This window comes from Balaenoptera physalus (assembly GCF_965194825.1).
Source record: "Balaenoptera physalus genome assembly, chromosome: 4".
Taxonomy (NCBI): Eukaryota; Metazoa; Chordata; class Mammalia; order Artiodactyla; family Balaenopteridae; genus Balaenoptera; species Balaenoptera physalus.
Genome location: NC_138891.1, coordinates 91492436 through 91958865, shown reverse-complemented (window position 1 = coordinate 91958865; position 466430 = coordinate 91492436). Strand labels below are relative to the sequence as shown.

At 38.6% G+C, this 466430-nt stretch overlaps 2 protein-coding genes and 3 long non-coding RNA genes across 20 annotated transcripts; 4 read left to right on the top strand and 1 right to left on the bottom strand.

Moving 5' to 3' along the window:
- Positions 1-31956: 31956 nt before the first annotated feature.
- LOC309660146 lies at positions 31957-121607 on the top strand. The gene is made up of 3 exons (XR_014263205.1): positions 31957-32028; positions 116073-117620; positions 117756-121607. It is a non-coding gene; the product is annotated as an uncharacterized lncRNA (long non-coding RNA).
- LOC309660154 lies at positions 42711-44612 on the top strand. Its single transcript, XR_014263214.1, has 2 exons — positions 42711-44056; positions 44373-44612. It is a non-coding gene; the product is annotated as an uncharacterized lncRNA (long non-coding RNA).
- Positions 46675-54649, top strand: LOC309660084 (uncharacterized protein). 5 transcript variants are annotated; one of them, XR_014263123.1, is made up of 3 exons: positions 46675-52015; positions 52859-52959; positions 53153-54649. XR_014263123.1 is itself a non-coding variant. In XM_082460625.1 (2 exons), coding segments are annotated over exons 1-2 (603 nt in total). In that variant the 5' UTR covers positions 46675-51413; the 3' UTR covers positions 53154-54649. The 5 variants fall into 5 exon arrangements, 3 of the variants coding, with proteins under 3 accessions (XP_082316751.1, XP_082316749.1, XP_082316750.1); XR_014263124.1 differs by lacking the exon at positions 52859-52959 and having other exon boundaries at positions 46675-52116; XM_082460625.1 differs by lacking the exon at positions 52859-52959.
- On the bottom strand, positions 65790-137868 carry LOC309660145. Its single transcript, XR_014263204.1, has 3 exons — positions 137542-137868; positions 122147-122252; positions 65790-73288 (listed from the first exon to the last, which is right to left on the bottom strand). It is a non-coding gene; the product is annotated as an uncharacterized lncRNA (long non-coding RNA).
- BBX (BBX high mobility group box domain containing) lies at positions 137204-419366 on the top strand. Of its 12 annotated transcripts, XM_082460370.1 has the most exons (19): positions 137204-137475; positions 140717-140788; positions 254654-254727; positions 277183-277300; positions 317931-318101; positions 323390-323632; positions 333737-333932; positions 337985-338052; positions 352615-352695; positions 356366-356440; positions 365448-365528; positions 380397-381405; positions 382434-382572; positions 385756-385904; positions 394636-394725; positions 396087-396146; positions 403697-403894; positions 405911-406097; positions 410298-419366. In XM_082460370.1, exons 5-19 carry the CDS (start codon positions 317940-317942, stop codon positions 410383-410385), a joined length of 2826 nt encoding a protein of 941 aa, XP_082316496.1. In that variant the 5' UTR covers positions 137204-137475; positions 140717-140788; positions 254654-254727; positions 277183-277300; positions 317931-317939; the 3' UTR covers positions 410386-419366. The 12 variants fall into 12 exon arrangements, with proteins under 12 accessions (XP_082316496.1, XP_082316498.1, XP_082316501.1 ...); XM_082460372.1 differs by lacking the exons at positions 254654-254727; positions 277183-277300 and adding an exon at positions 222581-222658; XM_082460375.1 differs by lacking the exons at positions 254654-254727; positions 277183-277300 and adding an exon at positions 137876-138007.
- Positions 419367-466430: the final 47064 nt, after the last annotated feature.

The window sequence follows — 466430 nt, the reverse complement described above, 5'->3', positions numbered from 1 at the left end:
AGTGTCCATATCAAGCTCTGTGGGGCTCCAAAGGTAGGTGCAGTGAGGATAGTGGTGGCTTCCTGACCTCCGAACAGTAGCTATAGCACTGGGTTCTTGAACTCAACAAGTCAGTAGTGCCCTCCTAATTCCACATACCTGCTCTGAGAGAGGCAGCAGCACTCCTGGCAGGCCAGGTAGCAATATTATTCTGGAATTTTTTCTGAAAGATTCAACCATAGTCTCTAGCACTCTGATGAATATGTATGAGCCTGGTTCTTTTAATTCTAGTTTATCCTGCTTAAAATATGTAGAGTGAGTTCTGCTTTTTGCAAATTGAGCCCAGCAACTCTATACAACAAACTGCAATAACTCAGTAAACCCCTCACACTGTGTGATCACACACCCCCAGTAAGAAAACAGATCAGATTCTTCAGTTAAGCACCAGATGAAGAATTTGGCTTCTGTTTAGGGGCCATGCTGCATGAAAAATATGTTTGTTTTTGTTTGTGTGTTGTTGAATTGATACGAGTAAAAATATAAGATTTGTGCTGTAAGTGCAGTGCCAGAGATAAGCACAGTGTGCGATAAGGAGGCGGTACATAGTCAGGGAAAATTTTTTAGAGAAGGGACGCAGGAGCTGAGTCTTAAAGTATGAGCAGTAATGTGCCAGGAAAATTACGTTCGAGGTTGGAAGCAGAGGATGTGCCACAGGTATAAAGAGTTGAGAAAGCATGGTATATTTACAGAGCTAGAAATTGTTCTGGGCAGCTGGATTGTATAATGGGAGGTAGGAAGTGTTCAGAGATCAGCTGGACGGCAGAAACAAGATCATGAAAGAGAGGAAGCAATATAACTTCCCCATTTTCTTGAGTCTAAGAGGTCACCGATTATGACACACTGTCTGTAAGAGGTTTCAAGTTAAAAATGTAAACGTTACACTAAATGTACTCATTTATTTTAAAACTAACTAAAAATACCATTCACTTATCGATCTAAACTCTCTCTTTTCAATACCTAAACCAGAATTCGACCTAAACCTTCTTGACAATATTTGCCTAGGAGAGTCTAGAGGATCTGGAGTTCCTTCTAAATCACTTTCAGTTATTTGGAGGTTGGTTAAAGTTAGCTTTTCACTGGTGCCTGTGATCTTGACATTTTTTAATATTGTCAGTAAATTTCAAGCCATATCACATCATATTAGGACTTTCTCCTCTGCATTTCCTATTTGGTTGAACTCAGCATTTTGTGTTTTCTATTATTACCTTATTACATATTACTGTAGGTCAAATAGCTTCTCTTAAAAGTTAGCCAAAAACTTTTCACAGACCGGTATTCCAATACTGACTAATAGTCCTATGTGAAAAAGAAATTAGCCACACAAACTTCTCCCTGTTTTGGAAAGCCTGTGATCTGTTGCAAGAGATCTGGCAAGTTCGACACCTTTTAATTCCATCTCCTGGAGTACATGACAGGCGATCTTCTATGTACAGAATTTATTTTCATTTCAGTGCTGCATCATAAAGATATCCTTTTGCAGACATTCTAAGCAAAGAATTAGGGATCCCAATTTAGGTTAAATTCAACCACTTGTTATCAGTGCAAAAAAGCTCAACTGGGAGAGATAATAAAATGAAGAAATACCACAATGCATCGCTTGGTTCACAGATGCTCAAGAAATGACTACTGACAAAACACTATAACTCTCTCCTCTGCCTGGCAACTCGTAAGACATTTTGACTGTAAGAGTCTTCCTGTCTTCAGAAATGGCAAAAGGTAAGGAAAAAAAAACCATACCTCAGGCAAATTGGGGCCTGGAACAAAGTCCAGTGTGGGCCCCTGCACATTACAGAAAAACTTCTTTCTCCTTCAGACCAGGAGATATGGGGTGTGGTCAAGGCCAAGCAAAAAAGATAATTTTGGATGAGAAGTGAGAGTGGAACAAGAGGACAAGTAAATAGAAAGAAGACCTTTGCTTTGGGGTAAGAGATGATTTTATTAAAAAACAAAACAAGCAAACAACAACAAAAAAAAGAGGGCAGATGACACTATCATACCTGAGGGACACTCACATATGCAAATAACACTTGGTTCCTTTAGTCTCTGAAACATGTCTGATCTTCCTTTTGAACCAACGTCCTTCTAAGTAGTGGCAGAAGTTTAAAATTATTGATTTATAATATTTTAATTTTTGTTTTACACTATCTCCATTCACTTTAAACATTCAATCTACCAGAATTACATTTCCCTATCCAACTGGTTTTTTAAAATCTCCTTTGGATAACTCATTCTTATGTCTTTCAGATGTCTGCCCTTCCCCCTTCTCATCCCTAAAGTGGTATCTAGAATACAGAATATGGGGAGGTGTGTGGCTCAGGTAATCTCCAGATAGCAGGGGCAGAAAGGTCTTCTGACCCTTGCTTCTGTCTCCACAGCAGGATCCTTTATCCACCACTTGACCGAGTACCCTCCTGACATTTAAGGATGACATTGGGACATTGATGTAACCTATGTGCTGGTCTGTATGGTAGGAAGGGTTCAGTACCCCTCCTTGGCTTATTCATTTCCATCTCTGCTCTCTCTAGTGCTACAGACCACACACACACACACACACACACACACACACACACACACACACACACACACAGGTCTAGCTCTTTCTGTAGCCCTTTTCTCAAGCCACTTCACCCCCTCTTCCATGTGACACCCCTCCGACACACTGGCCTGGTCTCCAGCCAGAGGAATTCTGGGTTCCTCTTCAAGGGGATGGGGAAATATCTGGATCCCAGTCACAATTTAGGAATTGAGAGTGACTTAGGAACGTTAAATTCTGGAATTTCATCAGCCCACCCAACTTTGTTGAGCTTTTAAGTGCATTTTGATGCAGTTACTCCCAGCTTGCTGTGGGACAGTCTGTGAGGCATCTCTTTCCTGAGTTCCACATGTTAGGAAAAGCAAAAGCCCTTAGGTAGTTGGTGTCTCCTCAACTTCTCTAACATACCACACCTCTATGTCTAAGCCAAAGCCTGGAGAGAGATGATGGGAACTCACTGTCTGCAGGTCTCACTCTCTATCTACTCCTTTGTCCCCCTCCCTCCCTCCTTTTCACAATCTCTTAGACCCAGTAAGAGCTTTTCATCTCCTCTAAATCATATTTTTGTAGTAGTTAGGAGAGCATTAGCTACTATAACAAATATGTCTTGTAATATTTATGACTTAACGTAAAGAAAAGTTTGTATCTCACTTATATTGTCACAGTTCAGTGCATGTGCTCCTGGTCAGATGCCTTTCTATGTGGTCAAACAGGGACAAATTTTCTTCCATCATGTAGTTCTGATTTCCTCTTGGCCCTTAAGGAATCCTACTTATAAGATTGCTAGGAAACACATAAGGTTGTGGCAATAACACAGATCACTTCCATTCACATTCCATTGACCAGGACTCAGTAACACAGCTATGTCTAAATGCCAGGGAGGCTGAGAACGCTAATCTAGATTGTGTCTTGGAGAAAAAGGGAGCAAATTTGCTCTGAGGGAGCAAATTTCATGGTATAAGTCATTGGCAAAGGGAAATCTTTTTCACACTATGGAAGAAACACTAAATTCTGAGTTCTCTAGGCTCAGTTTTTTATATCCTGAGGTATTTTTATAATCCTTTTCTACAAGGCCTGATCTTCTAATATATTGTCTTGCTTAAAGTCTTATTTTGAATTTTAGAAGCCGATAGTAGCCCTTTTTCTTTGCACTTTTGATGTAATGCATGTAATCCCACTCAATAAGCATCCCTTGAAGCAAATCAATATTCCAAGTACACCAAAAGATTAAAGCATATTAATGCTTTGAAAATAGTCTCTTTTACATAAAATTATTGTAGCACTTACTGCTGCTTCTAATATTTCCAAAGATGCCCAAGGAAGCTGAAGAATTGAACTTACGAGTAAAGGAGGCCAGCAATCTGCTCTCATTTACTACACTGAGGTCCAAACAGAGATTGAAATCCTGAGCTCCTAGGCCAGCTCATTGCTAAACAAATCTATCCTCCTTGTCTCAGCAAGACCACCCTAACCTCTGACCTCAGAGTGGTCCTTGTAGGCCTTGTTAGATTTCAGATTTTATCCCAAAGGCTCCATGGAGAGGTAGCATAAATAGATTTGCATTTTTGAGAATCTAGGGGAAGAGAAGCAGGGAGTCCTCTACACAGTTTATGGCAGTGATCCATATAAGAAAATGAGGGTCAGAATTCTATAAATTCAGAAGGATCTGAATTAGAAGGTCATTTGGATGTGAGGATGGGGGAGAAGACCACGAGGATGATTGCCAGATTTCTTACCTGTAAGAGAGGAGAATGGTGGTGATACTCTTTAAGATATAGGAGAAGAAAGTTGGGAGTGGGGAACTGTAATGAGTTCAATTGTAGATATTCTGAGTTTGAAATGTCTGTGGTACATCAAATAGGAGATGCTCATTGGGCACCTTGATATGTAAATCTGAAGCTTGGAAAGGAGTCTAAGCTGGTGGAACAGATTTGAGAATCTTTGCAATGTTAATGGTAGTTAATGTCTTGATAGTGGATGAGCTCAGCCTGTAAAAGTTGTGTAGGGACTTCCCTGGTGGTCCAGTGGTTAAGACTCTGCGCTTTCACTGCAGGGGGCACAGGTTCGATCCCTAGTCAGGGAACTAAGATCCTGCAGGTCATGCGGCACAGCCAATAAATAAATAAATACATGAACAAAAGAGCCATTCTTTTTTATTTTAAAGCATTAAAAAAAGTTGTGTAAAATGAAAAGAGAAAAGGAATGAAAGGGGACCTAAAATCACCAACACTTTAAAAATGTGCAGAGAAAAGGGAGGAGACAAAGATTGACAAGAAACATCCAAAGAAGTAAGGGGATAGAGGGGGAAAAGGATAATCAAATGTCATAGAATTATCAAGTAAGATACCTACCTCAATTAAAAAAGTGAATAAGAGTAGGGGCTTTACATTGTCCCTGCTTATGGGATGTTGGGGACCTTGAGCTAGGGCCAGTCAGGATTTCCATTCCCCAGCCTGACTTAAGTCTTCACAGACCCACTCTTCTTCTGTGGATGAAAACTGGGGGAAAGAGAGAATTATTTACACTGCATAGTTGGACAGAGGTTGGCTTTGAACAAAGGCTTGCAAGAGGATGGGCAATAACACTCCTGCTGGACATCACCAGGCAAAATCCAGGCCTGGACCAAGAAAATCCCCATTAGTTTCCAATGGGAAAGGCAACTAGGAGAGTCCCTGGATGACAAGGACACAGACTCCACGCTCAGTGAGCCCTTGGACACTTGGAAATACCTCTCACTGGGGTCCTGCTCCAAGACAGCCCTCACTCCTGACTGCAAGAGCCCTTTCGGGTCCAGACATCTTCTTTTCATCCCCACAACTTCTCTGCTCATTTCCTCAGTCTCTCTCCATATTCAATACAGGTTTGGGGTGGGGGATGTTTTTCCTTTGGGGAGTCATGGGAAGGAAGTCTTGCTTTCACTTGTGGTGCTTCCCCAAGGTACCACAGGGTTTTTTAGACCAAAAAACAGAAAGACACATTGGGTTTCTCTTTCCCACCTTGTGACATTCTTCCAATGAGGCAATGAGTTCAAAGAAACTAGCTGCTTGAATTGGGGGTGGGAGGGGGTGTCAAAGGAGAAGGAAGAGAAGGAAAATATTCTATCAGTGAGAAAAACATCATTTACTAGTATATAAAATATTAGACACACACACACACATACAAAAAGCATGGTCTGAATGTTTGTGTCCCCCCAAAATTCATATGTTGAAATCCTAACACTCAATATAGTGGTTTTAGAAGGTGGGGCTTTTGGAAGGAGCTTAGGTCATGCAGTGGAACTTCTTTTATAAATGGGATGAGTGCTTTTATAAAAGAGATCCCACAGAGCTCCCTAGCCCCTTCTACCATGAGAGGATACAAGGAAAATCTGCCACCTGGAAGAGGGTCTTCACCCAGCCATGCTGGCACCCTGATCTAGAATGTCCAGCCTCCAGAACTCTGAGCAGTAAATTTCTGCTGTTTATAAGCCACCCATTCTGTGCTACTTTGTTATAGCCCAAACGGACTAAGACAGCTGGACAGTGTCAAAAAGATGACTTTTAGACATAGTGGACAAGAACACTATTTGTCTAAAAAGATAAGACTACAACGGCCAGTAGACAGAGGTGTAAAACAGGCCCTTCTCTTCCTTCTGAAGGAGCAATCAAGAAAAATAGACAGGGATGATAAGTATTACATTCTTACTGAGGTCAATTTTTCCAGGGCCTAAATCCCCCTTCTACTCCAAGAATAAATTTGTGAATAGATAAAGAAGATGCGGTACATATACGCAATGGAATACTACTCAGCCAGAGCAAAGAATGAAATAATGCCATTTGCAGCAACATGGATGGACCTAGAGATTATCACACCAAGTGAAGTAAGCCAGACAGAGAAAGATAAATACCATATGATATCAGTCATATGTGGAATCTAATTTTTTTAAATGATACAAATGAAGTTATTTACAAAACAGAAACAGATTCACAGATTTTGAAAACAAACTTATGGTTACCAAAGGGGAAACATATGTGGGGGGGTGGGATAAATTAGGAGTTTGGGATTAACATACACACACTACTATACATAAAATAGATAACCAACAAGGACCTACTGTATAGCACAGGGAACTCTACTCCATAACACTTTGCTGTTCACCTGAAACTAACACAACATTGTAAATCAACTATACTCAAATAAAATAAAAAATAAAGAATAAATTTGTTACTTTGGGCTGGACAATTGACTCTGAGCTTCATGATACCATTAAGAATGCAAAAGATTTATAAGATAATTGAGTTAGTTCATAGATGTAAATGTTTTATCAGCCAGTATTGACCAGTTTCATATTATTTAATAGTTCCAACAAATATGGCTGTAGGTTAGGCCATTGCACCTTTTCCCCAACCTCAGGTTCCGATAGAACCATTAGCCAAGCCACAGGCCCAAAATTTTAAAAAGTGAAAGTTGCGTCTAACCCTGATGTCTCTCGCTCTGACATCATCCCTCACCATATCCCAAAGTGTTAGACTTCTTATGAGGACAGACTGGAGGGTGATCCAATTCCTCCTCCTTACATATCACTAACTACACATCTTTAAAATCTTGCCTTTTTACTTTAATTATAGGTTTTTGGCTAATGTTCACTTTTTCCATTGCATTCCTTGGTATTTCAAGAAAAAATATCACAGTAAAAATACTCAAAAATGCAGAAATGGCGGGAGCAAATATAATCTTTCTAATATAATTCTCTTAATTAGAAGTAACTGTGGTGTAATGGTTAAGAACATTTACTCTGGAGCCAAGCTGTCTGGACTAAAATCACAAGGTCACTAGCCATGTGACTTTGGGCATATCCTGTCTTTGCCCCAATTTCGTTTGAAAAATTCAGAAATAATCCCTGCCTCATACTACTGTTAAAATACTAAAGCTCTTAGGACATTGCCTGCCACATATTAAGTACTCAATAAATGTTATCTATTGACTACTGTTTTACACACTTCATTTGCAAGCTCAATTTCAGCTCCTTACCTTAACTTTATCTTATATTTTCTTTAATGCCCATGATTATGCCAAAGATAATAATTAGTCACTGATAATGATACTACAAATGGTAGAATGAAGTCACAAGACGTCACAAGAGAGAACTCAGGCTTTTGGTCCATAGTGGCTTAGACATCTTGGGAAAATATTATTGGAGAATCTGACCCCTACCCTAACAAGTTACCAGAGAAAAAAACTCAGTGTTTGTGAAGAAAAACACCAGCTCTCAATAACCAGTTTGACTCACATTACAATCAGTTCAAACAGTACAATATAGTTTGCCCAAAAAACATTCATTTCAAGTGACTGAAGTAAGACATAATTTGTCATAATATAGGATGTATTATGCTAATGTATTTTCATACCAAGATAGGACATTTAACCAATTAATTCATTGCAATAACAAAAAAAGGAATTAGTATTAGTCTGGTATCATCAAAAAATCTTTAAAAAGTTTTTTGACAGTGTCAGCTGGGAGTAAAAATGGACTAAACAATTGAGTCCTAGGTTAGCAATTATGTTCAGGGTGCTACTGTAATGGAATTTCTTTTTATAAATTAAAAAGAATATAGAATTTTTAACACAGAGGAATAACCACTCTGACACTTAAGCCCAAAAGGCTAAAGAGAAATATCCTTAATATTAACCTGACATGGTGACCTCATTATACCTTGGTCAGTGTAATCCTTAGCCATTAGCTGATATATAGATTTTTGTACATGAGGGTATTATTCTCTCTGAAAAAGAAATGCCTTTAGAAGCATTTCAAATAATGTATTATAAAAGCTTTCTGGTGAAGCTCTGGGGCAGTGGTGAGAATGTGGAGGTAGGGAGAATGCTATTTTTAGACTCTAAAGTTGACTTTTTGTTACTGAGTATAAGCTAACCTGATTTGAACTTGGAATTTCCAGAAGGATTTCATGTTGAAACAGGACTAACTTCTCTCTTGAGGAATTCTGTATTAAATAAAAAGATCAAGGTAGTTGTTGGGTGAGGTCAAGGAACTATGATAAGCAGCACTAGAGCTGTATGTGTATGTGTATGTGTGTATATACATATGTGTATGTGTATGACTGTGTATACGTGTATTGTATATGTGTATATTTTTATAACGTGTATGTGTGTGTGTGTGTGTATGTACACGGTGTGGGAAACCCTCCAGCTCCACCCTTCAGAAATCAGGCAGACATTTTGTCAGTTGTGAGGGAGATTGGTTACAGCCTGCTCACAACTCAGGTCTCTCTAGCAACTGCCCTCAGGCGAAGAGATGACTCAGTCAAGTTCACCCCCCACGCCCTGGGGGCAGTGCACACACAATGATTCATCAATGTGGGTGTACCAAGGCTAGGCCTCTTTGTCTCGATTCAGAGCAACTATAAAGAACTATCCCAGCTCCAGAGATTCCTGTGGTATTATATTAGCTGAAGCCTTTGTTCTATCTGCACTGCTTCCCTCACTCCCTCATGGGGGTTGTTCTGGAGCACATGCCCCAATAAACTTCCTGGACAAAAATCTCCATCTCAGAGTATGTTTCCCAGAGAACCCAAACTAAGACACTAAGCATTTATTATTTAGTATCACTTTTAGCAAAGGGTTAGTTTACTGATTTATAAATATTGAAGGAAGATGAAAGTAGGATGAATTCCTGAATTTAGCCAGACTATCTGTTGATACAGAACCAGTAAAGAACTAAGATGGTGGTTTATTATTTTGCTAGTCTGGGTACCCTTGTGTGTCTTCTCTTGTGCAGACTCTCAGAAAATTGTCTAAATCATTTTTAAAAATGGGGGCAGGAGGACTTTCAATCCAGCTCTGCCAGTACTCCCCCAACCACCTCTACTTCTACCACCACTGCCTTTCAAAGACAGTAGTGTTGGTGTTGGGTGGTCCTTTGACATTAGAAGAGTTTAAATCAAGACCAAGCAAATAACATTGCAAGGAAGGACAGTGGAGATAGCAAATTAGTGTATCTTTCCAGTATAGTAATAGCCAATACGTGGTATTTTAGATAAGTAGTGGGTAACAGAGAAGTTAGCAAGATATAATCAGGGCATGTCAAACACTGAGAATCGGTTGAGAGAAGCTGCAACTTAGAGATCAAAGTAGGTAGGCAGTTGCATCAAAGAGATTTAGAAGCAACACAGTCACGGAACTGAGGTTCAGAGCTAAGTTCCAGTGGTACATGTGGGAAGGGCCTGGGCCTATATTTAGTGGGAGAATACACATCTAAAAAGGAGCCACCAGACTTCTCTGGCAGTCCAATGGTTAATACTCTGCGCTTCCAATGCAGGGGGTGCAGGTTCGATCCCTGGTCAGGGAACTAAAGTCCCACATGCCACACAGCCAAGAAAATAAAAAATTAAAAGGAGCCACCATGTGACTCTCTCCCATATTCCTCAGTAGTTTGGTTTCCCACTAGTTCCTCAACATGTTTCCATCATAGTAATAATCATCTTTTTCAAAAATTATTTGGCAGTTTTTAATTTTTGGAGAATATTCTTATGGGTTGAAACCTGCTTCCATTACTGCAGATCCAGCTTCTCAGAGGCTAGAACTTGGGCAGAGGCTGGCAGTCAGGACTCCAACAAGACAGAGCCTGGCTGCCAAAACTCAGGCACAAATATAAATAGTAAGATTGAATAGATCCTTGGTCAAGTTCTTTTGTCTAAGAACAGGATTGATTGGTTGATTTCACAGCCTTGGGTGGGGCTAAACCTACAGGTAGGGATCAGGAAATCCCAGCTATAGACAGAGGAAGCATGTGACGAGAGTGAGCCAGGAAAATTATTGCAATAGGACAGAGGCAAGACCTGGGATAGTCAAGCAGTTGTCAAATACTAAGGGGAAAGTGGCTATTTGGAGAACATCACTATTGCAGAAAAAACTTGAAAAACCTTTTGGGAAGAAAGAAACTGTACAGGAGGAAATAATGTATACATTCCACTTACTGTTTGTGAAAAATAACTTTGCCCACAGCATACAAAGTAGGCGCATCTCTCGTCGCACCTCTGAAGTCTTTCCCTAAAGGGCTAAGGTATGTTATAAACACTTATTCTCCAGCCTAAGCAGAATTAAACTCATTAGTTTTTTCCCCCAGTGATCTGACAAAACCAAAGTTCTACTGAACCTAATAAACATTGGTCTAAAAATATCTAAAAGATTAACTCAGAAGATAATGATGATGGTGTCTCATATGTGTTTTATGGTTGATAAAACTTGATCACACATAATCTCACTTGAAGAATGTTATATTCTAGTATATACTATAATCATTATTTTATAGATGGGAAAGTTATGAGAGACATCTTGCCAGGAGGTATCAGAGCCAGGACAGAAACTGAGGTATCTGGACTCCTAGCTCAGTTCTCATCACATCATTCCACAGGACCTCTCTAAACCTATAACACTTAGAATCAGATATGCTATGAATACTCAATAAATGTTAATTAAAGGAATATTCTGTGATTAGCATTGTTTACCTGTGACATGACATTTTCTGCCACCCAGTGGTTTTCTAGACCTAATAAGGATGTGAAGATACCTTTTTGGGGCTTAGCTTCCAATTGTAAAATAAAGACTTTGAATAGATACTTTAAAAGATTCCTTCCAAATATAAAATCTAACAGATTTCTTCTCCAGTAAATGATGCACAAGTCTTCACTATCTGGTAACTTGTAGAGGGGTGTGGGTGTGTGTGTGTGTGTGTGTGTGTGTGTGTATATACATGTGCGTATCTGTGTTGGCACAAAAGTTTTCCATATTGATTACACCCAAAGGGTTGCAACTGATGTTCATTAAGGGATATTCGATGGCTCAAAATTTGCCTGTATTTCTTATATTCGTAGGGTTCTCTCCTTCCTTTGAATCTTCTCATGTATATTTAGGGGTATACCTACTTAACTGATAGCTTTCTAGTCCTAGTTAATTGAAGTTTAACTTACATGACTCTATTAGTAATCAATCATTCACTAATACTGATATAAACTGTGAGACAGAGCTTAAGGAAGCTTATTAAAGTATGCCTAGATTAGCATTTATAAGTCAGTTGTGTCATAAATGTAATTACTCTTCATAATTATAATTTATATACTTATAAATATATATAAATATTTAAAATATAAAACACTTGGTTCATGTGGCTTTACCATTTACAGCTTTCTTTCACATACACCCACAGAGCTTTCTGTGCAATAGTTATGTGACCTTTGAGTCATCCCCACTTATTTCTTTGCCTAGGCAATTGAGTGACTCTTGACTCTCCTGAATTCTTTCCTCTGGTATGTTACAAATACAGCCCACGAACTTTAGAAATATGCCTACTACCCAAAAGATCCAGCTTGATGTTTTACAAAAGCTATAAATGGAGACTAATAAGTGACCTCAGCAATGCGAAGTATCTAAAATTCCAAAATAATTCAGCTCTACACACAGACTGGAACATTTGTCTTCATGAAGAAGCAGATGTACACTGGGAATCTGATTGGATCTCCTTATCCGTGATAAAGTACCCTGTGCAGCAGTCATGAACCCTTAGTTTTAGAAGAGATTTCAGAATATCGCTGAAAACATGCATTAGGACATCATTCTATGTTGTTTTAGTTTAATTGTTGCTCTCTGTTTCTTTTGATGAACTGTTTGCTCATTTTAACAACTTACTGCACACAATCAAGGATGAAAATGTTTAACCAAAGGAGCCGGTCCTGTGAGACTGAGTTCCTGTTTACCCAGGAATTAGGACTGACTTTTTCAGTCTACTAATTATTGCGTATGTGAGGTTGTACTACTCAAACTGATTTTTATGTCATTGTATTTGCATATGCTTTATTAGTCTTGATGTACATACATCTGTTTTCACCATCATTTTTTTCTTTTTTTTCTGTTTTTTACTTGCTCTTCTCCAGCTATCACCTAGCATTATTTTATCTTATTACTTTCACAGATTCTTAGATATAGTATTTTTATTTCTAAACTCAGATATTTACAAAGAAAAATTTTACAAAGAATAATAAATTAATCCATGATAGAAATTTTTCTTTTATAAATTATACTTCTTTAATTATTTACTTTACCTGAGAGTTTGCTCACAAATTACTAAAGTGCTAACTAGATTTTTACTTTAATTTACGCTAATTGTTGTTTCATAAGCTAATTTTTATTTTGCTTCTGTATAGCTGTCTTTGTTCCTTCTGTTGACTTTTTCTTAGTTTCTTTAATTAATAAAGAATGTCTAAAATTTAGAATAGAATAAACTAAGTAAAAGCAAGATCAGAACCATATATACTCTGCTGTGAAAAGTTAATCACATAGCCTTCTGTAGAATAATTATAAAGTAATAGTCTGTCAATACAAAGGATAAAAATAGTCAATTTATAAGTCCAAGTGATAATTTTCCTAGGACTCATAAGGTCTTAAAATATAAAAATAAATCTTTTATTATCTTTCAGAAAACTAAAATTAGTATATAATTTAATCACTCATTTATATAAGCATTTGAACAAATCTAAAAGCTCAAGAAATAATGAGACAGAAAGAGATGGCTTTTATAATGTCACAAATAGAATTATTTTACTGCTTTACTTAGTCACTACTGAAATGAATTTCTCTATTAAATAATAAACTGGGCCAAGACACCATTTTGGCACATATATGAATGAGTTACCATCTTAAATTAATTCTCCTACAAAGAATATCTCAGAAATTTGTGGGAAATCCTCGAAGAATCAAAATATTTTATAAATAAAAAACAATTGACTAAAGATTTAATCCCTCAAGCAATATAGATGTTATAGAAATTGGCTGTAGGAGGGGTTTTCTCTGACTAAAACATTTTGAGAATTTTTAATTGAAGAAATCATGGTATTAGAAGTTATTGCATTTATTTTAAAATAGATAATAGATACAACTGAGATATTTACCTAGAATAAAATATCCTTTCCATATAGTTTTGGGAAATGAACTGAGATGCTGAATCTAAAAGGCAAATAAATACTCCCAACTGTTCTGGAAATATGGTTCTGAAAATGTTGCACCATAATTTCTACTTCCTGTCTATGTCACAGTCCAGCAAACAGAACCAGAAGACATGATTGAAGCCAAGCTGAGCCTTTGATTAAGATCCCAGGGAAATCTGAACATATAAGGTTGTTGAAGAAAAGGAGTCAGTATGACATTCCAACTCCCCGCTTGCTCCCTCTGGATTGTCACCTCATTTAATCTGGTTAGTTGGTAATGTAACCCCCTCATCCCACACCCTCTGGAAGATGATCCTCTTTTAGACCTCCAAGGCTTAATCCCTGATAATCACCATTCATGGACCTAAATTTTACTTCCTAAAGTTACTTTTGACAGAACCATGGATTTATAAACTGCTGTAGCCTAGGGCAGAGAATGAGGATATAATTTATCACCAAACCAGGTTATTTATGAGGGAGTAAAAGGGCTCAATATAGTTACTGTATTAGTTTCCTATTGCTGCTGTAACAAATTATTACAAACTTGGTGACTTAAAACAACATAAATTAATTTTCTTACAGTTCCAGAGGTCAGAATTTTAAAATTGGTCTCATTGGGTAAAATTCAAGATGTTGGCTTTTGGTAGATGCTCTGAGGGCAGGATCTGTTTCCTTGCCTTTTTCAGTTTCTAGAAGCTGCCTGCATTCCTTGGCGCAGGACCCCTTCCAGCATCACTCCAACCTCATGCTTCATTATCACATCTCCTACTACCAACTCTGATCCTCCTGCCTCCCTTCCAAAAGTACTCTTGTGATTACATTGGGCCCATCCAGCTAATCCAAGATAATATCTCCATCTCAAAATCCCTAATGTAATCATATCTTTAAAGTCCCTTTTACCATGTAAGGTAAGAAACTCATGGGTCCTGAAAATTAGGACATAGACATCTATGGGAAATATTATTCAGTTTACCACAGTTACCATAGGTGAGAAGGTATAAAATGGGACTATCCCAACAAAACTGGGACATTGGGTCACCCTTTCCTAATAGAAAAGACAGGATTGAACATCTAGTGCCATCTTATCTCTGTGTTCTTGTGATTGCCATTGCCAAGTCCTGGAATGCTCTCCTTTTCTCACCCACAATGCCATCTCTGCTGTTTGAAATAATTCCTCTTGTTCAAGGAAAACCACCTCCACCATGAAAACTACACAGCTCAGAGTAATCTCCCCCTTCCCTGCTCCCTTTTTAGCATGGATCTGTTATCTCCTATTGCACTTGCCACTATCTGCCCCATTTAATATAAATATATTTGTAAATGTGTCTTTTCTCCCCTACTCAGAGTAAGTTCTTGATGGTAGGGACCATACTAGGCCAAAAGATAGCTGTAAACATTCAGCACATGAAACAAAAACAAGTCCTCAGCCACTTCCAGGCCTAGGTCTGTTAGTGCAGCCTCTCCAAGCCTAATTCCCATTAGCTTACCTAGGCAACCAACCAAGTGTACGAGTCACCTGACACTCAAGAGCTTTCTACCCACAAAGGAGATGAACATTTCACCAGAAACTTCCTTCAGACTGGTTAAAGCCAGAATTTTGATGGAACTACCTCTACTAGTCAATGGGATTTTTATCAAGAGGAAGCTACCACCCATACCTGCTTATCCTGGTTATTCGCTGCAGAAACAAAAAAAAACCCACTTTGATAGTGTTTAATTATAAATTAAATGCCTTCAGATCTTCACTGACAATCAAAACTCATTAGCGCTGGGTTTTGTTTTTTCAGTTTTTTTAAAATTTTATTTTATTTTATTTTTTGAGGGTTTGTTTTTTATTTTTTAACTGGTAGAAGATGATAACATTGAAATCTTTTTTATCAAGGGAAAAGACACAAGCTGCTAGAATTCCATTTAGTCATTATTTCTCTGGACACTATGTGCAATAGTAGAGGTATAAGTGGAAGCCACAAGAAGTTATGTTTATTTGGTGGACCCCAATCAAGGAAATTTAAATACTAAACCAAAAATAGCCTTTGGTATATTTGCTTCACCAGGTGCCCCTACAGCACAGACTCCCAATATTTTTAGCCAGATTTTAGTGTATCAGACACTGAGAGAGTAATAAACACTGCAGAATGACTTATTAGGAAAGGATGTTGCAAGTCATTCAGTCACTTTTTTCCTCTCCACTATTAGTCATTCCTAGGTTCATTCACAACCCAGGGAAAGGAAAGTCAAAAATAGCCACCACGCCAAGCTTATTGTGAAGCAGCTGTCTTTGGTGCACGAAGGCAAGCAGACAGTTGGAAGTCCAAGTGCATAGAGTAAACAGAGGCTATATCGAAACAGCAATCATGCTAATCACCAATTTGTTAGCAAATGTGCTGCACTTTGTATTTTCAAAGCATTGTATCATCATTAATTAATTAACGAGTGATAATTACTATTGCTGTGGCATACAAAATTGTGTACAAGATTTGGAACGAAATTGTTTTATACGGCGTGCACTGAAAAAGTGAGAATTCTTTTCCTTTCTGTTCTTGTGGTTTTTTAGTTGTTCATTTGTTTTCCACCAAACAGGCTGTGTCATGTTCTCTCTCACTATTTTGTTTTAGTTTATGCTGTTCCTGCTACCAGGAGCATTCCTCCCCAGATAACCCCGTGCATTTATTAGATAGATATCAGCTTAAACATCACTTTCTCCTGCAGTCCTCCTTCATAGAACCTTTCACCCTCTATTAAATTTCTTACTTAATTGTCCAAAACCCTTGCTAGACGGCTGGCTCTGTGAGGGCAGAGGCCTCGTGTGTCCTGCTCACCTAGCACAGTGACCCATACATGGCAATCACCCAATAAGTGTTTCTTAAATGAATAAAAGAATTCTGCATGAGGGAGAACCAAATAAGAGGCTCTTATTGCTAACATGAGCTCCTACTCTATAAGGATTAATCTGCTCAGCATTCTAGATGCTTTACTTCACTGAATGCTCACCACGTTCCTCTGAGGTAGGTTCTAGGTAGGAAATTGAAGTGACAGAGAATAAGTCATTTGCCGTTGCTCACACTGCTGGTAAGTGGTGAAACAGGTTGAATCACAGGTTTCCTGATTCCAAACCTATATATTTCCAAAAGTGGTAGAGAAGAAAATAGTGGCTCCTGAAATCCAGGAACTGGTCTGACACTCCCAGCCAGGTCTCGGTGTTATCACAATCTGGAGACTGACCTCAAAGGCTGGACCGTGATTTCCTCCTGCTGCACAAAAACAATCTCGCAGAACATCAACATCAGACTAGGCCACTCTGAGACCACGACAAAGTGAGACAAAACACGCCACTTTATAACTTTGTCTAAGCACAGACCAAAATATGGTCACTGTGAAAAACTCACCAAATACCGAACATCTCCCTCTCCTAAGAGGAGTTTCTGCTGCTTCTTTACCAAGTACAGTTTTATCCTTGCCCCTCTATAGATGAGATGTATTGAGATACCCAGTCATAGAATTGCCCTCACTTCCTAACAGCACCCACCTAGAGTGAGTCTCTGTTTCCTTAGACCTTCCTCAAAATCACCCAAATCCCATAATAAGTCTTTTTAAACATCCTTTTACTGAAATGCACCAATGTTCTCATGGTGTGTGTTCTCCCTTGCTGCAACAAGGAATAAACCCAACTTGTTCAACCACAGGTATGTTCCCGGTGGTCTTTGGCTAGAGGGCATTGATAGTGATTACACAAGACTATCTTTGGGGCTGGAGAAAGAAAATATTAGAACGTTCAATTATAATATGAAAATAACCCAACAAATATTGAACGTAGTATGGAAACATGGCTTTCTTCTTTCATCCCTCCCTTTGTGAGATGGCCACATGACAAATAAGGTACACAAGGGGGTAACAATAAGTAACTAGAGGACTACAAAAAGGCAAATACTGTGTGATTCCACTTACATAAGATATCCAAAGTAGTCAAGATCATGGCAACAGAAAATAGAATGGTGGTTGCCAGAGGCTGGGGGAAGGGGGGAAACGTGGAGTCATTCGATGGGTATGAAGCCTCGGTTTTGCAAGATGGAAAAGTTCTAGAGACTTGTTATACAACAGTGTAAATCTAGTCAACATCACTGAACTGTATACTTAAAAATGATTAGGACAGTAAATTTTATATTATGTGCTTTAAATTTGTTAAGTGTTTCATTAAATTTTTTAATTTAAACAATTAAATTTTAAACTGTCATTTAAAACAACACAACAACTAGAGGGAAGGGTGAGAGTTTTATCAAACAAAGGATTTGACATAGCAATCATAGTCTTTCTTCTCCTGGATACTGGAACATACTGCTCTTGACCTGCGCCCAGTTAAGTGAATTTATGGGTTATATTAGCTTAAATAGAATATATACAGTACTTTCTAATATACTCTATATATTATATATATACCATATACTGTATTCTATACTGTACAGTATAGAGAGTATCCAAGGAAATCTTTGTCCTACACATACCAATCGTTGTTAATCTTGACTGCATGTGAGATTGACCTAGGCTGCTTTTGAAAAATACCACCATCTGAGTCCCACTCCATAGCAATTAAATCAGAATCTCCAGGGGTGAAGCCTGAGAACTGTTTCTTGGTTTTTGTCTTTTGTTGTTTTTTGATGTTCCAAGTGATTCTAATAGATAGCCAACAGTTGAGAGCCACTAAAAATAGAGGTTCACTAGTTATCTCATGACAAAACACTTAAGAGTTCTTAAAGTTAAGGACATGTTACACACTGTCCTTTTACAACTGAAAAGTATTCCTAATTTATTGACCTTTTCTATAATGAAAAATTGTTATGAATAGTGTGCTATCTAGCAGATTTTTAAAAAATACATAAACTTTATCTTTCCTTTGAGGAAAAAGTAACACTTTGATAATGGGTGAAATAATAACTGCTTTTCAAAAGAAAATTGTGCTATGGAGAAAGGATTTTGAAAAGGTGTCTTTGGAGATGTTTCCACCATTTTATTGCTGAAAAAGTGATGTCATCGTAACTGTACAAACAAAAACTTGAAAACAAAGTTTTCTATCTTATTTAAAAAGAGTTTTGGTGGGACTTCCCTGGCAGTCCAGTGGGTAAGGCTCCACGTTCCCAATGCAGGGGACCCAGGTTCGATCCCTGGTCAGGGAAGTAGATCCTGCATGCATGCTGCAACTAAAAAAATAAAGATTCCACATGCCGCAACTAAAGATCCCATGTGCCGCAACTAAAGATCCCATGTGCCGCAACTAAGACCCGGTGCAGCCAAAATAAATAAATAAATAAATAAATATTATTTTAAAAAAGAGTTTTGGTGAATTTGGGTCCCAATATTAAAAATATTCTTGCTAATTTGTAAGAAGCATTGGTTGTCATGAAGATGATAATTTACTATATAAATTTCAACTGAAACTTTGCATAACTAGTGGATAGAGTTGAAAAATTATTGTCATGATTAAAATTTGTTTAGCCAATGACACATTTCTTTCATTTTAATCTACATATCTTTGTGAGATTTCTTTTCCAGGAAGACAGGATTAAAATTAAATATAGAACAAGAATTTTGAATTGCTACATAAGAAAGTACTCATAAATTTTTTTCAGAAGTAATAAAGCATATTTAATAATAGTGCTCTTATTAAACATACTGATATACTATCAAAAGTAAAATAAAACAAAACAAATTATATTTAAATATTATTTAATGTATGTTGAGTCTATTTTTGAATGTTCTTTATAATACACAATACACTTATTTAAGTAATTTATAAATATATGAATGAACGTATATTGAAACCGCACTCAAAAATGTTGGCATTGGGGGGACTTCCCTGGCGGTCCAGTAGCTAAGACTTCATCTTCCAACACAGAGGGTGCCGGTTTGATCCCTGGTTGGGGAGCTAAGATTCCACATGCCACATGGCAAAAAAACCAAAACATGAAAAAACAGAAGCAATATTGTAACAAATTCAATGAAGACTTTAAAAACTAGTTCACATCAAGAAAAAAAAATCTTAAAAAAAATGTTGGTATTGGGGAGTATATGGTCAAAAACAGTTCAGAAAACACAGCACTGTGCTACACTTTCTACTCCCCAAAAGTTTAGAGTCCCCAAACCATTACACTTGCACAACATTAGCTATTTATTCCTGGAAAATCTGGTTAAGTATTATTTATACTGATTAAGGCTCTAAGTGTATTGGAAGCAGAAGGGGGTATTTGTTTTGTTATATGATAAAATTCAAAGCTGGTGCTTGAGAAAAATCTCAATCTCTATTGGGTATCAATTGGTCTAAAACAGCATTGCTAGTAAGACAACAAAAAGACAACAGCAAAGGATTTAAAATTTAAAAGTCTAGGAGAATACTCAACGTGCTTAATAACACTTGAAGTGCATTTTGTTATTGTTGTTGTTGTTTTTAAAGTTTTAATTTTATTTATTTTTGGCTGAGTTGGGTCTTTGTTGCTGCATGCGGGCCCTCCCTAGTTGTGGCGAGCAGGGGCTACTCTTCATTGTGGTGCATAGGCTTCTCCTTGTGGTGGCTTCTCCTGTTGTGGAGCACAGGCTCTAAGCGCGTGGGCTTCAGTAGTTGCAGCATGCGGGCTCAGTAGTTGTGGCGCACCAGCTTAGCTGCTCCGAGGCATGTGGGATCTTCCTGGACCAGGGCTCAAACCCGTGTCCCCTGCATTGGCAGATTCTTAACCACTGCGTCACCAGGGAAGTCCCTTCATCTGACTCTTACATTCAGCTTCCATTTAAGAATTCTTTTGGAAAACACATTCTGCTAACTTTAAAAATATAAGTATGAACACAACTAGATAAATCCATATTATGATATTGTCTAATCCTGATATCAGTGGATGAGAAATTGGACGTAAAAGGAGTCAAATGAAGGCAAAGGACCTATTTCTTGATGAGGTGTCCACACAAGGGACACACTGAGAAGGAAAATCAAGGAGCAACAAAGAGTGGGCCCCACAGAAGAATTCCAATTTCTTTCCTGTTCTAAGAGATGGAAAGAGGCTCAGACATTCAGGAATGTCAAGCACAGACCATAAAGACAGCAGATTAGAGGAGGAAGGTGAAGCAACTACATGGGTTTTCACCTGACTACAAGAGCAAATGCCATGTACACTGTTAAAGTTGTCTGTTTTCCAAAGTGAAGAATTAACTTTTACTTTGAATATTTTCCATCTTAGCTTCTTGTCTTTTCTAGTTTATTAATTTTTTAACTATAAAAGTATTATATTTTCATAACCAAAGAGATGGGGGTAACTTTTTAAACTAAATAATTATTATGGGACTATTAGCATGTTTATGTTGCTGATGTTTTTTAAATTCAGTGTAATCTTAGTGAGCACACTATATATTCTGCTTTATTTATTTATTTTTAAAAATACCTTGGGCTTCCCTGGTGGCGCAGTGGTTGAGAGTCTGCCTGCCGGTGCAGGGGACACGGGTTCGAGCCCTGGTCTGGGAGGATCCCACATGCCACGGAGCAACTGGGCCTGTGAGCCACAATTACTGAGCCTGCGCGTCTGGAGCCTGTGCTCCACAGCGAGAGAGGCCATGATGGTGAGAGGCCTGCGCACCGCGATGAAGAGTGGCCCCCGCTCGCCGCAACTAGAGAAAGCCCTCGCACAGAAACGAAGACCCAATGCAGCCATAGATAAATTAATTGATTGATTGGAAAAAAAAAAAAAAAGAAATACGTAGGTTTCTTTTTAAAAAATATATATATATCTTTATTGGAGTATAGTTGCTTTACAACGTTGTGTTAGTTTCTGCTGTACAACAAAGTGAATCAGCTATATGTATCAATATATCCCCATATCCCCTCCCTCTTGAGCTTCCCTCCCACCCTCCCTATCCCATCCCTCTAGGTCGGCACAAAGCATCGAGCTGATCTCCCTGTGCTGTGCAGCTGCTTCCCACTAGCCATCCATCTTCCATTTGGTAGTGTATATATGTCAATGCTACTTTCTCACTTCATCCCAGCTTCCCTTCCCCCCACCACCCTGTGTCCTCAAGTCCTTTCTCTACGTCTGCATCTTTATTCTTGCCTTGCCACTAGGTTCATCAGTACCATTTTTTTAGATTCCATATATGTGCGCTAGCATACGGTATTTGTTTTTCTCTTTCTGACTTACTTCACTCTGTATGACAGACTCTAGGTCCATCCACCTCATTACAAATAACTCAATTTTGTTCCTTTTATGGATGAGTAATATGCCATTGTATACATGTGCCACATCTTCTTTATCCATTCATCTGTCAATGGACATTTAGGTTGCTTCCATGTCCTGGCTATTGTAAATAGGGCTGCAATGGTACATGTATCTTTTTGAATTATGGTATTCTCAGGGTATATGCCCAGTAATGGGATTGCTGGGTCATATGGTAGTTCTATTTTTAGTTTTTTAAGGAACCTCCATACTCTTCTCCATAGTGGCTGTATCAATTTACATTCCCACCAACAGTGCAAGAGGGTTCCCTTTTCTCCACACCCTCTCCAGCATTTGTTGTTTGTAGATTTTCTGATGATGCCCATTCTAACTGGTGTGAGGTGATACCTCATTGTGGTTTATATTCTGCTTTATTCTCTTGCCATTTTATGTAGAATAATGCAAGTTATTTAACTTAATTTTGGTGACAGAATCAAAATTAGCATAAACACAGTTAAAAGTTAAAAGCCTAGTGAGAAATCTTCCTATTTTTATCAAAACATTAAAAACTCTTACTGCCAGTTATAATCACATAGAGAAATGGAAAAAAAAAAGTTTAACTAGTATTTACTTAATGCACAATAATTTGAAACACTATAATAATTTGAAAAGTAAAGTGCCTATTTCTTTGTAAAAAAATTTATCAAGGTTAATTTGAACAGTGCTTGTCTTCTCACCAAATTAACTTATGATAAGAAGCAAACACTGTTTTTACACTTTGGTGAACTACAGTGCTCCTAAGTTTGGATCAGCTTCCAACATTTTATCCTTCCCACTTTTAACATCATGAAATATTTCCAAAAGTTCCTTTAATGTGAAATTTTTTGCCAGCGTCACTTCCTCTGGGACATCTTCATTATTTTCCTCACAACCAAGTGCCTTATAGATGTCCACAAGTTCACTTTCATTATTTTCCTCTGGCTGTACACCTAGACTCTCTTGAACAGCAGTAGTGTCAACATTCCCATAGTCAGCTCTTTCTGCAATGACTCTATTCACATTTGATTCAAAGTTCCCTTTCCCGTGTTACCACTTTTGCTGTTTTGCTTCACATTCATTTTTTGTTGGCCAATTTCCTCTTTCAATTATCCTTTTGTAAAATGTCATTTGGATTTATCATTGGGAGACAAAGAGGCAACACGACACATACTTTGCTGTTTGTGCATAAACTGAATAACGGATGTCCAGTGACAAATCACCAACTATCTCTGAAAGCAGTGATGTGACTGGTCACTAATCACGATGTGCCTCTATTAGGAAGTGATTTAGGAAGTGATTTATAGACTGAAGAGTGAGAAGCAACGTTTGTACTTTATGTAATTAGTTACTATTACCATACCTTTTTTTTTTTGGCTGCGTCTTGTCTTAGTTGTGAAATGTGGGATCTTAGTTGTGGCATGCGGCTCTTTGTTGTGGCGCGTGGGTTTCTCTCTAGTTGTGATGCATGGGCTCCAGGGCGCGTGGGTTCTGTAGTTGTGGCGTGCAGGCTCCAGAGCACATGGGCTCTGTAGTTTGCAGCATGTGGGCTCTCTTGTTGAGGCGTGTGGGCTTAGTAGTTGTGGCACGTGGGCTTAGTTGCCCCGCAGCATGTGGGATCTTAGTTCCCTGACCAGGGATTGAACCTGCGTCCCCTGCATTGGAAGACAGATTCTTTACCACTGGACCACCAGGGAAGTCCCTACCATAGCATATTAACTGAAATTTGAATCATGTTTTGGGGGGGCTGGTGTTATTTAACTAAATCATGCTAACTGAAATTCCTTTGAAGGACTTAGTCTTTTTTAATCTGTATTTTTCTTGAAAATCTAGTAACATATGCCACATTCAAGAAAAACACAAATGTGAAAGGCAAAATCCCTCACTTCAACAAGTTTACAGTTTAATGGACAGCAATAAGATAACTACATACTTTCTGTAATCTGATGAACATGATGTTCAAAATGATGTAAAAGTAGATGAGTGAAATTACCCTTGGTCAAGGGACTGAAAAAGAGATAACAAAGATAATGGCATGGATGACAACATTTTCAAGGTTATGCCAATGGCTGCTTGGGATTCCACCAAAAGGATAAAAAAAAATTTTCTGGTTTTTCCTACTCCCCTAATGTTAGTTGTCTTGCTATGATAAATGATGTTACGATGAATAACTCTGTAATAATTGGAATCACTTTGAAGTGGAATAACTAGACAAAATGGCATGAACAGCTTTAAGGCTTTTGGTACACACTGCTGGCCTGAAACACTGAAAGTGTGTGTCTTTGATGCCATTAGCTTGTGATCTCTGTTTTGATCTCTTAACCAAAGATTAAGATCTTAACCAAAGATCTCTTTTTTTAAAAAATATTTATTTATTTAATTTATTTATTTTTGGCTGCATTGGGTCTTTGTTGCTGCGTGCGGGCTTTCTCCAGTTGTGGCGAGAGGGGGCTACTCTTCATTGCGCTGCTCAGACTTCTCATTGCGGTGGCTTCTCTTGTTGCAGAGCACGGGCTCTAGGCATGCGGGCTTCAGTAGTTGTGGTGCATGGGCTCAGCAGTTGTGGTTTGTGGGCTCTAGAGTGCAGGTTCAGTAGTTGTGGCGCACGGGCTTAGTTGCTCTGCGGCATGTGGGATCTTCCCAGACCAGGACGCGAACCCATGTCCCCTGCATTGGCAGGCAGACTCTTAACCACTGTGCCACCAGGGAAGCCCCCAAAGATCTCTTAACTTAATTTCCCTCACCTATGAATTTTTATATCATTTTTGAACCCTATGTTCATCAGGTTATATTATTCTATGCAGAAAAATATGAAAAATACATACAAAGTACTAGGGACCCATTTTTCTGGAGAGCCAAAGTTGGGAAAATAGCATGGATTGCTTATTGAATGCCTAGGATAACAGTTGTCACAGAGAACAAAATCTCCAAAAAACTTATTTTATGAGCTTTCTAGGATAATAATCAATGTGGAAAAATTAACCACACTGATGAAATATTTAATAGCTCAGGAACAATCTGTATTTTGAGAGGTTAAAAAAAATTATTTGTGACACTTCAAAGAAAGAATGTAGTCAGCTTGTGCTTATCATGCCCCTTCTATGTGAGATCCACTGCTTATAGTGAGAATGTCAGGGAGGACTCAGGACACACGTGGGGCAAGGGTGCATTTTCTTTACGTTTGAGGTTGTGTCTATGTTACCATCTCATAATGCCCAAATAGTGAGTGATTAAAAAAAGGAAATTTTGGGCTTCCCTGATGGCACAGTGGTTAAGAATCCGCCTGCCAATGCAGGGGACATGGGTTCGAGCCCTGGTCTGGGAAGATCCCACATGCCACAGAGCAACTAAACCCGTGCGCCACAACTACTCCTGCAAGCCACAGCTACTGAGCCCGCATGCTACAGCTACTGAAGCCCGCATCCACAGCTACTGAAGCCCGTGTGCCTAGAGCCCGTGCTCTGCAACAAGAGAAGCCACCGCAATGAGAAGCCCGCACACCGCAATGAAGAGTAGCCCCTGCTTGCTTCAACTAGAGAAAGCCTGCGCACAGCAACAAAGACCCAATGCAGCCAAAAATAAACAAATAAATAAATAAATTTATTTTTTAAAAAAAGGAAATTTTGCATACCTCAGGTTTTACCTACCAACATGAATACAGAATGACCCTGTGCTTCTTTTGCTCTTATTCTGCTACCTCTCAGGAGAATATAAAGATTATACCACAGTAATGTTTTTCTCCAAAAGCTTTCCAAAGCATTAAGTACAAAAATTAAGTGAATATATGGATATATTGCTTCAATTGTCCTCATAGGGGACTCATATTTGTGATTATAAAGTAAAGAACTGGATACTTCCAGTCCATCAGGAAAGGAGTTCAGAAGTGGTCACTCCATCCTAATGAGTTAAAAGCTGAACAAACTGAAAAATCAACAACTCTTCCTAGGTCAGATTGAGAAGAGAGGTCACAGGGCAAAATGCTGCCCCCTAAATTGGAAAGACAGATAGGCAATACAGAGAATCACAACTTGCAGAAAAGAAAGCCCACAGCAGAAACCTCCATGGGAATTCGTGTCAGGGTATAAAAACCGAAACTGCAGTTGATGAATTGCTGCTGGACAAGTCTGGGAGTTTAAAACTCCAGAAAGATCCAGTCTTGGCAGAGGTGGGTGGGGCAGGAGGGGGGCAACCTGCTGTGAGTCTCACCTCCAGGAGTTTTACCAGGTCCTCAGAGTGAAGATCGGAGAAATATCCCCTCATGCTTCTGGCAGGGGGAGGGGAAAATAACCATTTTGAAATATGGTGGAGATTTCTGTTCTTCTTAACAAGGCCTGCTCTCAGGAGAAACTATTTTACCAGAGCCTAACGTGCTGGGGTTTTACCAGGGCCTAACCTACCTGGGGAAGGTAAATACTGAATGTCAGCTTCCTCTAGCCTTCCACATGGGGAAAGGGAAATACACAATTCCAGCCCCCTCTAGCTATCCTGTCCCGTATAAGAGAGGGAAAATTAAGGAGCAATGGTGAGGACTTCCCTGGCAGTCCAGTGGTTAAGACTCTGCACTTCCACTGCAGGGGGCCCAGATTCAACCCCTGGTCAGGGAACTGAGATCCCGCATGCCACCTGGCGAGGCCAAAAAAAAGAGTTTAAAAAGAAGCACTGGTGAAATTCACTATCAAGGAGCACAGGCTCATCAAAAGACTGAGCCCTAATCATAGGACTACAGAAGGCTTCCCCTCCCTGATACCTTATCACCGTACCACTAAAGGCCTATTTACTGCAGTTCCTTTCAGTCAGTACATCGTATCCAGATTTCAGCAAACAACTACAAGGCAAAAATTACAGTTTGAAGAGATTGAGTAAATATTAGAACCAGAGTCAGATATGGCAGGTGCGCTGGAATTATCACACTGAGAATTTAAAGCTATGATTAATATGCTAAGAGCTCTAATGGAAAAAGTAGACACCATGCAAGAAAAGATGGATAATGTAAGCAGAGATGGAAATTTTAAGAACCAAAAAGAAATACTAGAGATCAAAAACAGTGTCATAGGAATAATGAAGGTCTTTGATGAGCTCCTAAGTAGGCTGGATATGGTTGAGAAAAGAATCTCTGAGCTTGGGGACACACAATAGAAACTTCCAAAATTTAAAAGCAAAGAGAAAGAAGACAATAAAAAAAATAGAACTGATTATCCAAGGACTGTGGGACAACTATAAAAGGTCTAACATACATGTAATGGGAATACCAGAAGGAGAAGAAAGAAACAAAAGAACTGAAGCAATATTTGAAGCAATAATGACTGACAATTTCCTCCAAAATAATGTCAGACACAAGATCACAAATCCAGGAAGCTCAGAAAACATCAAACAAGATAAATGCCCCGCAAAACCACACCTAGGCATATCTTTTTCAAACAACAGAAGATCAAGAATAAAGAAAAACCTTGAAAGAATACAGAGAAAAACAACACCTTACCTATAGAAAAGCAAAGAATTACATCCTACTTCTCCTCAGAAACCATGCAATCAAGAAGTGAGTACAGTGAAGTATTTAAAGTGCTGAGAGAAAAAAAATCACCAATCTAGAATTCTGTAGCCTATAAAATTATTCTTCAATAGTAAGGAGAAATAAAGACTTTCTCGGACAAACAAAAATTGAGGGAATTTGTTGCCATACACCTGCTTGCAAGAAACGTTAAAAGAAGTTTTTCATAGAGAAGGAAAATATTTAGAGGTTATAAACTTGGATCTACACAAAGAAAGGAGAATGAATCAGAGAATCGGAGAATGAATCAGAGAGTCAGAGAATGAATAAAGGCAAAAAATAATTTATCTTTCTTATTCTAAATCTAACAGATAATAATTGGTTCAAAATGATAACAGCAACAATGTATGTGATTGTGTATGCCTATGTATATGTGTATATATGTATATACATGAATAAACATATACATATATATGCTTATGTGTAAGTGAAATGAACGAAAGCAGTGACACAAGGAACAGGAGGGGGGAATTACACATTCCTCCAAACCCACAGAACATACAACACCAAGAGTGAGCCCTAGTGTAAATAATGAACTTGCAGTGATAATAATGTGTTAATGTAGATTCATTCACTGTAACAAATGTAACAAATGTACCCCTCTGGTGCAGTTGATAGTGGGGGAGGCTGTAGGTGTATCTGGGCAGAGGATATATGGGAACCCTGTACTTTCTATTCAATTTGCTATGAACCTAAACTGCTCTTTAAAAAAAAAAAAAAAAGCAAATAATTGAATAAGGTAGTTTCTGATTTTAAAAGTGTTCATCGTTCTAGTAGATATTGATTGTATAGAGTAGAAAAGAAGAGAGAAAAAATAAAGAGGTCAGTAAATATCTATGAGTCAAGAAAAGAGAGTATTAATTCAATAGAGATTGGGATGTTTGAGAATATATGCCTAAGGTGTCTATAAATGTAGAAATGAGATCTTCAAAAACTAGCAAAAACTTTGTGGGACTATACTCATAAATGGGATGTCAACATAAATTGTTACAATTTATATGGTTAGGACAGAAAGAAGAGAAAAGTTAAAATTGGTTTAATTATACATACACACATTTACAATTCTACTGAAATATATTTTGACACCAAATTGATGAAAAATATAAAGGAGAAATATTTTATCTTCAAAAGATTTTTTAAAAATATCATAAACTGGATATTGCTTCAAGATGGCAGAGTAGAAGGACATGGGCTCACTCCCTCTTGCAAGAGCACCAGAATCACAACTAACTGCTGAACAATCATCGACAGGAAGGCACTGGAACTCACCAAAAAAGATAACCTACATCCAAAGACAAAGGAGAAGCTGCAATGAGATGGTAGGAGGGGTGCAATCACAATAAAATCAAATCTCATAACCACTGGGTGGGTGACTCACAGACTGGCGAACACTTATACCACAGAAGTCCACCCACCGGAGTGAAGGTTCTGAGCCTCACGTCAGGCTTCCCAAACTGGGGGTCTGGCAATGGGAGGAGGAATTCCCAGAGAATCAGACTTTGAAGGCTAGTGGGATTTGACTGCAGGACTTTGACAGGACTTGGGTAAATAGAGACTCCACTCTTGGAGGGCACACACAAAGTACTGTGTGCATCAGGACCCAGGGGAAAGGAGCAGTGACCCCATAGGAGACGGAACCAGACTTATCTGCTAGTGTTGGAGGGTCTCCTGCAGAGGTTGAGGAGGGGGCTGTGGCTCACCTCGGGGACAGGGACACAGGCAGCAGCAGTTCTGGGAAATACTCCTTGGTGTGAGCCCTCCTGGAGTCCGCCATTCACCCCAGCAAGGAGCCTGTGGGCTCTGGTGCTGGGTCGCCTCAGGCCAAACAACCAACAGAGAGGGAACTCAGCCCCACCTATCAGCAGACAAGCATATTAAAGTTTTAGTGAGCTCTGCCCACCAGAGCAACACCCAGCTCTACCCACCACTAGTCCCTCCCATCAGGAAGCTTGCACGAGCCTCTTAGACAGCCTCACACACCTGAGGGCAGACAGCAGAAGTAAGAAGAACTATAGTCCTGCAGCCTGTGGAACGAAAAGCACATTCACAGAAAGATAGACAAAATGAAAAGGCAGAGGACTATGTACCAGATGAAGGAACAAGATAAAACCCCAGAAAATTAAATGAAGTGGAGATAGGCAACCTTCCAGAAAAAGAATTCAGAATAATGATAGTGAAGATGATCCAGGACCGGAGAAAAAAAATGGAGGCAAAGATCGAGAAGATGCAAGAAATGTTTAACAAGGACCTAGAAGAATTAAAGAGCAAACACCTAGAAGAATTAAAGAACAAACAAACAGAGATGAACAATACAATAACTGAAATGAAAAATACACTAGAAGGAATCGATAGCAGAATAACTGAGGCAGAAGAACGGATAAGTGACCTGAAAGACAGAATGGTGGAATTCACTGCCATGGAACAGAATAAAGAAAAAAGAATGAAAAGAAATGAGGACAGCCTTAGAAACCTCTGGGACAACATTGAACGCACAAGCATTTGCATTATAGGGGTTCCAGAAGAAGAGAGAGTGAAAGTACCTGAGAAAATATTTGAAGTGATTATAGTCTAAAATTCCCTAACATGGGAAAGGAAATAGCCACCCAAGTCCAGGAAGCACAGAGAGTCTCAAGCAAGATAAACCCAAGGAGAAACACATCGAGACACATATTAAGCAAACTGACAAAAATTAAAGACAAAGAAAAATCATTAAAAACAACAAGGGAAAAATGACAAATAACATACAAGGAAACTCCCATAAGGTTAACAGCTGATTTCTCAGCAGAAACCGTACAAGCCAGAAGAGAGTGGCATGATATATTTAAAGTGATGAAAGGGAAGAACCTACAACCAAGATTACTCTACTCGGCAAGGATCTCATTCAGATTTGATGGAGAAATCAAAAGCTTTACAGACAAGCAAAAGCTAAGAGAATTCAGCACCACCAAACCAGCTCTACAACAAATGCTAAAGGAACTTCTCTAAGTGGGAAACACAAGAGAAGAAAAGGAACTACAAAAACAAACCCAAAATAATTAATAAAATGGTAATAGGAACATACATATTGATAATTACCTTAAATGTGAACGGATTAAATGCTCCAACCAAAAGACACAGGCTCGCTGAATGGATACAAAAACAAGACCCATATATATGCTGTCTACAAAAGACCCACTTCAGACCTAGGGACACATACAGACTGAAAGTGAGGGGATGGAAAAATATATTCCATGCAAATGGAAATCAAAAGAAAGCTGGGGTAGCAATGCTCATATCAGATAAAACAGACTTTAAAATAATGTTACAAGAGACAAGGAAGGACACTACATAATGATCAAGGAATCAATCAAAGAAGAAGATATAACAATCATAAACATATATTCAGGGTCTTCCCTGGTGGCGCAGTGGTTAGGAGTCCACCTGCCAAAGCGGGGGAAGGGGTTCGAGCCCTGGTCAGGGAAGATCCCACATGCCGCCGAGCAACTAAGCCTATGAGCCACAACTACTGAGCTTGCGCTCTAGAGCCCGTGAGCCACAACTACTGAAGCCACGTGCCTAGAGCCCGTGCTCTGCAATGAGAGAAGTCACCGCAATGAGAAGCCCACACATCACAACGAAGAGTAGCTTCTGCTTGCCGCAACTAGAGAAAGTCCACACACAGCAACAAAGACTCAATGCAGCCAAAAGTAAGTACATAAAATAAATATATTTTTAAAATAAATAAATACATAAATATATATATTATATATATATATATATATATATACATACATGCACCCAACATAGAAGGAACTCAATACATAAAGCAAATGCTAACAGCTATAAAAGAAGAAATTGACAGTAACACAATAATAGTGGGGGACTTTAACACCTCACTTACACCAATGGACAGATCATCCAGACAGAAAATTAATAAGGGAACACAAGCTTTAAATGACACGATAGACCAGATAGATTTAATTGATATTTATAAGGCATTCCATCCAAAACCAGCACTTTCTTCTCAAGTGCACAAAAACATTCTCCAGAATAGATCACATCTTGGGTCACAAACTAAGCCTCAGTAAATTTAAGAAAATTGAAATCATATCAAGCATCTTTTCTGACCACAATACTATGAGATTAGAAACCAATTATAGGGAAAAAAATGTAAAAAACACAAACACATGAAGGCTAAACAATACATTATTAAATAGCCATGAGAGCACTGAAGAAATCAAAGAGGAACTCAAAAAATACCTAGGGACAAATGACAATGAAACACGATGATCCAAAACCTATGGGATGCAGCAAAAGCAGTTCTAAGAGGGAAGTTTATAGCAATACAATCCTACCTCAAGAAACAAGAAAAATCTCAAATAAACAATGTAACCTTACACTTAAAGGAACTAGAGAAAGGAGAACAAATAAAACCGAAAGTTAGCAGAAGGAAAGAAATCATAAAGATCAGAGCAGAAGTAAATAGAAACAAAGAAAACAAAGAAAGCAAAGATCAATAAAACTAAAAGCTGGTTCTGGGATTCCCTGGTGGCGCAGTGGTTGAGAATCTGCCTGCCAATGCAGGGGACACAGGTTCGAGCCCTGGTCTGGGAACATCCCACATGCTGTGGAGCAACTAGGCCCATGAGCCACAACTACTGAGCCTGCACGTCTGGAGCCTGTGCTCCGCAACAAGAGAGGCCGCGATAGTGAGAGGCCCATGCACCGCAATGAAGAGTGGCCCCCGCTTGCCGCAACTACAGAAAGCCCTCGCACAGAAACGAAGACCCAACACAGCTAAAAATAAATAAATAAATAAATAAATAAATAAATTTATTTATTTATTAAAAAAAAACTAACTAAAAGCTGGTTCTTTGAGAAGATAAACAAAATTGATAAACTTTTAGCCAGACTCATCAAGAAAAAGAGGGAGAGGACTCACATCAATAAAATTAGAAATGAAAAAGGAGAAGTTAAAACGGACACTGCAGAAATACAAAGCATCATAATAGACTACTACAAGCAACTCTGTGCCAATAAAATGGACAACCTGGAAGAAATGGACAAATTCTTAGAAAGGTATAGACTTGCAAGACTGAACCAGGAGGAAATAGAAAATATGAACATACCAATCACAAGTAATGAAATTAAAACTGTGATTAAAAATCTTCCAACAAACAAAAGTCCAGGACCAGATGGCTTCACAGGTGAATTCTATCAAACATTTAGAGAAGAGCTAACACCCATCCTACTCAAACTATTCCAAAAAACTGCAGAGGAAGGAACATTCCCAAACTCATTCTACGAGGCCACCATCACCCTGATACCAAAACCAGACAAAGACACTACAGAAAAAAGATAATTACAGACCAATATCACTGACGAATATAGATGCAAAAATCCTCAACAAAATACTAGCAAACAGAATCCAACAACGCATTAAAAGGATCATACACCATGATCAAGTGGGACTTATCCCAGTGATGCAAGGATTATTCAATATATGCAAATCAAGCAATGTGATACACCATATTAACAAATTGAAGAAGAAAAACCATACGATCATCTCAATAGATGCAGAAAAAGCTTTTGACAAAATTCAACACCCATTCATGATAAAAATTCTCCAGAAAGTGGGCATAGAGGGAACCTACCTCAACATAATAAAGGCAATATATGACAAATCCACAGCAAACATCATTCTCAATGGTGAAAAACTGAAAGCATTTCCTCTAAGATCAGGAACAAGGCAAGGATGTCCACTCTCACCACTATTACTCAACATAGTTTTGGAAGTCCTAGCCACGGCAATCAGAGAAGAAAAAGAAAAAAAAGGAACCCAAATTGGAAAAGAAGAAGTAAAACTGTCACTGTTTGCAGATGACATGATACTATACATAGATAATCCTAAAGATGCCACCAGAAAACTACTAGAGCTAATCAATGAATTTGGTGAAGTCACAGGATACAAAATTAATGCACAGAAATCTCTTGCATTCCTATGTACTAACAACGAAAGATCAGAAAGAGAAATTAAGGAAACTATCCCATTCACCATTGCAACAAGAAGAATAAAATACCTAGGAATAAACCTACCTAGGGAGACAAAAGACCTGTACTCAGAAAACTATATGACACTGATGAAAAAAATCAAAGATGACACAAACAGATGGAGAGATATACCATGTTCTTGGATTGGAAGAATCAATATTGTGGAAATGACTATACTACCCAAAGCCATCTACAGATTCAATGCAATCCCTATCAAATTACCAGTGGCATATTTTACAGAACTAGGACAAAAAAATCTTAAAATTTGTATGGAGACACAAAAGATTCCAAATAGCCAAAGCAATCTTGAGGGAAAAAAACAGGCCTGGAGGAACCAGACTCCCTGACCTTAGACTATAGTACAAAGCTATGGTAATCAAGACAATATGGTACTGGCACAAAAACAGAAATATAGATGAATGGAACAGGATAGAAAGCCCAGAGATAAACCCACGCACTTCTGGTCAACTAATCTATGACAGAGGAGGCAAGGATATACAATGGAGAAAAGACAGTCTCTTCAATAAGTGGTGCTGGGAAAACTGGACAGTTACATGTAAAAGAATGAAACTAGAACACTCCCTAACATCATACACAAAAATAAACTCAAAATGGATTAAACACCTAAATGTAAGACCAGACACTATGAAACTCTTGGAGGAAAACATAGGAAGAACACTCTTTGACATAAATCACAGCAAGATCTTTTTTGACCCACCTTCTAGAGTAATGGAAATAAAAACAAAAATAAACAAAATGGGACCATATTAAACTTAAAGGCTTTTGCACAGCAAAGGAAACTATAAACAAGATGAAAAGACAACCCTCAGAACGGGAGAAAATATTTGCAAACGAATCAACGGACAAAGGATTAATCTCCAAAATATATAAACAGCTCATGCAGCTCAATATTAAGAAAACAAACAATCCAATCCAAAAATGGGCAGAAGACCTAAATAGACATTTCTCCAAAGAAGACATACAGATGGCCAAGAGGCGCATGAAAAGCTGCTCAACATCACTAATTATTAGAGAAATGCAAATCAAAACTGCACTGAGGTATCACCTCACACCAGTTAGAATGGGCATCATCAGAAAATCTACAAACAACAAATGCTGGAGAGGGTGTGGAGAAAAGGGAACCCTCTTGCACTGTTGGTGGGAATGTAAATTGATACAGCCACTATGGAGAAGAGTATGGAGGTTCCTTAAAAAACTAAAAATAGAACTACCATATGACCCAGCAATCCCATTACTGGGCATATACCCTGAGAAAACCAAAATTCAGAAAGACACATACACCCCAATGTTCATTGCAGCACTATTTACAATACCCAGGTCAAGGAAGCAACCTAAATGCCCATCGATACACGAATGGATAAAGAAGATGTGGTAATATATACAATGGAATATTACCCAGCCATAAAAAGGAACGAAATTGGGTCATTTATAGAGATGTGGATGGACCTAGAGACTGTCACACGGAGTGAAGTAAGTCAGAAAGAGAAAAACAAATATTGTATATTAATGCATATATGTGGAATCTAGAAAAATGGTACAGATGAACCGGTTTGCAAGACAGAAATAGAGACACAGATGTAGAGAACAAACGTATGGACACCAAAGGGGGAAAGCAGGGGTGGGGGGGTGGGGGGCTGGTGGTGTGATGAATTGGGAGATTGGAATTGACATGTATACACTAATATGTATAAAATAGCTAATAAGAACCTGCTGTATATAAAAAAAAAAGAATTCAGATGAAACTAGTATGTGCATGCAAAAGTATGTTAAGGAACAAAAGCAATTCCATAAATATTTTGTGGAAAGGCAGTATCCATGGAGTAAGTCTAAAGTTTTCAAAGTGCTTCTTAGAAAGAGTCAAATAATAATAAAGATTTTTAAATGTTGAAAAAAGATAAATAAAATAAAATAAAATATCATAAACTGAATAAAATATCATTCTGATGCTAGTCTAGAATCAGTTTCCATTCCTGATAACAACTTTCAGAGGACTACAATTCCCAGCATCCTTTGGGGCTTTGTCATTTCAAATTCCTTTGTAAGAACTATAATTCAGATATTTTAAGTATCAGACAATACTACAAATCAGCCATTCCATTTTAAGTTTAATGTGGCCTTCAGTTTTAGATCCAAGGTTTAAGGGCAAATTAAAGTAGTAAGTTCATGCATAATATTAAAAATAAAAAAAAAAATAAGTGAGAGCAAAATAATTCCTTTGCTTCTGAAAATGTTCAGAAAGCATCTTCTTCAAGCAAGGCACAGAGATTCTGTTTGTGAGGTGGCGTCAATGAAATTGCATAATTACTATTGCCCAAAGCTTTAAGTCCAGAAGGTGCAGAGAAGACATGACTTGAATCCAGTTGCTACTGGAGTGGAAGGGCAACATTACTACCAGCGGTAGCCTATTTTGACTAAAGTTGGCAAAAAATATCTTCCCCTTTTGCTAACCTATTTGATATTGTCAGTGTGTGGTACACTGACCACACATAGGAGCAATCTGGCAGTCAACAGAGCTAGGAAATGATTATTTCTGCACTATAATGCCAACGTCAAACATTTGAGAAATAATATTTTAAGCAATAAGATCAAAGTGATGATTCAATTTATTTTGTGGAAAAATTTTCAGATGTATCCTTGTCTCAAGAATTTCATTCTGTGATGGTGACCCCAGCTTTGGTTTTGACTTCATCTGAATATTGAGTTCAAAACTTGGCCCTTTGGTATTGAGCCAATGTGTTATTTGTTACATTTCTATTGTGAATAGATACGAAAGAATAATCAGAATACAAGGACTATCTAGCATCTACCACCTGATTTAAGAAAAAGAACAATACACTATTATTGTTCAGTGCCTTTCTTCATCCCGTCCTTCTTCCCCAGAGGTATCCACTCTTCTGATTTTTGCATTTATCAGTTCCTTACTTTTCTATAGTTCTATGATATATGTTTACATCTTTGAACAATATATTTTTAGTTTTGCACATTTTTATTTTGTATAAGTAGAATCATATTTTTCTTTTTCTGTAACCAAATTTTTTAACATTATGTTTGATATTAATCCATGCTGTAACATTCATTTTCATGGCACTATAGTATTTCAGTGGATAAACATTCCACACTTTCTCTCTTCATTCTACTCTTTATGGACTTGTGTTTTTTTGATTTTAAAATATTTTACTCTCAAACACAGTATTTCTATGAACATTCTTATGTCATGTGTCCAAATGTACAAATGCAAGAAATTTTCTAATGTGTGTGTGGCACACAGGTAATGATGGCATTACTTGTGGCACACAGGTAATGATGGAGTATGAGGTTGGAAGTCAAGTTTCATTTTCCTCATATGCATATCAAACTGTGTCAACCATTCTTTCCCCACTCCTATTAGTGCCACATCTATAATATACCAAATGTCATTTATGAATGAAAAAAAAAAGTTTAATGTGGTCTTGACCAATCAAAATAAATGATGAATTAAATCCCAAACATCAATCAATACTGTTAATGTTTATCAGTTATTTAAAATATCATCATAAAATAGCATAATAAAATTAAATAGTACTACCAGTTTGACACACTTTTTAGATCAGTTTTGCTCATCTGTATTTACTTTTGTTGCTTATGTGTATTCACCTCTCCATGTTAGTTAATTAATACATATAACATATACATATACATGTTCTCAGAATTTGCTGCTCAAAACGTATAAAATTCATTTTCTTTTGACTGTTAGTATATTTATTACAAAATTTGTTAATGCTCTTAATACTTCTGGCAATGTGTTAATTACTGACAAAAATAAAGTTGTGTTTATATAGTCATTATATCTACCAAACACTTGGAAAATCTTGTCCTTTAAGAAAAATAACAGTATGAATTAAACAGCCACTTACCCATTAAAGATGGTAGCTGACAATTGTAAAACCATCATTCTGCTTCTTGTCTCTCTACATTTTCTACTTGGCACTAAATTCTAAATTTAATAACATATTTCTATTCTCTCTCTCTCTCTCTCTTTCTCTCTTTCTCTCTCTCAAATGCCAACAAATATTTTCCCCCAATATCTGGGCAACTAAAATTCTACCCTACCCTCCAGAGTCCTCATCCTAAGGAGTCACTGGCTAGCAGACAAGCAGCATGTGTCCCTACGGGCATATGACTCAAACCAAGAAACAGAAAAATCTTGCTGAAGGGACTTTCTAGTCACAAAATGACACCTTCATAGATCTCTGAGAGCTCCTGGTAGTTATTCGGTTTGTCGTCAGTTTTTAGTCACTGAAATACTGCCACCTTCAGGAAGAAATGCGGGAATCTGCAATTGCATTCTCATCGGGTTCCCTTTAAATCCAAACTTTACACTTCCCTTTCTTTAAACACAGCTGTAAATTATCCTGTTATTTTTCCCATATATCTAAATATTAGTAATCTATTTCTGTATACCTTTTTAACTTATTAGTTTTTTTCCAAACAACTAAACATTACAGTAAAAAGCTGCCCATAAATAATAAATGGAAGAGAATTAACAATTATCCATCAAATAAAAATTACTTTAATAAAACCAAGGCTTTGCAGATATTAAATTATGAAGCATGAAGAACAGGCTCTAAAATATTTTCTGTGCTCAAATAATAAAATATATATAAAAACATCTAGGTACATGGTTTTAAAAAATAATTCCAGAACAATTTGTACATATTACAAAAAATATTTCCTTAAATGTATATATTGAGGCTTCTAAACTAGAAGGTTTTTTTTTCCCCTTTACATTTTAGTTCCTCCTTCATTTATGGGTTAACATAAAAATTATAAGCAGTTCTGTACCAACTTTTCTCTCTCTCTCTCCCTCTATTTCTCTCTCTCTGCTCTTTTTTCTTTTATAAATTCAGCTCTCTTTTTCATAATCTATTCTTGATCTAATTTTTATTACTATTATTATTAAAATTACTTTTCTTTGTGCTTATACTTTTCCCTATCGTTTTTCCCATCTTCCTCCTCTCTTCATTGGTTTACTTTTGCCTCACTTAGAAAGTCCATTGTAAGTTGCCAATTACTTTTATGTACTATTAGCAATACCTACAGTGCCCTCTTTCAGTTTTCTCTTTATTCAAAATCCATTCCCTATTATCAGACAATGCCATCAAGTACTTTTCCAAAACAAAGTTTTTTTTTAAGTATAATTACCGTGAAATGTCACAAAATATGAATTACATAGACCAACTGGAAAGGACACATACACAAAACCTCCTGTTATTTTTATCTTCTAAAGTAATTTGACAATTACAAAGATGTCATTTCCCCAGATTAATTTAAAATTGTATAAATTAAAATCTCAGTGAAAAGAAGGATAGATGAATGGAGCAGAAACAGATAGTAGGACAGATGAGAATTTAGCATATGTTATTATTTTATGTGGGGAAAATTGCTTATTTAATAAATGATGATAGAACAATTGGTTAACTATTTGAAAAAACAATAAAATTATATCTCTTACCTCATAATACACAAAAATAAAGCCCAAATAGAGTGAACTATTTTTTTAAATAAAGGTGTATTTAAAAAAATAAGTGAATATTTATTGAATTGTAATGTAGATAAAGAAGACACAATAAAGAAAAAAGATTGATGTGTGGGTTAACAAAAATGTAAAGTATCTCTGTTAAAAGCATCATAAATATAATTAAAAGGCAAATAGCAAACTTGGAAAAATAATTTTCAACATTAATGGCAGGTAAAGGTTTAATATCTTTATATCTAAAGATACCTTACAAATAAGATAAATATCTATATAGCAAAAAATGAGCAAAGGTCATGAATAGACAAGTCAAAAGAAATATTCATGTTCAACATACAATATGAAATGTTTAATCTCATTAGGAATCAAAAACAGATTGAAAGAGCAAGTTTTTGCCTCTAAAATCAATGAATATTTTAAAAATTGTAATACCTGGTTTCATAAAGGGTGTTGCAAAAAGGGTACTATCATATGTAACCTTTTTTGAATAACAGTTTGCCAATATATATCCAAAGTCTTAATGTGCTTATTCTTTGACCCAGCAATTCCTTAGGCCATGGTCCTGTATGTCCAAAAAGAATAATCAAGATACAAAAGAAATTTATATATAAGAATAATCATGGTGGGGACTGGTAAAATAAATAATTAATACTATACAGTTACTTATTCAGTTTCAAAAATAATTACATTGGAAAATGCTCAAGTATTTATAAAAAGATTAAAGAGAGTTATTAAGCTATATTACAGAATAATCAGAATGTATACTTATATACAGAGAGAGAAGAGACTGACAACATATTGTTAATTGATTTTTTTTTTGAGTGGTAATACTATGGTTAATTTCTTTTCTTTTTTAAAATACCTGATTGTAGGACTTCCCTGGTGGCGCAGTGGCTAAGAATCCGCCTGCCAATGCAGGGGACACAGGTTCGAGCCCTGGTCTGGGAAGATCCTACATGCCGCAGAGCAACTAAGCCCGTGCACCACAACTACTGAGCCTACGCTCTAGAGCCCGCGAGCCACAACTACTGAAGCCCGCGCACTTAGAGCCCGTGCTCTGCAACAAGAGAAGCCACCACAATGAAAAGCCCGCCTGCCGCAACGAAGAGCAGCCCCCCGCTCACCACAACTAGAGAAAGCCCATGCACAGCAATGAAGACCCAACGCAGCCAAAAATAAAAATAAATAAAATAAATAAGTTTTTAAAAAATAATAAATAAATAAAATACCTGATTGTATTTTCAAATTTTCTATAACAATATGACATTTTAAAAAGAGTTGTTTTTAAACCATTAAAAACCCTTATTTCAATTCCATGTTTAAATCACGTATACTAATGGGAAAGCAGAAACATCATATGCAACATACATCTCAAAAAAAATGATTCCTTAATTGAAGATGATTCAAAGGAATGGAAAGATATCCCATGCCCTTGGATTGGAAGAATTAATATTGTTAAAATGGCCATACCACCCAAAGCAATCTACAGACTTAATGTGATCTCTATCAAATTACCCATGACATTTTTCACAGAACTAGAAAAATTAATCCTAAAATTTATATGGGACCATAAAAGACCCAGAATTGCCAAAGCAATCCTGAGGAAAAAGAACAAAGCTGGAGGCATAACCCTCCCAGGCTTCAGACAATACTACAAAGCTACAGTCATCAAAACAGCATGGTACTGGCACAAAAACAGACATATGGATCAATGGAACAGAATAGAGAGCCCAGAAATAAACCCACACACCTATGGTCAATTAATCTTCAACAAAGGAGGCAAGAATATACAATAGGGAAAAGACAGTCTGTTCAGCAAGTGATACTGGGAAAGTTGGACAGCCACATGTAAATCAATGAAGTTAGGACACTTCCTCACACCATACACAAAAATAAATTCAAAATGGCTTAAAGCCTTAAATATAAGACATGACACCATAAAACTCCTAGAAGATAACACAGGCAAACTTTCTCTGATATAAATCATACCAATGTTTTCTTAGGTTAGTCTCCCAAGGCAAAAGAAATAAAAGCAAAAATAAACAAATGGGACCTAATCAAACTTTTAAGCTTTTGCACAGCAAAGGAAACCATCAACAAAATGAAAGGACAACCTATGGACTGGGAGAAAATATTCGCAAATGATGGGACCGACAAGGGCTTAGTTTCCAAAATATACAAACAGCTCATACAACTCAATAACAAAAAAGCAAACAACTCAATAGAAAAATGGGCAGAAGACCTAAATGGACATTTCTCCAAAGAAGACATACAGATGGCCAACAGGCACATGAAAAGATGCTCATCAGCGCTAATTATTAGTGAAATGCAAATGCAAAACATTTGCAGCATATCTCAACTTAGTTGATAAATTTTCATTGGAAATACTTGACTGGTGTTTAGATTTCATAAATTTACTGTTGAAAGAGTTGGTTAACATTCATAAATTTTTCCAAACATAATTAAATTTTCCTATAACTGAATTGAGAATCTGTTTTCAAATTTGAATTTAAGTGAATTAGAATTAAATAAAATTAACAATCAAGTTCCTCAGTTGCACTACCCACATTTCATGTGTGGCTAGAGGCTGCTTTTTTGGACCTCTCTCCTGGAAGGGATTAATAGTGAGCGTTGACAGTGGATATGCTACTTTATGGGGAACTTTGTGTGAATATGCCTACTACTCAGCAAGTTCAAATCTAAATCTTAATCATGTTAAAAGAAATGTAAACTGTGGATCCTTACCTACTTTCTTGGCCTCTTTTTAATACCACTGAATCACACACTTGATGAGTTATTCTCAGCAAATTTAACTACAGAAAGAGAAGTAATATGAAAATGAGGTATTGGTTCCAGCAATAAATCCCCTGCACAATTTCACTTCCCTTTGTTGGATTAGGGATGATTCTGCCACTGTACAATTTCTAATAGTAAAGACGGAGGGTGTGAAGAGTTTGAAATACAGGAATTGTGCTATTTACAGTAGATGGATTTGTGATTGCCCAGGCAACAGAACTTCCTTACATATTTAAGAAGTCTTGCAATGACCCAAAGGAATAGAACTAATGAACTGTCCAAAGCTCAGCTGTGCTTTTCAGCTTGTTCATACAAATTGCACAAGCCCTTTACTGTTGGAAGCAATCCTTGCAATATTTTGAATGCATCACAAACTGGACTTGAATTCTTACACACTGGTTATGATAAGTCATGTCCTAAGTACTAGCAATGGAATAGCTAAAATACAACACATACATGAACATGGCTGCCAATTGATGCTAACTGTTCGGAAAAATGATAACATATCATGACAAATGCTTCTTTCCTTTCTCTGAATAAATGTATTCCCCCAAACCATCATCCTCACTGAGTAACATAAGTAAAAAGCAAAATCAACTAGAATGTGGTATGTGATAACATAAGAGTGTACATGAACCACTAATTCCAATGTGTCAATCAAACATCAACAAACTTTAATTGTACTGAGTGCCAGGCACTTCAACAGACATCAAGATACAACTACATAGGGCTTCCCTGGTGGCACAGTGGTTGAGAGTCTGCCTGCCAATGCAGGGGACACGGGTTCGAGCCCTGGTCTGGGAAGATCCCACATGCCGCGGAACAACTGGGCCCATGAGCCACAACTACTGAGCCTGCGCGTCTGGAGCCTGTGCTCCCCAACAAGAGAGGCCGCGATAGTGAGAGGCCCGCGCACCGCGATGAAGAGTGGCCCCCGCTTGCCACAACTAGAGAAAGCCCTCGCACAGAAACGAAGACCCAACACAGCCATAAATAAATAAATTAATTAATTAAATTAAGGAAAAAAAAAAAAAAGATACAACTACATAAATGATACAGTTCCTAATCAGGGAGATTAGGTTTACAGACAACAGAAGATCACTAATAAAATAAGGCAGCATACAGTAAAACTGCAAGTGAGTGATCCAAATAAAAACTGATCTAGGACTAGAGAAGTGGTTCTCAAAGTGGGGTCCACAGAACCCTGGAGGTCCCCAAGACTCTTTCAGGGGTTCTGTGAGGTTACAGCTAGTTTCATGATAATATGAAGACGTTATTTACCTTTTTCACAGGGTAAAAGCAAGGCAGTGGCATCAAGCTGTAGTGATAGTCACTATATTCTTCACCACCACACACGTGTATTAAAATAAAATAAAAAAAGGGAAGAGGAGAAGAAGGAGGAGAAGAAAGTCATTTTCACTTACAAATGTCTCTGAGAAAGCAGTGAAATTATTAATTTTATTAAATCCTGACCCTTCAGGGCATGTCTTTTTAATCTGTGGCACAAAATGGGTGGGATACATAAAGTGCTTCTGCTACAGATAGAAGTCCAATGGTTGTCTTGAGGAAAAGCACTGGTGCAATTGAGTTTCAAGCTGAACTAGCCACTTTTCTCACGGAGTAGCATTTTTATTTGAAAGAACAACTGACAAAGTATGGTTTTTCAGACTTGAGTATTTGACAGATATTTTCTCAGAAATAAACAAAGTGAGTGTTCTTCAAGGAAAACAACCAACAGTATTTCTTGCCAATGTTAAAATTTGAACTTTCAAACAAAAATTAGAATTTTGGAAAACTTGTATCCTAATATGTAAAATGCTTCCTGATGCAAACAGTGATAAAATTAAGGAAGATGATATTTTTGATATTGTATGATGAAATGAGTCAACATTTGGAAGATCTGCATAACTCAGTGAACCAAAGTCTCCAAATGATCAGTGTATAATATTACAAATCATGCATGAGTAAAAAGTCCATCCAGGGGCTTCCCTGGTGGCGCAGTGGTTGAGAATCTGCCTGCCAATGCAGGGGACACGGGTTCGAGCCCTGGTCTGGGAGGATCCCACATGCCGCGGAGCGACTAGGCCCGTAAGCCACAATTACTGAGCCTGCGCGTCTGGAGCCTGTGCTCCGCAACAAGAGAGGCCGCGACAGTGAGAGGCCCGCACACCGCGATGAAGAGTGGCCCCCACTTGCTGCAACCAGAGAAAGCCCTCGCACAGAAACGAAGACCCAACACAGCCATAAATAAATAAATTAATTAATTTAAAAAAAAAGGTACAAACGACTGTGTATAAAATATATGTCACAAGGATATAGTATACAGCACAGGGAATATAGCCAATATTTAAAAAAAAAAAAAAAGTCCATCCAATAGACCAGTAGGTTTTTTTTTTTTTTAATTAATTAATTTATTTATTTATTTATTTTTAGCTGTTGGGTCTTCGTTTCTGTGCGAGGGCTTTCTCTAGTTGTGGCAAGCGGGGACCACTCCTCATCGCGGTGCGCGGGCCTCTACACCATCGCGGCCTCTCTTGCTGCGGAGCACAGGCGCCAGACGCGCAGGCTCAGTAATTGCGGCTCACGGGCCTAGCCGCTCCGCGGCATGTGGGATCTTCCCAGACCAGGGCTCGAACCCGTGTCCCCTGCATTGGCAGGCAGACTCTCAACCACTGCGCCACCAGGGAAGCCCGACCAGTAGGTTTTAATGGCACAGAGTATGAAAAGTTTATTGATATGGATTTTTATTCCACATTGCAACTAACTTTTTAAAAATTACCACTTGAAGAATTTTAGAGTGGTATTAAAGACTATCAATAATTATCTGAAAAGCTATTTAAATACATTTCCCTTTTCCAACTACATATCTCTTGGAAGCCAGATTTTCTTCATATACTTCAAACTATACACTGTATCACAATAGATGGACTGCAGAAGCAAATGTGAGAATCCAGCTGCTTGGATTCAGCTAACTATGAAATCCAGGTAGATATTAAAGAGCTTTATAAAATGTGAAACAAGGACTTCCCTGGTGGCGCAGTGGTTAAGAATCTGCCTGCCAGAACACTCTATGACATACATCACAGCAAGATTCTTTTTGACCCAGCTCCCAGAGAAATGGAAATAAGAACACAAATAAACAAATGGGACCTAATGAAACTTAAAAGCTTTTGCACAGCAAAGGAAACCATAAACAAGACCAAAAGACAACCATCAGAATGGGAGAAAATATTTGCAAATGAAGCAACTGACAAAGGATTAATCTCCAAGATTTACAAGCAGCTCATGCAGCTCAATAACAAAAAAACGAACAACCCAATCCAAAAATGGGCCGAAGACCTAAATAGACATTTCTCCAAAGAAGATATACAGATGGCCTACAGACACATGAAAGAATGCTCAACATCATTAATCATTAGAGAAATGCAAATCAAAACTACAATGAGATATCATCTCACACCGGTCAGAATGGCCATCATCAAAAAATCTAGAAACAATAAATGCTGGAGAGGGTGTGGAGGAAAGGGAACACTCTTGCACTGTTGGTGGGAATGTAAATTGATACAGCCACTATGGAGAACAGTATGGAGGTTCCTTAAAAAACTACAAATAGAACTACCATACGACCCAGCAATCCCACTACTGGGCATATACCCTGAGAAAACCATAGGTCAAAAAGAGTCATGTACCAAAATGTTCATTGCAGCTCTATTTACAATAGCCAGGACATGGAAGCAATCTAAATGTCCATCGACAGATGAATGGATAAAGAAGATGTGGCACATATATACAATGGAATATTACTCAGCCATAAAAAGAAATGAAATGGAGGTATTTGTAATGAGGTGGATGGAGTTAGAGTCTGTCATACAGAGTGAAGTAAGTCAGAAAGAGAAAAACAAATACAGTATGCTAACACATATATACGGAATCTAAGGGGAAAAAAAAAAAAAAAAAAGGCCATGAAGAACCTAGTGGCAAGACGGGAATAAAGACACAGACCTACTAGAGAATGGACTTGAGGATATGGGGAGGGGGTGGGGTGAGATGTGACAGGGTAAGAGAGTGTCATGGACATATATACACTACCAAATGTAAAATAGATAACTAGTGGGAAGCAGCCGCATAGCACAGGGAGATCAGCTCGGTGCTTTGTGACCACCTAGAGGGATGGGATGGGGAGGGTGGGAGGGAGGGAGATGCAAGAGGGAAGAGAAATGGGAACATACTGTATATGTATAACTGATTCACTTTGTTATAAAGCAGAAGCTAACACACCATTGTAAGGCAATTATACTTCAATAAAGATGTTAAAAAAAAAACAAAAAAACAATAATGTACACTTAAAATTTTGTTGAGAGGGTAGATCTAATATTAAGTGTTCTTACCACAGTAAAATAAAATTTTAGAAAAGAATCCAAAAATTTGAAGGAAAAAAAAGAAACTATGTCAGATGTATGTATACCTTCAATAGATATTTATGTAGCTCCTTCTTTGAGCTCAAAAATTTTTGTAGTACCATATTTTATTTTGATTCATGGCTACATTCTCTTAGCGTATGTTTAAAATAACTTTTACAATAATAATACAATAATCAGAATAACATTCTATAATTTTCTTTATACTATATATCAGATTTTGACATTAAATTTATGCTAATTTCTTACATTGATTGAGAAATAATTTCATTTATTTTCTAGGACAGTTTACATAATATTAGACTTACCAGTTCTTTAGAATGTAGATATCTTTTCATCTGACCTTAATGACATTTCAACTATACATCTTTAATTACCTTTCTAATTGGTTCTGAGATAATTTTTCTATCAAAATTTCCACTTCTTCTGGATCATTTTTAGTAAATTGTATCTTTGTTTTGGGTCATCCATGACCTCTAGCTTTAAAAGTATCTTCAGTTCATTCTGTATTATTTTTTTACCCTGAGAATCATTATTTACCCTTGGAACAATTAATAAATGATAATCATGAAAATATTCAAAAAAAAAAAAAAAAAAAAAAAGAATCTGCCTGCCAATGCAAGGCACATGGGTTCGAGCCCTAGTCCAGGAAGATCCTATGTGCCGCGGAGCAACTAAGCCTGTGCATCACAACTACTGAGCCTGCTCTCTAGAGCCCGCAAGCCACAACTACTGAGCCTTTGTGCCACAACTACTGAAGCCCGTCCGCAACAAGAGAAGCCACCGCAGTGAGAAGCCCGTGCACCCCAATGAAGAGTAGCCCCCGCTCGCCACAACTAGTGAAAGCCTGCGCGGCAACGAAGACCCAGCACAGCCAAAAATAAATAAATAAATTTATTTTTAAAAAAATGTAAAACAACATTTTTCTCAATTTGTTTTTTGTTTTGGGAAATTTTGCTATTTTTCATTAAAATATGTCATTTATGTTAACATGTAATGGGCTGATTATTATTATAACTTAGGTAACAAATAAATATTTTAAATGTTTTTCCAATTTTAATTTCTAATACAATGAGTCTCAACAGATGCAACACACATAAACAAAAGTTGTTTTTTTTTTTAAGCAAAAGTTTTGAGGGGTCCTGAGACTAAAATATTTGAGAATTGTTGGACTAGAGAAAAAGGAGCAATCAGGAGGAGCTAGGGAAACTGCTCTGCCTGACCAGTTATCACATCATATCCAAGCATACTCCTTCCTGGAAATCTTTCAAGGCCCCAAATGAATGGTATTAATTACTTAAATATAACCAATTTACACTAGTGTTCTTTACATACCAATGCATGGTACTTGTGGAAATGCAATATAAAATCCCAAATGCAGCAAAACTCCTTCATAATCAGAGACCTACCATTAAGTGGCAGAACTAATAACTAACACAGAATAACTAACTGTGTTATATGAGATTTTACCATGTACCAGTGGTTCCTTTTCATGTCCAAAGTCTCCTTTTTAATATTTATTATCATTTACTACCCTCCATGAACCTAATGTAATTAAAGATATTATCTAGCAAACAAACTACATTTGAGTAACAGTTAATTCATTTTCCTCTTTTAGATTGAAAAATAAATAGAAAATTTATTTGGATACAGCCATGGAAACTTACATGGATACAACTCTGTATCCATGTAATAATGTCAGGTAAAGCAAAAACAATGGAATTTTAGTTATTCTATCTAGAGTAATCATGAAATTTCTGTTTAGATTTCTGAAATTTTAAAATAGGTGTGGATTCCTCCCTATACATTATTACCTCCATAAATGATTTGGAGGCTGAGATTTTCTGCAGCATGTTGGGTGTTTTTGTTTTTAATTTAGTTCTGGATTTTTGGTCACTCAAATTGTGATAGTAATGAGTTTGCCCATTTTTGCTCAATCACCAGATATCTGAGAGTCCAAGAATTTGTGCCTTATAGGGATATACTGCAGTCTTAGGGTTTGCGGCAAGATAGTGTTAAAAAGCCTGGGCTCTAGAATCAGAAAGTAGCCTTCTAGTTAATAGCTTTGTGAATTTAGGCGAATAGCTTAGGCTCTTTGAACCTCAATTTCCTTATATGCGAAATGGAACTAATGACATCTGCCTTGTAAAGCTGCTGTATGGCACACAAAATGACAGCATCATTATAAAGTAAATAAGCCAAGTTGTGTTACACATCAATACACTGTTTTAAAAGTTGATATTATCAATATTTTGTAGTATTGATAATTTGTGACCAGAAAAATTTTTTTAAAGAAACCTTTCGTGGTTGGCCCTTGGTGCAATTTTTGCCACGTGTAAAACATGGAATAAAACATGTTTCCATGCTTCCTGTGCAATTGTTTAATACGTACATTTGAAGGTAAATAGTGCTGGTCCTTGGCAAATTTAAAATTGTTCAGGTTTCTCTTCAGACACAAAGAACGATCTGCATTCTCAGATTCCAAGGTGAGCCAGATCTCCTGGTTCAACAGCTATAGGACTGAGTATCCACAGGAACAGCAGGGCCTCTGGTTTGTCTTAGGATTTTGAACCCAATTTGGAAATTCCCTACCCAGACTTATTAGCTTTCTTTTCCTCACCTGGACAGGTCAGTCCTTTCCCTCTCTTCTTAATTCTTCCTCATTCTTCTCAAATACAAATTTAACATTTTCCTACAAATTTTATAGTACCTTAATTAATATTCATCATTATTTTGGGAAGATTCTATATTCTTACAACATGTTATAGACTTCCCACGTTAATGAAATTTCTGACAATTAAGTGTGCTGTTGAAATTCTTCCCTTCTTTAGTAGTTACAGCTGCACTTCTAGAATCTGTTACAGTATTGGAAAAACATTTAAAGTAGATAACACCAATATGCTTTGTCCATAATTAAAATTAACATCTTAGCCCCGTGTTGTGATAATGTCTACAAATAAAAACTGTAATTCTTCCCTACCTTCCAAAGGTATTTTAGGTATTAATCAGAGTTTTTAATTGTGCATGAGATTTATAGAGTAAGGACACAACCTTGCTACTATTACGTACTTTTTCATTTAGAAAACCTAGAAGCTATCGCTTGTCAAAAGCTATTTAGAGATGACTGTAATAGCCAGTCTTCCAATTTTTCAAACTTTTTTTGGATTTTTCTTTTCTTCGAAAACAAATTACTGCTCCACATATGTACTTTTTACCTTGCGGGGTGGGGGGAGGTTCTCATTTCTGAGGGAATATGGCTTTGAGGAAGACACATAATGCCTCTTTGACAATTGTGAAAACTCAAGGACTGGGGTTACCCGGCGAGGTAGGTTTTCAGGAAAATCCGGCCGGTAGCGAATCCCTCTGGGTCTGGACCAATCCGCGCCGGCACAGCGCCGCGCTCTCGGAACAGGGCTCAGCCGCAGACGCCTCGCCGCGCTCGCAGACACACACCCTGGCCGAGCCCGCCGAGTCCACCCCGTTTCCCTTCCTAGATGCCTCGGAACCTTTACCACACTAATCTGACGACTTTATGGCTGAACAGTAGTTCCCAACTTCTGAGAGAAACCCTTTTAAAATTCAAAGCAATTGAGCAGACCCTACCGCCACCAGAATCCAGACTGCGGTAGCCGTACTTTCCAATTGTCTTGTTTAGTGAGAGAACTGAGAAAAAAAGAAAAGAAATCAAGAGCTTCAATCGATTTTGTAACACTTTCAAACGTCTATATATCGTATTAATCGTAACGTTCGCATACATCTGAATGTATTTATTTATGCTGTACGCTGAGTTTACAGGCACTGCTTGGGGCTTCAAAGGGCTTCGCTCACTTCTTGCACAGGGAAGCCCCGAGGGCCCCCAGGAGGCGCCCAGAGTCCGAGACCCCAGACCCCGGAGCTGCTGCGATAGACGTAGAGGCGGTAGGTCCTACCTTCCAATCCACACGTTCCATTAAGCTCGATTCCCAGAGACAACAGGACGCTCTTCCTGCAAGTCGCCGGGGCATCGCAGGGCATCTGCCGCCCCCTATCGGTGGTGAGGGGCAAAGTAGCCCGAGCCCCGTTAGAATCAACTAGAAGAGCCTCTTGAATAAAAGAATATTCCATGACTACGCAGTAGCGAGAGGACTCTCAGGGAGCCTGCCTTTCGCAGACACTCCCCTCCGACTGCGGCGTTTTAATGCAGGTGTTAGCAAGTGAGGGAGACGATGTTGGGCTGTGAAGAGGAATGTGTCGCTGCTTCGGTGAAGGCTGGGGGGGAGAGGGAGAGGGGGCGCGTCCAAGATACACCCCAGGTTCAGTTTATGTTTTCCACCCTGCACCAATCCACCTCATCCTTATGAAAAGCATTTGCCCTCAGTCGGGATGGGATCGTTCATTAGAGCACTGTGTGGTGTCTTCCCAAGCACCTGACCCCTCGTGTAACACCTTGAGCAGAGTCCAGTGACCTCTGCTGTAGAGGTGACAAAGGCCACGGAAGCCGCCTCAATTGTCAAGGAATGGCCTCCCCACAGCGTGCTACTTCTCTGGTTGGGGATGCTTCTTATTTGGTAGGAATATGTATATGCTTCAGAAAAATAAAATAAATATCGAGAAGAAAGCTCCCGGATACCCCGGGCTAATTTTCTCCTAGGACTGAAAGTGTAAAATTTGCCTCCTCTTGGACACCGAGACTGCTAGCAGGCTGGGGACGTGTGTGTTATTGTTACATACCCAGATATTTCTAATTTTATTTTATTTTCTCCCACCCCATTACCACCTCCCTACACACACACACACACACACACACACACACACACACACACACACACACTTTGTAGTATCCTAACTTGTTCACCCGTGTCCATATTTGTCTTGGCCCTTTTGGGAAGAAGGCGTGAGACAGATGAACGAAGGTGAGTGGGGGCAGGGAGGGAAGAGAAGAGGGAGGAGAATCGTCTTCCACGCCAGACTTAATGTTTAAGCGGGAAGACGCTCCCGGCGGAGGGTCTAGAGGACGACAACGGAAAAGTCCCACTACACGCTCACAGCGCTAGTACTGGCGCCCCCAATCTGCCAGTGGCAGCAGGAGATCTGGAATCCAGTTGGTCCCCTACGAGGTCCCCGCTCGTCCGCGCTGGGGGTCGGGCCCTCCAGTGTCGCTGCGAGTCTGGGAGAGGAGGGAAGCTCCGCTAGCTCCGTTCTCCCTCCCGTCTCGCTCTGGCGGCAGCCGCCGGTCATAGCCCCGCCGAGTCCCCGCTCCCGAGCGGCCGCAGGTGCCGAGTGGCCCATCCCCGGCGTGAGCGAAACGCGGGGCTAGCCGAGCCCTCCCAGCGTCCAGTTCCGAGATGGTCTCCGGCGTGTGGCGGAGGACCCCGGGCCCGGACGCTCTCCCTTCCCGCGGCCTGTGGGCGCGGCGCACAGGGGCGCGGACGGGCGGCGGCAGCTCCCAGGCGCAGGCGGAAGGCGCGGCACGTCCACGGTCACGGCCGCTGCCGGGTCTCGGGCGGAAGCGCTGGGTTCGGAGGGGAGGGGCTGCCGCGCCCTGCAAGGCCCAGGGCTCTCGACCCCCGGCGGCGCCCGTCGGTGCAGGAGTAGATCTTAGGCGGCCGTTGCGCCCGCCAGGGAAGGATGGCCCCTGGTCAGTTTCAGCCCCGTACCCGCGCGTGATGGGGGTGAGGCCGGAGCCTACGCGTGTCCGTCCGGCCGTGCGTCTTTCACTTGCACACACCGAGCCCCCACCAGCCGCGCAGGCCACAGCTCCAAGGTTGGCCGCTACCCGCGTCTGCCACCTCCAGGACTCAAAAGCCGCCAACCCCAGCCTCCCGGCAAGCCTTGACTTCCCGGATGGGGCCATGCTTTTCTTCCAGGACAATCAGGACTCCTCCCCTCCCAGCGATCTTTCTAGGAGGCCACCTCCAGAGATTCCGAGGCGATTTCCTCTCTGTTGGTACTAAACTGGTAACTCCTCTCACTAAAAACACCAGGGAGAATCACAAGCTGAGTATTCAGCGAGGGGCCACCACCATCGAAAAAAACACATAGTTCAATGTACGTGGAATGTTTTGATCAGTAGGTTAATGGGGGATAGAAGTTCGCTCTCTGTTTTTGATAGCCCTGATTTTCAAGCTTTTTTAAAGTTACATTGCCCAGTTTTCTGCTCGGTCAACAACGGGAAATGGAATCTTGCCTTTTTTTTATGATTCAAAATCAACTGTAATAACAGTGACTTTGACAATTCACCGCATCTTGTGAGGTAAAATGGAGATGCACACCTAGGTGAGAGTCATTGTGTTATGTAGCGGCAGGCTGCATCCAGCCAACAAGGTCCGTGAGACTCATTCCCTGCCTTTCTCAGCTCACCCACTTGTTGGGACTTTTATCATTTAATTATTTTTTAAATTATCATGAGGCTCTCATGAGTCTGAGAGTTAAGACTAGGACAAAGATTGAGCACAACACAACACTCAAACTATCTTTACCTTTCTTGGGGAAATAATTCCTGGGGCTAATAAAGAATTTCATATCTGAGGTCAAAAAATGTTGCTTTAAAAAAAAAAAACAAGAAACCTAACCCTTCAGTTATACTTCCCTTATTTATTCATCAGATGTTTATGGAGCACCTACCCAGCACCAAACACACACACACACACACACACACACACACACACACATACCCCATACATACATACTGTGGGCTATACAAACGATAACATAACATCTGTTGAATGCTTAGTTAGAGACAGGCAACGTAGTTGATGTTTTAAAGTATTATACCTTTTTACCCTTCCAGGGACAATATGGAGTAGATACCATTATTATTATTCCTGCTTTACAGATGAGAAAAATGAGATATTACAGGCTTGAAATAACTTGCTCAAAGTCACCTAGTCGGTAAGTGGCATAGCAGGGGGTTAAGCCCAGTCCCATACAGAGTCCACAGGCTCAACCACTACACTATATCCTCCAGTCAGATCCAGGAATCTGTATATTTTGGAACCATCTCAGGCGAATCTGATGCAAAGTACTTGAGAACTTGAACTTGAGAAGCATTGATATAATCGCACTCCCTCTTTTTCCTCATCAGAAAACAGACTCAAAGAAGTGATTTATCTGAAGACACACAGTTAATTAATTGCAGAATGAGATCCAGAGAAGCACCTCCTGGTTCCTTGCCCAATGTCCTTTCTACCCTCCAAACCACATCAGTTCAGTCCAAGAGGAGTCAAAGAATGTAAATAATTCAACAATTACAATAAACCTACAGTCAAGTCTTGATTATCCCTAGCTTCCTCTTCTAATTGCTTCCCTTCTGGATATTTTACTGTTGTAGTTCCTCTCCCAGAGGGAGTGAGAAACCGGGTGAAACTCAATTATTTCCTTTCTGCTGATGTTAACTGGTAAGAACTCTTAATATGAAAAAGAAAAGCCGGAGAGGTTTGATAGCAGAAAAGGCTAGAACAAGTTCCTAAAATAAGACTTGCAGATGATCCCTGGATTTTAGTTTTCCATGCTACTAATAACTCCCATTGCTGTAGTGAAGGTGTGAAGTGGGGAAAGAAGCAATATGGATGACCCAACTAATACAGCCATTCCTCCACTCTTCCTCTTCCTGTGATCCCATGCCTACCCAATGTTGATAACTGAGAAGTAGGAAAAAGGAAAGGAAATAATAAAGGGAGCGTGATGAAGTATTCTGGAAAATTTTTTACTCTTGTTTTGGAGAATGGAAGAGCTATAGTACGAACTAGGCCACTGTTCCTCCATCTTCAGTCCCAAGCACTGAGCATAGACAGTCATACATTGTCATTAAAACAAATAGATTTAGCCAGCTTATAACATCCTGACTTCTATTTATTTTGCTTTTAATCTCTTTCTTTTTAACCTACTCTCGGGTCATAGGGATGTTGAGAGGCTGTGCAAGAACAACGGGGACTGCTGCCTTTTCTCAACAACCCTGACCAAATTATTTCCTTACTTAAAATCATTTGCTGATTCCCCATGAACTCTAGGGGATAAAATTTCACCCATTAACATGGCAAACAATATGTTACTTGACTAGCCCCTGACTACTTCTCACCACCCTCACCTCTGCCTCTCATTGAAACTTTGAGCAATACTAAACTAGCTGTAGTTCTATAAAAACACAACGCTGTCTCCTGCCTTTGTGTTCTTGCATTATGCCCGTCCTCTCCCTGGAATTCCTTCCCCACGTTGTCCTCTTGGTAAATGCCTACTATATTGCCCCAAACTCCGCCCAGACAGTGCTACACATGTGAATTCTTCCCTGACTCTGCTACATCTCCCCAAAGCAATAATCTCTTGCTCATGGGGGAAACCACTTCTGTTCTTTTTATATTCTCTGTGATGGCTCTCAGTCTGTGAAAATGATTTTTTTTCCCATGTCCTCTTCTATTAGACTGGAGCTTCTTGAAAATCTGTCTATATAACCTATTTTAGTGTATCAGAAAAATTAGGAAACATAGGATTAATTTATTTTTAAGTAGGATATTATTTACATTTTTAATATGCTCAGTATGTTTAAAACAATAGGTCCATTTGTTATCTACAGGATGTCAAAAAATAGGTCCATTTGTTATCTACAGGATGTCAAAAAAAAGTCTGGAAATAGAGGAAAACATAGTGTATGTATTATACTTTTTTCAGATTACCCCATCACTTTAAATTTAGAGGTACTTAACCTAAAAAGATTTCTGGAGGTTGAAGAAAAAATACTCAGCATATTATTTGAAACTGTAAGTAAAATACTGTTTAAGTATGTCCTGTTTCCTGAATTTCAGACCCCTGGTAGTCCCAGCACCTAAGACTATGTCAAGTGCCTGATATGTAATATGTTAACTGCTGTATTGTTCTAAACTGAACAGAGCAACCAGCTGAAATATCCACTGGTCCAGGGGCTTCCAGTTTTAATTCATCACAGCTCCAGCTTCTGTCTCTCCTTTTGGTGAGCTCTTACCAGCTTTAGTCACTTTGTCAGTCACTCCTCCATTTGTTCTCTCTTTCAGCTAGAATCAGTGCTTTGGGCTAAATTGTAATTATTTACATGCTTTGGACATTTGTTATGGAAAGGAGTCCCCAAACTCTTCCCCACTGATGACAGTACAAGTTATTGAGGGATAGAGACAGTTGATGGAGCAGGAGAGCAGATAAAGCCTCCAAATCAGCTAATGGACCATTCATTCATTTATTCAACAAATATTTTTCCAGCATGTGCTGTCTGCTAGGCTATGGGCCAGGCAATGGCCTGCCAGACCTGCAGAGGAGCCCTGTTCTACCCAACCTTTTTTTTTTTTTTTTTTTTGGCTGCGCTGGGTCTTCGTTGCTGCACGCGGGCTTTCTCTAGTTGCAGCGAGCAGGGGCTACTCTTTGTTGCGGTGCGCGGGCTTCTCATTGCAGTGACTTCTCTTGTTGCGGAGCACCGGCTCTAGGGGCGCTGGCTTCAGTAGTTGCAGGGTGCGGGCTCAGTAGTTGTGGCGCACGGGCTTAGTTCCTCTGCAGCATGTGGGATCTTCCCGGACCAGGGCTCGAACCTGTGTCCCCTCCATTGGCAGGCGGATTCCTAACCACTGCACCACCAGGGAAGTCCCATCACCAGTCTTACTTGTTGCAGGATTTCCTATGGCCGGAAGCTTACGAGTGTGCAAGAACTTTCTATACCTTCCAAGACCATGAGGGCGTGCCCAAACCAGGCACTTAAAGTAAGGGCTTTGCAGTGGATATTTCAGCTGGTTGCTCTGTTCAGTTTAGAACAATACAGCAGTTAACATATTACATATCAGGCACTTGACAGGTTAACGCTTTAGTGACTAAGGAATTTTGTGTATATTGATGCAAAATTTAAGAAATAATTGATAGATATTTAATAGCACCTCTGGCGCACAAATAAACATGTACCTAGAGTCCACAACCCTGAAAAACGGTCTCGCATTAACAAACTGATCTCATACGATAAGAGATCTGAACCTCTAGAAAGTTCACATAGCATTTAATAATACCATGACTATCTCATGTGTTTGTCTATTTAGGTATATTAGTAATGTTCACATTTTCACCTCAGGGAACTAATGAAGAAGAAAACCTGTGACATAGTAGGTACAGTTGAATGTATTTTTTAATATCACTAAAATATACCTTGTACATCAATAAGAAGGAGAATCTAGAACTTTAGATTCTTTAGTCCTGAGGAAAATAATGTGAAATGTAGCAAGATATGAAGAATTAATGAAGTCTCTATATCCGAGGAGTGATTATATACTCTAACAAAAATCATTTTGGGAACTCTTGGCTCAAGAAACATCTCTTAGATTACAGATTTGAGAAATAGGGGTGAGTGTCGGTACCCCGAACAAGGGGCATTTTTAGAAATGTAATTTTTTTTTTTTTTCCTCAATAACACTCAGGTCATGTCTCAATTTGCAAAGCAACCAAAATCATCCAGTCAGTTATCTGAGTAATTTAGGCCCACAGATAAACTATCTTTGTTTCAATTACTTCATCAGTATCACCATTGTAATCATATTAGTTTAAAGTAGGAGAGGCAACACAATGTATTGGACATATATGGAGCCGAATGATTTGTATTCAAATCCTGATTCCCCCATTTATCAGCTCTGTGACCCTGGCCTTGCTTAGCTTCTTTCCTCTTTTTGTTAACCCTTTTGTGAAACAGGTATATCTCACTTGCCCTGTCTACCATTAGGGAGGTATTGTGAGAATCAAATAAGGTACTGGATATGAAAACTGCACTTTGAACTGCAGAACAATTCAAATATATGTTTCTGATGTAGGTCTTACAATTTTTAATTAAGAGAAATATTCCTTGAAATGAATTAAGGAAATATCCAGATGGATTCTTGAAATTACTCATAGCATAGAATTCTCTGAATTAGGTACCAAGAAACTACCTTCTCAAATATTTGTCCATTTTTTTGGTTTCATTTTGTATTTGATCAGTTAAACAAGTCCTGATACTACTGAATCTACCAACCAATTTCTACTCTAAACCAACGAAGAAAGCATCAATGGAGTGACAAAAAGTATCACTGATCCCTCTTGTCATTTTACATAATTTATTTTACTATGAGTTCATTGGGTTCATTATTAGCATCTATGCCAATAGCCTTAAACAAAATATTTATAAATTCTGTAGCCATTGATCAAGATATTTGTGAGTTTATATTCAAGGCAACTGAGAAAACTGAAGGACAAAAAAGTTGTTTTCTATTGTAGATCCTCACGTTTGATTATGAAACCATTTTTTTTCCTAAGCAAAATGATGCTATGAATTCATAATTCTAAACTAGTGCTGTTCAAACTGGAAGTGAGAGGCAAATGCACTAATAAAAATAGCTGTATAAGAAGCAACAAGGGGCATCATAATTCAAAACAACACCCATTTCTTCCAGTCAGGTTTTCTTAAATAAGACATGTCTGCTTCACTTCCCACCTCTATCTTCCCTAGCAGTTGGTGATTAGTGATCAAAATGTATATCATTTTCATAATAATTGCATTAACATGCCCCCACTTTCATCTTATCTCCCAACTACTAGAAAAAACAAAAAAGAAGAAAAATTATTGCAAAATGAAGATACATAAAAAGCCTGACTCAAAACATTTTTTATTTTGGAGAAGGAAAGGGAAAATTTGAGCACCACTGCCTTTCATAGATTACATAAAAATTGTATGTAGAATTAAGTTCCTTACATCTGTTAAATCCTATAAGGTTATAACCATCCTGAGTGACTTACTGAATTGAGCTCCTTTCTAACAGGTAGAGAAGTCAGGTTTGAGATGCTTCTGGATGTTTCTGCAGTGGGGAAGGCAGTGACTGGCAACTCCCATCTCTATGCAAATGAGAACTGATGTTCTCTGGAGGTTTCCCTGGAAAGGCCGAGTAGTGAGTAATGTTCAGATTCAGGGTTACACAGGTGTCCAGGGGGTTATGCTATGAAAATGCCTACTAGAATTATTAAAGACTCTTCACTTTTATGATTGTATTTCCCTGATTAACTTGGTAAATGAAACTGTTCTTAAGCAGACAGAATAAAAGATAGGTCCATGTCTACATAAGAGTATCACAGATGACAAAAGAAGGGGTTTCATGATACACTGTGCCAATTAGTGGATTTTATGAGGACAATTAGTCTAAGTATCACGAGAAAAGAAAAGGATGAGTTGGAAAACCCTCACAGCATCTCCATGGCTCCAATTCATTCTTAACTTTCTTCTGTTTTCCAGCCTTCCTTGAAGAACAGAGGGCCTGATTTCTTGCTTTTCCCTAGTTCAGTTTTCAGCATTATTTGAGAGAGCTGGGTTTGCCAGCAAGAGTTCCCTAGCCACTGTGTGATACTGAATCAGCAGTGTGACCAGAGACTGGTATAGACGGACTTGACTGCGTGAGTGGCTTGGGACACTGAGTCCCTTGCCTCAGTGCTTTGGACTTCTCTCTGACTCTAGGTGTGTAAGTCTGCACGATGTATCTTTTAGTATATAAACTTCCAAAGAATATACAAAAATTTATATTTTACTACCTCTATATAAAAGTTGTAGAACAGGGCTGTGAAAAACGAGCTACTCTGTTTTTGGAGACTTTCCCTATAGCATATTAATTAATAGTGAGTAAAATTTAATAGTGATAAAACTTTTTGAGGAATTAAAAAATTAGTAAGTAATATTCAACATTATTTTCTTTTTTCTGACATTATTTTCTCATTATGAATTCATGTAACAATTAATTCCCGAGTACCCACTATGTACCAGGCACTCTTCTAGGCCCTGAAGTTGCATCAAGTGTTAATGACAGAATTCTGTCTCCGCAGAATTCACATGTTGAAGCCCTAATCCTAATGTGATACTTTTGGAGATGGGGCCTTTGGAAAATAATTAGGGTTAGATAAGCTCATGAGGGGGACCCTCTGATGGGATTAGTGTCCTTATAAGAGGAGACACCAGAGAGCTTGTTCCCCTGCTCCCCCCTCCCCCGCCTTGGGCACCTGCACAAAGAAGTCATGTGAGCACACAGAAAGATGTGGCCTCCTGCAAGTCAAGGGAAGAGGCCTCAGAATGAAAATTATTTGCCAACACCTTGATCTCAGACTTCCAGCCTCCAGAACAGTGAGAAATAAACTTGTGTTGCTTAAGCCACTCAGGCTATAGTATTTTGTTATGGCAGCCCAAGTAGACTAAGACAGCAAGGAACGAAACTGACAAATAACATAGAAGTAAAATCTACAATGGGTCATGTGGTTATAAGTGCTATGGACAAAAATAAAGTAGGTAAGGGCAATGGGTAAGGAGTTATAATTTGTTAAAAGAAGACTTCACTGAGAGAGTGACCTTTAATTAATGACCTGAAGGAGGTAAAAAGCCAACTGTGTGCAGCATGGGGAAAGAACAGGCCAGGCAGGAGGAGACAGCAAGTGCCAAGGCTCTGATGCAAGAATGTGCCCGGTGGGGAAGAGCAGGCAGGCGAGTGTGCCTGGTGTGGATGGAGGATGGGGAGAGGAGTAGGAGATGGGGTCAGAGGTAATAAGTGGGTGGTGTGGAGCAGACACATAGGACCTTGAGGCCATTATAAGGGTTTGGGCTTTATATAAGTGAGATGGGAGGATTCTGACATGAGCTGTCCTATGTTTTATAAGGAGCACTCTGTCTGCTGAGTTAACAATAACTAGAAATGGCATTGGTGGAAACAGAGAGACAGGAGCTACTGCAGCGGTCAAGGTGAGAGATAATGGTGGAAAGTATCAGCTGTGGAGGTAGTGAAAAGTGGGATATGTATTTGAAGGTGGAGCTAACAGCATTTGCCGATAGCTTGCCTGTGGGGTGTGAAAGAGAGGAGTTAAGCAAACAAACCAGGACTTGGGGCCAGAGCAACTGAAAGGATAAAGTTGCCATTACCTGAATTGGGGAAGACTGTATGAGCAGGTTTGGAGGAAAAAATCGGGATATTTTAAGTTCATAATACCCCTTATGTATTCAAGTTGAGATATTGACTAGATGACTGGATATACAAGTCTTGGGGTTCAGGGGAAATGTTTCAGTCTGAGCTGGAGGTATAAATTTAGGAGTTCATTTAAATTCCTGTAAATGAGTGCAAGGATGATATTCAGAATATTTAACAACTAGATGGCAATCATGCTGACCAATCAGAAGGTGCTGGAGCACAGTTCTAAAGGGAGAGGTGTTAACATTTTAGAAACTAGATCATGGGTAGGAGTGAGGCTCCCAGAGTGAGGCCAGAGTGGTGGGGTAGGAAAGTTTGAGAGCAGCTCTTTACTAATGTGAATGGAAATATTTCAACATTTTATCAAGCATTATAGCATACCAGTGTGCAGCAGTTGGAAAATAGCCACGAAGGAGTGTAGAGAAGGAAGAGAAGGAAAAGAACAAGAGAAGAAGAACAAGAAGAGGTCCAAGGACGCCCTGGGTGGTCCAATATTTAGAGGTTGGAGAGAAGAGGACGACAGAAAAGGAGACTGAGGAGGAAGAACCAGGCAGTTGTGGTGTCCTCGAAGAAAAGTGACTCTGTGGTCCAGTTTGTCTGAGATGGTCCCAGTTGGCATCTCTATCAATGTAATCAATAGTATGCCCAACTTTCACTCTCAAAAATGTCTTTATTCTGACAGAAAACTATGTGGTCTCCCTACAAAGAAGCCAAGTGGAGAAAATAGTTTAAGTGGAAGGAATGATCAACTATTTAAAATGCTGCTGCCAAGTGAAGTAAGAGGATGGCTGAGAACTGGCTACTGGATTTAGTCTCATGAAGGCCACAGGGACCTTGTCAGGAAAGCAGTTTCAGTGGTACAGTGGGCGTGAAAACCAGAAGTCAAAGGAGAATGGGAGGAGAGCGACAGATGACAGTAAATTCAGGCAAATCTCTTAAGAAGTTTTGCTGTTAAAAAAAGAGTCAGAGAGTTGATGGAGAGGGAGTGGTTGGAAGGGAAGGTGAGTCAAGACAGGGTTTAGATAATGCTATGGACTGAATATTTGTGTCCCTCCAGATTCATATGTGAAAGCCTAATCCCCAGGGTGATGGGAGTAGGAGGTGGGGTCTTTCTGAGTGATTAGGTCATGAGGGTGGAGCCCTCATGAACGGGATTAGTGCCCTTATAAAGAGACCCCAGAGATCAAGAGCTGCATTGTATGAGAATGAATATATTAACACTATACATTAAAACATTTTTTACCTAAAAGTTCATACTTTTCTTCTGATTTTAAAGGGAATTAAACATTTTCATGGGTGCCTAAAAGCAAGGTGGGCCCTACACACTGTGCCTACTGTACCTGTAGATCCATGGCCCTGGATGTTGTTAAGTAGGTGAGAAAGGGATGGGGTTAATGCACAATAGAGGGCTGGCCTGAGATGAAAGCCCTGGTTTTTCATCCACAGGAACAGGAAAGAAGGCAGACAACAGGGGCTAGGTACAGTGCTGGGAGTTTGTGCAGGGTAGGTATTTGGCATTTTTTTCCCTGATTGTTTCTTTTTCTCAATGAAATAGTAAGCATGGTCATGTTAAGAGTGAGGATGGTGGAGGAGGTATGAAGGTTTGAAGAGAGAGGAAACAAGGAGTGTGGGAGTGTGAATGGATCAGGGAGAATGTAGTAGGATTCCAGGGCAGCACTAAAAGCTCCCTTGAGGTTAGGTAAGGAATGGAAAATGAGACCAGGCAGCATGAGTTGTGTGGTTTTTCTCCATCCACATTCAGCTACCAAGCTATAGGGGCAGGGTAGGCGAGCTGGATTCAAGCACGGATGGAGTTTACCAAGTAAGTATAACAAAGTGAGAGGTAACAGGGCAGTAAAGGTGTATGCAAACAAGTGATTATAATAATGGACCACGAAATTTAAGCTGGGTAAGGATGGTAGTGGGGATATGAAGGGACTGAGGACACTGAATGATAGAAGGCTTGATTATAGATGCTGGTGGGTCAAAGATAGATAGAGACTCTAGGGGAAGTGAATTGGAAAAGTAGCCAATGATGGTGTGAGAATGGGATGCTTGAATAGAGATTATGGAGGGATGTGCAGTTATTATTAATAAGGAGGCCTACATGTAACACATGAATATCTGTTACACAAAATTCGAATAATACCCCACAACCCCATACACTCTCCAAAAGTAACCAGTGTTATGGATCTGATATGTAGCAAATGTACAGCACATATACATATATACATGCAACACACACATTGCTTCAGTGGCTTATTTGTTGTGTTTTTGTTTGTTTTTTTTTTTTACATGAATGGAATCATGCTATATTATCCCATTCCTTATTTTTTCATTTAACCATATAGTCTGGAATCTTCATGATTGCTTACATAGATCTTTCTCATTTTTTTCAATGGCTTCATTTTTTTTCTTTTCAGTTAAGTGAACTTCCAGAAGAACTATCTATTGGACCAGACTAGATATATTTCATGTTTATAATGGTTGATAATATATGAAACTAATAAAACCCAGGCTTCTGGGTTCCTCACTCTCACAGACCCTTTCTAGGACCTGGGCAGGGGTTAGCAACATGTTCACATGGTCATAGGTTTTTTTGTTTGTTTGTTTTAATTTTTTTTTTTTTGGCTGCGTTGGGTCTTCGTTGCTGTGCGTGGGCTTCCTCTAGTTGCGGGACTATTCTTCATTGTGCGGGCTTCTCATTGCGGTGGCTTCTCTTCCAGAGCATGGGCTCTAGGCACGTGAGCTTCAGTAGTTGTGGCACACAGACTCAGTAGTTGTGGCTCTCAGGCTCTAGAGCGCAGGCTTACTGTTGTGGTGCATGGGCTTAGTTGCTCCGCGGCATGTGGGATCTTCCCGGACCAGGGCTGGAACCCGTGTCCCCTGCATTGGCAGGCAGATTCTTAACCACTGCACCACCAGGGAAGCCCCGGCCATAGGTTTTTATAAAATTTACAAGAGTAAGATATTTCAAATATTATTGGTTAAGACTTCAGTCTCTGTCCATATTTCCTCCATGGCACTTTCCCTGTTTTGGATGGTATTGAAGAGGCTATGAGCATTCAAATAAATATTCACTTCCAAATGAATTTACTTCTGAATAAACATGCATTTTCCTACTTAATTCTGAATTCTTTCCCTTAAGGGGGGCCTTTAAGATTGAAGAAGCTGTAGGCTCTACAAAGCCTGGATCTGCTCCTACAGGTTTAGCAATTCTCCCTTAACAGCCTATTTCCTCAGTGATGTCTAGATTCCTGGTGACTTCCTGCTGCCCCAAACATGTGTTGCTGAACTGCAAAGAAAAAGTTCTCTCTCCCTCCCTCTCCTTCTCCTTTTCCCTCTCCCTCTTCCATCTCCCTCTCAGAAAGTCAATACTGAGGTGGCCAGAGGTCTTTCGCTTTCCTGGATCAAGTTATTGACCCTCAAACTGATTTTAGGAAATTATGAAAATATGCAAATAATTCAGATTGTCTCAAATGCTCTAATTTGGGGTATTTCTTTCTGTTGTTGCCTTAATCTCTGCATCAAAGCAGATAATCATTAACTGTGAATTTTAGATATACAAGATAATTTAGAGATCATCTAATCCTATCCTCTCATTTTATAGCTTTGAGAGCTGAGGCACAGAATAGAAGGGCTATGACTGTTTATAATTCTACAATTATAAAAGACTAATCATTTCTTAAGTCAGGCCCTGGTCCTGTGTTAAGTGTGAGGTGAGAAGATCAAGTGAGTCAGGTCCCAGCTCAGAGACAGAAAACTGCTAACCACATACCCTTGTAAAATTCAAGCACAGTCTCCCTTGCTAACAGACACTAATGACTATAATAAATTAAGGAGGGTTTAGTTAGGCAATAAACAATTACTGTTGACAACAGGGTGTAAACTTGATGTCTTAATTAATGTATTGACCAATAGCTCTTTCTAGGTTAAGAGCCCTGGTCCTAATTAAACCATAACGCCTATGCCTGTTCTTTTTATGTACTAGAACTAAACCATATTCAAAATTCAGATAATAGTTGCACAGAGCAAAGTATTAGAAAAATACAGGGACTCAAAATAAACCCAAGTTTGGTCACACTTTCCTCTAAGAGGGATGATACTTTGACTTACCTCCCAGTGTTATGAAGATTAAGGAGATTATGCCTATAAGTGTTCTAAGCTCTTTGGATTTAAAAACTGCAGTTGGCTGGCAGCAACATTTTCTTTATGTCTAGTCTGTGTGGTTCATTTGGTAATGGGATACGACTTTAAAGTAGAGAGACTAATCTTGGACAAGCATATCCCATCAAGACTCATGCATCCAACCCTGCTCTGTCTTGCCATGTGGTCACCATAGGAAACTCGGTACTTATTTTGTTGAGGCTGCCATTGCTTAAAACATTTTCTGAAATGCTCTTTAGGAACTGCTTTGGAGCCAGCTTAGGAGACATAGGAGAAAAGCAGCCTCCTTATGGTTTAGGGAAATTGTGGGAATACAGAAAGATCTTTAAAAACAACAGCAACAATTCATTTAGCAGACAACTAGCACCTTGCAGAGACAAAGTTCTATATGTCTAGCAAAGAAGCAATTGCATAAGAAGATAAATGTCAGGTTAAAATTCCCATGGAGTTGTTATAAGCCTCATTAAAAGCATTTTTAAGTACATCTATGCATGTGACATTCTCCTGGAAGATAGGAAGAGGAGCTTTTTAATATGAAAAGTAAGACATCTAGCATTTGGTGATTTGACAGGCCATATGCTGGCCAGTGATTTTAGTAAGAGTGAACATCTGAGTAGTACATTATAATTATTTAAGCATTTTTATGTACACTGGTTTGTTTTAGCTTCACAACAAACCTAAGATACTCAAAGATTAATAGTATTATCATCTTCATTTTACTTACATAAAAATTCAAGCTCAAAAAGTTCAGAAATAAGCCCAAGTTATCTCAATAACCAAGTTACTGGTTAATAAGACACAATTAACCAATGAGGTGGAACTCAGACCCACCTCTTGTAACTTCTCACCCTGAATTCTTTCAACATTATAACTAATGTTTTCTAGAGTGTGTTATGAAGAATTCTGAACCCCCAAAATAGTCCTTATAGTGATTTAAAAATATGCCCACACATTCTTTGACATTGTTCCCTTCAAAAATTGAAGCTAAAAAAAGGGTGGAACTTAATTCACCTTCTCTTGAATGTGGGGTGAATTTAGTGACTCATTGGTAGATGTGATGGTGTGTGACTTCTGAGAGTAGGTCATAAAAGACATTATAGCTTTATCCTTGCTGTCTTTTAAATTGTTCACTCTGGGGGAAGCCAGCTGCAGGGCATGAGGGTGTTCATGCAGCCCTATGAAGAGGTCTACATGGTGAGGAACTCAAGCCTCCTGCCAACAGCCATGTGGAAGAGTCACCTTAAAGCAGACCATTCAGGCCCAGTCAAGCCTTACCATGACTGCAGCCCCAGCCAACATCTTTACTACAACCTGAGCAGAGACTCTGACCCAGAACCACACAGCAAAGCTACTTCCTGATTCCTGATTCTCAGAAACTGTTTATGATAATAAATCCTTGTTGCTTTAAGTCTATAAATTTGGGGTAATCTGTTACTCAGCAATGGATTACTAATACAGTCTTCAAACAAAGTGTTCTATGATCAATTAAGTTTGGGAAACTCTCTTAAAGATTCATAATGTCTATCAGTATATAAAGGTTCTAGAAACATCCAGCAAAGAAACCTGTTTTTACTTTTTTTTTTTTTATAATGCAGTTCCAAGTCCCCCTTAACAAAATGTCTTTTCACACCCCACAGAACTGGTTTGGGATACTTTGAACTGCAATAGCATAGGTTGCTAGCCATTTCAGCTAGTTTTAATTTCCAAATGAGCATTTAGAGCAAATATCAAAAACTGCTACAAATCTAGTATATGTTTGGGTCTATTGGACATTCTACAAAGCAATGGCTTGGATTCGTTAAAAATGTCAAGGCATAAAAGACAAAATAGTTTGGTGAACTATTCTAGATTAAAGGATACTAAAAGGACATGTCAACTAAATGTAATCTTTGATTCTTCATTAGATTTTGGATCAGAAAAAAAGAAAATAGTCATAAAAGACATTACTGAGACAATCTGAAGAATTTAAATTATGGATTGTATATTAGATAATAGTATTGAACTAATGTTAAATTGTCCAATTATAGGAATTATACTAAGAAATATATCCTTTTTCTTAGTTGATACATGCTGAAATTTGTAGGGCTAAAGTGTCAAAATATCTGTAACTCTCAAATGATTCAGGAAAAAAAAAGTGGTGTGGCAGTTCTCTGAAAAGAAACTGTCTACTTCATGAAGTGTTAAGTAAAGTTCTTATCACTTAAAAAGAGAGAGAGAATAAAGAAAAGTGGTGTTTGTAGTTTGTGTGTGTGTGTGTGTGTGTGTGTGTGTGTGTGTGTGTGTAGGGGCAGAGTGAGGAGGGGTATAGGGAAATGTGAGGAAAAAAATATCAAGATCTCTATCTGGAAGTACAACTAAATATGAAGCTGTGGGTTAGGATATGAAGGCCCTCATCTTGATGGCCAAGTTTCGGGGTCTCTGCTCAGAGGCAGCCCTAAAAAACTGATGAAGGAAGTGAAACACTCTTGAATCCTCCTCAACTTTCCAGTTACAGCATAAATGTTTGTTCCTGACCTTACTATCTGAAAAGCTTCTTCTTGGTTATTTTCTATCACAAAGCACTTAGTAAATCTCATAGTACTTCTTAGTTTTTAAATTTAAAATGTACTTATTCTATATGTCTCTATTGCTCATCTTGTCCTCCTAGACTGTATGTTCCCTGACGACATCAATAATGTCCTTCCATTTACCACTGTCCTTCCAGGGTCTTACCCAAAGCCTGGCCCATAATATGTACTCACAATATTTTTTAGAGTAACTTAACGTCCTTTTCTTTCTTTTCTACTGCATGGTAATCTCAGGTGACCTCTTACATTCAATAGGTACCAAGTGCCCTTTTACTTGGAAACAATGGAAACACACACACACACACACACACACACACACACACACAGTGTCAGTGCCCCATATCATATAATTACTTGTCTCCACAACCAGATTTGCTCTAGAGGTTAGATGAGTGTCTAGACTTAATAGATAGTGTGCTGGTTGAATGGTGTCCCCCAGAAATTCATATCCACCCAGACCTCAAAATGCAACCTTATTTGAACATAGGGTATTTGCAGATATAATTAGTTAAGTTAAAATGAGGTCTACTGGGGTTTCCCGGGTGGCGCAGTGGTTAAGAATCTGCCTGCCAATGCAGGGGACATGGGTTCGAGTCCTGGTCTGGGAAGATCCCACATGCCACGGAGCAACTAAGCCCATGCACCACAACTACTGAGCCTGCGCTCTAGAGCCCACAAGCCACAACTACTGAGCTGGCGTGCCACAACTACTGAGCCCACGTGCCACAACTACTGAAGCCCGCATGCCTAGAGCCCGTGTTCCACAACAAGAGAAGCCACCACAATGAGAAGCCTGCACACCGCAATGAAGAGTAGCCCCCGCTCGCCACAACTAGAGAAAGCCCATGCGCAGCAACAAAGACCCAATGCAGCCAAAATTTTTAAAAAAAATTTTTAAATGAGGTCATACTGGATTAGGGTGTGCCCTAATCCAATGACCAGTGTCCTTGTAAGAAGAGAAAACAGAGGCACACAGACACATAGACACAGAGGGAAGAATGCCATTTTAAGATGAGGGTAGAGATTGGATTGCTACATCTGCAAGACAAGGAACACCAAGGATTCCTGACAACCACCAGTGGCTAAGACAGAGGCAAGGAAGGATTCTCCCCTAGAGTTTTCAGTGGCTGCATAGCCCTGCTGACACCTTGATTTCAGACTTCCAACCTCCAGAACTGTGAGACAGTAAATTTCTGTTATTCTAAGCCACCTGGTTTGTAGTATATAATTTGTTATGGCAGCCTAGGAAACGAAAACAGATGGTTTGTATAGATGGTTGTAAAACTGAACTAATGTGCTCAGATATTCCCTTCCCAGGTAAGCCTCCACTCTAGGCCTGTAAACCAACCACAATAACTGGCCCTGTGAGTCAACTGCACAGAGACTGACCATAGTGGGAAGAGTTTTGATAACAAATCTCCAGCCCACCAACTTGTTAAATAGGGGTTGACAATTTATTTGTCATCCCTCTCAGGGTATTTGCATTTTGCTAGGATACCTAGTCATTCACTATTACATATTGAACAAATGGATCCATTTACTCAAGAGGGTTTATGGAGTGCACACGATGTCAGGCACTGCTACGGGTCAGCCAGAGAACTATTTTAGGACACAGGAGCAGCTTTCCCTGAATGTTCCATATCACATCTTAGAGATCTCCACCTACTCATTCAATGAGCTCAAGAACTTACTTGATATCCCACCTGGAGAAAACAACAACATGTATATCTTCTACTGAAGAAGAATCTATCTGGAAAAGTTATTCTCTCTGAGCACAGCTTGGGGAGATATAAACAAAGAGTGAAGAGGAGGAAAAGTCAGCAGTCATATAACCAGTCAAGCAAGGTCGGACTAATCAACACTGGAGAATCTCACAACACGTTCTCTCCTGGCTTTGCTCCCAGCTCCCTGGCTTCTTGTTTTCCACCTGATTCAAATGCCCATCTTCCTCTGCCTATTCTCCAAGTGTTTATGTACTTGACCATTTTGTCCTGGGCCCTCATCTCTTCTCATTCTGCATACCCTCCCTGGATTTTTGCCTCCAGTTCCACTGGTCTCAATTACCATACAATATATGCTGATGTCTCCCCAGTCTTGAACTCTAAACCAGAACTTCCTCCCAAGCCACACACCATTCAGTTCAACAGCTTACTAGATAGCTTCCCTGGGATATTCTGCAAATATCTCAGATTAAACATTAAAACCCAACCAACTGGGGCTTCCTTGGTGGCGCAGTGGTTGGGAATCCACCTGCCAATTCAGGGGATGTGGGTTTGAGCCCTGGTCCAGGAGGATTCCACATGCTGTGGAGCAGCTGGGCCCGTGCACCACAACTACTGAGCCTAAGTGCCACAGCTACTGAAGCCAGTGCGCCTAGAGCCCGTGCTCCGCAGCAGGAGAGGCCACCGCAATTAGAGGCCCGCGCACTGCAACAGAGAGTGGCCCCTGCTCGCCACAACTAGAGAAAGCCCGCGTGCAGCGATGAAGACCAATGCAGCCAAAAATAATTAAATTTAAAAAAAAAACAAAAACACCCAACCAATTGCTTTCACCACCAAATCTGCTCTTCTATCACTATCCACCATGTTGCTTAAGTAGAGAAACCTCAGTGTGATGAGCTCAATAATGCTTAGTATTATACTTCCTTTATTTGTCCTAAGTTTAGTTCTTTCGACCTTAAAGGGCAACCCAAATTCTAGTTCTCTATGATTCTGTGAATATATTTTTATTTACCCTTTCATTGATCCATCATTTCTCCATTCAGACAATAATCTTATTTTCCAAAGCCCACCTCCATTTTTTTTTTGGAGGGCTTTAATGAGCACCTTGGTCTTCTCCAACTCTTCTGTAAAAGACTAACAAGAACCTAAATTTCTAACAATAGAGTCTGGGTACCTAAATTATGACACATCTATATGATGTATTAAAACTTATGTTCTAGATGAATATTTAATAATCTAAGAAGGGTTTGTGATTTATTATTATAAAAAGCAGGTTTTAAAACCATGCAGCACACGGTGATAATTTTTGTTCCCCAAAAAAGTATGACTACAATAGCCAGGTAAATATTGCAGACTGAACAACATTTACCTTTACTCCTTCCTGAAACCACACTAAAATGACAGTTCCATGTAGGAAATAAAGAGAATAATAAGAGACTAACTGCAGGTGGCAACCCAAGAGATGAGGTCAGGGAAGACCTCTCCAAGATAGCAACATGAGATCTGTTATCAAAAGGATGAGAATGAGCTGTATGTGTGAAGAACTGGAGAGAAGCATGTCAGGACTAGGAAACAAGTACAAAGGCCCGGAGTTGGGAAAGGGCTTTTTGCTTTTGAAAAATAAAAAGTAGGGGAAGCCTTTGATGGATTTTCAGTTAGGGAGTGACATGATCTGATTTCTGTTTTTATATCTTGCTGTGGCAAGGATATCTATTGGAGTATGGCAAGAATGGCAACAGGTGAATGTAAGGAAGTCATTCATGTTGTCTAAGATGATATAGTTTGAACTAAGGGGTGACTATTGAGATGGAGAAATTTGTGCTATATTTGAATGGTATATTTTGATGATATATTAGAATATTTGATGCTGTCTTTAGATATATTTTGGTGGTGGGGAGTTCCCTGGCAGTTCAGTGGTTAGGACTCAGTGCTTTCACTGCCGTGGACCCAGGTTCAACCCCTACTCGGGGAACTAAGATCCCACAAGCCATGTGGTGTGCCCAAAAAAAAAAAAAAAGCTATATTTTGGTGATATATCCTATTTGGTCAACAGGAATTGGATTTGGATGTTGAAGTAAGAAAATCAAGCATGTCTTTAGCTTAAACCAGCTGGTAAAAGCTGTACCATTTACTGGGATGATATTTGTATATTCAGGGTATCTATCATGATTGAGCATAAATAGGGTGCCCCTTGGTGGGGACCAAGATGTACTTAAAAATTACATCACTCACTCTTATGTTTATATGTATAGACTACAAATTACCTGCAAAAAATCTCAGAGAAGACTTATTTGAAAGGAAATTCTTAGTTATTTAAATAACTAAGTATCCATGGTTTCAAAAGGAGGGTGTAATAATATCTTTTTTTATATATATATAATTTTATTTATTTATTTATTTTTGGCTGCGTTGGGTCTCTGCTGCTGTGCGCGGGTTTTTCTCTAGTTGTGGCGAGTGGGGGCTACTCTTTGTTGCGGTGTGTGGGCTTCTCTTTGTGGTGGCTTCTCTTGTTGCAGAGCACGGGCTCTAGACACGCGGGCTTCAGTAGTTGTGGCACACAGGCTCAGTAGTTGTGGCTCTCGGACTCTAGAGCACAGGCTCAGTAGTTGTGGCACATGGGCTTAGTTGCTTCGCGGCATGTGGGATCTTCCCAGACCAGGGATCGAACCCATGTACCCTGCATTGGCAGGCGGATTCTTAACCACTGTGCCACCAGGGAAGTCCCTGTAATAATATCTTTTAAAAAGTGTTTTTTTTAACACAATCTACCTCATAAGGTAGATTGGAGGCGATGGATCATTTTACAAAAGGAGCCCAGGCCTTCTGTGGCAAAGGGCCCAAATCACTGACCTCTTCTCCTTGAGACTCAAAGTAAAATAGACTTGGAAGGGTAGACAGGGTGGTCCTGCCCAAGGCTTAGGAGCTGGAACTGTTAAGGACGCCCCTGAAATAACCTTGAGGGAAGGGCAAGTCTAGGGTGGTATCCCCAGTCTACACTTGTGGAGTGGTCTCCATGGTGTGTGACTAAGGCTACCCATGATGACATAGTGACACATGGAAGGTTTCGCTATGATGAATAATGGCAGGATATCTGAGTACGCACTAAGAGAGCTATAAGTTCAAAGCCCAAGTTCATAGGTCCACTGTGAGGCTAGCAGGAACCCAAGCCAGCAAGGGCATCACACAGAGTAGATAGGCATCTGTTGGATTTTGGGCACAGACCTCACAGTGACAGTAGGAACCAGCCAGAAGCAGTGACAATCCTGAGCTGATCAGTCATTCCAGAGCTCTTTATACCCAGCCCTGGGAGCAGGAATGGCCTTGCCCACCAAACCACCTTCTGCACTGACTAGCTTTATCCCTGGATTTCTTGGGAAATTGGCCAGAAGAAAGGAGAAGGATGTTGGTCAGGTAGGTGGAGAAGGCTTCAAAAGGCTTAAATTCACTCTCAATGACAACAGGCTGTCTAGATATACTCATGTCAAACTGGTTCCAACCTTACATAGACCATAGACCAGACTCTTTTCACTTGGGTAAGAGTCAGCATTTCTAGAAGAATCATTGGAAATCATCATAATACCAGTGCTCATGTTCCACCAAAATAGAGGTCTTTGGTTTCTAGGACCTTAGTTGTATCTTAGTGACAAGCTTACTTTTAAAATGTTAATAACCATTTATTATTATTAGCAAAATCTCTTTCTTAAAAGTTTCCAAATGTTTAACATATTTCATGAGAAAAACACGCCTTTTTTTTTTTCCAGGAGAGAGGGAAAAATTTACTTTGCCATAATACATGGCATGAGTCATGAAAAGGGCTTGAATAATTTGTAGACACACGTTGCTATTGAGTCATCATGAATGATACAAGACCACTTGAATACTGATGAAGTTAAACTCTTTACAACCTGTAAGAAATAAAAACACTATTACTTTATTTTTTTTTTTTTCACAAAGCTCAATTTCAGTTTTACCCTAGAAGATACACTGGGGCTAGACAGCAACAATTCCCATTCACAGATGAGGCCACGTGTTCCCTAAGAAGCCAAGCAAGATCTTCAGCAAAGTGAAAGAATCAAAGGTATAACATCGGGTTTAATACAAGTGTTAACTCTCCTTGTCCAAGAGATTCCTTTCCTTTACAACAATAGGTAAAATAATGTATTAAAAAGCAAACTGGTCCATTTGTGACTAGAATATTCAAGGATCTTGTGATTCTAAAGGTTTTAAGCAATGTGACTGACGAGGCTTGATGGGTAACATTGGAATACTGGTGATTTATTATATAATTTAAGGACCCATCTGTGCAGCTGGGCAAAGACATAGCTGATGAAAATATCAGCTGTCCAGCTGTTTTCTCGGCTCCAGAGAGGTCATGCAGATTGCTTCTCTGGCTGCCATCACCACTCCAACAACCCCGTCTCTGTCAGAAGGACTCTTCTTTTCCATACTCTCCTGAAAAAGCAAGGGCTGCAACAGTGGTCCTTAATCCTGAAGAAGATCCCAAGCTATTTTCTAGGCTAGTTGTAACTTAATGAGGCTTGACAATGATTAAAGAAGTCATTCTCTCAAGCTTTGTGTCATTTTGCCTCTCCTCCCAGCTAACTAGCCTGGGATATGGAGGGGCTATGATCTGGCCTAGTCTCCTGGGTTGAATTTCTGGCTCTTTACATTTACCTTTCGACCCCTAAAAGAAGATTAATTATGTAAAAACAGGCTATACAGCATTATCTCCCACCTTTCAGTGCTGCTTGGCAACTTTATCCATTCTCCATGGCTCTGGGACCATTGACAAGTTTGGTAACTGTAAGGAGTAGAGCAGCAAACTTAGAGATGGGCCCTAAGCAGACCTCCAATGTGTCCTGCTTTGTTTTAACATGATTTACTTGAACCATATGGGTTTCAGCAATCCTACTTACTCTCTTTTCCACTGAGATTGTTACTCACTAAGTGACAGGAATATTGTAGTAGGTACTCAGTATATAGGTATGAATAAGAGAGAAAGGTGAAGAAGATGGTGAGTTGTTGTTGACTAGTAGGTAGGACCAGAAGAAAGGATCAAATCTATTTACTATGTTATAGACCCAGCGTGTATGCAAACTTCTCATTTGATGCAAGAAAGAACCCTCATGCTCAGAAGAACTGTTTCAAATAAACCATCATTGTAAATAGAAAAAAAAAGGGCTTCCCTGGTGGCGCAGTGGTTGAGAATCCGCCTGCCAATGCAGGGGACACGGGTTCGAGCCCTGGTCTGGGAAGATCCCACATGCCGTGGAGCAACTGGGCCCGTGAGCCACAACTACTGAGCCTGCGCGTCTGAAGCCTGTGCTCCGCAACAAGAGAGGCCTGTCCTGAGGCATGTAAAAGGCATTTACTGCCTTTAACAATGAGGAGCTATGATCAGGCAGGCATTGATTTCAAAGCTGTTGACCCTTTTACATGCCTTTAAGAGCCATAAGTAGCAATTTTGACCCAAGTGCAAAGAGTACCACAGTACCCTTAAATCAGTAGCGTGCGGAAGAAAAGAGATAAGGGGGAGGGACCCTGAAGGCACTAATAGGTCCCGCAGTCTTGATCTTTGGCTTCCTACTCCATCATCTTAGCTGGTGCCGAGGGAGCTGGCCCAGGGCCCAAAGCTAATTTGCCGCCTTGACTAGAGATTCAGGGGAGGCCTGGTAGGGAGTAGCTTAAAAATCTGTACAACCTTTAAAAAGCATTATTTAAAAATATAGGAGCCCTTTCAATGTCAGGGACTTGGGGAAAGGCCTTGTTATCCCACTCTAGTTTTGGGTTCTGATTTTTTTTGTAGTAACAACAGATAACATGAGATCTACCTTCTTACCTAATTTGTTAAGTGTACAATAAAGTATTGCTAACTATAATCACAGTGTTGTACTGCAGATCTCTAGAACTGATGCATCATATATGACTGAAATTTTATACTCATTGAACAGCAACTCCACATTTCCCCCTCCCTTCAGCCCCTGGCAACCATCATTCTACTCTCTGTTTCTATAAGTTTGACTAAAGATACCTCATCTAAGTGGAATCACAAAGTATTTGTCCTTCTCTAACTGGCTTATTTCACTTAGCACAATGTCTGGGCTTTATCCATGTTGTCATACACAGTTGGTGGATCCTACAGGGGAGATTTTAGTAAAGAAAAGCGACAGAAGACAGTTAGCTTTTATCTGGAGCTGTTTACACCCAGTTTCTCTGAGCTGCTGTTAACTACTTATTTGGTGGGGAATGATACCATTTTAGGGGCTTCTTTCTAAATTTCTTCCTGGCCCATCACAATATATTGAGTAATATTTGAATGGTGTTTCACAACTTGCAAAGGATTTTAATGTTCAGAAATAAAGCAGAGATAAAGCAGCTAACATCCCATTTCATAGATGAGACAAAGGCTCAGAAAAGTAGTGATTTACCCAAGGTCAACCTACAAATCCCAGCCTCTTTCAACAATACCTTAAAGCCTTCTATGTTCTTTAATTTTAACTTCAGTTATGCCTATTGCTTGAAAAGTAAACTCTCATGTGGGCAATTATGAATCAGGACTTTATAATATCAATAAAATTAAAATTAAGTTCACAATTGCTTGTATTTTCTTACCTTCAGAGTCTTATGCATAGAATTGTCATTCAATACAAAATTATTAGCATGATCATAAAACATAGATGTAGCTGTAACTAGGTATCTCTCTGCTTGTTTGTTTTCAGTATGCTAAGATTTATATACGTCCTGACATATAATGTGTGCCATTAATGTAGCAAGATAGCTGTTGTGGGCTGAATTATGTCCCACCAAATTTCACATGTTGAAGTCCTAACTCTCCAGCACTTCGGAATGTGACTATTTGGACATAGGGTCTTTAAAGAGGTAATTAAGATAAATAAAGTCATTAGGGTGAGTCATAATCCAACATGACTGGTGTTCTTATAAGAGGAGGAAATGTGGACACTGACGCCTTCAGAAGGAAGACCATGTGAAGACAGAGAGAAGACAGCCATCCACCAGCCAAAGAGAGAGGCCTCAGAAGAAAGCAAACCTAAGGACACCTTGATCTCAGACTTCCAGCCTCCAGAACTGTGAGAAAATAAATTCCTGTTGATAAACCACCTAGTCTATGGTATTTTGTTATGGCAGCCCTAACAAACTAATACAATAGCTAAGACTTACTTGCTTGCACAGGTTAGTAACATAACTGACTATTGATACAATATATAGGTATTGAAATGTGATTGCCCTGAATTTTTAAAAAATTCAAGTACGTATGTTAATCATGTATACATGTTATTATGTTTGAACAGAAACATTACTCATCAGGCAATCATAATTGCATGCAAGTTAAAGTGACACCACAGTGATAATGTTATAGACTGGATGGGCATTCAGATTTTCACGAGATCAATTCTAGCCAAGATGTAAGAGAAATTTTCACTAAAGTGGTATGATTTATGCTGAGTATTAAGAATGGATAAGGTTTTTAAAAAAATTATTTCAGAGAATGTGTTTTTTTTAAATAAATTTATCTATTTTATTTATTTATTTTTGGCTGTGTTGTGTCTTTGTTGCTGCACGGGGCTTTCTTCAGTTGTGGCGAATGGTTGCTACTGTTCATTGCGGTGCGTGGGCTTCTTATTGCGGTGGCTTCTCTTGTTGCAGAGCACTGGGCTCTAGGCGTGAGGGCTTCAGTAGTTGTGGCATGTGGGCTCAGTAGTTGTGGCTTGCGGCTTGCAGGCTCTAGAGCACAGGCTCAGAAGTTGTGGCTCACCGGCTTATTTGCTCCGCGGCATGTGGAATCTTCCCAGACCAGGGCTCAAACCCGTGTGCCCTGCATTGGCAAGCGGATTCTTAACCACTGCACCACCAGGGAAGTCCCCAGATAAGGTTTTGATGTAAGTAGCTAAGGGATGGGGTTACAAAGAAGCTGTGAATGTGAAAAATCATAAAGAACACCAGATAGGCCAATTTGGCTAGAGCAGAAGTGAGGAAACTAAGTCAACTTGGTTTCTGGAAAGAGAGAACTGAAAAAGAGTGAGGGATAGTCTCATGGTGAGGGAGGGTGTGAGGAGGAGCTGAGCATATCCACAGCAGGACTCAGAAACCGTCCTATTACCCTGTCTACAGAGCAACCTGTTGTTGACCTAATGCTCCATCCTGTGGCTGCCTTATGCATTTATTGAATCCTTTTCCAGAAATACCCAGGGAAACAGATGTTTCTATCTATGCCAATGACTCCCAAAATCACGTGGGGGGCTTTATTCATTGTCCCCATCCTATGTACATATAGCCAAACAGAACCTCTAGGGTGGAACCTCAACCTTGGCTGCATATTATAATCACCCAGAGAGCTTTAAAAAAAATTCTGATGCCAAGGCTGTAGTCCAGACCATTAAATCAGACATACTGATGGTGGGAGCCAGTCATCAGTAATTTTTTAAGCTCCCTGGGTGATTCCAATGTGTACTTAAGTTGGAGACCCACTGCTGTAGGCAGTAGGGCCTGAGTATCTGTGCTTTCAGTAGGTGAGCCAAGTGATTCTTCCCAACCAACCCATGAAAAACATTTGATCCTCAGCACTAAGGCATCTATTTTCTATTCGTCAGTCAGTTCTCTAATCTCCTAAGAAAAAACAAACACATCACCTCTTTCTTTTCCTCTCTTTTTTTTACCAAGAATCTCATCCCCATTTAGCTAACTTTACTTCCCAATTTGCAAAATAAAAAGGAGTTATTACACATAGAACATACAACACAGGGATGGGATTCCACATTTGACTTGACATTAAGGCCCTTTAGTAGCTATATTGTGAGGCAGTGAGTTTAAGAAATAGAGTTTTGAAAAATAAGATAGATATGGACCAGATTGAAGAGGGACCATTTTTTCAGCTACTAAGCCAATGGCCTTGAAGAAAATAATTCATCAGGAGATTGACAAGATCAATACAAGATTTTAAGGAAATTATAAAGAAGAGAGCAATGAAACAGAAAAATATGAAAAATGGCGTAAAGGAGGAACAATTGAACTTGACTGATAGACTAGGTATGTGAGAAGTTGGGAACTGAAGATGTAATTCTGAGGTTGTAAGCCTGTAACAGAAAGAAATTACAGCAATGGGGAAATGAAGAGAAGAGGCTAAATTTTCATGGGGGAAAAGTAGAGAAGGGAAGAGGATTGAATTGGGTTTTAGACTTCTCCGAGATAATGTGATGTTTAGAAAGTAAGGCCAGTCTACAGACAGATTTGGAATCTTCTGCCAAGAAATCTCAGTTGCAGCCAAAAGAGAATATTGGGAAAGATGAGATGAGAACCAAAGACAGAAACCTGGAAAACACCGTTGTGGAGATAATAAAACCGTAAGGGTAGCATCTATTAGATAGGCAGGAGGAGAACCTGAATAGGGCCATGAAAGAAGAAGAAAGGGGAATTAAGAAGTCATCACTGGTATTAAATGGCCAAAGAGGAGGTCTGAGATAACAGATATGATACCTGCTCATTTCACGGTGGTGCCTAAAAGCCATCATTGGCTTTCCATTGCCTACAGAATAATATTAGCCTGACCAAAAAAAGCCCTTTATAAATTGGCTCTAATATATGACCCATCCCAAACTGACCTACATACTATTCTCCATGAAAATATGCTCTTTTAAGCTTCTTTATGTTTACACATGCTACTTTCTTTGCCTAACAAAATTCTACTCAAAATTCCAGCTCATTATGTCAGTTCTTCTGTGAATCCTTGTATATCCCTATTTCCTAGGCAAATACTGCACAGTCAATGCTTCTTCAATGCACAACTCGTTTGCACACCTCAATGACAGTATTTACCACATGCATTGCAAATTTTTTTTTTTTTACCCATCTGTTTCAGTTATCTATTGCTATGTAATCATCTACTCTAAAACATAGTGGTTTAAACAAAAACTAATTTATTATCTCTATAAATTCTATGGATTGCTTAGGGTCAGCTGTGTGATTCTTTCGCTCCATGTGATATCAGCTGGGGTTACAGTCAACTGCAGGGCTCAACTAAGCTGAAACTTCCAAGATGGTTCACTTATCTATCTGGTGCCTTGGATGAGATAGCTGGAAGACTGGGCTCAAGCGGGGATGCTGGGAAAACTGGGTTTCTTTCTCTCCATGAGTTCTTTCCACATGGTCTTTCCACCAAGGTAGCCCAACTTCTTACACAGCAGTTCAGAGCTCCCAAAGAAGAGCATTCCAAAAGGAAGAATCAAAAGCTGCAGGTCGGGCTTCCCTGGTGACGCAGTGGTTGAGAATCTGCCTGCCAATGCAGGGGACACGGGTTCGAGCCCTGGTCTGGGAAGATCCCACATGCCACGGAGCAACTGGGCCCGTGAGCCACAACTACTGAGCCTGCGCGTCTGGAGCCTGTGCTCCGCAACGACAGGCCGCGATAGTGAGAGGCCCGCGCACCGCGATGAAGAGTGGCCCCCGCTCGCCGCAACTAGAGAAAGCCCTCGCACAGAAACGAAGACCCAACACAGCCATAAATAAAAATAAATAAATAAATAAAATTTAAAAAAAACCCAAAAGCTGCAGGTCCTCTTAAATGCTACTCCCACACTGTGTCACTCCCCCTGCTATTAACACAAGTCATGGGGCTCAGGGCTTGAGACTACTCAAAGGCATGAATACCAGAAGGCACGGTTCCCTGGGGACTATCTTTGGGGCTATCTTCCTCATTAGTCTGCCATTTACCTGAGGGGCAAAGATTATCTTTTTCATCTTTGTGATCCCAGTACCTAGCATGGAACTTAACACTTAGTGGACATTCATTAAGTGATGGTTGAATGAGAGAGTAGAAGTGGAACTGAAGGAATAAGAAACAGGCCAGGTTAAGAAAAGTGAGAGCCAGTGGAAAATTGGGGGTGGGAGTGAAGTGCCTCAGAGTTAACTCCTGATGTGATGTCAAAAGGAGGCCACACACGCTGCCATCAATTTTGTATCTGAGTTAAAAGTGTTAACCTCTTAAGTGTAAACCTTTAAAATATAACATAATTTGTGCAATCCTGTTTAGTATTTCTGTATTTTTTTTAATATGGAAGTGGCCTGAGCCTTTCTTGACATTTGAGAGTTCCCAAGAATAACCATTGTTAAGTGTAGGTGTTAGGAAGTAGCTTTTAAATTGTTTTGCTAAGAGATGCCCTAAGAGTTCAGCCTCCCTCTCTTAGGGCATCTCCCTAGATGCCCTAAGGCTCCCTCAGGGACCACTTTAGAAGGGATGGGAGAGAAGGGCTGAGCTGAGCCTATGGGCCTGCGGGCCCATAACCCCATTCCTGCTCCAACCAGAGAAGCTTTGATTGGTTTCATTTACTGGCACAAGTAAGGCTTTATTTGGAAAAATAAATAAAGGCAGAGTTTTTTTTTTCTTTTCCCCACTAAATAAATTGTGAAACTTACATACTAAGAAAAAAAGAGAAAATGAATAACAAGATTAACCATGAAGACTTAGCTGAAGCCAGACAACCTGAATTGGCAGCAGGCCAGATAAGCATGGTCCTATTGGCAGAGCAAGTATAAGAGGAGATTAAGGGGAGCAGGGAGTCTGGAGAGACTGTATGGAGGAGGGAGAGTGACATGCTTTGAGTGTGGAGTCCAGATTTTTCTATCTTTGTCACTAACTGGCCCTATAGCTTGGGTAGGACACAACCTCTTCGGGCCTCAGTTCCCTTATTTGCAAAATAAGGTCACTGGTCTAAATGACTTTGGAAGTCTGGAGTTCCTGCTCTAGAACTCTGTGATTCCAGGGAGTTAATGAAGCACCATGGGTGACTGACAATGATTTCCAGACTACACATTCTATTCATAATGACCAGAGAAAGCTCATTATTTGCAGGGTATGGAGACCAGAAGGGGGAGGTGAAAGGTTTAGGAGTTTGATAGTGGAGGATAGAGTACTTAGCTCGAATAATACCTGTTAAATTAAATAAAGAGGCTATTAGACTGAGGTAGCTGTAATGCAGTGGCGCCCACATAAGCAAACCAAACTCTAGGCCTGCAAGTGCCTCAGGGTCACAAAATTAAAACCTAAGGACAACCAATCATAGCCAACTAGGCTTTAAACTATAGCCAATCAACAATTTCCTTACTTTGTTTGTGCCTTTTCTCTATAAAAGTCTCTCCCTGAGCTCTTGTTAGAGGAGCGCTCCTAAACACTTCTGGTTTAGTGCTGCTGATTGGAATCAATTTTTGCTCAAATTCTTAAAATATTTAACATGTCTCAGTTTCTCTTTTAACAAAAGCTAATATTGTCAGTGCATTAAGTACTGATATTATACTAAGGACTTTACCCATAATACAGCATTTCATTCTCACATCTCTATGAGGTAGGTACAATTGTTACCCCCATTTTAAAGATGAAGAAATTGAAGTTTAAGAGATTGTCCTTTGCCTAAAGTCACACAACTGCTAAGGGATATATCAGGGATTCAAATGAAGGCATTTAAGTGCATATCTTTATTTTACCCTATTCATATAAAGTCTGTCTGTATTACATTATAAAGCCCTAAAGAACTGGAATTTTTACCAGATTAGCTCACTTTGTATAACCACAGCACAGGCCTTCAGGCAGACGGGCACCTAGTGAGTGTCCTTTTATAATGTTGATGCTAGTGGTACTGACAATGTTAGGGCTGTTTAAAGAGCATTTATCTTTGAAATGCAAGTTAACAAACCAAACCTAGTATTTCAATATCAGTTCTACCACACTGTTCTTATATAACTCTATTGGAAGCACTACAGTTAAAAAGAAACTATGAAAGGATCGTAGCATTTTCAGAGAAGCTCAAAAACTTCGAATTCTGCTCTGTCAATTAAGTTGATATGTAGGTGGCAGAAATGTCCAAAATATTTCACATTTTCTCTTGATGGCAACTTATAAAAGAGGTAAGTATCAAAAGTATAATAATAATACTATCTTTATAAAACATTTCACAGACTACAGAGTGCCTTCCTTCATAGATATTATATCATTTAATTCTCACTACCCCATTTTAGAGATCTCAATACTGAGGTGTATAAAAGTTAAACTTTTTGCCCAGGGTGATATAACCAGCAAGTGGAACCAAATTTTAATCTTCAGACTCCAAGTCAGTGCACTTTCCATTATACTACAATCTACTTTATTAAAATACACATTTTATATCATATAAAATATAATAGGTATTACCTGTTAAATAGAGTAGGGTTGGCTAGTTCTGCCCCCTAGAGGAAGAAATTATATCCTTTCCAAAGATCTGTTTGCTAGAGGCAATGACTTGCAATTACGATATTAATATTGTGATAGATATTGATTAAAATATGTAGGTATCACTTTAAAAGAGGCAAATAAAAATAAACCCAAATGTAAGATTTTTTTAAACTTAGGACTGTGAGTACAGTTAGATGCATTTCCTAGTGTACATAGGATTGGATCATCTATTGATATTTTAATGTCTTGGGGATCATAAACTTACTCATTATAAATCAGCCCAAGAGAATCAATAGTTATATTTAAGCTGCTGCTAGTTACGATATTTAAAGAGCTTAATTTTCTCGGCGCTTGGGATTAGCAGATATAAACTAGTATATATAAAATAGATAAACAACAAGGTCCTCCTGTATAGCACAGGGAACAATATTCAATATCCTGTAATAAAACATAATGGAAAAGAATATGAAAAAGAATATGTATGTATATGTATAACTGAATCACTTTGCTCTACACCAGAAACTAACACAACATTGTAAATCAACTATACTTCAGTTAAAAAAATAAAATAAAATAAAATAGGAGCTTAATTTTCTTGATCTCAGGGAGAAAGCCCACACACAGCATGTCCTTTAAACCCATACAAATCTAGGATTTCCTCTAGTTCTGCTAACTGCCTGTGTGACCTTGAGGAAATGCATTAACCTGTAAGTTTCTTCAATTATAAATGGGGTAATTATCCCTATATCGTCGAATTGGCTTGAAAATTAAATATGAAAATGTAAACAAAGCATACTGCAAAGGATCTGGTACTCAAAAAATATTAGTTCTCTTCCTCAAGAGACTTGCAATCGTTGGTGTATTGGGCTTCACATGTCAAAAAACCCCGAAAGCCTCTTTATCTCCACTTATATCTGACGTTAAAGGGAGCACTGTTTAGTCATCTCTCCTATACCTTGTACACCATTAGGAACTTGGTAGGTGCCCAATAAATGTTAGGAGAATTAAACTGAAATCAAATGACCACTCTTCCTGGGTCTCAAGAGTTTAATTAGAAGCCCACCATAGCCTGAATCTCAAGGGCCAGTATCTGGCCGATATATAAAAGGACGTTGTCCTTAAAGCACCCCTCCCCCATCTCCAGGCCCTGCTTTTTGTCATGGTTCATTCCAGCTGAACTAAAATTTCCCCAAACATGACTGGAGCGATGGGCCGAATCTAACAAGATTAAGTTTAATAGGGATAAATGTAAAGACTTATACTTCAGTCCAAAAAGAATCCTGTACAAGTACTAGATGGAGAATATGGGGATTAGCAGCAACATGTGTGAAAAAGACTTAGGGGTTTTACTTGATATTAAGCTCAATTAGTCAACAGTTTGCTTTTGCTAACAAGAAAGTCGGTGTGAACTGAGCCTGCATTAACTCCTGCCCAAGCCTGGTGATTACCCTACTGCTCTAGTTCTTTAGCTTTAGCAGAATCACTGGGAAGTCTTGTTAAAACACCCACCCCCAAAGTTTCTGATTCAGTCAGTCTAGGATGGGGCTTGAGAATTTACACTTCTAACAAGTTTCCAGGTTGGTGCTAAAGTTGCTCTCCCTACATCGTACTTTGGGAACCACTGCCTTCCTCTATTCTACCTGGTCAGGTAACACTGAGATTACTAGTAACTAGGATTGTGAAGAGACTGAAAACATAAGAGGGATGAGGAAAGAATGGGAATGAATAGTTGTTTGGTAATGTAGTAATTTTAATAAAATTACTAATAATAGCTAACATCTGTTGAGGGTTTATGGCAGGCTAGAAGTTCCACCAAACATGTCATATAGAATTGATAATAGTAATAATAACAATAGAAATAATAATAACCACCACCCAAATAGCACTTAATGTATGTCAAGTTTTGTTCTATGTGCTTTACATATATAACCCTTATGACAATCCTACATATTACTATGCTTGTTTTTCAGACGAGGTAACTACAACCCTGAAAAGAAACCCATGCAGGTCACGTTCACCCAGCTCACTAGAGACATGGCTGGGATTTGGATCTAGATGTGCTGACAACAAAACTCCTGTAGTACTATGAGGCCTCCGCAGAGGCATGACTGAAGCAAAGTCTAGCCTAAAGAAGAGATTAAAGAAAGGAAGATAAAACATTTAATGGTAAATGAATAAATAGAATATGGTATATCTGTACAATAGAATACTTCTCAGCAATAAAAATGAACTGCACTATTGAAAACAACAGGCAACAACATGAATAACTTCAAGATAATTATGGTGACTAAAACAAGTCAAAGAAATAATAAAAAGAAAAGATTAGAAAATGCTAACTAATCTATAGTAACAGCAGATCAGTGGTTGCCTAGGGATGCTGGGAAGGGGACCTTGAGAAGACTTGGGAGGGAAGGATTACAAATGGACACAAGGGAACTTTTGGAGGTGACTGACATATTCACTATCTTGATAGTGGTGGTGCTTTCAAGGGTATCTAAATATGTTAAAATTTATCAAACTGTACATTTTAAATATGCTCAGTTTCTTGTATGTTGATTATACTGCAATAAAGCTCTTAAACACCCATTTGTGGGAATTCCCTGGCAGTCCAGTGGTTAGGACTCTGTGCTCCCACTGCAGGGGACACTGGTACAATCCCTTGTCAGGGAACTAAGATCCCACATGCCTCGTGGCAAGGCCACAAAGAAAAAAAAAAAAAACAACTAAACAAAAAAAAACCACATTTGTGTTTAAATATATTAAGTAAAATCCACAAATCCTGTGAAGTAGCCAGTATCATTAGCCTACTAGTAACTGATTGAAAATTGTGTTTAGTATAGATTCAGATCTATAGAACAGGTAATTTTGATAAACCAGCCCTTTCAGCATGTCTAATCTATACTCAATATGTCTTACCAATTTCCAAGTAGAAATATCAATTAAACAATAACTTAGGTTCTCTGAAAATCTAACTCAACAGAAAATTCTAGTTCATTAAAAAACAATGAGGTAGGGACTTCCCTGGTGGTCCAACGGTTAAGACTCAATGCTCCCAGTGCAGGGGGCCTGGGTTTGATCCCTGGTCAGGGAACTAGATCCCGCATGCCGCAACTAAAGATCCCTCACGCGGCAACAAAGATCCTGCGTGCTGCAACTAAGACCCGGTGCAGACAAATAAATAAACAAACAAATACATATATAAATATTTTAAAAGTAATAATAAAAAACAATGAGGTATATGTGGAATCTAAAAAAATGATACAAATGAACTTATTTATAAAACAGAAATAGACCCACAGACACAGAAAAAAAACTTATGGTTACCAAAAAGGAAAGGTGGGGGGATAAATTAGGAGCTTGGGATTAAAATATATGCCCTACCATTTATAAAAAAATAACCAACAAGGACCTACTGTATAGCACAGGGAACTATATTTACTATCTTGTAATAACCTAAAATGGAAAAGAATCTGAAAAAGAATATATATACATATATATAAAACTGAATCACTTTGCTGTACACCTGAAACTAACACAACATTGTAAATCAACTGTATTTCAATAAAAATTTAAAAATAAGCAAAAACAATGGGGCCTTAAGAGGTCATGAATTCTGAAAACTAAAATAATATTTAAATAGAATTACAATAGTTATACTATTAGTTGAAGTAATACCATTTTCTTTTTAAATTCCCCATTTTAAAAATATTTAAAAATTCTCATTTTCCTTTTAAAATAAATAAGAGGATAGATAGAATTATTCCCATTTAATAGATAATAAAATTTAAGTTGACCCCAAAATGCCATTTTCATAACTTCTTCCTTAAGTGCTTTTGATAACAAGGATCACAATATGTTTGGAAGTTTGCTTTGCTCAGAGTCAAAAATTGGTTTAAAATTCAATTGAATGTTCTGGTTTGTCATAGGAGTTCACCAATAAGCATAATAGCCAATGCTTCTTAAAGACATTAATTAGAACAATTACAATAAAGTTAATTCACACAGCACATGTGTTTTTACGACTTGGAAGAAATATGATGTCAGTGAACAAAGAATTCTAATCAAATTTGGAGACACTCCTGTAGAACTATTATTGGAATTTTTCAGGATTACTAATACATGTTGTTCTCAAATTATTTGTGGCTTAGTAGATACATGAAACCCACTGGTTTAGGAATGCAAAACTGAATATACTAGAGTTGCGTCACGCACACACTACATCTTTATTCTAATTTCAAAAGAAAACATAAGTTCTACTCTATTACTCTGTTCCCAGGGAGAACAAAGGAATACAAGTCAAGGATAAACTCAAGGATACAAGTGGCCTCCAAGATAAGGAGAGGAGTGGACTTTGGGGCAGGAGGAGTGAAGAATATCAAGTTCCCCAACTCACTGCCTAGAGAATGAGATGGGAAAGGGACGGAAGGCCTAGAGGAGACTGCTCAGACCTGCCTGGTGGGTGGTCCTGAAATAAAGGGGTGCAAGGACTCAGTTACAGCAAGGGAGATCTGGGAGGGATTTTTTGGAAAGGCCTTAGTGAAATAATAACAGGGGTGCATTTGCCATTTCTCCCTTATTCCCAAACACTGTGGAGGTAGATGGTTGCCTAAAATCTCAGGATTCCAAGATTGAGGTCTTGGCTTTTAACAGCTGACAATCCAATGAGAAGGAATGAGAGAATATCCTTCCAGGATTAATTATTAAAGTTCTATTAAGAGCCAGCCCCACCCAACAAATCTCTGATGTTTCCCACTGTGGTGTGCATAGGTATTCTAGTATATTAAGAAATTACAGAACCATGTTTACATAGCCCTTATCTAGGCTCAATCATGCTTTAGATTTCTAATCTCAGGCATCTTTTACTCATCTTTTATGGAATGTATATAGATGTGGGAAAATATCCAAGATATATTTTGAACTAAAGAATCTCAGTAAATGGAGGGGGACCAGGAACAGATTCATGGGCATGGCACCTGTGCAGTCACACAGGCCCTCCTCCCCCAACTTGGTTTAAAGTTCTGCAGTCGCTGTCTTGAAAATTTTTAATAAATTTTGAACAAAGTGTTCTGCATTTTCAGTTTGCATCAGGCTTCAGATTTTGTAGGCCATCTTGAGTGTAACAATGTAACATGTGGATTACAGTTCCCTCCCTGGTGGCACATCTCTTCCGCCTGGGCACCCTACCCCTGCTTGCGATATTTTTCAAAAGTGATGGTCATTCAAAGCAACTGGTACACCCTGACAAACTATGTGTTCTATTGTTCCTTAACAAGAATTTTTAAATCTTTCAGAGTGCAAATTTATTTAATCCAAAATTTATTTTACATTAAAAAAAGAATGCCAGAACGGTAATCTTATGAGTACAGTTTCATGCAGAATGTTTTTCCTTTATATACATCTGCATTGTATCTGCATTCCTTTTCACAGAGTAACTGCTTCTGAACCACAACTACATCCAAAAGCCTTCGACCCACATCCATAAGAACGATCTATTCAAAAGTGTTTGACTTTTATCTCCATATGTAAAATCATGCAGATTTGTAGATCGTCCAAGGAAGTGAAGTGCGTACTGACTGATGCCTAATGTGCCCCTTCTTCGCTACAAATGCCACTGGCAGAGCAATGTCTAACACTATTTCCTAAGGGATGATGCCCAAGTGAAATTATGACCTACTCAGACTTGCTGATGATTAAAATAAAGCTGAAATGCCAAACACAGAGTCACTTTATAAGAAAGATACAACTGGGTCCAGGCCATACAACACTGAATATCCCCCTATAATTTTGTGTTATTTTATTTTCTTTAACTAAGCTAACTTTTAAAGGGCTATGTCTATGGCAGCCTAGGGAACACACACAGTTGTGTCTGTTATGATGAATTAGATTTTCTGGCTGCAGGAAAAGTTACAAGATCTGTATACTGCCTTTTTGGAGTGAAGAGAGAGAGCTAAATGTGAATAAATGCTGCATTAGAGGTGAGGGCAAAAAGAGAAACAGATGGGTGAAGCCCACAGAATTAGCATATTCAGACTATTCATTTATATCACACATTCTATCTGCAAGATTCTGATTTCAATAATTGTTCAAGTAATTTCATGTACAGTAAACCCCATTAATTTGGACGCTTTCAACTTAAAATTTGTTTAAGTAATATGATAGAACTCTGCTGGTTTCCCTTTTTATATAGCAGGCATAAAAATAACTAGTATAAATGAAACTGCACAACTCAGATGGGACTTGAACCCACGAGCTGGGACTCGAACCCAGCCAGAACCCAGGTGGGGACTTGAACCCACTGTCTTTTAATTGAGATCACAAACCTGGTCTCAGGACTTAATGAAGCTCAGGTTCTTGATGTCGCATCGCAGAAAGAATTCAGTGAGAGACAAAGTGATAGATAAGAAGTGGATTTATTTAGAGAGAAACACATTCCATAGACAGAATGTCTCAAAAGGCAAGAGCAGCCCCAGAGCATGGGATTGTCTAGGACAGTGAGAGCAGCCATGGGAGAAACACACTCCACAGACAGAGTGTGGACCATCTCAGAAGGTGAGAGGCCTAGAAATATGGGGTGGTTAGTTTTTACAGGCTGAGTAATTTCCTAGGCTAATGAGTGGGAGGATAATTCCAACTATTTCGGGGTAAGGGTGGATATTTCCAGGAATTTGGCCACGGTCCACTTTTTGGTCTTCTATGGCTGGCCTCAGAACCGTCATGGTGCCCGTGGGTGTGTCATTTAGCATATACTAATGTATTACAATGATTGTATACTGAGGCTCAAGGTCTACTGGAAGTCGAATCTTCCGCCATCTTGGACCTAGTTGGTTCTAACCCAGTTTATGTCATATCCTCAAGGGCTATGTCATTCTTTTACAGGTTGTGCCCTGCCCCCTTCCCTCCTGTTTCATAAAGATGATTATTAAAAAGTAAACTATGTTAAACAATAAACCATTTTAAAGCACCATTAGGTGCTTTATAGCCTTATTTTAAAATATTTTTGGAGTTGAGTACATACTGAAGACGTCAAGAGGGTACAGCTGGTACTGTAAAGAAGCATAAATCAAAGGCCTGTCTCAGCATAAATCTGGCCTGAGCTTAGAGGCCAGAGGGTGAAACAAGACAGATAAAAGGAAATATAATTCTCAATACCAGGTAAATTGAACAGTATGGAATGAGGGCTACAAATAATTTGTTCTGTATGTTAGGGCAAATCTCCTAAAGCATGAAGTGGTCATTGCTCTGGTATAAAGTTACTGTTAAGTACTTGAAATTTTAATTTTTTCTTTCTTTTAAGTTCTGTAATGCAGATTTAATGCTTTCACTCAACCTTTAGTTGTTTAGTGTCTACTTCATGTAAGAGATGGTGCCAGGTGTTAAAAGGAACACAGGAAGGAAATGCTGTTCCTGACCTCAAGGATTGGGAAAATTTCCGAATGAATATTTCCCAAGGTAAGTGAAGTTATAATAGGAGCAGCCTAAGCAGCCTGCTAGGACATCATAGACACAGAGTATTACATTGGGTTCCACCAAAAGCCAGCCCTGAGACTAGAATGTGCATGCAAATGGTTTATCTGGGAGGTCACAGAAAGTACCAGCAGGGCAGCAGGGAAGTCAGGCAAGGAAGCAAGGTAGCCAGTAATAAAAGGTGCATTACTGAGCAGATTCCTGCTGTGAGCAACTGGGATTCAATCCTGATGGGGAACTCTGGTAAACAATACAGAAGATGCTTCAGTTATCCTAACTGAGGGGCAAAGATACCTGGGTTTTTATCCTCCAGCTTGCTTCAATTCATTGGTTGAGAACTACTCTTGGGAAATGAAAACTCCTGGCTCTTGCAGCCTGCCCTGGTTTCAGGTGCAAAAAGAGGTCCTCAGGCAGCTGCTCACAGCTGGAAGCCCATTTGTTTGGAGTGTATGGGAGTGATGTTCCTGGGGGGAAAGGGCAGGGTACTCATAGTAGCTGCTCCACAAGGGGAAAATATGATTCCAGATATGGTTATGGAAGAAGGCTGTTGGAAGTAATGGTATTTTAGTAAAGCTGCACAAGAGGAAAGTGGTGATGGAGGAAAAGCCTCACCAGAGGCACGTAGTAGTCACTGAAGACAAGCAGCCCTGGGTAAACAGAGTTTAGGACTCACAAGGAAGTAGGAATGGAGGGAAATATGGCTAAAAGGAAAATAGTAATCAGAATGAGAAGTCCTCTTTATTTTATTTATTTTTTCGGCCACGCCATGCACCTTGTGGGATCTTTTTTTGTTCTTTTTTAATTTAATTTTATTTTATTTATTTTATTTATTTTATTTTTGGCTGTGTTGGGTCTTCATTGTTGCACGTGGGCTTTTCTCTGGTTGTGGCAAGCAGGGGCTACTCTTCGTTGTGGGGTGCAGGCTTCTCATTGTGGTGGCTTCTCTTGTTGGGAGCACAGGCTCTAGGCACGTGGGCTTCAGTAGTTGTGGCGCACGGGCTTAGTTGCTCTGCGGCATGTGGGATCTTCCCAGACCAGGGCTCAAACCCGTGTCTCCTGCATTGGCAGGTGGATTCTTAACCACTGCACCACCAGGGAAGCCCCTGCTTGTGGGATCTTAGTTTCCCGACCAGGGGTCAAACCCTGGCCCAGGCAGTGAAAGCGCTGAGTCCTAACCACTGGACCACCAGGGAATTCCCGAGAAGGCCTCTTTAAATGTCCCATCTAGCAACTTTAAACTCTTTCCTATAGGTCTTGAGGACACTGAATATGTTTGATTACTGGAGTGACATGATTAAATTTTTTATTTTAGCAAGACTACTCTGAAAACTTTGTCATAATGTTCAGGATGGTGTGGAGGAGGTGGACAGGAGGCCATCACTATAGCCAGGGTGAGGCATAAGCAGTGATGGTAGCAGGAGATTGACAGTAAGAACAGAGAAGGAGTATAGGCAGAAGGCACTTTGAGAGAAGCTCCCAGGGCTGGGTACCAGAGAGGAAGATGGCGGAGCAGATGAACCTCCCACAGAATGAAGCCTGGTAACTCATGGGACTGATGTTTTTAACTGAGGTAACAAATCATAGCAGGAAGAGGAGGTTTTGTGGTTGGAATTTGTGTCTGTTAAATTCAAGGTAGGCTGTTAATCTAGAGAGGTCCAGCAAGCAGTTAGAAGGATGTGTGTCCAGAGCCTCAAGAGAGAGTTGGAGGCTTCCCTGGTGGCACAGTGGTTAAGAATCTGCCTGCGAATGTAGGGGACACGGGTTCGAGCCCTGGTCCAGGAAGATCCCACATGCCATGGCGCAACTAAGCCTGTGCGCCACAATACTGAGCCCGCGTGCCACAGCTACTGAGCCCACAAGCCTAGAGCCCGTGCTCCGCAACAAGAGAAGCCACCGCAATGAGAAGCCCGCACATCGCAATGAAGAGTAGCCCCTGCTTGCCGCAACTAGAGAAAGCCCGCACACAACAACAAAGACCCAACTCAGCCAAAAATAAATAAATTTATTTAAAAAAAAAAAAAAAGAGAGAGTTGGAGCCAGAGGTATACATTTAAGATTCGTCCAAAAGAAGTTACCAAGGAAGAGGATAAAGTGAGACAATTCCTCGTTGGTCTCCATCCAAATACTCAGAATTAGTGATATTTTCCTGTATATATAATTTGGAACAATCATTTCAGTCTACTCACTAATTAGAATATAGAATTTCCTTTTCTAATTTGTCTTTTAACTATGAGAGTAAAAGGCTTATGAGCTATAAAATATAAAACATTTCCTTCTCTTACTGAATATGATTTATTCCTATGAATTAGAATACAGGAATTATAAGTGTAAATCGAGGATAAACTACAAATGCATTATTCAGATCTTTGGGTAATGGCTAAAAGTACCTGAACCACCATATCCTGACAGCAGTGATTGACTGATTCCAGAAATATTCCAACTGTGTTCCAGGAGGGGAGCTACTAATTTTAAAGTATAAAATAAAGCAGTCACTCAATTCACATTTGCTAAGCTCCTCTAGTATTCTAAACTGGCCACTTGATTTCCTTTTCCAAAGCCTGTGTACCTGGTAATCTGCACCTCCAAAGGCTCTGAAAAATATTTCTTGAGCAACTTTAGGCCACCTCTCTGCTCTTTTCCTTACTAAAGCTCATCAGACAATTAGTGATGAAGACATGGGTTGAAGTTTGTGAAGGTCCAATAAATAACATATTGTTTTCCTCATTTGAGTTTTGAACCAAAAGACATCAGGTCAATGAAGAACAACATATCACCTTTATTATTATCACAATCATCATCATCACAACCACCACCATCATAATCATTATCACTGTGAAGACTAGGTTAGGAGTTCCTATATGAGGAACAGCAATGGACATCCTAATGCTGAGCCCCTGAATTAGACAGATTTATCCACCAAGTCATAGGCAAAAGTGGAGAACCACAGGCCTCCCTATGTGGGAACCTACCTTGTAAAACAAACTTCAGGCATGGAAAAGCCAACAAAAAATGATGCTCCCAGCATCAAAAGTGAAAGAGAAGAAAAGGGGAGAGTCATGCATGCCCAGTTCCTTATCCCATATCACCAACAAGTGAAGTCATTTATTTTTCAGTCAGTTATTTACTTGGATGGCCCATATCCTGAAAACATGAAGCCATCTGAAAAAGATTCTTCTCTTCTTTGTTCCTTATCTTCCTTCTTCACCACTCATAAACTCATAGTCTAAGGACTTAATAAGAGTTGGAAAACAGAATCTAGAGTTAGAAAAATCCTCTGAGCTCACTTAGCCTGACCTGTCAGTGCAGGGAAGTGAAGTGACTTGCCCAGAGTCACACAGTTCATTAGTGGAAAATCTTAGGCTAGTATCCCTTAAGTTTAAAGAAGATATCTGAAAAAACACACTGTTATTTTATTGCACAATTTTGTATACCACTCAAAGGTGCCTTTGAGCAGAAACATCAGCCAGATGGTGATAACTTTTTCAAAGAATCTCTAACCCAGAGAGGGAACTTAATGAAGCAGCAGACTTTTACATGGCCCTTATTTATCTTGATCTGAGCAATATTTTCTGAGGCTATAGGCTGTGTTCCTTCTTCTACTCTGGAAAGACTCGGTCTTTTCTACCTAGGAAATGACAAAAGACTTATTCTGTCCAATTGTTTCTGTGGAACCACTTCTCAATTAGCAAAGAGCACAGCAGATAGTAAGCACTCGATAAATGGGAAATGATGAAAGAATGAATAAATGAACAAATGAATAAAGTTTCCCTCTCATTCAAAAAGAGTACAAGATGAAAAAAAAAAATTGATGCTGTTCCAGTTAAGGCAATAAAAAACTCAATTTTTATTGAGAAATGCATCAATTTACCAGAGTTTTATGTGAAACATTAACAATTATTAACAAATATTAACAATTATCATTCAAATTGACTTAAGTGGAGAGAATGGAAAGGAAAACCAAGAGTAAAGAAACAGCAGGAGAAATATCCAACTGAGAAAAAGAGTAGTTAGGAGAGCCTCAATATTTATGAGGCACAGCCCTGACAACCCCAGAGATTCCCCAGATTGACAAGAAAAGAGTAAGTACTAAGCCAACTTTATTCCTGAGCAAAATGCTTCCCTTCTGAATACCAGCCCTAGAGCATTTGAGGTTTATGTGTATGCCAGGAACTTTACATATGCTATTCTATTTCAGCCTTTACTACCACTCTGTGAGGTAGACATTATAAACTCTGTCATAAACCACACATATCGGAACTTCACAAATGTTAAATTGAAATATTAAGCTTATGCTGTATAAATCTATCTTTAACCTTACATCTTTCTCTCTCCTTTGGCTAAAAATTTTCCTCTTGCTCATTCACATGTCAATCCATTAATTTAAAAAGTATTTATTAAGCAATAGGTGCGATAATACATTTGTACATATGGGAAATTAACAACTTAGTAATGAAATTAAGAATGCAATTCTATTCAAAATAGCATCACAAGGAAAAAATACTTAGGAATAAATTCAACAAAAGAAATGTAAGACTTTTACACCAAAAATTTTAAAACTTTGCTAAAGAAAATCGAAATAAATGGAGAGATAGTCCATGTTCATGGAAAGAAAGACTCAATACTGCTAAGATGATTATTCTCCCCAAATTGATCTATAGATTCAATGCAATTCTTATGAAAGTTCCAGCAGGCTTTTTTTTTTTTTTTTTTTTTTTTGCAGAAACTGACAAGCAGATCCAGAAATTTATATGGAAAATACAAAACATCTAGAATAACCAAAACAATTTTGAAAAAGAATAATCTGTAGGATTTTCACTTCCCAATTAAAAAACTTACCATAGGCTACAGTTATCAAGACAGTGTGGTACTGGCATAAAGATAGACATAGATCAGGGAACAGAATTGAGAGTCCAGAAATAAACCCTTATATTTACAGTCAATTGAGTTTTGGCAAAAGCACCAAGGCAATTCATTGGGGAAAGGATTCTGTTCAACAAGTGGTGCTGGGACAACTGAATATCTACATGCAAAAAATTAACTTAGATCCTCACAACACACCATATACAAAAAGTAACTCAAAATGGGTCATAGATTTAAATGTGAGAGTGAAAACAATAACGCTTTTAGAGGAAAGTACAGGAGAAAATCTTCAAGATTTGGGGTTAGGCAAAGATTTTTTGGATATGACACCAAAAGCATAGTGCATACAAGAAAAAATAATAATAAATTAGACCTCATCAAAATTCAAAACTTTCGTACTTCAAAGTACATCATTAAGAAAATGAAAAGACAAGCAACAGACTAGGAGAAAATATTTGCAAACTGCATATCAGATTAAGGACTTGAGATATATAGAGAGCTCTTACATCTCAATAAGAAGACAAAAAACTCAATCAATAAATAAGCAAAGATGTGAACAGACAGTTCACCAAAGAAGATATAGGGTTGGCCAAAAAGTTCCTTCGGTTTTTAAGTAAAAATAAAAGACACATTTTTCATTTTCACCAAGAACTTTATTGAACAACATATTCACCCTTTTGTTCCACTACCTTCTGCCATTTTTCAGGCAACTTCATAATTCCATCTACCCAAAACTTTTTATCTTTTTGAGCAAAGAACTGTTCCAGGTGCCTTTTACAGTCTTCCAGGGAATTGAAATGTTTTCCATTAAGAGAATTCTGTAAAGACAAAAATAAATGGAAATCCAAAGGTGCAATGTCTGATGAATACTGTGGATGAATCAGAACTTCCCAGCCAAGCTGTAACAGTTTTTGCCTGGTCATCAAAGAAACATGCGGTCTTGCGTTATCCTGATGGAAGATTATGCATTTTCTGTTGACTAATTCCAGACGCTTTTCATTGAATGCTGCTTTCAGTTGGTCTAATCGGGCACAGTACTTGTTGTAATTAATCGTTTGGTTTTCCGGAAGGAGCTCATAATAGAGGACTCCCTTCCAGTCCCACCATATACACAACATCACCTTCTTTGGATGAAGGCCAGCCTTTGGTGTGGTTGGTGGTGGTTCATTTTGCTTGCCCCACTATCTCTTCTGTTCCACATTATTGTGCAGTATCCACTTTTCATCACCTGTTACAATTTGTTTTAAAAACGGAACGTTTTCATTACGTTTAAGTAGGGAATCGCACGCGGAAATACAGTCAAGAAGGTTTTTTTCTGCTTAACTTACGTGGAACCCAAACCTCAAAGCGATTAACATAACCAAGCTGGTGCAAATGATTTTCAATGCTTGATTTGGATATTCTGAGTATGTCAGCTCTCTCCCGCGTGGTATAACGTTGATTGTTCTCAATTAATGTCTCGATTTGATCGCTATCAACTTCACCTGGTCTACCTGACTGTGGAGCATCGTCCAGCGAGAAATCTCCAGCACGAAGCTTCCCAGACCACTTTTGACACGTTTGATCAGTCACAGCATTTTCTCCATACACTGCACAAATCTTTTTCAGTTTCAGCTGCGTTTTTACTTTTCTTGAATTATATGCCAAAAATGTTGCTTTTTCTTCCATCTTCAGTATTAAAATGGCAACACAAAAATTCACCAATTTTGATAAGTTTTTTTTTTTTAATGCATGCTGATATGACAGCTGTCACCATACAATCTAACAAAATTGTTTTGAATGAAGTTAAACACAACTAAATGCTATTAGAGCCATCTTACAGAAAAAACCAAACGAACTTTTCGGCCAACCCAATATACGAACAGCTAATAGGTACATGAAAAGATGCTCAACATCTTTATTCACCAGGGAAATGCAAATTAAAACCACAATGAGTACCATTTTACACCCACTGGAAAGCCTAGAAGACAGACAATGAAAAATGTTGGCCAGAAGTGGAGAAATGGGAACCCTCATCCAGTGCTGATAAGAATGTAAATGGTACAGCCGCTTTAGAAAACAATTTGTTAGTTTCTTAAAAAGTTAAACATAAAATTCCCACACAACCCAACAACTCTACTCCTAAGTATCTACTCAAGAGAAATGAACACATGTCCACATAAAGACTTGCGCCAGAATGTTCATATCAACACACTGGAAACAACCCAAATGTCCATCAACTGGTGAATGGATACACAAAACGTGGTCTATCCATACAATGGAATGCTATCCAGCAATAAAAAGGAAACATGATAGATGAACTTCAAAAACATTATGTGAAGTGAAATAAGCCAGACACAGAGACCACATATTTTGAAATTCCATTGTTATAAAATTTCCAAAAAAGGGCAAATTTATAGAGAACGAAGGTAGAATAGGGGTTGCCTGTTGCTAGAGGTACTAGCTAGGATTAACTGTAAATGAGTATGAGGGATCTTATTAGCAGGGTAGAAATGTTCTAAAATTGATTTATGGTGATGGTTGCACCACTTGGTGAAGTTACTAAAAATCGTTGAACTGTATATTTGAAATAGGTACATTTTATACGTAAAATATACCTCAATGAAGTTGTTAAGTAAAAAAAAAATTAAAAATAAATTAGTAAAAGCCAATGTATCATTTGATTCTTGATGGAATATACATCATTTACTCAAACTCAAATCTTAAAAGTCATTTTTGAAACATTCCTCTTCTTCGTGGTTATACAGATCAGGTATCAAGGCCTTGCTTGTTCTTCTTGTGAACTTTGCTGCATGAAACATTTCTTTATTTTTCTTTCTGAAGCCATTTTACTAATCCAGATCTTTCTTACTTCCTTACTTAATGTTGTTATATTTGTAAGTGTTTTCCCTAACTCTATTTACTCCCTGTAGGTTAAACTGCACTAATTACTAGATTAATTCTGCAGTAACATTGGTTTTATCAGGTTGCGCTTTCTATCCCGGACCTGTAATTATTCTCATTGCAGGCAGTATACTGTGCAAACAATGGCTTTCCTGTTTGGACCCACCCTATATTTCCAATTTTATTTTCCACTCTTATTACAATTCCTTTACTCTATCAGATCGGTTTCCTCATTGTCCCCTGTATTAGTTTCTTAGGGCTGCCATGACAAATTGCTACAAACTAAGTGGCTGAAAACAACAGAAATTTGTTCTCTCGCAATTCTGGAGGCCAGAAGTCTCAAATCGAGGTTTCAGCAGGGCTGTGTTTCCTACTAAGAGTTTACTGGAGAATCCTTCATTGCTTCTTCCAGCTTTCGGTGTTGTCAGCAATCCCTCATGTTCCTTGCCTTATATACACATCTGTTTCCAACTTCTGCCTCTGTCTTTACATGGCCTTCTCAGAGTGCTCTTCTCTTCTAAGGACACTTATCACTAGGCCCACCCTAATCCAGGATGATCTCATCTCGAGATCCTAAACTCAGTTACATCTGCAAAGATCCTTTATGCAAATAAGGTCACGTTCAAAGATTCCAGGTGAATATATCTTTTGGGACACCACCATTAAATCCATTTACATCCCCCGAACACCCTATGTCCTTTTTATACCTTTGGCCATGTTATTTCCACATTCGAAATTTCTCTTCCATTGCTTTTTCCAGATCCTGCTCAGATTCTAAGTCTAGCTCACAAAGCTTCTCCTAATCAGAACAGCCTGTATTAGCTTCTCCTTTTCCTGAACTCCTATAGCACTCATTGGTCCTTTCATTTCTGCATTGTTTATGTTCATGTGAGTAGCTCCTGTTTGCCAACCAGATTTTAATCTCCTGTAAGGAGATCTCAAACTCTAAAGCAGTGGGTCTCAGCTTTGGCTGCATATTGGAATTACCTGGGGATTTTTAAAGACACTCTTATTTGTGTCCCACCCCAAGAGGTTCTAATTTAACTGGTCTGGGGGTGTGTCCTAGGCATAGGTATTTTTTAAAAGCTTCCTTACTTTATTCTAATGTGCAGCCAAGATTGAGAAACCACAATTTTATAGCTCGTGTTCTCAACAGGGAGGGCTAAAATTGGTGCTTGGGGTGGGATTGGGGTAGAAAAATCTTAGCTATTACAATGGCCTGTCATCCTTCAAAAGGCCCAAGTATACAAGCAGATATATAGTACACGTATCTATAGTACTAAAATTTCATGGGGAGGGAGCAATGAGGGAAAAAATGTCTAAAATGGTTACTTAGAGGGGCAATAATGAAAAATATGCTGAGAAACTCTGCTCTAAAGTATATCAAAATCACCTGCGGAACTTGGTAAACTACATGTGGCCGAGCCCCCAGAGATTCTGATTCAGAAGTTTGGGCCGTGGCCCAAAATTCTGTACATTGTATAAACTAACATTTGCACGGTTACTATATATGAAGTATTCTCCTGAGTGCTCCCATTCATTATCTTCACTTGACAGATGAAGAAACAGAGGCACACAGAACAATTTGCCCAAAGTCACTCAGCTAGTAAAAGACGGAAAAGATTTGAACCCAGGCATTCGTACTCACATACTTAACCCCTAATTATATAGCCTCAAGTACCAGAGTTTGTGCTGGAGGGTAAGAAACATGCCTCCATAGTTCTATTCCTTCCACAAGGAGCAGAATGCTTCATACAGTACGGGCCAAAAAGTACTTGTTGAATTAATGACCATGGACAAAGAAAGAACCAAAGAACAGCCCGCCAGACAACAGTAGGACTACGGGCACCTTGTATCAAGATGGTCAGTCAGGACCACAAGGGGTTAGATTCCATTGTCTGACTGGGTTAGTTATGAAGCGGGTTAAATGGTCAAGGATAAGACTTCGTGCTTAGTCTGAGAGACGTAGGAGTACTTCGGAAATCTCCAGTGTATTACAACTATTAACACAAGGTTAAGCCAACAAAAATCTCAAAATGTTCGTTTTCATTGTTCCAAAGCTGTTTGATGGTTTGGGGTTCCTTGAGATCAGGGGTTCTTAAGTTCCATGGGCTCCTTTGGCAATCATATGTGAAGTCACATAGCATGTATTTAGAAAATTACTCTGAGAAAGCTTGAAGCCTATAGATCACTTCTCAGAATAATGTTTCTAGTGTGTAAAACGAAGGTATGAAATGACAAAGGCAGGCAACTATATTGAATTACATTTATCAAAATATTTTTTTAATGTGTGATAGGGTAATATCTGTGTTTCCTTATTAACATCTTTAAAAAGATCTAGTGACAAGTCTAAAAACAACTGTAATTTGATGTTTTGATGAGTGTAAGTAATATTTCAAGCTATCCGTAACAACTAAAATGTGATACAGGAATATCTGTGATTTCTAACAGCGACAAGGAGTCACAGGTACTGCTAACACTAATGTGGTTTGTTGCCAAATTCATAGTAGAAAGAAATGCTCATTTTCAGTTAAAGGTTAGTGAAAATAAAGATGTGAATGTTTTCCCATCCATGGACCCCTTGGAGGGACCTGTGGATCTGGGGTTAAAACCCCTTCTATTTAACTCCAATAGTCTGGCCCTATCTGCTTCATCCTGCCCAACTTGGCCTGTCTTGATTTAGAGACACTCCACAGACAAGTTCCATCACTGTCAAAATTTTTCGCCAGGAAAGTTTCTCTAGAAGGACAGGATACAGCCTCTTAACACAGCAGCAGCTTTGGACACAGCGACCCTTATAATGACAAGAATTGAGAAGTGCTGTGGGGAAGGATTAGTTAGAAAAGCATTTCTGGGGAGTTCCCTGGCGGTCCAGCGTGGTTAAGAAGACTCTGTGCTTTCACTCCCAAGGGCCGGGGATTCAATCCCTGGTCGGGGAACTAAGATCCCACAAGCCACGCCGCCGCCACCGCATGGCCAAAAAAAAAGGAAAAAAGAAAAGCATTTCTGAAGCCTTTATCTTCACTTTGCTTAACAATCAACTGGGGAATCTAGAAAAAATGCAGACTCTTGGACACTCCCACAAGCCCCCCAACCCCAAACACACCTCTCTCTCTACATAAACACACACCTCAGAGTTTCTAATTCAGTGAGTCTGGGGTGAGGCCCAGGAATCTGCATTTTAAAGGATCCTACCAGGTAATTAAGCGGCTGCTGACCAGATGCATTAGCCTAGAGTCTAACTTAGCAGAGACCTCTTTTGAGAGCAATTTGTGTTTCCAAATGGAAGAGAAAGAAGCAAGCATCAAAGCCTTTCAGAGCATTTCCCAACAGCGGCCTGGCCAGCCCCTCAGGTGACTGGTTTCGGGCAGACAGCAGTCTAACTCTAAAGGTTCACCATCAGGGCAGATCGGTTTACAGTTCCCATCAGAAATGACATCTGTGACTAAATTTTCCTCTTTTGCGAAATGGAAATATTCTCCCTCTTTTTCTCTCTCATCTCCCCGGTTTTCCCCTCAGGATTCTGCAGAGACTAAAAGGAATACATGATTCACTGAGAGGCTTGAACTCTTAACAAAGGTGCCAAATAAATACACTGATGTTTTAAGAACCCCATAATTTCGGAGCACAAAGGGTAAGGATTTCTTAGATTCTGGAGGCTTGTTGTTCCACAGTGCCTGGGATAACTCCTTTATCTTATCTGCAATAACTTTATCTGTAATCTGGAAGATAACTTCAGTCTGTGTTAAGAGAACAATGATATAAGCCTCTCTCTGTCATTCGACCCTTGACCTTTATCTGCAAGAAACACGGGAGGGAGGCTTGTGGGCTTCCTGATCCTTTTATATCTTTAGTCTCACCAGTCAGGACTTTATTAGAAACTTAACTAAAGCCACCTAGACTCTGTCTAGCACAAAAGTGGTAAGATTCTTTATTCTGGACAGAATGAATCTAAATTGATAGGTTGGAATTGTAGTTTTTTATTTTAACAAAGAAGCTAAAAACATATTTTACTAACATGTTAAGCACATCTTTTATATATAATATGATGCTAAATTGTATTTATTAGCAATTAGAGTGTGATTTATTTTTTTCTCTTCTTGTTATAGGGCTATTTACAGCTCCTGGCAGTTAAGTTAACTTATCAGTGTTTTAAATTTTTAAAAGCTTCCTATTCAATAGGTGATTGGTCAGTGAAATGTATAGAGTTTATGAACTTCTCTCCAGTGTTCCATCCACCTCCCATAAATAATGATACCACTTATTACTACTTCCCCCCCCTTAAATCCCTCCCTCCAGTGGTGAAGAAGGCGTGGCAGTCTTGAGTCTATCATTGTATAATTTCGTAAAAGAAAAAAAAAAAAAAGATTGTCAGTGATCCTGCTAAGGAAATGCAGCTTTGAGTCAGCACTGAGGGAGGTGTGTGTGTCCCGGGTTTGGGAAGCCCTTTCATTCTGGTACAAGAGTTGGGGGTATAACTTTTATACTTGAATCTACCTACCAAGTTTACATTTCTCGGTTCCTTTTTGTAAGGTGCTATTTCTGTATTTAAATAACTTCTTTCCCAGTGTAAAGCTGCTTTCTGCTTTATCTTATTGCACTGCTAGTTTTGTGTAGGTATTAATTTCATTGCTGCTTACTGCTTTTTTTGTATTACTTAGCTCTGCTCTTTCTTCTAATGGCTATATTAATGTCTGACACAGACAATATTTGTTGAATAAATCCTGAGCCAGGCACTGTATTTACTACTTTATTATAGTTAATCTCATTTCATCTGATTAACTAAATATTCTTCATTAAATTCTATGAGGCCAATTAGAATTATGATCACAACCTCATTTTATAAACTAAAAAACATGAGTCTGAAAAACACTGAATGAATTTATAAGACTTTAGAGAATCACTGGAAAAACTAACACTAAATCTTGAAATTGGTTAGGCCCAGGGGTTTATAATTGTTTAGTCCAGGGGTCAGCAAATTATGGCCAGAGGTCAAATCTGGCCCACTGCCTGTTTTATTAAAGCACAACTCACTGATTTATGACTCTGAAAGATGATCTGACATAAGGAATATTACAAACTCCAAATCCTTATTTCCTAAACCTCAATAAAGAATAAACATGCTGAAAATATTTCCCAATCTTGTTATGTTGACAGTATTTTGATAGATAAATTGTGTGTATATTTGTCAGATTAATCAGATTTTAAAACATTGAAGCATATGGACATTTACTAATCTATTTTTTAACTCTATGTCCTGATGTTCAAGGACCATTTGATTATAAGAAACAGGCACAATGGAGAAAGTTTAAGTGAAGACCGAATCCAAGGAAACTGCAGAATCCAAGGACAGGAGAAATCACTGAGTTTCATAGCTGGAATGGACTAAGAACTCGGAAGCTCTCAGAGCCCATGGCCGCTTATTTCTCCAGCTCTCCCTCTTTCCAAAACCACATGATCTCTCTCTCAGTGCTCCCTGCCTGTTTATCAAACACACATAGCCTACAATGAATGCCCCTAAGTGGTGGCATCAGTGGCTATATGACCTTATACATCTAGCTCCTGTGGCCATTAACAGTCTCTGGGTCAATTTCCTTGTCCAAGCATCGAATGCACAATTGCTGGGGGAATATGTGATATAAAGGTCTGTCCCTTCCCATGTTATGGAGGGTCAAATCTCCAAGAAGCCTGTATGGAGGAGAATAAATGACTGTCATCACTAACATGCCCTATGAAAATGATTCTCAGTGTGATGGCGGTGGTGTCTATTCCTCAGATTGCGTTATAACACTGTTATGAACCACTATTTCTCATAGGAGTATATCATGGCCTTTAATTTTGCTTGTCTGGATAAAAGGTAAACCATGCTCTAGTGTGATTTATAATAATGTACTATGTTAAGGAGAAAAGGCTTTGTTATTTGCAGAAATATTATATCTGAAACTAATGCAAACACACGATAAATGCAGTTCTTTAAAATATTTAACTAGGTATATGTTCTTAAACAACTGATAATTAAATGGAGTCATTGAGATGATGATTTCATTTCTTCGATGTGCTGTAAATGTCACTTTTCTTTTGGCTTCTTAATCTAACCTACATATTTACTTCCCTACTGTGTATTTCTTATAATATTTATGCTTAGCAAAATGGGAATACCAATAAGCACTACAATTTTATAGGCCTATCAAACAGCAGAATGTCTAGTCTATTGGTAGACTTTAATGATATTACCATGTCTCTGTCCCAGAACTCCTTGTAGCAATTTTCCAACACATTCGTAGGATTACATTTATAATGTTGTATTAATCCATTTGCAAACTCACATCTGAGGTCATAACGTTGACCTGCAAAATTAACAGTATACTCGTGTTGTTCATTCAGCAGCTAAGTATAACCTCCAATTATTTTATAATTGTTTTGAGGAGTGTAGTTTCTTTTGTACATGAAAATGATAATACTTTCCCAGATGAACTTACACTTGGATTTTTCTCCCTTGTGAAAAAAAGACTCACATTTGTAAATTAGTTAATCCAGACTGGTAGTGTTTTCCCAGACCAAAGTACTGTGTCTTCCTCTGTAAAATTCTAGTTTGGTCTATGAGTGAGACTGTGATTTTGGACTATGGAATTATATGTGTCTGTGCATCATGTAACATTTGCTGAGTGCCTACAATACTCAAAGCATTGCTAGAAATTTGTAGAACAAAAATGAATACAATAATCACTGTCCTCAAAGAGCTTCTATTTGTTAGGGAAAAGCCACTAAACCATCTAAACCTGATTAATTGTGACACATGCTATAATAGACTAGAGGGATGGACAAATGCCATGGGAGAACAGAAGAGGACTCTGTAAATTATTCTGGGAGTGAGACAAGAAAAAATGCATATGACATGACCTTTGACTTTGGCCTTGAAGGAAGAAAGAAAAATTCAGGTAAAAGAGAACAACATGAGTATGGTGACCTGAGGCAAAATAATTAAATTAGTAAAAGGAATGTATCTAGGATGGATGCAACATATTGGAGAAAGAGGTAAGAAGTAGGCTGAATAAATAAGATGTGACCGTGGTATAAAAAGGCTTGCATGCCACTGTATGGCATTCAAATGGATCATAAAGAAAATGGAAAACCACTGAAGTTTTTAATTTAGGAATTTACAAAAGCATATTTGTGTTTTAGAAAAATAATACATGTGGCAATGTGGAGGACTGATCACATTGCAGTGAATTCCATGAATATTCATCTAGTATCAATCTAGTTTTCCTCATTCTATAATAAAGATATTTATCCATTTACTAATTTAACAACTACCATGGGCCAAGAATCCTATATTGAGTTATCATGACCAAGTATATATTACCACCATTGATTAACTAATGTTTAATTCCTTTCAACTTCAAGAAACCCCAATATTCTTAGATTTCCTTGGTACTAAAACTACGAGTGACTTTCAATAGTAGTTAAGCCTCATTACATCAAGTTTGCTTCTTGGTATTTATAATTATGCAATATGGAGGTGTATATCATTATTAAATTATTTTGAAAGTCTCAAAAAGAGAAAAAACACAAATTACCAATATCAAAAATGAAAGAGGAGGACTTTGCTGGTGGCACAGAGGTTAAGAATCCGCGTACCAATGCAGGGGACATGGTACAGGTCCAGGAAGATCCCACATGCCGCAGAGCAACTAAGCCCGTGCGCCACAACTTCTGAGCCCGCGTGCCACGACTACTGAAGCCTATGAGCCTAGAGCCCATGCTCTGCAACAAGAGAAGCCACTGCAATGAGAAGCCCATGTACCGCAATGAAGAGTAGCCCCCGCTCGCTGCAACGAAGACCCAACACAGCCAAAAATAAATAAATAAATAAATAAATAGATTTTTTTAAAAAAAAGTGAAAGAGGAAATATCACTACAGATCAATTAAGATATAAGGAAAAATTATCAACAACATTATGCTAACAATTCCAACAACTTACATAAAATGAACAAATTCCTTGAGAGGTACAAATGACCAAAACTAATAAAAGAAGAAACAAAGTCTGAATCATACTATGTCCATACAACTATTGTAGAATTCCATAATTTAAAAGTATCCTCACAGGGACTTCCCTGGCAGTCCAGTGGTTAAGTAAGACTCTATGCTTCTATTGCAGGGGGCACGGGTTTGATCCCTGGTGGGAAAACTAAGATTCCCACATGCCATGCACAGCACAGCCAAAAAAAAAAAACAAAAGTATTCTCACAAAGAAAACTCCAGGTCCAGATGGCTTCACTGATGAAATCTACTGAATATTTAAAAAAAATAATGGCAGGGGCTTCCCTGGTGGCGCAGTGGTTAAGAATCCGCCTGCAAATGCGGGGGACACGGGTTCGAGCCCTGGTCCCGGAGGATCCCACATGCCACGGAGCAACTGAGCCCATGCGCCGCAACTACTGAGCCTGCGCTCTAGAGCCTGCAAGCCACAACTACTGAAGCCCACGTGCCTAAAGCCCGTGCTCCGCAACAAGAGAAGCCACCACAATGAGAAGCACGTGCACCGCAATGAAGAGTAGCCCCCGCTCGCCGCAACTAGAGAAAACCTGCACGCAGCAACGGAGACCCAATGCAGCCAAAAATAAATAAATAAAATAAATTTATAAAATAAAATAAAATAAAAAAAAATAATAATGGCAAATTTACACAAACTCTTTAAGAAAATAAAGGAAGAGGAGGGGATACTTACCAACTCATTTTACGAGAATAGCATTTACTATGATACCAAAACCAGGCAGAAGCATTACAAGAAAACTACAAATCAATTTCCCTACAGATTTAAAACTTCTCAGCAAAATGTTAGCAAGTTGAATCCAGCCATGAACAAAAAGGATATTACATCATGACAAAGTGGGACTTACCCAGAAACGTGAGTCTGGTTTAATATTAAAATTATTTTAAAAGTTTAAAACCTGAGATTTAGAACTAACATAAAGCTTCAATAAGCATACATGGGGTAAATAATTGATAGAAGAATGCTAATCCTCAAAACTGTTGTCTTATTTTTTAGCTTAATGGACTGGGACAGTCAGATGCATAGAGAGCACTGTGCAACTCAAGCCTAAGAGAGTCTGCGCATGACATCCCCCCGACACTGCCCGCCCTGTAACAATGATTGCTTTTTATGTGTGGGTCCTGTCACAGTAAAGTTGAGCAAAGAGAATTTTTCTCTTAATCTGGAGTCTGACTCATACATACGTTATCTCTAGAACTGTTGCAACTGTTTTGTTATAAGAGTGAAGCTGACATACTAAAAAGGCCAGTGAGAGAATCATAAAAAGAAAATATAGAGATGAAGCCCATATCAAACCTTCACAAAGCCCTTTATACATCTGAACTTTTTCATAGAAGTCAATTAATTCTGATCTTGGATAGATTATTTTTTATTAACTAAGTAGTAAATAACCATGGAACAAAAATCTGAAAATACAGATAAGCCCACTCTATTTCCATTGCTTTTGCATTTACCATAGAAATTTGTCCATAACATTTAACTTAAAAAACATTAAATTAATCAATATTTTTGTCATCCTCCTGAACAACATAAGGTCTCTAGAACACTTTAACTCTGATTATCCCTTATAATTTATAGCTGTATACTTTAGGTATATCTTTTTTTAAGCTCCTCAAAATTATTTTTTTACAATGTTTACTTAGATTTATCTATATTTTACGTTTTGTTTTATCACCTATTCTTGAATCACAGACCACTGATTTGGGGTCACTTTCTTCTATATGAAGCACATATTTTAGAGTTTCCTTAGGTTAGGGATTGTTAATTGCAAATTCTCAGTTTTTGTTTGTCTGAAATGTCTTCATTTTGCCCTGGTTTTGAAATATGTTTTTGACAGTCATACATTTCCAGGGTGAGAGTTATATTCTTTTAGCACATTAAGATTATGCTACTTTCTTTTGCCTTCCATGGTAGCTCTCAGTCGAATTATCTTTTCATGGTAATCTACTTTTTTCTTTTAAGTTTCCTTGTCACTGGTGTTCTACATTTATCTACAACTTGGCTGGGGGTATTTTTTTCTCTTACTTTATGCTGTTTGAGAATTGATGTGCGTTTTGAATATTTGGATATAGGTTTTTCATTTGTTCTGGAAAGTTCTCTATCACTAACTCTTCTAATGTTCTGCCTGCCCCATTCTATCTCTCATCTCTTTCTAGAATTCCAATTTGATGTATGTGAAATCTTCTCACTCTATCATTTGTGTCTCAATGCCTCTTCATATTTTCTGCCTCTTTATATATCTCTGTACTACATTCTGTCTAATTTTCAGTACTATCTTCCAGTTCACTAATTCTGACTTCAGCAGTGTCTAATCTGCTTCTAAAGCAATGTATTGAATTTTTTCAAGTACTACATTTTTCATCTCCAGAGGTTATATGCGATTCATTTTCAAATTAGCTCGATCATCTTTTAGTCTACTATTTCTTTAAACATATTAAACATACCAATTGTGTTAATAATTCAAATAGTTAAGCTTTTGTGGGTTATTGATTCTGCTGGTTCTTTCTCATTTTGGCTATGCTTCCTCGGTTATTTTGTGATTTTTGATGGTGACCTAGTCATTCTTGGAATTTATCTGTAGGACTTTTTTGATGCCTGGATTGAAGGCACTATCCTTCTGAGAGGATTTGTGTTTACTTTTTCCAAACCCTAGGACACTACTAATTTGGCATCACTTTAAACTTATATTTACCTTGAAGTTTTTCACACCATGTGGGTAGTATAAATCCAGGCTGTAATCCCTAGGGGTTGACTTGTGTTTATGAATTATGAGGAAAGAATTGTCCTCCTTCAGTGCCAAAGTTTAAATACTACAATTTTCCTTGAAGTTCCCTTACAAAATGGGGAGTAGGGTGGGTTTATTTCACCATCACACTGATTAAGTGTACAGATTCACCATCAGTTTTTCGTTTATTTTCACATTGAGTATTCTGCATCCTAGTGAAATGTAAGAGTCTCAAAATTAGACTCCCCAATTTGAGAGGAACTTGGAAATAATCTTTGTCCCTTGTACTCCTCAAGACCTGAAAAGTAAAGTTCAAATTCAAAAGATTTGGCAATTGCCCCCAAAGTGAAAGACATTTTCAGTGTGTTCAAGTTCATGCCTTCTCTTAGTTTTGACATCTATGTATTCCATACTTTCTTGCCATCTCACCAATGTATTTAAACACAAATATCTTATTTTTAAAATCCAGGATATTAGGGGATTTTTTGGTTTGTTTTATAGTGAGAGCATCAGTCTGGGTATCTAGTCTATCATGCTGTCAGATATGGAAGTCCTCTTTACATGTCTTCTCTCATGTTATTCCATTAGCTGGAAAACTCTCTACACCATGCCAGTTACAAATTTATCACCTCAGTTCCAAACTCACTCTTCACTGCCTGCTGTGCAAAAATGCAACTGTGCCTTTAAAATAGTTTTTATTTGCCAGCTGACATAATGCTAAACTTTGTCAATAGAGGGTGGTGGAGAGACATTGCAGGATGAAGGGATTTTCCTTCCAGTTCCCAGTCTGCTCCTTTGGCAGGCATGTGAAGCTTCTCCAGTACCAGGTTCCAGCAGCGCTCACAATTTCCCGAGTGTCTGGCTCCTATAGTGCCCATGGCTTCCCAGGCACCCACCTCCTGCAGCATTGGTGACTTCAGCTTTGCCAATACCAGGGTCCTGCAGCTCAGGCAACCTCTTCAGTGCAGGGCAGTCAGCAGCAGGGAGCAGCCAGCAGCTTTCCCCAGCACCCTCTTGGGCTGTTTCCTAGCAGAGTGCCTTCAGTGAAATACCTCCTTGGGAACAACTTCCCCCTACACCCCAGAGACTTCTGTCGCAGCAACTTCTCTGCCATTTCTGGCTCTCAGACCTGGAGTAGAAAGGAGGAGCTCCTCCTTGGGTATATTGCTAGGGTTGAGTAGTGGTTGGTCCTTTAGAGTTCTCTTTACTTCTATCTAGCCAACCCTGCCTTAATCATATCCCCTGCTTCTTTTTTAAAATTAATTAATTAATTAATTAATTAATTAAATTTGGGTGCACTGGTTCTTTGTTGCGGCACACGGGCTCTTCGTTGCGGCAGGCTTCTCTAGTTGCAGCGCGCAGGCCTAGAGCATGTGGGCTCAGTAGTTGCAGCACAAGGGCTTAGTTGCGGTATGTGGGATCTCTGCCAGCACTTATCCCACTAATTGAAAATATCATTTTTTTAATATAATGTCACCTACTATGAGAACACACAGTCTTGGGAGCAATTTTTAATCTTTCATTCTTAATGCCTAAATGCGTAATCCAATTCACAGTAATTACTATATGCTCAAAAAAAAAATTGCTGTTGAATTAACTGAATACTTGCAAATCATTTAGTCTCTCTAATCTTCAATTTCTTCCTCTCCTAACTGGTATCATTAACAACTGTTCCTAAGATGCACTAAATGAATATTTGTTTCTAGTTCCTTAACACAACTAAAGGCAGATCATGCTACTAAATGTGTTATTTCATGTGGGAAAAAAACAAAGAATTACTCTTTTAGTAAGATTTTATTTTTCAAATAGTATGATTAATTATAGAAAGAATACAAAAATTAAAAAGAAAATAAAAATTACTCAAAATATTACTAACCAGAGATAAAACTGTTAACATTTTCATGCAGTCATTTCTAGTACTTTTTCCATGAATATTTTAAAAACCAAAATTAAGAAAAAACTATATGTATAGCTTTTTTACCCTGCTTTTTCCATTCAATGTGAGAATATTGCTATGTCATTAAACACTCTTTTAAAAACATGTTTTTTTTGGCTATTATTCCATCATATGAATTAACCATCAAACATTTATCAAGTTATTTGGACACACGATGTTTTAATTTTTTTGCAATTAAAATAGTATTAAGATAAACATTCTTAAAATACCTACACACATCTCTCATTGTTTCCTTAAAAGAAATTAGTGGTTGGATATACTGGATCAAAGCATACAAATATTTCTATGGTTTTTTGAAACTATTGCCAAATTTGCTTCTAAAAACTATGCATTAATTTGCACTCCAGCATGAGAATAGCATTTCAGCGCATATTCAGCAAACAAAATGGCTTGAAAAAAATTGCCAATTTAGTTGTCAAAAATACTATTTACTTTCACTTGTATTTCTTTTATTTTTAGTAATGTGCATGTTTTCAAGTTTATTCCTTTTTTTTTTTTTTTATAAATTTATTTATTTATTTATTTGGCTGTGTTGGGTTTTCGTTTCTGTGCGAGGGCTTTCTCCAGCTGTGGCGAGTGGGGGCCACTCTTCATCGCGGTGCGCGGGCCTCTCACTATCGCGGCCTTCTCCCGTTGCGGAGCACAGGCTCCAGACGCGCAGGCTCAGTAGCTGTGGCTCACGGGCTTAGTTGCTCCGCGGCATGTGGTATCTTCCCAGACCAGGGCTCGAGCCTGTGTGCCCTGCACCGGCAGGCAGACTCCCAACCACTGCGCCACCAGGGAAGCCCAAGTTTATTCCTTTTGATGTTAAGTATCTATTTATATGCACCCTGTTTTTAAAAATTGTGATCAGCATATTTTTACTTTTAATTTTTAAAAGTTTTTTATATATTATGGCTATTAACCAATTTTTCATATATTTTGAAAATTTTTTCATATCATTTTCATTTTAGTTATGATAGGTCTGTGAAATTAAAAAATTTTATAGTCATTATCTTGATTATGTATTGAATATGTACTCAGTCTCTTTCCTAGTGTTTCCTGCATTGATTCATGCTAAAAGCATTCTTCCCCATCCTGACATCAGAGAGTCACCTCTATTCTACCCTTTCCTATCCAGTACTAGCTATTTTATTATTTCAGTTTTTAGTATCACATGAGGTAGAGTATGACACTTTTTTCTAAAAATATAATAATATACTCATTACTTGATAATCTGAAAGTTAACCCTAATATATTTGCAAAATCTGTAGACAATACCAGGCATTTGGGGTGAGGGTGGCTGGGATTCGGAGGACCTGAGCTGCTATGTGCTTTAAAAAAACCTAATAATAAATATGGATTTGCTTTATTTGTTTTAGGATTGCCTGATAAAGTGTACAGTGTCCATAATGGCCTAAATTTTATCATTTATAGGTCTTTTATTACTTATTATTTTCATTAAAGAGATCATTGTTCTCAACATGTGAGTGAATCCTATCTGCTAACATGAATATTCCTAGCTTATAGATGGTAGGCATGTTAATAGTCAGTTGTCTTTTGAATTTGAAATACATTTGACCCTTGAACAAAGCAAGGTTTAGGGGCACAGACACGCCTCACAGTCAAAAATATGCATATAACTTATAGCTGGCCCTCTATATCTGCAGTTCCTCTGTATCTGTGGTTCCTCTGTATCTGTGGTTCTGCATCTGCAGATTAAACCAACAGGGGATTATGCAGTACTGTAGTATTTACTATTGAAAAAACCGGCACATAAGTGGACTCACGCAGTTCAAGCCCATATTGTTCAAGGGCCAGCTGTACTGTCTTTGCTCAAGGTGTGTGTGTGTGTGTGTGTGTGTGTGTGTGTGTTTTATGTTTGTGAAATATCTGGCAGCAATTCCAGTGGAGCTGACGGAAATAAAGGATGGCTTTACGGGGTGTTCTCCCTACCCCATTCTTCTGGCTTCCAATACGTTCTACTTTTCTTGCTTGCCACAAGTTGGGTTGGGCTGTATGAGGACTAAGGATGTTTCTGGGGTGTTCTATAGGTATGATATATATTTTTGTGGCATGTATTAAAATTCCCCAGGAGATTTTGGAAACACCCGCTACATTGGAGTTTGCTATTCGTTTCCCACCAGCAACCCAAAATATCCTCAAGGCTTCTTAGAAACATAGAATGGATCAAAGGTTTTATTGAAAACAACAAACTGCCATGCTGGGTAATTTACTCAGAAAAAGAGAACTTAAACTTAAAAAATATTCAATAGCTCAGGGAATCTCTAAGAGGCCTGGAGAACTAGGATTAGAGGCTATCCTGACAGGTAAAGTGCTCCAAAACATGTTGAAGAACTGGCTTCATGGTGGGGCCGCCACTGCAACTGCCACTATCCCATTACCAGGATGGATTCTGAGTAGTCTCTTCTTCTTCACATCCTGACTTTGACTCAGAGTCTAGAGCGCGTGAATCTGACTGGTGGAATTTATGACGTAGCTGCAAGGGAGGTTTGGAAAGTGATTTGCTAGTATTTTCGGTGCCTAAGATGAGAGTGGCCCATCTTCTGAGGAAGCAATACAGATGCTTGGTAGACATCAAGAATGTCAAATGTCCATTCCCTAGACTGATGCAGATGAACACCCAGCGTTTTTACAAGAATTGACATTGGATGACCAGAAGTTCTCGGAGGGATTGATACTATCTCCATATACCATCTTGAACTTCTTATTTAACAAATATTTACTAATAGAAACCTACCATGTACAAGGCATGATACAATGTGTAAGAAATTCTTGCTGTCCTCAGGAGACTACAATCTAGTTGTGGAAGCAAGACTTATATCAACAAGATCTTTAAAGGTTGATGTAATTAAAACACAAGAGCAATGCAAAGTAGTGCATAACTGTTGTTCAAAGCAGAACCTGAAGGGAGGACTTGGGTCAGGCAGTCTATTTTGGAGGTGATCCCAGGAAGCAGAAGTGAGGGGGTAGAAAAAGAGTGAGGGGGTAGGAAAAGTCAATATAATAGTACAATTTAGAGGTCATTGTTGTAGACAATGGGGGCTCATTTCTGCCAGGATCTCTAAGAAGCATACAGAATAGAAATTTCCACAGCAGGTGAAAGTATTTATCCACTGGTTCCCACATCCTAATTTTTAAAATTAGTTAATTAATTAATTAATTAGGTTGCACTGGGTCTTAGTTGTGGCTCACCAGCTCCTTAGTTGTGGCACATGGGCTCCCCAGTTGTGGCATTTGAACTCTTAGTTGCAGCATGCATGTGGGATCTAGTTCCCTGACCAGGGATCAAAGCTCCGAGCCCCCTGCATTGGGAGCACAGAGTCTTAAACCACGGTTCCACCAGGGAAGTCTCCCCACATCCTATTGATGAAAGCTTTTTCCCAAGAACGATAACTCTCCCACACTTCCAGGATGGGCTTGTCCACAGCACCAGGTCCCTTGTATTGGAGAAAGCTTCGTGAGCAAGGGAACTTAAAGCGGATGAGTTGGGATGAGGTGAGTCTGAGCTTGCAAGGGCCCTTCTACCACAGCTGTAGCTGAAGTCAGAGGTGAGTCAGAGGGAGGTGATAAGGGCACTAGAGATGCCTGTCAACCTACAGAAATACTTGATAGAGGTGAGGCATTCAAATGAGCACAAGGTCACTGCAGGCCTGAGTGTTTAGGGAGGCTTCCTTAAGGAGGTTGGACTCCAGCTGAGCCTGGAGAGAACTGATGGAATTTCTCATGCCAGAAATTTTGCAACACATCAAGATTGGAGTTTTCCAAAGTCTGGCTGTGCTAAAGGCAGCAGTTATATATTCCAGTGCACTGCACCTCCATGATTCAGCCTATGTACTATTCCGTGCAAAAACATTACACTGAGGTGACGGCATTTAGGCGTCTTTCAAATACATGCCTGGGCTTTGACACCAAAAAATATTCCCTCAATTCAAGTGATTTTAGAGTACGAGAAATTTCAATAAGGTTAACAGTGGTTATTTAAAAAGTCCTCGTGAACAAAAAACACAACCCATGATAATTTAACTTAATGATAATTCTGATAAAATAAGCTATTGCCACTGAGTAAAATAGGTGACACGTTTCCCTCTGAATTTTCATAACCTTGCTTATGAATCCGTAAAATAAAAACAAAGAAATTTCTTACACTTAGCCATTATGTCAAAGTATGTATATCAAAAACAGTGTTTATAATCTTAATGTAAAATAATGTAAGTCTTTTGAGAAATATTTTTTCATTCACCTCATCTTCGCTATTTCTGTCAATATAGTCCACTCATATTAGAATAAATAAAACTCCATTTCTCTTAAAATGTATATGATATAGACTTTATCTAAACCCGTCTTGCATACTCCCCAATGTGTTTTCAGACTTAACAAATAATGGATTTACAAATGCCACTGGTGTATTTGGTTATCTCCTTCCTTCTCTTACACTTACTCACTGGCACTGAAGTGGGATTCCTTACTCCTCACTCCTCTTTTGCCCCCTGTGAACAACCTCTTTATGAACAACTGCTAACCTGACCTAAGTTGATGATACTACAGAAAGGCATAGAAATATGTATAAGAATCCCATGCCCCCAAATCCCATTTCTTCCCCTTTTCCCTCAGGTCAGTGATAGCCCCGTGTAATTGCTCTGTGTTCTTCCCACCTCCACCCCAACCCCCTTCCTCTTCCAACATCTCAGATGATGGTACTTCACCACCAGAGACATCTGCTTACACTTAGAAGTCCTTTAAAAATGTTCTTCTTTCCTTGGCTTCCCCAACTTTTGACAGTTTCCTCAGGAAAATGCCTGTCTCTTTGCTCAATGAAATGAGATAATATTCTTGAATGCAATTTGTAAATTATAAAGCAATAAACAAAGGCAGTTTATTGTTATCATTTATAATCTCCCCAGATAACCCAAGTCAGGCCTGATGAGTAGTGCCCATGATATGTGTTTCAGAAAAAAAAAAAGATAATTCCAAAGTTTCATAAATAAAGTTTCCTTTCTCATTCCAAAAGTATACATACTAATTGAGGAATGTAATAATCTATAAAAATGGAAAATAAAATATGTGCCCTAAATCTGACCACCCAAAATTAGCCCATTTTTTGGCTCCTGTCTTTTTATCTATGCATATTTTCCTATAGGTATGGTCATATCTATAATTTTGTAGCCTGCCCTTTCAGTTAACATCATAGTATAAAAAGTTTTAATGTTATTATATACCCCATTACATCCTATAGAAGTAATATTTTATTGAAATTTTACACAATAAAAATGCCAGCACAATTAACCTCTTAAATATTTTAAGGTATTCAGAAGTTCCCTATAAAAGCACCCATAAATTTTTCCAGCTATCCCCTCTAATTAAACATGCCTTCATTCAAACTCACTATTAAAAATAAAGACATGCACATTAAATAGGTTAACTGTATGGTATATAATTATATCTCAATAAAGCGGTTACTAAAAAAATTACAATAAAAGCAAATACAAATCCATTTCCCCCTAAATGTGATTATATTTTATCTACTTGATAGTGTGACAGGATCACTTATTTAAATATTAATTTGTGTTTTGGCCTGTGCGTTTTTCTTTGCCCTCAATCCCAGATGTTAGTTCCAAGATTTTGAATTTCCTTTCTTCGGAGGTATTTGCATGACCAAGTAGAAGCTACATGAACCATATCCTCCTTCCAACTTGGATAAAATTCTAAACTCACTGAAGAGCTTATGCAAGGTTTCTTAGAGATGGACAGGAGAGAGGGAGGGTCCTTTTAAAGTAACAAGAGGGAAAAAGGAGGGCTGCTCTCAACCCTGGGAGAAGTCAAGGGTGGAGGGGGAACAGGACTCTGGGGCAAGTGGCCCTTGGATCGGGGTACCTGGCAGGGCTGGGTCCCAGGCCCAGACATAACTTGTCTCACCCAAACTTGCCTCGCCTCGGCAGCGTCATCGAATTATCCATCCGAACCCCTGAGACAAAAGGTCCTTATGGGCTGGCACAGGTTCCAGTGGAAACCAGGGTTGATTGTAGGGTCAACAGAATAGCTTCCCAGGAACTTTGTGCTATCAAGAGAACCCGGAAATTTTGCACGAACCCTCGCAGGCATGGGGAGACCCAGCAAGCACATACTACAGCTATCACGAGCCTGGAGGCCAATGATGCAGGCGCAGGTTTAAACTGGTTTATCGGACAAAAAGGAATGCAATCTTTTTTATTAAGAATATTCATGTTGGGCTTCGCTGGTGGCGCAGTGGTTGAGAATCTGCCTGCTAATGCAGGGGACACGGGTTCGAGCCCTGGTCTGGGAAGATCCCACATGCCACGGAGCAACTAGGCCCGTGAGCCACAACTACTGAGCCTGCGCGTCTGGAGCCTGTGCTCCGCAACAAGAGAGGCCGCGATGGTGAGAGGCCCGCGCACCGCGATGAAGAGCGGTCCCCACTTGCCGCAACTGGAGAAAGCCCTCGCACAGAAACGAAGACCCAACACAGCCATAAATAAATAAATAAATAAATAAAGTGAAACCTTTAAAAAAAACCCATGAGGCACCATTTAAAAAAAAAAAAAGAATATTCATGTTCACTACACTAGTACTGCAACCATATAGATTGCAATTATTTTCTAAGTATCACCTCATATACAATATTACTAATCAATTTTTTAAGGAAGTCTGTTATCTCCCACAATGTTGTAGTATTGCTCTATTTTAAACCTGGAAGGGACCTTGTAGATCTAGCCTATCCCCGTCATTTTACAGATTAAAAACTTGAACCTGCAGAAGGTTAGGTGAATCCCTTAGAGTCACAGGTTTGAATCTGAGCTAGAATCAAGTATCCTTACTCTTAGGCAGTGCTCCTGTACTTTCTCAGAGTAGGATTTGCAGTCATTACATTAAAGTGCTCGTAGATTGATGAGTTATCAAGTCCGGCCAGGCAGCCTTGTAGTTGTCTACTCTATCCACAGAGATGTTGAGCTGGATAATCATCACAGGTTTACTTGTGATAAAGCTAGGCTTTAGTGCAACTCACTTGAGAACAGTGGGTTTTCAAGTTTGTACAGATCACCAAAAAAGTCATTGCAACCCAAGTCACACACTTACCATGGCCCTTCTCCCAAGAACAGCCGTGAGCAACTGTCATCATTATTGGATATTGTATAAGAAAAGCACATTCTTCCCTCATTTGTTTCTTTTAGTGTTCCTACAGTGATTTTTGAAAGACACACTTTGACCTACATTTCTACTACTTCTATAACATAACGATGATGTAATTCGGAAGTGAAGGACCAGCAGAAATAACAACAAAAGATGCAAAATCAGAAATATTGTGAAATAAAAGAAATGATATATCGTGCAAGGGTTAGTGGTACATAAGGATATGTAATAATGTGAAAGATTATAATGAAGTAGATGCTTTTGCTAGTTGTACATGGGTTAGAAAAATCAGTATGGAGTGATGTAAGTGTGCATGGTTTATCTTGACACGTGCAGAACTGTGCTGCTTTTCATTGTCATCCTTTGCATGCTGGTTAAACATTTGTTACACATTTTATCACCGTTGAAGCACTTTTCGTACTCACTAACTTAGAAGCAATTTAAGCAATTTTAAATTCCCACCCTGGGAAAATAAAACTGCCATTAGAGGAAAACACATTTACGTTGATTTATTCCTATCAATACATTTTAATTCAAAATATATTTTTCTGATTACACCTTTGTTCAATAATTGCAACTACACAGTATGGTTTTGTTGAAGGAATCAAATGTGATGTTTATCTTGTAACCTCAGTAGATTTTGTATCTGTTTGTGAGAGTGTTTTTTCTCATTATAAAAATGTAAATATGTTAACAGTTCCCTCTGACAAACAGATTATTTTGTGATATTACCAGGTCACAAATGTTGAAGTTAAAGTTCAGAAATAGGGATGTCAGGGACAAATTAGGGGTATGGTATTAACAGATTTAAAAATACTGAGGGATGTTGCTTTTGTTGTGGTCATCCATGTACAATGCTTGGTGTCAGTCTATTTATCTCTTGTAAAAATAAAATACAGTGTGTGTGTGTGTGGAAAAAAAATAAAATAAAAAAATAAAAAAATAAAAATACTGAGGGAGATGCAAGAGGAAGGGGATACAGGGATATATGCATACTTATAGCTGATTTACTTTGTTATACAGCAGAAACTAACACAGCATTGTAAAGCAATTATACTCCAACAAAGATGTTAAAAAAAATACTATATGTAAGATAGGTAAGCAACAAGGATTTACTGTATAGCACAAGGAACTACACCCATTATCTTATAATAGCTTATATGGAATATAATCTGCAAAAATACTGAATCACTATGCTGTATACCTGAAACTAACACAATATTGTAAATCAACTATACTTCAATTAAAATAATAAAATAAATGACTTTTTACCTTAAAAAAAGGAATAGAGGCCAGTGGCCAACCAGCAACCCTGGCAAGACCTCATAGGGTCGAAGACCTCTGAGGAGTTTTCTCAGCTCAGTATCAGGTCCTGAGTGTTGTGGGACCAGAAACTTGATATTGTCAGTGTACCCAGACTTGACCAATTCAAGTAATCCATATTTCATAAATTCTCAAGGAACTGATCTATAGACCCAGATGCAGATTTACTCCTTTATAATGGTAGGAAGCACTTGGGATATGAAGTCAGCAGAACTGCGTTCTGATCCAGGCTCACCACTACTACCTGTGAGGGCAAGTTACTGAATTTCTCTGAGAATCAGTGCATGCATCTGTAAAATGCAACTGTCATGAGGAGTAGAAGAAATGTATAAACTACCTAACACAATGCCCAGTACTCAGTGAATGGTGGTTATTATGAGGAACATGATAGTGGTGATGACAAAAAGGAGGAAGAGGAGGAAGAGGGAGAGGGAGAGGAGGAGAGGAGGCTGCAGGAACCACAAGGATTAGAAGACTTGTGCTTGTTGATCAAAGACAGTCAAGAGAGAATTAGAAGGCACTTGCTTAGTAGAGAATCAGAGCAAAGTGTATTGAGTTGAACATTATAAAAGCTTGGGCCTTCAAGCCATGAGGATCTGGTAGACTCACCTCGACTCTAGGGATACGCCTGTCTGGCAGGCAGGATAAGTTGTTTCTATTCCAGAACCTAGAACAATGTCTAGCAAATTGTACTTAATAAATAGTTAATGGATAAACAGGTGGAGTACCCCAACCCGGGAGATAGTGATAATTTCTTTATCTTTGGTTCACCTATTTCTGAACTCAGTAGAGGTATTACTCCCTCCCATTTCTTCCCAATCCCCACACTATATGACCACAGAATTTCTTCAGTAATATAATCAAGTGATTCACAGATTTCTCTGTTATATCATTACATTTAGACATTGATTAAACTCAAATCACTTTGTCATTCACTGCAATCATATTTCAAAATTCTGTGAGTTTTTCTTTATAACCTAATGAGTGCTTATGGTAGAGACTGGCTAAATGCTCCTGAAACTCATGTCTTCTTTTTCCTGGGCACACAGCTAGATTACATTCTCATGACCACGACTGGGCTCTAACCATTGGAACATGTGACAAGTAATGTACATTTCTTCCTTGCCTGGACCATAGAATCTTCCTGTTTGCAATTCAGCTCTCTATCTTCCTTTGTCCACATGCTGTAGAGAACCCAGTAGCCCTAGGAGATGGCAGAATCAATGAAAGGAAAAGCCTGGGTCTCTAAATAATCACATGGGCCAGAATCTGCCTCTCTTTCATTGGATTGCAATCTAAATGAGAAACATATCTTTACTGTCTCAAGTCACTGAGATTTGGGGGTTATTTTTATAGCAGTTAGCTTGTCCTGACTAATTTAGAACAGTAGTCATGTCACTTAACTGATTTTTATTTTAAATATATATATATTTCTTGAGAATATTAAAAAAGATATATATTGGTCTTATGGAAAAACCCGACCTAACTTTTTGGCCAACCCAATACATATCTTGAGAACTTGGAATGATTCATTTTTTTCCTGTATTTCATATTTACATGGTTACCCAAGCATGGCCTCTTCCTTCCTCTTAGTCCTTCCTTTCATGTCCTCTTAGTCACCCATTTCACACCAAATCAATCAATCAGCAATCAATTCTGCCACTAAATATCCATTTCTCTTCATCCCCACTATCTATACCTTGCTTATTAGATCCCTGATTTTCCCACCTGGATCACTGAAATAGCCTCCTATATTTTCTACTTGCCCTCAGTCGCTCATTCCTTTGATTTATCAGCTAGCCTTTGCCAGAGTGGTCTTTCTGACATGAAAATCTGATTTTGTCATTTCTTTGCTCAAAATTCAGTAACTCTGCATCACCTCCCGACTAATATCAAAAGAAATTAGCCATCTTTTAGAGCCTCTTTGCTTATGTCTTCCTTATCACACACCTCAAACTATTAAAGCTCAATGGTTCCCAAGTGTGAGTCTAAAATACCTGGTTTCCTAGGCATTACTGAAAAGAGTTCTGGAATTCAGAAGAGGTCCAGGCATTATTTGCTGACTAAACAAATGATATAGCTTAAATACATATGCGTTACTACTGAGTTAACATATATAATGCATGCAACTTATGTGAGTTACTTTTATCACCATCATTTTCCAAATGTATTTATTTGCTATTGTGATTAATAAAATAAAATTCCTTTTGAATGAAACTATTTGCCATATATTTCTAAGTTGTAGGATATTAAATAAAACTACTGTCACATGCATCGGGGGCTCAATGTTTTGATGTTAAAAAGGGATCCACTCTTGACTATTTGGGAACTACTGCTGTAGCCAAGCCAAACTAATTGCATTTCCTTGAATGGACAGTGACATTGATTCTGTACATGTGGTGGATTCTGTGGTTTGGCTTGATCACCCTCCATCCCATCGTACTTCTATGGTGCCTTCCTGTGCTGCAGAGACTAGAAAGCTAATGGCCTTCTTTCTCAAATTCTTTTGCAGCGAAAGTTCTGAATGCACAAAATAGATGCACTCCTGTGAGATTTAGAAATTTAAAAAACAGAGCTGAGGCCATCTTCCTGCTCTCCTGGCTGTTTTTCTACCGGCGAGCAATTTTGCAGAGATCCTTTTCTCTAGCAGACTCCAGTGGCACCAGCATCAGGGATGCCTTCCTGATTCCTCATTAGAGGATGGTAACATGTTCTTGGTCTGAATAATTCCAGTGATGGCCTCAGTGGGACAGTACTATAGTCTTTCGGGAATCATTCCTGGTAGGCCAGCCTACAGCCCATTCTTCTGGCCCTTCCATGATTTTATCCTAATCACCCATGGATTTTCACCTTCTTAAAATGACTGTATTGGTTTCTGTTTCCTGCACTGAACTCTGACTAACACAAGCCTTGGAAAATATTGCTCTGTCTAACATGGAATGCATGTCCCTTCTCAACCCCTCATCCTCTTGTTCTCAGTTCAAGTGTCTTCTTTTCTAGGAAGCATTCACCAACCCCTGCAGCTGAGTCAAATACCTTCTTTTCTGTCCCAGTCATAACCCTAGGATGGCACGTCTCACTATTGTATAATAATGGTCTGTATTTGTTCATTACTTGTCTATAAAAATTGACCAACAGGACTTCCCTGGTGGTGCAGTGGTTAAGAATCCGCCTGCCAATGAAGGGGACACGGGTTCGATCCCTGGTCCAAGAAGATCTCACATGCCGCGGAGCAACTAAGCCCGTGCACCACAACTGCTGAGCCTGTGCTCTAGAGCCCGTGAACCACAACTACTGAGCCCGTGTGCCACAACTACTGAAGCCCACTCACCTAGAGCCTGTGCTCCGCAACAAGAGAAGCCACCACAATGAGAAGCCCATGCACCGCAACGAGGAGTAGCCCCCACTTGCCTCAACTAGAGAAAGCCTGCATGCAGCAATGAAGACCCAATGCAGCCAAAAATAAATAAATAAATATTAAAAAAAAAAATTGACCAGTAAAGCTACTTTTTGTTAGTCACTTATTCCCAGGTAGGTGTACTGTAAGGGCTCATGAAGTGAATGAATGAAGAAATACGAATTTCCATGAATAACAATTAACAACCTATAAAGAAGGAAATGCAGTAGCACGGGAGAAGACGTGTAGTTTTTCTTGCAAAATGGTACCATGTGCAAGTATATATAAAATCAGGCAGGCCTGAAATGCCATAAGTCTATATATGTTCTCCTTAGACCCCTAACAAAGACAGCCATATGGGCTAGACCAGGGATTGGCCATTTTTCTCTGTAAAGGGTCAGACAATAAATATTTTAGGCTTTGTGGGCTATATGATCTTTGTCACAACTACTCAACTCAACAGCCATGTTGCTGGTTCGAAAACTGACCCCAGACACTGAGGGCACAGAGAGACTGAAGAAAGAAGTAAGCCACTCCAGACTGGTAGGTGGCAGGTTTAATAAGCAACGGAACTTACACACGTCTCCACACCCGCCCGCCAGAATCTTAAAAGTTTATACAGAGGCCTTACCTGGGTTCAGTCACGTGTTCAGTGGCGATGGTCTCAACAACATCTTGCTCTCTCAAGGCTGCGTCCCTGGAACAGCTCCCACTGGGGGAACGGTCGGCAGAGGTACCTTCCAAGACAGGGGAGCATGTGAGGTGTCTCTGAGTGCGCAGTTACGCCCTCTTGATGACCTCATCCAACACACACACACACACACACATACACACACACACACACACACACACACACACACGTATATATAAAACAGATAATATATAAATAATGGGAATGGTTGTGGTCCAGTAAATCTTTATTTATGAACACTGAAATGTGAATTTCATATAATTTTCATGTCACAAAATATTATTCTTTTGATTTTTTTCAACCATTAAAAAAATATACAAACCATACAAAAATAGGTCGGGAGGTGGCCGGTAATAAGGGGAAGCATATTTGGCCTGTGGGGAGTAGTTTGCCAGTCCCTGGTCTAGGAGATTAAGGAAAGGTCTGGCTTTACAGTTTGGAGTGACTTTGGTTTTTTTAGTGGACCTTTGTATGCATTTCAGTTTATTCCCATGTAAAATGAAGATTATATCACTTACGTAATAACATATAACTCATATAATTAACTCTGATATTAAAATAATAATTGCTAAAATGTTTTGAGACCTTGAGGATAGGACTTTGTCACTCATAGGTCTTTTTAAGTTCCTAAGTACTGGATTAATTTAAGTGTTTGATAGATAACATCGAATAGTAAGCCCTTGATGTTCTATGTATTTGGCAAAACTGCTGGTGAGCAGTATGTGGTAAGAATAGTCTCCCCTTCATTTATCGCATGAAAGGTAAAGAGGCACAAATAATATGTGGAAGATTACCACCCCGCTTTCGTTCCCATCCAGAAATGGACAAATCACCTTAACTGCAGTTTTCAATAAAGCAGATGTCAAGAGTTTTTAAGCCCACACATTATACCTGCTTTAGTTTCTAGGAGAAAATTTTTCTTGGAGTTTTTCAAAGACTCGTGTAACTAGAGAGGTGGAAGGGACACCCCCCTCGACCCACAACTCACAGGTGAGACTGTCCTGGACGTAGACTGTTAAATGGTAGTTGGTGGCAGGACTGGGGCAGACACTGGTCTCTGATTCCCACTGCAGTGCTCTTTCTACTTTACCAGGCTTTGGAAAAAAATTATCTGCTTTGTTTTAATAAAAGTTGTCTAAGGTTAAGTCCAATCATGGGTTTATAACTAAATCAGGTGTTTCCCTGAGTTGCAAAGGATTTCTTTTATATCAAACACAGAGATATAGTATAAGAAGCCCTAATTTCTTATTTCTTATTGATGTCACTAACCATTCCCCAAGGTCCTGAGATGTGAAACCAAGGAGGGGGAAGGATGAAGATTCAATGGCCTTAGTAGAGACTAGAGGTGAGTGAGGTCAGAAAGAGATAAGCAGAAAAACAGTTCTTGCCACCTAATGGACAACATCACTAAGCTGTCTTCTGCTGCTTTCCTGTTGCATTTGAGAAACTAAGGAAGAACATCCTACTTCTTTTAGGCATTCCAGCCTCTCATTTTTGCCTAAAATTGCCCAAGTATAGTGAGCTCTGCACAACTTCACACACACACAAAAAAAACCCAAAACAACAACAAAAACCACACAGTTCCCACACCCTCTGTGTTTAAACAACTCAGGGAGACCTATCTTGATCATCTTATTTAAGACTGGAACACCTCTACCTCTACACCCAGTCTCCATTCCCCTGATCTCTCTTTTTCCATAACACTCATCCCACTTAGTATACAATGTAATTAACTCATTTATTATGTTTATTGGCTATTATATTTCTCCCCGCACCTAGAATGTAAGCTCCCTGATGGCAAGGATTTCTGTTTAGTTCTCTGATTGTTTACCTCGAATAGTACCTTGCACATAGTAGGCGCTCAGGAAACATTTGTTGAATTAAAAAACGAAAATGAGAAAATGAAGAATAGGGAATTAAGGCATGTCCTGACATATTACACGGTTATATTTGAAAAAGACTTGGACAAGATGCAAAGAAAAGATGGGGACAATAGAATCATATGAAGACAAAGGAAAAGAACACTTATTGAGCACTACGACATGCCAGGGACAACACAAAGAGCTTTATGTCCATTACCTTATTATCATAGCTATTATTCTGTTCCTTCAGTTGATGAGACTGAGGCTAGATAACTTGTTCAGGTTCATACGACTGGTGAGGGGTGGAGCCAGGGCTCAATACCCACACCTGACTGCAAAGCCCACGTGTGTCCCCATTGCTTTGTAGCAGACTATGTAATGCCACCCCTGTGAACCAGCGTGCTGGTGGAGCCAGCTCAGCATACAGGCCTGATTTTATTAAACTGGCTACATGGACAGGTTTCTTTTGTGGGACACTAGCAGATTCATGCTGAACAGGTTTTGCTTTCCAAATTTACCACATAACAAATCTAAAAACATTCTTAATCAAAAGTAAATTGGGATTGTTCATTCATGAATCAATCCCCCAAACCACGGAACTCAAATATCGGAACTTGTCATGTTGCCTGGGCAGTAGGAAATGGCTTAGTGAGTTAAGTACTCACAGGTTCAACATATTGGGGCAGCCAGCATCAGACCCACTTCCATGGCTTACCTGCTTCTTTGCCTGCAATCACTTAGGCTATATAAAGGTAGAGATTTCTTCCCTGACTTCATAGGCATCTTTCCTTTTCTACTCTTCACCCCACAACTCGAGTTGATACTTTCACACATATATATTTTTTTCTGTTTACAAATTGGGACACGGAAATATAAGTTTCACTGCCTTCATGGCTAACGAATTTCTAGAAGCAGAAGCAGACAGTAATCACAGGTGTCTGGCTGATGTGATCAACATGGATCTGGAGCAGTGATCAAGATGGAAGGGTCAGGGATATACAGGTTGGGGATGTCATGGGGATATATGCCAGAGATATCTGAGACTTTAAGGACAGAGGAAAGTGGGGAGAGAAAGGCCAGCTTTAACCAGTTCAACCATGGAGAGGTTTGCATAAACCGGGGGGGGGGGTCTTTCTGGATCCTAATCACACATTTATTCACATTTGCTCCATCCCCAGCCCTTCTCTCCAGTAACAGGGGTAAGGTAACAGTTTAGCTGTAACCACAACAAGCAGGGAAAGACAATTGTTTCTGAAGACTAGAAGAGAAAATAAATAATCAAGTGATTTTGAATGGTTGTTAAGGCATAAAGAACAAATAGTTTTATGTCCTGTGAGGGTTTTAGGGTGTGCCCCATACATGTTTCATACAAGCTATCATTTAAATAATAGGCACAACCTGATGGAGCTTGGGGAGTAGAGCTGATTTGTGACGCATCATTATTTATGTGGTCTAGTCATTCTTAGGTGTTGACAAAAATAAGGTGTTGATAAAAATAAGCTGGGTTGGGATATTTATTTAAAATTCAGAGACTTCTTCACACGTCAGGGCCAGGAATCTGAATTTGTAACAAGTCACCTGGGTTGATTCTGATGAACCACATTTTGAAAGATGCTATCATAAGACTGCAGAGTACTACGGATGCAATGGTGATTTGGAGCTAAAAATGAGTTCATGTTTGACTACAGGACTACAGACATATTAAGAAAACTAAATGAGGGAATTCCCTGGTGGTCCAGTGGTTAGGACTTGGCGCTTTCACGGCCAGGGCCCCGGTTCGATTCCTGGTCGGGGAACTAAGATCCCTCAAGCTGCGAGGAAAGCTAAACAAGTCAAATCAGAAGAGCATAAATACTCTTAAATTCTCCAATGTTACCAAATAACTGTGAATATCACTATATTTTATAAAGAAAGCAGAAGGAAATATTTAGTTCATTCCATCCATTGTAATCTCTGTGCCACCATATTAAATTTTAGCAATCTTCCAAGAATGGCCTTCCCAAATCTCTCAAGCATTTTAACTATCAACCTCAGAAGATAAAATTTCTATTTATCTTCCAGGGCTCCATATCACTGGACACAAAACATTACTCTACATGACAAGCCACACTTAAAATAAGCTACTATTTATTGAGTGTCAGACTGTTTTTATATGCAGTATCTTGTTTAATTCTCACAATAAGCCTGACAGGTAGGGACCATTATAATCTTCATCTTAGAGTTTATGAAACTGAGGACTAAGGCTTAGCAGGTTTAAGATGTTTGTCCAATGGATGGAAACCAAATTTTGGTGGTGAGCATGCTCTAGTGTATACAGAAGTATAAATATAATGTTGTACACATGAAATTTATGTAACGTTATGAACCAATGTCACCTTAAAAAAGAAAAAAGAAAAAAAAAGCTTATCCAAAGTCACATGACTAGTAAACAGCAGAGCCAATGTTTGAATTCAGATCTTTCTGACTCCAGAAGCACCAGCTCCTAAAGCTCTAAGCAATTCTGTCTCCACTAGAGTCTTCATTCACACACACCCTATGAACATGCACAGATAAAGCAAATGTCAATATAAATTGCATAGCTTACCAAAGATACACAACCCCAGCAGAGTAACAGGTCTATTTCATAAAAAATGACATAAGATCAAAATGTAATTATGCCTCTCCAAAATATAAATAAAAACTAAAATCTACATCACTATCCAGTGCTTGCCATTCTTGCTAGACATGCTTTAACTATGGAAATGGTGATTCTTGTTGCTAGCACGTAAACTTTTTTTGTTCAGTGTAGCTGCCACCTGAAACCTCCAATGCGTCATATTTTCTGACATATCTTCTTATAACCACCAATACTTAAACTTTTTTGTTGCTGTTGAATACTCCTAATACATTTAGCCTCCTACTGAAATTTCTGAAGCGAACAAAATAATCTCTCCCAGCCACTCACTAGTACACACAAACCCTAGAATCTTAAAAGAAGAATACTGACCACAAAAATCATAAAAAGGACATGTCCCAAAATAGCATTTCCTTTTATGTAGAATACAAAGCCAATCTAAGAATCTAAAGATCCCATAATCCAGCCTTTTTCCTTAGCGAAGGAAAACCTCTTCACCCTTGAAAACAGCTAAAGCTTTAGCACCCTCAGATCCTGCATTTGCTCCTCTACTTGTAGATTCCTTCAGCACTGTAAACTGGCTTGCTCTGCCTCCATCCGTTGATTCCAAGGAGCATTTTGTATTATGTTGTGTATTGTATCCATCTCTGCTGCTAGACCATGGGCTCCATTAGCACGGGACCACATCTACTTGGTATCTCTTACAACAACCACAGTACCTGACGCAGAGAAGGCACTTCATAAATGCTGTTGGATGAATTAATGGATGCGTGACCCATGAAACTTAGTGGCTCCTAGAGCTTGGTTCTTTCTTCCGACCTCACCAGGAGAATAGCTTGAACTTTAGTGGATGCCTCTTTCTACTTTACTTCACTTAGGATTGAAAAGCCACTGGTTTTGCAGACAGTCACCAAGAATGCGGACCAGCTCCTCTCTACTCATCACTTTGCAATACCTGTCAGATCACTGGCCCTTCCTCTTTTGGAGTGCTAGAGACAACTCCAGTAGGTGAAGGCAGATACAGCCTCCAAACTGGGAAGGGAAGACTGGATACAGTGGTGGGGGATGAAAAAGGGAGAGCTTTCTGCTGCCTGCTTTTCTCTTGTGAACAGAGCAAGTAAGACTGGAGAGAAGCAATGGGACTCTACTGAGCAGTTAAGGTACAGTGGGAAGATACCAATCATCTAAGGCAGGGTGGCCAAAGGAGGCCTCGTCTGGCTGCAGCCATTGACTTTGTTATGTCTGGAGCAGTTGGGGACTTAGAGGGCAGAGAGACCCTTATCCCCCTGTCTGATGCTGGGGACCCAGATGTTGCTGAAAAGCCTTTCTTCTTCTAATTCAGAATTGTCTGCTTAGGGAAAGGTTTCTTTCATATTTATTTCTTCCCCCTCTTTAGCTCCTACTCAGGTCACATCTAAATGTAAACTCAGAGCCAAGGGTGGGTGAATTCTGAAGTCATCCCAGCATAACTTCTCTTAGAATATACCTTTCTTCCTTCCCTTCCTATTTCTTTCCTTCTTTCCTTTCTTCCCTTCCTCTCTCCTTCTATATTGTGACAAGCAAAGTTACTCATTTCATTTTTCCTTCTCTCAAATAGCACTGGCCAAAGGTCAGCACTTTAACAGACTTGTAACAGTCGATCTGATATTTGGAAAGAGGACTTTAGCAATCCAACAGACTAGAAATCTTGGTTTTTGAATGAAGAAGATGGTATTATAAGAAAAAGTGTCAAATGATGGAAAAAGAAAACATCCCTTTGCAAATAGCTAAATCCTCCTAAGACCTGGAGTCGATTCTTTCACTGTAAAGAGACTTCAGTCTGATTTCAGGTAACATTTAATGCTTCCTATTTAAGCACTGTCACATCGTTCTTTTAAAGCTGTCCTTTCTGGGCAGCCATCCTCAATAGATTTGTTTTTGTCAATAACTCCATATGGTGAGGGTGAGCCTAGAAATGAATTCATATAAAAACCATTATTTAACACAGCCTTTCCCCCTTAGTTTTAGCTCCATTACCTCAGAACATCACTGTTTTAGTTAACTTCTCAATTGTATGCCTCTCCTGTCTGTCCCATCCCACTTCAGGTAAAAGGAACCTTTCTCATGAGTTGTACTTCCCTCATTGCAAGTGCAGCTTCAGAAAATGTCCCTGACCTATTGCGTATCTCCGAGCCCTAATAATCTCACTTTGTCTGGGGTTTAAATTATAGCTTTCTGTTGGTTGTTCCTTGCCGTAACTTTACCTGTGTGGTGATTCTAATAAATCCCCCTTTTATTTAGCTAGTTTGAGGAGATTGCTGTAGAATGTAATAAGAAGTAAAAATAAGTTTAAAAAAATTTAAGAGACCACCTAGGCACTCTAAATGTGTTCAGATTTCCGAGCTCTATTGAATAATACCCGAGAGTCTTGAGAAAATATGCAGTTAAGTTTGCACCAATGGAAATCCTTTTTGGAATGAGTCAAGGGATATAACAAATAAATAAACAAACATACAAGGAAATAATTTATTTCTAAATATATGTGAGTATAAAAATCAGGCCATAAACACTCTAGTTAAATTTCTTGGGATTAGGGGAAGAAAGGTGGATTCTGCAAATTATACAGTCGTAAATGAGATACCGAGCCTAGATAATATTCTAGAAAGTGCTATGTAGTGGAATGCCCATTATATCCTCCCATCCCTGTCCTCACTTTAGAGGACAATTTCTGCTTACAAACAAACACCAAGAGAGCAGCCCTCCATTATAGGGGAGTCCTTGCCCCTCATCTGGTGGCATTGACAGCAAAGGAGGCCATGTGTTTTTGTTTCCACACCTGATTGTCCTTACTGCACTTGAGTTCTGTGAAAGACCCCAATATTTGTACAATTAAGTTCCCTTTTCTCTTAAGCTTATCTGAGTGGCTTTATGGTCCTTGGAACAAAATGAAATCTAAGATAAGCAAGTGAAGGAAAGATCTGCGTGTACTCAAAAAAAGGACCAAGTAATCGCTAGAAGCCAGCATGGAGTTCCTAAGACTAGCCTAAATCTATTTTTCTTTTGTAACAAGGTTAATAAACTGATAGCTCAGTTGCACTGTGGTTGTTGGATGTGTTACAGATCTCTTGTTTTTACCTGCCTAGTATCTATTTGCCTTCTCTTAGTAGTACTCCAGTTTTACTTTGGAAAGCTAATAGCCTTTGTACGCAATCTTTTTTTCTATTGTTTTCTTAAAGTATTTTCAAAATATATTTGATACATACAAAAGAGTAATGTAGCATCTATGTAAGTTATAAAATGAGCACCTGTGAATCCACCAAGAAGCAGAATGTTACCAACACATTGCATCCATCTAAATAATTCTGTACTAACTCAGCTCCCTGCCACCTCCAACAATGCCCCCTCCTCCCCACAGCATGTAACCATGCAACCTTGGTGCGAGGGTCAAGCAAAGTGTCCTCTTCTACTTTGGCCAAAGAGTAAGCATAAAACTTGGATAAGGGCAAGTGGACTCTTCCATTCCACACTTTTTAGTGGCACAAAGAAAGGAAGGAAAAGAGTTTGAGCAAATTCGTCATAATGAAGATATTCTCACCAAAAGTGATCTCAATCCCTGGAGTTGACAATGCCCCTGGGCTTTCTGAGATCTGGTTCTGCAGCTTTTCTTTTATTTCTAAGAGCCATCTCATATCATTCCATAATTTCCTCTTTTTGTTTTAATTAACCAGAATTAGTATAACCCACCTATCAAAGAACTCCCCTCTGGTAACATTAGTGAATGAAAATTTCATAAAGCCTTTTGACAAAACCACATCAGATGTCTTCATGAGTGGGCTGCAAAAAATATGGGTAGGATGAGAGTGAAATTACAAAATAATGGTCACCCCTGGGGAGAACTGGAGAGGAACTGGACCAGCGAATGGGGCTTCAATTGTATATTCAGTGTTTTATTTCTTATAAAGAAATCTGAGGCAATATAATAATATGTTAAGTTATAATAAAGCCCCCACATGATTGCTATTTTATATTATTCTTTATAAATTTCTTTAGGTTTAAATTTTTTTTTTTTTTTTTTTTCTTTTTGGGCCTCAAGGGATCTCAGTTCCCCAGCAAGGGATTGAACCCCGGGCCATGGCAGTGAAAGCGCCAAATCCTAACCACTAGACCACCAGGGAATTTCCAGCTTTAAATTTTTAAAATTTAGGTGAAATTAGGTGGCTCTCTCATAGGTTCAACAACTGTGGTCATGGGAGTGCTGATTAATGATCAATGTCTACCTGTTGGGGGTAGGTGCTCTAGGTTCTGCCTTAGACAATGCTTTTAAAAATGACTTGGAAAAATGTAAAGAAGGCATCAAATTTGTGAATGAACCAAGGATAGTGAGATCAATAGCAAATATGTTGAATGAAATAATCAGCATACAAAAAGATGCTGGCAAAATGGAATTCTGGGCTGAATTTCATCAGCTAATGAAAAAAGAAAACTCTACCATTTATTGAATACTTATTACATGAAAGCACTGTTTTAAGTATTTTATATACATTATTTTTATCAAATCCTTTCAATAACCTTATGAGTTACATATTACCCTCCCCTTTACACATGAAGAACTGAAGCAAAGACAGGTTATAAAATTTGTCCACACAAATTGGTAACTGCTGCATCCAAGCTCTGAACTCATGTTGTTTTAACTCCAAAGCCTTGAATCTTAACCACTATACAACCACAGGGTTATAAAAGCTTATGCCTCAGTTTCCCCAAAATAAATCGTATAATAGAATGGAGGAGACATGGCTTAACAGCCCACATTTCAAACAAAAGGGTTTTTTTGGAGAATAAGCACAATAATGGTCAGCAGAGTGATGTGACTGCCAAAAAAGCGAGTTCCATCTTAGGTTGCAGTAATAGAAATTTTGTATCAGAGAGAAGGGAGCCATGGTCATGCTGTACTGCAAACTGCCTCCGCCCCCGCCTGCTCTAGATATCCCACGTGAAGGACAATAGGCAGGGTTTGAGAGAAGACCAAGAATCAGGAATAGGAAGAATGATTTAAGGAACCGGGACTGTTCACCTGGAAAAGGTACAGCTCAAAGCAGGAGGCGGTCATGGGAGCTGTCTTCACATAATTCAAGTCGCACATGGAAAAGGGATTAGATTGTTCTATGTGGTAACCAGGGAATAGAAAAAGGAACACTGGATAACACTTAGGAGGAGAGAAGGTATGTTAAAGATTTGGAAGAACTCTGTAGTGGTCAAAACCATCAGAAGATGAAATAGATTGTCTTGGGAAGAAAGGAGTTCCCAAGAGCTGGATGTGTCACAGCATACCTTCCCTGTTCGGGATGTTGTTGAAGCTTCTAATGAGACAGTGGCTAGAAGGGCTGTCTAATGCTAATGCTAGTGCTTACTGACTTTATTATCAAAACCATTAGTGTAAAATCATCATCCACTTAGAGAACTATTTTTATGGTATGATCCTTAAGTGACGCCTTGGCAACTCCCCCTTCCCCTGCCTGCTACCTAAGGCAGAAAGCTTGCAGAACTAGGTGTCTAGAACCTTACTACTACCCCAGCGCTGCTACTGGCTGTATAATATTGAGAGAATCATTTAACCTTTCCCTGCTTCAATTTTTTAAAATAAATTTATTTATTTTATTTATTTATTATTTTTGGCTGCGTTGGGTCTTTGTTGCTGCGTGTGGGCTTTCTCTAGTTGAGGCGAGCTGGGGCTACTCTTCCGTGTGGTGCACGGGCTTGTCATTGTGGTGGCTTCTCTTGTTGAGGGGCATGGGCTCTAGGCGCGTGGGCTTCAGTAGTTGCAGCACGCGGGCTCAGTAGTTGTGGCTCGAGGGCTCTAAAGCACAGGCTCAGTAGTTGTGGTGAACGGGCTTAGTTGCTCCATGGCATGTGGGATCTTCCCGGACCAGGGATCGAACCCTTGTCCCCTGCATTGGCAGGTGAATTCTTAACCACTGTGCCACCAGGGAAATCCCCCTGCTTCAATTTTTTCATCTTTAAAAAGAAGTTCCCTCTATCTGTCTCACCTACCTCACGTGGATTTTAGTGAGTATGACAAGCTATCTCAAATGTAAAGGTGCTTTAGAAAATTTAAACAATATGTGGGTATAACCTATGATGACTATAATGTAAGTTCTGTTCACCATATACTTGGGACGCCCAACGTTCTCTGGCACCTGTCTCATCCCTCGATTCTCTCTGATTCTTTTTAAAATTTATAGTCTTTTTATTTGTTTGTTTTTGCTTGTTTTGTTCATTTGTTTTACAAATCTTTGTTGAGTTACTGTTACATGTTAGGCAACGTACAGGCTATTGTGCTAGCAACTGCTGGAAAACAAATTGACGGATGAAACATCATTTTCTTCAAGGTGTTTGCCATCAAATAGAGATCTCTATCAACATACAAATAATGTAATACAAGGTAAGGCATTTGAATGCCTTAAGAGTAATATAGATAAAATGCTACAGAAGATCACAGGAGAGAGGGAATTCCAAGATGATTTGGCTAGCACTGCTCTAGGAAAGCAGGGTGTTTTCCTTTTTCTTTCTACCCCCAACTCTGCTGGGATCCAGTAGAAGCTGGTTCTCTTCAAGATTATGATTTTTTGCATTGGTGCTGAGAAGTGGTCCAGCTGTCCAAGTTCTAATTTCTAGTCCCTTTGCATTGGCCTTGGGGAAAGAGGTGAGATTTTCTCTATTTTTCTCTTATATGAGAAAAGAAAGTGAAGCTCAGCAAGGTCAAGTACAAGTCAAAAATTGTTATGTAAGGCAGACCCTCCTCTCTGCAACTATCTAGAGTTTCAATGCACAAAGCAAGGCTTGTTTCAAGGAATGATTTATTACAAGTTTGCCTTTTCAGGTGCTTAATAATGGCCACCCAATAGGATGTTTGCTTTATCCTGGGATCAGGCTGACATCCCTTTTATGTGCAGAGATGCTGGAGTTAGTAGAATGCAGACTAAAAGGAAATTGCAAACACTGGGCAAGTAAGTTGCAACAAGTTCTATAAGCTCCATTTGATGTGAAGGTTAAGTCTTAGAAAACATTCTGTAAAGCAGCTGTATTGGCTTGTATGTGTGAAAGATAAAAATAATATGTATTGAATGTTCAGTATGTTCCAGGTTTAAGCATTTTATATGGATTGTTTCATTTATGGTTTCTCTTGTTATCCTACAAACTAGGAAACTGAGTCTTGGCCCAATCAAGGAATTTGTCCAAGGTTACACAGTTAGGAAGTGGTGAAATCAGGATTTGAAATAGGACTGAATAAAGAAATAACGTAAAATAAGGAAGTAAAATGTTGTTTATAGATATACACACATGTACACATAAACACTTGTATGTGCACATTTACACATATATTTAAATTTACTCTTCCCAAATTATTTTGAAATTATTTTATTTCAAAATGAAATTAAGAAAATGGACAATCAAGGCCATGAAAAAGAGGAATACGCTAACCATGAGTTCAACCTGTGATTGACCATCAAATGTGAAAACAAGAAAGGAAAAACCCTTTCTTGGAGACCCTTTTGAATGCCATTTTACTCAGGAAACCAACGGTTATTTTTCTTTTCATAACCCTACATTATAAAAATTAAATAAACTCCCTGAAAGTTATGATTTTTCATATTTTTAATTCTGGGGCACTACTGGCATTTAAAATTTCTTGATATTTATTTTTAAATAAGATAATTAAAATTCTAAAAAGTATTTCCTAAATGATAAATGGTAAAGTGCTACATTACATTTAGTTCTAAGCCTCTTCTCCTTACTTCGTGGCCAGGCTTTTACCTATCACACAAGAGACTGGAGTTGTAGTCCATCACTTCTAGGAACAGGCAATTTTCCTTTTCCAAAATTCTGGTATGCACAGTGCCTACCTAGCACATAGATCCTTCTCAATAAATGATCTGCAACAGAGTACTGAATGATGGTTTATACTGCCACATAATGCCCAATACACCAACAATATATAATCTGTGTTAAAAAAATGTGCCGTTATCCGAATCTAAAGGCTCTGTGGACCAACCAGTTTTCCAGTAGCAGTAATAACTTGCAACTAATCATTTCTATGCACTTCTTCATGCTCCCTTGCGTCAGTCCTGGTCAGTTAGTACCTTGTACTGTCAGAGGTCTCCAAACTTGAATACAAAAACCCTGGGGCACGTGATAAGACTATATCATAGGAGTGTGGGGAGAAAATATTAAAACTCTTATTTAACTTCTATTTTATTTTATTTTTGGCTGCACCACGTGGCTTGCTGATCTTAGTTCCCTGAACAGGGATCGAACCTGGTCCGGTGAGCCCTAACCACTGGACCACCAGGGAATTCCCTTAACTTTTATTTTTATCTCACGCTTTTTCATTTAGTTTCTGTGATTGCACGCTTTGTAATAATAAATAATATATCCATGTAGTGGTACATTTTAAAAAACATATACAGAAATATACATATATTGAGGATACTCACTCAAACATTTTACTGATAGCAATGGGTGATCTAAAAGTTTGAAAATATAACTCTAAATAATCCTGCTAAGCTAAGTATACTTCAACCAAAAAAAAAAAATCTTTGAGACCATAAAGAAATAAAGAATGTTTTCCTGTGGCTGGGGTTGGGGGTAGGGGTGGGGAATGGGCAGGTCTTTCATATTTTTCATAACATGAATATACTAGCAAATAATTCACAGCACTTCACTCAGCAATTAAATATAGCAACTTGTGCTGATTTTTTTTTTTTTTTTTTTCCTCTTCAAAAAAGAGAACAGTGAAATCCTGAGAAAGTTTTTCTGGCTTTTCCTCTATCTGTCTCTTGTCCCTGAAGTTTGTCATTTGGAAGGAAGGACTGTCAAGTTATTTAAAACCTGTGTTGGGTATTAAAGAGTCCTGGGTTTAAGTTCCTTCTTCACTGGTATTCTGTGTAATCTTGAGCCATCCTATTTCTCTGACGGATAAAATAGAGATAACAATACTTAGCACCAATCTCAAAGCAGTGTGTAATGTGGATAAAGAACACTTTGTTCCTTCCGTCAACTAAATGCAGAGCATCATTAATATAATCTTTAATATTATCAGTTTAAAATGCTGTGGTTTTATATACTTTTCCCTTTTAAAAATTATTTTCCTTTAAAAAATAAACAAAACATCACATTTCTAAATACCACTGTTTGTTGTCTAAACTTCATAAACTTAAATTTTCTCTGTATCTGTTTCTGGTTCCCAGTCTTTCGCACACACGCACATACACACTCATTCGATAACTTTATGGATGTGAGAGAACAATCTCAAGATAACATCAAGGAAATAAAGTGGGATTTGAAATAAGTTCTCTTATCCAGCTTTCCTTTAAGTTTTAAAGCTACGCATCTAGGCCATAAAATCATGATGTTTATTTAATCTTCAAAATGTTTGTGTTTAAGAATAAGTCACAGACTCTTAAATCAGAAAGAACCGTAAGAAAACATCTAGGGCCTATGATAATGCCTGGTACACAGTAGATGCTGAATAAACATTTAGTGAAGGAAAACTGGGAGAAGCTTCTTATTTTAACCTTAAAAGAAAAAATGAAAACAAAACCCCAAACCAAATCTGGGCATTAAAGAGGCTAAAGTAGTTGCTCAAGATTGTTTAGCGAGTTTAAGAGTTGGGTCTAGAATTTATTCCTCTTAGTTTCCAGCTATGTTTTTTTCCCAGCAACCTGTTGACTTGTTTATATAGGACTGTCAAATATAATCTGTCAAAGACGCATCACAGAAGAAAAATCAGAAAGAAGAGCCCTTGGGTTTTCCATCTCCCAAAGTCAACCAACATGTGATGTTCACATATGATGTGAAATATGGAAAGTAAATATATATATAATATGCAAAATATAAATCTTGCATATATTGATTCAAAAGGCCTATTTTTAAGGAAAGGGGGCAATAGCCGATCTTCCATGACTTATTCTACTTTACAGCACTGTTTGTATGCCCACGCAGGTGGTCTGCAGTCCTCTGACCAGCTAAAAGTAGAGTGGCTATTTCAGCAAAATGTTTATCTTTGTTTCTGTGTATTGTTGTGTTGATTTTTCTCAATTTACCTACGAATGAAGCACTAACAACCTCAGTGCTTACGGTCCTAATAAACTTATCTCGCACTGTTTTGGCCTATGTGATAGTTAACCCATTGACAAAAGAAATCCAAGCTGATAAAAGCCTTTCCTGGCCACTTGTTAGCCAGGTCAGGCTGTGAAATCATAACACAATGCACGCCTCTTCCATGGGGCACCACAAGGCAACGATTAAAAAAAAAAAAAAGAAAAAAAAACCCCTCACTTCCATATCCAGTGGAGTTGTAGTTTATTACTATAACCCTCCCAAGTCAAAAGGACACCAGTTTCAAGCCTTGCAACTTGGTGCAGACAGGGTTTTTCGCTCGCAACCCACTCTGCTGGGCCTCTCTACCTGTCCTCTCCTACTGTCTACAGGTCCCGAACATTAGAAAATAGAAAATGTGATGATCTTTGTGTGTCTCTGTAAAATGTGTGTATGTGTGCGTGTGTTTGGGTGTAACGGGCCTTCTGTTTGGCCGCGCGGCCTGTCCATCACGGAGCGGGCCAATGGCAGGCTGCCTTATATAAAATGAGTGTTTTCAGTCTCTCCTGGCTGCATGTACTGTATGTGGAGCAGTGTACAGTGAAGCGGAGGCAGAGCGGCTCCGCGAGCTCCTCTCTCTCCACTTTCCCATAGAGAACCCCTGACTGGCCGCTGAGGGCGAGCCACACACACGCCCTCGCGCCCGGCGAGCCCGCGAGGTAAGCGCCCCCCCATCCCCAGCCCTTCCCGGGCGCTCTCCCCGCACTTTCTGTTTTCCTACTCACTTGCGAGCCGCCGGGCTGCAGCCCCAAGGACTCCGCGGCAGGAGCAGCGGCGGCGGCGGCTGTGGCGGCAGCCGGTAGGCTGGACTTGAGGAAGACGGAGGGAACCCCGCGCGTCCGGAGCCGCCGCCAGCCGGCCCGCTCCCCGGGCACTTTACCCCTCCGCCAAAACTTTGGGTCGGGAGAGGTCGGGGGCGAGGGTCGCCGCGGCCGCGCCGGCGGCGAGCGGGGGGCGCGAAGGCAGTGCCCTGCGGGCGGGAGGCTGGGGGCCGGGCTGGGGAGTAGTAGGCCAGCCGGTGCCAGGCTGCGTTTGCAACCAGCACCTCTCGGCACACAGGCAGCGCCGCCCGAGAGGGGCACGGGAGCCGCGGCGCGGGCAGGAGCAGCCCGAGGAAAACAACAACAGAGCCCTCACGCCGGCGGGCGGCTCTTGGCCGCCTGGGGAGCCCCAAACTTCATCTCGGCGAAAGTACGTGGAACCCAGCCTGGGCTCGGCTGCCGGGGAGGTGGGGCCTGGGGAGTCGGGGCAGGGGAGGAAGGTACAAGGAGCCAGCCCTCAGTGGATTTATCGAACGTTTCGTCTGCGTCGGTGACCGGGAACAGCAGCCCAGTTGCTCGTTCATCTGGAGAGTTGGGATTTGGGTGTTCCGGCCCCGGAGATCGGTGCCCTCTCACCCCCCCACCCCTAACCAAATGCGCGGCGAGTAGAGAAAGTGCTGTTTTAGTGCCAGAGTGGCTAGGAGGAAGAATAGGGGGAGAGGGGGAAGAGGGCGAGGGAGAAGGGGAGAGAGAAGAGGGAGGGAAAGCCGGCGGGGGCGGGGGGTGAGGGCAAGAGAGAGAGCGAGAGAAAACCGGAGAGGACGAGAGGGAGAGCGAACGAGAGAACGGGAGGGAAGAGAGGAGGGGGAAGAGGAGGAGGGAGGCTGTGTCAGGATTTTGCTTGAATGTGGGATTATGTTGTGTCAATAAGTTTAAGGTGGAGAGAGCGAAGCTGGCGGGGGGGTGGTGGTGGTGGAGGGGAGGAGGAAGGCCTTGGCTGTTTAAAGTCTTATTTCTGAAGGTAAGTGATGGCATTGCATGGTCGCGATGACAGAAAACTTGCAGATCCTTTATCCGGGGATGGGGTCGATGCCTCTAGAAAGAGCTCCCCAGCCCTCTTAAGCCACACTCGTGTTACACTGTTATTTGCTGCGATCCGGGTCGCTAGTAAATTACAGAAATCAGACTCGAGGTTTCTTTTCCTCCTCCACCTCGTCTCGCTCGCTCACCCTCAGCAATTTATTATTATTATTTTTTAATTTTTTGGTATTGTATGAAACTTAATGTAACTGAGACCAAACCCGAGTCCTTTAATTTACAAGGACCCTGAATCCAGGAATCTGGAACACGTTTATGTGTGAAATAATCCGCGATCATTTCAGCTAAATGAGGAAGGTAAAACGAAACGATGCAAAAAGCTAAGACACAACATGTACGACAGGGGTGGGGGGGGAGAGGGAGAGACGGAGAGAGAAGCTATTTTTTGCTTTCCTTTCGGTAGAAAGGATAATAAAGCGTGCATTCCCCTTCCCTGCCGGTGTGTAGGGTCCAGTCAATATTTTAACTGTCTGAGGACAAATTAGTCCAGGTGGATCTCGCCGAAAAGTTTCGCGAGGTGGGGTGGAGGTGGGGGGGTACGAAAGGGAAGGTGGGTGGAGGTGATGGGGGATGGGGACGGAGCGAGCTCTGCCTCTGCTGATGGTCATTGGCCTGGGGCTTTGAAACCATTGCCTGTCCTGCTAATGACACGTCCAGTTCTCGTCTCCCGGCCGCGGACGCCGGGCTGCCGGGGACCGGGGTACTTTCCCCGCGCGGGGAGGGGCGTTCTCCGCCATCCCCTGGGGTTGCCCACTCGCGACGTGGGGCCCCCACGCGCGCCTCTTCTGCGCGCCGCCGCCACCTCGGCTCGCGCGACTTTTGTAGCCAGCCCGCGGCGAGGGGGCGCAGGGGGTCCCCGGCGCGGACGTCTCCGCGCGGCCACCCCTCTCCCGGCCCCACGCGCGCCGCGCGGTCCAAGCCCGGAATGGCAGCGCCGGGCGGAGCGGCAGTGCCTCCCCGGGGGGCAGCGGAGGCAGCGGCGGTGGCGGCGGGATCTTCGCCGGGGCCCGCGGGAGGAGGAGGAGAGGGAGGGGAGGGAGGAGGAGGAGGAGGAGGAGGGGAAGGAGGAGGAAGAGGAGGAGAGGGAGGAGGTGTTTTCTGTCCAGACCGCCGCCAGTTCGAGCGGGCACGGGGACGGGGACACCCCACTCGTTGCTCCTCCGTTATGGAAAGGTGTTTAGCAGACTTTTACGCCCGGAGTGTGGGCTTTGCACTTCATTTTTTTTTCTCCCCCCTCTTCCCCAAAGCAAGATGGACTCTATTCCCTTTCTCTTTCTCCCTCTGCCTCTGTCTTGTCAGCCTTAAAGATCGACATTTTGTACTAAGATGCAAACTTGATGGTGACCAGCAACAAAGCCGGGGTGGGATCCCTCGCTCCCTTCCTCCCTCTGCGTTTTCCAGCTCCCCCCACCCCGACCTCGAAGACCTGGTGGCCCTGCACTTGACGCCGGGGGCTCTGGTGAATGTGTTTCCCCACTCGGTTCCGATCTCCAATCTCGGGATTGTGACCGGGGCCGGGCGTTGGGGCGACATTTGTGGCCGCCCAGGTCTGCAGGGCTGAGGGCTGCGCTACCTGGATCTGCTGGATCTGCTGCCGTCGCCCTGCTACCTCCGGCCGGCTCCTGGGCACGGGGAGGCTCGGACTGCCTATCGATTGCCATGATTTGGTTCCTGGTGCATTTGTCCTGGGGGCGGCGATCACTTGTGCAAGTTGATGAATGATCACGATGTGGGTTTTGGGTTTGCAGGATGGATCATCTGCCTTGTACATACCGGGAGTAGGGGGCAAGTGTGCTGGAGACACCCTAGAACGCCAGCTGGGCTACCCTCCCCTCAGCCTCTGCCCTTTGAATACAGGGAGCTTCTTTGCCTTTATTGCCCCACAGTTCGAGCTTAGAGGTGGGGATGGTGAGAAGCAGGGGTTGGTGGGGAGCTGGACTCCTGGGTTTCGGGGTCCTTCCTTCATAGATGTTGCAGGAGTTGGGACTCAATTGTAAAGCTCTACCATACTGATGATGTACCTTTATTTGATACTTTATAGGTCACTATCATATGACAAAGGCTTTGCTGCAGTTCATCTTCCTCCCTGTGTACTTTCCATTTGCCTTCCTGGGTAAGTATGCAAACTCTTCATACAGGGAAGCTGGATGGTATTAGTAATGACATAAGGGTCCTTACTGTACACGTAAGAAGATGCCTTACTGGGTTTGCAGCACCCCAGAAACTTGTCTTGCTGAGTTTCCCATAGCAGAAGTCAATTTATGATTTCTAGTATTTACAATTCAGCTATGGTTATTATTATTTTAAGATAGTTTAAATGTGCATTTCGCATTTTCCTGCAAGTAAGTGTCATTTGAAAACTTATCTTTTTTAATTGATAATAAAATTTCATGTAGAGTTGAAGGCCTAGGAAATTTAATGCTAGATAATACTGTAGGAAGATTGTAGCTTGTGAGTAGAGAGAATTATTAAAAACCCAAGGAATCATTGCTCAGAAGACCCCTCTAAATTACAGTGACTGACATTTGCTTACTCTTTCCTGGGCTCTCTTTTCTTAGGGAACTTTTGCTGTTTGTGTCAGTTACCTTTGTAGTGGGGAGAGGGCGGATGGGGCAATATAGTAAATCTAGCATTTAGTGTACCAGCTTGATTCAAAAGGCAAATAACTGTCCTAATTGATAGTAATTTTTGTCAAAATTTATATATTTGGAGAAATTGAGTGCATTTTAACAGTCTGTGTATATAATAAATAGCAACTTTGAAATCTGACACTAAGTGCCTTTTTCAGATATATGCCTCCCAAATGGAAAAGTTGGTGAAATAACGTGTGGGACAATAAGTGCCTAAAAAGTCTGGTTGTGAGAAGTAACCCTCTGGGTGAAAACTGAGGGTTTAACATTTGAAAGCCTCATGGTGAGCCCAAACTGCAGAAAACCAATGTGTAATTTTGCCCCTCCATTGTCAGAAACACCTCAGGTACTCTAAGTTGCTGATACGTTAAGAAAACTGGTTGTACAAAATTGTGTAAATCAGCTTTGGTGCTTTGTAATATTACCATAATGAAGACAGACTGTATTTTGTGAATGAAAATGGACTTGAATTCAGTTTTCCATAAAAGAAAAAGAAAAGGGACCTTATTTTGTTTCCTGGCTTGCTGGCATATTGTGTATGTTACTAAAAGATTGTCTTAGTATTGAGAGGAATTGAGTTTTGAAGACCAGGCCTTTCTGGTAGTTTCTATATGGTAGCAAAATGTACTTTGACATTGCTGAGAACCTTAGATGATATATAGTAGAAGCTCTGTGTCCAGCATTTTTTAATGGAATGTAAAATATCGTGTTATTTCAGATAGAAGAGACTCCTAATATGTCACGTGCATAGCAGGCCAATTGGAGTGGTCAGAATGAGATGGGTCTGTAAGATGAATTTAGTGCACACCAAAATATGTGGATTTCAGCGTCTTTGATTTTTTTTTTTTTTAAAGCTTCTTTGCAAGAGAAGTTTTTCATTTTTGAACATATGGCAAGAGTATTCAAAATGCATTCCTGATTACTAAAGAACACCACATTTATACATGTGAGGCACGTTATTTTGTTCACTGGAGCAAACTTTTAATGCTAGTTCTTTCCCCATGGAAATATATTTGACCAATTCAAAAATTAAAATGAGAATAGGTAATTTCCAGAATAAAAGCGATCTGATGAGCTCTTGCATTTCTTTGAGATATCAAATAACTGCTTCATTAAAACAATGTTTTCAAGAAAAGTCTTGGTCTTTGAAGTCAGAGTAGTTTTTATAGTATAAAATTTGAAGTAGTGATTTTAAAAGTCACGCCGACAATGAATTACAAGTTATTTGCATCTAAAATGTATTTATTAGATTTGAGGCTTAATTTTCAAAGTAAGATTTTAGATAAAGGTTTTGCTTCTACATTGACAAGAGTTTTCAAACTTCTCATTTTATTATTCTGCATATCTCTATTAAGTTCTGAAGCTGAAGTCTTAATTTGCATTTCACATTTAAAGCTAGCTATTGAAAAGGGGGTTCATCTATGTTATTTCTTAGTGGTACGTCTTTGGAGGTACTGTGGCGGTTTTAGGTAGAATCTTCCCCTAGGGACTAAGATACTAACCAATTTTGAAATTTTGACACCTTTCTTTTTTTTATATCCACCTTGATCTTTATATCCAAATTTTTTAAAAAAGTTACAGGTTTAGGAGTTTGTGAGGTAGCTCTGCTTTTAATGTATATATAGCTCTGCTATACAACTTGAAAAGTGTATACCGTCTTTGACTTTATAGACCTGATCTTTATACTTCATCCATTGGAACAGATTTGTTTAGACATTGAATTTATAACATAGCTTTGAGTGAAAGCTAGGATGAACATATAATTATGGTTTGCTTGTGCTATAAGTAACTATGTAATTGATAATGTTTTTTGTATATAGTTAAAGAAGGAACAACAGCCTTAAAATGTGGCACAACTCATGAAAATCTAATTCATCAGCTAAAGTATTTATACAGCCGTATTTTCAGTAAAATTACAAACATAATTTCTAATTATTAATCATCAGCCAATATACTTAATGTTTACGTTTTCCTACATTTCATAAAGAGCATGGGTAAAGCAAGGGCCATAGTTTTAATGGGATCTTACCATGAATATCAATTACTTTAATATTAGAAATCTCTAATAGAAGTAATAAAGACTTCACAGTTCAACCCTATTAAAAGAACTTTTTGAAAATAGCCTCATTATAGATATGCCTGTTTTTGCTGTACTAACAGAAATCCCTGAAATTATTAGTCTCTTGCAAGAGTGCAGAAATGTTTAAGATTGTGTTTTTAAATGTTCTGAATTACTAAGTACAGGCAGTTAATTTTGTCATATTGCGTCACCACCAGTGTGGCATACCTATATTTTAAAATTTAAACTTAAGCAAGTATTTATCTTAAGAAGAAGACACTTTTCTTGAACTCGTAGTTTGAAATCCACCTTGTTTTTCAACATTTCACCACCAAGGGCACCTTTTAAAATAGGTCTGAGTGGTATCTCTTCTATAGTTTTAGTCAGCTTCCTTCCTCTCACTATGAAATGAAAACAAACCCAAATTATAAAAACATTGTAATTTCACTGCCTCACTTTTTTAAAAAATTAATTAATTAATTTATTTTTGGCTGCGGTGGGTCTTCATTGCTGCACGCGGGCTTTCTCTAGTTGCGGCGAGCGGGGGCTGCTCTTTGTTGCGGTGCACGGGCTTCTCATTGCGGTGTCTTCTCTTGTTGCAGAGCAGGGACTCTAGGCGCGTGGGCTTCAGTAGTTGTGGCTCTCGAGCTCTAGAGCACAGGCTCAGTAGTTGTGGCTCTCGAGCTCTAGAGCACAGGCTCAAGTAGTTGTGGCGTGCGGGCTTAGTTGCTCTGCAGCATGTGGGATCTTCCCGGACCAGGGCTCGAACCCATGTCCCCTGCATTGGCAGGCGGATTCTTAACCACTGCACCACCAGGGAAGTCCCACTGCTTCATTTTTATCATGTGCCCCAAGTAAATTGGTTGCAGGAGGTCCTCAGGCTACCCTTTGAGAAACACTGCTCCAGAGGTGGTAAGGACTAAGGCTAATGACTGAATGGACATTCTTCCAGCTTGAAGATTCTGCGTAATTCCGTCAGTGGGTTTGTACTACCTCAGGGGCAGTCATCACATACTGTGTCGAATTGTAGAGATTTCTGTATTTTAAGTCACACCTGAGGAAAGCACTTTTTGAGTTCAGCTTCACTCAACATTCATATGTGTTCATATTATCCCTTAGAAGGCAATTATAGTTTCTTAAAATGCCAGGACATCATAACTGTAAAGATATACCCAGAAAATCCTCATGTCTTAATGGGGATTGTTTTCTTTCCTTTTTTTTTTTTTTTCTTTCAAAGAAAAAGATAAAGTGAAAATTGAAAAAAGAACCAGTTACACAACGGAAATTCAAAAGAAGACAAGCCAGTAAAGAATTCTGTCTAATAGTATATATAATAGAAAATGAAAGACTTAAGGGAATGAAAGACTTAAAGGATTAAATATAGACCATGAAGCATTGACACACCTTCCAAAATATAAACTTAATAAGTTAAAATATGTGAGTCAGCTCCAGGATCTAGATAGTAAAATAACTTCAGATAGTGAGGAGGTTGTGTAAAATACAAAGTAAAAATTAATAAGAATGAATTGGATTTTATGAAATCTCAGAAAAATGAAAAATATTGTAAAATATTGATTAAATAATTAAACCAATAGTCAAATATAGCCCTTGGGTGAAAAGATCAGGGAATAAAACAGAAACTCCTGGATTGGAATAACTGCGATCCTGAAAAAGACATAGAAGTTTGGATATTTTGTAAAGGGAATAATTAAGAAAAAGGTTGATAACTTATTTCAAAGGACAAATAAGAATGAGGGTAAAAGTTGTTTAAAGCAGCTGTATTTCTCAAATGTTTTTGAGGTCTATGGTTAGAAATACCTTTTATATTCCAATCCACATAAAAAAACCTGGAACGGAAGTTTCCTGAAACAGTACTAACAGCAGTGCTCTAATGTTTTCTATTCCTATCTAATCTTTATAAATCTAATCTGTTCCAAACAATTTTATCAAAAAAAAATACAGGGTGTCATTCACTAAATTTATTTTATGACTTACAATTTAAAAAACACCAGTTTTGCTTGCAAAATATGGAATCTCCCAGGCCCCATCCTCATAGTCTGATTCAGTGTGTCTGGGATAGGGCCCAGGAATGTGCATTTTAACGGTACTGCAGTGATTCTGAAGCAGGTGTGAAGTCCTCTGACATATTTTGAGGAACTCTGGTGTTAGGGACTGATGGCTAAAGATTGAATGGAGTCACATACTTGAATGTGGGCTTAGAGTTCATTTACTGCTAAGGTTTCTTCCAGAGCCTCAAGATTCTGTGGCTGTATTTCAGTCAGCATGTTTACAATACTCAGAGGGCCCTCATTGCACTCTGTAGATGTCCCATAGTAGCAGGTATAGTACAGAGAGCAGAGGCTTTGCAGCCAAAGAGCCCTGGGTTTCACTCTTGCTGCCTCTCTAGCTTATAAGCTGAGGGACTTTGGGCATGTCACTTCAGAATGAACTTCCATTATCATATGTGCAGAAGGGCCTCTTAATATTTACCATGCAGCAGAATGCGAATTACATAAGACAATAATGTCTGTAATGACCCTTATCCACAGTCAGCGCTCAATAGTATATGATTTATAGTTATTCAGTATATCTCATCTCACCCCAACTCCCACTAAGTTTGAAATTTCACAAGGCTGTGCCTTTTAATTTTTGTTTCCTCCAAAGTAATTTTCAACTCTGATATCATGAAACACTGGTGCATTTTTAACTGGATGTGAGGTGCTGGACAAACAAGTTGTTACTGAAGGAAATAATAAGAATAACCAGGAGGAAAAAAAGAAAAAAACAACTGAGGCATGCCACATTTAAGTACAGTGCTCCTTCAGGTTGGGGCAATGATTCTCCCACCTCTTTAAAAAGACATAGCACAGGACGGTACACAATTCAGAGCGGTTAGTTGACAGCACTGGACATTCCCTCTGGTGACTTTGATACATCTTGGAATGTCTTAGAGCGTCAATTCTCTTTTCTACCATGACACATGCGACTAATGTTTATGCATGAGACACTATGATTTCCCTGGTTATAGACATAGATAAATTATGCAGTTTTTTTTTTTTTTAAGATTTATTATTTATTTATTTATTTAATTTTATTTTTGGCTGCCTCGGGTCTTAGTTGTGGTAGTCAGGATCTTCACTGAGGCATGAGGGATCTTTCGTTGAGGCGCACGGGCTTCTCTCTAGTTGTGGCTTGCATGCAGGTTTTCTCTTCTCTAGTTGTGGCTCGCAAGCTCCAGGGCGTGTGGGCTCTGTAATTTGCGGATGCAGGCTCTCTAGTTGAGGCGCGCAAGTTCAGTAGTTGCGGCACTTGGGCTTAATTGCTCCGCGGCATGTGGGATCTTAGTTACCTGACCAGGGATTGAACCCGCATCCCCTGCCTTGGAAGGCGGATTCTTTACCACTGGACCACCAGGGAAGTTCCATGCAGTCGGTTTTATAGGTAGTTCACTGTGTGATAAAGCCACTTCTTTCCCTATCAAGAAAGTATATCAGAATACAAGCAAGAGTGATGTTATTATGATGAAAACCTTAAATACACCCATATATACACATGTAAAATCCTTTATAAACTGTGGTACCTTAACTTTTCATAACTAATTACTTGGGGGCACTCCTCACAACCAGTTAAAACTTACTTTGTGTCAAGGCATGAAGATTGAGAAGCATTATATCCGAAGTGCGTAACAAATTACATCGCGCAAAATGGCACTTAAATAAAAAAGAGGGACAAACTAAGGAGAAGATGAATGGGAAATACTCCAAATCCCTGAAATCTTGAACAATGTGAAAATCAAAAGCCAGGGGAAATGCAACCTGTGGTTAAGTGCAAAGGAAGTGCAAAAGACTGCAAGTACCAGGGTTCTCAAACTTGAATACTCACTGCTTCTATCGTAGACATTTTTAAGTAGTCTCAATGTTCATTTACTTTATTTGAATAAATTAAAATTAAATAACTTTGTTTTTTATAACTTTTTTAAAAAAATTAAGTAGTTAATTAATTTTTTTGGCCACACTGTGTGGTTTGCAGGATCTTAGTTCCTCAGCCAGGGATTGAACCCAGGCCCTTGGCAATGAGAGCGTGGAGTCCTAACCACTGGACCACCAGGGAATTCCCTGTATTTCCTAACTTGTAAGGATAGATTTGCCAGGAACATCTTCCTACTTGGCTAAATTTTAATTTGCCATACTTTTTTTATCTCTAATAAATAAATAAACTGTCTTTGTATCTTGATCTGTAGTGGTATTGGATATACATTCACAATCCTCTATCTAAAAAAATCTCTGAAAAACTAAAAAGTTTTTGTTCCTCCAAAAGTTTGACATCAGAACTCACTTGGTGGCAAAACCTGACCCAGAGTGTCATGGACCTGTTTAAAATAGTTTTTAAAGCCCACTTAGAATATTCACATATTTTGCTGTAGAAGTAGTAAGTAGTATGGTTGATTATGAGGCCCTATCCTAGATTGGACTAGGAATGTTACATAAAATATACTATATGCTCCATCTGACCTTTTTAAAGCCCACAGAAATCTGAAGCATTGGACCTAAGGGTTTCGTATAAGGGATTGTGATCCTATTGTATTAACTTCCTTAGTCCACAGCGTGAAATTATCTGGTATTCCTACCCATTTAACTCAATGAAAATCCTCTTGCTAATTTTGATAAGGAACGCTTAAACACACATACACACACTAGTTGAACCTCGTCTGTCCATTTTGACATTGTGATTCTTTTTTGGTTGTTGTAATTTTTAGTTTTGTTAAACAAACACAAACACCTCTGATAGCTGTAACGTTTGAAGTTTCTACCATGTTGAACATTTCTCATAATGGTGAACAAAATTTAGGTTACTTTCATTATGTTTTACTCTTAGGAGAAGTTTCATGAAGGGGTTATATTTCCTTTATTACTTTGCTACTTGCATGTTTCTTTCCTTCTATCAGAAAAGTAAAAATAGAAAATGTTTTCTGCAAATTTGGTCTCCTCTCAGGTGAGAATGTTTCTGGGTTGTATTGTTTTATAGAGGTTCTAGGTATCTTTATTTTCAATAATTAGATAACTGTGAAATGCTGAGTTAAGATCTTTCATTTGTACTTCTAATTTCCTATAAAAACCACTAAAAAAATTGAAAAGTATGATGTGAGGAAGAGTCTATATGACACCCTAGGAATAAAGTAATAGCTGTATCTGAACTATTGTTATGGTAAGACTTAAATCAGTCTTCATTTAGTAGATTAAAACTGTTAATGGCTAAAGAAAGTTTTTTGTCTTTTATTATTTGTTGATTTGACTACATCCTTTGGTGTAGGAAAGCTACAGATTGAGTAATTCAGAGGGAGTCTTATTAGCAGTGCTGATTCTTTTAATAATAAAAAATGCTGACTTGTTTTCCAGCTTTTGGTGCACCTCTCAAAACTCACCCAAGGGTAGAGTTCTCATTGACTGCAAAGGAAATGTGGTGGAGCATGTAACAAAATGAGAAGATAATTCTCTACACCCAGCTGTCAAACTTTGATTATATTTTGAGTTACTGAAGTTACCATTTTTTTCATTCTCTCCCATTCTTCCTTCCCTCTCCTCCCTCCCCTCCCCTTTTATCTCTCTGTCCTGTTTCTCTCAGCTGATTATTATATTCACTAATGTGCATCTGGGATACTGCCTAGAAATGTCTGAGAATGGGAATGTGGGGTTGAACTTTTTGTTTTATTTACCATTATTTGATTTTAAAGATTTGTTTGTAGTTTTTGAGTCCTTTTAGTATTCATCCCTACGCATATAATGAAGTTGTTGATATATGAATTGGAGACTTGCACAGTCCCTACATACGTGTCAGTTAGGAAGGGATCGTGCGGAGCCTTTAGCAGGGCTATGTGAAGTAAAGGCACCTGTTGTTTTTATGAAGTAAATTCCTTATCCAATCATTTTTGTTTTTTAAGGTGATAGTGTGATTACATGGCTTCATTTATATTTAAGGGAAAATTGAAAGCAGTTTTTAGAAGAGTTGCCCAAATAGTATTTCTCTTTGGGAGGAAGGGAGAAAGATAATTTGCAGTCAGATGCTGTGCCACTGAGCTGTACCCCTCGGGAGAAAGATATTTGGACTGAGGGCTGCCTTGTGAAGTATCAATACAAGTTTTATTTTTACTACTTTGTTTGTTTTTCACAACAACTTTCTGATGAGAGGTGACCCTGTTTTAATGAGGAGGAAACTAAGTCTTAGGTTAAGTAGTTTGTCTGAGGTCACACAGCTAGCAAGTGACTGTGCCAGGCTTAGAATGCCTGTCTGCAGTGCCATCGTCTCCTGGGCTTGTTTTGTATTTACCTGCCTTGAGGACCACATTCCGAAAAGTTAGAAATGAAAGTTTTGAGGCAACTTTTAGCCAAGAATTCCCTCCAATTTTTCTTTCTCCCAAAAGAGAAATCGTGTTCATTTTGAAGTGATAGGGCTTGGAACACCGTTCTCTATCAATCTTAAGAGAGGTAGACGAGAAAGTCTCTGAGCTGGGGCCAGCTGTCAGTTTTCATCTGTGAGGTCACAGTCAAAGACAAAACCGGCTTCAAACTTAGTTTATAAATTGATATTTAGTGAACGTTCTTTCTGTTTGGTATATCTAGTACAGAAATGTCTAATAACAGTTACTGGTTTCACTACTTATTAATTCCTCTGGTATGTCAGTAGCAATCATCATTCATCATGAGGAGTTTTTCTCACTGAATATTCTATATGTTTTTACTCTGGTACTTTTATATTTTACAAAAGGAATTTAACAATTTAACATGGATAGTGTTATAAAATAGTCTTCTGGCATTTGCTTTGAAAAGAAATTCAGTATTTGTGGAAAAAATTAATAAGCAGATTCATAGACTTCATTTCAGAGTGTCTAAGGAGCGAACATGGGTTAGAGGGTTAATCAAAAGATAGCAGTTTTCAAAGTGGTCTGTGGGTACTTTTGATTTATTTTACCTAAGAAACTTATTTCTGCTAGGATAAGTAGAAAAGATTTTATAAATTACACATTTCTATACAAGTAGCAAATCATTTAAAAAATATAAAGTAACACCCACATTGCTTTTTTTGTACTAAGAGCCCTATTCATCTGAAATTAAGTTCTCTTTTCTTTGCAAATTCAGCGAAGTCAGAGCCTAATTCAGATATAGAAGATAAAAAGTTTGTTCTTTTTAAATGGCTTTTCTTTTCCCCTGATCCATGAAACATAGAAATAGGGTATCTTTCTATTTTGGCAAAGTAGCTTTTGTGGATGATGATCTTACGAAGAGTGCTCTTGCGTGGGTCTAGCTGCATGATGCTTTGCCCGGGGTGTGTCAGGCTTCCATTTCTTGCCTCTCATCCCCCCACAATAAACCACTTCCATACTGTTCTCATTCAGGTAGGCTGGTAAACTGAGTACGTTTTATGTCATCTGACACTTTTCTTTTGACTTGCTTTCTTGGGTCATGTTCAAAGACCATTTTGCATGTTAAATAATTTGGTCAAGTGTAGGTGAGATTCAGGTAGCAAAAACTACTACTGATTTAATTCACTGGTCATGGATTAGGTACTTACAGTGTACTGATGCTGATTTAAACTTTGAGGATATAAAAGATGAGTATAGAACAACCCTTATCCTCAAAGTAAGTGTCTTCTACTGGCTGGAAAAGTCCAGTAGATGTAACTATACATAATATAAATTCTTCTGTGCTAATTGTTCTAACAGATATGGCCTAAAATAGTACTGAGTAGAAACCACTAGAAAACTGGCTAATTCCAACGTAGGAGCTGACATTGAAATACAGCAGGGGTTTCTTCCTGTGGCACTGTATTTGTCCTAATTGTCATTAGGGTTGTAAACTAATTTGGCCCAAGCACTGGAGTGGATTTTAAAAATTAGACTTTTAACCCTGATTTGGTTTTATTTACTTATTAGTACATTCTTTTTGCTTTTAGTCTGTTTCAAAAGCCAGTGAATTTTTTTTTTTTGATGAAGTTTTCAATTTATATTGTTATGTTTCATTCAAGAGTTTCGGACTTTCTTTTTATTTATTTTTACTTTTTTATTTATTGCTATTAATGTCACAATCTGTAATGACAACACTTTTGAAGTAAAGGGAAGGGTTTGAGGATTCCACATACTGTATTCCAAATCATGTTAAAAGTATAGTGAACAGAATAAGTTTGAACTGTGTTCACATTCCAATAAAAATATTATAAACTACTATAGCTAACACTTATTCTTACTTAAATTATACTAGTTAGAAATATATATTCTAATAAGATCTCAAGCCCAGTTATTAAACACACGTGAGATTCTAAAGAGGTAAAAAATGTACTTTTCTATCCATGAGAGATTATAGATTAAAAATTATGCCCAATGCTTCCATCAAGCAATTTTCAGGTTTTCCAGGATGTTTTCAACCTGTATTTACAGCTGTGGTTTCTCTCATGGCTTAGAAAGCCATGACCTGGAGGGCACACATGAGTTTGGTCCTCTTTCTCTTTTATGTTTAGTAATCTGGGTTCTGGTCTTTGGATTTCCCTTTGACTTGATCAGACCTTCAGTATCGCTTTTTAAAATCATGACTTTTATGTTTATTACACCTCAGAATGCATGCATTTTCACCCAGTTTTATTTATGGCTCCCTTTTGACTGGTCATTTCTGGACATCAACACAGTTTAGATTAAAACTTTGTTTCTAAAATGCTCAGTGTTCCAGATGCCAACCCTGGGTGCTTTAATAACAAGCAAATACATTCGTAAGTGAAATCATAAGGAAGAAACTGATCTGGGAAAATATTTCTTCATAAGCTCACAACATTGATAATGACCCTAATGTTTACATTAAAGAAGCAAAGAGGAACGGAGACACACAGAAGAGTGGTTTGTTAGTCTTTCTTCCGTTCTCTGTCACGGGGCTGTTTGGCATCATGGAAGTAGAGTTATTCGGATCTTATTTACCAGTCCTCATGGTAATAATGAATTTCTTTATAAATTTTGTATATGGTATGCATTCTTGTCTCATTTGGTGCTATACATTCTTAGTTGTCCCAAACAACATGTTCAGATTTGTTGTAAGGCCCAGGGTTTTAAAAAGTTTTAATGATTTTCTACATACAGCCTCTGCATAAATTTAAATCCATACAAAAGCCTTCTGTAGCTTGAAAGGTCTTGGGAATGGGTCTTGAGGAATGGGCGTAGAGTTATACATCTGAGGATCTGGTCTCACACACATAGTGGTGAGTTTACTACATAAGGAACTGTGATCATGAATCAGTGGTGGATTTTATTTCTTTAATATTTTTTAAGGTAACAATATATATCATTCCTGACATATATTTCAAATACAGCTAGATGATCATGAAGTCTAATATATAGGTCTTAAGTATTAGGGTGATTGGTACTTTTCATCGTTAAAGATGTTTTTCTGAAAAGTTTTGACTTATTTAGTTTTTCAAAATTAACTATATATTCTTATTGACAAACTATAATTTCAGAACATTTCATATGTATTTCTAATTGATCTTCAATTAGCAGTGGTTACTTAACGCTTTACCATTGCCAGGTCCTAATAGTAATCAGTGATCTGTAAAGTTACACAGAGGGGAGCTGCTTAAAGGGATATGGTACTGATCATTATAAAGGAGAGCAATCTTTGGTAAAGCAAATGACTGGCCTCTATCATATCTGTTTGGTAATTCTGGGTTCCATATATTCAGTTGTCTTTATTTTATACAGCATGTGTTTGTTGACTACCCATTATGTGTAAAGCTGGATTAGGAATTCTGGGGCTTGCAGAATAAAATGGTAATAGCTTTGGCTTCAGGTTGTTTCTAGTATCGTAATGACACACACATACCAAATGTGGAATAGAAAATAAAGATGCTATAATATCCATGGGACACAGGGATGATGAGTATATTGTTGTTAGGAGATAATTAGGGAGGGAAATTGGGATGGACGTGAACTTTGGTTGTTTAGCTTAATGTTTAGGCATCCTTGCCAAAATGCTTACTTGAGTCTATCAGAGAAAAATGAACCAGGCTATTGGAAAGCCCAGGCTAACCCCATCTTGGCCAAACAGTTCCCTGCAGTTATGTCATCATTCAAGCCAATGGTCTCTGGACTTTTTAAGTGCTATTCCCTTCAGTAAAAGAATTGGAGCATATATCTTCAATATCTGTACATTTATTTATAACTTATGTATACTGGGCTATTAATATATTATTTAATGTAATAAAATATAAATGCTTAGAAATAAAAAATAAATTGAATGTAGAGAAAAATTATATTATTTCCTTCTTACCTACTCCAGTGGGCTAAGTCTTATTCATGTTTTGGGGCTCAAGAACTCCATTTTGGAGACCATAGGTCAAAATTGGGCAGTGTCACACCAAATTTCCATAAATTCCATGAGCTCAAGGACTTTGTTTTGCTTACTGCTGTATCCTCAGCACCTAGATCATGGTAGGAGTGCAGTGGATACTGTTGAATGAATAGGCAGAATTAGGCTAGTTTGTAGGGATGAGGACAGAGTCTAGCTCAGCATGAGGGATCTGATAAGAATAGAGATAATTTTTGTTTGTTGCTGTATCTCCCATACCTATAAAAGTGTAGGGACTCAAAACATATTGGTTGACTGAGTTAAGGGTGTGGACAGTGTGTAGCTCAGCATGAGGGATCTGCCAGAGGCCGTAGATGGGCATGAAAAGGTAAATTCCAGGAGGTCCCCTAGAGCAGGACAGTATATGGAGATAGACTGGCTATCAGTAGGCAGAAAAATACAGCCAATGGGGGGAGGGGGTCACAGTGTTAGTAAGAACATCTCAGAGGAATGGCTTTGGTAGCCTCAGATCTTAAAAACTGTGTCCCTCTTAAGCAGTAAGATCTGGATTTTACTTATCTTTGTACCCACAGTTTGTAGAAGAGTATAGTAGGTGTCTGATTCATTTATGTTGAATTGCTCTGTTTTATGCTGTGTACTAGATATAGGAGATTCTGCAAGGTACAGGAATGGATTAGTGTAAAGATCAGAGACCTGTAAATGAATCCTGCCCTGACTGAAGCAAAGCCAGCGATTCTGGGATTACCTCATATGCAGACATGGTTTTAAGCCTTGGCAGTGTTGCCTGCACAGAGGTGCTCTGGTGACCACAACTGCCAAATCATATTTAGCTGTTTATTTAAATGTCATTATTAACATACTTCTGTCGACACATTATCAATGAAGAAAATGGGGTTTGTGATAGAATTATTTTTTATAAGCTATCATCCTATACCTTCTTCCCTCATCGCTAATGCTGGCATATGTCATGGATCACCCTTATGTATACTATTTCAATTAGGACTGAATTTATTTACAAATAAATAAAACAAGGTAGTTTGTATTTTTCCTCCTATTTTTGGAATTTTCTTATTCAGACTTCCTCTTTAAAAGGTGGTAAAAATTCTAGTTTTGTGGTCATAAAATAAACCTGTCATGCATTTTATTGAGTGTTGTCAGAGTTGGGGAGAACAAACATTTCCCCTGAGAAGCAGCTATGGCATTAGCTCTCTCCTTTAGAAGCTGGCCAGACGAAGGCATCCTTCTTTGGCTCTGACACACCAGTCAAGACAGGTACCCCCATACCCCCTCTACAGTTCAGTCTCATTTAGGGCATGTTTATTTAAAGCAGCTTCACATCTGCACAATTAATAAATGACTATGCTCTAATTTGCATTTCTGATGTCTTGTAGTAAGCACAGCCAGTTCCCCTTTGCCCTTACAAAAACAGTTTAGTCTGCCCAAGCTTCCTAGAGCTGAATAAAAATTTCCTCTGAGAGCCCTCCTGCATCTTTAGCATAGTCTCCAAATAAAGACTTAAACTGTTAACACTTCTTTGCTCTCATCCTTTTGGTCATTAAGTCGTCAAATCTTTCTTTATTGTAAGTTTGTCACCCTTAAAGGCACAAGAGTAATATATGTGTTACACTTGTTATTGCAATCTAGAGTTTACACTGTGATTTCACTGACATCTTGTTTGCTCTTTATGCTGTGAAGTAGATAGGAGGGTATCATTATTCCCATTTTTGCAGATGAGGAAAGAGGTTCAACGTTGTCAAGTGGCTGGACCCAAGTTACTGAGTTTGCAGTAGCTCCCCTGAGACAAAAAACCCTGTATTCTGGCCATTCCTCAAGAGCACTGCCCACGGTGAAGAGCAGAATTTATCTTATTTAAACTAAGTTTTTTTTTTTTCTTTTCTTACTTTCAACCTGATAACTTATTGTAAATACCTGGAATGGCAGTGGCATAGACAATATGGTTGTTCAATTGTCAATGTCCTGTGGGCTATAAAATATCAGTGGAATGGGCCCTAAATTTCTGGTGTATTTAAATCTATTTGTGTATTTAAATAAGTGTTCTCAGATCATGTGGAACGATTGTCCATTTGACTTAACGTTTTTACAGCTTGTGGTGGAAAATTAAATGCATAGCGACCACACACGGACAAAGAATGTGCTTTGAAGTGTATATTAGGATTCTTAAGTGAGATTTGGATTATGTGTTGGGGCCATTTTTTTTCCTGTGAGACATATTTCTGAAACTATAATGAAAATTAATTGGAAAATATGAATGATATCTGAATATCTAAGCTACAACCATTTCTAGGACATGTATTATAATGCGATATCAACTGGTGTTTTCAAAGAAGTGATGGGAAGTGCTAAAGTTTTTTTCTTTTTAAATTTAAAAGGCATTTTAACTTGGCACTCTGTAGAAAAGGAACTTTTCACAGGCCAGTTAGAGAATTCAATATGGCACTGCTGCCAACTTTGCAAGAGAAGATATTTCTATCCAAAAATAACGACGGGATCAATTATTCAACTCATATTTTACATAGTAGAAAAGTTTTGTTAGGATCTTAATTCAAAGTTCCCTAAGAGTAAAGAGGCCTACTTAATTATTGTACTGTGGGAGAATGATAAAAGATTGATGGCATTAGATCTCCCAAACCTTGTTTTTATTTAATAGATTTAAGGTCTGACACAAAAGAAATTTATTTAAAATATTTATTTCTACAGATTCCTTTTGTTCCAGTTTAATTTTCATAATTTGATTTTGAATATTTATACCAACTCTGGGACACGGTGTAGTATTAATGGATAAAGAAGTTTGTTGAAGAATCACAATTTGAAGAAAAGCCAGAGCATGTGTTTATTGAAGAAAGCGTATAAAGATGGAAGGGGTTCGAAACTGTGAACGTTACTTTGGCTTTTCATTTAAAATGAGGTATGAAAATAAAAATCATGAGGATAATTAGGTAGAGTTCCTCCCCACCCTCAGTTTTTAAGCAGTTGAATCCAGTGGTCCCTCTCTTTCCACCTTGAAACAGCCTGTGAGGGAGGAATTATCATCTCCATTTTAGATGAGGGAATTGAGTCTCAGAGGCTCGGCAACTTGCCCAAGGTCATTCTTCCGGTAAGTGGTGGAGCTGGCATTCCATTCCAGCTCATTCTAAGGAGGCCACGCTCCTACTCACTCTCTCCCTTACACTGCCTCTTGTGCTGCCGGCACGGCCTTTGTACCACTGCGTAGTGCCCTGTACCCGTCTTGACTCCTGTTGAATTGTAACGTTGAGGTTCCGGCCCAGGATAAAAGTACCTCTTCTTTGTCGAACACATTGCCATATTCACATTTGCTTGTTAATTATTTCTTAAATCATACCAAGCATATGGTAAACTTCTAAAGTTAAAAAAGGTAGTATTATATAGTATTCTAAGAGGTGAAATATCTGTGTGTGTGTTTTTTTTTAATAAGATCATGCTGCAAATATAAAAAAGAAAACAGTTTTGGAATTCAGATAATTTTTTTTTTTTTTAATGTTATAATCTTTTTTTTCTTGGCCTCACTGCACGGCATGTGGGATCTTAGTTCCTCGACCAGGGATTGAACCGTGCCCCCTGCAGTGGAAGCGTGGATTCTTATACCACTGGACTGCCAGGGAAGTCCCAGAATTCAGATAATTTACATTCAAAGAGAATAGTAGAATTTGAGCTCTAGAAGGGACATTGCAGATGATCTTGCAAGCCTGTAATCCATCATTTTAAATTTGAAGAAAGCAAGGCCCAGATTAAGGAACTGGGACCCAGGCCATGTGAGTGGCAGAGCTGGAGCCAAGACGTAAGACTTCTGATTTGGTGTTTTGCTAGAGAAATCTGCTTAGCTCCAAAATGGTGTAGAAAATATTTTTAGTCCATTGATGGCGCCATTTTCACAGCAGGAATATGTGACTTTTTTTGGTGTGTTGTTCATAAATGGTTAAAAACATTAAAGAACGAAAATAATGTATTGTTAGAGTAGAGCTGTATGTAATACAACATACGTATTAACTTTGAAAGTATTTTATTATCGTGCTACTTGACTTCTAAGTTATTTAGTAGTATAACATAATTTTGGTATCTAACAGATACATGGCTTTGGTGTTGTTCCCTGTGTCCTGTGAAAACAGGAAAAATGTGCAAAACAATAACACATTGTTAAATGGCATGCCAGTTTATCAAATGCGTAAGTTTATTACAGTCTGGTCTTAGGAAAAACCATCTCAGCCTTATAGCAGCTCATCCTAATCTTAAGCGAAAGAGCCATTGAAGTTATTCTAGGGCTGTTAGATTTTGTTCTCTCCAAGAAAGTATAAAGCTGTTGATCAGGAGAAAGAAGTTTTTAAACCCTAACAGATTTAGTTGTGAAAGATTTGTGTACTGCGACGCCTCATGGTGGCCTTATTAAGAAACTACTGTAGTGAAACAAAGTGACCACAAACCTTGTATCTCTGACTGAATCCCCTCAAATGCATGTGCACAAATATTGGTGAGTTAAGACCCTCGATAATATTTTCAAGGTTTGTATTTCTGTGTTTCATTTGGGAGAAATTAACCTCTTTTCTGCAGTCCAGGGAGGAAGCCTGTAATGCCTTATCAAAGCATTGCTTCTCGGAGTTCACCTGCCATCCTCCAGCCCGGAATTTCCAGAGAATAAGAGCTATGTAGTCCCGGCAGTTGCTGGCATCTTCTGCTTCTTCGTGTGAATCAGAAAAAAACCACCCTTTTCTGGAGATATTCTAGTTTCAAATGTTGGAAAATTGTCATAATAGATTAATTTTGTTAGAACAAGACACTTTACTGCCTTTTGGCAGGAAAGGAAATTGTCATAATAAATATATAGATCTATGCCCTCTGATGTGAATGGCGCCCCCTAGGGTTGTGCACAGCACAGCTTGCACAGCTGTACATGGAGACCCTGCAGACAGTTGTATCCGAGGAGATTATGTCTTTAGACATCAGATATTAAAACATCACATCTAGAAAATTATAAGTATAGTTCTTGAATATAAAATGCTAGTTATTTATGAAATCATTTTTTTCTTAGTTATAAACATAATAGAAATTGTTTCTGTTGGAATGGAGTGGAGACATTTCTTTACCTCTGCAGTGTACTGACAAAAAGCTCTATATTCTATTACACAGCTCTTGGCCCAACCAATTTAATATATTTTCAAAGTTAGTCTGTCTTTTAGAGTTCTGATTAAAGAAGAAAATTTTTGACCTTTATGAAGGAGCTTTCCTTTATCAGATGGGTACAGTAATAGAATGCAGAATGACTTTAAGCATCCATCTCTTTTATCCATCATTAAAAGTTAATTGTCACATCATATAAGTGCAACTTGATGGGATTTTTAATGTTCCAAAAATTGGCAACCTGTGATGAGGAAAGTATGCTCTGTGAGGACTTGAGTTAAGGGAAAGAAAGGAAAAAACAAACTTTTTATAAATCTTAAGTGGCAGCTAAATGGAAATAAAAGCTTTTAATTTTTGTGGGAGGATGGTGATAGCAGATCAGTACCTTATGTTTAGTTGGAAGCAGAAGGTTTCAGAATGCAGCTTGTCTGACATGAGGGTGGTCGTTTGGGTGACTCTGGAGTGTAGAGGTTTAATCCCCTACACGTTTGGAAAAGACAATAATGTGTTCACTATCTTTGTGCTGGTCCATGGAATTATTTTCTTAACAGGAGCAATAATTACGTTTCTCAATCTTATTTCAGGAGTGGCAGTTGGTGGGATATGCAGCAGGAAGTCCATTACCCTGTTTGTAGTCTGTGGTGCTTCCCTGGTTGAGTTTGAGTCTTGCCCAGTAGGTAGCGATGATGCATTAAGTAGCTAAAACCACAGTTGTGCTGGGTCTTTCATTCAGTTTGGTGACATGATCGTAAATTACAAGGCTCCAAGCAAAGATTTTGAAATGTGCTCTTCTACCAATCCTTTTCAGAGTTTGGGAGAAAAGGCAGTAAAGTGTTGCTGGTTTGTAAAAAGGAAAGTGCTTTTTTGCAGTAGCTCGAACATGCTAATTGTTTCTAGTAGGAATATTATTATACGTGAAATCTCCAGGTAATCCTTAACCTTTTACTTTTACTTAGGTACTTCTGGCCAGTAACCAGTTTTTCCATACTGTAGTACCTAACCTGTCCAGAGCTTTCCTGCCGGCTTCCTAGCTTACAGGAGACTGATTCGATAATGTGAAATTTATTTGCATTAGCACCTTTTCCTCTGCCCTCTGAAGATCGACTCTAAGACCTGGGAGCCACGGACCATCCATATTTTGATACCTCAACTCTTTAGACTTTGCTGAGATAACATTCGTTCTCTAGTCATTCCTGACCATAAATTACTGGTTTTTAAATTTTGTTATTTCCTGTTGCCATAATTTTAGGAAATGTTAGCGTGAGTAACTTAAGGACCATGGTTTTTAAAGCCCTTTGTCAGAACACTGGTTATTTGCTTATTGGTTATTGGCTAAATAAAACCCAGATTTTTTTTAGATATCATGATACACATGATATCTTGCTTTCTTCCTGCATTTTTTAGATATACATGATTAAATAAATCATTATCAAATGGTTTTAGTGACAAATCATTTTAGGAAATGTGATAAGCTCATTTTATCTCACATGAGACAGATAATTTTTGCAAGAAACTCGTATCCTCTTTACTGTCTTTCTTTTTTTTTTTAATTAATTAATTAATTTATTTATTTTTGGCTGTGTTGGGTCTTCGTTTCTGTGCGAGGCCTTTCTCTAGTTGCGGCAAGAGGGGGCCAGTCTTCATCGCGGTGCGCGGGCCTCTCACTATCGCGGCCTCTCGTTGCGGAGCACAGGCTCCAGACGCGCAGGCTCAGTAGTTGTGGCTCACGGGCCTAGTTGCTCTGCGGCATGTGGGATCTTCCCAGACCAGGGCTCGAACCCGTGTCCCCTGCATTGGCAGGCAGATTCTCAACCACTGCGCCACCAGGGAAGCCTCTTTACTTTTTTTTAGGTTATGATTATGAGAAGGATTTGGGCTTCTGAATTAAATAACAAAAAAAATTTTACCTTCATAAAAATTGTAGTAATAATAATAATGCAAGAAATTTTTTTGTTAAGTATGTCTTATTAATTTAAAATGTATGAATTAGATAATTGATCATATTTGGAAAACTGGTTGTCTTGCTGGGCGTTTCATTAAGCATACCTGTAAAATTATTTTATTTCACTACAAATGTGATATAGTTATTGTACCTGAAAATAATGTATGGTTCCTTAATCCCCCCAACCCCTGCTGTATATTCAGAAGGAAAAGTGATTATATTGATTTCTGGAGTAACTTTACCCAACCAGTGTCTGTTATGGTCTATTTACATAACTGCTCTGCTAATTTATTTGTTCTGACTTGTGAGTAATGAGTATTTTAGGTAAACTTCATAATGTTCAAGATAGTTTGAAAGATTAATCAGTACTTATTTCCTTGCTTTAAAATGTGTAAGTGCTATTCAAGTAACAATTGCCTAAACAAGCTCTTTTATATTATAGAGAGATAGTGCTAGAAGAGTATTTGCTCTGACATGAAAATAAAACTCAAACATTCTCAAAAATTTTAAAGAGTTATACTATAAATAAATATGCTATAAATAAGTAATATATAAATTTTCTTAGCTAAACGCAGGATGATGGCATGAATTATAGTTTTCCTCAGAAACTTAAGAAAAGTTTGAAAGAATTTACGACGGTTCTAAAACTTAGTAAATTAATGGTATTGGTGACCATTCACTAAATAGCTATTCAGTAAATGAAATTATTGAACTTCGTCTTATTTGTTGGTGATGATTTTGCCTTTCATGACCCAACAGTACCTACTTCATTACTTATCAAGTAAAGAGGCATTTGGGAGTTACTTAGTGGGTGAGTGAAATGTAAGGCTGAATTCAGAGTTTTGTGGGCCCGTCTGACATGTCATTATAAGATCTGATCAGATCTTTCCCAGATGCTCATGAAACCTATCCCAGTTGGTTTTTCTTTTTGTTTTATATTTGTCCTGCCCTTCAAGAAATCAGTAAAATCTGACATTAAATATAACATATATTTACTACCTATTGTATATCAGGCACTCTAATATGCACTTTCAAGTATCTCATATCATAACAGGTTTTTGCTGGTAGATATAATTTATCCAACTACCCCCTTCTCTCCTCTCCTCCCCTTCCCTTCCCTTCTCTCACAAATTTTGAAGCTGAGGCTCCAAGAGGATGAGTAACTTGCTAGGATCACACAGGAGGGACCAGCATCTAAGTGCAAAGCCAGTTCCTTTTCCAGTGTCCTGACTTATCCAGGGACTCTTAAGCCTGTACTCTCTAATTTCTGATTCTTGGAATGGTTGCTTTTTTTCCCCCCTGCATTTGCCTGGCTTCTTTTTCATGATTTAAAATGATATTCTGGATCCAGCCACACTCAGAAACCTAATTAAGTTGGTCTTTTAATATCTACCTGGGAGGCAGCATGGTTTAAAAGTATCATTGTGTGTCAGACAAGCCCTGTTTGAGTGTCATCTCTGCCACCTCTTATTTGTCTGAGTTTGGGCTAGGCACTTAATCCCATGGTATTTTGGTTTTCTAATCTATAAAAAAGAAAAATAATGGTTACTTTTTAAAGTTACTTTGAAAATTAAAAGATATAACCTATGTAAAGCAGTCTAGTGCTTTGCCTATATCAATAGATTAACTTAGCGGCTATAATTATACTCCTTTGTAAAAAAGACACTCCTGCCTCTGTTAGATGTATTCAGTACATCTGTGTTTATGTGTGGGTTCATTTGTCTATTCATACACATAACATATGATCTTATATTTACAGTCATTTCTGTATGAAAACAAAAACCAGAAGACAGGTGGCTTTCTTGGGGATGGGGGAGGTATCCTGTAATGGGTAGTATTATACAGTTAAAGATAAATAATAAAAGAATTGTAGCATTCATTCAGCAAACATTTATTGAGCTGCTACTATGGGCTAGGCTCTGTTCTAGTCTCTGGGACTATGGTAATAATAATAAGATGGTTAAAAAATGCTTCCTGGATGGAAGGTACCTTCTCATGAGGGAAAACAAACAGTAAAATAAAACAAGTAAGCTGTATGATATGTTAGATGGTGATATGTTACAGGAAAAATAAAGCACAGGAAGGAGAAAGAATGTGGGGTTGCAGTTTTATCTGGGTGGTTTGTGATTAGAGAGGGGTCAGGAACTGTGCAACTCCAGGAGGGGTTCTTACAAAGATGGAGAGCAGAGCGTGGTGCTGACCTGAGGAATGCCCTGTCTTCTTCCAAGAGCTGAGTGTCTTTTTCTGCACCGTTTTTAGAGTGCCTCTGGCACTCTTGGAGACATTCCTGCTCAGCATGAAAGGTGGTACAGAAGTTTGTACCTGGTGGCAGGCTTTGGGGAATATACTATTATGCTTGGAAGAGGATGCCTGGTACTCTGGATGGCTTTCTGTGTAGTTGGCAGAATTAGAGGCAAACCATGTGCATTCCTTGCAGCTAAAGTACTCTCTCATACTTATCAAGACTTTTCTTTGAAATTCCCTGATAGCAGTCAGGTGAGCTAGTAAGGAGACCTTTCAGACTGAGAAGAGTGTCTTAAACAAGTGTGCTGTTCTTTTTTTTTTTTTTTAATTTATTTCTTTTATTTCTTTTTTATTTTTGGCTGTGTTGGGTCTTTGTTGCTGCACGCGGGCTTTTCTCTAGTTGTGGCGAGCGGGGGCTACTCTTCCTTGCGGTGTGCAGGTTTCTCATTGCCGTGGCTTCTCTTGTTGTGGAGCATGGGCTCTAGGCGCGTGGGCTTCAGTAGTTGCAGCACGTGGGCTCAGTAATTGTGGCTCACGGCTCAAGAGCACAGGCTCAGTAGTTGTGGTGCACGGGCTTAGTTGCTCCGCAGCATGTGGGATATTCCTGGACCAGGGCTCGAACCTGGTCCCCTGCATTGGCAGGAGGATTCTTAACCACTGTGCCACCAGGGAAGCCCCAAGTGTGCTGTTCTTAATTGCCTTTTTTTTTTTTTTCCAACACTGAATGAGAGGAGGGTACATTTAAATTTTAAAATAATCTATGAAGAATCGAGACAGGGAGAAGAGGAATAGTGTTGAGTTAATACTCCCCCACCACATTCATTTATAGGTCTGTTAATTCTTTCAGCATTTATTTATTGAGCAACTGCTATGTTCTGTGAATGGTACCAAGAAGATAAGGGCGAGTAGGTGATATCCTTGCTCACAAGGAGTGTGTACAATAGGAAGGGAGAGGAAGTACAGAAATAACCTCCTTATAAGATATTAATGTGATAACACAAGGGGAATTGAGTATAGTGGATGCTCAACACCTGTGTGTTGACCCTTGGATAAAGTAATTAGTAACTGGAGAGGTAAAGACAATAGTATGCTGGGAATTCCCTGGCAGTTCAGTGGTTAGGACTCCATGCTTTCACGGCTGTGGGCCCAGGTTTGATCCCTCGTTGGGGAACTAAGATCCCACAAGCCGCACAGTGTGGCCAAAAAAAAATAATAATATGCTAGAAGGAGGTTAGATGAGGGAGCAGTAACATCTGACTCCATTATTAAGGACATCTTCATGGGAACTGGAAATGGGCCTTGGAGATTGGGATTTGGGCATAGCCCCTGAGTGTGGGGAGATCACTTTATTTGGTTTTGTATTTTTAGTAGGTGATAGAGAATAGGTGGTCAATAAATATTTGTCGTTTGAATAAATAAATATTCACCAGGACAATCCTGGTGAAGGGAAAACCTAGAGCAAGGGCATGGTAGAGATTGGGAAGCCCAAGGACCTTTAGGAAAGGGAAATATGCTTCAAGGTAGTAATGGGTCAGATCCTAGGAGCTCATAATTGCCAGACCAGGCAGTGGAGGATAATTGAAGCAGGCTCCAGAGAATGCACCCTGCCCCGGCAACATTGGAGGAGGGGATGGGCGGCAGGAGCATCAGGTGAGGAAACTATTACAACATCAGAGGCTGGAAGTAACTGGGAACTCATCTAGGGTGGCCACAGGGATTGAAGAGGCACGAATGGAGCCAGGTAATATATATTTTTTTAAAGACTGATTTATTATTTTATTTATTTTTATTTATTATTGGCTGCGTTGGGTCTTAGTTGCGGCCCGCGGTATCTTTTGTTGCTGTGCACGGGCTTCTCTCTAGTTGCGGCGTGCAGGTCTGATACTTTAAAGGCTGAATTGACAGCACACTAAAGTACTTCAGCTGTAGCTCAGTGGAGTGATTTTGAATGCCTCCTTTTGCTATAGGAACTCTTTTTGAGAAAATGAAAGCATCAAATCAAATTCACTGGAACAACTTTTCTAAGAGTTTAGCACTATCTGAAGTTATGCTCTCAGGAACCCTTATAAACACTATGAAAGCAAAAAAATGTTAAGTAAAGTTATTATATCAACGTTTAGGTAATTTACAGCAGAGCTCAGTTTTTATATACTATAAATATAGTTTTATAGCTCTTTTGAGCCCTTTGTATATTCTATTCTAAATACACACACACACCAGGAAAGAAGAGCGGAAATACAGAAATAACCACATATCAGTTACTTATTTGATGCTGCATCTTGAATCAGTAACGTAGCCCAATGATAACACTGTTGTTTTTTTAATGTAAAAATTCCTTATGATCATCAGTTTTATAAAATGGTTTCTGAGAAAGCATTTCAGGAGGTTTTATGTTTTGTTTTGTTTTGTTTTCCATTTCAACAAATTTTTTTTGAATAATAATGCTATTTAGGTTTTATTTAGTACAATACATTTTTGTTAGAAAAACACTTTCAGAAAAATCAGCTTTTGCCTTCACATCTAGCATAAGTGTATAAGATTGTAAGGAGAGACAATATAAAAATGTAGGGACTTCCCTTGTGGTGCAGTGGTTAAGAATCCGCCTGCCAACACAGGGGACACAGGTTCAATCCCTGGTCCAGGAAGATCCCACACGCTGCAGAGGAACTAAGCCCGTGCGCCACAACTACTGAGCCCTCGTGCCACAACTACTGAAGCCCGCACGCCTAGAGCCTATGCTCCACAGCAGGAGAAGCCACCGCAATGAGAAGCATGCCCACCGCAACGAAGAGTAGCTCCAGCTCGCCGCAGCTAGAGAAAGCCCGTGTGCAGCAACAAAGACCCAACACAGCCAAAAATAAATAAATAAATTTAAAAAAATGTAATATGTATGATCCTTTCCCTCCAGTGTTACAGACCTCATCAATATATTCGTGTGTTAGGGTGTAAGTCCTGAAAATTGAGAAACCCAGATTCCAGCCCTGGCTTTTGTGGCACTAAGTGTGTAACCTGTACCAGACTCTTTATTTCAACAGGCCTCAGTTTTCTCTTTCATTAAATAAGTGTTTGGCCTGGCTTGGAATGATCAGGAAGGTTCTTCCCATGGTAACTCCTTGTGACTCTATGACCCATTAGAGCTACAAGGGGAAGAATCTCCCAGAAACATTGACAAATTGTAGTATTTCAAAATTCAAATTATTTAGTATTCTTCCCAAGTTCCTGACTTGTATCTTTTTTTATGTAGGAGGCTGAAAGGCCCATGTTTACTTTCGTTGCAGAACATTGCCCTTTTCTGAGCAGAGTGCAAGGCACATGGAAGATACCCCCAAAAAACAATTGCTGGGTTTGTTTCAGCTGTGAGAGACATTAGTGTGTTAAGGGATTACTCTTGGACTTGGTCTGATCCTCTGCTGATGTCAGAAAAGCAGTTGAAACAACTCTCGCCATATCAGAAGTAAACTCTTGAATGGATGATCACAGAAACCATTATATACACTCAGGGAACATTTATTGAGGTCCTGACATTTGCTTGGCAGGCATGGTATTAAGCCCCAAGAATATAAAGTAAGTAAAAATAGGTATCCCCAGTGCCAGCTTCCACAGTAGTAGAGAAGATGGGCATTACGACTCAGTACAGACAGGTATTACTCCAATATTACGTATCAAGTGACTGTCCTCTAAATCATTGTTAAAAGTAAAATTGTGTCTTTTAAAAATGTCCAAATCAGTAAAAGCACCTACAAAAAATGGCAAGATAATAGGACTTATCCCAACTTCCCCTCCCCCAACTTAAGGTTCTTTCTTTTGAAGTAAGATGACAAATTCTCATCTGGTTTCTTCATGTTTCCCTTGTTCAGGTCCAAAGAACAGGGCCATTTCAGCTAGTCTCAACAACCATGACAGGAGGGAGGGACATATGCAATCTCTAAGGACACTGCAGCTCCAAGTATTTAGGAATTTATAGATCAAAGTCATTTTTAGTCAGTTTTGCTGAGGTAGCAAAGACCTCATTTCACCCACCCTTTAAATGCTGTACTTGGCTTCATAAGGAGAACACTCCATTTCAAAGGTTTTATTTTGGAGTACAGTGTGACCTCAGGTTGATAAGGATCTGCTCAATCTGAGTTTGAACAGATGGTTAGTAGTGAAAAATCTGACTTATTTGGTATTTAGACATCCCATTAAAATGCATGATAACAATTCTCACTGCATTCAACTGATGGATTTTAACCATTGTTATAAATTCTTCTCCATAATAATAATTGCTACTGTTTATTAGAGTGTAATGTTCCAGACAATGCCATAGGTATTTAAAATCATCTTACTTAATCTTTACAGTAATACTATGAGAGAGAGATTATTATTCCCCATTTTACTTGTGAAGAACCTAAGACTGCAGGTGGTTAAATATCTTATCCATATACGCTGTCTGTGCTTCAGGATTTGAATTCTGGTCATTCTGACTGTAGAGTCTAAGTCCAATTCACCACTTTTCCCCCTGCTCTCACATACTTATAGCTAACATCATGCCTGTGCTTTTTAATGCATAGGCTACAGGACAGGTTGGGTAGATGAGGGTTGTGCCTGTGAGGGCACGTGAGGGAGGAGAGATTTTGGAGCTTAAACAGGAGAACCCAAGATAGTAACTGAAAGATACCACATGAGACATTATATAAAGTGAAAGTGCAGATGAAGAGGTAAATAAATCAGGCCTTGAGATGTAGCTACTACTACTGCCCCAACTACTGCCTCCCTGGTCTCCTCCTGAACAAATCAGAATCTTCAGAGTAGGATCTAAGGATTTGTATTTTTCACAAGTCCTGCGCAGATGATTCTCATATGCCCAAATGCTAGTTGGATACCAAAAGGTATGTGGAGAGATTAAAGTGGATGAAACGGGATTTGGAATCTAAACCCAAGAGTGCTGAGTATGTCGAGGGCTGTTCCTTTTCTGAAGAACAGAGCTGAACATCAGTGAACAAAACAGACAGTGGTGAGGGTCTAGTGATTACAGATTTGGAGTGTTATTCATTCTTAATTTTGAAACCCTTTTCTGGCTATTTGTGGAAAATAAATTGACCTTTTTCTCTCACATTTTATGTGTATAAAGTGGGCCTAACTTAAATGACCTGGTACACAAAGAGGTTGTGTTGTAAGTAGACTGGTATCATTTCACTTACTTTTTGAGCACAATATTAATTTTAAGCAAAAAGACATGGTTACTCACTCAGCTTAACTTCTAAGTATCTTATTAATTAATTCTTTTAATTCTTTATTCTATCTAGTTTCATTAAATCTTTAATTCCACAACACTTATTTTCTAGGTTTCTAGCAGTGGTGGAATGTGATATTTTGGGAAGATCGTAGTATTTTAGGTTTGTTTTGTGTGTGTGTGTGTGTTTAATGCTCCATATAAGCAGTTACTGTGAGTGACTCTGGAGGTATGGTTATATCTTATGGTTTGTAAATATTTTAAACTTGCTAGCGGTAATTTTTTTCTAAAGCCTTGAGTGATAAGAAGATGATATGGAAGTGAATCAGTGGGAAGACAATGCAGAAGTTAATACTGAGTCTGGTGATGGGGCTCTCCTGAGGTCTTTTTATCTACAGCAATTATTATAACATCATTTTTTGCCTTTTCCATATTGTCTAACCTCTCTACTACCTAAGAAATATTTTTGGCAGGACATAAATCCATGCAGATGACTGAGAATGGCTTTACCTTAACATGGCAATTCATGCTCTAAAAAAAAAAAATCTTTGATTCTACTTCTTTTCCAGAGTATTTGTTTCTGCTCTACCAAAGCCTCCTGTTTGAGGTTTAGTTGCTCAGTTTCCCACCCTCTCTTACCCTCTCTATTTGCATGTAGACTAACAGTTTTGAGTAGGAGGGGGTGAGAACAGGATGATTCGACCAAACAAAATAGCACAGTTGGGGTAACTTTTCAGGTGCTTGCCTCTTGGTTTAAGGTTTTAGATATACCCAGCCTACAAAGGAATTTGTAGATTTCAAAGGGCAGTTTAGAAAGGAAAAGTGATGTGCAAATGTCAAATAGTTCACACAAGTTGGGTTCTTATATAATTTTTTTTTTTTTTAACATTCAGCCTATTTATTTATTTATTTATTTATTTATTTTTGGCTGTGTTGGGTCTTCGTTTCTGTGTGAGGGCTTTCTTCTAGTTGCGGCAAGTGGGGGCCAACTCTTCATCGCGGTGCGCGGGCCTCTCACTGTCGTGGCCTCTCTTGTTGTGGAGCACAGGTTCCAGACGCGCAGGCTCAGTAGTTGTGGCTCATGGGCCTAGTTGCTCTGCGGCATGTGGGATCTTCCCAGACCAGGGCTCGAACCCGTGTCCCCTGCATTGGCAGGCAGATTCTCAACCACTGCGCCACCAGGGAAGCCCCAAGTTGGGTTCTTCATTAAGGACCCTGGAAAAAACTTTTGAGTGCTTGTTAACTTTTCCAAGAAGACATTGACTAAGATCACATCACCACTATGATCATGGAAGTCCAACAAAAAAAAAATTATTTGTCAAAAAGCAGATACAGAACCAAAAATACCGTCCCATTCACGTTTAAGAACGCAGTGCTCCTCTTCCACAAATACGATGTGCATCTCTAGGTTAGAAGGATGTGAGTTAAGGAGGTCCCAGTGGAAGGGCATCTGAAACACTGCTGGGATAGAGTGCTGTCATCGAAGGAGGCTCTCTTTTTGAATGCTGAAGAATCTCTAGTTTAAACCTGTGGAATCCTGGATGAAGCCAGCAAAGGATTATTCACCCACATTCTTGTGAATTTGAATGAGTGGTAATGCCTTAGAGTCCTAAAATTTTCTGGGCGCATATCACCCTCCTCCTACCCCTCCGCCCCATCCCCTCATTATAGCAATTGGGAGGTTTTGGAGTTTATCCATAATCTTGTGAGGTTGATGTCAAGGGTGAAAACCATATCCTTCCACAGCAAGCCCTTGTCTCTACTGTCAAATCGAGTATGGGCCCAGGTGGCCTGGCCTGCTCAGCTCTGTTGTTCAGTGCTCTGATATTATATCACTCTTTGTTGCTATCCTGCCAAGTTCTTCCAAGATGTAGGACTTTGCTTTCCATTTTGGAAAATTATTGGTTAACAGAATCCACTGCCTGTTCAACTCCATGAATCAACAGATGTTTATTGAACAGGTTTATATACTTATTATTACATACAAAAGAGCTCACATTAGATTCATGATTTTTAAGAGTGTTGTGTGTGAGTGTGTGTGTATATATATATATATATATATATATATATATATATTTTTTTTTTTTTTTTTTTGGATTAGATGCTGTTTTCGATGCTGGCCTTGAGCCAAGTCATTTTGCTGCACAAACTTTCAGAGCCCTTTTCTCTGTAGGGGAGTATTACCTGTAAGTTCTCTGTATTAAACAGCTTTACAGGTATCTGGTAACTTTCTGTAGTTATTCCTTTAATGAACAGAAGCAGTGGGGCTGCCCCACTGGGGCTACTGTGACTGCGGTGATTTTTCTGGTATTTCTTTTGAAGAGGTTGCTTTAGGAAATGTGTTTTAAGGCACAGACCAGTCTTAGGTGGTAATCCTACCAGGTCACCCATTTAAATTCCCAGAAAAGGCTCAAATTATATAAAATAACCAATGAAAAACCAATAATTGGTTTCTTGGTGTTCTGCTTCTCAAATTTTCTCAAGTACCTGAATAGCAGAAGAAGGTAAACTCATTTTCTTGTGAAGTCATGGGTCATAGGCCAAATTGTGCTTCCAGAAAGCTCAGTTTTTTTGAAGTTTCCAGAATGCTTGATCTTAAAAATCTATTTGAATATTATATTCTATTCCATAATATATGCCTCTTTTTTTTTTTAAATTGAGGTAAAAATGACATACAGTGTAATGTATAGATCTTAAGTATAGAGTTTGGTGAGTATTGACACAAGCATACAGTGGTGTAATTTACACACCTATCAAGAATATACCTACATGTTTTAACATAGAAGTAGTGTTTGAAGTTATTTTCCGTCACGAAAATTCATACCCCCCCCAAAAAAAAAGAAGAAGAAAATTCATTCCCTAAGGCTATCTGCCTTTTTAATTTTGTGTCTTCTACTTGTTATACCACTCTGTATTCTCTCAGGATGATAGCAGTGGACATAGCATGATTATTCTGTTTTGAGAAGTGTGGGCCTCATCAAGATAACTCTGCAAAATGGCTAGGCATCTTAATGGATTTTCTTTTAAGTCTAGCTAGAGAAGTTGGTTGATGTCCATTGTTTACCTAAACACCAAAAAATTCTGACTGCTCTAATTGCAAATAGTTTACCAAGTCAAGCAATAGATCTATGATCAGGAAATTAAAGATTTGTTCACTTTCATTGTTTTTTCTGGTAATCTATTTTATAATAGGGCCTTATTCACATATATATGTGATCTGCCATTTAGTTCCTTTAACATTCTTTCCAGATAACATTTGACACTCTTTCCTTTGCAGTAGTCACCTTGTAGGAATCCCACTGATGATCCACTCCCAGCTTTTTATTCTCATTTCTTGAATTCTTTCTTGAACATTGCCTGCAACTATAACTGAGCGCTTGTACTTTGTTTTCCTCCAGATTCTTTCAGAGAGCAGATATTATATCTCTCTTTCAGTAGAGACCAAGGTGTAATTATTTTAGCTAATGCAATGAACAATACCTTAAACCCACTAGATTGATTTCAATTGTAGGTATTGGTTGTAGGTAATATAGGAGATAGAAAGTTGGATAAGGGATAGACCCTATGCTCAAGTAATGTTTAGTAATATTAGGGGAGCTGATGATGGTAACTAATTCTTATTAAAAGTTTTTTATGTGCTAGGTACTGTTCTGAGCATAGCCCATATATTTCCTGATTTTATCTCCACAATAATCATTTAGTCTAATTAATAATGTACATGTTTTATACATTAAGTTGTGTGTCTTAGGTCAGGTTTCTTAGAAGCAGAGCCTGAGATGCAGAGTCTTGCGAAGGTGATTTATTGAGGGAGGGCTCAGCAGGAACCTGAGCAGGGGAGGGAAGCAGGATGGGGAGGGCAGTGGTCTCACTGATACCTGAAAATGCATATTCTCAGGTCTCAGGAACCCCGACTCAGGAACTCAGGGGAGTCGGGCAGCAACCTACGGTTTAACTAGTCTTCCAGGTGATTCTGATTGACACTAAAATTTGAGAACCACTTAGATAGAGGAAAAAAACAGGTAAAGATTTGGGTTTTGCTAAAAATGTAGCCTCAGCGGGATCCTTTGAGGAGTTTTGGAGCGGGAATGGCATCATAGAGGGCCAGTCAGACATTCGCTGTGGGGACTGCCTTGGGGGACAGACAGTGAGGGGGGAGGGGTATAATCTCCCAGAATCTCTGGAAAAGGTAGGTCTTGTGCAGCTCTGAGCCCTTAGCATTCCACACTTGCAGCAGCTGGGCAGTGGGTTTGCTGGCCTGAAGAGGGTCTAGGTGGGGCATCCCAGTGTCCACTACACTAAGGTACAGGGGAGTTAAGTAACTAGCTCAGAGTCCCACAGCTAGTAATGGGATTTGAACTCAGGCAGTCTGGATCTAGAGTCCATCTTCCTAACCATTAGCTGTAGTGTCTCCTGTGGTCAGGACAATAATAGGAATAACAACATGGACATAAATGAACAAGAGACAGTTTAGAGGAGGGAGTTGCTTTTGACTGAGGAAAACAGAAACCCTCACGAAAGGGGTGTTATTTGATTTTGCCTTGACGTAGGAGAGATCTGGACATGTATGTACAAATTTCTGTGAGAGGCTTTCTAGGTAGAAGGAATAGCCTGAGAAAAGGCATAGTGGCATGCAAATGTGGGTTTGTGTCTAGAAACCAGTTATTCTACCGGGCTGCGATTTGGCTTATTAAAGAGTTCTGGGAGAAAAGTCGTTTCATATTGGTTTGAGGCCAGGTCTTAGATATCCTTCGATGCCAGGCAATTGGCATCGAAGAAATTTAATCCGGGAAGTAACATAGTCAGAACGATATTATAGAAAGATCAACAACCTAATAAAAATGGGTGAAAGATTGAATAGACATTTCATCAAAGAAGATAGGTGATGGCTACTAAGCACGTGGAAAATATTCAACATCGTTAGTCATTAGGGAAATGCACATTAGAACCACAATGAGATACCATTACACACCTATTAAAGTGGCTAAAATTAAAAAGACTGATCATATCCAGTGTAGAGAAACTAGGACTCTCATAGACTACAGGTGAGAAAGTAAAATGGTATAACCACTTTGGAAGATAGTTTGGCAGTTTCTTAAAAAATTAAACCTACACTTGCCACTGATCTAGTCATTTTCCTCTTACAGTATTTATCCAAGTCAGAGAAAGCGTATGTCCATACAGAGATGCGTACATGAATGTTCATTGTAGATTTATTTGTAATATCCAAAATATCCATCAAAAATGGATAAATGATGGTCTATGCATACAATGAACTATTATTCAGCAATAAAAAGGAAAGAACTATTGATCCACCCATCAACATTGGTGAATCTCAAAATAATTATGCTGATTGAAAAGCTCAGACAAAAAAAGAGTACATACTCTATGATTCCATTTACATGAAATTCTGAAAAATACAAACTAATCTGTAGTCATAAAAAGCAGATGAGTGGTTGCTTCACAGTGGAGAGAGGAGTAGAGGGAGGGATTACAGAGGCACAAGAAAAAATTGGGGGGATGATGGATCTGTTCATTATCTTGAATGTGACTGTTTCATAGGAGTATCAAACTTATCAAATTGTACACTTCAAATATATTCAGTTGACTGTGTGTCAATCATGCCTCAATAAAAAAGAACATACAAGGGACTTCCCGGGTGGTCCAGTGGCTAAGGCTCCGCACTCACAATGCAGGGGGCTGGGGTTCGAGCCCTGGTCAGGGAACTAGATTCCACATGCCTCAACTAAGTGTTCGCATGCTGCAACTAAAAGATCCCACATGCCGCAACTAAAGATCCTGCGTGCAGCAACGAAGACCTGGCGCAGCCAAATAAATAAATAAGTAAAAACTGCAAATATTTAAAATATTAAAAAAAAAAGAACAAAGAAAAGAAGAAGAAAGATTAATATGACCACATACGTGTAGGGTGAATTTCAGGAGGAGAAACTGGGAATAAGCAGAAGCGAGACAAGTCTGGAAGCAGTGAATGTACATGATAAACCAGGACCTGCTCTTGGCTGTGGGTGTGGAAAAGAAGAAATGGATAGAAAAGTTGCTATAGAGGAAGCAGTACAGGAGTTAGGGGAATAAAGGAGAAGAAGCTGGCCAAGAGGATGCTGGTTTTTTTCACAAATGGATGGAGCTTCTGTGATGGAGGGTGTTTGAGAGTGAGCAGAGAAATTGCAGTTCAGGTTCAGGAGCATGGAATGTGGTAAGGGGCAACGATTGTGGAGCTGTCAAGCACGTAGTCGGAAATGCTGAACTAAAACTCAGGGATGGATGTATAGATTTAGAAGACTTCATTGTAGAGGCCATTATTGAGAGCCACAAGGTCTGATAATAAAATTGCCAAGGATGACAATAAGAGAGGGTCAGTGTCATTTAGGATTAAAATTCTTTGTCTCAGCTTCTTGTTCATTTTTTTTTAATCCATTGACTCACATGGCCTCCAAATGAATAATGAAGTTACATTTTGCATATTAAATTGAGAGAAAGTTAAACCCTTTATTACTTTCTAACTTAGGGTAGGGTAGGGAAAAAAGAGGAAAAAAAAACCCCTCTCAGACAGGCAAAAGCAAACATGTCTTTTCAGCTCTTCCTAGGTAGTATTTTGACCTTTTATCACCTGCCTTCTTTTTCTCCAAAAGAGGTAATTAAGTAGTTTAGCTTAAAAATCTTTCTTTCTTGCTCTTGCTATGGCATAGATATGTAAATAAAAGAAAAGGCAAAAATGTCAGCCAAGATACTAAGTAAAGTCGACTAGGAAGTGAGAGTAAGATTTCATTCTGATAAACCATGAGACTCAGATTTAGTTGTATTTCCAGTTATTTCAGTTTAGATATGTGTAGTCAGTTACTTCAGAAAGAGGTGTTGTAAAAAGTCTGATTAATAGGGCTATAGAATGGCATTATGTGCTGTAGCTTGTTCTCCTTATTCTGAGTTCAACTGTTGTGATGTCAGAAAGCACTTCCACTTAAGGTCACTGCTTATTATTATCTAAAGAATGATTTCGTAGGCCAAAAGTTTCTGGAATTTATACTTGGCCAAGGAGTGAATTTGAGTTTATATCAGAACAAGCCAGTTGGACATTGTATTTTTCAAAAGGTAAAGCTGGGGAGAGTGAGACATCCCTGATCTCCAGCCACTAGATGCTGGTAGTACCATTCCCCTAGTCATGACCATCAAAATGTCTCCTAGGGGCACGGTCACCTCTGGTGGAGAACTACTGTGCTAACCTGACCAGATCAAGCAAAAACGTGAAAGTCTGCTCATTTGTATCTTAGGTGTTGTAAGGTATGGAATAAATGGAATTTTGCCATTTAAGAAACCAATTTCTTGAACACTATGCTTGGGACAGATTGTCCTGATTATATGGAATCCATCCCAAATCAGTGTACACTTTGATACAACCACTTAGGGGAACAGTTTGTCAGTATCTAGCAGAACTTGAGAACTATAGCAATTCTGTGTCTAGTTATACCCTAGAGAAAGTCTCAAACATCTGCACAAGGATGTGTACAAGGATATTCATGGCAGAATTGTTTTGTAATAGAGAAAACTGGAAATAGCATCGTTGGATCAATCTCAAAAACAAAGTTGATAGAAAACAAAACATAGAATAATTTTTACTTTATATCTTCTGTATATGTTTTAGAAAACAGCAAAACAATGCTATATACGTTGTTTAGCTCAAATTCATGACAGTATTCACTTTTGAGGAGGAAGGGATGAAGATGAATGGGACCAGGAAGAGAAAAATGGAGGATGTCAATTTTATTTACATCTTTTTGTTTATTTTTTTAAAAAGGGCTGAAGTTATACTACAGAATGGTAAATTTCAGTGGGTAGGTTCGTGCGTATTTATTACTTATCATCTTTGCATTTTTCTTTATTTTTTTCAAATGAAGCATAAAAGAGACACTTTAATACTTCACAGTGTAAATTGATATCTTGAGTTCATTATGGGATACATTGAATTATAGCTTTTCCTGAAATATCTTTTTGCTGTAGATTTAATTTTCAGTGACATGTTTGAAGAAAGTGATTGTGCTGTGTGCTATTTCCTAGTCACATTTCCATGCACTAAGCCATGGTTTCATGATTCGTTCTTGCACAAACATGTGTAGATCTCGATTCTCACACGTTGAAATAAACGCAGCTGTGTTTATTTCAATGAGATTACATTCAAATAAACACACATGTGATCCCTTATGAGTGTGAACCCGCAAAACACTTGTTGATTTGGTTCTGAAATTGTGTGTTCAAATAAACACACTTGTTCTAAGGAAAGTTTCGCTTTACTCAAACGTTCATGCTTTGAACATGTGTTTTATAGAAGGCAGCTGTGGACCTGAGTGTCTAAAAAGAATAATAGTTCTTTAGAGTCTGTCATTGCTTTAGATAAATGCAGGGTTTATTTAATGGGCAATTTTTTAATATGTTGGTAGTTGTCTTAGGTAAGTAATTAATTAAAAATAATATTTGAATATCACATTTTATGTAATTCATTTATTTTTATTTTTATTTATTTATTTATTTGGATGCACCACTCAGCTTGTGGAATCTTAGTTCCCTGACCAGGGATTGAACCTGGGCCCTCGGCAGTGAAAGTGCTGAGTCCTAACCACTGGACCACCAGGGAACTCCCGGAATTCATTTACTATTGACAGATTGACTGAATGTAATAGAATTTTAGATAAATTATATAATATGTTAAATATATTTGTGAGTATATTTTTAAGAAATATTAATGATAAATTAAAAAGTGAAGGAGCTTTTTATATTTTGGAAACTGCTTCTTGTTTAATTAAACTTGTAAATCTGTGTTTTTACATTTTAAATTTTAGAATGAAAATAGAGAAAAGTTCCAAACCGGGAAGAGTACTATGCACATTTCTATTTCTGCTGAAATGACTGTAGGTAACCTGCAAAGAAATGAGTTAACATGCTTCAGCCTTCTATAAAATATTTTAATGAAATAGAATGTAACTTATAAAGTACCAGTATTTGAGGTTTTTTCCTTAACAAATGAACCATAAGGTTATAGCAGCAAGAGGTCTTTTTTTTTCTCTCCAAAATGGGGGGGCATGGTGGATTTTTATGTGTGCTATTGTGCAGATATTTAGGAAGTAGACAGACTGACATCTGTTTTTGACCTGAAAGCCTGTTATTTTACTGTCCATGCAAGGTTTTTTGGTTTAGAAGTTTTGTCAGCCCCACAGGTTTGGGCTGTACAGCTTTTCCTCCTTGGTGTATAGCAAGAGGTGTGTGTGTGTGTGTGTGTGTGTGTGTGTGTGTGTGTGTGTGTGTGTGTGTGTGTGTGTGTGTGTGTGTGTGTGAGAGAGAGAGAGAGAGAGAGAGAAAGTGGCAGGTTGCTGATGGAGTGATGGAGTGTCTGGACATCTTTGGTCCGTCTCCTTTGCCCAGTTAGAGCCTTAGTGTCTGTGACCTGAAGGGCCCTTCCCTGCCTTCTTCTCAAGACCCATGGAACTTGCTCACCACCTCTGTGAAGCTCAGTGTGGCTTTTAGCTCCATCTCTCAGGACCAGACACAAGGTGCTATCCTTCCACTTGGTGCCACAATGGATATATAAGTATCTCTCCACAAAGCCTGTAATTCTTTCATTAAACCCCCATTTTCTGGTCAGTCATTGCTGGATTTGGCCTTTTAAGAATTTCTATCCAGGTATTTCAGAAGGGTAAATATCTTTATGTGCATAAATTCCTTAACTATAAACTACTATAGAGAAAATAAAATTTTATGAAGTTTCAAAGGTTAATGTTTCCATTTCAGAGGTAATGCATGAATACATTTTTTCTTTGCCAAAACCCGATACATTTGAGAATAACTATAATCCTGTTTTATTTTTCCTATTATTTACTAATTACTGAAGTTATTTTAATTTAAAATAAGAAGTGTTTTAGCTGCTTGCTGGCTTACATGTTTAGAGCCTTGCTTCTCTCTCTCTCGAAAGGAAGCTTCATGAGAACAGGGCCCTTTGTTTTGTTCGCTCCATATACCTAGTGCTTATAACAGGGTCTGGCACATATTAAACACTCAATAAATGTTTGTGAATGAATGCTGAATGAATAAAAGATAAGAACAAATTTCCTTTTGACTTTCATTCCTAGTCTTAATGTTTTGCTGTCAGCCCCACCAACTCCCCAAGCTAGCTACTTTATCAGTTCGGTGTGTTTTCTTTTAACTTTATTTTATTTATTTATTTATGGCTGTGTTGGGTTTTCGTTTCTGTACGAGGGCTTTCTCTAATTGCGGCAAGTGGGGGCCACTCTTCATCGCGGTGCGCGTGCCTCTCACTATCGCGGCCTCTCTTGTTGCGGAGCACAGGCTCCGGACGCGCAGGCTCAGTAATTGTGGCTCACGGGCCTAGTTGCTCCGCGGCATGTGGGATCTTCCCAGACCAGGGCTCGAACCCGTGTCCCCTGCATTGGCAGGCAGATTCTCAACCACTGCGCCACCAGGGAAGCCCCTTAACTTTATTTATAATGCCATTTCCCAGGGAACATTGACAGTTTTTATGTAGTCAACTTTGTCAATCTTTTCCTTCTTGCTTTTCTTTTTGTACTTTAAGAAGGTCTTTCCTACCCCAGTGTCATTGATATACTCCCTTGTATATTCTCTTATACATGTATCTGTTTGATTCTCATGTTTAAACCTTTTAAAAAATCTGTCTGAAATTTATTGTTAATGTTGTGAGGTGGAAATCAATCTTTTTACCCCTCTTCTCCCGTCACCCCCCACCTCCAAACACACACACATACACACACACAACTAGTTGTCCCAGATCCATCTGTAGAATAGTGTGTGCTTTAACTAATTTGAAATGCTTTAATCATGTACAAATATTTTGGAACTTAAATACTGTGTTCTATTGATGTATTTTTCTGTTTCTGTGGAAATGACAGATTGAATTATATAGCTTTATAATACCTCTCTTATTGGTTTTATTAGTTTGTCAGTTTATTCTCTTGGAGATTTTCTTACATAAAGTCAAATCGTTAAGTCACTAATGAATGATAGTTGTGTCACCTTGTCCAATGTTTTCCTTTTTCTGTTTTTCTTTCTTTTCATTTTTGCTTTTGGGTAATGCATTGACTAGTACCTCTGGTACAATGCTGATTACTCCTGGCGATAGTGTACGTCCTTTCTTGTATATATATTTAGATATTTTATTTATTTATTTATTTTTTGGCCACAACACGTGGCATGTGGAATCTTAGTTCCCAGACCAGAGCTCGAACTCGTGCCCCCCTACTCTATTAGAAGCACGAAATCTTAACCACTGGACCACCAGGGAAGTCTCTATATTTACATATTTTAATGCATCTAATATTTGACTACTATGAATGGCGTTTTTATGTCCTTCTCTTAGATCTTTTTTTGTCAGATTAAGGAAATTCTCTCCTCTTCTTAGCTAAGAAATTTTATCATGAATGTGTAGTAAAATAGTTTGTTGACCTGATCATGTCATTTTTTTCTTTTACCTCTTAATATAGTGAATTGCACTGATAACATTTTCTGATGGCAATCATCCTTACATTTCTGGGCTAAACTCTATTTGATGTTATTCTTCTCCTACCCTGTTTTATTCCATTTTTAAATTTTACTTAAGAATTTTACATCTACTTTGAAGTGTGACGGAACAATAATTTTTCTTTTCTTTGCTCTTCTTACCTGGTTCTTGAATGGGGTTAAGTGAGCCTCACTTATGGATAACGGTTTGTTTCAGGTGAAAGTTACTTATTCTGAATGCTTGTGTATTAGAGCTCCTATAAAACTGCCTCAGGCTAGTCCCTTTTTTGAGGATGTAGACCTTCGGCCAGTTGCTTTAATTTTTTTACCTTGGTTAGTGTGGTGTTGGTTTTTCTGCTTGTTCTTTGGTAAGTTTTGATAAGTTATAGTTTGTTAGGAAGCCATCCATTTCATATAGACTTTAAAGTTTTTGGTATAAAGTTGTTCTTAGTGTTTTCTTATAATGCTTAATTTTTCTCTGTCTCTAGTATTTCTCATTTACTAACTTTTATTCTAATTGATTCTTTTTTGTTCTTGTTTTCTAGTGCTTGTTTTGAAATAATTCATTTATTTTCAAACTTTAATTGTCTCTAAAATGTCATTTGTCTCACTATTTTCAATGAGTACCATTTTGGTGACATCTCACAGTTTTTCTTATGTAGTGCAGTCATTGTCAGTTTGAAATATAAAAAAATTGCACTTTGATTTGCTCTTTAACCAATACACTACTTTTAGAAATAGTTTAAAGTTCCCAGTTAAATTTGTTTTGGCTGTCATTTTATTATTGATTTCTTTTGCATATTCTTTTTTTAACCTTTTTAAAATTGAACTATAGTTAATTTACAGTGTGTTAGTTTCAGGTATGTAGCAAAGTGATTCAGTTATACACACACATGCATATACACACATATTCTTTTTCTGATTCTTTTCCATTATAGGTTATTACAAGATATTGAATATAGTTCCCTGTGGTATACATTAGGTCCTTGTTGTTTATTTTATATATAGTAGTGTGATATGTTAATCTCAAACTCCTAATTTATCTATTTTGTTTGTTAATTGATTTCATACCTTATTGTATTTAGGTTAATGAATGTGGCCTGCAGGATAACAATATTTAGAATTTTTTTTTTTAAGTGAATTTTTTTAAAAAAAATTTATTTATTTATTTTATTTTTGGCTGCATTGGGTCTTTGTTGCTGCACACGGGCTTTTCTCTAGTTGCGGTGAGCAGGGGCTACTCTTCATTGCGGTGCACAGGTGCCTCTTGTTGCAGGGCACGGCCTCTAGGTGCGCGGGCTCAGTAGTTGTGCCTCGCGGGCTCTGGAGTGCAGACTCAGTAGTTGTGGCACATGGGCTTAGTTGCACTGCAGCATGTCGGATCTTCCCAGACCAGGGCTTGAACCTGTGTCCCCTGCATTGGCAGGTGGATTCTTAACCACTGCACCACCAGGAAAGCCCCAGGAATTGTTAATTTAGCCTTTGCTGTCCACTATATGATCAGTCTCTGAGTGTTTCATGTCTTCAAAAAGAATGTGATTTCTTTTTATGTGGAGTCCAGAGTGTTACATATAAAATGTCTGTTAGGTTAATATTATATCCGTTAGGTTAATTTGAATATGTTATTCCTATCCTTCATAACATTATTTTTCTTTTACTTTATCTGTTATTTTCTGAGAGGGGTATTTTAAAGTCTGTCAGTGTGATTTGATTGTGATTTGTTAATTTCTGCTATTTGAAAATGTTTTCTTTTTATATTTCAAAAACTGTTGTTAAATGTATAAGAATCAGTAACTCTTATTCACTCTTGGAAGATTATTCTTTTTGGTAATGTAAATATTTCTTTTTCCCTTTTAATGATTTTTCTCCTTGATTTCTTTTTTGTCTGGTGTCACTGTTGCTATATGTACTTTCTCTTTCCATTTGCCTGCTGTATAGTTTCATATCCCTGAATTTTAAAACTTTATGTGTCATTTTGTTTTAGGATGTCTTTTATGGATGTGGACATAGATTTTTATTTTTTAATTTAGTCTGAGCATGTCTCTGACAGTGTGTTAATATTTACTGTGACTTACACCTGCTAATTTTTTTATATTACCCTCTCTTTGTTTCCATTTTCCATACTATCATTGGAATGATCACATTTCTTTGTTTTATTCTTTATTTGCTCTGCTGGTTTGAATAGCATACATTTCTTTCCTACTTCGTGATCACTTTTGTTTGTTTGCTTGTTTGTTTATTTATTTGTTTTCTTTCAGTTTTATTTAGATATAGTTGACGTACATCTCTGTGCAAATTTTTTTTTTTTTTTTAGAGGCATAAATATTTTAGGTTACAAATACAAATTGACTCTTTTTTTTTGTTTGTTTTTAATTTTATTTATTTATTTATTTTTGGCTGCGTTGGGTCTTCGTTTCTGTGCGAGGGCTTTCTCCAGTTGCGGCAAGTGGGGGCCACTCTTCATCGCGGTGCGCGGGCCTCTCACTATCGTGGCCTCTCTTGTTGCGGAGCACAGGCTCCAGACACGCAGGCTCAGCAATTGTGGCTCATGGGCCCAGTTGCTCTGCAGCATGTGGGATCCTCCCAGACCAGGGCTCGAACCCGTGTCCCCTGCATTGGCAGGCAGATTCTCAACCACTGCGCCACCAAAGGAAGCCCATCTGTGCAAATTTAAGGTATACAGCATTAATGATTTGACTTACATATATTATTAAATGTTTACTACAGTAAGTTTAGTTGACTTAATATATCCATCATCTCATATAGATCCCCCCACAAAAAAAGAAAAAAAAGTTCTTTAACTTTTAGGATTTACTGTCTTAGCATCTTTCAAATATACCATACAACAGTGTTAACTAGTTATCATGCTGTACATTACATCCCCAGTACTTATTTATATTATAACTGGAAGTTTGTATCTTTTGACCCCCTCCCTCCAATTCCCCCACCTTCACACACAATATATATATATATTTTTTTTCTTTTTTTAATATATTTATTTATTTATTTTTGGCTGTGTTGGGTCTTCGTTGCTGCACACGGGCTTTCTCTAGTTGTGGCGAGATGGGGCTACTCTTTGTTGCGGTGTGTGGGCTTCTCATTGCTTTGGCTTTTCTTGTTGTGGAGCACAGGCTCTAGGCGCATGCAGCCTCAGTAGTTGTGGCTCGCAGGCTCAGTAGTTGTGGCTCGTGGGCTGTAGAGCGCAGGCTCAGTAGTTGTGGCTTGCGGGCTGTAGAGCGCATGCTCAGTAGTTGTGGTGCATGGGCTTAGTTGCTCTGCAGCATGTGGGATCTTCCCGGACCAGGGCTCAAACCCATGTTCCCTGCATTCTTAACCACTGAGCCACCAGGGAAGCCCCACAATATATTTTTAACATGTGTATTTAAACATGTTTTTCTTATAATGTCTGGAGTTGTAGGTATCTAGCTTTTCTCTGAATAAGAGAAGAACTTAAGCATGCTCTTATTTTCCCCCGTTCTCTGTTTTCAGCCTTTTAGGTTGATAAAGACAAGTTTCCCCCTGAATTATTATTTAAAGTGGAAGTTTGGTATCTCTTTTGTGGATAAGTCTTCTTTCTTTTTTATGATAATTTTAAAGATTTTTGCTTTATCCTTGTTACTCAGAATTTCTCTTTGATGTGTGTGTTTTTGTTTTTAATTTATCCCAGTTGGTACTCAGTGAGTGACTGCTTTCAATGTGAAGCCTTATTCCTTCGGAATTACGTTCTTCAATTATGTCAAATTCTCAAATACTCTATTTTCAGATATTGCCTCTCCCTCAGTCTCTATTCTCACCTCTTGGAATTGCTAATAGATAATGAAAAATAGATCTGTCCTCTGGGTCTCTGTGTCTGAAAACTTCTTTTTTTTTTACCTTTTATTTCTTTATCCTTTTCTTTTGCATTCTGAAGAAATCTTTGGCCCACTAACTCCTTCTTCAGTGGTATTCTTTTAGTGGTATCCTACTATTCATATTCAGTCTTTTAGTTCAGTAAATACATTTTTCATTTCCAGGAGGTCCAGAGTTTCATTTCCAGGATTTAAGGTTCTTTTTATATATATACAGATGATTTTGAAACACCTGTAAAGTATATGTCTGATACAAGCATATAGCTTTCAACAATCATACAGGCCTGTGTTCACATCTTGTTTGACCACCAGTTAACTGTGTTATGGCTGGTTACTTGATGCCTTTATTTAAGCTTCAATTTTCTGGCAAAATTGTGATAAAATATCACTGTGCTATCTTGGTGTGGGGATGAAATTATGTAATTGTAATACTATTAGCTAACTTACTAGATACTACATGTCAGAAACTGTACTAGGTTATTTTACTCACAACTGTTACCTCATTTAAGTTAGCAATTCCTTTTCAACAAACCTAAGAAAATATCCTAAATATGATAGTTTCTTGTATCTTATTCCCCTGAAAGCAGCTGATCATGTTGTTCTAGTTGTTGAAATTCATTGCCTTAAGCAAATCTTTGATCACTGGTTCTACTGGCTTCTCAAACTTACTAAGTAAACAGTATTTTTAAGAGAGGTATGTTTGGCCTACCTTGGACAGTGTTTCTTATTTAGAGTAATTTCTTTGTTCTTCTTTTCCCCCCTGCTCAGTGTTTGGTCCCTGTGTGTGTGCGTGCATCATTTAATCCACTTGTTGGGATATGTTAGTTGAGCTACACACCACTGGTGCAGTTTCTCTCCTGTTTGCCATTTACTGTGCAGGGCATTTGCTCTTTCTGAAAGGATAATGTACTGATTTTGGGAAGAAGTCATTTAGCAACATAATATAAAAGGGTAAATAAAGGTTATGGGAAATTATATCATGCTAGACTAAGAGACTGAAAATATTACCCAGAAAGTACACTTGGATGGTACAGTTATTTCTGAACAGAACCACTGTGTCCTGGTGACTACTTCGGAAATTCTGTGTTGCCTGAACTTTCTGGAATTGCAGTATTCAGCTGGTCCTTTTGTTACTTCTCAGTAATTCCTAGTGAACGGATTTGTGACAGTCATTTATTTTTTTTTAAATAAGAGCAAATAATTAAAAACTTATTTAATACATTGTCTTGAGACAGTTGGTGCCCATCAAAGGGCTAGTTTACTGAGATTGTTACTCTTCAGAGAAGCCAAAAATGCCTGAAATGGATTGGAGATCTTCATGTGTTAAAAGTAATTGTATGTTAGTCTTTAAATGCTTTATAATTACAGTAAACTCTCAACATGTTACCTCCTTTCTTTGTAGTCTTCTGATTGTTAGTATGTTTACAAATTCTTCTTAAAAAAACGTTAAAATTACTATCAATATGGAATAATCATTTCAGTGTTTAATATACAAATGTGTGAACAGGCTGATTTTTTTAAAGTAACATTTAAATTATCAACCATTGAAATAAACGATTATATTTATCGAAGTATGACTGGGAAAGCTAATCTTTTTTGGGAAATATTATATTGATTTACTTCTGTTATAGTAAGAGGCCCATTTTACAGAATATAAAACAACAAAAATTCATCAATTGATTTATTAAATGTCACACTGTTTGTTAATTGTGAATTCAAAAGAAGTCAGTGCCTTTAATTTACTACCAGTATACCAATTCATGTATTTTTGGCTTATTTTAAAATTTTGAGCAAATATGCAACTCATATACTAATTTTTAATGTTATCCCAATTTAGTTATTAAAAGATTAACCAAGTAGAAACAATGAAAAGATTCTGTTCAGTCTTACACCCTTATTATAGGAATAAGATCATATTCACAATGATTAACCTACATTATTACAACTGTTTTTCAATGTGTCACAATTTTGTTCCTTTAATAATGTACATAGATTAAATAACAACAAAAAGAATCAAATATGTCTTATGGAGATTAAGAAGTATTCTCCTTGAAGATTTATTAGTCAGATCATCTGGTATCCTTGTATAAGCTGAGAATGTCTTGAGATACAAATAATAAATATATTTGTGAAAATATTATGTAGGCTTTAAAAATGAAAACAGATTAAACATAGGTACAGTTTTATTGACTATTTTCAGTAGATTTAAGAGGAAATACAGTTTTGGTTTTTTGGGACAGTCCTAATTTAAAATCTCCTCTCTCATTGTCTTCATAAATACACTAACATTTTTTCAGCTTATGTGTTTCCATTTTTGGTTTGGAAAATACATGTGGGTAATAAAAATAATTTAGGAGCTATCATTTATTGAACACTAATTATGATAAGGCAATATGGTTTCAAGGATATATCACTTATTCTTGCCAAAAACTGGAGGTAAGAATTACAAACATCCCCATTTTATAAATGAGAAAATTGAGATCCAGAAAGTTAAGTAACTATCCATGATCACACAGCTGATAGAGGACTCTAGATTCAAACCCAACATTCTTTTACTCCAAGATAACATTATAGTAAGTTATAATTGGGTATAGGTTGTTTTACTCTTCTTCGCAATATAGCAGCCTTAGATTGATCTTTCAAGAAATGTCATTTCAAATACATACATATCTTTAATTATTATCTATTAAATAAATCTTAGGCTGCTCTTTGGAAATTATGAAGAATAAAGGATCACATCATAGGTATTTTGGTACTTCTAACACTTAGCACAGTGTCATGCATAATAATAAGCACTCAGTAATTGTTTGTTGAAATGAAATAAGGAAAATTCCTCATTGGGAGCGTGATGAATAAAAATGGGTAAAAACATATGTGACAAATATTTAAAAATTCAGCTTTCAAGTCACCGTTATTAATGTGATTTAGAGATGAAAACTGAATGCTTAAGAATCTCTCTTGACCCCTTGTTCTGTGTTGTCCTTCCACATTACAAAAAGACAGATTTATTTTTCAGAAGGAATGACTCAAGGCTGTAGAGGGCAGTGTAAACCAGCTCGAGTGGACTTCCTGGGTTAGAGAGGTGCTATAATAGTCGCTGCGGTCCAAATATCCACATAGGGTTAACACCCCAGGTATCTGACCACTGGTTATTAGAACGGTCTCACGCTTAAAAACAGAGAAGGATAAATGAAAGGTGTATTGGAACCAAAGAATTACATAAACCCACAAAAAGGCTGGCAGTTAGACATTCACCATTTGTATCCTTATAAACTCTAGTGGAAAAACCAGGATCATTACCTGGATAATCTAGGCCTAAAAACATTTTTGTCTCAGTGAACTTGATAAAGTTTCTTGTAAAGAATTTTCTTTCCTCATTAGTTGTTTAAGTAAACAACTTGAATTAAAAATAGTAACACCCTCAGTTGTATTCCCCTTTTCCTCTCCCCACCTCACCACTTGATGAACATATACACTATTTAGTTGTGTATCAAATTATGCACCATAGTAAATTTTAAAAACATTTAATGATAACAATTCAGGTTTATTTGGTATTCTCTCATTTTGTTGCCAGTATTCAGGGACAGTTTGATTATCTAAGACTTGCTTGATTTTATCACTGTCCTGGTGAATAAGATGTTTTTGGACTATATTTTGCAGTGAGTGGCCTAGGTTTTCATTTAGGAAAAGAGAAACCCAAATCCTATCAGCTCACAAATATTTCAGTTTTTGGCAAAATTGCCACCAGTGTTGCCTACACTGACCACCTGATGGGGGTAGATATCTGTAGTCTGAACAAATACCATATGGGATTATGTTAGTTGTAATACTAATTTTTATTGAAATACTGTATCATCTGTCCATTTCTCTTAGCTTTTTGGTTTTGGCTCTAGATGAATACAATTTCCATGGCTGAAAATTTCATAAGTAACAATCATATCTTGAATAACTGCACACGCAGTACTGGTCGTTGTATTAATTTCCCTGGGTAATTATGTCTAATTTAAATAATTTTAATAGGCATGTAGTTCTTGAATAGCGTACTATCTCGAAAGTTAATAAAAATGGTAAAGCAGGTTTTCTAAATGTAGATAAATGAAGCATGTATGCCAGAAATTAGAGAAGTGCTGACTTCAAATCTTTCTGTTGTATGTTTGACAATTTAAAATGTGATGAGAACCAAGGAATATATAGTTCAGAAAAACTAACTTTATATTTTTAGATCCTATCCATATTCTCATTTGATTTTCAGAACAACCTATAGTAAAGTCAGGGTTGCCATTGTTATCTTTGTAGATGTGGGGAAACTGAGGTTCAGGCCATCTGAGGGATGTGCTGAGGTTGAGGTGGCTTGTAAATCATAATGCTACAACTGGAACCCAGTCCTGCCTATGGTGTTTGCTTAGAATTAAATGGCTATTTTATGATTTTGTTGGCATATGCATAAGTGATTTCTTCAATACATTTTTTTTAATATAAATTTATTTAATTTATTTATTTATTTTTGGCTGAGTTGGATCTTCGTTGCTGCATGTGGGCTTTCTCTAGTTGCGGTGAGCGGGGGCTACTCTTCGTTGCGGTGCACAGGCTTCTCACTGCAGTGGCTTCTCTTGTTGCAGAGCATGGGCTCTAGGCGTGCAGGCTTCAGTAGTTGTGGCGCGTGGGCTCAGTAGTTGTGGCTCGTGGGCTCTAGAGTGCAGGCTCACTAGTTGTGGTACACGGGCTTAGTTGCTCCGCAGCATGTGGGATCTTCCTGGACCAGGGATCGAACCCGTGTCCCCTGCATTGGCAGGCGGATTCTTAACCACGGCGCCACCAGGGAAGCCCTTCAATACATTTAAGAATCAAAACACTACCTACATTTTGCTGAATAAATAATTGACTTTTTTAAAGCCAAAGAATATGTTAACTAGAAATTCTCAGTAACTTGTTTGCAATTTCAACTTAATGGCCTCACCAATTCACTAACTTTGGGGTAGTTTCTAGTTTTCAGTTTTGCTTTAGGTACAAGTCAACATTATGAGGCTTGATCCATCGATCAATCTGTCTGTCTGTCTATCTATCTGGTTAGTTATTTTTACCCTGTGAATTTTGTTTTATTATTAGGGTCTTGGGTCTTTGGCTACAAGGGACTGAGCAAAACTTTTCTTATGACTTTTTATTCTCCCACCGCTCTTTATAAACATTAAATCACAAGAACAAATTTATTTTTTTTACTGCATCTCTGAAAGGCACATAAAATTTGTTGCCATAAATCCCATTAATTAAAATACTAAAAAAGATCTCTAACACACCTGTTCCTCTCTAAAGGGAGGGGGTGGACCATTGTGTGGTACTGTTGGTGTGAGTGTAAAACACAATGTGATTCACCTAGCAAGGAAGTGAATGAACATTTAAAATTTTAAAAATTTATCAAAGCAATTTTTCCCAACAAAAATTAGTAGGAACAGAAGGAAACGTTGGAAGATAAAGATGTTCTACTTCTGTCTTCCCAGGAGAGGAACTTGAGGCTTACTTTAAGCGTGCATGACTTTGGGCAAGTTACTTAAACTCTCTAAATCTCAGTTTCCTCATCTTTAAAGTGGGATAATAATAGTACCTGCCTCATTGACTTTTGAGAGAAATAGTGAGATTAAAACATGTAAATGCCTTCTTGGCATATGGTATTCTCTAAGTAATTGATAATAATAGCAGTAGCTCTTGTTGCTGCAATAATCTTCAGTGAAAATCCGTTCAGAGCTAACGTTCAGTGATAGCAAAAGGAGTGGAAAGGAAAGCCCAAATGAGTGAAGAATAGGTAACTAGACTACACGAGGGCTTAGCAACTGGTGTGATCTGGGTGTTGAAGTTTAGGGGGCGCCATGGTGACTGTGATCATTTCAGCATAGGGAGCTGTTTAAGAGATGGTGTCCTCCCTTACCCCAAGAACACAGGATTTCAAAGAAATATTGAGGCAAAACAGTAGGTTAAAAAACTCAGGTTAACTTCTGTTTTTATTTGACACACTTGTTTTAATAAATTTATATTTAACCTTCACCATTTTTAAATGCTTCTAAGTAAAGTGCCTTTTGTTTTTGTTCTTCTAAGTAATTCAAGTGTTCGATACTAATTTGTTTGGGTAGTGAATGGCAAAATTTCTGCCGTTGCTCTATTTAAAAGACTCAGCTCTTCTTTAAGACAAACAGTATCTAGAAGCATGGCCAGGTACATTTACTGCACTGTTAAGAGGAGTGGGGGGAGTAGTCAGGAAGCATGTAGGTGGGAAGGGTTTCCTGTTTCCAGGCAACAGCGAGGAGCTACCGAGGGAAAGCAACTTGAATATAAATTCATTCAGGGTAGGACATTTTACCACACTGCCTTCTAGCCGGTGGGGACACAGACTTGATTCTGGAAGAGAGGGTGGAGTTTAAACTTCATTTGTCAATGGGTAAAGTTTCTGGAAACCCATTTCTCTTCAGGTTTTGTGTGTACAAAAAAATATCACGTACTAGCGGCCAGGTTAGAATCTTACAGTATTTTGAAAACAGTAGCACCTGCGTGTTCGCCTCCTTTCCCCTTTTCCAGAAGCACACGGGGCGTTCTGTGGCTTCATTGCCCCGCCTGTCTGCTGTGAGAGCAGAGGGGCTCTTGGCCTTGGAACCGGCGCCTTCCTCGCCCGCCTCCATCTGCAGGAAGGAGGGAGAAAGAAGCACAGCGCCCTCGCCCACCGGGAGGTGCTTCCTCCTCCTCCGGTGAAGCCAGCGCCAGGTTCACCGAGAGCAGAGGGGGAAGAGTCCCTCCCGCGCCCCGGGCCATGCGGAGTGCGGTCCGGTCACCTGCCTGTGGCCTTTTCCCCGTGCCGTCCAATGCAGGGAGAGTGGTGGATTTGCAAGAGAGGAAAGACGCCGTCTGCAGAAGGCAGCTACCTGATTGGGGTGGGGGGAGTTGATTTTGAGCCTTTCGAGGTATTAAAAAGGGTGGATGTGTAAAATACTGGTCCCCCGAAGCTCTTGTAACTGATACAGTAACTGTCTGGGCCCCAAAGGACCCTCTGGCTTTATACTCCGGCCCTGGAGTGTGTGGGTGGGCGTCGAGTTTAGAACCGATGAGAAAAACCCCAGGAGGGTCACACACCTGGAAAAGAGTCGCCAGTGTAGAATGCCATCTTTCCTCACTTTCACATTGGGTCCCCTCTAGTGTTGAGGCGAGCTACTTTTCTTTTAATATCTGCTTTTCATTGTTTCATTAGACTACTCAGGTTTAAGAGTTTTCTTCAAAATCTCAGGCAGACAATAGGTCTTGTGGAAGGGTGAGTGCGTAAGCACCCTGCAGATCTTGCTCTGGGAGCTGCCCTCCGCTCAGGCAAGAGGAGAAGAGCAGGCGCTGTTGGTTGGGGGTCGGCCTGGAAGAGCCCTGCATTTTACCGCTGGGCCTGGAGCCTCCCCAAGTGCTTCCAGGGACTGTAGGTGCTTTACACCCGCTAGTTAGTTTCGGGGCTACAGAAAGAACTGCCCAGACGCTTAAGCAAACTTGCAGGATCCAAGCTGTATATTGGATCCCGTCTCACCATGTGTCCGAGGATGAATCACCCCTTGAAAGGTCTAATCTGTCTCCTTATTGTCCTGTCTAGAAGGGTCACATTATTTAAGTGTAACTCCTGAGAGCCTGGCAGGTCTTTTCAAACAAATGTTGATGGATGCCTTGCAGTCCCTCCCATCCCAACAGATTTCTTTATGCTTCTTTTTACATAGACACTTAACCTATGTTAAGGGTGCCTCTTTTACGACCAGAGAAAAGAAATTAAAGGAGTTTAATCCTCACGGTGTATAGTTTGTTCTTCCCCAGTTTGCACAGCGGCTTTTAGTCAGATGTCAAGCTGTATCCCTCTTTTCTGTACTTGTGTTCTAAGTATCCTGTGGGGACATTCAGAAAGGACCTATAGTAGATTATCTTTTAGTTTACTATCATTTTCTGTAGAATTTTAAAATCTCGTTTTAAGAACATGATTTGGCAAGTTCTGGGGTATTTTTGTTATTTATGTAATATAATTGTATATATCTGGCAGTGGATTTTTTAACCCCAAGTAACTGGGTTGTACTCATTTTAAATCAGTGCTGCAGATTTTAAAAAGCCAATAATCTTTTATGTAAAATTTGAGTTACTTATGGCATTATATAGGCAGTTAATCGGGTCTAGTTCATTTTAACCACTTGACATTAGTTATAGAGTTTAATTTCAGTTAGAGGAAATTATAAACGATTAATGTTAAAAAAATAGATTCTATATATCATAGTTTTCTAAAAGTGAAAAAATAGTTTTAGTTTACCAGGAGTTTATGTTGGCTGTTTATCTGATTTTTAAAGGCATTGCTTCTGTTGTGCTAGCATTTTGGATGGAAGATAAGTCTTAAATCCAAGGTTTTTTGTTGTTAATTTTTTCCTTATTATTATTCTCACTATCTCCTTCATCATTGTCATCCTTGCTCTTTCTTTAAATGTTCAATATTGTTATTTTATACCAGCAAGTTCATATGATAATATATATTAACAATCTGTTTTATTTTACTGAAGAGTCAAAAGTAAGATTTCCATGTGGGATTCAATTAGTAAAGGAACATTATCTTTTGATGTCAGTCACTCTGAACTTTAGTTGAATTTTTAATAGTGAAGTATTTACCAAAAATCGGACTGAAGAAAAATATCCTGTGGGTTAGAAATATTAAACAGTCAATATTTTTATTTATTTTAAAAATTTTTGTAATTTTTAATTTTTTAATTGGGGTAGAGTTGCTTTACAATGTTGTGTTAGTTTCTGCTGTACAACGAAGTGAATCAGCTATATGTGTACATATATCCCCTCCCTCTTGGACCTCCCCGCCATCCCACCCATCCAGGTCACCACAGAGGGCTGAACTGAGCTCCCTGTGCTATACAGCAGGTTCCCACTAGCTATCTGTTTTACACATGGTAGTGTATATATGTCAGTCCCAATCTCCCAATTCATCCCCCTCCATTCCCCCCACCCCCGTGTCCACACATCTGTTCTCTACGTCTGTGTCTCTATTCCTGCCCTGCAAATTGGTTCATCTGTACCATTCTTCTAGATTCCACATATATGCGTTAATATACGATATTTGTTTTTCTCTTTCTGACTTACTTCACTCTGTATGACAGACTCTAGGTTCAGCCATGTCTCTACAAATGACCCAATTTCATTCCTTTTTATGGCTGAGTAATATTCCATTGTATATATGTACCACATCTTCTTTATCCATTCCTCTGCTGATGGACATTTAGGTTGCTTCCATGTCCTGGCTGTTGTAAATAGTGCTGCAGTGAACATTGGGGTGAATATGTCTTTTTGAATTATGGTTTTCTTAGGGTATATGCACACTAGTGGGATTGCTGGGTCATATGATAATTCTATATTTAGTTTTTTAAGGAACCTCCATACTGTTCTCCATAGTGGCTGTATCAGTTTACATTCCCACCAACAGTGCATGAGGGTTCCCTTTTCTCCACATGCTCTCCAGCATATATTGTTTGTACATTTTTTGATGATGGCCATTCTGAACAGTGTGAGGTGATACCACATTGTAGTTTTGATCTGCATTTCTCTAATAATTAGTGATGTTGAGCATCTTTTCATGTGCCTCTTGGCTGTCTGTATGTCTTCTTTGGAGAAATGTCTATTTAGGTCTTCTGCCCATTTTTTGATTGGGTTGTTTGTTTTTTGATATTGAGCTGCATAAGCTGCTTGTATGTTTTGGAGATTAATCCTTTGTCAGTTGCTTCATTTGCAAATATTTTCTCCCTTTCTGAGGGTTGTCTTTCCATCTCATTTATGGTATTCTTTGCTGTGTAAAATCTTTTAAGTTTAATTAGGTCCCATTTGTTTATTTTTGTTTTTATTTTCATTACTCTAGGAGGTAGGTCAAAAAAGATCTTGCAGTGAATTATGTCAAAGCGTGTTCTGTGTTTTCCTCTAAGAGTTTTATAGTGTCTAGTCTTACATTTAGGTCTTTAATCCATTTGGAGTTTATTTTTGTGTATGGTGTTAGGTATTATTCTAATTTCATTCTTTTACATATAGCTGTCCAGTTTTCCCAGCACTACTTATTGAAGAGACTATCTTTTCTCCATTGTATATTCTTGTTTCCTTTGTCATAGATTAGGTAACCATAGGTGTGTGGGTTTATCTCTGGAATTTTTATCCTGTTCCATTGATCTATATTTCTGTTTTTGTGCCAGTACCATACTGTCTTGATTACTGTAGCTTTGTAGTGTAGTCTGAAGTCAGGGAGCCTGATTCTTCCAGCTCCATTTTTCTTTCTCAAGATTGCTTTTGTGTTTCCGTATAAATTGTAAAATTTTTTGTTCTAATTCTGTGAAAAATGCCATTGGTAATTTGATAGGGATTGCATTGAATCTGTAGATTGCTTTGGGTAGTGTAGTCATTTTCACAATATTGATTTTTCCAATCCAAGAACATGGTGTATCCCTCCATCTGTTTGTGTCATTTTTGATTTCTTTCATCAGTGTCTTATAGTTTTCTGAATACAGGTCTTTTATCTCCTTAGGTAGGTTTATTCCTAGGTATTTTATTCTTTTTGTTGCAGTGGTAAATGGGATTGTTTCCTTAATTTCTCTTTCTGATTTTTCATTGTTAGTGCATAGGAATGCAGGAGATTTCTGTGCATTAATTTTGTACCCTGTGACTTTACCAAATTCATTGATTAGCTCTAGTAGTTTTCTGGTGGCATCTTTAGGATTTTCTATGTATAGCATCATGTCATCTGCAAACGGTAACAGTTTTACTTCTTCTTTTCCAATTTGTATTTCTTTTATTTCTTTTTCTTCTCTGATTGCCATGGCTAGGACTTTGAAAACTATGTTAAATAATAGTAGTGAGAGGGGACATCCTTGTCTTGTTCCTGATCTTAGAGGAAATGCTTTCAGTTTTTCACCATTGAGAATGATGTTTGCTTTGGGTTTGTCATATATGGCCTTTACTATGTTGAGGTAGGTTCCCTCTATGCCCATTTTCTGGAGAGATTTTATCATGAATGGGTGTTGAATTTTGTGCAAAGCTTTTTCTGCATCTATTGAGATGATCATATGGTTTTCTTTAATTTGTTAATACGGTGTATCATATTGATTGATTTGCACATATGAAGAATCCTTGCATCCCTGTGATAAATCCCACTTGATCATGGTGTATGATCCTTTTAATGTGTTGTTGGATATTGTTTGCTAGTATTTTGTTGCGGATTTTTGCGTCTGTGTTCATCCGTGATACTGGTTTGTAATTTTCTTTTTTTGTGATATCTTTGTCTGGTTTTGGTACCTGGGTGATGGTGGCTTCATAGAATGAACTTGGGAGTGTTCCTTCCTCTGCAAGTTTTTTGAAGAGTTTGAGAAGCATGGGTGTTAGCTCTTCTCTAATTGTTTGATAGAGTTCACCTGTGAAGTGTTCCATCCTGGACTTCTGTTTTTTGAAAGATTTTTAATTACAGTTTCAATTTTATTACTTGTGATTTGTCTGTTTATATTTTCTATTTCTTCGTGGTTCAGTCTTGGAAAGTTGTACCTTTCTAAGAATTTGTCCATTTCTTCCAGGTTGTCCATTTTATCGGCATAAAATTGCTTGTAGTAGTCTCTTATGATCCTTTGTATTTCTGTGGTGTCAGTTGTAATTTCTCCTTTTTCATTTCTAATTTTATTGATTTGAATCCTCTCCCTTTTTTTCTTGGTGAATCTAGCTAAAGGTTTATCAGTTTTGTTTTCTCAAAGAACCAGCTTTTAGTCAATATTTTTATTGAGGCACAAAATTTCATGATTTTAGTCTTCTGTAATTATGCAAATAAATGTTTAAATATGGAAGACCTGAAGTCTACCTAATACCTAGTCAGTTGCTAACCTTTTTAATTGTTATTCGTAACTGAATCCTTGAATGTTTTGCTTAAAGAACAATCTGTACTTAACAAGGAGTAAATTTAAACCAAGCTTCTGATTTTTTATAGAAGCTGCTAGTTTTGCCTTAAAATCCCTTTAATCACATTTTCACTTACTGAGCTTTTAAATTTTATTTATTTATTTATTTATTTATGGCTGTGTTGGGTCTTCGTTTCTGTGTGAGGGCTTTCTCTAGTTGGCGGCAAGTGGAGGCCACTCTCTTCATCGCAGTGTGCGGGCCTCTCACTATCGCGGCCTCTCTTGTTGCGGAGCACAGGCTCCAGACGCGCAGGCTCAGTAATTGTGGCTCACGGGCCTACTTGCTCCGCGGCATGTGGGATCTTCCCAGACCAGGGCTCGAACCCGTGTCCCCTGCACTGGCAGGCAGATTCTCAACCACTGTGCCACCAGGGAAGCCCCTTACTGAGCTTTTAGAGAGTAATCACACTTAAGTTCTGAAGTGTTGAATGGATAAAAGAGAAACTTAAGAACTTTCCCCCACATTTAAGAAAGGAATAGTTGTTTCCCTGTTTATGCTGAATCTTTTTTGGTGTTACAGGCCAGTGTCAGGATTCCTAGACTTGGTAATTCTTCTGTGATCCTGTATTTGTGCCCTGCTCCTACCAAGTCTGAATATTTTTTTCATTCTTCTGTCTTGCACGGGCTAACAGTGCTTTGTACATAGTAGACAGGTAATAATTGTGGAATTAAGCAGAGTTTTTAAAAGGTAGATTTGAGAATGGAATGATACTCCAAATTATAATTAGTGGTTTGCTGATTAGTATCCTGTGCTGTGGGCATGAACTGATGTTGTTCAGGTTTTTATACATTGCATACATCCTCCGTACTTAACATCCTTGAGTCAGCTGTTTCTTTTACTTTGGAATAAGGAATTTAAGATAAGAAAGCTTACAAGTTTTACATAAAGAATACAATCTATCAACCACAGGGCAGAATTTATAGAATTTATTAAATCTAATTCTTAATCAAGAACTATGTCCTCTAACGAGTAGTCTGATATTTTTAGAAAAGAATAATGCTTTATAATTATAATTACTATCATTAAAATGTTTTTTAAAATAAAATTTAGATTCTATTAATTTGTATACAGTATTACTACATCTGTAGCTGCATATTTATAAAACATGTTTTATAATGTTCATTTTCGTATAATACACATATATATAAGCCAAAATATTCATTAAAAAAAAAGAATCTCTAACTTAAAAATTCTTTATTTCAAAGATTTCGGCAGAAGCAGTAGTTTCTTCTTAGCTTGTTAGGGCATTAGGTATTTTGGCAAACTTTCTGTTTAATAAAATATTCACATTAACTTGGTAGAAGTATTTTTTAAAGTACTTTCCATAGGTAGTAAACAGTTAGCAAGATTGTATACTTTTGGAAACATGTGGCAAAAATTTCTTCAGTATTTACCTTAAGTTTCAGCACACATATTAAATATGTGGAAAGTATTTTTACATGACATTTTTCTGTTTTTCTTTTTTCTCCTGTAAGTTTGTACCAGGTGACCACCTTCACCCATCTGTTTTGTGACCACCTTCACCCATCTGTTTTGTTTTTGTTTTTAGGTCACAAGGTATTTAGTTTTATCCAAGTATCCAGACAATGTTTATAAACTAGGATTTTTTTAAAAGGTATTGATTTTTTTACAAAAACATTGAAATTATCTTTTTTTGTTGAAAGATTGTCTTAGTATGCCAGTTAAGTAGCCATCTTTGAAAACCCAGAGTCACCCAAATGCCAAACAATTTAGTACTCATTTTAAGAGCGCTTCCAGACATAAATTTCAACAAAGGAGAGTCTTCTCCCTGTTTCTTGTTTTCTGTGTTTGTTTTAAATCATGAGTGGAAAGCAGTTCTTTACTTACTTTAAAGAATTTTCCTACCTTAAAGCTGTTGGCATATAAATAAGATAATACCTCCTGTGTTAATGTTTTGTCTCTGGGACTATAATGTACCAGTTAAAGTGTAGTGCTTGGTAGTTTAAGTTCTGGGACCCGTTGTTTTTAACAGTTTTTAACTTTTAAAAAAAAATGTAAGTTTAAATTTTAAACATTTCAATGGTGATATATTTTCCTGCCTTGCTAAATAGAATATAACAAACATACTTTTACTTTTTTTGATAATTCAAAATTATCATTATTTCTGTTAGTATTAATAGAATGGCGTAGTATAAGCTGTGGAGGTATGTTGCGCTCTTTGCTTCACTAAAACCTCTCTGCGTTGCTGATCTTTAGAGAATGAACTGTGCTTTAATATTTTTTCTTGTTCCATTTTTTCTATCTCATTAACGTTTTTGAGTCTTCTCAAGGCTGTTAGCAGCCTAGTTATATGATTTGTTTAGTAGATAATGAAGCATATTGCAACAGGGATCAAAATAAAAATCAAGGTGTGAAGTTTAAAGGCCTGCCTTTAATATATGTGACTTGTTGGGTATTAATAAAAACAAATCTTGACTACTCAGAGGGCTTTTAATGTTTTTTTTAGGCTTTAATCCTTTGTATTTTGAATAGTTAAAAGAGACTCAGAAGCAGACTTTCAGATTAACTGGGATGTTGCTGTGTTAGGTTTCTTGGTATAACTCTTAACTTTCAAAAAGTTTGGAAAGGAACTTGCAGATCAGCTGCTCAACTGCTTATTTTATGAATGAGTAGACTGAGCCTGAATGATTTACACCTTATTATGAACAGCACAGTATACTAGATATTTGTAGTAATTAATGCTTCCTTTATCATTTTAAGAAGCAAATTGAGTCATTGAGAGTAGTTTTAAAATGTTAATTCAGGTTTAAGAAATATTTATTCCAGGGACTTCCCTGGTGGTCCAGTGGTTAAGACTCCGTGCTTCTACTGCAGGGGGCGTGGGTTCGATCCCTGGTCAGGGAACTAAGATCCCACATGCGTCTCGGCCAGACCAAAAAACCCCCACAAAAGACAAAAACCAGAAATATTTATTCCAGTATGTTTATGGTTTTCTTCATGTATAGCCTGATTTCTCCTGAGCCTGAGAGGATTAATGATTTTGCAAAACAGTCTTCAGTTTTGATTTCTGGAACTATTTTTTTATAGGGTTGTTGTTGTTTTAAGTGCCAGTCATTTCAATATTCAGGATAAATTGTACTTTAAATTATACATAGTATCTCTAATATTACTTGTCTGAAATTCAACTGATTTCACAGTTGGCTCGTTTATAAACACCTGAATCAGATTATTGAAATGACGCTATTTTTTTTCTTTAGTTTACTATTTAGAATCAAAGTTAATAGTTTTCAATTTAGTTTGTGAAACTCATTCCTCCCTCTGTCCCTTTCTCCCTTCCTTCCTTCAAATGTTCATGTGTAGAATGCTGTGTGCTGGGCACTAGAGATCACCGTCCCTACCCTTACATTTCAGTGAGGGCTGTTGGTATCAAATAATTACTTATACAATTATTTTAATTCGAATAGTCATAAATGCTTAAGAGTAAAAGAATGGAGTAGTAAGAAAATTACAGTTGGGTAGCTGACCAAAGCTGCAGAAGCAGGGCAGGCTTCTTTGAGGAAGTGTTTTCAGTTGAAATCTTAAGAATTGTTAGGCCTTTGGGAGACAGAAATGCAGGGGAAAGTATAGGAATAAGACCTTGAAGAGGGCAGATGGATGGCATGAACCAGTTTGGGGCTGAGGACTGCTCAGGGAGCCAGGAGGGAAACCAGGAGAATGTCAAGTCAGTAACTCAAGCAGAGGAAACAGTAAGGTGAGGCTGTAAATCCACCCCTGCGTTTAGCATGTTCAGGCCACTGGTGATCTCATGGAGAGTCAGTATTGAGAACTGGAGGCGGGTGAGAGCCATATAGCAGTGGGTTGAGGAGCAAGTAGGAAGGGAGAAAAAGGTGATAGTTGCTGTTGACAAGTGTTTTGATAAGTATTATTTGGAAAGGAGGAAGAGAGAAAGAATAGTACCTGGAGATGGAATTGGGAGCTAATTGGTTATTTATGCTAAGATAAAAAGGAAATATCTTTATTTCCAAGTAGGAAAAAATAGCTTCTTGAAAGGCCCATACTATTTATATGAAAGCAAGTGCAATTTAAGTCTTTAAATTATTAAGTTTTTATAATTATGATGTTTATAAGAAGTGTTTCTTTTCCAATTTTGTGGCTTTTAGCTAACTCAGTACCACAAAAATACAATCTTATTTATTTTTCTATGGTTCTTTAGTTTCTTTGGAAAATATTTTATCAAAATTGATAATTTTTAGTGATGCTAAATTGGCATGAGGCACTTGAAATAACAAGAGAAATATTTCCTGAATAGGAAACCTGTGTTTTATATATATAAGACTCTCTGGATAACTAAAAAGTGGACTTATTTTAATTGTTATTAAAACACAGTACGGAGATGCAAGAAAATAAGATATTTGGTTGTATTATGTTTATTTCACAAAAGAGTTCAGTAACCCCTAAACTAAGGGGTTCCAGACTCTTCTGATTTCAATCTGCATTAACTCTTGTTGGTTAGGGTTACAATTTATTTATAATTTTTGGACATTTTTGTTAGTGAACAATAAAAGATCAACTTTCGGATATTTTTTCAGATGCTCTTTCATGTAACTTTAATATTAAACAAATGTTCTCATTTTAATAAATCCCAATGCAAAATCAGAAGTTAATATCAAATAAATAGAGGATAATTATTTGGCCAAGATAATTCATCCACATGGTTCTCTTAAGTCACAGTAATCAGTAAGCTGCTGTTTTAAAGAGTTTATTTATGTACATTAACTATTTGTTCATCAGAGAACTGTGGCTGATGGGCAGAGGACTGTAAAGTTTTAATGTTTTAAGAATCACTAGCATTTGAATATTAATCAGGAATGAACTTTGATTAAAGTATTCAGTTTGTTGTACATATATGTGCCCATACCACAAATAAACATGAATTCATTTTTGGAGAGATACCCTTAATTGTATTTTTTAAATCTGGGTTTCTTAAACTTAAGTCAAGTAATGGACACATCCTCAGGGGTTAGCTAGTTCTTAATGAGAAAAAAAAAATTTTTTTTTAATGTTTCACTTAGGTGATTATTACAAAAGAAATAATGTATTTTCTGGGTGTCCTGGTTAGTTAACTTATTTATGACTGAGCATTACTGTTGGATTTTTGTCACAAAGTTTGCATTTATGTTTATAATATTGTAGACAATTAAATGTGCACCTAAAGTGAATGTTGAACTGTTAAGACTGTGTTCATTAGACTGGAGTCCACAGAGTTGTCTGTGGATTTATTTTTGTTGTCAAGGCTAAGTAAACAGTGTCCTTGTTTGTGGTCTGGGATTATTGTGTCCAGTGAGGTAAGCAAGTAATTCCACACTGTTGAGGGCTTGGCCATTTTATCCTGCTTTAATTTAAAACTATATTCCACCACTTCTTCGGAATGTTTTGAAAACTTAAATTAGCATTTTTAAAGAAAAATGAAATTAGTTTTGGTGAGCTTTTGAGAATTTAGCCCCATATTAGAATGATTCAGAACTTCTTGTAGTTCTAGATAATCTGAGCTAGAAATTGCTATTCTCACAATTCCTAAAGAATTAGTTAAGATTATGTTACGGAGCTTTTCAATTTTCTATTTACTATTAGTTATGAAAATTTGGGACCTTGTCCTAAAGGTAAACCTGCATGGGGGCAGATGCTTGCAGGAAGCAGGCAGGGAGCGTGACCATGGGAAATGGGCATTGGGTAAGAGGATAGGAAATAGTGGGGATCACGCCTTAACTGGAGGTGCCTGCCCTATGTTGATTCATTTTCACCTTCACTGGGCAGGCCAGACCAGTACACATTTTCAGACTCTAGGCTCTTGACCCTCAGTCTAGTCGGGGGAACAATTTAGTTGGGGAAAGCAAAACTTAGAGATGGAATGGTTTAGTCACAGTTTGAGGCAGTTGCCCGTTCATTCATTCATCCCTCCGTCCATCCGTCATTCCATCCAGTCATCCATTCTCTTCATTTGTACATGTATTAAGTCACTGATCACTGAGGTACCTATTGTATGCCAGGCTTTAGACAAAAGGTGGAATCCTTGCCTTCAGTGATTTACAGTTTTACAGCAAGTTGGCAGAAAGCCAAGCAGAAATAGTACAGAAATCTCCTTGTTTTCATAATATTTTATCACTGAAAAATTTTTTCATTTTTTAACTTGTTTATCTTCTTTTCTTCCTGTGAGAGTAGAAGCCTTGTCTGTTTCATTCCCCTTTCTATCCTAGTGCTCAGAGCTGTACCTGATACACAGTGGGTGTTAAATAAGTAATTATTGAATGATTTGAATGAATGAATGTTTTTAATTGTCCAGTTAAGACCTTATGGAGGGGAGGGGACATGAGCCAGATATTAAAAGGTGGTCAGGCTTTGAGGAGGTGGGAAAGCAGGAAGTGACTGACAGAGGGAACTGTATGAACAACATGGTCACAAAGTAAGAAAAGTGGCCTGGAGCACAGGGATGGGGGACAGAAAGGTAGAGAGTAGGAGGATCAGTAAAGAAGCAGTCAGCCTGGATTGAGTAGCCCTTTCTCGTGTTGGAGAGAAGCCGGAAGCTAATGCAGTTGAATGAGATGTAGGTGGGACGAGGGGAGGGGTGTGGCAAACATACGTTGCGTAAACAGAAGAAGCAATTTGGTTACTAGCATGGGCTGTGGAATCACGCACTGTAGGTTCAAATCCCAGTTTGCTACCTGTAAATCTGGTAACTTTGTTCAAGATGCTTAACTTCTCTGTTCCTGAGTTTCCCAATTCCAGTTAAAAAAAAAAAAAATTCAGCCGTTAAGATTGTGTTCATTTATATTTTTCATAACATTAGGAAATACTTATTTTTCCTAAAACTAACACAAGTGAATAAAAAAGAATGGGGTAAATATTTTTTTTGCACATCATTCATTTACTAGATCAGCTGATTTTGGTATATTCATTCAACATTTGGCCATATAGTCGAAAGAGTTAAACACAAGCACCCAGATGAATATCAGACATATAATCCTGAGAGAAGGGAGCAAGTCACAGTAGAATATTCTACTCTAGAATAATCTAGAGTTCAGAAGCTGGCAAATTTAAACTGTGTATTGTTTAGGAATACATGCATAAAGGCAACCACTATAAAGAAAAGCAAGTTTATAATTATTATAGCTCGTCATTTTAAAAAATACTCCTCAGGAAGGATTTATAGTAAAACCTCCCTTTCCCTATCTTCCCATCTGCTACCCTGATACGTTTAACCATCAAGTCTAGTTGATTCTACTTCCTTTGCATCTCTGGAATTGATCCATGGCTCCTCCCCTTTACCGGCCCCATCCTAATACAGACCACATTACTTGCCTGTGTAATTTAAGCAAGTTCTTTTTTTTTTTTCCTTCAATTTTTTCAATTTATTTATTTATTTAATTTATTTGGCTGCGCCGGGTCTTAGTTGTGGCACTCGGGATCTTCGTTGCAGGATCTTTTACTTGCGGCATGCAGGATCTTTTACTTGCAGTGTGCGGGATCTAAGTTTCCTCACCAGGGATTGAACCTGGGCCCCCTGCATTGGGAGCGCAGAGTCTTAACCACTGGACCACCAGAGAAGTCTCTAAGCAAGGTCTTAAAAAGTGTCCCTGCCTCTAGTTTTGCCCCTTTTCTGTCCACCCTCCTCCCCTTGCTGCCAGCGGGGACCTTCCAAAATGCAGATCTAATCTTATTACTCCTATACTGAATTCTCGTCATTCTTAGGATAAATACACGCTCCTTACCATGACTAAGAAAGTCCTGAATGATTTGGCTGTTTATCCTTTTGTTCTTATTCCTTAATACCCACTTACCTTTTCCTCTCAACTCTGGCCTTTCTCATGTCCTATTCTCTGATTGAAATGTGCAAGAATGGGGTAAAAATTGAACATATAGCATGATGTAAGGGCATGGCAGACTTCGGGGTTACAAAGAAAAAAGACGGAGTCAAAAATCACTATGGAGTGATGTGATTATGGGCAATATTTATTTCAGTTTAAAATCATATACTGTATATAGTCTACTAGTGAACATTCATGAATATAAGAAATTAAATCTCCTAAATTAGGTTAAAAAAACATAAATGGTGTTTACAAAGAACATCTGTGATGTAAGAATTAGGGCTGTTGCGTTACACACATTTATTTCCATTTCTGCATTTACTGTACTCTGCCCCATGAAACTTCCCTTTAACTTTTTTGATGCATTGCATTTGAATGTTTAGAAGTCATTTTATGCAATTTCTCCTATTTTTAATGCAAACTTGATTTTAATGGGGGAAAAGTAAGGAAACATTTTATTATTTGAGCTTATTAATTACACTCAATGAGTAAATGTCTTTTGAACATCTGCTGTTTGACCATTATCTTGTTGTGTTTAGGAAGGTAGAAGTGTGCTTGGTTACTTACTCTCCAAAATCTTGTAAGAGGACTGAGAAAACAAAGCTATAGAAAAAAATAGAGAACAGTTGAAGTCAAAGGAGTTTAATCCTAATTCAGAGCTATCCTCTAGGTTTTCTGCCTCCTAATTTTGTTTCCAGTGTGCCTTTTTGATCAAGTTACTTGGTTCTCCAGATAATTATTTGAAAACAAAAATGTAACAGAGAAATGACCACTGATTCATATACTCCAGCTGCTTCTAACTCATCAGCACTGGTTTACGTGATCAAATGATTCTTGGCACTGTTTCAAGAAGTTCCACCAGAGGAAGCATGAAAGCCTAAGTGTTGGCTTGGTTTTTGAGCAGTGCCACATAGCAGTTCTTTTTCAAAGTTTCGGAAGTGGAATTGTGCTCTTCATTTTCTCTGGGAAGATATCAGAGGACAGTTAACCTGTTGTTCAAGTACAGACGTATCTCAGAATTTCTTTATGCCTGCTTTGAGAATTTTGGCCTTCTTAATCACAAAAAAGGCACATAGATGTATTTAAAGAAAGGACAATATCTAGCAAAACAAAATTTGTTTCAAAAGTGTGATTTTCACAGTTGGCCGGAAATTTTGCCTTGTGCTCCGTGAATTTGGATTAGTTCCTTTATGCCCTTGTTTTAGTGCTTTCCAACATTTTGGGGTGTAATTTGGTCCCTTCATCCTTTCTACAGATCTTAAATCCTTTCATTTTTTTCCCAGGAATATATTACTTCACAAGTACAATATGAGTTTTACAGTTTCAAATAGGAAGTATTTCTTGTAAACACTTCTGAAAATATTTTTATAAATAACCATTCCGTGGGACCAGTAAGGGTGTATCAGCTTTAAGCATGAAGATTTTATGAGTGAAATAATTAGATATATGTGTTATATTATAAACAGAATTATTTATGTATGTTCATATACATGTATCTATTGTATTTCAGTTTTCTAAATCTTCATCTCTCTTATTTTACCACTCCCTCTCTTATTTCTTTAAATCATTTTAGAGTTTAACCTTTATCCAGAGCACTTCCTACCTACATAGATGAATCCCTCTTGCAGTGACCGTGTCGGGCTGTGTTTCACATCTGAGAGCTTATTTACCTATTACTTAGTCTATCATAAAAAGCCATGCCAGTGGGCCTGCAACCAGCACTTGGGGTTTGGGACAGATAGTAGGAATTAAGCTGTTCAGGAGTGTGAGGTCAGGGGTTCCACTCATCAATAAAAGCACAGGCTGTGTGTGGTTCCAAGAGAAGTCACAACTTTGCGTGCCCCGGTATTGCCGGAAACTTAGTTACTGACGTTTTGTGACCTTGCCTCCTTAACACAACCCATAATACCTCCAGCTTCCACGCATTATCCACTCTTGGGAAGTGGCCAATTTCCTAAAGGTTAATGCCATTCTGGATGGGTTTTTTTCCCCGCAGTCTTAAGGACAGAATCATAGATTAAGTGTAGAATCACGTCATTAGCTTTCAAGGTATATTTCCCTTCTCCTTGGTGCTTGTAAGTTCTAGAAGAAGCCTTTTTTCCTTTTAAAACTATAGTGCCTATCTAAAAAATAACAAACAAAAAACCAAACTTAGATAACATTCTTCATTTTTCATAGGACAGTGAAAAAAGTTATAAAAATAATGAAAGATTAAAACAATAGCTAGAGAATTCGGGGAGCAGTGCAAGTCCAATAAAAGAGGTTTAGAAAGACTTGGTTTATGATGCAGAAACAGCTGCTTTAAAGGGGAGGAGAAGCAGGAGGCATTTGAGAAGCATGTGGAATTCCCTGCTCCCCCAAATTTTATTCTTCATTGAAGAACAAATGTATTTTTAAACTTTCCAGTATATGCTAAAAGCACCTGATTTCAAGAAAGAAAACCTAATTCAAATCTTTCCTTTTAAAGCTTATTTAGTATGTGAGTTGCTTGGCCTCTACGGAGCTTAGTGTCTTTCTCTGTAAAATGGAAATAATGTTTACCTCAGTGGTTTTTCTATTAAGTGAAAATATATTGTAAAATATGCTTGCTAAATTTCCATCAGTAAAACCTTGTGTATTGTAGACCCATCTTAGATATCTGTGTATCAAGGGACTTGCTAAAACATTGACAAATTATGACTTTCAAACCTGAGACCTCATAGAGCTAGAGAGATGTTAGAGGATAATAGAAAAACAGCTTTTCTCTGGAAAAGTTATCAGGTTAAAAAACATGCAAATAAATAATATATGTAATCTGATTGGAGAAAATATATTTCTACTAAATATGATTTACTTGTTTTATAAGGAACTATAAAAATTAATGAATGTTCATCAAAATATACAAACAGCTCCTACAGCTCAACAACAACAAAAAAACAACCCAATCAAAAAATGGGCAAAAGACCTTATAGACATTTCTCCAAAGACATACAGATGGCCAGTAGACACATGAAAAGATGTTCACCATCACTCACTATTAGAGAAATACAAATCAAAACTTCAGTGAGGTACCATCTCACACCAGTCAGCATGGCCATCATTAAAAAGTCTACAAATAACAAATGCTGGAGAGGGTGTGGAGAAAAGGGAACCCTCCTACACTGTTGGTAGGAATGTAAGTTGGTGCAGCCACTGTGGAAAACAGTGTGGACGTTCCTCAGAAAACTAAAAATAGAATTACCATATGATCCAGCAATCCCACTCCTGGGTATATACCCAGACAAAACTATAATTCAAAAAGATACATGCACCCCTATGTTCATGGCAGCACTATTCACAATAGCCAAAACATGGAAACAACCTAAATGTCCATCAAGAGATGAATGGATAAAGATGTGGTACATATATACAATGGAATACTACTCAGCCATAAAAAAGAATGAAATAATGCCATTTGCAGCAACATGGATGCAACTAGAGATTATCATACTAAGTGAAGTAAGTCAGAAGGAGAAAGACAAATACCATATGATATCACTTATATGTGTAATATAAAATATGGCACAAATGAACCTATCTACAAAACAGAAACAGACTCACAGACATAGAGAACAGACTTGTGGTTGCCAAGGTGGAGCAGGATAGGGGAGGGAAGGACTGGGAGTGTGGGATTAGCAGATGTAAACTATTATATATAGGATGGATAAACAGCAAGGTTCTACTGTATAGCACAGGGAACTATATTCAGTATTCTATGATAAACCATAATGGAAAAGAATATAAAAAAAGAACGTCTATATGTGTATAACTGAGTCACTTTGCTGTACAGCAGAGATGAGCACAACATTGTAAATCAACTATACTTCAATAAAAAAATAAAATTTAAAAAAAATTTAAAAAAGAAAAAAAAAATCAATGAATGTTACACCTGTTAGTAATAGCACGCAGTTAAAAGGAGGACACAAATCCCATACCTAGTAACATTCTATTTATTTTAAAGGGTCTTAATACTAATAGAAATATTTCCTTGAGCAGAATACTTTAGGTAATTAAAATGTTCTTATTAAGATTTCATGAAGATAATAAAAGAATATTTTGAATGTATGTGGTGAGGAGAATCTGTAACTTACTGGTGAATATATACCATTTAGCCTTTATAATCATTATGACACAAAGAAATATTACTTTGAATTTTTTTGGCATTGTATATATAACTTAATTTTGATTATATGGTAGCTATGACTGTGGCTTTATATTAAAGAGATTAATTCCATCACAAAGTTAATAATCTCTCAGTATAGTATGAGTTTGACATTTGGGAAAACTTATAAGCCTATGGGCCTGTAAAATGTAATCTACTTACTGTACTATACTTTTTTTTTTTTTTTTTATCTTAATGTCTTGGGTTAAAAAAAAGGTTTGTTAAGATCACCAGGTGTTCTCTGAGAGATTGCTGATTTTTAAAAATATCTTAAGATGATTTTTAGTATAATAGCTGCCTTAGCATTGAACAGAATGCTCAGCCTTAATGTCTCTTGAAGGCTAATAATGCAAGGAAATCTTAGGGGAACTTGAAACATTTAAAGATAGATCTTTGCATACAACCTAAAGTTTTACTTTAAAGTTTGTTTATTTTGCTATATTTACCAGTATGCACAAGCTCAGGCTTTATTAACAAAAGGGGCACGTGCAACTTTCAGAACTACCCCCCCCCCCCCCCTCAGTAACTTTTTCAAATAGGTATGTTTAGATTTATCAAAATAGAATCAGATTTGGGGAATTGCAGGAGTATTACTTGTTCACTGATCCCGAGTCTCCTTCCTATTACACATACCTTAAAGGACCAACAGTTTCTGTTAATTTGTGCCATATAGTTTATGAGAGTGTTTTTTTCCAGATTAGGGTTAGGAAGTTCTCTTAGCACTATACCTTTCAAAGACCTCCATATGGAAAAAATAGAAGTATGATATTTTGGGGAATTTTTATTGTCTGACTATATTTAATCATAGTTTCACATTTCTAAAAAGCTAATTATCTGAAATTAGAGACTAACTGGTGTTTTGCTAAATCTTTTAACACCCTTGTTGGTAGTTCAGGGATCTTCTGCATTTGGCCTATGGCAGTTCCAATAGCAGCGATCAGTTAACCAATATAAAAAGTGTTTATCTGACACTGACCTTGTGCTAGGCACTTTGCTGGATATTATGGGGTAAACAAAGCCCCTTGAGCTAGTCAAAAAATTTTAAGTGATCATGACCCTAAGGCATATCTTTTGTCTGAAAACAGAATCTGGACATATTCAGGAAAGTGGGTACTGAAGCATCAACCCAGAATTGTTTCCTTTTTATTTCCCCAGTCAGTTGCCAGAGAAGTAATCACTAATCCTCTAAATCCTAATCACTTTTGGTGATCCAAGATTATCACTATCTAAAGAGATAGTGGCAAAGGAAACCTTGAAGGAGACGGAAAACAGGCTTGAAAACTTGCAGCTGATCTTTAAACATTTATTGAGTGCAACACAGTGTACTAGATGCTGGGGTTGTGAACATGAGCAAAACGTGGGTTCTTCTCTGTGGGCTCTCACAGGGTAATGAGATCTTTAGTCACAAATGAGAGTCATCCGTGCTGTAATAGTGGCACGTGCAGAGCTTTTGGGAACACATGGAATGCAGCCTAACTCTGCCTGAGGGAAATAGGTAAACTGAGATATCCAGCAGTCCCTTTAAGTGAAAAAAACCAGGTTTTAGATTTAGACAGAAGGCACAGAGGAAAATAATGTAGATTAAAAGCCCAAAACACAGTTATCCACAGGAACTCAGCAATAACATGGCATGAGCATGAGATTGAAGACTTGCCAGTGGAATAGAATTGCAGTTCAGTAGTTGAAAGGGACGTTTTGCTGGGCCCTGATACTTTCAGAGGTAAATGCTTTTCATTGTGCCTGTATCAGGTCATCAGTGAGAGCTGATTAAAATGATCACATTTTCCCCCAGGGTCAGATAACAATTATTAAATAGATAGGGAGTAAACCCCAAATTATATCACAGGCCAGGTTTTTGCAATTTTTCTTTTATAGTTTTCCTTTAGGCACCTAATTAGATTTTTAAAATATAAGTTTATTTTTCTTGGGCTGAGTCCCCCGACCCCGTCCCCCATCTAGTAGCAGATATTTTTTCATGTTCCCAATTTAGTTTCTCCATTCTGTTGCACATTATTCTCTTCCAGGGACCAACTTCCTTCTTGACTTCTTCCCTGAAGCCCTTACTTCTGTCAGTGTCACTTAGATTCCCAGCTCTTTGTGTCTCATCGCTGGGGTGCTTCATAGACCTAAGGCCCTCCAGGCTAACTATAGAGAAGGTGGATGATGGAGATGGGGGTGAGACTAAAGGTGCTATCATTATACTCATCTCTAAAGAGGCAGCAGTATTATATGGTAGTTGAGAGTGTGAGCCCTGGAGTCAGGCTTCTGAGCCTCAGGCCATCTCTTTCCCTTCTTAGTTCTGTGGCCCTAGGCAGATTGCCTTACCTCTCTAGGAGTGATAATAATAGTATCTACTGTGCCATAGAATTATTAGGAAAATTAGATGAATTAAGACACATCACATAATGGAGCTCAAAAATGTTAGTTATCATTATTTAGTAAACTCAAGTTTGTTGCTGGCGTGGTGCTAAGAACACTATCCCTTTTAATCCCCACAGCAACCTTATACATAGGTGCTGTTTAATACCTTTTACATCTGAGGAAATTGAGCCTTAGAAAAGTTAAATAACTCTCCCAAGTCACATGGTCTGGATTCAAACTCTGATCTGTGCTATTCCAAAATGCCTGCTTTTTGGACTAAAACCATGATGCCCCGTGGGAAACACAGAAAAGAGCAGGAATGCTGCCATAGCTTCTCACTGTAGTTTTTGTTGATTATACCAGCAGTTTCAGTGGGGCAAGTACATGTACCAGCAAACTTTGCTGGACCATCCATCTGCAGGATTGAGTTCTAGTTCTGGCTTTCATTTGTGATGTTGAGCAAATCACTTCAATACTTTTGAGGTTCAGTTTCACAATCAGTAGCCTGGAAATAATATTAGAATTGCTTCAAGGGTCAAGTGAGACTGTAATAATAGTAACCACATAATAATTCATGGAATAGAGTAAGCTTACCATATGAACATTTTAAATAGAACAGGTAGTATCAGTTAACTCTTTAAAACCTTATCTCCCCTTCGATGTTATTTGAATTTTATTTGCTACTTTTGAAAGTGAAAGGTTTATTTTGTGCTTCTGGGAATGAACCTAAGGTTCTAGGGCACTCAGCACAGGGCACAGTAGAGCACAGTAGCTTGGGAACTGAAGTTTTGGACTACCAAATACCATAATAATAAAAAACATTTAGTGAGCAGATAATTAATAAAAGCAACATGTATTTGTATATTGGTGGTTGGGAGGGTGATAGGCTTTGTACTAAGGTGAATGAGCATCACATCTTAAAAATGTTAGGCCTCTCTTTTCCATGAATCTTTTGTTATATCAGCAGATTGAGGTTTTGGATGGGACATATATAGAGTTACATCTTTCTATATGTTACTCAGCCATCCATCAGTATCAGTGATCCAGAACCCATATGACCTCTGGAAATAAATGTCACTAAGTTGATGTATGTATTTTATAGAAGACACCCATCCCTTACTTAAACCATTTTTATCAGAATTAAACAGATTTAGCTTTTTGGCTGATTTCCACAATTAGAATGGAGAGGGGAGCTTCATGCAGGCACTCAGTAGTGAGAACCTAAGTTTTCTCCGTATGGAGTTTTAAAGTAAAGCATGTTCACTTCTGTGAACTCATCTCAGTTTTGTGAGATAGTTTAAGAAAATGAGATGAACTTATTTTTATAGGGAAGAAAGGTGTAGCTCTCAGGGTGTTTCAGCACCTTGGCTTAGGGGCTGGCAGCTCGTGATTGGTGGGCCAGGAATTGAACCCACATCCCCTGCTTGCTGGCAGAAATGCAAAATGCCAAACACGAGGAGCAGCAAAAGCCTTGGGGGCATTATATGAATACTTTGCAGGATTGGTGTTAGTAATAATTGTCTGGGAAACACTAATAAACGGTTAAATCATGTTGGTGTGGTCTCAGAAGTTCCCCATTTTGAGAAGATTTTCATTTATAATAGCTTAAAATTAGGAGACAAAACTGTTGTGGTACTCAAAGAATATAACCACAGGTAACTGGAAAACTTAGTTGCTCCATGTGGCTCATTTCTTGAGGTTCTAGATTGCTGTCCTTTTTTTAAAAAAAAATTTTATTTATTTATTTTAAACTCTTAGTAACAGTTGAAAGGTGCTCTGGACTGGAAGAAGGGCTCACCAGTCTTTCAACATTTTTGCTGTAGTAAAAGAATTTTGAAAACTATTGGATTCTGTCATATATTTCTTCAATGACATTTAAAAATTTTGTCATAGGTGTAATCATTTGCTAATGATATAATCATCATTGATTGTAAATGTTGACATTTCTTAATAAAATTGGTATAGCCTTTTAAAATGTATTTACTTGAATCAAATACCATAGCTGTTTAATATTTACCTACCACTATCCATTTACAAACTACACTTTAACAGTCAAATTTTAGTGTTAATTTTTCTCCTTGAAGTCTTTATTATTATACTTTTCCCACTAAATTTTATCCTTATGTATTATTACATTTAAAAAATCTATTTTTGATCACCCTATGGTACTTCTGGTGACAAAAGTTAATTTATTGTGATCACAAGACTTTAAGTGATATTTAAGTTATTACAGTGATTATTAGTACACAGTTGATCAAAATAACATGTGAATTACAAATTTTGATAAATAATATTAGAGAAAAATATTATTTTACTGGAAATTTATCTCAGTGCATTATTGGTACTTTTCTTCTAGTTAGTTCATATATCAGCACGTGAATATTATTCACTGCAGAAAGAGTTCAGCATACTTTTCCTTCATTTTAATATATACACTGAAATTTTGTTTACATAAATATGTTGAAGAGGATGAGAGTATTATTACAGCAGTGTCACTCAGTTCTTTGAACTCCTCCTCAGTTATATTCAAAACCACAGTGCTCTATCATTTAAAATTGTCTTTGATGATTTATCAGCTGACAACCAAATTAGGTCCTCCTCCAATTTTATTCCAAGCAAAAAATTGGCAAAACCACCTGAGTTGCAAGAGTTAGGGCCACACACTTTTTCGCTACCAGTATTTCTAATTGTACCCTTATGTCCTGCTCAGAGGTTTTTTTCCTACCATGAGCAATGCCCCTGAGTGACATTTGTGATGAGTGACTGTGTGCCTTGATTTTGTAAAGTGGGAGAGGGGGGATAGGAAAAGAGGGGATGGGACAGGTGAACCTGCTCTCTAGGGGCATTCTCAGGCAGATAAGTGTACTTACAAAGGTTGATCTGGAAATTGATTTACCATCTATGTGCCTGCATACCCTTCATACCCCTTAGAAAGTCTTATGCACTTGCAGGAGTTTGCCTATCCTAATTTGAAGACTGTTGTCCTAGTAACCAGTGGGCTCTTAATTTAAAAAAAATTCTCCCCCGATGTGTGTGTGTATGTGTGCATGCGCGCGCACACACACTTGTCCTGTAAACTTAGAACAGTGCTGGCCAAGGTAAATAGTTTATGTTGTCTAGGCTAATGTTAAAAGTCTTAATTGCTTCTAAGCATCTGTTTATAAATCGTCTTTTCCTGAGAATGAATCTTCACAATCCTAATTCTCTATAAATTCTCCAGGTCAGGATTAACACTCAAATTGCCTGTAACTTTTTTTCCTACACATCTTTTGCTAGTCCTACTCACATTTACTAGCACCTTGGCAAAGCGTATTGTAAATAGCTCAGTGTAAGGAGTTGTGTGCAATTTTGAGTAAACAACAAACAGTTGGCCACAGTCAGATTACTTTTTTCCCCTGCTTTGTCTCTTTTGCATATCAGTTCATAAAATTACTACAAGAGACCTCAGATGTAATTTACGTTAACTCTTTCCCTTTACAGAAAATGAAACCAGAGAGATTAAGCCAATTGTTCAAGGTCATCGAGGTGGTATTAGAATAGGAGAACCGGTGTCTCCTAACTTCTATTATTATACCCATTGCTGCATCACACTTTCTGCTGCCTTTTGCTAAATTGCATTCTTTACCTCCGTCCTATTTAATATTATTTCTCCTGGCGACTGGGAACTAGCTTTTGTCAACTCAGCATTATTGTTTAAATAGAGAGGCATTTACTTTTTTCATTGAAGACTTTTCTCAAAACAAAAATGCTCCTTATCCCCTGGCAAATACTTTCTGCTGCACAGTAGGACACAGCTAGGCGAGCCTGGGGCCCGGGGCGCCCCAGGGCAGTGGCACTGGGGGAGGGAGGGGATGTTAACAGGTCAGAGTAGAGGTGGATTGGCAGAGCAGGGGCTGGTGGGAGGTGGGAAGCTTACATCATTTCCCTGCAACTGGGCTCTGGCGAGGCTGTAAGGCCTCACTATCCCGTGTAATAGTTTACCAGATTGACAGAGATTCGTAAAAGAAAGAAAAGGTACGGCAGGACCGATGCTCACCCTGTTCATAAATCTGTGCTATAAGCTGAAACTGTCGATAAGTAACTAGAAGCAGCCTGGACGGTCTGTGCTCGCTCCCCCCCAGCTCAGTTCCTTTCTGCTCCGCCCCATCCCTGCTCTCTGCTGCTCAGATCAGCTTCCTGCTTCTCATGAAAGCTGTTCTCCTATAAAGCTGGTCTGCTTTCACTGAAAGCATTATATTCATAAGTCTGAGTCAGGTTTTGTGGAAGTATCGTTGGTTTGGTTTTCTTTGGGGGATGAAGGGGGAGGGAAGAATTTTTTTAAAAAAGGGGCAGGCTAAAAAAGCAAAATCATCATGAATTTTGTTGTCACATCGTGCCGGTGTTATAACCAGCTCTGTAGACTGCTGCACTGAAAACATTTCTGTGAGAGGTATGTGCTTGAAAAATGGAAAGGTGACTGTTGGCTGTGGAGCAGACTGTCCACCCAGCAGCTGCTCGGATGGTTGTAAGGTCGTAATTCTTTCTAGTGTTTTGATATGGAAAGGGCAGTCGTTACTTGGAACGTGGTACAGTTAGCCAGCTCTTGGTAAAATGTTAACTGTATGCTTGGTCCCCACATCAGGACTCCTGAAAAGCTCCTTCACCCTGAATCCATCCAGTCAAATCCACGGCGTTATTCCAGGCTCTTTCGGAGGTGGTTGTGTCTGTAAACAAGATGATCTTGTTTAATATCTCTCTCATTGTCTCTCTCTCGTTATTTAGAACCACATGACAAAGATTAATGAGAGAGACTTTGAGTAGCCTAGAAGAAGCTTCAGATTCATTTGGAGCTTTTTGCATTGACAGATGGCAAAAGTAAAAGGAAATGGTTGATGATTTACCGTAACCTAAAGTGAAAGTTTTAAAGTTTAGAGGGTGTGTTATATGTAAGTGGAAAAATCTGGAGGGGTCACTAAAATTTAGACTCATAACCCCACCCACTACAGTGGTTGCCTGACCTATATTAAGACCAGAAGGCTCTGGATGTATCTTTTTCAAAGGAGATTAGGGAATGTGTATAAATGCCTCTATTCAGTGGTCAGAAGAGTAGGATTAAGAATAAGAATATAAACAACACTGGAGGAAATACGGAGGACTGTATATTGGTCCAGGCTATTATGTTATAAAACATTTTAGAAAATATTTAAAGTAGGAAAATATAACATTTTATCATGTACATCTGATAAGCTACTAGTGGCAGGACCATTCAAACTACAAAGGAGCTTCTGCTTGATTTTAAGAATTATTTTATCATGAAATTAACTTGAGAACTCTTGAATGTTAGCATATTTTAAATTTATTTTACAAACTTTGGAATTAAATTGTTTAAATTTAATCAACATATAAACATGCCGATACTGTTGTCCTTTTCCTCAAAGATGGTAATGCTTAAATCACTGAAAGCAGTTATTCACGAATAGAATAGGCTAGCTATTATAACTCAACCTAAATTCTTCCTTTTAAGAGACTGTGCCATTTAAACTTGATTTCTTCTCAAATATTTACAAAGAGAGCTAATCTTCATGATCATAGAGGGTAATGTTAACAAGGTAAATCTAATGCAGGCTTCTGAGAAGGAATCCCCTCTACACTATGCCACACACAGACAGGTATCCACCCTCACTGTATTTACCTTGGTCATTCCTAAGTGTAGCTGCATGCTAGAAACCCCTGGAAAGCTTTTTTTTAAAAAATTAATTAATTAATTTATTTTTGGCTGTGTTGGGTCTTCGTTTCTGTGCGAGGGCTTTCTCTAGTTGTGGCAAGCGGGGGCCACTCTTCATCGTGGTGCGCGGGCCTCTCACTGTCACGGCCTCTCTTGTTGCGGAGCACAGGTTCCAGACGCGCAGGCTCAGTAGTTGTGGCTCACGGGCCTAGTTGGTCCGTGGCATGTGGGATCTTCCCAGACCAGGGCTCGAACCTGTGTCCCCTGCATTGGCAGGCAGACTCTCAACCACTGCGCCACCAGGGAAGCCCCTGGAAAGCTTTTAATACCTACCATTGCCCAGGCCCAATCCCAGGGATTCTGATTTAATTGGTCATGGGTGGGGCCTGGGCATTGATAGATTTAAAACTGTTCCCAGGTGTTTTCTAATGTGTAGCCAGAGTTGACAACAGTTGCATTACCTGAATGTCCTCAATGCTGAAGCAGCCTATTCTGTTTTGGGTACTGTTTGTATGACAGCAAATCTGCTTTGCTATGTGTCCTGTTAGGTCTGAACTTTGTCACCAGCAGCTCATCAGTATCTCTCCCCCAAGACTTAGCTTTTCCAGGAGAAATAGTCTTAGTTTTTTTCAGTCTCGAGGGCTTGTTTTCTAGGTCCTTTCCCATTCTGGTCACTTCCTGTCATGGAATTGCGCTTGTTTTGTCAGTATCACTCCTAAGTAGGGTGTCCTGGGGATGGAGCCTATCATTCTAGAAGTGTGGTGTCCAGCACAGCATGCAGAGAATACAGTAAAGCTGCAACTCTCTTGTTCTGGACACTACACTTCTGTTGTTGGTGGCTAAGCTTACGTTAACTTTTTTGGCAGTCATATCACACTGTTGACTCATGTTGAGCTCGAAGTCAGCTCAAGCTTAGTTCTTTTTCACATGAACGGTACTTAAGTCAGGTCTCTTCTACTCCATGCTTGGTGAATTCTTTTTCATTGTAGTACCAGGGTTTGCATTTATACTTGGGAAACATAAGAAGAAAACCCAATGAATCAGTTATTCCACACAGGGAGAGTGATGTATCCAAAGTGAAAGCCAGAAGTTTATTATATGCATATAGTAGCGATTTTAAAGAGTGATCTAGACCATTCATTTAGAATCTACAGTTAAATTTAATCTTGTTAATTCAGTCCATCTTTCCAGCATTTCTTCTGATTCATTACTCAGAGCTTGCTGTTCAAAGTTAAGAACCCATTTGACTGTGCAGTCTGTCTTAATGTTTGTATTCAATAATAGGTCAAATGCTTTCCAAAATCAAAATACATCCAGGGCATTCTCCTGAACTATTTGTGTAATATCTTTATTTTAAAAGGAAATACATTGAATTTGTCATGGCTTTCTTGTTTTTTTGTTTGTTTGTTTTTAATTAATTAATTAATTTATTTATTTATTTTTGGCTCTTCGTGTTGGGTCTTCGTTTCTGTGCGAGGGCTTTCTCTAGTTGCGGCAAGCGGGGGCCACTCTTCATAGCGGTACGTGGGCCTCTCACTCTCGCGGCCTCTCTTGTTGTGGAGCACAGGCTCCAGACGCTCAGGCTCAGTAGTTGTGGCTCACGGGCCTAGTTGCTCCGTGGCACGTGGGATCTTCCTAGACCAGGGCTCGAACCCGTGTCCCCTGCATTAGCAGGCAGACTCTCAACCACTGTGCCACCAGGGAAGCCCCGGCTTTCTTGTTTAATAACAGAAATAGAAGAAAATATTTTGCAGATGAGCAGGTGACTTGTCTAAGATCACACAGTTTGCTACTGTCAAGGCTAGAACCCAAATCCAGCCCTGCTCATGTTCACTCCAGTGCTCTGTGGATCAAACCGCAAGTGCTGATGCCATTTGTCTTTTAGGATAAGACTTCAAAGAAAACTGAAAGGAAATAAGGCCTCCACGGATGCTTCACTGTCTCGTTTGGGATATTTAGTATCTAATCCCATAACACATAGACCAATCAGCTCTTTATTTGTTCTTAATTTACTGTTCTGCCCAAAGCAATAAAAGAGGAATAAAATGACTAGCCAGCATTCCTAAATTAATTGTAGAGAATAGTATTCTTAGGAGTTTGGGCATCCTAGCCCCCTTGGAAAGTTATTTCACCACCCCCTGACCCCCATACATACATGCAGTGGGTCATAGTAGAGTACTATCACTTTGTTCATAATGAATCACAGCATGGGAAGTTTTTATATATTAAACGAGAGGCATATATAGCTCGACTTTTAATTTTGCAGATGAAGAAACTGAGGCCCAGGCACAAAAGGCTTCCTGTAGCCATAGTGCTTAGCAGAGTACTTAGTACCTAAGCATACTTAGTACATAGTAAATACTTAGTAAATACCTCGATATTGCGCAGCTTTCTTCAATATTGTTTTCTTCTCTATATAGGAATTGGATTTTACCTTTCTTTTCCCCCAGCTTTGCCCTTGGGCATTTATTTCCTTAAAAATGTTGAAATGGAACAGATTTTTCAAGAGTACCTATTACTTTAGAAAAGCTCCAGTGATATAGTGAAAGCTCAGATAACCAGGTTTATTTTTCCTGGTTTTTGACTTACAAGAAAATAAGCGCCTTTCCTTAAAATATCGATTTTAAACAATTCAGTTTTTTTTTTTTTTTTTTTTTTTTAAAAAGACGAGCTCCCAGAGAATGAATAGCCTAGGGCCAGTCTGTATACATTTAGCCTAAATGTGCACATCTTCGTTAGGGTCCAGTGAAGACTGATGCTCACAAGGCTGACCCTAATGTATGATAAGACTTGCAGTCAGTCACTGCTGATTTAATTATATTCACTATACGGTACTTACTAAAGCAAGGAAGTATTCCTTAATACATTTTAGAAAGTTTTTCAATAGCAGTAGTTGAAATAAAAAGGCCTTATATGTAAATTTAGTCAGTCAAACCCAGCTACTCCTCCAGCTTTTTGGTTAATACAGGTTTGAGTGTATGTCCTCCTTCACAGTTTGGAAACAGCCCAGTTTTATTAACCTGAGGCTGGCAAAATATGAACACTAATACCCGTGAAGCTGCACTTTTAGAGTGTTCCTTGCTTCTTTTGCAAAACCCAGTAGTCCCAAGTTCTATTTCCTATTTTGTAAGCATATTTTACATCAATTAATAGTGGTTGTATTTTTACATGGCTATTCTTATCTTATATTCTGAAATCCATTCTCATGACCCATTCATTTTTATGCTTCATAATGGTGCTTTTAACTAGATGTTTTTAACAGGAAATGAAGATATAAATGTATACAGAATTATGAACCATGTGTACATGAACTATACAGAAGCACAGCTGAAAACTGTAATATGACAAATAGATGAAGGTATGATTACTAGTGGAATTAGTTAATTCTAGAGTAGTACTCAGTACAGAGTGTCCATATATAATTTTAAATCAACATGGGATATTGGAAAATAAACATGAAATTGGGAAATACACATTCAATACTTCTTGTAGAATTTTAAAATGTAAAGATCTAAAGCCCTAACCTCTCTAAGGTACTATTCAGAAAGTGCGTATAGACATTTTCTAAAGCTTCAAACAAATTTCTTTTTACATGGCACATCCCAACAGTCATTTTCCTATGTTTTTTTCTGGTGTTATTGTTTTTATCATTAAGAAACTAAGTCGAACTTATCAAACTTTAGAAAGAATACTTTAGAAAGAAACCTAAATTTTAGGTTCAATTTTTAGTATTTATTTACAAACCACGTGTTGCTTTTTACACAGTAAACTTAACACCTCTAACAAAGTGTGTGTGTGTGTGTGTGTGTGTGTGTGTGTATGTATGAAGTTGCCCTTAAAGCCCATAAAATGGCAAAGAAAAATTGCAAGAAAATAGTGCACTGGTTGCTAAATTATTCGTAATGAGTAAGTCTGTCTTAGTCTGTTCAGGTTGCTGTAACAAACTACCACAGACTGAGTGGCTTATAAACAAAAAAACATTTATTTCTCATAGTCCTGGAGGTTGGAAGCCTGAGATCAGGGTGTCAGCCTGGCCAGGTGAAGGCCCTCTTCTGGATCCCAGACTTCTTGTATCCTCACATGACAGAATGGACAATTAAAGGGCAGTCATCCCGTTCATGCAGACTCCATCCTCATGACCTAAGCACCTTACAAACGCCCCACCTCCTAATACTATCACTTTGGGTATTAGGATTTCAACACATGTATTTGCGGGGGTGGGACACAAGCATTTAGACCAGAGCATTCTGCTGCTGGCCCCCCAGAATTCATGAACTTGTTACGTGCAGAAAGCACTCACACCATCCCAGTAGCCCCAGCATCTTAACTGGTTCCAGGATTGACTCAAAAGTCTCATCTAAATATCATCTGTATCAGGTATGGGTAAGACTCAAGGGATGGTTCATCCTGAGACAAATTCCCCTTTAGCTGTGAACCTGTGAAATCAAGCAAATCATGTGCTTCCAGATTGTAAGGGTAGTACAGGCATACCGTTAAACACTCCCATTCTAAGAAGGAGAAATAGGAAACAAGGGGGTGATAGTTCCTAAGCAAGTCAGAACCCAACAGGGCAAACAGTATCAAATCTTAAGGCTCAAGAATAATCTTCTTTAACGTGATGCTCTGCCTGCCAGGCCCACTGGGGCCAGGAGCCCCACTTTCTGGACACACTAGAGCGTCCCTGCCCCCAGGGCTTTGCTGGGTGCAGTCCCGCAGCCTCTCTCCCGGGCGGGAATGGTACACCTGCGGCTCTGCTGGTTTGGAGTTGCAGGGACCTGCAGCCCCACCCTCACAGCTCTTCTGGGCACTGCCCTAGTGGAGGTCTCTGTGGCCTTGCCCTTGCTGTGGTGCCTTCTGCTTGGGTCTTGTACCTCTAGCTCCAAGTGGCTCCTTCCCTTGAAATCTAGATGAAGATAGCCACTTCCCCACAGCTCTGCCGGGGATGGGTCTGGCTCCCATGGCTTTGGGTGGGAGTCTTTTGGCCTGTTGAAACCCCGGTTATGCCCTCCCCACTTTTGAAACTGAGCTGGAAGCCCTGATGATCTCTGAATTACCTTGTGCTGAATATCACACGTTTGAAGCAGAATAGCTCTATGGTTCCCTTCTATGAATTTCAAGAAGTCTGACAGCCAACCTTCATTTGTTCAGGTCTCCTTCCCCTCGGGTTCAAATTGCAGTTTTCTTGCTGGGGTGGCTGATTAAATCCCTGGTTCATACATATACTCATCTTCTCATCGAAAGGTCTTTTGGCCACACCCTTAGTGGTCTCTCCCACACATGCTTGCTTATTTTTTGTAATATGGATAAGCTTAGAGTTTCCCAAATTTTAAATTTCTGCTTCCCTTTTGATTACAAATTCTGTCTTTAAGTCATCTCTTTCTTCTTCACGTTTTACTATAACATTCGAGGGAAGCCACATGGGACCTTCAACACTTTGCTTAGAAAAAGGTTCAGCCAAATAGCCAGTTTTGTTGGATATTTCTATCTTGCACAAGATAGAACCACAAGTTCTATTTTCCACAAAATACTAGGACATGAGCGCAGATATAGGCACGTTCTTTGCTGCTTTTTAACAAGGATAGCCTTTCCTTCAGTTTCCAATAACATGTTCCTCATTTCCATCGGAGACCTCATCAGACTGGCCTTCACTGTCCATCTTTCCACCAACATTCTGTCAAGGCCACTTAGGTGTTCTTTAGGAAGACTGAGGCTTTCTCTGCAGCTCTTCTTCTTTTGAGCCCTCACTAGAATAGCTTTTAATGGTCTGTTCACTGTAATGTAGGCTTTTTCTAGCATGCACTTCAAAACTCTTCCAGCCTCTACCCATTACTCTCAGTTCCAAAGCCACTTCACATTTTTAGGTATTTGTTATAGCAGCACCACACTTTGAGTACCAATTTTCTGTCGTAGTCAATTCAAGGTGCTATGACAAAGTATCACAGACTGGGTGGCTTGTAAACAACAAACATTTATTTCTCACAGTTCTGCAGGCTAGAAATCTGAGATCACGGTCACAGATTTGACTATGAATGACAAAGCTGCTTACTAGGAGAATTATTATTATTGTATTATTATTATTATTATTGTATTTCATATTTAGAAAATTCCAAAGAAAATGGATGTTGTGTCTTTATCAAGTAGGTCTAAATTAACCTAAATAAATCACCAAAGCAAATATGTATGACTTGTAAATTGAAACATATTATTTATACCTTAGATACTATCTTTGCATGAATCTTAGAATTATTTGATTCTTTTTATTAAAACACTTTAATTAGATTTATTTGAAGCTGTACAGTACTATATAGGTATCTCTTTCATTATTCAATAAGGGACCTATCCTCATCTGAGGGTTCAGGAAAACCTGTCTTGGAGGAAGTGATAGATAAGATCTGATGAGTAGAAAATTAGGTAGATTGGGCTGGGAGTGGTGGGAGGGAATGCAGAGGCCCTGAGGTGAGAAAGAGCAGGATGTCTAGGAGAAACTAGAAGAATAGTATGACTGGATTTTAGAAAAGAGCGAGAAGGGTGGAATCATTGAGGTGGAAACCAGAATATGTGGTACCTTGTGTGCTTTGATGAGATTACTGCAAGCACAGTGGATAACATTGAAAGATTTTCGGCTAGAGAGTGAGGGGTTTGTATTTACGTTTTGTAAAGATCAGTTTGGTTGCTACAGGAGGGATGCTTTTGAGGGAGGCACAAATGGGGATGAAGAAGTCAGTCAAGAGATTGTTATAGTCATAGCTTAGACCAGGAGGTGGCAGTGAAGATGAGAAGAAATGGATTGATTTACCGTGTATTTAGAAACTTGAATTAACGGTGTTTTATGGTTGACTAGATGTGTGAGAGTGAGACAGAGGAAACCACACATTAACAGTAACATCTGATGCATTGATGATATAGTGACAACTACCGAAACAGGGACAGCCCCAAGAGAAGCAGATCTGTTGGCTGGACTTCTGAAGAGAGGAATGGCATAAGGTAATTGAAGCCTCCAGAATGAATGATTGTTAGCTAAGGAGAAATGTAGAGTGAGAGTAAATTTGACTTGGTAATCCTAGTCCAAGGCCTTGCAAGGAGACTCTTACCCCAAGGAATGAGAACATGAAGAAGTACACACTTCTCACCTGCTTTTTGTTTGCTGTTGTTGTTGTGGAATCAGTATTGCTTTATAATTTTTTAACTAAACTTTTAATTTCAAGATAATTGTCAATTCATGTGCAGTTATCAAAAATTATATGGAGAGATCCCATGTACCTTTTATTCATGTTCCCCCCAGTGATAACTTTTTGCAAAACTATGGTAAAATATCACAGCCAGAGTATCAGTATATATACAGACAATATGTAGAACGTTTCCATCACCTCGAGGATCCCTCATGTTGCCCTTTTTATTGTCACATCCACTTCCCTCTTGCCCTCTCCCGCTTTATAATTGCTTGCAACCGCTAATCTGTTTCCCATTTCTGTAATTTTGTCACTTTAGGAATGTTATAGAGATAAGGTTGTATGGTACGTAGTCTTTTGAGATTGACTTTTTTTCATTCAGCATAATTCTCTGGAGATTCATGCAAGTTGTGTGTATCAATACAGTTGACTCTTAATATAGGTTTGAACTGTGCAGGTCCACTGAAACATGGATATTTTTCAGTAAATATGTTAACACAGTACTACACGATCTGTGGTTGGTTGAAACCACGGAGGGTCGACAGTAAAGTCACACACAGTTTTTGATTGTGTGGTGGGGAAAGGGGGTTGGCACCCCTAACCCCTGTGTTGTTTAAGGGTCAACTGTATACTCTGTGGTAAAATGTCTTTTCATGAATTGTGTTCATTTTCTAATTGGATTGTTTGTTTTTTTTACTGTTGTGTTTTGAGAGTTCTTTATGTATTCTAGATAATAGTTGTCAGATATGTGGTTGGCATGTATTTTTTCCCAATCTATATCTTACCTTTTCGTCTTCTTTATAGGGTTTTTGGCAGTGCAAAAGTTTTGAATTTTGCTGGAGTTCAGTTTATCACTTTTTCCTTTTATGGATTGTGTTTTTGGTGTCAAGTCCAAGTCCAAGAACTCTTTACCTAGCTCTACATTCTGAAGACTTTTTTTTTTTTCCTCTTTATAGTTTTGTGTTTGACATTTAAGTTCATGATTCATTGTGAGTTAATGTTTGTATAAGATGTGTTTCTTAGGTTGAGGTCCTTTGGATGGACCTATGGATGTCCAGTTGCTCCAGCACCATTGGTTTGAAAAGCTAACCTTCCTCTATTGAGTTGCTTTTGTGCCTTGGTCAAAAATAAGATAGGCATATTTATATGGGTCTATTTCTGGTTCTCTATTCTGTTTCATTGATCTATTGTGTCTGCTCCTCCAGCAATATCATGCATTCTTAATTATTACTGTAGCTATATATTAGGTCTTGAAATCAGATAGACTGATTTCATTCTTCTTTTTCAAAATTGTTTTAGCTATTCTAGTTGCTTGCCTTTCTATATAAAGTCTAGACTAATCTTGTCTGTCTCTACTGCATCTTCAAAAATCTTGCTTTCTTGTCTGTCTCTACTGCATCTTCAAAAATCCTGCTTGAAATTTTTTTTTTAAAGGAATTGTGTTAAATCTGTATATCAGTTTGGGGAGAATTTACATTTTTATTATGTTTAGTCTTCCATTTCTTGAACACAGTGTATCTCTTCATTTATTTAGACCTTTGATTTTTTTTCATCAGCATTTTGTACTTTTCAGCATCCATGTGTTGGACATGTTTTTATTAGATTTACAATTAATTCCTTCATTTAAAAAACTACTGTAAATGGTATTACATTTTTATTTTTATTTAGTTTTTTGGCCGCGCCGTGTGGCATGTGGGATCTTAGTTCCCCGGCCAGGGATAGAACCCGTGCCCCCTGCATTAGAAGTGCAGAGTCTTAACCACTGGACCGCCAGGGAAGTCCAATGGTATTTATTGTATTTTTAATTTTGGTGTCTACATGTTTACTTCTAGTACATAAAAACGTTAATTTTGATGGCCATATGTTCATTGCTCATAAATAAAAATATAGTTGATTTTTGTATGTTTAACTTATGACCTTATGAGTCACATACTCATTTTAGAAATTGTTTTCATAGATTCCTTGGAATTTTCCATATAGACAATCATGTCATCTGCAAATAGGGATGGTTTTATTTCTTCTTTTCAGGATTATATGCCTTTTATTCCTTTCCTTGATTAACTGTGCTGGCAGAACTACCAGCACTATATAATAAGAGTAATGAGAGTGGATATTTTTGCGTTGTTCCTGATCTTAGGAAAAAGGCATTCAATATTTTAGTGTTATAATGTTAGCTATATGTTATTTTTAGATACTCTTCATCAAATTGAAGAAATTTTCCTCAATTCCTCTTACTGAAAATTTTTATCATGAATGGATGTTTAATTTTGTTGAGTACTTTTTCTGAATCAATTGATATGATCATATGATATTTCTCTTTTTACCAGTTAATGTGGTGGATTGTGTTAATTGATTTTTGAATATTGAACTATCCTTGCATTCCTGAAATAAATCTCTGGTTATGCTATATAATTCTTTTTATATATTGTTGAATCCTATTTGCTAATATTTCGTTAAGGATTCTTGCATCGGTGCTAATGAGGGATATTGTTGTATAGTTTTCCTTTTTGGTACTATCTTTGTCTGGTTTTGGTATCAAGGTAATACCAAAATCATTTTTCTATTTTTAATTTCATTGATTTCTTCTCTTTATTATTTCCTTAATTTCTACTTGTTTGGGTTTATTTGGATCTTTCTCAAGGTTCTTGAGGTGGGAGTTTAAATGACTGATTTGGAAGATTTTCTTTTCCAAAAGAAAGCATTGAGTGCTACAGACTCCCCTCTCAGCACAGCTTTTGCTAGTTTCCACAAATTTTGTTAGGCTGTATTTTCATTTTCCTTCAGTTCAATGTGTTTTTAAAAAATTTCCCTTGAGACTTTTGATTCATGGATTATGTATAAGTATATTGTTAGTTTTCAAGCGTTAAGGAGTTTTCCTGTTATCTTTCTGTTAATGACTTCTAATTTGATTCTATTGTGATCAGAGAACACACTCCTAAGATTTTAATTTCTTTAAATTTGTTGATGAACTTGTTTTATAGCCTAGCGTATAGTCTTTCTTGGTATGTATTCCTTGGGCACTTGAACAAGAATGTGTATTCTGCTGTTGTTGGGTCAAGTGTTCTATAAATGTTGATTAGATCCTGTAGATGATGTTGTTGAGATCTTGTATATTCTTTCTGATTTTCTCTGTAGTCATTCAGTCAATTCCTGAGAGAGGTTTGTTGACATCTCACACTCTCATATCAGTTCGATAGGTTTTTATTTTACATATTTTATAGATCTGTTATTAGTACATACATATTATAGGATTGCTCTATCTTCTTGGTGGTATGGCCCTTTTATCATGAGGCCCTTAATGTCCCTCTCCCTGTGTCTGGTGATTTTCTTTGAAGTCTACTTTTCTGATTAATATAGCATTCTTGCTTTATTTTGATTAATGTTTACAGGATATGCCATTTACATTCTTTTACTTTGACCTACCTATGTCACTATATTTGAAGTGAGTTTTTTGTAGCATATAGTTAGATCATGTTTTTTAACCCCCTGCCAATCTGGCTTTTTAGTTAGTACATTTACTTCCACTTTCTTTATGTCCCTTTACTTCCTGCATTTATAATACAGTGTCTTAAATACTTTACATACATTTAAAACTGTATTAGACACTGTTATAATTTGTTAAAACCATCAAAAATAATTTAGAAAAGTCAAGAGAAGAAGGAAAGCATATTGTATTTACCCATATTTTTGCTTATGTTCCTTTTTCTTCCTTATATTCTGAGGTTCCTTCTTTTGTTTTTTCCTTTTTGTTTATTAAATTTCTTTAGCTGCTCTTTTTGGTTAGGTCTGTTGGTGAGAATTCTCTTGAGTTTTCCTGCATCCGATAATGTCTTAATACTTCCTGAGGGGTATTTTCACTGGGTATAGGATTCTCGGTTGACAGTTCTGTTCTTTAAGCACTTGAAAAATTGCCACTGCCTTCTCATCTCCATGGTTTCTAGTTTGATTATGATGTGTCTTGGTATATGTTGCTTGCCAGATTTGGAAAGTTTTCAACCATTATTTGTTTGAGCACTTTCTAAGCCTTGCCCTTTTTTGTCCTTCCTTCCTGGATTACAATAACATGGATTTTAAACTTTTGTTATTGTTTCATAGATCCCTGAGGCTCTGTTTAGAATTTTTAGAAAATTTTCTTTCTTTTTTTCCACTTGCATAATATCTATTGTTTTCTTTTCTAATTCACTGATCCTTTCCTCTGTCCCCTCCACTCTGCCTTTGTGCCCATTCTTTAAGTTTTAAATTTTGGTTATTGTGATTCTCAGTTCCAAAATTTCCATTTGGTTCTTTTTTATATCTTCTTTTTATTTGCTGAGACATTTTATGTTTTCATTTGTTTCAGGTATGTTTGCAGCTGCTCACTGAAACATTTTTTTAATAATGGCTGCTTCAGAATATTTGTCAGATAATTTTAACATCTCATCTTTAATTTATCATCTGTTAATTGGTTTTGGTTTTTTTTTTTTTCATTCAAGTTGAGACAGTCTTGCTTTTGGTATGTGAAGTGACTTTCAATTGAAACCTGGATATTTTGGGCATTATCTTGTGAATCTTTGGATCTTACATAAGCCTCCTGTTTTAGGTGACTTCCTCTGACACTGCTGTAGCAGGGGGGAGGAATGGCACCATCTTATTACTGCCAGGTTGGAAGAGAAATCTAGTTTTCCCCACTTGGCCTCCGTTGACATCCAAGGTAGAGAGGGACTCCTTGGTATTTCTGGGCAGAGGTGGGGAGGTCCCATTCGTCACTAGGCCTCTGAGGATACCACTGCAGCTGGAAGGGTCAGGAGTGTCTCATTACTGCTTTACGCATGGCCTCCACTGACACCAGGGGTCAGGGTCAGTGGTGGCCTCTTTACTGCTGGACAGTGGTCAAAATCCTGATGTGTCTTCACTAGGCCTCTTCTGATACCACCCAAGTGGGGAAAGAGAGGGAAACATTATTACTGCTAGGTGGGAGGTGAAAGTTTATGTCTGCACATGATCTCCATTGACTCTCTATATGGAGGGGGAGAGGGAGGACTTGGACTTGTTACTGTCTGATAGGATGAAAATCCCACCTCCCTACTTGTCCTTCTATGACACTACTCCATTGTGGGTGTTGGGGACCATAGTTTTTTGTGTCATGTTTGTCTCAGGTAGTACAGTTATTGTCTAAAAATTTTCTGTCTTGCTAGGCTTTCCTGGTCCTTTGGCTGGAGAGAGCTGGCCTTTGTTGGGACTTTTTGGTCTGCGCCTCATTGGCATTTCTGGGTTGCTGGCTTCTTCAGTTCCAAGTCTAGGACATACAGGGTGAAAAGAAGAGCCAGGGATCTCAAAACTGTGTTGCTCCTTGGGTTGTGAAATCCCTAGCTAGCTTGCCGTTTTTTCCTCCTTTCAGAGTCCTCTTATGATTGTTTGATATGTAGTGTCTAGTGTTTTTAGTTGTATTTAGTGAGAGCATTAGGGATAAGTATGTTTGTACCACCTGTCTGGAAGTAAAATTTCCTCACCTGTTTCTTAATGTGGTAGAAAAGATGAAAACACTGCAAAGATGGTATTTTGGAGAACATAGCTTGGAATTTCCAGGTGGAATTATTAATATTGGAATGGGTCTTCCAAAGACAGAGAGATTCTTACCTCAGGTAATTTGGATATCCTTCAGTTTGAAGGCCTGAGTTGATGCCTGGTAACTGACAGTGACACAGTGTTTTTGATTTTCGTTCCATGTGCTATTTTGGTCTTGGTTTTGTGTATACAATAGAACAGGAAGCATATTGGGTAAGATTACACCTTCTAAGTCATTTTCAGTTCTGATGCTGTTGAGTTGATTCCACTGGGTTTTAGTGCAATGGGCCAAATGTCCTTTCAATCAGTAAATTGATACTACTCATCTCTTACAAATGCTTTTATTCATAAATACTCCAGCAATTTATTATTTTTTTTAAACTTTGGGCTTAAAACTTTTTGTTTATTAAACTTTTTAGATTAACTGGCAATAAAATTGGCTTTTGGTGTGTATAACTATTTATTTAAAACATGAATAGATCTTATGTACAGTTCAATGTTCACATTTATAAAGTTCCACTCCTCCCCCTCCAACTTTTCTTATGTTATTTGTAGTCATACCCTTCTCCCAACCCCAACTCCTGCCAACACTGCTTTTTCTTCATTACAATAGTTTTGTCTTTTGGAGCATGTGATATAAATTGAATCTTTTGAGACTGGCTTTTTTCACTTACTATAGTACCTGAGGTTCACCCAAGTTGTTGCATCAATAGCCCATTCTTTTTTTCTGCTGAGTGGTATTCAGCAGAAATAAATTGAATATATAAATTGTGATATAAATTGAATCTTTTGAGACTGGCTTTTTTCACTTACTGTAGTACCTGAGGTTCACCCAAGTTGTTGCATCAATAGCCCATTCTTTTTTCTGCTGAGTGGTATTCCATTATATATGTATTAGAGTTTATCTATTTACCCATCAGGTTGTTTCCAGTTTATGGCAATCATGAATAAAGCCACTATAAGCATTCATGTAGAGATTTTTGTGTGAACATATGCATTGATTTCTCCTGGGTTAATACCTAGGAGTAAGTAGGATTGCACGTTTATATCGTAAGCACATATTTATATGAGGAATATCCAAACTTTTCCAGAGCACTGTACCACCTTTAAGTCCTTTCTTTTTTTTTTGTCATCTTCAAGAGTGTTTGCCTTCACTTGTTGGAGCATTTTAAAAATCTTTGTCAAATAATTTTGACATCTGCATTGTTTCAGAATTGGGGTCTGTTGATTATCTTTTCCTATGCAAGTTGAGATTTTTCTTATTTCTTCATATGCTGACTAACTTTGGGTTTTATCCTGGACATTTTGATTGTATGAGACTCCAGGTTTTTTATAAAGTCTATGGAAAATTGTGATATTTTAGTTTTAGTAGGAAATTGATTCAGTTAAGTTCAGGATTCAAGTTCAAGCTGGATATCTGTGAATTGTTTTCTAGGTCAGTTCTGTTTTTAAAGCCTTTTCAGTGTTATTTGGATTTGTCTCCTTATTTGCCACCCAGTGGCCAATCTGAGAATTGAGCTGTGCTCTATCCAGTAGTTCAGTTCTCAATATCCCTGTGTACTGCTTAGGATCAGATCCATGCATGTGTAGCTTGGGATGAGACCAAGAGTTAATAAAGAACTCCTCTTTACCATCTCCCACTTCCATTTTTTTTTTTAAGTCTTTATTGAATTTGCTACAATATTGCTTCTGTTTTATGTTTTGGTTTTTTGGCCCTGAGGCATGTGGGGGTCTTAGCTCCCTGACCAGGGATTGAACCCGCACCCATGGCATTGGAAGGTGAAGTCTTAACCACTGGACTGCCAGGGAAGTTCCCCACTTTTCATTTTGATTCCCTGGTTGGAAAGCTGGGGCTTTAGTTACCATGGTCTGCTGTGCACGTCCCATGATTGTACCCGTGTCTGGGAGTAAGTGGTGGGAGGATAAAGAGGTGGGTTTGCCCCACCCTCTTGGAACCAATGGTCCTCCAATCAGAGATTAAGGTTCCCCTTACTCAGATTTTTTGTTCCTGTTGGTTCTTGTTTTTGCTGCCTCTCTCTGCTACCATATAAATGCTAGAAGTCCAGCACATGAGAGAATGGAGAAGATGGTACTTCAGAGTTTGTTGTTCTTCCATTATTTTCCTGCTGCTTAAATAGCTGTGGCATATATTCTGTCCAGATTTTATAGCTACATTTAGTGGGACAGACACGGTGGAGTATATTTACTCCCTCTTACCCAGACTGGAACCCATTGGGCTTGCTTTAGTGTTGAAATAATTAATGGAAAGAGCAGAGGTAGGTCCAGGTTTTGTTGGTGTCTGAGGGTCATACAATTTGGAGGCCCTCTTTAAGAAAAGGAAGACAAGTTATGAATATGAAATTAGGCACATTGTTCTTGGGTTGGGCTGCGAAAGTGAAGGACTCTGAAGCTTAAGCTTCATTGGCATTAATAAAAAATCTGCCTTTGGGGAAAAGATAAAACACGAATAAATATTGATTATGGGTCAGCATTATACAGGGTGTTTTTTATTCATGTTTTTATTTAATATTCATAAAAATAAAAATGCAACCCATTTATCCCCATTATGCACATGAGAAAAACGGATTTAGAATGGTTAAATCATACAGATATAAGGGGCTTAATAACTCTAATTCCAAAGCACATGGTCTTTCTCCTACCCATAGTACTTAGTGAAATAAATATAGATTAGGAGAACCAGTATAGGCTCATGGTTAAGAGCGTAGGATCAGAAGCCAGACTGCTGCCGGGGTTCAGTCGTGGCTCTGCCGTTGATTATGTGTGTTTTTGAGAAAGTTCCTTAACCTTTCCTTACCTGTATATGTCTGTAAAATGGGGATAATAGTACCTACCTCCTAGGCTGATGTGAGGATTAAATGGTTAATATTTAATAGCATTTAGAATAGCTTCTGGCATATAATAAGTGCTTTTTATCCACCATTTACAACTGTGCATTTAGATAAATTAAGTCAAATTGTATGTGCTGTGTTAGCAGCCTTAGTTCTTGAGCTACAGAGGCAAATTATAAGAAAAGGGGATTTTTACTTATACATAAGCCGTATTACATATTCGGAATACAAGCTGAGACATAATCATTAGTAAAATAGGCTACATATTATATAATCAATACTTTTATTTTCTGTGAAGAATTTAAAAACATTTTTTTAAGTTTAGGGATGCTAATCTATTTAACAAGCAAAGCTAGAAGAAATGTTCTATATGGGTGATTTGAAAATCCAGACTATTACAAGTTAAATGTTTTGGGGAAAATGGCCAAATAATAACACAGAGGTAGAAAAGCTCTACAGAAAGAAAAATATCCCTCTTCCTAGATATATTTAAAGTTTTAAACACTCCCAGGCTCTTCTGTAAAACGAGACAGTAGAAGCATCAGTCTGTATTAGTTACCTATTGAAGTGTAACAGATTGACATGAAACTTAAAACATTTATTATCTCACAGCTTCTGTGGGTCGGGAATTTAGGAGTGGCTTAGCTGGGTGACTCTGGGCAGGGTTCCTGTGACGCCTTGCCTGGGGTGGTGGATTACTTGAAGATGGTTCGCTCACAGGCCTGGCTAGATTGTGCCTGGTTGGCAGGAGGGTTCATGAGCTTCCCAGTCACATGGACCTTTTCTTAGGACTTACAGAGTGTCCTCATGATTTTGCATCCCCCAGAGCAAGGAGTTGAAAAGCCATTAAGGCAGAAGTCACAGCGTCTTCTGTGTGACCCAGCCTCAGAATTCTCTTTGATATCTGCAGTACCCTGTTGGTTACACAGGTGTTCCCTGTTCAGTGTGGACGGGGACTTCTAGGAGGCGGGGGGGGGGGCCATCTCGGAGACTGGCCGAGACTTTATAGGGTTATTTTAACTATTAAATGAGATTATCCCAGTGAAGCTTCTGGAAGCTGGTAGGTGCCCCATGCAATACCTGTTTGATTAGTGTGTTTTTCATTGCCGGTCTCGATCAATAGAAATCAGTTTCTAGATGTTTCCCAAATGCAGACAAAGCTTTATGCGTCTTTATGGAAGAGAGAATTCTGATGAGGAAAGTCTTCAAACTGTTCTTGTAATTGTTAATTTGTTTAGAAGCTAGGGTGATTAGAGTTTGGGGCAAGAATATTGATAAATGCTATAAGCAAGAATTTTGACTCACAGTGAACTCACTTAATTTTATTACCACCTAGCACGTGATCATGGAGGAAGAATAGTGTATTTTAAATCTGATGCATGCATTTTTGTATGTGATTGAATAGTATTTAAGTTCTACTTTCTCTAAGGTTAAACAGGTTCAAAATATTTTTTTCTTTTCTACGTACACTATATCTTACCGTTGATGATATAAGTATGGCTTTTTTTGAGGAAGACATTTACTAAATCATTTAGAAAATGATAAATAACAGAATGTACAATGGTTATTTCTGTTTGTTGTGAAAAAGAAAGCATGACGAGAACTCTCTTATTTAATGGTTTTCTTTCAATGGTAACATAAATATTTGGCCACTGGAGGGCTCCATATTTTAAAAAATTATATTAAAAGATAAAAATGCTCACTGCAACAATTTTAAACAGTACAGAAAGATTTAAAGGGCTCCTTATTTTTTAGTAAAGATATTGAATTAAATACTTGCTGGTTATAAATGAAAATTGTGTGCGTGTGCAAGTGTATTTAATAGGTGTCTGCTTCCTCCTTTTTCTTATATTGGAATGAAAATAAAACATAGAATTTCTTCATAAATTAGTCACTTGAAAGCCCCTCAGTAAACAAAGAGGTTGAGATAGATTAAATAATTTTTTCTCATCTTTCTCTCCTATATGTACTATTTTTATGAGGAAACGTCTTATTTTAGGGTTCATTGAGATTATTTCCATTTAGTTTAACGAACTTTCAGTTATGTCAGTGAATGCTGTGACATAATTAATAAAATTCACAGAACATTAGGAGACATTTTGAAAATTGAACCAAAAACAAAAGTAGATGTGGCATCAAATAATTGGCAATCACCGATTTTTAGAGTCTTTATATTTGATATTAGCATTTCTTTGATCCGGATGTATTGTTATGCACTGAAACCTGAGCTTCAGGGTTTATTTTCCAGTATTAAAGTAAAATGAGAACTTAAAAAATTTTGAAATTAGAAACTCTTATAACAGGTATCAGTACCTGAAGGTAGAATCTTTTTGTCTAGAAAAATTCTAGATAGGAAACTACCATGTTCCTCAAAAACAGCATTTTTACTTCCTTGATCTCTCCAACTTGAAAGAAGTGTTTTGATTTATTTATAATTGTGAAATGTTTCCTTTTTAAATGTTTGATCTGAACTTGGGGAAGCCTGCAATTTCTAGGGTAGTTAAGCATTTTTTTCTCCTGATAAGATGTGGGTCTCTTTGTGCTGAGCTTGCAGAGCTGAGGCTGTGTGTTTTGGGTGATGTGAGTAGCTAAGCTCCCCAGTTATTCAGTAGCTTTGTCCCTTAGCACCTCCTCTTCATAAAGGAAGCTGTAATGCTAATTAATTGCTAATGAGGGGGAAACAAACCAAAACCAAAATGAAACAAAGTAAAAAACAAACAACTTCTAAACCTGTTCATTTGAAAACTATCCAGGGTCTATGAATATATAAATCCCCCCAAATATAAATAAATACCAAAATAAAAATACAAAAAATCATGCAAGGTAGTAGTCCCTAAGTTAGTACTAATCATGCACATGATGTTGAGGCACTGTATGGAATGATTTGTTGTTTTAAAAGCCACCACAGGCATCCTCACTGATTATTGTCATTTAAGTGGTTTTATTCTCATTTTAGTGGTTTCAGGATAGGAAGTGCCTGGGCCTCTGCATTTTAAAAAATGTCTCCTGTGATTGTGTTCTGTTGTCTGGGTTGAGAGTGATTGACTCAAAAGGAAGCTGCATTGTGGAAACTTTTTGAGGCCCCTTCAAGTTCTGATTAGTTAAACAAATGTCTCAGAGTAAATACAGCTACTCTTTATATTTGAATATGTTCTCTCCCCACCCTCAACTTACTCCCGAAGAAAAAAACCAAACTTGGGGTTATTTTGGTTGCTGACATTGCCTCCATTAATTTGAATTGAACCACTTAAATTTCTGGGGTAAGGAGTGGGGAAAGTGATTCTAGATTTTCAGATAGGGTTTGCCCCATCCTGATGAGTTTGTCATTTCTGTTACCCACTAAAGCAGCTAGTTTATCTTTTCACTTTTAAACCAGTTCTAACAGAAAATAGGATATGGTCTGGTAATTCTGTAAGTGAAACATGCTTTGGCATGTAGAGATCTTTTTTGCAATGCTTAGGGATTGTAAACGTAAGGAAAAGTCGTGGAAGAGCAATTTATGCTACCGGCAGGCTGTAGGGTGCTGTAGGGTGCTGTAGGGAAAGGGGACTTCAGGATCAGAAGGCCCCCTGGACAACAGGTCACACCAACTTTTCAAAATACTCAACAGTGTCAGTCATGGGTAATGAGCCCTCATGCTTCTTTCCTGACTGTTCTCAAAATGATGAGGGAAATGTCGAAAGGCAGGCTGTGAAGGTTCCCTGAGATTTCAGTCCTGGGGCCCCTGTCCTCCCCATTCTTCGGAGGTGAGGACCCTGGATGACGCTTCTCAACCGTAGGTTTAGCCTGTGCGTGTTGGGATGACTCACAAATCCCGCTGTCTCCTCCACTTTTTTCTGGTTCACTCCATGTAACAAAGAGGTCACAACTGGGTCTCTGCCGACTAGAGCAAACTGTTCTGCGATCTCCTCTGCCCTAAACACCAGGACGCCCTGCGTTTCCACCACGGTAGGGCAATATCACCTTGTCCCTCTGCCCAGGCCTCCAAGCCCTTGGGCTCATTTTGGGCTCTTTCCCCATTTCACTCAGCACATCTGACTGTTGCCTAATCACATCTACCTCGTAAAGTGCCCCGGGCAGGCAGCCATGATAATAAACTACTTGCATGAAAATAGTGAAGATATTTAGGTTAAAAGGAAGAAGAAGAAAATTACCATAGAATATCTGTACGGTGGGAGAAGGTTAAGTGTTAGGAAAAAGATCAAAATTTCAAATAAGTCTTCTGGTTTAGGGTATCTAGATTTGAATTAAGCATTGTGTTTGGTATGTAGTGTAAGTTTTATTCTTGCATGTTTGGGCTGGAACCATTCTTTTTGCTTAGAATTAGCTTAAAAAAAGAAAAAGGAAAAGCTGATAATTTAAGACAAGTTTGGGGGTTCTGGTTTGTTTTTAAAGACGTTGTCTTTTTTAGTAGGAGGTCTCTTGCATATAAATATTACCAGTGCATGCATTCTTCTTGCTATTTGCAGATTATCCATAGCAACCTGGTGACATTTCAATCAGATCAGTTTTCCTTAGCTACCAAAGACTCCTTAACTTCTCTCCAGTTGCTATCTTTCTGACCTGTATTTAAGAAATGTAAAATTGATTTTACTTTCAGCTACAAGAAAAAGCTATAGTAGTTATTTACAATTTTATATATTTGAAAACTTTTAAAATTATTTTTGCATATATTTTATCACTTTAAGAAAATTCATTTATGGGAAGACAGAGTATTCCAAAGTGAATTGAAAATGGTTTTCAGAATACTTAATCTAGTTGTCTTCCATAAGCATTGGAAGTCAAGAGCTGGCTAGTGGGAATCTTCTGTGGCATCTGAGAAATGCTTGTTTCTACTTGTTTGTTAGTGCTTTTCAGTTTTTGGAAGTGTCTACGTGTATCTACTTGTAATTTAAAGTTCATTTTTATTAAGGAAATATGATTTCTAAAGTTAAGGTTGTGGGAGTTTGTTTTTTGCTTTTATGTCAGGTGTTTGGGATAACCTTCAGAGAAGGGTTCACACAATAAAAATGTACAATTGCAAAAAGAACTCACAGGGCGGATATCAAAGTAAGTTATCTGTACAGTGGAATTTTAACTGAAAGGGAATGTCCTCTGGCAGGGGAACAATGGCACAATCCCTTAGGAAGTCAATTATAAGGTATGTTAATCCTACCAAAATATTAACCTCATGATCTTCAGTGCCAGGGTGTATTCTCCACCCTGCAAGTTCAGCTAAAAATATGCCAAAAGGCAAATTTCATAAGATAATGAAATAAAAATGTGGACCTAAGTCTGTAAGATACAAATTAAAAAATAAAATCCCTAGCCAAATGTGAGTGTCTGACAAATCCTTTGCTCTCTTACAATTAGTAGCCTAGTCTTTTGGGATGTTCATAAAATAATGATTTAAAAAATACACATTGAGAAGGCATGTGGTTGAATGATTTACCCATCTGGTAATTTTTACTCTGAAAATTTTTTTCATATTTGTGAAGTTGATGAGTATAACTGTCCTATTGGTGGCTATGTCTTCTTAATATATAAAATAAAAAAACCTTATTATATCAATTACTGAAATAATTTTTTTATAGGTTAGAATGTCTAAAAAGTTTTGGATTTCAAAGAGCAGTTTTATGAAAATAATAGTACTTCATATTTATTTTTAATTTCTTATATTAAACCAGTTTGAATTCAGTGTAACAATATGAACATAAGCTTAGTAGGTGATTGAATTGTATTAATATTAAATCTTTTGATTTTATGAAAAGATCTGTGTAGACTTTTTTTTTTTGGGGGGGGAGAAGTTGAGAGTAAGGTTAGTTTTTTTTTTTTTTTAAATAGTAATCTTTTATTTATTTATTTATTTTTGGCTGTGTTGGGTCTTCGTTTCTGTGCTAGGGCTTTCTCTAGTTGCGGCAAGCGGGGGCCACTCTTCATTGCGGTGCTGATGGTTAGAGAGTGTTCCTGCATACTGAATACCTCAAATTGCCTCCTAGAAACATCTGTTAATTGATTCCCGTTTTAAACTCTGAAACAACTATATAAAATTATGTCCTTGATGCCTCTTCTTTATAAGACCCCAAAAGGATATGAAAAAAGCACATCTTTTCCAGAGTAATATTTTCATTGCCTTCAACCATTTTGCCCCTAACAGGGTTGCTTAGTTCCTGTCCATAATCTCTCAATGATCTGGTCTAGAGGCACTTTAGTTCTTTCTGTCCTCACTTGATAAGACAGACATCACCAGGTAGAGTGGGCTCTCATTCCCTCTTGCTGGACAGTGTAGTTCTACTAAATTCGATTTCCTTTTGAGTACTTTACACTGCTGACTCATATTGCAATAAGTCATTTTACATGCTTTTTAGTTAAGGTAGGGATCCCCTGTTTGCTACTTTCAGACTTTTTTTATTCATCCCATTGATGCTACTCAGTTTAGACTAAGTGTTACATTTCAGTGATATAAAAGCAGATAGGGACTTCCCTCGTGGTGCAGTGGTTAAGAAGCCGCCTGCCAATGCAGGGGACACGGGTTTGAGCCCTGGTCCGGGAAGATCCCACATGTCGCGGAGCAACTAAGCCCGTGAGCCACAACTACTAAGCCTGCGCTCTAGAGCTCACGAGCCACAACTACTGAAGCCCGCGCACGTAGAGCCCGTGCTCCGCAACAAGGGAAGCCACTGCAGTGAGAAGCCCGCGCACCGCAACGAAGAGTAGCCCCCGCTCGCCGCAACTAGAGAAAGCCCGTGTGCAACAACAAAGACCCAATGCAGCCCAAAATAAATAATAATAAATAAATAAATAAATAAATAAATAAAAAGCAGATAAAGAGAAGATGATGATGGTTACTTATAAATTTGTGGATGTGCTTTCATCATTACCTACTCTTATTACTCCACAGTTAGAGGTTTTTTACTTGGACATAATGCTTGTTACCATGCATATTTTACTACTTGGTAAACATTCTCAATCATTGATGTAAAAGCAGGTTTTGATGTGGAGGATGATGGAGTGAAACCTGCTGGTACCTGTGGTGGCGTGAGGAATCTTTGGGGGAGGGGAGAAGATTTGTGAAGAAAGTTTGAGGACACCAAACCTCAGCTTTAATTTTTTTTAATTTTATTTATTTATTTTTGCTCTGCTGGGTCTTTTTTGCATCACGTGGGCTTCTCTAGTTGAGGTGAGTGGACTCTCTAATTGTGGCGTGTGGGCTCTCTAGTTGCGGCACATGGGCTCTAGAGAGGGCAGGCTCAGTAGTTGTGGCACGCGGGCTTAGTTGTGGTATATGGGATCTTAGTTCCATGACCAGGGATCGAACCCAGACCCCCTGCACTGGAAGCATGAAGTCTTAACCACTGGACCACCAGGGAAGTCTCCTCAGCTTTAATTTTGCTTCAGACCATTTCTATAGTACATTTCTTCTTCTAATTTTAAATCTTTATGTCACAACATAAGCAAACAGTTCTGTGTGTTTGTTGAGACTCTGCTGTATAGTTGAGTGTTCATGGGACAGAAACTATGTTGTTTTTTTGGAACCTTATACATTGAAATTTAGATGGCTTGCAGCTGCTTTGTAGTCTCTTTTTTTTAAAATGAATTTATTTATTTTATTATTTACTTTTGGCTGCATTGGGTCTTTGTTGATGCGCGTGGGCTTTCTCTAGTTGCGGTGAGCGAGGGCTACTCTTTGTTGCTGTGCGCGGGCTTCTCATTGCGGTGGCTTCTCTTGTTGCGGAGCACAGGCTCTAGGTGCACGGGCTTCGGTAGTTGTGGCACGTGGGCTCAGTAGTTGTGGCTTGCGGGCTCTAGAGCGCAGGCTCAGTAGTTGTGGTGCACGGGCTTAGTTGCTCCGCAGCACGTAGGATCTTCCTGGACCAGGACTCGAACCCATGTCCCCTGCATTGGCAGGCGGCTTCTTAACCACTGCGCCACCAGGGAAGCCCCTGCTTTGTAGTCTCTGAAAGACATTTCATATGGTATGTTGGGTATTGTCAGGTTTACATTAGCCTTAGCAACTCCTTCTCTCTTCCTGCCCCAATTCCCACCATCCTCTTTACCAAGCGTTGGGTGACCCAAGTTTAAGGTGGTGGTGAGGGTGAGGTGGTCAGAGTTGAATCTTCAACTATGTTTTGCTTTGAGGGGGGGAGAAATCATAGCTCAGGAAATAAATAGAAGAAAAGTATTGTTTGAGTTCTCATATTCGAAATTCAAAAGAGATTTTCCTCTTAACAGCATCTGTCCTCTCCTCTACCTCTGTTTATCTGATGTACCATTCTCAGTTCTGTGTAAAATTAGCACATATTCAGAATACTCAGTAAGCGCATTAAAATTATTGCTTTGGAGGAGTGGCCAAGATGACGGAGTAGGAAGACTATGAGCTTACCTCCTCCCGTGGGCACACTAAAATTACAGTTATCTACAGAGCAACTGTTGATGAGAAAGACTGGAAGACAAGCAGAAAAGATCTTCAACAACGAGAGATACAAAGAAGGAACCACAATGAGACAGGTAGGATGGGCTGAGATGTGATATAGTCAAGACCCATACCCCCGGGGGAGGGGGGCGCCTGCAAATGGGAGGATTACAATTACAATTGCAGAGCTTCTCCCCAAGGAGCCAGGGGTCCAAGCCTCACATCAGGATCCCCAACCAGGGGATCCTACCTCTGGAAGACGAGCTCCCAGAACACTGGCTTTGGAGGCCAAGTGGGGCTTACTTTCTGCAGACCGACAGCTGTGGGAAATAGAGACTCGGTTCCTAAAGGGCGAGCACAAAATCTCACACACTCCAAGACCTAGGGCAGACGTGGTAATTTGAAAGGAGTCTGAGTCGGACCCACTTTCTGATCATGGAGGGCACCCCAGAGAGGCAGGAGGCAACTGGGACTTACCCTGGGGACATAGACACTGGCAGAAGCCATTTTTGGGAGCTTGTTTTACTACAAGGAAACTGGAGCTGGGAAGCACCATTTTGGAATTCTCCCTCTGGCTTATTAGTACTGGGACTAGCCCCTCCCACCAGCCTGTCAGTGGCTCCAGCACTGGGACCCCCTCCAGCCAGGGAACTGGCAGGGGGGTGGGGGGAGATGATGGGATGGGACACACATAGCCCCGCCTACCAGCAGCACAGCTGCCGTAAGATCCCCTGAGCCCACAGCTGCCCCAGGACCAAACCCTGTCCACCACTGGGGAGGCACTAACCCCAGGACCCCCTGGGCCTCAGCCCCATCTACCAGTGGGCCAACGCCAGTTCCGGGACCCCCAGGGCCTTGCAGCCCGAGACCCTCAGACCTACCTCTGCCAACCAGTGGGCCAGCACTAGCTCCAGGACCCAGCTTCACCCACCAGTGGATGGGCACCAGCCCCAGGACTACCACAGCCCCCCAGCCTGCCTTGTCAAGACCCAGCCCACCCACCAGCAGGCCAGCACCAGCCCTGGACCCACTCCCCAGCCCTGGCCCTGTACACGAGCAAGAGGATACCAGCTCTGAGATACCCTGGACCCCTCAGCCAGCCATCCTGGGATCTAGCCTGTCACCAGTGGGCTGACACCAGCTTTGGGATACCCTGGACCCTACAGCCAACAGTGTCAGGAAGCAGCCCTGCCCACCAGCCAGCCAACACTAGATCTGGGGCTCCTGATGCCACAGCCACCCACCCTGCGACCTGGCCCTGCCCACCAGGGGCTGGCATCCTCCAAATAAGGCAGAGCCTGGCAGCCAACCAAACTGGGGGCCAGCCCCACCTACCATACTGCCCACGGTAGTCAGCCAGCCACAAGAGAAGGACCCACGCAGCCCACATAGGGGCCACCCCTAAGACATATAGCTCTGGTGACCAGAGGGGAGTGTGCTTCTGGGACACATAGGATGTCTCCTACAAAAGGCCACTTCTCCAAGGTCAGGAACCATAAAGCAGCTTAACCAAATACATAGAAATAAAAGCAGCGTATTAGGCCAAAATGAGACAACAGAGGAATATGTTCAAAACAAAGGAACAAAGCTAAAGCCCCAGAAGGACTAACTGAAGTAGAGATAGGCAGTCTGCTCAAGAAAGAGTTCAGGGTGGTGATCATAAAGATGATGGAAGAACTAGGGAGAAGAATGGATGCACAGAGTGAGAAGTTAGACGTTTTTAACAAAGAGAATATATATAAAGAGCAACCAAACAGAGACGAAGAATACAATAACTGAAATGAAAAATAAACTTGAAGGAATCAACAGTAGACTAAATGATACAGAGAAACTGATCAGCGAGCTGGAAAACTCGCTGATCTGAGTGGAAATCACTGAAGCTGAACGGAAAAAGAGTGAAAAGAAACGAGGACAGTTTGAAAGAGACCACTGGGATGATGGGCCTACTAACATTCACGTGACAGGGGCCCCTGAAGGAGAAGAGAAAGAGAAAGGGGCAGGGAGCCATATTTGTAGACGTAATAGTTGAAAACCTCCCTAACCTGGAAAAGGAGACAGACATCCAGGTCCAGGAAGCACAGAGCCCCACACAGGATCAACCCAAAGAGGACTATGCCAAGACACATAATTAAAATGGCAAAAATTAAAGATAAAGAGTGAATATTAAAAGCTGCAAGGGAAAAGCAACAAGTTGCATAGGCGGGAACTCCCATAAGAGCGTCAGCTGACTTTTCAGCAGAAGCTCTGCAGGCCATAAGGGAGCGAAACAATGTATTTAAAGTAATGAAAGGGAAAAACCTACAACCAAGAATATCTGGCAAGGATTTTACTTAGATTTGATGGAGAGATCAAAAGTTTTACAGACAAGCAAAAGCCAACAGTGTTCAGCACCACCAAACCAGCTTTACAAGACTGTTAAAGGGACTTCTCTTACCGAAAAAGAAAAGGCCACAACTAGAAACATGAAAATTACAAAAGGGAAAAAAGCTCATTGGTAAAGGCAAATATATGGTAAAGGTCGTAAATCAACCACATACAAAGCTAGTAAGAGGGTTAAATGACAAAAGGCGTAAAATCATCTATATCTACAATAATTAGTTAAGGCAAACAGAAACAAAAAATGTGAAATATGTAAAAAACAGTTTATTTTTATTGGAGTGTAGTTGCTTTACAATGGTGTGTTAGTTTCTGCTGTACAACAAAGTGAATCAGCTATATGTGTACATATATCCCCTCCCTCTTGGACCTCCCTCCCACCACTCCTCCATCTCACTCATTAAAAAAAAAAAACAAACCCAGTAGCATTGGGGGGGAGAGTAAAAATGCAGTAAAAATGTGTATGAGCTTAAGAAGTCAGCAACTTAAAGTAATCACGTATATATAGATTGCTATATATAAATCTGATTGGTAACCACAAACCAAAAATCTATACTAGATACACATACAAAAAAAGGGAAAAGAATCCAAACATAACACTAAAGTTAGCCATATCACAAGGGAAGAGAGCAAAAGAAGAAGAAAGGAACAAAGAAGAACAACGAAAACAACCATGAAGCAATGAACAAAATGACAAAAAGTACATACTTATTAATAATTACGTTAAACACAAATGGACTGTATGCTCCCATCTAAAGACGTAGAGTGGCTGAATGGAATATTGACCATAAAAAAGAATGAAATCTTGACATTTGCAGTAACATGGATGGACCTAGAGGGTATTATGCTAAGTAAAATATGTCAGACAGAGAAAGACAAATACTGTGTGATTTCACTTATATGTGGAATCTATAAAACAAAATGAATGAACATAACAAAACAGAAACAGAGTTATAGGTACAGAGGTACAGAGAACAAGGATGTGATTGCCAGAGGAGAGGGGGTTGGGAAAAGGAATGAAATAGGTGAGGGAGATGAAGAGGTACAAACTTGCAGTTGCAAAATAAATGTCAAGGGTATGAAATGTACAGAATGCGGAATATAGTTAGTAACTATATATATAATAGTAACTATATATATATAATATCCTTGTATGGGGACATATAGTACTTTGACTTAGCATGGTGATCGTTTTGAAATGTATAGAAATAATGAATCACTGTTGAAATGTATAGAAATATTGAATCACTTAGGGATATAGTGTACAACATGCTAAATATAATTAATGCTGCTCTATGTTATATATGAAAGTTGTTAAGAGAATAAATGCTAAGAGTTCTCATCACAAGGAAAAATTTTTTTTTCTTATTTCTTTAATTTTATATCTGTATGAGATGATGTTCCTTAAACTCATTGTGATAATCATTTCAGGATGTATGTAAGGCAAACCATTATGCTGTACACCTTAAACTTATACAGTGCTATATCTCAATTATATCTCAATATAACTGGAAGGACGAGAGTCAATAAAATGGAGGGAGGGAGGGGAATGGGAGTGGAGTATGGGATAAAGGGAAGCTAATTAGTTAATTAAGACTGCCTTGTTAGCTACAGTGTTGAACTGTGTTGCAGATTTTATTATAAATAAATAGGCTACTATTCAAGTGTGTATCTTAGACTATATCTGGAGGATTTCCAAAAATTCATTATATGAAACTCTCGACGCTGACTAGATTCATTGAAGACAATGAATCACATTCCAGAATCAGAATCTGAGATATATTACTATTCTTCCTGTTACTGTTCACCCCAAGTAGAGTAACTGAAGTAACTGTGTTGTCGAAGCAGGAATTGACATTTACAGAACACTGTATAAGCCTCCTTATTATAGCTAATGTTTGGAAATATATTCTAGGTCTGATTTTACATTTAAATGATATTTCTTTCTTTGTATCCATCTTACCTCCAAAGTAAGAGACAAGTGCGTGTGTTGTTGCTTTTAAATTATAGCAAGGACTCTCTGGAATCAGAGTAACGATAGACTTCAACACTTTGGAGTTGAGGTTGTATGTGTTCGTTCATATGTGAACACATCACATATATTATTGTCAACTTTTATGAAAGGCCTGGGTCAAGTAAACTTATATGAGAGATTTATGAAGAAAATAATTTCCAATATATTGTATGATACCCAACTCTTTGGTTCTTTGTGACTATTCCTATCTATAAAAGTAACTTAGGGTGCAAAAAAGATTCCCTTTAAAATTTATATTCAGGCTGTTACCAAAAAGAAATAATAAGTGTTGTAGAGAATATGGAGAAAAGGGAACCTTATATGCTGTTGGTAGGAATATAAATTGGTGCAACCACTATGGAAAACAGTGTATAGAGATTCCTCAAAAAATTAAGAACAGTACTACCATATGATCCAGTTATTCTACTTCTGGATATTTATCTGGATACAAAAACACTAGTTCAAAGAGATACATGCACCCCTGCGTTCATTGCAGCATTGTTTACAATAGCCAAGGTGTGGAAACAACTTGCGTCTACCAGTGGATGAAAGGATAAAGAAGATCACACACACACACACACACACACACACACACACACACACAGACACTGAAATACTATGCAACCATAAGAAAATAACGTGAAACTCATTAATTGAATTTGCCATTCATTGCAACATGGATACCTATAGGGTATTATCCTAAGTGAAATAAGTCAGACAAATACTGTATGATTTCATTTCTATGTGGAATCTAAAAAATAAAATAAACAATAAGCAAAACAAAAACAAAATCATAGACACAGAGAATAGATTGGTGGATACCAGAGGGACAAGTGCTTGGGGGTACAGTGAAATGGGTAGAGGGGATCAACTGTATGGGGATGGATGGTAACTAGACTTACTGTGGTGACCACTTTGTAGTGTGTACAAGTATTGATTTATAATTTTATACACCTGAAGTTTATATAATATTATATACCAGTTTTGCCTCAATTAAAAAATGATATTCAGAATAACTTTCATGTCATTTTATTTTACTTTAGTTCTTTAAAAATTGGTTATTTTTCCAGAAATTTGTATGGTAACTCTCACTAAAGCAAAGCACTGTATTCCCAACTATTCCATGTTTTTTCTTCCTCCTCCGAAATGTAAGAAAAAAAATATAATTTCAGGCATGGAGAATGAATTGTGTGCTACTATCCACTAAAGTATAATAGCATACATAACAAACAAGGCATTGGAAATTCCCTTAGAATTGGTTTTAGAAGTCACATTAACATTATCCAGGTTTTCAGTGTTTTTGTTGAAACTTGAAACTTCTCTTTATAGGAAATATAAATTGAAAGAAAATTGGTGCTACAGGAGTACAGATTGAAAATTTAAACATCTTGACTTACTGAATGTCATGATGTGCCAAAATTTTTGAATAAATTTATTGAAATTAGGATTTGGAATAAAGTAAAATAAATCAGTGCTCTCTTTCATTTCTTTTCAGGGGCTTTATGTGTGGTCCACTACTTTTGGTTTTTTTTTCTCTTATTACAACAACACTGCAAAGCATTCTACTTTCTTTTCTCCTCTCACTTCAGACACTAGCAATAATGTAGCTTAACACACCTGTTACATATTTTGTGTGCTGTGCCCCAATCCAGGTTTCACACCCATTTCTCATTCCGGAAGATGGAATAAGCTGATGGGCCAAGCCTGGGTTATATTTCTATCTCTGAAGCTTGAGTAGAATTAGTTCATTCCCACTCAGGGCACATGGACCTTGAGAAGGTGGAGTATTTTCTCAAAACTCAAAGTGCTTTTACCAGAAAATGGGAGATACACACATGCCTTGCAGGCAAAAACATACGTGTCTATAATTTCTGCTTAAGAAAAGCCAGTGTAGAAAAACATACTTTTGTGGCTGATTATTCTCCCATTTAAATAAGGCATCTACAGTGATTTTCCATTTTAACTTGAAAGGTGACAAAACCTGATTTTCTTAACTATAAAAAAAGTTAAGATTTCAAAATACTTATTGGCAGCATCGAGAACCACGGCTGTTACAGATGTTTGCAGGGCATACACCTGTCACCATTCACCTTGTAATTGGTGGCCTCTGTGGGTGTATAACACTGAGCTCTAAGGGTCAGTATGCTGGAATTAACCACAAAGGATTAAACCCTTTGTCTATCAATGGGAATACTTGGAGAATATGTCCTTTGATTTTTTTTTTTTGATTGGTTTAATTTGAGCCAGATATTGTATATTACTTCAAATGACTGCCATAGGAGCAGAGGCACTTATTGAAGATTAGTGATCAGTGGAGCATGTATACTGTACAGACATTGTTGTTGTAGGGCATGGGCTTAGTTTTAATGGAAGACATAAATTTAATTGTTACTAGGTGTTTCTGGTGGGAGTGAGCATTTAAGGGAGAATGACTGTTTATAAATTCTCAACTGGCATTGGCCTGTCGTTTGCTAGTGAGTATATAATTTTCATATGGTTAGAATGAAGTAAGTTGATATTAGCTTTTTAAAAAATTAATAAACTTTACTTTTTAGAACAGTTTTAGGTTCACAGCAAAATTGGATAGAAAGTACAGAGTTTCCATATACTCACTACCCCCTCCCCCCATGTAAACGAACATTAACTTTTTATTCAAGGTATTTATAAAAGTATTTAGAAACACAGAGAAGTATTTTGTGTGCTTTTACTTCTGCAACTAGAAGTTGTCTTTCTCTGTCTTCAGACTAGAAAGGGGAAAGTGTTCTAGAGCCAAGAAGCATTCTCTGACAACCCCGAGAGTGAAGTTAGGCCCTTTTTTATGATCCTTTTCCAGCTGAATGTTGCTATTTACAATGGAAGACCAGAGGAAGGGTAGGGATCTAAGGTAACCTGGTCTGGAGCCCCCTGCTGTCAGATCAAACTGATTGATGGTAGTCCAGAAGAGCAGTGTGCAGTAGGGGCAGTGCACTGACCCATAGTGGGAGCCCTGGGTTCTGGCCTAGCTCTGCCTGTAGCTTGCCGTGTGGTCGAAGGGGCTGAATTGAGTGACCCCTGACTGCCTGCAGCATTCTGTGATTCCACGACTGATTGGAAGGTCCAGTAGGGGCTCATAACATCAAATCCTGCAGGGGCAGCAGTGTGGAGCTGCGGGGTGTTGTCCAGCATGGCCACAAACCAGCTGAAGGCCTTTTGTCCAGTCTCTTAAACCTTTTTGGGTCTGTCTTGGTTTCAGCTATGGAAATGTTGGGATTGGACTTCTCTGTTTCCCTCTAAGGAAAGTCTTTTGGATCTTTCTGGTTTAAAGTAGCCAATTACTGTATAGGATTATTTATCCTGGCAATAACTGCTTTGTGAATAAATAACTTCAAAAAGGGAGCATATTAACACTTTATTGTGGATCATTTTTGAGCAGACTCCTTTATGTCTTCGTATCAGGAATGTTCTTGCAATTAACATATCTGGAACCAGTCTTTCTGTTGCAAAGCTATTTGCTGGATATCCATTAGGCACGCCTGAAAGGGACGGGGGCTCTTTCTGGATAGTATAGTTTTTTTGGTTTTTAATAACACAATGTAAATTTTAATAGAGATGTGCTTTTTAATATCACAAAATTTAAAATTACGCTTATGTCTTTAAATTGTCTTTGTGCAATTTAGTGATAAAGGAAAAAAAGGGAAAGACTAGTGTCCTTTACTTCTCAGAACAGAATATTTTCCATTTAAAATTATGTAAATTGCTAACAGCTGACTTCCTTTTTTTTTATCAAATGACTTTGGACTAAATTAAGAGTGTGATTTTCTGTATATTGTGAATTATTGTTGATTAAAGGAATCCTTTCTTACCTCAAAGGACAAGGTGGTCCTGAGATTCCTCCAGTGGGTTTCATTCACAGAACCCCTCCCTAAAGGTATAGGCTAATTCCTCAAGTGTGTAGGCCAAGGTTTACTTGGGCTAAACCAGAGTAATGCATAGCGCGATGTCCCACAGGGCTGGGATTATCTTAACCTTATATTTTCCAGCTCAGTGGCTTGATAGAGCTAAGGAATCTTCCCAAAGTACCTGGGGGTTCCCTGTCAGTGTTCCTCATGTAGCTGCTGGCAAGCATGTTTTTATACTCTTCCTGGAAGTGAAACTTTTTCTGCCTTAAATGTGCAATTTCCCCTGCCTGAGAAGGTCAAAGGCACATTTATATAGTTCACAAGAGCATAAAAGAGGCTTTCAGGGCCTCCCTGCCAAGCCATCTGACTGGACTAATGCCTACTCATTTTCCGCCTCTACTTCGGAAACGGCAGAAATTCATAGTTCCACCATGGTCCCTGAAACAACAGTCTTATGGCATATGAGCATTATAATAAAATATCATATTATCAAATCAGGTAATGTAGCTCGAAATTGGTAGGAGTAAAAAGTAGTTGTTCAGACTGTCAGAATTAAACGTATGTTAAAACTACCTAAATTAAAACAAAATCTACCTTTTGAAAAGCTAGCAATTTACTTAGTATCCAAATGTTGAGAATATTCAAAGCAAACTTCGGCATGTTCACAATATTACTTTATTAAATGCTTTTCTTCCACATAGTTTAACTCTAGTGAGCTTACTAACATTTACTGAGCACTTCCTGTATGCCAAGACCTTTGTATTTATCATATCTTCCAATAATTTAAGGCAACCTTTAGAGGTGTAGGAATTGTTACCCTGATTTTGCAGATGAGGAATGGAGGCTCAGAGAGTCTCAGGAATTGGCCCACAATTGCAGGGGTGTAAGTAAATGAGGGGAACAAGTTTGGCCCTAAAGTCAGTATGCTTTGCAGAACACCAGGCTGCTAGCTGTGCTCTGCTGTTTATGAGGCTATGGAGAGAAAAAAAAGAGCAAGTTGCATTACTTTCTCATTTGCCCGCATTTCAATTTCCACTTTTTGATGTGAGCCCTGCACTTCGACCAGATCTGCCTCCTGTCCCTTCCAGCATGCTTCTTCCCAGTATGCAACTTAGGCCCAGTCTCTGCCTGTGCCTGTGACACCCTTCTCCATCCCCTTTCTCCCTATCCCAGTTTGCAGCTGGTGCCTTAGGTTGCAGCTTTTATTTATTTCCTGCATAAAGATTCCCTTGTGCAGTCTAACTTTTGGAGAATTCTTTGCTTACCATTTTGACATTATACATTTCTCTCTCTTCTTGTGTAACTGTGTGTGTGTGTGTGTGTGTGTGTGTGTGTGTGTGTGTGTGTATGCGATTACCCAACTAGATCATCAGCTTCTAGAAAACAACTCTTATCATACCTTTTGCAGTGTTAATACATAGTAGGTCATTATTTCTCAAACTGTAAAAGGTTATACCATTTGCATCTCTGTGCTCTTGGCATGTAGATAGGTGGAAGGTAGTTTTTAAAGCATAGTTTTATAATTGGTCAATATTGAGTACTGAAGGAGAGAGGATTTCCAAATCTTTCATCTTAGCCCTATGTCTAACAGTGAATGCTAGTTTCTGTCTCTGCCTGCTGGTGTTTTCCAACACCTTTCTGGAAATTCCAAACAGATGGACAGATCTGTAATGACTTGTAGTTACTTTGCTTTGCTGTTAGTATCTAGTGAACTCTTAGGACTTGTTTTGCCTTTATTACTGTTTAAAGTTTCTTAACTGAAAGGCTCTGGGTCATGAGGAAATGCAGGGGTGGGGGTGGGAAGGTGATAAAAAGATACTTCAGATTTGCATTTTCTTTTAAGAAATTTCCATTCTCAGTATAGCTGACACTTGTAATTTCTGTTAAAGATTGGTGCCTGGCCAGAAATGCCTGTGAAATAGCTTTGGTTTAAGCTTCAACTATAAAGACAGGGGAGGGTGGGTGATTTTAACAAGTGTTGTCTTTATTCATACTTTATATTGTCACTGTCATAAAATAAAGACAGTGAAAATGTGTAGTAAAGGCAACTCTTGTTAAAAAGCATATATATTATATATTTCCCTGCATTTATCTTTGTCTACATGAAGATAATTTATTTCAGCAAATGATTTAACTGGAGCTTATCATTTCTAGAAAAAAAAAAATCCTTTGTCCTCTGGTGTACCACAGTGACCTGAGGTATGGAATTCATTGGCCAAAATTGCATAACAGCCGGTATGCAATTTCAGTACTATATTATTTTGTAATGTGCCTGGTGCTACTACTGAGGAGATGAAAAGAATATTAATTACAGTGGGGTGAGTGGGAGACCTTATGCATATACATAAGGAGGCTTTAGTTAATGAGTTTTTTTGGACTAAAAATGTGATATATTTTACATAGAAGTAATAGCTCGGTGTTTGTATTTAAGTTTATTTATAAACAACCTTTACATTTCATTTGTAAACATGCAGTGTATAAAAGAGTGAATTGAGGAAAATATAGGAATTGTATTTATTTAAAGAAGTAATTTTAAGACAGGAAAAATCTTTTAAGAACACCTACTTTGTAAAGTGGAGATCGGAATACATATTGTTGGGAAAATGGAAGAAGCCAGTGGAAGATTTAGTGAAAGAGTGGATGTTAAGACTGTTATTTGGGACCTGGATTTATTTTGGCTTTCAGAGGTCATGCTTACTCTTAGATTAGAAATGCAGCCTCTTTCAAAGCATAAACATAATTGAAAAAAAATAATTTTGAAATTTGCTTTCTTGGGTTCTCCATTTTGTTTTCTTCAGGTGTAAAAGCATGAGTATTCTATTTCCAGGAAGATGAGGAAAAAAATCTATTTCCTCTTCTAGCAGTTTGGCTATTTTTGTTGTTGTTTCTGGCTCCATAAACGGAGAGGCATCTGTACCGTGCATTGTATCATGCCCAGCAAGTTTTTTTTCATTTGAATGTAATTGTTCCTTAGCAAATAATTGCAGTCCAGAATGACTTTTATTGAGCTTGATTGAATTAGGGTTATGTATGAAAATGAGTTAGTTAAAGCTTAATCTATTACCCAGAGAAATGATGAAAACATCAGAAAAGCAGTCATTCATGGGGATTAAATATTCTTCCATGTAAATGGGCAACATGGTTGCCTGGAGTCCCTTCTGCACTGACTAGGTTGTAGTGACATTAGGGTGCAAAACATACAGTGTTGGCATAGAAGGGGATCTTGTCATGATGTGCCTTTGAATGTTATACTGGACATTAACACTAATGAGGGAGCCTGCCTCGTTATAAGAAGTGGCGCCTCACCTTTTGTAGTATAATAAGCTTTCAAAACATAGGACCCCAAGGGGGGGCAATGTGTAAACCGCCAGAAAGCCAGCTGCTTTGGGATATTTCAGTGGTTGCTGAGGCCAGATCTTTAAGATGGGTTTTTCAGATGCCAAGTCAGATACCCTATTTGTGGTTAAGAGGTAAAGAGGAGATAATTCAGCGTTAGCTCTCCCATCTGCCATCATGATCTCAGAGGGCATCCTGAGCTGTGCCAGGTCCGTCCTGGCTAGGTGTGCATCCTGGGGGAAGCAGTGTTGTGGTGGGAAGCGGGCCTTGCAAAGGGAGAAGGAGCCCGTTACGGAGCAGGCTCTTAATGAGGCAGTGGGAGCTAAGTGTGGGCAGTCAGGAATCCAAGGCTCTGTGTGGATGGGAAGTGAGGGTTAGGAGGAAGCCGTAGTGTGACCCAGAGAACACAGACAGGCCTGGCGTGGCTCAGTTGAAGATCTCTCCTGGCTGTGGTCTAAGGGCATGCTCAAGTCACCATTCTGCAGGGTTGTATTCACCCTTTAGACATTTCCCGTTCCTGCCCGCCTGTCCTTCTGACACCTCACACAGCCACCCATTTCCATCAAATCAAAGCACTTTTGAAGTACTGGTAACTTAAATGCAGAACAGCTTATGCTGAAACTGCTTTTCTGAAGCTACTCATGTGGGCATTTGTAATAGCCAAAAAAAATCTGGAGTTTGGCTGTCAGAGAACTCAAAGGCAGCCTGTCTCAGGCAGGATCTTCAGCCTTGAAATTGACCTCTGCTCTGTGGCTGATTCCCTGGCTCCCCCACCTCCTAGTCAGTGAAGTCCAACATGATTTCTTCGTTATCCTGAGTTTTAAAACCCATATTGGCCACAGCACAGTCAGCCTCCTCCCTCTGCCTCCCTACTCTATCCATAGATAGTTGCATCCCAGGTGATAAATTATTGAACAGTAATCAAAATATAGATATGGTCCATTTTGGGGGTATATATTTGATTATAGAAACAAACAAATGTGTAAGGGTACCTTAAGATTAGTGAGAGTTTGTTTCTGAGCTCCTAAAAGAACTTCTGTATATAGGATATACTAGCATATTTTATTTCTCAGATAGCATGCACTCACTTCTTAAACTAAAATGTAGGGGCTTCCCTGGTGGTGCAGTGGTTAAGAATCCGCCTGCCAATGCAGGGGACACGGGTTCAATCCCTGGCCTGGGAAGATCCCACATGCCACGGAGCAGCTAAGCCTGTGCACCACAGCTACTGAGCCGGCTCTGGAGCCCGTGAGCCACAACTACTGAAGCCCAAGCGCCTAGAGCCCGTGCTCCACAACAAGAGAAGCCACCGCAATGAGAAGCCTGCGCACCACAACAAAGAGTAGCCCCCGCTCGCCACAACTACAGAAAGCCCACGCACAGCAACGAAGGCCTAACGCAGCCAAAAATAAAATAAATAAAATAAAATAAATAAATTTAAAAAAAAACACTAAAATGTAAGCAAATCTCTAAACCAAAATAAGAATTAAACCCACACTATCAGAATTAATGTTGGACCCTGCTCTCCCAGTTTTAGCAGTATTAATTATATACTGTTTGTTTTTTTAGTTTATACCAATTTATTTACTTGACAGTTATTTATAGATATTCATGATTTTTGCCTATTTATTAACTTTTTATTTTAATGGTTCTTCTCTATACTGGCTTTTATGGATTTATATGAAGAAAAAGTATGGAGATAAATATATGAGATAGTGCATGTGATTTTCTTAAAACAGCAGTTTTTAAAAAAAAATTTATTTATTTTATTTATTTATTTTTGGCTGTGTTGGGTCTTCATTGCTGCGCGTGGGCTTTCTGTAGTTGTGGCGAGCGGGGACTACTCTTCGTTGTGGTGCACAGGCTTCTCATTGCGGTGGCTTCTCTTGTTGCGGAGCACAGGCTCTAGGTGCGTGGGCTTCAGTAGTTGTGGTGCATGGGCTCAGTAGTTGTGGCTCGCAGGCTCTAGAGCGCAGGCTCAGTAGTTGTGGCGCACGGGCTTAGTTCCTCTGCAGCATGTGGGATCTTCCCAGACCAGGGCTCGAACCTGTGTCCCCTTCATTGGCAGGCGGATTCTTAACCACTGAGCCACCAGGGAAGCCCAAAACAGCAGTTTTAATGTTAGTTGCCTAGTTTATGATAATTAAGGATAGACTTTTATATCATTTATTTAATCAGTTTTTGGAATTGTACACTTCCTTGATAAAAACATAGGCATTTAATTTGAAAGTATTTATGTGTCCTTTGTAGTTTTCGTCAAAGATCTGGATTTATTCTTTCATCCATACCCTTGTTGTAAAAAATGTGGATGAATGAGTAGTATCTTGTGTGAAACCACGTGAGGCCGTTTAATATTTTATTTATTCTTTCAAGCTGTTGTTTTCTTCCGTAGCACTGGGTGACAACTGAATCATCTAAGTCTAGTTAAGATTACTCAGATGAATCATTACACATTTTTGATATTTAATGTGTAAGAGCCAGTTCTTCCATATTGTAGTGGCTGATTAGGGAAAAAAACTTTAGCCAAGCCATAAAATGACTAACAGTATTGATCAAGCTGTAAGCCAGTAAGTGATATCTGATTTCTAGAGTGTGTTATAACCTGCTGTTTGTAAGGAAATATATTGTCATAATCTGAAGGAGGGTAGGAAATTGTCTCTCTTAGTTGAGTGTGAATTTAGTATTACCATGAAGCACTTGAGAAGCTAAATAAATGTCTCAGAAACTGAAATAACTTAATTTTAAAAAAGGTACAGTTTAAGTGTATGTCTGTACTTGCAGTATTAATGTAAAATGTTCATTTAATTTGTATACTCTTGTTGATTTTGATCCTCTTATATTTATTTCATCACATGTAGCTAGAACGTAATTTTTTAGTTACAGCTTTCCTCTATTTGTATGTGTTCCCCCCACTCCCCACCTTAAAAAAAAACTATCTTGGTTTCACTTGTTATCTTTAAAACATTTAAAAGATAAAATATAAGATATTAACATCTGAACCACAGCTTAACTGTATGGGTTGGGCTAGTCATTTCAAATAACTTGAATTTAGTCAGGATGTCAATATAATTTCATGTTTTTCCAGAGAATTCACGTGTAACTCTACACCTGAATTTAGTCAGAAAGCTAAGAGGTGATTGCCTGTAATTCTTTGTCTCTGTAGCTTTAGTCTCAGAATTCCCATTGAGTAATTTTAGTGACTATCTTTTTGTTAAATTAAAGTTGACAATAAACACTTTAGGTCTTTTTTTCCTAAATAGTGTTAGTAGAGGGATGTTTAATAATTTTCCTGATTTTGATTGCTTGGCTGTTAATTCATCTTATTTAGGGATTATTTTGCTAAAGGAGAATAAGTGTCAGCTTTGTTTGAAAGGGCTTCCTGGCTCACCATTTTAATCACTTTGCTATGGGTCCTTCACAGAATTCTGCTGCATCACAGAAGCTGGAAGTTCTGATGTTCCATTGAAATCACAATGGAAAGTCTTGACTTGACCGGTAAGAGCAGCCCTGCAGGTGCATCTTACTTACTTATCTGGAAGCAGTGAAACAGTCAGGAGCTAAGTGGTAACAGAGCTGTTCTCAACTTTTTCCCGTCTGATGGATTCACCTTCCATATTGATCAGAGAAGTGTGATAATTGTGTATTTTTTTGGTCAATTTTATTAGTATTTTTTAAGTGACACTTTAATCTCTATCATCAAGTAAGTTAAATTTTCCTTTAAAATCATGAATTTTAAAAAATTAACTATTTCAGAATCTCTGGTTTGTTTCTCCACAGTAATGGGCTGTTGGTGAAAGTCCATTTATTGAAGTCCTAATTATCTAGAGAATACATACGTAAATAAATATTACATTGGTCTGTTCCCCCAAAGCCTTTTTTTGTATTGCCTGAAAAAGTTGAGATTTTAAAATATATACATGTGGCAAATTATATCAAACTTTGAAACTCACAGATACTATAATTCTGTCCTCTTATATATAAGTTATATTCAAAACTGCTTCTTTAGGAATATTTTAAGATTAATTTTGGTCATGATTACTTAAATGCATAGAGTTTTCTCAGTCTGGGAATGAAAATGTGTGATTGCTTTACTGATGTTTGAATACTTTATGGTGAACTGATGATTTATAAGACCAAGGAATTTAATATAAATTAAAATTAACAGAAGTAGTAAATATTGTTTAGTTGCAATTTTTAGGACATGAACTTATTTTTCAATTTTTTATTCTTCGAAATCTTAAATCTTTTCTGTTCTTAAGTAGTTTTGATAGCTTATTAGGTCCGTCTAGAATATCTGTGTCTACCTTTTTTGTTTTAGTAAGTATATGACTGAATGTTGCTTTTATGATATGAGTATAAATATAAGGCCTCTGAACCATTCTTCTGAATGTTGCAGTCTAGGATTGTACACATTGTAAAAATAAATGCCATTTAGCTTGTGTGTTTACTAGGATATTGAAACAACAACAAAATCTTATCGCCAGTGAGAAGATTGGGATTTAGTTATTTTTCCTCCTTTCTGGGCTATCCTTTAAGGCACAGTGAAGTTAGAAATATAAATTCTGGATTTACAAATGCCAGTTAGGATACAGTTGATTATGGTTTTACTGGGTCAGCAGAATAGTCTACAGAATATTTGAACATCTATACTGAAATGTCAAATATGTTCTCGATTACTAATCCTAAAGGCAGTTGAGTATAGTGAGATACAAAGAAAATTAAATTTGTGGCAGTATTCTTAGTTTTCTGAATATGAATACATATATAGAAAGTAAAGCAGGACCTTTTAAATTACCTATTCAGAAAACTAAATCATTAATCAGTAGTTGTTGGCAGTCTTGACTTAAGTAGCCATCTCATCTATGATCTCTAAATGTTAATCAGATTATTTTAATACAATATTTTTATTGACTGTAAGCAGAAATTGGCAAAAAATGCTGACAAAATTTAAAAAGACTGAGACTTTATACTTCTAGCATAAGTATATATTCGTCTTAAACACAGTATTAACTAACAGAAAATTGCCATACAAAATGAGGAGTAATTTAGGAAACTAATTTTGGAAAATGTTACCGAGCAAAATGATGCCAGGGTTCAGTAAATCTGGGAAACATGCTATTTTAGTTAGCTTAGGCAAAGTTTTGTTTAATTATCCAGAGTCCCCAAGTCTTAGTGGTTTATAGCAGTAAAGTTTCTTTCTCGCTCATGTTCTTGTTCTTGATGAATCTGCTGCCACTCTGCTCCATACCCTCTTCATTCCTGGACCAAAGCTGAAGGACAACCTCTCTGGGATGCTTAAGTCTTGTGGCAGAAGGAGAAAGGAATGATGGTGGAATCTGGGCTCTTTAAACTGCTGCTGAGAGGTGGTATATGTCACTACCTCTTATATTTCATTGGCTAAAGCATGTCACATGGCCAACTCATGTCATAGGATAGGAGTCGCCTTTTAAGAGGGGTGGGGTAGGGGAAGGCTGATAGGAAGGCATAATGCATATTTTAAGTATAATATCTGCATAATCCTGTCTAGGGTTCTTCTAGACAGACAGAATGCACCTAGTATGTTAAGCTTCCAGGAAGTCCTGTAGTAAATGAATCTGTTTAACATGGAAAGTTATTTGACTATGAATCCTCTTGTAATTACGTGGAACACATTGAGCTTTGAAACCCTGTGACAAGTTTTAAGGAATGAGGAGTTGATACAATTCAAGAGTTTCATTAAGTTTTGAACATTATCACTTTTCCACTATGCAATAAGTGGAAATACAGTCTATATTAAAGTTACTTACCTTATTGTTTTATAAGTTGTTTTAAAATGAATGAAAATTACTGCAGACTGGACCCTCTGCAGTTTGCATACAGTTAGAGAAGGGAAATAATGATTCTCCTAATAACTTCTTACCTATGTTTACTAAGTTACAGAACTTTTGACAGATGTTATCTAATTTGACATAGAGGAAGAGCATGAGAAAATGGGTACTTTGCTTTTTCCAGTAGTAATACAATAATTTTACCATGTAATGGTAACCAAATGCTTCTACTTAAGATCAATTTAAGGAATCATTCTAGAGAGAAAAAATGCAGATACTATAGGGTGGTTAACAATTGCATCCCATGGGTTTTCTGATGTACTTCACTCGAGGTCATATTCACTATACAGTGATTGCATTATTCTCTCCTAAGTTTTCTAGAAAATTGCTAGGCATTATGAACTCAACCAATGTTGATTTGATTAATCCCACAGGTTTTATAAAACATTGCTACCAGACCTGTGTGGACTAAGATGATTTAAATATCAAGGAGTATATAAACAATGCTTTGTTTGATAGTTCATAGTTCTTTAAGATTGGGGAAAAGGAACATTCTTACACATCTGTGGATTCAGAGAAACTTAGGCATAAACCGTAGTTCTGGAACTTTTAAATTGAAAGAATTTGGGTGTTTATGTAACCTCTCTGAAATTTTGTATTCTCATCTTAATATCGGATAATGATCTCTACCTTGTGGAATTCTGATAATTAAATAAGGGAATTATGTTGAGTGTTGATACACTGCCTGGCACATGGGATGCAGTCAAGAAATGGTAGTTAAGAAAAATGTGATCATAATCTTGAATGCACTATAATATACCTTTATTACAGTGTATGTATGTCTAAACTGTGTTTGCATATTTATATTTACACACACATACTTCGAGTTTTAACAAATTGTCCTGAATGCATAAGAGCCTATATATTCTACAGTTACCACTGAAAGGGTGAATCCTGTAGAAATACTAGTCACCCTATGATCTAATAAATCACTTCTTGCCACTGAGAACATAGAAATCCTAAGGACAGAGTGATTACCAAAGGTGGATATATGGCCTTGACTCTGGATATTAATGAGGTCAGCATCAAAGAAATCAAATTTTATATAATCTCGATGCACAAGGTACAAGAACAGGAGACAGTGCCACAGAAATTTTCTTCACCATGTAGAGCAAATGCTGTTTGGTTTCAAAAGAATCAGCATTTCTATTTCAAGATTTTTATGCTGCTGTTTTCCAGTGAAGGTGAGATTATTTAGATTCCTTCGAGGACTTCTCTGTTGGCATTGTCCCCTTGCACTCAGAATCAGGACAACAGAGGATATCTCTTAGGGGTTCAAAGCTTTATGCTATTTCCAAATGACAATTTAATGTAGAACAACACACACATATATAAATAATTTTGGAGTGAATTATTCTTCAAATTGCTCCAGGCACTTCTCTTCATAAACGAATCATTGTTGCAACAAATATCAGTTACATATTCAGCTGGATTTTTTGTGTGTTTGTTTATTTGGCTGCGCCGGGTCTTAGTCACGGCACGTGGGATCTTCGTTGGCGCATACAGTATCTTTTAGTTGCGGCATGCGGACTCTTGGTTGTGGCACGAGAACTCGTAGTTGCAGCATGCACGTGGGATCTAGTTCCCTGACCAGGGATCAAACCCGGGCCCTCTACACTGGGAGCGCAGAGTCTTAACCACTGGACCACCAGGGAAGTCCCCTCAGCTGGCTTATTGATAGAGTAAAATTATTTCAAAAATAGAATCTTTTAATTTTTAGAGATTATATAGTCTGCTTGGGCTGCCATAACAAAATACCACAGACTGGGTGACTTAAACAGCAGATATTTTTTAACAGTTCTGGAGGCTAAAAGTCCATGATAAAGATGCTGACAAATTCTGTCTCTGGTGTGGTTTCTCTTCCTGGCTTATGGACAGTTGCCTTCTTGCTGTGTCCTCACATGACCTTTTCTGTGTGTGTGTGTGTGTGTGTGTGTGTGTGTGTGTGTGTGTGTGTGTGTGTGTAGAAAGTGTGCTCTGGTTACTTCCCCTTCTTAAAAGGACACCAGTTCTATCAGATAATGGCCCCACCCCACCCTAATGACCTTACTTAACTTTTACCTTCTTCTAGGGTCTATCTCCAAATATAATCACATTGCGCTTTGAGGTTTCGTCATATGAATTTGAGGGAAACCAGTTCAGTTCATCCCAGAGGTAATTGTTTTTCTGTGCCAAAGAGTGAAGTGAAAGTTAAAAAAAAAAACAAAAAACTTTCTATGTTATTTAATCTATAAACAAGAAAACCTGGTTTATTATAGTCATCTAAGACTAAAAATATCTTTGGATCTTTGAGATGGGAGACATTTGAAATTACTGAATTCATATTTCTTCCACTTTGAAGTCACTGTGCATGAAAAAGCGTCTTTCAATTGAAGGGATCAAATCTAAGAACTTGAAAATTAGAGTGTTTTGTATGATAGAGGAATTACATCATTGTAAAAATCGATTTCCATGTGTATTCATTGTTATCTAGGAATGGAATGTATTTGAAAATTAGGTTGAGGAATAAGACAATTTCTCTTTTGAGTTCTATCTGTTTCTGCTTACTATAATCAAGCCAATTCACATTTTTTCAAGGCTATATTCTTTTACTTTGTGAATCAGTTGTGAATTCAACAGGGAAATGGCATACTCTTAAAGATTCTGGAAAACAGAAAGAAGAGATTGTTTATTTGAAATAAAGCCAGCAGAAGCCATGGAGTCCTAACTCTGCTATTCTACCTGTTTATTTTCCTGCTTACCTCGCTCTCTTTTTTTATCCACTTTTTTCTTCCTCCTCCTTTCCCTTCTTTCCTCTGATATCAGCTCTTGAGCTGGTAATCATTGTATTTCTCAAGTATGATAGTCTAAGTGCAATTCTTTGAACATGTGTATAGTACTTCTTTCTATTACACAATAGGAACTTTTTCTATTAGGTAAGTCAGTTGATGGGTGTTTGGGATTAGTGATGGGTAATAGCATTGATGTAGGCTCAGCTTAACTCTTCGTTTTATCTTTAAACTTTTTCTAATATGTGTGTTCTGTGTCACTAGAATAATTTCAGTTTCTGGTGATTTGATGCCTTTATAAAAACAAAACATACTCCAAAGGAAACAAACCTTTGAGACGTGTACCTTTGTATAAAAATAACTTTAAATTGATTTGTAATTTTTTTTTCTCATCTTGTGTGTTTATAGACTAAAGGATAAGCTCTTGAGCACTGATCTAATTTTGTGGATGACAGTTTAATTGGTTGAAAATTATTTTAACTCGTTTATCTACCCTTGGTTTTTTTTGAATTTTATTTTCTTATACAGCAGGTTCTTATTAGTTATCTATTTTATACATATTAGTGTATATATGTCAAACCCAATCTTCCAATTCATCCCCCCCCCGCCCCCAGCGCCGCTTTCCCCCTTTGGTGTCCATCCTTTTGTTCTCTACATCTGTGTCTCTATTTCTGCCTTGCAAACCGGTTCATCTGTACCATTTTTCTGGATTCCACATATATGTGTTAATATACGATATTTGTTTTTCTCTTTCTGACTTACTTCACTCCGTATGGCAGTCTCTAAGTCCATCCACGTCTCTACAAATGACCCAATTTCGTTCCTTTTTATGGCTGAGTAATATTCCACTGTATATATGTATCGCATCTTCTTTATCCATTCATTTGTCGATGGGCATTTAGGTTGCTTCCATGACCTGGCTATTGTAAATAGTGCTGCAGTGAACACTGGGGTGCATGTGTCTTTTTGAATTTTGGTTTTCTCTGGGTTTATGCCCAGTAGTGGGATTGTTGGGTCATATGATAATTCTATTTTTAGTTTTTTAAGGAACCTCCATACTGTTCTCCATAGTGGCTGTATCAATTTACATTCCCATCAACAGTGCAAGAGGGATCCCTTTTCTCCACACCCTCTGCAGCATTTGTTGTTTGTGATTTTCTGATGATGCCCATTCTAACCAGTGTGGTGTGATACCTCATTGTTGTTTTGATTTGCATTTCTCTAATAATTAGTGATGTTGAGCAGCGTTTCATGTGCCTCTTGGCTGTCTGTATGTCTTCTTTGAAGAAGTGTCTATTTAGGTCTTCTGCCCATTTTTGGATTGGGTTGTTTGCTTTTTTAATATTGAGCTGCATGAGCTGTTTATACATTTTGGAGATTAATCCTTTGTTGATTCGTTTGCAAATATTTTCTCCCATTCTGAGGATTGTCTTTTCATCTTGTTTACAGTTTCCTTTGCTGTGCAAAAGCGTTGAAGTTTCATTAGGTCCCATTTGTTTATTTTTGTTTTTATTTCCATTACTCTAGGAGGTGGGCCAAAAAAGATCTTGCTGTGGTTTATGTCAAAGAGTGTTCTTCCTATGTTTTCCTCTAAGAATTTTATGGTGTCCGGTCTTATGTTTAGGTCTTTAATTCATTTTGAATTTATTTTTGTGTATGGTATTAGGGAGTGTTCTAATTTCATTCTTTTACATGTGGCTGCCCAGTTTTCCCCATACCACTTTTGAAGAGACTGTCTCTTCTCCATTGTATATCCTTGCCTCCTTTGTCATAGATTAGTTGACCATAGGTGCGTTGGTTTATTTCTGGGCTTTCTATCCTGTTCCATTGATCTATATTTCTATTTTTGTGCCAGTACCATATTGTCTTGATAACTGTAGCTTTGTAGTATAGTCTGAAGTCAGGGAGTCTGATTCCTCCAGCTCCGTTTTTTTTTCCCTCAAGACTGCTTTGGCTATCCGGGGTCTTTTGTGTCTCCATGCAAATTTTGAAATTTTTCTGTTCTAATTCTGTAAAAAATGCCATTGGTAATTTGATAGGGATTGCATTGAACCTGTCGATGGCTTTGGGTAGTGTAGTCATTTTCACAATATTGATTCTTCCAATCCAAGAACATGGTATATCTCTCCATCTGTTTGTGTCATCTTTAATTTTTTTCATCAATGTCTTATAGTTTTCTGAGTACAGGTCTTTTACCTCCTTAGGTAGGTTTATTCCTAGGTATTTTATTCTTTTTGTTGCAGTGGTAAATGGGATTGTTTCCTTAATTTCTCTTTCTGATCTTTCGTTGTTAGTGTATAGGAATGCAAGAGAGTTCTGTGTATTAATTTTGTATCTTGCAACTTTACCAAATTCACTGATTTGCTCTAGTAGTTTTCTGGTGGCATCTTTAGGATTCTCTATATATAGTATCATGTCATCTGCAAACAGTGACAGTTTTACTTCTTCTTTTCCAATTTGTATTCCTTTTATTTCTTTTTCTTCTGTGATGGTCTTGGCTAGGACTTCCAAAACTATGTTGAACAATAGTGGTGAGAGTGGACATCCTTGTCTTGTTCCTGATCTTAGAGGAAATGCTTTCAGTTTTTCACCATTGAGAATGATGTTTGCTGTGGGTTTGTCATATATGACCTTTATTATGCTGAGGTAGTTTCCCTCTATGCCCACTTTCTTGAGAGTTTTTATCATAAATGGGTGTTGAATTTTGTCAAAAGCTTTTGCTGCATCTATTGAGATGATCATATGGTTTTTCTTCTTCAATTTGTTAATATGGTGTATCACATTGATTGATTTGCATATATTGAAGAATCCTTGCATCCCTGGGATAAATCCCACTTTATCATGGTGTATGATCCTTTTAATGTGTTGTTGGATATTGTTTGCTAGTATTTTGTTGAGGATTTTTGCATCTATATTCATCAGTGGTATCGGTGTGTAATTTTCTTTTATTGTAGTATCTTTGTTTGGTTTTGGTATCAGGGTGATAGTGGCCTTGTAGAATGAGTTTGGAGGTGTTCCTTCCTCTGTAATTTTTTGGAAGAGTCTGAGAGTTTGGGTGTTAGCTCTTCTCTAAATGTTTGATAGAGTTTGCCTGTGAAGCCTTCTGGTCCTGGACTTTTGTTTGTTGGAAGATTTTTAATCACAGTTTCAATTTCATTACTTGTGATTGGTCTGTTCATATTTTCTATTTCTTCTTGGTTCAGTCTTGGAAGGTTATACCTTTCTAAGAATTTGTCCATTTCTTCCAGGTTGTCCCTTTTATTGGCAAAGGGTTGCTTATAGTATTTCTTTGTATTTCTGCTGTGTCTATTGTAACTTCTCCTTGATTTGAGTCCTCTCCCTCTTTTCTTGATGAGTTTGGCTAAAGGTTTATCAATTTTGTTTATCTTCTAAGAGAACTGGCTTTTAGTTTTATTGATCTTTGCTATTGTTTTCTTTGTTTCTATTTCATTTATTTCTGCTCTGATCTTTATGATTTCTTTCCTTCTACCAACTTTGGGTTTATTTGTTCTTCTTTCTCTAGTTCCTTTAAGTGTAAAGTTAGATTGTTTATTTGAGTTTTTCTTGTTTCTTGAGGTAGTATTGTATTGCTATAAACTTCCTTCTTAGAACTGCTTTTGCTGTATCCCATAGGTTTTGGATCATCTTGTTTTCATTGTCATTTGTCTCTAGGTATTTTTTGATTTCCTCTTTGATTTCTTCAGTGATCTCTTGGTTATTTAGTAACGTATTGTTTAGCCTCCATGTGTTTGTGTTTTTTTCCCTGCAGTTTATTTCTAATCTTATAGTATTGTGGTCAGAAAAGATGCTTGATATGATTTCAATTTTCTTAAATTTACTGAGGCTTGAGTTGTGATCCAAGATGTGATCTATCCTGGAGAATATTCCGTGTGTACTTGAGAAGAAAGTGTAATCTGCTGTTTTTGGATGGAATGTCCTATAAATTTCAATTAAATCTGTCTGATCTATTGTGTCATTTAAAGCTTGTATTTCCTTATTAATTTTCTGTCTGGATGATCTGTCCATTGGTGTAAGTGAGGTGTTAAAGTCACCCACTATTATTGTGTTACTGTCGATTTCCTCTTTTATAGCTGTTAGCATTTGTCTTATGTTTTTAGGTGCTCCTATGTTGGGTGCATATATATTTATAATTGTTATATCTTCTTCTTGGATTGGTCCCTTAATCATTATGTAGTGTCCTTCCTTGTCCCTTGTAACATTCTTTATTTTAAAGTCTATTTCATCTGATATGAGTACTGCTACTCCAGCATCCTTTTGATTTCCATTTGCATGGAATCTTTTTTCATCCCCTCACTTTCGGTCTGTGTGTGTCCCTAGGTCTGAAGTTCGTCTCTTGTAGACCACATATATATGGGTCTTGTTTTTGTATCCATTCAGCCAGTCTGTGTCTTTTGGATGGAGCATTTAATCCATTTACATTTAAAGTAGTTATCCATATGTGTGTTCCTATTACCATTTTCTTAAGTGTTTTGAGTTTGCTTTTGTAGGTCCTTTCCTCCTCTTGTGTTTCCCACTTAGAGAAGTTCCTTTAGCATTTATTGTAGAGCTGGTTTGGTGGTGCTGAATTCACTTAGCTTTTGCTTGTCTGTAAAGCTTTTGATTTCTCTGTCGAATCTGAATGAGATCCTTGCTAGGTAGAGTAGTCTTGGTTGTAGGTTCTTCCCTTTCATCACTTTAAATATGCCATGCCACTCCCTTCTGGCTTGTAGAGATTCTTCTGAGAAATCAGCTGTTAACCTTATGGGAGTTCCCTTGCATGTTAATTGTCATTTTTTCCTTGTTGCTTTTAATAATTTTTCTCTGTCTTTAATTTCTGTTAGTTTGATTACTATGTTTCTTGGTGTGTTTCTCCTTGGGTTTATCTTGCCTGGGACCTGGCACTTGCTGGATTTGGGAGGCTATTTCCTTTCCCATGTTAGGGAAGTTTTTGACTATAATCTCTTCAAATATTTTCTCGGGTCCTTTCTCTTTTCTCTTTCTGGGACCCCTATAATGCGAATGTAGTTGTGTTTAATATTGTCCCAGAGGTCTCTTAATATTGTTCCTTAGCAGGGAATTCCATTATTCTGTCCTCCAGGTCAGTTATCCATTCTTCTGCTTCAGTTATTCTGCTATTGAATCCTTCTAGTGTATTTTTCATTTTAGTTATTGTATTGTTCATCTCTGTTTATTTGTTCTTTAATTCTTCTAGGTGTTTGTTAAACATTTCTTGCATCTTTTGATCTTTGCCTCCATTTTCTTTCCGAAGTCCTGGATCATCTTCACTATATTATTGTGAATTCTTTTTCTGGAAGGTTGCCTATCTCCACTTCATTTAATTGTTTTTCTGGGTTTTATCTTGCTCCTTCATCTGGTACATAGCCGTCTGCCTTTTCATTTTATCTCTCTTTCTGTGAATGTGGTTTTCGTTCCACAGGCTGTAGGACTGTAGTTCTTCTTGGTTCTACTGTCTGCCCTCTGGTGGATGAGGCTATTTAAGAGACTTGTGCAAGCTTTCTGATGGGAGGGAGTGGTGGTGGGTAGAGTTGGGTGTTGCTCTGGTGGGCTGAGCTCAGTAAAACTTTAATCTGCTTGTCTGCTGATGGGTGAGGCTGAGTTCCCTCCCTGTTGGTTGTTTGGCCTGAGGCAACCCAGCACAGGATGCTACAGGCTCTTTGGTGGGGCTAATGGCAGACTCTGGGAGGGCTCATGCCAAGGAGTATTTCCGGGAACTTCTTCTGCCAGTGTCCTTGTCCCTGTGGTGTGCCACAGCCATCCCCCACCTCTGCAAGAGACCCTCCAACACTAGCAGGTAGGTCTGGTTCAGTCTCCTATGGGGTCACTGCTCCTTCCCCTGGGTCCCAATGTGCACACTACTTTGTGTGTGCCCTCCAAGAGTGGAGTCTCTGTTTCCCCCAGTCCTGTCGAAGTCCTGCAGTCAAATCCCACTAGCCTTCAAAGTCTGATTCTTTAGGAATTCCTTCTCCCATTCCCGGTCCCCCGTTTGGGAAGCCTGACGTGGGACTCAGAACCGTCACTCCAGTGGGTGGACTTCTGTGGTATAATTGTTCTCCAGTTTTTGAGTCATCCACCCAGCCGTTATGGGATTTGATTTTATTGTGATTGTGCCCCTTCTACCGTCTCACTGTGGCTTGTCCTTTGTCTTTGGATGTGGGGTATCTTTTTTGGTGAGTTCCAGTGTCTTCCTGTTGATGACTGTTCAGCAGTTAGTTGTGATTCCAGTGCTCTTGCAAGATGGAATGAGTACATGTCCTTCTACTCCGCCATCTTGAACCAATCTCCTTATCTGCTTTTGATTTCGGTTTCCCTCTAAAGCTATTTACAGAATGACTGATACTCAAGCCTTGTATATGATAAACTTTAGCAATGTATTTCTTCTGTAGACAGTAGGATCAGTCTAGTGATATTGAATTTACTAGTTAAGGACATTACAAATAAAGTCAAACATAACCACTTCATCCATTATTACTACTATGAAAGGTGATGGATAAATTATTTTTATACTGAAGTCCATATTCCCTCTGATCTCTATTACAGAGAATTGTGTTTCTCCAGGAAAAGAAATGGATCAAATGGGGTAAAATTTCTCATAACATTTCAGTCAGAATTTCCATACATTTTAATGTAAAATATGTATACTGTATTTACTGGATATTCTGTACATACACAGATAAGTGTAAATGTATACGAGTATATACATGTAATTTTTTTCAGATAACCTCTTGAAGAAGCCAAGAGACTTAAGTTTACATTAGAGAGGCTAGTTTGTTGATGGCTGTATACTCCAAACCTAGAAACAGTGTCTGGCATGTGGAACTTGTTTAGTGAACATTTGGTGAATTGGTAATACAGGAGTTCACATTTATTAATCATGTATTCCATTGACATTTATGTTAATAAACATCCCCAGGTCTACCTGGAGATAGTTGTTCTTCCCAATCTGAGTTCAGGGAGGGGAGTGTTCCTTAAAAATACATCTTTCTGTGCCTTTAAGTTGCAGTTAGTCCTATAATCAATAAATGTTAGTAAGCTTAAGAACTGAAAATGAACGACTTCCCTGGTGGCGCAGTGGTTAAGAATCTGCCTGCCAGTGCAGGGGACACGGGTTCGAGCCCTGGTCTGGGAAGATCCCACATGCTGCAGAGCAACTAAGCCTGTGCGCCACAACTACTGAGCCTGCACTCTAGAGCCTGTGCGACACAACTACTGAAACCCTTGTGCCTAGAGCCTGTGCTCCGCAGCAAGAGATGCCAGCGCAATGAGAAGCCCGCGCACCACAACAAAGAGTAGCTCCTGCTCACCGCAACTAGATAAAGCCCACGCACAGCAAAGAAGATCCAATGCAGCCAAAAATAAATAAATAAATAAATTTATTTTTAAAATTAAAAAAAAAAAAGAACTTAAAATGAGCAGCAAAAAATTTCTGGGTAGCTGTTGTCATTTATAGTGTCCATTGAGTCAGCAGGGGTTTATTAAGAGTTGTAAGCCTTCTGCCAAGTACTTCCCTAACACTCCATCAGTGGCCCTGTGAGTGGAGTGCCTGTTAAGGTTCTGAGATTTAAGGAAGGCAGATTGGTTCAGGCTGGGCCTAAAGAGATTTTATATGGTACCTGGATTCAGTTAATATGTAGCCGAAAGGTTGACTAAAGTCCACATTTAGATGTTTTATTCTTAGGGGTACTATTTTTAGGATATTTCTATATTCAAATTGATCTATAAGGATGTTAGAGAAGAGCATTGTGTTTTGGTTTCATAGACTTTTATAATTTGCTTAATTTGCAGTTGTTCTGCCTCTGCCATGGTTATATTACTGTTCTTAAAAAGTAGATGAGTTATCTAATTATTTCAGTGTTTCCTTAACTTTTATTGTAAAGTCATTTATTACCAAGCATCTCTTCGAGGCAGAAGTACTCCTCTTCAGGAATGTAATGTTTTAAGGTGTTGAGTCATCATAGGCACATACAGTGTACAGGTTTCTCTTGAAAGAGCCAGCTAGATGGGGAGGAACTGGCTTCTGAATAAGGCTTAAATAATAAGAAGATACCATTTATGTGGTGAACAGTGTCCCAAGCATTGTTAGTTTTGCCACACTAATTAGAAGATTAGAGAGAGTGAAACCTACAGAATGTGAGATGTATCCATGTGCAGAGGAGTATATGTCCATCTGTCTATCCAGGCAGCACCCGGATGGACACGAATTGAAACTCTGAACCATGCCCTTAATATTGTTTTTGAATATCTGCTATGTTTTCAGCTTTGTTAGAGTTTCCGTGTCATCAAATGGGTGTGTTATATAAAGAGCAAATAGAGAAAAGTTTGGAATCAGCAGCCACTGTCAATACCCTGTTTAAATACCAAGCCTCTTCCTGTAGCAGTGATGTTGTCCTGCCATTTGATGGCGCACACAGCTCACCTTTCAGTTCATTTGGTGAGATGAATACTTAAAGGAATGATAGTTTTCAAGTTTGAAAGTTTAGTTTTTCCTGTTAACATAATGGGTGTTGCTTTTCCTTATTATTCACTGAGAGTTTCACTTTTTAGAGAACATAAGATAAATCTATCTTGTTGATGGTAAAGGTGTCCCAGTTATGTCTCTTTTTTATGAATTTTTACCTAATCATCAAAGACATAGAATTTTTTACCGATTACTTCTATTATTATAAACTATTCCATACATTAGAGTTTATAATGTGCCTATGAAAAATATTTTAGAACTTTTACTTCCTAATGCTTATAAACATTCTTATTCTTGCCTCTAGATTGTCAACTGCATAATGATCACTATTGCTTCCTGGAGATTACTATGGATAGGTAGAAACTTAGAGATTTCCTTATAGAAGACAAATTTAAATGGGATCACTTTTTCAGCTGTAATTTGATCTCGGAAGCATAGGCTGTGGAGTCAGATGGACTCTACAGAAGACTACATCTAACTCAGTTGTTTACTGATTGGGCTGTGGGAAAGTTACTTAACTTCATCTGTGAAATGGGGTGAATACTGACCATGTAAGGTTCTTAAGAGGATTAAAAGTGCTGCAGGGTACACTGCCAACTCAGCACCTTGGCAGGGTTGCTAAGAAAATGTTTGTTCTCACAATGGACAGTGGGTCAAAAATGGCGTTTGACTTGTTTTTTTTACTGCTTTAACTGTTCCTTGAAATGGAATTTCCAGCATGTTATTGTCTCTATTCACAACAAGGGAAATGTCATTTTACTGCACGTCTTATATTAAAAGTGTATTGAATACAGGATTGGCTTGCTTTAAGCCATTAGGAAAGAATAACATTTATTCTTTATATTGTTAGATATCTTAAAATATTTTCTACACAATCATAATAATAGATGTTTGAGTTTAATTATACTTTGCCCAATTTAACTTTGCAATTTTATTAAAGCATAATCGAAGCTAAAATATATGAAAGTATTAGGACATAAGTCATCTATCATTCAGTGGATTATAGTTATTTCAGGAATATTATCACCTCATACTGTTGGTATTAACAAAATTATCACCTCAAACAACAAGTAAATTATTTAAGCATAATAGTACATTTTTATAATTACACAATTTTCTTCAAAGACTATAATTATTTTAACAAAACAAGGAGCTGTATTATAAATTCTTAATGAATTTTAAAGTATGAGAGCTATTTTTGTAAATTGATTATCTCAACCTGATAGCTATAAAAAATTTAAAAAATTTTAAACAGCTGTGAACTCATGACCTTACTCTGTTCTTCCATAACTAGAAAAGCAAAATTTCCCTTCATTTTAGGTCATTGGCTTAGCATTTCACAATTAATTGATCCAAGAGAAGAAAGTATTTTTATTTCTAATAATTTTCATGCACATGAGCATGAAGCAGTATGCCTTTGTCCTTTGTCCCTAGTAACCTTTTATTTATTAATTTTGAATATCTCTAGTGTATCTAAACTGGTTTTGAAGATAATTTAGGACTGTCTATGAAAATACCTTGGTTCCTTCAAAAAGCTGCTCTGTAAGTTAGCATGTATGTATTAGGTGTTATCTTTTTATAGCAATCTTGCCTTTTCCTAGTCGAATGTGTGAACTTTCTAACCATAACAACTGTGGATTTCATAGACTTTAGTTATATATTTTTTCAATTATTAGTGTACCATATATTGAAATTCTAAACCTTTCTGGCCCACCTATAAGAGTGAGGAGTGTTTGCACTCTTTCTCCAGCTCTTGTGTTCCTTTTTAGAACCTGAACTCCCTATAGTAATCTCATTGGAAAAATGTTTTATTTAAAGATAGAGTAATATACTTTCTGCTCCTCTATTTGTTTATCTGATAAATGTTTACTATGTGCAAAGTGTTAGACACTGTCAAGGTCACGATGTGATAATAGAAGGCAAACTAATTAGGTAGAATAAAGGTACATAAATAAACCTCATTGAGAGTTCTGAGGAAGATCTAAAATCCCAGGTAGGAATATCAGGGAAGACTACACAGAGGAGTAAATACAGCAGTCTGGAGAAGGCGAATATAGGCATACCTCATTTTATTGTGCTTTGCAGATATTGCATATTTTACAAATTGAAGGCAAGACAACCCTATGTCGAGTAAGTTTATCAGCATCATTTTTTTCCAACAGCATTTTCTCACTTTGTGTCTCTTTGTCACATTTTTGTAATTCTTGCAATATTTCAAACTTTTCCATTATTATTGTATTCATCATAGTGATCTGTGGTCAGTGATCTTTGATGTTATTATTACAAAAAGTTTATGACTTGTTGAAGGCTCAGATGATGGTTAGCATTTTTTAGCAATAAAAAAATATTAAGGCATGTACATTTTTTTAGGCATAATGCTGTTGCACACTTAATAGACTACAGTATAGTGTAAACATACTTTTATATTCACTGGGAAACCAAAAAATTTGTGCAACTTGCTTTATTATGTTGATATTTGCTGTATTCAGGTGGACTGGATCCAAATCCACAATATCTTCAAGGAATGCCTGTAGACCCCTTTTGCCATTTGGATGGGATGTTTGTGAGGGTAAAATGGGAAATTTTGGTCGCGAGCTAATTGTAAGAGGGTCTTGAATGTCACGGTGAGTTTACTTTTTTTTTTCTTAAAGGCAGATAAACCACTGAAAATTTTTGAGCAGACAATATAAATGGGATGGATTGGAAGGTAAAAGAGGTAGGCATTGGAAAGTTTGGTTTGGAGGGCTTTAGCATGCATATCCTAGGTAAGAAGAAATTTGTTTTTCTAATAGGATTTGAGAGTTGTAAATAGGACCATCGTGGGAGACATTATGAAGGTTATACCCTGTCTGGATGTATCTTAAAATATTTTGGATTGAGGTATCCAACTCACAAAATCAAATAAATCTTCTCCCGGTTTGCAAGGCAAAAATTAATGGATACTCACTTTTAAGGATTTCTTCAATGATTTTCTCAAATGTCTGATGCCTACTACTATTTAGCCTGTGTGTGTCTGTTTCTGTGTGTTTTTAGTGATTGTAAATTTAGCTTTCACTCTGTTTCTCAAAGAATACAAATCCTGTCTTATCGCTTGAACCAAACTACTAATGTGTAGAATTTAGCAACAGATTGAGCTTGTGTTGGGGATGTAGAAGGAATCATAAGAGGGAAGGAAGCGGTGGGGGACTGTTGAAAAGGAAGTCAGAGGTAGGTTTTTAATTTAAGTGTAGATGTTTAGATAATCCTACTACCAGATGTAGAGAGATAGTAGTAGAAACTGATTTGTGGGAGGGGAAGGTGAAGTTTGGGATGGATTGGATCTGAAATGCAGAGAGTATCCATGTGATTATGTATAGGATGCGTTTATGAATTTGATGAGTTTGGAAGAGATTCCGGTTGAAGATGGGTATAGCTTAAGAGAGAGGTGGAGCTGAAACTTTGAAAATTGGTGACAGTAGAAAATATGGCTAAGACAGAACCTTTGAAAACACCTACCTACTTGTTAAGAGACGTCTAAAGGAAAGAAGAACAATCAGGTCTTTGGTGGGAAGAGCAATAGAGTATAGTGCTAAGGAAGATGGGAAAGAGTTTTCAAGAAAAATAGAGACATTTAATGCTTAAAAAAGGTGTCTGGGGAGACTTCCCTGGCGGTCCAGTGGTTAAGACTTTGCCTTCCAGTGCAGGGGGTGCAGGTTCGATCCCTGGTCGGGGAGCTAAGATCCCACATGCCATGTGGCCAAAAAACCAAAACATAAAACAGAAGCAGTATTGTAACAAATTCAATAAAGACTTTAAAAAAAATAGTCCACATCCAAAACAAAATCTTTTTTTTAAAAAAAAGGGTGTTTGGGTTAGGTGATCCATGGGTCCTTTGGAGAAAGCAGTTTTAAAAATAATTAATTCATTTTATTGCAGTATAGTTGATTTACAACATTATATTGTACAACATAGTGATTCAGCATTTTATAGATTATACTCCATTCGAATTTATCTTAAAATATTAGCTATATTCCCTGTGCTGTACAATATATTCTTGTAGCTTGTTTATTTTATACATAATATTTGTGCCTCTTAATCCCCTACCCTTATCTTGCCCCTCCTCCCCCTTTCCCTCTCACCAGTGGTAACCACTAGTTCATTCTCTGTATTTATAATTATGTTTCTGTTTTGTCATATTCATTTATACTCATTTGTTTTATTTTTTAGATTCCACATATAAATGATAATATACAATATTTATTTTTCTCTGTCTGACTTATTTCACTAAGCATAATACCCTCTAGGTCCATCCATGTTGTTACAAATGGCAGAACTTCATTCTTTTTTATGGCTGAATAGTATTCCATTGTGTGTGTGTGTGTGTGTGTGTGTGTGTGTGTGTGTGTGTGTGTACATATATATATATACACACATATATACCACATCTTCTTTATTCATTCATCTGTTGATGGACATCTGGGTTGCTTTGATATCTTGGCTATTATAAATAATGCTGCTATGAACATTGGGGTGCAGATATCTTTTCAAATTAGTGTTTTTATTTTCTTGGGATGTATACTCAGGAGTGGAATTGCTGGGTCATATGGTACTTCTATTTTTAGTCTTTTGAGGAACCTTTCATACTGTTTTCTGTAGTGGCTGCACCAATTTACGCTCCCACCAACAGTGTACCAGGGTTCCTTTTTGTCCATATCCTCGCCAACATTTCTTATTTGTAGACTTTTTGGTGATAGCCATTCTGATATTGTGGTTTTGATTTACATTTGGAGAAACAGTTTTTGTAGAGTGGTCAAGGCAGAAGCCAAGTTGTATATATGTTTTCAGTATTCCCCTTTTCATTTCCACTTTCTTGATTCTATTTTTAGCTGAAACTATGTTGAGCCACTGTCTTCATGGAGTAATCTATAATGACTCAAAGCCACTCCCTGGGAGCATAGAACTCATCTTCTATAAATATAGTTTTAATATTCTTTTCTTTAAATGTGTTACCTAAGACTGTTTCAAATCAGATCTTATCCAGATGCTAATATTATTTCCTCAGATACACTAAGTGTGACTTTCTTTAAAATATCATCAGCAAACATACTTCCTAAATGCCTCACCCGTAGGACTTACATTTATTATAATTGGCATTACAGAGGGATAAGTGAATTCCCTGTCATTGCCAGTTCTTCTTTTACTCTTAAGTACACTGGTACTTTTAGAAAGGCCTACTGTTTTAATAAAGATCCTGTAAAAAGCTCTTTGGATTAGTAGGGTCACCTGCATATGAAATTTCTAGGTTAGAATCAGATACATAGCCACTTTTGTTTCCATCTGCAGAGAATAGTTGTAAGGGTATAAAAGACTCACCCTAAGTAGTAATAATGATTATAATTTTAAAGAACTGCAGTAGTTATTATTTGCATTTCATGTGCTAATTTCTGTGTGTGTGTATGTGTGTGTGTTTCTAATCTTCACAATGACTCTTAGATGTAGGTATCATTACTCTCATATTATACATATGAGAGAACTGAGGCTCCGAACATTTAAATAAATTGTCTGAGCTTCTTGAGTAATTGAAGGCAGAGCCAGGATTCAAATCAGCTCTTTCTGACTTTCAAAGACCATGTTCTCTACATGGCCCATGCAGGTTAATGATGTAAATATTTGAAATTTGAGCTTTAACAACCTTGATGGCAACTACTTGGTCCAGTAGAGCCCAATGTCTTATTACTTTCTTTCTATTTTTTAAAAAAATTTATTTATTTATTTATTTATTTTATTTATGGCTGTGTTGGGTCTTCGTTTCTGTGCGAGGGCTTTCTCTAGTTGTGGCAAGCGGGGACCACTCTTCATCGCGGTGCGTGGGCCTCTCACTGTCGCGGCCTCTCTTGTTGCGGAGCACAGGCTCCAGACGCGCAGGCTCAGTAATTGTGGCTCACGGGCCCAGTTGCTCCGCGGCATGTGGGATCTTCCCAGACCAGGGCTCGAACCCGTGTCCCCTGCATTGGCAGGCAGACTCTCAGCCACTGCACCACCAGGGAAGCCCCCTTACTACTTTCTTACCTTTTCCTTCCAACTAGGGATGAATAGTTTTCATTTGCTTAAACATATCGCCATTCTCTACTGTTGATTTTCAGGCTCTCTTCTGTATATTTAATTCCCTTATTTATTTACTCTTCACATCAACTATTTGAAAGGTAGATGTATTTCCCCCTCAATGTTTTATTTTGAAACTTCAAACATATAGCATATGTTTATACTCACCACCTAGATTTAACTATTAACATTTTACTATACTTATTTTATTACATACCTATAATCTGTGCATCCATCATCAGTTCAATTTCTTTTTGATGCATTTAAAAGTAAAGACATCACTGCAAATCCCCTAATTACTTCAGCATGTATATTATTGATTGTAGCTCAGTATTTATGTACAAGTCTTTTCTTTTGATGTAAAATTTACATTCAGTGAAATACACAAATCTTAAATATATATTTTTTGGATTTTGATAATCTCATATATGTACCTGTATAACCCAAATACTTACGAAGATATAAAACATTACTATTGGTAGGTGTCTCTCTTTACTCCCGTTTTGTACCTGAGGAAACTGAAACACAGAGCAATTAAGTAATCTTCCCTAGGTCATACTGCTAATAGGGGCAGAGCTGGAATTCAGGCTCTGGCAGTCTGGCTGCAGCGTTTGTGCTCCTAACCACACCACCATACTGCCTGTGGATTATCCTCACATGTTCAGGTATCCTTTTACATTCATGTGTACAAATTTTGTTTTTAACATAAGTGTGTAGACACAGAAGTAGTATGCTTAGGGTTAGTGAGTGTAGAAATGCTGTTCTAGAGATGCATTGGTTTCTTACAAGAGGTTTATGGCAAGAGAAACTAAGAGGGAAAGAAGTACCCTTCGTCAAAATACTATGGTGAATCTCTGTGTAATAAATGTGTCTTAACTGGCATCCTTGATTAATGTTTCCACATATAAAGTGACAATTTTTTAAAGACAACACTGAGGTTCAGAAAAATCCTAAGTGCCACTTGAAACAGTTAAAGGTAAATAATGTTCAGTATAGTTTTGTATTAAGCATATTTTGGCTCTGTTATAATTATTAGAAAATTGTTCATCTATGTGTGGTATATGTAGTACCACTTGCCTTGATACCTCAGACTCCAAAATAATATAATTAAACCAATTTGGGATTTATAGTTGTGAAATTTGTAAAGTTTTTAGCAAAGAAACTGAATGTAATTCTTTGGCCTTTCCAAATAAATTGCATAAAAATATGAATAAAGATTGGAATAAATGATATAAAATTTTTTTTGTTTGTAATACTTAGGTGTACCATCCTTATGAGAAGAAATTGTGTTATCTTTCCTGCATTGTGTTCATACCACAAGCCGTATCTTAAATTTGACCAGTTCCCTTTGTTCCCTATTCAGTTATAAAAAAGCACTGTCATATGTATTTAAAAAAAAAACCCTAAGTATTGCTCAAAAAGCAATTAAAAAACACACGTAGTTAACAGAACCTAGCCAGTCACTAGAGGGCAGAACAGTACTATACTTTAGGCCTGATTTGACAATTTAAAAAATTGCTGAACATGGGAAAATATTGATACACAATTGAATAGAAATTTCTTTGTGGTCTTATTATCTTGTCTTGCTGTGAAATCCACTCACATGCTTATTACACTTGTATCAAAGGAGCTTTTCTGACAATTACAGAAAATTGATTACAATTGATTGCTTCTAAAAGGGCATGATTATTTAGGAGAGCATCTGAATTCCTCAAGAGAAAATACTAATGGTTACAAAGAGTGGTGCATTAAATCATTGCTACTGTATGTAGTACCCTGAAATAGAATTGCAGTATAGACTTTAGGTACGACATTATGAGAGAACACATTTGAGACAGGTTTATTAGTACTTAGATGTAAGAACTCATTGAAATGTGGAGCTTTTGATCTTTCAGCTGAAATTTGTTGAATCACCAAAACTTTGAAATTACAGTTGTAAAAGCAATGAACTAACTCTAGCTCCTTTTTTTAAAATGTTAAAATTTTGTCAAGTGCCTGTTCATGTAATTTCCTTTCTGTTTGAAATTTTCTGTCATTCTGATATAGTTTTATTCTACTTAATTTTTTTCTGATAGATTTTTTAAAATAAATGAAGCTCTGAAGTAAAGTATCCTAGCGAGTAACCTCGGCAGTTCATTGTCTGAACAGATAGAAAGTTTTATCTTGAATGTGTAGTTTGAACTTTATTTTATACAAACAATTTGGATTTATATATGATTCATTTCTTATAGAGAACATAGGATATCAGAAAAAGCACTGGAGTTTGGAATCAGAAGATTTGGGGCCCCAATTATCATATTCTTGCTTGTGACCTTGGGCAAGTCACATTACCTCTCTGAAGTAACCAGTTTCTAAACTGAAGAATTAGAAAAATATTTCCTTATTTACAGCTGGGTTAATATGAGAATCATGTTTGTATCTGTGTGTAGGTCTCCAAAGATGCTTCCACGTAAAGATGAATTTTAATAAAGTTACAAGCTCAGAAAAACCTTAGAAATAACTTTGAAGTGGTCAGTTATATCATAAATTTAGTAACATGAATGCACCTATTACAGGAGTCAATAATACCACAAATGTGGTTTCCAACCTAAAACCCAAGTTTGGATTGCTGACCTCTTCCCTGTCTCTGAGTGTCTCTCGTAACTCCTGACTCTTTGGCTCCTCTCACTCTGTTCTGTCCTCTGTTTATTTCCATGTTCCCTCTCTCTGTGTTTCTCCTGACTGTCTTTGGTCTCTCTCTGTGTTTTTCTTGTCCCAGGCACCCTCAGGAAGACCCCAAGCCTCTAACGGTACCTGGTATCATCTCCAGCATGTTTGTAGATGTGGAGGAGTCACTGGGACATTGAGAAATACCAGAGGCGAATTGTTCCGCTGTAGTAAGTCAATCAGCATTTATTAAGTGACTACTGTTTACAGAGCACAGTTGATGGTGCTTTGGGCAAAGAAGAATGAGTTAGGGCATAGCTCAGAAGAAATAAACTTGTAAACACTTTTCAGTGGCTCTTTCAGGCTGGACACACATGCAAATTAAAACAACACCGAAGTACAAAGCTGACAAATAATTATATAAATGAGTTGTGCTGTATGTGTGCCAAAGAGGCCCAGAGTTAATGGAGTAGAGAAAAGCAGGTGGTATTAATCAGGTTTCCTGCATGAGTTTAAAATTAGGTTTTGAAGTATTATTGGAAGAAAGATGAGGAAAAAGAGGGTGGAAGTGAGTAATTTCTCACTTGGCAAGCCTGTTTGCTTGCTTGCAAGTGAGTCCCTGATGGGAGGGCAGTGAAATGAGAATGTGTTTCAGCCTACCAGCAGCTAACTTTCCTTGAACTTCCAGTCTTAGAGAAAGTCAGGTTATGAAAAGAAGTACAGCCAAATTGAGAATTTCCATAAACATACTTGGTATCTGTTGCCAGTTTTAGAATTTATAGAGTTTAATGGTAAATTGTGATTATGAAGTAATAATGAGGTACTATGACATAAAGTTGTCAATATTAGAATATGATCTAGGGATGCATTATAAATGCTAAGATGAATTAAAATAGTAAACTTCAGTATAACAAGTCAGTTTTGTGTTTATGTTGGAAATTTATCTGTGCTGTTGTATTTTAGATAGTCCTACCTACGGACACACCGTGGTTTTCAGAGTTAGATATGGTTTGAATTCTACCGCTGCTAACTATGTAATGTTGGGCAATCTACGTAACAGACATCTCAGTTTCCTCCTATGTAAACTAAGAATGAAAATGTTTACCTCAGAGGGTTGCTCTGTGAATTAAAAGAGATAATTTTATAAAGTCCTGAGTGTGTGCTAGGTACTTGTTACTTGCAGATACTTAAAAAGTACCTTTAAAATAGTTTGCTAAATATAGTGTTATTTCTGAGAGCTTTTTAAAAATAGAAGTAACCCCATAGTATTTAGAAAATGCTATATATACAAGGAGTATTTATAACATGTGAATAAGATACAAAGAATAACATTAACATGAATAACTGAGTACCTACCACTAACTTAGGAAATAGAGCTATGCCTGGCCCAGATTCCATCACCTCTCTTTAACTACCACCACAATCCTGAATGTTGAGTTTATTAATTCCATGTTTTCCTTTATAGTTTTTTCCCACGTTTTATGTATCCCCTACATTAAGTTTTGCTTGTTTTTGAATGTTATATAAATAATAATACTATATGTTTTCTTTTGCAACACCTGTTTTGCCACTCAGCATGTTTGAGAGATTCATCCTTGCTTATACCTGTAATTCATTTATGATCACAGTTGTATTTCATTGTATGAAAATACCACAATTTATTTATCCACTTTCTTTTGATGGCTGTTTAGATTGTCTCCAGTTTTTGTTATGGGAGATAAAACTGCAAAGGAAAAAGTCTTGAGAGTCCTATTCATGCCTCTTTATGCACATACTATTTCTCTAGGATGTATGTTCATGGGTAGAAATGCTAGGTCAACCCAACCTCAAACTCTGTAGGATCATGGCAAATGGATTTCCATAGAACTTGTTACATCTTAATCCTCCCTCTAGCTGAGTATAAATGTTCTCATTCTATATCTCTTATATAGTTCTTTAAAATGACTAGTTTTTTTTTTTAAGTAATTTTGTAAGTTGCCTGTAACACCATTTTAACAATAATCCTGATGACCTTTTTAAAATTAGTTTTATCCTTTGCAGCAGCTGCTTGTATTTCTTAGTTTTCCAGTTGTCACTCACACCTTTTCTCAAGCCCAGTTAAGTCCAGACATCCTGAAATTGCTGGGTATGTTTGCTAGCTAAGTTTTTTCTCCCAGGAAAACTACATCATAATAATGTAATGTTCTCATGTTAAACGAAAGTTGTCAGCTATTCCTGCCTTCTGAAGATAGTTTGGGCAGAGAAATGTACACATCTTTTACTGATTTCTTTTTTCCTTAATTTGAATTGAAATAGAGAAAGAGTGACCCACAGAGGACTGTTTGCAACCTGTGCTTTGTTCTGTGTTGCAAAAGTCCCAAAAGCTCGAGTAAATGACAACTTCTATTTGCCACTCTTTCCCCTTTTCTGTCCTTCACCTACTTCTGTTTTTCTCAGCCATTGGTTCTTTTGGTATCTGATTATACTTGCACAATCCATTCCAATTTTCATATCGCAGTTCCTCCTAACTTTGTACTTAGTACTTGGTGGTCTGTGATTTTAGTTGACTGACTTCAGTGTTTTGCCTGTTGTCAAACTTGGTACCACTATCTGCCACATTCATTTTCTGAGGTTTTCCAGGAGAGTCTTCCAGGTTCAGGTCTAGTGCCTAGTACTTATTAATCAATTGATGTTTATTGAATGAAGAAAGGAAAGATGTAAATGTAGTGAGGATGGAAATGCCTTTTCCCAGCTCAGCAATAATAATTACCCTAAAAGCAGTGGGCAAAAATCATGCATACTGTAAACAGTTCTGCCTGTGGGTAGCTTTGTAAACCATAAGTAGTCATTTCTTCTTGAGCTTCACTCTGGGTTTGGGCAAAATGAGAGTGGTAGAACAGTGATCTGTAAGAATCCTTTTGACTCCAACCTTTTTGTATTTTATCTTCAATTGAAATGAAATACAGTTTCTCATGGGATGTCTGGGCACCACTACCAAAGCCTGAATCCATCTACCTGACCGGGCTATGTCACAGCAACCTGCCGGTTATTGTCTCTCATAACCGTAGCAAGTGGGGCATACCTCTAACTTCCCTTCATGTTATTTGTTCTGGAGAAAGAATAGATTTATCTTTCTTTGAGAAAGCGTAATGAATTCCTTTGGCTTCCCAATTTCTTTCACCAGGCAGCCCAGGCATTGTTCAGCGCAAAACCTTGAGTCCTGGCTTCTTTCTCCTCCTCCTCCTCCCCCAGCCCCTCAGCTGTGAGTGGGGGCAGTGCGTTCTCCCTTTGCTACTTGCTGTACCACCTAACTCCATGGCTCCTTTCACATGCCAGCTACCATCTTTGAGTCAGTGTTGGTTTTAACTTTTGGTTTTAACTGTTGTGGATCCTTGAAGTCAATGGGTCTGTCTTTATCTGGTGCTAGAGGCAAGTTGCCTGTTCCTTCCTCCTGTGGTTTCTCTGCTAGGAGCTCCTCAACCCGAGGTAAATGGGGAGTGAGACCTGAACTCCTTCGCTCGCTGCCTTCGCTCCGCCTTCCCATAGCTGTTGCAGGGACTCTCACTCTAAGATAGATTTGTGCTATAACCCCTTTCAAGGAGTTATCTGACTCTTTGGATTTGCACATGACTAGTGTTTCCTGAACCTGTTACTTGTCCAGAATTCATTTTGTGAGTACCGCTGAACTCTGGATCAGAGGCAAAAGAAGCCAGAGAGCAGACTACACGGGGCCAGGGACGCAAACTGTCTTAACTTTCTGTAAATTGTAAACACTGCCCAATCACTCCGGAGGGTCCTGGCCAGAGAGCTGTCTATTTGACCATTAACCAAGATTAAGGAGGCTCTTTCTTTCATTAAGGGACACGAAATAATCTAATCTTGTCGTGATATTATGGACCTGCTTTGTGAAAAATCCCATGTAAGTCAGGCAAATTTTAGGCTAAGAAGAGAGTAAGGCAAGAGAAAAGTTTTGTAACTAAAAAAAAAATGAAAAAGGGAGAGAACTTTTAAAATGAGGATCTATCTTTAATAACATTAACTTAATTCTAAATGGGATTTAAAAAATCTTATTAGGTTTTTTTTTTTTTTTAATGTTAAAATACTCAGTGAAAGACCAGTCGTTAACCTCCAACCTCACCTCCAGCCTCAGTACACACGAAACACTGGAGATTTACTGTGCAATCCTGCCATGAGGAGCCAGAAGCCAGGCTACCTGTGATAATTCACCCCTCCTAACCGCTTACTTCACAGAACTCTACAAAACCATATTACGCCAAATGTTCTGTTCTGAAAGAAGCGGTTAATACCATCCTATCTCTAGAAGAACAGATTACTGTTTGTTCCTCAGGAATACAAGGAGAGAAACATCCTCTTATGCTTATAATGGAAACATGGGAGAAATTACCTGACACAAAAACTTTCCTGATAGAAGAATGCTCACTCTAACTGCTTTAATATTGTGACTTTGGTTAATGTCAAAGGCTTGACCTATTAAGTGTTCACATTAATATTTTAACTTATCAGTTATAAGTTTCTTTTGTAATACTAATTCACTTAGTATTTTAATTTAGACAGACTTGAAAGTGCGTCTGAAAACCTAGTCATTTAGTATTTTAGTTTAATGTCTTTTGAAAAAGAACGATATATTCTCTAATGACTAAGTTGCAGCAAATATTAAAAATACACCATTGTGTTAATAAGTTGGATCATGTTTAAATACAGTCGAAAATTTATAAATGTATATAAACAAGTGATACAAAATTTTCCTTTGGTAGAAACTAGGAAATGCATTTATTACAGATTTTCCACTGAATGGTCTTAACTTGGAAGAGGAATTTTTAAATGCTGAATTAATAAATTTGAACTGCACATTTAATTTTTACTCTTGGTTTATATTTTTTATACGGCAAAGTTAGTAATACATATAACAGTAAGGTCAAAGTTGAGCTTTATGTAATTACTCATGTAATTATACAAAATACAGATTTATCTGTATTACTAAAAAGCATCTTTTTAAAATAGTTCTGAATAACTTCATTCAAATTTAGGTGTTGCTAGAATAGCAATATTCATTTTGTGTGGGAGTTTGTATCTGGATAAGAAAACAGTGAAATGTTCAAATGGGTCTGTAATTTTGAGGAAAAAGAAGTGAGGAATGAATCTGTTTTCCTGAAGTTAATTTCCATTCATTATCTTAGTTGCAAAATCTACATTTCTGAAAGGCTGACTAGGTTGTATTAAATCTGAATAATAAATCACTGATTCTTTTTTTTTTTTTTTAATAAAAGCAATAGAACAGAAAGCAGAGCAGCTGCACTTTAATATTGATAATTGTTTTGAGGGATTGGGACTCCTAGGAAGCTCGCCCGGGCACCGTAATGTTGTTAAAGATCACTAAATATGGTATTCTTCTGTGTCTGTGCCAAACCGTTTCCCCCACAAAATCTTCCTCAGATTCTGTACATTTCTTTTGTGCTTTGCTGGTGGATACTTCACTCCCTTTCCCTGTGCTAGCCAAGCACGGTGTCTTGTTTGAATGATGGCATCATTGCTCTTTGGTTAAGGTCTGTTTTGAGCTTAGGAGAATCTTGGCTGCTGTTTTCATCCATTTATAGTAATTTCTGTTACTTAGCCCTTACACTGGGTAGATGGCAGTGTTACTTTCTGTGAGTTTCAAGCTGCCCTGTAAACACAGGATTTGTGTTCGTCAATTAGTACCCTGTCAACTGTGAAGAACCTCTCTGGACCTAGGGAAGTCCGTGCCCTGGAACTCTCGAGTCAGAGAACGTCTAGATCTCAGTGCCAGGGCAAGAGTGAGTGAGTCTGATTTTTCACTGAATGGAATCATCCAGTCAGCTGTTCTCTCGAGATTAAAGCTCATCAAGACAGCCTTTCTTCTGCTCTTACTGGAGCTTACTCAAGGATTGTTTCTTTTTCCTTCAAACTTTAAAAAATGTGCCAGAGATTTTTTTTTGGTGGGTCTGTGTAAAATTATTTGCATTTAAATAATTTCAAAGACAGTTTTCGTTGAGAGGTTCTGGCTCTTTTACCCTTTGTACTTAGTAAGGATGGTGAAATCGCGATGGGGTTGTGTTCTCCTGTTTCCCCCTTTACATTCTTCTGGGGACTTCAAAGACCCATAGGGATACCCACCCTTCCTCATCCCCCTCCTCCACTTAGAGTTTACAGTTGTGAGGAGGGTGAACCTGGACAAGTTTATCCTACAGGATTTAAGCCTATCATTTTCAATGGGGGACTCTGTGTAAGACTCACTGTCTGTGGTTAAGAGGCTCCTGACGATGATGCTGTGGGTGTGTCTGTAGAGGAGGTAAAACGGCAAGAGGCTAAGAGCAACAGGTTTAAAATAATCATTCAAGCCAATAGCAGAAGAGGGTCACCAGGAAGTTTATGGCTCATGCTGTAGGGAACTAAGAAACTTGGAGGAAGGGGCTGTTATTTCCACCTGCACGGAGAGGGAGAGAGAAAGGGGCATTTTAAATAAGGGATCCCTGGGCAAATAAAAAGAGGCAAGGAAGTACTCAAACGCAGGAAGCTGGGCCTTGAATACATCTTCTGGGGTATTGGATATAGAGAAAGGCAATGGAAGTTTGGGGCCCGATTTTGGGGAGAGTTGGGGTGAGGCAGGGAGGGCACAAAAAAAGATGTGGAATGCCTATCTGAGGAATTAAACTCTGGGACTAGACTGGTGAAGTCCCACAGAGTTTGGATCCAGAGAATGAAAGGCTTAAAGCATGACTCTGAATAAATCTACTGATACAGATTAGTTTGGAAATGGAGATGATCACTTAGAAGTTACGTAAGCATCTCTTGGGGTGAGGGGGTGCCAAAGGGCTTGAAAAAAAAAGAAAATACATCCTGTCGTGCTTTTTTTTACAAGTAAATATTTAAGGCAGCATATGTGAGGCATTCTAAAAGGGATTTTCTGTACTATCTGTTTCCATTCTTACCATCCTGTGAAGTAGCTACTAGCCTACTTTTATAGATGAGTGAACAGAGAGGCCCTTAAATTAGACAACTGGTAGTGGTAAAAATTCATAGCCAGGCCTATCTGGCTGCCAAGTCCAAGCCTTTCCTACTCCCTTGCTCTGATTCATGAACCATGAAATGGAGAACAGATGAACTTTTTATTCCTTATTTGATTTGTCATAGACTCCTTTCTTAGGAATTATTAAATGGATCCAAATTAGGATGATACTCATGCATATTCATATACACATAATTGTATGTATGTCAGTACACCTGAATTTGAGTTTGATAAAGGTGTTATATGTTAGACTTAGCTATTTCTCAATCACAGCATTTGAGAAAAATGCTCTTTTCTGTTAATTTAGAGAAAAATGCTCTTTTCTGTTAATTTAGAGAAAAATGTCAATTGACAAAATTTGGGTCAGCGATATATTTTATATCAATTTAGAATAAATAGGAAGAGATATTTCCTACCAAATAGTAATTTTGGTGTATAGTGAATGAAATCAGTGCCCCAGTTTCCTAGAATAAAATTTATAGGATAAACTTGAACAGTTGTTTAGAAAAGAATGTTTCGGTTAATTTTTCTTACCCATTGAAAGTTAGCTAGAAAAGTTTAAATATTTGTAAATTAAATCATTGTAGAAATGTTAGTACACAACTGAGTTTCTTATTAATAGTAAGTGAAGGTTATTTTTTAATGGGAAGATGAACTTGGTGTCGTCACTCTTAATGATTAACACTTACTTCACAGTTTAAAAAATTTATAGTATGTAGAAGAGGTGAGAGGTTTGAAGAAGTAGGTGGTACAGACATCCAGTGAATTGCCCACTACCAACACCAACAACCTCTCCACCTCCTGCCTGGGACATTCTGGAAGGTTGTTTTTTTTTTGTTTTTTTTTTTAATTAATTAATTAATTTATTTATGGCTGTGTTGGGTCTTCGTTTCTGTGCAAGGCTTTCTCTAGTTGCGGCAAGCGGAGGCCACTCTTCATCGCGGTGCGCGGGCCTCTCACTATCGCGGCCTCTCTTGTTGCGGAGCACAGGCTCCAGAGGCGCAGGGTCAGTAATTGTGGCTCACGGGCCCAGTTGCTCCGCGGCATGTGGGATCTTCCCAGACCAGGGCTCGAACCCGTGTCCCCTGCATTAGCAGGCAGAGTCTCAACCACTGGGCCACCAGGGAAGCCCTGGAAGGTTGTTTTTTTGTTTGTTTGTTTTTGTTTTTTAAGCTGATGTTAGCTTGTTTCTATGATTCCTGACTTTTTCTAAAAGCTTTTTCCTAAAAGTTTCCCCCCTCCCCGCCCATGTGGTCAATCAAGGAATATCAGTTAGTTGCTTTCTGGTTAAATGAGATTTACATATATATTTCATTTGCTGTTTCATCCTCCAGCTGTGCTAAGTGGAGGGTTTTTTTTGGGGGGATGGGAAATCCTAATTTTTCTCTTTGTATAACCTGCATTTCATTCAGCAGAAATAGTTTTAGGTTCACAAACAAGAAGCGGCTGTCTGAAATATGTTCATTGACTCAGCTGAGTGTCTGCAGTTGCCCAACAAAAAGTTCTTTGATTTGGGTAGGGTAAAGAAATAAAAATAAGCACTCAGATTAGGTTTTGGCTGCTGTAATAAGAACTTCAGTCTATAACTTGAAGTCTTGAAATTCATATGTAGTGTAATCTCATGTTAAAATTTGGACAAATTTGAGCCTAAACACCAATGAGACTGTTAATAAGAAGTCTTAAGTGATAATATACTTACTATTTTTCTCTTGAATTATTTCTTTGATCCTCAAAGGAAAACATTGAATCTTCATCTTAAGATTGACATGACAAGGGATATATCTCAATACTGTTCACAAGATGGAAGAAAATTGTAACTTTGTGTGTGTGCTGTTTGGTAAAAAGCGATGAATGCTTTAGTTCACCGAAGAAAATCGATCCAAAGAATGAAATGGACAAAACCGGAAACATGTTGAGAATGATATCCCCAAAGACTTTTAGGAACTGTAAAATTGAGTGCAGTGGTATAAAACTATTCACACATCTTATTAGATCCATCTAGGACTGCAAACTGATTGTCTCCTTGAGAGACTGTTGGCTGTAAATACTTAGGGAGAAAGAGTGTTGATAAGTCTCTGGCATAACTAAATATTCACAATGGAAGAGTGTATTAAAAGAATAAATTGTATTTCAGTTAGAAATCCAGGTACTTTTATGATTCTGTTTTCTGAGATCATTTTCTTGAAAATCATATATCTTCAAAGTTTTCACTTGTGACTGTTCATCCCTGATAGGCACAGAAAAATTAATATGGTTGGGAAAAGCCCTAAACACCAAATTATGACCATTGACAAAACTCATTATTAAAACGTGGCAAATTGGAAATGCTGCCTCCTGCCTGATGACTTTTAGATGAAATGTAATCTTATGTCTGGAATGTTGAATTGAGAAGTAGAGCAGATGTCTTAGAGTTATTTATGTGAAACCTTAAGGATCTCTTCAGCTTAGCCCCTCAAGTGTAAAATAAGTGCATTAATTATTTTATGTATTCTTACATAATTCTTAGTTCAGGTTATTTGAGAAAGATTGTTCTTATTCTGAAATTACAATTTGAAAAGTAAGTATTGGGAGGATTTGACCTATTAGTAGAAAGGTCCTAGCTGCTTTATAGAGACATATGATGCAAAATGGTATTTTAAGTTAAACAAGATCTAGGATAATATGATTGCAGTTTTCAAGCATAGTTGAATGTGGCATTTCATGGAAAAAACCTAGGTTGAAAATGTTGTGTAGTCCAGGTAGAAACTTCATGGAATGTTTACAGTGTTTTTGAATTTGTGATGTGCTGTACCGTCACTAGTTCCTTGAGATAAGATACACCCTCAATGTAAGGTGTGAATCATTTAGAGGTTGAAGTAGGGGGTGGTGTAAAAAGCAGCTACAACAGTGGAAGAATATAGACTATGGTTTTGTTTTTTTTTTCCACTGAGTTCTGTCGTCTGTTGGAATATGGTATGGTGAGTTAATGAAACCTTTCCAGGATAATATTATGATCTTATGAATTTTCTCATAGGTCTGAATTCTTCTTAGTTCTCATATATTGTTTTGCCTTTTTTTCAAGGTGCTTGGCAAGGCAGTGGATGCATTTGTTTTGAATGTTGAATGACTGTTGATCATTTTAATGAAACAAATTTAATGATGTGAATTTTTAAAAAAATATTTATTTATTTTAATTTTTGGCTGTGTTGGGTCTTTGTTGCTGTGCACGGGCTTTCTCTAGTTACGGCGAGTAGGGGCTACTCTTCGTTGCTGTGTGCGGGCTTCTCACTGCAGTGGCTTCTCTTGTTGCGGAGCACGGGTTCTAGGCGCGGGGGCTTCAGTAGTTGTGGCACGCGGGCTCAGTAGTTGTGGCTCGTGGGCTCTGGAGCGCAGGCTCAGTAGTTGTGACGCACGGGCTTAGTTGCTCCGTGGCATGTGGGATCTTCCCGAACCAGGGCTCAAACCCATGTCCCCTGCATTGGCAGGCAGGTTCTTAACCACTGCGCCACCAGGAAAGCACAATGATGTGAATTTTAATGAAAAGAAATTTTTATACTTTGTGGAAAGTGTCAATGATTTGCTTTCTTGTTTTAAAAAATATAAAATGAATAAACTTTAGTTATTATTAAATGTTGCCTTTTCAACTTCCTCAGTGATGAATGAAAATGAAAAATTAATCCCAGGGATGACTTTGTTACTAGTCCCAGCTCTTTCACTTTGAGCAAGTTCTGGGACCTTGAGCAAATTTCTTCATTTGGACCTGAATTTCCTCCTCTTTCACAGTTAAACGGATAATCTTTAAAGTTTGTTCTAACTCTAGAAATCTGTGATTTTGAATGGAGAACAAAGTAGGAATTCAAAATAAGTATGAGTATTCCTAAATCAAGTTATTGAGGTTAATAAGAGAAGGCGTTCCACATTCATTATGTTTTTAGCGGAATTTTGATGAGGAAGAAAAGAGAACAAGTTGGTAAAGAAAATATTCCTTACAGAAGTGATGCAAGGAGTTACATAGTAATACAACCTTGTGTGGGATTCAGTAACAGTGAGATTTGTTTGATTCAAGCAAAGGTTTTTCTTGGAGTAAGATAGTGAGTTTTTATATCCTGTCAAAAAGTTCAATTTCTGATAAAATGGCCATTTAAAGTCTGTTTATAATAAACTTTTATTCTACATTTCTTTCAAACCCCCAGCATTTTTGCTTCATTACCCACCCACTCCCCACCCCTCCAAACCATAAGAATTGTTTTATTCATTTCCTCTTTAACTGAGTTGTGTAGTTTCTTCCCCAAATTAAGAGCATAGCCAAAAGTTAAAAAAATTGTCAGGCTGTTGGAGAAAGAAGATTAAGATTAAGATCAAAGTGTGTCTCCTTTATAATAAGATTTTCCTTTTTACAAATTGCTCTTTGATAAGAGAACAGATTATTAGTAAGACCCATTTCAAAATTTTTTCTTAGAAATATCTCTTAGGATGTTTGTCTACTGTATATTTTTTCAAAAATTAGTGTAACATATTACATGCAGAATTACTTTCAAAATTAAGAAGGCTATTTGATAGAAATGCATTTCCTAATATCTAAACATGTAGACCTTTTTTCATTGGATAGTTTATTTTCATCTAGATCAGTGAAAAGTCTCATAGAACAGTGTCTGTAAAAGAGGAGCTATCTTCAGTGACAGTCTTCAAGTATTTCATTTATGTTGGAGGGTAGAAATGAACTACTTTTTACAGAGGGGTGTGACCACAAAGGTAAAGTTAATTCTTCTCCCTTTCGAAAAAATAAAGTGCATTCAAGCTTACATATGATGTATTTTGACCCAAACCATTAATAATACTCATGGAGATACATTTTTCAAGGGAAAAGAGCCTGTAAGTAAATCATCTGTAATTGCCTTAAAAGTTGGAAACAAGTGTTACAGGAGCCTGAAAATGAGGCATTCAGATGTAAATATCTTTGAGAATTCTCAGACTGTGTAAGTAGCATTAAAAATGGCTCCTGTCGATTCTATTTGATTGTTTTAGTAAGTGCCAGTAATACCTTTGATCCAGAAAAGGTGTATGTGAATGTTCTTCCAAACACATACAGCGTGTAATTCCTGAGTCATGGTCTCACGACCCTTTTAATTTTTCACAAATTAGTCTAAGTTTGTAGTAACATAAAAAGATCACCTTTGTAATGATTTAAAAGTTATATCATTTTGAAAGTTTCAGACTGGAACGCTTTGCACCAGTAATGACTTTGGGACTCTTGACATTTAGCTGGATGACTGATCCCAGTGTCTAGTTGCCAAGTAGAGGGAAGACCTTGAGGCCTGCGATGTGTAGAATTGCTTTGACTCACTCTGGTCCTCTGGCAGCCGCTGCAGCCTGGCGGCAGCAACACCAAATCTATGCACTTGCACATTTGAAAGCTGCTTTTCTTAGGCTCCCACAGCAGTTTGTATAGAGGAGGAGCCAAAGTAAGATGTCGACAGAGGCTTTCTCAAAAGCAATTCACTTATAAGCTACAAAGAACCCCTTTTAGATTTGGTCCTATCCCTGCACTCCTCAGACTTCTGTTTAAAGCCTTTAATGAAGACGTAATGTTAGAGACAGGCCAGATAGGTTTTGTTGTGTTGAAGTCTACTGTAGAGTGTTTTCAAGAAATAGAGGCTTAAAATAATTTAGAGCTAGATGGGCCTCCCCAGAGCCAGATAGAGCAACCAGAGATTCAGAGGTTAGGTGATTTAGCCAAGGCATGCACCTGCTTAGAGTTGGTATTTGAATCCACGTTTTGTTTTGTTTTTTCCAGACTTTCACTTAGTGTGTATTTACTGTGTCAGGAATATGGCCCTATGAGTACTAAGAAATAAACAATAGAGTAGTAACAGAAAGGACACTTTTAACCATAGATTAAAAGTTAAAGAGAAGTGTCACTTTCTCCAAATCTGACAGGAAGACCACAGATAAAAGTTTCAGACCCTGGAAACTGCAACTGATTCAGAGCTGAAAGAATGTGTGGTGTGTATATACTTACTCTTTGAGGTATGAGAGGTAAAAAATAGCAGTTCTGAGGGAAATCAGAGCTTTTCTTAAGTAATATAAGTTAGCCCGTGCACTTCTGTTTACCCTGCGAACTTCTGTTTCTCAACTATCACTTTTTGTGCACCTGTTGAGGAAATGGTATCTCCCCAGCTGTTGAAAGTCTAAGGACCATGCCAGTGGGGAACAGAAGCAGCTCCTTCTACCCTCTCAATAAACAATAACGGTTCCCACTTTAATAACTGCTGGGTCTGTGCCCTGGTCTCTTGGTCCCCTCTTCAAAATCACTGATGTAAATTTCTCCACAGAAGCTGCTTTGCACCCATCCCGCTGTATTTTCTTTGATGATCATGAAGAAACTCACAGTTCTGACACTCCTATTTGCCCTTCATGCACATCTGGGCAGCATTTACCATGTGGACCTTTTATTTTATTTTTATTATTTTAATAATGTTATTATTTATTTATTTATTTTAAGATTTAATTTTTATTTATTTTTGGCTGCGTTGGGTCTTTGTTGCTGCGTGCGGGCTTTCTCTAGTTGTGGCGAGCGGGGGCTACTCTTGGTTGCAGAGCGTGGGCTCTAGGCGTGCGGGCTTCAGTAGTTGTGGCACGTGGGCTCAGTGGTTGTGGCTCGCGGGCTCTAGAGCGCAGGCTCAGTAGTTGTGGCGCACGGGCTTAGTTGCTCCGCGGCATGTGGGATCTTCCCAGACCAGGGATCGAACCCGTGTCCCTTGCATTGGCAGGTGGATTCTTAACCACTGCGCTACCAGGGAGGTCCCCATGCGGACCTTTTAGATTAAAAGTGAAATTGTAGTACTTTAAGAAGAATTTAATGGAAACATTCCATTTCTGTTTGAGGAAGAATAAAAAGGCAGTGTGAGATAGTGGAAAGGGTTCTAATTTTGTGATTAAGAGACCTGTATTTTCACTCTGCCACTCAGTTATTTGGTGAACTTGATCTAACCTTTGACCCCTGTGGATCTTGTTTTTTCATCTGTAAATTGGAGGACACAGTGACCTCCAAGGACTGGATTTTGTATTTGCAGTCCCTGTCAATTCTATAAAAGAAAGCATCTCATTTTTAGGAGAGTAGCTCCTTAAACGGAAATTATACTATAAATTAAATATGACACCCAGGAACAGTAGTAAAACATTCAAAATTTTCCTAAAGTTGTCAAATACAACCGGTTGTGAACAACTCTTTTCTGAGTCAAAACTTTTCATCAGTGAGTATGATGCTCTCCAAATAAATTAATCATTTCTGTTTTACAATGTGGGAATCTGAAAATATCTAGATAATTAGAAGCTTTTAAAAATATTTATAGAGACTGCTTCCGAAGGCAAAATATTGAGTCTATAACTAGGAAAATTTAGATAGATGTGGAATTCATCTGTTTAAGTCTACCCCTAAACTGTTACCTGAATTATCACATACTAAAACTATGAACACTTAGATACCTCAGCCTTCTACTTTACCTCGATTATGTGTTTATATCACTTTAATTCTTTTCATTAATTTCATTTTAATTGGTCATAACTTGTGTTGCTGCCACCTCTAATGGTAAACGAGGGCCTTGCAGCTTGTACAAAGGCTTTGCTGGAAACCCTGCTGATTTCTAAATACCAGATATAGTGTATTTAGACCAAGTGAATCTGTCTTCATGTAGTGTAGAGCAGATGTAATAGTAATTACTGTCCTGATATAATGATGCTAATATTTTATTGTTATCAACCGAAGTGAATGATAAAAGGATGTTAAATTGGATCTCCTTTCTAGCTTATGTATGCTGTCGTTACAGGTCCTGGAACACTTAGAAGATAACTGGCCTCTTTTTTATTCTCTGTGATGGTGGCAGAGGTTCAACTTGAGATATAAAATCAATATTATCAGTCAGAGGTGTGCTTTTTTAAAAAAATGATATGTTATCCACCGGCTCAGATCACTAATTGTTGAGGAAATGCTGTAAGGGATAGCTGTTTCCTCATATAGAGTAGCTGTCTATTTTTATTGAGATATAGTATTACATTAGTTTCAGGTGTACAACATGATTCAATATATAAGTGTGTGTATGTATATAGAGTAAAATGCTTACCACAATAAGTCTAGTTAACATTCATCGCCACACATAGTTAGAAATTTTTTTTCTTGTGATGAGAACTTTTAAGACCTTCTCCCTTAGAAACTTTCAAATATGGAATTTAGTATTACTAACTATAGTTACCATGCTACACAGTATATCCCCAGGACTTATTTATTTTATAACTGGAAGTTTGTACCTTTTAACCACCCAAAGTAGCTTTTCTAAAGATTACTTCATAACACTGACGTGTAAGCAGAGAAACTTTATAAAAATATCCACTAGGTGGCACTTTATATTTGTGTTTAGAATTAGCCCTGCAGCATTCCTGACTAAAGGGTATAATTGAAACAGAAAATGTCTTTCTTTGAAGGTTGGGTGTTCATGAGTATCTGGACTTATATGAACTTTAAAATAATCCTAAAGTGAAAAGTTTTTATCAGTGATTTTGTCGTATCGCCCACTCATTGTAAGGAAAGTTTCTACAACATCCCTGACATGTTCTCAAACACATGATGTTGGTAACCTGTATTAGTAACATGGGGAAGCCTGCTTTCCTAACCATTTTTTTCTTAATTTTATTAAAAAAGTAGCAAGCATAGAAAAAACTGGTCCTCTATTAGAATAGCCATCAATTAGAAAATAATGTATGTTTTCTGCCACATACAGGACATTGTGCTTATAACAGATATAAATTTTATATTTGGTGTGGTTCCAAAGTTCCTTTTAAGATAAGGTTGTAAGAAGCATTGGCCTGATTCTATGGAAGATTTTTGCTATTCGAGTTAAGCTTTCAAATAGTTAATTATTAATATGCTAATAATCTTATTCTGCATAGTGCATACAAATTTATGAATAATTTGGCTAATCTCTGTTTAGCCAATTAGTATTTTTAAAAGCTTATTCTTTATGAAAGCTTACAGTATACCCCAGTGTTTTCTTACTTTTGAATTATTTTTATTTATTAAAAACTTAACAAAAATTAGAAAAACTCAATCCTGTTATATAGAGATAATAGTGTGAACAATTCAGTGTTCATTCTCCCAGGCTTATTTTTTTTTGTCTATGCATATATAAGCATATTTATTATGTTGTATTTTTATAAAAGAGAAATTTTAATCTTCTTATGTCTCATGAACCTGTTCCTTATTTTTTTCATTTAACAGTTTATCTCAAATATCTCATGTCAAGAAAAGGATTTTCATATTGTTCCTTTTAAACTAATCTCCCACTGTTTATATTTTGGTTTTCCCCCAGTTTTTTCTACCCATAGAATTTTGAAATGCAGAAGTATTCCTCTACTTGTAATATTTACTGATAAGAGCACTAGATTAAAGCAGTGTGGGTCAGCTTAGCATAGCATCTGTTTATAAGTTGTGGCATCTGTTTATAAGTTAAGTTCTCAGTGTTGAGTGAATTTGTTACTTTTTTGACTATATGAGGTTAATGATTAGTAGTTAATTATAGTTTATTTCAAGTTGATTTGAATACTTACATTCCGTGACTAATCATAATGATGATAATAATAGCAAACTCTCATATACACTTACTCTATGCAAGGTTCATACATATACACTTACTATAAGCAAGGCAGTACTCTAAGCAGTTCATGTAAATTGGTTTAATCCTCACAATGTGGTATGACGGTTGTTCCCCTTTTTATAGATGAGGATGCTAAGGCACAGAGAGGTTAGGTTACTTGCTCCAGGTAACACAGTTAATTATTTGTTGATCGAGGTTTATGAATCCAGGAAAAAACAAGAGTCCACACTGTTAACCTTTCTGCCAAACCACATGAAGCACTAGATATAGCCAAAGTGGAATTAGGCAGGATGGTCTGGGATTTCTTTCAAAGTTGTATTTAAGGGCTTCATTAAAAAAAAAAAAAAAAAAAAAAAGACTAGAAATCTAAGTGGCTTCTTTAAAATTGATATCAGTATCATCAGATTTTCTTACTGAACGCGATACTGGACATTGTAAAGTTCTCAATATAGATTAGAGTTACGCTACATAGCAAATATTTTGTGAAGATGATACAAAGATACATAATTTTTGACTTGTTTGGAATTTATAGACCATGGTAATAATTTAATGTATATTACCCTAAATTTAGGCTCATGGAATTTTCTGGGCTTTGATTCAGGGCCGGCATTTAAAGCAGAAAGTCTGGTAGCAATGAATAGCACCAGTAGGAAAGTCAGATCTGAGTCCCAGGGATCAAGGAAGGCTGGGAGGAACAAGTGTAAAGCAGAGCGTAATTTAAGATTTCAGATGCTTCCTGCTGAGCCCATAAGTGTTACTGTGCCCAGAATGCCGTCACTGACAAGCGAGTCCTATTTTTGGATGATGGAGGGCTGAAGAAGCCAGACTTGCTCATTGGCCACATGGGACTGTTTGGTTCTGAGAAAAGTCTAGAGAAGTTGTTTGCAGAGCAGAGTTGAAGGGTGGCATAAATGAACACATCTGGCTTCCCTGTTTTAACTAGAGCTAACCCTGAGCAGACTCCTTTACCATCTCAAGGAATACCTCTTCCCAAGGCAAAATATCGTGAAATCCAAATTGGATTCCAGAAGCCAAGGAGTACAAGTGGTGGTAGACATGCAAAAAGCAAGGGTGAAGTGGTTTCCCAGTAAAATGAGAATGTTGATTGGCCTGACTCTGGCGACAGAGCCAAATTGCGAAAACATTAGGACTTGCTATACCTGAAGGAGGCTGGGTTTTTAGTCAGAAACCACTAAAACCACGATTTATGTAATATTTATAGGAGACCATTTGTGATTCTATTGAAGTACCAGGTCTTGCTATACCAGTTTTTAAAAGGCCTCTAAGCTGTTGACGGGTCCTGTAGGACCTGATGCACATGTAAATAAGGCGGGCACTCATGTTTCAACTTCTATGTAAGTGATTATTCAGTTCTGACAATGAAAAAATAGTAGAGATTTACAATTCTGAAACAAACTAATTTCATTAATTGAACAAGTTGGGTCTTTGTCGCTCTTCAAATAACTGACTAGAGGAAGCATGATTGTAGTGAGAATAAATAATGCTTTAGAAACCTGTTTTGACAAGGTTAAATCAATTTAGATATCTCATGTGTAATCAACACAGATAGACATGGAAATATTAACTGACATAGAAGTTTTATGACATAAGGGTTAATGGTCAGAGGTTCATAGAAAATATTCAAGCTGACCAAGGACGCCTTAAGAATATAGTGTAGGTGAGCCTTGCGTGTTCCTGAAAATGGAAGGGGTAAGGTTGGGGTGATGGAGGTGTTAGTGAATGCGATCATTCATGGGCTCTTCATGTGGGGAGAGCCCTATGAAGCTTGTTTTTTAGGGAGTTTAAATTATCTTTGTGAATTTTTATATATAGGGTTTATTTAGAGCAGTGATTCTCAACTGGTGGTGGGGGGTGCAGATCATAGTACTCCCTCCAGCCCATCACCTCGGGAGTGTTTGGAAAGTTGTGGGACATTATTTTTCTCAGCGATCGGGGAATGTTACTACATGAGATTGAGGATGGGGATGAAAGGATGGGAAAGGAGCTAAGATGTATGTTGACTCAGCAGGGAGTGAAAACAGTCTTGCCTAGTAAAGAACTGTCCCACCCAAAATGCCAAAAGCACCCTCACTAAGTAATGCTGATTTAGAGCAAAGGATATTCCTGTAAGTTGAGCAGAACCATATAAGTAATTGGAAGTTTCTCCTCTTCGGACTCTGAGGATGCATGCCACATACATAAAGAGTAAGGTGGATGGTACTATAATCCTGTAGAAATTCTGGAGGTTTCTACACTTACTATTTTATTAAGTTAAATTATCTTGTGGATACTTTTACTCAGTTGCTTAACTGAGGGTAAACTTTTATCTCCCAGTCTCAGAGTAAAACTAACAGCGGGGATGCTGTAGATATAAATTCCCAAACCTAACACCTGTTGGCTATAAAAGTCAATCTAGATCATGGAGGAGGCTGCACCTATAGCTACACCTAAAGCATGTTCTCAGCAGCTACTGATCGTGTAATCAAATGTAAAATAAAATGACACATGTTCAGCATTCTTCATAACAGCACAGTGTAATGAAATCCGAAAGATAATTTGTAGTTAGTGAGGAGAAAAATCAAGCTTTATAATCGTACTACAGAAAAAACTAATTTTGTCCCTCTCTTTTTAAAAGCAGATGTTGAATAAATTCTTGAAGATGTTAGGAACATGGATGGGGGGTGAGCAGGGGGTTGAAGGAAGGAAAGAAGCCTTAAGTTGCTAGAAACCTCTCATAAGGAAGGAACATTTACTAGCTTTCTTTCAGTGTTTTATGTTACTGAGATTACAGATGATTCACTATGATTTCTTGAGCCATTTCTGACATTTGTCTGCAAGTTTAGTTATTTCTAGGACAGTTCATTCATTTGTCTATCATTTACTGGATGCATTCTTTGTAGTCAGTATGCTTCAATCAAGTGTGGAAGACATGAAAATTTCTATCCAAGGTGATAAAGTCGCAGTAGCTGTGTGAATAAGATACGGCGGGGCCCAGGGAACACATTCTAGCAAACCAACTCTGGCATTTGATCACAGTATGGAAATCACTTACGTTACCTGGAAATGAGACAGAACAATGTCTCTACTCTCCCACTAGACCCACAGCGGTGGTTAATAAGCTAGGATGCCCCTGGGATAAATAGACAATGGAATTTTTAAATTCACTCTTAATTAGCATATGGTATGTTGAGAGTCTGCTATATTTCTCTGTATGTAGTCAAATGCACGCTTCACTTCTTAATATTCTAACTATAAAACCTTCTACAGTAATTGAATTACAGACAAAAAGGCCCATTTGCTGTAGTTGCAGTCATTATGTAGTGAAGCAGTTAATTTTGAGCAAGTGTGAAAAGATGTCACATGGTCGCAGGCAGGATCAGAAAGAGAAAATGACTTTCCACTGCAGCTTATTGATTTGGTACCTCAGAAGCCTGCTACTTTGTTCTCTATTAAATTACATTTAAAATATCTGATTTTAAAACACCTTATTGGCTTTCTTTTTTGTTTATAATACATGTCAAAAACACTGAAAAGCATGAAGACAAAAATGGAAATCACCCTCAACGCATATACTATTCCATATCCATTGTGAACACAACATTTTGATGTTTATCCTTCCAGTGTCTTTTCTATGTATAGATACACTTCTACAGCTTGTTTTCTTCTAAATTAGAATCATGGGGTATAAATGTTGCTATAAATGAATTTAAGGAAAGGTGTTTTGTTTTGTTTTGTTTTGTTTTTAATTTCTTGATTACCTAATTCCTATGCCCTTTCTTGTTGAGAGTTTTCTTCCTATTTAGTGTTTTATTTGTATTTCACAAAGAGGGTGGGATTCAGGGTTTGATGCTCTGTGGAGCTGTACATTTTAGAAATGTATGCTTTTTTATGTGTGTTCCCTATATATCTGTAAAATCACTGCCATTTCGTAAGGATGGGAGGCAAAGTTTTCTTTTTCGGGGAAAAGAAAATGGCTATTTTGCTAGGGTATTGTCAGGATTTATTAATGACAACATTTGCCTGATGCTGACAGAGTGACATGATTATCGTTCCTTAATTCTGCTACCTAGGATGTTACTTGCAGTTACTGTGAGTCACTATGTGTTCACATGCTTAGGTGGTTAATGCTACTTTCAGAGAGTCTCAAAAGTTAGATTTGGCTTTTGGGGTCATGTTCAATCAAAATCATATTTTATGAGAGCATGGAATACTTTACTATCCAAGTTCAGATAGCAGTTCTCTGGTATCTATCAATATATCAGCTCTACACTTTGAGAGTGTATGTATATGTGTATGTGTGTACGCGTGTGTGTGTGTGTGTGCGTGCGTGCGTGAACTTTAAAAGCATAGCTCTTTTCCATGGAAGGTGTTCTTTTTCTCATTGCCTGAAAAAGTCCTATTGTTGTAATGGGGGATTTTAACCTAGGATTACAAATCTTTCTTAGGGTTCAGTTAGATACTACTGTTTCTCTCTACTAATTGAGCTTTAAGGGCTATTAATTACCAAAGATAAGAGCTTAACCCCATAATTTTACCATGTTAATGTCTCTTGTTTCCTCCTTATATTAAGAGATCCACAACCAATAGCTGTTGAAGTTAAGAAAATATTTTTGAATAAATGGTACAATGCTATGGTATTTATCTCCCCTAATTGTTTAAAATGGACCATGGAGACACTAGGAATATTTTTATTGTTTTAAAAGAGACTTTGCTTCATTATCGAAGCCACATATTACCATTAGGCTTTTGCTGAAATAGAAAATGAAGGTTGAGAATGGATTTCATTTTAAAACCTTAAACAGTGTAGGTTTAAGGTCCTCAAACTTTTTTCTCATAGTTGTAATATATGTTTTACTGAGATAATGGTCCCTGTCCAGGGAGATGCTGAATGCCTCTTCAGGACAGTCCGACATCACACAGGTGGTCGGGGGGATGCCGTTACTGTGACAAGTCCTCATATCGTCAGAGCAGGCAGAACTCTCCCAGGCAGCAGCAGTGGCAGACCATAAGCAGCTACTTCTAGGCTGACGGCTAAAAGCTAATAACTCACATGATTGAATTTCAGGGAACATTTTTCCCATCTTTGGGAGCAGGGGTGCCGAACTGAACTATCAGTGTCAGCTATGAACAGTGAGAAAAATGCTTTTCCAAGATCAAAGGCAGATATTGTCCTTGGAATTTGTTCAAGAAGAGGAACTTTGCAATTACAGATATACTTTTAACTGCAGTATTTTGTTATCTGTCTTCAAAGGAAGACTGCTTGTTGATAGTTAGGCTACTTCCTGCCTTTCATCTTTTTTTTTCTGACTATGGACAAAGGGCGGGGGCCGGGGTGGGGGGAAAGCAGCACCATAGTAGTGGCGATCCTTTTTTATGAGTCGTTTTAAAACACCCGCCACTGATTTAGGTATTTTAGAAATTAAAATTGGCTCTCGTAGAAATGCAGTTCTAATTCTGTGGTAGGGTCACTGCTAATGGTTTCCAGAAAACTTCCTGCCAGATCAGGTCAACGGTGTAATCTTCAGAGAAAAAAAGAGAATGGAAAATAAGAATTTACATGCTTTAGGAGCCAGGCCCTTATGTAGATTGATAGGAGGCTGCCAAAGTGGAGAAGCAAGTTTTAAGAAATAGGAAACCGTCCTGACAGGAGACAGTATCCGACAGGGTAAAGATACTGATTTGTCAGCTTGACAGGTTCTTGTTCTCGGAACTGGTGTAAAGCTACCTTGATCCACTTAACCAGAGGGTATTTAATCAGGTGCTTGCTGCAAGGAATGTTGAAGGTGGTAATTTGGGACCACATTAGGCTAGTTGCAAAGTCACACTTGAACAACCTAACCAAGATGAATTTTCTAAAAGAAATTGAAGGAAGGAGAGGGAGGAAAACTTATCCAGGATTGAAACTCATCAAAGTTTGCTGAAAATTACGTGTAAAAGAAACACCATTTCCTTTCTTTCTCAGCCTTCATTTTTCTTCATCCGCTCTCGCCAGTGATGCATCTGTAAGAGAATAATGCAGGTTATCCTGCCATGAGTAATGGGTCCTGATTTCCACTTTTCTGATTGCTTGCTATCTGCTGTAAGTAATGCCTTACAGAAATACTCCCTGTGTCCTAGAGCATTTTGACTAATATTGTGTTTTGGGCAAAAGTCCCCCAAACCATGGAATCCTTCATTCAGCTTTCCTGATTTTTGTCTTTATTGATTGATTTTCAGTTAACTCTCAGTGCAGGTTTTTGCTCTCCTACATTTTGCGGCCACTAGGTTTTTTTGTTGGTATGTACTTTTTCTTTGAGATATTTTATTCTTTCAAATAGCAAGGAACCTGGAGAATTGTAAGTTGCTCTCAAACAGATCATTTCTTGGCTGTTCCATTCTGCAGTGATTTCTTTCATTAGGATAATAGAATAAAATTGCCCTTTAGAAGCTTTGCCTATATTGATCCAGTTCATTTCATAGGCTGAAAGTGGAGGAAGAGAAAGAAAGAGTTCTTCTGTTATTTGATTGTAAATAAATCTGGCAATTCTGAATTTTTTAAATGGCGGTTTACTCATTTGTCTTACTAATAATACAACTTTAATGCAATCTCAGGTTTGTAATTCAGTGAACAACAAACCAAAAAACCCTAATAATAATGATAATAATTTGCTCAAAAGGGACCAGACTTTATACCAACTCAGATAATAAGAAGATTTAATTTTAAACCCAACCTTTTGTGAACTTAGTTTACAGATCTTTAAATTGATGGGGTTGGTCTGTGATTCCTAAGGTCCCTTTCAGTTCTAATGTACAGTTTTATTAGCCAACCCAAATTTATATCTCGTAGAATCCAGTGTCTAGAAACAACCATGAGAAATCTTCTGGTTTGCCTCTCTCCATTTTAGCAGTAGTAGAGTCCAATTTTAACCATTCTTTCCCCTACCCCTGTTCCCTTTTTAATGTGTTTAAAAGAATTTCATCTTTTTTGATGATAGGTACCTGGCCATGAATTTCTGACTGCAGTATGTTTAGGGAGCATTCCAGACAGGACTTGAGAATTATAGTTACAGAATTCCCAAAGTTCGGTAGTGGTTGTGGTTCAGATACTGTCATATTTATGAATGAAGTAGTTATAGCTCTTGCACCTGTTGCACCTCCCACATACTTTGCTTTATCCTACCCAGGGTGTGAGATTTGTAGTAACAGAGGAGAAATTAGGATTTAGGGTTCCATATAACCGTTTGGTAGCAGAGATACCTCTTAGATGAATCTCAGAGTTTTTGAAAGTTGTTATAACATATGGACTCCAGGATATTTGGGGAATACTAAGTAAAGCAAGTTTTAGTTATGAAATACTTAACTAATCAGCCAAAGAGTGGGGGGAAAAAAATCACCCAACAAAATATTTATCTGGATTCTGTCTGTTAATATTTACTTCTTATATAAAAATCATTCAGTGAACTCAAGGATATGTAATAATACAACTATTATAAACTACCGAGGTAAGGCAATGATTTAATTGTTGTGCAGGCTCATAATGCTAATTACAGGGAAGTTAAACTATACTAAGTCACTTTAGCAGTACATGGTGCATGTCACTTGAAAAAGAAAATCACAGGTTAAAGCTGACAAAGGTAATCATCATGTGTTTTACTTCTGAGGCCCTCTTGATCTTCAGAGGACTCAATAGGAACCTTTTTAGTTTAATCCCATTTTAAAAAATGCATTGCGACAACTGCAGAGTTTATCATTTTCCCAAATGCTTCTAGAGCCATCTATGTATGGACAAGAAGTATTGAACAGCAGTGTAGTATGGCATTGGACCACTTGAGTCTGAATCCTGGTGTCCGTTGTACCAGTTTCCTGGCTGTTACCCTGGGCAAGTTTCCGTCTGGGCCTCAACTGCTTTATCTGTAAAATGTGGATAATTAGGCTTCCTACTTCCTAGAGTTGTTTTGAGGATTAAATGAACTAATGATTGTAGTTAGAATAGTGTCCTGATGTATGATTAAGTCCAGAAAGAAAATGATAAAAGGCATACTCTGTGCACATGAAAATTCTATTTTCAGTTCTAAATTACAAGTCTTCCCTTATTTACAATAAAAATGTAGTTAACTAAATGAAAGTAAATGTCTGAAATGGAAGTGTTTATTGTTTCTATTACACAGCATTCTTTTTGACTTTGTAAATCCTAAATATTAGGTATAGCATATTTAAATGGATATATGATGACTAGATTTCTATTACTATAAACCTGTGGTAATTTTTAGGTAGAAAAGTAAACGTTTTAAACTGTCTGGAAGTTAGGTGTTGAAAGAATAGTGACAGTAGTTGCCTGGGCTTGGCACAGTTAATAATTTAGCATTTTCAGTCGTGAAGGACAGCCCCCTTTGTCTACTGTTCATGTATTAGGTACCTATAATTCCCCATTAATCTTTCCATCACCAGGGAGCTCTTCATTGTTCCAGCTCGTTCCCCTCTTGGCACAAGAATGGTTTGGATTGATGTGAAGAGACCCAGGATTTAAAGTCTCAGATTTAGCCACATTTATTACCTGTCTGAGCTGCATATTGTGGTGTTCAAATTTTCCAGTGTCGTAGGCAGAGTTTTGCTCCAGATTCTCCAGGCTTATGCGATTCTTAATAGATGCAAAAGTAGGGCAAAGGTGATTTAATTCTAACCAACCTGTTAGCAGTCTGAATCTCCTGGTCTTTGAGAGTCTGACATCTCCATAAAAAAGCATACACTCAATTATTTATAAAGTAAAAAAAATTACTAGGGGCCTCCATGGCCTTGATTTGAAGCTATAAGAAATTGACTTTTTCTTTTAAGGGAAAAAATGCTTCCTATACACTCTCTAAAAAGATGTTGGGAAGTCTTATTTAAAAGTTGGAAGAGTTATTTTTCCTTAATATGGAATTCTAAGAAGCACATGGAAAATGTTTAAAATGTCAGTAATTAAAAACAACTTAATGAAGATATACAAAATTCAAAATTGTATTCAATTTTCAAATTATAGAATCCAGTGTTAATTAATGGTAGAAGGGGTTGGCATAGACTGTGAGAAAAGCAATGTGGGAAGAAATATACAAAACAGCTGTTTTATTTTTTAAAGACCTACCTATACAGGTGAATTGTCACCAGTGTAAATGCTGTGTGAGGGGCTCTGAAAGCTGATTTATTGTGTCTTTATCTTCCTGGTAGGAGATGAGAGAGGGGAAGGAAGGCCTATATACAGGAGAGGGGGGACTCTGCAGTACAGCCTGGTCTCAGCTGGAGACATCGAGGCAAAAATCATAGCAGAGAATGGTAATAATGGGTCTTCAAGGTCATCTAGACCAAGGTTCTGATGCTTGAAGGCCTTCCACAGTTTTCCTACTTAATCAATTACTAATTTTGTCCTTGATTCGGGTCTGGTATTGAATCTTTCTCTTTTTGTGAGGTGAAAACCAGGACTAGATGCTGGGCCTCCTTACTCTGAATCTGCTACTATTACTGGTTCCATAGTTCCCATCCTCTCTCGATGCAAAAGCTCTACAAGCAAGAGAAAAATGAATATGAGAAGCATGAAAATATTACTACACTTTACACCTGTCTCAGATCATCATTGACCAGTTTCTGTGTAAATGCCAACAAAATTCCAGTTCTGTGTTCCCTTAAGCATCACTTTTTCCCATAAAGTGCCAGCCAGATCTTCTTAAGTCAAGCCTGAGGTTTCAGGAATAGCCAGCCACCTGACTTCCTTTCAGCTACCTCATCCTGTGGAAAGTTGCAGACCCTACCCCAGTCTTAAATAACAAGACAACGAGGATCTGAATAGTTGTTTTCAGGATCTTTTCAAAGGGCTATTTTTGCTGGTGCCCAGAGTAAGAGAAGCCAGGTGAGAGCTGGCAAAGTTTGCAGTGACAGGGAAATCCCAGAACCTGGAGTTCACCCCTGGCAGTGTCCTCAGTGATGTGGGTAAGTTTAGCCATTAGTTAAAGGGTTAACACTGGGACGAATTGGAATCATCAAAGTGAATAAAGAGAATTGTGTGAATTCTCCAATGTCTATTATAATTGCCAAGTATCTGGGTGCTGAGAATGTCTTATTATTGCATACTAAATATTCCCTAATCGTTTGGACCATGTTTATTGCACTCTATTGTGTGCTGTCTAGTTCCCAAATTGTTTCATTATTATATAGATCTTATCTCAACAAGAAGTCCTTTACTGGTCCAACTCATCTTTTATAATCAGTATCATCTCTCTTAATCCTAGTGCATTAGTAGGTCCTTAGAAGGTTGATTTGGGATCAGGAGGTCTCCCTAGAGGAGCAACATAAGAGCCGAGGAGGAATTTGCCTACCTCTCAGGAACAGATTTGGTAGTCACTGAATCCAGACAGCTGGGATAGCGCTGCAAGCAGAATTCTTTGACTCCTCAATGAGGCCTACCTTCCAGTTTGAGAAGTGCTTTAATAGGATATAAATAGTGTGCCTGATATTTTCTGTTAGCTTGTGACTTTGGGTACACATCAGACAATGACAGGTTTTATTTATTTTTTTTTCCTAAAATCGGGGTGAGCAAGCATATTTTATTTACTCCAGTTGGTTCTTTTTCAAATTCTTGCCCAAACTTACTTTTATTCTAAAACTGTATATATTATTACATATTTTAAAAATCCAGTAAATACTTGGACATATGTAAAAAACCCTTTTTGTAATAAATATGTTCTGAATTTTTGTTTATACTTAAAAATATTTGCAATAACCACAGGAAGTCTTATGCTGCTCTAGGATCATATGGCAGATTTGTAGTGCCCTTCCCGTACAGGTTGTGTTGTTCATGGAAATGACAAGCTTTCATGGTATGTGTTAAACTGTAACCTGCCTATTGTGTTGAACGTAGAATGCCGAGTTGAGTTGAGAAATCATGTTGTTTGTTCCACCCTGCCTCTCAGAATAATTAGATGGAGATGCACGTGCTCTCCATCAGTAAAGCGTATTTGTTTTGAAAGACACAGCACTCATGGGCTATCAGTCATAACTACTTCTGAGAGCACTTTAGGAGCTGCAACGTCAATATTTACAAAATGCAAAGTGAAGCAAAGTGCACCGAGTCACAGATACGTGTGCTTTCTTGTTCCCTGATTCCCTCCCTTCCCCAACGTATGTAGTGTGTCTAAATCCATACAAAGGACTATTTTGAAATATGACTGGAAATTTGGGAATTCTCTAGCTAAGTAAATGCTAAGGCACTAAAATAATGCTTAAAAAGGCTTATGAAATGGAATTCCTTTTCCTCTCAAAATAAATGTATTGACTGAAAGCTAAAATCAGTGATGCAGTTAAGTGGAAGAAAGTAGTCGTGCTTTGGGATTAAAGTCAGAGCCTTTAGGCTGTGTCCCTGTTTTGCCCCTTGATGACATTGGAAAAATTATGTAAATCTGAGGCTCCTCTTACTCAGCTGTAAAGTGGGCTTAATTACACCCACTTAACAGGATTGTATAATATTAAATAAATTAATATATGCAATACATGCTTTGCAAGTTACAACGTGGTTCATGATTGGGAAGTAGCAATTAAAGTAGCCAGGAGGTTTTTAGAGCAGCACTGATTTTTCTTATTAGAAAATATATTTAGAACTTATTAGTGAAATGTATCCAAATTTCATATTATAAAGAGCTTTATTATAATAATCAAAACAGAATTTCTTACATATGTCAGCAAAGTAACTTCCATCTTTGAAAAAGGAAGGTGAAAGAAAAAGTAGTGTGGGCATATGGGTAGCACTGTGTAGCCCCTGTTGTTGACTGTATATTCTGCCATTAACTCTTGCTGCTGTGACAAATCACTATGTGTATGAGTGAGGCAAGCTCCCTCCTGCTTGCCCACTCTACATAATGCCGTTCATGTAAATATGGAAGGCTTGGTTAGATAATCGTTGCAAAGTACTGTGGAGATTCCAGGTAAAAAGGAACTGAATTAATGAGAAATGGTCTTAGTAGAGTTAAGAATCTTGCTTAAGGGCAAAATGACACTAAATTTGAAAATTCAATACTTGGAAGACTGCTTCTCCCTAAAATCAGCTAATGCCATGCCTTAATGATGTAGAAGAGCTTCTTAAATGATTTTCCAGGTTTATTTGGTTTATAATTTTTTATAGAGGAGCTTTTGTTTTCTTTATAGTATAAAGCATTGCCTTTTTATTTAAATAGGATGCTAGAGGATAAAAATCTGGCCAGCAGAGGGAGCAGACTTATGTAAATTAGGTTGTAAGAAAAATATTACAGGATGCCTCAGTAAACATGTATTTTGTGGGTAATGTCCATTCTCATACTGTGCACTGAGAGAAAAATGGAAGGAAAGAAGACTGAATTTAGGGTCATCCTAAAACATCTAGCCATTTATATTCTCACTTTGGTAGTTTTCAAAAGGGAAAAAACGCAAGCAAACGGTATGCAAATAGGAACTTGTTTTGTTAATTCTATGAAGTGAAGAACTTTTTAAAACAAATATGAATTTAATACATTTGGTAAATTAAAAAAAGCTTTCAGTACTCGGCACTGAATTTAGAGCACATTCAGACCAAACATTTTAAGAGACTATATAACACCTGAAAGGAACATAAATGGAATGTATAATGCTCTGAACAGGGCACTGTTATGACTCTGAATCAGCAAATAAGCACTTTTGTATCATGTATATTAAGTCAGAGAATTGGAATATATTTAAGGAAAAAATTTCACCAAGTGTGAAGCAAGTATAAAACAAATGGTTTTCTGCTTAACTCTAAACGGAAACTATAAATGTATCATAGCTCCCTATGTATTCTAATTAATTTCCTTGGCAAATGTGCAGTCTGATATAACATCATTAAGTTAATGCATTTTCAAGCACTTTTCATTAAATACATAATACATTCAAGACAGTAGTCCAAGCATTTGGGAATATATAGATAAGGAACATCCTACCTTCTTAAAATGTGTGATCTGGTAAATGACAAGTTAACTCAGTTCCGGTGTGCCACAGTGTAAAGCAGGTGGGCATTGCAGAAGCTAGGATAAGCTGCTTCAGTAAACACTGTAACTACTAAAATAAGAAATACCAATTCTTTTTTACATTGTGGAAAAATAGTTTTGCTTTGTAACCATTAAGACTGAGGAGTTTTGCTTTATTAAGTAAACTAAATTTAACTGTAACTTAAGATTATTTGCCATCTTTTTAGAGTAAAGAACAGTAGCTTAGGAAAAAGAGATTTCCATCTAGAGGTATCATAGATTGTTGATTCTTAACTAGACCCATTGTTTCTGGGTTTTTTTTTTTAAGTTGTAATTAGAGATCAGGATGGTGAAAGACATCCAGACCTTTTTATTAGTTTAGAAAACGTTTTAAGTTAATATAAATGAAAAAATAATTTTTTAAACTTTGATTATTTTAGATGGAGTTTAATATATTTGCTTTTAAAAATATGCATGCTCATTCTTACAATTTAAAGGGCTGTATGTAAACTGGTGCACAGAAGATTAAATCATGTTCAGTGATGGGTACAGGAGAAAAGGAAATAGATAATTATTTCTCTTTATGAGGTCAAAATTATTCATTGAGTCATTTTGACATTTGTTGCCTAGAAACTAGTATTTCCAAACAAGTAAAATTGCCAGGTGTTCTGGTTTGGTAGTTTGAGAATGCTATTTGAAGTTGGTGCAAGGAAGTTCTGAGATGGAGGGTCACAGGGCAGGAAGAAAGAGCAAGGCATGGTGAGGAAGGAGCAGAAAAGAAGCAGTGGCAAATGAGAAGCAATAAAGGTGACAGGAAGAGACTGCAGGGAGCAGACCTGAACAAGTGTTTGCCCACAGTGGGCCCGGCTCTGTGTCAGGCCCTGCAGATACTGTGGTGAACATTATACAGCCCTCGTTCTCTGTCAAAGACAAGTGGGATATACAGAGGGAAACACACCGCTTCATTGGGGGATGGATATTGAGTACAGGGTACTGTGGAGACACCTAAGAAGCACCTCTTTCTCAAACTAGTAAGGGCCAGTGGGGGCTTATGTGAGATCCGAGCTCCACTGTGAGGAGACAGTAGTACAGATGCGAAGAGGTGAGAGTCCCTGGTGAGTTCCAGGTGATGGCATGTAACACAGTGTAGGTAGAGCTTTAAGAGTGAGAATTGAGCAAAGAAACGTGAGCCGTAAAACTAAGTAGGGACGAAGTCAGGAAGAATCTTGTGTGCTCTATGAAGGAAGAGGTTTGGACGTCTTCCTGAGTACATTGAGGGACTGACTATTAAAGAGATTCATGCAGGAGAAGGGCATGAGCAGATATTTGTAGTGTGGAGAATTGAAGTCAGCATGGCTATAGATAAGAAGACCAGACCGCTGAGCCAGTATGGGGGATGGACGGGAGCAGACCATGCATGTAACAGGTGGAGGGGACAGAACGTGGTGAGAGATCAGGTGTCGGGGCTAGGAGCCATTTGCAGTGATTTGAACTTATGGTGAGAAAGTAGAAAAGATAGTATATGTTTTCCAGATGTTTCTGTGAAAGGAAGGAATGTCTAGTTCCTATGCACCATGCGGGCTCTGGCATATTTCCCACGGATATGGTGGAGACAGAGGGCTGGCCCAGGCAAGGTGTTTTCTCTGAGAGGCTAGAAATCAAAGATGTAAGCGTGAATCATTGAGGTAGAGAAGCCAGAGCCTGTGACACAGTTGGAATGAGCTGTGAATGCTTTCTAGGAAATTAATCCTGGGCTTTAGAACCAAGAAGATTAGGAAGGAAGTCAGTAAGGGAAGTGCAAGGTGGAGCCTGTGAACAGTCTTAGTACCAGGCAGGCCAGTTCTTCTTGGCTGCTAGTTTCATGGCTTGGGGTTAGGCAGTCTCCTGGCCTGATGGCTGGAGGCCAGTTTGTACCAAAAAAGAGGACTAGCTAAAGGAGGAGGAGGATTCAGAGAGGGCTTTAGACTTGAGATTGTGTACAGACCGAAAGAGGAGGTATTAACTAGAAGGAACTGTTGATAGTTCATCAATAGTTCATCAAAGAAACTGAAAGACTAATGGCCCAGGGTAGCAGGAAAGATGAGAAGCACAGACTGGGATCGAGAGGAGGAGCTGACCTTGAAACTCTGCCTTTGAGATAAGGTAGAAGAAACAAGTTTTGAAATTGGTATGCAAGGTGGGACTTCGGGAGGGTCCACATATGAAGACCTTTCTGTTAACCAGGAGGCAAAGACATTTTCTTAGAATGGCTAGGATTATGGCGGGAAGGACAGTATGGAGAAGCTTGGGCTCTGGGGACAGAAGACCTAGGTTTGAATCCTGGCTCTGCCACATGCTGGCAGAATGGCCTTGGGCATGTTGTTTAAGCTTTGTCATTCCCAGCTGCTTCCTGTATAATATATGACCATTATAGTTCCTTTCTCCAAGAGGTATATGGAGGATTAAAGAAATTAATTCATATACAGTGTTTAGCAGGTAGCAAAGGTTTAATCAGGTTAGTTATTATTAGGAGGCAATATTATATAATGGTCCAGAACCAGACTCCGAAGCCAGACTGGAGCCAGATACTGGTTCCACCAATTATGTGCTAGCAGTGTGACCTTGGACATTCTGTAATGTACAAACATAATGCATAGTTAATCAGGTGATCAGTAAGTATGTATTCAACTTCATTGACAGTAAATGACTCCGTGAGCTTGTCTTCTTGTGCTTCAGCTTCTTTCCAATATGATAATTGTGTCCCACCATTTTGATACATATAATATTATAAAAACCTTTGTTAACAAACTAAACAAGGCAAACTGTATGTTATCTGTGCCTCAGTTTTTTTCATCCGTAAAAAGGAGATTATAATAGTACCTACCTCTTAGGCTTGTGGTGTGTTAAGAGAATTAATAAGTAGAATGCTCTTAGCTTCTGGCACATAGGAAGCAATATATACATAAGCATTATATATATAGAAGCATTTTATACATATATATAACTGTTATTACTGTCCTTACTCATCATCATCAATAGGGGTTGAGGAGAAACCAATAAGTTATAATGGGCACTGTGGGATTGGGTGGGACTAAGACACGTCAAGACTATGAATGAGCACTGAAGACCAACCTGAGGTTGGAAGAGTTTGTAATAGTGTGAGACCACGGGAGCAGCTGGCAGCTTGGGGATAGACTGGGAAAGAAAAAAGGTTAGGTGAGTTCAGAGTTGAGGTTAATTAGCAGACCAGTTATGATAGGAAAAGAGAGCTAGTGAGCTGAAGGTGCTATGCTATTCTATTTTGAGAGAATAATGAGAGTCAGTAACAAATAACCAGAGAGCGGAATAAAGCTACTAAAACATGTTCTTAGACTAGTACTGACAGCTGTTTGGAAGTGACTTAGATTTCATTATATTTATTACATCGCCTTGTCAATTTGCCTGTTTCTCCCCTCCCCTCCCGAGCAACCCTTCTGGGTTCTTATTTTTCCTTCTCTGCATATTTTCTTTTCAAGCCTTATATCTCTTCTGCCTTCTAGCAAAACAATGTAAAGAAACAGCATACTAAGAAAGCAGAGAGGTGTTGTTTCTGTGTTCACATCCTCACGTACTCCCTGTCTGGCACGGGATGTTTGCTCTGACAGATCCAGAAAATATAGCATCTGGCATGTTCTTTACCCTCAAGGGTCTCTGTGGGAGGAATTCATATGGAATCATTATACACATATTGTACGGGAAAATGATGATTGTTATACAATCAAGTGTCAAAAAATATGGCACAGCCATTAAATGTGGGTGGCCAAAACAGGTGCTCAGGGAGGAAAGAGACAGGAGCTGGGGCAAATGAAGATAGCTCCTCAGAAATGGGCGTTCAGAGGGACTTGCACAGAAAGTGAGAATGGGTGTGTGGGGTATGGTGTGCGGGCCTGGGAGAGCTGAGGAAGCACAGGGCAGGTGCTGCCAGACAGGACGACACCAGCCTGGCAGGGGAGCAGAGGCGGCAGGGGCGATGGTTAAATGAGAGGTAAGGCTGTACACGTAACTCCCACAGTGCATAGCTCAACATGTGATCAATACATGCGCGTTCAGCTGCATTGAGAGTAAATGAGGAAGAGACTCCCGTGAGTTTGTCTTGTTGTGCATCAGATTCTTGTTGGTGGGATAAGTATGTCCTAACCATCTAATAAATGGATTAAAAAAAAGAAAAGCACCTTTGTTAATTTAGAAGCTAAAAGAGGCAAATGTATTATGCTAAGCCTGTTGAAGAGTAGGAATTTGGTGACTTTGTGATGAAGAATGTAAACGCCACCATAAAATTATAAGAAAACAGAGAGTTGGGCTTTTGGGGGAGGGTGGTGTGATGGGGAACATGTTCCAGCCTGTTACAGAGTTCCTTGTGTTAAGTAGTTTTTCTTCCCTGAGTCACTTCTTTTGGTGCCTTATCTATTTCAAGGTAGCTGTTGTTTCTATCTGTAGCCTAGAGTAGCATGCATTTTGACAACCATGTTAAGCTCTCCTAAGGCTAAATGTCAAGGAGTTGTAAGTATTAGAGATCTTAGAATACATATTCCTTCATGAGAGAAGGACACAGGAACCAGAACTGCCAGTATAGCTAAGCCGTTCTTTAAATAGTGTGTGTCTTATTAGTATTCATGAAGAGCATGTAGATAACATCTTGACAGAGTTAAAGTTTCAACTTGAAGAGCTACTGCTTTTCAATAAGGAGTGCATTTAAAGACACTCTTTGCATGAATAGAGTGACTGAATTGCTTCTAAAATGAGAGTATTACTTTATAGAAAGATATTTTTCATTTAATCTGTCTACAGTTTAGAATTGTCATTAGAATTACAATAAATAATAATGATTAGCACTTGTAGGGCTTTAATCTTCAAAGAATTTTAAAGTTAATCTAATTTAATTGTCGCTTGGGGTCATCAGAGAGGTACACTTACTTTTCTGCTGTGAACCATTGAAAGTGTTCACTTTCCAACCCTTCGGTGCTCCCTTTAGGTAGTTCCATGGCTTATAAGCTATTTGTTCTATGGGAAATGCCCAGAGCATCAACAGATGGAAGGCTTTATATTAGAGCTTCTTGTCCTAGGTGTGCATTTGGGCTCTTGAGTTGGGCTTCCTGCTTCTAGTGCCAGCTTCTCTGCTGCTAACTGTGTGACCTTAGGCAAGTGGCTTAACCCTCAGCTTCTTCAACTGGGATGCATAGTATAGTACCTGCCTCAAGGGTTCTTGTAAGGATTAAATGAGATAATGAATATTAAGTATGAAGCGATTAGTATTTAATAAATATTAGCTGTGTGTTAGTATTGTTTTTAAAATTATCCTTAGGAACAGTTCATTCTGGGAAGTTGTGATATGTGGTTAAGTGTTAGGTGAGGAAATTATAAGCCATAAATACCCTTTACAGTGACCGCTGTGTACCAGGCTCAGTTTGAGGTCCTGGGACAGAAGAGTAAGAAACCATGACGCCTTCCCTCTAGAAGTTCACAACCTATTTTGTGGAGGATAGTGAGGGCATAGATAAAACTAACTGAAACACCATGGTAAGTGCTTGACCAGCAAGCTCAAGTGTGATCAAAGAGCGATGGCATTTGACTTAAGGTTTTCACAGAAGGCTTTAGAAGGGAAGTGATATATTACCTGGACTTTGGAGGAGGATGTCCGTTTTGGCAGAAAGTGGGAGAATTTTAGGGAGTGCGCGAGGCAGTAGAAGCGAGGGGTGTCGAGCGCAGCAGCACTCTCAGAAGGTTTTAAGCAGGTTGGTCCAACTTGTGGGAAGCCCTAGAGCTACCGATTTACCACCATTTCTTGGCACTGATTTTTCATCTTCTCTGTAGATCCGAGACAGCTCTAAAGCTTTACGGTCTTAGTTGGACCCAGGAGAGGCCTTACTTGAGGTTAGAAGGCATGGCTGTCTGACAGTGAAATTTCGTGGGCCTCCCTTACCTTCCCCCGTCTCATTTGGTCTGAATTTCCATTAATATGATTTGAATGGGATTGTATTGGACATTTAGGAAACAGTTTAAACTCTAAAATACCCCTGTGACACAGTTAAATTTACACAGTGTTTTAAAAGCTAAAGTGTGCTGATTGCCTAAGTTGTGAGACAAGAGGAAAGACTTGAGGATCTTACAGAATTTATGACTATGCCAAGGCCCTGTTTCTGACTGTATATCACTCAGACAAAAGAAAAGAAACTTTGCCTCTTTCTTTTTCAGTTGCTGAGGCTGGAGGTTATATCATCTGGGAAGCATGTGGACCGCTGTTAAATGGGAGTCCTCTGTGCTGTCTCTTGAACTGCATCTTAGGCTGAGTTAAGCGAGAACTTGCTGCCTGTTAAACCCATACTCCCTCTAAAAAGCTTGTGGGTAAAGGGAGGATTTACTAACATGGAGTGAGAACCTTCTAGATGCCAGGCTCTGTGCTGGGTGTTATATAAAAAGTGTTCTCACAGTAGAGCTATTACTTAGTTTTAATGTGTGGAAAGATCAGCAAGATGAATAACTTCACAACAAGCAGTTAGTGGTAGAGGCCGGATTCTAAAGGAGGCCTGTTAGGCTTCAGTGTCCATTTTTTTCTTTTGTTAAATGTGGTATTTACTTTGTCCTGTTTCTTCTATGATATTTCTTCTTTAAATTTCTCATGAAGTTTGACCTCAGTAAAGGTCTTCATGAATGGGCTTGCTGCATTTGAAGAATATAGGTAAATGAAGTTTTTCCTAATTTATCACCAAGTTGATTTACATTTACTTCAGTATTATGAGTATCTGATTAGGGTAACTCATCTGGCAAAGAAAAGGGAACACATGGGTTGGTTTGTTTTTATAAGATAATATTCAATACAGCTGACCCTTGAATGCAGTGGTTATATAGCTTTACAGTCACCTGCCTGTACCCATGGCTCCCTCATCTGTAGATTCAACTAACCGTGGATCATGTAGTAATGCAGTCTGTTTTTATTGAAAAAAATTTGATGTATAAGTGGATGCTCACAGTTCAAACCCATGTTGTTCAAGGGTCAACTGTATTTTGGATAGGGACCTTCAGCCTCCATCGTTTGATAATCTCAGCAACATAATTTTATGATATTGAGTCTTTCAAGTACAGAGTCCACTGGTAGTTGAATAACCTGATTTGTTATTCTACAGTTGCCATGCAGAAAGGAAGAAGGACCCCTTTTGAATAAAGTCCCCCAATTGCTTCATTCATTACATATAGATTGCTAGCTTAATTTGCTCATGTTCCAGAACAAGAAGCCAAACTTTATAATGTGTGGGGGGTTTTTAGTGGCAAAATAATTACAAAGGTAGTCCTCTGTTACTGTCAAAAATTAACAAAAATTAACAATTTTTCCTCCTCATTGTTGAAATAAGAAAAGCAATATGCTTGAGTCTCAAAATTCTGCCTTCTTTTCCCTTTTCTTTCTCAGAAGATGTTTTTCTTCACCTTTTCTTTCATTCTTCTCTCTTGCTTTCTCATTACTTCTGAATGATAATCAGGAGCATCATCCCCTCCCCCACTCCCCACACACACATTCTTTTGCCTTTCAACAGTTTGAAAACAGATCCATGGTGAATTAAAAAGTAATCAGATAACGATAAGTTATTAAAATCTCTAGTTTATAGTTTGGGGTATTTCATGGTCATTAGGTCAGTTACACTTTTCTTAACTGTTTTGTCCCAGGTTTACTATCTTCAATTCAGCTTTCATTCATGCTAAAAATACTTACTTCCCCCCTACTTTGTTCTAGACTGTGCTAGAGGTTATCAATCTTATTTTTCGTACAGCACAGGGTTCGGTGGTTCTCACACAGAACATGCCACCCTGGCCTGCATTCAGTGTTATATACATAGTCTTCAGACCTCCTTTTTTCCCACTCAGGAAGAAATATCTGAATTCACAGGAATGAGAGAGATGGGGGTTAATTTTGAAGCCATTCTACTGTATAAAAATAGTGAATTATCACCATAATTTAGCATGGAGTTTCATATGGTTGTTTATAACAATTCTCACAACTAACTGATCTTGGTGTTCTGATAAGCCAGATGCTTCTATATAAAGATAACTAGTCTTGGATCATCAAGAAAAAGGCCTAGTGATGGAGGTAAGATGCACCCAAATAATTGTAATTCAAGGGAAAATGTGGTAAGTGTTGTTAGCAATATAAAATCTTTCTATTGTATTTATGGGGATGGAGAGATTAATTTGGGGAGCATCAGAGAAGATATACATTATCGTAGTGCCGTAGCAGCTATGTGGAAAGAATCAGAACATTGAGGTGGAGGGAGGTGAATGTGGTTATTTTGAACCCCAAAGCCACATATACCATCCATTCATTTGATTCTTGATATTCTGTTTGAATATTGAAGTTACACATAAATATATGCAAAGGCACATACACTTAAACACAGTTCACACATAATCAAATAGCATAATCAGAATCCTTGAGGCTAAATGATGTATTTTTCTCTGGGCACTGGCAATCACTTTGACCTCTCCCGTTGATAACAGCTTGCCTGATGTATAGTTTCCCATTAATTTCTTTTACTGTTTAAAAACTGTGTTATAAAATATCCGGTATTAAGACCCAGTATGGGTTTAATTACCACTCAGGCATCTCATCCTGAAATGATTAATAAGCCACAAAAATAGCTGTTTCCTCTTCTCTCTATATAGCGTCGGTATTTTTAGAAATTGGGTTTTGCATGCCAAGTTTTATTCGTAGATAGACTGGGAATCGTTAAATGGTCTATCAATTCAAAGAAATCGTTGTTCCTTTATTATTTATGAAGAGCATACCAGATAACTAATTCCATTTAGAGTTTTCAATAACTTCTACTCTTGAGGCAGCCACATGAATCATGTAATTGCTTCAGATACTCAGCAGAAGTTTCTTGCTAAAAAAACCACGGGAACATGTTTTTCTCACCTCCCCACCCTTTTTTTTTTTTTTTTTTTTTGACTAGACACAGCTTTTAATAATGAGGATTTTATCAAAATGAAGATTAAAAGATTATTAAAATGAAGATTTTATTGTAGTACAAGAAATAATCTGAACGTCTATCAATCATGGAATAATTGAGAAAATTGTGATGTGTTCCTATTTTGGAATATTATATGGTTATTACAAAATGAGGATGATCAAGGTGTGTTGACTTAGAAGAGCATGATATTTTCAACTTAAAAGTTTTAAATGGCTGTGTTTACTGATATATTTGTGTATAGAAAAAGGTACAGAATGATATTGTCCTAAGGATATTAAAGTTGGTCAAAGGATAGGAAAACAGAGGAGATGATTATTAACAGAAGAGAATCCAGAAGTAGACTTATACACATGTGGTAATGTAGTATAGGATAAAAGTAGCATTTCAAAGGAATGGGGAAAAGCTGGACGATTTAATAAATGGTTTGGAACAGTTGGTTAGCTATTCGGGGAAAAAAAAAAAGCTAGATCCCTCCCTCACTCCTTTGTCAGAATGAATTCCAGATTGATCAGTTATTTACATGGTTTTTTTAGAATAATGAAGTCACGTAAGTTCTCGAAGGAAACATTAGTGAGTATTTTTCGATTTTGAAGTGAAGAAGACTTAAATATGACCCCAAACTCAGAAACAAGGAAGGAAGATTAAAAAATTGCTTATGTCGTATTGTTTTGAAGGCTTGAGAACTAGATGAATACTGAAACTATGTGTTCATGGATCCTAGTGTCAGCAACATGGCATTAAAAGTTCATTGATAGTACTTTGCAAGTGTTTGGACCAATACAGATTTAAACTGACCAAAAAGACCACCACCCTGTGATTTTGGCAACGGCATTTACGTTTGTAATTGTCAGCATGAACCATTTAAGTTGATGGCATTTAACTGTATTGTTTCAGTTTTCACATGAGTATGTATAAAGAGTAATTTGTATATTAATGTTACTTCAGATGAATGAATGAAAAATATTAAATAATTATGAGAAAGCATGTAAGAAACTGTGTATAATCTACCTTTGGGCTGTGAGGCTGGGCATGATGGAGAAGGTAAACCTCATTTTTTGTTATTTTCACCTTTGTAATATAAATATGTAGTTTCTTTCATTGAGAAAAACTTTTAAAAATATTCACTGAAAAATAATTTAGAATTTTCGGCTTCTGAAAGATATTGTCAGATTCATAGCCTGACTATAGCCTAGCTATTTCAGCCAGTCGTCTTTTAGGGGAAAGAAGCCTAGAGAGCAAAACTTTGTTGCTGGATTGTAGTGCATATGTAATAGGGAGATGCAGAGATCTTTGTGATTTGTTGTATCACAGGCTGGTACAGAGGGGGCTCATCCCACTGAGTGATTCATGCATAGACGGGATCCTTGGAGGCTGCACAGTTAGATTTATGTATGTATGTATGTATGTATGTTTGTATGTATTATGTATGTATGTATGGCTGTGCTGGGTCTTCGTTTCTGTGCGAGGGCTTTCTCTAGTTGCAGCAAGCGGGGGCCACTCTTCATCGCGGTGCGCAGGCCTCTCACTATTGCGTCCTCTCTTGTTGCGGGGCACAGGCTCCAGACGCGCAGGCTCAGTAGTTGTGGCTCACGGGCTTAGCTCCTCCACGGCATGTGGGATCCTCCCAGACCAGGGCTCGAACCCGTGTCCCCTGCATTGGCAGGCGGATTCTCAACCACTGCGCCACCAGGGAAGCCCCCATGCACAGTTAGTTTTTGAAAAATGTGTGTCGTCTTATGAAATAGTTTTATTTTAAATCTAAAACATTTGATTCTTATAAAGCATTCATTTTACTTAATAATACTTCAGACTCAGATTTATCATAGTCTAGAATGTGAAATTCATGTAAATTATGATGATAAAATAGGAGCCATTGGAGAATGTAGGGAGGCCCACCTCTGTGAGCACCTTTGCTCCCCTGGGAGGTATCTTTCACATTCCTCTGGTGGAAAACTTCGAGAAACACTATTTTGAGTAAATACGAACAGGTGACAGTAACTTGTAATCATCCTAACACTTTATTTGGGTTTTGAGTTCTGAAGTTATGAAGTGGAAGGAAGCAGATTTCATAAAGGGCAAATTTTATTAGCAATTTAACCCACTAAAATGAATGTTTGATTATGTACTTAGTTCTTACTGAATCCAGTAAATGTCTAAGCTGGTAGATATTTTAATCATTAAAACTATAATCCAGTTAAAGTTAAGGAAGCTAAATAAACTAATTTTAATCAAATTTACTTTGATTTCTCTGTTTCTCCTTATTTTCATTACTACAGGTCACAGTAATGAAAGGCAGTAATAGAAATAAAGATCATTCAGCAGAAGGAGAAGGGGCTGGAAAACGACCAAAACGAAAGTGTCTTCAGTGGCATCCATTGCTAGCAAAGAAACTTCTTGACTTTTCAGAAGAGGAAGAAGAGGACGACGAAGAGGAGGATATTGATAAGGTGATTTCCTCCTTTTATTGTAGAAGTTTTAAGTTTATTTGACCATTCATTCTAGAAACTGCAGTGAACATGTGTGGTGCAAAGGAGGCGTTTCTAACAGTCTGTATAACTTGAATCCTAGTTAACTACTTAATCTGCATTTTTATTCCAAATGTTGATGACTCTTAAAGTATCTGTAGTAGTAGTTTAAACTGAAACAGATCCTTCTTAAATAGTATTTCTGTCAATTAACTAATAATTTGCAGACAATATTCAAACGCAGTGAGTTCATAAAATTTGAGGTGCTTACCCGCACCCACCTGTTGCTCCTGGCCTCTCTTTCTTCCCTCCCAGCCTAGCCTCGCCACCGTAGGCAGGTTCAGAGCTGTTCAGGTCCTCATCTCTGAGGCCTCCAGAGCATCTGGCTGCTGTCACCCTTCCGTGCCTCTGTGCTCAGTCAGTCCTCCTGGTCCCCTCCTCTGGTCTCACACTTGAGCAGCCGGATCTTGCGAGAAAGTCACACAGCCATGCGGCTGGCTTTAGAAAGCCACACGTCCCTTCAGATCTTGGCATGACTGGTTCCTCCTCTTCGTCATTCAGGTCTCAGCACAAGGACTACCTCCCCATCATCTCAGGTGTCCCTCCCACCCAATGCATTCCACGTCTGAGGATTTCCTCCCTCACACTTCTTATTTGCCTTGTGTTTAGCTGTGCACTTGTTTATGTCTGCCTTCCTAGACTAGGCTATAGCTCGGTAAGAGCAGGGGTCTTGCCCTTCCTGTCCTCTTCTCCTTCCTCAAAGCCTAGAATGGTGGCTGGCACAGAGTAGATTTTGAATAGTTATATGCTCAGTAGAAGAATAGATGAGTACTGGACTTCCCTGGTGGCGCAGTGGTTAAGAATCCACCTGCCAATGCAGGGGACATGGGTTCGAGCCCTGCTCTGGGAAGATCCCACATGCCACGGAGCAACTAAGCCAGTGTGCCACAACTACTGAGCCTGCACTCTAGAGCCTGCGAGCCACAACTACTGAAACCCGCGCGCCTAGAGCCCGTGCTCCTCAACAAGAGAAGCCACTGCAATGAGAAGCCCGCGCACCGCAACGAAGAGTAGCCCCCGCTCACCACAGCTAGAGAAAGCCCGCGCGTAGCAATGAAGACCCAACGCAGCCATCAATCAATCAATCAATCAATAAAAAATAGATGAGTACTTATTTTGTGTCACTACAAAGTTCATAAACATGCTTTTACTATTCTTCAGGCCTTCGATATCCGTTCAGTCTTTTGTCCTAGGCTTGGGTCAGCTCCCTCTTCCACTCGTCTCAGCAGGAATTATAAACATTTTCCCTGTTTCACAGACATCTTCTCTGGGTAGTGTTTATGGTCTCCTCACTATTGAAGTTTTCTTCTCTTTCACAGAGAAAATAGAGGCCACCAGAAATGACTCCTTCAGCTTTCTCTACTTACTCATCTTACTCTTATCTCACTCCTTATCCATCTTTTCCTTTCCGTTTTCAGAGAAATGGTGTTATTCTTCCTGTTTGAGGAAATTGCCAAGTTTATGCTTATGCTTAATTTGATCTCTCTGACACATTTGCACCTGTTGATCACTTGGTCCTTGAAGCTGTCTGCTGTTTCCATGACAGCAATCACTTACTTCTATTCCTCCCTTCCCAACTATACCATTCTAGTTCCTTCCAGTTGATGTCCCTCCATTATTCTACCTTCAAATGCTGATGTTCTCTGGGCTTCTTATCTTAATTCCTGTCTCCACCCTGGACCTTTCTCCTAAACTCTGGACTTGTATTTCTGACTGTTTACTTGACATATCCACTTAGGTATCAAATCAGAATCTCAGTTTGAATGTGTTCAAAATGAAGCTTTCACTTTTCTCCTGCAAACCCCATCCTCCTACATCTTTCCTTTCTCAGTGAATGGCAACTCCAGCTGTCAAGTTGGTCAGACCTGAAACCTTGTCTGTTTTCTTTTGCTCAAGTCTCACATCTGTCCATCCATCAGTAAATTCTCAGCCATACCTTCAAATATGTTCTCAAGTTGACCCCTTGTTAGCAATGTCACTACTGCTACCTTGATCCAAGCCACCACCAATGCTAGTGCAGATTATTGTATTCTGCCTCTCTCTCTGCCTCTGCTCTTGCCGTTCTACAGTCTGTTCTCAACAAAGCAGCCAGAGAGAGCCTTCCATAGTGGCAGGCCAGTTGTGCTACTCTTCATCTTCATGAGGATGGGGGGTCTGTGTGCTCACTGTTCTGTCTGCATCACCTAGAACAGTGCCTGCTCCGTATCGGGTACCCAGTGAATAGTTATTAAGTGAAAGAATGAAGTCATCGAGTCCTGTTCTCTTTTCGGTCCACATTCAGAGATCTCACCCACACCCTTGGTCTTACTTCTTTATATTGGTACATCAGTTCATTATCCCAACTGGGACTTCTCTGCTAAGAGCCACTTGACATTCTGCCACCAGATCTAATTTCTCTCATTTGAGAAAAAGTGTTCTCTGTTGTGTATGAAGGAATCTTGCTGCCAAAGTTGGAAACACTCTTCCTTTTTCAACCTTTACATCCAGTTAGACACCAGTCACTCTTGGTTCTACCCCATTAGTGAATATTGTTTGTGTTTTCAGTTCTCCATTCTCATGATTACTGCCTTGATTCAGCCCTGTCTCCATTCTCGCATGGACAGCTGGAATAAACTTTTAACTTGTTCCTCTAGTTTTGTTTGACTCTAGTTTTGCTACTGTAATTTATGCTCAACACTGATGACAGGAGTTCCCTCAAAATACAGATCTAACAATGTCTTTCCGCTGCTTAAAACCACTCATGGCTCTTCATTGCATCCAGCTGTGGTTTCCATATCCTGGTCCAGTGCTAGTGTTGATTTGTTGCAGAGTGTTACTTGGCCTCTGGTGAAAGAAAAATAGGTCCAGATACCTTTTCGTTTTAATTTAATTTATATATCATACATTTATTTATTTGTTTACTTACTTTTTGATTAGTTAATTTAATGAAACAATTATAATATTAGATAGTAGTTAAAAATTTTTTTAATGTTCATACTTGGCAAAACAAAAAGTTGGTAATCTGTGTTGGTCCCCTCCCAAGGGTTTTTATTGATCCATGCAGTCTGAAACCACTCATTTACAGGGTTAAATGCACTTTTTTCTTCTTTTTTTTTTTTTAACACGACAGAGCACATTCTTCATGAAGTGGCCCTTACCTTCTTCTGTAACCTTAGATTCCTGTTCTAATCTTTTATATACTGGTACTATTGAGCTGCGTATAAGTGTCTGAACTATTGAGCTTTAATCTCTGTTAGTTCCCCATGACTCCCCATTGACTACCCTACACACTCTGATTCATCTTTCAAAATTTAGCCCAGACCACACCTTTTCTAGGGAGACTCCCCTGTTCTCCTGCCCCTCTGCTAGTGCTTCATTACTGCACTGGTTCATTGTTGCAGTCATCATCCTGCTTTTTAATTTATTTGCTTATATATCGTTCTCCTCTCCCCAAACAGTGAGCTCCTTGGGCCAGGATTTGTCTTCTTTATCTCAGCTCTTGGCTTGAGTTTTATGATTTAGTAACTGAATCAAAAGTTATTCTTTTCTGAAGGGAAACTATAATTACTTCCTCAACCTACATAATACATTTTTTTATGCCTGAATTTTTTCTGTAGCTTCTCAGTTTCAGAATGCTAAATAAATATTCCTTGAAAACTTAAATCACTTTTAATGATTGTACACATAATGAGGAAGATAAATCTGTATCCTTCACCCCCAGTAATAATCCCTAATGTATTTCCAAATCAAGTAGCTATGACTTCACGATTGTTCTGTACTATCTGTGTTTGAAGATAATTGATGGTTAATTAAATGCACGTGCAATACTTAATTTAGACTTAAAAGACTTTTTAAAAACATCTAATTGGATTAAGCTAGTGATTTGTCCTAGAGCGTCTGTAACTGTTGCCCAATAAACACGATATAAGAGAACCTGGTTGCCTTATAGTAGTGGTTCTCAAAGTGTGATCCCCAGGCCAGCAGCCTCAGCATAACCTGGCAACTTGTTAGAAATACACATTCTCAAGGCCCACTCTAGACCTACAGAATCAGAAGCTCTGGGAATGGGACTTAATCTGTGTTTTAACAAGACCTCCAGGGATTCCAGTGCCCACTCATATTTAAGAACTACTGCCCTACTGTGTAATGCAGTCTGACAACTACCTCGATCCTTCTTGATTTTAACTATGAAGCAGCAAGTAAAGAAATGGTTTTAGTAAGCATTCTGGACTTCTGTTCTTGGTTGCACTGTCATATTTTAGCCTTAGAAGATACTTAACAATCCTGTTATATTCTGAGATTCTGTGATCAGAAATGTGCTTTAAGAAATTTAACCTGCAGCCATGCGCAGGAAGTATTGTAAGAGATTGAAAGCAGGAAGACAAGGCCATAGGCAAGAGTGGTACTAGGGCAGTGGCAATGAGAATGACACAGATGGAGAGGATCAGAGCTTTGCAGAAGTCCTTGAAGACCTTGAACGAAATGCTTAGGAAAAGGGAGGATTCAAAACAGATTTTGAAAGTTGAAGCCCTATCACCATTGAATTTCAGTGGACAAGAAAGTGTGATGTCTACAAGCTTGAAAATTTACTATGTAGTTCTTCCTTCAAATAATGTTAGAGGTCTGTTTTGATTTTTACACTAGGAGGCTCCACTTGTGGCATGCACAAACACATTAAGTAGTCTGTATTAGATTTTTATCTACTTTCATGTTAAACATTTTCATATTATTAGTTGTACAACAGCACATTCCAAAGAGCAGAAAGACAGAACTAATGCTCATGTATCTTATGTGGATATTGTCGTTAATCTTGAGACCCATATGTCACAGAATGGGTTGAATCCTTCATTCAATAGTTAGTTAAATACTAATGTTAGACCAAACATTAAGCTCTGCACTGTGTATGAGGAAAATAAGAGAGCTTTTGTCCTCAAAGAGCTCACTGTTAGTGAGAAAAAAATGTAAGCGATTATAACAACAATGTAATATATGCTGTAATACAGACATGCACAGGTTGCTATAGAAACTAAGCAAAAGAAAACATCTTAAGTTGGTTACCAACCACAAACAGTGGTTGATGACTTTTAAAAAATCGTTTTTTCCCCCCAATTTGTAAGTTGTTTAAGTGGAGCTAAGGAAAAATACAATTTGAAAACCAAGACTAATTGTTAAAGCAAAGTTATCCAGGATGTGTTAAACATTTGGCTTTTGTTTTATTGCTTTTGTTTAAGGTTCAACTTCTTGGGGCCGATGGTCTAGAGCAAGATGTTGGTGAAACTGAAGATGATGAATCACCAGAACAGCGAGCCCGGAGACCAATGAATGCATTTCTCTTATTTTGCAAACGTCATCGCTCCCTTGTACGTCAGGAACACCCCAGGCTTGATAACCGAGGTGCTACCAAGATACTAGCTGATTGGTGGGCTGTTCTTGATCCAAAGGAAAAGCAGAAATACACAGACATGGCCAAGGAGGTAGGTTACAGTGACGAGGTTTTATGGTGACTGTGAGCAACCAATCCTGTAACCCCCAGTCAGTAAATTTGGAGTCCGTGCTAAAGGTCTGGCAACACGAAGGTGAATCCTTGAATCAAGTGTTAAGTGAAGACATACAAGCTTTGTTCCTATCCCTGAGTTCCAAGTCCACCTTGCAAATACTGGTGAGGTGCCAAAAGCAACCTATTACCAAGAAGTTTTTTTTCATTGTGTATATTCCACTGATTGATGTGGGGGATTGATTTTTATGAAGGTGATTTTATTTATTATGAATGGTTTTTGTTTTTAGTTTTTCTAGGAACCCGCTTCTGCTGTCAGAGAATGCCCATAGTAAAGATTGACAATATTAATCTAGTTCTGATACTGAATAGCTTTGTAACCATATCTAAGTCAATCTCTGGGTCTCAGCTTTTCTTTTCTTTTCTTTTTTTAAAATATGTTTTTAGAATGAGAAAGTTAGAGCAAAATTTGTATCCCTTCCAGCGCTAATACGTTTTGATTTTGCAATAAACGCAATTATCAAGAGATTTGCGTTGACTTGTTTCTGTAGGTTGTGCAGCATGAATATTTAAAACCAGTAAATGAATGAATGGCAGTGGAACAGGATGTACTGTGATGTGTGCATGCATGTAAACACTGTGTAGGCAATAGTTGGTGAGAAGTATTTCTATGCAGGAAGGCTATTCAGAGAGGTGGGGCATTAATTCCAAAATGTGAGTAAATTTCTTGAAAAATTGTATTCTGGGCTGTTCCTAAAATAATCTTAAATTAATGTGAGTTCATTATGCATTTAAAATGTATTGTCTAATGGATTTAGCAAGTAAGGGGAAAGCAAAGCAATATCATTGTGGTTAAACTTGAAAGCAGTAATTCTGTTTCTTGAGTGTTGCAACTTGCAAGTAATCTTGATTCATGCAAGCCCTAGCCACGCAAACATTTGGTTAAGTTCTATGGAAAGATGAACCAGCAGGGGACAAATACAGAGTTTCAAGTGAGACATTTTATTAGACATCTCAGTATGTAGAAAAATAGTTCTTTCAATTGCTGTGGTTTTACTGAGTTTTTTAACAAGCTAAGATGGAACATAAAAATTTCTTACGCAATGTTCAGGGAAATTTGAATCCAGAGTAAATGATTTAGCATAGTTGCTATGTGATTAATGATTACATAAGGCTTCAGGAATTAACTGTATTGTTAAAGACAGGATTTTAACTATGTAGAGCATCTAGAAAATTTAAAATCAATTCCAGTAACCTACATGATTTTAAATGTTGCAGGACATTTTCACGAGCATAACAATAATTAACAGTAAAATTTTCCTATTAAAGAGCTTTAGATCCTTTCATAGTCACGCTTATATGATAAAACACACAATTATCTGAAACCTCATAGGGAACTGCACAAACTTCCTATAATTAAACTCATGAGTTTGTTTTTGGATTACTGTTTTTGGATAACCTGCAGCCTGTCTCACGTATACTGTTTGCTTTTTCTTAAATACTGCTACTTTAAAAACCAAATAGGTGGCCATTTTTAAGAGGAGGAAGCATTATTTTCATACAGGAATTCCTTTACTAATTACTTAATTAGCTTCACAGTATTTGCCACTGTGGTGAGTAATGAAATCTAAATCTGATAAGGTGCCCCCCACTGCAAACCACTTCAAGTAGAGACCATAACTGGATCTTCCATCTCACAACTTGCCTTGTTGCTCTTATGAAATACTGTCTCACTTCTAGTACCAAGTGTGGAAGGTTCAGTTGCTTTGAAAATCCTTTATACAATTGGTTTCTAGGCATAAGTGATACTTGTTTCAACTTATTTACCAAATGGTTTTGAAATTACGTTAAAGTACAGGTAATTGTGCTGGTGCTTTTTGTGTTAATATTGCAGCCTTAATTGAAATGTCAGTTTAATCAACAAAAACTTATTGGGTGGCTTCAATGTACCGGGTCTTAATGATTGTTAGTGATAAATACGGTCTCCGTTCCTCAAGGTCCCCTCTCTCCAGGCAGTCATTTTTAAAACTATTTTTATATGTGTAAACTTGTAATTTTAAACCCCCAATTTAAAATGTGTTCTCTATTAGGAGCAAGACATAGTCTTGCAGCATAGTTTGCATGTGAGTGTAAATAGTTATGTGATGTTCACCAATATCTATTCTGTCATTACCAATTGAATGAGAAATACTTAATTTTTTCCATTCTCTTCTTGTTTTTAAAATATATTCTTAAAGTAATAATTAATACAACTTTGAAGAGATCATTTTTTTTTAACCTGTTAAAACTTTCTCTGACTCTTCCCTTGCTTTTTGGTTATTTTCTATTTGTGCATCTGGTAAGAGGGCATACCTGTTTTGGGATTTGTTTTCGGTTTCTTGAATAATTTCCCAGTACTGATTGGCATTGTTGAAAAAATGGTTGAAAGAGGGTTTCATATTCTCTGATGAATCTCATTAGAGCAATAATTAGTTATAAGTAATTTAAAAAATACTGTCCTAAGGATATAACCTGGGTTCTTTTCTTAAATTCAGCAGTGTGCATGATGGTGCAGTGTTGTGGACATTCACAGGCTCTAGCTTCTTCAACTGCCTGTTAGGAGACCCAGAAACAGTATTATTTTTCCTTTGAACATTTTCCCTTACAAATATATGAATATAAGCCTGAATTTTTGACTAGGATATTGCTGGAAACTTCCACATGCCACTTAAACTAATAGTCATAGTTAATTAATGGACAGTCAATGTAGAGGATCACATATGTTGTCCTTCAGGTAGAGCAGAGTCAGTGCAAAGAAGAGGGGAGGACCTGGAAAGTTAAGGCAATTTTGAGTGACCTTTATAATACCCCCTCCTTTGGTTTTTGTAGGATCTGAGGCATGAGGCAGAATGCATGCATTTATTGATTGGTTCATTCCAGACTGGATGTTTTACCTAAGCACAAACATGTAAAGTCAGTTATCCCATTCTTCGGAGCAGGGATCTAAGGCTCTTTGGAGTTAGTATCTTGACCACCTCTACATTGGTGGAGCCTGGGATACTCTTGCCTATTTGACTCTAGCATCCTTTTAGTATATACTGCTCACTTTAGACAGCTGAGAGACTAGAGATTTGAGTAAGTCAGTCAAAAATGGTAACAATAACGTGTCGTGGGTCTTACGGGAAGAGTCTGCCTGTGCAGAGGTTGGGGTCAGGTTGGGGGTATTTCAGGAAAGGCTTTATGAAGTTGATAGAATTTGGCGTGGGCTTTGGTACAGGATTCAGAAGAAAGGCGAGGATAAGAGCAGATATGGAAAAGGAAGAACAATTTCAAGAACAAGAAAGTTTTACCCCAAGCCTGGGGTATTTGTATCAGAGTAACAGGAAACGATGATATAAAGGCAAAAAATCTTGAGAGACTGGCCTGAAAAGTTGGAAGTTCAGTTGTATGTCAATAAAAGAGCTGTGGAATTAAATGCAATAAAATACAGCTTGAAGGGAAACTGTAATAGCCTTTCGTAAATGTTGGTATCTGTTGTCGTCAGTAGTCTAGGAGAGATTATCACCACAAATCTCCATGGGGTCTTTAGTGATCAGTTCTTCCTCCATGTTTCTTCAAGATAAAATTAACGTACTCATTCCCTTGCTTTGATTTCATCAGAAATGTATTCTTCTCCAAAGAAGATTTACCGTCTTTTTCTCATGTATTACTCTGAACAGTTTTTGTTAATTATCACATCATGCTTAACAGGATTTGTATTTTTACAAGAATGCTGTGGCATCTTTCATACTACTAAGCTAGAGCAGCACCTCATTTATCCCCACATTCTGGAGAAACAAGTGTTACACAAAAGTGATTTCTAGGTAGATGAAACTTTGCTGTTTCTTTAAACACTCTTATTTTATATATTTATCCTGGAAATTTTATGTAATATTTTGTTTAAATACTTCCTTACTTAAAAATTTTAGAATGCTTGTTGAATTTTTTCAAAATTTCAACCCATTGTTTCTCTACAAGAATAATTTTATAATCTGTAATTTGGTGAGACCTTTGTGAACAATTGAGTTACAGTCATATTTTTATCTGTATATTAAATGATTCTTAACCCTTTTGTTCTTTTGAATTTCCTCTTTGGTTTTCCATGAGTCTTTCTTTTCGGTCCACCCTCAGCTGTCAGTTGACATTTTTTTCTTCTGTCAGCCACTTTGGACTGCCTCTAATGAAATGACTTTACTCTGTGTGGGGTTTTCTGAGTATCACTTAATTAGGGGCCCCGCCACTTTGCGGGGAGGTGGGTAGTAAAACCAAAGATTTGGGCTTCGTGTTTCCCAGTACTTTTTGTTTCTGAGACCTTTCCCATTCCTGTGTTCCAGATGTCAGGACTTCCTTACTATAACAAATATTCAAGTGTTTATTTTTGAAATAATAATATCAAGTTTTGAATATTGCTTTATTCTGCCCAGGATTCCATTATAAACATTTGACTCATTTAATCCTAAGAATAATCCCATGAGTTAGATATTATTTTCCGAAAGCTAAGGATGAGGACACTGTGGCCCAGAGGACTTAAGTGACTTATCCAGGGCAGCAAATTAGTAGTAGTAGAGCTTGGGTTCTCATACTTGGCCTTCTCCATTCTCAGACCTTTCTGAGTTTCCACATCTATAAATTGGCAATAAAGATGCCTGCCCTCACAGGGTCGAGGTAAGATGCAAATAAGGCATTGTGTGCACAGGCATGGTATGAAGTTTAAAATGCTATACAAACGTTAGTTGTTCCTGATAAGCAAACTTATGTTTGTTTGTATTTGTTACTTCTTTACCTAGTAATCTTTTACTGTTTTTATTAGGACCTGTTAACACGCTGAAGTGCTACTGAAATACAAAATTAGTCTTTGAAACACAAGAATCAACAAAACTAAAATGCATCATTTGCCCAACTTGGCAGATACTGTCCAATGTGATTAATAATCCCTAACAAAATAGATGTTCCATTAAGTGAGCTAACTACTTGATTTCAGAAACATCAATCCATTTGCTAATTGTTAGTAAACACTACCATTTAAATATTCAAATCAAATAAAATTATAGGGACTTTATAAAGACCCCATAGCTAGTGATAAAAAAAATAGACCTCATAGTGAGTGACATATTGAGAATTTAAACTGAGTCTCTCTTAAAACTAATTTTTGGTATTGGTTTCAGATGTTAATATTTGGATTGATTGAGGGACCTAATACTCCAGTATCCTACAGTAAATCTTGATTACTTTGGAATTTGTGGTCATTCAAAGGGATGTAGGTAAAAATTAACTTTTGTACTGTTTGAAACATTGCAAATTCATGCCATAAACTATTTCTTAAAGAAAAGGTTTAAAGTGTTTAAGGAAATTACTAAACCTAAGCAAACACATTTTTTAAAGAAAACATTTTACAATTCAAATTAGTTAACATGAATTATCTATTCATACATTTTCAGAAATATAGATAGTTTTCTTACCCAGATCCCTATCTACCTTTTAAAATGTACCAAAATTACATTTTAAAAGAAATTCTGAAATTTGGGGTACTTTTTAAATAGTGCTAACTGATTAAACTGACTTTCTCCTCCTTACCCAAATTAGGGAGTAAAATTGTCCTTTAAAAAACTTTATATGTGAAAATGAACTACCGTTGCCACAGTAATCCTTACAGGCAATTTAGGCAACCGTATCTGTAGCCAATTCAGTTTTTCCTTTATGACTTTTCTACAAGAGAACCAAACAATTCCCTGGTCACTTATTCAAGTCACTTTTTGAAGTGTATAGTTTTTACCGGAGTGGCTTTAACATGAAAGTTTTATAGGTTAATGTATAATTTGAAATATTTTTGTTCTGTTGGAACCGTAAACTTAATTCAATGTTCTGTCATATAAAAGTCTAATTAAATTTCCTTCCTATTAAAATATCTAGTAAGAAGAATTCAGATCTAAATGAGAAGTTTTAAAGTTTTGTGAGGGAAAGTTCCTAAAACTAAGGAAGTACAGATTAATGCCACTTCTCAAATATCTTCCTCTCCTCTTCCACCCTGTATAATGTGATTTCTGCCTGCCAATGTGAAAAAGTACAGCTGTCTCAAAATTCATTAGCTGTCTCAAAATTTATTATGCTAGGGATTCACTTAGCCCCCTGCAGAGTTCTAAGATTTAAAAGTGTGTTATAGCTCTTTAAAAATCAGATAATTCCTGTGTAATCTCTCCTTCATAATTCTGGTAGATTTTTTTTTTATCATGGTGATATTTCACATATTTGTACCAGAATCAGCTCTCTTTATTTGTATAGATATTCCCAGGGTCCCTTATTACTGGACCTCACCAGGCTTATCATTCTCTTTCACTCTGTTGAGAAGATCTAGACTGTAATAATAGCTAGAAATACTCCTGGACTTTTTGATACATCCCCTCCCCTCCAATTAGAAACAGACAATTGGAAGACAGTTAATAAGTACGTCTCTCCTTAAGGTGCTTTTTAAGATCAGATTTCCCATTCTTATAAATGATCTGTAAAAGTATGTAATGTTGAGACCCAATTTTTTAAAGATTAACATAATAGAGTGTTGTCTTTTGGTGTATAGTAATGCCATTGTCATATATGAAGTAGACAGAATACTGTGACAAAGGGTATGTATTTAATACCATTATTGAATAACAGTGATGTATTATCATTGCGAATGAAATGTGGTAGTAGTTGAGGGTGGACAGAAGGGAGCCAGCATTTACTAAGCATCTTGTGTAAGTCAGGATCTGTGCCTATAAGGTAAGTTCACTTAGGTTATCTAATCAGTTGGAAATTTGCAAAAATAAAATAAAATAGGAATTTTTATATTAATGGGAGATTTAAAAAAATCAGTGTTTTAGCAGGAGGCTAGTTACCTAGGAGATAGGGCCAGTAGCCTGTGATTGATGTTCTTGGAGGATAACTGAGCTTCCCCTCCCACCCCCAGCATGAAAGCCCTGCCTTGGGGATCTGGATGGGTGGGCCTGTCTCTTTGGTCCTTTCAGTCCTGTGCTGATGGATTTTTGCCCACATGGTTGACCAGCTTGCTAATACTTTCACTCAGCTATTTGCTTCAGACTATATATAGTCTTTTTTCATTTCTCCCTTACTCAGCTTTCTCTGTAATCCCTTTCCTAATAACCTCATCACAACAAATGATTAAGCCTTTCTGTTGTCTCTTATAGCTGAATCAGAGCAAGTGATTGATGATGAGCCCAGTTCCAAGGACAGACATCCTCACACGCTGAGGGTTCTTCCTGCCTCCGCCCTCACTTGGTGTTCGTACACTGCTTGTGTTGACCTGTATGTCTTTTCATGAATTTATGGCGTCTCCATCTAAGCTTTAAACTCCTTAAGGACAAGGGCTGTGTGTTATTCTTTTCTCTGTCTCCTACATTCTTAACCCTTTTGCTCAAATATATACTTGATTGAGCTAATGAATGTTGTTTTACATCGAGTTTAAGAATCTGCAAGGTTAAAATTGTAATACATTTATAGAGCATTGACCCTCATAGTGAATTCTCAGTCACCATTTTCCATAAAACCTCACATACTCCAGGCGTTTCTCTTGCCTTTTGTTCTTCAACACATAGGTAGCTTCCCCTTTTACGGACCCTCTGCAAAACCATTTTTCATGCCTGAGCCAGGGGAAAGTCCGTGGACCATGTATAAGAAGAAGTAATATTTTGATTACTGGTTGTGGATTGTAAACAGTTTGAAGGCAGAGACTCTAATTTATGCTCTTTTAGTCCCCAGTGTCTAACCAGTGTCTGTCACCTAGTTGATCCTCACAGAGTATTGAGATGGATATGGGTGGGTGGGTGGGTGGGTAGAATAAGTGCAAGAGAAAGAGATGTTTATGGTCAGTGATTGTCACTGCTTTATGTTATCTTCAGCACAGCTCCACATCATAAGTTAGTTTAAGCTAGCCTTTATTAATACCATCAGTGCTTTTAAAAATAGTTGATGCTGGTAATAATTCATTCATAAGAATGACAGTATTATCATTTTCACTACACATGTTGATTTTCATCAAAGCAAATTGCCAAGTGATTCTTAGAAAAGGATGTAATATTTACTGGGAAAGATCTTACCTAGCAGATCGACAACATTGGAGGGGAGGAAGGGGACACCTAAGAAACAGAAGAAATCTGAAGGCTAGTGACATCCATCTGTCTAGTCCCATCCGTGAATTGGGACTTTTTTCTTAAAAAACCACCAAAAGTACCCAAAACTTTTAAAATTTCTTATGACAAATGTGTTAATTTGTTTGATAGTCTTTTGTTACATTATAGAGTGGTGACCTTTGTCCAAATGACTGTTCATCTGACAGACCAGCTCGTGTGCATTTTGCTGGGACAAAATAATGATGCATGTGCCTGCTGCTTTCATCTCACCCTATCATTTGTCACTTTCCACCTCCAGACAGCAGGCGAGGCTATTTGTCTGCCTCAGCTTAACATGTATATCCCCCCATGCATGTGAATGTGCTGGGATAGAGTACCTCTTACATTACATTGATACCTCCAAATTTATTCTGTTATGTGATGGTAAATTCTAGTTTGCATCTGGCCTTGTATCCCATTTTAATTATTTTTGTAGGAAAAGTAGAACTGTATCTTACTGTTTTTTACGCTTACCTTCCTTCCTCATGTACCTATGTATCAATATGCAGATGTACAGCTTTTAGTTAAAAAAAATTGATTATTCAGAAAATTTGAATTAAGGGTGATTCTTTGGGATGATTCTAAACCATTGACTACTAACATTGCATTATATTATTTACAGTACAATTTTCATTTATATGATTTAAAGTGAAGTGGTGGAAAAAGTTTGTTAGTTGGATTACATATACTTTTCTTACACTAAGGGTAAAGGAACCTTTTTTTTCTTTAATGAGTTAGATAAAAAAGCTATTTTGAGCTTACACTAAATTAGTTTTACACACAGAGTGACCATTTTAAAAAGCAAGTTTAGGGGATTGAAAGAATTGTATTAATTAAATAAGGTATCTAGCAGTAATATAACATAAAATCATTGAAGAATACATGAAAAAATACATTTTATCAGATAACATAACCATTGGCAATATAACATGAATAGCAAGAAATATATTTTTGTTTAATTATTGTCAGGAAAGGGAAAGAAATGGCCGAGTTGGGGAAAAGGGAGAAAACCACAGAAAAATGAAGGAGAAAGGAAGATATTAACAGTGAAGTCTGAAACCTCCAAGTAAAGACATACAGTTTGTGATGGATTAATCTGCAACATCACACATCACAGCTCTCAGCATGTTCACTTTTGAGATCACATGTGCTCATTACAAAACCCTGGGATGTTACCAGGTGCAGCTACACTTTTTAGATGGAAGAATTGAGGCTGAGAAAGGTTGTACAATTTGCTTAATGTCCACAGCTGGCTAATAGCAGAGGTGGGTTTTGAACCCAGGTCATCAGACTCTGCATCCAGTACTCTTTCTTCTACATGGCCCTGCATCTTCAAAGAACTAAAAAGTTCTGCATCAGTTTGCCCTACCTTGTTCCCCTTTTCCCATTCGTGATCTTGGTGTTTTTATCCCACAACTGATTACTTTGCTCTGTTAGGTTTCCCTGCATTTGCCTGTACAGTAAAGCACAGATTTAATTTTTAACATACTTAGCAAATTAAGCAGTGAGCAGAATCAAGTTACTGGCCCTGGTACTGACTCACATTTTGTAAGGTACTCGATACCTACGTTGAAATAGGTGCTGCTTTACGCACCACATTACGAATAACTCCCTTTCTCTACCAAGGTCAGGTAACTTTTTGGATCCTAAAAAAAAAAAAAAGAAGAGGATTAAAAGATACAAAATGTGTTGCCTCTGAACCCTCATCCCACAAATGAACTTTCTAGTAGATAAATTCATGTCCTAGCTCTAAAGCCCTGTACTGAGATTGTCATTCTTCTACAAGGAAAGAACTTACTGAAAGTGTTTTTTTCATTCATTATCTAAATAGAGGAGTAAGGTGAAGGTACTAGAACATTTTCAATCTATGTGTTAACTAAAATATGTTATCTATTCTTTATTTATAGTATAAAGATGCATTTATGAAAGCAAATCCTGGCTACAAATGGTGTCCTACCACAAACAAGCCTGTGAAATCCCCAACATCCGCTGTCAATCCACGAAAGAAACTATGGGCCTTCCCATCTGACTCTTCAAGAGACTTGCCAAGCCCCAAGAAAGCAAAGACTGAAGAAATGCCTCAGCTTAACTTTGGGATGGCTGGTGAGTTTAGACACTAATTTCACCTGTTCTTTAAGAACAGGTCAATTCATTTAGGCAGTATTTTTAACAGATAATAGAAAGAGAGAGAAAAGCAAAATTTAACCAATAGGAAGCAATGGCAAATACGCAGCATAGCTTAAAGCTTTGGAGTATAACATACATAGAATGTGTACATGTAATATAGTTAAAGAAAGGAGGTATAGACCAAGTGGTTGAGTCATTACAAATATGTGTGGATTCCTGACATTGACATTATGGAAAAGCAGACAGCAATGTGGAGATTGTCAGGAGCTCAGGGAATTTTATAATGTAACAAAATAGCTTACACACTCATGCACAGTATTAAGGTGTCCCAGTAAGCACCTTAGTTATCTTGGATACCTAAAAAACCACAGTTATGTAGATTATCTGAGGATATTAAACATCGAAGCCAAGAGTATGAACAACTCCATCACAAATCTGTGATGGATCTGACAGCTGTTTCTTAGAGGGAATTTCCATCCTGCCCTCTCTCTGGCCCCCATTCCTGTTACGGGCCAGGCAAATTTAACATTCCAGATGGTCCCATTTGTTATGAGACCTTAATACTCTTTGGGTGGTAAGGAATGCTACAGCATTTATTACCATGAAATAAAGCATTTATATTCACCCTGCAAATGATTCTATCTTCCATGGCTATTCTAATACCGTAATCAAGAGAGGAGTTTTCCGGGATGAAATAGGGAGATTGGGCAGGATGCAAGCATTGAAGTTGGTGTTGAGCTATAGGGTTCCTGTTTCATTATTACAAGCAAATTTTCTTTAAGATGAGAGCTCTGAACATTTTGCAAAATGGAAAGCTTGGGAATGGAAGTTAAGCAGTATTGTGATGACACTTCAGTTTTTTAATAGCCAGTAGGCCTAATGAGATTTAACAGTGCAGTGTGTGATTCATGGTATAACAAAGTGTGTGGTGATGTCATATATAAATATAAGAAATGCAGTCTGATGCAATGGCAGCATTCTGGGGGAACAAAGTCTTCAGGTGATTGTTATGTAAGTGTCTGTAGTATAATTCTAGGTGAGCTTCCAAAATGATGCTTTTGCATATCCCAGAGGAATCAGAATAGAAATCTGTCCTTGTTTTAGCTGTTACTTTGTATAATTTTAGCTTCAACCCACTTGCTAGTAGTCTTGGTGAGCTCTCTAGACTCCCCAGATTGTGTCAGTAAGAGTCTCTTATAAAACATTTTATCATCAGGACCAAATAAGAGGATATTATGACTGGCTTCTAAATAAATTCCTTTGATTAGCATTTATCTTCCATTGCTTTTTCTCCCAGTTCTAAATCTAGATTGGTCTATGTAGGATTTTTTTTGTTTTTTTTTTTTTGCACACAGTGGCTCTTCAAAAACCAAAAGTAATTGTAGATAAACTACAGAAAGCAGTGAAAGATGTCTGCCTGTAGCACCGTTTCTGACAGTTTATTAATCTACCTGTTATACCTACAAATTCAAAGTGGGACCTAGACTTCAACCAGGATATTTACAAGTCAGCTTTTATTTTTTATTTTTAAAAATTTATTTATTTAATTAATTTATTTATTTTTGGTTGGGTTGGGTCTTCATTGCTGCGCGTGGGCTTTCTCTGGTTGCGGCGAGCAGGGGCTACTCTTCGTTGCAGCGCATGGGCTTCTCATTGCGGTGGCTTCTTGTGTTGCAGAACACCGGCTCTAGGCGCGCGGGCTTCAGTAGTTGCGGCGTATGGGCTCAGTAGTTGTGGCTCGCGGGCTCTAGAGCACAGGCTCTGTAGTTGTGGTACACGGGCTTAGTTGCTCTGCGGCATGTGGGATCTTCCCGGACCAGGGATCGAACCCGTGTCCCCTGCACTGGCAGGCAGATTCTTAACCACTGTGCCACCAGGGAAGCCCCTACAAGTCAGCTTTTAAAAACAGCATTCTTTAAGCAAAATACAGGAAAGAAGGAAAACAACTTTCTCGCATTTATCTCATTATATATAAGGGCCTGTGACGGATGTTGGAAATCCATGATCAGAGCCCTTGTTAAGCTAGTGTATAGTGGATAACGTTGGTGTGATGTTCCTTTTTAACACAATGAAAGCAAATTAATTTGCCTTTAATTGAAACTTGGTGCTTAGCTGTTTAAATCTAGGGGATACTATAGGGCTTTTAGAGGCCAGTTTATGCTTTTCCTCAACATGGAATCTCATTTTGTTTTGTTTTCCCAATAGTCCTTGTCACATGACATTTTGCATTTTGAATAACCCCAAAGCAGTCAAGTGTATGATTTCCAAGGAGGGAAGGCTATGTAGAATTTAATTTAGTAGAAGCCCTCTCGATGAAGGGAAAGCATGCTATTTATATAAATATATTTTTGATATATCCAAATAACATTATATAAGTACAAATTAATATAAAAGATGATTATTACTTGTCTGTGTTTTAGTATCTATACAGCAAAGTCATATTGGTATATAACTTAAATAAATTATCATGGAAGTATGTTCCTATTTTACTTTATAATTTGAACTAACACATTTTTATCTTTATTAGAATGCAGTTATGCAAGCCTCCTGATCTCTAGAATGGCAGCTGCAAAAGTATTTAGCTGCCCAAAGAACCAAAGTACACCTTTACTTTCTGCTAAATTCATTTCTCTCTCCGATTTTTATTTGCCAATAGATTTACGTGTCTCTTTTAGCAGCCAAAATAGTTCATAAACTTAACATTTAATTAAGGATGGACTCTTAAAACAACAACAAAGAGTCTTATTTCAGCAAACCAGCTCATGTTCCTCTGTGTATTCCTACGTGGCTACCTTCCAATATGGACCTGTTTTGTGACCACCTGATTGTTTGGTGACATATTTTCCCCTCTACTAAGCCCTTCCTTCCTTCCTTCCGCCCGCCCTCCCTCCCTTCCTTCCCCTCAGTTTCTTTTTTCAAAAAAAAATTTTTTTTTTAAATTTGACTGTATGTAAGATGTAGTCAGAGTTGCATCATGAGTTCCTGAGACAGACAGTATTCAGAGATGTACTTAAGGGCATATCTTTAAACAAAAAAATCAAAAAAGAAAGAGAAGAGAGACACCTTAATGTCTTCAGGCAACACTATGCCCGATCCTCATTTTGAATTGTAGAGCGATTACTAAAATAAAAAGTGCATTTATTGAGGACCAATATGCACTGGGATAAGCACTGACTTAGGCAGTTTCAGATATGTTAGTTCATTGAAGTTCTGAAATTTAATTCATTTAAGACAGCCTTAAAGTCTATAGGTTTCTTATTGTCTGTACTTTCCTTGTTTAGATATAATCCTGGGTCATAGATCTACCAGTTTGCTTTCATTTTCTCTTTCTTTTTCTGTTGATTATTGAAGGAATGAAAACAAAGACCTTTGGTAGTATAAAAAGGGTTCATTTTCAATGTTAAAGGTATTTCGAGGCCTTTCAAGGAAGGGCCTAACTGTACCCCTAAGATTTAAGATGTTATAAATACATCATTGTTTAATTTAAATTTGTTTTTGAAAGTTTTAAAGAAAGAATATTTGAACAAAGCCCACTAGATTTTTGGAGTCCCATTTGTAAAATATCTCCCTGTTCTCTAGTTCCTCTGATGGCCTTGTTCTTTTTATCAGCCCTGATATCATGTGGCAGAAATAACAATTTGAGAATAACAAAATCTCAAGTTTCTTAGAAGACAAGTATAAGCACTCTTTCGTTTAAAAAAAAATCCATCCAAACTCGCCATGCAGTAAGGAAAGAAGCATCACATTAGGAGATAATTCATGTTATAAACAGCTGTGGTATTGAAGAAAGTATTTTGTTGGAATGGTGGACAACAGTAGTATTTTAAAAGCCCACAAAAGTATGAGTACTAAGCACATGTACCCCAAGTTTTTCCTTCATAAAGAGTTTCAGAAGTTTTCTGTAATAAGTTACATGTCGTTCTGTTGGATTTCTGATTGCTAGTCTTTGTGAGTATTCTTTTTCGACTCTGGATTATATGTACTTCATGGTTATGAATTGATGATTTACTTGTTTTTGACTTATATAGATCCTACTCAAATGGGAGGCCTGAGCATGCTGCTTTTAGCTGGAGAACATGCTCTTGGTACACCAGAGGTAAGTGGTCCCTCATCCCTCTCCACTCTGCTCCTGCTGGGGGTTGAGAACACAGACATTTGTGTTCTGTTCACACTGTTAGTTCTACAGTTTCACTTTTTACAGCTCATGAATAAACTCTGCTTTTAATTGTTTTCATTAAGATCTCTATGTGCATTATATTGTGCCTTGAGGGTAACAGAGTAGGGTACATAAACCCAAAAGGACACAAACACAAGTCAGGTGCAGATTTTGAGGTTCCCTGAGCATAGGAGTAAGACTTGCAATGTACAGATAATTAGCATTTGCCATGACTGTGTCATGGGGTCCATAGGGTGGGTCCTATGATTCATTCATTCTATTCATAACAATCTCTGCTTTAGTGATGTTCTCATTAGACTTGCTAGTGAAAAGATGAGAGTTAAAAAAAGCATGAAACTGTCAGTCTCTCTGGTACCTGAATAAATTCAAACTCCTGTTTTTGAAAATCAGGAAACATGGCATTCCAAGATTGCTTATTTTTTAAAATGGAAAATGAAAAGAGACCCAGGCCCTTATGACCTTGGTTTCATTTTTTATTCCCTTGTATTGTTATTGGGCTGTTTTTGCTAAATATTTTTAAGTATGGTTTTGATAGGCAGGTAGTATCTGGTAGCCATGCATAGTTTGCATTTGTGGAATTCCTCTATTTTCCAGACCCATTTAACAGAGGCCAGATGCAGTGACCTGCAGATCATATTATTTTACCAAACTCAGGTCCTTGAGCTGGAAGTTTTTCAATCCCCAACCAGAGTTGCTATTTAGGACAAAATAGCAATTTTATTGCATATATATATATATTTTTTCTTTCTTTCTTTCTTTTGTTTTTTAAGTCGTGTGCGTGCTATATGGATTACAGTTGAAGTCTATTCAGATAATCGTTTTAGAGGATACCACATAAGATATTTACATCACAAAAGGTTTTTATTATTTACAGTTTATATTGGGGATCCATAGTAGTTGACCATATGTTCAATTTGATTTAACTTTTTATTTCTATTCAATTCAGTGTAGCAATAAATGTGTAAATTTGGTGGACTGATAGTTATTTACATTGTACTAATCTTTAGCTAGAAAAAGTAAACATGTCACTTTGTACCTTTGCATACTCATTATTCAGCATGTTTGTACCTCCGCACACAATAGCCTTCTCTGGCATCATTTTACTTTCTAACACATGGCTGCTCCCTAATAGCAATCAGACTAACTCTCACTTGGGTGTAGAGCATCCCAAGCGTGTTCCCACAGGTGAACGCTGGAGTAATAATGCGCATTTGACCTTTCAACACAGTCTGACTCATGATTTCCAAGAATACACTGTATTGTGAAAGTCAGTATCATCTTTTCTAACAGATTAGATAATAATGGAGTTTTCTTCCCAATATCTATTAGCATTCCTTTTAACTTTCAGGAAAAAATGTAAACAAATAAACATCTAAGTACTTACAGATAGATGCTATCTATCTGTAAATGCTAGTCAAAGAAAGGAATACTTTTTTTTCTTTGATTAAAGTTTGTCTCTTGGGCTCTTTTTAGTAAATAGCTCTTCTCACAGCTTTTAAGGACAGCAGAGTTTGACACAAGCAGTTTAAACCATGCATTGGTCAGCCTTCCATTTCTGATGAAGGGGAACTGTTTTGAAAGTTCTCAAGCTAAAGAAATAAAGTTAAATGGCTTAAAGAGGTAAACCGTACAGGAGAAGGGAATTTATGCTAAGGAAGAAGTTGCCAGCACTTAGGTCTTTAAGAACCACTTCTAAGAATACAACTCTTTCTTCATAATCCCTACTTTTCATCTCAGATATATTTAGGTCATTATTGAAAATAATCTTGAGATACTGAAATAATAAAGCAGCAAAATTTGTATAAAATAATGCTGTCTCTAAATATAATTAGTTTGAGAGTTTATGTCATAGGTATCAGTATATTTCATTTAGCACCTAATTTCTATGCAATGTCTTATTCCAAATATGTAGACATGGTCATAGAACTTTGGGGGCTTATGTACATTGGCAGATGACAAATACAGTGAATACATACTTATATTTTTAAAAGAAAATTATAAATATAATGAGATAAGGAGAGAAGTACAGAAATTTCATGCTTCTGACATTTGGAACAATTACTGTGAAGTCTGTGTATACTATTAGGTAGGACCAGTCAAATAAAGTGACATTTTACAAAAATTCTGCCACAGGGGAGGTCTAATCGTAATGGCTTTTTAAAATGCCACGAGAAAATTCTTACTCTGAAATATTTTATTTAAAGGGAGATTTTCCTTTGTTCAGTAGTCTAAAACCTAATCACATAGAAAAAGTCCTCAAAAGTCTATTTTTTTAATATAGAAAATTTAATATAGGTAATAGCTGTATTTTTAAAAACAATTCTAGAAGGTAGAGAGGCTTGCTGTTACGGGAACAGTAAAATTCCAGGTTAAAAGCTTCTTTGGCCTGTACAGTTTTCCAGATCTACATGTGATGTGCTCTTAGGGTTTTCAGAGAGAAATTATATGTTCTTGAGATAGCAGTGAGCAAATAATAACAAGAAAAATGTTTGAGTTTTCTCCTTTTTTTCTCAGTCTTCTGATTAACTCTGAATCTGCCACAGTAGATTTTTGGCGTTATCAGGTCAACATTTTTATATGCTACTGTTATTAAGCCAAGCTTGGTTCTGTAATTTGTGTCTCTGATGAATAAAAGGGATAAAAATTGCATTTATAGCTTGATTCTTTTTCACATAAATGATCAGTCCTATATTTTCTTTATACCCAGAGTACATTGAAATGCATTACATATTTGGGATAAATTTTAAAAAGCAGTGTTTGTTATTAAAGAGTTTATGGATTAAAGAACCAAAATAAATGTATAGGCATACCTCATTTTATTGCAGATACTGCATTTGCAGATATTGCATTTTTTACAAATTGAAGGTTTATGGCAACCCTGCGTCCATCCAGCAGGTCTATTGGCAACATTTTTTCAACTGTATTTACTCGCTTCGTATCTCTGTGTCACATTTTGTTAATTCTTGCAGTATTTCAGACTTTTCCTTATTATTATATTTGTTATGGCAGTCTGTGATCAGCGATCTTTAATGTTACTATTGTAATTTGGGGAGGGGGTGCTACAAATCACACCCATAGGAGACAGCGAACTTAACTGATAAATGTTCTGTGTGTTCTGACTGCTCCACCAGCCAGCAGCACCCCCCTCTCCCTCATCTCTCTCCCTCTCCTCAGGCCTCTCTATTCCCTGAGACACAACAATGTTGAAATTAAATCAGTTAATCACTCTACACTGGTCTCTTAAGTGTTCAAGTGAAAGGAAGAGTCACATGTCTCTCACTTTAAATTGAAAGCTAGAAATGATCAAGCTTAGTGAGGAAGGCATGTCGAAAGCTGGGAAAGGCTGAAAGTGAGCCCTCTTGCACCAAACAGCCAAGGTGTGAATGCAAAGGAAAAGTTCTTGAAGGAAATTAAAAGTACTATTCCATTTAACACATGAATGATAAAAATGTGAAACAGTCTTATTGCTGATATGGAGAAGTTTTAGTGGTCTGGTTAGAAGATCAAACCAGACACAACATTCCCTTAAGCCAAAGCCTAATCCAGAGCAAGGTCATAACTCTATTCAATTCTATGAAGTCTGAGAGAGGTGAGGAAGCTGCAGAAGAGAAGTTTGAAGCCAGCAGAGGCTGTGAGCCTCTTAAAGCTCTGTTCATGAGCTTTAAGAAAAGGTGCCATCTCCATAACATCAAAGGGCAAGGTGAAGCAGCAAGTGCTGATGTAGAAGCTAGAGCAGGTTATCCCAAAGATCTAGCTAAGATACTTCATGAAGGTGGCTACATTGAACAACAGATTTTCAGTGTAGATGAAACAGCCTTCTATTGGAAGAAGATGCCTTCTATTGGAAGAAGATGCCATCTAGGGCTTTCATATCTAGGGAGGAGAAGTCAATGTCTGACTTCCAGGCTTCAAAAGACAAACCCACTCTCTTGTTAGGGACTAATGCAGCTGGTGACTTAAATTGAAACCAGTGCTCATTTACCATTCAGAAAATCCTAGGGCCCTCAAGAGTTAGGCTAAACCAACTCTGCCTGTGCTGTGTAAGTGGAGCAGCAAAACCTGGATGGCAGCATATCTGTTTATAACATAGTTTACTGAATATTTTAAACCCGCTGTTATGACCTACTGCTTAGAAAAGAAGATTCCTTTTAAAATATTACTGCTCATTGACAATGCACTTGGTCATCCAAGAGCTCTGATGTAGATGCACAACGAGACTAATGTTGTTTTCATGCCTATTAACACATCCATTCTGCCACCCATGGATCAAGGAGTCTCTTCGACTTTCAAGTCTTATTATTTAAGAAATATATTTTGTAAGGCTGTAGCTGCCATACATAGTGATTCCTCTGATGGATCTGGGCAAAGTCAGTTAGTTGAAAACATCCTGAAAAGGATTCACTATCCTAGATGCCATTAAGAATGTTTGCGTTTCATGGGAAGAGAGCTAAATATCAACATTAAGGGAATTCCCTGGCGGTCCAGTGGTTAGGACTTGGCGCTTTCACTGCCAAGGCCTGGGTTCGATCCCTCGTTGGGGAACTAAGATCCCAAAAGCTGTGCAGTGCGGCCAAAAAAATAAAAAAACAAACAAACAAAATAAACATTAACAGGAGTTGGGAAAAAGTTCATTCCAACCCTCATGGATGACATTGTGGGGTTCAAGACTTGCATGGGGGAAGTAACTACAGATGTGGTGGAAATAGCAAGAGAACTAGAATTAGGAGCTGAAGATGTGACTGAATTGCTTCAATCTCATGGTAAAACTTGAATGGATGAGGAGTTGCTTCTTATGGATGAAAAAAGAAAGTGGTTTCTTGAGCTGGAATCTACTCCTGGTGAAGATACTATGAAGATTGTTGAAATGACGAGAAAGGATTTACAGTGTGGCATAAATTTAGTTGATAAGCAGTGGCAGGGTTTGAGGGGATTGACTCCAATTTTGAAAGAAGTTCTGCTGCGGGTAAAATGGTATCAAATAATGGTATTGCATGCTGTAGAGAAATCGTTCGTGAAAGGAAGAGTCAATTAATGTGACAAACTTCATGGTTGTCTTATTTTAAGAAATTGTCACAGCCTCCCTAACTTTCATCTGCCGCCAACCACCCTGACCAGTCAGCAGCCATCAATGTCAAGGCAAGACCCTCCATCAGAAAACGGTTGACTCACTGAAGGCTCAGATGATAGCATTTTTTAGCAATAAGGCATTGTAAAATTAAAGCATGTCCTTTCTTTTTTTTAGGTATAATGTTATTGTACACTTAATAGACTACATTATAGTGTAAACATAACTTATATGCTCTGGAAAACCAAAAACTTTGTGAGACTAGCTTTATTGCAGTATTCACTTTTGATTGTGGTGGTCTGGAACCGGACCCGCCGTATCTCCGAGGTTTGCCTGTATTGAGCAACACAGCCATCAGAGAGTGACACCCTACACCCCCCCACACACACACACTCAAAATAGCAGCCTAAGCTTGTCTCTACTGACACCCAGTGAAATGTAAGCATAGAAGTCTTATTAGGAAATAACCCCATAATAGTGAAGGAAATGGAAACGAGTGTTTCCAATGAATATGAGATTTTAGCAAACAGAAGCTGAAAAACAAATGAAGCTTTTTAATCAAGAAAATATGGTATAAGCTTAAAATATGCTAACCAGGGGGCTGTAGAGAGCCAGTCCGTTCTACAGTGTCTAGCAGCTTAAGTGAACACTTTTCCTTTTTACTTTAAAGGAACAAGAAAGAAAAAATAGAAGAAATAAAAGTAATAATGTTCACATCAAACTCTGGGAAGAGCTAAAGAAAAGGCAGTTAGTTACATTGAGTTAAGCCTTTATGATTCATATCAGTGAGTTACTATCTGAAGATGAAAATGTAATAAAGTATAAGTATTTGATCTAGAATTTCTAGAAGTAATCCCCAGGACTGAAAATTTCCATAGTGTTATATTTTTAACTTATTTTAATAAAAATGTAAAGCTAAATTAAATTTAAAAAATAAAGGCAGGGAGTGATACATTTCAGAAATGGAAGGGGAGATTATTCAACACATAATATATAGAACAGCTTGGAATAATATTGGAAAGGTTGACATTTCAGTATTGGACTTAAGTGAGCACCAGAAAGTCATCTTGGCTAAAACAGAAAAGATGGTTTGGGGAATAAAAGAAAATAAGAAAAGTTAGGCAGAGTAATCTTGGCTGATGAAAAGGTTTGACGGTATCAATATCTATTTAGTTGAATGAATGAACTGAAGGCAAACTTTCAGATGTTTGGGAAGTAATATTAGACTTGGGTCTGTGGTTTTAGAATGCCTAGTTCTTTTGTTGGAATGAGGAGATATGACAGTAGAGTTACGACCAAGCCACGTTTTTCTTTGCCTTCCATCCTGTAAAATGGAACTAATGATACCCACTTGTTTTTCTCTTTCTGACTTACTTCACTCTGTATGACAGACTCTAGGTCCATCCACCTCACTACAAACAACTCAATTTCGTTTCGTTTTATATACACTACCAAATGTAAAACCGATAGCTAGTGGGAAGCAGCCGCATAGCACAGGGAGATCAGCTGGGTGCTTTGTGACCACCTAGAGGGGTGGGATAGGGAGGGTGGGAGGGAGGGAGACGCAAGAGGGAAGAGATATGGGGATATATGTATATGTATAACTGATTCACTTTGTTATAAAGCAGAAACTAACACACCATTGTAAAGCAATTATACTCCAATAAAGATGTTAAAAATAATAATAATAATACCCACTTGCTTCTAACTCCTAAGACATCTATGAAGATTAATTAAATAAAACCTGTAAGGCATTTTCACCTCTCCTGAAAAGCATTCTTGTAGGTACCTAGAATTATTACCATAATTTATCCTTGGTATTTCATACTTAACTTGAAAGCTTATATTATGTCAGGCTATTACTCCTACAGGCTATAGTATGTTTTACCAGCAGCGTATTCACATTGAGCAAATAATCTGTTCAAGGTTGTGTAGCTATGAAGTGACAGAATTAGGATTTGAACCCAGGGGGACTAGCTTCAGTCTTCATATAGCCTACGGGGACCTTTGTGATTCAGTCCCCACCCACCTGACCTCAACTCGGGCCACTTATGCAGTGGTGTCTGCACCCTTACACAGCCATTTCATGAGTGCTTTCTGGGGACCAAGCACTGTACTAAGCACTTACTCTGATTATCTCATTTCATCCTTCCATGAGCCTTAAGAGGTTGGTTTATTATTCCCCATTTCATAAATGAGGAAACTAGGCTAGAGAGGTTAAATAGCCTGTCTAAGGTCGTAGAGCAAGAAAGTCATTATACTAGGATTTAAACCTGTATATTTTCCATTAAGTAATGAGATGGGTGAAATCTTAGAGAAAAGGTGATAATACCAATACTTGTTAATGAATATGTCTATATTTAAAACACTGTGAGTTTTAAATTTAAAACAAATACAGATTTTTGATAAAATTGAAAGTTTTCCCCTTTCTTATAATATCTGGTATCAGTGAAGTAGGGAAAATTATTTTACAGCCTGTTGGTACATTTGAGCTAGTTTCACATGTGCCTCTCTTAGGCTACTATACTTGACTACTCCAGGATGCTTAAATCCACTGAATTCCAACCCTACCCCCAACTCTTGCCCCCTTCTCACTGAAGCTGTTAATTTCCCTTCTCACAGTTTTATAGCTTTTAAACATATTTTGTGAGGAAATACCATACTTAAATTTTACATTAAATAGGCTCTTTGAGCTTTCTCAATTCCGGGTAGAAACCTCTCCTTTTTATGTCACTGCTCACTGCCCACTTTGCCTGGAACTGCCCATCCAGCCCAGCCTCTTCCATCTCTCAGCAGTGGGGCTCAAAGCCCAGAGAATCAAGTCCTTCTACCCAACCTGATTGGCAAGCATCTGTCCTCGTTGAGTTCCTAGGCCGCATGGCTCAAGACAGTGGTGAACTCACATGCGCTCCTCGGTCTCCCAGAGATGGTGGGAAGGGGTAGTGGGGAAGGTGGGCAACAAGTGAGCGGGAAAAGAAAGAGGAGAATAGAGAACAAGAAGGTAAACGAGAAGGGTGGTACTGTTGCTGCTGCGTTGTCGTTGAGAGCATGTTTGTATACACGACTGCGTTCTGTTCTCACAGTGTCCTGTGAAGACATCAGTAGCGTTGTTACCTGTTTAATCAGATGAGGAGACTGAGGCAGGAAGATGGCTATGGTTTGTCTCAACTACTATGGCAGTTTGTAGAGGTGACCTGGAGTCTGTCCTGGACTTCCATCCTAGCGCTCTGCCACACGGCTTAGAATGATAGGCAACTTGACTCTGGTAGCCTTGGTGCCCTGAGAAAAACCAGGGACTTATCCTTCCTCTCCGCCAAATGACTTGACTTAAATTCTAGTCTTGAGGAGCTCACAGCTCTACGCGGCGCTGTCGGGTTGTGCTCCTCAGGGTGGCCCCGTTCTCTCTCAGCTGTGGCCCAATCCTAGTGTCTGCCAGTCAGGTGCGCTGCTTTAGTCCTCAGGTGCTCCTTAACCTCATTTAGGTTTAATTAAGAGTGGCTTCATTTTAGTCCTTAAGTAGGTTTTGAAGGACTAACTTGTATGTAATATACTTACACTGAATTCACCTGTGTTTAAGAGCTCAAGTCCATTTCAGAGCTTCATTTAACATCTCATATTAAATGCAAATTAAGTGATCACTCAGGTCCTCCGCTATAGAAGGATACCTGGCAAAAGCTGCCGATTGTAGGAAAGCCTGGGCCAGGCTGAATGAGGGTGAGAATCAGATCACTGGGCCTTGGAGTCACACAGGATCTTTGTCCTTGAACTCTGAAATGGAATCCTCTACCCCCAACCCCTCTCCTCCGCAAGAAGACAACCCCGCCTTCCACCGCTGCCTAAACAGTCTTCCTTCTCTCATATTCGCTCTTTCGGGGAAAGGGTTTAACTTACCTTAGGAACACTGGCACTGACTGACCCCTCTCCCTCCGCCCTGACACCTTTCCAGGCAATTACTGAGCCCTGGCAAATGCCATCTCTGATTTAATTGGGGCCCCGCATCTCAGCTGGTTTATTTCCTTAACCTTCTAATTGGTCTCTTGCCTCCAGTCACTCCCCAGCCAAGGTCATCCTGCACTCCACTGACAGAATTATTTAACTACACATCTCTCATCATGCCGCTCCTCTGACTGAAAACCTTGGCTGACTCCCCATTGCCTCCAGCCTAATTTTCAGACTTCTTAACCCAGCATTCAGGTCCCTCTCAGTCTGATTCATCTCCCACTGCACTCCCGGGCATCTCAGGCTTCAGCCACACAGGGAAAGTCACTGCTTCTCACACACACACGGCACTTCCTCCATGCTTTTCCTCCTGCTGTGACCACATCCTTTCCACAATTCTGGTGTTCCTTCTAGGGAGATCTCAGATGCTACTTACCTTTACTTCTTCCATCTGTCCCCAGAAAGAATGAAGGCTGCTTCTCTGTCCTCCCACAGACCTTTGTAATATTCCACCAAGAGGCACGTCCATTCTTAATGTGTAGCTGTCTCCTGCGTTGAAATGCAAGCAACTTAACGGCCAGACACATCCCCTTAGTCTCATTTTATTCCCCAGCATATAATGCACACAAGTGGGATGTAAGCTTCTTGAAAGAGAGCAGCAGTCTTTGTGGCTGGTATGTAATGGGTGTTTGTTGAATGTTTGTTGAAGGAGTGAGTAATCAGTAAATGTTTAAATTAGCAAGAGCAGGGCTGTGGAGTTCAGATACAACCAGTGTACTTCATCCCTTTTGTTGACTATGTGTCCATCACAATCCAGCTCTGTGTCTGTGGTCTTGTGCCTTGCGAAGTAGGAATGGGCTCTTAATAAAACCTAGCTTTCCAAACAGTGCGTCTGAGTGGCTTGATCTTGTTTTATATCAAGGGGCTGGATCATGTTTCTCTGTCTCTCGTTATCATGATGTGCATTTTACCTGTGGGAAAAAAGTAATACCTTGTCATAATTCTTAATTCTACTAATCATTCCCCTTCCTTGGTTATTGAGAATTATAGCTAATTTAAAGGGAAGATTGGATTTAAGGGAAGTTGAAAACGTATGTGGTTAACAAAACTGCTTTTAAAATCCCTGTAGCAGTTTTCTTTATTGGGCATATAGCAACACCTAGTGGCTTTATGGATTATTTCAGAGACTATTTCTAAAAAGAGCTTCTTGGGTTTTTTCCTCCCTTTATTGAATCTCTACTTATTTGGTATTTTTTCTTTCCTCTTAATTGATGAACAGATATCTTTGATCTCTATATTTTGTTATGTTTAGAAAGTAAGCTGGCTTTAGCTGAAGAATGGATGTTGAAGAATGATGTGTCTCCATAAAAAGCATACCCCACCTAATAAGTAATTTATGATACTGTAAATACAAACAGCAAAGTGATATTGCAAGGTGACAACATCTAGGATCCTCTAATAACTTTAAACAGGAGTCTTTTGTGGGAAATAACGTCTCCCTTCCATGTGGATATAATGCCAGATTTCTTTGCCAAACGTTTACATGTATGCACAAATATATACACTTGCACTGGATGCCTCATTTATCAAACACTCAAGAATGAATTCTACCTCAGTACATTTTCCATGTCATTGAACCATTTTTACATTTTGAGATTTTAGGTGGAAATATGTCTAGCACGTATCGCATGCATTTCTGCCTTTTATAATTATTCTTATCTTGACAACTTAGAATCACAGTTATAAATATTAACTACTATATTTAGGAAAAACTTTAGGACTACTTGCTCTATTTTATTATTATTTTTTAAATTTATTTTTTAGCTTTTGTGATAATCCACTTTAGTAAATAACCGAGATTTTTTAAAATTTTAATACAATTTTGGAAGGTTACTTTCCATTTACAGCTTTTACAAAATATTGGCTATATTCCCCATGTTGTACAGTATATCCTTAAGCCTATCTTACACCCAATATTTTGGTTATTTGTTTTAAATAGACTACAATGCTTTATAAAACATTTGTGTTGTAAATCAACTATGCTTCAATAAAATTTTTTTAAAAATTTGTGCCTACGGTTTTTCTGTCTTTTCTCTCTGTGTCTTCTTGCTGGTGGCATTGTTTGTTTTGCAACGCTCTTCCTTTTTTTTTTTTTAAATTGATTTATTTTTGGCTGCGTTGAGTCTTCGTTGCTACACGCGGGCTTTCTCTAGTTGTGGTCAGTGGGGGCTACTCTTCATTGCGGTGCGCGGGCTTCTCACTGCGGTGTCTTCTCTTGTTGCAGTCGCAGAGCATGGGCTCTAGGCGCGCGGGCTTCAGTAGCTGTGGCACGTGGGCTCATGGGCCTAGTTGCTCTGTGGCATGTGGGATCCTCCCAGACCAGAGCTTGAACCCGCATCCTCTGCAGTGGCAGGTGGATTCCCAACCACTGTGCCACCAGGGAAGCCCCTCTTCCTTTTTCTTATCCCCACTCTTGACCCCTTCTGATTTGCTGCTTCTGTTAATTCTGTGGCCTAGAAAGTCAGGTAACCACACAGCTTAGTAGTAAGCCAACTCTTCTGGCTCCTAATTTTGTGCTGTTTCCATTATACTACACTGAAAATAAAGGCTAAATCCACAGTGCTTTAAAGTAAGAGTAACTAGATTTAAAAGGAGACGTTATCCACTACAGTAAAATGCATAGCCTCAGTGACTGTAATTGCTGTTTTAACCATTGGATAGCCTTTGTTGTGTGATTCCTGGCCTGGTCATTGAGATTCCTCATATTCATAAACACAGAGAATCAAGTCAGTCAACCAGTATTCCTTGTGCATCTACTGTGCGTCAGGTGCGTGGGGAGCACAAACACGCACGCGTAGACTTCTCTGATTGCATAGTACAATTGACATAACGTGTAGGATTATAGATGTCTTGATAAGTACTTACATTTGAATTCTCCATACAAATAGAAAGTTGTATTTAAGACCATCCATCATAATGATTGCAGAGGGTCTCATTTAACTTTAAACCTTTATGACTGGATGTATAGTCATGTCCATATTATCTATAATGGCACTTAAAAGAAAGTTGACTTTTCTTCTTACAGTTAATATGAACTCTAATTGAGCCATAGGTTAACTAATCTCATAAATGATAACTCTCTCATGCATCATGGGATTAGAAATAAAAATATGTGTTCTATAAGCTTTATATAGAGTAGTTACCCTATATGATAATATACTTAATTCTAAATATCTCCATAACTTTCTGTCATGTGTACAACCTACATTATTAAAGTTTTATAAAGTCACTTTATAATTTTTATTTAGTCCTAGGCTCTATTTTATTTTATTTTAAGTTTTGGCCGCACAATTTGTGGGATCTTAGTTCCCCGACCAGGGATTGAACCTGGGCCACGGCAGTGAAAGCACCAAATCCTTAACCACTGGACCTCCAGGGAATTCCCTAGGCTCAATTGTAAACAAAATTTTGATTATTTACCAAGATATCTAGGGGTTAAGCACACAGGATTTCTTTATAAACCAGGACAGTATTGATTTTTTTTCATTGTTTAGAAATTATAAAGATACAGTTCATTCAAGTATTCCTTCCAATAAAGGAATTTTTTGTGGCTAGTAATTTCAGGATTTGCTGGCCTTTTTTAGTATATTTTGTGTCTCCTTGGCTTCAAAGTTTTAGAAAGCAAATAAACACTTTTGGACTTTTTGGCACACTAGTTTTCAAATAGTCAAGTGACAGGGAGGGAATCAGGCTTTGACAGCCAAACCACAGGTGGCAAATTAATTAAAGCTTCTGCACCTTTTCTATGGAGCTTATCACTGGAAGAAGTTGGCCATTACCCTTTCAAATCCAAAGGTGACAATTAAAATTTTAAATGCTTGCTCCTGCCCAGTGGCCTATGACGTTGTTAGAGAAACACATCTTCCATGTCTACTGAAGAAGTTCAGTGAGAAACTCTAGTTTTAGGAACATAACCTGGGTGACTGCCAGCTCTTCCCATAGATTCAACCATCTAATTTAATCACATGCGGCTATTAAAATTATATTGGAAAAGGTTTAATAACAGGAAAATCAATGTATTGTTAAAAACGAACATTTTGTAACTGTAGTACATCATCCCATTTCTGTTGAAAACATTATCTATACACACAACTGGAAGAATATACATGGAATATTACCAGTGCTTATCTTTGGGAGATGATTTTTCTTCTGGTTTTTTTTTTTTTTTTCAGATTTTCAATAGTGGTCTTGGATTATTTTGTTGTCAGAAACGTGTTATAAAAAGTATTTTTAACTTTTATTTTTCCTCTAAAGTGAAAGATAACTTGTTCCCTAAGACTCTCTAACCTTGTCATTCAGGAAAGGAGAGAGAGGGGACACACTGTTTTGGTATTCAGAAGACATGTTGTCAATTTTGATTTAGTTAATTCAACAAATACTTGAGTATCTACATTGTGCCCAGGCAATGTTGAGGATTCTGCATTAAACAAAATCCCTGGGAGAAGATGGACCATAAACACATATTTATGTCTTGTGGTGGTCAGTGCTAAGTGCTATAATAATAAAGAATAAGGGGATTATTGAATGTTGGGGAGTAGAGATGTCATTTACCTGTCTGGTCCTACGTTCCTTTATCTGTAAAAAGGGTTAGATCAGAGGGATGCTGAAATCCTTCCCCTCTAACATTCTATGACTCCTATGACTTTGGAATTATAGGCTACTACCTAAGTTATTATTTCACCCAAATGCAGAAATGGGTCAATTTTTAACATTGAAATAAAGAGGAATTATGTATCCTGAGAATAGTACTTGATAAACAGCAAGAATTTTTAAAAAAATCAGTGGTGTTTCTGTAACTATTGTTAATAATGAAAATCACAGGTAAAGATTGTAGAGCATTAAATGTTTACCCAGTGTCGTAAATAATATACAAGAATATATTATAAAGGAAATTTCTCTTAGGAAAATAGTACTAACTTTTCTAAGATTGGGGCTTGTATATGAATACATGAAAACCCTGGAAAACAAAAATTGGACCTTAGTTTTGTTTCCCCAAAAGGTTTATAATCGAAACTCATTTGCGTTTTCATGTACTCAGGTTATATGAAATAGTGGGGAAACACAGAACATGGAAGAAGTAGATATTCTTTGGATTTGGTTGCAGAAAGCCAAGAGATCAAATAGGCATCATTGTAGACATTTCTCTTTGGTTAATAGTAATTTTTCTGAAATGCATTGTCCTGTCTATCTCCTACAATTTATGGCATTATTTAGTAGTTGAATGAATATATTAAACTTGATAAAACCTTGTGTAAGACTTTGCAGAATATAACTACCTTTTTGTCACAGTACTGCCTCAAATTTGGGGAGTCAAAACCATTCCTTTCTCAAATAGGAATGTTTTATGTGACATTTGTCTTCTGTTGTCTTCCAGAAGCTATTCTTGTGATGCCTCATACCACCTTTCTTTGTTTCAGATATCCTCTGGCACTTGCAGGCCTGATGTTTCAGAATCCTCTGAATTGCGTCAGAAGTCACCATTATTTCAGTTTGCCGAGGTAATATATTACAATTTATACTTAATGAAATTGTAAAGTGAGTTTAAATTTGGGCTGATGAAAGTAACTTAAAGCAAAGAAGAACCCTGCGTTCTTAGCTCAAGTAATCATAAAAGGGAAAATAGTACCAAATTATGGAACTTTAGAGTCTCTTAATTAAGGAATAAATATGTTTATAGAAGCTTGTTATTAACTCATACTAAATATTATTTATTTATTTTTTAATTAATTAATTTATTTATTTATCTTTGGCTGTGTTGGGTCCTCGTTTCTGTGCGAGGGCTTTCTCTAGTTGCGGCAAGCGGGGGCCACTCTTCATCGCGGTGCGCGGGCCTCTCACTATCGCGGCCTCTCTTGTTGCGGAGCACAGGCTCCAGACGCGCAGGCTCAGTAGTTGTGGCTCACGGGCCCAGCTGCTCCGCGGCATGTGGGATCTTCCCAGACCAGGGCTCGAACCCATGTCCCCTGCACCGGCAGGCAGACTCTCAACCACTGTGCCACCAGGGAAGCCCCATACTAAATATTATTGCACTTAAACCTCATCACTAATTTTTATTCATGTATAGGAAAGTTAAGAATATAATTGAACTATTTTTAGAACCTAGTCATTTATAAGATATTGATTTGTCAGGTATTAAATCAGAAGACAGAATTGACTCATGGTTATTGGCTGTGCATTCCTTTGTATTTATTTTAAGTAAACTTCTCTTAATTGAAACTTTAGCATGCAGTTGGCAGTTTTCAAAATCTTATATCTTGTATCAAACCTGTTTGGCTCAGTATGTCTCTGACATATTCAGAGATGATGTAGAAAAGCACATTATCCTTGATATAAAGTCTAAAGGTTAATACTGCTTCCCAAAATATCTGCCTTTACCCTAGAACTCAATATGGAGCCATCATTGATTACTTTTTTCTAAACTTTAAACCACATGGTCTTCCCTTGATCATTCTAATTGTCTTTCACTAGACCTTCTTTCACACTGTCATCCTTCCTAATGTTTGCCCCTTGTGGTACAGTTTTGTACAAAGGAGAGCATATTTTAAGTTTCAGACTTTTTTCTCCTCTAGTGTCCTTTCCTGGTGGTTCTCAACATTTCATTGGCAGAATTACTTTTCACACTGGCATATTAGGTCATTCCTTTTATGACATTGTTTATTATATGCCTAAATGTCCTGCTGATATCACCAGAATGTTTTAATATATATTTGCTCACATAATACTCCTTATCTATCACTTTCCTTTCTGCTCTCTGTGAGATGTGCCATGAATTCCAATTGTTTTTTTATATTGTTTCCTCAAGAATTTAATGTAATAGCAGATTCAGTCTGCACTTCCTTTTAAACAGTAGTTTTAGACATATTAAATAATGTTAGTCTCAACTTTGAAAGCAGAGATACTTAACCAGTGATCCCTGGTGAAAGATGTAGTGAAATCTCTCAAATTTCACATGAAATTTTGGGTGTGTTGACACATGTGCATGTTTTTGGTTACTACAGCAAACCAAAGATTCCAAAGAGATCCCTGACCCTAATCTAATATTTCTTCGGGAGCTCCCTATTCATGTCAACATCTCCTTTATCCCAATATTAATTTGGAGAAACATCCTTTTGTTTAAAAACTTGTGAAATGCTTTTCAAAAATCTAGATTGTTTATACCACTGGTTCTGTTTTGTTCACTGTCTAATTTAATCCTTGAAGAAATATATTGTAGGTCAGGCATTTCCTCTTACACAAACTATTTATTTTCTTTAACTTTTATAGAGGGTTGGTAGGAGTGAAAAGTCAGTCTGAAGTAAGACCTACAGTTTATAATTCCCAGGATTTCAGGAACATCCTTGTGGATTCATATCTGCAGTCTCTCACAGCTTGCACACGGAGGTCTTTTTTTTTTTTTTTTTTTTTTTTATTTATTTATGGCTTTGTTGGGTCTTCGTTTCTGTGTGAGGGCTTTCTCTAGTTGCGGCAAGCAGGGGCCACTCTTCATCGCGGTGCGCGGGCCTTTCACTATCGCGGCCTCTCTTGTTGCGGAGCACAGGCTCCAGACGCGCAGGCTCAGTAGTTGTGGCTCATGGGGCTAGTTGCTCCGCGGCATGTGGGATCTTCCCAGACCAGGGCTCGAACCCATGTCCCCTGCATTGGCAGGCAGATTCTCAACCACTGCGCCACCAGGGAAACCCCACAGAGGTCTTTTGAAATGATAGGTTTCATGGTTTGACCAAGAAGAGTTCTACATCTTTACCCTGAAATATTTTCAAAGTACTTGGTTAGATCTTAGCCATTTATGACAATTTGTGTATGTCTAGTTTGTTAAATAGGATCTGGGAGATCTTTTTTCTTCTTACTGATATTTGTTCTAAAAATGCTTATTTGTCTGATGCAGAAGATATGGTGGAATTAAAATTTTCCTAATGCCTTCAGCAATGAATAGAGTCAATAATTCCATCAGGCTCTCTTGTAATTCTTTCTTATCCCTAAAATTGACTTTGATATTGTATCACCAACTGGCTCCATTGTTTTTCTAAACAACTTAATTTAATTAATATGAAAAAATGATTCCTGGGATTGAGGAGTCATGATCAAGCTGCATGTATTGCTTAGTAAGTTCCCTTTGATGGAGTCGGTGAGCACAGTTAATTGAAGAAAAAGACTTTTGTGGAACTGGAAATGGGCTGAATTTACAGTGCTCAGGCTTTCTGCTCTTGTGACTCATTTTCACCCTAGTTTGTAGTTGGATAGAAACTTTGTTCACTTTGAAACCAAAATTAATAACTGACCTTGCTCTCAAAACATCCTAAAAACTATTTCCATGTGGCCCTCAGAGCAAACTTTTAATGAGGCTATCATAATCACCAAATAGAAACAAAAGTTCTCCTAGCTGAAGCAAGAATGGTGTGACAGAATCCTCTATCCACTGTCAGACACCTGAGGGGCATAGGTGTGTGTGTATGTTGGATGGGAGGATGCATGGTGTTATAAAATAAAGAACTGCTGTTCATATTCAATAAACAATTTATTGAGTTTTGGTAGTGTATTCTATGTATTCTAGAATTCTATGTATTGGCAGTGTATTCTATGGCTTATTTTCTTCTTACCATAATCCTGTAAAATGGGGATTATCATCATCATCATCAATTTACAGTTGGGAAAAATAAATCTCAAGAGAGATTAGCTGAGCTGCCCAAGGTCATGTAGCTCGTGAGTAGCAGAACTAAGATTTAGTCCCAGATACTCTGACCCACATGGTTTGCTTCTCCAACCCTGTTTCACAGCTGTCTCAAAGCAGAGAATAGCTTGAGGGGAGTGCTGTAGGGAGGAGAGAGATTTACTTGCAGCTTTCAACTTTTAATAATATGTTAGAAAATTCACTGAAATAAAGAAATTTATCTCTACAGGTGTCCTCAACTGCTATTTGATACATATCTGATACCCTTTCAAGAGACATGGCAAATGAGCCAAACTCAGTCTTCTTTGTTCTTTCCACATGTGTTTTTAGAAACATGGCCTTTGTCTTCGTTTATCATTGATACTGTTTTTCTAAGAGGGATTGAGGGTGATGACTCCTGTCTTAATCTTTATTTGTGTGTACAGTGGAAATATTTGGCAGAATCTATTAGTCTGTTATGGTAAAATGTACTTGTGCTTTAAAAATTATTTGTTTCCTTTCAGATATCTTCAGGTACCTCCCACCCTGACGTTCCTTCAAAACAATGTCAAGCATCAGCCTTGTTTCAGTTTGCAGAGGTATGGCCTTCTTTTTTGTTGTTATTGTTGTTGTTTTCTTTTTTTTTTTGAATTTTTGAATTTTATTTTATTTATTTTTTTATACAGCAGGTTCTTTTTAGTCATCAGTTTTATCCACATCAGTGTATACATGTCAATCCCAATCTCTCAATTCATCACACCACCACTCACGCCGCCGCTTTCCCCCCTTGGTGTCCATACGTTTGTTCTCTACATTTGTGTCTCAATTTCTGCCCTGCAAACCGGTTCATCTGTACCATTTTTCTAGGTTCCACATATATGCGTTAATATACGATATTTGTTGTTCTCTTTCTAACTTACTTCACTCTGTGTGACAGTCTCTAGATCCATCCACGTCTCAACAAATGACCCAATTTTGTTCCCTTTTATGGCTGAGAAATATTCCATTGTATATATGTACCACATCTTCTTTATCCATTCATCTGTCAGTGGGCATTTAGGTTGCTTCCATGATATGGCTATTGTAAATAGTGCTGCAATGAACATTGGGGTGCATGTGTCTTCTTGAATTATGGTTTTCGCTGGGTATATGCCCAGTAGTGGGATTGCTGGATCATATGGTAATTCTATGTTTAGTTTTTTAAGGAACCTCCATACTGTTCTCCATAGTGGCTGTATCAATTTACATTCCCACCAACAGTGCAAGAGGGTTCCCTTTTCTCCACACCCTCTCCAGCATATGTTGTTTGTAGATTTTCTGATGATGCCCATTCTAACTGGTGTGCGGTGATACTTCACTGTAGTTTTGATTTGCATTTCGCTAATAATTAGTGATGTTGAGCAGCTTTTCATGTGCTTCTTGGTCATCTGTATGTCTTCTTTGGAGAAATGTCTATTTAGGTCTTCTGCGCATTTTTGGATTAGATGGTTGGTTTTTTAATATTGAGCTGCATGAGCTGTTTATATATTTTGGAGATTAATCCTTTGTCCGTTGATTCGTTTGCAAATATTTTCTCCCATTCTGAGGGTTGTCTTTTCGTCTTGTTTATAGTTTCCTTTGCTGTGCAAAAGCTTTGAAGTTTCATTAGGTCCCATTTGTTTATTTTTGTTTTTATTTCCATTACTCTAGGAGGTGGATCAAAAAAGATCTTGCTGTAATTTATGTCAAAGAGTGCTTTTCCTATGTTTTCCTCTAAGAATTTTATAGTGTCCGGTCTTACATTTAGGTCTCTAATCCATTTTGAGTTTATTTTTGTGTATGGTGTTAGGAAGTGTTCTAATTTCATTCTTTTACATGTAGCTCTCCAGTTTTCCCAGCACCACTTATTGAAGAGACTGTCTTTTCTCCATTGTATATCCTTGCCTCCTTTGTCATAGATTAGTTGACCATAGGTGTGTGGGTTTATCTCTGGGCTTTCTATCCTGTTCCATTGATCTATATTTCTGTTTTTGTGCCAGTACCATATTGTCTTGATTACTGTAGCTTTGTAGTATAGTCTGAAGTCAGGGAGTCTGATTCCTCCAGCTCCTTTTTTTTCCCTCAAGACTGCTTTGGCTATCTGGGGTCTTTTGTGTCTCGATACAAATTTTGAGATTTTTGTTCCAGTTCTGTGAAAAATGCCATTGGTAATTTGATAGGGATTGCATTGAATCTGTAGATGGCTTTGGGTAGTATAGTCATTTTCACAATATTGATTCTTCCAATCCAAGAACATGGTATATCTCTCCATCTGTTTGTGTCATCTTTGATTTTTTTCATCAGTGTCTTATAGTTTCAGTTTGCAGAGGTATGGCCTTCATTAAAAAAAAAAAAAAAAATATATATATATATATATATATAAATATATATATATATACACACACACACATGGGGTTCAGAAAACTTACTGAGCTCAGGAAGTATTGGAATGGAATTTTATAACATATAGAGAACTTTAGGCATGCTTCTTGCCATTACTAACATAATACACATGGGAGGCTACTTATTGCTTTTTGCTGCCTTTGCTCTAATCACAGATCAGCTCCAGAATTTATACCCATTTTACAAGCATTCATTAAAGAGTTCACTCAGAATACACACTTTCCAGTAATTCATTTATTTCATTTTGCCTTGTTTTTAACTTATTTTAAAAGCTTAGGAAAATTGTCAACGTGAAGGCCATAGCATTCCAATTTATTAAATTTTTCCAATAGTGAATAGATTCTGTAGTTGATGAATAACTCTCACAGTGAATGCAGGGGTGAATAGGACCTGTTAGATCATCAGTGCTTAGCTTTGGGTGTGATGTAGCTTCAGCCAGTATTTTTATTAGCGTTTAACCCTGGGCTTAGGTCAGGTCGGCTCATGCAGGATCTTAGATTTCTTCGGATTGTCAGCCAGAGAGAGAGAGTACACACTAGAGAGTATTTTCTTGGTTGGTATCATGAGAAGGCAAATCTGATAATGCTTGATTTGCCACAAAAGCCCTGGCTTCAACCATATGCTCATTTCTAATGAGCACTATATGACAAATAATAAAGTATATCCCTTTTGTAAAAATAAGATGCCATCTGCTTTAGGTCTTTCTCCATTTTCCTTTTTATTAATTTCAACCAAAAATGCATAAAATAAACTAAGCAATTTTTTATAAGGTTGAGAGAAAATGACAAGCAGGACTGTTCTGTTTAATATTGATGTATTGAATCACTTTGATTCATTTGCATAAAGAGTGCTGCATAAATGAAATGTAAAATGATATCCTTTTGGCAAGAGAAAACCCAGCATCTTACTTCAAAAATGAGAAAAAATTACTTTTAGCGCTTACATTTAAAAAAAAAAAATGCTGCTTCCTCTTTGGACACTTGTGTCAACCACCATGACTTGATCCAACCCTCTGGCCTGTTTATCTGTTAGGCTTCTCTGCCACAGTATTTGCTTTACTCGTTGAGGGCTATTCTATAAAACTGGTAACAAAAATATCATATAATGGTATCATTTCATGAAGAACAATTTGCTTGATGAATCTGAATAAATTAAGATTTTATCATAATTTTTCATTATGATAAACAGGCTTTTCTTTTCATTGTCTGGGGAATAGTTTTGTTTAATATTTCCTTGCTTTCCTCTAGTCATTGACATCCTTTTACTTGATACTAATAATTTTTTCAAAGGTAAAAAGAATTTTGACATGATGACTATAAATTTATTTTTAATGTTGGTACCTGAGCAGTCCCATCCAACCTTTTAGAAACAGCTCCTTCAAAACTGAATTTATTTGCCATGTATTCTTTTTGATTAAATTCTACACTCTGTAGCATGAATATCAGAACGTAGTGGCTCGTCTTTGACACATCTGATATTTACATATGCACTATTTACCAAGAGTTTTCAATTTAATTAAAAATGTTTGTATGACATACCTCAGCGGATGCATTTCTAACAGGTATTGCCACTCAGAGTGTGGTTCTTGTTTAAGCGAGATCACCATCAGATTTATTAGGCGCCTCAAAGCCCTGGGCAGCTCTGAGGAACCAGTTTGATGGTGTAACAGCCACTGTCCTGTGATTCTGGAGAGTGAGATCCCATACCTCTCTTAAATTAATTTGTTCTTACTGCTTAGTACACTCACTCCTCAAAAAGAAAGTTTTTCTCTGGGGAAGAACCTCTTCTTACTTATGAGGAGTTGTGCAGGGAGACATTTCCAGATGTTACTCCTCTCCTCAATGGCACTTGTCTTCTGAGGGTTTTTGACTGTGCATTTATAAGATTTGAGGAAGCTTTAAAAAAATTAATTTGAAAACTTATTGAGTTGTTTCAGGCATCGTTAACAGAGGAAGGCATGCATGATGGAGAAACCAAAATAAAATGTTCTGCCCTAGAATCAAATACAGTTCCCCTTCTCAACTCTGTATATTATTTTTCCCAGTTATATTTTGCATAGGTTGACAATTAAGAGCCCTAACAATTCCTAAGCAAATTAAATTATTACATACTTAGTTGTTTACTTGTAAATGTTATATGTGATTATACAAGAAAAGTACAGTACATGGTTCTCTAAGGATATTTGTGACCTCCAGTCGCTTTCCTCAGCTGACTCAAGAGAAGTTTCAATCTCTTTCATGTTATGATCTGACCATATTGTCAGCCCAGTACTGGGCTGGTTTATTCAAAGCTAAACAATAGCTAACTAGGTGAACTAATAAAAGTATCTACTACAATCTGCTATGAGCATATCTATTGCAGTAGAAATAGAATAGCCTATAATTACTGTGACTGTATCCCTAAAACTCTTATAATTATTTCATAAAACACCCATCACCTTTGAGAAAACACAAAGACTCTTGAAATTCTTGTTCTAATTAGTCTATAGCAGAGTTTCTCAAACTTTAAAATGCACCAGAGTCACCTCAAAGGCTTCTTCAAACACAGATTGCTGAACCCCACCCCCAAAATTTCTTATTAAGTCTGCAGCGGGGCCTGAGAATTTGCACTTTCAACAAGTTTCCTATTAGGGAACCGCAGTTTGAGACCACTGCTCTGTAGTTTGCAATTTTTACCGCAGGTTATTAAATCAGCATTGGCAAGGCACTTTCTGGTATCTCTGGGACCTTACAGGGAAAGGGTTAAGTGAGGAAGGAATGGGCAGATAATAGAAATTTACCCAATGGGCCACTTTATACCCCTCATCCCTTTTCAGAGGGATACTCAGTCCTATTATGTGCACTTAGAGAAAAGTAGGTGTTTGTATAATTTAGGAAACAATTTACTCTTTAAAAATGTTTAGCTTTGTAATATCACTTTAAGATCAGGCTTGCAAAATTCTTAGAGCCCATTCGTGTTAATTTCATTTACAAGTGTTCATAACTCTAGGAAGACATTAGCTATTGGTCATTTATCGTGTAATACAATTATCCTAGAAACGCAGTTTTTAAAAAAACAGTAAGCCCTGGGCATTTCTTTAAGTTGAAAATATTTTTTCTTTTATGTCTTGGGTCTCCGTGTCACAAGCTGAGAAGGATATCTTTCCTTCTTAACCAAATCTGATAGTTCTAAAACCCATTGAAGTAACCTGCGTGGAACCATAAAATTGAATAAAGAACATTTTGTTTGTAGGTTCCTCATAAATGTTTATGTTTAAAGGGAGAAAGATACATCTGCTTTACAAGATCTAGAAAGAAATATAGAGTGCAGAGCCTGTTTTCCTCGCATTTCAGCCTGTCTCCCATTCTGTATTGATGCTCATAATTCATCTAGATTCAACTTGGCCCTTCTGAAGAGCCATCACTCTGTTTCCAGGCTCTGATCCATTAAGTTGGTCAAAGTGAGTTTCCTATCTGCATTTTTTGTTGTTTGCAGGTAGAGTGACACATCCGTCACTGTTTAGATCTCGTTTACTGAAGACTAATGACCAAATGTAATGCCAGAAGGGAGCTGTTGTCTTCCATTATTTAACAAGTCTGGAAGCCTTGCCTGGTCCACATATCCTCTTCTCTGCCGTGTGTCTGACTCTTACACCTAGAGTATATCTTTGCATTGAAAAATTGCATATTTACTTTGAAGACAGGGAGCTAATCTGGACAATTTAGACAAATAGATTTGAACGTTAAAACTTTCCTTAGAAGGCTTTTACTTTGCCAATATAAATACAACCGTAATCTCACCAAGGTATCGTCACAATTGGATATAAGCAATAGGTGCACATTTAACGCATTCATTTTCATGATGGAATGCCCAGTATGTTATGGAATATTACACTCAACACAGACTCCATATACTCACGCTGCAGCTCATCAGTGTGAAAGTCTTACATGGTTTATTGGAAGTGTTAATATTTCTTTTAAGGTAAGGAAGACCAATCATCTCATATTGTTCATTTGTTCTCTGATTCATTTATTCACTCAACAATTGTTAGTCATCTCCTCCCAGGCTACAGTGTTTATGATACCCCTCATAATTGCAAAAGCCTTCCAGCTAATTTGCTTTTGATCTTTACCACCTCTTTCCTTGGTGTGCTCCCCTACCTCAGTCAGCTATAAAATTAACAGTTTTAACACCCAGGGTGATAATTTTTCTTGGCGCTTTTGCTGTACATCACATACTTTGAACACCCACCCTGTTTATCAGAACATTCCACAGTAGGCAGAGGAGAGACTACAGTGGAGTTAACAGATTAGCAAGCACCATCCAACTTGAGGAAAATGAAAAGCATAGCCATGAACATACTGTGCAGTATGACCCACTACTGCCCCCTACCCAGGAGGGTAGCATAACACACACTTCCCACCACTAGCTGACCTGTCATTGAAAAACATGTATTAGCTACATTATTCTTACTTCAAAGGATGTGTATGTCTCTTAAATAGAAAAAGAAAACAAACAGGGAAATGAACAATGGTATAACAAATTGGCATTACACAAGCTATGCTTATATTAGAAGCCATCAGCGTAAATGAGATTACTGAGAGAAAATGTGTAAAGAAAAAGAGGGGGGCCCTAAGACAAAACCCTGAGGGAAAACATTTAAGTGCTCTCTATAGAAAGGAGAGCCAACAAAGAACAACAGCAAGGAGTGGCCTGAGAGGTAGGAAAACAAGGACTCTGCAGTATTGGAAATCCAGAGGAGACTCTCAAAAGAAAGGTCAGCTATGCCCAGTGCTGCAGACAGTAACATATATTCAACCCCCTGCCCCCAATTAAGAAGCCAAAAGACATTTTTAGAAAGTATATCTTACCGCTAAGTTGTTCTATGAAAATTTTATTGTTAGGTGATTCTAGAAACGTTGGACTGCTAAAATATGTTGACTCTCCCCTAACATCCTTTGAAAATAAGGCTTCCAGCAACCTTGAGCATTTAAAATATTGCCCTGTACCTACAAATAGGTAAAAATCCTCCCATAGGTGATGAGGAAAACAGTTCTTACTAAACATTAGGTGATGGTTTCTTTTGCAAGGCAAGGAACCATTCTCAAGCCTCGACTCGAACAGCTGTGCATTAACTCAGCTGGCAGGTAATACATCCGAGCGGTCAGAAGTTCGACGCTGAGCCTCTGAGTGTGCCGTGCAGGCATTTGACAGGCTTCGTGGTAGTGAACACACACACACACACACACACACACACACAGCGTCAGGGAACAAAAACCTACAGCAGCAAAAGCGACAGCAGAGGGAGCCAGTGGAAGAGCTAGAAAACAGTGTCGGGCTGTGTAGGGGAGGGTCACCCAGCTTGTTGTTCTCTTGAGGGTATCGTATGATTATGTGACACATTTAATATTTTATAGATTATTAAATTTAATAATTCTCCTCTGACATTGCAATTTTTAATTCTGTTCTAATTTCAGTCTGTAACTAATTTTTGGAAGTGTCCTAAAAGAGTTTATTTATTAGTGTTAACAATGATAAATCCTTATTACTAATAATTGTACTGTTCATTGAGAGCATAATGTGGGCTGAGCACTGTGCCGAACTCTTCACTAACATAACATCTAATCTTCACAAAAGTAGTTAATACGGGGCAGGTATTGTTTCTATTTTGAAGGTGAAGATGAGGTCTTAATTATTTGCTTAAGTCCACACAGCAAGAAGTAATGAAGGCATGTTTGTCTGACACAAAAGCCATGTCCTTTCTATTATACAACCTTGGTTCACGGGACTGGCATTGATGTTCAGTACTTCTTTCCCCCAAGTCACTAGAATCAGTGATTATATTAAATGTGTTTATTTCTCTTAGTCTAGTGATAAGGTTAGTAATTGAATTCACCTTGTCTAAAAAAGGAGAAATGGCATATATCAGAGAAAATTCAGCTAGAGGAAAATCTTCAAAAAGATTCAGCCCCTAAGTTCATCTTCTAAAGAAAAAGTAAGTGATTGGGATAAATAGGAAAGGACTCTTTTAAAAATGATAGTACCCAGGAAGAAAAATTCCTTAAAACTTTCTTAAACTAGTCCCTTCTGAGTGGCCCAGGTAGCTTATTAAACATTTGCCTCTTATTCAGCAGGTGTTCTAGGGAGAATTTTCTCTAGCAGTAAGTCCCCAGTCTCTTCTGGGGCTGACAGCGCCATAGAATTTCCTGGGGGTCTTGGGGTCACCTGTAAGGGTATAGTCACAAGGTAGGTTTGTCTCCTAAACTGAACTGAGAAATACCTCTGTCTTAAACTGAGAAAGAATTCAGAATCACAAAGAATATTAAAAGCTTAGACCATAGCTAGCTGCTCTAATGATGACAGAACTTCTCTAGGAGAAGAATACTTTGTAAAGATCTTTAAGAATGTATGCCCTTCTCAATTCTTTATGGAGTTAAGCTAGAAATTGAAAATTAAGTTTTCATATAAAAACGAGAAAGGACAGTGCTGTTCATTGTTATTAGTGCCTGCCTGCTGTTGAACCAAATTTGCAGAAGAGGATGCAGTCACGATGTAATGCTGTGTGTATGTTGATGTGCTACAACTTAGGTCTTAACTGTACGGCTTATTGAGATTTGTGGTCTTGACTGTCAATCTTTGTGTACTTTAGAGCATACTCTCAGAGCCAGTGCCAGTGTTTTATGTAAAACTTTTAGCTTCACCAGCTCTTGTCATATTGCCTAGCACATTTATATTGGATTCTCAAAAAAAATTTTGTTGACTGGCTTGTTGGCTGTCTTTTCACAGTGATTCCAAATATATTTCAACAAAAAATTAACTAATTGCTTTTTGGTAAATATAAAATGACATTAAATCTCTTTTCTATGTGGCAAGTTGCTGAGTTGGTATTTATATGGAAATGGAAATGCATAACTTGTTTTAAGGTTGTAGAGTTAAATTTAGGGCCTGGAATACTCAAGATAATAATACTTTTGTCATCCAACAACCACCCAAGCCACACCTGTTTTTTTGTTACTATTTTTGAGGCTATTTACTAAAATTGGTTTCAAAATTATAATCCCAAGTGTAACACATTTAAAGTTATTTGGTACTTGGGAGCAATGACGTTCTCATTAAACTAAGGAAAGTTCCTGAATGTGTGTGAATGGGGAGCGAAAATTCTGATATCACAGTTAATATTCTTTATGTGAATTGTTTTCAATATAGATTTCTTCGAACACTTCACAGTTGGGCGGTGCTGAACCTGTAAAACGCTGTGGAAAGTCTGCACTCTTTCAACTGGCAGAGGCAAGTTCTAAGAATATGTTGTGATAAGATCTGCAGTGATCGAAGTCACAATAAAGTTAATCGTAACGGTGTTCCCTAAACTGTACCATCTCACCTGTGACCATAAAGTGTGTTGTATCTAATTTTCAACAATGAGAGGGTTAACCTTTAACTTAAGGAAGTGGACTTTTGCTACGAAAAGTCATTAAGCATTGAAAAAGGTTACCCAGGGAAATTGCAAAATCTTTTTCCCAGGTAGTATTTTAAAATAAGGTCAGTTTTTGTCTCTCTCAGATTGTTTAAGTAAGTACCTCCTAAACCGAGAAGAATAGCCTAGGTCATTTTCCTCTTCTCTGATTCTCCTGTGATATCTATAAATCCCTAGAAAGCACTACCGTTAAACTAGGTGGTTGATGTTTTAATTTGGAGGTTGTTTTCAGTGAAGAACTCAAAGGATGTGTTCTAAAGTCTGGTTTTATAGCATCTATCAGTTGTACATTTGATGTGACGTGGGTGTAAAATGCTACTACTCCTTTGGCAAAGCAGGAAAGATGCTTTTGTAAAGCCTAAGGAGGACAGAGCCCTCCCTTGGCAGGGGATGGTGGGGGGGAGAAGATGCCAAGAGTGGTCGTTGCTGGGACGGGTGGCAACAAGGCTTCCTCCGCCAAGCTGGACCGATCTGCCCTACTGGGACTTGTGTGAGAAATGGCTTTAGCGCCAGGACACTGTTGTAGCAGTTTTCTCTTTTGGTGAGACAAATTAGGAGGTACAAAATGAGTGACCCAAAATCTCTATATTAAACTTGCTTTTCTCTCTTTTTTCTGGCTTCCTTCCAATGAGTTCCTTCTGAGTTTTTTTGTGATATGGTTCTTTTATAAATTCTTTGAGTTTATTGAACTTAATGGGACAACCTGTCATTTTCTAAATTTTATGGTAGCTTGTATCATAAAAATTTAACAGTTTTAAATATCTTTATTTTTTTTTATGTTTTATTTTATTTTTTTGGCCACACCTCGTGGCTTGCGGGATCTTAGTTCCTCAACCAGTGATCGAACCCGGGCCCCGGCAGTGAAAGTGCTGAGTCCTAACTACTGGACCGTCAGGGAATTCCCCCTAAATATCTTTAAATTAAGCGTTTGAAGTCCAGCCAGATCCAAATTAGGAATATAAAAATAAAAAGGCCTGAAACAGTAAAGTATGTAAATAGTGGGACAAACTAATCCATTTTTGTCTGACATGAAGCTGACATGCTTCTTGTATAAGAGAAATTCAGACTCAAATAGAGGGCTACGAATGACTAGAAAAATTAGGAATGCCACAGGGAATAGTTTTTAAAAGAACTGGGTAAGTCAGTGGCAGAGTACTGTTTCTGATAGAACTAAAATGATAAAGATCTGGCAATGAGTGTGCCTTTAGAGTTGTAAACGTGTCTTAGTAAACAGGGAGACTATGAGGTCATAAATTTGTCCAGTATCTTTAAGACTATATAGATTGTCAAGATAATTTATTTGAAAGAAGTGATAATTTTTCTTAAATAAGATGAATATGGCCCTTTCTGCGTTTCCCGGAGGATGGGGTATGTACATATATACAGACATATCCATATGGTCCTTTAAATATTAAACAACACTTATTTATAAAACACACTAGCTTTCAGTGTGAATATTTGTTTATTAAATAGTTTTGTATTAGAAATGTATGGACCTTAGAGGTGCTTTGCTGTGGGCGGGGTGCTAGAGCAATGAATCTGTCTTCTCGTTTTCTTTCTTTGGCATAACAGTCACAAAAAAATGGATTCCCCATTAAATCAGAGCTCATTAAAAAGAACACTCTTCAAATTTGTAAGGATGCATCCCAAATATAAAACAGATGCTATGGTTTAACAGATGTTTCAATGCTGGTATCATAATTTAAAGGGGTAAAATGACTGCAATAAGCCTATTCCAATTATAGCAAATCAGCTTATACTCAGACTTAGTTTCTTATAACATCCAAGTAAAAATAATATGCTTTTGATGGAACAGGGTTGGTAAAAAATAATTTACCAAGAAAATCTTCTCACATTATTATTTGTACCACATGAATATGATGCCATAATGCTAATAGAGTGTGTTTTAGAATAACATCCTAAAGCCTTCCCAGTTTATAATTAAACATAAATATGTGCACAATGGATTAATCAGCATCTCTAAATAATCACCAGTAGAAATATGCTTCCTCAGTTATTTTTTATTCCTTGTGTATTTGATGTTCATTTTTTCTTGACCAAAGTATAATATTTAATTATTTTGGGTACCTCTTTAAATAAGTATGACAGGATATTGAGGAGGATTTTTCCTGTGGCCCAGAATTGATGCCGTTGTCTGATATCCTAAGGAACAGCTTTAAATTTACACATTCTAAAGGGAAAGCAATCAACAAGCCACCTTCAGTTTGGGCTAGATTCTTCTCTTGGGATTTATAAAGAGACAGCCTTTTCCAGCTGTCATCCCTTCTACCACTCCAAGGGTTTCCCCTCACGTCCCCACCCTAACCCCATGGGTGGGGCTATCATGGGCTTGGCAGTCATCTGGAATATTGTGGCTTTTCTCCTTGTCCTGTGGAGGAAAGCAGGCAGTGCTTCTTTCCCTTCTTCACCCCTGGCCTCTGTCAAGCAGAGTGAAGACAGCTCTGAGAGAACCCCTGTTAAAGACTAGGGGTCGTACTGCAAGAAGTGTCTTCTCATGTTTTGGCAAGAAGCAAGCAATGTTTTAGACGTTGATTTACTGCGGTGCCCTTCACCTCTGTGACCAGGCCAAAAGAGAACTGGAGGAAGTCAGCAGCAGGGAGAGACTTAGAATAGCCTGATGCACTGTCTTGGCATTGCAAAGATGCATGAGTTTTCCAGGGGCCAAGTAAACAAGTAGAAGGTAGTTCAGCTTGATCAGGCAAGAGGCCACGGAATGGTCGTGGGGAGAGGGCAGGCCTGGGACCATCACATCTCTCACTTGAGGACACTCTGAGGAACTCCCACAAACAGGAGTGATGTTCAGCTTGTTTGCACCAGGACAGCTGTCCCGGTACTAAAATACAAAATACTTCCTATTGTTGGTAAAAAGACTGGGACCCTACCCCTTGAGTACCTTTGCAGTAACTCTGCTGCATCCCAGGTCTCCCCTATCCTTCTAGCGACTGGACAGCACAGCAAGGGGCCTGCAGCACCCTGTTCTAGCCCTGAGACCACATCCCTTCTGATCGCTTAGCACCCCTGCCTGTTAAATATTTTGTATATTGTCTCTGTCCTTGGCATCTCTGTCAAGGTCATTCAGTCTTATGTGGAGTTAGCAGGAACAGACAAAGACATAACCATGCACAGTTGGTTTTACCTGCACCATTCCTTCCTCTGTCCTCTCAACCAGAGGCTATATGTCTTATGAAGGAAGGGCCAGGAACCAGCCCCAGAACTAACCATTCATCCTTCCCAGCTCCATTCTGGTGGGTGGACATGGGAGAAGGAGTGAATGAGGAGCCCTCCCAAAGACAGGATTTGTTGCTTGCAAGAAAACTCTTCTCTTGGAGAGAAGCAAGAAATATTGTAGGCATATATTTATTGCTGTGCCCTACACCCACTTCAGCAGGCAAAAAGAAAATTGGAGGATGCTGGCAGCAGATAGAAGGAGACTTAGATTGGCCTGCACTCTCAGTTTGGGCATTGCAAGGACCGCTCCCCATTTCCCAGCACCCCAAGCCAGAAGATGCTCTGGTGGAAGGGTCTGCTTCAGGCATTTGATTGGCATTTTAAATTGGGTGGATTTTTTTTTTATATATATATAAATTTATTTATTTATTTATTTTTGGCTGTGTTGGGTCTTCGTTTCTGTGCGAGGGCTTTCTCTAGTTGCGGCAAGCGGGGGCCACTCTTCATCGCGGTGCGCGGGCCTCTCACTATCGCGGCCTCTCTTGTTGCGGAGCACAGGCTCCAGACGCGCAGGCTCAGCAGCTGTGGCTCATGGGCCCAGTTGCTCTGCGGCATGTGGGATCCTCCCAGACCAGGGCTCGAACCCGTGTCCCCTGCATTGGCAGGCAGACTCTCAACCACTGCGCCACCAGGGAAGCCCTAAATTGGGTGGATTTTTAATAGCTGAAAGTGACCTGAAAATTCTGGAATCTATTCCAGGTATTTTTCAGGAATCTACTCCAGCTAGGAAGGGAGATTTGGCATTGTGCTGCTGAGGTCAGGGAATTGTAAAAAAATACAGTCCTTTATGTTTGAACCTCCATGAGGTTCATACTGTTCAGTTAATCAGTTCATTGGCACAGGTACTATAATGTATTGTGTTTCCTTTCCTTTTGAAATTAATTAGGTCAGGTCACATAAAGAATAGCAAAGCATCCTCCTGGAGATCATTGTGTATTATAATTGCTATAGTTGGAGAGCACACAGAAACATCTTTATTCATACATTTTAGTAAAGAAAATTCTACACTTAAAGATATCTGTTACTAATATTGCCTAGTGCAACAAGTGGAGCAGTTTATTCATTTATTCTAACAAACAGTAGTTTCTGAGGGCCTACTCCGTGCTGTTAACAGCGAGGTTGTTCAAGCTACCTGCATATGGATGTACATTGAGATAACCTGTGAGCCTTCTTCTGAGATCAGTGGTTTAGGAAGACCTTACCTCGAGATCCAGTTTTGGTGTTTGGAGTGCCATGAGAGGCTGGAGCATAAGCCTAAAAATATTACTCTTTGTTTTACTTCTAATTTTTTTATCTGCAAGTAAGTTTTATTATCTAACGTAAGATAATAATGACCGACATTTATTATCTACTGTGTGCTAGGCACTTTTCTAGGTACTTTATATGTACTCATTGAATTCTCACACCTGTCCTTTGAGGTAAGTACTATTATCATTCCTCTTTTCCACAGTAAGAAACAAAAGGACAGAGAGGTTTTGTGACTTGCCTGAGGTCATGTGGACAGGAAATGTTAGAGCCTCCGTAGAAACCCAGTCAGTCTCTCCAGAGACGGGGCTCTTCGGCACTGTGCTATTCTGTCACCTTGTTTTAGGTGAATATAAAAGACCGTGCAAGTTACTTGTTATAGGAGTTTGCATGTTATAGAAGTCTCTGTGGAAGACAGCCTACTCCTACACATATGTGTATGGCTGAATAAGATGACAGATTGTTCAAGACTGCTGTCAAAGAAATGGAGCTGATATTTCCTTTTTTAAAAGTGATTCTACTTTTGAAACTGCCAAGATACATCCTACACCCTTAAATAAGTAAGTGCCTGTTTGTGAATACACGTTGGAAGAGACGGTGAGGACTGTAGGAAATTACAGTGTATGCCTCCTGTTCTCCAGGAACTTATTCTCCAGTTGCAAAGAGATAAAATATAAAAAGTTAAGGGATAAGAAATAAATTAATGGTGCAAGTGGTTTCACAGGAAAGCATGCAGTGAAATGAGGAAGTTCAACTTGAGTGATACCAAAGTGAACGTGTAAAACCAGGAAACAGAGAAATTAATATCAACTGGAGTGCTCTGGAGAGCCCAGCACAGGGGAGAGAGCATGAAGAAAGATGGTCCTTGATGAAGGGGTTGTTGAGGAACAGAGGTTGAAACTAGCATCCTTTGGGCCACATCCAATTTTGTTAAGAGATGCTTTCTTTGGCCCACAATTTGTTGACCTGCATTATATTTTACATTTGAATTAGTGGCTAATATTTTAAAATTATAGATTTCAAATAAATGCGTACTCTGACCTCTCTTGAAAATGTAGAGGGTCTGGAGACACTGGACCAGCCTTTCTGCATGAGAACAATTGGTCAGAGCTGATAAATGGCTGCCCCCTTAGAGAGGTGTTTGCTGTACAAATGTCACCATCCTCTCCTTTCCCTACTGAGCCCCGACTCTGAGTCCAACAGTCATTGCCAACAACCATTTACACTTGGCCACACCCCTTTATACCTAACCATCAAAACACAGTAGAGACTGTGATTTATGCATAATTAAATGGAGAGATGGGGGAGATAGAGCAAAGAGATAAAGGCAGGCAAACATGAAATAGGTAGATGACAAGTAGACCAGCTGGGCAGAGGGGAGGGCTGTGCTAGGAGATATATGGAAGGTGAAGGTAGAGTGTAGCTGCAAGTCAGAATTGGGAGGGTGTTTAGTGTAAAGCAGAGAAATTTGTACTTGAAAATAATGAAGGGCGGTTGAAAATTTGGAGCAGGGGTGTGCCGTGGTGAGAGCAGCGCTTGGAGAGACTCACTTGGCAGCTGTGTAGAACAGAGCGGAAAGCCTCTGTGGATGTCTGGGTGTGGGAAGACAAGAACCAGCATCTGGGGAAGCTGGCAGTGGGCATGGGAGGCTGCAGGGGATTCAGGTGGATTTGGTGATCGAGTCAATGTGAGAGGTAAAGCAAAGGGGAGTCCGAGACAACTCCAGCTCTGAACCTGAGTGTGGGAAAAGAACGGCTTCCAGAAGTTTACCCTGGTCTTGGAGCCCAACTTCAGGAAACCTGGATGTTTGTGAACCGAGAGGGGGCCCCACAAGTAGAAAAGCAGAGGTGAAAGAGGGGGAAGAGATAATTGAAGAAATCCAATACTGAAAGAGTCAACACGAGGGGACTGCCAGCTAGGTAAACAGTTGAGTTTGGAAAGCAGAAACCCATGTTCCTCTGAGCACAGAAGAAAGAAAGGTAAAAAACAGTCACCCCAGGATTGCTGGATTTGTCTGTGTTGTACTTTTCTTCTTTATCTCAATTTGTGAAACTGATAATCTGTTACGGGGAAGTTGAAGAAAGAGAATGCTGGATCTCTCTAGACATACTCTTCATATATATAAAAAGCAAGATTGTAGATATGGTGGGTCCAAGGGAATTGGAAAAGTTGTGATTAACCCTATTTATTAAAAAAAAGATGAAGACATTTTCAGAGACCTCAACACCCTAGTTTTTCTTGCGTTCTAATTTGCAAAAAAACCCTTATAATTAAAGTCAAATGGGTAGGTAAAGATGAATTTATTCTAGTATCTATAAAAATTAAATCTTATGGAAAATTATGGCTCACTTTAAGAAAAGATGTTATGTTAAAATTACAGAAATTCTATACTATACTGAAAAAAGTAGGAAATCCCACCCCCCCACTACCAATTATAGGTGGTATTTGATTGAGGTATGACTCCAGTCAAGTGTTCTGCTGTGTCCTCATATCATTGATGTGCATTCACCCTACTGTAACCCCCTGAAGCCTAGAACCTCAACATGTAGTTCCCAAGTTCTCAGCTTCACCTGCACTCTTATAGTAAAATTGAATTCTAACACTTAACGATATATTAGAGGGGACCTTTTGTTTGAAAGTGGTGTGTTTCTTTCCTTTTTGTGCTGAGTTGCAAGTCATTTTTAGAAAACTCCTATTCTAAAACTTTTCATTTTATTTCCAATTGCACCAACTTCCTTTTGTAGGAACTGAAATATAGGAATGCACCTAATGACTTCCTTTAACACCTTTTGGGGAGACTTCAGTAAATGGCCTTTCGGAGCAAAGGCCATCCCCACTCCATCTAGTGTCTTCTTCAGAAATGGTATAGTTTCTGAAGAAATAGTGAATAAACATTTAAACCACCATTTCACCTGGCCTAATTGTTTCAGCAAACCAAACAGTAAGCTACTTAATATGCACAGATTTTAGTGCTGAGAGACACTTAGACCACTGTTCTGTGACCAGTTATCTTTTATAATAAAGAAAATTGAATTATCTTAGCAGTGATGCTATTCTTTATTCTCTGAAACCATCAGCCAGTATATTTTTATGGCAAAAACATTCTGGTTCTATTTAATTATGGGAGACATGCACATCTTGGAAAAACACCACGAAATGCCATCCTAGGGTTATGTCTACACTGTTTTGGCAGATAATAAGCCAGTACAAAATGATTGTAAACACACCTTGGCTGCAAAACATTTGTTTTGTACTAAAAAGCAGAAATTTAGAAATGGAAACTTCTTGATTAATGTCAGTGGGTCTGTTTGCATACTGCCTTGTTTTTAATCTAGCTGGCTCCTTTATAACAGACAAAGACAAAATATAATTAAGAGTGAAATAATATGGTACATTTTGGAACTACTTACCCATTTCTTTGTACCAGTTAAGGGCATCTTCTTCTGTGGTATTACTTGTCATCTAGTGCACGATTAATTATTTTTCACTGGCCATTTCACTCACTCTTTTAAAGCAGGACACATTAAAGAAATGAATCAATATCTTAACATTTGTAGAAAGGAATACATTTTTAAATGTCTTTAAAGAGATAAAAGCTTGGTGCAGCACAGAGTTATTGTGTGTTTAAAGCCACTACCCAATAACAAACCCTGAACCTAAGGTGTGGTCATACCTGAACTGAAAATGACAGCCTCCCTGAACTCAGGGACACGAAAAATAATCCCTCCATTTTATCTCATCCCTTCAGTATCTTTATTGATTTTTTTTTCCTTTGCAATCATTTTGAAGAGGATAGTCTTTTATATGTCTGTCCCACGTGTACATCCAAAGGATCTGGGTTTCAACATAATGATTTTTGCTTTTCTTTTGGGAATGAGTTACATTTCTATAAGCACATCACTATCAGGCCGCTCTGACTACGCGAAACAGTGAGAAACTTCAGTGCAGTTTCGGTTGTCAGAGGTAAAGTTAAAATATTGGTGATTAGTTTTCGCTGGTCCTCCTGGGAACCATAACTAAGGACAGTGTGATCACTGGTCTAGGCCAAACAGCAGCATGGTCATAATTAGAATTGTTTTTTATAGACTTGTTAACTCTTTCCTGGTATTAATCAGAATGCATTTTAGATTCATCATTTACCTCGGAATTAATGAACCGTTCAATTCAACACAATTATCTGTTGAATGCCTTCATTTTTTTTACTAGGATATTCTTGGAGGAGAATACAAAGGTGAACAGGATACATTTTGTGCCCCCGCCCCCGGAAGTTACAGTTATTAAAAATAGAGTAGTTCCTGAGGGAATAGACGATATATATCAAATATTTATGCCCAGCATTTGATTGAAAACATTTAACATTTTAACTTCTTTGAATACAACCATGGGAATTCCATCCAGAAGGTGTCCTGCAGATGATTTTCCGTTCTCACTTTTAAAGAAGGTTATTGTTCAATTTAAGATAATAACAGAAGAATAAATTGTCATTTACTAAGGCATGTTCTGTTTCAAGGCCTGATTAACAACCAGCCCTCTCTCTACTAAGGGCAAGTTGGCTAATTAATAGCAGACATTAATTCTGTGCTTCCCACAGTGCAGTTTTCTTCACTTGAGTTCACACTGATTTATGTTCTTTTGTGTCCACTGTGTGCTTCTCTGTGCACTCCATGCATACGTGCATAATGTAGTTTGTGTGTGCTTTCCTAAGTCCCACTAAAGTGTTGATATATGGACCCCAAAGTAGATGTGAGTAGATAATGCTTGTACCCAAAAGTAGAACTGAGCTTGATTATATCTTTAATAAGAGTTGCTTCTTGAAAGATAATTGATTTAAGATCTTTCTGAATCTGATTTTGTTGTATATGGTTTTCCCCGCGGATATAGAATCATTCAACCCTAGAATGAAAAACTGGAGCAAAGCAGTTAGTCTACCCAGGGCTATGATGTCCTGTTAATGACACAGTACGAATATTACTACTACTAATAATAGCCAGCATTTATCCTACATGACATTAAGCCCCAAAGGGATGGTTGTCACAATACATTATTCTTGCTCTGTGCTAGACACTATTTTAAGTACTATACATGTGCAATTCATTGAACCTCACAGTATTCCTAAGGCAAGTATTATGTTAACATCCACATTCTGTAGATTGAGAAACAGGCACAGAACGGTTTAGAGAAAAGGAGCTTAATTGGTGGCAGAGTCAGTGTGTTGTCACAGACAATCTCTCTAGAATCCCTGCCTTTTGGAACTGCCTCTCAATATAAAATTTGTTCACATCTCAGAGTGATGGCATCTTCTAAGAGTTACTACATCCATAGCTGTTCCTGGGCTCTGTTTATGTCATGTGAAAATACAGACTATTAATTCCTAGAAACTTTTAAAAATTATTTTTAATCATGTTTGAACTCATAGAAAAGAAGATGAAAACTGGGAATTATTGAAGTCTCCCCCCACCCCCCAAAGTTATTGTCTAATGTGCTTCCCCAGAATCTCTGTACCCTGTATGCTGGCTTATATCCCAGGTGGCTGCAGACTGCCTTTCCTGGGTTCCTGTGTCCCCTGATTTCTAGCTGGGTTCAGCCAGTGGGAGACACTGGCAGAAGATTAGGGGATGGGAGGAAGAGAGAGGCTGGGATGTGTAGGGAAGGGGTGAGGGGGGGTGGGAGTAAGCAAAGGCATCATCTCGTCCATGTATCCAGCTCCCTCCAGATTGGCCCACCACAGGTCCATCTTCCACCAGGGACCTAGCCCCTCGGCTTCGTAACACTCCTTCCCCCATTTGTCCCTACTGTGCCTTCCTGCTGTTGCTAATCCCTGGGTTACCTCACGACCTGCTGTTTCGGTATCCCAGTTCTTCGTGACCTGTGTAATTAATTTATTCCCTGCATTAAATTCCCTTGGCTAGATAAGCTTTAAGTTGTTTCTGTTTGCATCGTTACACCCTGACTGGTGCACAAGCCATCCTCATTTTTTATTTTGTATGCCTATAAAATAGGCTAAGAGAATGCTAATGGCATACTGTATCCAGATTTCAGCAAAACTTCTGACGGACAATCTTATGATGTCCTTGTAAACAAAATGGCGGGAGTTTAGACTCGATTATTAAACGTTCTTAGATTGCTGGAGCTTATTAATGTTCAAATCAACCTGATGAAAGGGCTCTAGAGGTTTGCCAGAAGGCTCTGTCCTTGGCCATGACCTACTCAACTTTATTACCACAGATTTAGACGAAGATGTGAAAAGCAACTTTATCAAATGTGTCTATAACACAAAGCTGGAAGGTAATTTAACTCAAATTTTGAAAAGATATACTTTGTAAGGAAAAATGGAAACTCTTGCATCTAGTTACAAAAAGTATAAAGATACAGAATGGGAGAGACCAAGCTTCCCAGCATAGTATGTGGGTAATCCAGGATTTTAATTGACCACAAGCCCAACACAAGCCAGAAGTTTTGACCTGTTTTTTAAAAACAGGTGGGATATCATATATTAACGCATATATGTGGAATCTAGAAAAATGGTATAGATGATCTTATTTACAAAGCAGGAATAGAGACACAGACATAGAGAACAAATGTATGGATACCAAGGAGGAGGGGAGGTGGGATGAATTGGGAGATTGGGATTGACATATATACACTACTGTGTATAAAATAGGTAACTAATGAGAACCTACTGTATAGCACCGGGAACTCTACCCAATGCTCTGGGGTGACTTCAATGGGAAGGAATCCAAAAAAGAGAGGATATATGTATATGTATAGCTGATTCACTTTACTGTACAGCGTAAACTAACACAACATTGTAAAGCAACTATACTCCAGTAAAAATGAATTAAAAATAAAAACAGTGGGGCAAGTTCATCTTTGGTTCTCATTAGAAGATTAGTGTCCTTATCAACTGACAAATAGTTCCACTTTTCATCTAGAGTATTACAGGAAGGCTAGGAACTTAATCTAAGATACTGCTAAATTGAAACATCATTGTTTTCCAGCCCTTATAAGCTTTATGTCATTTATGAGTTTTATTTGCACACATTTGTTTACTTTTGCCTGGCAACAACCCAGCGGAGAATGTACTGTTACGATCTCTCAGCCTTTATATCCTCATATGGGTTCAGGTATAAGCTACCTGCCTAGCTCACTGTGTGGCCTTAGGCAAGCAAGCATGGTGCTTGCACAGAAACCCAGCTTATTTCAGTAAAGTCCATTCTCACTTCAGGGCAACCATACTGCATCTGGATAAGAGGGACCCAACTTTTGAAAGGTTGGGAAGCCTTTACATATAATGAGCAGTTATTCCAGGGGAAGAGACTCACGGGAACATAAAGTCTATCTTCTAGGATTTAAAAGTCTGTCACATGAGAGAAGGAGTGGATTAATTTAAGTGGCTTCAGGAAACAACCAGGACTGATAGGATTTATAGATTTTTGCTCAATATTTTAAAAATTTCAAACAGCACTACGCTCTAATATGGTCACTGTCTTTGTGCAAAAAGTTGGATAACTCTCAGGAATTTTATAATATGAATTTCTGTAATGTAATGAGTGAATTGTATGTAATGAATTTCTACATTAGGAAGAATGTTGAATTAGATAACATTAGATAATTAGGTAAGTCTAGAGTGACACCCAACTCTGAGAGTTTGATTTGTGTTTGTTTGGGGGTTTGGTTAGTGAGATTTGTGATTTGTAATTATTTGTTTTATTTTTATAGTTTAACTTCCAGCCATGTAATTGTTTTTCTTATAATTTAGAATTAACATGCTCTATTTATGAAAAAACTTTAAGAGCCTGAAACAAGGAAGTAAAGCATGACTAGTGCTCGAGGTAATTACCTTCCCAAGAAATATTATGCTGTTTCCCAGAATATGTCCCCAGAGTGAATGTCTGCATTTGTTCCATTTCATTCCTAGCTGTAGAATCCTATCAGGGGTGACGAGGAGAATTGTTTTGAAATATATTGAAGCTGAGAATAGAGTTTGCAAAGTATTATTGGGTTTGCTAAGATGAACCTGTGCAAATGCAAACCGTTGGCAAAATCAGTGCCTGTGTGGCAAAGGTCCCTGAAGTGACTTATTAAAGGCCACCAGAGCGATAGTGGTTGAAAACTATAAAATTTACCTTGAGGATGCCTTTCTAGCCTTCTTCTAGCATAGTCTCTCTCCCCACCTGGGATAGTTAGATTCATGAAGGACTAGGATAATTGAGAAAGGAAAATAAAAATTATTCCAAAATTGATACAAAAACAGCAAATCTCCCCTGAGAATAAAGCATGCAGGGAAGATGAAATGTATCCCAGTGTTTCAGAATTAATTTAACATTTTGCTTTGATCTTTTTTCTGGTTAGGTTTAATAAAGGGAAGTTCTCAGCCTTCATAACTACTTGCTGAGGTCTAAAAGTTTTCCTGAAAAAGACAGCTCTGTTGTGAATTCATGATATTACACATCTTCCCTGTGAATGATCCTGAAGGGCTGGGTACTCATCTCATGTTCATTTTTTTAAAAAAACCTTGCACTGTCTGCCTCCTCCCGCCCCTTCTCCAGCTTCTTCCGAGACTTACTAATCATAACATAATTCTCACGGAAGGATTTGAGATGTACTGAAAGTACTAAGGGAAAAAAATGAGGTAAAATAGTATCTGATGTTTAATTCAATGTATTATCCATTTAAAAAATGAATTTTATATCTGTTAACAATCTCTGACAACTTGCCATTCCATAAAATGGTGATTTTTCTTTTAAAACAGATCAGTTTTCTACTCATGTACTTGATTTGGGGGGTTCAGCAAGCCCTAATAGTCTTTTTTCCTCTAAATTGACAGTGCAGAGTCTTGATTTGGGGGGTTCAGCAAGCCCTAATAGTCTTTTTTCCTCTAAATTGACAGTGCAGAGTAGATAAAATGAGTAATGGTTAAGAATTCCTGTGCTGCCGTTGGCTTCATCAGCCTTGTAGTGACTCGTGATGAATCCCTCCGAGGGGCTGGGGGGCTGGGGTGGAAGCTGTCAGGAATCATGGGACAGACCTTATTGATCTTTGCACCTTTAGTGTCCCCCACTGAGCCTAGCACCCGGGAGCCTTACGGGGAGTGTTTATGAATGAAAAGCCAGGTATTGAAAATGAATTTTACAATGAGCTGTAATTTCCTCTTTTAGAAAATAGCTTTTAGATTGCAGTTTCAAGGTACATAGTTGCTGGAGAGGAAGATGGCGAGTTTCTCCTTTAATGTCCTATATGTGAAATTTGGGGAGTTTAAAAACTTAACCGAATTGCTCCCAGATGTGTTTTGGTGCTCAAAATTTTTCAGATTTTAGGGAAAATGATACAGTGTGTGTGTCTTACAGTATGCCAGTAATTCCCCTAATATATATTCAAATTCATGGAGATTTAATAGCAAAAACATGAATAGTCACATTAAGTCAAATAATAGTTCTGGTCAGAATTTGCAGCCAGGTAAGTTTGGATCAGATCAAGTTTGCCATCAAATGGGTTTACAAAAAAAACAACCACCCCGCACTTATTTTTCAGAGCTTTTGTGATCTTTCAGGTTATCTGTTGGCATTTGTGGACCTATAATGTTTTGTTCATTAACCAAAACCTTCTGTAGTTCTTTAATGAATCATCTTATCATTTCTAATTTTAAGCAGGTAGATAGAAATTGTTGCTATTTCTCTCATTTCCCCAAGAAAAAAGAAAAGGTAAATCTCTGAATAGAGTTTTGGGATGATTTACTAAGTACTGCCATATGTGCATCATCTCACTTAGACCTCACAGGATCATCTGAGACAACTATTATCATCATTTTTATTTTACAAAGACAACAGAGGAATGAGGACTGAAATGACTCATTCTAGGTGCTGAGTTAGCAAGTAGCAAAATTAAGACTCAAACTCAGGTCTTTCAACTCTAGATCCCATCCTTCTTTTACCAAATCTTGTTTTCAGAGGAAAGCTTCATGAGAAGCTGGAAAGTGAGAATTTGAGTATATGCTCATCTAGAGTTGAATGAATATATTACAAAGCCTTTTATTAATTTGAATAAGTTAAGTTAGTTTGGCAGAAGTGGACTTGTAAAGTTTGAAGTTTGTTTTGATTATTTTTTAAAAGGATGTAATTAGAAAGTTTAAGCTAGTTTCAAGTATAGAATAATGTATTTTGGTTGTTCTCTCATGTTTAACTGTTTAGATGTGCCTGGCATCAGAGGGGGTGAAAATGGAAGAACCAAAGCTAATAAAAGCAAAAGAATCAGATGGCGGAAGAATTAAAGAATTGGAGAAGGGAAAGGAAGAAAGAGAAATAAAAATGGAGAAAATAGATGAAGCCAGGTTACAGAAAGAAGCAGAATTTGAAAAATCAGCTAAGGAAAATGTAAGAGATTCTAAGGAATTGAGAAATTTTGAGGAGCTGCGAATGGATGATATAGTGGGTATAAAAATGGAAGCTCCCAAAGAAATTAAAAAGGAAGAATTAGAGGAAGATCAAAAATGTAGTCACTTCCCTGATTTTTCTTACTCTGCCAGTAGCAAGATAATAATAAGCGATGTTCCCAGCAGAAAGGATCACATGTGCCATCCTCATGGAATTATGATCATTGAGGATCCCACAGCATTAAGCAAACCAGAAAAGCTAAAAAAGAAAAAGAAGAAAAACAAAATGGATCGACATGGAAATGATAAATCCACACCCAAGAAGACTTGCAAAAAGAGGCAGTCCTCAGAATCTGATATCGAGAGTGTCATGTACACCATTGAAGCTGTTGCAAAGGGAGACTGGGGCATCGAGAAGCTTGGAGAAACCCCTCGCAAGAAGGTCCGCACATCCTCAAGTGGCAAGGGAAGCATTTTGGATGCCAAGCCACCAAAGAAGAAAGTGAAATCAAGAGAGAAGAAGATGTCAAAGGAGAAATCCTCAGACACCACCAAAGAGTCAAGACCTCAAGATTTTATCAGTATTTCTGCCAGCAAGAACATTTCTGGTGAGGTGCCAGAGGGTATAAAAGCAGAACCATTGACCCCTACGGAGGATGCATTACCACCCAGCCTATCAGGACAGGCCAAGCCTGAGGACAGTGACTGTCACAGAAAAATAGAGACTTGTGGCTCCCGGAAATCGGAGAGGTCTTGCAAAGGTGCTCTTTATAAAACCCTGGTGTCCGAGGGTATGCTCACCTCTCTGCGAGCTAATGTTGACAGAGGTGAGTGACTTCTCTAAATCTGAAAAGAACATGGAAACCTAGCAGAATTTCTCCTTTAGACGTATTGAAAAGAACCACAATAAAGAACAGTATAGTATCAAAATAATATTTTACATTTGTACAATTCTTTATGGTTTATAGATTATATACATTTGTCATTTTACCTATATGTTTTTAGCACCATTAAGGAGAGTTTCTACTCACTTTGCACATAGTTCTCAGAATATAAGTGTTCAAAGTTACTCCAACCTTTTTTTTTTACTGGTGTTGGCTGGCTTTTTGTTTTGAAGGATCAGTATTGCATGTGTAGAGCTCTTAAGTCTGGTTTTTAAAATTGGTGGAAATAATTTTCTGAAACAAGCAGATATGTTTGGCAGAATCTTGACCTGTAGACTCTAGAAGCAAATAACTTATCTAACCCTCCCCACTAGGTAATCAAAACTGTAGTTGAAGTGAAGAGCTCTTTAAAACATAGCAGTATCCAGAAACCAGTTAATATATATACCTTTATTCCATAGAGTGTTTCATATAAATTCATCTATTTTAAAATAATAGTATCTGGCTAGGGGACTACCTGTTGCCAAGCTAAATTCCAACTATAGAGATGTGTGAAAATAGGTCTAACAAGTCCTGAATGAAGATCCTTGAGAGTACATAGTTCTCCAGGGATGTCATTCCAGTAAGTCTTGGGGAAATTAGAATTAATAGTGCATACCAGAAAAGGGCTCCCACACCTCAGGCTGATTATCTAATGGAAAAGCTAGTAGTATTGATAGTTAGTCTGTCTCATGAGTCATGTAGCACCTGTTATGATGAGACTGTGGATCTCAGAGTCTGTAAGTTACGTTTTTGCATGTTCTGTTATTAAAGGTGGTCCATCGGGAATCACTCTGAGGAATCTGAAATAGTTACAAATGGCATCATGCAAATGATACCTAAGGAGTCAAGAGGTCACTTGTGAAGCAACTAAGATGATTTCCCTTCCATCCCAATATACCAAGCACACTCTTTCTTTTGAATTTCCTTAGGGAAACGAAGCTCAGGAAAAGGAAACTCCTCTGATCACGAAGGGTGTTGGAATGAAGAAAGCTGGACATTTAACCAGAGTGGGACCAGTGGAAGCAAGAAGTTCAAGAAGACAAAGCCAAAGGAAGACTCTCTCCTTGGGTAAGTGTCTGTGAGCACAGTCAGACACACAGCACAGACCCCAAATGTGGTGGTATTTTCAAGGTAAACAAATCACCAACTGCTTGTTCTTTGAGTATCCAGTCAGCGCTTCCTGCCGTCTTAGTAAGCACATGAAGGAATACAAATCAAGTGTATCGCATGATTCCTGCTGTTAGCATGGTTGTGAGTGATAGTGTCATTCATGTTTTAAGTATAGTACAAAATGTGTAGATTTTAGACTTAGGCCTGTGTTTGAATGGAGGTCCACCTTGTATTAGTGGCATTACATTGTATATGTTTTCACATTTATAATGCATCTCCAGGATGCATTTCTCATCTGAAGTTTATGATGGATATTATATAAGTATGTTTATACTTGGCTAATTTTACATACTGTATGTACTTCATTTAATATTTCTGAAGGTTATGTACATGTTTATAAAATAATGACAGCTGAAAATGTAGATAAAATTATGTTTCTACCTCTGACTTTGTTTTGTGTAAACCATGTTCTAATGCTCTGAGATTAAAATATTAGATTAAGTATTCTCTTGATACAGAGAATATTCAGCAATTAATTATGTATTAAAATGCAGTATCAAGAAGGAGCATACATCAAGATAAAATCATTAAGAATTATTTCATTTTTTATTATATAAAACAGACTCCTAATACCAATCTGAACAGAAAACATATTGTTAGTTAGGAGATTCAGTACTTTATATTGGTGAAGAAATCATCTATATATTCAGTTGTACTGCTTTAAAAATCCTTTGAGATTTCTCATTAGCCCAATTTGAAAAGAATACATTGACTAGAAATAAGTACATTTTAATATATTTTCCATATTTTTTCATAAGTATGTTAGAGGCATGCAAATTTTATGCATTTGGGAGTATTATATTTGGTTTATCCATAAATATTTGCATTTCTCTTTGTGGGATAGTATCCTTTTTCAACTGGACATTACGGTGCTTTAAGGTCTGGTTAATCTTAAGGCCCTCATCATACAGTGGGAGGGTGGAAATTATTTCTCGTGATGATGATTCCTCAATATTATTTATATCGAGATGATATATTTATAATTTTATATATTTTGTTTCTAATTTTTTTTAAAGTCCAAAGTAGTTCAAATTAGTTTTGCTGACATTATGCTTAAAGAATGACATGAAAATCCTCACATTTGTCATTGTCAAATACAAAAGTATTTGCACGATTTTCTTAAAAAGTGACAATCGAGCATCAGGACCAGTGCTCTATATCTCCTGGAACTACCAGTGCCCTGTGGGTCTACATACTGAGAAATAAGCAGGTCTTGTTGCAAACAGTATGAAGGCCAGGGGACTTAAGCAAGCATGAAGGCTCCCCGGCAGAAAGTTCTCTGGTGCTTCCATTCAAAACTGCTGAAGCTATGAGAGAGATATTTTTACCAGTCTTCTTTGAGGAACAAGAAAAGTGAAACAATCTTTTGAAAATCTGTTCCTGAAAAGAGATTGGAGTGTGGGGTGTTTTCGTTTGTTTTAATCATTTCTAAGGAAGCCACATGTATTTAACTGGGAGTGTAGTTTTCTACAGGCTAAATCAGTGATGAAACTCTGATCTTTCCTCCTCTCCCTTCTTTAAATATTGGCCTATCAGAATCAGACTGTCTGGGTTTGCTTTGTTTGGAACATGCCAACATAGTTCATGAGCAGTGAAAAATGCCAGATCCTGTCAGTCTTCTCTGAGATTTCTAAATGAGCATTTTAAACCTTTTTATCGCAGAAAATGTGCTACCTGTTTAGTTAACTATAGCCAAGGAAAATTCACTCAGTATTGGCAGTTCTACTTTTATAGACTTCTCCACGAAAAACATAGGTAATTATTCTAGTTGAAAAAAGAAGGGACCTAAGGAGTTACAGCTTGCATTTTCGTATTTTTCTTTTGGTTATACAGAGTATCTGAAAAATTTACGACTTATAGATAGCTTTCTGACAGCATCTGATTAGTATCGGATAGTATCTGATTTTCCATTAGTATAAATATTTATTAACTGAAATGAGAAAAGACAGTTTTATTAAGGGAGGAACATCACTCCCACCCACCACCCTTCACTGCTTTGTTAGAACTTAGTAGTGGCCTTTCTCAGTTGGCCATTCTGATGGTCATCTGACTGTCTTATCTCTGCTCCCAATTCCTGTACATTTCTCCAAAACTGAGAATAGTCTTAAGTGGACACACCTCAAGGACATCCCTCAGGTAGCAGCCTAACACGTTAACTTTTTGTTAAGTTGGTACTCAAAGCTGCTGTCTTCTCAGTACGCTTTCCATTTTCCATCTACCAAGCACAGCAGTTCTCCTGCAGCTTCTCCCATCTGTTTGGGTTGCATCTTAGCTAATAAGTCTCACTATAAATGAAAGCCAGCAGCTAGCCTAGGATCCAGCAGGCATACTGCCATTGCTGTGAGGGGGACTTAGAGACAGTCAAAAGCAGCCCAAGGATTTCCCAACTTTGCTGGTGGCTTGCTGGTGGCATTTATGAAGTCATTTGTGGTTTGCGTTAAAGCAATGTTGCCTCTCTGCCAGTTGTGTTCTTTGAAAACTGGCTTTACTTTTCTCATTGAGTATCTTGTCCTCATCCTGGTCAACTTCCCAGAATTCTTTTCTAATATTCAGAATATTTGTTTGCATTTTCTTTGTGTGTGTATATTTTAATCACGTACTAGTCAATAATTTTTTTAAATTAAGCTTACAAAATTAGCAATATACCATACTATCAATAAGCTTGCATACACACACACACACACACACACACACACACACACACACACACACGAGAATCTTTAGAATGAGAAACTTGTCTGGATGGAATATGCTTTGTATTGAACTTAATGAAAAATTCCCATGCCAATGGAAAGAACAGCAAATGCTCCACTTTAAAAATATTCTGCTATTTTTATATAATGTTTCTACTTTTCTAAGGTAACAACCTGTTGTGTGAGTTTATGAAGAAAATTGTGTTGGTAAATCTCAAGCATCTCTAGAAAGATGTTTTTTGTCCTTGAACAGAATTTATTAATAATGCCCTAATCCTTAGGGACCCCATTTTCAAATGGAATATCTTAAAATATATCTTAGATCATTTTCTGTTTAAATATTTACATCATGTGCTGATTGATTCTATCCCCTCCCCTCTTTTATTAGCTCAGCAAAGCTGGATGAAGAATTTGAAAAGAAATTCAACAGCCTCCCTCAATATAGTCCTGTTACATTTGACCGGAAATGTGTACCTGTCCCAAGAAAAAAGAAGAAGACTGGAAATATGTCCTCAGAACCGACTAAAACCAGCAAAGGTTAGATGTGTGCCGTACTTTCCTGCAGTGTGGTCAGAATCTAACTGAAGCCTCTTAGCGTCTGCAGCTCCCTTTAGATAATGTAATTGGGTTTACAGTTGAAGCAGCGAGTTGGAATTCCAGGTTGCTTTCCAAGATTATCTTGGTTCCTGCCTTACTTCTCTCTCTCTTCTTTCCTTCCTAAGTCTCTTCAGCCTTTGTCCTTTGGCATCTCAGCCTATACATTTGCCCATAAGTGTGTAGCTCTTTTGAAAGTGTTATACATGGTCTTCGACCTCCTGCTCTCCAGAATTCAGATGGGGAATGTTGAGCTTCTCTTGAGCAGAAACTGCTGGCTGAGCCTAAGTCTTCTGTTCCCTGTCTGTCTGCAACAGGTTGGACTCTGGGGCAGTGAAATCCTTCCATTCACCTAATAGGGAGACTCTATTCTTTACTGGCAGTGTGAATCAAATGAAAATAAAACTCCCTGTAATACTCCGGCAATATAATTTTTACTGGTTTCGTTAAATTTAGAAAAATGCTGTGTTTTCAAGAATATCAGATTCTACTCTGTGTATATCAAGGAAGCTTTTTAAATTATCAGTGTGACTTGAGTGGATCTCAGCACTCATTAGGGGCAGCGCTGCAGTTCCTAGAGGGGTTTTAAAGAGTGGGGGGTGCCTTTTCAGTGGTCTCAACAGCTGGGACCACCGTTACGTTTGTGGGGCAGGGGCTGGGGTTCTAAACATCTGAACCCACTCAGGACATTCAAGCACAATGAAGAATTGTGCTACCCTAAACGACAGTATTGCTCCCAGTGAGAAACTCGTCTTCTGATTTTACTTTAGGTCTAAAGGTTGATGGGCAAATATACCTCTAGTTTTCCATACAGATGTGAAAGACTTCATTTGGTAGCTCTCCTATAAGGGTAGTGAATGGAGAGATGAAGAACTAGTGTGGCCAAGGTTTTGTTGTTTCCAGGATCGAATTCTGAGCAGGATTTGGTAGATTTCTCATAATTACCCTGTAAAAGAGGCTACCTGTTGCTTGCTTTATGGCAAATCAGATTAATTCTTTTGTGTGTGTGTATTTTAGTTGGATAGATGGATAGATGATGACATATATCTTTACATAAATCTTGCCAAAATCTAGCAATCATGGATAATGATCAAAGATAAATGTTAGTGAGGATATATAATTTCATGGATTTGGGGATATAAGGTATATATCTAGGAAAAATTATGTCTGAAGAAACCTAAACCTTTTTCCCTCAAGACCTAAAACCCCCATTGTACACTGGAATTGAAACAACTGAGGAGACCTGTATCTCAGGATGGCTCTGAAAGGTTGAAAAAAATTCTCCCTTCATGATTAAAGGCAGGGAAGAATGTAAAAGTGATTTTAGAATTAGCTTGATTTTCCGCTGTGGTTAATAAAAACAAGTCTAGTGAATAAAGAACTAAAAAAGAAACGTTGCATCACCAAGTTTGCTCATCTGGGAAAATAAAATAGGGTTGTTCTGAGATCTCCCAAGATAGGTAGGAAAGAAATAAAGCAGCTTGTTGAAAGGTAGGTAGCTGAGCACTGTAATAGATTGCCAAATGAAATGACAGTCCTTGTGCCCTAGAGATATTTAGGAATAGGTAAAGTAGTCCATGAGCCCAAAGATGCCAGGTATCGTCAGCCCCATAATTCTTGGATTTAAAGTTGCTGATAAATACCTGACAAGCTAATAAAATGGAACTTAACTGATTGCTGTGCAGGATGTATTCTCTTTCTCTGCTCCTTGCAGTTGGGAGACATTCATTTTAGAGCTCTGAAGTTGGCCGAATTATCTTTCAGGGACAGTAACAATAGATTTATCTTTGTAAAGCTATAAAACCCTGAAGTTAGGATGTATTTTCATGAGACCTTCTCTTGGGTCTTGGTTGTCTGTTATATGTTTTTCCTCTCCCAGCTGAGATTAACAGTATTTGTTTTGCTATGAAATAGCCTTTTGGAGTTTTGGATTATACTTTATACAGTATCACCTTAACTCTTCCATTATGGCTCTCAAGCCACAAAGTCCCTGGTTCTTATACAGTATATCAGTAATTACATAGGTAGGAGGTCTGTCAAGGCTTTAGATTTTGCTCTGCATTCCGACTTGTGGAGCAAAATGCTATTAAAATAAAGCAGAAATTAAATAATATATTCTGTATTTAGCAAACTAAAGAAATAGTATTTGTGACTGATTGTAATTTGGCATTAGCAGCGCCAGTGTACTATCCTACAAATTATTAATGAAATTATCATACCAGCTGTGCTGTAATTGCCTGATCTTTAGAGGATAGAGGAGATTGTTTTGTTAGTCTAGACCCTTTGCATCTTTACATAATGAATCGTTCAAAGCAAACATTGTGAGTGAGATCATTAGTTCTTTAGTAAAGGAGCGAGTGTTCATAGGAAACCACATTTTTTCTCCAACAGTTTGCCATTTGTCTGTATTTTATTTTCTCCTATATTTGTTATTCAACACTTGTTACATTTTTTCCCTGCCTTATACTAGGTACTTTTTTAGCTCCTCCAGGTTATATGTATAGAATTTTTATGAAGTGTAATTTCTAGAGGAAAATGATTATGTATGCATTTATATAGTTACATATCTCAAAATCATAGCACCTGCTTGGGCTTACAATTCTGTTTTTCCAGTGGTCTTCTTATTTATATCTTTATTTCTAAGTAGTCTTCCCCTTTTCCATCATCCCCTCCACTATCTCTGCCCTGTCCCTTATGTCTATGTAATAGGTCTTGTCAAACTTTACAATAAAAAGGGATGAAAATAATTGTCACCTTCCTCCAACGAGGCTCAGACTACATTATAGTAGGCTTAGTATATAGATGATTTAGGAATAGAATTTCCCTTTGCTTCTAAGAACAAATTATCCAGAAAATTATAATCCATCTAACTCACAGTGCAGGTCAGCTGAAGCAGCCCATTCCTATAGTGTTTTCTGGTTTCTCTCCCACAGTTACTTATATATATTCAAATGAAAGCTTTGAATTATAAATCTAAATTTAATTGTAACTTCTTAAGAGGTTTGTTTTGACACATTATTTTAAGTGTTTATTTACTCTTAATGTATGAAGCACTTTCTACAAAAGTTTCAGAAGTCGGAGTGCTCTGTAAAATAGTAATTTTCAAGCAAAGTAGGGTCATAGAGAAAAAGTTAATTGAGTTCAATTTAGAGTGTTTAAATTATGCCTGAGCTTGACCCTTGACTTAATTTCTCCTCCCTTATCTCTTTATCTTTTCACAGTGTTTTTTAGCCCATTAGCAAACATACTCTTGGTCTTTCTCATTTTTTTTCCAATTCACACTTACACTGCAAGATTGAAATTTCGAATGGTTAAGGATTTGAGATTTTTAAAAATCACAGTGGAATAAAAGAAGCAGGTTTACAAAATTAAAGATTGAGGACAGAAACCCCTGTTTGGGATTGAGCCAACCTGAGGATACTTTCTGTGCTTAAGAGCTGAAATGTGATGAAAGCCAGGCCATCCTTTCCTATCAGGAAGTGATAGCTTCCAGGTTGGGCAGAACTCTGTTTTTCGCCCTGTAACTGTTTGAGTCTTCACTGCCACCAGACATTTTCTTGAACATGGTGATGGCATATTTGCATGTATAAAAGGTATACCTAGTATAATCCTGAGGTTTTTTTTTAAACAAGGCATGTATGTCTAGCGCACTAAGGTGGCCCCTTCCCCTCAGTGAATCCTAACTTGATTGTGGCTGGTTTACTTGAACTTACTCCAGTCCACAGATTCATATGCCCAGCAGCTGGGAGCACTTTGGTATAAATTATTTTTTTAAATAAATTTATTTATTTTATTTATTTATTTTTGACTGCGTTGGGTCTTTGTTGCTGCTCGTGGGCTTTCTCTAGTTGCAGTGAACAGGGGCTACTCTTCGTTGCAGTGCACGGGCTTCTCATTGCGGTGGCTTCTCTTGTTGCGGAGCATGGGCTCTAGAGCACAGGCTCAGTAGTTGTGGTGCGCGGGCTTAGTTGCTCCCCGGCATGTGGAATCTTCCCGGACCAGGGCTCAAACCCGTGTCCTCTGCATTGGCAGGCAGATTCTTAACCACTGCGCCACCAGGGAAGCTCTGCTATAAATTATTGCAAAGGAATTTGTTGTTTCACTGGTCATTCATTACTTATGTGTTCATTACAGAAATGACAGCCTAGTCTTAGAATAAACCTTCTTCCCTTTTTATAGCTTAAAAACATGAAACTATAGAAACTGGGCATTAAGCCACCACCATTCTAGTTATGCCGAACACTTGTTTCCTATAATAGTTCTCCAGAGCAAGGTTCACTTAATTCACCTTACTTGCTGACCTTGAAAAGTCTTCATACCATGCTAATACTGAAATGGCTCCTATGTCACTACACTTCTCAGCCAAAACATGTCCATTTTTCAGCAAACCATGAACAACATTAATGTTTTGGAAAAGTTATTGTTAATGTCTCTATGGCACCCCTCTTACCCTCTCAGATTGTGGTTTGTCTCTGCTATTTTCTACCCAGCTGTGAAGTTGGGGTGCAAAAGAGATTGATACCTTCAAAACACAGGTCATCCAGACCAAAAATGTAAGTGGAGTCCTAAGCCAGTTTATATGCCAGCAACAGGTGATTTTGTCATAAGGAAGTGGAAGCTGATACGAACAGTCAAGAAATTTGGTAGGAAGATGAGGAGATGAGATGGCATGGAAACGTGAGATGGTGGCTTTAGTGAAAGACAGTTGCCAGTTCTTTGCTTTCTGAATGATTCCTTCTAAAACTCTTTTCTCTGCTTTTGACTTCCTACCTTCTTTTCCCTCCATGGACATTTCTGTGTTAATAGAATAATTAACTAAGGAAAAAATAGTAGTATATGTGCTATTTATTACAAACTTTGACTTTATTTTCCTTGAACAAAATATCAAACATATGTACCATCCTGGTGGGCAGGAATCAAATTGTTCACTTCTTGACTCTAAAATTACTGCTTTTCAGTGAATACCATCATATCTTATCTATTACTCCTTCAAGTTTGTCACTTTCTTTTTTATCTGAACTTGTCATTTGCTTAGATTTGTTTTATAGTTATAGTTTGGGGATGGTTAGCAGCAAGGAGGTTTAAAAATAGAAGTTTACAGGAGCTTTTCTATGTACTAAACCACCCTGGATGTTCTTTTTTTATGTTAAAATTGGCAAGCTCTATATTTAGTTTTGTCTTTAAATTATACTTTTTAGATTTGTCTGAGTATGGTTTGGTCTGAAAATATGTATTCTATTCTTCTTTCTTAACCCATTCCATACATCAAATCAGTTTGCTTCTGTGAACCACTTCCTTATCCCATTGTTCTCATACACAGTGATGAACACAGAAATCATTCTCCCTGTGAGGCAATAGCTTATTATTATTAAATTATTTTCCTATGGGTAAATCACTAGGATCCTTATGGTCCTGAGAAGTCTCAGAATTGTTTTTCTGCTTTCTTCTTCTTCTGTTTTCTGTGATTACCCATGTATCTGTCATTCATGTGCACTGGCCTGCAGTTTCCTGGACTGTATAAAATACATATGAGTAATTGCAAATGGACTATAGAGAATACCTATAATATTAGTGTAGATTGTATACATGATATATTTTCTTTGTATTTGTTAAATTTATTTTCTTTCCCTTTTTGCTCACTCCCCCCCCCCCACCCCCCCCAAAAAAAACAAATAAGAAGTGTTTTCTGTTTCCATTTCAGATCACCACCACCCATTTCAAAAGTATTTGCTGTTGCTTATTTAGAAGGATGACTTGGTGTAGTCATCAAAAAACACTTGTACACCTTTATGTTATCAGTAATAATAGCAAAAACTGTCATTTCTTGAGCTCTTTATTGATGCCATCAGTGTTTTAAGAGTTTTACTTATTTGTGCATGCAACAGTATTGTTGAGAATCAGTCATGTGTTAAGCACCACTCTAGGCATGTAGAATTTATCTTTGAATGAAAACAAAGAACCCTGCTGCCAAGGAGGTTACATTTTAGTGGGACTACCAGGAATAAACAAGCCTAAACAATAAGAAAAGTATATAATGTATCAGAAGGTGAGCAATGATATGGAAAAAAGAATAGTTCTGATAGAACAAGAAGGCCAAATATCAATAAAGAAGGAGAAGACTTGAACACTATACAACAGCTAGACCTAACATATATATAGAACGCTCCACCCAATAATAGCATCATATACATTTTTCTCAGGACATGGAACAGTCTCCAGAATACACAGTATGCTGGGACATTTAACAAACCAGTAAATTTAAAAGGATTGAAATAATTCAAATTATGTTTTCTGACCACAGTGGAATGAAATTAAAAATGAACAGCAGGAAAAAATTTAGAAAACTCAAAAATATGTGGAAATTAAACAACACACTCTAAATAACCAATAAGTCAAAGAAGGAATCAATAGGGAAATATGAAAATACTTTGAGATGAATAAAATGAAAACACAGCATACTAAAATTTGTAGGATACAGCCAAAGCATTGCTTAGAGGGGAATTTATAGGTGTAAATGCATACGTTAAGAAAGAAGAAAGATCTCAAATCAATAACATAACCTGTCTTGAGACACTGTTAGAAGAACAAACTAAACCTAAAGGAAGTAGAAGAAAAGAAATAATAAAGATTAGAGAGGAGATTAATGAAATGAAATTAATTAAAGAATAGGAAAACAATAGAGAAAATCATTAAAACCAAAAGCTAATTCTTTGAAAAGAACAACAAATTTGATAAATGTTTAGCTAGACTGACCAAGGAAAAAAGAAGACTCAAATAATTAGAATCAGAAATGAAATAGGGGCCATTACTACCGACCTTACAAAACTGGAAAGGATAATAAAGGAATACTATGAACAGTTATATGCGGTAAGTTAGATAACCTACATGAAACAGACAATTACTAGAAAGGCACAAACTACCAAAACCAACTTAAGAAGAATTAGACAATCTGAATAGACCTATAGCTAGTATAAAGATTGAATTTAGTAATCGAAAAAGTACCAGACCCAGATGGCTTCACCACTGAATTCTTCCAAACACTTAAAGAATTAATACCAGTTTTTCGTAAGCTTGTCCATAACGTTGGAAGAGGAGGGAACACTTCCCAACTCATTCTATGAGGCCAGTATTATACTAATGTCAAAACTAGACAAACACATCACAAAAAAGAAAAATTGCAGACCATTATCTCTAACAGATATGGACACAGAAATCCTTAACAAAATACTAACAAACTGAATTGATATAAGAAGAATTATATACCGTGACCAATTGGTATTTTACCCCAGGAATGCAGGGTTGGTTTAACATCCAAAAATCAGTTGATGTAATTTACCATATCAGTAAAACAACAACAAAGAAAAATCCACAGGATCATCTCAATAGATGTAGAAAATGTAGAAAAAGCATTTGACAAAACTCAACACCTTTTCATGATTCACACCCAGCAAACTCAGAAAAAAAAGGGAACTTATTAAACCTGATAAAAGACACCAAAAAAAAAAAAAAGAAACCTCACAACTAGCATTATGCTTAATGGTGAAAGATTGGTTGCTTTCCCCCAAGATAGGGAATAAAGACAAGGATGTTCACTCTCACCATTTCTATCCAACATTATAGTGGAGGTTCTAGCCAGGGCAGTCTGGGATAGGGAGAATACAGATATCGGGAGGGGTGATAGCTAAAGAATATGGGATTTACTTTTGAGGTGGTAAAAATGTTCTAAAATTGATGGTGGCTGCAAATATTTGTGAATATAAAAACCATTTTATTGTATACTTTAGATAGGAGCACAGATAGTTTGCCTCTGGCAGGAAGGCAGGGCATGTGGATGCAGACACTGGCAGGTGGGTAGATGCAGCAGGAGCAGCTTATAGAGCTTCTAATTTTTAAATTCTCCCTTCAGCCCTGAGACTTGGGCACTATTATCATCCCCATTTACACACGAGGAAACAGAAGTTATGGAAAATGTCAGTTTCACATAGGAATATTAGCAAAGTGTAGAAAGCAACCTGCTTTTTGGAGGTCAGTGCTGTTGGCATTTCTGATGGGTGACTGAAAAATCCCAATTCTCTTTTCTTTATGTGAAAAAACTAAGATACAGTCTGAGACTTCTCCCCACTCCCCTCCCCCGCCACCCTCCAAAAAAAAGTTTTGGCAAATATTTTTCTATTTTTAAATCACTTTTTTTTCCTCCTAGAATATCCTCAGAATAGGCTAGAAGGCTGTCGGGCCAACCTGAAAGTTGTCCTCCAAGTGCTGTCCTTGTGAAAATCAGTTTCTTAGGAGAGATGAAATGCCAGTGCCATCCTTTCCTTCATGGTATTTAGGAATCTAAAGTAAAATCTTTTCTTTATTACAGACTACATCTACTCTGCTGTTACTGGTTGTGGTCTGTCTCTAGTCACTAAATCTGCAGTTTCTGCTGAGGGAGTCCCAGCCCTAATGGAGGCTTCTGTCCAATATATTTCTAAGGAAAATCTCACTGGTTTTTCAGTAAGTCTAGGGAAGGGCGCTAAGCACGAGTTAGATGAGAAAAGATGCAAGGTGACATTTCTTGTGAATCAGTTTGCTTATTCCACAAGCTGGGGGAGGGTGTAATTGTTTAGAAACACAGTATTATTTTATGAAACATTGTGAATTTTAAATATATTTATATTAATATTGTCTGTAGGTCCTTTCCAGTCTCAGAAAAAGAACTTATTCCACAAAATTGTCAGCAAATATAAGCACAAAAAGGAGAAGCCTAATGTTCCGGAAAAAGGTATTGGTGCCTTCCATCCTCCATTAAGATTTCTTGGCCACGTCCATTGTGAATTCATCTTTGAGTGATGCTTCACTGCACCGCCTTTGCCTCTACCTCCCCTTTGCTTGCTTCAATGTCATCTGCTCCTGACGCAGGCACATTCATTGTTTCTAGATTCTGCAGCTAATTGCAAAGAGAGATCTTCTTCACTTGGATTCCTACTGAAATCCCATGTTTGTCTCTATTTTCAGAGTTCCATATGAATCCTAAAATTGCTTCTTTTTATTTGTATTTGGTGCATTTTCTAATTTAGTCTTCTTGAGCTCTTCTCCACTTATTTTCTTTGACTATTCTTGTTTTTTTCATGTTTGGCAGCCTTCATAGCAGGACCACATTTTCCTGCCTCCTGAAATCTTACCAGTTTCGTGTTCGTATGAAAGTCCCACAGTTGCTATACTTTTTCTGACACTTGAGGATTCTTGTCCAGGAGGATTCCACTCCTACATCGTAACCTATCTCTCTTCTTTTTTTCTATTTATATACTTTGTCAGACTCTTCCCACCTCCTTCAGTCACATAACTGTTATTTCCAGAGGGCACTAGAAATATACGCACTCTACCCTCCCTTTACTCTGAGCATCTGTCTCGTAGTTATGATCTGGATAGGCCCTTGAACCTCTTCAGGGCTCATCTGAAGATTTGTCTCTTCTCACAGGTCAGGCTCTTATTCTTCTTTCACACAGAAGATAAATCCCATCTGGTTCAGTATAGCCACGTGTCCTGGAAGTCAGGCTTTCTCTAGCATCTCCTGCATGTTAGTGTCATGACTGCCATGAGCCTGATGCCCATTTGCATCCTACTTGCATGGCCAGATGTGGAGCCTTTCGTGTTTCTGGAATGAGGCTTTAAATGCAGCTGTCTTCCATGTGTAGACATACGTGCCTCTGTGTTCCTGTGTGTAACCTTTTACTTAATTTGGGTTTTATTTTCACCTCCACTTTAGCCTCTTAGTTTTGTTTTGTATGTTAATATTTATTCTCTGCTTCCAGTGGAGAAAGATCACTCTTTAGGTAAAATGTCAGCTTTTATCCTTACCTTTTAACCAATCTTCAGGTTATCTTGATTAAAGTCATAGAAATTATCCAACAACATATTTTTAAAAAGGCAAATTTGTTTACTTTTAATGCATTTCCTATATGGCCTAATTATTTTAGTTGGCAAATGCAGTTTTGAGACTTAAGTAGTTGAAGTAAAATTCTGCTTCATTTGTGTGATAATGCTTTTTATTGAAGTGGTTTTGTGTATTGTCTTATTTTTATAGTGTATGTGTCTATACTAGGGGTAGAGTTTCACTTTCCTTTTCTGTTGTTGTTTTTTTAGGAAGTGGGGATAAATGGTCAAACAAGCAACTCTTCTTGGATGCCATTCACCCTACAGAAGGTAAAAGAAGCAACATTCATTGTATCATTTCAGGTAGTCTGTGCTGGAAATGGCATAAGTTTTGTAGGTTTAAACTGGCATAATTTATATAGGTTCAACCAATGGCATTAGACCTGAGTGTTCATAATTGGGTTATTTTTAATTTTCAAATCAAAACTGATAGATTTTTGATCCTACTAAGGGTCAGCCTGTGTGTCCTGTGGAGTTTAATTTGTGAAAGGGGGATTTGTAAGCTTTGAACCACAATAACCAGAAATTAGAGGTTTTCATAACTGAAAATATTCAGTATTGCAGCTCACGTTGCAGGCGAGTGCTCATGGGGAGTCAGATAGGGCAGCACAGGGCTCTCCCGGTTTGCTGGATGTGGGTGCCCTGCAGACGTGGTTCCTGACCTGAACTTCCTTCCTAGCCCACCTCCCACTTCCTCTAACTGTGATCAAATGGAATGTCCCTGAGGCTTATGGTAGCCAAAGAAAAGTCCCATATTGACTGGTATGCTGTTATAGGTACAGATTTTATTTCAAAATTTCCCACAGTCATATTTATTTGTGACTTTAATTCTTCTTAAATATTGAACCGTTAGGTGAATGCTGATTTCGTGGTGGTAAGGAGCCATCCTTCCGTTCTTCCCACTGATGCTCTCTTTTCCGTTTAGATATTTTAGAAGAGCTGAACATTTTTGTAGTGCTTAATGAGGAGTCACTTCATTTGAAAACTAGAAGGGACCTTAGTGATCATCGTTTGATTTATTACCCCTTTGATTTACTTATGGGGAACTTGATGAACAAGTCCATTCTCTCGCTTTCCAAATGTACTCTCATTTCTTTGTTAAAAGGAGAAAAAAATTAAAATGCACATGTGGCCTAAGTCATTTATAAAAAACATACTCATGTTTTAAAGATATTTGTGAAAAATATTCAAATTTGAGTTCATTATAAACCTGAACTTCTGTTGTTTGGTAGGCACAGTTCACATGAGCTGCATGTCTGCTTTTGTGTCGTTTTGCTTTTACAGAAAATGCCAGCAGTACATCTCTTTTCTGGCTTGTTACTTCACATTTACAACCTCTGTGGAGTATCATTTCTGCACTTTGCTGGCAAAACAAAATATGAATTGTTGTGTTGCTCTCACAAGATCCTAACATCCCCAAATTGACATACATTCACGCTTGTGTATTTTAAAAATATGTTCTGCACAGATCTGATAAATGTAAGGCACTGATGAACTATCAGAGGAATCTGAAAGAGGCATTTAAGACAATGTTACTCTTTTCTTAAAATGATACTGTTCTAAATATTTTGGTTTTAAACAATGAAAACCCTACTTCATATAAAAGGAGGTATCATAGCATGTGCCAGGGTGGTATAAAGAGCGAAGTAAGTAGGAATTAGGGGACCTGGGCGCTAGTCTCAGATCTGCCACTAATTAGCGGTGTTCAATAGGACAGACCATTTAAACTTACTAGGATTCACTGTCCACATTTGTACTCTGTTGTAAGATATGTGTGTTTAAGGGTGGAGTGAATGAGAAGGCCTAGTAATACATGAACTATACATTTCATTTCCCTTCTAACACCTGATGATTTTATTACTGTGATATCTTGAGTGGGTGGTGTGATACTAAAAATACCATATTCTGAAGCCCTAATTTTCTGCCCTTTGGAGGGCAGAAAAGCAAATCAATTTTGAGTCTTCTAGGCAGTCTGAAGGGTTTAGTTGGAAATATTTATTATTGTTGATGTTTAATTATATTTACTCTTAATGTATATGGAACAAAACTGTGGAGAACATGCACTGAAAATTGCATGTCCTTTAGTGTAGAATGCAAATTCATTTTACATGGCCAGAAAGAAAGGAATCAATTTGAGGGTTGGAAATTAACCAGTAACTTAAAGTGACTTTTTTTGTTATTTATTTTTATAACATCCCCTACATTTACTTGTTCAGGTGGTGACTATGTGCTTTGTGAATTTTCTAGGCCCTTTACTCCATCCTCTTTCTCACCTATGTCCGTACCATTGCTTATTAAAACTTTACCTTGGATATTATAAATATATAAGGACAGAAATATGAAACCATAATCAGGACAGTTAGTATGTGTAGGCTGTCCCGGGCAAAGGTTAGACAGGAGTTGTTTGTAGCTGATGTCTATAAATGAAATACTGTCTCAACTGAGGCTTCACAGCTGTTAGCCGCTCCTGGCTTCTGTTAAAGTGGATGACTTAAAGTTCACTATCCTTTCTTTACGCCACCCTGAGTATAATTGGCTCTGAATTTTTTTCCCCCAAAATATTAGAAATTTTCAGGTGTTTAGTAATCACATCTGAGGTTTAAATGCTAAGCTTATAATCTATTTTAAGCATTCTCCCCATGCTTTTAAAATTCAAAATCGCTAAACCACTTCTTGAAATTTTTGCAGATCATAAAACAAAGATGGCCTATAGGCTAGAGTTAAAGTTTTCAGATAAACCAAGATGACCTCCCTCTGCCACTGTGTTTATCTTTCCACCACTTATGGTGTCATATGTTCATGCTTAAGGTAGAGGTTTCTAATTGTAGTAATACTGATGGTGATGATTACTGTATTGATTTATGTTTCCAGAGGGCTTTCACATATACTTTTTGTAAAAACTAATCTTAACAGCAGCTCCAGTCAATTTAAGGAGACCTTATCAACCCCAAATACATAAGGATATTGAAGGAATTGAAGCCTGACCAATGTAAGCAGGAAGGGAAGAAACCAGCACTGAAGTACACTGGCCACTGCAGTTCTGATTTTTCAGGTGTTTCTGGATAGCCCTCATTTGTTGAAATTATAAATGCTGTCTTACGAGGAAAAAAAAAAAACCTAAACCTCAAACTAGCTATCTCTAAAAGATTAGTTTCTTTGCAATACATAAATCTAATGACAGGGGAGAAAAATCTGGTTTTCTAGTTAGATTTTGAAATATGATCCACACACTCAGGCTAACTTGATCTCTTTTTCCAAGTTCAAAATAGTTGCTTTATAATTTCAGCAAGGTCCCCAGGATCTTATGTAAGACTCATTCATTTGATTCCTGTGTTCCATTCAGCAGTTTACTGCATTTTCAGCTCATGGGAGACTAACCCATGGCAATGAGATTCCAGACTTGGCTATAATAATTTCAGTGCAAGTTTGACTCCTGTAGTTGGCATGTGAATTCATGACTCTGGAGCACTTTAGTTCCCTCCTGGGGTATAGTACAAGCACAGTGCTGCTTTCCCAAAAAACTTCCTCTACATTTTGGGAGCAGAGTTTGGAAAACAAGATAGTCTCTGATTGCCACATTCCTAATGTTGCTCCAGGAATCAGCTCACATTATCACCCTCCACGATATGCTCCAAGTATGTTATGATTATTGTGGAGTGTAAAAATCAGCCCTGTGGACTTGTTTGGTGCTGCTTGGGTAGGTTTGTGTGTTCAATTACAAGCCCAAAGAGAAATGACTAATTTGTTTTTAGAGGACAAAACCTTTCTTTTCTCACATTTCCATTAATTTGGCAGGGAGGGCAAAAAAGGAGCTGCCTTGCTGTCTTGGTATACAACTTTGGGCTCTTTCCCTCTCTGAGTTTTTTTCATTTCCTGTCCCTCACCACTGTTGACCTGAGACTAATAGACTGCCAGTTATTTCTCCAGCAAAGATGGGTTTATTTTGGATCAGCAGAGAATATAAATTTGAGGTGTACAACCATGGTATGCAAGTCCTCACACGTCAAGGGAAGGAGAATTTTATAGGCGGGAAAGAAGTAGGGAAGGCTATGGTAAATCAAGTTCATGGCTTTTCATTGGCTGAAGCCTTGCCAGGAAAGAAGAGAGGAGTCTTTCTTTTTCTGTTGGGCTCTGCTGCCATCACAGGGCATGAGAGCTCCCCCTTCTGGTCTCCTGACTCTATTTAATTGAGGTTTCTGTTTATTAATTTTTTGTACCACTAAGCCTTTGTTTTGGATCTTGCAGGTTGGTGGGGAGGACAGTGTATGCAAATCTGAATAAATTGTGTCCCAATAGACCACAATTTCTACATATGGTCAGGGTCCCTATCTGAGATCCTTTTGACCAGCTAGTCTGGAGAGGATGATAAAAGAAGTTTCTCTTTGCTAATGTTGCTGGACTCAGATCTACTGTTCTGTCCCAGACAATTATAGTTGACCCTTGAACAAAGTGAGGGTTAAGGGTACGCCCTCCCCCTTCACCCCCTTGGTCAAAAATTCATGTGTAACTTTACAGCTGGCCCTCCAGGCCCTCCATATCAACAGGTCTGCATCTGCAGATTTAACCAACTGTGGATTGTGTAGTACTATTGTATGTATTTCTTTAAAAAGATCCACTTATAAGTAGACCTGCACAGTTCAAACTTGTGTTGTTCAAGGGTCAACTGTACTTCTTTGACTTAGCCTTACCTGCCTTCCCCAATTCTTCTCTCCTAGGAGAGGGTTCTCCCTGAGCACTGACCCTGAAGACTGTCATCGGTCTAGGCCACCAGAAAGACAGGATGTTCTAGGGGTCACCCATGGGTCAAAGCATGGGGTAGACTCACTCTAACCTTCTCTTCCTAACTCCAGCAAGATCACATTACATGTGTTTCTCAAATGTGGATGATCTATAGTCCCTGTGATTACTTCTTGATCTGACAGTAGGTTTAGAGAAGACAACATATAGAGGGGTGGCATTGCCTCCTTTCCAGTGATTTATGAGAACTTCCAATGCATTCTCCTTTTTTGCCTCTTTCACTTGGTCTGCAGCCTGATTCACTCAGTATCTCCCAGCCTGCAGACCTCTGGGACTCGATGATCACTTCTATCTATCGGCCGCCCTGCCTTTGACCCCCTGGCTCCTTGTCTGCTGGTTTCTGAGCTTCCCCTAGTCTCAGTCTGCCTTTAGGCCTGATTCACCTTCCATTTACAGTCCCTTTGCATCCATCCCCTTGGCTTCTTATTGTGTTTTTACCAATTCATCTGGAACACATAGGAAAATGAGTAACCCCTGAAAAGAAATTAAAACATCTGACAGCTCACCAAAAACAAAAACCTAACAGTCCTAGTGAAGGGAGTACTCTTCCACAGCCTTGAGACTCTGAAGCTGGCTATAGAAAACACTGGCCAGGACACTGATTCTAGGCTGTGTGGCAAAATAGAAAGAATTTTAGGGCTGGATGGCTCCTTTAGAGCTGATCTAGTCCAGCTTCCATCTTTACATGAAGAAACCGAGACCCCTGGTCCCACAGTTTAGTAAATTAAAAAGTCAAGAGTAGAACCTAGGTCTCTCTCTGACTATGTTATTTCCATTATCCCTGGTCTTGTAGAAACCAGGTCATCTTTCCCAGCCCTCTTAGCCCTTTTCTGGTGTCCATGCCTTTTCTTTGACCTCCTTGGTTTTTCTTTCCATAAGCAGTAATTTGAATGTAATATACCCTTCAGCTTTGGAATCCTGCTGTACCCTGATCTGCACAAGTTCTGGATTTTTCTGGGAAGAGGTTCATGCTTTTTCTGGAAGATTCATCTATGATTCAGTGATCATACTGGAGAGATCACAAGTTTCCCCCTGTATTCAGAAGGGATAACTGATAGGCCTGGATAAGAAACTAGAATTTTGAAACTTGTGAATATCCAGTAGAGGTTGCTGTAAACTCAGACTTTGGCCTCTTTGTATAGGAGGCTTTGAACTTCAGGGCTAATGCAGAGTCATGAAACTCCTCTGGAGTGTTTCTAACCAAATTATCTTTTCATTTTGCTGGTAGCTTTTATTGAAGTTTAAGTGTAAAAAAAAATTTTTTTTAATGCATATGTACTACCACTGGCCTATGTTAACTATCAAAGTATAAATAACTAAGACTGTTTGACCTGGATATAGACCTACAACTTGAAAGGAGCCTTTTTCCTAATTTTTGATTACTTGCTTGAAAAAAGGTGTTTGGGAGCATTGCCAAATAGTTTTTGGGTTTTTTTAAAGTAACTATTATCTTAAGCCTGTCCACACACAGCCATCTATTACGGAATAATATGGTAAGGCCAAGCCACAAATCATGGTATGATTTCTGCTTTACATCCTTTCTCTTGATGTAATTGAAATTATTTCCCACTTGTTTTGGAATAGGAAGCCTGGAATCAAATGCTTGAGGGCAAAGATGTTACTAATTTATAGCCTCCTTTCTCAAGGATGTACCTAAACCCATTAGGGAGCTATATTAAAATTTTTAAATGAAACCTATGTAAGTGTTTATACCAATAAGTGCATGTTTTCACACCCTGAATTGTTCTTGCTCTGTTCCTTTTATTTTAGCTTTTTTTGTCTTCCTACGTTACATATATTGTCTTATTTCCAATGTCTACCTTCATATCCACCTTCTTATGAGCACCACCAGATATCCTCCAGGTTAAGTTCGCACAGAGTTTGTCATGTCAAACAAACATGACAGTGTGATTTCCTGAACCACATTCCCCCTTTTCTTTGTCAAAAGCAATTTCTATGCTTGTCTTAAGAGATTGGATAGTTAAAAAATGGAAAGATGCCTCTTTCTCCTGCCCCAAAGCCCTTAGGTCACTGGAATAAAAACAGTCCCAATGAGGAGACGACTGCAAATATATACTCCTAAATGCTTGTTGTACTCACATCTGCATATTCTTGTCTTAATTTAAATTAAGGGGGGAGGGGGAGAGATGAACTCCTAAGGAAATGAGTAAGAAGAGACACACAGCATTCCCAACCCATTTGAACTGGGAGCAAAGTCTTTGGTGGCAAGTGTGTTCCTTACTCTTGACACAGTGACTAATAGGGTACAAGTGTGTGCTACTAAATGATTTGCTGGTGTTACAGTTAAAATTAGAGTACCTAAAACTAACCTTTCGGGGTGTCCTGCTGACATGTGGTACTTTATTAAATTATTTCCCTAAAGCACATTCACCTGGTCCTAGAATTCAGCCGATGGGAGAGAGTGTCCGTAGGTGCTGGCTTCATCAGTGTTTGCCAGGTCCTTACTGAGTACTCAGTGTGCATAAAAGAAAGTTTCTTTTCTCATCAGTCCAACCTGGAGGTTGAAAGCAAGTGTCCCAATGACAACTGTAAATTTAAGAAGCACATACTTAATCTCAGTATCCTCAGAAGAAGAGAAACTTCTTTTATCATCCTTTCCAGACTAGCTGGTCAAAAGGATCTCAGATAGGGACCCTGACCACATGTAGAAATTGTGGTCTATTGGGACACAGTTTATTCAGATTTGCATACACTGTCCTCCCCACCAACCTGCAAGATCCAGACACTTAGAAAATGTTACTCCAATGGCCTCTTAGTTAAGTATTCTATTAAAAGATAAAGAGGGCATCCTATCCCTCTGTACTTAATTTATCAAAGCACATATTTAAAGAATTATTTGTTTAAAATTATAGTCAGTATTTCTCTTTTCCATCAATACTCTGAAAACTCTAAATGTAAGTTCTTGTTCAGATAGGTCAGACATTTAGAAATGTTTCCTTCCCAGAGCAACGTTGGTGCCTTGTGTTTTTGTGTGTAACGATATATGGTTTGTCCTATTTCAGCCATATTTTCAGAAGACAAAAACACCACAGAGCCTGCTTATAAGGTTAAAAATGCCCCATCCATTCCCAACACTCCAGAGCCAACAACAACGCAAGAACCCTTGGTGGGCAGTCAAAAGAGAAAAGCAAGGAAAACCAAGATCACACACCTTGTCAGGACAGCAGATGGCCGGGTATCACCAGCAGGAGGTACTTTGGGTAAGACAAGGAAGCTTTAGACAGAGATGACCAGAGCAAGCAGGTGGCCATCAGGGCCACAGTGGCCAGAAAATGACTATAATCCAACTGTGGGTCCTCACTGAAAAACGGGTCTGTTCTGTCAGTCTGTCACAGTAACATTTTCTCTCTCTGGATCTCCTTGAGAACTGGTTTCCTACAGCGTTCTAAACATACATGTTTTAGTCCACGTTTTAAAATCATAGCTCTTTTCCCAAGAGCATATCCGGAATTCCTAGGAAGGAAAGGTAGCTTTTAGGACTGTCAGCTACCTTCTCTTTCTCAGCATGCACAAAAACAGTCTTAAGTAAATTCCCAAAGATCCGAGACTTTTAAAAATACTGGATGAGTCTTTGTCCCTGGCTCACTTTTTAAGTCATTACAAGCCAGATCATCAGGTGTTTAAACCAATGAATTAAGAAAGCTGAGAAAGAAAGCATCCAGCATTTCCTATACCACTGATTCAGACCACTAAGGGAGCCTGAGAATGCTTCTGGATTTCTTGATTCTCTGGGCTAATCCTTAACCAAATATTAACTTACAGTGAATTTCTCCATTTCAGTCTTGGCCTGTGGTCTGTTTACTGTTCCTGGTGGCCTCTGTGGAATTGCCTGAGGGGCCCGGCTTAAGCGAGTGGCACTGAGCTTCCCCCCCTCATATCTAGGGGGTGGTACACCAACTAAGCGTTAGTGGGCTTAGCTGCTGCCTTTCTGCCTTTCAGTGCCTCTAGCACCTCATTCTATCAGCCCTGAAGGAGGTGTTCCCCCCCCTTACCCTAACCCAGTTTCCACAAAAAGGTCAAAGGTCCATAATGACTTCTATAAATAGCAAAAAAAAAATGTTTGAATGAATGCTTTTTGGGAATATTTATAAATAACTGATTTAGGTTAATCTAGTTGGTAGACTTATTGTATGCTGAGATAGAAGTCATTTAGTGAATTTTGTGCACTTGTGTTTTGCATATGCATATGTAGATTGTTAAACCTTAAAGTATATTAAAGACCCCCAATTTTGCTGTCATATACGAAGTGAAACTCAAAGAGGTGGAATTTTGTTTCATAACACATCGAACCACTAAGTAGGATGAGGACTAGAATGTAGTTTTCATGATATTTAGTCCAGAGGGCTCCTCTCTCCTTCCCTTTCCACTCTGGATTCTGCTCTGTGATTTTCACGTTGTATAAATTGTTATAGCCTCATTTTTGCTTGTAGGAAGAGTGAAAGATTTTAGAAAATATTCCCTTTTATGTAGAAAAGCATATAGCACTTCATGTTCTAATATATGACATTTACAGCCTTTATCAATTACTTTCTGTAGTTAAAATGTTTTATTATAAAAACCATGGTAAAGATTACTCCTCTTCCTCTCTAATGGCTGTATAAAGTGTACTTATTTCCAACAAATGTATTGGCATAGCATTTCAGCCACCTCTTCATAAATACCAGAGGGCCCTTTGCTTCCTTTCACTAGGCCTTCAGAACAAAAATAACAGTTTAGGATCTCATTGGAACTGATTAATCTCATTGGGATTAGTTTAGGCCATCCTAAATGTTGGTAACACAGCATACTGAATGCCCAAGGTACATAGGAGGGCATGCTGTGGCTTCATCAGGAATGTTTGGTCAGTTGAGTTTTTAAGGGCCATTTTACAACATCCACTGGCCCCTCTGCAGAAGTCCCTTGGGTTTTATTTTGGCCATGGTCCATTTTTCCCTCTTTCTCTAAGACTGACCTATTCTTTGTTCTTGGATAAAACACAGTGCCTCCACTCAACTTCAGGGCATGGTGCTGCCCATGGTTGCAGTTGAGCTTAATAAAAGGGTTTTATTCCCGTGGAAGAAGAGATTCTGTAAAAGCCTTAATATTCGGTGGATGATAGAAGTGAACAGTAAAGCATATTAGCCCATTTCACATTGTCTGACACTGAGTTTTCTCTGTGTCCCTTCTCTGCAGAGGACAGAGCGATCCCCTCGTGATGAATTTCCCTTTCGTTACAGATGACAAACCAAAGGAACAACTGCAGAGGAGTCTTGCTAAGGTGACCGAGACAGGCTGCAATGACGAATGCTCACACAACCGGGAGGCCACGGAGACGCGGAGCAGCACCCCGGAGATGCCAGCCGTGTCTGCGTTCTTCAGCCTCGCTGCACTGGCCGAAGTGGCCGCCATGGAAAATGTGCATAGGTTAGCAGTGGGAAACCTCGCTGCCCTGGGTTCTGGGGATCCTGTTCAACTTCACCCCCTTTCACGGAACATGGGTGGAGACAGTGATATGGAAGCCCAAATCATCCTTTCTGATGTGATTTGTGATATTTTTCACAATGACTGGGGTTCGGGAGACTTTTGTTTACGAGGTGTTAACAAAAGTATATATACTATTTAGCAGTGTGCGAAAATATAAGGGAGTGTTGCCCACCAAGTATTTTACTTTGAACATAGTATTATTCTGTGATTAAGCTTCATTTCTGAAAAAGCCTGAGAGAGCAGAGAAGCAATATTACCTAATCATTAAAGCTTTAGAGTCAGGTCTCAGACCTGAGTTTGAGTCCTACCTCTGTCACCTGAAAACTGTAAGGCCTTGAGCAAATCATTCACTTCTCTATCCTCTGTTTCTTCTTTTATACTATGGCTGTAAGTGGTTCTCATTTCTTAGAGATGTTATATAGAATAAATCTAGTGTCCCAGTACTGGCACATGGTAACAGCCCCATTGAGGATGGCGTTGGTGGTACTAGCGGAAGAAAACAGTGTGGTTCAGGAAAAAGAGCATCTCAGCATCTGACTCATGGAAGGCAGAAGGCCTGGATTTTTCTTCAGCTCTCTGTGTTTGTTAAAAAGTCATTTATTTCTCTGGGCCTCAGTTTTCTCATCTTCTGTTTAGCATAACGATATCCCCAAAGAATCACAAAGTTGTAAGGATCAGATGAGACCAGATATGAAAGCCTTTTGAACTCAGTGAAGCCCCACAGAAAGTATATTAAGTTCTAAGTATATAATTGGGTGTTCTGCTACTTAATGGATCCTTTGGGAAGATAAAAAAGCCTTTTGTAAATTCAGGTATTTCTTGTTTTTATTCAAAGTGGATTACCCACAGATGAGTTCTTTCTTAGGTTTTCGGTCTTCAGTCCAACAGAGCTTGAAATCTACCCCAACGTGTCTACCCATCTGTCAGGCTCCATTCTCCTTCACATCCAGGTTTAGGAGACCCCAGTGGAAGCTTTGTTTGCCTCTTGCTGTTTACCTATCATATTACAGTTCTAGTGCTTCCTCACAAATAGCCTCTAGATGTTTCCAAGAAGTCAAATTCCTTTTCATGTGTACACTGCAAGTGCCTAATAGCAAGTGAACGATGACAGACATTGTTAAAATCTGTTCAGGTCTCTGAGGGAGATAATGCACAGACACTTCTCCACTCATGGAGTTTTACAGTCGAGCACAGAGGACAAACTCATAACGCATGCAAAAAGAATTAAAAATATGCCTGAGTGTTATTAAGTGCCCCCATAAATTGTGGGAATAAGAGGTTATGTAAGAATTCAGAGGGGGGTCATAATCCAGGGCTCAGGAAGGGCTACCACACAGTCACCTTTGCTGCTGCCAGCGTCCCCTTCTGAGCACGACTGGTGACACCTCTGCTCTGTTAACCAGCCGCCCCCGCCCCAGTGACTTCCAGCTGCAGCAGCAGAAAGCGGCAGCAAGCCTTTCCAATGTCACCACCACCTTCCTCTCTGTCCTGCGGTCACGTGGAATCGCTTACTCCCGTCCAGATAAGCCCGCTTCTTGCCTTTGTGCGTCCTCCTCTCGGGTGAACAGCCTGTCTATCTTTTGTCCTCTTCTCTCAGTCTTCCTCCTGAAGTCCTGCACGCTCTCTGTGCACACCTCTCTTAGACCAGCTGCCACACTGGGTTGTCGTTATTTGTTGATGCATCTGTCTCCTTCCAGTACGCTTTGAAAGCAAAGCACTGGTTTTATTCTTCATGTACACAGCTTCCTTAGGTCCTGTTACACAATGGATGAATGAACAAATGAATGGGTGAATGAATAAATGAGGTGTTCTTGAGAATGACTGCCTAAGTTAGCTAGCAGGCATAGAAAAAATGGTGTGAGTAAAGGTTCTTTTTTTTTTACACCTCCCATTAGCAAGAAAAAATATTGCCTATTAGAATTTTACTATCAACCTAACAAATGGTTAGTGTTCTTACTATCTAGACAGACAGCCTTGGAGAATCTTAGTTGTAACTTCAGCGGTTAACCTGTTAAAGCAGAGCTCCCAGCCGTCCCTCCACCTGCAGACTTAATGTAATTGTACCTGGGTTGCACATCAATTAATTATTGCTTAGGCATCACCTAGTTCATAATTTAGAGGGTGGTCGACAGAGTTAGGGGTAAACATATATTACCTGCATTCTTGCCACAAGAAATCTTAATATTGGGTTCAGAAACCCAACATAGAAAAGCAGTTTTACAGAATGCAGGAAGTAGGAAAGTGGAATTCACGTTTGTTGAGAGCCTGTTTATTTACTAGGAGTTTTATAAGGGTGGAAGCTCATTACATTTATTCTTAAAATCAGCTCTGCCAGGTGCGTCTTTTTAGTTCCATTTTAATGATGGTACAGGCGGTTAATTAACTTGCTAAGCGCACACAGCTAAACTTGAGTCAAGATCTGAATCCAAGTCTTTGAACTTCATTGTCTTTGCCTTCGCTGTAGCGTGCCACTTAAGCAGGCATCTGTCATGTCATAGAGACTCTTGGGGAATCTCACCTGACCTTCCCCTGGGAGCTGGAACCATCACTTCGTGGCAGCCCCGTCATGCTCCTACCTCCTTTTCTTTTTCCACTGAGTAAGCTGGGCTTTCACCCCAATTTCTCTCTCTCCCTCTTGCTTGCTCTTTTTTTTTTTTTTTTGCATTGTACTTTTCATCTTTCACTTTTTTTTCTTTGTATGTTTCCTTTTCCAATACTTGTTAATTTTTTTTTCGCTTTTGTAATATTGTTACATATTCAATCTTAAAAGTAAAAAACAGCATTTTAATTTCATCTTTCTTGAACAAAGAGTTGAACATATTGAAGAGTTGGTTCTTACAGCATCCCCACATAAATAAACACATTAATCCAGAGGCTTGATTATAACACGTTTTGTTTTTCTAAATTCCTAATATCTTAAGCTAAGTGATCATTGGGATTCTGAAATCCCCAAATGTAATCTATCTGTATTAATTTTCTTTTCTGTTCATCAAGAAAAAGAAAATGGGATATAGTTATGGAGAGATACAATTTGAATTTTAAAATAGCTCCTTTTATTTCACGTAATCTGAAGAAGGTACTGTATTGAAACGGTCAAACCAGTGCAAACACTGCTGCTCTATCCCATATTTTCAGCACAGTGCTGTGCACTGCAGACCATCGTAGGCCAGAGCAGTGAGTATGCATTGTTGAGGCTTGGGAAACCTATTAGGAAATGTCAAGGAGGTGCCCAATCCTATCTTTTTAGAACGAGAAGCTCTATAGAAAGTACCAAGAAATTTTCTTATAACCATGAAGTAAATCGTATTTTTCTTCCTACTCATTAAACAACAAGCTGAATGAGAAATAACTGTTTGATCTACATCTGTTTGATGTAGATCCAATCCAAATGATAAGAATTTCCGTGAATTTTTTTAAGTCTTGTCTAGAGTTCTCTCTCCATATGTGTTGATTTTGGCCCAAGTTGATTAGATTTTCTCACACACTAAAATTCAGAGTCGATACTTGCCTTCTTCCCTATGCATTCTCCCTCCATATGCCTTTGAGACTTCTCTTTCGTTAGGGGGGTTTCAGTGTTTTCTTTTCATTCATTTTTTTAAGTCACAGTTTACCTCTGTCTGCAGAGGCCATCCCTTTTACTGGCCTTAAGTTTTGAAATCGGGCTTATTATTATATATCTCAAGAAATGAGCCTGAAGGTTATCGGTTAGTATAGGAGAGTCTTCTTCCCCTTGGACAAGTCAAGGAAAGGAATGTGTCATTTTTTAATATAAGTAGATCCAGAGGAAAATTGTCATCCTAGAACCATAGCCCTTGACTGAAAGTTTTCCACTTCCTGGGAATTTCCCCAAATCTGTTGGTGCTTCAGGTTTTGTCTCTGCATAATGGAGGTGGTTGTTTGGGGGCAGAGTATGTTGTTGAGTTGTAGGAGAGGAACTGAGATAAGAAATCCTTAAAAAAGAAAAATAGAGAAGCTTTAAGAATAAAAACAGTTTTAGTTAAACGGTGTAAGTAGTAAGTCAGTAGCTATTAAACAAGATATATTGGAAAGCTTTTCTTCGTCATTTCATCATCCTCTCCTATTTCTGATAATGTACTCTCAATAAGTGATTTCTCTCTTTTTCTTCCTCTTATTTTACAGAGGTCAGAGATCAACTCCGCTCACCCATGATGGACAGCCAAAAGAAATGCCACAGGCTCCTGTACTTATTTCTTGCGCTGACCAGTGAAGCGCCCTTTAATTGTAAAACATTGTGCTTTACCTACTACCCTAGCCTTGTCTTTACTGAGAGATGCTAGTGAGTCCATGTGGTGGAAAATATAGACTGCAAACAAGTGCTTGTTGCCCTACACGGCCCAGATTCACTTGAAGCAGAAGTTGGCACCCTGGGCCAGTTTGTTCTTTCAGCACCCAGAGTCTTTGAGGGTGATGTTATCTGTCTGATAATGAGCAGGAACGGGATGATCCTAGAGCTTTGCTTTCTATTGAAGGCTTTTGATGGTAACAGGTGGTAACTTGGTAAAAGGCTGCCTTGACTGTAGCTCATCCAGCATCTCTTTTACCAACCAGAGAGTGTGAAACTAGTTTCGTATATTACCTAGTTATTCTTTCAAAACAAAAAGAAAAAACAAAAAAACAAAAACTGACACACTGCACTAGTTATTATTAGATATTCTTAGTCTTTTTTGTACATGGAGATTTATGTTCTAAGATGGTTTATATAATAGGTTATACCTACATTTATATTGTAGAATAATATTAAAAAGCCTGTTCCAGAGACTCCCAAGCAGCACGGGCAGGCGGATGTACCATTGTTAGCGGTGTATGCTCGGCCTCGTGGTCCATATATTCTGCACTTTTATATTTGCCACCAGAGTGGTAGTTTGCTGGCAAAAAGAGAAAGAGAAGAAGAAACATTACAGTTCTTACAAGCAGAATTTTTTTCTTAGCCTTGAGTGACCAAGAAGAATTTGCTTGGGGCAAATTGTGGCGAATATTTTCCCAGACAGGGGAAGAGTCCAGCAGATTACAGATTACTGATGTTTTTCATGCCTTGAGGATTCTTTTATTTTTACACAGGGGTCTGAGTGACCAATGGATCGTTCGTACAGACAAAAAAAGAAAAATATTATTCAGAAGTGACCTTAGTATTACTTCACTATTCAGAACACATTGAAGACACACTCACTTCGTGTGGACTTTGAGCTACAGACCTTTTTACATCCATCCCAGACAGACTGGACGGGTAGCAATTGCTATGCACAGCCTAATTGGCACTGCAGGTTTTTAGAGCCATTTTGAGTTTTTGTGGTTACGGAGGTATTGAGTAAATGATGAGGGAGGTGTGCCTGACCAGAGTGGGACTTGCAGTTATAGATCCACCTGCAAGTTTCCTGTTTCCTTTTCATGTTTTGTTGCTTTTGAACATAAAACCAACCATACATATGCCAGTGCAAGTGGATAAACTGGCTTAGAACATTCAACATATTGACTCCACCACCTGATGTTCACAGTATCTTGTTTCTTAGCAACAGATGCAAAGTGATAAATCAAAATTAGTCGGCGGCTACAGATTTTACAGGGTATTTGTTCCATAGCACAAAGTATTTCCCCACTCTTGCATCACAGCACAAACTACCAAATTTTAATTATTGGATTCCAGCAATAATTTTTACTGGTTTTCAAACTGGCGGAATTTTGATAGTGTTAGTTCAAGTTTGAAGCTTTTGAATTAGATCTCTAAATGGTGACAGTTTACAAGGTTTTATCTAGCTTTCTTATTTATACTTGACTGAATTGTAATGATGATTTTTTTTCTAATCGTAATTTGACCTAATAGCCATACAAAAAAATGACTCTATTAGTACTGACTAGGTTTAGCTTTTCACGGTTGTAGATATTACTTCAGTTTCGGTGCTGGAAAATATGTACAACATACTAACAGAATTGAAAAAGAATAGAGAGATTTGGGCCTTTTTTTCAAAGCAGGTAGAGAGGGCATCAGGGCATTGGAATGGTGTCCTCAAAAATGCATATTCCTTTTGGGCATGGAGGAAGAAGGAATTAGTAAGCAAGGTTAATCAGAGGCAGAAGCTTAGCCCCATTCACATAGAAATAAATCAGGTGAGCAACCCCAGATTTTAGCATGAGATTTTTACTATGATGCCGTTGTATTAATATTTTCTAAATTTCGAAACACAAAGTTAATGTTTGAAAATTGCTGGGTCCCAGTGTTGGTGGCTGTTGGAGTTTCTGGACCACTTGCTAGCAGTGATTTAAAAATTATAATTAGCTGAAATCCCAAAAAAAAAAAAAAATCAACAACAAAAATTGTTTGGTGCAGAACATGCACCTTGACAATGGTACTAACTTGTTATTCTCTAGAACATGTTAGAATAGATCTATTTTTGCCAGAGCCCTCTCCTCCAGTCCTCTGATTACATTTCACTAGAGTTCCTTAAGAGAGTGCTGTATATTCATGGGACCTTTTTTAAAAAGAAGCAAAACAGAAGATTACTTTTTTCTATGTGATTAATATATCTTACTTGATCTGCTTTTCCTAAACCTCAGTGGCTTTTCCCTTAGGCAGGGGTCGGGGTGGAGGGCAACCTACTGGATATGACTGTTTTCAGATACTTTAGAAAAAAAACAAAAACAAAAAAAAACACCTTTTTGTAGAAATGCTTAATTTTTAAGCGGTTAGGCACTGAGAGTAGCAGAAATCCTGCAAAGCTTTATAGTCTTTTAGACACTCGCCTTGTCATTTCTCTGAGTAAAGTCTTGATTTCAAAAATAGTGCTTTTCTTATGCCCTGAATCCGCTGGAGAGGGGTGTTGGTATTTTCAGGTAACAACATTTGTTAGCACAAATATTGCAGACCAACATGTAGTACCCTCCCCCATTTATCATTTTCATTTCACTCCTCTCATTCTTTTTTATTTTGGAAAATCATATTGCTATGGTGTGTACCTTAATCTGCCAGCAAACACCATCTACACTAACATTTGTCCCACAAGCATCCTCAAGAGAAAAAGTTGTTGCACCTTATGTATATCTCAAGCAAACCAAAATATGATGCTCTTCTGCTTTTGTTTTATTCTAAATTGTTGTATCATATCTTTCTGAAACCATTCTGAATCTAGTTGAAATTATCAATATTTATGCTTTTAACCTTAATTTCTGGATTCAAACCTGTATATAAATCTTTTGAAAAAAATTGTCCTAGCCCTTCTCTGTGTTGCTGGAAGTGTATGATTTAGTCTCAGATGGAGACACAGTACTGTTCCAGTTTTCTTTAGCCTTTTATTTATTTAGTTATTCTGGGTATTTTCCTATGTAATTTTGAAGTGTGTAGAGTATATTATAGTTACTGAAGCTGCAGCTCTAAGAAGCTGAGTGAAAGAGAGAAAATACTGTAAGACACCCTTCTTAAGTGTTTATTTGTTTGGATAACTGTAATGAGGCCAGGAAAAGGAAAAAGGTCCCACAGCCACTTTGAAGACACAGGTTCTTATCCCCAAACTAGGTTAGTTCCCAGATTTTAGATCAAAATGGTGAATTCTTTAAAGCCCTCTTTTTTAAAGGATATATCATTACCGTTGTAATTCTGACAGTCTTTCCCCCCCTCGAAAATATATTTATTTAATTCCGTCAGATGAGCTTTCTACCAGTGCCCCCTCAAAGCCATGCTGAACTCATTCCCACGTTATCACTGTTATTATAGTTCCTGCCATTAAAACTGCTGCAGAGAAAAAAAGTGATGGAACACTATGAACAAAAAGGAGCATCTGAACTGGTCCGGTTATTTAGAATCCAACTTGTGTAATCCCCGTCACTCTCTTATCAAGTCAGATGTCACTCTGCCTGAGTCATAGAAAATTTTGTTTGCGCTCTGTAGTCCTTGGCTTATCCTCTGGAAATGTTTGCACCTATGTAAAATCTCAAGCAAATTATAAATCGATACAGCACTAGGAGTAAGCTGAAAACTGAATGACATGTTTTGTTTATACAGTTCCGGGGGAGGGATGGGGAATATCAAGTAACTCTGTTCCAAGTTTGGCATTTGGCATTAATGTGAAGCAGTGGGACCATGCTGCCTGCTAAACTACTGTATGAATCCTAAGTGTTCTGGAGACCAGCGGCTGGAGGCTGGAGGCCAGCATCCGTACAACCAAGGGGAAGCGTCGCCGCTTCGTGGGGGAAGAGGAAGGAAGTCGTGCAAGGCCTGGAGTCATCACTCGTGAAGGGGAAGTCGGGGTGTACGTGACGCTGTGAGGAGGCTCACCTTTGATTGCACTGCTCCACCGAGCCCTCAGATGAGGCCAATCCTAATGGGCTACCTCGGCTTTAACGGTTAATTTCAGTAAGTCCCGTTTCAAAGGTTTGTCTGTTTTTGCTTCTACCTTCAGTGCCACTATTTTCCGCTGCAGTGTTTTGACTTCCCAAACCACCTTCTCCAGAGAGAACAATGTATTGCTGAAAATGGGCAGTAGAAAAAGCAAATGCTCTTATTACATTTGACCTATAAAGTATTCAGAGTGACTGCTAGGTGGGAATTAAAATTTAGCTTTCCCCACATAGGATCTTGTTTTGCACCTTATAAAGAGTGTACTAATTGTTAATTAGGTGTTGCTTTTATTTATACAAGCATTCCCAAAGAATTAGATTTGGATTTTGTGTTTATTTGAGTTTGGGGATTTTTTTTTTTTTTTACAGTTATCTTATTTAGATTGACTAACATCATACTTATAATAAAAAAAGAAACAGTTGTTCAGTTCATCTTACCAGATATGTCTGGTGAAGTATTCAGGGTTTGATGGACTGCTTAGCTTTTATATAGTTTGGAAGTGATAGCGAAGTTTATTATGCCCCGTATTAAATGACCTTGTCCTTTTCACTGGGGACGTTATCTTACATTTTAGAAAAAGAAGCAGCAAAAGAGTGAACAACAAGACAAGTACATTTGATTCCCCTCATACGCCTCCATCTGTTTGTGCTACGCTTTCCTTAAAAATATAAATATACATTTTCTTCACACATACAAAAAAGTTTCCTCCCCTGGCCAAATTTTATTTCTGGTGGTATGATTTATACTAATAATTGAAAAGAGGAAACCTCGTACTTAGAAGTTCGGTGGCCACTGCTTTCTTGTTGCAGTCAGTGGTCAAAATTGATCCTGCCCTTAAATTGATCTTTATGCACAGAATTAGTTATTGTGAACATTACTACTCTTTCCAAAGATTTTCTAATAACTTGGGCCAGAACTGGTTACCGAGGAGCAAGGACCTAATTCCATGCCTCCACACGCCCCCATTGCACCGCACCACACATCTTACCTCACAAGCTCTAACCTAAATCACAGAGGCACGCGCTTCGTGGACTAACCATGGCCTCCCCTTGCGGCCCCAGGGGAGTGCTCACGTCCCCTGACACCTCACTTTAGTGCCTCAGCTCGCAGCGGCAGAACTGGGGTGGGGGATTGTGATCTGGAGCTCAGCACATGCTCGGCAACATGTTTCTCATTTCCTTAGCACTAATGTCTTGCTCTCAGGAATCTGTCAAAAAGGAATAAAAATCACCTGAGAGTCCACATACCAGATTATGAACTTTTCCCATAGGTTTGAATTGCTTACTTACCTGTCATAAATTAACCACAGCTTCATTTGACCACCAGGTCTTAAGTCTGTTGACAGTTTTCAGCATGACCGAATCGCTCATTTTTTTTTGCTTTCAGAAATTGGCTTGGTTCTCTTTAGAGTTGGTGTAAACATGCCATGTAATAAATGATTTCCACTTAATGGTACAACAGAATTATTGCTTTCTTAGATGTATGTGTAGTAAAAGTCAATATACACATTTATATAATTTCTTTCTTCAAAATCTTATACTTAATTTGATATTTCTAAAAATTGCACATGTAAGTCATGTGTATAACATGCTAAAGTACTTTAACTGTGATCTTAAAACTGAATAAAAAATATTTAATAAAAATTTGAAATATTTTAAAGATATTATTCAATTTTTTTTTTTTTTTTGGTTCACACTACTGGCCATAGTGTATGTGCCTTCAATATACCATATTTACTAAAAACAGTAGGGAAAATACTTTAATACAAATAAGACCTTTCAACTATTGTAGAATACCAAATGATGGTCTCCCCTAAACTTTACCTGAGATTCACCATTGTATGAGCAGCGCTGGTTGCTTTTGCCTAACGTGTGGAGCAGAAATCAGCCCTACAGAAGAAGGAAAACATGCTTCAGTCTGCTGCACAGGAGGAGAGGCTCCTTGGGAAAGTGTGACCTGCCTGAGCATACCATCTTTCCCCGAACTGTAATAAAAGGATGGAAGTAGTATCGTTAAGACTGTAGTATAAACTCAGGCCTCTAGTTTGGTGAATATGATGTTCCTGAACCTTAGAACCTTGGATATGCTTTTTTTTTTTTTTAAATCCTTTGGATTGGCACACAATTGTGCGCATGCACACACAGCGTATAAATACATATATAGTATAATTATGTCACAGCCGTTGCATTCAGACAGACTTGGCTCCGAAGTATGGCTCCACCCATTTACCGCTGGGTTTCTTAACCTCCCTGAATCACACTTCACTTACCTAAATGATGGTGGTTAATAATAACTTCTTAACACCACTACTGGGATGAAAAGGAAATATATATGAAAATGTTCGCATGGGGCCTGTAACGGAAATGCCCATTAAGTGGTAATTGTTGACTGTATTATATTTATTCAGACTAGAAGGTTGATATGTTAGTGTATTCAAAAGAGATGCTAAGTATAACTTCGTCTTCAGAATGAACTAGGGTCCTGATGCCTTAGGGATAAGCTGTTTGGATTTGATGTTGTGGAAAACTCACGGTAGGTTAAGTTCACATAGCTAACTCATACTTGTATATGTAGCACTATAAGATTTTTCTGTAAAATCTGTCTGCCTAATGAATTACATTTTCTAATACTCCGGCACACTTCCTTTGAATTATTGAGAATAAAATGTATTGGGGGAATATAAATTCTGTTAGGGAAAAGGGTGATAATATGCATATGTGTGTGGTTTTATGATCCTGCATATACAATCACATCTGTCCTTCTGGGTAGAACATGAAATCTCTTGCAAGGAACAATAAAATGGTTCTTATCAATAAGTGAGCTAAAACTAATACTACTGACTCTCTTCCATGCATATTGAACAAAGGTAAAGTTGCTGATCATAATGTATTGGAAACCTTGTCACCTTTTTGAAATATGGAAATTTTCAAATATATGCAAAGATAGAGCGGCTAGTATACTGAACTCCACGTACCCATCACCCAACCTCAAGCACCTGCATTTCCTTGATTCCTTCATCTGTATTTCACCCGTTTTCCTCCATTTCATCCCCCAACCCCAGATACGCATATCCCAGAAGTGTGATTTCATGTATAAATACTTCAGATAGTCTTTAAAAACAAATATTTCGATATGCACAGATATTCATTTTAAGTATCACCTCACGATTCCAAAAGTATGTTTCTTGTCCAAAGCAAAAGGAATTCATGAGCCACAGCAATGCTGGAGTGAAGATAATTTGGAATTAGAAAACGCTGTTCAAATTGGGTATCTCTGTATTTGACATTTTTAATTTACAGTTTCTAAACAGATTTTAAGAAAAATGGCCTTAGCATGCTATTTATTTATTTAATTTATTTAGGTCTTGCTTTCTATGATTTTGTTGTAGTTAATGTCTAAAAAGGCCCAAGGACTAAAACTTATAACTATATAAAACTTTTATAAACTTACTGTGTCCTTTATACTTTTCCCTCCAACCCTGTCCCTGCTGCATTTTCTGTCTCAGACTTTTAAGAGTGAAATCTGTTCTTGTAGGGGAGAGGTAGAGACAAAATATTAGATGAACTCTGGAAGGCAGGTTGCCAAAGACTTTAAAAATCTGCAGTCCTGGGTCAACAGGCCAGAAATTAAAGCATAAAGTGAAATCCCTTGCTGGAAGAGATAAAATGATAATTCCTACTTTAAGGCTCATCTATTCGGCGATCCCTTACCCTAGAGAATTTCACAAAAGGTCATTTTGTCTCAGGATCATGTATTGCAAAGTCAGAAGAGAAAATGTGGGTGATTGAAAGTTTCTTGAGAATGATGGAGGATGAAAGGGGGAAAGGGAAATTTCATACAAACAGGTCTTTAGAGTTCAGTGTCTAAAAGTCAAAATGGTTTTGAAGCCAAAGTCAAATGGTTTTAAAGCCAGCATGAAAATATTTCCAAGAAATATGCTTGAGTATAATTTCTTGATTTTTTTCCTACTATTGGGCATCATATCTGTGGTGCTTATGAAAGACATTAAACAGATAACAATTCATATCTTCCAGAAATAAACATATGAAAGCACTGAAAAAATACATTAAAAACAATTAAAATATACTCTGTAGATACAAAAATAGGTAATAATTTACCATCTAATATGAAGCATCTATTTGAAATATAATAGAAAAGCAAAACTGATATAATTAAATTTTTTTTCCTCCAAGATATAATCTTTGAGATAAATACTGGAGAAGTTTAGATGGAGTTTTACAAAATAACTTTAAAGTTTCACTTCTCCCATACTGTATCTTGGCTTAGGTATTTATAACAATATATTAAAAATAAAAGTGATACTCTGACAAGTCCTCAGAAATTTAACCCCTCTTGTAAATAGAATATGAAGTACTTAACACACCAATCCTAGCCTCACCTGTATTAAACCTGTATTGTGTATCAGTCAAAATCAAAACTGTGTTGTTAGAATAAAATGCCTTAAAAACAGTTCTTCATCCACTTCTCTGTTTCAGAGCCCATGAAAATTAGTTCACCTCACTTGCTTTGGCTCCAGAAGAGTTCTTTACCGATATGGCACGGCCATTAAATTGCTGTCATGCTCTTACAACAATCCAGTCGTTCCGCAAATCTGCGGCGGAGGCCTGCTATTGGACCGCTAATCACCAACAAGACAGTCTTCTGAGGATATATAATCTAGTGGGGTTTAGAAATGGTCCACTGAAATACACTACAGATGAGGCTGGGCTTGGAAATCAAAGACTGTCAGAAAGAAGTTACATATAAGTGCATGTGAAACTTGATAATCTGCATTTTGAAGACTTTAAAAAAAATGGGTGTGTTACTGTTTTACTTTAAAAGACTAAAATTCTTTTAATTTCTCAGATCTCTGAGAATGACAAAAATGTGATAAAATCCTTTGGGGACAATCCATGATGCAGCATATGTTTCTTTTATGTGTGTCCCAGGGTATGGAACCTCCCAGCTATGCTAATTCCAGGACTGATGTGCAGTTAGATAGCACATCGGCTACAACCTTGCCATGACGTCTGGAGAATATCCGAAATCGCAAGGTCAAGCAGCACAGTTTAAGCATTTGGCCTTAGGGTTAGAGAGGTAATCCTGGAGCCAGATAATATGACTCCCCGAGTTTCTTTTCCTTCTCCGTGAGCTATGCATCTTTTCCCTACCTTAGTCCCAGCTCTTGCATCTTGCTGAGACAGCACACCTTCCCACTTCCACACCCTCCATGCACTGTTTTCTGTTTTCCCTTTCTTTTTTTCTTCTCCACTGAGAATATCTGTAAGGTTTTTATGGCTGGGTGAATGACTCAAGAAATGCTTCGCTCCAAGGAACTAGTGGGGAAGATTCTTGTTTTTTGATGTGTGCTGCCACCATTTCAATTTGGGTCTCAATCCGGCACGTGAGTCTTGCTAATCCTCAGCCTTTGGAAAGGAAGAATCTATTCTTTTTTTTTTTTTTTTTTTGGCTGTGTTGGGTCTTCGTTTCTGTGCGAGGGCTTTCTCTAGTTGCGGTGAGCGGGGGCCACTCTTCACCGCGGTGCGGGGGCCTCTCACTATCGCGGCCTCTCTTGTTGCGGAGCACACGCTCCAGACGCGCAGGCTCAGTAGCTGTGGCTCAGGGGCCTAGTTGCTCCGCGGCACGTGGGATCTTCCCAGACCAGGGCTCGAACCCGTGTCCCCTGCATTGGCAGGCAGATTCTCAACCACTGCACCACCAGGGAAGCCCGGAAGAACCTATTCTTACCTAGAACTCTTCAGCTTTACCTCCCGTGTATTGAAGGCCATGAATCTAATTTTTAAGCTCAATATTTACCTCAGTACGGCCAAATCAAAATCCCCATTTTAGGGATTGATAGTTAAAGGAGTTCTTTAACTCCAAAATCATCTGCTTTAGGAATTAAGATTATCTCTTAGGTATGGAAACTGCCTTGTAATTTATGTCTGAATTCAGAAAAGTTCTAGAACTTTAAAGAGTTTAATTCAAAGTTCATCAGGCCTCTGTCTGTGGCCCCCGAAGGCTCAAGTCGGTGGGATCTGTGTTGCCCAAAAGTCTTCACTGGTCTTCCTCTCCCCACATCCCAAAGGTCTGACTTCAGATGAGTGGGTCACATATGGAACAACATTTCCCGAGTGGCTAGCGTGTGCCGAGGACCGTGGCTGAAGCAGCAGCGAAGACGAGGGTCTCCAAACGCTGGCACCAGCCCACCTGGTGTGACACCTGAAATTCGAAGGGGAATGCAGAGCGGTTGTCTCTCTTACGCATGCCACAGTCGTCCCTAGGGACACCATTCAAACTGGAATCAGACCAAGATCTTTTTCTTCTGCGTGTGGGCATTTATCCATGCGGATTACTATTTTGGCGTTCCTCTTTCACTCCTACACACACATCCAATATTCCATATGCCTTCTTCGAAAAAACAACTGGTTGTCTGGTCTTGGGTGTGCACTCTTCTCTTCCGAGTCGCCTTTGTGTGACATTCTTGCCTGCTTCCCCCACGACCTGCTCGTCAGCCAAAGATCTATTTTAGACGGAATCTGTCCCAGCTTTTGAGCCTACCGCGGAGAGCAGCGTCGGTAATTGGTGGGGCGGGATGAACTGAGTCATAAATTAGCTGATGAATATTATTTCCTGGGGAAGAGCAGCCCTTCACCTGCAGCCAAAGACAAGGCAGAGCCAACCAAGTGGCAAGATTGCACAGCGGGCGGGGCCCTGGGAGATGCCCGAGTCACGAAGCAGGGAACCGATTTTCCCCAGCGGCTCACCTTTCCCTGCTGAAGAGCGCTGGCTGCCATCGCAAGCCTCCAAGTCTTGGAACAGAGCCAAGGTTCCTGAGATTAAACTGCTACAGATCAGCAATGCAGTTTACACTTCTTGGTCCCTTTTCTTTGCTTCCTAGTCAATTATATATTAAGGTTAAAACTTTTTAACTTGAATGTCAACCTCATATGAGCTTAAACCATTTACAGGTATACCTCAGAGATATTGTGGATTCGATTCCAGACCACTGCAATAAAGCGAGTCCACAAGAGTTTTCTGGTTTCTCAGTGCCTATGCCTATACAAGTTATGTTTACACTATACTGTAGTCTATTAAATGTGCAAAGGCATTATGTGAAAAAAAAAAAAAGGATATACCTTAATTTAAAAATACTTTATTGCTAAAAAATGCTGATCATCAACTGAGCCTTTAGCAAGTCGTTGTAGCAACGTCAAAGGTCACTGATCACAGATCACCATAGCAAATATAATAATGAAAGAGTCTGAACTATTTTGAGAATTGCCAAAACGTGACACAGGGTCACGAAGTGAGCAAGTACTCTTGGAAAAAAACGGTGCCAATAGACTTATTCGACGTAAGGTTGCCACAAACTTGACAATTTGTTAAAAATGCATAATCTGTGAAGTGCAATAAAATGAGGTATGCCTGTAGCTTCAAAACTTGCCATATACACACACTGTTCTCAGTTTGGAAATCAGGCAGAAGCGTGATCCATTTTCACGTACATTTTTACCTCTGTTTTTAAAAATAAAGCTAGTGTATTATAGCACTTATATTACAGTTATTACCCAATATGTTTGAATAGAATTATATGTGCTTCAAATTCATTCCACAGCCTAATCCACCTTTTTTTTTAGCTTTAAAAGAATATGATTTAAAAAAAAGAATATGATTTTTTCCCAACTGCCCCATGAGCTATCAGTTTAACTGAGCAACCTCTGCTACAATGTTGTATAAACCTAATAATCATGTTCATTTCCACAGAGCCCTCTTTTTCTTTGTCATCCACACCAGGTAAGTGTGACTCAGTTTATGAATCATTTACAGTGTCTCCTCTTGATCGTTGCACTTCTTATACCCGAGTTGGGGGCCTATTTCTCGGGTAACGTCAGAGCTCTGAATGTCGGGCTCCGTCCCAGATCAACAGGTTCACCATCGCCCTGCTGCAGGGCCTCCAGGGAACCAGAGAGCGAAAGGAGCTACCAGACAGCCTGAGTTCATTTGTACTTTCCACTTGGCTGTGATGATCAGCCAGAGAATATTCTCCTGAGAGATGGCTGAGACCGAGTCTATTTCAAATGACTTCGAAGGGACAATGCTGTCATCTCGTAGTTGAGGAAACAGCCTGCTGTACAGAGGAAGAGAAGCCACTTTCTGAAATGTGATAGCAAAGCATAACTGTAAAATGAAAAGCAATTTAAATGTATTACTGGACAAAAACCATTAGCCCAATGAACATAAATAACCTTACCGAGGAAGGGCACTGTTTCCAGATAACTGCTCCCTTAGTTTGGAGGAAATTTCTCTCTTACTGGAAGGCCTCTGAGTGTCATTAAAAGGGTTGCAACTGAAACATGTTATCAAAGAGTCAGATTTTTTTCCACTTGTGTAAACAACCCCGTTGGAATTAGTGTGACATTTTTGCAGGCAGGGAAGCCAGTAACAACTGGTATAACCAGAACCAGGCAATTTTGCTCTCTGAAAGAAGGGTTGTCAAGTCATGATTATCTCTCTCAGATGCTGCCAAATTCCTAGTGACATCACCCACACCATTAACCACTCCATTAAATTCTTTGTAGTGCTAATGCTGTCTTTGTTTAATCTGATTCAGCCAAGAACAAGAAGAAAGGGAACTTTAAATCTCTAGGCTCAGGAAAGATGTGAAGCTGGAGACCCTGACACTGCCTTAGGCTGGACCCGAGCATCCAGGTGGGCAGAAGTTGGCATGTGGGTCCCTGTGCAAGGGTGATGTCATTGGGGTTATCTATAGTGCAGAGTTACCATCATGGTTCCTTTACTACTAGTGATACACTGAAAGAGCTTATGCAACTTCCTAATGTGCCATGAGTCTCAAAGTGTGGTACCCACCTCTGGAGAGGCTGAGACTAGAGTAAAATGGAGATCAGCAACCCCTAGTTGATGTGCTCACTCACAAATAAGCCAAAATGCAGTATGTCAGCTCACAAAAAGAGAGACGTTTCACTTTTTCATTTTGGTATTGTTTGTCATGGTTTGTTTGTTTGTTTGTTTCACCAAAGGAGGACAGGGAGTTTCCAGGACAATCACCTTGGACTCTAAAAAAAAAAAGAACATTTTGAAATCTCTTGTCTTAAAGTAGTTGCACCCCAGTGGGATCTGGACCACAGGCACCCCAAGATGGAGACTGAGAGCTGGTGGAGTCACCCCATGGAGGGCAGGAAAACTTTTCCCTCCTTCCCTCTAGGCTCTTTGGATGACCTAATAATTAAATTGACATAGAACAGATTAACAGGAGAAAACCAAATTTAACTTGGTATATAGGAGAATTCATTAAAAAATATGAAACTCAAAGAAGTGACCAAAGCAGGCAGCTTTTATACCTTTTAGACAAAGAAATAATAAATTTGTGAAGAATTGGCAAGGTAAAGAAGTTTAGGCTTGGGGTAGTAAATTAGTGAAGACAAGGTTTGCCTTGTCTTATTAGTGTAACAAGGTTTGTTTACACAGCCTTCTCAGCCCTGAAGTCCCTATCTATAGTGATAAGGATGTCTCTTCCTCCCAGTATAGAGAGGGTACTTTTCACTTGGGAGATATATTTCCTGCTTTCTGGGGAACAAAGGAGGGTCAGAGTGTCCTTCTTGTACTGGCTATCTTGACTTCAATTCAAAACAATCAATATGGCAAAGTGGCATGTTTTGGGGTGGCCTGCCCTGAACCCCATCATCCACTGAGGGACGTGGGATGGGGATGCTAGATGTGGGATCTCTGAACACCAGGACACTCTTTAATATAAATCTTTAGCTCACTGCAAGCAGAAAACAGACATCTCCAGGAATCAGACAGCGAAGTGGGAAGGAGAGGGAGTTATTTTGCACAGCCCTGTAACACCTAGCAAGTACGGTGCCAACACACCACAGGCAGCCCCCAAATCCCATTGATCAGGGCAAAGCTTTCCCCCCTCTGTACACTGAACCCCTACATAACCAGAATCAAATCACTTCGCCTGTTTGTTTCCTCTCTAATGTGGGCATTATAACATCTGCTTCCAGGGATCATTTTTTGTGGATGCAATGAGATACAACATTTGAACAAGTTTTGTAAATTCTAAAATTCTGTAACGCTTAAAAAATTAGAAAACTTTAAGAGAATAAAAAGACTAGCCATAGAATGTGAGAAAATATTTGCAAACACATATCTGATAAAGGACTTGTATTCAAACTATGCAAAGAACTCTTAAAACTCAACAATAAGAAAACAACCCAATTAAGAAGTGGGCAATAGATCTGAACAGACACCACACAAGAGGTGATAGAGAATATACGGATGGCAAATAAGCATATGAAAAGATGCTCAACATCTTATGTCATTAGGGACTTGCAAATTAACACAAGATACCACTATATTCCTATTAGAATAACCAAAATCCAAAAGACTGACAACACCAAATGCTACAAGTGTGTGGAGTAACTAGAACTCTGTTGCTGGTGGGAATGCAAAATTGTACAGACACTTTGGAACAGTTTGGCAGTTTCTTACAAAGCTAAACATAGGCTTACCACATGATCCAACAATTGTCCCCTTAGGTGTTTACCCAAATGAGTTGAAAACTTATATTCATGCAAAAACCTGCACGTGAATGTTTATAGAAGCTAAACAAACAAACAAATTATTGTCAAAAACTGGAAGCAACCAAGTTGTCCTTCGATTGGAAATGGATAAACAAATTGTGGTATATCCATACAGTGGAATATTATTCAAGGATAAGAAATGAGTTATCAAGGCACAAAAAGATATGGAGGAACTTAAATACATATTTCTAAGTGAAAGAAGCCAATCTGAAGAGGCTACATACTGTATAATTCCAACTATGTGACATTATAGAAAAGGCAAAACTATGGAGACAGTAAAAAGATCAGTGGTTGGGGAAGGTGAATAGGTGAAGCACAGGGAATATGTAGGTAGTGAAACTCTTCTACATGATACTGTAATGATGGATTCATGATGTCATGAATTTGTTAAAATCCATTGAATCTGCATGACGAAAAGTGAACTCTTATGTAAATGATGAATTTTAGTGAATATGTCAATATTGGTTCACCAATCATAACAAAGTCACCACACTAATGCAAGATATTAATAATGGGGAAACTGGGGGAGGGGAGTGCAGAGGGGCTGGAAGAGTGAAGGGATTTATCGGTATTTTCTGTACTTTCTGCTCAATTTTTCTGTAAACCTAAAACCAGTACAAATAAAGTTTACTAATTAAATAAAAATTAGAATAGCTCCTCTGCCTGCCTACTTCTCAGATATCACCAAAAAGGAACAGTTAGGTGGCTAAAAACCCTTGTTAATTTTCTCATCAGCATTTTTCTGTTTACTAAAGTAATTAAATGGGAAAAAACCCACTTTTCCTCCTTCTGGGACTAAACAAGGCTAATTTTTTTTTTCCTACTTTGAATGGGAAAAAACAAGTCATTGGTAAATTTTTCCTTTTCCTGAATGGGCCCATATACAAAAAAGATTGGTAAACACTGCGTGAAATGAAAATAAGAAAGCTCTCCTCTGAAAGGGATACCTACCTCATTTTATACAAGTGCTCCTGCTTGCTTCCAAATATAAAAGAGTGTTTTAAAAACTACAGTCGTGGGCTTCCCTGGTGGCGCAGTGGTTGAGAATCTGCCTGCTAATGCAGGGCACACGGGTTCGAGCCCTGGTCTGGGAAGATCCCACATGCCGCGGAGCAACTAGGCCCGTGAGCCACAACTACTGAGCCTGTGCGTCTGGAGCCTGTGCTCCGCAACAAGAGAGGCCGCGACAGTGAGAGGCCCGCGCACCGTGATGAAGAGTGGCCCCCACTTGCCGCAATTAGAGAAAGCCCTCGCACAGAAACGAAGACCCAACACAGCCAAAAAATAAATAAATAAATAATAAAAATAAGTAAATTAAAAAAAAAAAAAAAATCTACAGTCGTCAGAAAGTCTTGATGCCCCTCAAAGGAGAAGTAGTTGTGCCTTGTCCTGTTTGACTAAACCACTTCAGTATTTTAGATTTGGAAAAAAATGACTTCCAAACTTCACTACTATTTTGCATCAGGTTTGGCAATGTGACATTTATTAGGACCTGGAAAAAAAAAAAATCTGTGGACTTCCCTGATGGTGCAGTGGTTAAGAATCCACCTGCCAGTGCAGGGGCACGGGTTCAAGCCCTGGTCTGGGAAGATCCCACATGCCATGGAGCAACTAAGCCCATGAGCCACAACTACTGAGCCTGCGCTCTAGAGCCTGTGAGCCACAACTACTGAGCCCACGTGCCACAACTACTGAAGCCCATGCACCTAGAGCCCGTGCTCTGCAACAAGAGAAGCCACTGCAATGAGAAGCCCGTGCTCAGCAACGAAGAACCAATGCAGCCAAAAATAAATAAATAAATAAATTTTTAAAAATCTGAGAATGAATCTATCTTGAAAGGCGATAGACCTTCACTCTCTCACCAATTCATTTATCCATCCTCTCAGCAAATAACTGAGGATGGGGCTTGAGATGTATGTGGGAGATACTGTAACAGGAGGAAAGGTCTCATTTCTGCCATCAGCAAAATCACAATCTGTAGGGAGGCTGGGAAGACAGAAATTTGAGAACTATGATATAAAATAATAATCCTTTTAATGCCAGAGGAGTACAGTGGAAGGAGCCAGGAAGGCTTCCCAGAGGAGAGGACTAAATTAAGCCCGGAATCAGGATGAGTCATCTGAAGTCTATTCCTGACCCAGGAAATCAAAAGGTATATTGCAGACTGGCACATCCTTCACCGTGCAGCAGGAACTAGCTTCTGTTTCATTTCTGCAGGAAGCAGATCGTGGCATAAGGAGAGAGAGAAGGCAGGGATGGATTTCCCAGTGAGCACAAATGTTGCAAAGTTTGATAATTTACTCTTATTTTCCTTACAATGTTTTAGGCTCTTTACAGTGTTTCAGCTGACAATGCTAAAATCCAAATCACTTTTATTTAAGTAAATTTTTGTAATAAAATCATTTATGATCTTCAACAATACTAAATTAGAAATCGTAATCACTCTCGGAATTTTTGTAAGAAAAGTACTGATTCTTTTGCCTTTGAATATCCCATCCTGTTCTTCAACATTATTTGCCCATGGCCGTCTGCGCTTTAGTGCTTTGGCCCTGGTGTAATGGTTTAGGGGTAGACCCAATATAGGGGCAACCTGTTTGCATTACAAACTGACCCTCACTTGAGGCACTGGATTACCCAAGAAAAAAACTCAGGATATTCTTAAGGCATTAACAAGGCTGGGGCACCAAAGGAAATATTTTTGAAATAATTTGACATTTGATACTATATTAGTTAAGTCCCAGCAGGAAATCAATGGCACAATTGAATTGGGCAAATTTGAGTTTAATAAGAGAATTATTTAACAAGGAATAGGGGAACCACAAAAGATGGTGCAGGGTCCTTGGGCTAGTAACAGTGGGCCCAGTGACCACTGTCTCCCCCAGGCCTGAAGGGTCTAGGTCCTGGAAGGGTGACGTATACCTGGAGACACACAGAACTAGGGGGAAAGAGCAGGTAATAGGACCACCGTCAGCCCACGGTGACAAGGCTTCACTCTCCTCCTGCCCCTCTCATCTCCTGCTCTGTTTCCCATTGGCCAGACCCCACTGGAAGCCAAGAGCAAGAGAACCTGTTGGAACAATCTGTTCATTTAGCCTCCCAGGACACAGAGCAGGTCAGAGAGAAGTGGAGAGTGGAAGAGGGCGGCAAAGGGAAGATACCCGGCATAGGATGTTTATGTGGTCATTGATGGCACCCAAAATGTCTTGATTTCTTTTATATCTTAGTATATTATTTTGAAATATATGGTAAAGGAGCAACCACAATTTTTTTTCAAGCTCTAGGCCTCTAAAAGTCTCAGTTGGCCCTCCCCTTTTGGAGCATCTGACTTGAAAAGTAAGGGTGTTATATCTTGGTAGATTTCAGTGAGCTCCAGCCAAGATTATCAAAGGCTCCCGAGGAGGGACCATATGTTTTGCTCAGCTGAGTTCACTAGGTTCTGACCTTGAGAAGAGCTGGGCTGTTAGCCTGAAGGGTAGGAAGAGTCATAACTTGCTCACACAAGTGCCCTGCCACCTGCCCCTGTGTCAGTCTGGTGGGCACACTTCAGGCCTGGTAGGAGTAGAGAGACACATAATACAGGAGGCAAGCTGCCCCACACAGCCAATTTAGAAAAAATTCAGGGTCAGTACATGACACCCCAGTGGATTTTTCCAGGGGAACGTTTGTGGTTATTTAATAACATTGATGTCTCTCAGTGGATCTCAGCAGTTAAAAGCAGCAGAGCATTTTCATCTGTACTTGGTACCAAAACAGAGCATTTGTATTTACATATTTGGGTTAAACATATCTTGTGTTTGTAGAGCATTAATGAGGTTCACATTGTCCCATAGCTGCACTCTTTAGGGAGCTGGAATCTGTCTTCAATATTAGTCAACAAACCTTAGAAAACATTTGAATGTGAATCAGGCCTGTGTCTGCTCCTCAAAGGGGCCCTTGAGTTGGAGAACGGGGAAGATGAACTCCGGTGGTGGGGATGGCACGGAAGGCACGGATCTCAGGGATACCCTGGCTGCTATTCTTGCTCCTGCTAATTACACCGTCGAGGGCCCGTGCTGTCCCTGGACAGAGGCTGCAACTCCATCTAGTCAAGTCTCCCTTGAACTCCTAGAAAACGCGTCTCTGGCCTGTTGACACTGGCCTCGCACACTTGACTCCACTTTCCTCTCTTACCCTGGCCTCTAAATTCAGAAACTACGTCCTAATGTCTTGAAAGGGAGGGTAATTCACCAAAACAGGAGCTGAGCCATTGAGCATGTGCCAGAGGTGGCAGAGGTGCCCGAGTGGGTACCATCCTCTGTATCTGTAGTGTCCCCACTTCCTCCCCCTTGTTTAAACCACAGGGACACTGCGTGCCAGCTGAGGTGCGAGGTGCTCTAGTCCCCAGGACCAGGGAAGGGGCTGGACCAACACCCCACCATCTTTCCTATGCTGACACCTATGCTGGGTGTCAAGAGTGCTTAATCTAATGGGCCTCATGCAGGTTAAGAGGAAATTAGAGTGCCAACCAACCGAGACCATACATTTTCATCAGTGGCGTGGGCCTGGCCTGGGGCAGCTGGCTTGAAGGAAGGGACTGGGAAGATGCCATGTGTGTTATCCAGAGGCTTGGCAGTGGCACCACACGCCGGAAAGGAAGGTAGTGAGGGTCTGGTGGGGGCAGACCGAGCCTGAGATGAGATTACAAATACTAAACACACCCCCTGCCTGTTCCTGCCCTCCCCAGTCGTCTCTCCTCCCCGCTTCCTTCCCCCTCCCCCGCCCAGGCCTCTTCCAGTACTATTCTGTGCAAGCGAGGGGAGAGGAGAGGGGACTCTGTCACTGCAGTTTGAGACCTGGGCCCAGCGAGAATGTCAGAGTGTCACTTCAAGACTATGTGCGTGGCAGCAGTAGCCCTTGTGTCCCACCCAAATGGGGAGGGGAAATGCCATTGTGATGCTAGGCCTTGGAGGGTTATTGGGGAGATGCTATATCACTGTCACTTTCTAGGGCCCAGAGACATGATCTGGGCCAACATCGTCCAGCTCTCCTCCCCAAAGAGGAAGACGCGTACTGGAGAAACAGCCCTGCGCCCTAGCCCCTGGCCTCGCTTTCCCAGCCTTGGAAGCCCCCAGGGACCAAGTAGCCAATCCTCACTGCCCCTTGAGAAGACCATCCACCTCCACAAACACTGCTGCTGTTCCCAAAGCCGTTAATAACCTGACTCCCCAAATCTGGAGGTATGACCTCGCAGCTCATCGCCCTTGACCCTCAGCAGCGTTCCATTGGCCGAGCCCTCTGCCTTCACCGCCTTCTCTCCTTTGACATTCGTGACCTCCAGCTGCCCACTCCTCCTACCTGCCTGGCTGAGCCCGCTGCGTCACCTTCACTGGTTCCTCTAGGTTATTCAGGCCTCATGGTCACGACCGCCTACCACCAAATCAGTGCCCGAGGCTGCTGCATAACAATCTCCTTCCTTGATTAGAGCATCTTAATTATGCTCTAGAAATTTGCTTAAACAGATTAATCATTCTTGAGGACAAATTTAGAAGCTGTACTTGCTGGGGGATCTGCTCTGAATATCTCCTGGGAAATTCTGATTATACCTGCCTGTGTGGCCCTCGCCAGGGCCTTGGGTGCAGCTGGGACTTGGACCCTGGCTGAAAGCTATACGCCACCCCTGCGTGCTTCTTTTCCCTCCTCTGGGGCCAGCAAAGTGGGCTCTAAAAGTGGAGTTAACCCCTGGAGATTGAGAACAGGGGTGTCGGTGGCCTCTCTCCCTTCTGGAATACTGTCAGCATGGTGAGGAGTGAATCTGGGCTCCTCCTCAATGAAATTAAAGTCTCAGTCCGTTTACTTGTGGCAACCCGGACCCACACTGGTTCTCCTTAGAATCCCTAGACTTTATGGACATTGGTGCCTCATCCCAGGCCAACTTAGAATCTCTGGGATGGGGCATCTGTAGTCTGAAAGGGCCCATGTGGTGGCTCCAATGGACAGCCAGGTGAGAACCACAGCGACATCTGAGAATCAGCAGATGCTTTACTTCTGTGCACATAAATGAGGGGAGTCAGCCCCAGAATCCTTTGAACCTGAGGACAGATCTGATACTCACGGAAAACAAAGTATGAGCCCATCTACCCAAAGTGCGTGTTCACAAACCCTTCAAGCGGGGAAGGCAGTGTTTCATGATGGTTACAAGCCAGAGCTTGGTATCGGACTACACGGATTTAAGTGCAGTTCTATCATTTCCTAGCTCTGTGCCCCTGGGTAAGCTACCTCACCTCTCTGAGCCTCAGCCTTCTCACAAAGCCTGTAACAACTTCATAGAACTGTAGAGGGATGTGGATAAAATTATACAAGAGTTTAGAACAGTGGCATATAGAGGCATAGAGTAAGCTCTCCGTAAAAGTTAGCTAACATTATTTTCCTCATGATTCTCCTCGACATCACCATTTGGCTCAAGGATAGAACAGAAAATCCATAAGAAACCAGGTCAGTAGACTTTTTCTGCTGTATTTTCGGAATTCTCCAGGAAACCAGAACCAAAGTAAAATATTAGATACATATGTATATATGTATGTATATATATTTTAAACATCTTTATTGGAGTATAATTGCTTTACAATGTTGTGTTAGTTTCTGCTGAATAACAAAGTGAATCAGATATACATATACATATATCCCCATATCTCCTCCCTCTTGTGTCTCCCTCCCACCCTCCCTATCCCACCCTTCTAGGTGGTCACAAAGCACTGAGCTGATCTCCCTGTGCTATGCAGCTGCTTTCCACTAGCTGTCTATTTTACATTTGGTAGTATATATAAGTCCATGCCACTCTCTCACTTTATCCCAGCTTACCCTTCCCCCTCCCTGTGTCCTCAAGTCCATTCTCTACATCTGTGTCTTTATTCCTGTCCTGCCCTTAGGTTCTTCAGAACCATTTTTTTTTTTTTAGATTCCATATACATGTGTTAGCATACGGTATTTGTTTTTCTCTTTCTGACTTACTTCACTCTATGACAGACTCTAGGTCCATCCAGCTCACTACAAATAACTCAATTTCGTTTCTTTTTATGGCTGAGTAATATTCCATTATACACATGTGCCACATCTTCTTTATCCATTCATCTGTCGATGGGCATCTAGGTTGCTTCCATGTCCTGGCTATTGTAAATAGTGCTGCAATGAACATTGGGGTACATGACTCTTTTTGAATTATGGTTTTCTCAGGGTATATGCCCAGTAGTGGGATTGCTGGGTCACATGGTACCTCTATTTTTAGTTTTTTAAGGAACCTCCATACTGTTCTCCATAGTGGCTTCATCAATTTACATTCCCACCAAGAGTGCAAGAGGGTACCCTTTTCTCTACACTCTCTCCAGCATTTATTGTTTGTAGATATTTTGATGATGGCCATTCTGACCAGTGTGAGGTGATACCTCATTGTAGTTTTGATTTGCATTACTCTAATGATTAGTGATGTTGAGCATCCTTTCCTGTGTTTGTTGGCAATCCGTATATCTTCTTTGGAGAAATGTCTGTTTAGATCTTCTGCCCATTTTAGGATTGGGTTGTTTGTTTTTTTTGATATTGAGCTGCATGAGCTGCTTGTAAATTTTGGAGATTAATCCTTTGTCAGTTGCTTCATTTGCAAATATTTTCTCCCATTCTGAGGGTTGTCTTTTGGTCTTATTTATGGTTTCCTTTGCTGTGCAAAAGCTTTTAACTTTCATTAGGTCACATATGTTTATTTTTGTTTTTATATCTCTAGGAGGTGGGTTAAAAAGGACCTTGCTGTGATTTATGTCAAAGAATGTTCTTTCTATTTTCTCCTCTAAGAGTTTTACTGTGTCTGGCCTTACATTTAAGTCTTTAATCCATTTTGAGTTTATTTTTGTGTATCGTGCTAGGAAGTGTTCTAATTTCATACTTTTACATGTAGCTGTCCAGTTTTCCCAGCACCATTTATTGAAGAGGCTGTCTTTTCTCCATTGTATATTCTTGCCTCTTTTATCAAAGATAAAGTGACCATATGTGAGTGGGTTTTTCTCTGGGCTTTCTATCCTGTTCCATTGATCTATATTTCTGTTTTTGTGCCAGTACCATACTGTCTTGATTGCAGTAGCTTGTAGTATAGTCTGAAGTCAGGGAGCCTGATTTCTCCAACTCCATTTTTCTTTCTCAAGTTTGCTTTGGCTATTCGGGGTCTTTTGTGTTTCCATACAAATTGTGAAATTTTTTGTTCTAGTTCTGTGAAAAATGCCACTGGTAGTTTAACAGGGATTGCATTGAATCTGTAGATTGCTTTGGGTAGCATAGTCATTTTCACAGTGTTGATTCTTCCAATCCAAGAACATGGTATATCTTTCCATCTGTTTGTATCGTCTTTAATTTCTTTCATCAGGGTCTTATAGTTTTCTGCAGACAGATCTTTTGTCTCCTTAGGTAGGTTTATTCCTAGGTATTTTATTCTTTTTGTTGCAATGGTAAATGGGAGTGTTTCCTTAATTTCTCTTTCAGATATTTCATCATTAGTGTATGGGAATGCAAAAGATTTCTGTGCATTAATTTTGTATCCTGTGACTTTACCAAATTCATTGATTAGCTCTAGTAGTTTTCTGCTACCATCTTTAGGAATCCTGTGTATAGTATCATGCCATCTACAAACAGTGACAGCTTTGCTTCTTCTTTTCCAATTTGGATTCATGTTATTTCTTTTCCTTCTCTGATTGCTGTGACTAAAACTTCCAAAATTATGTTGAATAATAGTGGTGAGAGTGGGCGTCCTTGCCTTGTTCCTGATTTTAGAGGAAATGGTTTTAGTTTTTCACCATTGAGAACGCTGTTGGCTGTGGGTTTGTCATATATGGCCTTTACTATGTTGAGGTAGGTTCCCTCTATGCCCATTTTCTGGAGAGTTTTTATCATGAATGGGTGTTTAATTTTGTCAAAAGCTTTTTCTGCATCTATTGAGATGATCATATGGTTTTTGTTCTTTAATTTGTTAATACGGTGTATCACATTGATTGATTTGCATATATGAAGAATCCTTACATCCCTGGGATAAATCCCACTTGATCATGGTGTATGATCCTTTTAATGTGTTGTTGGATATTGTTTGCTAGTATTTTGTTGAGGATTTTTGCGTCTATGTTCATCCGTGATACAGGTTTGTAATTTTCTTTTCTTGTGATATATTTTTCTGGTTTTGGTACCTGGGTGATGGTGGCTTCGTAGAATGAGGTTGGGAGTGTTCTTTCCTGTGCAATTATTTAAAAGTGTTTGAGAAGGATGGGTATTTGCTCTTCTCTAAATGTTTGATAGAGTTGGCCTGTGAAGCCTTCTGATCCTGGACTTTTGTTTGTTGGAAGTTTTTTAATCACAGTTTCAATTTCAGTGCCTGTGATTGGTCTGTTTATATTTTCTGTTTCTTCCAGGTTCAGTCTCAGAAGGTTGTGCTTTTCTAAGAATTTGTCCATTTCTTCCAGGTTGTCCATTTTATTGGCATATAGTTGTTTGTAGTAATCCCTCATGATTCTTTGTCTTTCTGCAGGGTCAGTTGTTACTTCTCCTTTTTCATTTCTATTTCTGTTGATTTGAGTCTTCTCCCTTGTTTTCTTGATGAATCTGGCTAGTGGTTTATCAATTTTGTTTGTCTTCTCAAAGAACCAGCTTTTAGTTTTATTGATCTTTGCTATTGTTTCCTTCATTTCTTTTTCATTTATTTCTGATCTGATCTTTATGATTTCTTTCCTTCTGCTAACTTTGGGGGTTTTTTGTTCTTTTTTCTCTAATTGCTTTAGGTGCAAGGTTAGGTTGTTTATTTGAGATGTTTCTTCTTTCTTGAGGTAGGATTGTATTGCTATAAACTTCCCTCTTAGAACTGCTTTTGCTGCATCCCATAGGTTTTGGGATGTCATGTTTTCATTGTCATTTGTTTCTAGGTATTTTTTGATTTCCTCTTTGATTTCTTCAGTTATCTCTTGGTTATTTAGTAGCGTATTGTTTAGTCTCCATGTGTTTGTATCTTTTACAGTTTTTTTTCCTGTAACTGATATCTAGTCTCGTGGCGTTGTTGTTGAAAAAGATACTTGATATGAGTTCAATTTTCTTAAATTTACCAAGGCTTGATTTGTGACTCAAGATATGATCTATCCTAGAGAATGTTCCATGAGCCCTTGAGAAGAAAGTGTATTCTGTTGTTTTTGGATAGAATGTCCTATAAATATCAATTAAGTCCATCTTGTTTAATGTGTCATTTAAAGCTTGTGTTTCCTTATTTATTTTCATTTTGGATGATCTGTCCATTGGTGAAAGTGGGGTGTTAAAGTCCCCTACTATTTTGTGTTACTGTCCATTTCCCCTTTTATGGCTGTTAGCATTTGTCTTATGTATTGAGGTGCTCTTATGTTGGGTACATAAATATTTACAGTTGTTACATCTTCTTCTTGGATTGATCCTTTGATCATTGTGTAGTGTCCTTCTTTGTGTTTAAAGTCTATTTTGTCTGATATGACAATTGCTACCCCAGCTTTCTTTTGATTTCCATTTGCATGGAATATCTTTTTCCATCCCCTCACTTTCAGTCTGTATGTGTCCCTAGGTCTGAAGTGAGTCTGTTGTAGACAGCATATGTACAGGTTTTGCTTTTGCATCCATTCAGCCAGTCTATGTCTTTTGGTTGGAGCATTTAATCCATTTACATTTAAGGTAGTTATCGATATGTATGTTCCTATTACCATTTTCTTAATTGTTTTGGGTTTGTTTTGGAACGTCTTTTCCTTCTCTTGTGTTTCCTGCCTAGAGAACTTCCTTTAGCCTTTGTTGTAAAGCTGGTTTGGTGGTGCTGAATTCTCTTAGCTTTTGCTTGTCTGTAAAGGTTTTAATTTCTCTGTCAAATCTGAATGAGATCCTTGCTGGGTATAGTAATCTTGGTTGTAGGTTTTTCCCTTTCATCACTTTAAATATGTCCTGCCAGTCCCTTCTGGTTTGCAGAGTTTCTGCTGAAGGATCAGCTGTTAACCTTATGGGGATTCCCTTGTATGTTATTTGTTGCTCTTCCCTTGCTGCTGTTAATACTTTTTCTTTGTATTTAATTTTTATAGTTTGATTAATAAGTGTATTGGCATGTTTCTCCTTGGATTTATCCTGTATGGGACTCTCTGTGCTTCCTGGACTTGATTGACTATTTCCTTTCCCATGTTAGGGAAGTTTTCATCTATAATCTCTTCAAATATTTTCTCAGAACTTTTCGTTTTCTCTTCTTCTCCTGGACCCCTATAATTCAAATGTTGGTGCGTTTAATGCTGTCCCCGAGGTCTCTGAGACTGTCCTCAATTCTTTTCATTCTTTTTTTTTTTGATTCTGCTCTGTGGTAGTTATTTCCACTATTTTATCTTCCAGGTCACTTATCCGTTCTTCTGCCTCAGTTATTCTGCTATTGATTCCTTCTAGAGAATTTTTAATTTCATTTATTGTGTTGTTCTTCATTGCTTGTTTGCTCTTTAGTTCTTCTAGGTCCTTGTTAAATGTTTCTTTTATTTTCTCCATTCTGTTTCCAAGATTTTGGATCATCTTTACTATCATCACTCTGAATTCTTTTTCAGGTAGACTGCCTATTTCCTCTTCATTTGTTTGGTCTGGTGGGTGTTTACCTTGCTCTTTCATCTGCTGCATATTTCTCTGCCTTCCCATTTTGCTTAACTTACTGTGTTTGTGATGTCATTTTTGCAGGTTGCAGGTTTGTAGCTCCTGTTGTTTTTGGTGTCTGCCCCTGGTGGGTAAGGTTGGTTCAGTGGCTTGTGTAGGCTTCCTGGTGGAAGGGACTGGTGCCTGTGTTTTGGTGGGTGGGTCTGGATATTGTCCCTGTGGTGGGCAGGGCTGCATCTGGTGGTGTGTTTTGGGGTGTCTATGAACTTCGTATGATTTTAGGCAGCCTCTCTGCTAATGAGTGCAGTTGTGTTCCTGTCTTGATAGTTGTTTGGCATGGGGCATCCAGCACTGGAGCTTGCTGGCCATTGTGTGGAACTGGGTCTTAGCATTGATATGGAGATCTCTGGGAGAGCTCTCACCAACTGATATTATGTGGGGCTGGGAGGTCTCTGGTGGTCCAGTGTCCTGAACTTGGCTCTCCCACCTCAGAAGCTCTGGCCTGACACCAGGCCAGAGCACCAAGACCCTGTCAGCCACAGGGCTCAGAAGAAAAGGGAGAAAAAAAGAAAGGAAAAAAATTTTTTAAAGTAGAATAAAATAATTAAAATAGAAGAAAAAATTATTAAAATAAAAAAATTAAAAAGTAATTAAAAAAGAAAAAAAAAAGAAAGAAGAGGGCAACCAAACCAATAAACAAATCCACTAATGATAACAAGCGCTAAAAACTATACTAAGGGGGCTTCCCTGGTGGCGCAGTGGTTGAGAGTCTGCCTGCCAATGCAGGGGACACGGGTTCGAGCCCTGGTCTGGGAAGATCCCACATGCCACGGAGCAACTGGGCCCGTGAGCCACAACTACTGAGCCTGCACGTCTGGAGCCTGTGCTCCGCAACAAGAGAGGCCGCGATGGTGAGAGGCCCGCGCACCGCGATGAAGAGTGGTCCCCACTTGCCACAATTAGAGAAAGCCCTCGCGGAGAAACGAAGACCCAACACAGTCATAAATAAATAAATAAATAAATAAATAAATAAATAAAAGAACGTGAATTTCTTTAAAAAAAAAAAATAAATAAATAAATAAATAAAAAGAAGAACTTCTGGGGCATATTTCCTATTAAAAAAAAAAAAAACTATACTAAGATAAACATAAAAATCAAAAACACGTCTGTTGCAGACAGCAAACCCCAAGTCTACCGTTGCTCCTAAAGTCCACCGCCTCAATTTTGGGATGATTTGTTGTCTATTCAGGTATTCCACAGATGCAGGGTACCTCAAATTGCTTGTGGGGATTTAATCCGCTGCTCCCGTGGCTGCATGGAGAAATTTTCCTTTCTCTTTTTTGTTTGCATAGCTCCTGGGGTTCAGCTTTGGTTTTGGCCCAACCTCTGCGTGTAGGTTGCCCTTAGGCTTCTGCTCTCACCCAGGCAGGAAGGTGTTAAAGCAGTGGCGGATTGGGGGGCTCTGGCTCACTCAGGCCGGGGGGAGGGAGGGGTACGGATGTGGGGTGAGCCTGTGGCAGCAAAGCTGGTGAGATGTTGCAACAGCCTGAGGTGCGCCGTGTGTTCTCCCAGGGAAATAATCCCTGGATCACGGGGCCCTGACAGTGGTGGGCTGCACAGGGTCTCGGGAGGGGAGGTGTGGATAGTGACCTGTGCTTGCACACAGGCTTCTTGGTGACCTCAGCAGCAGCCTTAGCATTTAATGCCCGTCTCTGGGGTCCACGCTGATAGTCGTGGCTTGAGCCCATCTCTGGAGCTCTTTTAGGTGGTGCTCTGAATCTTCTCTCCTCACATGCCCTGAAACAATGGTCTCTTGTGTCTTAGGCAGGTCCAGACTTTTTCCCGGACTCCCTCCTGGCTAGGTGTGGCACACTAGCCCCCTTCAGGCTGTGTTCACGCAGCCAAGCCCAGTCCTCTACCTGGGATCCGACTTCCGAAGCCCGAGCCTCAGCTCCCAGCCCTCACCCACCCCGGCGGGTGAGCAGACAAGTGTCTCGGGCTGGTGAGTGCTGGTCGGCACCGATCCTCTGTGCGGAAATCTCTCCGCTCTGCCCTCCGCACCCCTGTGGCTGTGTTCTCCTCCATGGCTCCGAAGCTTCCCCCCTGCCCACACCCCCGTCTCCACCAGTGAAGGGGCTTCCTTGTGTGTGGAAACTTTCCCTCTTTCACAGCTCCCTCCCAGAGGCCCAGGTCCCTTCCCTATTCTTTTGTCTCTGTTTTTTCTTTTTTCTTTTGCCCTACCCAGGTACCTGGGGATTTTCTTGCCTTTTGGGAAGTCTGAGGTCTTCTGCCAGTGTTCAGTAGGTGTTCTGTAGGAGTTGTTCCACATGTAGATGTATTTCTGATGTATTTGTGGGGAGGAAGGTGATCTCCACGTCTTACTCCTCCACCATCTTGAAGGTTCCCCTATATATATATTTACATTACAGAAATTGACTTATGTGGTTATGGAGACTGAGAGGTCCCACGATCTGCCATCTGCAAGCTGGAGACCCAGGAAAGCTGGAGGTGTAATTCAGTCTGAGTCTGAAGGCCTGAGAACCAGAGTACTGATGTCTGAGGGCAGGAGAAGATGGATGTCCCAGCTCAAGAGAAGGCAGCAAGTTTTCTCTTCCTTCACTTTTTGTTCTCTTCACGCCCTCAAGGCATTCCTGAGGGTGAGCTACTTTCCTCAATCTACTGAGTCAAACGCTAATCTCTTCCAGAATCACCCTCCCAGACACATGGAGAAATAATGTTTTCCCAGCTATCTGGGCATCCCTTAGCCCAGTCAAGTTGACACATAAAATTAACCACCACACCCAGCCAGCAAGGCTCAGCCTGAAACAAATCAATGACAGCTCCTTTGCCAGCACTCTCCATATGAGGGAATAACCAGGAATTGAAATATATTCTTTTCAGTGTTGATAGTCATATTAAGAACCAGATTTATCTATTGTTTGATGGTTGTCTTTTGGAAATTTTTTTAGTAGTTTGGAAGAGAACAAAAAAGTAAACAAACTGCTCATATTCCACAGTTTTACAGGATAGCAGAGGAAATACAGAAAGTGCAGGGCAGGAGAACTTGGTGTGGGCCTGGAGAAGGGCACGCAGCTCTGTGTGGCTGGGTGCTCATGGTCCCTGCGAGGGGAGCTGAGTGAGGTAAATGAGCAGGGCCGTTCAGCCCTGAACCATGCCAAGGAGTCTGCAGTTGATTCTGGGGGCCAGGAGACTCATTTTATTAGGCAGGAAGAGTAGTATGGAAGGAATTTATAGACAGATCTGGAGGAAAGAAAGACTGGACGCAGAGAAACGTGCTTAAGTTCAGTAACATGTTTAATCAAAGAAATGGAAAAATGAAAAATATTTAGGCATTTGTTAGCATTATACTTAAGCATTCATATCTTTAGGGGAAAAAAATATACCAAGTTTTTAGCTAAGACATATCTTTGGCACCAGTAGCTATATGTAATATAAGACCCCACTAAAAAAACAAAACAAAAACGGATTTACATTTCTAGGTTGCGATAATTTTCTTTTTCCTTCTGTTGCTTCTACAGAGAGTAAATTGTCAAAATAAAGATTTGACTTTTCATCGCACATGAATAAATAATTTTTGCACGTGTCAATGTGGGTGATACTATGGGAAATATTAGACTAAATTAAAGACATGATCTCTGCCATTAAAAAAAAATCACATTCTAACAGGGGAGGCTTGGGAAGCCAAGTAAACAGTTTACCATATAGAGAGTGCTGGTGTGGGAAGATAATAATTAACTGGGTTAAATTGGAAATTCAAAAAGATTGTAAAAGAGTAGAGTGTGGCATTATGGAAAGCTGGAAAGAGGACAGAAATTCACGTAAGATGATCTGGGCTCGAGCCTCAGTCCCACCAGTGACCAGCACTGTGAGCTTCAAGCTTATTCATGGTTTTCAGCCTCAACTTCCTCTTCTGTACATTGGAGCTAAAATACGTGGACCGTTGACTCATGCTGTTCCAATCTTGTATTTATGTAGCTTATTTCTTAGGTTCCCATAGAAACCTTTACTTTATCTCAGTAAAAATTTTCTTGGTAGCAATTTTCCAATACGTGAAGGGTTAGTATATTTGTGGTGGGATTAGATAGGGTCTGTGCGACCAGGGGCCAGAAGCAGGACAGATGTGGGCAAGAGAAAGATAGATAAAGGGTCAGCATGGAAAAGTAATTTTCTAGCCTTCAAAACAAAAATAGGATGCTTCCTCTGCATCAGGAGGGGTTGAGTTTCATGTCACTAGAGGTGTTTGGAGAGGGACATAGTAGAAATGATTCAGGCATTAGATGTTATCTTTTCCAGACACAAAGTGAAATTTAAAATGGCCCTAGAAGAGATATGGGAACATATGTATATGTATAACTGATTCACTTTGTTATAAAGCAGAAACTAACACACCATTGTAAAGCAACTATACTCCAATAAAGATGTTAAAAAAATAAAAAATAAAAAAATAATAAATAAAATGGTCCTAAATAAAATCTCATCAACATGCAAAGAGAGTACGAGGGAGGAGACCTCCTGGTTGAAGACTAATGAGAAGGTTTCAGTTTAGGAGGCTTTAACTGCAGTGAGCTGACTTTGAATCTGGTACCTTTTTTTCTTACTCTTTTCTAAGATAATTCTATTTTAAGTAATTCTTAAAATATATTTTACTGAGTCTAAATACAAGGCTTCCTTTCTTTCTGAAGCAAGTGATTTCAAAGAAAAGTTACTTAACCCTAAAATTCCTGCCAAAGGTAAGCTTAAAAATCCTAAGTAACTTAAAATGAAATTTATGTTGACATCTAGGATATATATACACACTATAGGAAAAATTAAATAAATCTTTTATTTTTTTTAATACATTTCATTACCAGGAATTTAGTAAGGGAAATTAATTGTAGACAACTTAAGCTATAAATTGATTACATCAGTATTTTTCCACATGTCTATTTTCAGTCTCTTAAAGAGTCACTCCTAAGAAACTTTTGAAAGAATGGTTGAAAATGATTTATTGTCTTCAACCTGAATGCTTGATCAAGTGGAAGCATTTATTGGTTTGTTGTAATTATGTATTTATCTGAATGTTCTTTGACACAATCACTTGGAATATTTATTTCAATGAAACTTGCTAGGTACAAGTTCAAATAAAATATTATGTACTTGAAATCCCAAATTCAACCATCTGGTCTGAAATACTCTATCCAGGCAGGGCGGTAATATATCTGACCCTGCAGGTGAGTCTGCTGGCCAGTCATTCTTATCACCATCTCTGCATCCTGACCAGGAGGAGCTGGTCTGGGTGGCGGGGCTGTGGGTAATGTCCCATCTAGGGACATGGTCCGTCTACTCCAGTCACTGAGTGTGACCTTAGGAAGCTACACTGACTGCTTTTCTCCACAGAGCCACATTTGGGGTGTAGGAGACAGCTCCCCTATAAACAGAAGCTTGATGTGTTTTTCTGTTCCAGCAATTTCTTCCATTTTTATGCCTCTGAAGTCCTACAGCACTGCTATCCTGGTGATTCTCAGCCCTGGGTGCATTTTCTAATCTCCGGAAGCTTTTTAAAAAATGCAAATCTTGGTACCTAAAGCAGTGGTTTTTGAACTTTAGCATCAGGGACACCTGGGGAGCTTGTTAAGCACAGATGGCTGGGCCCCAGGCCTACCCTCAGCCCCAGAGTAATGACTCAGTAGGTCTGAGGTGGCCCTGAAAATTTGCATTCCTCACAAGTTCTCAGGTGATGCTGAAATTCCTGTCTGGGGACCACACTTTGAGAACCAAGACCTAGAGATCTGGAATTAATTGGTCTAGATGGGGCCTGGGCATATATAATTTCAAAAGCTCCCCAGGTGATTCTAATGTGCAATTAGGGTTAAGAATTACTTATTAAATCTGATGGACTTCTTTCTTAGAAACTTGTACTTTTAGATTTTTATACCAAGTTAAGTGTGATGTGAGAATGTTATGTAAAATACAAAGGTAGCATAACACTGACTGCGGAAAGTTGAGTGTGACCTAATTTAAATGTGCTTATTGACTTAACTATTACACCAACAATAGCTCTAGCTGTTGGCACATATAGTACTTGTAAGGCTATGAATATCTTCTTAAGATAATTCTTGCTGCATACTTTAAGAAAACAACAACAGGCTCACTAAGTTGCACTCCCAAACATTTTTCGATGTGTTCTACTTAGACCTCACTAAGGCACTGGAAGCAGCTAACAGAGTGTTGAACAAACATGGGACTCTAAACAAACAAATGTGTTATTGACTATGACATGGGAGCAATAGAAAACATTTTAGATGAAACAGGCTCATTTCAATTAATCACCACTACAGAGCCTATAAAACCCTGACTTAGAATTAAATCTTATGCTGTTACCATGTGTCACACTGGATCAGAATTAAATCTTATGCTGTTACCATGTGTCACACTGGATCAATAAAGATAGATAAGCAAAAGTGATTTGGTAAAAATTTTTTATTTTTTATTGATAAGTCATTGAAACAGAGTATTGAGTTGATATCTTAAAAGGCCTGTGGGTGTGTTTCTTTACCTACATGTCCTGGGAACCCTACATCAGAGCTTGCTTTGGGTATAACAAAGATTCCAGTGGAAATTATCCTAGGGAGGTTTTTACTGGAAGGCTGAAACATTTTATTTGGCCTAGAGCCTACCTATCTGGGCTCATCAGGACTCCAGGGTGACTACTTTGTAATTTCATACAATAGGCAGGTACGCTGAATGGAATTCCTTAAGATCAAGATGGTTAAAAATATGGATAAGGGGAACCTTCAAATATTAAATGGTGTTTGAAATTTGAAGAATGTTTTTAGAAAACTAAAACAAAAACCTAAAGTGAGTAGATATGCCTCTTGTGAAGGCTTTATTTCTACTTGCCATTACAGAAGGGTTCCTTCAGATGAAACGTAATAGCTAATGTTTGTACCTCACTTTACAGTTTTCAAAGCACTTCTGCATATGTTACTCATAGGATCCGGGCTTAATAAAAAAATGTTACTTTTTGGAAAAACTATCCCAAGAAAGAGAAGTAGAAAATAATTTGCCTACTCTTGTTTAATGATGTTTATCCATAAACTACGTATATTTGGTACGAGCTGAACGGGAGGTGGAGTGGAAAACCTCAAGCTTGGCAGGAACTCATGGCAGGGAGGGAGGGTTTGGGGTAAGAGATGGCCCTGTTTGAAGGCAAGGTACAGGTGGGAGTCTCCTGTCCTGGGTGAGGCTGTCTAAGGATGCTCGGCTCCAGACCTGGGTGGGTCTGGAGACTGCAAATGACCTGGTCCAAGTGCCATCCACCAGAAAGGAGTCGAAAGCCAGACAGATGAAAGTGGACACTGAAGAGAGTTTCAAGATCAAGGACAATATAGCCAGAGACGGGTCATGACAAAGAAAACAAAACCAAAACGAAGCAAAATAAAACAGGAGGATTGAGAGACAGAGAGAACACAGAGTAAGTGGGGGGCATGTGGGCCCAGGGAACTCTCAGGCACCGGCTGCCAGACCAGGTGGAGCTGCTTCCTCTGCTTGGCACTCCCTCTTCCGCCGCGATCCTGACAGCGTGCCCGGCACCTTCCTCAGCTTGGAGGGGTCAACGTCACAGTTCCAAGCTTGCACTTTTCCACAGGGCTTTGTCTCGATTTTAGGAGTGAAACCATGCCTTGGATAAGTTCCTTTTCGGCAGGAATCAATTGCAGGCTTTAATATATTTTACCAGAATAATGGGCCATCATCTCAGATTATCTGAATATGCTAAAATCATATCAAGTCATAAAATTAAGACATCTTTTTGTTTACAGTTTTTATGTGGATGGGAAGATGGAACCAGGTTAATCGATATGTTTTCCTATTGCTATAGAATATAAAAAAGAGCCCACACAGCTCTGAAAGCACATTTTTAATCCTCTTTATTACTAAACTAGAGAGGGTATCAGTTCCCTTCTTCCTACAGGTACAATAGTGAGTCCCAGGCAGGAGCCCTTATCATCCTCCTTGCTATGCACTAAAGAAGCTTACCCAGCCCGATCCCCTCCACATGACTCAGCTCCAAGTTCCATCCTGGGGGGAAAAAGGATGCTACGGCTTCCTATTTGTAAGACCTATTGCTTTCACTTTCTGACTCACATTTGTTATCTCTCTTGTCACAGAAGCTGATTCAACAAACATATTCAGGTATACCTTCCCCTTCATCTCACCAGTAGCAGGAGCAGAGATGGGATGAACACGGCATTGAAACCTGGGTGCTAAAATGCCTTTGCATGCGGCTTAAGGAGCCCCGCGAGTATTCCCGCACCAGCACCTTCGTGACAGTGCTTCTCGTTTGGACAGGCTGGCTAGTTCCTCGCGGCCACATTCTGAAGGCGGGCGATCCTCTGAGCTCTGTCCTTAAGTGCTGCTGGGAGGAATATGCCCGGAGGTGCTGAAACCAAAGCCAAACATTAACATCACTGGTGCCCCTGGACCTAATCCTGTTGCGGGTTGCCAGGCAGAGAAGCAGCCCAGGAGAACGGAGTGGGGAGCGGAAGTGAGAGGAGCCCGGGGGAGCGAGGAAGGATAATCTGAAATAATCTGGAGACGGACCAGCTTCTACAGCAAAGCACGGGCTGGGGGGCGGGCCTGGTGGCCAGGTGAGGTTCTCGGAGGCTGGGATGGGGGCTGGAGGGCGGTGGGGTGCAGGGTCTGGGCTCGAGGGGCCTGGCAAGCCCCAGCCATAGAGAGGCCAACAGGCAATGCCTCGGGCTGCTGTAGAAGCAGATGGGCATCCTGATGGCTGAGCTGAGCCCACCAACAGGAACGGGCTGGCTCCCCACGAGGCGTGGAGCTGCAGCGGCTGGCGGCCTGTGCACGTGCGCGGGGCCCCGAGCTTGGTTTAATTCTCTGCTCTCACGGTTTTGAAACGCTTAATACTTTTTTAACAAGGGGCTGGCATTTTCATGTTTCACTGGGCCAGTCCTGCGCTGTGGTTTGGGGCCCTGGCAAGAGAGGGGAGGGCGATGTTTCTTGTCGGGTGACGGGGCCCCAGGAAGCAATTTAGGGCTTGGGGCAAAACTGCATTCCACTCCGCAGCCTACATCACTCTCACCTCCTTACTCTGCCTGACATTTCTTCGGAGCAGTCTTCATCTCCTGGATTCGAGTATTTATTATTGTCTGTTTGTTGCCCATCTCCCTTTTGCCCCTAAGAGGCAAAGGCTTAGTCCGTCCTGCTCCTGGCACCATCCCCAGTTCCTCTAGCACACGAATCCGTGCTGCAGGCATGGGGAACCCCAGGCCCCGGGAATGGTAAGGGTCCCAGGGTCCCGGAGGAATCGCTGGACTCCTCAGGGATCCAGGCAGAGCTGGGAAGGAGCTCAGTCCTATGCATGAGGCTCAGGAGTCTGGCCCAGAAGAAGAGCAATTCTGTGGCAGGGAAGGCGGATGCTAGTGTCGAGGGAGAGATTTGTGGTGAGGCAGGATCGGTGTTTATGCTGCTCACCTTCGTCGATTACCTGCCTCCATCTGTCCGACCGGGGGACTGGATGGAACGCGCCGGTGGGAGAATCACCTGTGAACCTGAGGCAGGCGAAGGCAGCCTCAGCAAGACTGGTGACTGCCGACTCTCCAATATCTTTGACTTCCTAAGAGCAATGTCCAAATTGGCAAGTGATACGCCAGTTTACACTGGCTCGTGTTCCGAAGATGAAACGGAAGTGGAAACTAGTTGTTCTCAATTGTTCTCACCCCAGCAGATTGGTAGCAGCTTCCAAAGTATCAAAAAAAGCAACTACTGATTGGAACTGCATATGGGGCTTGATGTAAGACCCTACTGATGATGTCATCTTGTCACGTTTTAGAATTGTCCTAAAACTAGCTCTTGTCAACGCACTTCTCATTATCAGTAAATGCTCTGTGCTCAGGAGGCCCTGTACCTACGGCCATAAGTGCTTGTGGGGACTGCCTGACCCTGGAGTGTGCCTTGAACCCACGGTGACAGCTCTGGTTTTTCGGAACTAGTGCAAAATGTTCCATAATGAAACAGCCTTCCGCTTCCCATCTGAGTTGCCTCCAAAATCCTTCCTCTCTCTGGATATTCCTCCACTCCACCTTCCCCTGACTTGCACAGGGACAAACGAAGGTGCCGTAGCTGAAATCACAATAAATGATGAACTTGTGTCCCTGTGAGCAAACCATGATAAATGTGGAGGCATGGGACACAAAATAATGATGTTGATTTCCGACTAGCCTGAATGACATGTTTGGGAAACCAGTTAAACCAGGAAAGACCTTCAATACTGGCAAACTTTCTGCTGTGCCCAGTACTGTCACCTGTCCTGGGCTCAGGTTAGACAGATAAAACTTTCTCCTTGCTGGTCATACCCCCAACCAGAGGAGGTGAAGAGCCCTGAAAGGGCACACGGCCTTAGCTGAAATATTAACGCCTGTCTTATTGGTGAGGATTAAGTGAATTGGTTATCTGAGTCCATTTGGGCCGCTATGACAAAATACCATAGACTGGATGGCTTGAACACCATTTCTTTCTCACAGTTCTGAAGACTGGGAAATGCAAGGTCACGGTGCTGGCAGATTCGGCTTAGGGTAAGAGCCTGCTTCCTGCTTCACAGACATCCATCTTCTGTAACCTCACAGGGTGGAAGGAGCTCTCTGGGGCCTCTTTTATAAGGGCACTCATCCCAACCACCTCCCAAAGTCCCCACCTCCTGATACTATCACACTGGGGGTAAGGTTTCAACATATGAATTTTGCGGGGGGCACACAAACCTTGAGTCCATAGCATTGATACATATAAAATGCTTGGTGTGCCTTCAGAAGTCAGTGCGTGTTGACTATTATTCGCTTTTGTTATTCTTAGCACCACCTTTGTCAGCTCAGCTCTTCTGATGGGGAAATCAATTCCTAGCTTCACTTATTCCCTCCCTGTTTGGACTTACTGCTCCGGAGGTGAGGGTGTGGGCTGAGTTGTATGGCACTTCTCAATTATTAATCCATTATTTAATCAATCAGTAAAGATCTCGCAGGTCACACAAAGGCGTAGCGTGAACGTTTTTCACGCAGGGAATGGACTGGGTTGGCTGACCTCTGGAGGCTGAGTGTCCTGCCTGTAGGGCACAAGCTGTCCAACGTGGTGACCACATAAACCATGTGACAAGCAAAGAGAGGTGGAATATGTTTATGGTGATCATTTGGGGTTCCCTAGGGTCACACCAAGTCTCAGGCTCCCTAAAAAGAATGGGAACCAAATCAAACCTGTTATCAGAGTGGAACATCTCTTTCCAAGGCACCTTGTAACCAGGCATAGCTCCAAGTCATGAAATCTGCAAAACAGAGATAATTACACCTGCCTGCTCTGTGTTGCATGGAGACAGGGCGAGGATTAATTAAATAATGACTGCCAAGAACACCAAGCTCCTTGGAGGTAAATGTTCTACAAATGCCATCTTAGATTATTATTCAGAACTCCATTCTGTAAATATCAGGACAGACCTTCAACTTATGAGACCAGGCCACATCTGCACGGCTGGAATTCCCCCAGAGGATAGAAAGCCTGTCCACCAAACTAACACATTATTAGAGAGACTTTGCTTTGTATGGTCATGCACAAGTCAACAGATGCTTTCTTAACTGTTATCAGAGTCTCACACGAGGCACTTACATTTGGAGTTACAGCTTCAGTGGTGACGTTGCTCCCTTCCAGAAGAAAATCTCTCCAATGGTTAGGACCTCGTTCAGCTGATCCCACTCGAGGTGACTTTATCCTCATCACGGGAGAGTGACCAAACATCCTGCTTTGCCCAGAATGCAGGGCTTTTAATGCTAAAACCGAGATAGTCCCGGGAAAGCTGGGCGGGTGGTCACCTTAACATGCTACTGATAATAATGATACTAAATTGTTTTGTGACCTCAGGGATTTATTTCTGAATCCTGGTAACCTGTTCTATAAAATATTAGGTTGGCAATAATAATAAGAATGAATTTTGTCCAAGGCGTAGTTTTGAATACTTCATGCTTAATACTCACTGTAACCCCTGAAGGAAGGCAGTATCATTATATCCATGTAACAGATGAGGCACATGGAGATAAAGGAATTTCCTTCAGGTTACACAGCTAGCAAGTAGGCAAGGCTGGGGTTCCAACCCTGGTGACACGGTGCCAGGCCCGTGTTCTGAAGCATCATGCAGTACTGCCTCTCTAAGAGACCTTCCGGAGTCCAGAGTTAATGATTTTCCTACAAAAAAGCCATTTTTTTCTTTATTTCTATCTATTATTGTAGCAGCTCAATAAACTAAGGGTACAAATACAGATATATACATATATATATATAGATAGATAGATAGATAGAGATACACACACACACACACTCAGACACACACACACACACATCATCTCTATTTCTCCAATTAAAAATACACACCAGCTTAGGACTCCCTATGCCAGATGGTCAACAAATCTGTTATCTCCCTGTGGAGTGTTGCTCTTTCACTGAACTATCTCAGGCTGCAGGCTACGCAGGACACATGAGAAGTCAGCTACATCAAATTGTGGAGAGCTCTGAAGTCCTCTGCCACCATTCCTGCTACTGTTTTCTGCTACTGCCCATTTGCTCTCCTGAAAACTGGTCTCATAGGCTGAGCCGTCACAGCAGGCTGAGCCAGCACTGGCCGGGCGTCTGCTTTCTGGGATGGCCCAGACACTCTCTCTGTGCCAGGGATGCTCAGAGATGACACTCCTTGCTTACTTGCTGGAGTTGCAGCTCTCTATGTCAGAATTGTGTCAGAATCACGCCAGGCATCTGTCCCTGGTGGATGCAGACATTTCTTTCCTCTCCTCCCCGAAGATTCATGTATCTTGGGGTCAGGTTGCTTTTTCTTTTTCAAACCTCAATCAGAAAGTGCTGATTACTTCTTTTCACTGCAGTTGAATTATTGCCTCACAGTTCTAGGGACAGCAGTCTTAGTCAGCTCTACTGCCAATACAAAATACCATAGGCTGGGTGGCTTAAACAACAGATTTATTTTCTCATAGTTCTGGAGGTCTGAGATCAGGGCGTCAGATGGCTGGGTTGTGGTAAGGACCCTCTTCCTGGCTTGCAGAAAGCCACCTTCTTGCTGTGTCTTCACATAGTGGAGAGAGAGCTCTGGTGTCTTTTCTTCTTATAAGGTTACTCATCCCACCACATGGGCCCCACCCTCATGACCTCATCTAAACCTAATTACTTCCCAAAGTCTATACCTCCAAATACTATCACATTGGGGATTAGAGCTCCAATACACGATTTTGGGGTGGGAGGGACACAATTCAGTCCATAGCAACAGCTAACTGATTATCTTCTAGGGATTCTAGACCCTACCTGGGGCATCTCACTCTACGTGTGAAAACTAACATCAAAATGATGACTTAGGGCTTCCCTGGTGGCGCAGTGGTTAAGAATCCGCCTGCCAATGCAGGGGACGCGGGTTCGAGCCCTGGTCCGGGAAGATCCCACATGCCGCAGAGCAACTAAGCTCATGCACCACAGCTACTGAGCCTGCGCTCTAGAGCCTGTGAGCTACAACTACTGAGCCCAAGTGCCACAACTACTGAAGCTCATGCGCCTAGAGCCCGTGCTCCACAACAAGAGAAGCCACCGCAATGAGAAGCCTGCGCACCGCAATGAAGAGTGGCCCCCGCTCGCCGCAACTAGAGAAAGCCCGCACACAGCAACGAAGACCCAACGCAGCCAAAAATAAATAAATAAAATCAATAAATTTATTAAAAAAAAAAAAAAAAATGATGACTTAACTCACCTGGTTTAGAGCTCAGTGACTTAAGGATTGGGTTGTAGTTCCAAGTGGCTCTGGCATATACCCTCATTCCTATTCCTGATTTTGAATTTAGAATTCATATTCATGTGGCTCGATCAAAAGAAAATTATTATTTTTTCCATTCTATAATTGGCCATCACCATGAGCTAGACACCAGTTCCTGTTCACACCTTGTGTAGTGCTTCAGCATACGCAGAAGTGCTCACATGGGTTGAGGAGCTGAAAGCAGATAGCCTGTGAAGCGGAGATTTGGATGCTTGAGCTAGGAAGATCAGGCCTTCTGGACACGTGGTCTCTGATTATTGAAAACTGACTGACGAGAGGGGTTCACGACATCAAAAAATTTCACTAATTCTTATAGCACCCACTTCTTTGTTGTTTGTTTCTTTTCATCACCATGCCCTCTCCACCCCACTGCTCAAGCTTTGGTTTCATAAAAAGCAATTTTGGATTTCAGGCCCATTAAAACTTTAAAAAAAGAATTTGGGATTGATATAGGGCTGCTTACTTTTTATTTTTCTAAGTTAAGTCATGGGAAAATTAATTTCCAGCTACAAGCAACAATATGGTGTTACAAACAAAGGGAGTTCTATGACAGATATAATCTATAATTAAAATGGAACAAACTTAACTTATGGAAAAACATGATATATCATTCATTTTCCTCATTTTGCTGAGAAATGGTGTTCTCATGGTGGCCCGGCAGGGGACACGGACCAGCATTTAGAAATCACTAGTCCAGCCCAAACTTTTGCCTTCATCAACCACCTGAGCCATGTGACTGTTGCTCCTAATTTTAGGAATGAAGATTTCACAGTCCTCCTGGCATCTTGTTCTAAAATTAAATCATGCTTAAGTTATATCTGAGACACCAGAGGATTGAATCAAACCAGTGAAGAAAAACAGCCTGACCTGACTAACTTCTGGGTAGGTTGTGCCTTCTGGGGCATTTAAATCTGTAATCAAATCTCCTCATGGTCATTCACATTCGAAGATGAGCCCTACACAGAGCAAATAATCCTCAAATTTAAAAAAATAAGTGAGAAAAAAAAAAAAGTGAGCATCATGTGATGCTCGCTTAAGGCTTTTTTCCCCCACTCCTTCTTCTCTCTAGGGACATATAAATATTCTGGAAGCATTGGAATCAAAATAATACATCCCTCTTTTAAGTCATGTGATCTTCACTCAGAGCAAATACGAAATGAAAACCACTCACTGCCTTGGCCTGGTGACCCAAGCAGCCATTGGAGTCACTGGCTATGTTCTACTTTTCATCCACATTTCTGAGCCTCATCAAAAGCCTTTTCATAGTTATAGTAGGTCTAAGAAAAATGCAATCAGAATCTCTCTACCTAACATTTGTAATAATTAATGCAAGAATTGGAAGTCTGTTGCTCTTCAGAAAATGTTCAGTAATCTTGACCGGGGGGTCTCTGTCCTGTTTGGGGTAGGGTCAAGTAAGGTAAGAAGATTGATTTTATTTGTTAAGAAGAGTAATTCATGCTACAAATAAGCTCCACAATGGAACTGGCTTTCCTTTCAAAATAAAATCACAGTACTGAAAATCTACCATTTTTTGTTTCTTTTAAGTTGGGTTTACACACGACAGCTAGTTGTCAATATGCTTCATTATTTGCATGCCTTTGGGGTCTACATATAGCTGCAGAATGGTTGGAAGTTTAAGCAGAACACAAATTTAATTTGAAATAAATTTGGGAGATAATCAAAATATTTATTTGCTTCAAAACTCTTCCAAGTAGAACAAACAAATATCTTGAAATGAAGGTTGGGATTAGGCTTTCTTACAGTCTGTGTATTTTTATCATGTTTTACAATTATCCTGTCTTCAGTTCTTACCTAAGGTGGCATCTTTTCTGTACCTTCAAATCAGGGCAAGTTATCTAACAACATAACAGGACATTTGGAATTTTGATTATCCTTGAAAACTTCAAGATGTGAGGCTACCATATCTGAATGTGAGCAGAAAACGACATAGTAAAATATCAAACTGTAGTCGTGATTATCAGAATACTAATTTTTATATTTCCATTTTTAAAAAAACTCACCTTAAGATGAATCAGAAGAGTTTTTACACACACAGACAGACTCATACACATTCATGCCATGAACTAGAGAACTGCCAAAAACATACTTCCTTTGTTAATAAACGTTACCACTGCATTAAACATTCTTCTAGTTCTGAATCAATAGAGAAAGGTTTATGTTAAAAAAAAAAGTGCTCCCAAGAATCAGGTAGACAGCTGAAAACAGGAAATATGTCAGCTTTATTCAGTACACGTCATTTTAAATGGAAGCATCATTCCTCAGAGAGGACTATGCATGGGGGAAGGTGGAAACACATTGCTCCACAGGGGAATTCTCTTTACCCAAGTGACCCTTTTGCAAAAATTCTGAAAACTGAAATTGCGCAGTAAATGCAGATTCCCTCTGTGACACGTGGGTATTTTGAATAAAGGTCCAGTTGTACCCTTTGCCCTCCTCCCTCAACCAAACCAAACCAAACCAAACCAAACCAAAACCCCACAGCAGTGAGGGCTTCAATGCTACAAGAATTCACTCAGTAAACCTTTGGCCAAAAGGAAGATATACCGCTTGAAAACAGAAATAGAATTGGCTCCAGTGGCTTTTACAATCCAGTGCCCCTGCTTTTAGCAAATGCAAGAAACCAGGACATTACTAGGTCCATACACTATCAAGGGATTATCTTTTGAATACAAAACACAGCCCAGGCTGTGTGAAGGACATCCGAGAAGGCCACAGAGACACTGAGGGGGGAGAAGGGTAGTAATGTTTAAATGAAGCCTTTATCGGAGCGATTGGAAAGAGAGGCCACGTGGGGATAACACTTTCTGGGAAATATATAAATTATAATCCTCAAAGGTCCGACTCTCCGTGTGCGTGTGGACCACGTCTCCATAATGCTGCCAGTCTTTGCTGATGTATTACAGCATTAGTGCTATTTATGATCAACAGAATTACTAACTCTGTAATCATGTAAGTTTGGTGATAGTAATTATGACAGAATAAATAGCAGTCAGAATGCCTTGCTGCAGTTATTGATGTTGATGGCAAACACAGCCAAGGAAGCCTTTCTTCCCTTTTTTTTTTTTTCCTTTTTCTTTTTAGGGAAACCGTTCAAGAGGGCAGAACCTGCAAGTGTTTGCCAAGAGAAAGATTTTATATACCATTTTAAAATACACTTCGTGAGGAGCTGAGATTTCGCAATGCAGATGGAGAAAAAAGAAGGTGGGGAGTATACATTAGAATCTGGTATGCTGTGTACTACTTGCCTTCAAAAGTCAAATACAACCTTTCTCTGTCCCAAAAAATAAAAATAAAATAAAATAGGCTTCCTGAAAGATGACAGAAAGGTACCTTGCCTCTTTAAATGATTTATGAATAGTTCACTTATTCTAAAAAATAATCACATATGTGTTTATATAAATTATACATGCAAACATATGCTCACCAGTTCCCCTCGTGGAAAGGCTGTGGCTTATCCAATTTGGCTCTGACACTGTCTTTCCACGGTCCTCTCTCTAGTGAGAGGATTCTGCTGTCCCCCCAAAGTGCCTGCATGTAGAGTTCCTTCTGGGCAATGCCAAGCAGTTATTTATACATTTCTTACCACTGATGCTGGGTAAAAAATAAAATCCAGAGACTTTACTATCTATAATTAAGAGCTTTGCTGCCACTATGATATAAAGGTTGAGTTGAGAAACAGATATTTTATCTTGTGGTTGGTTTTATCTCCTTATGGCTTAAATTATGAGTGAATGCTTTTCTTATTTCTTACTTTCCCCTTAAGTAGTCTTTTCAGCAGTGAAATTACTACTCATTCTTAATAACTACCAAGCAATAAAGTGAGATGTCTATTTGGGAGACAGTGGGTGTGCATTCAAATTATTCCATTCATCATGATTTTAGGGTAGCATAAGGCAGGGATTTTCAGAGCCTCTGGGGAGGGTGACTTAAAAGACTACAGGAAGTTAGTATCAATGCTTCACTTCTTGATGGAAGAGTTGGCTTCAAGAGAGCTCTGGGATTGAATAGGCACAGGCAAATAAAATAAAAATCCCCTTACAGTTAGGAACTCTGTTAAACAGAGCACTAGTTTGAGCCTGGTTTTAAAAGTTCTTGCCCTTTGATTCAGCAATGTACGTTTCTAGGAATTTATCCTAAGGATAAATCAATGGCCGAGATGTACATTTAAGGACATCTTATGCATCATTGTTTATCATAGTCTATTTTGGTTCAGAGCCTGAGAGCAGAACTTGCCGGATACAGGCAGTTTATTTCCAAGATGATCCTGAGAAGCAGGAGGGAGAGAGTAGGAAAGAAGGAAAAACAAATATAATGAGGTGGATGCTTTGGGGTCCTGGGGCTGGATTCCACGGCACCCACATGGCTATCACTCAAAAATCCTCTGCACTTTTCCTCTTGAAGGACAGGCGGCTGGAGCATTTATTCACTAGCTCTATTCCCCATTCACTGAAGGTTGCCTCGGGGCAGGGGGGACAACACTCTCTCCTCTGCTTCCTGGCTCCTTCGGCACTGGAAAGCCCCTGCAGCCTTGGGCTGGGTTGTCAGTACCAGGTGAGTCTGAGCCCTCGTGACACTTCATCATTGCAGTCGTGGCTGCAACCAGAGGTAGGTACACCAAGGAACGTGACCCTGGGAACCAGAGACATCACTACAGCCCAGAGTGCAAACACCCCAAACGGCCACTAATTAGAGACTGTTTAAGTAAATTGTTATAGCTTCATACAACAGAATCTTTTTTATGACACCTGTGCTTATTTATGGATGTAAAGAGGCATTCGAGTTATAAAGTGGTATATACACTATGAGTTTATTTTTTATTTTTTTAAGAAATTATAAGTGTACAGATGTTCCCCAGGTTGTGGGACACAGAATGGACACGAAATTGCTCCATAAAGGACGTAATTTAATTTTAGAGACTGGACATTCTCACCCCCAGCGTACAACACAAAGTAGCCCCTTGCGCAGGCAGACCGTGGGGAGTGCAAGTCAGCCCGCGGCAGCCTCCCCACCTGGTCCCGGTGACCCCACCTGCTGCCTGTGGGATCTCAGGTGTCGGCCGCTCCTCCCCTGTTGTTTGTGGCATTTTCCTTTACTGCATTCTAATTGCAACTGCACAGTGGTGATAAGGCAGAGACTAGCAGTCTATGTGAAGACATAAAAGGAAAAATACAGCGTCCTTAGCACAAAAGTTTGCAGCTAGTCACAGGTGGTTCAATAGTTTTAAAGATCTTGTCTGTTTCTTTTTAAAGAAATCATTTAAAAAAGGAATGGTACCACTGCTAGTGCTGATACAAAAGCAGTGGAAGCAAATCTAAAGCATTTCAATGTTTATGAAATGTGATTTACTCGAGACCTTTGAAAACTACATGATTGCATAAACTGGAAGAGGTCTATATTCCCTAGGAAAAGTGGTTTTCTCTGCACGGTGGAATTTCAAATTATATTCCTTTGTTGGCTTTTTTTCTAATATTATCTCCCAAAACTGTGTTAGTTGATAGCAAAGCATGATGATGTAGGGGACAGGGAAGAAACACAGAGTATCTTCTTAATCACTTGCAGTTTTGGTGGGAAATGGCCATTAAGAAACACACAGAAGGCAGTTCCAGAACATCTTTATAGGCACCTGTTGGCAGGAGCAGTCTGAAGCTGTGTCAGAGCACTCCAGATAAGATAGAGACGATATCAATTCCAACTATCTATGTGTCAAAAATGAGGGGAGCGATTACAGAGATGATGGTCAAAGTTTCCCCTCCCCCGCTTCCCCCAATCATTGAAGTCACGTCGTCTGGCCACCTGAAAAGGTGTTCCTCCTAGAGTCTGGGCTGGGATCTCACCTATTTCCATGAAAGCACAAAACCAGCTTTCTGACTTCACGGAAGACCATAACCAGATAGCCTGGAACGTGGCTAGAAGCAAAGTTTCTGGAGAGACTTTCTCTGCTCCCTCTGATCGCCGGTCAGTTGAACTGGTCCAGCTAGTGAGTCCCCAGATGCAAACAATTCTGGTTTGTCTACGTGGAATGATGCCAACTGTATCCAGCTGGTCCAACCAATGCAAACCTGTCGACTGTGGACCCTCAGGCAAGAGCTAAGCTAAGAAGTATTTTGTATCTTTAAAATAAAAACACAATTATTTCCTAAGTATTTATAAATGATGTTATTTTTAAAGTGCCATATAGTTTTAAAATGCTTGCGTGTGCCCTGGCTGAATGCAGCTATAATAAAGTCTGTGAATTGAAGTTAACAAATATTTAGACTTTTCAGTGCATAAAAAAGGGAAGGTTGATGGACACCAGAAGAACAAGGGCATTACTTAAATGTCATGCATTTTAACGGAAAAAATGGCTCAGTTGTCCTCCCTTCCTTCAAAGCAATGATTTTCAGGCTTGTATTTTTAACACCCCATGGTATCACCAATTACCCCAAGGGAGGCCACAGAATTGCCATTGCCTGTGTTCAGCTCATCGCATTCACTGATTCAATAGGTCCACCTGGACGTTTTCCAAGGACAGTAATTGAAAATGCAGCCTGACAGGTTAGCAGGAGTGGCGGGGCTGGAGAGGGCCTGGGAGACAGGGGTGGTGCAGAGGAGGACGAGGTTTGCTCATCAGCCCCTCCAGTGGGAGGACACAGACCCAGGGGCCACCTGAACACCCGAGGGCACAAGACAGATGTTTCCTTCCGGCTACAGACTGGCCTCAGACGTAGGAGAGAGGCAGGAGAGTCACGTGACAAAACGATGCTGCTCTCTGTGAAACTCAGTTCAAAAGCAACCATGTTACAGAGACCATGTGTTATTTTCTCCTTTCCTCATTATCTGAAATCTTTTTTTTTTTTTTGACTAGGTGGACTGTCTCAAACTCAACTGACCTGGTTCTATTTATGCACACCCATTATTACTGTTGGTAGCAGTAGTGGGATATTAACTTTCATAAAATATTGTTTTATAAAATGTTAACTGAACTTTCTTCCATCTCTGTGTCAGTATTTTCCACTACTGTCTCCATCCCTTCATGTCACTAGGCAATTCGGAGCTCATTTTCTCAAGGGAGGACGTCAGAGAAGGGAGCACGGGCAAGATAAACCCAAGGCCTCAGGGAATGATGAAGCCTTTGGGGAAAAAACCAAATCTATGGGAAGGAGACTGTTAGAAGGGATTATAAGGGAAGAAGTCTCCTCTGGGGCCTGGGAGGCATTTCCCCAGAACCAGTAAAGAGACCAGAAAGTATAGACAGATGTTTCCTTCCTGTTAGTAGCTAGGAGCCTGAGAGACAATCTTAGAACTGGGTGACAGATGGAAGCTGATGGCTCGCAGGGACAGGAGGACCCCAGAGAGGGACTTTGATAAATAGAGGACGAGGGTCCTTACATAGCCTCATAGACACGTTCCCACAACTCCAAAGATGTGGACACACACAAGGATGTGTGGGGAGAGGCACGGGGTCTAAGGTGCCAGTTGGACAGAAAGAAAGGATATGTCACCGGCAACCTGTGGGTCAACAGCTGAAGATGCGTGGAGGCCCCAGCAGGCATCTGTGCGGAGACTCAAAGCCAGGAACCCCTACCCCTACCGTACTCATACCTTGTGCTCCGAGGACCCCCAGAACTTACACTCCACTCTGAGTGTGAGAGTGACTGAGAGTGTGTTTCTAGACTGGAGACAGACATTAAGTTTAGTGGTAGAAAATCAACTATGTTTTTGTGCATCTGAATTATGAACAAGATTCATGTCATATAGTGTTATTCATCCTTGCCCTCCTTTGTAGATGTTAGAACGATTAAACTTACAGTTGTAGATTGTACCATTTCAAAGCATGAACTTGTTAAAAATGGGGTCTTTCCAGAAGAGTGGGAGGTAGGCAGGAAAGGTATTATGCTCAAGTCGTAGATGAGGTTGCTGGGAAACAGGGTAAGAGAGACTAAGGAATGAGTCCAACATCTCACAGCTGACACCCATATCCTGTTTCACTGGATCAGTGCTTATCAGTCCTTTCAACCCATCCCACCACCATCTTCTCCCACCGCCTACCACTTCCTGTATCCATTCCCTATGATAACCACAGAAAGTTTCATGCCTTCTTTAGCATGATTTTTAAAAATAATCTTTTACAACAAATTAATTTGTGTATTTAAAAGAAAATCAAAGCAATGGAACAGAGAATTGCTTTGCTTTCAATGTCTGTCCCCCTTGTCACGTTGTTCTGAAATACTATTGAACTGGTAAGCTTTCTGAGGGTGAAAACCACCTCTTATTCATTCTTTACTATGTTTTGCATGGAGTCATATCAGGGAGTATCCCATGATTGTCTCATCCATTATAGAGTTGACCACATCAGCTGAAAGTACCCAGAAGGATAGGGCCAGGAAGACTTTGGAGACCACCTGTTCAACCCCCCTGCATGTGCAGTGAGAAATATAGGGATTGTTCAGGGTCACACAGCCAGATAGGAGCACATTGAGTAGCCTGGTCTAGAGTAAATAAAGCCTGGTCTCCTTATTCTCCATATACTATTTTGCCAGCTAGCTTGAGCAAAAGTAAGTACAAACTTTGATGAATTTAGCAGTGTCTCCCAAAGTCCATTTACAAAAAGCTTCCCTCAAACAAAAAAAATAGATTTTTATTATATGGTGCTCTCCTTACTTGAGATGCTTAAAAAATTTCTTCTACAGAGAAAAGGGAGTCACAATATATTTCTCATATTGAAAATGTCAAGTTCCTGTTTGTTAAATGGTGATGTCAGTGACTACAAAATATGAATTTCTGGTTAAGGATATAAACTCTAAAAGACTTGGATTCCAATATCTGTAGAGATACAAGTGATAACTAGAAAGTTGCTTTGCCTGAGTTGTTATGAAATTGTTGTTATGAGTGTCACTGTTACCAGTAAGGCTGTATATGTTCACATCTGAAAGAGAGATTGCAATTGCTGATTTTTGGACTCATATTTGTCACTGTCACCAAACTCCATGTGGATATTGCCAAAGGGTCTCATTCTTATGCAAGAGATTGTGACTGACAACACAAAGGGTCAGGCACCGACATTTGTTGAGCAGCGAATAGGTCTAGCGACCATGCTGGGAGGAAACTGGCTGGCCTGCAGTGGTTTGATCGCACCATGACTAACTCACATGTCATGCACTGATACATCCATTCAACAAATAGTCTATAATTATGCACTGGGCTCCTGGGTATTGTTCCAGGTACTGGGAATACAGCAGTGAACAAACCAGATAAGTTCCTTGTGTTCCTGGAGCTTACATTCCAGAGGGGAAAGAAAAAACAATAAAAACTAAGCAAATGGGCTTCCCTGGTGGCGCAGTGGTTGAGAGTCTGCCTGCCAATGCAGGGGACACGGGTTCGAGCCCTGGTCTGGGAGGATCCCACATGCCGCGGAGCAACTAGGCCCGTGAGCCACAACTACTGAGCCTGCGTGTCTGGAGCCTGTGCTCCGCAACAAGAGAGGCCGCGATAGTGAGAGGCCAGCGCACCGCGATGAAGAGTGGCCCCCACTTGCCACAACTAGAGAAAGCCCTCGCACAGAAACGAAGACCCAACACAGCCAAAAATAAATAAATAAATAAATAAATAAAGTACTCAAATTTATTAAAAAAAAAAAACAAAAAACTAAGCAAATAAATGAACAAGCTAACGACTCTCTTTCTACACTGTGCTAAGCACTTAATTACACCATATCATTTAATTATCAGAACAACCCATGTGGGTACTACTATTCATTTAATGTTACAAATGAGTAAAATGAAGGACAGAGAGGGTAAATCACTGTACCCCAAATCTCAAAGCCCATGAGTGGCAGAGATGAAATACAAACTCAGGATATTTTATTCCAGGGCTCATTACACTATAAAACTTTGTGAAAACCACCTGTTAAATGTAGGACTGATCTCCCAGTTGGTGGGGGAGACAGAAAATGAGGATATAGTAAGACGGGTGGCATACTTAGATAAGCAGAATTTCAATAGGTACACATAGGAAGGGCAACACATCCAGAATGAGGGTGTCTGGAAAGGTTTTCTGGAGAAGTTGAAGCCAGATCTGGGTCTTGAAAAATAAATGGGAATTAACTGGGAAAGGGTGTGGAAGAGCATTGCAAGCCAAGAGGGCACCTTGAACTTTATGCATGGCTGGAGGGGTGTGGGAGCCATGAGACAAGAGGCCTGAAAGAAATCAAGGGCCTTGGGTGCTAGACTAGAACTAGTATGGACTTTTCATTTAAAGGTAATGGGAACCATTGACTGATTTTAAGACAAAGAGTGATACGATACCATTTGCATTTTATTTTTTGCTTTTTTTTCAACAAGGAAGAAATTATTTCTTTTTCTTTTAAAAAAATTTATTGAAATTTGGTTGATTTACAATGTTGTGTTAGTTTCAGCTATACAGCAAGGTGATTCAGTTATACATATATATATATGTATGTATATTCCTTATTCACATTCTCCTTCCATTATAGGTTATTATAAGATATTGAGTATATTTCCCTGTGCTATCTGTTAGGTTCTTGTTGGTTATGTATTTTATATGTAGTAGTGTGTATATTTTATTCCCAAACTCCTAATTTATCCCTCCTCCCACCCTCTTTCTGTAACCACAAGTTTGTTTTCTATGTCTGTGAGTCTATTTCTGTTTTGTAAATAAGTTCATTTGTATCATGTTTTTTAGATTCCACTTATAAGCGATATCATATGATATTTGTATTTCTCTGTCTGGCTTACCTCACTTAGTATGATCATCTCTGGGTCCATCCGTGTTGCCGCAACCATTTGCATTTTAAATAATTCCCTCTGGGCTCCTTGTCCACTGGGAGCTTAGTAAGAGTTGAATTCCCTTCTTCTCCTACTCTCTAACCCCAGCTCCCAGGAGCAACCTGGGCCAGGTCTGTAATACTCACCCCAGACATCCTACTTCCAGTAAAACATGCTTCTTTTGATATAAAAAGACAGATCTTGAATTGGAGTGCAAGCTGGCTAGAAGGGATTATGGTCAGGAAATATTCTGGATCATGGATCTTTTCTTTTTCTTCTCCTGTCTTCACCATACCTGATGCAAACCTTGAAACCAGCAAGTGAAAAGTTTCGCTAATTTCATATGATCCTCTCAGTACTTCTCAGCTCATCATCAATCCTAGAGCCTTGAAGACTTCGCATAGCTGGGACAGGGAGACTGGCTGGGTAGGAATATGGACTGAGATCCAGGGTGTTTTTTCCAGCTTCTCTGTAGTTAAGAAAGCAGTTTCGCAGTGTACAGAAACCTTGAGCTTTGATGTCTGCTAGAATTGGATTAAAATTTCTCCTATGAAGGCACAAACTATATGGTAGCATACTAACTTTTTTTTTTTTTAGTGAACAAGGGGGATAAGACTATATGTTCACTTTTAATTTTTTATGCATCAATGAACTCTGTAAGGATTCACAGAAACCAACAACAAGCTGTGTGGAGGTTGGGAGAATGAGAACTGAGTAGGTGGGAGATGAGAGAAGCAAAATTGTTCATCTTCATTACACATATTTCAAAATCTTTGAATCCAGGCACCACATTTCTCATTCAAAAGATATCTCATCTCTACAAGGAATATAAACATGACTACTGGTTAAATTGTGGTGAGAACTGAGATAAAGCACCTGAAATAATAGGGCCCTGAAACACCAGGAGGAAATAGATATCATCCTTGCCCCTTTGAAGGGCCGTGTTGCCTGGTGTATTTGGGGTTTAACGGCGATGGTAAACCTGGGAAGGTACTTCTTCTTGGTCACAGTACAGAAGGCACAAGGTGGTACCAGGAGAAGGTTATCGATTTGACCACAAGACTGCCATGAAATACAATACAGAAAAATGGCAGTTTTCTCTTCCAGAATGATCAGGCAGCAGGCACCCATTTTACTTTGTTCACAAATCCACAAATGGATTTGCGAACTGGAGAGTACCTCATTGTTTTCAAACGGGAAAAATTTGGACATTTTCATTGAAAAAAAACCAAACACCTGTTGCTGAACTGGCCAAGAAGTATACTCTATGCTTTCCTTCTAAGCTGAGACTTTTGAATTTGGGTAAAAATCTATTTGAGAAATACGTGGTTGAATGGCAAGGGCAAAAATCAGAAAAATGGTATCTCAATGATTTAAGGCAATAGTTGAGAAATTATTCAAATTCTTCCTAAAAGATGATTACTAGCCACAGTGATTCATGGGTTTGAGCCTGACTTAACGTTTGTTTCTAGTTTCATTTTCGCAAATATTTATGCAGGGCTCTCTATGTACTAAACACTGTTTTAGATGCTGAACAGGCTTCTAAAGAAATACCGCATATAATTCAGTCCCTGTCCTCAACAATCTTTTTTTCCTTTTGGCAAAACTATACCAAGCAGCATGTAAAGGAGGCTTCACTTATATGCAATAAAACACCAGGGCAGGAAGAAAGCCGTGTTGGATGGGTTGTCATGGAGAAGAAGAACCTTAGAAGGATCAGGCAACCAGGCTGCGAGGAGACACCAAAATGAATTATTTCCAGTAAAAACAGTAATCGCTATTTCTTCACGGTTAGGCAGACTCAAATGTTAATTGTGCTTTGCACCGGAAAATTTAAACTGAATATAAAACTGTGCAAACATGAGGACAGCTAAATCGTCCTGCTCAACCATTTTGCTCCTTAAGTCAGCTTTTTATAATGAATTGTTATGAGAAAACTGGGGGCAGGAGCTGGCTTCTGAAAATAAACTCTGGCAGGAAAAAATAAACCCTCTGAGGTGTGAAAGTAAAATCTCCTTCTACTTGTAGCCCCAGAATCGTGGTGGACCCGGCACAATAAGACACTCCCTTGGGTGTGGGCGGAAGCTTATCATGAGCATTCTCAAAAGACCTTGAAAAATTAGTTAAAAAGTGTTTGGGGGGAGTGAATAGTTTGAATATTCACCCTTAGGTAGATTATAAGTTTGGTAAAGGTCTTAAACACTCGTGGCCTTTTCTGAGAGTAATGTCTTTTAATAGAAAAAAATATTCGTATATAGATATATATATATACACACACAGACACATAGATGTATAATATATAATTATATATACATAATACATTTATTCAAATTATAATTTTTAAATGTTTAGGTATAAGTTAAAAGTAATAATTCATTGATGAAGCTGTCACCCAATACCCAGAAGCCACAAAGCACAGCACAGTGGAACCTGGGTCCCCCCCTGCTCCTGTGGAGGGCTGTGGGCACGCCGCCCCACCCCTTGCCAACGGTTCCCAGGCCCCTTGCAGGGCCTCAGCAGGCCTGAGACTGGAGGAAATGAGAAATGCAAAGCAGAGATAGCAGTGCCGGGCCGTGGACAGTTATGTTTTTTTTTGTCAAGTGCATCACCTCCCTCTACACTACAAGGGCTTATCTTTAAGCCTAGAAGCCAAGGGCAATTCCTTCGAATTAGGCCAGTGGTCACCATCGTGGCTCCAATAAAATGAACGAAATGACTAGTTAGATGCAGAATATCATGCTGTCATTATAGTCCACTAAAGAGCAAAAACGTGAAAGTCTCGGCTTAGGAAACGTATGGCCTAAAGGAAATACAAACAGACCTCGATTTCCTTTTTTCTCACTTGAGTGAATATATCTTCCACCGTTCTGTCAAATCAGAAAGGCTCTGTCAGGAAGAAGAAGCTCCTTTCAATGTGTACGCAGAGAAACCTGAGGAGTTGGGGTGGTGAACACCACAGACTCACCTTGTCCGAAGGCTTGGCAAGGGCCCGTTGCCAGAAACAGCTTCAGAATACAGATTGCTCAGTCCTCTCATCCCTGGTGTTGGACCCAAAGCAGGTGCCATCCACCTAAAACACTGAGGAAAGTCATCTTCGAGAGACAGAGAATGAGCAGTTGTAAGCCCCCTAAAAAGATGTTTTATTTTACTTAGCCAAATTACTATTATTTGCATTGGGAAATCATGGTACGTCACATCTGCTAACTTAATGCTGTAATGCTCGTGTCCCTCAAGGGAGAGGCTCCAGGTACCTGAAGAGCTGTAGCTAAAGGATAGAAATATAAACTGTAATGCTTTTCCCAGAGGGCAACCCTCTAATTTCAATGAGAATTGAGCCACATGGTGCTTTTATGTGAATAACCCCGAGCGAGGGTGTACCGATTGTGAATGAAAGAATTAAAACATTTCTGAGAATAAACACTGACAAGGGTGGTTTTCCCTGAGTTGTTATTGATTGATTGATTGATTGATTGATTGATTGATGGCTGTGTTGGGTCTTCGTTTCTGTGCGAGGCCTTTCTCTAGTTGCGGCAAGTGGGGGCCACTCTTCATCACGGTGCGCAGGCCTCTCACTATCGCGGCCTCTCTTGTTGCAGAGCACAGGCTCCAGACGCGCAGGCTCAGCAATTGTGGCTCACGGGCCTAGTCACTTCACAACATGTGGGATCTTCCCAGACCAGGGCTCGAACCCGTGTCCCCTGCATTGGCAGGCAGATTCTCAACCACTGCGCCACCAGGGAAGCTCCCTGAGTTGTTTTTTAGTGAAAATTTGGAGGTATTTGTTTTAATAATTCTGTTCAGTTGTTTTCTGTGGGTTTCGGCCTTTCTTTCCATGCCATCTAGGGAAAACTCCTGTGTTTTCCTTTACTCTCACACTTCTGCCACCAGATGTGAGGGGTTTTTCCTACATTGACCAATTCTGTGACACCAGCAGGATGTCCTACAATTCAATTCATTTCTGACATTGTCTGCTTGGAGTTAGCATGGATCTCACAGGTTAAGGGCTCAAACTCACAAGGCTGCCCCCACTTCAGACAACAGCTGCAAATCCCAGGTTGTCACCTGTACTTCTGACCAATTGGCTATAAACTGGGGTTCCCGTGCCCCCCTTCTTGGATTTGATAATTTGCTAGAAGGGCTCACATAACTCAAGGAAACACTCGTTTACATTTACTGGTTTATTATAAAGGATATAATAAAGGATACAGATGAACAGCCAGATACCTAAGAGATACCTAAGGCTAGGTCTGGAAGGGTCTCAAGTACAGGAGTTCTGTCCCTGAGCAGTTAGGGTACACCTCCCTCCCAGCATGCGGATGTGTTCAGCAATATATCCTGTACTTTAGGTACTTCAGGGAGTTTTATGGAGGCTGCATCATGTAGGCATGATGGATTATTACCTCAATCTCCAACCCCTTTCTTCTTTCTGGAGGATGGGGGATGGAGCTGAAACTTCCAAGCTTCTAGTCATGGCTTGATTTTTCTGGTGACTAGCCCCCATCCAGGAGCCGACCCAGAGTCACCTCATTTGAACAAAAGACACTCCTATCATCCAGGAAATTCCAAGGGTTTTATGAGTTCTGTGTCAGGAACTGGGGTTAAAGACTAAATATTAGCAGGAACCAGGAGTAAAGACCAGTATACATTTCTTATTATTTCACATCTACCATGTCAGTTTCCTGAAGTTAAATGCCAACAGGATATAGCCCATCTAGGGATCTGTGCTAAATTTGTGTGCAAGAAAGAAAGGTTGTATTAGGATAAGGCAAATCCTCACATAACCTCCTGTCAGGATTCTTTAAGATTAGGTAAGACCAGGTGAACATCTGGGTGTCACATGGAAAACCTTCCAGAAAGCAAAGGCACTTTCAGACCACCAGACCTTCAGAATCAACTTCCAGACCTCGCATTGTTTTCTAGGCTCCTTTGAGCCTGTTCTCTCTCACCTGGGGCATGATTTGGAGCTGTCTTATTTGGTCCTTGGATTTCAGCTTCTGCTTTGATCCCTGATCCACTTTCCTCCAGCCCTATGCATCTTTT

Coding starts and splice junctions, on each gene's coding strand:
- LOC309660084 (XM_082460623.1), top strand. CDS start 51,414: ATGGTCTCCGGCGTGTGGCGGAGGACCCCGGGCCCGGACGCTCTCCCT.
- BBX (XM_082460373.1), top strand. CDS start 317,940: ATGAAAGGCAGTAATAGAAATAAAGATCATTCAGCAGAAGGAGAAGGG. Junction 323,633..333,736: donor ACACAGACATGGCCAAGGAG/GTAGGTTACAGT, acceptor CTTTATTTATAG/TATAAAGATGCATTTATGAA. Junction 382,573..385,755: donor AAGGAAGACTCTCTCCTTGG/GTAAGTGTCTGT, acceptor CTCTTTTATTAG/CTCAGCAAAGCTGGATGAAG.